The sequence below is a fragment of the Leptonotus elevatus genome, chromosome 15 (assembly GCF_054856555.1).
Source record: "Leptonotus elevatus isolate MCC_2025b chromosome 15, RoL_Lele_1.0, whole genome shotgun sequence".
Classification (NCBI taxonomy): domain Eukaryota; kingdom Metazoa; phylum Chordata; class Actinopteri; order Syngnathiformes; family Syngnathidae; genus Leptonotus; species Leptonotus elevatus.
This window is the reverse complement of record NC_141253.1, coordinates 4946378-5437603: the sequence shown is the minus strand read 5'-3', so window position 1 is coordinate 5437603 and position 491226 is coordinate 4946378. Positions and strand designations below refer to the sequence as shown.

Below are 491226 nucleotides of genomic sequence, written 5' to 3'. Positions count from 1 at the left end.
AAAGGATCTGACCAATATTTATGAGTTGTTTTACAATAAAAAAAAAATAATTTTGACCCATAGTTGGGTTATTTTTGACCCAACTTTGAGACGAGAAATGGGTATTTTATTGTAAAACAGTATTGGGTTAATTTTGGCCTAGCAGTTTAAAGTGTGACTTTTTTTTTTTATAAGTCTTGTTTTGGTGGACATATCTATGTCTAAACAGTTTTGTGAAATTGTCGTGATGGATTTTTTTTAAAAGAAGAAAAAGTCCTAGAAAAATTGTTCCATCCAACCCAATCCATGGGTTGTTTGTGTTGGGTCAAATTTCTGGGTTATTTATCTGAGTAAACAATTTGTTGGGTCAAGTCAACCCCATTTGTTTAAGAATATGTTAAGCCAATTCCTGTTTGTTTGGTTTAATTTCATGAGCAACCAAGTTGTAGGGTTGTGTTGTGTAATCTCCACGCTTAGAGCTACTGGGTCAAAAATAACCAAATTTTTGCTTAGAAATTGAACCAATCTGCTCCTTGGGTAAACGTGACCTAACATTGGATTGGTTTGTATCAAAACAACCTGATTTTTGGGGGTGTTGTTGAAACGCACGACAAAGCGGAAGGATCATCTTAAAAAGCGATTTCAAGAGTGCCTTGGGCACCGCCTTGTCCTCGGGGCCCTAATAATAAGTGACATGTTCCTCCATACCGACCCCTCCTGCTCTACCAGTGAACGTTTGGGCCCGGCAGGGGGGCCATGCCGCACTGTGGGCCCCGTCGCGGCCCCTGCATTGATGCACTGCAGCTGTTTCCAAATCCGAGCCTTGATTTTGATCCTCTTCCTCTTTTCCCCAAGGACATTAATGACCCGGTGGTTCATTGTGGCCGGCTAATAACCTTCTTGTTCCAGGCTCATTCCCAGAGCCTCATTGAGTGCAGCCTCTATTGTCGGTGTTATAATTAATTCATTGTTTGCTTGTCTGCTACATCATCTCGGAGCTAATAGGACTATAAGGGCCACGCTAAAAAGAAATAAATTGCTTTAAAAGGAGCACAGAAGCTCAACGTGAAATGCTTGGGGCACGCACTGTAAATTGACTCTCAAAGCAAATATTAATCTCTCTTATTTTCACTATATCAAAGACAAATGGACTGAATTTTACAATTGTAACGATTTAAAAAAAAAAAAGCACATTTACTGATTCAACTGGTGTGAATGGATGACAATTTTAGTTGCACTGCCTCTAATTGTACCACTAAGGGGCAGTCTGGATTAAACAATCTGGATCCCGGGTTCTGTTTTGATATGAAAATAGTTACATTTTAAATAGCTTTTCATTGCCCTTAAAGTGAAACGCTTGTTTACTATACTCACTTTTAAAGCACAGCTCCTCCTCCCATTACGCTTTATGGAGTGTTACCCTTTATGACGATTTCATGTGTGTCTATATGCCCCCCCCCCCCCCCATTTTTTTTTATGAAAGCAGGCAGGTGTGATGTGACAAGGGGAAGAATGGTCGGGCAGTAGGGGGGCGCACCTTTGCTCTCACCTTTGCATCAGATTAAGTGATCTCGACTGCGGTGCGCACACTGAGACACTCGCCATGCGGCTTAATCTCATTTTAATGACTCCTCTCTTGTCAAGCGTGTGTGTGTGATGCGCGTGTCTGTGCGCGTTTAGTCTCTGTTGCTTCACTTGACTACGTATGGGTTTTTTTGTTTTTTATCTTCACAGGTCACTTTATTTGGTACACCTGTACTACAATCTCCTGTTATTTTTTATTGTATTCTTTATTCAATTGTAAAGTTTTACCGTTTAGATTAAATATGTTTGTAGACTTTTAGCGCATGCGCAAAGGGACATCCCGTGCTGCACCGACTTTTGGGGTCAACGGGAGAAAAGAAACCTCTCAATTTGATGAAGTAAAGCGATTGCATTTAAAAAAAAAAGTATATATATATAATTTGTTTAAAAATGTGTTGAAATTATTTCAGATTTTTAGTACTGTATATATTTTTTACATCGTTAAATGTAATTCATGTAGGCTATTGATGAAAAGTTTTTTTTTTAATCCAATTTCAATGAATTCTACAGAATAGAGTATAATGTTCAAATTGATCTTTGTATTTTTTATTTCAAAATATTCACTCATTTTTTAACCTTTCGTTAAAAAATAAATAAATACCGCAATCAGCGATGGGGAACTTTAGTTTAGGAGGTGGGAGTCTGTGGTCTTTCGTCAATTTTCAATGGGCGACAGGTCTGGACTGCTGGCAGGCCTGTTTAGTATTTAGCAGAATGTGCAAGTTAGACATGCCACTGGCCCAATAGGGCATTATAATGCACCCAAGACCATCCCAGATCCTGGCTTTTGAACTTGCCGCACAATCCAGATTGTCCTTTTCTTTTCTTTTTTTTTGGTCCGGAGGACACAACGTCCATGAGTTCCCAAAACAATTTAAAGTGTGCACTCATCAGACCACAGTGTACTTTTCCACTTTGCGTAAATCCAGTCAGATGGAGACATTGGAGCTTTTGGTTGTTGTTAAAAAAAATATATATATACTGAGTTGTTATATCAGTCTAATTGAGTTGTTCCATCATTTTGTGTTCAGATACGTTGCTTAATTTCTAAAACCTTTTATATAATATCAATCCAAACTGAGCTTCATCAGCCAAATCTGACCTCATTAGATGTGTGCAAGCGTGCTCAGTGTACACAAATGATCATTCATTGAACATTCTAATGTATTCCAACACGTTTTGTTGTTCTTAAAGGGGAGCAAATCTGCATTTATCCAGCTCCCCCCCCCCGCCCCCCCCTCTTCTTCTCTTTGATAGCTTTCCCAGCAGCTCTTTGAAACGCGACAATTAGCGCGCGTCTTTGTGCAATAATTGTCAATCATCCACACGAAATTGATAGGCTTTAAATGGCCGGGAGAAAAGCCCCCGCGACAATGGGGCCGCCTGAGCGGGGGGATGACATGACCGGCAGCCGAGGTTAAAGCATAAATAAGCAAATCAAATCCATGCCGGAGCTCAATTCAGGGCCTTTAATTCCTCTTTAATAAAGAGCCCGGCCCCGCCCTGATTTTTTTTTTTTTTTTTCCAAACCGGTGGGTTGATGAATGCCATCAATGTAAATCAATCTAGATGAGAAAGGGAATAGAGAAGGGAGGGGGGCAAATTTCATCTGGGAAAAAAAAAGGAGAGGCTCATAAAAAAGCAGCTGTTTGCGCAGTAATCTTTTTACGTGCCCTGTCACTCACCTTGCCTCTTTTTTTTTTTGGGATCTACTTGCCATCTATACCTCCATATTTAACACCCCCCCCCCTCCCAGCGCACCCTCCCCCTTTCTTCTTTAAAAAAAAAAAAGAAAAATCCCATTTTTCTCTCAATCCTCCTTGTAGCTGCTGCAGTGAAAAGAGGCGTGCATGGATGTCAAATTGCCCTCAAAAGCCCCCATGAAAGATTGATTTGCGACACTTTTCAGAAGCCCTGACATCACTTTGGAAGGGGGGGAGAGGAGAGGGGGGGGGCAAAGCTGAGAGCTCGAAGCAGCGAATGGAATAAAGATGTCCTCAATAAAAAGAAGGAAAACTGCTCGCGTTTAGCCGCACTCCGTCAAGCTTGAAAAATAGGGGGCTCGTATATATAGCCTACTCATCGAAACGTTGTCACAATACCGGGGGGGGGGTGATGGAGGGGGGGCACAACAACACCCATGAATATTAAACCGTCTTACCTCAACAAGTGCAGCCCGTCAAAGCAGCTTTGCATGGGAACAATGCTGTAAAACACCCCCCCCACCCACCACCACCCCGTCCTCAACCTTTCTCCTCATCCCGAGTCCAAGAAATATTTAGAAGGAAAAAAACATGAGCGTGTTTCTATTCTTGTTATTCCCCGCGCTTACCCCTCGCACTAAATAACATTACAGCCACATGAATAGCAAATGCACTCAAGGGAACAATATAGTCACCGCTTTGGAAATAAACAACAAAAACATTCACGTGCGTCACTTTTCTTTATTTTGTTTTGGGGGCATTTGGGGGAGGGGGCTTGGTAGTAGTAGTGCTATTACCTTTTTAAACTTTCTGCATTTGTATTTTTTTTACGCGTGACCCCCCACCCCTTTTTTTTTTAAATAATTTAACTAAATGTTATTGGTATTTGTTTACGCTTGGTTGCATTCATGATCCCGGTTCTTCTAATTCAACTTTCCCCCATCGTTTTATTTTATTTAATAATTCACATAAATGCTTTATTGTTTTAATATCGTGTTATTATTTCTTCCACTCTTCAAATTTTGCATTTCGTTCTTCACGTGCATCGTTTTTCGTGTTGCTTTTCAGTATAAAAACAAAACAAAACGTGCATTCTTTAGCGAATGTTTTTCTTCCCTAATTTAAAAATATATATATTTTTCAGTATTTTAAATAAAAATCCACGCACTTTGTTTTTTTCTTCTTCCCTTGCATTTTTTTTTTCAAAAATAGTGCGCTTACCCCAAAAACCCCATAAAAAATACAACTGCATCATTTTAAATGTAGAAAACGTTCATGATTGTTTGTTTTTTAATTAGTGTGCATTCGTGGAAAAAAAGCCACCCACTCATTTATTTTTCCCTCTTCACGTGCATGTTTATTGTATTTTGTTTTTCATATTGAAAATAATGTGCATGCGTTTATGGGAGGAAAATGTTTTTCCGTCTTTCACGTCTTGGTTGATTCATGTGCGATATTTGTAAGTGTTTTATTTTATAAAGGGAAGTTTGCGTGCATTCATAAGATGAACCTTTATTTTTTTATGTGCATAGTGTTTAAATTATGCTTTTTTTTTTTAAGCCATCGACCTTGATACTCTCATCTGGGGGGTTTTCTTCAAAGATCCACTTTTTCATTATTTGTTCATTTTCTTTCCCTTTAGAAAAGTGTGCATCCAAGAGAGTAAAAGTTATTTCTTCTGCAGCGTGGGCAGCTCCACGCCGCAAGGGGTGTGTCATTAATAAGTAATTAGGATCCTGGGGGCAGCCCCCCCACTAATATAAAGAGACCCTCAAGAGCCGAGCAGAGCCAGATCTCACTCACACACTCTCGGGAGAGGAGAGCAGCACTTTACCATCATCCTCGATTTATTTTTTTTAAGTTCACTTATCAGGTCCAGTCAGCGCCAAGATGGGCTCCGTGCTGCCCGCCGAAGCTTTGGCCCTGAAGTCTGGATTTAAATGTCCGGCCCGAGCGGCGCTGTCGGACGTGATCACTTCGGACGTCCTGCACAGCTTCCTGTACGGCCGCTGGAGGAACGTCCTGCAGGGGGGCGAGCACCTGCAGGCCGACGAGCGCCACGTCGGCTGCACCAGGACCGCCTTCACCGCCGAAGTGCTGGCCCAGTCCTTCGTTGGAGGTAGGCACCACCTGTTGGGGATGGCGAAATTCATCGAAAATTAACTTCTTATTTTTTATTATTAAAGAATCACTTCCCTTCATTTTTATTTTGAATAGTGGCATTTTAATGACAATATGGTTGAACAATTTGATGTCAATTAAGACTGTAATTATAATTTAATTCACTCCTCGGTTCTTAGCTAGTTAGCGAACTGTCTTCCGGAAGTTCATTTAAAAATACACGAAGAAGAATGTGTAACAATCGAAGGAGTTAAGCTGGAGTTCAAGGGAGCATTAAATATAGCATACGAAGAAGAAAGTGGAGTCAGAAAGAAATTAGTGAGACTAATGTGCTTTTTACGTGTACATAAAAGAAAACTATTTTATTTCCAAGAAATAACCAGAACTAGTATTTTATTGTATTTCTTGCTGGGGTTATAAAGAAACTAAGAAGAATTAATACTGCAGTTGTTCACTCTGATAATTATAAACGAAGAAGAAAAAGTGAGTAGCAGAAGAAGAAATGCTACTTTTCGAGAATCGTAGAGGAAGAAGTTTATCGCCTCCAACTTGTTGCTGCACTTTTCCCCACATTTACATTTCCTCGCCAGTCTTTTCTCTTCCTTTTCGAGCCATTTAACGCGTTAAGTAGCCCCCTTGAAAGAAGCAAGTGCCGCTGATTCAAGCCTTTAAATTCATTTGGTTAACTCTGCGCGTTGACCTGGGAAAGTGTCCACTTAAAAAAAAGGGAAAAAAAAGTTCCCTTTTCTTGGGAGCAACTTTCTCCCAGCATTCATCAATCTGCGGACAGTCTCTTTTCGTGCGCTTGGCAGCTATGTGGGGCTCCCTCCGTCTCCTCTGGCTCCGCCACCGTCTCGCTTTCTTTTCATGCATTTGCTGTTGGTCGCATAATGCGGCGTGAAGGCTAAATCTAATGCTATTCATTGCATGTCAGCCATCTAATCGCCTTTCCATTTTTTTTTTGTCGCGCGGATTCCAGAGTCCCTTTTAACAAGACGCCGCTCCATTCAGCGCAAATTTATTGCTACAAACTTCTTAAAAGGATAATGAATTTGGAATTAGCCGTCTCTCCCTCTCTCTCTTTTTGAGCCGATCCTTTAATGAATATCACATCTGAAGCGTGACCAATTGCTGGAGCCCGCGCAATGGAGGACCATTTAACCCCCAGTGGACAAAGCTTTTATTATCATTTTTTTGTGTTGTTGTTGCAGCTTTTAAATACAAGAAGAAGAAGAAAAAAACTTTGATTTTGACATTAAAGAAACGTTTTTCCCTCTCCCCCTCGCCTATTTAAGTAGGGATAAAACAGCTTTCCGCGCGCAACAAAAACGTTCAATTCAAGCAGATAATCGAATTAAACGGAGGATAAAGTGTCGCTAAATATTTGGAGCCGGTACGTGGGGAACCTGCCGCCGGTGGACTGCATGGCATGCATGCATGCATGCACTTCGAAAAGCACCAAAACTAAGAGGAAAAAAAGCACTTAAGCTCACAAATATTAAAACCGTTTTCATAATTGGGAAAGAAAAACGGCCCCATGTGTTGTTGTAATTGTGAATCAAATATTAAACACGAAATGGAATTGTATTTTTGCAAATTGATCATATGTGAATAATTCTGAATTCATTTCATCATAACATTTGATGTCATAATTGTCAATGGCGTCAAACATTCAATACAATCTTTTTCAAACTAATAATACAAAATATGAAGAAAAAAAATATTTAATGGAACATTGCATGGATTTGTCTTCAAACGGATCATCTTAAAACTATTGCCCCAATTTGGAGCCATAATTGTAAATAATGGAATTTTGTCCAATTTGATGGGGGGAAATGTGATGAGAAAAAATACCTGTAAAAAATTGTATTTATTTATTTGTAATTGATGTGTGAATACAATTATGGCACAATTTTTCACTGATAATGATTTGGGGGTGGGTGGGGGATGGTGTAGTGTTTGGTGTCATAATGAAATGCAATAAAGTATTTAAAAAAACTTTTTTTTATACTTGGTGGTTGGTGCCATAATTGTAATAAACAAAAATTCAAACACAATACATTTTATTCTAAAAATGCATATTTTTTGTTTAATCATAATATAGAATTATTGATATAATTAAAAAATAAAGTAAAGTGAAAAATGAATACAATTAAAAGTATAAAAAAATATTATTATTATTGTTGGCATTTATTGAATTCTCCTTTTTTCTTTTTTTCTTTTGGCAGAGGTACAGAAGTTGTCCAGCCTTGTGCTCCCCAGCGAGGTGATCATTGCACAGAGCTCCATCCCAGGAGAAGGTCTTGGAATCTTCTCCAAAACATGGATCAAGGCGGGCACAGAGATGGGCCCCTTCACAGGCAAAGTCCTGTCCCCGGAACACGTGGACCTGCTCAAGAACAACAACCTGATGTGGGAGGTGAGTCTTTTGTGAGACTCATTTCAGTTCTGCATGCGTCGTTCCTAAAGCTCATTCGCATGTTTTTTTTTTTTTAATTTATAAAGGTGTTTAACGAAGATGGCACTGTGAGGTACTTCATCGATGCCAGCCAGGAGGATCAACGCAGCTGGATGACTTACATCAAGTGCGCCCGCAACGAGCAAGAGCAGAACTTGGAGGTGGTCCAGATTGGCAGCAGCATCTATTACAAGGCCGTGGAGGTAGAGGAACTGCTTTTAACGCAGCGTGCATGCAGGGTTTCCTAACCTTTCAAAATTCAATTCAAAATTGTATTTAAAAAAAAAATGCATCTTATTGTGATACATCAATTTATACATTTAAATGAATGATCAAGTTTTTACACCAAATATATATTAGTGTAGTATAAAAATTAGGAATAGTTTTTTTTTCTTAAGAAGTACATTTAATATTTAATGTATGGAAATGTAGGAACATTTAAAACAAATGTATGAAATTAATTGATTAATTTAGCACGTAACTCAAAATTGTGCCCACATAAATGTCCAAAAGTGGTTCTTAAAGATTAAATGCAAATGTATAAAAAAAAAGTGAGGTAAACACAACTGTATTAACAAAAAAAGTACTGAATTAATAAAAAAAAGTTTAAGCCACTTTAACATTATGCAGTTTGAACATTAAAAAAAGATTACAGTTCTGAACACTCTACTTCATTATTGATTCTATTTAAAGTGTATTGCACTTAAAAGTTCAATTGAAATTGTACCCGAATGTTAAAGATCAGAAGCAAACATATTTTACGCAGTTTGAACACTGCATACATGTAATTTTTGAGAAATAAATACAAATTTGTTGCATGTAAGGTAAATAATTGAGCCGAAAAAAGAAAAGTTCTTTAACGTGCAAATGTAAAGTAATTATAACATAGTGTGTCCAAATGCATTCTATTAGTTCACCGCTAGATGGCACTAAATCCCACACTGATTCCCATTTGATGACTTTTTCTTGTAGACTATCCCACCGGACCAGGAGTTGCTGGTGTGGTATGGAAACACTCTCAACACATTTCTAGGCATCCCTGGGGTGCCGGGAACAGACGAAGAGCAGCAGCAGCAGCAGCAGCAGCAGCAACCGCAGAAGAAGAGCAGAAACGGTGAGAATCCTTTTGGAGAAGTATTGAGCCTGTTGACAGTTTTTAATCATGATAATATTCTGTTCCATCCGTCTCGATCATGGTCTTTAACCACGTGTCGTTTTTCCAGATGACTCCCAGTCTTGCGACTCCTCGTGCTCGCCGCCTTCCTCCTCCTCGTCGTCGTCGTTGTCGTTGTCGTCATCGTTGGCCTCCAGCGCCGCCCTGCAGACTTCGGGGCGCATGCGCTGCGTCATCTGCCACCGCGGCTTCAACTCGCGCAGCAACCTGCGCTCGCACATGCGCATCCACACGCTGGACAAGCCCTTCGTGTGCCGCTTCTGCAACCGCCGCTTCAGCCAGTCGTCCACGCTGCGCAACCACGTGCGCCTGCACACCGGCGAGCGGCCCTACAAGTGTCACGTGTGCCAGAGCGCCTACTCGCAGCTGGCGGGGCTGCGTGCGCACCAGAAGAGCGCCCGGCACAAGCCCGCCGCCGCCGCCGCGGCCGCAGCCGCTGCCGGCGAGACAACCGCGCAGGCGTCGCCACCACTTCCACTTCCACTTGCTCCTCCTCTTCCAGCCCAGCAGATGGCGCCGGTGGTCCGCCACCACCATCACCATCATGTGCCACTGGTGCACCACATTCCCGCCCTGGTGCTCTGACAAGTACGATGACGACAACAGCAAAGATGCACTTTAGCGGCGAGCTTGAGTGGAGAGGAGACGGACACGTGATCCATTCATGTATTTAAAAAATAATAATAATTCTGGGATTGACTCTAATGTCACATGATCAAAACATTCAGAAAAACGTGTGAGAGCACATCGCATCTATAGAGGACCAAAAATGCCTAAATAAATAAATAAAAGTGAAAATAAAAACAGATGTAAAAAAATATAATAAAAATTAAATACAAAAAATAAATATAAATATAGAATAAAATATCAATCAATAAATAATGCTCTTCTCTCTTATTTATTTATTTCATGCGGCAGTACACATTGTTTGTATTTATTTTTGAATTATATTTTTATATCCGTTTTTATTTTCACTTTATTTATTCTATATTTTGCCATTTTTGGTCCTCAATACACAACAGAGGTCAACAATGTTTTTGAAAACGATATCTACTGTATTTCTTTGGTACAAATTAGTGTCGAGATCACCAGCACATTTGCTCAAATGACCTTAAAAGAGAAACCAAACATAAAAGCATCCATTGCAAGAAAATGATGTATGTGCCCCCACTATTGCTATTCTGATTCTGCGTTCATGGAATAAGAATGGATCAGATTACCTCATCCGTCTCTGGGGCCGCCATTTTGGCTCATATTCTGCCGTCGACTGAATTTGACATCCAAGTGCCCTCGGGCTTGCATTGCTAGCGTCACATGACCAAATCCAGAAAACGTGTGATCCATAACGTTCGCAATCCCCTGAGATGGATAAATCTGATTGATTTTTACAGTATTCGATGAGCACCGTATTAATCAGAATACCATGTTTAGACTTCTGGTGGCACATAAAACATTTTTGTAAAGATTTTTTTTTCATTTAGTTCCGCTTTAATTATGTTAATATTGATGATGTTCATCTATGTGAAGACACGGATTATGCTAACGTTTCATCACAATTATTAATAATGATTTACCAATTTGGGAAACATATCAATACGCTTAAGTACATTTTATTTCCATAGCACTTTTTTTTCAAAATCATTAAGTGCTTCACAACTACTGTCACGTGATCAACACATGCTGGCCACTACATACTCGATTTCGTGTCACGTGATCAACGGACAGTAAATCAATTTTATTTATATAGCACTTTTAACAAAAAGGACTCAAAGTGCAAGGTTTAAAACAAAAAAATATACCATCAGCTCGCCTGGCACGTGACCAAAGACTTGACATCGACAACCACGAGCCTGTCACGTGATCGTGTGTCACATGATCAATCCGCCACGCTCGTGTGCGCGTGTCACGTGACGCCAGTAGTTTCTATGGATTCCTTATGAGTACAACAGGAGTGCAAGTTTTGGAGGAAAGCTTGAAATAAATACTATGTAGGTCCCACACTTTTCAAATGAAATTGTCACTTTAAAAATGTACAGACCGAATAATTGTGTAATATGAAAACTAAGTAAATGTATTGTATGCTTCTGTATGCATATGTGAGTGTAAATACATTTGTGATTCTTGTATTCAAAATAAATAATCGTTTATAAGGAGGCCTTAACAGTGTGGTTGCTGGGATGGGTACGTGACAAAAAAAAAAGGATCTTCATCATTCAAATTGATATATATTTTTAAATTATTCAATTTTAACTGTTGTTTTTTTATTTACTACTTCGAAATAATTTATATTTCACAAAATATTTTTGTCATTTCAATTTTATTTCCAAATAGCCTACTGAAGCATGCAGGAAAAATGTCACACCTGTTGAATTGGAATCACACGAGATGATCATTCGTGACAATAAAATAGATAAAATGGGAAGCTGCCGTGCTTGTCAGCTGTCAGACAAGTTCCGACTGCCCCGTGGGAAGTTTCCGGAAAAGTCTTCATTGGAACAAACACTGCATTAACCAAGAAGAAGAGAATCAGAAGATGTTTGGACTGCATGTTGTTTTGTCCTGTGACACCGTCCACACTTGTTGTTGTCCTGATAGATAGATAGATAGATTTTAAAATGTTGCTGTACTTTTTTATTTATTTATGTATTTTTTGCTTTTTTCAAATTTACCTTTACAGCGGCTGAATCATCCTGCTGCTGTCGTCTTCTTCCCCTGCTTCGTGCAGCAACAAGAAGCGATCAAGTCAGCCATGTGGCTCAATGCTGAAAGAAAATAGATTTCTCGTGTTTTAAATATGACACTTGAACCATAGGTAGATATGTAATGAAGCACTTACCTGAGAAAATTAGTCACAACATGATGCGTCTATGGTTTTCCTGCCTCTTCCCAAGTTAGCTGAAGTACAGGCTGACTGTTACCATGCAGATGCAATCGATCTAATGACACAGAACTTCTTTTTTTTCCGACTCAGTGTTAGTGTGGTGATGTCAGTAACTTGAGAACGACCACACAGTATCACTATCATGAGGGCCTTCAACTTTTCCATTACGTGTAAACATTTTGAAACGCAGGGAGCCCAACACAGACCCCCCCCCCCCCGCCCCCATTTTTAAAATGGTGGCTACATGAGAAAGCCAATTAACATGTCAATTATTTTATTGATAACTTACAGTTTTACATTAAAAAAATAAGACGTTAGGCGATTTCAAATTGACAACAAATGAATGCACAAACATAATTTCGATTCGTTTAAGTTCCGGTACTTAACAGATAAGAAATGGGCAAAAAATGTTGATCCTTGTTTTCAAAAGTAAATGTAGTGTTTACAAATGTTTTATTTTGATTTAATTTGCCCACTCTATCTATCTATCTATCTATCTATCTATCTATCTATCTATCTATCTATCTATCTATCTATCTATCTATCTATCTATCTATCTATCTATCTATCTATCTATCTATCTATCTATCTATCTATCTATCTATCTATCTATCGCGACGATGTGTTCTGTGTTCGATTAGTATGGCCTTGTGGCTCCTCTGTTATCTGTTGTCATTTTCCAGGCGGCTAGCCGCTAGCCGCTCGCCCACCACCAGCATACTTGGATCCAGCAGGTGGGTTTATCCACGATATTCTCACCGGGCGGCTCAGCTCAACAAGTCGCCAAACGTAAGGGGCATTTTATAAACGCGGTGCATGGTTGCCAAAAGGAAATGTCTTCAGGTCAGAGTTGAACACGAAACGCCAGCTAGCGGCGAACTAGCTAGGCGGCTAGCAGGGTTAGCGACAAGTTCGCCAGCGTTTGTCGGCGGAATAAAGTCAAACGTTTTACATTATATGCGTTCGCGGAGGTAAAGTTGCACCTAACATTTGGCTCGGGTGTTATTGCACAGCCATTTAAAGGCCGAGGGGTCTGTTTTGAGGTAAAGACAGTGACTTGTCACGAGTTGTCAAGCCTCAGTCAAGAAGCTTTACCATGTTAGGTCATTCTCAATGGATGGCCCGATTGAGTGAGGAAAAACTCACAATATATATATATTTTTTAATTCTCCTCAGCCATTTGCTGCATAATTCTATTCCTACAAAGAAGCCTTATGCGAGTCCTTATTACATGTGGGAAAATTCCGTGGTGAGACAAATGTGTAATTTGAATATGTGGGCCTAAAGTAGATATACACTTTGTATATGTTATTGAAGGAGGGAAAGGAAGGATGGGATTGAAGGAAGTTCAAAAGGTTGAAGGAAGCAAACAAGGATTTGTGAAAGAAGGTAAGCTTTATGAAAGTATGGAAACAAGACTATTGAGATGGAAGGAAGGGGCTCACTTTCTCTTTCAGGATCTTTATCAGGTAAATATTCAACACACAAACCCATACCTAGACATTGGCTGTGAAACCTTTGACTAGAGTCCCTGAATTAAAAACACTGAGCCCGTCTTGTTACTTCAATCAGCGTATTCACGGCATTAAGCCACGTTTGATTCAGTTGGCTGCCAGCTGTTTTCAAAGCAGTCCTCCATTTTGAAGATCTTTCAAGAACCACAGAAAATGTTCTCTACTGTGACAGTATAAACCTGACAAAAGAAAGAGTAAATAGTCCTCTTTCACCAGATTTTTCCCCCTGAGCGTTTTTTTAAGTAACCAAAAGTTTCTGACAAAAAAGTGTAGAAAGCAAGCTTGTTTGTGTAAAGAAACATGTTATTATTATTATTATTATGATATATATATATATATATATATATATTTTTTTTTTTTACAAATTATTGACCAATCCAAAGTGTTGAAAATGGCTTGCTGTATTTGACTTTGACAATACAATGTTAATGGTTAATGCCATATTTGTCTTTTGTTTTTGTCTCTCTTGACAAGTTTATTTTTATAATTTAAATATAATTTAAATAATTGTATTTTTTTCTGTGGCAGAATTTTATTTTTTAAAAACATTAACACAATACGACATAAGATAGAGAAAATTACATTTACCCCCCCGTTTTCTGGGTTTGGTCATTCGCCGTTCGCAAAGTGAGCCTTGATTGGTCGTTGTTCAACAAGTTGCAAAATTTGTTTTACAGGTATCAATTGGATGTGACAATGAAAATATCAAATTAATTATAGACAAAATATTAACTATTAACAGGAAATGGCTAAATGAGGCAAGCATCCCTTTAATAACTTCATTCAAGTTTTTCTTTTTGAACTGAAAATGGCTCGCATTAACCAGGTTGCAAATGTCTTAAATGATCACAAATGAAAATCCTCAGTGTTTGCCTTCTTATTTGTCCACTCCGTATACAGAATGAGTGCAAGCTTAAAAGTGAACTGAAGTCAAATGTGCTGCAATCACTCCAGGATGTTAGGATGGAGTGTGGCCCATTTCTGCCAGACATTCTGGTGTTGGAGATCTTCCTGCGTCTGCCGCACGACGCCGTGCTGAGAGCGGGCCTCACCTGCCGCCAGTGGCTGGCCGTATCCCGGGACGAGTTCTTATGGCGGGAGCTGTTCTACTTCTACTATCGCATCCCCCGCACCGTTCCCCGACACCCAGGTGGGGGTCTGGCAGGATGCCGCCACTTTCTCATAATGTATATATGTTATGTAGGGGTGTGCCCCAAAAAATTATTCTCATTTAGTACGTTTCAGAATCGATTTTAAATGTCCCAAAAATTATTTTATACTGTCTTCCCTTTGTTTGTGTTTGCCTTTATTTGGAGCGCTGTTCTTGTTGTACCCGGTTTGGCCACTGAGGGGCAGTGTGGTTCCACGCGGTCTAATACACGGTTAAGTTGTAGCCAAATTAGAGAGTAGGAGGAAAAAGCCACGATGAAGTTATTCCAATAAAAGTATTTTTTTTTCAGCGTAGAGCCGTTCTTTTGAGTGATAAAAGTGCCGCGAGTAGCGCGCTAATTAGCATTAGCGAGTCAGACTAGAGTAGATCATTACGATTCCTTGAACATCTATAGATTGAAGCAAAAATCATTGTCAATCACATCATTTGGAATCAAAAATCCCTCTTAATCGAAAAGGGATTCTGAATCGAATCGTGAGACATTCAAAGATTCCCACCCCCAATGTTATGTAATGACGCAACTGTGTGTGTGTGTGTGTGTGCGTAGCGGCCGTGTCGTGGTACAGGGAGTTCAAGCGCCTCTTTGACTGCATCCCGTGTGTGGAGGTTCAAACGTTGAGGGAGCACAGCGACCAGGTGCTCCATTTGGCCTTCTCCCACCGGGGCCACCGCTTCTCCTCGTGCTCCAAAGACTGCACTGTCAAGGTAATCCCTCTCACTTATTTAATTTACGTTTCACAGTTTTATCAGTTGTATATATATATATATATATATATATATATATATATATATATATATATATATATATATATTTTTTAAACATTTCCGCCAAGCTTTGGGACACGGAGCAGCACGATGGCAACATCTCGCTGGTGCACAGCTCCAGCATGCGGCAGTTCAACTGGGGCTACACGCAGTTCTCGCAGTTCAACGCCGACGACAGCCTGCTGCTGGTGTCGGGCGTCTACCTGGGCCCGCACCACTCCTCCTCGGGGGAGATCGCCGTCCTCAGTCTCGGTACGTACGGCGGTCCAGCTTGGATGCTTTTCCCAACTTGCATGCGTCGAGCTGGGATAACGTGCGTTTCCCCGACGCGACTCCGCAGAAAATTACACCCTGCTGTCTCGGGTGAGGAACAAGCCGTACGACGTGTTCGGCTGCTGGCTCAACGAGACCCACCTGATCTCGGGCAACCTGCACTGGATCGGAAACATGACGTCCTGCTCGGTGCTTTGGCTCAATAAAGCCTTCCAGGTTAGGTCCGAGCGGCGACAGACCTTCGATAGTGATTTTGTGGAATGTTATGTTTTGAAAGGACTAGTGGTTGGAACTTGGTTATCCGTATGGGTGAATAGTCAAGAGTTGAGTACTCGTACTGGTATCAAACATGCCTGGTCGCGTGGCTTATTTATGTTGGAAAGTTGACAAACATGAAATGTTACCGGTTTGTTGTATTTTTTGGAACGTACAATAAATTAAAATAGACGAGGTGATCAACTTACCTGACGACCTGATGAGAAAAACAGCTTTGACGGTGGTTTTCCATGCACAGCCATGCAACTGTCAACAATACATTTATTTACCCTTTGTTTTGTGTGTTTTTTAAGACAGTAAACGGCTCTTTTCATCCAAAAACCACAAAGTTGAAATTTAACAAGAATTTAATAAAAGGAATAAAGTCAGAATTTCTAATGAGAACAGATAAGGGCTGTCAGTATAAAATATTTTTAAAATCGATTATCCTATTGATTATTCCATTGAATAATCACCCCAACCTCAATAAAAAAAATATATATTTTTTTTTTTATGTTTATCCACTAAGGTTGCACATGAGTTGAGTTGAGTGGATATAAACTACTAATTCTTATCTTTTGTGCAACAAAATTAGCCTATGCTAAATGGTTAGCAATTGCGATTAGCATTAGCGCACTAGCGATTACCATTCAAGATAAACAAACACTAACTAATTTAGTCCACACATTCATCATTATTTCTACATGAGTTGAACTGAGTGGATATAAACTGATAAATATTTATTATCTTTTGTGCGTCAACATGATTAAACTCCAACAAAAGTAACCAATGCTAAATGGTTAGCAATCGCGATTAGCATTAGCACACTAGCACATATTTAAGGTAAAAGGTAAACAAACACTAACTACCATTTAGTTCACACATACTTCATTATTTCTACAGGAGTTGAATTAAGTGAATATAACTAATTATTATCGTCTGCGCATGAGCCTTATTAAACAACAACAAAATGGTTAGCAACTAGCATTCTAGGGATTAGCATTTAAGGTAAACAAACACTGCTAGCATTTTGTGGCTCCACTGTACATAACAGACAATCTCATTGTCCCCCATCTTGGCCAGGATATCGAGTCTGAGAACGTCAACGTCGTGAAGCGCCTGTTCAAGATCCAGAACATCAACGCCAGCACCATCCGCACCGTCATGGTGGCCCACTGCCGCCGTCACGACAACCCCGACCTGCTGCTGGACTACGACGCTCAGTGTCAGGCCCGCAGGCAGAAATCTGGTCAACAACAGCAACAGCGGCAACAACACCAGCCGCTGCTCTTCGACCTGGGAACGTCCAGCAGCGAGGAGGAAGACGAAGGGGACGCCGTGAGCCCGAGAGACGGCAGAGGTCACGGCACGGCCGCCGCCATCTCCAGCCTGGAGCACTTGAAGCAGGTGAGCCGCATGCGCGGTGGTGGGAAGTAACAAATACTGTCAAAATCAATCAATCAAATAATTAATAATAATAATTTATTATGTATATTATAAAATAAATAATAAAAAATAAATAATTATTTATGATTATTTTTATATTATTATATAAATAATAATGATTATTATTTATGTAATGTTTATTTGTATTATACTAATATAAATAATCATAATAAATAATAAATAAATAAAAAATTCTAATTATATAAACAATAATAGTAATAAATAATTATTTAAAAATAATAATAATTATTTTTTATAATATAATAATTAATTATTTTTATATTACACCAATATAAATAATCATATAAAATAATTACAAATAATAATCTATTATTTCTAGATTATAATAATCTAAATAAATGATAATACTTTATTCACATAAATATTTATTATTGCTTTTAAATTGTAATATAAATAATAAAAAAAAATATATATAAAAAAACATTATTTTTATATTATAATCATTTATTATTATTATTTTTATATTACACTAATATAAATAATCATAATAAATAATTACAAATTATAATCTATTATTTTTAGATTATAATAATCAAAATAAATAATAATAATAGTTTATTCGTTTATTTATTGTTTTTAAATTGTAATATTAATAAATAAATAAATATTAATAATTGATTATTATTTTTATATTATAATAATATAAATAATAATACGTTTGCCCTCTGCGACATGTGCAAAAGACTCGGATTGGCTGTCATATTCGTGTTCTTCACCTTAAGAGTCGTAAGAACCTGGACCCCAGCCAGGTTGCCATCGAGAGACACGTGGCTCAGATGATGGGCCGGGTCCACACCAAAGCCCCCGACTCCAACCAAATGGAGACCTCGGATCCCGGCGAACCAGAGGACAAGACTTACTTACTGTTTACCACCGGCAGCCTTACGTACTCGCCTCACCAGATAGGTGAGTGTATCCCTTGCACCGATGCGTTGATGACAGGCGGCCATCTTAGCGCTCGCGTTGTCCCCAGGCATTAAGAGGATCAAGCCGGACCAAATGACCACCTGCGGACCCGTGCTCGGAGAAGAACGCGGCTCCGACGAGTTCTTCGACTCGCTGGACCACGTCATCGATATCCACGGGCACATCATCGGGATGGGTCTTTCTCCGGATAACCGGTCAGTAAATCGCCGTAACAGAAACTCAAAGAGCAAAACGAATGAAGCGCGTCTCCCTTATGTACTTGCCATAAAAGTGCCACCAGATGGCGCCAAAGCAACATTGAGTATAAGACATGAATTTAGCCCGAGCATGTCCACCAATCACGAACCTGTACTTGAACCTGAATCAGTTGTACGGCAACCCGTCCGCCGATCAGGTACCTGTACGTGAACAGCCGGGCGTGGCCCGCGGGCTGCATCATCTCCGACCCCATGTCGCCGCCCCCCATCGCCGAGGAGATCGACCTTCACGTGATCGACCTGAAGAGTCTGAGGGAGGAGCGGCGCAGTCTTCGCGCCCACCGAGCCTTCACGCCCAACGACGAGTGCTTCTTCATCTTTCTGGACGTCAGCAGAGACTTCGTCGCCAGGTGGGCCTCCCTCGCTAATTTAGACACACACAAGGCTGAAATGATTGGTTTAAAACGAAAATTATATTTAAAACAAATTCTTGAAAATATGCAACTTTTTAATGACTTAATTGGCATAATATTGAGAAAAAAAAAAGTCTAACTTCTTTGTCGCCAAGTCGTGATGGGGAAAATGAAGCTTCATGAAGCACTTGTAATATTTTTTTAATCCTCTAGATGGCACTCTTGGTTTAAACATAAAAGTGAGTGCAATAGGAATTGATTACATTTCCATTACATCTTAAAACCAAGTGTGTCCAAAAATATTATTTGTCCACCTTCTGCGAGCTAAACTGAGCTCCCAACTCTCGGCAGCGGCGCCGAGGACAAGCACGGCTACATCTGGGACCGCCACTACAACATCTGCCTGGCGCGTCTGGCCCACGACAACGTGGTCAACTCGGTGGCCTTCAGCCCCGCCGACCAGGAGCTGCTGCTGTCGGCCAGCGACGACGCCACCGTCAAGGTGTGGCGCTCCCCCCGAGCCGTGCGTCTGGCGCAGGACGCCGGCGGCCGGACGCACCGCCGCGCCGGCCTCCTGGCGTCCTGGCTCAACCGTAATAGAGGCCTCAACGGCAAGCCGTGACCGATGCCACCTCGTCACCGGGGGGCGCCGTTTCCAGACTTTTGACAGCTGCGCTGTGAACAACTGTCACAAGACATTTTTAAAAGGAACAAAATTACTTTTTTTAAACCTTTTTTTCCTTTTTTTTTTTTAACATCATGTGACCTAGAGATGACATGGAGAAAAAAATTCAAGAGATAAAATGGGTACCGCATACAAAACGTAGACACTCATTTGTGGCCATGAACAAGGTATTAATTTGTGTACCAATTTGTGGATGAAAAAGGTGTAACCACAATTTATTAATTTATTGATTACAAAATAATAAATTGTGGCTACAATATAATGTATACAAAAAAAGAAGCTCATTTGTAGCCACCAAATTGCTATAATGTGCCCAAAATATTGTGTGATTAAAAAATACTAATATGTGGCCCTAAAATACAAACTTGTTGCCTTGAAAAAGATAACGTGAGCAAAAAAAAATAAATAGTAATCCATGTCATGTTTGGGACCCTGTTGTAGTCTGGAGACGTTTTAAACAGAAAAAAAAAACAAATCAGCATGTTTTGCTTTTTTTTTTTTTTTTTTGTCTGAGCATCATCTCCCACCTTTTTGTGGACTTACTGGTCTTTAAAAAAAAAAAAAAAAAAAAAAGGTAGGCATGACTGTGAGAAAAGTACTTATTGGGCCGATCGTGTAGAAAAATGGTGCAAAACCTGCTAATAACATGAAACCTCAAAAGAATCCTTTTGGAGTCTGTCTAACCAACACACACTCATAAATATATATATATATATATATATATATAAATTGATAAAATTTTTGGGGGTGGGAAATTTAGCATGTCCCCTCAGTGGGCCTTAAAATGGACCCCGGATGTCATGTTATTAACAAACATGATTCAATATAGAATACAGCAGGCTAATATGTATTCTATGTAGAATGTAAAAATATGAGCGCACGGTGACTTTCACTGCGGAAACACTCGCTGGACCACCATCAGGCACCCTTGTACCATCCGGCCCGTCCCGTGTAGCCCAAATATTAGAAACACAGCCAAGACGTTCAAGCGTGACAGTGCCGTGCAACATTGCTGGTAAGATGGTGCTGATGTGCCTAATGATGTGTTCAGTGGATGGATGTCATTAGCGCAACCTTTTAAGTTGGTTCAAAGATGATCCTTTACTGTCTTAAAAAAGAAAAAGAAAAAAGTTTCCGTCCCTTGATTGAATGTTTGAAGTGTTTTTTGTTTGATTGTTCCCTTGTTCAATAATAACCCTTGGAGGACCGTTGGGATTTTTTTTTCATTATTTTTTTTTTTACCCATGTTGACATATCTAAAAAAATAAATAGTGTATGTATTGAACAGCAAATTGGACTGGACTCCTTTTTTCCTTCTTTTTTTTTTTTTACATGTAAAATTTATTTTTCTACATATTTAGTTATAATTTTAAATGCAAAGAATTTTCTCACTAATTGAAAACACAATTTTGATAAGCAAATTTTTTAAATGAGCTAACATTTCTTTCATATATGTATTTTAAATTAACTAGTCGCCCTGAGATTTTATATATATATATATATATATATATATATTATATATACATTGTGCTGAACCTTCTGATGTGTGCGCCTTGGCGGCCACTTGGGGGCAGTATAATGATTCACAACTTTAACTCAGCAGCAGTACGATGAAGAATGTTATTGTAATTCATTTCGAAGATGTTTAATTTTAAGTTGTTTTAAAACGTTAAACATTCTGCACATATATTAGTGCAATATATCTAGTATATATATATATATATAGTTAAAGTTTTATGCCGTGGAGGTATTACGGTTTGGTTACACGTTGTTCAAAACTGGTATCTTTTTGTCATTCAAATCTGAAAAATGTTTTTGTCTGTCAAATGTGTCATTAACTCATTATTGCTGTCAGAACACGAGATGGGAATTAGGTGACCTTTGCATGGGGAACAGAAGGCGTTCCCCATTTCATAATGGCTTGTTGTGATCGTTTAAATGTCACATTTTGTGGTTTGTTCCGCTTCCGGTCTCATGTTTATTGAAAACATGCACACACACGGAGGAACTTTAAAAAATATATATATATATTGTCAGTGTGCATTTTGTGGAACAAATGTTTCATATGCTAACTTTTGGATGTTTAAAATTGTTCTGCTGAGCTAATGTCGGACAACGTGACACGCTCAAACATTTTAGATTGAACACTAAAACACACCACACACATCAACACGATCACCTTCACCTTCAAAATACACAGTCGTTATACACACACGTTTTGAATTTATATTTTATATATTATACATTAAAAATATGTGTATTTTTTAAAATGTTATGTATTTTTTAAAAACATTTTATTTATAAATAATGCGGTGAACAATTAATACTTTTAAAAACTGATTTTGCCACTTTGCTGCCGACTGAAGAAGATATCACCTGTGCTGAGGAAATAGGTAACAGCCAATCATGGCTCACCTGTTTTCCGAGTTTGGTCAGCAAACTGAGCCATGATTAGTTCATGAAAAATAATGAAGTTATCACATTAGTTATAGGCAAACTATTATCTTCTTGCTGTTGAAAATGGCTCAAGTATCCCTTTAATAATGACAACGTGTTAACAACTGTTGTGTTCACCTTTCCTTTTTATTACTGTGGCATCAATACAAAATGTTATTTTCAACTCGTAGACTCACAAACACGGGGATTAAATAATATTCTTAGCTGTACTAGAGAAACAAAACGTGTATACAGTGTTGATCTTAAACAACAAAAATATTCATATTATATTTGACTGAATACACAACATTATTTTTATACGACAGATTACAAGTAGGTCATAAGAGCCAATGCAGGAGCCGCATAATAATGATCATATATGTATTTTTATCCATACATGTATCATCATGGAATATGTTTTAATAATTCACATTTTAAATATTTTGTTGACATAATTCAAAACGCTGCTTATGTATTTTTTGAGAAATAATAAACATTACACTATGTATAACATATCCATATATATTAGAAATATTTGTAATGATGTCAATCCAATTAAAAAATATAGATTTTTAAATTGTTTGATTTTATCGACCCCAAAAATATAATAATCACTTTTTTGATGTACACAAATGGGTACAAATGATATTGAACAATGTGTTTATAATTTGTTATGAGTATTTTAATACAAGTTAGCCAAGCAGCATTGGACAGGTATGAAATTGGTGAGGCACAAAACAAACACAATGTTGTGCAACAATAGTATATCGCTATATTAGATATATTATTCCTGTACTATATATAAATATATTTATGGTGTCATATAACAGCTTCTTAACATAGCTGTGTGTATACTTTAATGGTGCTCTTCGGTGGAAACTTCCACAGTCTTCACCTCACAAGCCCGTCAGGTCCACGATGGCCTTGATGAAGATGGTGTCGTCGCGCAGGTACGGACTCTTCCCGGCCAGCTTGCCCAGCGGGCAGAAGAGCGGACAGCCGCTGGCGATGTTCATCTCGCTGGCGGGCCGCTGGAAGGACGTGGACGAGATGTCCGGGCGGAAGGCGTCGATGATGTGCTCGCGGTTGTTCTGGTCCAGCAGCATCAGCGTCACCTGAAGCACACCCACCGGGTTAAGCGGGTTCCGCTCGCTTTTCTCGCTTTTCGGGATTGTTGCGGCGTGAGGGCGAAGTTCGTCTCGTGTTTTCACATTCAGGTTTCACTGTGGCGAAAATCCTAGTTTTCTTAGCCTGTGTAAGGCGTTTTGCATTTTGTGTTAGCATTAAGCTAGCTGACTTTTGTACAGCAAACTTATATGTTTTGGTTAAATACAAATTCCACCAAATTATGGCCAGTTACGTCTGCAGGAAATAAAAGGCAGGACATAATCACTGCACTTTGAGCTGATTGCATACTTTGCACTAAATATTTAGAAAGGTTTATTTATTTATAAAATAAATTAATATGTTAGTTTCCATCCCCCCAAATTTTTTTTGTTTAAATTTGCACTTCATCTGCTTTCCTTTCCATTCTATTATTATAAAAAAAAAAAAAAAAAAGATTAATTAATCAAATAAAATTATTGTAAAATTAATTACCGGGTATGTCTTTTGTTGTTGTTGCTTTTTTACTGGGGGCATGTTAAAATCAATTTGTAATTTTTTTTTAAATCATTTTTTTTTAAATCATTTTTTTTGGTGGTTGAATCACTGTTTAAAAAAAAAACTAAATACAAATTGTGTTTAAATTTGCACTTTACCTGCTTCCCTTTCCATTCTATTATTATTAAAAAAAAAAAAAAAGATTAATTAATCAATTAAAATTATTGTAAAATTAATTACTGGGTATGTTTATTTATTTATTGCTTTTTTACTATGACTGGGGCCATGTTAAAATGATGTTTTTAATTTTTTTAATCTTTTTTTTTTGGTTGAATCACTTTTAAAAAAAAACTGATTACAAATTTTGTTTAAATTTGCACTTTATCTGCTTCCCTTTCCATTATACTATTATTTAAAAAAAAATCCTGATTAGTTAATTAATTAATGAAGATGATTGTAAAATGATTTGTTTGTTTGTTTTTACTATGACTGGTGGGCATGTTAAAATCATTTTTGTTGACATTTTTAAATCTTTTTTTTTGTTTTGTTGAATCACTGTTACGTGATTACATACTAATCATGTGGTTTTATTTCACGTAAGCTAAAAACTCACTCCACTTATTTAAAGTCATGATACTAAAATGAGGAGTTTCGTTACACTAAGAAAAGATACGTCACGATACGTTGTGAGTGGCTCAACGTGTATATTGGATCTAAAGATGGAAAAAGACAAACTGAAGTTCATTTTGTGACACCGATTACAGCCCAACATGTTGATTTATGTTTTGTTTTTCAGTAAACTTCAACTGGAAGTGCCAATGAGCACACTTGGCCCCACTCGAATCATTTCTGCTGTCAATGATCAAACGTGCTTTGCATGAAACCTAAAAGGTCAAGACTTGACTTATTGACCTCTTTCCTACCTTCTGGCTAAAGGGCCACTTGAGCAGCGCGTCAGAGCGCCCCCGCATGACCACGAAGAAGAGCGACAGGTGCGTCCCCCGCCCCGTGCCGTCGCCGTTCAGGTACAAGCGCAAGCACATTTTGTAGCCGTACTTGCTGGAGTAGAACGCTGACAACAGACAAGATAGCACAGCGTGAAACGTGAGAGGCCAGCCTTACTCGAACCCTCCCCGAAGGACGCAAGGGCGGAGGGGGGAGCTGCTGGAAATTCCCCGCGTCCGCCGGCCAACGCGTATAAGCACCGAGGGTCTCTTGAGACGGCAACGTGGCAACCGGTTTGACAGATGCTGGAAGACGGCCAAGCCCGCCGACCTGTATGGAGGACCAAAACTGCCAAAACTAAAAATAAATGACTGAATAAATAAATACATAAATAAATAAATAAAGTGAAAATAAGAACGAAGAATATATATATATATATATAAATAATTTAAAAAATAAATACGAAAAATATATATAAATGGGAATATAAACAGCAATATATATATATATATATATATTTTTTTTTATCGTTTGCAACGGTGGAGCCTAACCCAAAACACGCTTAGGACCGCCCCCTCATTTGAATAGCATCTCATCGTGACAAGAGCGTCTGCAGCATTAAATGAATAAATGTGAGAGCAGAGCGTATTTATTGATTGATTGATATTTAATTTTACTTATTTTTGTATTTATTTCCATATTATTTTTACATTTATTTTTATTTTTTGAATCTTGTTTTTTATTTTTGCATACATTTTTTCTTTTATTTATTTATTAATGGATATTGTTTTTATTTCCATTTATATGTTGTTGTGTTTTTTTTATTATTATATTTTTTATATCCGGCATTTATTTATTTCAAATGTTGGCAGTTTTGGTCCTCCATAGACTTGTACTTGTACAAATTCACCTTTTCAACAGGGCTGTAACGAAAACACTAAAGCACACCATAAATGGACTTACAAGCAAATACGACATGCTTGCTCATATGACAAATGTTCTCGTCTCAAAGTTTCGGGGGCAAAATGGCCACATGCGGTCTGCCGACGCGACGTCACAAACGCGCGCGCTCACCTGGCGAGAACATGGCAGGCGTCCGACCCGCCCCGGCCTCGACCCTGCGGCGAGCGAATTCCGAGATCTTCCAGACGAAGACGCCGTCGTAGGTGCAGAACTGCAGTTCTCGCATCAGCTGCTCCGTCTCGGACAGCTGGAAGTCGCGCATGGCCAACGCCCGCTCCAGCTGCTGCACCTTGTTGTTCAGGTTCTCCAGCTTGTCCTGGTCCAGCCGGTGCTGATGCGAGAAGGCCTCCAGCGTCACAGAGCTGCGCTCCACCTCGCGGTTCAGAACGCACACGATGTTCTCCAAGGCGTTCATCTGGATGCAAGCGCAACACGATTGATCAGTCATGCGCAATTGATTATCGTTTAATCGTGTCTTGAAAAAAAGGAGACGAAACCGAGTGCGCTGTTTGGCTGCAAGGATTCACTCAACAAACAAGACTTTTTCATTTTTATTATGAAAACATTGTTTTTAAATTAACGTCTTTCTATTAGTTTTTATTTATGCATTTATTATTTAATTATTATTATTATTATTATATTTATTTAGTAAAAATAATATTTGTAAGAAATAGTCAAATCCGATATCATGAAGTTATTTAAGTCTTTCTATTATTATTATTATGAATTATTATTATTGTTTAGTAAAAATAACATTCTTAAGAAATAGTATAATCACATTTGTGCCTAAAAGTAGCAATATTATAAAAAACAATTTTTATATATTTTTTAGTAAATAGCAATATAAAAAAAATAGTAAAATTATGAAAAATAAATCCAAAAGTTACTCACGTGAAAGTTATGTTTATGGGAAAAACTTTCAGTAAGTATTTTTTTTCCAGAGAATCTGATAATATTTAAAATGAGTAAAATTATGAAAAAACATACATGTTAAACTTTTTTTTTTTAATAAAAACTAAGTTACTATTTTGAAGTCATATTTTTTTCAGTAAGTAATTTAAAGAAAAATTAAGTTGCTCTAATGAACTCAAAATTTGTTTTGCTTATCAAATAGCAAAGTATGAACTTTTTTTTAAAAAATCTAACTTAATATAATGAAGAATTGTTTCCAGTAAATGCAGTAATATTAAATAAATTAATAATAATTAATAAAATAACACAAATAACTCCTTTATTAGGAAAAAAATATTTATATAGATTGAATAAAGTAGTAGTTTTTTGTGTGTTTTTTTTTTTTTAGAAAATAGTATAACACTGTTCAATAATACGGTATATATTTCTTTTAAATAAGCATCCTACACAAATATTTTTTTTTTTTAGAAAACTTCTGTTTAGAAAACTATTTTCTGTTTGTGTGATTATTGATCATTCAAACAAGCCAGCCGGCAGCAGCAGTTAACTCAACGCCGTCAGCCATCGCGCGATGCCCAGCGACATCGGCGGACTCACCTTCTTGTCCAGTTCTGGGGGCGGCGTGGGGGACGAGGCTCCCTCCTCAGGAGCCCTGTACAGGCCCAGACCAGAATCCTCCTGCCACTCGCTGGGGCCCGGGGCCTCTGCGCGGGGCCGGCCCACCGACAGAACCACGGGCAGCAGCAGGCGCAGGTGCTCCATGATGCTGCTGTGCTCGTGGTCGCTCAGCTTGTCGTTGTCAAGCTGGAAGTTTTTTTTTTTTGGGGGGGGGGGGGTGGAATTTTTGATACAGTGCTTGTCCGGGTGTGCCTAATATTGTGGCCTGTGAGGGACTCACCACAAATTTGCAGCCCACTTCGCTAAAGAGACAGGCGCCTTTGGACTTGGCGCAGGATCGAACGTGATCGCTGAACTGGAGGCGGAACAGATTTAAGTTACGGTGGCATCGTTCACGTATGAGCTCTTTTCTGTCAATTTCAACGCGCTGCTCACCTTTTCTCTCGGGATCTTCTTTTTGCCACATTCTTTGCACTGCAAGGGGAACTTGAGGCACACTTCATCGTGAGCCTGGAAAAGAACGTCAAAAAAAAAGGTCACAATGCGCATTTGGCGCCCACGATACGCGGGCCCGATTGAACCATCCGAGGCTCACCTTGATGTCTTTAAAGCTGCACGACACTTTGCAGTATTTGCAGTTGAGCATTCGGGCCTCGCACTCCCTCTCGCAGTGTCGCTCCATCTCCGAGCGCAACAGGAAGGCCTGGCAGGCCTCGCACTGCACGCGCTCCAGCTCGCAGGAGCCTTCATGTTGCGTCTGGAACACCGGGACAAACTGTCAGCGTTTGTTTGCTACCCCTGCTTCCCTTTGAAACAACGCGAACACCGGGAACATCCTTTTTTTTTTTAAGGCTGTACTACAATAAAATGTAATTGTACATCCACTGCAGTAGGTGGCAGTGGTGCTCTCTTTGTCAAATGAATACAATTAAATTAATCTTTGTGTTAGGTTGATGTATATTTCTTTGTTTTCTTCAATGTTAACTCATTCACTGCCATAGACGTCAAAATTTCATTTGAACTATTTCTATTAGTTTAACATTTTTTCCCACTTTTGTTAACAAGAGTATGAAACCTAGATGTTTTTATATTATACATTTAGAACAGATATAAAATGTGTGATTAATCGTGAGTTAACTAGTGAATTCATGTGATTAATTACGTTTAAAAAATTATTTAATTATTATTTAAAAAAAATTGTAATTAATCGCATGACTTCAATAGTTAACTCACGATTAATCACACATCACAAATTTTATATCAGTTCTAAATGAACAATAATTTTTTTTTCTAGTTTATCACTCGTTAACAAAAGTGGAAAACATTTTAAACTAATTGAAATAGTTCAAATTAATTTTTAACGTCAATAGCCGTCAATGGCAGTGAATGAGTTAATAAGGGTAGAATGTTATTTACAATTTTATAGACAAATGGATGGATGATCGTTTTTTATAGTAGCAGTAAAGAGTTTGGGGGGGTGCAAAATATTTTCTTTTCCCAGAGAGGTGAGAAGGGGTGTAACAGAAAATTGCCCACAGAATATTGTATTCTATTGCTATAAAAAACATGGAACCTACCAAAAGAAAGATTCAAGTTTGTTTCTGTTTCCGTTTTGCAGCAATTAGCATTAGAATATAGCTAAGTTAAATAATTATTCACAAATCTATTTAGAATTGTGAGTAAATTTGCTTTTTTTTCCCAACATGGCCCTGGTTGATCTCTTTTGCTCTGCTGCCACCTTCTGGCCGTTTGTGTAATAACTACAATTTCTTCAACCGTTCTTTGCAGTTGAGAGGCTGCATTGAAGACTTCTGTATGCTCTAGCATACAAAAAACATAAAAATCGTATAAATACGTCTTTGGGACATTTAAAAATATTTAAAAGAGAACGTATTTACACGTTTTTGGGAGCAAATGAGTGAAATACTTTTTTCCCCATAGGCTTGCAGATATTCTGCTATTCGCAGCAGGGTTTGTTTCCTTCTGAATGCACTAATTGGCAGATGTGAAACCACAAATGTAACATCTAGGGCAGGGCAGTTGTGTTTTTCCAGTCAGTGTTAAGGAAGTTGACGCTTGAGAATGTTGCAGTTGTGAAACGATTTCCGTTCAAAATTCAAACGGCAAAAGAATAACTCGGCAGGCATCCAACCTGGAAATGTGTGTCACTTTTCTAAAGCTTTTGTGGATACAGTGGAGCTGCAGGTAGACAGATGACCCTTGACCTGAAGAGCTACGGCTACTTGGTTTTTCTCGATGTATACATCGGAGCAATGCATGGTTTGAGTGGCAAATGACCTTTGCCTCATTGCTCCATTTTATGACAGTGACATGCCCTGAGAATGCAATGAGCTGAATGAATGAGAGCATTCACAGGGCCTGCCACTGTCATAAAATGGAACAATGAGGCAAAAGTCATTCAGTGATCGGCCACATGCTAAGCGAGATAGCAGGAACACAAGGCGTGGCAAAATGGCACTCAAACAATAAAAAGTCAAGTTCACGCCTGCTTCTCAACTGGCTAATTCGCTTGAGCTGCAATGCCAACCAACCGGCTTTTGTATGTCTTCATTACCCATGAATGAAAAGTCAAAACAACCCTCATCACTATGTACTTTTGTTCACGATACTCTAAAAATATCATTTGAGTGGCACGCCATCTTGCGTCAGCGTCCGATAAAAGCTAAGAGTTTTGCTCTTTTGGGTTTTTATTAAATGACGGCACTCTTTCAGCTGGTTATGTGAGCTTACGCCGTCCTGTCTCCTCTTTGGTGGGTAATAATGCATTCACTATAGGGTTTAAATCAAGTTATCAACAAAATAAGTCTTATTCGCTTTAAAGGGGAAGTTGACCTTAAACATTTCTTGACATTAATATGTTATATGTGACCACACTAGTCTAATCATGACATTCTGATTAATATAAAATTTGTAGAATATGAGTTATGCAGCAAAATCCAGCCGTTTTTATCAAAATCAGGAGGCGGCCATTTTGCCACTTGCTGTCGACTGAAGATGACATCACAGTTGCTCAGGGTTCAGGCAATGACCAATCAGAGCTCACCTGTTTTCCGAAGCCGAGCTGTGATTGGTTGTTACCTGAGACCTGAACAACTGTGATGTCATCTTCAGTCGACAGCAAGTGGCAAAATGGCCGCCTTCTGATTTTGATAAAAACTGCTGGATTTTACTGCTTAGCTCATATTCCACTAACGCAATATTGACCAGAATACAGTATTTAGACTAGTGGGGCTGCATAGAACATATTATTGTCAAGAATATTTTGGGGGGTTGACTTCCAATTTAATCTAGTGTAAATCTGTTTCAATATGCTCTAATAAAAATGTGAAAAAAATGATAAATAACGCAATCTTTTAAGTAAATGTAAATGCATGGAAGCAAAAAATAAAACACGGAAATGTAGGTGTCTTGTGTCATATTCATCTTTTGATATCAAATTCAAAAGTTTAAATGAAAGTAAAAATTAATTGTCCATTCTGTTCCAATACTTTTGGAGGAAAGTGGATTTTATTTTAAAGTAAATGAAATGTCAAAATTCGGGGGGAGCCGTGGAGTCAAATTGCATACTGAAAACATTTTAATCTGAAAATCTTATAACCAAAATTTGGGCAAGGCTACATATAATTTGGGGCTTAACCGTAGTTTTATTTTTATAATGACAAAATCAAATATGCATCAAAGAGAGGGCATTTGATTCGACTCAGCATGCAATTTTAAACAAAAAATTCCCAACATATCTAGTATACAAATCCTTACACCATTTAATGATAACAAACATTTGTTTGCTTCATAACACCAACCGAAATGTTCAATCTATGCCGTGCAGTTTGTAACCTGAGACGAGTAGAGGGAAAATAAGAATCCGGGGGCGGGGCCAAGAAAGGAGGCGTGGCCTTTTCCGATGGAAAGCGGCGCTCGCATATGACTACCGCCGCCGCCGCCGCGAAGCCATCATCACATCGTTGCAGGTAGGCTCGCTATTTCTCACTGTGGCCAGTCAAAGTTCTCCCTTATGACACTGATTTTCATGCTCTCGGACACTTTTGCGTTCCAAAACAACTTCACAAAAAAACAGAGCAGAAAAAAGATCAGAACACAGAAAATATCCCATCAAGAGAAAATATAGGCTGTTTCAAAAACACTAAGACGTAATTACGATCGAGCGTGAAATTTTGTGTTAAACTTTTAGGTTTAATGTTGGTTTCATGTCCTTTTTTTCAGGGTAAGCAATGACTATCCAAGGAGGAAGTCGGAATGGAAAATGTTTGTCGCGTCAGAGCACATTGAAAAGTTGTGAGGCGTTGAAAAATCAGTCACCTGTATAAAACCAACATCCATTTTAATATGGGGCGGGAATTTTGATGGTGAAATTTGTATTTTACAACATGAAGCTTACGCGCTATCGCAATCAAAAACATTTTTTAAAGCGCCTGTTGAAACCCGCATTTGCAAAGAGTGCAAAGTGCAACAATTTGCTGCTATCTTGCCCCACACGCACGCACACAACTTCCTCCCAACAAAGTACAAATGCAAGACTTTGCACAACACAAAAAAACAAATTCAGTAAAGCCCTTATTTCCTCAACTACATAATCGTATTTGTGCAATTTAATCTCTCTCTCTTTGTTTTTTCTTCTTCCTGTCAATGCTGGTACTTTCCCAGTGAGTTGTTTTGCTGGTTTCCAGCGGGACTTTCCAGGCAAGCATGTTAAGTTTCACTTCCTGTTCTCCGCCGTCATGGCTTTTTCAAGCATGGGTGGCGGTTACGAGAGAATCTCAAAATACACCTTTGTGCTCACATGCAATAAAAAAACTGTTTTATAGAAGCAATCCTCACACCTCGTATTCTTTGATGGATCCTTTCCAGCTGCAGCCTGTGTTCAAACACTGCGCCGGCAGGCTCGCTATTTCTCTGCCGGCCGCGTTGTCCGGAAAGGCCTGGCACAAGGTGAGCAAACAAGCTGAAAACATCCCCCTCGTCACACAGAGACCAGGAAGTTGTCTCGCCGGACAACAACGCAGTCCGCATTCTATAGCGCTTACCTCGCCGATGTTGAGGATGGAGGTGGGCTCCTCGTAGATCTTCTCCTGGCGGCAGGCCTCGCACGGCGTTGGACCTGAACTGATGTACAAAACGATATCATATTAAAATATAGGTTTGCCATTTTAGCAGTTAAAACAAAAACAAAAACAAGATACAGGCAGAAGCCTACCAATGACACACGGCAGAAGCGACAACATGTATATAAACAGCAATTTCTTCAGAAATGACATGTCAATTCTGAGATGAGGCCATAAAAATAGGAATATAAATCAGCAGCATTGCATTGAGTTAGCCAAATATGTGAAAGTCAAAATGCTCAGCTCTTAAAAAAACAAGCATGTCTAGTCAGGCCCGCACTAAAATAAAGCAAGCCGAGTCAAGTCATAACTTGGGCGAAGGAAAACCAGAAGTAGAAAAATGTGATTAATCGCGATTAATGACTGAAAATTGTGCAATTAATTAGTTTAAAATTTGTAATCGCTTGATAGCACTGGTACTAATATATTCATAAGAATATATTTTTGAATGGATCCAAAAACAGTCGTCGTGTTGTATATTACTTTATTGTCTTTTCAATTAAAACGAAGAAATCGTCATGAAGCTAAACTCCGACATTAACGTAGCTTACCTGACTTTGCCGGTTTAATAGTGAAGTGAGATGGGTTTTCAATAGTTGTATTTTTTTCTAAAATGCTACGTTTTAGTGAGGGCTGCTCTATTATGAAGAAAATATGAATCACGATTAATTTGGTAACAATTGCAATGACGATTAGGACAATCATTTGTTTTTTTGGTACAAAACAAGAAAATGTTTAAACATGTAAAAAAATATTAAGACAAATAAATAGCTATGAAACACTATGATTATGCAAGTTTGTTTTGGACCAGACAAGATTGATTATTTTTTTTAATTTTAAAATAAAAAAGGTGCAAATATATAAATTTTAACAACTCAAAAGTATTAGAGTATTAATAATGTTTTAGTTTACGATTATGCTGATTTTGTAATTAATTGAATTTCGATTAAGTGCACAGCCTTAGTAGTTTTAGTATTAGTTTTTTTTCCTACATGGCGTATTTGTCGAGTGCAAGATTAACAAAAAGGTCGCTAAGTATTCATCTGTGTGGACGTACAGCAATACCAAAATACCGTAAATATTTTTTTTTTTTAAAAGCCAAAAGCTCATGTATGATATAAATTGAAAAAGATACAAATGAAGAACATTTTTGCTACAATTATAGTTTTAGCACGTTTTAAAAACGTAAAATGTAGCTTCAGTAAATTTTCGGTTTTAAAAATAACTCTTTTTTTTTTTTTTTTGTCAGTGTTAGTTACTTGGAATCCACAAATTTCGCAACTAAAAAAAATGAAAAAGAGAGAACTGCCTTAAACATGAGTCAGGGTGTCGACCACATCCTTGTGACTCCGACACCACAATAGTCCTGTGATGCGACAGATGAGTCGGCACATGATGGGTACATTTCGTTCGAAAGAGGAAGTAAGCAAGCATGGGGGGGGGGGGGAGGGGTGGTGGGAGGACCCGCAGTCTTACCTGGTGAGCTGCTTGAAGCAGTGCACGCAGAAACGGTGTCCGCACTGAGCCTGGACAGGCTTCCTGAGGACCTGGAGACACTGCTGACATTTGTATTTACTTTCCATGGGCACCGACAGCACATTGTGGGGAATCCCGGGTAAAGAGTTGATGCTCTCCAACCATACTCGGGACATCCTTCTCCATTAACCTGCTGCTTGTCAAGACAGGCACTGTTCAACAACAACAGAAAAGCATCTTCATGAGCACATGTGACTTTTTTTTTATGCTTTCATTTCTTGAGTGCACATCGTCTCTGGAACGAAATTCTATTTGCGTGACAGCGCAGTTGTATTCGGGCCACGTCGCTGAGTGTGCAGAAGGTTAATAATGACGTTATCTTATTATTATTATTATTTTTAATCTTATCTGAGATCATGTCCATGCAAAGTTCAGCTATCATCACTTGATAGTCAACAGGTGAAAATGATCACATCAGCGTTGATCGTGGCTCCGAGTCACGACAATACCTTTGCTCTTATTCCGCATTTACTAAATTTAACATAATTTCCAAAGTCGCACTCCTAAAGGCATTAATAGCACAAGATGCGGTCAAATGCGGCGCCAGCGTCGATAATAGCCTCGCACAATGATGTCTCAACAACTTCCTTGTGGGGAACTCAAACTGCATTGCAATTGTGATTAGCTGTTAAAATGCGGAATGAATGTATTACTGGTTACGGGCGCCACCTAGAGAATTTTTTTTTTTATCTCAATGACTTAAGGTTAAATGAAGGAGTGAAAAAAATACTTGGGGGGGGGGGGATGGGTTGCCACAATTTTTCAAATACTGCCACAAGAAATTAATTTTGTAATGTACATTTGGATTATTGATGTATATACTGTGAGACGATAAATTTGTTTGTTTCGTTGTGTGTGTGTGTGTGTGGGGGGGGGGTTGTTTGCTGCATAATGATGGGTGGGATAGTACTCTGTTTTTTTCATATTCAGTTTTCTTGGTCCCTCCCAATTTATTAAATGTTTTTGTAACAATAATAATAAACTTGGAGTGTGCTCGATTCAAGCTATTTGTTACTAACTTACTCCAAATTGAAATTTAAGGTAAAACTGACAAAACAAGAGAATTAAACATTGTAAGTGTTAAAGTAAAGTGTTAAACGCAACCATCGAATTTTCAAAGTGTTAAACATATAAACACCATAGCAAACTTTAACACATAAGTTGCAGCAACACATACAAACACAAGATATAACAATACTTACAGGAATATAAGAAATCCTCTCTGATTTGTAATAACTATTAATTTTTTGCTTTTAATTATGCTGCATCTTGTCCAGAGGGTTCACTGTGGCACGACATGAAGGTACAAAATCTAAACTCTCACCTGTGACTGTATGCTGTAAAACCCCAAAGAATGATTGCTTAAAAGCTGCAACGTAGCGTGCATGTAAACCTTTACTAGTCCCACAACGGGGAAATTCTCATCAGTATCATTATGAGTCAACTATGAGATCAAAATGACTAACTCAACCAAGCATCGTGAGCAAAGACCGTGTTTTGCATTTGGGAGATTTGACACAAAAATGTGTTTTACTCCCAATTGTGAAAAAAAGTGTGTAAGTGTTCTTTCCAGTAAACCAGCAGATGGTAATACCGAAATAACATAGTGATGATGACAACAACAGCTATCTGGGCTTAACACAGCTGCAAATGTTTCGCATCGTTGCATGTCATTGCATGAAAATGAAGGGAATGCTGAGCTTTTATAAAGCGGGTTACGATTCAATACCACGTTTGGAACCAATAAAGTAATTATCATAATTAAGATTGAGGAGTGTCACAGAAAAGAAAACAGCAAGGTATCACCGTCCTAGTTTTCTGCCATTGTCAGAATTGTTTTTATTTCTTCATTTGGGTAACATCCGGAAAAAAAGATCAGTTGGGGTTTTATTGCAGTTTCAAAAGAAGGGAAACTGGGTTAAAAGAGGATGTTACGGCAATAAAACAATCAAATGTATTATTGTCACAGGAGCTGTTGAACAGGATAAACTATAAACTGCATCCTATTTTTCAACCTCAAAGTTCCTCAATAAAAATATATTGTGATCAAGAGGCAGGGTATGCTGATTAGACTTTACATGTCAAATGTGTGAACATTTAGCATGGATTGAGCTCCATTAAAAAAAATCGACCTTTTGAAACAAGTTTTGTTTGAAAACATTATAACATGCTTTTAGTATTATTGTGGTTGTACTTTTGAGTGAGCTTAGTTTCCAACATTTTAGTTCACCTAGGAATCAACATTTTTACATTTGAAAAACAGCTTTTGTGCATGTGTTCCTTAAAAAAAAAATATATATATATATATATATATATATATATATATATTCTTGTTGTACTCTTGTGTGTATAGATGCATTAACTAACCATTTTTCTGTGTAAGATCACAATTAGAAATGTTATTCCTCTTCCAGGACCCATCATGTATTGCCATACCACTGACTTGCACGGTCCACAAACTATCTGACAACAAACATACACCCTGCTAATAAAACGTGTTATTACTACAATAAAAATGGACCTAGAGAAGGACACTATTTAAGAACATGGTTGGTTGATGGTAAAGGTTGAAATACGGTTTTACATCATGATAAAGGCCAGATAAGAAAATGACAAACTGTTGTTCAAAGAGTACAGCCATATTAGGACATACGGAACATAGCCACAAAGCATAACACCAAAGGACCAAAGTGTAAAACTCTTCTACATGAATATGACTGTCTTGCACATTAGTTCAAACACAACCCAAAAAGGAAAACAACAAAACAACAACTGGAAAGGTTTGCCAGCAGTGGATGTCGACAGTCTCTCTTGTTCCCTTCACTGCATATTTGTATCATGCTGTATCTCCTCTGTTACCATGCGTTGCTTTAAAAATGAAACCAAAAAAAGAGATTTTACTCACCGAGCTGTCGGGTTGGCTCCCTTATAACCGACACAACACAGTATGTGAACTCCGTGACGCAGTCCCAGTAACTTAGTTAAAGTAATGAGTCGCACCCTCACCCCACACGTCACGTTACGTAGCAAACCCTCGCACAACAACTGCTTTTTGTCCAGGGGTCATCTCGTGTAGTGCAGGGCTGTATAGTCACAGTGTGTAAGTTTATGATAAGTTATCATCATCATCATTATTATTATTACTACTATCGTTTGCTAATGTAGTCCAACTTACAAGCATACAAACGCCACTGTGGACGACATGAACTGGACGTTTAATAGAAACGTTTCACTATCTTAACTTTCGTTGCACGTTACATCGCGACCAACAAATCGGTGTTTAAAAAAAACAACAGCTTTTTTTTATTTTTTTATTGATTGTCAGCATTTTGATAGGTACAGGTGATGTTGAAGGTGTGGATGCCGACATTATAATGCGACAACAGGTAAAGACGAAAGTGCGTCTGCTGCGGACACGATAGTATATTAAAGCTGTGGAGCACGCATGCGCATTGGTGTCAAAATAATGTTGGCGCGACTGGCTAAATCGCTTCAACGGCTGAATAACCGACACTCCAATTTTCTAACGAACGGTATGATTTTTCACCGCTGACTTGTCCATGTGTGATAAGAGGTTGTGACGCTCAACGTTTAAAATGGGGTTAAAACTCGAATTACTGTTGAGGTGTAAATGACACGGTGGAGGTCGAATTCTTGCTAACAGGGAGAGAGGACGGTCGCTGTTGAGGATAGTCAAAATTAACTGCTTTTATTTTATGCAGGTTAGATTGAACGCTTCTTTTACTCACGTTATTAATTTGCATGACTGTGCAAATTAGATCGTTGGTTTTGCATGGAATCTAGACTAGTATTTGTTTATATTTGATGAGTGACTGCAGCTGATGTTATGTGTTATGTATTAAATATGAAAATGAGGGGATATGCAATAGTGGAAATCTCATATTGTTTTACACATCACATGCTTTAAACACATTTCAAGTTCAGTTTATTTAGATGCATTGATTTTATTTGAACTGAATAAAGACATACCCGGGACACGGTCGTCTCATCAGCGAAACACTGTATTGACATTTTTCTTATTACATTAAAAACATTTGGTGTTGTGTGGAATTTGCTTATGTTGCTTCGTTTCTTTTTTCTTTTTTTTTTGTCTCCGCAGCGTGTGTGAATTGCAGGAGCAACTTGACAGATAGTCGTTACCATGAAGAACTCTATCCCGGTCACATCCCCACCTCTCCGATGCAGAAGGCCTTGCTGGCGGTCGGCTCGGGGGTCGCCGCGCTGCAGGACCCCTACAGGCATGGTGAGATGAGTCATTAGAGACTGCACTTGGGGTTAGTTTTCCTTTCACTCTGCAGATGAAGAGAAACGAGGGTAGGCGAGGCCTACACACAGTAGTCAACATGAAAGTTTCTTAATGGAACGCCGTTGATTTTAGGCAGCAGGTGTCTGATCTTGTGAGCTTTGTTGAGTTTCATTTCATCTTTAGGGACTTTGGCTGTGGGCGCAAAGTGCAAATGACCGTCATCAACTTTCGTTTCATCATATTTAGTTTTGTTTGTCTGTTTAGACTTTCGTTTCCAGTTCCACTAAACAGATTCCGTTCTGGCAGTACGATGACTTAGTGGTTAGTAGGTCTGCCTTACTGTTCTGAGGGTCAGCATTTGAATCTTGGCTTTGTTTGGTGTTTAAATGTGATTCACAGCTGCATCCTCAGTTACCAGAGGGTGTGCACACTTGTGTAACTACATTATGATGGAAAAGGGTTTGAACTAAAAAAAATAAATAATAATAATAAACTATCCCCTGCAGACATGGTCGCAGTTCTCGGAGAGACGACGGGCCACCTGGCCTTGCGAAATCTCAGGGACCGCATGAGAAACGACCCTGAGGGATGCGGGATTCTCATGTGAGTTAGCATGGCGACGTCATCCAAAATGTCTTTTTTTCACCCAGCTACAGAAAGTTTTTTGTTTTCTCCTTGCTAAACTGCAGGGAGAGGCCCAGGATACGCCTGTCCACGCTCGATTTGCAAAAGATGGCCTCCTTACCCGAGGGATCCTTTGGTCGGGAATATTCCCGTTTCCTGGAAGACAATGTGAGTAATCCTCGGTTTGATTGAGAGACAGTGTTTGACGTGTTTTTCTTGGCTCCTCAGCACGTGACACCCGACTCGAGGGCCGACGTCAAGTTCGTGGACAACGAGGAGCTTGCGTATGTCATGCAGAGATACCGCGAGGTCCACGACCTGCTGCACACCTTGCTGGGCATGCCCACCAACATGCTTGGTGAGCAAGGACTATAAGCTCTGCTATAATACAGAATATGAATGCACTTTTTTTTTTTTTATGACTTGATTTCTTTCTTAGTACTCTTATATAATAAATATTCTGAACGACATGTTTTTGAATAAGATACTTTATATCATCATCTCACAAGGACAAACAAATTTCCACAGCGCACTAAAAAAAACGTATCGTATCCTCAGGTGAAGTGGCCGTGAAATGGTTCGAAGCCGCTCAGACCGGTCTCCCCATGTGTGCGCTTGGAGCTGTGTTAGGACCTCTCCGACTCAACGCCAGGTACAGCTTTATCATTCATTGTCAGTTGTTAATTAAATAGCACAATGTATGTGTCGGGGAATCGGGCTGATTAGTCACCTTTCCTTCGCAACCTCTCCCCAGTCGTCTGCAATCGCTGGTCACGTCTTTGGGCCCGTGGGCGGCGCAGAATGGCCGGCGGGCCCGTTGCGTCCTGTGCGTCTTCTACGAGAGGCGATGGGAGCAGAGCCTGGACGATCTCAGAAGGGAACTCAACATCCAGCCGCCCCCATAGATGTCCATGTGGAATTCAGTAACGTAAAACACTTATAAACACTTGATGGACTTATGAAAAACCTGTCCATGACTTGACTGTGTCTTTACAATCGTGAGGCGATGCTGACCCCTTGTGGCTGTTTGCTTTCACCGCTCAGAAAACTCTTTGAGAATATTTTTTTTTGGGGGGGGGGCGTTTTTTTTTTAAAGAGACATTATTATATTTTGTATATTAAAATTGTAATTTAAAACAGTTGTGTGTCCGTCCCAATTATTTTGCTCACTCGCACAACATACTGCTTCGTCAGTGGTGAGTATAGCTCTCGTTACCAAGATGACCATCAAATATGCTTAACCAGCAAGCAGCTTCTCCCATAGTGCCATCGTGTGTTTAAAAATAATAAGACAACAAGCATTTTTGATTTGTCAAGGCAGCAACTCCTACACGACTAAACTATGTATGTGGCCATCTCCTTTTGCTGTGTCAACAACATACAATCACAAAGCTTGGCAGCGTAGTACTGTGGCCAGAAACTTGAATGGTCTCTGGATTTTCACCTAATAAAGCTGATCATGTCATGAGCGGAGAAATTCAGTGTAGCGGGAAATTATTAAAGTTGTGTAATAATAAGGCAAACGATTGACTTGGTTGTTTAATATATTTTTTTAAGTTATTTGTATACAAGCAATAAAATCTCCCATATTTTTAAATTTAAGGAAATTCAAGATTTGTCTATGCCATAGTTTTATATTGCCATGATTAAAAAAAAGGTGGATGAATGACTGCTGCAGACAATAAACATGGTAATCATTCGTTTACTCATAAACACATTGAGAACAAACCATACCAGACATTTTTGTGTAAACTGCCTTGGCATTGGGTAGATTATAAAAAATAAAATAAAAAAAATATTTAAAAAGTATGGCACTGTATCATTAAGAGGTAATTAAAGCCTAGTCTTCAATCTGAAGCTACACTGATGGTAATCCTCCGCACATTCGCTATTCAGTATTCACGATAGGCACCGAGCCTTGTTGTGAGTATAGCAAAAAAGAAAAAACGGATGAATTGCCTCTCCAAAAAAGATTGATAATTCCCTGCAGATGCCACAAGATGACGCCAAAGCACTACTTTTCTATTGGACAGGGCTATGTTGTGCACTTGCACATTATTATTATTATTTTTTTTTTCATGTGATACTAGCGCGATTGATACAAGTGCGCTTCGGACTTCTACCACTGGATAGCGGCAGCATACCTCACAACATCCAGCTAATGGCTAACATTAACTGCTAATGGCAGTAATGAGCCATTAAGCTTTCTTTCCAAATGCCAATAGACACCGCAGAAGAAGAACAATGTAAGAGACTATACATTAAAAGTACAGTTTGTACTAAGTACGGATTGAGTATTTTGAACCACATTCCTCTAATCCGTCAAGCGGTTGCTAGCCGCTGTGTTAGCTCAACAGTCAGTGCACTTGACTTGAGAGCCATTATAATCATTTTGAAGGGACATCACTTAGTCATGTTTTTTTCACTATCCAAATAGCGGAGAATTACAGGAAGGACATCCCTGCTTTCACATTGTTCATGTTTTCAAGAAGCAAGTGTCAGTGCAATATGGTTATACTTTGGTCAGTCACAGCGAATGCTGGCAGCAAGGGGGCGCTGAAGTATTGCGTCACACAGTGCAAGACGGCGGCCGACTCAGGCTCGTAAAACATCAGCGTCTGACCGGGCCAGTCCAGCAGGACGCCCACCCTCTGCGGTCTCGTCGCCAGTCGCAGCAGCACCTTCTCGCCCGCGTGCCAGAAAGAGTACTCACCGTCGTAGTGGGACAGAACCCACGATTGGTCGTTGTGACCCAGCCGGGCCAGATCCCCAGAGCCTTTGCGCTGCAGGCCAACGTAGCAGATGCCCACCTTGAAGGCGGCGCTCTGGCCCACGTCCAGCACCCAGCTGTGGGTGCCGGAGGACACCGACGGGGAGCCCAAGGCGTTGGGCCAGCAGTCGAAGCGCGCCGGGTCGTAAGGCAGAAGCTGGCGGGGTTTCTTGTGGAGGAAGGTCAGAGTGCAGCGGTCGTCGGAGAGCGCCAGGTGGGGATTGACGGTGCGTTCGTCAAACTTTAAAGTGGACAAACTGTAAGCTGCAAACACAAGGATGTGATGTCACAAAAGAGCTAAAGTTGTTCTATAATGTACAAGGGGCCACGCCGCCACGGTTTCAAAGATGTTATTCAAATGTACGTACATGCATTCAGCCATTTTCTGTACCGCTTATTCTCATTAGGATCGATTAAGATGGAGCCTATCCGGCCAATGAAAATTTTCATAATTCATAATACACTGCACTAGTGTTAATTTCATCAACGAAAACTAAACAAAAATAATTTCGTCAACGCGCATTTTTCAGTAGACTAAATTTAGACTAGACTAGACTAAAACCCTCATTAATAAACAATAACTGGGACTGAATTAGCATGCATTTTGGTCGAATAATGAAGACGAGATGAAAATTTATTTCACTTAATAAAAATTGGACTAAAATTTATGGAAATTTTAGTTCATGAACAAAGGTGAGACAAAAAAAATCTGATTTTGTAAAAAAAAAAAAAGATTTTGTAAAATCTTGCCTCTGCTAATCTGTCACTGTGACACTGGAGTGACACAGAGACCCCCCCCCCCTTTCAAATCTACAGCTAACGAGCATGTGACAAAGTGGATTCAGGGTGAAATGTTAACCAAAAAAAAAAGTAAATTATAGTTAAAGTAGTTAAATTTGATATGAAATAGGTTTAGAATAGGTTGCTGAAAGACTCTGGTTGGTAACCCGGTGGGTAGTAGGTAATGTCTGGTCGGTGCTGGATTTCACTTTCCTTTCTTTGATCCTTCCTCGGGTCTCCTGACAACCTCACGACTCGGTTTAGGTGAACGGTATGGGATTTTTAATAGGTTTTAGGTGAACTAATGAGTACACACTCACACACATGCACATACACATACACACGCACATACAAAATAAAAAAATAAAAGAGAGAGAGCAATGATGATGACATGTCGAATCGGTAAAATTACCAAATGAACAATACTGGGCTCTCTCAAAAAAAAGAAAAAAAAGAAGAAAAAAAGGTTTAGATCCAAAATATTCAACTAAATTTGCTGACAAAAAAATATATACAAGCGTAAAATGATTGTCTTGACTAAAACGTTGACAGTGTTTGTTGACTAAAACTAGATGAATAAAATGATGTTTTCTTGGACTAAATTAAAGACTAAACTGCTAGATTTATAGTCGACTAAAAATGGACTGAATAAAAACGGGATGAGATTGACTATGATTAAAAACTAACAAGCGTGATTGAAACCGGACTACAACTGAGACTTAATTAAAAAAATGGCGGATAAAATGAACACTGCACGGGACTGACCGTTTGGCCCGTGCAGCATGGCGGTGGCCCACATTCCCCTCAGCAGCTGGCTGTCGCTGCAGCCCGGCCTCATGTTGAGCTGCTCTGTATCGCGCGGCTGGCCCACTCCTTCAGCATCCTCCACTCTGAAACATACAGAAGGCACATATCTTCACCTGATGCTTTTGGACGCCATGGATTATGGAGGTGGACCTTCACTTAAAAAAAAAGTCACTTTCTCCTGCCTTACCTTTCAGCAATCTCCTGAATGCTCGTCTGTAAGTGGAGACAGAGATGTAGCATTATTCAATTAATTTCTATACTATTTTTTTTTTTTTAATGTACACAATGACCCTCACCACCAGCTGTGCATCGGGAGCGTGTGTCAGAGTGTGCACCAGGCTGGAGCGTGTGCGTGTCAGGCTGGCCATGGCCTGGCCCCAGTGAGCCCTCTGGGTGAGGAGGCACTGCTCCACGCGCTCCTCCTCCCTCTGGACCTCCTCCAGGAGGCGCTGCTCCTCCTCCTCTAGGGCCTCGCGGGCGGCGCTGACCCGGGCCACCACCCGTTCCCGAGCCATGCTCGCTGCCGACTATATCAGTACAGCGCATGAACAAGGAGGACTTGATTATGTTCAAAAGTATTTGCACAATGGCATGGTGTTGGAGTAAGACCATCAAGATGGAATAGAGTTTCAGGTTTATTTTAAGAGTTTTCACAAAACTGCTGGATGACATTTACCATGAACTCATTCACTGCCATTGACGGCTATTGACGTCAAAAATTCCTTTAAACTATTTCTATTAGTTTAACATTTTTTCCACCTTTGTTAACAAGAGTATGAAAACATAGAATTTGTTTTATTGCATATTTAGAACAGATATAAAATGTATAATTAATTGTGAGTTAACAATTGAAGTCATGCGATTAATTACAATTCAAAGTTTTAATTGCCTGACGTGGTTAAAGAAAAGTTTATTAAAAAATTAGGATCGTCAGGCGATTAAATTTTTTAATCGCAATTAATTGCATGACTTCACGAGGTAACTCCCGATTAATCACACATTTTATATCTGTTCTAAATGTACAACAAAAAATTATAGGCTTTCATACTCTTGTTAACAAAAATTGATTTTTTTTTTTAACTAATAGAAATAGTTCAAATGAATATTTGACGTCTATAAACGTCAATGGCAGTGAATGAGTTAATGAATTGCTGCCGTTGCGTAGAGCGCATATCAACTATCCACTTATTCCTCAAAAGGGTTGCTGGAGCCTATCCAAGGCACACCCTGAGTCATCCACCGTGCCGCCCTTGTTGTCAAAACAATCCTCGTTCTGCAGCCGAGTGCATAAATGAATGTTGGCTGTAATGTTGCCTTTTTGTCGGAGAAATGCGATGTGAAGACGATGCAGACTGCCCTCGCGCTAAAATATTACTCTTGTCCTTGCTCTGGTTACAATACAGGGTCCGCTATTTGCTTCTTATATAGAGATACCTGCCAAAATCCAACAATCTTTATTGTATTTACCTGTAATCCACATATATACATGCCAAAACATAGTTGCTGTAAAATTTACAGTATTTTACCGCTAATTATACAACAAATGACTCTACTTTGTTTTTACCGACAATGCACTTTGTTTACCCATAATGCATTGCTGTATACAGTTAAATACTGTAAAATTAAAAAACAAGAAAATGCTGTAATTTTTTTTACTGTAGATTTTACAGAAATGTGTTACATTTTTGTGAATTTTTGTGAATTTTCAAGGCTTTGACCGTTTGATGTGTCTCCCACCTGAAGCTTTTGCTCCTTGGCCGTGAGCGTGTGCTCGATGAACCTTTCCATCCTTTGCGCCTGGAGCTGCATTTTCTCACACGCGTCCACCAGTTGATTCTGAGGGAGGGAGTGGGAGAAAGAAGGGGAATTAAAGTGATCTGGAAGATGAAAATCCAACGAGAAAACCCTGTCTCGAGAGAGAGAGGAATTAGACAGGGATGATAACATTTTCAAAAACCTGATAGACATGACATGTCACACAGCCTTACGGGGATTTGGTGTTGCGCTATTGGGCCACACACGTGTAAACAAATTCCACACAATCCACTGCCGGCCTCTTGGCTGCTTTGGTATGTGCTCACAATCAATGTCCACATCTTTTGACATTAAGTATACAAAATCATTGCAACATGAAATGTAAAGTCACACCCCTCAAAGAAATGTAGCCTATTGTTAGTTATAAATGCTTTTAGTGGTCTTTGTATATGTTTTGACATATTTAAACCCCCCACCCACACACACAGAGGTGGAAACACCCTTGACAGCCCCCACCTTTGCACGTCACTGCCAGAAGTATTTTTCATACAAAGGATTCACTGAAATTCATTTCAAGGGTACAAACAACTATGCACAACAGTGTATCCGACACAAGGTTACCGCCGTACTTTTTTAATTTGGCGTATATTTGTGGCCTTTTCAAACTGTTTTTTTTTTTGTTTGTTTTTACTGTAATATGTAATTAAGTAGCCCTTTTGTGTTACCGTAGATAAACGATGAAATCCGACCTACGTACAAACTCGTCGTAACGTGAGACCGTATAGTTAGAAGTAGTATGACTGAGTCGTGGGAAGATGGAGGACGAAGAAAACTCACCCGGACTGTGGTGACTCTGTCGGCCAGTGGGGTGACGTTGTGTCCGCGGCAGGATCCTTCTATGGCGCACTGGGAGCAAATCAGCTTCAACTCGGTCCCGCAGAACCAGTCCAGCTCGCACTCGTGCTCCACACACGTCTCGCTCTCCCCGGAGAAGATCCCGGATTCAGTGTCGGAGGTGGTGGCCATTACGGCGGTCGCGGCAGGTGCCTTCGCCCCTCCGTCTGCCTTCTCCCCCGCGGCTGCGGCGGTAGAGGTGTCCTCCCCCCCGCGCGCAGCGAAGATGGGCTGCTCCGTGGGGCTCATCGTTTCGCTTTTTACCGCCGTGGAAGTTTCCAAGCCGTCTTTCGGTGCGGTTAAATCGGTCAGCTCCTCGGTCATCATGGCAGCAGGTGCACCGGAGGGACTCAGCTGAGTCAGCGCTGTAACGCAGGTGTAACAGGTGAGGTACCCGGAAGCACTAGTCGAGACACAAACGCAACAGCGCAGACTGTGTGCTTATGTTAAAGTCCAAGGTTCCAAACTATAAATAACTTGACAAAATAGTAAGCTTCTAATTTGATATTGGTCATAGTGAGGATTAAAGCAACTTGTGTGTATCTAGTAGGTCAATATACGGAGTCACAACACTGACAATAAGATTTGGTATTGAAGAAAAAAAAAGTCATTGTGAAAAAAGCTGCCTTGACATTGAAACACGTATTGGCATTGTAAAAGGTTTATTGAAAAAGAAAATACAGAGATAAAAAAAACAACACTATTTTCTTTAAGCATATATTTTTTTCAATACCAAATCTTATTGTCAGTGTTATGGCTCCATATCAATACTGTATATTTATATATATTTTTCGCTTGGAGTGGCCTCTAGAAAGTTAGGGAAGAAAATAGCCTGAGACATTAGTTTCACCACACGACATTAGGTAAAGGTATTTGTCTTTTGTAACAGAAAAAAAAGTCTCAAAAAGTCTCCAGACCCCATCTTCCAAACTGCGGCCATTTTATTTTGAAGCAGCCATTATGGGAGAATTCCAGGGTTGGTTGTCTCTTGGACAACTGTTAAAAAAAAGGGGGGAAAAGTACCCCAAACACCAGTGCATTTCTTTCATAGCAGAACACACCAAAAACTTTCAAGGACCCATGTATCCCAAGTTGAACAGGAAATAGGCCCTTTTATTTAATGTGAATTCTAGATATTGCCCGCTGGTTTCACCAATTAATGACAAATTCCATGGACATGTATATCATAATCATAACAGGATGCACCTGTATTTTTAATGTGAATTCCAGTGCTTGTCACCCCTTGGAAAGTTAGAAAAAAATTATCCCTTGACACAGTGTGACCGATCAACAGACAATTTATTAGATATGTCGATCTTAACAGGATACATAAAATAGTCCCAAGCACCCATGGCCCAAACTTGAATGGAAAATGGAATGAAGTTGTCCATTTTTGTATCGTGTGTCAATTTTGGGCAAATTCCAGAGTTAATTGCCTCCGTCATAGGAGGAACCACCAAAGGTCTCAAGGACCCATGTCACAAATTGAAGAGGAAAATAACCACGTTGTTTTAAAGTCGCTCAAATATCTGCTCAAATATTTCTAAATACATTTTCAGAAGGGGATTGGAAACCAAAAATGCTTGCGAAATCACAACGTTTTGAATAGTGAAGACTTTGCAATAAACATTAAGTTGATGCACATTATTTTCTTTCAGGGGCACATAAAATTATGTGCAGGTCCTAACTGGCCCCCAGGCCTTGAGTTTGACATCCTGTTGGCAAACACTGCAGTACAGCTATATTTTGGTCTTGCAGATACCCTTTGTAATGGACATGAAGGCCTCCCTGTGTACAGCACCGAAAACCTTCGTCAAAGCTGCTTTTGAACCAAAACGTCATGCATCGTGACGTCATTCGCTGATTTGTAGCGTTAACGTGTACAAAAAAACATAAAGGAGGTGAAGCGACTGACAAATCCCTCCCAGTTTATCACCCGCGAAAATGGATGGGATCGGTCACGAGAGTGATGACGTAATACAAAAAATGGGTAGCCTTCAGCTGTGGTCCCTGTCCATTGGACATAAAGCGGGAAGTGACTGTTTTGACAAAACATTACGGTCGTTTTGATTGGTTAATCGGACAAGCATCTGCTCTCGCCCCGCCCCCCTGTGGAGCTCGCCCTCCTTCCCTGCGCCAACAGCGCTGTGGTGTCACCGAGGCCGGGCTGCCGCCGGAGAGAGCCGGAGTCCCGCCTGACGTCGAGCCGCTGAACCCGAACGGCATCGCAACGGGTCTTTAGGGGGTTGCCTCCCCCGCCGAAGACGTTTGCCACCGGTTTGGATCCTACGCCTCGCTGTCTTCCCGATGTCGGACTTCAAGCTGGGGATTGTACGGCTCGGCCGTGTGGCCGGGAAGGTGAGCAGCCATCATGGGGTTGCCATGTGCGGCCGGGGGAGGGCCCGCGGGAACTCAATATGGGTAGGAATTAGCCGTTTGAGGGTTTAATCTAGGTTTGGTGTAATTCGCCGATTTATTATTTTTTAATGTCGCTAATTTAGCTTCCTTTGAACGCATTTTGAGAAAGCGGCGGTGGGTCGTCTTTCCTAGTGCCGCCGCCACCACTACGCAAATATGCTAATGCTAACTAGCATTAGCGGGGGTTGTCGGCATTTTGGCTATTGTCTAATTGTTGTCGTTAAAATAGCATATTTCGCTCGCCGCGACTTTGCCACGACGCACTCGTCGAGCCGAGCGTTTTTCCTTCCCCGCCGCGAGTCCTATTACTGACACGACGACAAGCAGTTGAACGAGCATGGCCACGCTAGCACCGACACTTGGATTACAAGACGAGGAAGCCATTGCCCAGACGCCGTCTCATATCTTCGTTCTTACTCGACACAAAGTCGAATAAATGAGGCAAAATTAACCCCCCTGCCCATAAATTGTCACTAATTGGGAATGATTTGTAGTTGATAGATGCGTGCCAGTCATGAAAGACATTAAGGGTTGGAACGTTGTTTGGTTAAAGAGCCGGCAAGCGGGTATCATGGTGTACTCTTGGGCTGTCACATCGCGTGTTTCCACCCGTGTGTCATGCGGATGACGCCGTGCTTCCGACACTCATGCCCGGGGAGGGCGGGGATCTCTCGGGTACATATCACATGGAGTCCCCCACCCATCTGAGGGACCCCGGTGAGGAGATGGAACGTGACTAGCAGTCTGTGGACGTGGACGTGTTAATATAAATAACTGCCACAATGTTGTTCTTGGACACTGTCAGATAAACATGAATATTGTTGAAATATATACAGATTGGGGACAACAGAAAAGCATGGATGTAGACCATGATGTGGTGGAATTTATAGAACACTTTAAACTTCCACCATAGCTGAAACAAAGTGCTTTAACAAATAATAATAGGGATAGACAGAAGATAGGTGGATATTAGGCATTTTGATGAATTTGTCATCAAACAAACAAACAAAATTAATAAATGCAAATAATGAAAAATCAAGCCATTGATGCTACTAAATGCTGTGTGGTCAAATATACCGTGTGTTAATTGGGGCCTTCCACAATAAGATGAGGCGCTAGCCACCAATAAGCTCCCAAGCTAACAGGCTCGTGCTTAAATACAAAGTTATTTTATAGTGGGGGAGGTGGGACTCATTCTTTAGTAGATGACATATGTCTTCCGTTGGGTTTAAGTCTGCTGTGAATTCATAGATGTGTACTTTGTGAATCCACACCAATTTGGATGGGTTACTTATGTATTTTCTAAGGTTTAATGGTAATCAGGGGGATATCATGATGGAAATCAGTATATTGTTGAATTAGTAATTGTCCGTCTTTTTGGAAGACCTAATGAAGTAATGTGTCTATTTCTAGCCACCTGAAATATAATCTCACTTGTATTATTGCTCTTGCAGACAAAATACACACTGATTGATGAGCAGGATATCCCTCTTGTGGAAAACTACGCCTTTGAGGTAGGGGCTGTTAAGGCAGCTTTGCCCCCCCGTTGCCTCTGTCCATCAGGTGTTAAAGTATGTGATGTCCTCTCAGGCACGCATGGAGGTTGATGCCGACGGCAACGGTGCAAAGATCTTCGCATACGCTTTTGATATTGGCAAAGGTCGCTGGGCGGGAAGGCCGCTGCATGAGCTGCTCTGGTGAGTCTTGCACTCGCCCGTTGAGTAAACTGGAAACATATGCTGCTTTTGTCTCGCCAATTAAGTTATTAACAACCTTTTCGATGACACGCCTGTTTCTACATGTCTTTTCTTTTGCGAACCGTGTCACTCATTGTCTGGTTACATCAGGGAGAAGCACAGAGGAGGCATCGCCCCAAGTTTCCAAGTCATCCACATCAACTCTGTGACAGTCGACAACAGGCTAGACAACCTACGACTGGTCCCTGTCGGCTGGAGTCCCAAACCGGAAGAGATTTCCAGCAAGCAAAGGCAAGGCTGGGAAGCTACAATTAGCAACTATAATCTACAAGTGATGCTAATGTGTTACAGTATATCATCATCATCATCATTGTTGTGGTGCAATGATCATCATGTATGCAGGGTGCACCCCGGACTGGTTGCCAGTAACTCGCTAGGCATATTTACAATACATATATACAATTTTAGCAGCAGTGACCAGCATCCTTGGATGTTTAAGGCAAGTCATGTTTAAAAAATGCAACTAAAAACTGCGAGGGTAACATCTTGAGGAGACACAGTAAAGGGATGCACGATAATATTGGTGGCCGATAATTATTGGCAATTATCAACCGATTTAATGTTAAACAGATAAACCAGATAATAAAGAAATCGTTGGTCCATCTGTTGTGTTTGTGGCTCAAGTTGTGCCCAACTCCTCAACCCCTCCCCTCTCCTATGGTAGTGTCAGATATTTGTGACGTCATAATGCGCGCGACCTCGTGTTCACAGAAGATTCATCATGGCGACATGGCAGTCGCCAGTGTGGGCTTTCTTTACTGTGTCTCCTCAAGATGTTACCCCCACAGTTTTTAGTTGCATTTTTTAAACATGACTTGTAGTAGGACTCAATAGTAAATTTGTATTCAAGTTGGTTATCGACATTGTCATTTTCTAAATTGCTAGTTTATCTGTATCTGTTGAAAATAGCATTATCGTGCATCCCTAATTTTTATTTTATTTTTTCAAAATATGACACAGGCCATTAGTTTCGGGGGGTGATTGAAATCTATATTAAGCCTGCAATGATACAGTATAGAAAATGAAAATTGCCATGATCTGAAAGAATCTCTGCTAACGTGAATTGGTCCCTGGTGGGGGAAAAAAATTGTTGACCACTACTTTGAGACATGAACCTGTGTCACCTTTGAAACTGCAGAGAGAGAGAGAGAGAAAAAAAAAGCCAAGATTGAAGATTTCTGCAACATGTTTCCTCCAACTGTGTGTCCTTTCATTTTATACGTGATGTTTTTGTCATCCATTTTGTTCTTCCTCAACCTCCCCCAGGGAGCAGTCACTGTACTGGCTGGCCATCCAGCAGGTTCCGGCCGACCCGGTGGAGGAGCAGTACCTGGAACTTAGCCGCACGCGCTACTACAATGCCAACGGCGAGCTGGTGGAGGAAGAGGAGTGCTCGTGCACGTACTACGAGTGCCACTACCCACCGTGTTCGCTCATCGAGAGGCGGGTGAGTCTAAACTGGGAAGAAAATGTGCCCCATGTTCCAATTTATTAGGCTGATTTCATTCGTTTTCCTAGTCACAATTTCAACCGACCGTTTTCTGGGCAGAAATGAATCTTTGCGATTGAACTATTCCAAAATAGTGTCATAGTGCAACAAATGAAACATGTGACTATTTGAAAATAACTTTGAACAGGAAGAATATGTTTTGCATGACGATTTTTCCTTTGTAAATATTTTTATTTTAAAATGGCTTACTTTGGTCAGGATCCCTCATCACACCGTGGCCAAATGCAGTACCAGGCTTGATTTTGATGCCTTATATTTTGTGTATACTGTATATATGTTGGTGCCATAGATCTTTACTAGCTGAGGTCGGCTGTATCCTTTTTAGCTAGCTTGCTGACCAGCTCTGGTCGTCGTCGTCCTCAGTGATGGCTTCAGTTTGTGCCTGAATCGGGATATAGCTTAACACAAATAGGCAACATCGAGCTCAGGAGATTACCGTCATTTTATTTGTTTTAATTTTTTTCTGCGCGGAATGTTTTCAAACTTCTAGTAACCCTTGCCCGTCTTCCACAGCTGCGGGAGTTCAACATCTGCGGCCGCTGTCAGGTGGCGCGCTACTGCGGCTCGCAGTGCCAGCAGAGGGACTGGCCCGCCCACAAGAAGCAGTGTCGGGAGCGCAAGCGGGCTCTGGCGCTGGAGTCGGAACCGGAGCGGTGATTGGGGAAAGGGAAGAGGGGGAAGAAAGGCGTTTTGATATGCGGGTTGAGGGCACGGAGAAGGCGAGAGACTAAAACCACAGCGACATTGAATGGCGCTCGCCTCACTGGTGTGGATTGGAAGTAGGTGATCAATGGACATCGGCATACACTTCCACAACTGTTCAATTCCCCTCGCTTCTCATATGGACGACAGGGAAAGTTTTTTTTTTTTCGTCTTTCGGGGGTTGGCAACGCCCTCCGAGCTCGACCTGCTGCTGCTAATTGTTTCGCACGCGAGAGGTAACGACTCGTCTTGCAGACCAACTGGACCACGCTCGGATATGGATGCCGTCTTCTGGTCGGATTGGATCACACTAACAGTATTTTGTGTGCGTGCGTTGTATGTTCTGCTAAGGACTCGATGGGTATGTGTGTGTGCGCATCTTCCTAAAGGGGCCATATTCCAATTAGTTTTTTATTGAATCTATTTAGACATTTTCACTGTTTTGTAATAAAGTAGCCGCAAAATTGTGGCTTTTTCCCCCCTAATCTTCGTTTTGCAGACGATGGTACAAATTTAAATCATTCAACTCACCTCCACAATTTATTAACGTCTCTGGTTCATGTTTAAGAATTTGTTGGTAAAGTCCAAGGTGTTCCGAAAAATTTGACATCTTTGCACATTGCCTGATAGCAAAATTGCCTAAGTCATTTTTCAATGTTTTTGGAAAACAAGCAAAAACAATTTTAACAAACGAGAAGAGTCCAGTTTGCTTGATTTAAAAAAATAAAAATAAAATCTGCACAAGGCAAAAAACTAAATTTTTAGTAAGCACATTGGTACTTTTTATTGATATTGTGACAAAAAGTTAAAAATGGCTTGGGCAATTGTGCTATTCAGCTAACGATATGAATATCGGGGTTACTTATATCAGAATTCAAACTATAGAGTTCAGAACAGATGTTAAGTATGCGCACACCACCTGTGACATGACGTCTTCCATTTTGCCTTCCACTTTTTTGTTTTTGTTTAAATCTGCTTTCCAGGTGTTTTTTTATTTGTATTAAATTACCCATGAAATGCTCGCCGCGCACTGTTGTGACTGCGTTTGAGTGTATATAAAATCACAAAAGGCCTTTTCATTGCTAGTGAATGCAATCCAAGTAAAAAAAAAATTACACGTCATTGAAATTTCATAATTTGAGAAGTCAGATTTTTTGGTACACCCTTTTTTTTTTCTTGTTGCTGTCCAATGAAAATGGCATTTTTATGTTTATCCTGAAACTAGCTTTGTGGAGATTGATGCTTTTCTTCGGGAAGCGACCGTTTGGTACGTTTGGCATTGCTAATAAAAGCTGCTCGGTTAAGATGATGGACACTGTTTTTCAAAGTCCAAGTCCCTCCATCGGTATTGTTGCGCGAGTATGTGTGTCTGTCTTTTGTTTTCGAAGAAATTCTATCAATGGAGCTCTATTTATTTAAAGTATTTGTGAAAACCTATTTAGTGGTGGTATTTGAAGGCAAACTGAAGTGGACAGACCGTATGAGAGCTTTTCCTTTATTTTGGGATGGTTTTGGGTGTTAGGGTGGGGTACTACTTGATTGTTTTTTTTCACACCCCTTTCAGGTTTTCTCCAGAAAAACACTGTTCACTGAAATCTTCCGCAACGTTTAAAAACTTGAATCCCCCGCCCCTTCGGTTTGCATTTGGAGACTTTTTAGAAAGTCAACCACCTCCTTTGTTGTGTGTCATCTTTTTGCCTTCCTCCTTTACCCCACAATGCACCTGCTTAGTGTGTCTTCGCGGAGGAGTGCAGACACTTGGCGCACGTGTCCCACGTTGATATGCGACTCATTGATTGTGTATTTTGTATTATGTGTGCGTGAACAGGTTTTCACCACTGCACTAAAACTCGCTTCCCATGTTTGCGCGTTTGTCCCGAGACGGGGTGTGATTTCGACTACCCCTGCACCCTTACTTTTGTTTTTGTTTTGTTATGAACATGAATCACTTAGAAATTAAGAGCTACAATATGTGAATAGAGTTCGGCGATAACACAGTTGCTTTTCCTATGTAAAATGATGGTAAAAATAAAAAATGAACTTGATTTAATTTATTGGTGTCTGTTACTTGAATGTTTGTATACAAACCCCTCCGTGCCAGCCCCACTGTGATGCAACAATTGGGCTAATTAACATAACCACCTGCATGCTGAGTTTTCTCAACTAGTAAATTGTGGGGGGAAAATGCATCATGTTCCCTTGAAGTCAGTCCACTCTCGTCTCTTGTAAGAAATAGCAGATGTGTGGTATCCCAGACATGGTGGTGCGGTAACTTAACCTTCTGTGTTGCCGCATTCTCTCCATCTGCCTTCTTTTTAGACCCTTTGAGGCCACTGTTGGTGTCAGGGGTCATTGGGATATCAGCAGAAGGGGAGCTATCTTGCCAGAGTCCAAACCAGGTTTTGAGTAGATTTCATCAACTGGCGGACCTTTTAAAAAGTAATTGAATGTTTCCTGTGTAGGTAATACCATTTTTTAAAATCCAATATTGTAATAATAAATTCACACTTTTTGTTCAACTGTTAAATTGAGGTGACAGTTTAATTGCTGGATATTTTTTTGTCAGGCAGTCAGGAGATCCAAATATTTTTATACAAGCGATAAAAGAGCACATTTTTCATAATATGACTCCTGGGGGAAAAAACGGATCAGTATTAATGTTATGTGCGAAGTGCAGTACCACCGCCGGTCCGTGAGCGTCGCCCTAGTTTAGCTTATCATCGTACACTGTTTTGTAAGTCTCCGACGGCAACTGGGTGCAGTTCAGTAAATGTTAGCCAAATCCAATGTTGCTATCCACGAAATAACTTTAAACTTCTAATTTTAATACACAAAATGGTCAATATTGGTCTCACTCGCGTGGACGATAAGCTGGTAGCAAAACACCCGGTAAGCATTTTGAGTTTTTGCGTGTCATGTTGACCTTTTGCTTAATTTTTTCCCACGACATGAATGAAAATATCAGTATTATTTATTTTCGCCCTTCATTTGTAATTTTGTCTTTCAGGGTTTACAAAGTTATACCGCCTGTCAGTCTCGCGCCCTCATGAAGGGGACTGGAAGCTTTGTTCTTGGTACGTAGTACGTGCATTAGAGAAATACTTTCCAATGCAGTATACAAGTAGTATCTACCACATGAGAGCGGAATAACCTTCAGGCATGTGTGATAGAAGATGTGCACTAAAGTATTGGGTCACATTTTACTCCATAGCTGAAGAATACTTTTGAGCATTTCTTTTAATGTTTACAGCTCAGTTTTTTTTTCTTTTTTCTTTTTTTGGAAACGCATTGGGGAGAGGCCTTATGAGCCCCGGTGCATAAAATAGAGATGAAATGAGTGTTGAAAATGTAATTTATTGATATTATCGCATTATTGCTAATAGAACCTTTAAAAAAAAATCCCAGACACATGCTCTGAAAACATTGCAACACGTTTTATTTTGAATGCAAAAATGTCAAATATGCAGGCTTATGTTCATTGCATGCCTTGATTTATTAATTTGTCCCGTCACCATACTTGTAATTCATCACACTCGGATCTCATACATTCTTTCCTGATTGAAATTAATGGAAATGCCATTAATCCATTCCAGCCCCATATTGTGCTTGCTATGTCGCCACCGAAAGGGGGGTGGCACAATACAGACACTCACAAAGAAGACTTCCACAACTCACTCAGTAAGCTGCAGTAATATTAGTATTTAATTTTTTTTTTGCAGAGGATGAAAAATTTATTTTAACTTCCTGTTAGCATAACATGTCGCTGTAGTTTACCAATAACGGTGGAAACCTGTGCCATGTTTGTCATAGCTGATGGATATTGTATTTTTTCGACCTTCTCTTACAGGTGCTGTTGGCCTTTTTGCTCTCCAGAAGTTCCTACTTAAAAGACTGGCTTATCCTCTGCAGTGGAACCTGCTTGTTTCGATCGGTGAGGAATCGGAGTGTATTTCCCCCACCCCCACCCAACTTTCTAATATGTCTCCAATCCATCGCTTATTTCTCTTAGTGGGATCATCGGTGGGCAGCTACACCGTGACATGGTGGGAATCGCAGAAATGCGCCGACCTCTGGTTGTTAATCGAAACTGGCAAAGTACCAAATAGGTTGCCGCCACAAAGTAAGTTCCTGGCTAAATGTGTTGTACAGTATGTTTGACTGGACTTACAGACATGGCAGACATATAGTGGTGCCTTGAGATACGAGCGACCCAACTTACCGACATTTGGCCGATTAAAAAAAAATAATAATTTGACTGGTGACCATAAACCTACTGTTTACTTTTGTCTTTTAGTGCCCAAAACCGAAGAACCGCCAAGGACTGAGAAGACAAAATATGGTGATGTGATGGATTGAAATCTTCTAAAAAGAACACTGTTATGCAGTGGAGCCTGTCTGTTCCGAGACACTGGTCTACCTCCAAGTGCAGTTTTTCGTAAGGGAAATATAATATATAAAGAAATATGCTGTTCCATAATCAAACCGTCAACTCTCATACAACCTTTAGTAACTGTACTTGCAATGTTATGTCACATTCTTAACATTCTTAACAGTCGTGAGTAGTATGAATAATAAAACTAGAATGGAAATTCCAAAGGTCCCCCCAGTTTGTAGCAACATTTTTCAGAAATATCCGTCAAAAGTAAAACAAAACTAGATTTCTGCTCTGTCCGGAATTGTTTTACATTTTTGTCAAGATTTTTATTTTATTTTTAAACTCATTTTTTCAACCAGTTCAAACGATTCTAACTTACTCAGGAAATATTTAGAACAATTTTTTTACATTGCCCCAAAAAATCAACAACAAAAAAATCTAAATTTTCATGACAACATTTTACAAATAATGGGAGACATTTTTTCAAGATGATCTAATCCTTTCACATTGCATAAATGCCCACAAGTGGACGTCCTTACATATTTGTTAATCAATACAAACCATTCCAATTTCAAAATGTTCACCTCATTTTGATGACTTGTCATGTTCCAAGAATTCCCACTTTTTGCCAAATTTAGTTTCTCATTGTACATTCCCAAATGAATGGAAACCTTTTACAAATTGACCTCATTTGTTGACATATCTCAACTGATTCAAACCATTAGAACACCATTTGCCTTTCCAAACTCTGGATACTATTTTGCTGTACGTCGGCGCACAAACTGTTAGAATGTTACAATTTGATAAATTCTCCATAGAAATCTACCTAACATAGCACAAGAGGAAAACTCCCAACACATAAAATCAGTTGATAAACTGATACATTGAAGGTCAGGGTTTAGCTCGGCTCCTTTTGGTAGGCATCAGATGTTAAGCTTATGATCTGGAATTAGTTTTTTTTTTTTGGGCTTTAATACATTTTTTCTGCTATATAATGCTCAACAAAGAGACTGCTGGGATTACCAGTCACATAATTAGGAGGTTGGGTGAAAATTCTTGTTTATAATCATGGACATTATTCTATTTGTAATATTTTTTTTTAAATACTGGACATTAGATTGTGTAGGTGGTCATTGATTTTAGTCTCGGGCCTTTATTAACTTTGATCATAAAGCAAGGAAAATGCAAAAAAAAATTTTTGCCCGATTATTGATGTTTGTAGCTCACTTTTCGGCCCGATTAACAGTCTGTGTGTACCGCCACTTAAAACTAAACCACCACATGTTCTGCTCCTTCCAACAATCCTGTTTTTCATCAGAAATGAACACGCAGATCAAAGGTCATGCTTTAATACCCCAAGAACATGCTAAATCGCTAACTCTGAGCTGCCAACGCAAGCTCACAGCAGTAGCGTGACTAAAAAACACACGTTTTCCAAATACAAATTGGAAAAAGGGAATGTTTTAGCTCCGTTTTTAATGACATTTATTGCCTCCCGGGTGCAGCTCTGCCATGTGCTCATCCTCATTGCAATTACTCAAATCTGATCAAACATCTCCAAGACGGGAAGGTTTTGAAGACCCCCCCCCCCCCCCTCTCTCTCTCTGTCTTTTGGATGCAAGAATTGATGGAGTAACTCTCAAACGGGACAAACAGGAAGTAACGAGGGAGCCAAAGAGTGTCAACATAAGTGGAACTGTGATTCAAACAAGCAGCTGGAGAACACTTGGCAACCTCTGGCAAGACTAAAAAGGGGCACACATGCTGACAATCAGGCCGAATTTGAGCTTTTTTTTTTTTTTTGAGCTAAGGCCTGATTGTCAGATGTTGCTAAAAGATTAACCTGAGCGATTACCATGTGGTGTGGTGTGAGGTGTGTTGAGAGTGATTTTCCTCCAATGATCTGTTCTGAAAACGGTATTGGCCAACAATCGTAATTGTTAAACCGGTTCAATATTTACGATGGAAAGTATTTTTCTGTAGTCAACACCAAATTCAGCTGAGCTATAAACTCAGAAAAGCTAACAAGACAGTTAGCCTAGCGCCTTCTGTTTCCTTTTTGACGACAGCTCATTCGTTCTTTTTATATTTCCCATCGGTCTGGATGCAGTTATGGTCCTACAACATACTTTGTTAGGATTCTTAGTGCTGCATAAAACTGGACTGTTATTCCATTGACACTTTGGCTAGGAAAAAAAAATGCTCAAATGAGGACGATCCTTTCACCCTATTAGACCCTGAGTGTGTGTGCATGGGCATGACAGCAGAAGAGGAGAGCACGGGCCGAGCGGCGGCAGTCGAGCCATCTCGCTGTGACCGCTCTCCTCTTTCCGTCAGTCACTTTCTTGGGTTATATAACAGCAGCTCACACGCTCCGCCAGCCCAATGCAAACACTATTTACAACATTTCTGCAGCACCAAACTACCGTGGTTAGCGAGTACATCCGAGGCTACTTGATCATTTGCTCTATTTGATCTCTGCTGTGTGCCACGATCGAAGCCCACCCATTTTATATGTTGACTAGAATAACCAGTACACGATTGATTATGTGAAGGCAAATGTCGATTGGTATCCTTGGGCCATCGCATCAAAATAGTAGGACGATTCTGATATTATCTGATCAAACAGGAAAAGTGGGCAGGGTTTAAATGACAATTTACTGTTGTTCCAACATGAGTCACCCTGGGACGTTTGCAAAACAGATGGAAGCTTCAAGCCCCGACAGGCTGGGACTATATACAGTAAAAGACTCGGGAAGCTGGAGAAGAAATGTTTTGCTCCTTAGAGGTTGGTCTAAATGCAAAATGGTATATTTTGTGCTAGTCAAACAATTGTAATGACATGTGGGATACAACAAGGCTTACTACGCATACCACTCTTCTTCATTTTTTACATACTCACAATAATTTTTTCCCTATAGCACTTATTCTTGGGTCATTGTAATAAAATAGATGGGGAAAAAAATGTCATAAAAATAGATAGAGTACTTTTGATTCATTGTATTGTATTCAATAAGTGGTTTGTTTCCACTACGCCCCAGATACAAGTAGGATTGCTGTTTTGATAAATTTGCAAAATAATAGTACAATAACATAATCATTTTCACAGATTAACTAAAATTGAAAGCATAAAGTTGGATTGACTTCTTTGTCTGGAGCGCTAGCAGCATTTTTTTTTTTCAAATCACAAGACCCTATAGGAATAACGTCCCACTATTATGAGTAATACATGTTTAACAAAAGCAACTCAAACTGGAGCTTACCTCTGCTCTCCGCCAATCAGAGCTCGGCTCTGGCGCGCCTCGACCAATGGGCTGGCTGGGAGCGCTCGCGCACATACATTTGAAGGGCGGTGCTGGACTCCACAGGAGGAGTGTATTATTCACACACGGGACGATTAAAAAGTGAAGTTTCACTAGCCAACGCGGGATTAAACATGACGCTGAAGCCTTATATCTATCAGAAAATATGTGTGATAGTTTAAATTAAGTCGAGTTTTGCGTTTTGGTTAATTATTATTTCGTTTTTGCAGCTACAAAAAGTAGTCCGTCTCGTGGTGGGTTATGCTAACTGGAAGTACTTGATAGAAGTCATGGCTTTGATAGCCACGAAGCAGGGCAGCAAAATGAGCGGAACGTCGGCAATTTATGGCCGAATTGGGCCCAGAAAAGACGCCTTTCACGGGAAAACCCAACCGATAGAGGGAGACTATTCCACGGACGGACTGCCCAAAGCATTTCTTCACAGCCTGCGGACCCTGTTTGATATCCTGGACGACGCCGGTCGCGGCTACGTCCACATATCCGAGATTGAGAGCCGCTGGCAGGGCGCCGACACTCGGGAGCTACCCGGCGGGGTGTTGAGCTGCCTCCGCCGGGTCACCCCACCGCACGGCTGCCTCACGTTCGAGCGCTTCGTGGCGGGGCTGCGCTACTCCATGCTTAACCCGGAGAACCGCTGTCTGTCGAAGGCGCAGGCGGCCGTCCCTCCGCAGCCCGCCCCGCGGTCCGCTTGCCCCCGGGTGGAGAACAAGGTACGCCCGCTGGGGCCGAGCAACGTCACCAACATCCAGCCGCACCGCGTGTCGTCATTGATGAGTCGGCCCAGGCCGGAGGAGGGAGCCGGCCATCCGGTGTGCGGACCGGTGAGGTACGGGGCGGGGTATGAGAGACCCGGTCGGAGTGTGGAGCGGATCCCCGCCCCCCAGGAGGCCGACGGGTGTTATCGGGGGGAACCGGGTCACGTCTCAAAGGCACCCCAACAGCAGCAGAGCCGGGTGAGGTCCATCGAGTCGCTGGCACTGGAGTCACCGCAGCTTCAAACGCCAAGTATGTGCAACACAAAGCCATTTCTAACTTTTGAATTCGAAACGAGTTATCCAGTCATCATAAAATATGTTAATAAAATGCAGGGACAATGTGATTTCCAAGTCATACATACAGTGGACCCCCGCTATTCGCGAATAGTTGCAGCCCATTTAATTGTTTAGAAGAAGAAAAACACCTTTAAAAAAAGCCTAAAGATTCTTAAATAAGTGGAAAAAAGACCGCTTATAACAATTGTCCACCAAAAAATAGGTCCTCCCAAAACAAAAATATAGTAAAACATTTTAAAAGAATATTGTATCTTTTACCTGGCAATGCACCTGATGCATGTCAACAGCAAATATCTTCCAAAGAAAAAAGATCATAATAAGAGGCAGCCATAATGCAAATAGCGCAATACAGTAGTTTCCCCCAATCCATATTAAAGAGGGTCGATCCACACCGAGACATCAACTAATATCTATCCTCATGAATGTTTAAAATCAGTAAACAATCATTTTCAAATTGGTAAGTGGTCAATAATTTGCAAAATAATACAACACACATGTCCAATAATTTAGATCTTTGAGGGTAATATGAAATTTGCCAAATTTTGACCTCAGTTGTTTCGACTCGATGCCAGCAATTCATTGTTTTGACAATACACTTCTCAAATATGCTGCATGCTTTTAAAGGGGGTCATGTTCAGCTTGTTGTAACTCGGTGAGTTACTTCTGTCTTTAAACCAGGCCATGTCACAGGTCCGGTCAGACATGTACCAGCCTTCCTTTGGTGCCTTGGCCTTGGTGCTGCGTGATTTCCGATGGTCAATTCTCCCCCGGTGTGAGGGAAATAACGCTTTAGGAATCCTGCTAACCCATTATCTCAATCGTACGTCTCCTCGGGTCGCTCTCACAACCGCGCTGGCTAGCTGTCACACACGCTCAACCCCCTGATGAGTCTCTCTGGGTTAAGTCTGATCGCCACCCAGCCTGCCTCGAGGGTGACATACCCTCACTCCCTGCTAATTTACTTCACTCGTTTGAAAAGTTTCATGGGATTTTTCCACCCAGTAGGACACGTTGCTGCAGGCTTTTATTGCATTTGACTTGAACAAAACGCAACGCTGCACCAGTGCAGCATAGCTTCCATTTGGTATATGGTATGATCAAGCTATTATTTGTATTTTCAATTACATAACTATTGATATTGTACTTTCCTAAAAAGGAAGATTCTAGCTGTGGATGTTTTCATTTAAAAGTATCCTAACTAATATTAATAGATAATCGGATAATGACGTATGAACACATAATGTGCATGCGAGGTCCAGGTATTATTTCTGTCCACTTGGGGTCGCCATCCTCGTGTTCTACTGTAGTCTATTTGTGAGTGTGTATGGCTTTAAAAGGTGGGCACTGGACTGGTGAGTGATGTGGGTGTCAGCAAATGAGTGTGGAATGTTGGCTGGCTGTTAACTGGCTAACCTGTTGCCTTGTTTGCAAAGTATTTTCATGCTGCTTTTTTAATAAAGCAATGGTAGACTTCACATCTTACATCGTATGTTACCTTGTGATGTATTAGCGATCGCTGACGTGAAATGATCCCAAACTTTGGATATTCTCTGACTTTTACGGCCTTTGGATGAGCAATGGTTTATTAGCCTTAGTAAAAAACAGCCCCTCAAAATAACGTTACAGCATTCAATTACCAAAAGAGTTTCCATAAAACGGTTATTTGTGCACTTTGTTTAGGCTTTCAGTATCCTCAAATCTCCATGTTTCGAGTTTCATATTTTCCGGCATTTAGCATGGACTAACAGAGCAGCACTTGTTCGTGCCGTAATCTCTTGCATGCCAAACCCAGTCGGATTAGTCCAGATTACAGGACGCAGGTCATGCCTTGCCAAAATCATGACAGCTGTGAAATCTCCCACCCAAAAATCCTGCCAGAAGTTCACTTTCTCTGTAAGAAGAATATTCTGATAATAAAGTTGGATGGTTTCAACACTAAATTATATGATTTCGAGATTATTGTTGCGATATTACAAAAATAAATGTGCATATTTTTGAGGGAAAAAAGTTGCACAGTATGTTTTGGAATAAAAGCTCAATTTCAATTTAAAGTAATATATTTTAGAGAATTAAAAACAAAACTTTCGCTGCGGCCCAAATACTCCTTCACGTGTCCATTTTGAATGGCTCCCTCATGTGGTGACCACTGGTAACGTTTGCCCCCTAGTTGTGTGTTATATTGTCCTGGCATTGCCACACAAAAAAAAACCAATCATCACTTCCACATGTGTCCAGGTGTTGCCAAATCCAATTTGCCCAGATCCCAAAGCGAGTCTGCGACGGGCTTCAGCGGAGGCACCAGGCGCCACAGCCGCGGTCGGGAGGAGCAGAGGCGCCACACAATCAGCAACGGCGTGGACTACGAAATGGTCGGTGTGCTGCTCCCAAATGGCGTTCAAAGTGCATTCATACACACACACACGTGACCTCCGCATTTAATGCATCAGAGCAGCAAACTATGTTGTGTAGTGTGGCAAAACGGCGAAGTGGTGGTTATCATGTCTGCCTCGCATTTCGGAGGTTCCAAGTTAGAATCTGTTCTTCTCGGGTGGGTTTTCGTCAGGTATTTTCTGGCTTCAAGACAATCGATTTTTGCCTGCCGTATGCTCCTCCTGGGCCGAATGTACTTCCCTCCCAAAGTCAGGCTCCAGCTCACCCCTGAGGCTAATCTAAAGAAAGTGAGAGAAAAAAAAAAGAACGTGGCTTGATGGATTGTACAGTACAGGAGAGAATAGAAGAACAAGAGAAAAGTCCCATTTGACCTCCTATTGGCTCCCCCTGTTCCCCACCCACCCTCTTTACCCTAGGCCTCCCCCCTCCACTCCCTCACGGTGTAACTCCCACCCTCCCCTCCGGAGCTCATGCCTGCCTCCTCTCAGTCTCTCTCCCCCCTTGCCTTCCACCATTTTCCCACCTTCCCTCGCATGCCCGATCTCCACCTTTCTCCTCGCCGGCGTCTCCTTCGCCTCTGCGTCCGAGGTGGACGACCAACTCCCCTCCTCCCCTTTTCCCCCTTCTCTTCCTCCTCTCCCACCCCCCATTCCCTCTCCCTGCCCCTCTCCTCCTCCCCCTTCCCCGCGTCCCTCCCACCGAGGCCGACTTTACTGCCCCGATGGTAGCGAGCCGGGTCGGGCCCAGGGGCCCGGTGGACGTGGAGGAAACCGGCCCGGCCTGGACGGCGGTGTGGGCCACGTACACCACCGTGTTCATCCCTCTCAGCAGCGGCTTGTACAGTGGCAAGGCTCTGCACTTTTTCCTGTGGGTGAGTAGGCGGCGGTGGAAGAGTTGTGTGGCAACTTTTTGGGTTATGTTTGGAGTAACAGTGAGGAGTTTAGTATCGTGGATTTTGGACAGGTTTTAACTTGTGCTTTACTACACTAACAATGTCATGTATGAAAAGGTGGATATTAACAATAGGCAAGACAACTATGTACTATACAGTTACACTGTATTATAGTATGCTTTTTTTTTTTTTTTACTCATCAGTAGCACTATAAGATTTATTTGAAAAGTAAAGTGCTTTACAAATTAAATGTATTATTATTATTATTATTATTATTATTATTATTACGATGCCTAAAAAGGGATTTTGCTAAACTGGACTATACTGAATCAGTAGCATACTACGCTATACTGAATGGGGAATTTAAGGCATCAGCAGTGTGTACGGTTGACCACTATATTGTACTATACTATAATTGTACTATACTGCGTGAACATACTAAACATTATGAATAAAAAGGGACACATATACTAAACTGCATTATCATAATACACTGTATAGAATGGTGAGATTTAAACCACCACAGACAAGAGAGACTTTCCTCCATCAGTAGTACACAAGCTCCCTCTGGTGATATACAAAATAATCACTGCTTGTACCATTCAGTTGTATTTAACTTTTTTTTAATATATAAATCATTTGGAGTTGATCTTTAAAAGCAGGTTACTGTACAATACATTTAAATGAATCATTACTTTGGTACAGTAAAAAAAAAAAGAATGTTAGCCCCACAATGGAGAAATGTATTTACCGCTAAGCTTAAAAAAATAAAAATCGATTGTGTTTTTCAGGAACACTTACGCCTACTATACTACTGAATTTTAATGTCGATCATTTTGGTGGTACTTCTTTTCAATACATTTTTTGGGGTGGTTGTTGTTTGAGAATCATTGCTCTATACGATACCAGAGTGAGAAGTTTGCTGTGGTGCTTTAGGGCACAGAACCTGCTGAATGGAACGCAAAGTTATTGCCTTGTAAAAGCATGTGTAAGATATTTCCCCTCAGTAATCCTTTCACCACTGTTGTATTCGGGGATTGTTTATCGCCTTTGACCCCGCTGTAGTATAGTCGCTCTTTCATCCTTTGTGTCAAGCAGCTTGTGCGACTACTGTCAACCCTCTTTCGCTCTGGGTTTTTATACACATTTCATTGACACTGCATCACTCTTTTCCCCAGGAACACACTCGCTTGTCTTCCTTATTTAGACACAGGCCAGAAAATGAGTTCAACCTGCTCTGATGTTGTTGTTTAAACACGGGATGGAGTGATGGGAACCATGTAAGGGGCACGTAGTGGGGTCGGTGGGGTGGCTGAATGCCAACGATGAGGCCAGGACTGTGCAGCATGGACGAGCCAGGTCAGCACAACTTTCATAGACACAGAGGGGTGGCCATAATTGAGGCGCGAGCTGTTTACTCCATTCTTAGGTTGCTGCGCGGTTGCCATGACGTCCGACTGATGGCTCCTCTCGACATTGTTCAGGATTCAGTCGGACTCTGCGTGTTTGTCTGCGCCGACTTCACAAAAAGAGATCTTGCTCTCAAGTCGTGGCGACGACGCGGGGTTTTCTAAAAAGCGCATTTCTGCTTTCCAGCTGAAGCAAATGAAGGAGCTGGAGCAGGAGAAGGACTCCCTGCTGGCGGGCCTGGAGGTGGTGGAGCGTGCCAGAGACTGGTACCAGGGCCAGATCCATAATGTCACTGAGAGACAGCGGCAGGTTGGGCAGAACTCCCAATGCACGGTGAGTAAAGACCCAGGATACTCCAAAACCTCAATTATACATCTTGCAATGAGTATAAGTGTATTTTTTTCAAATCTTGTTTTTCGTTTTTCTTTTTTAAGGACTTATTCACTGAAGCCAACCAGAGTCGCATCAACATTCTTATTCCCAAATTACAGGAAGTCAACCGGTGCCTCAACGACCTCATTTGTTGTAACGGAATGGTGAGAATCCACCTGCCATACATAACACACATCATATAGTAACTATACTTTTTCATACATACAGTATAGTTCTCTGCCCAAATACTATAACGTCATTCATACTAACCTGTGCAATATTAATAAAATGGTGCCTCGAGATAAAAGTTTTTTAAAATTTGATTTGATTTATTGTTAGCCAGTCAACAAAACATTACAAACAAAATCACATGTATGCATTTTAATACTACAACAACAACAAACGTAAATAGACAAAGCTAAAGAATTCAATTGACCAGCCGACCCCAAAATTAATCAAATGATAGTTGAGCCACACATCCTGGAAAAGATTGCCAGTGTCAGACAGTTAACATCACTACTAAGATTGTTCCATAATGGCACTACCCTGCTACTAAACAAATATTTCCTGAGGTCCACTTTAAAACGTTGCCAATTCGAATACTTCATATAATTTTACACCAAAAAAAAAAATCAACATTACGATTGTGAAAATGACCCCAAAATTCTCTTTTTGCTATAGTGGAAAAATTATGATTATGGAAAAAAAAATGATGGAAAAAAACTTAAAATTTCCAGAAAAGTCTATCATCAAGTCACAAACTATTTTATCACCAGCTGTAATGCAACTACCTCAAAGTCCAATCTAGAATTAGCATAGCCATAATGCACAACAAACAATTTTCTGCTGCTTTTTCCAGCTGCTTGTTACTGGACCACTGATAAACTGCATCCAAATCAGATTAGATTAAGTCTCTGACATCAACATAACGACTAACGTAACTGTAAAGTTTAGCATCATCACAAACAAATTGCAATACAGAACCTAAATCATTAATGAGAGTAAGAAAAAGCTTAGGGCCAAGTATGGACCCTTGAAGCAGACCAGAAGTGATACTCAGTTCATTCAGAATTAGAACCTCAGACTAAGAGAAGATCGTAACACACGACCTTTTGTGTAAATAATCTTTCTGCTTTGAAATGAATGGGAATGCACTTAATCCGTTCCGACCAACTCCATGAAAACCAAAACAAAACGTGCAGACAATTTTACTGTATACTGTGTTATATACTACACTACACTATACTATGCTGAACTCGTCTTTGTTTCTATATTCCCCAGTCGTCCTTCCCTTCCAGTGGCGGCCAGACGACAGTGCTCCCCACAACCTCCCAGCCTCCAGTTCCTGCTCCGCCACAAGCCATCCTGAGACTGAAGGACCAGAACAGACTCCTCACACAGGTTCCCCAAAGTCCATTCCTCCAATACTGCATTTCTGTTGCCACCTGAGTTTTATATCCTTCCTTTCTGCTCGTCCTCTCCCACGAAGGAGGTGACAGAGAAGAGCGAACGCATCGCCCAGTTGGAGCAGGAGAAGTCGGCGCTGATAAAGCAGCTGTTCGAGGCGCGTTCCCGCAGCGTCCAGGACACCAGCGCTATGGACTCCACCTTCATCTGACCTTTACGCAGTAGGTCGGATTTGTAAGACTCCGTTGTTTACCCGATTGACCCTTTGTGGCAGCCATGCACCTTTTTCAACACCCCTTGACTGCAACTTGTAACCCCTCCACTCCACAAGCTAATTGTGCACTACGAAAGGCAGAAACACTCCAAGCCACTGGACTCCAACATCATCATATTCTTTACAGTACTACCCCCCCACCCCCCACCACCACCAAAAACTATGATCCCAAAACACTTAAGTATCATTTCAAGCTTAGCTTGCATTATCATTAAAATAGATAAATAAATAAAAAATAATAAATAGGATTTGACGTTGAAGAAATGCATTGTAAGTGTACGTGTACATGCATGTATGGCTCCTTCTTGCTTAATGCTAGCATAAATGGAAAATGCCATTGACATGCTAACGGTTAGCATTGATAGTCGCGCTTTTACAATCCTTTAAGCAACGATTTTTTTGGCAGAAAACGGGAATTGCTAAAGTAAGCAAACTAAGCGAAGGTAAAATAAAAGTGAACTGTATGTGGGAGGATTACTGTACTTTCATAAAAAACAGTCACCTTGTGCAAAAAACAACAACAGGAGTTTGCTCCCTTCAACAAAGTTTACTCTTTCTCTCTCTGGTTGGAGTGACCCCCCCCCCCCCCCTCCCATTTTATTTAAACACAGGTTTTTATACTCAAGTAGCATGTTCGATGTGGTTTTTTTTTTGTGAGATAATGATGGCGTGGAGGGAGGTTGTTAGCCTTCAAGCCAACGTGAAGTCAATCCAGATGCGGAGGAGAGAAATTTGAAAGTTTGCGCGCTGAGGAAAGTGTAAGAAGTATTCACTTGTTTGGGAATGGCTTAAAAACACCTTTTGTTTTGTTTTTATAATACAAAAATGTCCTGTTTTGTCTTCTACGTGACTGCATGGCCTGCAATATTGATCTTCTGAAGAAGTGTAGCTAAACGTGTACCCCTCCGATACTTTTACACAGAAACTCTTTACAGTAGCTAGTTTGTTTCTGCCAGTTAAATAATAATAATAATAATAATAATAAGCTGTACGTGTATACAGGAAGTTTATGGTACTATTGGGATGTCTGCGTATAACATAGTTATGTACCGTTGAATGTTTACGTTTTTTTATTTTTTTTGCTGCTCAAAGTACATAATGTGAGTGACACTTTTTTCTCTCTCTGCTTTCTATCACAAGTACTTCAACTATGAATGAAATGTAAAATAATAAATACGAGCAAACAGGGTGACAAAGCATCTTTGCATTCTTTTTTTTCTTTTTTTCCTTACACTAAATCAACACGAGGCACAAACACTTGAAACATATTTTTGGGCCGTCAAGTCAATGCTTACTTGCCACAGTGAAAGACGAACTCCATAAAATCAGTATGTTGGTGTCACACCAATAGAAAATTCTCTGCGATTTTATAAAGATTATGAGTTTTGAAGTTGGTGAAATTAGTTAATTTTAGTAGAACACATTTTTAAAGGCCTCTAAATGGTTAAATCGGGTAGTAAGCACGCTATAATTTATACTTTTATGACAGTACTTATAATAAAATGCTAATATCAGTGCTAAATTAAACCAACGCTATACCAATATTATAGTATAAAAATATGACGGTACATTCTTGTACTATATCGTACTTATTGTTTCCAACACAAATATAATGTCTTGGCCACCCGACGGCTGTATAAGGCAGGCAGATGGATATACTGTCTGTACTGTGTTTTGTAACTGTACTAATGCACAATTGGAGATCCTCACCTTTTAATAGGACATCTTCCTGGAGGGAGACCTACAACAGTTTCCGAAGACGGATGTCGAAGGTAAACAAACCCCGGCGCATATTTCAACCGGAAACATACGCAGATCACTTGTGAGCGTGTGTGATTAACTGACAAACTGCTGAGGAAACCCAAGAACAGCCCCTGCTAGCTTAATGCTAACATATATATATATATATATATATATATTTATTTATATATATATGTGTGTGCGCTAACGGTTTGCATCTTTAACTTATTCACTGCCATTGACGACTATAGACGTCAAAAATTCATTTTAACTATTTCTATTAGTTAAAAAAAAATCCACTTTTGTTAACAAGAGTATGAAAACCTTTTTTTTTTTATTGTTCATTTAGAACAGATATAACATTTGTGATTAATCGTGAGTTAACTATTGAATTCATGCGATTAATTACGATTACAATTTTAATCGCCTGATGCTCCAAATGTTTTATCTTTTCTTTTTCTTTTTAATTCATTCACTGACATTGACGGCTATCAACGTCAAAAATTCATTTGAACTATTCCTATAAAAAAAAAAAATTCCACTTTTGTTAACAAGAGTATGAAAACCTAGATTTTTTTATTGTACATTTAGAACAAATATCAAATTTGTGATTAATCCTGAGTTAACTAGTGAAATCATGCGATTAATTGCGATTACAAATTCTAATCGCCTGACGCCCAAATTTTTTTATTATCTTTTAAAAAAATATTTTCTTTAAAGAAAAAGAAGAAGAAAAGATTATTTAAAATTAGGGGCGTCAGGCGATTACAATTTGTAATCGTAATTAATCGCATGACTTAACTCATTATTAATCTAAATTTTATATCTGTTCTAAATGTACAATAATTTTTTTCTAGGTTTTCACACTCTTAACAAAAGTGGAAAAAATTAATTTTTGACGTCTGTAGTCGTCAATGGCAGTGAATGAGTTCATTGCCGTTTTACAGCCATTTAAGTCAGCCACGCGTGTCCTTTACTTCCTGCCCATACCTACTGAACAGCATTTACTGTTTCATGAGAAAGTAAGACTATATCGGCATTTCATCGGCAAAACTGTGGCCGATTTGTAATTATTTTGAAAAGGCGTCTAATATCTGTGGATTAATTGGTCGGGTCCTAATAACAGCACTCAGGCATATACTGTATTTCTTTAGTCTATATGAAAAAATGACTAATATAACAGCGACTTACAGTAGTAGAAGAAGAAGAATACTCTTCGTTTGTGTTTTATACAGTACTGCATCCTGGTGGCCAAGAAGGGCACACCAGAAGGAGCAGCACTGAAATGGATTGCAGCATTAAATCACAATTGGACAAACATTCATACATTTTAAGCAGGTAAATGTTCCAAAGACAAAAACACAAAAATCTGAGCTTTTTTTTATGCAGGCCGAGATTTTTCCATGAGTTTTGTATTGAATATGGCAAGCATACCAAAAAACACCACACGTCAGCCTGGCGTAACACTCACCGAAGTGTTACGGTGAATTGAATCATGAGCGATTTCGTGCGCGGTTGCATCACTTGTTTACTGCCGTCAATTTTCCGTCAGGCCCCCGCATTGCTTGGTTGCATCATTGCCAATCGGTGTCGAATGGATGATGGCTTGCCACAACACGTCGGCCACGCGGACCTACAGCACCTCACTCATCCCCACTACTCCATTCTATTCTGTTGAGTGGTTGTTATTTTCACCAGACTCACTTCTACACTTCCATCCAAGTGTCATTGTTTTAAACTAGTGTATTTTTATTTATTTATTTATTTATTTATTTGCAAGGGTGTGTGTGTGTGCACAAGGGCCCCAAAGAGACACGGCGGCTGGTTTCTGACGCTCTGATTGGATGACTGGGATGGGAACAGGATCCCTCAAGTGTTGGTGCGTCTTCCAAGAAGGACTTCATTTGTTGAAGCTCAAACTCAGGATCCAGAAGCCTGGGTTTGATTTGCCAATTCATTGAATAGGTAAGTGGCTTTTATTTATTTGCATACTTAATGGCATGTTTGTAAGTCTCTTAACTGATTGAAGTATTCTAACAGAGGAATAACAACACTTAATGTAACACACTTTTGTAGTGTATATTTCTTGTAATCATTTTACTACGGTAATCTTATTTTTGTTGTCGGATGTACACAGGGTAGGAAGACTTGCAAACATTTAATAAACTACAACAGCTACTAGACACACACGCGCACACATTTGAGCGGGTTACACTACAACTCGAAAGAGGAAGTTGAGCGTCAGCCAGTGCAGGAGTAAAGGGAGGGCTTCGCCATAACATTAATTTAAAGGTAAGAAAATAAATTACGATGATCATGCTTTTTCTTTCATTTACTGTCACTTTGAACATGTTAATGGAAGACCAAAAATGTGCTAAAGATAATGTGTTTATATATATATATATATATATATATATATATATATATATATATATATATATATATACTGTATATATTTGCACGTGTGTCTACTCCATGTGTACAATACTATATGTCCAGATGAAAATAGGTACATTAATATATATTACGTGATGTAGGTGATATCATGTCGACTCGTATGCCCACGTGAGGGTTTTGTCTTGACTTTAGAGGGAGGAGCAATGACAGTAAGAGCCAATTTAGTAGGTCAACATAATAAAGCCATAATAACTCATTAAATAGGAAACATACATACATACATACGAAGGCTACCACTACTTATAATAATAATAATAATGATAAAAGTAATAATAAAACAATAATGCACACGATTAAATAATGATAATTAATTAATTAAAAAATGACGTTAGGTTGAATTAAGTATTTATAGCGTAGCATTTCACCACTATCTCCATCCATCCATTTCACTGCTCCTAAATGGAACATGCAAGAGATAGCTATTATTTGAATATATTATGATTTTCACTTTCTTACTAATTTATTTTTTGATCGTATTTAAAGGGATGCTTGACTCATTCAGCCATTTTCAGCAGTAAGATGATACTATTTTGCCGATAATTAATGTGATAACTTCATTATTTCTCATGTACGATTAATACCTTTAAAAACACATTTTTCCACTTTGCTGTCGACTGAAGATGATATCACGCATGATTAGGAAACAACGACCAATCATGGCTCGGTTTGCTAACATCACATGACTCAATTTAGAAAACAGGTGAGCCGTGATTGGTTGTTACCCGTTTCATGTCATTTTCAGTCGACAGCAAGTGGCAAAAATGTATTTTTAAGTTATCAAATTAATTCTAGACAAAATATTAACTTTTTACTTCTGAATGGCCAAATGTGCCAAGTATCCCTTTAAAGTTGAGTTTTGGAATCAATGAATAATCATGTTAATTAATTGTGATTTCAATATCAATCAACATAATTGTGATTATTGTTTTTTCCTCATAATCACTCAGCTCTACTCCCCGCCATGGGTTTCCTCTTCCTCAACTCGTCGGTGCTGTTCATCTATCAGCGGCCCGTCAACGCCACGCCATGGGAGCACACGGTGTACGAGGGCTGCCGCGAAATGCCGGCCGTGCTCATCTGGTACTTGGGCCTGCAGTTCATCAACATGTTCCTGGGCATTCCCGCAAACATCATGGTCCTGTGGCTCATCCGCAAAAACAAGGGCGACTCGTCTACGTCGGACATCTTCATCCTTCACCTGGCCGTCCTCGACGTGCTCTTTTGCCTCATCCCGCCTCTGGAGCTGGCCAACATCGTGTTCCTCACCACCAGCAGCACCTGGTACGTGTTGCGCTTCTTCTACGGCATGAAGGACTCGTCGCCGCTCTTCCTCTCGTGCATCTGCCTGGACCGCTACGTGGCCGTGGTGCATCCCTACACCTTCACCGAGCTCAAGGACCGCCAACACCGAGCCGGCCTGGCCATGCTGGTGTGGCTCATCACGCTGGCCTACGCCGCCGCCAAGTGCGTGGGCCGCATCGTCAACTTCGAGAAGGTCTTCACCGCCATGATCCTGGGCGCCTTCGCCTTCATGGTGTTCTGCAACATCGCCATCCTGTGGGTGCTGCGGCAGTCCGGGCCCGACCGGGACGAGATGCACCCGGTGAAGAAGCGAGCCTTCAAGACGGTGCTCATCATCCTCGCCATCATCGTCTTCAACTACTTCCCGCCGGTGGCGCTCTTCCCCTTCCAGCACTACTTCTCACCCGACGTCTTCCGCTGTTACATCCATTACGTCGCTTTCGGTCTGATGGACTTCAGCAGTAGCATCCAGCCCATGCTCTATCTGTCTAAGGAGAAGGTGGCATGTCCCGGCTGCTGTCAGACCAACGTCACGCACCTCCAGTAGCGTCTATATTGTGAACGTAATTGGAAGACAGCTGCACAATCTACTGACATCCGATACAAAAGTATAGTTTTAAAAAAAATGGACTCAAAACAGAACGTTAGCCAACTACCGCTTACCAGTAATTAGTCCAAATTAGAGCTTTTTTTCCCCTTTTTTCAGATCAAAGTCAGTGAAGGCCAGATTGTCAGATGTCTCTGAAAGAATATCCTGAGCAATGATCTTACAGAAAGCTGCTCATTGTGTGAAAGATCAATCAAAATCTTCTATCCATCTACAGCTCTTGTGCTGGATGTCATTAGATGGTGCACATAATGTGGTCAGTGAGTGCATAGATTGTGCATAGATATATTGATTGAATGTGTCAATGTTAAAAGAGAGAAAAAAGTGCATTACGTGTTTGTGGATTTCCTGCATGTTATACAGTTTGGTTTATTAAAACATATGTTGTGCAATAATTACAACAAAACTGGATGTTTTTCTATTTTTTTGGACTTGCTGAGATATACAAAACTGATAATGTACTCGTAAAAAAAAATAGAATTTGAAACCGTAAAACCTACCCAAAAAATCCTAACTGACACTCGAAATAATAACTTTTGTTTACTTTGATAGTTCGTTTTGAATTTCTAAGATTAAACTATGTTTTGAAAATACATGTTAAAATAAAATCACTATATTTTATATTTTAACCAACAACAAAATGTCCCACTTTGGTGAAAAGTTAGAAAATAACGTCAATAATAGTCGCGCGGAAGTGACGTCGCGAGCTGGCACTGTTCTCGAAGCTCCGGCGCGCCCCCTGCAGGCTTCGGTGGCGTACGACTTGACTGTAGCCACGTCGTACAGGCTAACATGTTTATGGTGCCAAACACCATTACTAAAGCGCACGCTGAAAATTGTTGTTCAAATATCAAAATTGTGCTCCACAGTATCCCTCTCGTACGTCGCCGGTCTCTACACTACAACGTGGCCACGAAGCCGACAGCTAAGCTTGATCCAACCGCAAGGATACCCATATAAATGCAAGGTAATGCTAATATTTTTAATCTCAATGCTAATGATGCTAATGATGCTGATGCTAAGTGATGAAGTGAGCCACTTTTGGAATGTGCCGTTGTTGTCACTTGTGCCGCCATTGGTAAAGAAATGGTATTCATTGTATAATGTCCCGGAATGTCATGTTATTGACGTCCAAAATGAAGTGGAATATTGACGGTGGCAGATGTGGAACCCCAAACTGAAATATCGAAAGTGCTCATCGTTGATGTAAATCAAATTGCGATCGAAAGCAACGTGAGAATAAATAACCACTTATTGGGGGGCTTTTTGTGCATATTGCTGCCGAGACCGTTCCAAAGGTGATGATAACAAATTCATATTTTTGGGACCAAAAAATGTTGTGATGTTACAAGGATAAAGTCTTCATTTTTTGACAAAAAGCAAATGTAATCGTTACAAAAACAAATAAACTCAGAATATGATGATGTTTAAGTCAAATTTTAATGAAGGAAGAAAGTCATGTTTTCGTTATTTAAAAAAAAATACTTTTAAACCTCAAATTACAACACATTTATGGTTTAAAAATGATACTATATTCTTCCAAAAATAGTAGAAGTGTCATGATTCACATTTATTGATGAATACATAAAGTCAAAATAGAGATTTGGCTCAAAGTTATCGTATATATTGGTTTATTGTTTTTTTTATTGGTGTCCTGGTGGTAGGTGTGCAATAAAAAAAAAAAAAGAGGATGGCAACGATTGCAGTCTATGGACCTCTCAGTGTAGAAACAAGTTGCATGGATGATGGGCTTTTAAAAAAAGATAACCTTTAATTGCTAACAAGGTTACATACTGACGCTAGCTAATTTAAAACAGTCCTTGACAGCTAGTTAGAACGTATTGAAATGCCATCGCAAGTGGGCAAGGGTTGACACAGCCACCAGCACACTTTCAATCACTTCATTGAACAAACGCGTTATAAGCACATTTAATCGAGCATTTGATGCAGCACACAGCCAGCCGACTGTACACTGTGATTCGCCGACGCCCACATCACTCACCAGACAAGGCTCCACCTCAAAGCCATACACGCCCAAAGTCATAGATACTACAGTGCAATGGCGATGGTGACCCCCAAGTGGCCCACAATAATATCTGCACCTCACATGTATGATTAAAAAAAAAAAAATTTTTTTTTTTAAGATGACTCCATTTTGGGAACTACTAATCTAAGGGGCTGGACTTCCACTTTGAATCTGGACAGACACCTTCTGGTTTTGCTTTGCCATTGCCACATCATGATTACGACTGGTATTGTTGAAAGGAATGAAGCTGAGCCACTCCTCTCACCTGTTTTTTTTTTTTATAAATAGTCTGTGTGTGCGCGCATGCCTTCAGGCCCCGCCGGCGCAGGCTGAACCTCTCAGGTGTCTTTTCGTCGGAGTCGTTTGCCAATCACAACGAGCCCTTTCTTCCTCTTTGCAACTTTCACCCTCCTCCGAACTCTTCTCTCTCTCTCTCGGTCTTTCTTCCTCCCTCCCACTTCTCGCAGCGAACTGCAGCGACGAAAAACGCCAGGTCTCATCGGTCTGCAAAGGAAACCCCAAAACGAGGGCCACGTGCGAGCGACAACACCCGCTGACATGCCGCTCGGAGCAAAGAGAGCAACCGTGCAGCTAGTTTGTGGCGCGCAGCAGGTAATGAAGAAAAAACAAACAAACGGAATTTGCATTCTTGCTCTGGGAAAGCGTTCAAGAAGCCATGCGTGTTTTGTCTTCCCGCCTCCCACTAGATGTACAGCAAGTCGGGTGATCATATGATGCTGCTTTTACGATCCCGCGGCGTGGTAAGTGACACTTCCCCTCTAAAAATGTCCTCTGAAGGAGATATTTCCTGGCTACTGTTACACGAGCAATAACAGTTTAGACTGTCATAGAAATCAGACACGACACACCACTTTCGTTCTAGCCGCTGTTCCTCTCTTGTGCCGACACATATTTGGACTTCTCCTTGAATACATTTCAACAATCGTCCCCAGTCGCTACTTGAGTGAGCTAATAACCTTGCTCTCATGCAGCATTTTTGAGGGGAATTCCACAATACACAACATGAAGTGTGCTTATTATTCTCAGTGGAGGCGTTACTAATATTTTAGACCACAGCTGTGGCTAAATAAGGTGTCCAGAACATTAGAAAGCAGCTTATAGGAAAGGACTCAGACCCATAAATCAGGCCCGACAGCTGGATGACTTAATCTGCTGATATTAGCTATTTTAAAATCAGCAAAATTGGCAGATTTTTGCAAATTAAAAAAAAAAATATATATATATATATATATATTGGGGGTGTTAGAAAAAAATCGATTCGGCAATGTATCGCAATATTACAGCGCGCAATTCTCGCATCGATTCGATATGCGGCCGAATCGATTTTTAAACATCAATTTTTTATGGGAATATTCAACCAAACGTCTTACTTAATGTTAGGATTCACACATTAAACATGGAAGAATGTTCTATTAATGGAACATTAAGCCTTAATATTTTATTTCAGTGCTGTTCAAACATGAAACAGACTGCAACCTGTTTGTTAAATGCAGTGGCTCAGTTATAAGCCTGAATTTTCAGATAAATCAATACATTTTCATACAAATCTTACAGTGTACATGTACAAGTTTACTGATTAGTATTTTCTAAATTTGAGTTTTAAAAAAATCGCAATAAATTTATAGATTCATATCGGGATTAATCGGTATTGAATCGAATCGTGACCTATGAATCGTGATACGAATGGAATCGCCAAGTACTAGGCAATTCACACCCCTAATATATATATATTTTAATTAATTGGTTAGAAGAATTTTATTCTGCCAAATATTGGAATTGGCATCACCCTAAAAAAATCCATAATTGGTCAGGCCCTAATCATAAACTAAGGTACCACTCCATTTTAAAAATATATGCGCGGTGTATTTTAACATCTTTCATTCCATTCCAGTCAACTTGAATAAAGACAAACATGAACTGTAACTCCATTTAAAGTACGCCGACTTCTCTTTTTCCGATTCAGTTGCGGGTGTAACAAAATCACTAAGTGCACCCTGACAGGAAATGAGAAGTGAGCGCACACAGGAAACGCGGCGGAGGTTTCACCCGGATGTCGGTTGCGTGACGTTCGGAGGGACGTAATAAGGGGAAGCTGCAGGAGTAATGTAATTGAACTGCGGCTTCCTGTCGTTTTGTGTCGACGACCTTGGCGAGAGATGCCCTCGATTCCGCGTTGACAACACGCGTGGTGGCGACCGTACGAGCGACCGTACGAGCGACCGTACGAGCGATAAGACGTTTCAAAACAAGACGCAGATGGCCCCGCTGCCAATCTGCAACACGCGCCACCGCTTTGGCTTTATCGCCATTGCTCGTTTTGAGGTCAGATAGCGCCAAATGGAAAAAAATAAAATAAAAAACAGATTTGAAACCAGCACATGAAGACAGGGTTTTGTGGGCAGGATTAAAAAGTTATTCTAATTTTGCCTTTTACACCACCAGCATGGATTTGAAATAAAAAGATCAAATTAGTCTGCTTCATGCAATTTTAAAAAGATGATGCAGCTCTGCTTACCTTGCACAAAGCCATAACTTGCTATTGTGAAAACACTGTTAAATCTTTGTTAAAACTGCAGCTCTTCTTTTACAGTTTTTATTTTTTTTAGTAAAAGGAAAAGCGGGTCTGCAATTATTTTATTTGGATTCAACACAATGATATCAAGTGTGCTTTTGTGGATCACTACAAATATCCGAGAGGCTGAAATTTCCGAGTACTTGGGCAATTTGAAATGAAACGAGGTCTCGACAAATTATGGACTTGATTAAATGTAAAACCAAGTGACGGCTATATCGTTAATCTGAAGAGAAAATCTAAAAGTGGGGTAGTTTTAACTGCTTTTCACTTAATTGAAGAGCCATAAACAAGGCGCAAGTGGATGTAGCTACAGAATGAACGCCTGGCTAAGCATTTTCACAGCGGACATTTTGATGACATCCATTGGATTGGATGAGTGTAACTCTTACTTGAATAGAAGCGCTGATACTTGTTTCCAAAGGAACAGTTGCATCATTACGTTCCTCCATGTCGCTGTTGTTTGGTACAGATCTGCTTTCAAAATGTAGAGAGTACAAGTAAAAGGTTTTGGACTTGTCTTCAAGGATGTCACTTTTGAGACCTTGTAAATTGAAAATTCAATCACATCTTGATTGCGAAATCAAATTCTCAATACTTGTGGAGTTTTAAATGTTAGTTTCAATTTTGTTTAACATGTGCTTCCCTGAGTTGCGCAACACCTCTGCCAGTCACATGCATAGCAACGATACAAACCCACTGTTTAGTTCTACAACAACATTGTGAATAGACTTATTTGTCCCTCCATTAAAGACGCCCTCCCTCTGGGACTTTCTATTTATATCACGGTGAAGAACATTTTTAACCGAATCTTTGGCTTTATGCAACCAGCATGTGTCACATGTTCTCCTCGATGGCAGATCTGTGAGTGGCACACGACTGCCTAAGAAGAAACGACCTTGGGTGGGGGGGGGGACTCTGATGGACGAGGACCGTCTGTGCCCTTCGCACTTGGATTTGACTGATTCGGACCCCTGGCGGACTCATGAGCATCAGGACTTGAACGGAGAGGCGAAGGAGGATCAAATAAAGGAGACAATATGGGTGTTGCGACCCGTGAGCTGCAGCACCGCCGCCGCCGCGCTGTCCTTCGCCACAGCGCAGTGGGAGACTCCTGACGCCGCTGCGGAAAGGCCGTCTTTCAGAACCGACTCCTGCGATGATATTGCTTCATCACTGCACGAGCATTTTCATGGTGATGAAGTGGAGCGTAGAGAGGAACAAGATGCCGCTGACTCAGTGAACTTCACGGGAAATGACTTCGAGGTAGGTTGTTAATGCTCTTTAGCTCCATGACATTTAGGGCATACTTTAGTTTCCCATATTTGGCTGAATAAAATTCCGATAACCAATTCATCGGCTGATTAGTTTAAAATAAATTATACATTTTTTGTGGGGGGGGGGGGGGGGGTCTTAACATTTACAGCAAGAAAGATAATACATTACAGGCAGAACACTCATGTGGAAAAAATGTTTGTCCAGACAAAAACAAAATCCTTGGATGTTTGCATCCTTGAATTTTGAGCAAAGAAATTGTTTGAATCCTTGAAATATCAACTTTAAATATAGCGTAAAAGAACAATGACAAATTAAAACAGTTAGAAAGTGAAATAAGAATACAGTATGCTAAAATAAGAGCAACTACAAATACTAACTGTTCCTGCGTGTTTTGGCCTTTTAGCGGCAGTGTGGTGCCGTGCATCCATGGTGGACACACGTAAAGTGAGAACAGGGGAAAAAAGTTGAGATTGTACAAAATAACGAAATAACTCGTTTTTCACAGATTGGTAAGAATTTGTGCCTTTGCACAGTGCTATCTTAACTGTGGCTATGTGTTGCCTTGCCAAAGCATTTGTGTGTGAATTATTTGTTATTTGAAGGAAAGACACTAACAAAGTCTATGCTAACTTGACATTAGCATTTGGGATCCTCGCTTCGCTTTTAGCATTAGCGTTAGGCTAGCCATGTTTAAAAAATAAAGCATGTATTTATTTAAATATACAGTGGATGTAATTCTTATTGTCATGAGATTAGTTTTACAGTTGACTCCAACTAAGGTGTCATTAAACAGCTTAGAGGACGCTTAGGGACAACAGAATAACATGCTACACACTAGCTCTTTGCTAATGCTACGAATGCAAAATGGTGCATTCAGGGTACTTTCACAGCGTGGGAATCTTTTATTATAAACAGGTATACTTGACTCATTGAGCGATTTTCAGAAATTCAAACTGAGCTTTTCAAGGTATTAATTGCACATGAAAAACAAGTAAGTTATTGAATTCATTTTGGACAAAATATTAATTTTTTACTGCTGAAAGGGGCTTAATGGGTCAAGTATCCCTTTAAGGGGAAAACATTCTGTCATTTGGCCCAATTGGCTGATTGTTTTGGCCAATTTTTGAATAGCAGTAATCGGTCGATGAATCTAATTTTATTATGCGCTCTCATGAAGGCAAGGAGAGCCACAGTCACCAATGTACTTTCAGCCTTCTTTTTTTTTTTTGGGTGGAATTCACAGTGAATCAGTCAAATACAAAATGAGAACACTCGCAAGATGTAACTGTGACTCCAAATAAGTCAGTGTAAACGTCAAACATGATACCTCTTTGACTGTTAAAACAGACATGATTATCCCGCTTTAGGTGTACAGTGAGTGAGTGATATTATTTGCATCACCACCTCAGTTGTTACCCATTCATTATGCAGATGTGGAGATAGTTCTTGTGGGTAGGGTGAATTTAGCGGAAAGAGCCCCATTTGCCGCCTCTCATATTGCATCTGCAGTCACATGTTGTGCATGATCGATGACCCGTGTTGCAATTTTTAGCCATGTGACGCCGCAGTGGGACAGGAGCCGACGACACAACAAAGGGAACATTCAACGCATCAGCTCTTAGACAGCAGTCAAAACGGTACACATTACGCAAACGCTCATTTGCTTGCAAAAAATGTGAATCATACGTCGCTCTTACCTGTTAGGCAGGACATGAAAGAGTGATTTGCATCCCTTTTTTGACACAGCGGTGGCATTGAAGTCTGACTCAGAGGAAGAGGAGAAAGACCGCGTCATGTCCGATGCGGTTAGTACCACTGTGGATTTACGCCCAAAAGAATCACGGGAGGAGGAGGCGGATGCAGCGATGATGGGACGCGCCGACTCAGCTGGAGCCCAAACTTCATTTCAAGGTCCCAAAATGGCTGATGGGAGCGACGTGTCAAGTCCCGATGAATGCATCTCCAAGTGAGTGTTGAATCGTACTTGTAGTCGGTCTGGGTGACAAAAAGAATCGCCCTAATTTGTAGGTTTACTTATAAATGTCACACTGTTATGCATTTTATGATTATGATCTGTATTCTTAGGGAGGCACCCGCACAGCCAAAGCAAACTGACAACGATGGACCAAACTTAAAGGTACTTGCTGCGGGAACCCCAAGTCAAAAGATTCCAGCGGCTGATGATGCAGAGCGAGAACAACAAAAGCTCTCACAGGGCAACGGGCTGCCCCCGAAACATTGCGAAAACTCGGCCCAGTTGGGACAGCCTCAACTTTCAGATGAATCACACACTTCAATCCAGCTTGGGGACGCGGCTGTCAAGGAGAGGAAGGTCGAGACCAAGCCATCTCACCAGAAGCAAACCAAGCATTCCGTCACTTTGGTACTCAAGGTTTCCAATCGGGCCCGAATGTCAAACGAGGCTCAGGAGGTCGCAAGCGGCCTCAACGGATCTGGGCCGGTACTTGTGGCGAACGGAGAGCCCAGCAGAACCGCAGAATCGGCGGCACCTTGCATGAATGGAGGCGATATTGACCGGGAGAAAGTGTTACAACTTGCTGAGCGGCTCTTTAAGCTGGATGGGATCCAGCGCGTAGATGTGGTCAAGCACCTCGACAAAGAGTAAGAACATATACAGAACATTCTCATCTTGGTGGTTCCACACAATATTATTTAATACAGTGAATTGCTTTACAATAATATGTTGTATACACCCCCTTAATCTTAACGCAGTTTTCTGATTAATATTGCGGTTGTGGATTATGAGTAAAGCAGCAAAATCCACCTGATTTTATCCATCTTGAGGCAGCTATTTTGCCATTGCTGTCGACTGAAAAATGACATCACAGTTGCTCAGTCAGGGCTGGGGTTATAATGACCAATAACGGCTCAGCTTGCAAATGTCGCATGACCAAACTCGGAAAACAGGTGATTGGTTGTTACCTGAGTCCTGAGCAACTGTGATGTCCTTTTCAGTCAACAGCAAGTGGCAAAATGGCTGCCACCTGAGATGGATTAAAAATAGGTGGATTTTGCTGCTTAATTGGTATAATAAATTCATAAATATTTTTTGGGGGTTGATTTAGATTAAACTAGATTCAGTTTGGTTTCATTGAAATTGGTATTTGTTAAAGTATTAGCTGTAATGAAAAGTGCCATGTCCTAAAAATACCCCTAGATGGCAGTATTGTCCGATGTATGTAGTTGCATATGCATTATGTTAAGGTGACACATTTTTCAATACAACTGCCAGGAAAAGCATATCCAAGATATTCTGAACAGTTTTGAATCTTCCTGTGGCGTTTCTTCTGGCTGCCGTCCAACATGCAGGATACATGGAGACAATCATAGCGTTTTTATTTATTATTATTATTATTTTTTTAAACCTGTTCAGTCTGAGAATGGGTGATGTTACGAGCAGCCAATCAGAGACCAAGACCTATACACATTGGCTTTCTGATGCATTTTAGTCAATATTAACATGTTTTCAATACTGTGCATCGAACAACAGAGCTATACTTAATAAATATTCTGTACCAGATAAATAAAATCAATTCAAACGCTGTAAGAATTAATTCAGTGATACTTTCATGCACAACTAGAGGCAGCCCATGCACCCACACTTTGAACCACTGCTGTACAGTATTTTTATGAACAAATACGACATGAATGCCGTCATTCCTTGTGTATCTCCGTAGCAACTCGTTCAGCCGTGCTGTTGGAGAGGAGTACCTCAGGTTCTTTGATTTCACTGGGCAAACTCTGGATCAAGCCCTGAGGTGAGCATTACGAAAGCAGATGTCGTGTCAAGAAGGCCCCCCTGACTATGTTTGCATTTCTTTTTTTGCCTCTCAGGTCTTTTCTTAAAGAGGTCCTCCTGCTGGGAGAGACGCAGGAGCGCGAGCGGGTGCTGCAGCATTTCGCCGGCCGCTTCCATCAGTGCAACCCGGACTCCTTCTCCTCACCAGGTGGGCAAATCCGTCTCACTCCCTTACTGGCTTTACCTTAAAGACCCAACGCACACTCAGATATGTTACACCTTCCTCAGGGGCCGTGCTCGCGGTCACGTGCGCTTTGATGCTCCTCAACACGGACCTGCACGGACAGGTGAGCAGCCCACTTGAGCTGAACGGGCCCAGAACTGTGGGCGCTGTCAATCAACTGCGCAATTGTTTTCACAGAACGTAGGGAAAGCCATGTCCTCGTCCAGGTTTGTGTCCAATCTGGATGGCATGAACGAAGGAGAAAACTTTAGCAAGGATCTGCTGAAAGTAAGAACTCATTTTCTGAATGTTTTTTTTAGAACATACAAATAATGTTAACGTTTTTTTTTTTTCATGTACCTTACAGTGTCTTTACAGCTCCATCAAGAGCGAGCCGCTGCAGTGGGCCGTGTGAGTAACTTATCAAAAATGATTCCTCAGCAAAATAACAACGGTATCATCACAACGTCAACCGGCGACTCTTATTAAACAGTGACGAGCAGGAGCTGACCTCGGCGTTGACGGAGGAGGTGGACGCGCCGCTGCGCTCCAAGAGCAACCCCTTCCAGGACGTCCCTCACGACAAGGCGGCCCCCGTTGTCAAGCAGGGCTTCATCCAGAGGAAGCTCCACGCCGATATTGACGGGAAGCGCAGTAAGAGATCCACAAAAGGGGCGTAACAACCAACTTAGAGCCACACTGACTCGATTGCGATTGTGTTGTCAGCTCCTTGGGGGAAGAGGCGCTGGAAAACCTTCTATGGCGTGCTGAAGGGAATGGTCCTTTACTTTCAGAAGGTTGGAAACGTTACTAATAATATATACTCTTAAAGTATCTAATGCAACATCCTTTTTAAATGTTATTATTGGTTTAATCAATGGTTTTGGTATTTGTGTGTGTCAGGATCACAGCAGGGGAGAGCAGCAGCAGACCAACGAGGAAGTGGTTAGCGTCCATCACTCGTTGGCGGAGCCGGCGGCCGACTACACCAAGAAACCGTACGTCTTCCGTTTGCAGACCGCTGACTGGAGAGTTTTCCTCTTCCAAGCGTCGTAAGTTTGGCGGGAATTTTACGCGGTGCGTCCGTCCGTGTTGCGTGACCACTATTACACAGCATCGTCCTCCTTTTCGCCTAGATCCAAAATGGAGATGGTCTCGTGGATCAACCGCATTAACTTGGTGTCAGCGCTTCACTCATCTCCTCCGTTCCCTGCCGCCGTTGGCTCCCAGCGGAGGTTTTGTCGACCCATCTTGCCTGCCTCGCAGTCCGCTCACACTCTGGTATGTTAATGTTTCAACTAGGGATGAGCAATTTCATTGATTGTTTTATTTGTTTGTCTTTTGCCCTTTTTAAGATATTTTTTATTTAGTGGCTTTCATTGGTGTCAATCAGCATGGCTGGCAATTTTTTAAAATCAAATATTCTTTAAAAAAAATTTGAGTTCATTTATGTCTAATAAATATGATACTGTTTACTGTAACACAGATAAATGTATTGCTTGTTTGTTTAAAAAAAAAACATTGTAAGTGGATCTTGAAAAAATTATCGCATATTAAATTGAACATTAAGGAAAACAAAAATCGTGCTTAGATTATTTATCAAAATATTTCGTTAACTCCTTCAAACCGAAAACTTATGTTTTTTGTTTTTTAATGCTAGAACATACAGAAGGCTTTGATGCAGCTTCTGACTTGAAATAGGTCGCTTAAAGCAATGGTAGTTATTACAAAAAAACGGCCAGCAGGTGGCAGCAGAGTATAAGAGATCAGCCAGGGCCATGTTGCAACAAGCTTTTTCTCAGTTTTCAACAGGTTTGTTAGTAATGTTGAAACTTAGCTATATTCTAATGCTTATTGCTGTAAAATTAAAACGGATAAAAAATATAAAAAAATTCCTGATGAAAGAAGACACTAATCTTTCTTTTGGTAGGTTCCATGTTTTTATAACAATAGAGCACAATATTCTGTGGGCCTTGCAAAATCAGTCAAAATCTAGTAAAACGGCCAGGAGCTAAACTTTAATTCATTTTAGTCAAAAGACTATAACTAAAACTAAATAAAAATTTCTTGTCAACATTAGGAACGCCAACTGCAATCTCACGCCGGAATGCTGGACTCCTTCAGAACGGACCTGTCGTACCTCCAGCAGAACCCACCGGAGGGCAAAAAGGCTCGAGGCAAGGATATGGAGGAGCGCCGCACCAGGGCCGAGTACCTGCAGCACGAGGTAGCGACACCGGGCGGCCACTTCTGAGAAGCACGTGCTGCTTCTTCAACCATCGGTGACTTTTCCTCTGTCGCCCGCAGATATGTCGCTACGAGAGCTACACGCGAGTGCTGGAGGCCTGGAAGGGTGTGGAGAAAACGGGAGACGGCGCTCTGATCGCCGCCGTCCTCTGCTTGTTTGACAAAGCCATGTGCGCGTCCCCGGTGGCCGACCAAGGAGAGGAAGACGTGGACGAAGGCCGCCTGACAAAGTCTCACTCCAGCCCCTCCCTTGACCTGGAAATGGCGCCGCAGAGCGCCGTCAAAATCAGACGCAACGTCTCCGAAAGATGGACTTACCGGAGAGTCGCGCCTCGGTTGAATAAGGAATGAGTTTATTGACAATTGTTTTTTCCTGGTACAAACTGAAACCCGACCACTTGTTATCCTTTTGTTTTTTACCTCGTGCACTTTGACAAAAATTTACCTCAGGGATTCCCAAACGCAAAGAACCTGATTTCATTTGTTTAGTGACCAAAAAAATGTGTGGACCTGATTAGTATGTTGTGTAGGCCGAGTTCAAATGGGCCTACCTGGTTTGTGACCACTCGGTGGCGCTCTAGTTCAAGTGGACGTTCGGCGGTTGTTATGATTGCACTTTTCTTTTCAATCTGTCCAATTTCTGTGTTAAGTTCTGTCATTTTTTGTTATTGTTCATATGAAGGGTTCATTTTTTTTGTGTTTTCAATTTATCCAGTGCTGGAGGTGTATTGTTTTTGTAATACATTGAAATATTCGTTTTGGTACCAAACAATTTTTGTAATCTCATGTCTTAATTTTTGTTTGAAAAGAGTCACACTTAACGTGTCAAAAGAAATACAATGAAGGACTGATTTTTTTTTTCCAATACTTTTTCACCTGAATTAAACTGTGTTATCTTCAAAAAAATACCATTCTTTGTTGTGTGTGTAAACACATTGCCAGTATTTAAATTTGTGTGTAGGCAACTTGGAACTTAGCAGGTGTTTCTCATAATTAATCAGGTGAGCGTATTCCTATTATGACCGAGCAATTCAAACAACAGCGTAACTTGGCGTGTTTCCATTTTTTTTTCAGGACGAGACACGGTCACCTCGTGTCACCTCTCCGATGACGGGAAACTCCATGTCAGTCAGCAAGTCCTCCATATTTGGCCTTCTCCAAGCGTGGTACGTGAAACTACATAATGAAACATGACAATACAATCAGACATTAGAAGAAAACTTGATTAGCATACAGCCTATTCAACTTATGTTTATCCTGGACAGTACTTTTTAAAAAAATAATTTTGATGATACTTTTTTGGCGTAAAAACCCACTGCCTTGTTACTAAGTGCTGTATTTTGATGGCGATCATCATGGCGGAACTTGGTGTAAAAAGCTGCTGAATAATAGCATTGGTCACTTTGTCAAGACAGAAATATACATTTATTGTATTTATTTTGTTTTTATGTTACATGTGCCCCCCACTATTCTAATCACTGCATTCTGGTTAATATTGTGTTTGTGGAATATGAACTAAGCAGCAAAATCCACCCATTTTTATCCATCTCAGGGGGGGGGCGGCCATTTTGCCTCTTGCTGTCGACTGAAAATGACACCAGTTGCTCAGGTAACAACCAATCACGCCTCAGCTTTGCAAACGTCCCGAACTCGTGAGAAACAGGTGAGCTGAGATTGGTCGTTACCTGAGCCATGAGCAGCTGTGATGTTATTTTCAGTCGACAGCAACTGGCAAAATGTCCGACCTCTGAGATGGATCAAATCTGTTGGATTTTGCTACGTAATTCATATTCCACAAAAACAATATTAATCAAAATGTCCTGTTTGGACTAGAGGGGCTTAGAATGTATTATTTTAAAGAACATTTTTGTTTTTTCCTCCCCTTTTTAAGAGTGTTTCCGATGCTGTATTTAAGCCTAAGGTGATCCTTAGAAAGTCCAGTAGTGTGCTTCTGTTGCCTGGTTTTGAAAATATAACTTTTTTTCCCCCCCCGACTGTACGAATCTCTATGTGTTAATGATTAATTTTGAAAGGCTAAAACAGTTGTGTTTTTTTTGTTTTTTTCCATGAATGAGTGCCTTGCGCTGTGTGCATGTACGCACACAGACCCATTTTGTCCCATTCAAGCCGACATGTCAGATTGCAGCCGACCTCAAGCGCTAAACAATAAGAACAGGATGTCTCGGATAAAGACCACTAACACTCCCCCTTTTCCAAACTTGTAACACGCGCACATTCCACACACTGGAATGTAATGCCAACAATAGGAAACGCAATGAAGAGCAAAGACAATCGTGAGGGCACCCCGTCTTGTCCGGGGGTCCGAATTGGGATCAAGGCACTGGACTCTATAAGCTTTTTAGTTTTTGGGTGGTGGCCACGACTGGATAGGCTGCGGGGGCTTCGTTAACGTAATAATGCCGGACTTTTCCTGCCCGCTGAATGGAGGCCGTCTCCATTCATTGACTGTCATAACAACAGCTCATTAAGATAAAGTCAGATTGTGCCAGATGAAGGTGACTGATGGACCACCTGAGTGACGGGGGGGCCTCGGGCCTTATGTTGAAAGGTGACGCCAACCCCACATGACAAAATGCCGAGGAAGGCGGCCATTAGTGTGTCTTGTTTGGATCACCCGAGCTGAAATGTTTGCTAACGCGGGCCGAGGGCCGCAGCTTTTCCAGTGGAAGACGCCGGGCTCGGCTTTGGGAGGAGCCGCCGCCAAGTCGTGAGTGGCTGGCGCAGCGAGGGCGGCATTAGCTGCCGGGTTCACGGAGCTTCTTTCCCAAGGAATTGTCCCCTTTTTCTCTTGTTGTTGTACCATGTGCGCCCAGCTTTGTGAGCCTCAGTCAGGCCTGGTTGGGTAATTAAAAAGGCAAGAGCTCAAGTTGGGATCATTAGGGGCTAGTCTGGCATGCTTTTTGCAACACAAAGAAAACTGGAATAACACTTAGCCGGGCGCAGACCTCCGCCAAGGTTGAGCTGTCAGCAAAAGTGAAGAAGAAGTCGGGTTGTTTTGTTAGCGTGTCTGCGCGTCGGAAGGCTACTTCCTGGTTTGCTTTGTGTGACATTAGATGACTGGCTTGAGCCATTTTCCATTTGGGAGTGGAATTAGTTCCGCTGTGACGCAAAAATAGACAACAGAGAATTTCACTTGCTAAAATTGTGAATTGTCGAATGCTGTGTTTTGGTTTTTGTGGCTTAATTGACGAGGGCCGTCCTGTTTTGGTTTAATGTGGTATCGAAATTATGGTAAAGGCCACATGTCGAGTAGACATGTTCGTCATTATCTTTGCCTTATGTTGTAAACCGTTAACTCTTTGACTGCCATAAACGTTATAAAACGTTTAGCATAAACCTAGGGAAGGGCGCCGAGGACGTTAAAAGACGTCCCCTATGTTTTTTTTTTTTTTTTTCAAAAACGGGTGCAGGAAAGCCTTGGGCAGCTGTGCTGAAAGAATCAGGCTGATCTGATTAGTCAAAGACTCGTTTTGGCCCCTAGAGGGCAGCGATGACTCTCTTTGCACAAGGTTGGATGGGCCGCCCACCGTGGGCGTCAGTAGAAGACGTGAGGCGGAGCTAGAGTGTTGAGGAGACAATGGCTGATCCAAGCCACAATGGCTTGACCAAGCAACCGGTTACAAGCAGCTCAGCTTGAGCATTTTTTTCAAAGACGGAAAGCATCAATCAATACTAAAAAGCGCATTGATGTCAACGATGATGATGACAACGAGCTCTACGCCAAAGTTGGAAGCTTTGGCGTTATGAACACGTAGTAAGCCTCACGGCTAAGCGCGGCTAGCGCGGCTAGCGCTGCTAAGGCCGGAAAACGCGCACAATAGCCGGCCGGGTACTTCTACACAATCGGACATTCGATCGGGCGATGGAGAGTTGGCATCGACCAATGCAGATTGATAATGATGATGAAGATGACAACGAGCTCTACGCCAAAGTTGGAAGCTTTGGCGTGACTGTTATGAACAAGTAGTAAGCCTCATCGGCAAAGCGCGGCTAGCGCGGCTAGCGCTGCTAAGGCCGGAAAACGCGCACAATAGCCGGCCGGGTACTTCTACACAATCGGACATTCGATCGGGCGATGGAGAGTTGGCATCGACCAATGCAGATTGATAATGATGATGAAGATGACAACGAGCTCTACGCCAAAGTTGGAAGCTTTGGCGTGACTGTTATGAACAAGTAGTAAGCCTCATCGGCAAAGCGCGGCTAGCGCGGCTAGCGCTGCTAAGGCCGGAAAACGCGGAGCTGCACAAGCGGACATTCGATCGGACAATGAAGAGTACCCCGAGTCCAATGCATATTCATCGGAGGAGCGGGTACAGTCTGATCACGGAGAAGACACTGTTTCTGGACTACGATGCCACCATGAATGGAGTGGATAAAATGGATCAAGCAAATGCTGTTGCGTCTTCTTGCACGCAGGAGAGTGTTACACAAAGAAAAACTGTCGTTGAAACATCCACATATTTGTAAATAGCACCACAGTTGCACACATTTGTAAATAGTTTGCCAAATTGTTGTCAAATTGTTACACTGTTGAATGTAAATAAACGTATTTTGCTATCAAAAAACACTTTTTCATTCTTGGTGGTAGTGTTTTATAGAAGTAAAGCACTATTTAGGTGTTTGTGGCATCATTCATGGACAAAAAGAAGTGTCAAATTCACTAGAATGCATGAAATAATATCGTTTCACTAAAAGCTTGATTTCTCCGTATTTGAGTTCAAAACAAGCGAAATCGGATGAAACTAACCATTTTCTATTGTTGATTACTAAAGAACGGAATAAGGTAGAAACAAACTCTTTTTTTCTGATGAAAGATGAAAGTCCAATCTTTCATTTGGTAGTACGTGTGTTTCCATAGTCCAAACAGAACATTTTCTGTGGACCTTGAAAATCAGTCAAAATGCTTAAATCGGCTGGCACTGGCGGCATCCCTTTTCTGAAAACGTCTGGCAGTCAAAGAGTTAATGTGTTAAAAGAAAAAAATGGCAAAAATCTGCCAAAAAATGGCTGACTTTTAATTAATTAAAAAAAATATATACTTTAAAAGAGCTAATATTGTACAACCCCATTTAATTGGAGATGGATTTTTATTTTATTTTATATATGCCAGTTCATGTGTTAGCAGGCAACTTATATCTCATTGGATGACACATGATGACGGGATACCCTATTTTTTATTTGGGAGTGAAAATGGTTCGAATGTGACTCAAAACAGAATTTCTCCTAACAAAAGGTGAAAATAATTTCCCAATGCAATATTTGTATTTTTGTCCATCTTTCCTGGTTTACGACAGCAAGAGTGTAGAATTTTGCTTTAAGGGTCGTGGAAGATGGTTCCATCAAAAAACAAATAAATGCATTATGTCATAAGAAAACAGGACCATTGTGTCTCAGAAGGCAAAAAGAGAACGTAAATGCTATTTTTTGGATAGCAATAATATATATATTTTCCGCTTCATAGAGGATGTTTTCCAGAATAGACAAATAATAGCTTTTGTTGTTGGCGAGAACTCCTCAAAATGTCAAATTCAACCAACAAATGATAAGCAAAAGAATACCTTTTGCCTTGGCGGAGGTATCTAAAGTCCTCAACACTATTTCACAGTGAACACTGGCCAACATCCACCACACGTCGCACCAATAAACACCACCAACAAACTTTTCTTTTCTTTTTCTTTTTTTTCCCCGAGCTCAACGACGCTCCGGATGCTCGTTGTCCATCTGCTGCCGACGCCTGGCACGCTCCACTTGTTACTCCATGTCTCCCTGTCTCCCACTTGAAAAACTCTTTTCTCTGCCTGCTCCTCTCCACCGCCGCCCCCTCGCTCGCTCTTGACCGAGCGCCGCGTCAGAGCCGTCTCTCCGTGCGGGGCCCTTGAAAGCTCTCGGCGGCCCTCTCAGGCACTTCAGCCGGCAAGAGCTTACTGAGACCTCGGCGGCGATGACGCGGGATGATGTAGGGATTATGGGAAAAAAAATAATGATCGCCGTTTATTTTGACTGAGGAGGTTAAAGGAAGAAATGCAATTGAGCTTGAATGAATATAACTTGTTTTCATAGATGAGTACAAATATCCGCCTTTTGAGTATCGTTATAAAAAGTGTTTATATGTAAATATGATTTTTTTTTTTTGAAGGAATGATCTCCCCCGCAAGTCAATGCTAATGTGATATTAGCCTGTTAATAGGATTTTACATTGACTGCTAGCATTAGCACTGATACATTTAAAAAAAATAACGTGTGTAATTATTTTTGTTGTGTATATCTAGTTTTATATTAAACTGCAACTGAGATGTCATTAAAAAGCTTAAAGCATACTCTGGGATTGCAGAATCACACGTCATACACGTACCGGGTGCAAAATCGAAATTCATGATCAGGTACTCATGAAGACTGCTGATACCAGCCACTGACACGCAAAGGGATACTTAATTTATTTAGCCATCTTCTGCAGTAAAAAGTTAATTTTTTTGTCTATTGATATTTTCATTATTTTTCAATTAGTACCTTTTTAAAAGCGCATTTTGCAACTTGCTCTTTACTGGGTTTGGCCATGTGACATTTGCAAGCTGAGCCGTGATTGGTCGTTACCCAACCCCTGAGAACATCTGATGCCAATTTCAGTTCACAACAATTGGCAAAATGTGTTTTTAAAAGTATTAGTTGGATGTGAAAATATCAAATGAATTAATAGACCAAATATGAACTTTTTGCTGCTGAAAAGGGCTAAATGAGTGAAACATCCCTTTAAGACAATTCAGAATCTTAAGAGTTTTAGGTGAATTAATGAGCACACACTTACACGCACATACAAAAAAAAAAAAGCAATGATGATGACATGTCGAATCCGTAAGATTACCGAATGAACAATACTGAGCTCTCTCTCTCAAAAAATAAAGATAATTCAGAATCTTTTTCATTGTTTACATTTATTTAATATAATAAAAAACATATAAATGTGTGTGTGTGTGGGGGGGGGGGGGGGTGTTAAACGAATAGAAATATGGCTGTATCGTTTAGTAATTTATACAGTAAAATTAAAAGGATGTGGTCTAAAGTAAAAAAAAAAAACGTGTGCTATTGATATGTGTCGAGGTCATTTTTCTGCCACTAGATGGCATAATTGCATTTGTAAGACATTGGTGACAGTTCCGTGAAATGAAAATGAATGTGATTCGATTCATTGATTACTTGATTCGATTTTTTTAACCCTACAAATTCCAGTCATTGTGTTTATTGAAAGCTTGTTTCAGCGAGTGAATGTTTGCACCTCACAGCCCCCCCCCCCCCCCCCGTCATATCTTAACTGATCATAAATAGTCTCCCCTTGCCTTTCAGCCGCTCGCTAACAAGCTTGACATAAACGTCGGCTTTTGTAGCGAAAGCAGCTGTTGCTGGAATTACCGCAAGTGCCTGTCTCGAGGGCATCTCAACACATGACCTCCCCTTGCCCCCTTCTCTTACTAACACACACACACTTCAACACACACTCCTGCGGCGCAAACTGTGTGGCATAAAAAAAAAAGAATGTTTGCTAACTCTAGCGGGCTCCATTTTGATCTGACGCGGGCCTTGCAGCGCTGCCTGGGACCCGTCGGCCGTTGCACCTGCTTCTTCCTCGCTAATCGTTAACCCGAGCAGCGCCGTGCGGCGGCGCTGAATGAGTTGTTTTGTGACTCACCGCCCTCCGCAGTATTAGCACCCCCCCTCCGCCCCCCCTCCTGGGGTCACCCCCATTGGCTCCCTCGGGGCCGGTACCTGATACCTGGGCTGATTTTTATCCATCCTGGCCGTGCGATGGTGTTCCGTGTGTGTGCTTTGAAAGGTGCGTTTTTCTTGATGTCTCGCAGTCAAACAGTAGCTTCCTGCCTGCAGGGCCCGTTTGCTGTTTAATAGGCTAGCTGCAACACTGGGCACCTGTGTTTCGATACCAACCCCCCCGGGCCCTGCACCCCCCCCCCCCCCCAACTCCTTTTTGAAACTCCTTCTGTTTGCTCCACTTGACTGGCACGTTTGTTCCAAAGGTGGAGGAGATGAGATGAGAGGGTTTGTTGAAATTGGAGGACGAGGATGTCATTTCAGGTGTTTTTTGATGCGGGATGTTTAGATCCTCTTTGGCTGGATTCACACTGCAGGAGAATTTTTCAATTTAATGATTGTATTTGGTTTTGTTTTGCTCAAGGCGCCACATGTATGTTTGAGAATTGACATGGACCAAGATATTTTTTTTTAAATACAATTACAAGAGAACCAATTACTAAATACAATTACTTAAAAACTCAAATATGTTGAAAAGTGCAAAAAATTAAACGACTCTAATATCAAATTAATCGACACCTATTTTAAAAAAAGAATAATCGTTTAACTAAAAATGACCCAAATTGTCTCATTTCAGCCTCTCAATTGTGGTGAAAGCCGACTGATTATTTGTTTGTTTCATCACTCACATTTACAAACATCTGCTTTTACTTTAAGAAAAAACTGAACCAGTAACTGAATAAGTTTCAAAAAAAATTTTTTTTAATCACAAACAATACCAAATCAACAATAATTGGTTAATAAACAGTAATTGAGGGGGAAAAAAGTAATACACTTCAATGCAAAATAAGTTTTTTCAGATTTGATTGATCAGTGGAAAAGTTGATTAAATGATTGATTAAAAACATTAGATGGTGACAGCTCTAAATAAGTGTCATAATATTTTGAGTTAATATTTACAATAAATTAGAGGTGCATTGATGAATCAAAACCTAATTAATTTGCAAATGACTCGCTAATTGATTAATTGTTTAGACATTTGCTCAATTTAAAGTTGTCCAAATCCTCAGTTTCATCCTTTCAACAGTAAATATTCTCGGATTTCTCTTATCCTTCATGAAAGCAGCCTGATGATCTTTATGTAAAATAAATTGATAACTAAATCATCATTGATTTCTGTTTGTGCATTTTCTGCACTGTTAATTTGAAATAATGCGATGTTTGTGAATCGAGCGGTGACATTTCATAGAGGTTTTGAGTCTGATTTAACAATTAAACGGCTAAATAATCAACAATCAATTATTAAAAATAATCGCTAGTTGGAGCCCTACAAAAAAAGTCAATAAACCAATTTAAGTTATTTGAGTTAAAATTATATATATTTTTACCCATATTAGCAAGAGGCTTAAATACATTCTGAAGACCCCCCCCCCCCCCCTTTTCTTTTTTTTTTACTGGTCCCAATTGGCCACTCGGGGAGCAAAAAAAAAACATCGCAACTTTGCCACTTGATTTGAAGGCCGTCAAATCGTGCGGCGCTGCGCAGCTTTACATCAAAATTCCCAGACGCGGCGAGGTCAAATAGCTGCGAAATTGCCGTCAACCTCACAGAGGCTTCAAAGAATCTACAAAGCGTCCAGGCCGCTTTCTCTGATGTCACCATTTTACTGATATATTGGCGAAAGTAGGCACGAATATTTGTTCACGAGGTTTAGATTGCACTTTACGTCACTGTCAGATGATGTTGTATTTAGTTGTCGTTACATTTTACAGCGCTTCGTTCTTTATGTATTTTTTTATGCGACGGCGGTGTTTAGGCGCGAGCCGGCATTGGCCGTTCACCAGTTGGCATTCCTTGTCACGCTTGAGATTGATTTTATGCCCGTTTGTGTTCAAAATATCTGTTTCTTAAAGGGTTGTAAAACCGCATCTTTCGATGCTAACCGTTAGCACGCCAGTGGTATATTCTGTTATATGTTAGCTTTAAGCTAACGAGGACGCTTCTTAAAGCAACATAGTTTGGTTGTTTCAAGTATACATGTAATTCTCTTTCTTTTGGAAACTATATAGTATGTTAAAATATAAAGTTAGTAAGTAATTACATTTGTTTTTTAAAAAGGAAATTGTTACATGAACGGCTATTGACGTAAAAAAATTCATTTGAACTATTTAGATTAGTTTTACTTCTTTTTTTTTTTCCACTTTTGTTAACAAGTGTGAAAACCTAGAATTGTTTTCATTGTACATTTAGAACAGATATAAAATTTGTGATTAATCATGAGTTAACTATTACAGTCATGTGATTAATTACAATTAAAACAATTATCGCCTGATGCCCGTAATTTTTAATAATCTTTTCTTTTTTTTTTAAATTAGGGGCATCAGGCGATTAATCACACATTTTAAATCAGTTTTTGTAGATTTTCATACTCTTGTTAACAAAAGTGGAGAAAAAAATTTAAACTATTAGAAATAGTTCAAATAATTTTTTTACGTCTAAAGCCGTCAATGGCAGTGAATGAGTTAATTGTGAGGACCATTTGTCTGTCCACCGTGCAGTGGCCGTCCCAGCTTATTTCACCCTTGTGCGACACATGCTACGGCTCGGGAGTATTGTTTATGCAAGAATATAATGTTATGGTCTATTTAAAATCAGTTGATATTTGAGATTGGGTGATATACTTTATTGTTCCTTTTTTACAGTGCTATAAAGCGGTATTTTACCAGTTTGAAAATACCGTACTATAAAATGTCATTTGGTAGACTTGGGTTCTTTATGACGAACGTCTACTTAAACAAATGTTAACTATCGCATGGTTTCGACACCCCTATCAAATCGGATCGTATCGTTCCCAAACCTCACCGAATCGTATTGAACCGTTCTGCCCTATTTTACGCCTGCAAAAAAACCTTGGAACGTCTCCAATTAATTTCCTACGCAATTGTTTCCAAGTGAAACGAATCGCTAGTGGAAATGTGTCCAATAATCAGTCATGCTCGGTCTGCGTAAACAAATACTCCAAAACAAAATCCTCCTCGCACACAATCTGGGCGGACACCACCTCTGCGCCATTCACGCGCCACCACCGCCACGACAAATTGCGCCGGGGCTGCATATTGCTCATTTGCTGAGCTGGATTGCTCGGTCCGGTGTCTCTGTCTCGGAGATAAGTGGCGAATTTTTCCAGATGACTGGCGGGGGACAACCCCCCTCCCCCTCACCCTCACCCTCCCCCACCCTCCGTCATCCCACTGATTGCCACACACTCCTCTCGCTGCCTTTTTGCCAGCTCGTTCTGCGGGGGCCCTCGTTGTGTCTTTTGAGTTCTTACCCCGTAATGGTGATGGACACATGCCTTCTGCTCTACACACAGTGTAAGCATGGCTCTGTGGCGGTCACGTGACCCCACCCCCCCACACCCTCCACCCACAGCCTGTCCTGCCAGCTTTGTCTGCCCTCAGCTGTTCCGGCCCGGCGCCTATATTGTACCGGCGGGCTCATTACCGTGAGCACTGTGGCCCGAAGCCTCCTCACTAATAGGCCCGCAGAGGGAGGAAGACTTCCGCTTGTGTGGCTTATGTGCTGCAAATGTAACTTGGTCTTCTCGCTCTTGTAGAAGTCACACTCTTGCACGTGACGCCGCTTTGAATGGCGTTAAAAAAAGAAAATCATGTTAGCCGTAGATTGGGTTACTTTTACCCGAGATTGCGTTTTTTATTTTTTTACTCTTTGATGATTGGGTTTGGGCGCCATTTTGGAAGTTGAAGTAAATTTAGGGTAACATTCCAGTCACCAGTATTTATCATGCAGTTCAAGACACGCCCCCGACTCAAATATTTCGACTTGTGGCTGTTGTGATGGTACCTCGAAACAATTACATTTGAGAATTTTTAGAATTTTGATTAATGGCTTAATTAAAAAGGCTTTTTTATCAATAATTTTTGCCCGCCAAATTTGAAGAGCACTTGTTATGCGTTCATTCTTTCGACATTTAATGTTATGAGGACGTCTTCAACATTTTTTGATCCACTGCACACGCTCGCCCTCCTCTTTTTCTAATGAGTTAATTACTTGCATAATTTTACATGGGAAAAAAAAGGACTCCAATATTTTTGACATGAACAAATATTCTAAATGTCATACGCAAACATTTATTAAATGCGTTACTTTAATGCATGTAGTTATGTTTATTGCTCAAACACAACTTGTGCTACCTTTTAACGTAACCACTAAAGGATCATCTGCGGTTAAAATTAATAGTGTGATTACTCTGCGTTTTTACATGATTAATGCGATAATTTTTTGTGATGAATTAATTAGTGAACGCTTTAACTTTGACAGCACTAGAATTCTTTGTTATTGTAATCCCTTCATGCTAACTATGTCGACCAAAAAAGGTGGTCGAGCGAATATGTGCAATCATGTATAACAGAAAATATGGTGTTCCACAGGGTTCAATTCTGGGGCCTCTGCTCTTTTCACTGCCAGTGGCGGCTATAGACGTCAAAGATGAAATAGAATAAAATAAAAAATACTTTGGCTCAAACACAAAAGAACTAATGTACACGCAGAAGGCCAGAATTGGAAAAGCTGGACAATGTAATGAGAACCAATACAAAACGTCTACTTTTACAAAGATGCATCCGCATCACGGCCATCAGTGGGCACCAGGTGGGCCGGCCTCGCTGAAGCGTGGCTCGCTAGTTAGCGCACCGTGGTAATGAGGCCGCAAAAAAAAAAAAAAAAGAGAGCCGCAGACCCACGAGCATAAAAGCAGTCGATGCAGAAAATAAGAAGACGCCATTAAGCAGACGCGCGCGTGCAGGGTCGCTGCGTTTGTCCTTTAAAATCGCTGAAAGAAAAGTGTTGTTATGAGGCTATTATCACCAAAGGTAATGATAATAACAAGAAGAGTAATCCCCCCGGAGGAGTTCAAATGCAAGCCGTCCAAAAATCGTTAATGCAAAGCTAAATGGCAGACTTTTCTGTTTCTTTTTGTTGTTTGTGAGCATGTCCTCAATTATTTCGATGGACGAGCCAGCATCATTTTGTGGTGCATTTTCAAAATTGTCCGACTGACAAGTCTATTTTCGGGTTTTGTATCTGGGACGTATATTTTCACCAGGACAAATGCATTGAAAAATTGTAGTAGAGTTTGGGTATGCTACATTGTAAAAAAAATAATAATAATAATAAATGTGGTCTAAAAAATTTCATTACATCCAATAATTGAAACAATATGAGCATTTCTATCAGAAAACAAAATTATAGTAACGGATTGACATTTTTTTTCTCAAGAACAAAAAGGGGAAAAAAGTAACGGATTGACAATAGAGAGCAAGAGAGCTTCCACTTATAATATTACTAATACAAATTATAAAAAATGTTATTTAAGAAAAAAAAAAAGATATATAGAAATAATAATTAGGGGCCAAGCGGATGGGAAAATAGCAAGAATCCGCATAAATTAAAATAATATATATATATTAAACCCCGCAAACACTGATCATATTCAATATGCGTTTCCCAACAAAAGTGGGAGGAAAATTGGCAATCCCACCCCCCAAAAAAAACAATAAACAAACAAAAAACTGGAAAAAATATATTTGCAATAAATATGTAAATCCGCGAGTGTGTAATAATTTCAGAAAGTGACATTTCATTAAACAAACACCAGAAATCTCACCTTTGCCATGCTTTAATTAAAAATAATTCTTTAGAAACTCCCTATTTACAGTACATCTGCAATAATATTAATAACCGTTTATATGAATAGAAAATAGTCGCAATTCTTACCAACATAGGAACAACTTAAACACATGTATGGAAGCCTGTTTTTGCTTTTTTTTTGTCATCAAATCATCACCCGGTTGCTGTAAGTAAGTCACCATTTACATTATATACATCATGTAGACAAATAGAGATTTTGACCCCCCCCCCCCCCCCAACTCATTTGCAAGCAGATAAATCAAGAATGAAAAGATTCTCATTGTAAAAAGAAAACATTGTAAACCACAAACAACAACAACAACAAATAAAAAATGACGCATAGTTCATTATAAAGATGTTGCATATCCTTTGTCAGGTGTGCGAGAAAACAAGTCTTTGGCTGAAAAACTGCGACACGTACTGAAAAAGCTGCACGGCGGCGCGACACGTAAGGCTGCAGATGTGTAAACGTGCTCGAGTCCGAGTTACCCTGGGTCGCTTGGATCGGGAATGAGAAATAAATAATTAACTCGGTCCAAAAACATAAAATAGATTGCTGGTTCATTTGCAGAAGTTGTCCGATAGTCCATCCGGGTTGGAATCTGGCTCGTCGAGGTCCGTCCGGCGGGGGATTAGAGGTGGTCGTAGGCGGCCGCCGAGGAGGGGGCGCTGCGAGAGGCTGTGCTGTAATAATAGGGCGAACCTGATGGGGGCACACATAACAAAATGTGGGGGTCACTATTTTTGACCAAAAGTGTCATCTTTATGGATATAGTCTGCATGTATTACGTTTTTTTGGTTTCATCTTTGCTTTCCTCTTGTTAATTTGGTACAGGATCTTACTGTTGTCTTGACTTTTCTTTTTAATAATGACTGCCATGAAAATGATATATACTCCATCTTAACTGCTTTGAACTAACATTGCATTGTTCCTGCGCGCTGAGCATGCAGCAGGCGCGATGATCTCAAACAGTTCACAGATTAACAGAATGCAGTAATGTAACTTCTTATTTGAATGTTTTGCCTGGTAAGCCCGTTCAACTTCTCAACTCGCATTGACGCTGATGGGCAATTTATAGTTTTCGTTGAACCTAAGGCCGAACGCTACTCAATTGTTGCCTTGGCCAATATAAGACAGAAATATAGATAATACTGTGCTTGGAATGGAGACTCCGCTCCTCTCTAAACCTCTCAGTACAGCAGCAATATTAGTTGCTCTCCACAGAGGATAAAGAACGCATGCCTGTCAGTATTGTTTCCTATGTTGCTGCATTGTTTAACAATACCACATACAGAACTTCAACATAAATCACAAAAAAATGAGGCTCTTATCTAAAAAAACTCTTATGTCCATTCACAAGGCAACAGTGTGTATTTATTGTGCTTTCCAATCATAATTTGCAATATATAGAATTTCATATGTATTAGCCTGGAGAAAAAAAATACAGTACACAGTACAGTACTGTAGTAGCGCAATCGCCTGGTGGGCAGGTTTTGAGATTATGGGGCAATTCATATGAAACAAATATGAATCCTATTTTGAAGTTACAGAGAAAAACGATGAGAATTATTAACCGAGATAAATAGATTGGAACCAGCGAATGCGTTATCAATTTAATTACGCTGAAATTCTATCAATTGGTTCCATTTCAGACTGCCCAAAAAATGGTGCAGTAAATCATGTGAACTGAACATGTATCTCAATTAGAGGTGTGGAAAAATTAACTCTGAAATATGAGTTGTATGAAATAGGCATAAAAGAAAATGTAAGTTGTTGTTTTTTGTTGTTGTTTAATTTCACTCTGTAAGATGATGAAATTTGTGTTGGTGCTTTTTTTTTTGCTGAGGTACACTCTAAAAACAGTCGGGTCAAAAGTAACCCAATTTTGGATAAAAAATGAACCGACCCACTTATGGGTCAATTCGATCCAACTTTCTGTTTTTTTTTTGTTTTTGTTTTTGTTTTTTTACAAAATGAACCAATTTTTTAACCCAAGTAAAGGATCTGACCAATATTTATGAGTTATTTTACACTAAAAGACCCATTTCTTGACTCGAAGTTGGGTCAAATTGACCCAAGTAGAGGATCGGTCCATTTTTGACTCATAGTTGGGTTATTTTTGACCCAACTGTATATTTAAATTTTGTAATGAAAGAAAGAAAGAAAAAAAATGGCACAGGCATGATAAACTGCGGCTTAAAAATCATTTTTAAAAAAACCCATCAATCCATCCGCACTCACCCAGTATGCTTGAGTTGGTGAACCTCCAGGCTTCGCTGTAGGAGGCGTATGGCGAGTGGCTGTAGGACTGAGCGGGGTAGTCGGCACCTTTTAGGGTTACCCCAAAAAAAAAAAACAACGTCGCAGGTTACGTGACTCTTTTTCTTTAACAAACAAAATCATCCATATGATGTTTCTGTGCCGCTGAGCTCATCATTCACCAGCAGTTTAGCTGATCCTGTAAAGCATTAATCGACAGTGCAGGCGCGGGCCCAAATCCCTGCAAGGCAGCGGTGCGTGCCCATCGCCCTCCAGCCTCCTCTTCTTTGCACTTCCTGCTTCAGACTCCCTCTTTCCTCTCCTTCTCGCTCTCTTTTTCAACATTCCAATATCTAATTGGTAATTATGTCGAGTGGGATGAATCCTCATGAATCCCCACCTCCAGCTCCCGCGGTCCGAACCCCCCCCCCCCCCTCAACCGCCCACCATCCCCCCTCTGCGAGGTAATTGTGTATCAACGCTCCCTCACTGCGAGCCCACCAGAAAAATAATAAATCAGACCCTCTCATTTCGCGCTTCGAAGGGCAGACTTCAAATAAAAATGGAAAAAAAACAAAAAAACGCCACACATACACACAATGGCATCCTGACACACACACACATTACAAAGACCACCCTCCTGGGCCCCCTGGTTCCCATGGCGATGTGTGGTCAGAGGTGTTTGGCAGGGTGGGGGTAGTGGGCAGCAGGGTGGAACCCCCAAGCCTGTTCCTTGTACCCCCTGGGCCCATGTATGCACACATACACACACACACACACACACACACACACACACTGTTCAAGTCAACTCATTAACTCCAGTCAAGCCTCCGTCGCAAACCGCTGCTTTTCCTCACCCCCGCCCCCCCACACACTAATAGTCTCTCCTTTTATGTGTGTGTTTTTTTTGTGTGAATGTGCAGTACAACAAATGTGACTCGTACCCGCGACCACGCCGGCGATGGCCGACGACGAGTATCCCGACTGGGCCGACGACGAGATGTGAGGTGGGTAACCTGGCAGGGTGGAGCTCACCATGTCTCGCCCTGAAAAACATCCACAAAGGGAGATGTTGGGTTACTTACTGTGTTGGTCGTCCCATCGCTGGACACGACATTAGCTACACCAAAATTGTAGCCATACAAAAAAAAAATAGCTCAATTCTGAGAAATATTGGAAATTTATTACCAAAGCAGGTAATCAGATATTGTATTTGTTGAGTTCACTCTAAAGTCTAAAAACAGTTGGGTCAATATTAACCCAATTTCTTTCTCTTTAAAAAAAAAAAACTTTTCATTAAAAAATTCCATCTAAGAAAAGGAAAGAGAAAAATAAAAAAAAAATAAAATCCAGCTTCAAACAATATGAGCATCAGGGAGTAACCGTACCATTGTTTTCAAATTACCCTCATTCAAAATTAAATTGGGCTTTTTGATTTTAATGTATTTTAACCATTTTCCCCCAACAAGTCAATATTAACCCAATTTGGATCAAAAATGAACCAATCAACTATTTGGGTAATTTGACCCAACTTTGATGGGTTTTTTTGTGTTTGTTTTTTTTACAAAACAAACCAATTTTGGGGGGAATAGCTTTATACAAATTGACTCAATTATTTTGGGTTGTTTAGTACAAAATGGCCCATTTTGTTGTTGTTTTGTACAAATTGTTCAATCTGGGGGGGGGGGGGGGGGGGGGGGGGGGGTAATGCAAAATGGTCCATATCTGAGTTGTTTTGTACAAAATCACCATTTGTTGGTGTGTGTTTTATTTTGTCCAAACGATCCAAATATTTGGGTTATTTTTGTACAAGATGACCCAACTTTCTAGGTTGTGAAGGTTTTGGTTGTTTTGTACAAAACAATCCGTAAATTTATTCAAATTACCAAATAGTGTGTTTATCCTTTTTTTTTTCTCCTTTTTTTTTAAACCCCTTTTGGGTTAATTTTTTACCCAGCTGTTTTTGAAATATAGTCCAAACTGCATTCTGTGAGTCGGGTCTATGCAACCTCTCTTCAAGCAACATGTGGCTGCTTATGACTCATGTCATGTTAGTGGACGATCTTGTTTTGTGTACTGTATTCCGCTCAATGCAATTTCTCCTCTTTCTCCCAAGAAACAAACTAAAAAAAAAAAAAAACATTTGGACAACTGGTCTTTAGCCAGTCAAAAGCAAATGATGATGAGATGAATGGATAACTAAGGGACATGGACGGTACCTGAGATGATTGACTGGCCGCCAAACTGGCCGTACACAGGTGCATGATGGGAGAATGAGTTGAAGGAGTTGGAAAAATGGTTGCTCGCTCCGCCGCCGCCGCCGCTGCTGCAGCCGCTGCTACTCATAGAAACCGGTTTCTGAAGTTCTACAAATGCCAAGTGGGACGGCGCCATATTTGGCGAGGCGGGACTCGTGCTGGTGACCTCCGGGGACATTTCCTGCTTCAAGCAGAGCGGCAGTGACTGGAAAGGCTCTGGACGAGGGTGCGGCGAGGTGAGAGAATGGAGTAAATGAAACGATGGAAAAACAAAACAAGGAGCGAAAGGTGGCTAAAACTGTTTTTTTTGGGCGCGAGAGGGAGGAGGAGTCATCTCACCAGGCACCATGGCATAGCTCTGATGCGCCGTCAGGTTGCGTCCAATGGCGGAGCTCGATGACGACAGGCCGCCCTTGGCCTCGTCCAGGCTGCCGCTGATGAGCGACAGTGGGTACAAAGTCTGAGGGCCGAGGATTAGCCATTAGCTGCCGTTCCAGGAACAAAAAAACCCAAACCGAGACATGCTGATCTCTCGGAATTTTTCCTCACAACGCATCACGTGACGCTCCTGTCCTCACCTGCTCTGTCTTGCTACCGGAGGCAGAGCTGGGGAAGGAGTCCGGAGGGTAGTGGGGACGCTCGAACCCGCAATCCACGTGCTGTGAGAAGTGCTCCACTCGCATGCTTTTCCTGGGAATCCCGCCGCCTCCGCTGCCCTGGGAGTCCACGCTGTGCCGACAGCTGTCTTGGTCGCCTGAAGACCAAAAAGGATGGAGAAGAAGGAAATTCTATCTGTATTATGTGCATTGTTACAGGATCGGAAGTGAACAGAATCGTAACAAATTATGTAGCAATGCATTTCAAACTGTTTGTAAACAATCTGCGGCCAGGGTGCGACAAGGTGGCAGAACATGCGCGACTACCGCGTCGTATCGTATCGTGTCTGGGCTGCAACAAGGACAAAAAAATGATGTCAAATAGTTTGGGTTACTTTTGTCCAAGGGTTGGATTAATTATTTTTGAACCAGCAAATTGGGTTGAAGATTAGATTTGTGCAGGCTGAAAATTGAAGATGGTCGCCATCTTGGATACGGTTTTGGTGGCGGTGGTGGCTACGTGGCTCAGTGAAGTAACACCACTGAATTTAGACATGGACAATGGCGTTCAAATCCGAGTACACTCAAAAATAACCCAACTTTTTAGTTGCTGAACACAAAAAGTTGAGTCAAAAATAAATTAACAATAACCCACAAAACAACCCAGTTTTTGGATTAGTTGAATAACCCAATTGAAGTGGGTCAAAAATGAACGATCGAACTTTTTGAGGTATTTAGCCCCAAAATGTTGGGTCAAATTAAATGAATAACCCACAAATCAACCCATTTTTGGTGTTGTTTTGTGGGTTATTCATTTGAACCAACTTTTGGGGTAAATTGAATAACCCAAAAAGTGGGGTCAGTCTCTTTTTGACCCAATTTGTTTTCATTTAGATCCCACTATTTTTAGAGTGTAAGCAAGAATAGATTACATTAATTTGATCAAAAACAAAAAAAAAACAATTTGGGTCAAAAATTGGATTGACCAATTTGACCCAACATTGCAATGTTTTGTACAAAACCAACCATTTTAGGGTCAAATTGACCCAAGTAGCAGATAGATCCAAAACATTTTTTTTAACCCAAAATAGGTTATTTTTGACCCAACAGGTTTGCCGATTCGTAGCCAAGAATGGGCTAAATCAAGGACACCTGATGCAAAAACTGTGCTAAACATCACACGAGTGACTTGCTGTGGTGACCCTTGACAGGAAAATTTGCATTATTTTAGTTACAGCTATTTGACTGATAACCTGGTGAGCCATTTCTTGTCTGTTGGGGCAAATCCTCAACCAAATGCATTGGGTATGAATAACCCAGCACTGTCTTAGTTTTTGGATTTGGGGTTAGCTATTTCACTGAATCTGGGTTACTTTTAACACAGCAGTTTGAAGAGCGATATGTGCCCAGCGATTGGCCGGTGACCGGTCCAGGGCGTAAGCCTGCCTCTCGCTCCATCTCACCTGTGACCTGGCATAGGACAATTGCTACAGAAAATGGATGGATGGATTTCTGATGTACAGTTTAGTACTGATCCCAATGGCACCAGTTGGGCCTTGGCGGAGGTATTCTTACTGTCATCGTGGCTCCTCTTGCCCTCGCTGCTGGGTTGGGGGATTCCCAAGAGGCCGCTAATGGAGTAGGTGGAGCCCAAAGAGTCGGAGTGCGGCGACTCGGGCGGGGTGACGGCCGAACTGGGAACTTGGAGAAGGGAAACGTGGGCGTATTAAGCAAGCGGAACAACAACAACAACAAAAAGAAGAAGGACGGGATCTTCGAGACTCACTCAAGGTTTGTCCTGGGCTTAGGCCTTTTCCATCCAGGGGGAGATTGAATGGCTGCTGGACTTTGGTTCGAATGATCCTGAAAGAGAAAACGCCGTCACGTCATTTTATGGCCCGCGAAAGCCAGACCCAATTTTGTCAAAATACTTCAATGCAAGGACAATTATGGGGACAAGAAGAAGAAATCCAGGAGCGTTGCGATGGCGATGGCGGAGGCTCACCTGTTGATGGAGCTGACGCTGGGCACGGTGTCGCCGTCGCACACCGCCTCGGCGAGCAGCCGGTCCCGGATCTCCCAGGCGAACATGGTGGGGTTCTGCCGCTTGTACTCTGCGATCTTGTCCACCACTTTGGGCGTGGCCACTTTGGGCTTGGAGCCGCCGATCACGCCGGGCTTGATGCTTCCCGTCTCGTAATACCTGCGGCGGCGAAATGTCATACGGTAGTAGGATTAAAAAAAATAAATTAAAAAAAAACACATATCAGAGACGGTTGTTGTGTTAAAGCGGACCGACGAGTCGTAACTGACCGTCCCAGGATTTTGCTGACGCAGCCGTGGCTGACGCGGAGCTGGCGGGAGATGTCACACGGCCGGACCCCCTGGTGGGCCATGTCCACGATGCGTTGCCGGATCACCTCCGGAAGTGGACGGCCATTAACAAACATTCCGCCTAGTTGGTTAAGACCCCCATGACCTGGGGGAGGAGGGGGGATGAACACTTATAAATGTCGGGGAACCAAAAATGACAACTGTTTTATGTCAGCAAAATGTTTTCACCAAGCCAGCACCTAAAAACAAATTTTAACTTTTTCGTAATATATTTATCTGTTTTGTTTTTACATATTTTTTTCTGTTCGGAATATTTCTTCTCTGTTTTTCTTTTTTTCTGTTTTTCAGTAGAATTTTTGGTTGTGTTTTTCTGAATATATATATTTTCAGTTTTAAAGAATCATTTTCCCCCAATTTTTTTTTTTTCGGATTTACCCCAGTTTTTTTTTTCCAGAATATTTTTTTCCCTTTGGACCCCCCTTTTGTTGTATTTGGAATAAGCAGTTTAGGAAATGGATGGATGGGTGAATGGGAATTATTCCCCATGTGGATTTTACACTTAAAAAAAAATATACAAAATCTTTTTTTAGTGTCTTTTTATTTTTTTTATTTTTTTTAAACAACAAAAAACGGACCTACTGCAGTTTTGCAAATAAAAATAATTTCGAAACATATATGCTTTTCATTTGGATGTGCCTTCATCCACACAAAAATATGTTTATTATATTTGTATACATTTTGACGATGTTTCTATTTTTAGTATATGCTTGAACTTTCAATACAACACAGTTATGAAAAGTGTTACATATGAAGGCAACACGTGCCCCCCCATTGAAGTTGGAAGTGTTCACGTACGTTCACGCGCACGCACAGGAAGTCTCCTGCGTGAACACTTTTTTTCATTTAACCCATTCAGACGCGTCTCTTTCTAGCAGCCTTTTGCCAGCTCTCATTTCCACATCAAGCGCACTTCTGGATTGTGTGTGTGTGTGTGGGGGGGCTTTTAGGGAGCAAGATGGGAGGGGCGGGGGCGGGGGTGGGGGAGTCTCTATTAACGCTGCCAGCCGAGTGTGGAGAAAAAATCTCCCCGCCAAGCTTCATCAACCTGCAGGATATTAAAGTCGAGCACTACCCCCATCTTCCCCTGCCCCCCCTCCCTCAGTGAAATATGGTGCGGGTATCTGGCGCATGTGCGCGCCAAAGCATGCATTTAGCATGCACTAAATTCGATTGGATAATTTGTTCTTTTACTTTTGACAATTGTTAATAAATGTCAAATATAAAAACACACAGTACAATAATAATAACTTTATACGATTTTTTAATACAGTCTCTTATCAATGAATATACTGTCAGTAACTGTACTTCATTTTGCTGTATCTTGTCTTATCTTATATTTGGGCTGACAAACTTCCTGCCAAATGGGACCATTCAAGTTGTGGGAATGTCAAGCAAGCCTGTCACAAAATGGAGTCAAAGGTGGGCAAAATGAATGAATAAAGAAATAGGCTTTTTTTTTTTTAACAACATGTGAGCAAAATGCAGTAGCTCGAACAAACAAGGACACGTTTTGTGTTCAGTGGAGTTCTGTGGTACTCAAATTGCACTTCAATAATGCGTAGATGAAAATGTAAAGCACAAACAAATAAATGGTTAAAACAGACAGTTCTTGAAAATACAAATGATTGCATTCAAAGTTAAATACCACTCAATTGGACTTTTTCTTCTTCTTACTTTTAGATCAAAATTAAATATGAATTGAAGTCTTTTTTTTTTTTACGTATACTGTCTTTGAAAGGTGAAAAAAGTAATTTTTGGGATAAAAAAAAATGCAAATAAACTGTAGTTAAATGTACTGTACTAAAAAATGGACTGGATTTAAAGAAAAAGTGAAACACAACTGAATGAAAAATTACTGTCATAAAGTGATCACTGCGCTGTAGTAGTAAAGAAAAAGTGAGACAACTGAACTGTACTTTTTTTTTTTTTTTAAGAAAAAAATTACGGTACTGGGTAAAGAAAACGACTTAATTAGAACTGAATTGTATTTCCAAAATGCATTGTACTCATTTTTTAAAAATCGATACAAAAAAACAAAATTTGTACTGCACTGAATGAAAAATTAAATACAACTGAACTGTACTTATATGTATCATCCTCGAATTTTTTTTTTTTAATGAAACCGTCTGTATTGATTTGTACATGTTTGCTTGCATTTGTATTGAATTCAGTGATTCTTCCACATACCACTAGAGGGCGCGCTATGAGAGTCTTGCCCATATTGCTGTAGCGTATTTACCTCTGGCTGTGGACATATCCCTGAGATGCTGCTCCCTGTGTGTCCACCAGCCAAACGGCAGCACGCCCGTGTCCGCCACCCTGTCACTCCTTTTTTTTCTTCTTTGTCTTTTCTCACTTCTTCGCTTCTTCTTCTACTTCTTCTACTGCCTGCGCAGTCGGCCTGCCTCGACGGGCATGAGGACGGCCCGTCCGATTCTGCAGCAACACAACAATAATTAAGATTAACTCGCTCGTATTATTAGCATAATAGCATATTCGTCTACGCCATTTTGAACTTCCTGCCACAACAGCGGATAATTATTTTTTTTAGCAATAGTTTGCTAATTTAAAAAATATAACCTATATATATATATATATATATTTGATGACGTTTTCCAAAATGAATCACTGAATGACGTTTTCCAATTGCGCATAATATTACGAATAGTTGTTCTTAATCTAGGACAGCATTTGTTAAGTACAGTTCAGTTGTATTTCACTTTTATGTACAATTGCATTTAATCTGTTAGACTAATGTTTATTAATGGCCATTTAAAAAAAAAATCTAATTTATGTTAATTTATTTAATTCCCTACCGTGTTTTTTTTTTAATGTTAAAAAGTGATTTAGGCTATTATTATGCTATATGCTAACATAGTGATCTGTATGATGTGTGTATTTGTGTGTGTGTGTGTGTGTGTGTGTGTGTGTGTGTGAGGCAGAACAAACACTTGGCTGGTGTTCATTGAGTCTGAGAAAGACTTAAATAAACACCAAAAGAGCATTTTTAAAATAAAGCATGCACGTGAAGGGCATTCCATTTTTTACATCTAAAACGCCATGTTAGCTAACAGCTACATGCTATCATGTCTTTTTCACATTCAGGAAACTCTCTTCACCCATTCGGAGCTCTTTTAATGAGCTCATGCTTTATTAGGGGTAAGGTGTTGAATAATTTGAGCGGGGTAAAATGTCTTGGTATGCAATGTGAGAAGGATGTAAAATATGATAGAACAATTAATTGACGAAAAGATGGTAGGTCTGCTCCAAAATAAAAATTGTGTATGGATTTTTTTTTTTGTTAGATGTCAACAACAACAGCGTATTTGTTTCGCGTGTCATTATTTCATATCATCATTTGCAGCTGAGCACTTTAAATGGGAGTTTCATCACATCAAAAATGTTACTCGACATTTATGCTGACATTTATAGCACTTCAAGTCGAAAGTGAATTATGATTGCAACAATTAAAAAAAAAAAGGGTTTAGATTTCTCACTCTTCACCAATAACCGGTTAAAATTGTACTTCATCATAAATATGACACTACTAATGCATATTGTTGGAATCGTTATTTAAAAACAAAAAACAATTATGTCTTTTGTATTGAATCGTATTTTATTGTTTGAGTCATCAAGTGGGAAAAAGTTGAGATTTTTCCGTTTTTACTTCAAAATGTAATTGACTCATTTTATTGGCCTAAAAATAGTAAATGATGAAATGACAACACATTAAAAAATAATTTTTTTATGACGATGCATGGATTTTGAACTCACTCATTCACTCCTTTTTTTTCTTTTATTACACTTCACATTAATGATCTTTCCCAAATATGGCAGCAATTTCATTTCTCTCTCTCCATAATATGAGTCTTAAAACAAAAACAATTAGTTGCATTTTTTGGTGCACACGTGTTGGTATTTTCTGTGCAAACACAAACAATAAATAAAATGTTTTTTAAAAATGGATATCATTGACAAGTCGGGGGGAAAAAAAAGTTATTTATTCATTTTTAATTTTGTGGTGTGAAAAAAAATAGCCCAATTTGCACATTATGTTAAATCAGCATGGAATGATTCGGTCTTTATTATTTATGTATTTATTTATTTATTATCTCTTAGCCTAAAAAGTGCAAATAAAACCAAATAAAAAGGCTTCTTTCGACGTTTGCCAGTTACGTCACGCAATCAACATTCCGCCTCTAAAAGAAACCCTTTTACACGCCACACAACCGGCAACTTTTCTTACCTTTTTCCGCCCACGCGTGAAAACTGAAGATTCCCCTTTCGCGAATGTTGCGCGCTAGTATCCAAACGTCGCGTTGGCGCGTGTGCGTGTGTGCGCCTTGCGTGTGTGTTTGCGCGCCGCTTGCGCACAGCCACGCGTTTTATCCAAGCGGGAACGCGCACCGGAGGACGCCCCGCAGCTATTGGACGAAGACCGGAAGGGGGAGGAGCCACACACACACACACACACACACGCACACGGCAGACTCTCACGCAGGCGCGCGCGCGCGCATATGCAGCCGTGGCACCAAAGTGCGCTTTCACACGCAATTTAGTGCGTGATTTGCGTCGATCCGTCACCATTTCACCGCTGACAGCTTGAGCACACACACGTTTATGATTTATGATTATGAAACAATTTACAGTTTATTACAGACCTCTCTCACCAGAAAATAAAATTTTACAGATTTTAGAACAACTTACTTATTAAAGATGCTTTGCGCAAAAAAAAAATTGCACAAAATGTATACATTCAAAATCAGAACGTTTTTCATTTGCTCCTGTTTCCCGCCACTTTATGCTTTTAGTTTTGGTTATTAAAAATATGTCACTCACTTTCAGGTCATTATTAATGTTACGCAATAGGCAGAATGTATATCGTATTAATGTTCATACATAGGACAATGCGCAATTAATAAAAGATGACGTAACATTTGTTGAAAGAAAAAGATTTGATGGGCACAAAAAAAAACATAACGCATTAAAGTATGTTTATTAGTATGAAATAGGCTACACATTTTCCTGCTCTTTTTTTCTTGCATGACAATAAAGTAAAAGTGATTTTGTTTTAATAGCGTTTTTATAATGTATTTTTTAAATACTCTTTTATTTTTACGCTTCTTAAATTATTTTGTTGTTGTGTTTTGCACACTTTCTTCTTTCTTTCTTTTTTAAGGTATGAATGTGTGCCTTTCTCTAGATTTTTTGGTTAATATTTTTAAATAATTGTAATTCTTTGTTGGACAACTCGCTTTAAATATTTGACAGTGAATTTGTTTACGTCACCATTTTAATGCAGTTATAGTCTTACATTTTTAATCCCTTCCGTGACTTTATTTGTAATGATTCAAATAACTTACAGCATAAAAGTTAAAATAGTTATGAAGCCTATTATATATATATAAATTTTTAAAAGTTGTTAATCACTCATTGTTAATAAAAAAAAAATGTATAGGGTAGAGAGATATTTAGAGGATAAGCGATAGAATGGATTTGAATAGCTTTTATGACGTCATCGTGATTTTTGATGTGCTTTTTTTTTTTTTTTTATGACTTAATAGTATTTTTCTTGGGCAGGATTGTGTATTTTTCTGTGGAGAATGTGAGAGGACTTAAAAACCCCAAAAACAAAAGAACTTCGTAAGTCTGCAGGCCTCGCGTCAGCTGTCAGCAGGGGGCCAACACTTGCAAAGGTTGTTCAGGTTGTTCTCAGCAGCCTGTTAAACAAACACGACACCTCTAATGACAGCAATGAGACGCCCCCGCGGTGGGCCTGCATGCTTAATATTCATATGATCTCTTTTTTTCGTTGCTCTTTTTCCTCTTTTTTAATTTTTTTTTTTTATAAATAAAAAGTGCAAGAAGCGATTTTTTTTTTGTTGGGGGGGGGGGGCGCTTGATGTCTTTTCTTCCTCTAATGTAAAACAATGCGGGCGAGTGTGGCTGTAAATACACAAGATGACGCCTGCAGGGACAAATTGACAGCACAGAGAGGTTAGCGGGAGTTTAACAAGGGATTAGAAAAACAACAACTACAGATTACTATCAACCGTCATGATACTGTGTGGATTATTGCGGTTAATGATAGGGCTCCTTTTGCCAAGGGGATGCACGCACACACACATACACACCTTTTTTCTTTCTTTCTTTTTTTTTTAGAGGGGGTGTTCTCATAAACAAATTGCTCAATTTCCATGCAAAAATATATTATTGTATATGTAAGTATATATAGGCTGCATATAATTTTTGAGTGGTTCGACAGTTTCAGTGTGAAAAAAAATCCATTCATAAAAAATAATTTATTTTCAATAATATTAATAATCCATCTATTGTTTTTTTTAATCGAATTTCATGACACATAAACATGATAAGTGATTGCTAACTGTATTTCAGCTTTTCAAGAAAACGACAGTAAAACGTGTTGAGTAAAAAAAAAAAAAAAAAAAAAAACACCGCTGCAAGACAAAAAAATCCTGTAAAAGGATGTTGTCATTTAAAATAAAAAATGCATGTGTAAATGTGTAAAAACTATTTTGATTAAAAAAAAAAAGCTAGGTAATAATTTCCAGTGATATACAATAGAGGTATTTAACATATGCGGAAAAATAAGAAAATACACAATAAAGATAACTTCCAATTTTTACTATGTCATATTAATTTTATTTGTGATATTTATTAATTGATTTTGTGTAATTATTTTTTATTGCACGATTGATGTTTACTCCTTATACTTGTTTTAAAGTATACTATAAATTGAGTTGAATTGAGATCAAACTTGGCATTGATGAGCGTGTAAAAAGTGTGGTGGTGGCGGGGGTAGCTGGGTGGGGGTCTTGTTGTTTGTTTTCGGTCCCTGTCCGGATTTGCAAGAAAAAAGAAAAAGGAAAAAAAAAGCACCGTGACCTGCGGGGACAGGTGTCAATATAAGGTGAAAGGTCACAGCAACACTGTACAACGTGTTTCATTGATTAGTTGACAGGTGGCTCTTTTTGCTTCTTCACAAAAAAAAAGAAGACATTTCTTTATTTTAATGCTTGATTAAGCTAAAAATCCCGCCATAAAATATGAAGCAATATAAAACAAAGTGTAAAAAAATAAATAAAAAGCTGCTCGTGTCTCTGCCAGGACGCCCCCCCCCTCCCCCTCCCCCTCCCCTCCCCTTAAAATAAATGCTTCCCGGGGAAAAGCCCACTTAATGACAATTTTATAAGTGGGCGCATGTGTGTTTGTGGTCAGTGAGTCGAGATGAGGCAGATAATGAGGTCATAATAGCCTCGCTATTGATGAGCCCATTAGGCCCGCGGATTCCTCGCAAGTGCTGAAAACACACATTTTACATTTCCTCGCAAGTGGAATTCAACTCCACTCGCTTCACCGTGAGCAGCAGTTTGTCACAAAAACAAAAAAAAGAAGAAGCTCCCAAAGCTGTTTCATGTCAATCCTAATTGAAGTTTCGTGTCAAGTGAGTGAAGAGCCCCTAGCTTAATGCTAACATAAACGGAAAATTTCATTGGCATGCTAATGGAATTTGATACATACTGAAAAACGGCTTAACTGGTTGAAATGGCTAACCAAGTGCTGGGTCCAAAAGGGGCCGAGTCAATGCTGGGTTATTTCTACCCATTAGGTTCTGGGATTTTGACCCAGCATGTTGGGTCAAGATTTGGATCTAACAAGGGGTTCGAAGCTACTCATACTGATGAAATAGACCCACAATATAGCAAATACTAACAGTCATATATTCTTTATCCTCTATGAAAAATGATTACTGCGGTTCACTGAGGACCTTTGCCCCGTCTAATGCTGCCCCCCGGTGGCCAACAAATATAAATAGCATCCATTGGATTGACATGACGAGGAAATCCCTGTCATTACCATGGCGACTACGCACCCTTTACTTTAGTAGTGTGTGTGATCGTTTGGGACCAGCCATGACACCACTCCTTGTTTAGAACCCTTGTCCCATCTCCATGGAAACGGCACGTGATGCCCAGGCAGCAGGACAAGCTCGGACCAGTCGCTCTGATGTCGCAATTACCGGAGTGTGTCCGTCAGACTCGCCTTACTCGGCAAAAGTACTCATACTTTGTACTTTGGTATATTATGAATTTGGGTATGAAAAAGTAGTGCTCTAGTGCAGATACTCTAGTACAGTAAAAGTAAAAGTACTGATTCAACACTTTTTACTTAAAGCTACTGAACTTAGAATATTCCATCTGCCACCTGCTGACGAAAAATGAAACTGCACATACCGTTCTTCACACACACACCACGCACATGACGTCACATCCGCAGACAGGGCGCGGGAAATTCGAACCCGAATCCAGTCTGAAAACTATTGGCCAGATGCTTGCAGGAGTACCCATTGTGAACAGCTAAGGTGTTAATCTACTAATAAGAAGGCATTTCAGTCATAAACGGTCAAATAAAAAGCTTATTGTAAAGTTATTTGGGGAAAAAAAGTTCCATATTGCAACTTTAAGTAAAAGTTTAAAAAAAAAAGTCAAATGTACTTGTGTACAAAAATGTATACACAGTATCCATTATGATAACTTGGCCAGAATAAAAAGAGAAAAAAAACCTCTCTTTAGCTAGCTGGCTAGCTAGCTAGCTAACTAGTCTGTTATGTCCAGTCATTATGCTCGTGTAAAACAACTTCTCCTTGAAAAATTTGCACAAATACGATACGATAATTATTTTTCCTTTATCTTGTCTTGTTCTTATTGAAAAGTTAAAGCGAGCTAGAGTTGGCTCTGGCTTTTATGCTATCAAAATGACGTGTTAGCCATAGCTTTGCTAACGATGTGAACTGGCTAACAAAAAAATTTGAATGATAACAGGAAAAAATACACAATAAGTACCGATAAGGTTATGGAAAAATACATCTCATTTGTATGTACTTTTTTTTTTCAGATTACATGGACAATCTTTTGAGTAAACATCATAAAAACGTTTATTTAATAAGACCATCGATGAGGAATATGGTGCTTGTTTCAATTTGGAGTAGTGAGCCCATTTTGACTGAATAAAACATTGAAACTTCAGATATCTCTTTTCAAATTCAGGAGAATAAAAGTCATCAGAAAAATAAATAGTCAAGTGCAGATGCTTAAGTGCAGTAACAAAGTATTTGTATTTGGTTACTTCCCACCACTGAGGCGGAGGTGTTGGCCCCGCCGTCGACCCATGCGGCCCGAACATCAGTCGCGGGGCGAGCCTTCCTGTTGCTAACAGCCTGCGTGCCTTTGTGCGCCGCACAAAGGCCGGCATGCTGGGATTTTGTGTGCCGCTTGCCGGCAACAGTTGTTAGCCGCCCGAAAAGACTGGAAACCAGTGCCGGGGGGGGGGGGGGGGGGGGTATTGGGGGGCGTTTAAGAGAAGAACAAGAAGATTTGGGGTGCTGATGGGAGTAAAAAAGGAGGGGAGGGTTCGGTTGGGCGGCAGGGTTAAAGGGCAAACTCAAAGCGGAAATAGAGGGGACAATGAGACGGCCGAGATGAAGAGAAAGAGATGAGGGAGTGAAACAGATGGTGCGGGTCTGTGGTGGTGGGGGGGGGGGTCAAGACATGACAACATGGAGGACGAGCATCAACAACCCCAAACATGGCCGTCCTCCATATGGCAACATGCTGTCATTACGATCTCATCTGCGGGAGTCAGAGCACGAGGACGAGGCTACTAAACAGTATTTGGCTCAAAATGTATTATTATATTAACATATTGTAAATCATAACAGTGTTCCATAATCTTTTTTTTTTTTGAGCATACAAACAGCAGGTTTACGGTTCATCCAATATGGTGCGACTCATGAGTCATTTCGAGACGGTACGATGCGACGAGTTTGTTGTTACACAAATGAATGAACTTCCTTCCTTCAAACATATATCTCTCCAATAAAAGAAGATTCCATAAATATGTCGATCTATTTTTTAAAGTGGAACGATTCCTTGTGTTCCATTTGCTGTACTCGCGCCTTTTAAATTAAAACCAATTTGAGTGGAAATGCTGACAGGTAGTATTGTTGTACAACTTTTTAAGCAATTAATATTTGAACACAGATGGTAGAAAGATAATAAAACAATAAACAATTCGCACAGGCATGTATTCTTTAATATATAATAATATTACAGCAACCTACTGATACTTTTCTTTCTTCAATTTTTCTTTTTCTTTCTTCAACTCTTATGTTACATTTTGTAGAAAGAAAAAACAAAACAAACGCCCCCCCCAAAACATACTGAGTAGTTTTGTCAAAGGAGCTTCTTCTTCTTCTTCTTCTTCATTCGTGTGTGCGTGGTTGTGTTACACTCTACTGCCTCCCGGTGGCCAAGACTGGCAAACTAGAAGGAGGTAGCACTTTGAATTGGATTGCAGCATTAAGTCATGACGCACAATCTATTTAATGCTTTATTAAATGAGTTTATAAAAGTGACATTTTTCAAAAAAAAAATGTGTGTGGGGCGAAACAAATCTTTTTTTTAAGAAACTGAATTGAGTTGGACTAAACATCATCTTGAGCGATTACGCATGTTGCATAGTTTGCTATTTCAAACACTTTTGGTGGCCATTCATGCCTATTTCATTGTGGCATCTGCACAATGGTGCGGAATTACGCTAATTATCTCTTAAATACACGCAACACAATCAGACTTTTTTTTCTTCTTTTTTTTTTTTATCTCAAAGAGCTTCTTTTTTTTCACCAAATGAAAAGTCTTTTTTTAAACTCCACAAATGGGGCTACTTATTACATTCATTAGACCGACAAGCTGGCTGCCGTTTAGCTGATGTCAGCCGACAATAAAAGTGGAGAGAAATGTTAACACAGTAATGCTAACAGGCATTTGGGGTGGGTGGTGGGGGGGGGGAGGGGTGGGTCGGTGAGGTGAGATTTATTTTTGGGGCGTCGTCCCACCCACCGCTGCGTCGTGTTGGGACGATTATGGATGGCCCAGGGTAACGGCCGCCTAATTAGGCCTTTACTGTCGTGTAATTCTCCGCCAAGCACATTGTCAATATCTTGCTTGATGAGCTTGAAAGTGAGAATGGAATCTGGTGACCCCCACTCCCCCCCCCCCCACTCCCCCAGTCAGCCATTTTGGTAATGGCGGCTACGCGCACGCGCACACGCGTGTGTTGCTGTCGTGATATTGTGCCGGTGTTGATCTCGGCTGACATTATGCTCTGATGGCTGTGTGGCCCACTGTTACATTTGTCATCTAGCAGGAGGGCAAATGGGGGCACAGGGGGATGACAAGGAGTTTGGGGGAGGAGGGGGTGGGGGGGTGGGTGCGCTAGGTGTGTGTGTGTGTGTGCGTCACTAGCAGATCTGCTGGTGCGGAAGCGGATCTTTTCCCTCAGTGACTCTATTAATTTACCTCATTTATCTTCAAACACCTCCCCTCCTCCTTCTCCTCCCCCCAATAAATACTGGAGACCTCAAGTCCCTTTGAGTGCGCGTGCCTGCGCGCGCGCGTGTGTGTGTGCAAACATTCATCTCTACGTGATGGAATAAAGCACACACGTACACACACACACATGCAGCAGCTCCCCTTTTTCTATTCCCAGAGGACAAATCCGTAGCGGAAAAACTCATTTTCCTGCAAATAGTTTGTCAGCCAAGCTCGGAGGAGTGATAAATTATCACAGACGTCAGGTGAAGAAGGACACGCGCGCGTGTGCACACACTTTGAAAAATCTCTCAAATTCACAGTGATCTCTCAAACACACAATCCACTTGCAGATCTGCCCGTACGCACGCACGCGCAAAAGTGCAAACGCGCGCGCGCACACGTGTCGGTCGGCCCTTACAACTCAACTGTGACTCCGCCATTCCAAATGATAAATTGATGGCCAGAGAAATGGATTTGTTTTCAAGCACTCGCCCGTCAGAGAAATAATAATTTTGTTGTGTGTGTGTGTGTGTGGCGGGGATGATGAATGAGGCCGGACAGAACGCATCATAGCCGGACTGACTGAGTGACTGAGAGGAAGAGAAAATCAACACGCACACGTACACAAAATGACGTCGGACAACCCGCGTGTGTTTTGTGTTGTTCGTCCTAACGAGACCTTTTACTGCTCTCCTATTGTGTAAACGTCACACGCTTCAAAGTGGACATGTTGCGGGGAAAAAATGGCGTTTTTACGGCTGCTACGCAAAGAGTGCCATGTACATGTTTGTTCTTAATGACGACAAATGGCACTCCACAATATTGTATTATATTAAAAACATGGAGTAATAATAACACAAATAAGAATTAAGCTATTTTATTGAATTATGCAGTTTTGTATGGTGTGGTCCGCATTGGCCACCAGGAGGCAGTAGCTACTATAAAATACAGTCATGTAGACCAAAGAAGACACGAAGAAGAGCAGGCTTCTTTATCTCGTGCTAGTGATATAAATTTACAAAAGCTCATATGTAAAACATTTTTTGCAGTATTTATGTGAATTTAACATTCACTTGACACTTAAGCAAACCAAAACATTCCACTGACATATGAGCATATTTATTTTTGTAAAGACAGAAAAATGCCCCACAAAAGTTCTTTCCAATAATATGCTGTATGCACCCACACTATTCTAAACATGGCATACTGATTAATATTGTGTTTGTGGAATATGAATTAAGCAGCAAAATCCCCTTGTTTTTATACACTTCAGAGGGCGGCCATTTTGGCAGATTTTTGTTAACTAAAAATGACATCACAGTTACTCAGGGCTCAGGCAACGATCAATCACAGCTCACCTCTTCTCTGAAGCTGAGTCGTGATTGGTTGTTACCTGAGCCCTGAGTAACTGATGTCATTTTTACTCGACAGCAAGTGGCAAAATGGCCGCCGTCTGTGATGGATAAAAACAAATGGATTTGGCTGCTTAATTCATATTTCACAAATGCAATATTAATCAGAATTTTAAATGTCCCAAAAACGATTTTATTTAAATATTTTATACTGTCTTGCCTTTGTTTGTGTGTGCCTTTATTGTGAGCGCTGTTCATGTTGTACCTGATTTGGCCACTTAGGGGCAGTGTGGTTCCACGCGGTCTGATACACTGCTAAGTTGTAGCCACATTAGAGAGTAGAAGGAAAAAGTCACGATCAAGTTATTCCAATAAAAGTTGTTTTTTTTGCAGCGTGGAGCCATTCTTTTGAGTGATAAAAGTGCCGCGAGTAGCACGCTAATTAGCATTAGCGAGTCAGACTGGAGTAGATTATTACGATTCTTTGCACATCTATAAATTGAAGCAAAAGTCATTGTCAATCCAAAAAAATCCTTCTTCATGAAAATTGATTCGGAATCGAATCGCACACCCAAAAATCGGAATCGAATCGAATCGTGAGACATTCAAAGATTCCCACCCCTAATAAGCAGTAATATACTTGGCCAAAAAAGCTTTTTTGGAAGCATGGCCAAGATTGGTCGATTCAGAATGCGACCACATTCCAGTTATAGGAGGGTGTGCACACTTGTGCAACTTTAACTTTTTTTATGTTCACTCTCACTCTTGAAAAAAGTAAAAGAGGAAAAAGTTTTGAAATGATTTATCTTGCTCACCTTTATTGTATATCGCCAAAACCTAGAATTTGAACAGGGGTGTGTCGACTTTTTATATAGCTTTTTGCGTAGCAATCTTGCCTTTGGCCGTGCACGTGTACCTCATGAATTCTCCAATAAGTATTCACATGGCGTTTCAAACTCGGCCCTGCAGTGTCAACAACCGATGTGTGTTTTCATCCTACTTCTTGTTCTTTAACCGCATGTTATTTTTACTCCTTTTCTTTATACCCCCCCCCCCCTCCCCCCACTACAGTACATTGCGCCCCCCCGCCCCCCCTCCCTCACAGTGATGGATGGAGTAAGGCAACAGAGCACAGAGCAACGTGTGGCCAGCAGTCCACGACAGGAGTGGAAAGAAGAGAGAGACTGCCGAGGTGAGGAGGAGAAGGGGGGAGGAGAGGGGAGAAGGGAGAGGGGGGGGGGGATTAAAGGAGGTAAAACAGGAGGAAGCAGGAAGGGAGTGTGTGTGTCTGCGTGTGGGGGGGGGGGGGGGGAGTATGGGAGCTCAGCTGAAAGCCACAGACTTAATTCTATGCATCATTAAGCAGTCTCACTCAATGCAACATCCCCTATACATCATCCACGCTCGGTAAACACAACGATGACATTACATTAGCAACTGCAAATGAATTTTCTTTTTAGAAGGAAATTGAGAACGCTCTCCACCTCTTTTCTATTCCCTCTTTTCGCTGCCTCGCTCGCACGCACACGCACGCGCGCGCACGCAAGCCATAAAAGGCTGCAGCAATGTACAAACAAAATTAAAAAAATATATATTTCCCCTTTCCTCTCTCTTTAAATAGAAATGCAGCAGTCTTGTTGTTAAAATACAATCAATGCTCGTGGGGGGGGGGGGGGGGGTGTTTGCGGAGCAGTTTTGCGAATCGATGACTTCATTTGAGGAGCAATTTTCTAGTTTTGTGTTTGTGGAGCTTTTTTTTTTTATTATTATTATTTATTTTTTAAAACAGTTTGATCCCAGGGACCTGAAATAAGCAATAAAAATTATGACGATATCATCAAGAATTGTTATTTCTTAAATTCATATTGTGTAAAGCAGTAAGCTATCTTTTGTTGTCTAGAAGCAAAGCTAAGTTGATTAAAGAGGATAATTGTGTAGATCTCAAAAATGTAAAATCAGAACTCAGGGCTTAAAAACACATATTATTTTATCCAATTTTAACACCATAGGCCACTCCTCTTGGCGGAGCGTAACGTAATTCATTTCCGGTTCTGGTTCTCTTTAGCTGAGTAGGTTTTCTTTCTGGAGTCCATACACTTATTAATTTTCCTAATATGTTGATGTTCTCCGCCAGACATTTATGAAATCTGAGCTTATTTGAACAAATTCACTTGTAGGCTTTAGTCAATTATGAGCCGTAAAGTGTCAGCTTCGTAGCAAAAACAAAACCTGTTCAGTTTCGAGCACGGACGGTAAATAAATGGACGATAAATGATTTATTTGATCAAAATCACGTGCATGAGCTTTGGGAATTTGCCTAAAATGGCCGCTTCGAAAAACAAAATGGCTGCTGCGGACCAAAGTGGCGGACTTCACGTTCAGTTTTGGACATGGGTTAAGGCTGAACAATTAATCAAATACAAATCGACATCGCAATGTAATCGAAACAATTTTTCCGATCGCGAAGGCTCCAATTTGAGAAAATATGATGGTAGGCTTTTATATTTTATTTAACCCTGTAAAGCCTGGCCTATGAAATAATAACATTCAGATTCTTTGTAAATTTATTTATTTTATTGGTCCTGTTGAACCCCAAAAAATAAAAATAAAAAAATATATATTTTTTAAATCAACTTCCATATATAACTTTTGATTTGTGTCATATTTGATACAGCAATAAACTGCAATTATAATATTGGAGAGAAAAAAATAGCAATCGTGTGTGCAACATGTGAGCTCATTATGTTATTTGGTCGTAAAAAAATAATTATTCCAAATGTCAACATGCTTCCGATAGACTTAAGCACCCGAACATGTGAATCCTACAAGTGAAATGATTAATTGTGTTTTTCTTCCCAAGTATCCGAGCTCCGAGGCCTAGCGGAATCGATGAAGGCTATTCCGAAGGAGCGCGTGCCCGGTCGGCTCATTTGCGGAATATCGAATCGGTTACAGTGAAGTAATTCCGCCGATTGAGTCAAATGTAAAAATCCATGCATGTGCGCGCAGTTGTCAGCGTGCGGCCGCGGTGACGGATGGCGCCGCGTCCCTCTCTCAGCGCGAGGTGATAAAAAGTCAAATTATGAGCGGCAGGCAGGGACAAGAGTGGTGGGACAAGCGGGGGGGGGGCATGGATGGGGGGGTGTAGTTTGCAGCGCGAAGACAAGAAAAGAGAAGTGGAGCGAATCCGTCAAATGATAAGAACAATCAGTAAATCCGGGAAACGTTTTGGATGAGGGAAAGTGTTATTTCCTGCCGGTGCAGTTGGCAGTGAAAGGTCGGCGAGGGGTCAAGAGTGTGAACTGTGACCTTTGCGCGAGCGGCGAGCCGGACGGCAGTCGGTCTGCCGTTGATTGATTTGCTGTTGTTATTATCTGGTGGACGTGATTTTCCCGCTGGCAAGGATGTGAGCAGCTAAGTGGACGCGCTCACGTCATGTTGGCTACTCGAACACAGATGATGTATTAGCATTAGCATGTAGCATGTCCACTTGTGATTTGTTGATATTACACTGAAGATAAGCATGACGGATAATGAATGAATGTTGTTCAAAAACTACTTTTGAAATATATTTCTAATGCTTTTAGTGATATATCCAAGCATGTTAAAGAATTATTATTTTTTTGAAAGAAGTGTGTTTTTGGCAATGTTTGTATCTTTGCTCATAGACTTTATGAGCTCGATTTTTAAACGACCTTGGAAACCGAGAGGGTTTTGTGTTTAATTCTTGGTTTCTTATTTTGCTATAAAAATGTTTGATATGTATGTTTGGATTGTGTAACATTGTAACACCTTCACTGCCATAAATTCATTAAAAAAAAGAAAAAGATGATTAAAAATTAGGGGCAAGAGGCGATTACATTTTTTAATTGTAATTAATCGCATGACTTCACTAGTTAACTCACGATTAATTACACATTTTATATCGGTTCTAAATGTGCAATAAAAAAAATCTAGGTTTTCATACTCTTAACAAAAGTGGGGAAAAAACTAATAGAAATAGTTAAAATAATTTTTGGACGTTTATAACCGTCAATGGCAGTGAATAAAAAAAAAGGGAAAAAAAGAAAAGATAAAACATTTGGGGATTTTAATTAATAGTTAAAGGTGAACCTAGAAATCACAATTAACTAAAATAGCAGTAATACGACATTTATTCAAATATTTTTTACCCTCACAATGAAAATTTAGAGGTTAAAAGTTTCCCTATTCATTTTATTTGTCAATTTCTGCTTTTTGCTTCATACAAATATGTGTCAACTTTGAACCCTGTTGTCACTCCAAGTTATAAAATCAATGATTACTGTTTATTAACCAGTGATTGGTGGTCATTTTGTACTTCGTATATGTTGGTCAGTTCCTCAGACTCTCCGCCTAAGCCGAGCATCAAACGGAGCGGAGAGGACCCCCAACTGGGCTTCCCCCCTGCATTGGACCCTCACTATTTTCTGATCCACTCCCCAGGAGCGGTGTTCGCTGCTATCCCCCGGGCTAATAAAGCCCCCCCATCCCCCACCCCCAAATCATTTTGATAGTCCCCACGCTTTTTTGTGACTCACTCTAGTTTTATTATAACACACGCTCACACAAACGCATCAAAGGAACTAAGGGAGGAATGTGGATATTTGCGATTAGTTTTATCATCCACTAGCAGCACTTATCTGCTGCTCCATCATAAAGGAGTGTCCCGGGAACGAGCCAGGAGGGACTCGGCTGGCCAAACAAACAACCCATGAGCATGTAATTGCAGCCCGGGCCTATTTCCTTTTAGTGACTGGTGCCCACTAATTTTTAATCAAAGACAAGACTCTTAATAAACGACTTTTTTTTTTTTTGTTACTGTATCTATTGGCATGAATTACAGATAGTTGTGTAAATGCTTGACAAGCTACCAGCACCTGCATCACGTCCAATAAAACGCTGTCGTTTTTTTTCCATCCGTTTCGACCTGCTCGCAGTCAAAAGAAGTCAACAAGATGTCAGCGAGGGAAATTTGATGTCGTGCTTGTTAAAACAGATGCTGTAAAAATAATTTGGATGTAAATGCATGTGGAAAAATGTCCTGGGGTGATCTGCTCATTGTAACAATTTGCCCAAAAATATCTTTACAACTATTTATTTATTTTATTTGACAATTAAATTTTTTAAAAACATTTTCTAATTTGTAGTTTAACGCATTATCATGATATGTACACCTATGTATTAGTTTGAACTAATTCACTGCCATTGACGACTATAGACGTAAAAAATTCATGTGAACTATTTCTATTAGTTTAACAATTTTTCATTCCATTTTTTTTGAAAACCTATATTTTTTTATTGTACATTAATAATTGATATAAAATTATCATGCGATTAATTATGATTAAACGGCCCTTATTTTTAATATATTGTTTTTAATTATAGTAATTTTTTAAAATTGTAATTAATTAATCACATGACTTCACTCGTTAACTAACGATTAATCACAAATTTTATATCTTTTCTAAATTTACAATGACATTTTTTCTAGGTTTTCATACTCTTGTTAGCAAAAGCGGCATTTGTTTTAAACTAATAGAAATAGTTCAAATGAATTTTTGACGTCTATAGCCGTCAATGGCAGTGAATGAGTTCAATATATTTAACTGAAGTCAATTTCCATCAACGTTGATCAGGGAAATCCACTTAGATTGACTGCAAGGAGATTATAACACAAGTTACTTTTTTTTAATGAAATGATCTAACGCCGACCCGATCTGCCAAGTGTGAGTCTGTCTCGGCTGTAATTAAGTCACGGGATATTCTCACCTTTCTCCGCCCTCTGAGGCCACAGGAGTCAATCAGACTGCGGCCTCGCCGTCCCCCCGTGTGGGAGGCCGGCGTTCAGGGCCCAGTGGCTGGGAAAGTCCTGTGATTTATGACCCTCTGCAGGCCTGACTGCCTCTCATTTCGCTGAGATTGAGCCAAACACTTAACCACAACTCTGACGCCCCAATCCGCTCTATTTGGGGGGGGCCGAAAAAAATAAAAATAAAATCCACTTTGGTTCTTAGGGGATGGCAAGGGCGCTTAACGCGAAAATGCCATTGTTTGATATGAAATTGGAAAGATCTCAGCCTACCTCGGTGTGTAATTGGCTCTATTTTTCCTTAAAGCTTGGCTGATTATCACATGGATTTGATGTTAATGATTAAGCAACCCGGTGGGAGACGAGAAGGCGGGGCGGGGGTGCCGTTTTATTTTCAGTCTCACATGGCGGACTTTCATTTCCTTATTCATGACTTTCTTCTCCTTTGGAGACCTTCTGGAACTGAGTCGTTGATATTTGCATGAGCTGGATAGTACAGTGGTTCATTGGTTAGCATGACTTTCCGGTCGAGGGTTCGAATCTCGGCTCAGGCTTCCTCCCACGTTAGCTTCACTGAAGACAATCAGAAGTTCTCAAATGACAACAATAAGCACAAACAAATTCATTTTTGGAGAGAAATAATTTGTTGAATGTGAATGGAATTAAATAGAGAAATGTTTGAGAGAAAAGCAGAGAAAGTTTGTTTTTAAGAGAAAAAGTTTGAATTTAAAACTATATTTTGTTGGGATGAAAAGCCCAAATTTTACAAGCAAAAGGTTGTAGTTTTCCAAGATAAAGTCGCACTACTATGATATTAAAGTCAAAGAAAGTCATATTGTTAACCTGCTAGCATTATTGCCTCGCTCATTTTTGAATGTTTTCGGAAAATGAGACAAAAACGCAATTCAACAAAGAAGAAGAGTCCAGTCTCCTTGATTCAATGCCTTACCTGGAATCCACACAGACACAATTAGCAAACACATTGCGCTTATAGGCTAACAATATTTGGACAATTCAATTTCAAAAATGCTGATTTATTCTTGTAATATTACACATTTTACTCAGGAAAGCAAAAATCTGACAACAATCTTGAAAATAAAAAAATTACGTTTTGTAAAGAAAATGTCTTTATTCATGCCGGTATGTCAGATTTCTCGCAAGTCAACCTTAAACATTTCTCGACAATGTTATATGTGACCTCACTAGTCTAAACATGACATTCTGATTAATGTTGCATTTTTGGAATATGAGTTATGAAACAAAATCCAGCCGTTATAATCCATTTCAGAGGGCGGCCATTTTGCCACTTGCTGTCAACGAGAAGATGACATCAATGTTGCTCAGGCAATGACCAATCACAGCTCACCTGTTTTTTTTAAACTGAGCTGTGATTAGTTGTTACTTGAGACCCAGGGTCTCAACATTAAAACTAAAATAAAATGAAAACATTTTTGTTGACAAAATTACATTTAAAACAAAAATGTTTTTAAGAAAACAAAAACCAACTGAAACTTTAAATTGGAATTTTACAAAACTAACTAAAACTAATGATAATTATAGTGAAAATGCCCTTTGTTTTAGTCTTTGGTAATTGGTAATTCATTTAATGCATAAGCCTTTCGGGAGGATTTAAAACAGATTTATTTTTACCATGGTGTTTTTAAAAAAAATGTTTAAACTAAAACTAATACTGTAACAAATTAAAACAAAACAAAACAGATTCACCCTGAAAACTAATCAAAACTAACAAAAAAAAAAAATCAAAATCAAAATCGAAACTAACTAAAATGAAAATTCCAAAACTATAATAACCCTGCTGAGACCTGAGCAACAGTGATGTCATCTTCAGTTGACAGCAAATGGCAAAATGGCCGCCCCCGTGATGGATAAAAACGGCTGGATTTGCCGCTTAACTCATATACCACTAGAGCAATATTAACCAGAATACCATATTTAGACTGGTGGGTCTGCATAAAACATATTATTGTCCAAAAATAATAAAAATAATAATTGAATTCCTCAAAGTGGTATTATATGACCCAATGCTAATGTCAGAGGAGTAATTGATTTACACTATTGTTTGTATTATTGGCCACCTGTGTAGAAATGCACTTTTGTTATGAATAATTTTGTGGACCAGTGAAATATGGCTGGTGAACCACTAGAGGTCCCCAGATCCCAGGTTGAGAACCTATATTCAAAATCATACATAGCTGTCCTTTTGCACTCCGAGTCAAAAATATTGGCTTAATATCGAACACGTGACCTCTCGGATAGATGAAGGGCAACTTGGGCAATCGTGCTCCTTGAAAACATGAAGCTGATCCTGGATGACTGTACGAGTCCGTTTTGGGGATTTCTGCTCTCATTAAAAGCAGCCAAGCTTACACGGGTGGCAGCAGGCCAGTAACTCAAGGCCAAAGGAGGTTTATTTTATCATGGGCAAAGGCACCAAATCATGTCGCTATGAAGGGACCTATATAAATGCAAATTGTAGCGGCCAGCTATTAGTCGTGGAAAAAGGTTTTTATGTAAATGTCCTGTCGGACCACAGCGGAGCACTTGGTCACTTTGGATTAATGTTGAAAATGTGCCGCTAAAGACAAACTGAAAACAAATGCAACGGGGTCCACTGCAAATGTGTTCATTAAGATTACAAATTTGGGGGATTTTGCCCCCCCCATTTCAATACATTTGGCTGAGGGCCTTCCAGAGTCCCGTCTTTTTCCAACCAGGAATGTCGTAAATCTCCCCAAAAAACGACACCTCGAGAACCAGTCCGAACCCGAAAAATAGGCAACCAACGAGTTTCCCAAGGGCTTTTTTCCGGTCAACAAGGTAGAAAAACCTTCAAACCTGACTCCATGATGACATTTACATTTGTTTGTGTGAAAGGCTGTCCCAAGGTCCACAACTGTCGCTAAATAATTTTTTGCCCGCTGTGGTATTTCCATTTGTAAATGTCCTTAATCGTTGTGGATGTACATTATTTCAGTCATATTAAAAAGCTCCTTTTCTCGTTGCTTTGCGAATGTCTTCAGTTGTTTTGTTTCTTAATGCTTTTAGATGTTGTGTTTTTGGTTGTGTGAAGCACATGGAGTTGTCTTGCTGTGTGAAATGTGCTCTATGAATTAAGTCGCCTTGCCTGTCCTCCAGGTACGTAGCATTGTTAGCAATAACTAATATAAAAAAACTCATACTTTTACAGCCAGGCTATAATGCGGCGAATCTTCATTCTTCGAATCTCATTTTTCTCCAAGTCTGTGGCTGTTGCGAAATGTCATTTGGGGGTGGGTGATTTTTCAGTTAGGAGTCTGAATACCCCGAAAACACATTTGGGCCCCCAATTAAATCACTCTCAAGTCCCACAATATTTTATTTTATTTTGGCGACATTTCTAAACACTTGTGAAGCACCAAATTACACATTTACACAAAATTTTACAATAAATAAATTTCAGAATTTTGGGCCATCATATGTTTGCGTTTACTTTTTTTTTTTTTTTTGCAGAATGGCATTTTTGACCAAATGGGCAGAAACCCCACCATTGAATCTACATAAAGGGTAAATTTTCAGCCATTTTACCAATCAATCCATTGTAATTTGTAATTTGTTTTTTGGTACTATTACATTAATTGATAACTAGAAATACAAATCCAATGTAGAAAAGTAGAATATTACAAACTACTGCACAAGAGGTATATTTGGGATCGGTGAGAGGTCTCCCTCTAGAGTTTACTTCTGATCACTACACCCGTAAGATTTTTTTTTTTGTCAGTTGTTTTCATCATTCCATTTACTTTTAGCATCTTGTCCACAATTTTCAGCTAAATGAGGGTCATATTTACATTATATACAGTGAGTGCAGTTTACAAGGGGATGTAAATTAGCACAAGATGTTTACAACATCAGTGATTGACAAAGCAAGTCATATTATACAAGTTGGATTGAGCGAGACTCATCCGATCTTCATTTCTTGCGAAACCTTATATTCCTGCACACCCAGTTCATGCCATCCTGAATGGGAATAATTTAAAGATTTAGTGGGATTCATTACTGCATGTGGAAAAGAGGTTGTTTTTTTTAGCAGAGGGTTTACTGTTGTTGTTTTGCAGTGATGTAAAATTTTATCTGAGAGGGTTATTTCCCATTAAACTTCAAAAATGGGAGAAATGATGACAAAGACGTCAAGTCACTAATCAGTATTTTATCCATTTTAGGAAGGGGGGGGAGGTCATCTACTCACACCATGTATGTTTGCATGTAGCACTAGCATGTGTACCTGTAGTCCTTCTGCGGTGACGGCGGAGCAGGCCTGGACTTGCCACATGCGATCTCGGACCGTGTGCAGGTTGAGACCCTCGGCCAGCTCAGAGGCCGACATGGCCGCGCTCAGGTCCTGCTTGTTGGCGAAAACCAGCAGCGGCACACCTCCCAGGTCGTTCTCCTCCAGCAGCTCGGCCAGCTCCTGCGCAAAAAAACTCGCAGTTGTGACAAATGTCAACAAAACATTGGGCAAGATTTTTTTTTGAAGTGAGTGATGGATTCGATTCAAAAAGTGCACCAACACGTCTAAATAAGCAATTTAACAATACTCACAGTTATATATTTTTTATCCTCTGCAAAGAATGACTCATATTAGTGACATACTGATGAGCTGGGAGGAGTTGAAACGTTTCAATAAAAAGTACAGCGTTCCCTCAATATTTTGCGGTTCGGTTATGGCAGATTGACTTTATTTTACATTCGAAGGATAAAAACTCGAACGTAGTTATTCATTGTTGTCGTCAGCAGCTCGGTATTTATTTTAAATTGATTTTTTAAAAGTTTAATTTACTAAGTGTAACAAGTGTTTAGAAATATGGGGGCTGTGTGTGTGTGTGTGTAGGGTTCAGAATGGCAAAATAGATGCGTAAATCACCGCAAAAATGAAAAATAAATAAATAAATTTAAAAAGTCTACTTTTTGGAAATTCACCTATTAGAAAAGTGAGGCAACACTGTTATATCTGTCGATTATATTGGAACAAAAACTTTTAATTTAATATAATTATGCTCTTAATGTATGGTTTTATAAAGTAAAATATTAGGGAGTGCTATTTTTCCTCATTACAATACATACTACAGTATTTTATTTCATTTTTGTGGAATGCAGGAACGAATTAATGGCATTTCAATGCATTTCAATAGGAAAAGATGATTTACGATACGTGTTTTGAGTTACAAGTTATCTTACTGGACTTTATGAGGAACGCGGGTAACCCTAGCTGAGATTGGAACCTAAAATCTTTAAACTGTAAAACAAGTCGGGCAATATCACAATTACAATCATTTTGATTGATATTGAAATCATGATTTATAAACACGATTATTCAATATTCATTGATTTTGTGTGTATTTTGTTGTTGCCGTGTGTTTACTTTTACACTAAACCCAAACTGGTGCCAATAAACATCTTAAAAGCACGTCAATTTAAAGTTAAACCATCATCTCACCAAGCTTGTCTCTTCAAACCGCTTTTTGTCCGAGCAGTCAATCACATAGATCTGCAATCATAGATACCAAGTATCATACATATAATAATATATATGTCGACATACGATGCAACGAGCCATACCAGCACGTGTGTATTCTCAAAGTAGTTCTTCCAGTAGGGGCGAATCTTCCGCTGTCCTCCAATGTCCCACACGTTCAACTTGAAGCCAGACGACTGGACGCTCTTGATATTGAAGCCCTGCTCTCACACGACTGGTGTCGGTACCGCTAACGCGTGCGCTATGCTAACGGATATATATTCTGTGTGTGTGTGTGTTTGTCACCTGAGTGGGCGTGATGTGGCTGATGTCCTCGGCGGCCAGCTGTTTGAGCAGCGTGGTCTTGCCGGCGTTGTCCAAGCCGAGCAGGAGCAAGCGCACCTCCTGGTCTTGAGGCTGCTTCAATCTCCGCAGGATGGACAGCAGGCCCTGCAGGAAAAAAAGAAAAAAAAAAGAGTTGCATAAGTGTGCACACCCTCTTATAGTAACCAGGGGGTGTGGTTATGTACAGAATTAGCCAATCACGTTTAAAAAAAAATAATATATTGATCATATGGACAAAAATGATAAAGTTAGGTTTTACTGATAGCTAAATTGGGTTACAGTTAAAATAATGTGACAAGACTCAGTTAATAAACTCTGGGTGTTTCTGATTAACTCCCTTTTATGAACATTCAGAATGTTAAAATGTGAGGATGTTTACAGTACAGGACTATTGACAGCAGAAAAGATTATGCGCGACCTGAAAGTATTGCTACTATTATTGCCGCTGCTGTGGTGTGCATTGTTGTGGCGAAATCTCCCCCTGGATGAGATTAAGAATGTACACCGTGAATGTACACACGGTCCAAAAAGAGTTCAGGAAGGCTTTGGCTCAATCTACTTACTTCCCACGCTGCCAAGAATAAAACACTGTCACTTCGCCCTGCAACAAGTCACACGCGTACAAATTGGAGTCAGTTGATTGCGGGTTATTAAAGCTTGGCTGTGAGGAACTAGTCAATATGTAAGGAGAGTAAAAATCTCTGCACCTTTCTCTTTTTTTCTCCTATAACATTAAATATTAAAAAACAAAAACTGCACTAAGTTACTCAAAACTGAAAGTCCAAAAAGTACATGACCACACGCATTTACAGTGAAACTACAGCAATCAGAAATGACAAAAACGGTACCCGCTCTTTCTTTTGATGGAATACACTTGCCCTTTCCTTCTGGAGAAACATTACAAATATTCCTTCACCAATTATTAAGCATGCAGGTAATGTGGAAAAAGATAACTTACCATGATGTCGTCCGGCGAATTAGTGGCTCCTGCTCAGGCTGACTGGATTAACATCACGTTGAGACCATGTGGACGATCAGCTGTCAGCACCACAGCACGCTGCGTGACGTCAAGTACCGGTAAGTAACAACAACAACAACAACAACAACATTTGGTTAACGTGACAAATGAATGAAAAATCACAAACTATTCCATCCCGGTGTTGAAATTGTATGCATATTTTGTGGCTATCATTTGTCTAGAATGAGGACACAAAAGCAATATACTGTACATGAACAATATCCAACAGAATAGATCAAACCATCCACAAAGAAAATACTCTGTTTATGTATAAAATGATTAGCTCAATCAGATAGATAGTGTAACTGTAGCTAGATGCTTTATTCAACCTGTGAGGGAACTTCTAATTAAATATGATCGCCTTAATATTAATATGTGCTATATATCACAGCATTTGTAATATTGCTATTATTATTAAGGAACTACAGGTGGATGTCATTGAATTAGAATATGCGGAAAACCATATTTACATTCAGCAAATAAATCCAGTTGTACTTTTAATTAAAACTAATTTGCATTAATCTTTTGTTTGTTTTCAAAAATACATTTAGGTACAATTTTTATTTCAATTACATGTGCAATACATGTTAAATCAGGTGTCAAACTATCGAGTCCTCCTTCAACTCACCAGATTCAAATCATCGGGATTACTATCAGGCTGACTTAATTTATGATTTGCTTAATCCAGGTGAGGTAGTTTTATTTGCATTTATACAATTATGTGCTTCACATAATTATTTAAAGTACGTTAAAAAACATTTTAAACGCTTTTACAAACAAAACAGCCATTTAAAAGAAAAAATAAAGACAACATTTAAATTTTTAAGTATTTTTGTATTTATTCCTAGGACCTTACAGATGAATTGACTTGCTTTAAGTTTTGACATTTTCGTCATATTCAAAAGGTTAGCTAGAAAATAGCCTTGAACTTGAAATATGACGTCAATATCCAATCTATTCAGTCAAAAACAACGTCCACATCGCCCCCTGCAGCTCACCGAGCCCCCTACAGTTTCTCATATTACTCCATCTCAGTCAAGAAACAACATAAACATGTCGGAAGGCGACTGGTGGAACCGCTAAATTGAGCGACACGGCCACCCGAAGTCACCTGGACACCTCTTCAAAATTTGATCCACTTTTGCTTGTATGGTTTCCGTCGTGTCGACGGCTGACAACCCAGGAAGATGCCGCAGAAAACACTGGGATCCATTGTAGGGCTACTGTGTACCGGGGTCTGTCTGGTGCAGGTAAGCCGACGCGAGCGCTCCCGGGGTCGGTCGACGCTCTCAGTCGAGGCCGAGGCTCGTGGGCTTGGCCAAGGCCTCACCTCCATCCTTTTTTTTTGCTGTCTGCTCCACAAAGGAAACTGACTCCGGCTCAGCTTGTGTTCGCTGCGGATGACGTCAGTTATTCAAAGTTTTTCCAGATTTTGCCGATGGTCACTTGCGAGGAGACTTGGACGAAGCACAAACAACTACCGTGACACGCTGGTTGAATGTCTCCATTTTGGAGTTTGATGAAGGCGGTCGAGATTAACGTTAGCTCTTGCTAACGGGCAAGCCACCCGGCTATTTGACGGCTTTATTCGAGGCTGTTGATATTAGCTTGCTAGGCCGAGGGGCTAGCCTGGCTTTTGCCAGACACGGATGAAGTACGTTTCCCCTCCAACATTTAAAACATTTTAGCATTGTTTCGGGAAGTTTATATCCACTGGGGCAGTAGAAAACAAATAAATAAAATAATTAAAAAAAACTAGTGATTTTACTTATTGCTAAATGTATTGGTCTGAACCTAGCTCACTTTTTAGGTTGAAGCCTGATTAAAAACACAGGACTGCGTTTTATGTTTAAAACATTAAGTCTCACTTTGCCACTTCGTCCTAATTTTGGGTTTAACACTTGTTGTGTTGTATGCTCGTTGCTTACAACTCGCCTTCTTCTTGACATGCCATTTTTATTAAAAACGTGCATAAGCATCCTAGAACAATATTAGTCATAGTTCAAAATCGTGAGATGACCAAATTACGTCTTGCGTGAATGCTAAAGAGTCCAATGTTGGTTACAAATCAATTAAACTAATAAATAAATAAATTAAAGATGGGCTTTTTTTTTTCGTGCGTGTGTGTGACTTGGATCTGACATTTTTCCAAAACACTGGCAAAAAAAATTCACAGTCAGAAAAGTAGTGATATTCTCATTGTGTCCTGGAATCACGAGACTTTCATACGGAGGATTCAATCAGATTGTTCACAAGTACAAGGGAGGAATATTTCCATGAAATCTGCTATGATTAGCTGTGCTGCGTTAAGCAATGTTATTGTTTTCATTCATTCTGACACAGTTTCTCTTTCACAAGTGCTTACATGTTTGACTCACGCTGGAAATCGTTTGTGTGCATGCTTTTTCTTTCCAATTTAGGCCAAGGAGTTCTGTTTCGGGGTGAACAATGAGCAATACCGCTGCGAGATGGGATACTGCTGCGGAGAGACTGAATGCTGCACTTATTACTATGAGCTCTGGTGTAAGTTAGTGTTTCATTCGTATCGTATATTTGACTAGTTTCTTCAGCAAACCTGTGTCTGACCCCACCCCAATCTTTTAGGGTTCTGGTTAGTTTGGACCCTGATCATCATGTTGAGCTGCTGCTGCGCCTATCGACACCGCAGGGTGAAAATGCGGCTGCAGCAGGAGCAACGGCAGCGGGAGATCAGCCTGATGGCTTACCAGGGTGCCTCCAGCTCCTTCATTTCACCTCCACCGCTTAACCTCAGTGAGTAAAAGAGTTATCGGGGGATTTGGTTTATGATGGGAGTTCTGGTTCTGGCATAAACAGCATCAGAAATCAACCTGCAGCCTAAATTCTAGTATAACTTGTATGAAGTTATTTCCAACAGTCTGTTCTAGGGCTGGGCGATAATTCAATGTCAATTTGTGTCGCGATTAGACACGTGCATTATATCAATGCAAAATGTGTGACGGGTGTGACGTATTCGTGTCCAACTAAAGTGTGGCTTAACTTTTGGTGAATTAAATGACAGTACAACTCTTGCAATAACATTATATTGCGTAGGCATGGACTGATTATCGGCTGGGTCAATTATCGGCGCCGACATTCAGTGCTTTGATGAATATCGGCATTGGTCATTTGAAAGACTCATACAGCTGATAATATATTCATTAAAAAAACATCAGGGAACTAATTATTCAATTTTATAGATGTTTCTGACCCTGGGAACTCTCTGCACCTTTATATAGATATGTTGAAATAAAAAAACACTTTTATTTACTGTAGCAAAGAATAGGGAGCTATTTACTTATTTATGTAACTTTTGAAGGAATGCTACTGATTCCTGAACTTTTTGTTCGATTTGTAAAACAAAGATGTTTATTGACTAAGATTTTTTTTTTTTTAAACGCCAATATTTTACAAGCTCTAAACGTTGTTCAATAAACATATGCTTAAAAGTAAAAAAAAAAAAAAAAAATTATCTATATATATATATAATACAATATTGTGGGGAGTTTGGCGATCTAAAAAAAGGTCACAATATTGTGCTTTTGTACATAACAGCAATGCATATAAACAACTTACTATCTCTAATAAGACTTAATATTGAGGCACTTACTTGCTAATGCATGCACATTGAGTTCCTCCACATATTGACTCGGTTCACAAGCATATTACGTTCGTCTTCATCCGACCATTAGCGTGGATTTTAAACATAGAAGGGCCAAAACATGTCTTGTGAAAATTTAACTGCACTAAAAAACAACGAGCCACTAGAGGGTGCTAGAACTGCACAAATGGAAATCAACCAAACTTTCTTTTGTTTTTTTAAACAGATGTGCTGCTTTTAATATCGTGATGATGACGATATTGTGGCAGTTTTAATATCACGATATCACAATATTGCCGTTATCATTACATCCTCGGTATCAGTTTCTCCCTAAAAAAAACCCCATATCAGTCTCAACAATTTGCATGGCTATATTAAATCGGTGTCAGGCTATCTGATGAGGGTGCTTGAAAATGTCTCTGAAGCCCCGCCCCAAATTTCGAAGCTGCTCTTCTGTCTGTCAGGATTTTGGAATGACTGCAAGCTTCCCGACTACGAGGAGGTGGTGGGTCATCCTCCCACCCCACCGCCCCCTTACTCTGAAAACCCTCCCGAGGCTCCCCCTGCTCAAGTTAGTCAGCCCGTCATCTCTGCGGCGGCGGCGCCAGAACCCTCGCAAGCCGCGCAGCCCGGGCCGTCCGTCGATGCCTTACACTCCGACCGGGACGCCGCCTCCTCCTCCTCCTTGCCGCCGTCCTCCGCTCCTCGGGAGAACGCCGAGGATCCGCCCGAGGAGGAGGATGACGAGCTTATCACTCGCCGCCGGCACGTGACCGGCGACTCAGGGATCGAGGTGTGCGTCTGCCAGCTGGACGACGGCTCGGGGCTGGAGGAGGAGAGCGACGAGGAGCGGCGCGTGTGCGGGGCCGCCGCCGGCGCGGAATGCTGCTCGCGCCACCAGCAGCAGCAGCACGCCTTCAGACACAAGGAGCACACCTGCGACAGGCCCAGCCAAGCCACCGGCGCCGGAGACAGCATGGTGTGAGCCGGCCAGTCCTCTACCAGCCCAGCCAATCCGGTGCGACACTCGACTTTTGCATTGTCACCGCCAGCGAATGTCTGCGTTGTAATCCTCCCGGCTAACGTGCTGACGCCACGCTCAGAAGATGATGATCATTAACCGCTTAGTTGTCCGATCGGCTCTCAGTTTCTTGACTTTTGCATTGAGCGAATTGATTGGGTTCGACTAGGCCACGGGTTCTCAAATGTCTGCGGACTCCCAACATGATTTTGTTTTTGTTTCAACCTAAATATTCCCGACCTGTTTGATGGAAACCAACGTAACCTAATTCTATTGAAGTTACTTCAATATTTATCTAACGTCACCAGCTGAAGAGGAGTGCTTCCACTAATTTCAAATTGCGTAGGAATTTAAAAGCGTTATAAAAAAAAAAATGTAACGTTCTAATAAAATTATAATTTTTAGAGGGCGGAAAAGTCATCTTTGCAAGAACTAAGACATTTGTAGCGATAGGTTTTACGTTTTCATCTTTCTGTGATAGTTGCAATTAGTGCTGTCACTATCACATATTTTGTAATCAGATTCATTTTAAGTTAGCATTAAAGCATTTTTTACTTGATTACTGTTTATTAACCAGTGATTGGCGGTTATTTTGTACTTCGTAATTGTACAGCGATTAAAAAAGAAAAAAAAAAAGGTTTGTTTTCCAAAAGTAAAAACAGATGTTTGTAAATGTCTTATTTTGATTAAACACAGGTGATAATCAGTCTTCTTTCATGAAGGACTACAAAAATCAGTTAACAATTACTGTTGATACGCTCAAATCTGATGATTTGGACAATTTTTAATTAAAAAATGGCTCCAAACGATCACTCTATTATTAATAGTTGTCGATTAATTTGATAATCAATTACTTGCCGATTAATCGATCAATATTGACAGCTCTAGTTGCAATATTCTAACAAGGGAATTTCAAAAGTACAACTGAATCCTTTCAATACAGTATAACACCTTAAATTTTTGGGAAAGACTCCTTTTATTAAAAAAAAAAAAGAAGAAGTTTATTCCTGTAATAATACGCCATTTGTTAAAAAACTTTAAAATTAATGCGGAGATGTCAGTTACGTGATAAATGAGTCATTGGCTCATTTAATTGGCCCAAAGCTAAGGGAGGAAGTATTCGGGTTACAAAGCTACGGCTGGCGGTTTGAGAACCCCTGGACTAGACCACCACCACCACTTTTGGCTCATCGGGAGCATTTCCGCCCCTCCTTGACACTCAAGCGTCCGGAAGTTGGTGCGGTCTTTCAAATGTTTTTGTTTTTTCGTTGCGCTTCTTTAGGCTTCATCGCTCATGTCAAGGGTTGGCTAGCGGTTTGGAGGAAAGGCACTGTCGTCATCTTTGTTAGTTTGCATGATTAGATCTTAGCTTGAGTATTTTTTGTAATTATTTTTTTTTGCATTGGTTGCAAACGTTTGGCCCCCTTTGCTAGTTGTGAAAATGTTGCCCCGTCGCTGCAACGTTTCTAGCACAGCGTCGGGCTTCTCTGTATCCCGAGCTCTTGGCACCCGGGAGTGATTTGTTGTGGTATTTTCCACTGGCAGCGGCGAGAGGGAGAGGGCGAGGGGTGGGTGGGAAGTTTGAAGTGGATGCTGGCAAACTCCAATTGTGATAGACTGCGTGCTTCTCTTGCCGTTGCGCGTCTCCACAATGTTTGTACAAAACGATAGTGGTCGAACCGGGGGTGGGGGGTGGGGGGGGGGGGGATAACAGATTGGTATTGTGGATTTAAGGCTAGCAGTAGAAAAAGACGTCGCGTTACATGAACCAATGAGGAAAATTGTACTTTAATTGAAGGATATACAAATAAACCCCTACGATAGTGTAAAATTGTAAATAATTAACATTCCTCTAAATTATAATAGCCTATAGTGATAGTTTAAACCATAAATATATAATAAAGCAAAGATTTTGAAACTCATCTTACATTTTAATGGCTTCCAAATGATTTGATAAAAAACAAAAAACAATGGCAGAAGTTTTTACCTCTTCATAAGACTTTTGTCGTTTGTTAGCATCAGATTTTTAATAGCTAGTCAGCAGAGCAAAATGCGGCAAAAGACTCTCTTTAAGTGCCGCTAACAAATCAGGCTAAACTTAGTTCCTCTCTGACATAGAAAGACCTCGATGCATCACAACAATTACTACGTTCCTATTTGCTTGGGTTTTCGTTGTATATGGCAGTTTTTCATAAACGTGCAAAAAGTTGAAGAAATACGCACCATATGGCTTCAAAATGGCGGTCCTCAGTTTAGGACAGAGTTCTGGTGCTTTACTGATGCCGCTCAAAATCGGAACAAACAGTAGTCGCGATCACTAAATTATGACAATGTCATTTAAATTCCAAAGTACAGCAAATATTTGTATACATCCTGGTCGTAAATCTTTAAACAATCTAATAAAAATAAATGGAAAAATCCGTACCTTTACATTGACCATTGTAAACCAAGGGCAATTAAAAGAAGCATGTTTTCAAGTAAATCTCACCCAAAACACGAACAGTCCTTTAAAATAAAAAATAAAAAAATCCCACTAAACCTTAGCATCAGTCTAAGCACGGAATAAATGTTAACATTTCCATGAGTCCTCTATTTTTAATTCAAATGAGCCGTGCCGGTTTATTTTCAGCCGCGATTAAACCCCGACACGGACACCCACGAGATGCAACGCCAGATTCTACTCGCCGCGGTCCAGTTCTCACTGCAATGGCCGCACTCGTGTTTTACATTCAAACGGTACGCGTGGTTTGTCAAAATGTCGGGAAAGCCTGATAAAACATGACACGAGACGTTTGAACCTTGCCGGCCCGTGAGCAGGTGTCGAGACGTGAAGTCATACCAACAAAAGTGTGACCTTTTCGTGACGTGGCCGCAACGCAAACAGCGCGACTATGAGATCAATTATGAAGCAGGGGGAAGATTCTGACGTTTCTGATGGGAAGACCCGGCCTGTGCACATCACGGCGTGACAACAAACAAAAATGCCACAAAAAAGTTGGAGACGTTTGGCTTTAGGGTGAAATTTGTTCTTCTTAGCATAAATTATTTTTTTGTTCTCCGCAAAAAGAAAGAAAGAAAAGAAGCGAAGATTATGTATCACATGTTTGGCTTTAGCCGCTAGGGCTAGCTAGCTAACTCCCTAGCAGGTAAACGAGCACCATGGTTGCTAGCTAGCGAGCTAGCTAGAAAACGAGCATCGTGGGTATTAGCTAGCTAGCTATCTCCCAAGCAGGCAAACGAGCACCATGGGTGCTAACTAGCTAGCTAACTCCTGAGTATGTAAACGAGCACCATGGATGCTAGCTAGTGAGCTAGCAGGTAAACGAGCACCATAGGTGCTAGCTAGCGAGCTAGCAGGTAAACAAGCACCATGGGTGTTAGCTAGCTAGCTATCTCCCTAGCAGGTAAACAAGCACCATGGGTGCTAGCTAGCTAGCTATCTCCCTAGCAGGTAAACAAACACCATTGTTGCTAGCTAGCTAGCTCTCTAGCAGGTGAACAGGCACCATAGGTGCTAACTTGTCTCAAAAATACGGTAATAGATTTAGACCTGACACAAGTGGTCACTAGTACATTTTCAGATGTGTTTACTTTGTAAGCATGCTAAATGATCGGAATTGACAAAACCTTTTTGTTTTCGTGCATATAATCCATGGCTTTTGTCTTGCAAAAAATGCACATAAGAGATTTTATAGGTTTTTTTTTTTTGTAGTTGAGGTGATGTTTTTTCCTCAAGTTCACAAAGGAGTATAAGAGAGACACTAAAAAGGAAACAATGTTAAACGGTAAGAGAAAAGTCATAATGCAATATTTTTTATATATATGTCCATATATATATATATATATATATATATATATATATATATATATATGGACATATATAAAAAAAATACAAGAATAGAGAATTATTTTTATTTTTATTTATTTTTTTGAAAAGTTGTAATGTTCGAAAAATAAAGACAGAATGCGTACCCTCCCCAAAAAACGCACATTAGAAGAACAAGGACCGTGCTACTACCAAAAAGTCGTATTATTAATTTTAAATTCTTATGTTATGAAATTGGTGACACGTCATTAAATTAAAAAGTATTTTTGTTGAGTAATGAAGATGGTTTGACAAAAAAAAGGCAAGATCCAAGAATTATAATGTTACAAAAAAAAGTACAAGTCCATATTTCTGTCAAGCGACTTTTCTCATGAACTGAATGTTGTCATTCAATTTTTGACATTTTTTTTCCTTTTCAGTATGGTTCAAATACTCCTTCGTATACGTTGCATAGAGAAAAAAGGCTGAGGATCAATAAAAGGATGTGCAGTTTTTTTTTGTGTGTATGCAGGACTTAAGACAGAGGTTCAAAATTTGCTTATGGCCTTCCTTGATTTCATGTTTACTGAGATTATTAAGGGCTATCTATATCGGTCACGATCATCCATCCACTTTTCATGTCTGTCCTAATCCTTTGGAAGCTGGTGGAGTTTTCATTTGAACATGATTTGATTGTATGACAGTGAGTTTTTTTTTTTTTTTTTTTTTTTGCTTTGCAGCATCAAAATGGAACATTTTGCTTCCCGCCCATTAAGCCAAAGCATTAGTTTTAATTTTAATTTTTAATTTCATCTTCATATCTGAATGGTAGTTTTGACATCTGCAGTGTCGTGTATACGTCACTTAACCAGACTATGCAAAAAAATAAAAAAGTAACAAAAAAAAAAAGAATAGAAATAAACATAACTGTTCTATGCTGCCCCCACTTCCTGTCATGTGGGCACCAGTACTAGCAATATAACTCTCAGTACTGTGGCACAGCACCGTACTGTAGTCTTTCTTTTTGTGTGTCTGTGGTCTATTTGTTAATTTTTTTTTTAATGCTACAGCAACAATGTATGTACACAGAGGGGCTTAAAAAAAACAACGCAATTTTTGTTTGTATATATACTTTTATTCCCTTCATTTGGAGAAAGTAACAGCTTCCTTCTCAACCACTAAGATTTATGATTTAAGTTGGTAGGAAGACGAAAGTTGCGCTCGTTATTGGATTGATTCCTATTTTGGGGGGGTTTGTCACTGTTCCGTCCATCCCTTCTGGTGCGTTATTGTGTTAAAACCGCGGCTTTCTTTTTCCATATTTAAGCATATTCACAGAATGAATATTTAACTGCTGCCTTTCATACTTAGAGACGTACAATTTTGTATATTGCGCAATGGAAGACCTCAGTGTGGAAGATGGAAGTGGACTTGATAGTGGTTGGATTGTTTTTCTTTTCTTTTTCTCTCTTTCCAAATAAGACTTTTTCTATGTTGTTTTCTGCCAAAAAGTGAAAAGTGAGAGGGGAAGCACTGACTGATGGATAATATTGCTTTTTTTGGGGTTTAAGTAATACGTCTGCTGTGTGATGTTTGGGTCATCATTTGTATTTTATTTTTTTAATAAAATTAAACGTCTACACATGACTAATGCATCGGTGTTTCTTTTGTGGTGGGGTGTCTCGAATCGAACGACAAAAATGATGTTTACTCAGGCAATGCAATCACTGTTCAAATGTTTTTGTCTTTAATAACGTATGTTACGTCATTGGTTGGTTTATGAAAGTATGAAAACTGGTCACTGAATGGACACATCTTGAGGGAAAAGATAACAAATGAGGAATCGTATAAACAACGTCCTGGTCACAATTTACAAAGTATTTCAAAGAAGATGGTCTGCTTTTCAGCACCTCAGCATAGCAGCATTAAACACATAACACACAGAAAAGTGGGAGTAAAGTAAAAATGAAACAAACGTCTCACCTTCATTTCAGTGCACAGTCAGAGTTGGAACGCAGCAAATGATGGATGCTCACAATACAAACAAATGTTATCAACTTATACATTCTAAAATGGAAAATTTGCAATAAAAACAAATCATTTGCTTATTCAACCGCAGCAGAACCTCTGAAGTGGTTTCTAAACTTTCTGGCAGAGTGATACTGTCACCTAGTGGCTTTTTAGAGGTACTGCATGACAAAGTATATCGCGGTAAATAGCAATGAATATTTCTACATTAGCTAGCACTGCTCATATTGTACTAAGCACCACTTCTGGCAGCAGGTGGTCAAAAAGCCTAACAAATCAACACATTACTCTATTATAAGGTGCAAAAAAAATAGATTTTATCATTTTAAAGTTACATATGGTGACCAAGGACCATTAAAACAAGTTATTAAAAGCCAATTAAGAGCTCCGATTGTGATGCATTGATAAGTTGAGAACATAAGGAATTATTTTTTCAAGAAACAAAAGGTTTTTGTTTTTTTGAACAAAAAGTGCCTTTCCAGAACAGAAGGCATAATATTGTGACGAGATTGACCTTGTTGACAGGGCTGACAAACGTGGTGGACATTTTTGGCTAATGTTAGCATTTCATGAGCACATGTTGGACCTTCACTTAGCAACATTCATTTAGTAACCTGACTGTGTACCGTTTCATAAATACATTTAGAATTTTTTAAAGGTTTTTATGTTAATCGACATTTCCCTATGACAGAGTGGACATGTTCAGCATAAGTGTAAATATTTACTCTGCAACAGCAGCTTACATTGAAAAACGACAAAGCACTGGTCGTAGTGTCGCTGAAAACAGAAGATTTCTCTTAAAGGGGCAATTACCCAAAATGACAACAATTTTAGGGATACATACAATAAACACTTATACAGTACTGTATATCCCCCCCCCAAAAAAAGACTAAAAAAATATTGGACACATTTTGAGAGACTTACCACTGAACTGCTATGTGTGCAAATGGCTGGCGACTTTTACTCATTCACTGCCATTGACGGCTATAGACGTCAAAAATGTATTTGAACTATTTCTATTAGTTTAACATTTTTCCACTTTTGTTAGCCAGAGTATGAAAACCTAGAATTTTTTTTTTTACTGCTATTATAATATTAGTTAACTCACAATTAATCACACATTTTATATATGTTCTAAATGTACAAAAGCAAATCTAGGTTTTCATACTCTTGTTAACAAAAGTGGGAAAAATGTTAAACTAATAGAAATAGTTCAAATGACTTTTTGACGTCTATAGCCGTTAATGGCAGCGAATGAGTTTTAATAAGACCCTCACAGTTTCATTATTTGCTATATTTTCATGATTCTGGACACCAAAGCTACTTAATGCACACTTTAATATCACATTGTAGTCTAGTCAGATTACAACTTCCTTTTCCTTACTAATACTTATTTTGTTCTGGTCATGATTGCTTATTTTTAATTCATCTCTTCTTTTTTTTCTCTAAAGAATGAGCAATTTTTAATCCCTCTGGCATTCATGGATACATGTGGAAGTTATGTTTATTAGGCGTTTGGATTATGAAGTGGTCCTTGAAAAAATTGTTCCCCTGACTCAAAAAGTTTGAGGACCCCTGGTCAACAGTAAAAGACTTCAAAAGTCAAAAGTAGCTGCTCAGAAGAGGTGGAGCATAAAGTCCAGCGTCAGGATCGTGCTCCGCCAAGCGTCTTTCTCAAAACAGACCAACATCCGTCAGCTACAGTGTGGACTCAGTGCAGTTAAGGTTCCTCCCCGAACCCAAATCCCCCCCCACCCCCCACGCCACCTCAGTAGAAGCGCTTGCGCCGGTTCTCGTTCCAGTGGCCGTAGAGCAGCAGGCCGACGACCACCAGGAAGATGCAGCCCAGCATGGAGAAGAGCACCGTGAAGAAAATGGCCAATCCGCTCATCCCTTCCTCAGTGCGACCCACTGAATGAGAGAAGAGAAGATCAGAGGGTGGCAAAAAAAAAAAAAAAGAAGAAGAAAAAAAGATGAGCGTGTTACATCTGAGCAGCTCCATGTTATCCACGCTGGGTATCGTGATTTCCTCCTCCTCCTCCTCTTCCTCTTCCTGTTTGCTCCGCAACACCGTCAGTTGGTAGAGTTTCAATGAGATGATGTCATGGTTGTCTATTGATTGGGATTAATGGCATTGCCATTAATGAAATGTATGCAACTAGACTGTTAATGCGCTATCTGTCAGGTGTTCTACCTGAAAGGTCTCCTGTAATTGCGGTGGCGCCAAAATAAAAGCCCTTAGGTAGCCGCACGCCAGGCAGGTCCAGGCAGTCCCTCCACTCGTGCTGTCCGTCAATGTCAATCATCACCTCAAGAACACAAGAGCGACTGACTGTAAAGCGCATTCTAATACAGTGGTTCGTTAAAAGGGGAAGTCTGACATCAATGTCGCTCAGGTCTCAGGTAACAACCAATCACAGCGCAGCTTCAGAACACAGGTGAGCTGTGATTGGTTGTTGCCCGAGCCCTGAGCAACATTGATGTCATCTCCAGTCGACAGCCAGTGGCAAAATGGCCGCCTCCTGAGATGGATAAAAACAGCTAGATTTTGCTTCATAACTCATATTCCATAAATGTTATATTAATCAGAATGTCATGTTTAGACTAGTGAGGTCACATATAACATATTGTTGTCAAGAAATGTTTAAGGTTGACTTCCACTTTAACTCATTCACTGCCATTGACGCCTATAAACGTCAACAAATCATTTTAACTATTTCTATTAGTTAAAAAAAAATTCCCCACTTTTGTTAACAAGAGTATGAAAACCTAGACATTTTTTTAATAATCTTATTTTTTGGAAAAAAGAAATGATTATTTAATTATTATTTATTTAATTAATCGCATGACTTCAATAGTTAACTCACGATTAATCACAAATTTTATATCTGTTCTAAATGTACAAAAAAAATTGTAGGTTTTCATACTCTTGTTAACAAAAGTGTAAAAAAAAAGTTAAACTAATAGAAATAGTTACAATTAATTTTTGACGTCTATAGCTGTCAATGGCAGTGAATGAGTTAAGATACACCCTGCCTGTCTTCATAATTGTAATTCCTTCCTATAACTATGTCAAGCATAAAAAATGTATTTAAAAAAGTGGCCGGATGAGTATGTGCAATATGAATTCACATGCATGGTGTTCCGCAGGGTTCAATTCTGGGGCCTCTGCTCTTTTCATCTCAACTGCAACTCAGTGTTTAGTAAGTCAAGAACTCTACTCCGCTTTGTTTTTGCTGTCCAGCATCACTAAATGAGCTCATTTGCTAACCTTTTGCGAGTTTGAGGATAATAATACAAGGATGTGCCTCACCGTCAGCCGACGCCGGACGTATCTGATGAAGAGGAAGGTGTCGTGCTTCAGGTTGCGCACCATGGCGTTGCAACCGCCCAGCTCGGTGGGCCGGCCATCCCGCTCGTGATCGTAGCTGATGGTGCCGTTGCCCACCATGGCGAGAACGAAGGGGAAGATCCTCTTGTGGATGGTAGGAAGAAAAAGACGCACAGGTTAGAAGACTTCATTCGTTATTGTTATTAAGTTTTATCATCACGTTTGCCGGAGATAGTAACGCCAAACACACACGTTAAGCACGAACATTTTAAAGATGGTTACCTGTGTGCTCGGAGTGTATCTCTTCTTTTGTGCCTGTTCCCAGGTGAGCGCACAAAAGAACACAAAAGACAGCCCCTTTACACAACACCAGTACAACTCACCCGCGAAAGCCACAAATAGTGTAAAACTACAAGCAATATATTCACAATATATAGAGATTTTTTTGTTGTTGTTGCAAAGCAGTTTTGAGATTTAATTACTTAATTTGAGGAGTTTACGTTTTCATTTTATGGGGAATTTTTTTTTTGGGGGGGCATTTACAGTAATAATCCCATGGACCTGAGGAAAGGGCTTTATTAACTCATTCACTGCCATTGACGGCTATAGATGTAAAAAATTCATTTTGAACTATTTTTATTAGTTGAACATTTTTTTCTACTTTTGTTAACAAGAATATGAAAACCTATATTTTTTGATTGTACATTTAGAACAGATATAAAATGTGTGATTAATTGTGAGTTAACTAGTGAAGTCATGCGATTAATTACGATCGCCTGACGCCCCGAATTTGTAATAATCTTTAAATCGCGATTACATTTTTTTATTGTAATTAATCGTATGACTTCTATAGTTAACTTACGATTAATCACACATTTTATATCTATTTCTAAAAAAAATAAAAATCTATGTTTTCATACTCTTGTTAACAAAAGTAGAAAATGTTTTAAACTAATTGAAATAGTTCAAATGAATTTTTGACGTCTATAGCCGTCAATGGCAGTGAATGAGTTAAACAATAAAGCTGATCACGAATTTGCATAAAATGCAAAATATCGTCCGATCCAGCCGATCAGATCGGTGTTAAGTCAAATTTTGAATTTTATGCCCATTTTTGTTGCACACCAGGTTAAATAAATCCTTCCATAAGTAGCCGAATGGCTTGAGCAAGATACAAAGCCCAGAAAATCCCAAATGTTAAATAGTCAATTTTATTTTACAATGCAAATAAATAAATAAATGAATAAAAAAGAAAGATTTTCAGCAAATAATAGAGGATGGGTTAAAACACACACACACACACCCAAACAAATCAAAACAAAACAGGTGAATACTAAACTGTGAGAGTATGTCGTGTACCTCTAACTGTTTCTCCTCATTGGGGTACGTGTCCACAAAAACTCCCAAACCAGTGAAGTTGTCCTTATTCCCAAATACAGGACCTGTGTGTGATGAAAAACAACAACAACAAATCACACAACGCACACCTTACAAACAGTACAGTGGCAGAAAAGAGCGTTTCCAATGTTTACCTTTCTGCACGCGCTCTTTAGTGTACCAAATAGCCAAACCGTCACCATTAAGATTCTTCTTTCCTTTCCCATGAATCTTGAAGTGTACTTGCATCTCCCAGTCGTTCAGATGGCAAGGCTGGAAGGGCAAAAAGCGAGACCAAACCTCATTTTCGGCTACTAAGGCCACACTAACTGAATAAATATGTCATTACAGAGCACAATCGCAAAGTTCATATTTTATGTAGCCTTACCATGCTTTCGCCCCCTGGTGGTGGGCTGACTACTGGTTGAGAAAGTGCATAAGCTATCCTCGGGTTGAAAACATACATTTACAAGATTATCCCCAGCAATTTTGTTGCGAAATTGGGGTGCATGAACTCATTCACTGCCATTGACGGCTATAGACGTCAAAAATGAATTTGAACTATTAGTTTCACTTTTTTTTTCCACTTTTGTTAACAAGAGTATGAAAACCTAGAAAAATATGTATTGTACATTTAGAACAGATATAAAATTTGTGATTAATCTTGAGTTAACTAGTGAAGTCATGTGATTAATTACAATTAAAAATGTTAATCGCCTGATGCCCCTAATTAAAAAAAGAAAAGATTATAACAAATTAGGGGCGTCAGACGATAAAATTTTTAAAATTGTAATTAATCAATTAATTACACATTTTATATGTGTTATAAATGCACAATAAAAAATTATAGGTTTTCATACTCTTGTTAACAAAAGTGTAAAATAATGTGAAACTAATATAGTTCAAATGAATTTGGCAGTGAATGAGTTAAGAATGCTTTCTCCTCGTAGCGGCCGACAATTGTAAATGTTAAATCTGTTAAATTATTTTGCATTGAATCAAATTGCGTTAGGATTTAGCGTCAACTACTCGCGTTTTTTCACTTCCCACGACAAGACTTTTAGTCCCTATATCATCCACAAAGAGTTTAAGTGGAATACCTGTGCTGTACTTCTATTTCTACGACAGTAAATACTCACAATTCGGCTCCATACCGCCCCCTGTCTGCTCTGCATGTCAGGTGTGAGTCGCACCTGCTCCGTGGTTACCATGGCATCGCCCATCAGTTCCCAGTGGGAGGAGCTTAAAGATCCGACAGCTAAATACGCACACAAAGCACTTTTCTTTTTTAAATTGTACAGTCACATGTTGAGAAAAGCACCCTCGTGACAGTCAAACATGGTAAGCCTCCCCACCCCACACACACCTATAAAACAACAGATATGAACCTGATAGATGTCATTTGATGTTAAGGCGTTCAATTTCTAAAGTCAAAGACATTAACTGTTAAATCTTCCAGAATATTCTACTCAATGCATCGAGAGGGATACCTTGGTAGGGCTTGGTGAGGGAATACTCCCGTTTCAGGAACTCCTCCATTTCGTGGTCGTCGTCGGCGAAACAGTGGCCAACCGTAAATGTTAAAAGAATAAAAGTGCACAGTAGCTTCTTAAAACGCGTCATCTTTTGCGGACAAAGTAAAATGTATATTGATTTAGAGTCTCGCCTGTGTCTTCTGCAGCTGACGGCGGCCATAGTAAGTCAAAAGTCACCGCCCTATACAAATCCAACGTCTTTCTTATTGGTTCTGCGGATTGGATTGCTCTATCTCATTGGTTGCTTTTTGCCGTCGATCATAATACACACGTTCTATTGGTTTAGATTTATAAAAAAGGTGTCGCCCTAAAAGAAACGCTGTTACAAAATGTGCATTGAGCTAGATTTTTTATGATATGATACCTGTGTGGTATATTTAAAAAAGTATAAGGAATTAATAGCTCTTAATGGTTTAAATGTGCATCATTGTCAACAAAAATGTGGAATATTTACATTTTGCATTTGTCTGATTTGTAGGGGTGCATTGCACTTTTGGTTGATAAAAATTATTCTACCAAGTACCGTGTGGTTTTGCCTTTCTCTAGCTTGTTAAAAAAAAAAAAAGGAAATCCCAAGATCTCTCAAAATTTTAAGGTGCCCCAGCACACAAAAAAACTAAATAAAACAACATGAAAAGCGCTTCCTTGTCGTCACTGCTCGGTTCGTAAACCGTACACTGTCGTAAGTGGACACCGTCGTACTCACTGCCGGTTGGATGCTGTAGGAAAGGCCACGCCCCCTTGTGGATCCCAGGTAGACTGTCGGCTTTCTACTCACTGGTAAGCATTGGAGGGGATGGAGTAAAAATACGCCGAAGGGAAGCATGGAGCCCACGGAAGAAAAACTGAGCGAAGCGGTCGACATCTATCGCGACACATGGGTTCGCTTCCTTGGTGTGTAACGTTTGTGTTTTATCTCCGCCGGAGCTGACTTGAACCGAACGCGGCAGTGAGTCGAAGGAACAGGGTGACCCCGAAGCTGCTAGCTAGCTAGGTAGCTAACTCGATGAACAGCTAAATGTCTATTTATAGCAATCGTGACCGTCAAGGGCACTTTGTAGGACGACTCGGCGACAAACACATTGATCTACACTGATGCTTTATCCGCGTTTGTAGTTTATGTTAAATCTAACGAGTTGTGCTGTTTTAGCAGCTCAGTCAGACCAAAGTAGTTGAGCAAGTTGAGGCAGTGACTCACAAGCACTTGGAGTCATCAACTTATGAGCGTGTATCCCCCCCCCCTTTTTTTTTTATACTTGAGTGTTGCAACAAAGCCTGCTTTTTAAGTACAGGGTTTGTCCCACCAGAAGGCAAGTACAGTATACAGTCACTTGAAGGGCATTTGTGCTGCCATCAACACTTCATGCATGTCTAATCTTTCTTTTTAACATTTCTTATTTAATATTTAAATTTATACTTATGATGCTAGATTTATTGTTTGTAATCAAAAAATGTTCATTCCTTTTTAAAAACTTTGCTCCACATTTTATTCATGTATGTTTTTGCACTTATTTTACTGCAACTAACACGGTCCATTATGTAACAGATTAGAGCTGAAAGAGGCTGCTCAATCGAACCGCACCTTCAGGTTTTTAGTCCCTTTGAGCTGTCAATTGATTTAATTTTATTTAAAAATGTTTTAATAGTTTTAATGTTAATAATTTTTGATAACTTTTTCCTTTTAATTTTTTTTTGTAATTTTAATTTTTACTTATTTTATTACCATATGATTGGTCTATTATGTAGCAAGAAATAAGTGTTATAAAGGGTCTGCTTGCATTCTGTGTGCTTTTGAAAAGGTCCTCTTAAAACAAAAAACAAAAAAACATTGGATCTATCTAATGCAAATCAAACAATTCGTGATCATAATTATTTACTGTAGGTTGGGTACCCCGTGGGATTCCCTCAAAATTTCAGGATCAGCAGAAATTTAATAAATTTATTTTCAAATGTTTGTGATCGTTTTATTTGCTTTTGAACTAATTATCATTTGTAAAATTATTGTTGTATGTTCTATACATAAGAAAATGATGTTCCCTCACTATAACATTTCACCTTACGCAGCCTTACTGTTTCACAGATTTTATTTTTTCTATTGTGGACTACACACATTCAATTTTTGTTTTTTTTTAATCTATGAAATTTGAACATTGTTTCAATAAGACAGAACTGTGAGAACATTTTAATGCCCGTCTGAAAAAAGTGTATACAGACAAAAATGTGCGGATTTCAGGGTGCACCGATCGATCGGCCTGCCGATTTATTGGCCCCGATTTCCTTATTTTTGGAATATCGGTAATCGACCGATCCCTTAAAAATAAACTGATCTTTTCCACCAATCTCATCTTTCTCCTCATAGGTCTGAAAAAGTCAGCCACTGTCTTGTTCTGCTGAGATGACTAATAAGATTTTCATGTGCAGTTAAAACAACCCGTTTGTATTATTTCACCGACATAGTTCAATGTTTTCCAATGAAACAAGATTGGAACACTGAAGGAAAAAAATCGGTTATTGGCAGGTCAGACTTTTTAAAAGATCGGGGATCGGCCAGAAAATTGTGATCGGTGCACCCCCACCTATTGCAGGCAGTTTTTAGAACGTAACCCTAGCGATAAACAAAAAAGTTGTACCCATTGTGAACAGCTAAGGTGTTAATCTACTAATTAGAAGGCGTCTCACTCCTAAATGGTCAAATATAAATACAGGATCTTCCGAAAACTACTTTGAGTTGTCAGGATCAAGAAGCACAAAAGTTGACAGGAACAAATAGAGAAAGTCATTTATCCAACAAAAAAAACCCAGACGAGCCTCCGTTGACGATATACACCCCTCGTTCCTCAGGCTACGCCAACGAGGTGGGGGAGGCCTTCCGTCCGCTGGTGCCGGTGAGCTTGGTGTGGAGTAGCTACGCCGTGGCCACTGCTTACGTCACTGCTGATGCTGTGGACAAAGGGAAGAAAGCCGCTGCGGTGAGTGAGAGCAGGACGGTGAGATGCAGTCGGTGATGTCATACAAGTGGAGCTAAGTTAACCACGCTGAAGACTGGTCAAAACAATACATTGATGAAGTCCTAACTTGAGGCCAATGCCGATTTTAGATGTTCGACAGAGAAAAATTCTGTTAACTGATTAACTCATTCACTGCCATTGACGGCTATAGACGTCAAATATTCATTTCAACTATTAGTTTAAAAAATGTTCCCCACTTTTGTTAACAAGAGTATGTTACATTTAGAACAGATATCAAATGTGTTATTAATTGTGAGTTAACTAGTGAGGTCATGCAATTAATTCTGATTACAAATTTTAATTGCTTGACGCCCCAAATTTGTAATAATGTATTTTTTTCTCATTCATTGCCATTGACGGCTATAAACGTCAAAAAAATCATTTAAACTATTTCTATTAGTTTAACATTTTTTTCCACTTTTGTTGACAAGAGTATGAAAACTTAGAATTTTTTTATTGTACATTTAGAACAGATATAAAATTTGTGATTAATCGTGAGTTAACTAGTGAAGTCATGCGATTAGTTACAATTAAAAAATTTAATCGCCTGTCGCCCCTAATTTTTAATAATCTTTTTTTTTTTTTATGAATTTATGGCAGTGAATGAATTAATTGACCAAGTAACTAAAAATATATAGAATCAAAATAACGACTTATTTTTGTGGCCTCGTAACACATATAATAGCACATATATGAATTATAGGCAGAACATTTTGCTGCTCTACGCTGCGTCGTCAACTGTATGAAGAATACCACGCCATTCTTCTTGGGCTCGTTTAGGCGCACGGGGATGAGCCAGGCCAGACGACGCGGGTGGCAGCGGCGGTGGCGGACACGTTCGTGTGGCAGACTTTGGCCTCCATCGTCATCCCGGGCTTCACCATTAACCGCCTGTGCGCCGCCACACTGCACCTGCTGGGCCGCACCACCAAATTGCCCCTGCCCGTGCGCAAGTGGACCACCACGGCCGTCGGCCTCTCAATCATCCCGTTCATCATCTCCCCTATTGACAAGTAGGCAGCATATTTGTTTATTTTTTATTTTCTTATTATACGCTATAGGGGCTCCAGACTGCCCCTTAATGGTGGCATTTGGCCCCTAAAATTTGAGACAGCGCAACTACAATTTTCATCTACTTGCGCCAGTGCAACCAGTAAATTTGCAGATTAAAAAAAATAATAATAATAAATGACTATTCTTGAATATTTGTTGTTGATATCACGCTTCAGCCCATTTATCAGGAAAAGAGTGAAAATAGGCAGGATGAATATTTAATTTGCAAGTAAAAAAACAAAAAGTTAGTCTGGGGCCCTGCGCTATGGTTCAAAAGTTTTGGGCCACTTAGAATTGTCCTTATTTGTCAAAGAAACTTTTTTAACTCATTCACTCCCATTGACGGTTATAAACGTCAAAAAATCATTTAAACTATTTCTATTAGTTTAACATATATTTTTTTCTACTTTTGTTAACAAAGGTATGAAAACCTAGATTTTTTTATTGTACATTTAGAACAGATATACAATTTTGGATTAATTGTGAGTTAACTATTGAAATCATGCGATTAATTACGATTTTAATCGCCTGACGCCCCTAATTTTTAATAATCATCTCGTCAGGAGACTAAGATTTTTAACTGTAATTAATCGCATGACTTCACTAGTTAACTCACGACTAATCAAAAATTTTACATCTGTTCTAAATGTACAATAATGTTAAACTAATAGAAATAGTTCAAATGAATTGTTGACGTTTATAGCCTTCAATGGCTATAAAGTTAATCTGGATTAATTATTTATGAAACCACGCATTTCATGCTGCCCCCGACGACCTTTGGGAGAAAAAAAACGAATGTGTATGGTGGGCGACAAGTAGCGTCTGAGCCATAGTTTGGACACATACATGTATACAGACAGTGGAAATAAAAAGTCTACACCCCCCCGGGTTAAAGTGCTCGGTTTTTGTGACATAAAGAATTAGAAGATAGAAGGAATCATTTTATAACTCTTTCCACCATTAATGTTACCTATAATCTGTACAACTCAATTGAATTTTTTTTCCCGGGAGAAGTAAAAAATAGACAACCGAGATATTCTGGTTGCACAAGTGTGCACACCCACCCTGATAAAATAAGTGCATATATTATAAGTGTCAATCGAAGTGCAATTTGAATAATTTTCAGAATCATTTAGCCCTACTCTGAATAACTTTATTGTTATTTTTATTTTTTAAAAGGTCTTTTCCCCCTTAAAAAATTATTATTATTATTATTATTATTATTTTTTTTACAGTATATCACAAAACAGTGAAATTTGAACAGGGGTGTTTAGACTTTATACCCACCATACACAATTTGATTGTAAATCACATCCGTTGTTTAAAACCGTTTTCTCCTGGAAAAGGGCTCAGCCCAAACATTCAAATGGTCGTGCACATAACGGTCAAAACTCTGTTGTTTACCTTGCAGGTCTGTGGACTACCTGCTGGATTCGAGCCTTCGGAAGTTCTACGGTCACAGCGAGAAGCAGGAATAAGGAGGGACAAAAAGTCGGAAAGGATTGCATGGAGCCCGTAGAGAAAAGGGATTTTCTAGTAGATCTTAACATTGTACTGTATAGAACACGTTGCGGGAGTGTTGCTGTATAAATATGACTGTCAAGTCAAGGCTCTTTTAATGTCACACGGCAGGGATGCACTTTGCTGTAAGCGTTCATAAAGCGGGGTACACACAGACTGATATTCGAGTCATTTGTACATTTTTCCTCTCAGTCAGATTTTTGGATGTCTCAGAAAGATTGTCCTGAATGTCTGGTACGGGTGTTTTTTTTTGTAAGTACACACATACCAACAATCAGGACAAATCTGAGCCTTTTTTCATGTCTCTGAAAGATGTTTGTTTTTTTGGTATGTTTTTTCCTCATCGTGCGTCTTATTTTAAAAATCGGCGTGTGTGTACCTCGCCTTAAGACATACATTGTGGTTCTGCTATGAACGAGTCAGCCACAATTGTTCACTACCTTTTTTTTCTCACAAATTATATTGTCTGGTACTTTTCAATTTTTCCTCTGATGCACTTTGATTCTACCAAGCTGTTAGCCATGGGAGCCATTGAGCTTTGCACTGGGAACACAATTTACTCCACATTTGCCAGATGGTACTGTGAGTGTGTGAACTTGACACGTATTCGTCGCTGCTGTTTTAACATGTTGCCATCTCCAAGCACAAGATTATTATTTGCAGTGTGAAAATTCGTGTGTTGAATACCGGGACTACTTGTGCGCAAACTATGAGCTATGCAAGGGAATAGTTGTATGTCATGTTTGCAATAACTGTCATTGTTGTTTTACATTTATTTACATGTTTTGGTGGTAGGGGACAAAAATCTGTGATATTCTACTCTATATTCATATTCAGTGTTGGCATTTCAGAGTTGACTTGTGTTAGTTTAGTGACCGCATGCCACTGATGTAAAGAAATACTGTACAGGTATTTTTTTTGTATTTTAGTTCAGTGTTGGGATTTTGGGACGGGTTACATCTTATAATATTTACATTTTAACTGAATAATAAAACTCCACTAGTCAAAGTGGTCACTTAACCACGGTTTGCAGCACTGGAGGGGTGGGGTGGCGGGACAACTATACCGTGCAACTGTTGTGGAATAAATACTACAATGATGTGCTCAATGTGTGTGTGTTCTTTTTGCTCTACAACCGGGGTTCTCAAACTTTTGGTCCAAGATATGACTATCACTAGTGGTGTATGGGCGCCATCTAGTGGTACACAAATTACAATTAAATAGTCAAATTGCATAATGTTAGAGAGGCTAAATACGTTTTTTTGCTCCCAAGTACGGTACAGTTCAGTTTTATTTTGTTTTATTGAATAAGAATAAAACCTCCGCTTTGTTTTTAATGAACGTTTTGGCCTACTGTATTTTAATATTGGATATCAATTTCCTGTACATAATGATGATAATTGGAGATGCAAGTACTGTACGTATTTTTTTTTAGGTCGTACTTAGTGTAAAAAAATTCGAGAACCGCTTTAGAATTGCTCAAGTTTTTCAAGTTTCCCAAGCTAAGGTTTATACCTGGAAAAACAAACAAACCTCAAGTCACTGTTCCTAATTGACCTGCAGCTGATGCCAATTTTCCCAATGAACGGAGTGCATTTAAGGAGAAAGAACGCCAGCTTCCGACTCCCATGTCAATCATGTTGCTTCTTCTTCATGTGTTGTTTTTGGCACTTCTGACACCATCAACAAGTCATCGAGGTAAGAGGAACGCCGTGCTGCTTAATTTAGGCACGCTTTTTTAGACGGCATAAGATAAAAATGCTTAGTTGCCAAAGACAATTGTGATTTTCACATATGGCAGGTTTGACTTTTTAATTGAAATGGGTCGTAGTCGGCCTCTACCTAGTATTCATCAAAAATGAGAAAGCGGTTTTCTTCCTGAAAAGTATGTTTATTATTGAAATTAACTGTGCCGCTATGAGCAATTTTAACATAACGCTGTTGATGAAGGGGAAGTCGAATCAAATTATTTAAGCAGTATATTCATCCGTTTTCTTCCAGCTCATGCGACGCCATTTTGCCACTTACCGTCGACTGAAAATGACATCACAGCGCAGACATCCCATGACCTGTATCCTGTTGACATTATTCTGATACGATGCCCTTGAATGCCTGTATAAGTGCAGTAATAATAATTGTGGCCGATTATGATAAAATTATAATCAATAAAATTGCATATGCAAACGCAAAACACAGGTGAGCAGTGACAGATATGACCTGAGTTGTTCGGCTTTGTGACGTCATATTTAGTCGACAGCTAGTGGCTGTACAAGGAAATTACAAAACCAATAATTGATTAACTTAAAACAACAAAACTGTAGGCCTACTACCCTAATGGGGTAGATGCCACGGACTTCCGATTTCCGACTTCCGGGTTTCACACATCAGTATCGTTTCCGGCCACTAATGGTCGTTCCAACACTCTCACCCCCACCCCTGCTTCCCCCAACCGCGCGCTCCCGCGTGTCTCAACTCTCTAAAATGCTTCGGACAACTGAGACGGACACACGCGCAACTGAGGGACTGTAGAAGCTAACTAGTGTTAGCATTAAGCTAGCGAACTGAACATTTTGTTATATATGAAGTGTAATACTCGTTTATTTTGATAGTGAACTTGGAATGGCATTATGCAGCTTCAAGTCTTTATTATTATTATTATTTTTTGGATGACTTGTTCCCCATTTGACTAAAACTGCTGCTTGCGTTCACTGCCACCGTACGGCACAAGCATCAAGGCGCGCGATTATACTTTTTGAAACCCCCATTTATGTTTTAAGGTCTTCCTCCACACATCTCGGGACAGTGGACCTTCTCCGAGGACAACTCGCAAGATGAAGAACTTGACGCGCTTTTTAGAAAGTCCTCCCAAGACTACTTGATCCTGATGATGCCTGAGGGTACAGCGGTGCTCGACAGTGTGTTGACTGTGGTCGACAGTGTCACTCCATTACCAGATTTAGAGAACCAGATGACTACAAGAGAACCGCTGCGTCTCAATGCGCAAGGTACGGTAATCTCAACGGGGGTAGCTTTAGTTTTCATCAGTGCCCCTTTAACTCATTTGTCTTGTTGTGTTGGGATGATCCAGATGAGAGAAAACCAGGATCCACCGTGTGGAAGGTGGTTGTGGTGGTGGGGGCCATCCTGCTGGTGTGTATCGCGGGATGTGTGAGCACGGCCTACTATCTTTGTGTCTGGAGAGGTGGCCGCATTCATTATCAACCTCACAAAGTGGAGGCCTGAGTCAATAAAATGGGCTGTGACATCATCTGGTATGACTGTACTACATATACTTTTTTTTTTTTTGGTGTATTTATGAATGAGGCACTGTACAACACTAAGGAAAATGGTTCCAGTTTTGTTGAAACGGCAATAAAGTTGTCCAGACCCACCCGCAATTGAAAATCTGATGGTCCTTAAATATTTTTATTTGTTAAAATGATCTTGTCTTATCTTTAAAATGTCTTTCAATATAATTCCACTTTTTTTTTTTTTAAATCAATATTGCAATATTTTTCACAAATTAGTTTTCATAAACTTAGTTCATATTTTCATATCATTCCAAGTATGTTCTCAAAAAAATAATCCAATTTCTTAATATTACACATTTATCACCCGCATATTGCATGTTTTTCCATCAGTATCATTCCGTGTCTTTCAACACGGTCCATATATATATATATTTTTTAAATGTCAGTATTCAAGAAAGTGCATTTTCCACTTTGCTATAAAATTTTCAAATGTTGCAAACCCCTGTCATTTACTATCATGACCAGCAGAGGTCCTTACTGTTATTTGTATATCAAATGTCAGGAGTACACTGGTTCCAAACTTGAACATGGATTTAATTAATTTGTTTTTCTTTCAAATTTGCATTGAAGTTTACATGCAAAATATGTGCTCCCTCCATTATCTATTCCCATTTGATTGAAATAAGATAGGAATCAAGTTAGGCAAGCAGATTCCCAATCAAGTCCGCCACTATACTCATGAGCCCCCCCCCCCCCCCCCCCTTTAAGCAATATCAGGTGGCATTGGGGGAGCTGATGAATTGAATTAATCCCCCCTTGTGATAGATGGGCCTGTTCGCAGGGGGCTGCAAAATGGAGCCATTGTTCATGTGTCACTCCGATTGTCGCGTCTCTGTATGATTGGTGCCTGCCCGGTGAAGGCCACAAGTGGCCGAAAGACCTCCCTCTCTCCTACTTATTCTTACTTGTCTCCTGTCACCCCCCCCCCCCCCCCCCCGATCTCTCGTAGTGCTTCATCCCACGTCCCCACAACAGTTTTTCCATGAAGCCAGATGCACAAAGAAGTTTTCACTTGGGACGAACAACAAGTAAATGTAACTTTTTGCTCTATTCTATATACAGTATCATTCATAAATATTCCGTGTTTGGTGCCTGTTGGGTTACAAGTGTTTACAAAAAGGTTATCCTCAGGCGGCGTTGACTGAATTGGGTCAGAATTTTTGCAGTTGCCCTATAAAAAAACAAAAACAATGGAGGATGTTATTAAAAAAAAAAAAAAAAAAAAGAGGCAGTTAGTAGATTTATGAATTTGAATAAGGTAACAAAAATTGTATTGACAGATGGGATTGTATCTACCTTTAACAAGACTCACTCTATTTTTCAGTTATGGAAGCAGACTGGATTGCTTAATTGACTGCAATAATGTAAACATTTTAAACTATTTCAGTGTACGTATGTAAACCATGTATTAAAGCTACTTCAGTAAAGCAAAATTAACTTTTATTTACTATGAACAACAATGATTTACGTCGATGTAAAATCTTTTATTAATCTATAATCACAAAATATTAAAAATCTTAAAATGACAAATTACAACACTTCAATGTCAAAAGTATTTTTTTTAGTATAAAATACAAAAAAATACTTTTGTAAAATTCAAAGTTGACTAAATAAAATATTAAATTGTATTAAATTATTGCAATTAAAAAATATAAAAATTAAATAAACTCTAACCCATTAAATCTTTTAAACTTATTTGTAATGTAAAAATGTCAGTTAGAGCAGGATATTTCTAACCATTCAGAAGCAAGACATTTCCTGGAAAAGGCATAATGATGTAAATCTTGACAAAAAAGTTTGCCAACAATATTGAAAATATAGTTAGTAAAAATAATGCAAACCATCAAATTCTCAAGACATGTCGGGTTTATTTTGCTTAATCTTACCAAAATGTCAGAAATTTTAATCAATATACGTATATCAGTATATGGTAGAGAGAATGACATGCAACATATTATATTCAGCCTTTATAAAATAATGAAATGATCCAACACAATCATTTAATTGTGGTCACAATTGTGATTTCTACATCGCTGTCCTCAGACCGCTACAAACAAATACACACAAGGAGCCCCCTTGGTCCCCCACAATTTGAGTGATGGACCATGTTTGTGCAAAGGCCACTTTAAGGGCACTAACTGAAATGTTTAACGCTTGCCGCGGGATTTATGGAGGTCAGCACAAGGCTAGGTTTTGAGGAGGAGAAGACAAGGCTATACCTTGGGATTGATTTCCATGAATGACTTCACGCTCAGAGGAGGAGGAGGGGGAGAAAAAGACCACCATGCCACATTAAAGCACAATAGGAGAACGTAGCAGGTCGACGCAAGGAGAAACGACGGCACGGTGGAGTCTGTGAGCGTTCGGCTGATAAATATGCCTGGGAAAGACAGACAGACAGAGCGAGCAGGCGTGTGCAGGGTTGGGCTTTTATGATCGACTTCCCTTTGCAGGAGAAGCGGGAAATTGCCTCTTTCAAAATGAATATTGTTGGTGTGAAGCACAATTTAATACAGGGTACCCCCCCCCCCCCACACACACAACAAATTTGACATACAGTCGTGCTTTGAGAAGTTCAGGCTGTTCTACGGCCGAGTTTGCTGGACCTCAAATCATCTTTCCCCATTAAAATGAATGGAAATGGCATCAATTCGTTCTCGGGCAAAATTGAGATCGGGGGGGGGGTGGTCATTTGGTGAAAACCAAATCATTGCGAACTATGGCATATGGAAACTTAAGAAACAAACAGTACTGCTTAACAAATGGGCTTTACAGCATTTTTCATTGAATAGCTGATAAGTTCCACAGAAAGAATGTAAATAAGTGAATTTGCAAATGGTGAAGCACATATGTGGGGATTTACTGTAATTCATGATCCTGGGAGCATTTTTGAAAAAAAGCATGTTACAGGAGTGTCAAAAGTAAAGTAAAATTTGATGAGCGTGAAGGAGAGTCGCCTAATACCCTCTATAGTGGAGGAAATTATTATTTTTTGAATAAAGGCTTGTAAATACGTTGCTGTGTCCTTTTTTCCCGTTCACAAATATTCCCGTCTACCACTATTATAAAGATGCACATGTCCAACATATTTATGGGGAAAAAACAAAAAACTTTTGGTAACTTTGTCTTCTGTTTCATTTTTTTTTTGGTGCTATTTTTAACCAACAGTTCATTTGAAATGTGTGAGTTACTCAACATGTGAGGAAATTATATCGTGTAGCCTATGTGTATTTCGGAATTAAATTATATTAAGATACACTTCTGTGTTCAAGAAGACATGCACTATTTTGCCTTTATTTAAAATGGGACTTTTGTCATAGATCCTGGTTAGGAAGTGCACGGTCTGATGTGGCCCCTCGTAGCGCAGACAAATAAAAATCATGGCCCCCCTCTAGGGATAAATGGATTATCGGCGCAGATATTGGGGTTTGACTAATATCGGTATCGACCTTTTCGCAAAATCTGACGGCCGATAAAGGGTAAAGCTTAAACCATTTTATTCTCAGGGAACTATTTATTTGAATATTCAGTTAACTTTATAAGCGATGCTGCTGACCCTGGGAACCTTCTGAACCTTTTGTTTTTGTTTGATGTTGAAACAAAGATTTCAGGATTATTTTTTTTATTTTTTGGTGTGGGAAGAAACAGAGCTGTGGTATTTACTTTAAGTTTCCATTTAACTTTTTAAGACGTACCGATAACCTTGGGAGCTCCCTGAACATTTGTTTTATAAATTTAAAATGAAGTATATTGTCTAAGATTGAAAACTTGTTCAATGAGCATTAATGCTTTAAGACATAGATAAGTCAAAATTGGCATTTGTATTCTAAAAAAAAATTGGCGCCTTTTATTTTTTATTTATTTTTTATTAAAATGAATATCGGCTTCAAATCGGCCTCATTGACGACTAATAATCGCATCGGTATTGGCCCTGGAAAAAAACATCTCGGCCTCTCTACCTCCCTCCATCAATTTAGTTGCTGATATATGAACGGTATTATGATACAAATAAAGAATCAGAGGCTGGTGGGGAACACATGACTCATATCACCGATGTTATTAAATAAATGTTGCCAATCACGGCGCCGCAATCTGGGAAGTGAGCGATGCCTTGAAAACGGCGACATGACAGTTCTTTATCATGATTTGATGCTCGATGGTTGTCATGCAGCTCCGTGTGCTCCCTCCCTCTCTCTTTGTGCGATGAATTAGAGGCAACATGAAAACGGAGCAGACCTTCAGCAATACATAATGTATGAGCGGCTCCAAGGCTCCTGCTGAATTCTGTTCAGGTGGCATCAGAGGGTGCAGCCGAGCGGAAACGCCGGCCGGTCACTTAGTGCATGCCGCGTGTGGTAATCCCCCCCGCACGGAAGCTCGGACAGTCAGTTCGGTGAAAATGTGGCCGCCTTCGAAACCTTCGGGCTACGTGCACCTTTTCAAGATGCTATTTGCAATGTAAATGAAATCTATATTTTGGCTGCACGCTGGATTTAATGATCGGAGTTTATATCAGTGGTTAACATCCAGTGGCGTGCAAAGGTGGGGTGGCAAGGGAGGGGGGGGGGGGGCACACACCATCCTCTTGAAATATTTCAATGGGCAGCCACATGTCTTGCTCGGCATATAAATACACCATCGCATGCCAATCTGGAATATAAATAAAAACATGCAGCCTCGGTTTCATGTGTTGTCTTTGAAACATCTATGCTTAAAATCCTACTGATAAAGTATTGAAATTTTAAGCATTTATAGTATAGGAAATACTGACAGGAAATGGTCCACTAAAAAATGCACTTGTTGTATTACAGTGAAGACAAAATGTGCACAACGGTAAATGCATAAGCCGCTTCATGAAGGTTCTCTGAATTGCTCAATTTACAAATGTAGACCTTCAAACTCTGTGTATGCAGGTGCATAAGTGATCCCAAGTACTCATGAAATCAATTGCAATCTTTAAGCAATTGTAATAATGGTAAAGAAATAGAGCTTCATCTTGCAGAGCCCTCTGGTGTATTGCAGCAGCATAAGGCTTCCAACTGTGGCGTAAAGGTATAGCTGGAATAAAAAAGACGGACAATTTGTAATAGAACCTTTCCAAAAAGGACGTTTTAGGAAATAATGCATTTAGAAAAATGGTACATCTGAGTACCCCCCCCCCCCCCCAAAAAAAAAAACTAACAATCATTACATTTTAAATAACTGCCCATAATTTAAATAATCATACCAGTAAAAGTAATTGAGTTTTCAAAATGAAATTCACTCTCAACTCATTTGCTCCCAAAAAGTATAAATACGTTCTATTTTAAATATTACCATTCTCCCAAAGACGTATTTATATGTTTTTTCAAAAGTTTTATTTATTTATGCTAGAGCATACAGAAGGCTTTGATGCAGCCTCTCAATTGAAGAGAATGCTTGAAGCAATGGTAGTTATTACAAAAATGTCTAGCAGGTGGCAGCAGAGTATAAGAGATCAGCCACGGCCATGTTGCAAAAAGACTCTTTTCCCCAGGGTTTTAAACAGATTTGTGATTAATGATGAAACTTAGCTATATTCTAATGCTAATTGCTGCAAAATGGAAACAGATAGATGAAAGAAGAGACTTTAATCTTTTTTTTTTTTTTTGGTAGGTTCCATTTTTTTATAGCAATAGAACACAATATTCTGTGGGCCTTGCAAAATCAGTCAAAATCCAACAAAACAGCCGGGAGCGAAGGGGGTTGCTTCAGTAAAAATGGCTGGGAGGGAATGAGTTAATGAGCTATAATTTTACCCAGTTAAACACAGTTAAACTCATTAAACACCGTATATTAAAGTATTCCTTAACACCTGTTCTCACACAAAAAATGAAGCACACTTGCTTCAAGCTGTTTGTCACTCCCTGTTGAAGTTTTTAAATAGATATTTTGTTGTTGTATTTGCTGAACCTGTATTCCAACAGGTGTACATGAGTGAAAATGATCTCTCAGGTTCACTACCCGTGAAGGTCCTAACACACAGTCTGCCACTATTATGAGGAAATATGATAGTCCATCTCGCAAATGTGCATTGCGTGTGTCTAATCATCTTTTTTTTGCTTTCCAGGGCCGTAACCTGGCTTTTTGTGATTTGTGGAAATCGACCCCCTGGAGACGCCTCAATTGTAAGTGTCAAATCCTTTTGCTTTGCTACATTGTGTTTAGTGTCACTGATCATTATTTCCGGATTATAAATAAATTAAAGTACCTTTGGGGGCATCCTAAAGTGTATTTTGCGTATCATGCAACTTTTACAAGGTTGGGGATCGGCTGTTGAAATATTTGTAATGCCACAAATCATGCCGACAGAAGAAGGCTTTTTGTGAGTCGTACCTTCCTGTGCGCGCCACGAATGTAACGCGTCGTCTATCTGTTCCACTGACCACGCCCTCTGGGAGCTATGATTCATCCCACATGCGCTAGTTTCACACGCAAATGACAAATCGCAGCCAAAGAATTGACTCAAGGAGGCGCAATATAATCACACTGAATTGCCTGTGTTATTATTTGTCTTTTTTTTTTCTTTCTTACACAAAGTCTTTAAAGTGACTTTTTGTTGTGCCAGTGCGCGTTGCGATTTGTTGCTGGGGAGTGCACGTTGCGACATCTGGGCTGAATCACTCGTGCAGCAAGTGTTGTGATGGTGCGGTATATTGATTTCAGCGTGACTTGGAGATGTCTTTGTAATGTGACTACACAGATGGTAAATGACGACAATAGAAGAAGAAGAATGCTCAATGTCTTTGTTGTTTTTCCACCCATAATTTGGAATTATGACTCGCTGTTAATTTTATACTTTTGTTTTTCTTTTTTTTTGGTCTATAAGTTATTCATTCGCGACATTCTATCGATTCAAGTTCTATAGTGCTTTGGATTTTCTCTCTCTCTCTCTCTCTCTCTCTCTCTCGCTCTCTAATACCCTGAGGCATTATGGGAAGAAATGAAGAGCGGAAATCATGTACTGCAGACATAATTATAAATCATAAAAAATACGAGTAAACAGTGTGTACTTTATCATTTTCGAACGTATTACTGTAGTATAATGTAGGCCAAATGCTTAAATTTTTAACATTTAGCCTACAAGTACGTTTGAACATGCATGCAAATGCATTTAAATGTACTGTATTTAAATCCAACATTCAATAAAACATTTTTCAGTACGTATTTTTTTAATTTTTTTATTATTATTAATTTTTTCTTATTTTTTTTCTTTTTTTCCCTTTTTTTTTTTTTTTTAAAGTACGTATTTTTAAGTACCTTCGTTCGAACGTTTTGACAATTCTGAACATTCTGGGTTGCGTGTCTCAATGATCCTATGTTGTCTGGGGCAGGGTCACCCATGGCAAACAGGTTCTAAGTGAGGGACCAGACAAAGCATGGCTCAGGCGGACCCCTTATGATGAGTCTGAAAAATGGATCTTGGTTTCCCTTGCCTGGACGCGGGTCACCGGAGCTCCCATCTGGAGGCGGGGCTCGAAGGCGAGTGTCTGGTGGCCGGGCCTTCATCCATGGGACCCGGCCGGGCATAGCCTGAAAAGGCAACGTGGGTCCCTCACCACCTGTAGGAGGGGCCAATGGGGTCAGGTGCGTAGCAACCTGGGTGGCGGCCAAAGGCGGGAACTTTGGCGGTCTGATCCCCTGCCACAGAAGCAAAATAATCCAATGAGCGGAGGATGTCCTTTCATCGAGACAAACGCTGCATTCGAGGAAAGTGGGAAATCGGACTTATCCCACTTGGATTGTGTCAGTTCCGACCTCAAAGCGTTTGAGTCAAATGCAAACACAAGACATGTTCATGTGACACAATGTGATTTGGAATGACTGCGTTAACAGGACCAACAAACAAATGACATCGGAATCGGCCATCTTTGTTGATTACATTTGCCTCGAACGCTTTGAGGACGGAACTGGGAAACTCCCAGTGGGATAAATCCGACTTCCAACCTTCCTTGAACGTAGCAAAAGACCGCCGTTTTGACTTGTGACGTAAGCTTGGAATTGTCAGTTTGCCAGTCAAAAATGTTTTCCCCACATTAGCAGTTCCATGCGTCCGTAATCGTTGGACTAAGTGTTACAAAAAAGCAACTAACCCCAGACATGAGTTGCACACTTTCTGTTGTAAGTGCATGCGGTGGCACACGAAGCCCCTTTCTCCAAATGCAGAACCGCCATTGCATTAGGGTCAAGATCCAGAAACCTGACAGGAATGACAAATAGTAAACTGGCTGATCTTGCGTACCTGGAAAACAACTACAATGAACTTCGGCTGTTCTAAATAAAAAAACAACAACAAAGTTTAGACCCGCAGACACTTTGTGTGATTTAAAGTCTCTCTCTCACTCTGCCACTACTATAACTTTGCCGGCTGCCATGATGGATGAGGCGGTGTCAGCCCATGTTCATTATAATGCACACCATCTATTCTCCTCAGCCACACTCTGCCGCGCTCCAGGAAATGCCAGCGAGGTAGAAGGCGCACTTGCACAAAGACGAGAGAAGCCCTCATCTGATATCATGGCCAGACTTTGCCGCTTTGCTTTGCTGTGTGTTAACTTAACGCCCAGTGAGCCATCAATCACTGATGAAGATGCCCACTCGGATAACTGCTATTTGTGTGTGTGTGTGTGGGAAGGGGGGCCCGTGGGGGGGAGCACAGTATGACTGATGAACACCCTTCAGTGTCCACGCGAGCATATTCCCTTGAAATATGCTCGTCCTGAATCATTAATGAGCACTCCCGCAGTTAGCGGTGTGCAAAAACATGACGAGAAACACGGAGTGGGGCGTGCCTTCCGTGCTTTCCCACGTCAATGTGAACGTCTCATCCGGCTGCAAGACGCGTCAAGTACACAAATAACACCCCTTTTTCTGACTACAACCCAACGATTTGGAAAATAAATCTAATTGCGATTCTCCCCCCGCGCCGCTATGTTTTTCTTTTGAACAAACACAAGCAATACTATAACAATCTGTATTACGATAAACAGTACCAGATTTATCATACATACATGTTTTAGTCTTTTAGGTTAGGCTTACATTAAGAATAGACAAATGAACCAAGATTTTGAATACTTTTAGAATTGTTAACTTTCTAAACATTTTGACTTGCAGTCATTTAAGCTTTCGCTACAGCTTTACTAAACAATAGGGGTGTGAATTGATTCGATTCGTATCGCGATTCATAGGTCACGATTCGATTCGATACCGATTAATCCCGATGCGAATCTATAAATTGATTATTGCAATTTATTTTTATTTTTTTTACTCAAATTTAGAAAATACTAATCAGTAAACTTGTACATGTACACTGTAAGATTTGTATGAAAATGTATTGATTTATCTGAAAATTCAGGCTTATAACTGAGCCACTGCATTTAACAAACAGGTTGCAGTCTGTTTCATGTTTGAACAGCACTGAAATCAAATATTAAGGCTTGATGTTCCATTAATAGAACATTCTTTCATGCTTAATGTGTGAATCCTCACCCTAAGTAAGACGTTTTGTTGAATATTCGCATAAAAAAATTGATGTTTAAAAATCGATTCGGCCGCATATGGAATCGATTCGAGAATTGCGCGCTGTAAAATCGCGATAAATTGCCGAATCGATTTTTTTTCTAACACCCCTACTAAACAATATGTAAATGTGGATTGCCCTTCTTAAGCAATGTGAATTTATCTCAACACAAAGTGAATACATACATAAATATATATACTTTACATATCTATATAAAATAAATCCTACTGATGGACTGAAATTAAGCAGTTTTTTTTTTATTCCCGTGTTGCAGCCTTTGCGATTAAATTTTTTTAATCTACCACCTTGTGATGCCAATATATAATCGAATGGTACTCACGGACTGATATGACTGATATAATTGCGGCTTACTGAGCAACTGCTACTGTCTTCTTCTTGTGACCTGCCTACGTCAGTATTTATGTATAAGTCATAAGGAGCAGACAAATGTCAATTGTTTTGAGGCAAAAAAAAAAGGTGGCAAAACTCATTCATGCTTTACATTTGATTTTTATCCAATCCACTTTATTTCTATAGCACATTTTATAAACAAGCGTTTCCAAAGTGCTGCACATTGAGATTTGCACGCTATCATACACATCAAATCTAGTAAAACTATATTTTAAAAAAATAAAAAAAGTCAATAAAGTACTAAAATACAACAAGTAAAATAAAATAAAATCTTTAAACAAATAATAATAATAATTGTATATTTTTAATATGTCGTACAATATTAAAGGGATACTTGACTCATTGTGCCATTTTCGGCAGTAAAACGTGAATATTTTGTCCAGATTGAATTTGACAACTTCAACATTTTTCATGTACAAATAAGACCTTTAAAAAAAATGTTTTTCCACTTGCTGTCGAGTGAAGGTGACATCACCCGTGCTGAGGAAGTAGGTGACGACCAATCATGGCTCAGTTTGCTGACCAAACCCAGAAAATGTGTTTTCTTCAACTTTATTGGTGAAAATGGCTCAATAAAAGATTGTTTTGAGTTATGGATGTGGTCACGGAGTGAATTCAACTTGCGTCTTAAGGCAGCACTATATTTTCAAAAAAAATTCAACGACTATAATGGCAAGATTACAGTATGTGGGGGGATATTGTACATCTTTTCTCCTACACACACACGGAATAAATACATATCAAGTCAGCGGGCGCCCGATGAAAGGAAACGTGCGACATATGGAAAGCGATTTGAATCTCATCTATCAGCGGCACGCCAAGTGCACCAAACTGCGCGCGCCACTATCTTCCTCTTCGACTTCTTTTCTTTCTCTAAAGCCTTTAAGGATCTATCGGACAAAAAAGGTTATCCGAATGACTTGTGGATCATTCCTGGAGCAGAGGGATCAATAACCGCCAGGCTAAGTCCCCTGCTCATCCATCTGATGCTTATCTTTCCCCAGCAGCTCGAGGAAGAATCAGTGGACTTTTAAGGCTCCCTTTTCTCCCTTTGTGGCGCCGTGCAACAACATGTCCTCTCATGCATGAAGCGCCCTTAAATGATTCATGTCAGAACCGCACCAGTATCATCGGACACGTTCGGTATATATCACTGGGGGGAAGCCAGTCTGTTCCTCCCAGTAAGTAGCTCGGCGCCAGAGTAAGGGAATGGCCTATAAATAGCTCGGCTAGATTTACACATAAAGGTAACATCTCGCTTCGGCAAAGGATGGAGCGTCGGGGCTGGCGGGGAGCTATTAATTATAAAAGAGAAATCAAACTGCTGCCATGTTGTGCGCGACTGCTCGGAGGGTTTGCATGTCGGCTGGACAGCTTGTCAAAAGTTGTCTGAAAAATAATGTAAATATCCCAAAGTGTCAGCTTAGGAAATGCGATTTACGGCAATGTGGCTTGATCTGCTGGCACTTTTAAATGATTGTCACTTAAAATCGGATTTGAATATCTCCTATAGCCGAGTAAAGCCCGTCGAGCTTGTCGCTCTCTATGACTAATTCAAAGGCTCTACGTGCAGACATAAAAAAAACTGTCGCTGTCATGGCAGCTTGATCATTTCCATTTAGACGCGAAGAAAAGACGAACATGACATTCTAACAAGGAAGGATTCCACTCCAAAGGTTTTAATAATCAGCCTATATTTTCGGCGTTATTGATGTGAGCTAACTCTTCTGTTAATTGTGGCAAACATCGGTGCGGTTTCATTACATTTGAGTACAAACACACGGCCTATAAAGCAGTATGATGAGTTGTGTTTTCCTAACCCATTCTATGGGTAGTTGTGGATTTGGATTTGGGTTCATTATTATGACCCAGCAGATTGGGTCGAAGACCGGCATTTTGCCTTTCTGGTCGCCATTTTCTAGTTTTGCTGTGTACTGAAGTTGAGTTCAATTGAATGTAACATCCTTAGAACCTTTTGGCGGCACCTGGATAGCTCATTGGGTTTGGACACAGGGTTCAAATCCCGGTCAGGCTGTGAGTTGTGTCATGAAGGGCATCAGGTGTAAAACTGTGCAAAGCATTTCACATGAGTGACTTGCTGTGTTGACCCCTGACAAGCCACAGTTTTGACCCCTTTTAGGAACAAAATCTTGACCCATTGTGCTGGGTATAAATAACCCAGCATTGGCTCTGTCCTATTTGGATACAGTAGCTATTTTACCCAATGTGGGTTACTTTTAACACAGACGTTTTAAGAGTGTGGTTGTTTTGAACTGTTTCAAAATACTTCTTTTTGAGGAAAAAAAAAAGGCTTTTTTATCAAAATATAGATTTTTTTTTAGATTAATATTGTAATTTTATGGGAATTACATTGTAAATTTCCCACCCAAAAAGTTTGAAGTACAGAAATACATATATTTTGATTAAAGTCATAATTTTATGATATATATATATATTTTTTGGTTGGATTTAAATTCTAATACAGTACTATGAAAATACAGTCGTATATTTTATAGAAATAAGTTATACATTTTCTATATTTGAGTTGTAATATTTCAGAGAATAAAGTCATATATTTTCAAGAAGTTATATATTTAAAATATAAGACTTTTTGTTAGTCAAACTTTTATAGTAGTGTAATTATGAATCTAAGTTAGAATATTACAAGTACAGTTTCATATTTTCTAAAAAGTCGTACATTTTCTAAATTTAAGTCATAATGTGAGAATAAATTCGAATAAAGTCATATATTTGGAATAGAGTAATTTTTGCATAATTTTGTCAGTTTTTTTAAAGTCGTAATATAATATTACTTAGTTTGTAAAAAATATTTCTTAAAAAATATTTTGGGGTAAGTTTTTTTTATTTTATAGATGGTCTTTGTGTTACAATATCAGTCAATTTTCAAGGAAAAAAATATTTTCTAGTTTAAATTAGTAATATTGAAAGAATATGTGGCATTATTATTATTTTTCTTAGAGAAGGTAATATTTATTTCGAGAGTTATATCACAATTTTACGAAAATACTCGTATACTGTCGAAAGTTATACATTTCCGAGATAAGTCATATATTTCTTTAGATAAATGTGTATTTTTTTTGTATAGAAAAATTTAATATTTGAGATTAAATACGGAATATTTGAAACTGCTGATGTATAGGTATCTTTTTCCTTTTCAGGCTGGACCTAATACCTATTTATAGGCAAGTGTTTGATGTGATGATACTATTTTATTATTATTATTATTATTTTACATGTATTATTATTATTAGTATTATTACCGGTTGTGTTATTGTTGTTGTTCTTAGTGTGCAAACATTCAGTCAAGTGTCTCATGCTCCCTCCATCATGCAAGCATGCACATAAAGACAGCAGCCCAAATATGTGTACTGTATCATATTACTATTAATACTAATAATCGAGAAGGTGACGCACACACAGTGGATCTTTGCAGCTGTGCAAAATGTAATCCCACACTTGGATCACGTGGGTCGGGTGTGTGTGTGTGTGTGTAGGGGGGGGGGGTGATTGTGGCGTGTGGGGTGGAAATGGGAGGGAGGGGGGTGGTCAAATGGGAAAGGCGAGTCTCTTGTTGTGCGACGACCGCCATTACATTGCCGCGCGTAAAGGGGGGGGGGGGGGTTTGTGGGGGGATTGTCTTTGGATGTTACGTTGCACGAGCGTGCGCGCGCAGACCCCACGGACCCCCCCCCCCCCCCCACTCCACACACCACCACTTCTTATTTACCAACCTCAATGACATGATCACACATAGCGAGGACGCCAAATCTGCGCGAGGGCGAGCATTTTTACGCGCGCGCTCACACAATAAAACGTGCAAGAAATCGGTGCCTTTTCTTTGCCGGCTCTTATTTGCGTGTGCGTGCGTGCGTGCGCGCGCGTGTGTGTGCAGCCGCGGGAGGACGTGTCGTAATGATATAAAACTGAAAGGAAGGAAGGCTTTTTTTTTTCTCTCTCCACGCACACACACACACACACGCAAGCAAGAAGGGCTGCTTGTCGCTTTCCTGCCGCTGGAGTAAGAATAGTTTCTCTCCTCTTTCGGACGATCGTGGATTGTGCCCCACTTTTTGTCCCCTAAGGAAGGGTCGAGGGGGACGCGAGGATCAAGCCGCTGTTTGGGATTTTCTTTCCCCTCATCTGGAAGAGAATCTCCATCGGTTTCCTGAATAGAGAAGCAACAGAGGGATTAAAACATTCCTGGCCGGGTTACATTGTGCGCTGAGCTAAGAAAGGCGGCTATAAATAGCCCCTGCGCGATTCTCGTAAACTATCACAAGTGGTGCATGGGATCGTGAAGAAGAATCACACGCGTGTAAGAAATCACACGGGTGTTTGTTTGTGTGGTTTTCCTCGAGACGAGAAGTTTTTTTTTTTTGTGTGTGTGTGGCGTGCGGTGCGGTCGTCGGTGCGTTTGCAACCATGGATTATTATTCCGATTATCACTACGATGTGCGTCTCAGGCTGATCTTCACCAAATGGCGTGGATGTGTCCGCCTGACCTGGATTGGAATCGTGTTTTGATCCCCCTGCGTGGATTATTTTCAGTTCGACCATGGGCACATCGTGCACTTCTTCTTCTTCTTCTTCGCTGTGAATACGCCCCATTATTTGCTGCTTCTCTTATTTATCTGGACCTCTTGTGAGGTTTCAAGCCTTGCTTTGTTTTTGTTTTTTTTGGGGGGGGGGGCGGTTTAGCGAACCCCACTTCAGGGGACGGGACCCCCGCTCTGTGTGTCAGCCCCTTGGGGTGTTGATGTAGGATTTCGACATGCCCAACGCTGAGGAGCCAAAGCTGGGAGCATTATGACGACAACGACGAACTGGGTGGCGAACGGGGCAAGCCTTGAGGACTGCCACTCCAACATCTTCTCCCTGGTAGGACACAGAGAAACAATTGAATGCCTATGCAAAGTTACGCTGGCGATGTCTTGAATGCAAAGGATTGGATTGAGTTTGGAAGCAGAATTATAATCATGTGAAACCTCATGTTGTCCCGGAGGTGCCCCCTTCCTGTTATGGCCCCTGGTACCAGCTAAAACACTGGAAAACAATAGTTTATTTTTATTTTTTATAAATAATACGGAGCTGAACATAAATAAACAAAATGCATGAATTTCAATTCGTTTAAACCTCATGGTGTTTTGGGGGATGCTCATTTTTGTTATCGGAACGGTCGTTTTTATATACAGAGCTGATTTTTTTTAAAATAACCAATAAATAATTAGAAATCCAGCTACAGCCCTGAAAAACAAACAAACATGTATTTGTATATACAATACAGAGCTGATCATGGATGGAAATAAATGCCAAAATCAAAGAGTAATTAAACACCTCTCATCATGGGCTCCCTTGCCAGCTAATTGGGATTAGCGGTATTAATTGAAAAGTGTTTTCATTTGCTGTGATTGGAGAACAACACTGCATCATTCTGAAGGGTGTTAGTTAGAAATGTGGTTACACGAGGGGGATGTAATAACAATGTGTGCATGTCTTTAACACAAATGGCTTGGTTTAGTTTCGACATACAATACAGAGCTGATGACATAAAAAAAAAAAGATTTGACACCTTACGTCATGGAGTTCTGGGGGGTGCCCCTTCTTTTTATTCGGCCCCTGATAACACATGACGTGCACTGGAGGATATTAGGGGACCCTGCCTGCATCCTTCAAACTGCTGGGTCAAAAATAGCCCAAAATGGGTTATTTGGGTAACCCTATGTGTTCCTAAAATGGGACTGACCCAGCCAGTGGTTCTTCAGCTGTGCTGAGGGGGTGTGTGTTGGGTTAGGATTGTATCCCACAAAATGGGTTAAATGAGAAGTTGCTATTAGGTTAAATGTGACTCTGCTGTTGGGTTAATCCAATGTGACCCAAAAACCGTACGGATTATAACTAAGTATAAACAATAATTACATATTTAAATAATTAAAAAAAAAATTGTAATATATAATCATTTAATTCATTGTTGGGTAAAAAATAACCCAATATTGGTCAAAATTAGACAACCCAAATGTTTGTATATAAAAAAAAAACCCACCACCACCACTTGGGTTGTTTTGGGGCAAAGCAACCCAAAGTTGCGTCAAATTGACCCAAGTAGTCGGTCGGTCCAATTTTTGACTAATATTGGGTTATTCTTGACCCAGCACTTTTAAGGGTGTGATGTCATGTGGGGTTTGATATCATAAGCCAACACCGTATCCTCTGGAAAAGTATTTAGTAGTAGTAGTAGTTGACATTAATAACATATTAAATCAAATCGTTATTAAATGATTAAACCAAGCCAGCAGATAGCGCGCATGGTTTCATTCCTCTTCAAACGCCGTAAGCATGAACTTTCAAAAACACATGATAATGAAGATTTCATCTTTCAAGACAGCAAAGTTGAGATCTTAACTGCATTTGGTGATCAAGTCATTTTTAAAATTAACTATTAAATTAAATACATTCATTTAAACAAATACATTTGTTCATTTTAAGTTGCAGAACACCACTACATCATACTGAGGGCTGTTTCTAATATAATTAAAAATTAGATTTTGGTCACAACATTAGGTACAACTGGTTCAACTACATAATTTTTTTTTATATATATTAACTAAGATAAGGTGTGGTTTCTAACTAAAGCAAGCAAAGTACGGCATTTGAAATACCTGATTGATTGTTTCACACCACTGTAAACCATATTAATAAACATGTTGTACAATTAATAATGCACAGGCACATTTAGCGCCGTGTGAGGGGCGTTATATTCATTATAGTCCAAGATTCTCATCAATAAATAATGCTTAGCACGTGAGGCTAAAATCAGTTCTAATGGAGCAAAACACACCTTCTGATGATACGCATGGAAATGGGAATTCCTGCTCCATACACATACATTGCCTATTTTAAGGCATCACCCCCCCTTTTAAATAATCATTTCAGTCTCCAATGCCGAGTGGCGGCTGCCCCTCAAATATTTCTCCCAGCCATAATGATTTCCTCATCTTCAATATTGTAATGTGTCAAGCTACACAAACGGCTTACCAGCTCATAAATCAGAGGATCGTGCACGCCGAGGAGCAGTCGAAAGCTTTTCACTCCTCCTCCTCCTCCTCCTCCCATCAACCTTCCAGATAAAAGCTGATAAAATGTTAATGTTGCCCTCACAAAGATGGCTTGATAGGAGTTTTCTGACAGGCACAGCGAATACAGTTTGAGATGAAATTTGGTGACTTTGTCGGGAGGCGGGTGGTAGATTTGGCAGCCCCGTTAAAAAAAAAAAAAAAAGAAGAAAAAAGAAAAAGAAAGAAGCAGCGTGCTGACTGTCCAGCTCCCTGAGGGCAGCCAAGTGGAAAGGCATGCAGTAGACTGGAGTACATGCTTTGGCTCCAAACAACAACATCGAGGACCCCAGGGCAAACATTGCTGTAGTTAAATAACTCAAATTGAAAAAAAAAATAATTTTTTTTTAGTTAACAAAATAAAATGACAAAAAGATGCTAATAAAGCTAACTAAAACCAGCTATAATTGTCACGAAAACATGTCCTTCGTTTTCGTCTTTGTTAATTAATACCATAGATGTTTGGTTTTAAATTTGCAGTTAGTTGTTTTTGGTATTGCTGCATGTCAGCACACAAGAAATGTACTTTACTTTAGTACTTACGGAAGTGTGGAACTACCATTGTGGAGTAAACAGTTCTGACTGCGCTTACCTCGTTGGAGCGTACTACTACAAAGTGTTTCGCCCATATTGATAAAGTCATTCGAACATCCTGCAAAGTGGTTTGAATTTATTGATAGTCGTTCAAACGTATTGGTAAATGTAGACTAAATGCTAAAAACATGACATTTTTTCTCCCCCCCGTAATGCAACAGGGTATTGATTTTTGCATGCACAATTGTGCACGACAGCCACTTGACACGTGGGCAGGACAAAGCTCACCAACAGTAAAAATTAAGTTCAGAAAATATTTGCTTTGAAATTTTTTCATTCGTATTTTCTACATGCGATGTTTACTTGCTTAATTTTCCACTATAGGTGCGCTTCATTCTGTCCACCTGTGACGTGGCTGTAGTGCGCAATCACACGTGCGCAAGTCAATATCCCGTTGCATTATGGGAAAAATGTCATGTTTTTTGTCGTCTATCTATCTATCTTACAGTCATCATATTTTTTATTTCTTTAATCATTTATTTGAGTGTTTGGTGGACAGTAACAAGGCTGCTCGTGCATTATTGTTGTTTAGTATGTCACCGGGGTTGTAGTAGTTTACAGTAGCAATTCAACTGTACTACTAATATACTAATATATGGTATATACAGGTATATAATATTTTTTTTATTATATTGAGTGATGCTCCTAGCATTTCAGTTACCGCATTTAGCCGCACCCGTTGGACGGCGTGTAACACAACAACCACAATAGTAAACATGCCTGTTAAATTGTCAATCAAAATAAGAGCATAGACGAGGTTGCAAGATTCATTTGTGTCAGTGGAATGTAGGCAAGTGTTGCGGTGCTTACAAACAAAAGCGTGTTCAACAGAGATTTACCAGAAGTTCAATCTAATTGTGGCTCACATGTGATTGAGCTGTGGTCATTTCCTGCCCTTTTTTTTTTTTTTTTTTTTAAGTGGTGCAATCATTTGTACACGTGCTTTTGCTTGTCGTGAAAAGAAGTAGAGATTATTTGTCAAATGCAGTCGCACTGAGGTAGATAGCGTACCTAAAAAGATGTACTTTTCTTGAGTATTTTGAATGATTCATGATGAATGTGTCATGTCTTGTGCCAGGCTAAAGACTAGCAGTAAAAAAACAAAACAAAACAGTAGCTAATGTAGCATTTTTTGTTATTCAGTTGACAATTTTAGCAAAACTTTGGGAACAGAGAACCCATAAAAAATCTTCAGCAAAATTGCAGCTCAAGCAAAATCTAAGCTAGCGTTAGCACTGTAAACAAGCCAGCGTTAGCCATGGCTGCTACGTTGGTAGCATAACTTATTCGTACTGGAGAGTTGCTATAATGCTAAATGTTATCTTTTTTAAGTTAATTTTTTTGGGCATATACAATCAATTAAAAAGTAGGGCAAAGTAATACTTCTTTCTTTCTTTCTCTCTTTCTTTTTCTTTCTTTCTCTCTTTCTTTCTTTTCAATGTACAAACTCCCCTTTGAGTACAGGAGTTGAATCAGAACTTCTACTTTTAGTATTATTATTATTAATTGATTTATTTTTTACACCTTAGTTCGACTGAGTTAGGTCCAAAAGCAACTGACTGCCCCCTTTTTTGTTATAAAACAATTTGATTTTTAGGGGTTATTTGGTGGAATCCCCCCCCCCCCCAAATTTGGGTCAAATTTACCCAATTAGCGGCATGTGCCTTTTTGACCCATAATTGGGTTATTTTAGACCCTACTTATTTTTATTTTTTTTATAGACAGCATGTGAGCACTTGCATCTCTATTCAAATATAAAAAATAGTGTAGCCGGCCTCTTTTTATTATCAACTGGGCATTACTTGACCTATGTTGTAACATTAAAAAAAAGGTCTTGGCTAAGCAGTCTGACAACCTGTTTTACTGCAATCCTCCATGTGCTAACCTTGTCGCTCTCACTGATTTACTGCTTGTAACTGCAACTTGCATCATTATCATAAAAAAAAAGAAAAAAAAGAAAGAAGTGGAGACAGAAAGGAAGAGGAAGATGTGATGGGACTTTACAAGGCGCGTTACTGTCGCGAGCCGTCCGTCAGCGGCGTCGTCGCACGCCGGCATCAACGCTTGCAGACATTGGCCAAACCGACCATTATCCATCTGTGACGGGGTGCAAAAAAAACGAGTCCTGCGTAGGACGTGAGCTGGCGGCGGAGGAGGGGAAAGGGCGGAGGACGAGACGAGGGGTGGGGGAATGTTTTTGAGCTCTGACACAGAGGAAAAGAGGGAGAGAGCGAGAGAGAGCGGGTCTGAGGGACTGCAGTGGAATCTGTTTTCATTTTAGGAAAGTATTATGACTGATGTGCATTTCCTGACTGCTGGCCTCGGCCCCCGTTTGAGCGAGCGAGTCAGACGGCGGGAGAGAAAATTAAAGAGCGAGGGAGCATAATGAGAGAGGGAGGGCCGAGAGGGAGCGAGAACACTCATCTGGCTGTGGACATGTGCAGCTTATTGTAACAGTGACTCAAGCTAAGCAAAGGCGGAGACTATAAAAAAAAAAGAAAAAAAAAAAAAAGGAGGCAACACACAGGAAGCCTCCACTGGGCTCTTTGTACACTCACCAGCCAGTAAATTAGGTACACCTGCACGATCCAAAGCAATTTCTCAACCTTTATTGCGCCAAGGCACGTTTGTAATTACTGTAGTATTTGTTTTGGATGCGTGCCTCGAAGGGGCGTGGCCTAGCGAGTGACATCAGAGGCTCCTTGCGAGTCTTCACATTTGACATTTGACTCGCTTGTCCCATTCACTGTGCGTCAGCAAATGTGTCTCTCCTTGCCCACACGTGAGGGCATCATTTTACTGCATTACAGTGGGATAGGGGCCGAATTGTCGTGAATAGCTGTCGTCATTGCAGTGATTATATGAATAAATATGCCAAAATTCATCAAGTACTTCATTCAAATTCATTAAATTAAATTTCAATTGACTAAATTCAGAAGTACTTAGCGGCACATGGTGTGGTATCGGCGACTACTCAAGAGCTGGCTACTTGTGTGTCAGCAAATGTGGCTCTCCTTACCCACACGTGAGGGCATCACCATGCATTACAGTGGGATAGGGGCCGAATTGTCGTGAATAGCTGTCGTCATTCAAGTGATTATATGAATAAATATACCAAAATTCTTGAAGTACTTCATTCAAATTAATTAAATTAAATTTAAGTTTAATTGACTAAATTCAGAAGTACTTATCGGCACTTGGTATTTTAAGAGCTGGCTACTTGTGCTGATATCGGTCTGAAGAAAGTGGTATTGAACATCCCTCATGCTAAATGTTAGCATGTCATTGGGATTTTGCATTGTTTGTTAGCATTAAGATAATTAGCTTCGCTTGGTTGTTGAAACTACACGAGGTAGAATTCAGTTTTACATTTAGGCCTACTTTGACAGTAAACTTCCGTTAAACACCTCTTTGAACCCTCGTGAGCGGGGATGAACCTCTAATAAGTGTTTACCATAAAAATGGGTAAAGAAAAATAGAAGAAGATTGTGAAGACACGATTCGCGCAGCGTTCCTCTTTTTTCCCCCCGATACACCTCTTCTATTGGCTCTCAGTCCATGTCAGGCGGTCATAACGTTTGCTACCCGCCGGCGTCCTCACCCAGGAGACAACCTTCAAACAGTCCCCGTGTAACGCGTCCATAAACAGGACGGAGATTGAAGGCACCCACATGGCCACGCAAACATGCAGTATGTATCTCATATTTGAAACGCACTAAATCTGCCAGCCACACACTTGCACATGCACACAGTATATATGTTTTATGGACTTGAAGGGGGGTCGGGGGCTGTGAAAACATCCCCGCCAAGGACGCCGGCTTGTGCAAACACAGGTAGAATGCAGACTCTTTAATTAGAGGACGTCTTGTCTTCCCCCCCCTCAACGGGCGAGAAGTGCACCGCTGGTAATTAAAGTGTCCTCGAGTGGAGGGTCTAATGTGATCAACTAAGAGGCGCTCATTAGCACAAACTGTATTCCAATAGAGATCCCGCCTTTATAATAACGATGTGATGGTCCGGCCCAGAAATAAAGCGCTAAGCTATGCAGCTGTGGGAGCGCCATTAAGCGCGGCGTCTTGATTTATGGCGGACGAGGCGCGGCGGCTTGTAAGGAGATGCAGGTGATCAGGAGTGGTGTCGTGTCTTTTGAGCACGGGGTCTGTTTGTGTTTGCTTTTTTATTAATAGGACTCACCGAGAAGCGCGGGAGAGCGAGGAGCGGTGAAATTTCAAGTGGGACAGGAGCGGGAGATTAATAGGACGTGCTGCGTCAAAAACAATTTGTTTGGACATGGTTTTGTAACGGTTGAGAAGTTACTGCATACATGGTGGGAATGAGTCATTTGTCATATTTCACTTATTTGCGGATGCTTTTTTTTCCAACATTAAAAAAAATGTATAAAGACGTTTCTTATTAGCATTTTATAATATAAGACAAACATTCACACAAATAGCACCCCCCCCAAAAAAATCGGCCGATTTTTGCCGATTTTTCTCTCTTGTAAATTTAAAAATATAGGACAAGTGTTGTTTAAATCATATTTTTTATTTTTTTTGCTTTTGGTAACACGGCATAAGACAAAGATAATGCTCCCCCCCCACACACACCCCCACACACACACAAAATTGCAAAAACAAAGAAAAAAATCGGATGATTTTTGCTGATTTTTCTCTCTTGTAAAGTTAAATACTGTAGAAAAAAAAATTGTTTTGATTTTCTTTGCTTTTTGGGGGAGTAAAAGGCAGATTATTATCGATTATTATTTTTGTCTTCACATTAACACATGACATAAGGCAAAGGTAATGCCATTTAAACATTTCACCTCCCCAAAAATATCAGCAAGAAAATGGCCAATTTTTGCCAATTTTCCTCTGTTGTAAAGTTAAAAATGCTATAGGACAAAGAAGTCAAATGGTCTGCATGCAAATCTTTATTGAATGAAGCACTAAGCGACAAACAAAAACAGATAACAAAAAATATCGTATTTTGTCGATTTTAAAACAATGTCTTTTATTTATTTTTGTATTTATTTTACACATTACAACATTACTACACAAAGATAATGAAAATATTGAAATACCCCCCCCTTCACAAATAAAGAATTTGGCAAATGCCCCCCCCCCCCCCCCCAACTCTGGATTGTAAAACAGGGTTAAATAAAACATGTTAATGATGATAATAAAGCAGGGCCATGACAGTGTGAGGATCGTTAAATTCTCTCATTCCTAACACACAGCCATCATTTGAAAGTCAGTAACAAAAGCCATGGCGGCGCCCCCTAACTAAGGACAGAACCAGTCCAGCTTTTCCGAGCCAACTTCCGACCCGCCACTCTTCTCCAGCGCCTCCATCTGGTCACTTCCCGCTGAACCCCGCGCTGGCCCGAACGCCGCTTTTTTGCCTTGAGTGCCTGTGGTGGCGGCTTCCACTAATCTAACCCCGTCGCTGCTCCCGGAGCATGTTCAATACCCCCCCCCACCCCACCCCAGAGTATTCACTCTTTGAGTACTCACTGAAATTTTTTCAAATATACAAATATATCCATCCATTATCTGAACCACTTTTAATAATAGTAATAATAAATAATTTTAAAATGTAAAAAATAAAAATATATCCATCATCTGAACCACTTTTAATTCATTCACTGCCATAAATTCATTAAAAAAAAAAATCAAAAAATTTGGGGCAAAACAAAAAACAAAAAAACAAACAAAAAAAACAAATAATAATAATAATAATAAAAAACAAATAAATACATAAAAAAAAATAGACAAAAAAAATACATATTCGATTTAGCATAATGACAAAAACATTTTTGAACAAAGACCTTTTTTCCTGACGCAAATCGCCAACGTGTCAGTCCGTCGCAGTATGGCGGCAATTACTGCCAAGTATGACTTTATTATTTTGCAGAGTGGTTCCCTTTTCCCAACAAGTGTTGTCTTGGATCTTATCAAAACGTCAATCCAGAGAGGTGAAGCCCAGTTCAAAGAGGGGGTGGGATGCTGTAGCCTGCTAGCGAGGCAACCACCGCTGGCTTCCCGAGTTGGTAAACGGGACTCGACGGGGGGGTGGGGGGGGGCAGGGGTATTTGGGAGCGCTGTGGCCCGAGTGTGAAATATGCACGTCCCGCAGTGCCAGCTGTGTTTCTATTCTTAGCGCCCGCCGGTGTCAGAGCATGCGCGCCGGGCGACGGGAGGCTGAGCGGGGAGGCTGGATTGGCAGCGAGCGACGCTAGCTGGCTCCTGGAAAGTTAGCTTGGCAGACGAGCAAAAGACTGGCAGATAGAGTCCTGGATGGATAGATTAAACACATCATTGTCACGCCGCCGCAGCTTCCGCCGCCGCTCTTATTTATGACGAATTTAGCTGTTATGTTGCATCAGGGGGATGTTCTTGTTATCTCGGGCAGAGACACTCCATCTGGCTCAGACACATCTTCACGGATTATTCTGCCTTCCAATACATTTTACGGTCTACCCCTGCCAAGCGTGTTATACTTTCATCTGCGTGCGCTTGCTCCTGCGCAACTTCTACCGTCTACTTTTCAAGCAAGCTCTTTCTCGATCAGCAAAATGATGACAGTTTTGGTGAGGTGTCAACATTTCCAATAAATCTTTACTTCACATACTGACGGAAATCTTCTTTCAGGTTGAGGGCTCTAATGTCCAATCAGCTTTGATTCAAATCTGACACTGAGCATTTAGTAGCGGTTATGCTTCACCTGGAAAATCCTATTTAACACGCTTACAATCTCAATTGCAGATCAGGTTGTCATTTGTTGTTTGCTTATGTGCCTGAAAAACACGCGCAGGACGCGCGCCCGGCGAACAGCAAGAAATTGGATGATGAAATGCGACAAGCATGTTTGATCTGAAAGTGACAAACTTGCACTTTCCTGCGTTGCACACTCAAAGACGGCCGGGTATATACGGTATCCCCAATTTTGCTTGTACGTAGTACCAAGATTGACTTGTGAGAGAGGCAGCACGGTGCCTCGGCTTCCAAACTGCCGGAAAATGCAAAGCAGACGGAGTAGAAGCAGCGATAGAAAAAAGCCAGGCTAGCTGTTAGCTTCAGGTGATTTCTTCTTATGTTGCAATCACGTTGCCAAAATCGGTGTTGAAAATATTGAACAGGTTTAAAATGTACAAGCATGTAATGAAGAGAAAAAAACAAACCTCTCTCTTTTGCCACACCACTATATACTGTAAATAAACATTAACGTTGACTTTCCTCTGTTTTAATTATTCTTATATGCCGCAGTGTCACATCAGCGGTGAGCTAATTTGAGCACAGACTCGTGGACTACTCATGTTGAACATGGGGCTAACTAGTACCCGCTGGTATGCTTATTTATTTAAGGACAATTTACATCAATCAGAACAAAACGACATCTGTGTTTTAGGGCTGGGCAATAAATCGAATTAATTCGATACATCGTCATTTTAAAAATCGAAAATTTTCTAAATCGTGAAATCTTTTGTATTATTAAAAGTTGTTGTTCTTATTTTGTGTTACATTCAAATGTTTTTGTGGCAGAATGCTGGAAGGGTGCTTTACAAGACATGTTTACAATAGCTATTAGGAGTGGGAATCTTTAAATGTCTCACAATTAGACCGTGTGGAACCACACTGCTCCTCAGTGGCCAAACCGGGTATAACATAACATGAACAGCGCTCCAAATAAAGGCACACACAGACAAAGGCAAGACAGTATAAAATAATTTTAGATAAAATCGATTTTGGGACATTTAAAATCGAATCTGAATCGTACTAAATGAGAATCGCGATTCTTATGAGAATCGATTTTTTTGGGCACACCCCTAATAGCTACCAACTACTTGATTGTGGCATTTATGAAAAAACTATGAATGTTTAAGTTGATGTCAAAACTAATTTAGAATCAGTATACATTTTTGTTGTCTGAACATTTTGCACAGGAATTATTTTTGAATCAATGAAACCTTTAAATAAATATTTGTTGGGTTTGTTAGATGAAAATTGATGAACATCTTATCCATATCGCCAACCCTACTGTGTTTAGAGTTCCCTCCCTCCTTTGTTACTCACGGGAGAAAAAAAGTTAATTGGAGGCAATTTACTTCAACGAGATGGCATGTTCATTCAACAATGCAATTTGAAAACATGAATGCTTAAAAAAAAAAAAAAGTTCTGTACAGTATATTGTTAATTTTCACCTCGTAAGAGCGGATTTAGAACGATAAATGGTGCTTCACGGTATTGTATTGACATGATTGAAAATGCAACCATGTACTGTAAGTCAGGATATGCGAGAACTTGGCATTTGTCGGTTTTCTAAACCGCCGCTAGCGACTTTGTAGTTAACAGAGAAAAAAAAAGTCAAACGTTAGGTCGTTTTTTTTTGTCAAAGTTTCATTGTAAGACTTTGCAGCTTCAGGCTCCAAAACGGTGTTAACAACCCAAAACGCTGCATTAGTTTTCAGTACAAAACCGCCCGCTCAGCCACTGATTTTGCAGGTGACAAATGTTTAAGCCTCGGTTGAGGCGTCTTTATCTTAAGGCCCACCTTTTAACCACGGAAGCCACGCTGACAACCACAATGAACCTTATTTAAGGGATGCATTCGCGAGCTTGCAAGTGGCCCCATATATTTCCTGCAACCCAAAAGGCTCTGCCGGTATCCCACTTGGCCTCCGTCCAGAGCCCACTTAGGTTAAAAGGGCTCCTTTTAGATGCGGCCAACAAGAGAGCGGGAGGAGAGACAACATGGTGTTGTCTGCTGGCCGCCGCAAATTGTAATGATCGTCATGTGCTCATGTTCCGCCAAGAGATTATAATCTGTGACCAATCAGAAGGCTACTTGTGAACAAACACGTGTGCGGACTGTTGATTCACGCCGTTTGTGTTGCATCGATTCGCCCTCGCGCTCATCTCGAATTAGGTCCATGATTCTTTTTGTTCTTTTTTTTTTTTTTTTTTTTTTTTAATGGCGCAATTTCAGTCCTGGCTTGTGTTTAGTAATAAAAGCAGAGATGAGAACACGGGGCCTTTATGTGTAAACGGTTAGCGAGACAAGCCGCCTGTTGCGAGTCCGTACCTGCCCAGGTGAGATCCAGGTTCAAGTCGGTGGCATGGCCGTGACTACTTCCTGACTCATGAATGCTCCCTACTCGTGCGCTGCTGGAGAAAGAGAGGAAGAAAGAAAAAAAATCGATGCAGTAGATTGCAAGCAAAATGAGATATGTTTCATGCCACTTATGCTCCATTTAGCCAATTTCGGGAACAATAACACTATTTGCTACTCGTAGGCACTGACGCCTCCATGCAGGGCTGATCAGCTAACCACAGCGGTGATTCATTTCTTTCTCCTTTTACATAATCTATTATGGAATTACACATATACATTGACAGAGAGATTTAATGCAAGATACAATGCAAAGCAATTGCATTTTTTCCCCCCAAGGTGTTCATTTAATAAACGTGGTTTGTTTGCACCCTGACCATTTATTTTTAACTCATTCACTGCCATTGACGGCTATAGACGTCAAAAATTCATTTGATTTATTTCTATTAGTTAAACATTTTTCCCCACTTTTGTTAACAAGAGTATGAAAACCTAGATTTTTTTGTTTATTGTATTAGAACAAATATAACATTTCTGATGAATCGTGAGTTAACTAGTGAAGTCATGCGATTAATTACGATTAAAAATTGTAATTGCCTGACGCCCCTAATTTTTAATAATCTTTTCTTAAAAAAAAGATTATAAAAAAAAAAAAAATATATATATATATATAATTGTTTTTTTTTTTTAAAGAAGAGATTTTAAAAAATTCATCAGGCGATTACAATTTGTAATCGTAATTATTCGCATTACTTCCCTAGTAACTCACGATTAATCACACATTTTATATCTGTTCTAAATGTACCCCACATTTTTTTTTAGGTTTTCATACTCTTGCCATCACTGTGTCTTCATTAACTCATTCACTGTAATAAATTCATAAAACATTTTTTTTTATAAAAAATTAGGGGCAAGAGGCGATGAATTATTTTAAATTGTAATTAATCGCATGACTTCAATAGTTAACTCAGGATTAATCACAAATGTTATATCTGTTCTAAATGTACAATACAAAATTCTAGGTTTTCATACTCTTGTTAACAAAAGTGGAAAAAAATGTTAAGCTAAAAGAAATAGTTAAAATGAATTTTTGACGTTTATAGTTGTCAATGGCAGTGAATGAATAAAAAAAAGAAAATATAAAAAAATTCAGGGCGTCAGGCAATTAAAGTGTTTAATCGTAATTAATCGCATGACTTCACTAGTTAACTCGCGATTAATCACAAATTTCATATCTGTTCTAAATGTGCAATAAAAAAATTCTAGGTTTTCATACTCTTGGTAACAAAAGTGGGAAAAAAATGTTAAACTAATAGAAATTGTTAAGATGAATTTTTGACGTTTATAGCCGTCAATGGCAGTGAATGAGTTAAAAACACAGACCACAACGCTATTTCGGGGTGTTCTATCAGATTAGTGGAATTTCCATTCACGTCAATGGAGAGAGTAAGTTTGAAATCAAGCCAGCACTATTATACGTTATGATCTATTGTAAATAAATGATCTCAAAGATCTAATCAATTATTTTCCTTTACACATTTCAAGTGCATTCATGTTATCTTGCAAGGTGTGTCACTCGTCGTTAAGAGTTAGTGTTATAATAAGTGTTTTGACTGTCATACTGTTATTAGTCATGTAACTGTTAATTGGTTGCCTGGACCGGTTGAATGCACTCGCAGCCTTTGTCAAACCTCCAATAAAGATGAAACCCTTAAGAACAAGAGTATCATAAATATCACCCAGTTACTAATTAATATTTTCCCCACAGCATCTCTTAAAAAAAAAAAAAGAAGAAAAAAAGTTGGCCAAGAAAATGGACTAATATTCCAACAAGCAAATTATCTGCGTGTGCAATATATCAAACGAAAGAAGAGAGCTGCTAGTTTTAGACACAAAGAGCAATACAAAAATAGATACAAAGAATATTTTGTTCTTGCTTCATCTTTTCCTTTGTTTGCAGGAGAGAGAAAAAAAAATCCTGCAGCTGTTGTATGTTGCTTAGCAACAATTTTGCGCTTCTGTGTCTTCCGTGGCTGTTCTGCGAGTCTTTGTCTTGACTTCATTTCTGCGCGCCTCGTCACACTTAATTAAGTCACAGACACTAGTGAGGCCGACTGGTTTATTTATTTGCACCTTAATTATTTAGGCTAAGCAGGATTCACCCTTTTCAGGCCATCCCCGCCATGCTTTGACAGCAGTTGGACGCGGAGGCTTTGTGTGTCGTTATTTGGGTCCGAGCGGCCTCGTCGGTGTCTCGCAAGCATCCCGCCGCCCGCCTCTTTGTGTCAGGTGAGGCGGCGGCGGCGGCGGCATCGGCGGCGGCTTTCGACGGAGGTTCGCCGCCGCGTGATTGGCAGCTCTATCTGTCACTCAGCCCGGGGGACTCTCGCTGCTCTAATTAGGTCACTTGGCTTGCTCACCTCCCAGGGCCGCATGCTGCAGCACAGCGCGGATCAGATGACGCCGTCCTGTGTTGTGGGTTTGGGCGGAGGTGGCGGCACAAAGCGAAGGAAAAGCATCTGTTTAGTGCCTGCGGCCCCGCGGGCCGCTTTTGCTTGCAATCCCCCCGCGCGCCCTCCGCACCTGTTTGCCGCTTTTGGGGTCGGTACTTGCGCTTCTTCTCTAGCGCAGTAATGCGCGTTGCTCTTCATTTGCGTTGGAAGTCGCCCGAGGGGAGCGCGAATCCTCGTGGGTTAATTTGATTTCAGACGGCTAATTGATGGAAGTGGGGGGAGGAGTCGTCGTCTTGTCTCTATTGACTTTGCAACACTCGTAAAACAAAAAGTAACCCAAATTGGGTGAAATAGCTAACCCAGCGCTGGGTACTAAAGGGACCAAGCCTATGGTTGGTTATTGGGTAGAGGATTTTGACCTAGCAGGTTGGGTCAAGATTTGGATCGAAGAAGAGGTAAAAATTATACTCTTAAAATTGTTGGGTCAAGAACAACCCAAATTGGGTATAAAATTGGACCACCCGCTAGCTTGTGTGATTTTCACGCAATTTCCTGGGTTGTTGTGTACAGAACAACCCAGTACAAACCCCCCCTCCAAAATCGTTTGTTTTGTATAAAAAAACAGGTTGGGTCAAATTGACCCAAGTTAGCAGGTTGGTCCAAGTTTTGACCCAGCATTTTTGAGGGTGTAGCTTCCATTCATCACTATTGGCGCTTTTTCACCGAAGCGGCATTTTTTGTCCCTAGAAGTTGGCGTCTCCATGGGACTTTTTCGGGGCCAAGCGATTACAACAGAACCGCTTTTTAGAACCATCTCGGAGGTGGTTCTGCAGCGCCGGTCGTCTGGGGCCGAGCGGGGCCGTGTCGTCACTGTCATCTGATTGGCCGACAGCAACACTGTGGAGCACGCACATTTCTTTATTTTATGCAAGAGAGGCAAGTGTTACCCGCCGGTCTTCGCCAAAGTCATAAAAATATAGTATATACAATAAACTACATTTACAATTTAAAAGGTATTTGTAGATGGATTTGTAATGATTGTGGTTTAAAAAAAATCACGAGTGCACACCGCTCGCCTGGTCGTGTGTTCCATTCACTTGAATGAGAGCTCCAGCGGCAGCGAAATGAATGAGGCTGAGCTCTCCATTCAGAAATACTGCTAGCTTTGCGTGAAATCAAGATCGCAATATTTCATCCATGGTGGTTCATATGAAATTGTAAATAAATGTTATGGCAGGTCCGCACGCACTGCGGGAGTGCAAACTTGGCTTGGACAGTTCAAATGATCCCGCCCTCTTCCCGCCGCGCGCCTGCTGTAATGGAAATGCAATGGAAGCTGTGTAGTGTCGTTACGTGCGGTAGCCTGCCGTGCCGGGCTAATTGTGTACAACCTTAAACTGCTGGGTCAAACATTGGACTGACCCAGTAACTTGGGTCAATTTTACCTAACTTTGGGTTGTTTTGTACAAAGCAACCCTATTTGTTTGAAAAAGAAAGAGAAGAAGCTAGGTTCAAATAAGTTACCAAGTCGGCCTAATTTTCAACCTAAATTGGGTCATTTTTGACCAAGCAGTTTTATAGAGAAAGTAGAGTTTTTACTCCTTTTTGGATCAAAATCTTGGGTTTTAAGAGTGAAACTGCTGGGTCAAACATTGGACTGACCAAGTAACTTGGGTCAATTTTACCTAACTTTGGGTTGTTTTGTACAAACCCTATTTGTTCAACAACAAAAAAGAAAGAGAAGAAGCTCGGTTCAAATTGACTCAAGTTACCAGGTCGGTCCAATTTTTGACCTACATTGGGTTGTTTTTGACCAAGCAGTTTCATAGAGAAAGTAGAGTTTTTACCCTTTCTTGGATCCAAATCTTGAGTTTCAAGAGTGAAACTGCTAGGTCAAAAATGACCCAGTTTAGTTAAAAAATAGGACTGACTCGGTAAATTTGACCCAACCTTCTGGGTTGTTTTGTACAAAACAACCCAAAGTTGGATCAAACTGACCCAAGTTAGCTTGTCGGTCAGATTTTTGGCCCAGTATTTTTGAGGATGTGCCAAAAAATTGGTTACCAGGTTATCAGCATAGCTGTGGTTAAAAATAGCCCTAGTTTTATTATCGACACGTTCTTCTGACATAATAGTGATTTATTAAATTTACTTCAACTTCAGTACACAACTGTCAAAAATGGCAACCAGCTTCAGCTCTTCAACCCTTCAACCCAGTAACGCAACCTGCTCAAAACGGTACATGGGCTCCTTCAAGTGGTGTGACAAGGAATCACTCAATTAATCGGAGTTTGACACCTATGCCTTAACTCATTCACTGCCATTGACGGCTATAGACGTCAAAAGTTCATTTGAACTATTTCTATTAGTTTAACATTTTTTTCCACTTTTGCTAAAAAGAGTATGAAAACCTAGATTTTTTTTATTGTACATTCAGAACTGATATAAAATTTGTGATTAATCGTTAGTTAACTCGTGAAGTCGTGATTAAATGCAATTTTAAACATTTTATTCCCTGATACCTTAATTATTTTTTTTAAAATTAAAATAAGGGGCGTCAGACTATTAAAATTTGTATTCGTAATTAATCGCATGACTTAGTTGACTCACGATTAATCACACATTTTATATCTGTTATAAATGTACAAAAAAAAATGTAATGAAAAAAAAAAGTCTAACTAATAGTTCACATGAATTTTTGACGTCTATAGTCGTCAATGGCAGTGAATGAGTTAAACACATCTAAAACACTGATACACCCTTAAAACTGCTAGGTTAAAAATAAGCCAATTTGGTATTCTATGCTGGGCTAAAAATAACCCATGTTGGGTTATTTAAACCCGACAGTTTTAAGAGTGTGTACTATGAGTGTTCCTTACCTTAAGGCACCGCTGTACTTAAACGCTTTGACATATTGAAACATTACTTCTTCCCCTTACGTCTTGACACGAACGTGAGCATGTTCCATGACGGGCCTGACGAAGATAACTTATGACAAAAGCGGCGCGTATCACCCGCCACGTGAGCAAACCCTCAATATTGGCAACTCGTCAAGCGTCTATAAGCAGATTGGAAGTTGATGAGAAAGCGATGCCACTCGGCCGGAACAAGTGTCTCACTTGTGCCCGACGAGGTAAAACTGCTGATACAAGCCGTCTCTCAATTGCCTAAAGGGCCTCCTTTGTCAGCCCATCAGCTCGCGAGGCTCTACAAAGCGTTGTGTGAGAAGGGGGAGAAAGAGAGAGAGAGAGAGAGAGAGAGAGAGAGAGAAAAAAGTGTCATTGCTCTTGGATAGCGTGCTTGCAAGCGTGTGCGTCAGCTTTGATGGAGTTGCCCACTGTGCGCATTAGCCACAATTACACAAGGCCGCTAAAAGCTACAAGCGCGCCTGTTAAGGGTAATATTCATTTTCTCGGCCGCTTTTAAACACACACGGTTTGAAGTGGGTAAGAATACATTTAGTTTGGTGATTAAGGCATTTAATACAACAACAATAGAATTTACTGTTTTCTTTGCCAGGCAAGGCAAGTTGTGAAGTCCATTTGATATTTGTATCCAATATTATTTGCTTTTCGAGATTGTATCGCAAAAACGCGGAGGCTCTCAGCTATTCGTGACATCGTTATTAGAAACTTTACGTCCCTATCCGAAGAGGTTTAAAATCAGCATCCATCTGAGCCAAAAGGTAGCTGAAGTGAAATGGATTCTTGTCACCATTCTAGCAGTCTCAAATTTGTCACGGCAAGAACCATATTGATTTGTATTGCTATCTGAGCTAAGGTGCTTTACGGTCATGTCATGCTGGTTCATTCTCTGCTATGTGTCAAGCCACTTATCAGGGAATCTCGTCTTAAGCCAAGTCAATAACATTATGATTTTTTTTTATATATCAACTATATCGAGACTTATTGATTTCTATTGCTATCCAGACATTTTAGCCTCCGGCTTGGATGTAGTTCAGTTCATTATTAGAGCTTTGACTTTTTCTACATATCACAATTTCCAAACTTTGATTATTTTTTGCTTCATTCAGCGAGCTATTGTTTGATTGATATCTGAATGAAGATGCTTACTGTAGTTTGCTGTAAGGTCAAAGGTCATATCATATCTGTGTCAATCTGTTATCTAAATTCCAGGAGTGGGGATTGAAAAAAAAGAAAAAAACCCTACAGATTTAAAAAACAAAAACAAAATTGCTCTCACAATATTCCCCATGCCAGTGAATGCTTCCTATCTATTTTAGCGCTCCGGTTTCAGTTCACATGCACACACATGCCTCCCTCCAGCACTGCACTATGATAAACCTCTGCGGTGTAAGGAAATGAGCCTCTCTGTTGTCTACTCTAATGGATGATGAAGATTATGAGGACATGTCCCGAGCTTGACCTTCTGCTGGAGTACACATACATGCGGTAATTTCCAAGCCCGAGTTGCAGGTCACCTTGTTTTTTATCAGGACGATACAGTTAACACACTTTCATAAATGATGGTTCCCCTGCTGTATTGGATTGTTTTTGTATGTATTTTTTAGGCAAGGCAACTTTATTTATATCACTCATTTCACACACATGGCAACTCCAAGTTAAAAATGCCTAAAAGCATTTTATACTTGGTGCGGATTTCACTTATGTTGTAAACTTATCCCATTTGCGTGCAGCATAACAGCTAAATGCTGCTTCACCGTGTTTGTTTTGGGTTCCACGAACAGGCCCGAGTCTGCACACCTTTTTGCAAAATCCGAGAGAAAAACGCTAACTCTTGAGTCCACAAGGGACAGGACACAATTTAATAAAAGCAAAGTGATAATATCAACAAGTGGCAAGCACAAGGTCTACTTTCTTGTACTTGCACTAAAACAAAAGGTCGTATGAGGTTATGACATAAAGATAATGATTTTTTTTTTTTTTTTAACTCATGTGGGTGGATATGGAACATCCCCCATATCCGCGTAGTCTGTTCAACGTCAACATATTCAAATCGAATGTGAGAAATGTATGGGAATGCAATTATTGTCTTTTCTGCTCACTTTGAACTCAGATGACCGAAGGGTTATGTTGGGGGAGGGTTCTTGAGACACTCCCAAAAGGGAGCGGCTGACGGTGAGGGAGAGCTGAAAGATGAGAGGGTGAGCAGAGATGGCCAAAGATAATAGAGGTGAGAGGAAGGTCACCGCTTTAGCGGTGGAAGGGAAAGCCCTTGTTTTTGGGTCCGGCGCCGAGTCCTAAATTGAACCGACCGACCTAGCAAACGACAGGATTGTAAGAATGAAGCTTTTATTGACAAAGGGAGAACAATACACTATTGCTTTTTCCCTTGACCTCTTTGTTTTTTGTTGGTGTTTATGAGATAACCTTCATTGATGTATTTTTTTTCCTTTAGCTTTTCCCCAGTTGCCATTTACATGTTACGATAATATTTTTTAGCACTTTGACTAATTTTGCTACTGTATGTTAACTCATTCACTGCCATTGACGGTTATAGACGTCAAATATTCATTTGAACTACTTCTATTAATTTAACATTTTTTTTCTTACCCTCTTGTTAACAAGAGTATGAAAACCTACAATTTTTTAATTGTTCTTTTAGAACAGATATCAAATTTGTGATTAATCGTGAGTTAACTCGCGAAGTCATGCAATTAATTACGATTAAAAAAATAATAATCGCCTGACGCTCCTAATTTTTTATAATCTTATCTTTTTTTTTTATTGCATCAGGCCATTACATATTTTTATTGTAATTTATACTCTTGTTAACAAAAGTGGAAAAAAATGTTAAACTAATAGAAATTGTTCTAATGAATTTTTTACGTCAATAGCCGTCAATGGCAGTGAATGAGTTAATAATTGTGTAACTTGGAGAAATAAGTATTTTTTTAGGGGTACTTAACATTTTTTAAGAACCATTGCTATAAATGATTTTGATAAAAAATAAAGCAACACAACACTCACATCCAATGTCTTAATCTCAGAATCATCCGTGAACCTCGGGGTTGACTGCAGCTGTGCTTTACTCCTCTCCGTATCCACCTCACGGCGATTAACAACCGTACCATTAAAGCCGTGACGATAAAAGGTTGTTTTTGTTTGCGCGGCAGATCGCAGCGCTGATTTGTCACTAAACGCGCCGATTGAACGGCAGATAATTTAATTTGCGGGGTCGACGGGGGTTTTCCCTCCGCTTCCACTCGCGTGTTTAAAGTGTGAATTGAGTAAAGGCGTTACGATAACAGGCTGATAGTATCAGTCTAGCGTGATGAGAAATCTCAGACGCTGAATAAAAGAATAGCAAAGGTGTTTCTATTCTTTATTGTATGCAATGAATAATTTGCACAAAAAGAGTCAATGAATCGGGTATCTAAAGAGACCAAACATTAGGAACAGCATTGCAATCTAGTGCCCAGGATGTCCCATTTCTTTTGATTTGAAAGCAATTTTTCCCATGGGAAATAAAAATAGGGAATAACTCTGGGTTCAACCTGTTGGCATCATACAACATAAAACACATTTGATCACTTCTCAATGATTCATTCCCTATGTGGCTCCTTCTGGTGCGCATGTCCTGGCCAACGGGGAGCAGTACAATACTGTTAATGCAGACACAAATGAAGAAGACTTTCACAACTACTGTAACTCAATAACTGCAGGAATAATAGTAAATTTTCGCAAAGGATAAAGAATATGTCTGGGAGTATTGTAATATTTGCCTCAACCACGTAGATGCTATTTGTTAGACAGTCTATGGCGTTTCCCATTTTGGGTTAGCAAGCTAGCACAGTTATGTTGATTCTGCTAAACAAAAACACCTTCATTTAATATTAAAAAGTTGAAGCCATTTTTTTGGAAGAATTATTTATTATCTATTAAACTAGGGATGAATACATTTGTAAAAAATAATCTGTTTGAGATATTCCTCAATATTGTAATTTAACATGTGACTATTTTCTCAAGGTGCTCTTTTCATGTTTTTTTTAAACAATAAATTAGTCTGTTACAATTTGCTAAACTGCAGACAAATGAACCATGAACAGTTGATCTACTTCAATTAAAGTTGTTAACTCACTGACTACTTTGACACGCCGTCTTTTAGGCACTCACTAGCGCATCATATTAGCTTGTATCTCGAAAACCTTACAACAAATCGGGTCGCTTGTATTTCAAGGTAGCGCTGTACTTAAAAAAAACATGATGCAGGTGTGACAGACAGGCAAGTGGAGTGCACGTCTGCCTCCTGACACGCGTCTGATTCCATGAGCGCATCCAGCATGGCGTGCACGTCGTCGTCGTCGTCATCATCATCGCATCTGTCGTGTGTGCGATTGCAAACATGTCACCGCGCTCTATACGTAATCCCCCACGAACGCTCGGCGGGATTCGCCGACACCGCCGCACAGAAAGGAAGTTTGCACATTTTGCCTGCCGCGCTTTGTGTCGGAACACAACACTGACAGGTTGCATGACCACCGTTCAGCCCCCCCTCTTCCCGCCCCGCCCCCTTCCCTGATCCAGTAGCAGTAGACAGCAGTGTCAAACAGTGGAAGGACTTTTGACACTGACTGGGAGTGACGAGGAAGCAGTGCAAGCAGATGCCTCTCTCTCTCTCTCTCTCTCTCTCTCTCTCTCTCTCTCTCTCTCTCTCTCTCTCTCTCTCTCTCTCTCTCTCTCTCTCTCTCTTCCTTAAATTTTTTTGGGGGAGACGCAGCATCCTTGACCTTGTCGTGGCAAATTTTAAGGCAGTGCTTATCGCAGCGCCAATGTTTATATCTCCCATTACACGCACTGTCATTATAGAAGGGGCTCGTTTGTAATTATGGCTGCGCTCGGCATGCAGCTGCGCACGTGCAAGATGCCGCAGTGCATTGTTGCTTGCGTTTGGACGGACTTTTGGACACAGTTAACACACACCGATAGTCGAGCCTAATTTGAGCGCGATTCGTCTCATTCTAGTCAAATTCAGCAAAGGCCGGATATTCAGTTGTCTCTAAAAAGATTACGGTTTGATATTTGTGTTACAAACGATTTTCTTCCCAATCTACTCAAAAATAGCCTGGACCAACAATCGCAAACGTGCTCAATATTTATGATATTAAATCCCGTGGTTAACACAGAGTTGGGCCGAGCTACAGACTCCACTCGCGTCATTCAACGCAATAAAAAAATAAATAAAAAAAGGAGAAGAGTTTACCACTGCAGTGGAGTTAACAGATAAGCTAGCAAGTCGCCAAGCTTCTTCCATTTCTTCCACTACTGCTACTACGACCGCCACAACAACAAAAGTTAAAGTGTTAAACATTGATTTGTGTGGCTGTTTATTTAACTATTGTGTGTGGCTTGCCCTAACTTGTCTTGTAGAAATGACAACGTTTGCCAGTTCAGTGTAGTTAACCGATAACAGCATACACTCTAAAAACAGTTGGGTCAAAAGTAACCCAATTATGGATCAAAAATGGACCAATCCACTTTTTGGGTCAATTTGACAACTTTCTGGGTTGTTTTATATAAAGTGACCCAATTTTTACCCAAGTAAAGGATCTGACCAATATTTATGAGTTGTTTTACGCTGAAAGACCCATTTCTTGACTCAAACTTGGGTCAAATTGACCCAAGTAGAGGTTCGGTCCATTTTTGTTTTTAGAGTGTAGTTTCTTGTATTTCCTCCACTTCTACAAATACCACTACTATTACTACCACAAAAAAATGTTTAACATGTTAAAAATGGATTTGCGTGGCTCCCTAGCTTGTCTTGCATATCTTTTACCACTAAAAATGTCAAAAACAGTTTGCCACTTTAGTGGCGTTAACAGACTGGCTAACAGTTAGCCTAGCTTCTTATATTTCTAACACCACCACAACAACAAAAATTTTAAAAATCGAATTGTGTGGCTGTCTCGCTAGCTCTCGTGCGTGGCTATCCCAACTTCTCTCGCCATGTCATACACCGCAACCAAAATGACAAGGTGAAGAGTTTATCACTGCAGTGGAGAGACCAGATAAGCTAACAGTTAGCCAAGCTTCTTCCATTTCTTCCACTCCAAACAAAATGTTCAAAATGGTTTTGTCTGGCTGTCCACATGGCTATCGTGTGTGGCTAGCCAAATTTAGGCTAGTCTGTAAAGTGCTCCTGGATGGCTCTACGCCTGCGACCGGTGCGGCAAACATGATCCGGAGTGAACACAAGAGGGGGAGGAGGCTTTATATCTCAGGTCAAGCAAGCAGTATATACCCAAAATTCATAAAAAAAAAATTGTGTTTGAAGTGTGTTCTATGGAGTGACTGTAATCTTTGACTATGGTCTTACACCGTATGTCTTATGCCATACTGCAGACAAGCTGTGCTTTGCATCCGGTCCAGTGAACTCAGTGCTTCTTTGTCATTTTCCAGCAAGACATCGCGTGCGCGCATGTGAATTTGAACAGGAAGTAGGCAACCGTAATTGGACATCCTCCGAGGAGTTATTGATCGCATTTTTTTTGTGTTTTTTTTTTCATGTGAAACACAACAGTGCTATTGCGGTGTAAAAGCTTCACCGCACTCGCGTTATTGATTCATGCTTAGTGCTTGCTTTATATCATCCTGCGTGTAGGAAAAATAATTACGCACCAGAATGGCACTCAAAGACAAAAAGACCTCCGGCAATTGAACAATTTCAGTAAATTGCTCACATCACAGACCTCCTGCATCTTCTTGAACTGACTAGCCAAGTAACTAACCAAGTAAAAACAAAATACGTTTTGCAGAAAGGAAGAACAAACAATCCCAACCACGTGTGAGGAAAGGAGTACAGTAAGCGCTGGTTTATTGGACATTATCCTCCAGAAACCACAACAATGAGATGACTATCCACCAAATAGAGACCATATATTATTTGTATTATTTATTTATTGTCCACCTGGTGTCCCTGTCATCATGTTCTACACTGCAGTATCTGTAACCTTGAATGTGTGTGGCTTTCCATCAATTTTCACCTGGATATACACACTTGCCAAAGTCAGTGAGTTTACGCTAATGTTGAGATCTACAAAAGTCGATATAAAACTTGCCACTTTATAAACTCAAGTTTTTTTTCTCACTTCATTTGCACATTTGGAACTTTATAAAGTGGCAAATTTATGATCTTTTCTCGCTCGCAAATTTGCTACTTTATAAAATCCCAAATTTGCGAGTTTTTTATCAAGAAAAATACGGTAAAATGATTTTTTTTTATGTCTGTAGCCGTCAATGGCAGTGAATGAGTTAATATAACTTGAAAAAGATGAATGGCCGCCGATGCTAATGACTGATAAGAACAAACCCTGAATTAGAGGTTTAATCATCTTTTCTCCCTCTCTCCCTATCAGGCGGATTTGACAGGCATCAAATGGCGCTGCTACAACTTCCGTGGCAGCGGCGAGTACGGGCCGGTGATCTCGGCGCCCGCCCAGGACGACCCGGTCCTGCGCAGCTTCATGCGCTGCGTGCAGGCCAACCTGCTGTGCGTGTGGCGCCGCAAGATCAAGCCCGACGCCAAGGAGCTGTGGATCTTTTGGTGGGGAGACGAGCCCAACCTGTCGGATGTCATCCATCATGAGTTGGAAGGTGAGCGAGAGGAGTTGATCCTCTTTTTCTAGCCGTCTCGCGGACTGTGCTAAAGTGTTTGGACATCGTTGGATTTGTTCATAATGACCCTGCATGTTTGGTAACTAAAAGTTGTTTGAAAAAGACTTCATATATATTACAAGGGTCCCCTAAAATACTATCTTTATTTATGTAGCGCTTTCACATTTTATATATTTATATATATATATATATTTTTTTTTTTTTAATGTAAAAATATAGTAATGACAATCAAATAGACACCCTTTGCCTACCTTGGCCACATGAAGGCAATATAAGACAGACAAATGTCTCAGCTCCTCACAGAGGATAAAGAATATATGACTGTTGTATATTTATATACTTATAAATGAGTTTGTGCACCATTTGTATTCAAATAGCAGTTGCTTAAATACGTAGTCCAAAGGATTTGTTTTGGCCTGTCCGTGGCGTTTCTGGGTGGAGACTCATCCTTTTAGCCAAGCCAGGCAAGCTGGCATATGCAAATTTCACTGTGCGAACGCCTGCTCCTGATTGGTGGACAATTGCTTCTGTGAAAATGGCTGGGAGTGAATGAGTTAACCAATTTATGAAAGCAATGTTGTTGAATAATGTGACTTTTTTTATTTTATTTTTTATTTCTTTACTATTTGTCAAAGTGTTGCTTTTGAGAAGTGATTTTGAGCAGAAAATTGGCCAAATGATGGCTCATATCTGGTAAAACTCGCAAGTTGGGTCACTTGCATCTCAGGTCACCACTGTAATTAAAAAACACTAAGTGCAGCGCGAACTGCCGGCGTGCAAACTAAATCATTGTGCACTGTTTGTAACCTTGACACTTTGTATATAAAGACCATCGTAAACTGAGGACCACCATTATTTAAAAATATATAAAAAAAAGGTTTTTGGGGAAGGGGGCATAGGGTCAATTGACATGAGCTCGGTTACGCAACAAAGTCCAGCTACCGCTACACTTGATGTGCCAGATTCACTTGCCTTGTCCTTGATTTGAAAAGAGCCGCCATTGCAATTCATGTCATCGCAATGAAGCCCTCCTTTTTAGCGCAGCTCAACGCACACGTGCTTGTTGTTGTCGAACACACAAAAGGTCCCCCCGGTGGCGCGAGCTGTCGAGTCCTCGGCGGGCTCTTGTGCTGTTTGCTTAAGACGCGTTTTGTGCAGAAAAGTCCTTTATTTGAGCTTCCTATAGCGCATATCTATAATGTGTTTGCTTTGCAGCTCAAGTGTTTATATGCTGCTCGGGTACCATCGCTATGATGAAGCGCCGCGCGCGCGCGCGTGAGCGAATCACATTGAGCTATATCGCGCTTGGGAGACTGCTACTGTCAGCACTATTGCCCCTATTTATAGAAACATTTGCATTATCTGGCCGCGCACGTGTGTCGAAATCCAACATATCGACTAAGCCGCGGGAAGACCGAGCGCGGGGGGGGGGGGGGGGGCGGCTGAGGGATTATATTATTCTGCCTCTGCTTTCATTAGAACAAGAGAAGATGGGGGGGGGGGGGGGGGGGGGAGTGAGATACAGAGGTTGTCGCGATAGTGAGAATTGGCCATGAAAAGAGCTTTGAAGGCGCAGCATGCGGATGCTTGACAGATGTCGGCGAAAGCCCTTTGTTCCCGCACGTGTAATGCAGAGCGCCCCCTTTTTGCTACGTTGATTATGATTGTTGCTCCAGACGTACGGCTGGCAACACGCGCTCGTCTAATAGCCTGTTGGAAGTGCGCAGGATGGAGAAATAAACTCAGCGGTGGTGCTCGGGCACAAATTAGGCTTCACGGGAGAAATCTATTGTGCGCTCGACCGAATGCACTCTACTGTATGTACTGCTTTTTGCTTGCAAAGTGATACTGACAGCTCATGCTGAAAATATGCATTGAGCTTAAAATAACCTTAATAATAATCCTATACCGCGGAGACAGAAAAGCGTATGTTTAAAATAGGAATGTTCGATATCGCTTTTATTCAGACCGATACCGGTACGAATACTCAACTCTTGAGTAATCATTGATATCAAAGTACCGACACCAAGAGTACTTTTGATGCATAAAAAGAGCACAATGATAGCATTTTTCTTTTCAATTTCATTCAAATTAATTGCAATTTTCTGTTTTTCTAATTTCCAATTTGTAGTTTTGAGTCGTACCATACAATGAAATAAGAGAAATTATCAGGCCAATACCGATCGGCATCTGTACTCGCACACTAGTCCAAAATGCATATCACTGCCGTCGGGCCGAAACCTCGTAAGTCACAATTTGGCATATTTCATATTTTTTTCAATAATCTATATTTTTGGTCAGTCCACATAATCTACAGTGTATAAAATGGCTTGCTCTCTTTGATGATGCAATGCTAACCGTTGAACAAATATGTCATTTTGGGGGTCTCCTGAAAAGTGACGATTTAGGAGGCTCAAGGTTTTGGCCCGACACCAGCGATATTTTGTTTAGTGGCCCGTTTGCTGCAGTACTAAACTTTGTTAAAATAAGGACATCTTCTTAGGTTTTGGGCGGGAAATTTTGAAATTGATTAATTTCTAAATGTAGCCAATTAATAATTCATTCCATCCATTAACTTTCTGTAAGTGTTTCCAAACCTTAGCAAAAAACACCACCATACAAAAATGTCACAAAAAGTGGACGCATAGGTTATTTACAGTGTCGACCTTCTGTCATCTAGTGGAAGAACATGAAATTGTTCTGCGTGTCAATATACGTCGCTGTCATAGATAAGTGTGCATTAGTCGTTTTTTTTATACTACAAAAAACGTTTCAAACTTTCCTCATAGTAATACCGCTATTTGTTTTACACAATTTATTATCAAATTATTTCAAATTTGTGCCATTGTACTTATCTTGCGATAATAACAAATGAGATATTTATACACTAGCTTGGTGAAAGTACAAAACAAACAATTGGGCACTGTAGAGATGGAAATTATATTTCTCCCAGGCTTTATGTGTGAACCTTCCTGGGCTGCGCGGTCTTCAAGGTGTCAGCACAAGCCAGCAAATGAAAACATGAGCCATCCCGTTGCTTATTTTCCATGCAAACAGGCTAATGCGTTTGCACAGCGAGACACGAAAGATGGATAGCAAATTTGCCTGGATTAGAACGTGTTGATCTTGACCTCGGCAGGCCGCTACACGAGCTAGCTTAATGTACTGAAGTGGCCCGAGGACTTCAGCCGATACCAAGTCCTGGAATCTAGCTTCCAAAAATTAAAAGTTTTACACTGTTAATATGAGTTTGCTTACTTGCTTTTTTTTCTTTCTTATTACAAAATGATTTTTTTAAGAATATAGTATCATTTTTTAAAGAGAATAAAAGTGTCTTTTCCAGGACAAAAAAATGAATAAATTGCATTTTAGTCACTAATGACTTTCTTCCCTTGTTAAACTTTGACCTATATGTTAATAATATGAGAATTTTATCTCTGAAAAATACAACTATTATTGTAAAATTATGACTTTTTATGTGAACAAAATAAGTCTTCTTGTAATGATTCTCACGTTTTTGTCTTCAAGAAATGAATTTATAATGATAACATCGCAACCTTCTCGAAAATAGGCAACTTTTTGATTCCTTTGGTGTTTCGGGGTACATGTTGTAGTTATGTTTAATTGGCATTGATTACAAAGGAGTCCTTGGAAAAATCTGACTTTATTCTCATAAGATTGCTACTTTTTATCCAGACAATATATATATATATATATTAGGGGCATTAGAAAAAATCGATTCGGCAATATATTGCAATATCACAGCACGCAATTCTCTAATTGATTCAATATGTGGCCGAATCGATTTTTAAACATCAATTTTAAATGGAAATATTTAACAAAACGTCTTACTTAAGGTTAGGATTCACACATTAAGCATGGAAGAATGTTATATTAATGGAAAATTAAGCTCAATTAAAATTTCAGACATGAAACAGACCGCAACCTGTTTGTTAAATGCAGTGGCTCAGTTATAAGCCTGAATTTTCTGATAAATAAATAAATTTTCAGACAAATATTACAGTGTACATGTACCAGTTCACTGCTTAGTATTTTCTCAATTCGAGTAAAAAACAAACAAACATAGAAATAATAAATTTTTAGATTCGTATCGCGATTAATCGGTATCGAATCGTGACCTATGAATCGTGATATGAATCGAATCGTCAGGTACTAGGCAATTCACACCCCTAATATATATATATATATATATATATATATATATATATATATATATATATATATATATATATATATATATATATATATATATATATATATATATATATTAAATGTTCTTGAAAATAAAGACTTTCTTCTCCATAGCATGATCATTTTAATTGTCCAGAAAAATTTCATAAAAATGTTCATGACTTTATCAAATATATTTTATTGTGATTGCCATTAGATTACAACTTACTTCTCATTAATATTTAGACAAAATATGACTTTTTCGTAAAAACAAACAAAAATAGGTTTCCTCACCATAGAAACAATAGGGATTTATCGTAAGATTACATCTTTCCCTCTTGACATTTACGGGTGCATTTGGTCGTCAGGTTTAATTTGTGTTTGATCCTTCAGAAAAAGTCATGGACCCAAAAAGTTTTCAAACCCCTGCTTTGCCTCACGTGTCTCCCCTTCTCAGCAATGGTGGCACTCAAATCGATCAAAAAGAAGCGAAGATCCTGTAATTACAACGTCCGTCCGTCCGTAAACCCGCTGACCGAACGTGTCGGTGTGAAAAAGCGCTGAGTAGCCGCACGGTTAAATGTTAAGAGCGTCGCTATTGTTTGAAGGTGATAAATCTCTTTAACTGGTGCTTAAGTCTAAATAAATGATGCCTTTGAGATAGTGCCAGGAGCGCGAGCCGCCAGGATGGAGTGTCACCGCCTCTGACTCGCTCCACCTCTCTGATATTGTCTTTTGCTTCAATGGCAACTCTTTAAGGAGCCTGTCCTCACGCTAAGTGGCGTGCTGTATAAAAAAAAATAAAAAATAAAAAAAAAGTCGCAAAAATATGGTTTGAGTGCTGTTTATGAGCGCATAAGACGAATGAGCTGAGTCATCAACATGTTGCCTGCACAGCCGCAGAGAAAGTGACATATTCTGGATGCTAGACATAAATATGAATACACTCACAGTGTTTAGTTTAATACGGTATGATAATGTTGCACTTTTTCACATGCCGTGATCGTAAAATGGTGGAAAGTACAAAAATGTTCAATTCTGTACTCGAGCAGATTTTTCCGGCTTATGCGTGATTATTTTTCTGGTGGGGTTAGTATTACGTTTACTCTCGATACATTTGAAAACAGATACTGTATCTACACATTCGACTCTTTCCTTTGTCAACATTGGCTTGTTACTTTGTTCAAATTACCCGCATTGATAATGCGACGTAAACATAGAAAGGTAACGCCAAACAGCAGTTGAGATTTGGGCTTTTTACGAGCATTAATAGATTGGCCTAAAAAAAAAAACACAAGCATTTCACTTTCCTTTCTTTTCTTTGATCCTTCCTCGGGTCTCCTGACAACCTCACGACTCTTGCGGGTATTCGGTTTAGGTGAACGGTGTGGGATTTTTAATAGGTTTTAGGTGAACTAATGAGTACCCACTCACACGCACGCTCACATACACACGCGTATGCACATACTTATCCACATACAAAATAAAAAATAAATAAATAAAGACGTGACTTGATTTGTTGTTTGTCTTGGTACAAGCCCTATTTAAGTTGATGTTATTTTCATGGTGCCTAGTAACCAAAACCCGCACTGTATAAGTAGTTTCATTTTTACTTTTGTACTTAAAACAATAGAAGTATAGACTGAATTAAACTAAAGTATAGGAGTTGAATCCGTACTTCTACAATCTTTTACACAATTATCTTCTACTCAAGTACACAGAGTGCAAGTGCTGTACTTTCATCCAGCTGCAGGCTCATGACAAGCCAGCAGATTTTTGGAGGTTATTGTGCATCGTCATCGCCGCGTTAATACTCGCGCACAAGCACAATCTGTGAGTGCGTATAATGAGATGATTCATCATAAGGATGAATATTTCATCAAAACAGGAGAGAGATATTATCTTTTATCCGGCTATTTAAATAACTGCCATATCGTAATATACCAGCTGTGGTCCCATGAGACCTTTATGCAAATCAAAAGCAATTCATTAGACGTGAGACAAATTCTGATATGCATTGTCTGTGCCTTTTAACGTTATCAGCTAATCAGCTAATGGTTAACAAACAAAAAAATTAAGCACTTTTTACAGCTTGGTACTATTTTTTTTAAATTTTGTATTAATTGTCAAAAACTACCAAATTGCTAAAACAACAAACATGCACAAATGTAAAATGTTATCTGTTTTTAATAAAGAACAACTCCGCTGGTGTTCCCCAGGGTTCACCATTAGGCCCACTTTTGTATAGCTACAAAGAGCAGCTACACATGATCTGTTCTTGCCAGCTGGTTTTGCTTGTCCAAACAAATATTGACATATGAGTCCTAAAGAAGAGCTGATAATGAATGTAAGGCATTTTCTGGCGAGGAGTTAAATAGAGGCCGATGACTTTTGATCACGCCGCAGGCGTTGTTCCCGTGCGCCGCCACGACAGCATGTGGCCAAGGTGAGTGAAGGAGGAAGACTAAACACAGCCGGGAAAATTTTGCAGTTCTATCAAATCTACTGGATGACAAGTGTCGCTTTTGCAACTGTTTGCTTGCTTACTTGTAAATTATACAGAATCATTGATCTGTCTTTCGCGGTGGCTTCCACAACACTTCTTCTTTCTTGAAACTGTAGTTAAGCTGAGCAGAATACAAATGACTTGGGAGGGGGGGGGGGGGAATGGAATAGATTTGCAGCAAATGCCAATATAAGCTAAGCTAAGTTTGCTAATTTAGCTTGGGGAATATAGGCGATAAACTCAGACGGCAAGCTTTCTCCTTTACTATTTATTTGCTTTGTGTTCAATTCTGGTCGTTTTGAAAGCCTTTATACACGAATACAGTTCATTAATCAAACTCTCAGGCTAAGCTAAGCTAGTTGGGCCTGTGGTCATCGCCTATTACAGGTCATAGGCTAATTAGCATTGACAAGCTAGCATTAGCAAGTTAGCGTTGGCATGTTGACCTAATTGCCAAGCTAATAAAACCCAACTAACTAAACTGAAAGTGAAAATGAAGAAGCTTGAACATTCGCACATTAGCATTAGCATGTAGACAATTTAGTTTATTTTGTAAGTTCATTTTCTTTCCCGGTGTGCCACTTCCACCGTTGGGGAAAACATTTAAAAATAAATAAATCTCTTCCCAAAGTGTGATGCACTTCCTGTCATTTTAGAGTAAGAGCTCATACCTGTTAAGCAGGCAAGCGTTACCAGTACCTGACATCACAATGGGATGGGGGGGGGGGGGGGGGGGGGCTGTTGCTAACCACTCTCAATTTAATGCACATTTAATTCAAGCACTCCTTGGAATAGTACAGAGTGGAGACATGATTAAATAGCACATCTCAAATGTCATTTTATTCTCCCAGAACGTACAAATGTCTCACTTTCATCGTGAGCCTTCTCCTTTTGAAAACATTTTAGCATCATTATGAATGTTTGAACAGTCACTGCCTTCCTTCCCGTGGGAGTGAAAGCGAAACAAAGTGAGAGATGAATTTGAGAAAAAAAACAAAAAACTGGCTCGTTCATATCCATTATCAGCTCTGGTGCAATAAAGATATGCGAGCAACAAGTGGATCAGAGCGGTGGCACTTATGAGAAAATAATCACGGGTAATGGAATTAACAGGAGAGGGGATAGTGACTTTGCACGGGCACAAGCATGCACACGCACAAACGCACACTGGCGTGCGTTCATGCAAATCTAACATACTTAATACGGAATAAAAAAATAGGATATTGTAGAAAGGCTCAATTCAATGGTTCAATTCATTACGTGAAGCTTACTTTGTAAAGGTTAATTTGAACTCATTCACTGCCATTGACGCCTATAGACGTCAAAAATGAATTTGAACTATTAGTTTCACATTTTTTCTCACTTTTGTTAACAAGAGTATGAAAACCTAGAAAAAAATGTATTGTACATTTAGTCATGTGATTAATTACAATTAAAAATTGTAATCGCCTGATGCCCCTAATAAAAAAAAAAAAGATTATAATTTTTTTGATTGTAATTATTTGATTAATCACAAATTTTACATTTGTTATAAATGCACAATAAAAAAAATCTAAGTTTTCATACTCTTGTTAACAAAAGTGGAAAAAAATGTGCAACTAATATAGTTCAAATGAATTTTTGACGTCTATAGCCGCCAATGGCAGTGAATGAGTTAATATTTCACAGAAGGCCAATTCTTACCTAATTTCTGTTCAAATTGAGAATTTTTTTTATGTTGTTGATGAATTTTGGATTTCCTTGCGAAACGATCATGAAATATTTGACTGTGTAGTGAATGCAATATTTAATTAGAATTAAATGATTGAGACGGTAACCAATCCAAATGAACACTTAATTCCAATAAATTACCATATAGTCGAAACATTATGAATTATTTTCAGGATCTCTTACATAAATTTCTGGTAATTATCTGTGATTTTTATTTATTTGTTTATTTATTTATTTGTTTATTTATTTATTTAAAGCCATTTTGCAGTTCTTCAAATGCATTCCAAAGGCAGACGAACGGAAACCGTTTTAGCGGTAAAAGTGGGCACCAATTTTCACACCCGCCGAATGTGTATGTGATATTTTTTTCTCCGCTTAGTGGCTGTGCAGTGCAAAGACGTAAAACCTGTTAATTTAACTCCCAGCAAGACACCAAATAAACACATTTGGCCAAAGTGTTCCTTAATTTGCTGTTGTAGGGCAGATTTGCTGAACAGATGCAGCGTTTATAGCCATGTTCCCCATCCCAACGCACACACACACGCACACGCACACGCACACACTCACAATGGCACCTGTCCACCTAATAGCAGTATCGCATCCTCGGATCGGTGGTGCATGAAGTGTTTTGCTTGAAGTGCAGCACAGCAGCAGTTGTTAAGGGACCGAAAGCTTGCGCGCGTTTTAACCTGGTTGCTTAACGGCGGCCCGGACGAATGCTAACGCGTCCGGTCTTTATGCACTGCTGAGAGGGCGGCCGAGTACACTTTTAAGGGCTGACGGGAAAAAATCTTTGTATCGCATTGTCGCTGTGCACAAATTAGCAGCTGCTTCCCAGTGTGCATTGCTTGTCAGACTCTTTTGTAAAAAGGGATGAAAAACACGGGGGTGACTTTGTTTTCAGTAGTGCAAAGTAAAGTAGTAATCTTTGTTACTGTACTTATGTTGAGTAATATTAATTTATTCCCATTAGTCTAGAGTCATTTTAATTTAAGGGCCACTTTCACCCAAATTAGAACTCAAGTGGACCGGGCCAGTAATAAGACGGGTCAAAAATATTTTCTTTTTTTTGGGTGCAAATAATTATAATTCGATTATGAAACTCTTCCCTTTTATTATTATCTTATTGCAGAAAGTTTTTGCGCCAAATCCCGAGTAACAGCCAAATTACAGAACGTCATTTTTTAATAAAAAACTGCAGTTTGTGTTCTGTTCTCACGGGTCAGATTGGACAACCTGACGGGCCGGTTATGACCCGCGGGCCATATGTTTGACTGCCCTGGTCTATTCTCGCACTTTATTCACTTGGCTGCATTCTTTCTTATACATATGAATGCTTTTTTTTTTTTGTCCAATTAGATTTCAGTCTCTGTGTTCCCATAACAATAATTTGACGCTGGCTCTTGACGACGTCAGCATTTTCTGTCCTCTGATTGGTTAGTTAAAGCAGAACCTGTTACCGCCAATTTGGATTATCAAAACGCATCCATAGCGATCTGCGCGTTAATATATTTAATAATCGGCACCCCTGGTGAGTATGTTATACTCAGCATAATAAAGTGGCCTTTTATTGTGGATAGCCAAAAGCATTATCCCGGCAAAGAAGAAGTGCTCACTAATACAGATTTGGATGCTTTTGTCAATTTTGGATTATTGAGTTCAGATTGTGAATAATGGGAGCAAAACTATTTTTTTTAAATATTTTGTGTGTACAGAATTTAGAAGTTCTCAACGAGCATTGAATATACTGGGGGAGGGGGGGGGGACCCTGTTTGCTTTATACTTAAAAAAAGTAATAATAAAATTACTTTTACTATATAATACATACAATTTATGAGTACTTTTGCCACTTTTGCCACCACGTTAGACAGCATTTAAAGTTACGACTGGCCGTAAATCGGCGAATATGAATTTGTCGGAAGGCGTTAAGAGATTAAGGGCAAAGGGACCCACAGGTCATTTAAAAATAAAGAAGCCGAATAAAAAGCGAGTCGATGAAAATGAGCTTTTCATGGTGTTGTTATAAAAGAGAAAGAGCAATTATTATTCATTGCAGAGAAACATGATCCTGAGAGGACACGTGTCGTGTGAGCTCAACAAGGTATTTATTGATAAAAAATGTAATGAAGGAGCCTTTCCTTGTGAATTTAGCAGGATTTGGCACAACAAGCTGCGGGCAGACAGATGGCATATTCTAGTAAAAATAATTGGGCTTTATAGAAACAGACGTTAGATGTAAAGAATTCAACAGCCCCCCCCCCCCCCCCCCCCCCGGGTTTTTTGCTCGAGTCGGCCATGTTTGTGGGGTCAATTGTCGCAACCAATAGTTCTATTTTTGAGGCAGTCGGCCATGTTTGTGGAGGTTTTGCAGTCATTAGTGTTGGCGAAGCGTATTGTTTTGGAATTGTTGTAAAAGTTGAGGGAATTTTATGGTTATCATTTTTGTCACTCCCAGTTGGCGTTTGCAGTAAAAAGTAACGTAAAACAAAAGTTGAAGTCTGAACACAATGATGTCAATATCACATTTTTAAAACGCAATATTGATTGTTTTAATATAGATTAATTAATTGCTAATGCACAGTAAATTTCGTCGAGTCAATTTTACTCTAAAAAAAAGACTATATTCGGTCCCACTCTAAACAGAGTAAACGTTACACTTGGAAGAGAACAAAATACAAAAATAATAATAATAATCAATCAAAACAATCCCACAACCTTCAGCATGGAAGACAGCCATTCTACCACTTGAGCAATGCCAGACTTATTTGCTAGTTAACATATTGCTGATGTGTCTAAAAGGAGACCAAAAAATGGAGGTTCGAGGGTTCTGCCTTACACTTGCAATACACTGACACAGAGCATGAGTGCCATTGGGTCAGTGGTTAGGATGGCAGTCTCCAATCTGAAGGTTCAGATTGTTCCTTAACTGTTGAGTGTTTTTTTTTGTGTGTGGATTATAATTGACCCTCTTCCGCGTATAAAGTTTACTTTGTTTGGACTGGGGTCGAATATAGTCTTTTAGAGAAAAAAAATGTACTCTATAAAATTGACTCTGTTTGTTAATGAACCGTTTCCCACCCACCCCAGAATTGAAAATGGTACAGCCCATTCATCTAACAATTTTCCAATTTTTTTTTTTTTAAACCTTACTTCATAGTCATCATGAAAATGTTGCCCCCACCCCAGAATCAAAACACTGCAATTTGTTTTCCCCTTGGGTCAAAGGAGTACAGATAATATTTAAATTATGAAAATGAATTGATTGTTTATCTTTAGCGATTATAATTGGTATAATCAATTGATTTAAATGAAAGAGACACAAATTCGGTGGACTGGTCGACCATAAAAATAAATAAAATAAAATCCAGTCATTAATCATTCAATCCTCTGCTTGATTTTAGAGGAATCTATTTACTCTTTTTAAGAGACAAGATGAAAATATTCTCCCCACCCCTAAAAAAGAAAGAAAAAAAGGTACAGTCCTGTCATCTTACATCATCCGCCATGAACAGTGAAGTGGCCTGACAGTTAGTAGTTTTTTTTTTAACAGCTGAACTCTGGAGGAGGTCTGCGCTTTCCTGACTGTTATTGTGGTTTCAACTTGAAAAAAAAAAGAAAAAAGAAGTTGAGCTCTTGTTCACATTTCTGCAGCCTGTGTCGCACTTTTCCCGCCTGCCTGTCAACTCGCGAGTCGCGCTTCTTTTCTGATACCTCGGAAATTTCCTTCACTCTGTAATATCTTCAAAAACTCTTTCCTCCATCTGTTTACTTCTTTAATATTCTCTGTGTCGCTCTATTCAGTCTCTCCTTCACACACGCACAAAGCTCTCATTCTTTCTGGCTGTGTTTTTTCTTTTTAAAAAAAAAAAAAGAAAAAAAAGGAAGGAGAAGAAAATGTATGCTCCCTCCCCGCCACCCTCACCCTTTCTGTGTGCAGCTGGGAAACTTCACCCTTACATCTTGTCTCACACACACACACAAACGAGGGTCAGGAGGTCACAGGCCACGCCCTGGCAGCCCAAAGGGGGCGCGGCTCCCAAAGGAGGAGAGAAGGAAATCAGAGATCCTCAGTCCTTCCCGACAAATTTACAGACAAGCAAACACGACTGAGGTCATTTTTTCCTCATTTCTTCTTCTTCTTTTTTCATCCATCAAGCTCGAGGGTGAAAAAAACCAAACTTGACTGAACATTTGTCCGTTTGCTGTTTTTCGAGACCAAGAGACCGGCCGCACATTTGAGGTGTGAATTTTCCAAAAATAAGCGCGCAGTCTTTCTGATTGGGCTTCAAGAGAAATCCCAGATGTTGCCTTAACAAGCCTTTTCTTCTTTTTGGAAGCACACGCCTCCTCCGCCATCTCACCCACTACATGTACATCGTCCCCTCCCTCCCTCCTCTTCCCGCCCCTCCTCCATTTTTTTTTTGGGGGGGGGGGGGCACTTTCCACGTGTGACTCACTCTTTCACCAGCAACAGCGAAAAGAATGATCTCCATTCTCGCCCCCTTTCGGCGGGCTTACAATGGTCTCGTCACCTCGGCGGGTCTCCCTTTTTGACGGAGCGGTTGTCCCTCTCGAGAAGCGGGCGGCGACCTCGTTCTTGACTTGATTAACAAAAAATAAAAAATTATCGAGAGGAAATGATTCACTCCGTCTGGTTTAAGTTGCGCTCCGGTGAGAGACATGTTTCCGAAGACGAATCCCCGAGGGAGCAAAAGAGAGGAGCAGCAGGCATTGATTGGCACTCGTACAACAAACCCCGCCCCCGCCTTTTATTTGCCGAGGAGACGAGCGCGCTCACATCACAGAGCGACGCGGGCAAAAACAAGAGAGGAGAGCAAAATGAAGCACAACAAAGGCTGAAGAGAGAGAGGAGGGGAGAGGATGGAGAGTTGGAGGGTGGTAAGGCTGGAAGAGGCGGGCGTCACAGGAAAGAACGGATGCCAAGGAAAACTTGTTGACACAGAAAAAGCAGCTCGGGGGTTGTTATGGATCTGGGCTACATTTTCTTCTTCTTCCTTTTCAATCCGAATCGCATCATTCCGCCATTTCCTCTTCTTACAAATTAGTCAGGAGATATTTTGAACTGAAGACATTTGAAAAATAATCCAAATGGCATTTATTTCACCCTCAATTTTGCATTTATTTTTAAGTTATTATTTTTAACAAACAGAGTAAAAAAAAAATATTTAAAAGACTATATTCGGTCCCAGTCTAAACAGAGTAAACTTTATAACACACACAAAAAAAAAAACACTCAACATTTAACAAACGTGACAAAAGCCGCAGCCGTACCATATCGAATCGTAATCCCACTGAATCTAATTGAATGGTTACATTTTAAAATTGCTACATCGTTGAATCATATTGTATTATCTTTGGTGGAGAAATGAGATGAGAGAAAATAAAAACCTCTATAAATTAATAATCGTGGAGTACCAAATTTGTGTTTGTTAGTCCTAATTTTTTTACATTTTTAATTTAATGTATGATGCAAATTTTTATGACTCAAGGGAATTCAAGTATTTGTTTTTGTGGCTATCTTTTGACTTTTGCGGAAAATTTTAGGAATACAAGGACAAGACTTTTTACTATTTAAAAAAAAATAATCTGGGGAGAATAAAACTTTTGTGTGTAGCTACGTTGGTTTTCTTGTTTGTAATTTAGCGTTCCTGCTGAGGAGGATAAGATGTTAGATGAATGGGCTGTACCATTTTCAATTCTGGGGTGGGTGGGAAACGGTTCGATAAGGACTCTAAAAGTATAGACAACTTTTTTTAATAACATAATGTAAAAAAAAAATTCTGGTCCAATTAACGGCAATTAATAAAAAATGCCCAACTTTACGCTTAAGCATGAATAGCGCTATTTTGCTGAGAAAACGAATGCCTCACTATAATAATAATGCTACCTCAGGTTGTTATTTCAGTCCACGAAACGCCTTGTTTTCACCCGTGAACTGATGCCCAAAGCAATCGGAAAACCACCGTCCAATAACGCAAATAAATTCATGTTCACTGTAAACAAATTCATGCTGCTATATTTATTTTATGACCGTGAGTCTCACCGCGCATGCGTTTGTGGTTGAGACGGGATAATACAGTCATCTGCTTCCCTCCTGCTGTTTGAGGACGAATATCAGCAGTTTGTGTGGCCTTTCAGCCCGCGTCAAGTGACTCGTACGGCCAAATTGATTTTCTCCCCTGGCCTTTTCTCTCTCTCTCTCTCTCTCTCTCTCTCTCTCTCTCTCTCTCTCTCTCTCTCTCTCTCTCTCTCTCTCTCTCTCTCTCTCTCTCTCTCTCTCTCTCTCTCTCTCTCTCTCTCTCTCTCTCTTTTTAAATCAGCTTAGAAAAGCTGATTTTGTTGCTGCAGCCGCACAATCGATGCTTCCACTGCAGACGAGTTGCGTGTTTTAACAAATAGCAAAGATGAATTCATGCTGCCACGCTGAAGTAGAGCAACATGAACAAGTATGCGCGAGTGGAAAAACACATCAACAATGTCTTGTTTCGAGTCCTTCCTTTTTGTACAGCTGCTGTTTTAGACACAAAGTAGTCCACAGATGACACAAGAGTAATTTTGACAATATAGTCAATCCCGGATATTTTTGCCATGAAAAATAATTGACGTCCTCCCCAAATATTTAGAATTTCTTATATTACTAGTTTTAATTTTTACTATAAATAGTCGGGGTGGGAATCTTTGAATGTCTCATGATTCGATTCGATTCAGATTTTTGGGTGTGCGATTCGATTCAGAATCGATTTTCGATTAGGAACGATTTTTGATTCAAAATGATTTGACTGACAATAATTTTTGCTTCAAATTATAGATGTTCAAGAAATCGTAATGATATACTCCAGTCTGACTCGCTAATGCTAATTAGTGCGCTTCTCGCGGCACTTTAATCACTCAAAAGAACATCTCCACGCTGCAAAAAAAAACAACTTTTATTGGAATAACTTGATCGTGACTTTTTCCTTCTACTCTCTAATATGGCTACAACTTAACAGTGTATCAGACTGCGTGGGACCACACTGCCCCTAAGTGGCCAAATTGGGTACAACATGAACAACGCTCCCAATAAAGGCACACACAAACAAAGGGAAGACAGTATAAGATAATTTAAATTAAATCGATTTTGGGACATTTAAAATCGATTCTGAATCGTACTAAATGAGAATCGCTATTCTTATTCTTTTGGGCACGCCCCTAATGAATATACCACAAGCATTTTACAGTGAATCCCATTTTATCGTGGGGAGTACAATCCAGAACCAACTGCAATATAGAGACATAAAAAAAAATATATATATATCTTTTTACTTTCCCAGACACATTGTAAACGCATATGAACTCAAAAAAATTACAATCAAATATTTTTAGAATATAATAACTTTACCAATTAGCCCGCATTATTAAACTACAAATTGTACTCTTGATGTCCTCTTGGGGTCGCCATCCTCACATTTGACACTATAATATCTTTAACTTTGAGTGTTTGTGGCTTTAAAAGATGGGCTCTGGCCCGGCAAATGGGATTGTATAGTTGGAGCTCAAGTTGGACACTGGCTGTTAGCTGGCTAGCCGTTAGCCAGTCCGTTTAAGGCTGAGTTGAGTGATTGATGCGTGTAAATTATTTTTTTTAATGTTTGTTCATTAAAGTGATTGAAAAAGTCGGCTGTGTCTATCCTTCAGCAAATACAATATGTTCTAACCAGCGATGGGAGGGTGGATTTAATTAGCTAGCATTGCTACGCTGTGTTAGCCATAGTAGTTTGCGTGTGAGTGTCTTGGCAGCTCTGTTTCTGAAAAATGCATTTGTGACTGTGGCTCTTCTTTCCCTCGTGTGAGGGCATTACAGAAAATAAACATACTATAAAAAACAAAAAGGTCATGTAAAAAAAACATAAAATAAAGGCGGAACTGTGATATGGCGAGGGAACACTGTAATATCATCAATTCCTTTTAATTTGCCACCACAACATGCTGCGGGTGCGCGAGGTCACATGACTGCTGATCTGCTCCGATCCGATCTGATCTGAGAACAGTACCATCAGATCATAAGCGCTGCGAGTGGCTGAGGAGACTCCAAGCAGATTCATCCCATGCTTGAATCCATCGCATCTTTTGGCCATGCCCGGGGAAAAGACAGGAGGGCTCTCCAGCCCCCTCCCGCTCATCTTTTCGGGGAGGGGCAGCAGCGTGTAGGTGAAGGAGAGAGAGAGAGAGAGAGAGAGAGAGCTCAGCTGTCAATCCGTGGCTGCCTCTCGCCGCTCCCCCCCTCTAGTGGCAGTTAGGGAGCCCTGTGGAGTCCCACTAAGCCCGTCAATGGCCGCCTTGCCTCCCACCTCGAGCCTCATTCACTTCTAATGAGGTGCTCAAGTGTCTGTGGCTTAACATGAGGGTCAACAGCGCAGAATTGAGACCTCTTGTTTTATTTATTATTTTTCATTAAACACCCATTTACACGGAGGAGGTTATGGTTCCAGGAAGTGGAATTGTTTGTTTGTAAAACTTGTTGATCTCTATTGTGTAAAGCCTAGTAGTGACCTTTCCCACAAATACTCGATACACTCTTAAAACTGTTGGGTCAAAAATTGGACCAACCGGCCAATATGGGTCCATTTGACCCACTTTTCTGGTTTGTTTTGTAGAAAACCCCTTTTTTTGTACACAACTAAACTCAAATGAAGCATTTTTTCGAAAAATAAAAACAAGCCCGCTCTAAAAACTCATTAAAACTAACTGAACTTAAAAAAAAGAAAAGAAAAGGGAAAATGAACTAACAATGAATTATGACAAATCCAAAACTACACTCTTTAAACTGCCAATTTGGGTCAAAAATGGATCGACCCACTACTTTGCTCAATCTGACCCAACATTTGACCCAACAAATTGAGCAACCCAGAAAGCTGGGTCACATTTATCCAAGTAGTGTATCGGTCAATTTTTGACAACCCATTTTTTTTAATACAAAACAAAGCAGTGTTGAAACATGAAAAATCAAACCCGCTCTAAGGTCGTGGGTTCAATCCCTGGCCGGCTCATACCAAAGACTATAAAAATGGGACCGATTGCCTCCCTGCTCGACACTTAGCATTAAGGGTTGTAATTGGGGTGTTAGTACACCCAATAACTGCTCCCTCAGGGGACGGGTCAAATGCGGAGAACAAATTCCGCCCCACTTAGGTAATCTAATTGAATTTAAAAAAAGCATAAGTCAAACTGAACTAAAAAACTAATGATAATGACAAATCCAAAGGTACACCGCTGGGTCAGAACTCACCCAATGTGTTGCTACTTGGCTGAAGCTGACCCAACATTTGCCCAAACAAGTTGGGTCAAATTTATCCAAGTAGTGGATTGGTCCATTTTTGACCCAATTTTAAGGTATCTGATATTTTGGGTGAGGGTCTTTCCATAAACATTTGATATTATTTTTACACTCCAGAAAAGGGAATTTTGTCAATACTAAACTACATTTACATTTACTCTAGTCACAACATTACTCAGATCTTTTTCCCATGGCAGCTACAAAGGACGAAACACGACGAGAATCAAAAGTAGCACGTCTGTATTTTGGCTCCACTCGAAAACAAACCTCAAACTTTGGCTTGCTGCTTTCCAATCCCGAGGAAGCTCAAGCCAAGTCGATTTAATTTTGTTTGTATTTTGTCAGGAACCTCCCGCGACATACGCTGTTGTTTTTTTTCCCCCCTCAGTATCGGAATCAACAGGCGGAGATCAGTGTTGAAGTTACGCCGGCTTGCTTAAGAGGCTAACCGTCGAGTGTTTTTCTTTTAGATGCTCGCTCGTTTTATTATCCGCCTTGACGTTACTCTTCATATTGCTCTCGTCTAAAGGGTTGGCGCGTTATGCACCGAGATGATCTTCAATGCCATAAAGGGAGCGATGCCACACGTTCTTTTGCGTTTGCCTCCCTCGCATCTTGATGGAATATTGAATAGTAAACTGTCAATAAAAGTTCAGCCGCAAGCGAGCAGACATTTTTACGCCGACTGAATCCGACGCGGAGAGGAAACGCGGGCGTGTTTTGGAGGAGAGGCAACATCATAAAAGAAAGGCATAAAACTCCCGACTATGAGGGTGATACACATTTTTATAATCTCTTCGGTTAAAGGTGGCACGCTAGGCAAATGAAGTTGAAAAGTGTCGAGACATTCAAAGGAGCAATAAACTAAGGCGCGCATAATTTTAATGGTGCCTAGTTGCTTGATGTCTTTATTAAAGCACATCTAAGGAATTCTTTTTTTTTTTTTTGCCTGTACAGTGGACCCCCACCATTCATCATGGCAGCACTATGCATCTAATATCCTGGTGCACAAACTGTTTAATTCTTTATATTCTATTTGTGTTGTTACTCTGCATTTTATGAAGTACAATGTTGGTGGTTATTTTCATTCAATGCCATTCAGCACTATAAAAATGGATTTGACGTCTATAGCCGTCAATGGCAGTGAATGAGTTAAAACCACTAAGTGTGTTTTTTTTTTGGGGGGGGGGGGCTTGAACAGATTAATTACATTTCCATTCATGCATCATTTTTTGTAGCTTATAGGTAATATATATATATATATACTAAAGTTATACTGAATCTGAATTAGGGATAGACCCGATATTGGACATTTTGACAAATATCGGTATCGGCCTTTATTATAATCTGACGGCCCGATATAAAGTCAATCTAAAACCATTTTAATCTCAGGGAACTATTTATTTAAATTTGCAGTTAACTTTATAAAAGATGCTGCTGACCATGGGAACCTTCTGAACCTTTTCTTTTTGTTTGACATTAAAACAAAGAAATTTGCAAGTTTAAGATTTCAGGTAGTTTTAAACTTGGGAAAAATACAAATTTACTGTCAAACTATACAGAGCTTTGGTATTTACTTGTTTACATTGGCATTTAACTGTTTAAGATGTACTGGTAACCTTCGGAGCTCCCTGAACATTTTGTTATAAATTTAAAAGCTTGTCTATTGTCTACAAAAAATTTTTTGAAAACATTTATACATTTTGAAAAGTCTGAAAAAATGTTCAATACACATTACAACAAGGAATAGAAAAAAACGAATATCGGCTCCAAATATCGGTTATCGGCCTCATTGACTCCGAATAATCTGCATTGGTATCTGCCCTTGTAAAAACCATATCGGTCTATCTCTAATCTGAATATCAACACTTTCCAGCAGTGAAATTTGATTTGGGCCTCTTTAATTCTTATATCATTTATTAAATGTCAGCGTGATTGAATCCAGAACGGCAGCTGTGATTTTGTGCAAGCGCAAAAGAGACGGCGGTGAGTTTCCAGACGACGTGCGAAAAAGCAGCTTCAGACACCACGTCCCGTTCATTTATTCATTACCGGAGACTTATGGGAGAACACTTGGCACTTTGCATCCATCCGCGCCGCATCCCAAACATCAAAACGATTCGCTTTTTATGCGTGTGTGTTTGTGTGTGTGTGTGTGTGTGTGAAGAGGCACAGTAAGTGACTGTCAAATTATGAGGGAGTGAATGGGGGAAAGTCAGTGTTGGCGTTGGTGCCTTGCCAACGCACAAACACACAAAAATAGAGTGGCCACACATTTGGCGCCATCTTTGCCTGCTGCTCCTCTCCAGTCGATTTAATTGCGCCGCCGAGTCGGCATTAACACTGTAAATATCCTCTGAATTATATATTTGTGCTGTCAACACGCTGTCACACTATCTCGCATGCTATCCCTGCAACTGTGATGCTTAATCAATTAAACAGTTTATCGCGTGCAATCTGTTCTCCGGCTCCGCTGAGATGATTATCTGTACATTTATTTTTTAATCTGTAAAAAAAAAAAAAGAAAGAAAAAAAAGTCCAACATCCTGTATTTGATCTGCGCACGAGACTAAGTGAATACTTGAGCTGTGCTGGTGGGGTTTTTATGTTTGCATTTTGTGTTTGTTTTCAATTATTGATTTTCCTCTTCACTGTACCCATGACAATTGCTTCTCTTCGATTATGTAATGAAATGGAGAGTGAAACATCATATTTCCAGCTCTTTGTGTCACTTTGTCTGTTCAGCCTTAATGAGTTCTTTATTATTTATATTATTAAGAGCCAGAGCCCGAATTGTTTTGTTGATTAATTTTTTGCTGGTGATAGACCGATATGTTTTTTTCAAGGCCGATACTGATACCAATTATTAGTAGTCAAGAGAGCTGATAACCGATATTTCAAGCCGATATTCATTTGCTGTAAAAGAGGAAATATTAGTGTAAAAAAACAAAACGTTTTCATTTTTATTTTAAGCATATAAATAATTGACAGATTTGTTTAAAATATTTAAAAAAAATTGTTTTCCAAAATGTCCAACTTAATTTCCTAATTTTATTTATTTTTAATAAAAAATAAATAAAAAATGTAGGGAGTTCGTCGTGTCAGCATCATTTTTTATAAAGTGGAAATTTAAATAAATCCGTAGAAAAGTTCCCTGTATCTCACTGAACGACAAATGTAGCTAATTTGAGGTTTTCGTCAAGGTTCGTAAAAGGTTTAAAAAAATCTTTAAAAAAAGTTGGGTCAAATGAATAACACACAAAGTAAACTGTTTTTTTGTCACTAAACAACCAGGTTTTTTTTCATTTGACTCAACTTTTTTGAAGTAAACGAATAAAAAGTTTGTACGACCCACACCCAAAAAATCGTGTCGTATAATCCACAAAGGTTTGTACATAACCCCCCAAAATTGTTTAATAATTTTGTAATTGATTTATCCTATGAAGCATTCATATTAATTTGTGTGATTGCAATGCCTTGACTTTAGTAAGGTTATAAAGACGGCCAATATGAAATGCTCACTAAAATTGAACTTGGCTTATTAATGTCGGACCCTGTAAATCATTTTACGTCACCCTGTAACAGTCACAAAAGTCCAACATATTGTATCAACCAGTTTTTCCACATCTGCTCAGATAGTTGTTGTTTTTTCTTTTCCCCCTACAACCCGAGTCAAATTCCCCCGCTGTCAAAGCCAAGAGAGGAAAGCAAAGTGCAGAGGAGTAACAAGGAGAAGTTGTACGAGTGAAGAGAGAGAGAGGGCGAGCGAGCGAGCTGGTCAGCCGCCCGCTTTTACTCTCCACTTTGACCTCGACGCTGCAGAGGTGAAGCTCTGCTGACTGCAACTTGACTCCGCCGGTTCAATACTCACTCTCGCCAAAACAAGACAACCATGAACTTTTTTGATCCTAACTCGTCTTTTTTTTTTGTTTGCTTTCGTTTTTAACGCACATGCCATCTTGTGTGTGTTTGCACAAGAGCTACACATTCTAAACACCTCCAGACACGGCCTACACAACCCCGGTGCCTTTTTTTTTTTTTTTTTTTTTTTGTGCCTGACTCACCCTCACAACTATGCAAGCAACTCCAGCTCAGTCACCTAATTGATTCCAGACTTCCCCCACAAGCCTTCACTCTCCATACGCGTCCTCCTGGACTTTCTGGGTCTCAATGCCGAGTTCATGTTTCCATTACATGCTTTCTAATGACTTTATGGAAACATGCTTGTCGGCATGCATTTATATATTTTTTCACAACACCAGCATCCAGCTTTTTTTTTTCTTCCTGTGTAGATTCTAAGTCACCCAGGTCAGTATAAATACAAATTAAATATTAGCGGAGCATTTATACCCCAAATATATATATATATATATATATATACCCCCAATGAGGATGTACTGTATAGCATGGGCGTGAGTTTACGTCAGCAGCGTGAACAAGCAAACATTGTGTAATGTTGGCGAGAGCCCAACGATCATGGCACTTTCCATCACAGCAGTGTATGAAGGTTTAAAAAAAAAAAAAAATATCCATAGGGTAAGAGCCAATACCGACCTTATTTGAACTCATTCACTGCCATTGACGGCTATAGACGTCAAAAATTCATTTGAACAATTTCTATTGGTTTAACTTTTTTTTCCCCCCACTTTTGTTAACAAGAGTATGAAAACTTATATATGTATATTTTAGAAATACAGATATAAAATGTGTGATTAGTTAAAAATTGTAATTTTTTTAAATCGTAATTAATCACGACTTCACTAGTTAACTCGCAATTAATCACACATTTTATATCAATAGAGGTAACAATAGAGGGAAAGTGTCTTTCGTGTGAAGGCAAAACAAGCTCAAGGGAAACACACAAATGTCGTATTTTTTTTCCCGACTCAAGAGTGAATACTCGTATTGGTATTGGTCTTAAAAAAAATGTTTTCAAACATTTTCCAACTTTGATGTATTTATTTACAATAATTTGTATTTGGTAATATTTTCCCCTTGAAAAAAGTGCTTCAATTAACCAAAAAACCAGTTAGTCCGTAAAATTGAGGTTCCATTCCGTTGCTATTGTGTGGCTTTGACAAACAGACACCAACATCTCAAGTGGTCATAAATTACTTCATGAGGTTGAAAACAAGTTTATTTTTTATTTTTTTGACACCGTGTACAACTTGTACTAATGCATTTAGAAACTTGGCAGCTACATCGCTGTGCTAGGCAGATTTTGCTCAAAAGGAAAGAAAGGTGCGTTTTTGAGAAACATCCTACATACATGTTATTACACATTTATTACACTGTTATTACATGCAAAATTCAGCTAGCGTCCTATCTCTGTGTCAGATTGTGTATGTGCGTGTAGATGAGCGTAAACACACACAACCCACTAACAATACACTGCTGGATAAATTCAACCTCATTAGAGTGTTGCTATATGCTATTGACCTTACCTGGCCTTATCATCATCATCATCACACTTGATGCTTATGTGAGGAAAATCGGAAAACACCTGGAGTCAACTGCAGTTATGCTAGATTGCAGTAAATCTGCATGGGCTTCAACACGAGTTGCTCAGACAGGCCTAGTTTGGGTTTTGGGGGAACGGGTCGGTCCTCGGGCTGCGGGCGCTATCGATCCGAGGCAAATGAACACGTGAGAGTTGGAGAAAGCGAAGGAAACGGGCGGGGAGAGGTCGCCTCATGTTGTCGCACCTTGGAGATCAATAGCGGCTTTGTTGGTTTGCTCGCTCGTGTGCTGCTTGGTGAGGGATTGCGCTCCCTAGTGGTGATGTAAAAGTTGGCGGAGGAAGAGGATGTGGCTAAGCTCACCTTGGATGGCTCCACAGTCATTCTCAATTTATGCAGCAATGTTATTAAAGTAATAAAGAATTGATCTGTTTTTTTTTCCAAATTAAAAAATTCTAATTTCTTTTGTTTTTATTTCACTCTTTAAAAGAAGAAGAAATGAAGGGAGACAGAAAGAAGTAACATTTTTATTATCTGCCCCTAATCATCACACAAAAAAGTAATCACACACAAAAGGAATGACAGCAAGCGGTCAAGACGCTTTCAATATAACAATTCTATAAAATAATTTAACAGCATGTCCTTGTGCTATATGTATTTTTCCTGTAATTGTGCTTTTATACATTTAAAAAAAAAAATACAGATAGACTGAGAAGATTTTGTTTTGCAATCCAGATTGTTCCACAAACTGACACCGTGAGTTGAACTACATCCTTATTTTTGTTTTGTTCTATATTTAGGTTTGGAAAAAATATCTGTTCCTCTTAATTTGTATTCACTTTCCCTTTTTTTAAATTTGATTTGCATGTTAATTGGTAAGATTTAACCATGGGCTATATACATTATTTTAAGGCGGTTAAACTCTATCAATTCATCACATTTGAAAGTTTTTAGTCATGTGGTCTCTATATCCACATCCAAAAACGACACAAAAAGCACGTTTCCGTAGAAACACTTAAGATCAATAACTGTATGTTATCCTTAACTCACTCACTGCCATTGACGGCAATAGACGTCAAAAATTCATTTTACCGTATTTTTCGCGAAAAAACTCGCAAATGTGACATTTTTAAAGTGGCAAATTTGCGAGATTTTTTTTTGTAAATTTGCAAATTTAAAGTGAGAAAAAAACAAAAAAATTTGCGAGTTTATCAAGTGGAAAAATTGCCACTTTATAAAGTGAGAAAAAAACTCGTACATTTGCGAGTTTATAAAGTGGCAAGTTTTATATCTGTTTTAAATGTACAATAAAAAACTTCTAGGTTTTCATACTCTTGACAAAATTGGAAAAAAAATGTTAAACTAATAGAAATAGTTCAAATGTCTATAGCCGTCAATGGCAGTGAATGAGTTAATTGTGATGTAAAGCATATTTTTGCAACTAGAAATCACAAATTGAGTCATATGTAATTATCATGTAATAAAACAGTTTGAATTTGCTCACTATTTGGCAAGTGTTAACCTGACACACTGTTATGTAAAAACTACCATTCACAATTGTCAGAACTAAGGGCGGTTTAGATATTATTTTCTTATTTTCCATCATCTATCATAACCATGACATCATCACAGTACATTATGTCGAGTATTTTCTTATTCAATTTAAGTTTGTAATTTGTTTTGTGTACAATGACTTTAGGTCCACAAAGTGTGCTTGAACATGTTTAAATGTATTTATAGCACACATAAAGTGTATATTGCGGATTTTCTCTTATGCTACAGTGGCCTTTTTATTTATTTATTTATTTTCATTTCCAATACCTACGTAGCAATCCATTTTTTGAAACGACTTTTTTTGTCTTGTTTCCTGTGATAATCAGTAAAAAGCCCAAATGACTTGAATCTAATTGCGAGAGTGCGTCTGATAACGCGCGGCCCATTTCCATTCTCCGGGGCGCACTGCAGTTGGCTGTAGCCGCCCGCGTGTGTGATGAATGACGGATCATGATGCATTAAAGCCCTATTGCACTCCGCTTGCACATTTGAGTCTCTGCAGCACGCTTTTCCCTCGGGACATCTGTTTTGCCTCCCCTGATTAACAGGCAGTAAATCTGAAAAATGTGGCGCTTAGTGACGCGCTGTTGCTACAGTGACAGTGGCGCCGTGTTTTCCTCCACTCGACATACTGTACGCAAGCTCTTCAACCGTTCGGTTGGACGCCGTCACCGAGCGTTGCGTTTGACTCGCTTTTCTTACGCAATTGATGTGCTGCTCACTCTAATGGGGATTGCGTATTTGTGTGCTCTAAATGTGTTCCGTTACTACTGTTGGGATCTGTGAAGGTTTTACGGCTGCTTTTCTTGGAGAGGAGCAGAGAAAATCTCACACTGACAGTAAAAAAAAAAGAAATGCTTTGACGCATTGAAATAAAAATACTCCTTTTTTTTTCTTTTTTTTTACAGAGATATGTTTGGATTAAAAGGTTGGATTTGGACTCGATTCCACAAAATATTAGTCGTTAGCTGCTCCTAAATTCATATTTAAAACAAACACACAAAAAAAATCCAATATTTTTCATTTTCCTTGGATTTTTTTTACCCCATTTTCCCATGAAAAACACTTTTATTTATTTATTTATTTATTTGCTTTGTTTTGACTCCCAATGCATTTCAATGGCCATCAATTATACACAGACTTGCTGCCCATGGTCCCAGGTCCATAACCTCCTCAAATAGTAGTGGTTGACTTTACTTAGTCATATATTTTTTATCCTCAGCATAGAATGACTCATAATAGTGCTGTACTTGTAGAGAGTAATTTATATGATATTGTGAATTCCACTTGCATTACAGGCAGGACATACATGCTGCAATATGATTGGCTGTTGCAAAGAGCGTGGGATTTATAATAATATTCAATGAGCAGTATATATAGAGTTTCAGCAGAGTAACAAGATGGCGTCTGTATGTCATGTGACGCTGTGATTGGTCACGCTGTGATTGGTCAACTGCTGGTCACATGACATATGGACGCCATCTTGTTACCCTGCTGAAACAGAGTTGGCCAAACTCTCTCTATATACGGCTCTGCATCTGTCTGTCTTATACTGCCTCCTGGTGGTTATGAAGAGCACAACAGAAGTTAATTAATGTAGTTTGACAAATTATTATTTTTATTATTATTATTCCTGGATGTTTTTATATTGTACATTATTATAAAGTGTTTTAGGGGTGAGGGTAAAACTAGAACGGATTAATGGCATTTTCATTTATTTTAATGGGAAAAGATGATTTGAAACACTGAACAGAGTTGAATAGATAACTCAAGAAAACTAAACATTATCACCACTAATGGCTGTCGTGGAACATAAATAAGCACAATTTATGCTAACTTTTTAACTTTTTAAAAAAATAGAAAAAGAACATTGTCAATTCTGTGAACATGAATTGCATTCGCTTTTGTTTCACTTTTGTTGCCTTTTGGTCCAGACGACTGAGAGAAGACATGTTTCAACCTTAAACAAAAAAAAAGAAAAAGGCCATCCTATGAGTCGGGTTCAGCAGTGGCGGGCTGCAAAGTTGTTCTTTTTAAGAGGTGTACAGAAAAAGAAGAAGAAGAAGAGATATCAGGAGAGCGCTGAGAGCTAATGAGCTGGATTTTGCCGGAGTCTTGGCATTCTGCTCATCTCGCTGCTGTGTTAGATAGAGCGAGCTGGCTCCAGCGAGCTTCCTGTCTGCGCCCTCAAGCAGGAGTAAATGAGGGCTGCGTGGTGGAGGGAGGGCCGGGGGGGGGGGGGGGGGGGGTCTGAAGAGGGAGGAGGAGGTTGGATTGGGTGTTGGAAGCAAAAGAACAGAGGAAGAAGAAGGAGGAGGTGGAGAAACAGGAGGAGGGAGCGCTGTTGAAATTGAATGCCAGGACGCCATGTTCTCGCCGCCTGCGTTTCCATGGCGACGGGGTAATTCTGGCGAGTAAGGAAATTTCATTCACCCCTGTTAAGAGGCAGAGGGGGAAAAAAAACAGAGATGAAAATATTAACCCAGCACAAGGACGGGAAGACACATGACATAAATCAGAGACGGAGAAGGAAGTAACCCCCCCCCCCCCCCACCCAACCCATGTGATCTTTCCATTCCTCTTTTCTGTGATGATGCTAGGGTTGTTTTGCCCCCCACCTCCCTACATGGCAACCCCGCCCCCCTACACGCAAACACAACACCCACCCTGCACACGCTCACTCCAGCAGCCCTGCAGGTATATGGCACAGAACAAAGACAAGCACTGTTAACTGGCCGCTGTTTATACGCGCTTGTGTGTGTGTGTGTGAGAGTGTGTGTTTATTTGGGAGCTTGTGCTGCAGTACAGTACCCCCCCCCCCCCCCCCACACACACACACCAGGGAGACTATCAAGAAAATTACAAATACATATCGGTTTATTTGTTTAAATAAAAGCAAGTATTTTTTTTAATTATATTTTTATTTAATTTTTTTTTAACCAAATTGGGTTATTTCTGGCCCAACTTTTTTTTTAGAATGCAAAGTACACCCTAAAAACTGTTGGGTTAAAAAATAACTCAATTTAGATTTAAAAAAAAACAACAACTTTTTTTTAAATAGACCGATCCAGTACTTGGGTCAATTTGAACCAAGATTACGAGTTGTATATCACAAAACAACAAAAAAAATGGGACATTTTGTATTAAGAAAAAAAAAAGTTGTTTTGTGTAAAACAACACATCAGTCTATTTTGATCCCAAATTGGGTTATTTTTTGACTGTTTTTACACTATAGGTAGCCAAGGAATAGCAAAGGAGCACTATACCCTCCCAAAAAGCGGCTCTGGGTGCAATGTTGTTTCGAAACATTTCGATGCACATTTGCCGTGCCTGTTAACAGGTCAAAGTGTTGCATGAGTTGGGTCAAAAATAATCCAATTCACTCTTAAAACTACTGGGTAAAAACAACCCAATTTGGGACTGACTCGCTAAACTTTAGGGTTAGTTTGACCCAAATTGTTGGGGTTGTATTACTCAAAGTTGGGTAAAAATTGACCCAAGTTAGTGGCTCGGTCCAAGTTTGGGTCAAAATGGATCCACTATTATTTGGGTCAAACCCAACTTTTTTCTGCACAAAACAATCCGAAAGATTGGGTAGTTATTTTTGTGTCAATTTCATCCAACATTTTGGTTGTTTTGCATAAAACAAGAATAGTTGGGTAAGTTTTTGGGGGGGTCAATTTGACCCAAACAATAGGGTTGTAAATAACACAGAAAGTTGGGTCAAATTGATCAAAGTTGGGAGTTACCCCTTTTTTCTTTTCTTTTTTACCCAAATTGGGTTATTTTTGACCCAACTGTTTCTAGAGCGTAGCTCACTTTCGTGTCAGCATTTTTTATAATTTTTTTTCCCAGGGCTGTTGGGACAGCGTTTACGAAAAGGGGGCCGGCCCGCAACCGGACATGCATGTGCAAGAACCTGAGCACGCGAGCGGCGCGTGCCTCCACCAAGGAACGCTCGCTTTTTTGGGCTAAGCGAGGTTGACAACTGCACTGGGCATGACTGGCCTGTCGCTGCAGCCAACCTGACACTTTCCCCCGCGCACACACACACACAGTGACATTGCATCACACAGTTCCAATCCCCGATTCTCGATATGATGCGGCGGTTTCCTCATCGGCACATGCAGCATGTGGTGACAGAGCACGCCATAAACAAGCGCGTGTTGTTTCTAATCCTCAAGCTGGCGTGCGCAGATGCTTTTCTGCCTCCGAAAACATCATTACTGTTGCCACCGAGAGGGATTATAAAACAGCGGGGGTAATAATGCTGTTTATTGAGATCTATAATTTGATGATTTTCTCTTTCAGTGGCTGAGGAGGGGCAGTGGGAGTGCGGACTGTCCTACGAGTGCCGGACTCTGCTGTTTAAGGCCGTACACAACCTGCTGGAAAGGTAACGAGCAAGTCAAGGACAAAAACGTACACGATGTCAATATTTTCCAGGCAAAAACGGAAGCACATTGGGGAACCTGTTTGCAAATTCAATTTTCTCAGAGAAATTCATGCACAATTCAATACTGTAAATACGTTTAATTTTTTATTTCTTATGTTTCATTGGAATAAATAAATAAATATAAAAAAGATATATTATGGTACCAGATCAAGTTTTTCTTGTGAGTTCATATTAAAATTATGGAAGTAAATACAAATCCACTACATGAAATTCTCGTCGGCCTCTGAGGTCAATTTTGAAAGATATTTGAAGTGCGTCCCCAAACAAAAGTGATAAAAGAAATAATTAAAAAGTCACCATTAGACAACTTCGTTTGCCTTCTGGCATCCTTACCTCACTGAAATTAATAATCTGAGCACTGAATCATTTGCTCAAGTACCCAAAGCTCTCCTTTCTGAGCCAGAGCCATCTGTTAAATGAAGCAGCACATATTTGCTCTCTATTAAGTGAAGCATCAGCGATCATCATAGGGGGCAGACGGAATTAACCTTCCTATTACCTTGAAGCTAACTCCTTTTATTGCTAGCTGTTTCCGCACCTTCTCTTTCGCGACGGGATAAACTTTGTCGCCGGGCGCTGATTTTCTTTTCGCTCCGCTCGAATCAGCATAAATTTGAGTCAAGTGGGTCTTATTCAAACAATCACAAGCAAAGCAATTAGGAACAATTTAATAACGTGTGCAAACTGCAACCGAGCAACGATCGGGACCATTAAAAAAGGTCTTGGCAGACTTGTAATTGTTTGACTACATTAGCCAGCTGAAGCTCGAGGATTTGTAAAGTTATCGCGCTAAATAACCCAATTTGGGTCAAAAAAGGACTGACCCAAATGCTTGGGTTAATCGTTTAAACCAAAAAGATGGGTCAAATGAAAAACACACAAAGCAACCCCCAAAAAATGGGTTTTGGGTTATTCTTTTGACCCAACTTTTTGGTTTACATGCATAACCCAAAATGTTGGGTTGGGCTGCCCAAAAAAAAGAAGGGAAAAAAAGAGAAGGTTTTTTAGTGCGTTACTCAGTCGACCAACTTTTTGGGGTTTACACAGTAAATAATAAACCCAAAACATTGGGTCGATTCCCGCTAGATGAGTTGTTTTGTGAGTTATTCATTTGACTCAACTTTTTGGTTTGAATAAGTAAATCAAAACGCTGGATCGGTCGCTTTTTGACCCAATTTGGATTATCTTTGACCCACATTCCTGTATTTCATGCCAAACCCAAAAATGTTGGGTCAGTCCCCCCAAATTTGAGTTGTTTTGTTAGAAAAAAAAATTATAATTAAAAAAAAGAAGGGTTGTTTTGTGGGTTATTCATTTGAACCATCTCTTTGTTTAAATAAATGAACCAAAATGTGGGTTGGTCACTTTTTGACCCAATGTGGGTTATTTTTTAGTTTTCTCAACATTTTAAAACAAGATACATACAATACTGACAATCATACAAATTTTAATTAATGACGAATAATTTCAAACAAAAAAAAAATTCCTCAGTAATTACCCTCTGTTGTGGGCTGCTTGGAACACGTTTAGGGCTGACAATTGAAAATGTTGCGATGAGTACACAGTCGGGCCTTACTTGAACAGACGCGCAGTATCTACAACGGAAGCACAGCGCATTTTTACGTTGCCAAGTGCAGTCTATAAAGCAACGGTGTAAATCTTTGGCCCGGGTCACAGGATCCAGTTTGGAATTCCCTGGCGCCGGCACACAGAGTACAAGTCAAGACCGTGGAGAAGGTCACCGAAGGGAGTTGAAAAGGAGGATAGAAAATGATAGTGAGCATAGCAACTCTGTTCGATAGCATCAAAAGCTTCTGATGGAAGAGAAGATTCCGGAAGTCGACTTTGAGGCTGCATTTCTGTGAAACTGTGATAAAGGAAGCATTTTCTTCTGAATGCATTTGCAAACCCGTTACAGGGCACTTGTTGACACTAACATGTTGTTCCGTGCGTTTTACTGTTCCACTCAACTTTACCGGTTCCTCATTTCGTAAAACCGTAAAAATAAAACACACTGGCTCTTTCTTGCCACTGACGTTTCTATTAGAGGGCCTGCTGGTAAGAAAGATTTAACTTAGAGCGGAGCGTTGTTTGAAAAGAAAAAAGAAGATAGAACATTAAAAATGACCATCCAGTTAAACTCAACATAAAAAAATAACTCAAACACTGCTCAAATTTGGCATGAAACTGTTGAAGGTACATGAAGCACTTTATATGAAATAAAATAGTAACAAAAAAACCTGTAAAGTGTAAAAAATGTATACAAATATTTATGAAATTAGAGAGAGAGAGACTATTTTACATCGTGTGCAATACAATTAAAGTACAGTTCGATTTTGATGTGGAACGATTCAGTTTGATTCAGTGGGATTCCGATTCGACTCTACGTGCATCTCATTTCCAGAGGGTACCACCAGGTCATACATTGTCACATGGCCTACAATACAAGCATAGAAACCATTTTGGACAGATCAGACCTTCTTCCGCATCCATCACAAAAGGCTCTACTTCTGGTACTATCCAGTAAGTAGTGCAACTGAGAAAATGCCGTCTCCTGTGTTGGTTGTTAATTATGAGTATAGTGAGCTTTAAAGATCAACAAAATGGTTGCCGTTGCCATAAAAATTAACGCGTGTTAATTAAGATTCATCTCTCCAATAAAAGACGATTCGATACGCATCTCAGTATATTTTAAAGTGGGATGATTTGGCGCCATCTTGTGTCATCTGGGTGTTTCAAAAAAAAGAGCAGAAGAAATTTGCGATTCATGAACCGCGACTATGCAGTGGAGTAATCTATTTTGGCATCCTTGATGATGATGATGATGATGATGATGATGATGCTGATGATGATGATGATGACGGTGACGTGAGGTCCGTTCTTCTCGCCGCTGCAGATGTCTAATGGACAAAGGCTTCGTGCGAGTCGGCAAGTGGTTCTTCAAGCCGCACCAACTGCAGGAAAAGTCTCTGGGCAGCAGGTGAGTGGAATCCACTCAACGGCGCGTTCCGCCCGCTCGCGCGCGCGCGCTACATTGTCAGACGGCGTCTTAAGAGAGTGTCACAGCTAGCGGGGAAACATCCTTCATGTGCTTTTGTCCGGTGCGGTCGTCCTCGGGGCGATATCAGCCTGCCCCCGCAGTGGGAGGCTATTAAAAGGTAGAAGGGTTCATGTTCGCTGGAGTGGAGTGTGCTTTTATGTGTGTGTGAGCGAGTTGACTCGCATCTGAGCACAATTAGACAACTGTTTGCTCCTCCTACTGGGCAGGCGCAAAGTAAAGCATGCAGGGAAGTCAGTTTTTTGGGCCCAAAGTAGAAAGTAGTGTTTTTGTTTAGTTGTAATAAGGGCTGTTTTAACTCTTTAAAATCTTCCACTTAGGGCAGAAGACACAATATTTCCACTATGCACTAATAATCTGTCATGTGTGCTGAGAGAAAAATATGAAAAAAAAAGCAGCCAATGCACGTGTAAAGGATGTCAAGCAACTATACAACAATAAATGCAGTTTTTGTGTACATTTTTGTGTAAGGTATAAGAGTGCCTTGGGAAAAAATAAATAATATATATATATATATATTAGTGGTCTCAGGCGATTAAATATTTTAATCGTAATTAATTGCATGACTTCAATAGTTAACTCACGATTAATCACTAATTTTATATCTGTTCTAAATGTACAATAAAAAAAAATTCACACTCTTGTTGACATAAATGTGGAAACAAGTGTTCAACTAATGGAAGTATGGCTGCATCTTATAGTCATTGATACAAGAATTTCATAATAATTCATAAAATTGAGTTCAAACTGAAAGAGTTTTTTCTGCCACTAGATGGCATAATTTCATTTGTAAGACGGTGACAGCTCAGTGCATTTCTCTTTTCATATTAAGTGCTATCTAATCTTTAACGTGAAATTTTGCACGTTTTTAAAATAGTAAACCCCAGTCTCCACAAATATATGCATTATTATTAAATGTATTACTGCTCAATTTTGATGTGGACGTGTCAACATTAACGTACTAATTTTGACACCCCCAATAAATAAATGATATATATATATATTAGGGCTGTCAAACGATAACATTTTTAAAACTAATAATTGCACAAAATTCCGTAATTAATTGCAATAACCACTTTTTTTTTTTTGCTACTATTTTCTAAGATTGTAACGGATCTTTGCTTGAGTAAAATCTTGGACTTAATGTAAAATCATCACCTCGAAGGTATATTAAGATTCAATTCATACTGCGCTGCGTGTGCACATGGCACATCACTAACAAAACATTTGCCTCAAGTCCAGTCAAGTTTATTGATAATAGCCCTTAATCGCAAAAATAGTCTCGAAGGGCTTTACATGCCCACAGTTGTCAAATATTAACAACATCCCTTAGTCGAACCGCAAGAGGAAAAAAACAAAACAAACATTAGTGGATAAATAAGAAACCTTGAGTAGTCCCCCCCTCAATATGACCAAGGTTATGCCAATGTTGTCTGTGTTGCTGTTGGTGTCCCGATAGTTTTGCCTGTTCTTTATTTCCACAGTATCAGTGAGAATGTGTCAATATCCGATGCATATATGGCGATTGAGTTCAGTGTACGTGTGGGAGATTTCTATATCTCTGTTTGTATATGTTGTCATATGGTATGGAGCACCCCCCACCAACCCCCCCGTCCTTGCCTCACGCTGAGCCACTGTTGCCTCTTTGAATTATTGAGCATCCTGCAAAGATGGAGAAGGCGCAACATCGCTGCTGCTTTCAATGTCCCAAAAACAAACAGGCTTTTGTGGATGACACTTCTTTTGAAAGCATTTCTTGCACTTCTCATGCACACGCACTCCACACGTGCGTCATTCCATCCTGCTTTTCCACAATAGTATTGCAGCAGCCTGAGGAATCCCCCCCCCCCCCCACACACACACACATCAGTGCCCCCCTCTCCTTACGCCACGAGGGAGCATTGCTCAGTTGATGTCATGTGACCTCCCGCCTCAGCTGTAACCAGCTCCTTTGTTTCCTCTGCACCTCCACTCCGTCCGTGCCTTTAATCCCCAACAGGGGGCGTCGATAACAGCGCGCCATCATCATCGCCCGACACCCCCCCCCCCCCCCCCTCCTTCCGCCTTTGTCAAGCTTCCCCGGTGTTTATCTCGCGCGTGTCCCCGGGGCCATAGTGGTGGAGAAGAGTGGCGCATCCAGGAGAGAATTCCAAATCCTCCTCCCTCTGCTGTCTTTGTGTCGGAATGAGGAGGAAGCTCTATGGGTTGGTAGTGAATTGCATCAGATGCTTAAAAAAAAAAAAAAAAAAAAAAGGAGGGGGGGGGTGTTACTGGGAGGAAGAGGAAGGGGGTGCTGGAGTGATGGTCATAAATTAATCATTACTACAGACGGCTGAATTGATGCATTACGGTCTGTCTCTCTCATTAGTTCAGTCAGTTGTATGCATGCCAACGACAATGCAATGTAAATCTATAGGCGCTCTCATTTGAATTTGTGCTCATATACAGTACAGCATATTAGATTCATATTTTCAAGCAAAAAAATACAAATCATTTAAAAAAAAATCCCCCAGGGACTGACCATCCTGGGTGAAGTTGTATTATCTCCTTAACAATACTTCATACTGAATAAATAGCACACAGATGCTACGCTCTCCTCAGGTGACATTGAGCTATTAGCCGTCGTCTTGGCAACAGACACTTGGTGCCCGGCCACATCCCAAGGTCACGCAATAGCCAAGCAGATGGGAAACATTTTTGTACCATTATATATTGTAGATGTTATTATTTTACAAGCAGATTCTTTTTGTATGACTTTGAGTGTTTATTAAGTGTGCAGTTTGATTCGTTCTCTTTTTCGGGGCATTCCGGTGAGCAGGTGCAATCATTCTCAAAATGGTTGGAGAAATGTGCTGCAAAGCTTGTTTGTTATCTGAAAAACTAGAAGAAAAAAAAAGCAGAACATATTTTGGAAAAAAGTGTTTTGCTTTTTCTATCAGCAGATCAGAAAAAAATTGTGAATTAAAGATTTAATTTTTAGGGTTTAGGCTGACATCGTTGTGGTACTTTTTCAATTTCATATTTTTTTCACAGTTAGGTCCCCATGAGGTCTGTTATTATTAATTATTTAATTATTTAATTAATTTATTATTATTATTATTTTACAAATTATTATTTATTTATTTAGTTTACAAATTATTAACCAATAATTGACTTGTTTCAATAAAAATGCCAAGTTTTAATGTTTCGGTCCAGAAGGAACTGATCAGGCTCGAAGGTATGTTTGAGGGCAGATTCATTTCCACTGTCACTGTTACACTGATTAGTAAGTTCGTTGTTTTGTAGCCAGTCGTTAAAAGTCTTTTCTCACAGCCGAGAAGGCTTTTTGTTGTTGTTGTGGTTTTGGAAATGCAAAAATGTCACCTGACAGCGATGATATACGCTACGCTGACAAATGTCATTAGGCCATTAAAGACGTCGAGACATTAGGAAAACCCTTGCTAATGGTAAACAGTGCACAATTAATTGGACTGTAAATGTGGTTCGTCATGCAAATGCGCATTCCATCCATCAGGAGAGATGTACGCGCGCTGACAGAATTTGCAATTAAAGTTGTCGTTGGGAGCCAATCGTTTGCGTCGCGGCCAATTTATTTTGAAGCCTTCTTGTTAAATACGCCGTTTATTGACGCGCTACCAACATGTTGTACTACACGTGTACCGGGGCCTTCCCCGGAGAGGTAGAACACAAACAACACCATATTCCGCAGATGTCTGGTATCATTCTTACATTAGCAGGTAAACCCCAGCGAGAGGCTGAAATAAAACCGAGGATCAATGGAGGCGATGGCGACTCATCAGAGTCAACAACGAATGATTTGTACTTCAATTACCGCACAGGATAGAAAAGTTGCTTTGCTGTTGTTAAAACCACGGCGGCAACTCATTATTGGCGGCAATTTGTTTTGCCTGGCATCTTATCACAATTACTATGTGATTAAATCCAATTTTCCCCACTTGAACAAAATCACATACAGCGGTGTTTTGACTTGAGATATGATCATTAAACTGATTTGGAAAGAGACATCGAACTGTTTAATGTCACTCCAAGCTGAAGTTTACTGTCACGCGAAACATAAAACAAAACACGTATATTTAAAACAACATAGCCTTATGAAAAAGTCCGCTTAGCTTAATGCTAACAAACAATGCAAAATGTCATTGACATGCTAACAATTTTAGAAGCAACAGATATTTAACACAAAATGGTGAACAATATAATTTAACAATACTCGCAGCCATATATTATTTGCTTTACATAAAAATGCCTCATTTTACAGCATCCTAGTAAGTAACTAACAGTAATAGTAGTAGTAGTAAAAGAAGTGTGTTCTTCTTCTACATGTAGAAAATGCATCCATCACACTGTAGCCTTTCAACTAGTGCTTCTTATTGCACCATTTGCATTTCATTCTGTCCTCTTTAATCCGACAATGCTACATGCTAATGTGATATGTATGTCAAACATGTCGGAACCTCGCTGGAGCCCCCCCCCCCCCCCCCCGCTGTTTGCCACATAAACTGCTCAGCTTTTCCTCATTGGTCTCAGCCAGTGATGTTCCAATACTCGTGTATGTGTCACTTTCACTGTACTCACAACATGAAGCGAGCTTATCTGCATATTCATAGCGTAGTAAAGAGCTCTCTTCATGCCCACGTGCAATTGATCATACGTATGTGCACAATGGCCACTTTATTAGGTACAACTGCTGATGAGATCCAACACGAGAACTGAAATAGCTTGATGGATAAACAGACAGAAAGGTTGATTGGTATGAAGGAGTAATAAGGCTACGCTGGGGGGGGATACAGCATGAGATTAAAATCATAATTTTATGCGAATAAAGTTGCATATTTTTTATTTTTAAAAGTCAAATTTCCAAGATTTTTTTTTTTTTAAAGTTGCATATTCTTGAAGGAAAAATAGGTAAAGTTAAAAATCTTATGAGAATGAAACAGCCTTTTTTTTTCTTTTTCGTAGAAAATAAGTTTTTTTAGGCTAAATAATTTTTCATAAAAGAAATATCTTTGAGAAAATAACAGAAAAAAGTTCCATACTTTGTACATGGGAAAAATAAATAAAATAAAATAAAATAATTTCAAGATTAAAATGGTAATCTTGCGACAACAAAAATGCATTGTTTTAAGGTAAAAATATTTGTGAGAAAAATGTTTTAAATTTTTTTTATTTCCTGAGAATTGTAGTCATATTAATTTGATTAAAAGTCATTTTCCATGAAAGAAGTAATTTTTTGAGAAAATCGCATACAAAATAATAGTTTCGAGAAAAAGTTCCATACTTACAAGATGAACAAAAAAAGGTTTTCCAGATTAGATCTTGCAATAAAACAGTGATGCATTGATTTAAGGAAAAAAATATAATACAATTTGGGAGACAAACGTTTTAGATTTTTGAGTTGAAAGTCATTCTAAAAAAAATTTTTTTTAGTAAAAAAAAGAAAGAAAGAAAAAGTCATGAAAAAAGTTTTACTTTTTTTATTTAATTAAATGTTGCATATGTTCGAGATAAAAAGTTAAATATGCTATATAATAAATATATGAATTTATAAATGTAATAATATATGATATTGATGAATGACGGTTATCCCAACCAGCAGATTAGGACATTGATGTGAATGTGCTAATAATCCAGACACATCATCTCCAAAATAGCCACGTATTCTCAAGACAGCAAATGCTAATAATGTTCCAATTTGATCAATATTGTCGCAGAGGTACAGAGTTGTTGTTTTTTTTTTTTGTAGTATTGAGCCTGTTTCTCCTTGTTTGCAATAAAGTCCTTTTGACTGAGATGCTCAACGAAAGCAATTGATATAAAAGCACGGTTCTGTTCTGATGGAGATTCTGCTTGACATTGCTTGAATTCTTTCAGCGGAAAGTTACGCTGAGTTGCTAAAAGTCTGATTTCATTGATATGTGTTAAGCAATTGCAGCCAAGTGTGTGTGCGTGTGTGTGTGTGTGCGTCTCTGAATTATTCACTCGCAGCACTTTCTCTCAGGCTGGCTTTTGCTCTCACTCTATATTTCAAACTGTATGTTTTTTTTTTTTGTGTGTGTGCCTGCGCCTGCCTTGCAGCTTTTGCTCTTCATCTCGTGCATTCGCTTAATTTTTCAACCACCACGGGTTCTTCTCTTTCTCTCTTTTTATATCTAAAATGAAGGCCCTTCTTCCTGTCTTTCCTCATCACCCTCTTTATTCAGCACGCTCCTCCCCTTCGGTCTTCAGCTGTGAGGATCACTCTTCATTTATGAGTTCCATTTTGCACATCATGTTTACTACTGTTTACACACACACACACACACACGCACACACTCACGCACACACATGCTGGGTCCCAGAGGATTGCAAGAAGTGCTGTGTATCCACATACTCACACCAGCTTACGGTGCAGGAAAATGCCCTTTGCTAAAGGACATGTACGTACGTGCGTTTCTAGAACATATGGCCTGAAATTCATATCCTCATATAGAATGTATCCCTTCCCAGCAATGGTGAATTTCAGTTGCTGTCCACTGTTCCAGTTAAACTTCTGATAAAAGTGCATTTATACCATCTAAGCGCTTATTCTGGTCTTTCGTTGCACATTAGCTTAGCGGTTAGCGTGGCTTCTTCTTATGGTTATCTCATCTCGCTGGTTGTGTCGTGCAGTTATTTCAATACTTGTCGGAAGTGTTGCTTATTCGCCGCCGTGGAGGCGAGATAAGTGATTTAGAGGAGCGGCTCTGGACCCTTAATTTAGCCGCGCTAGCTGGTGCGGCGCAAGTGCGGCTCGGCACATATCGTTCATACGGACGGATGGCAGCTCCGGTCAGACGTGGCTGATGATGTCATCAGCAAGCGTTTTGCTCGGTAGCGTTCACATTTTTATTGTGTTTTTTGAATATATCGATCAGCATCGCGACTTACAGGTGCCAAACTGCTGCTAAAGCCTTGCTACAATTATTTACCGACTATTAAGCAAAATTATTAAAATTATTAGATTTAAGATGTGTTTTTTTTTTTTTTATGGTAGTAACAGTTTTGACACAAAATTTACATTTGTTTTGCCTTTTGTTGCCTTACTATATCTAAGAGGTAGTAACCATGGGAATGATGCGTTCACAGTTTGTGGATTCACTGTTACAACTGTAGCTATGTGGACCGCAATGAAAACAAGTTTGACACCAGTGATTGCAGCGCATGTTGTGTTTAATTATGCCTTTTATTATTGCCGCGTCAACAGTGTAAAGAGAGCTAACGAGGCAATTTTCACACATTACGTTTTGGCCGGGGCAATTATTTCACACTCGGCGATGACGAAGTGCAAGATGTGTACCTGAAAGATAACATAGCTTGGGTTTGACTGGCATTGTCGGAGGATTCGTTTCAAAATAGATGCTCTTTTTATTACTATGCTTACAAGTATTTTCTAACATCAACTAAAAATAAATTATATATATATATATATATATATATGTGTGTGTGTGTATCAATTAATTTGAGTTAATTAGTTAATAATAGTTAGTTAATAATGAGTCAATTAGTCAATGAATCATTGCACGCCAAGTAGAAGTATCCTTACTTTATAAAGAAAAAAAACAAAATTTTGTAGATAATATTAAATAATAATAACGATAATAATAATAATATTTTTTGTTAGAAATACCATCTAGATGTTGTTAAAATAAAGGTTAGGAAATCCTGCAATGCATTATTTTTTTTTGGGTTTCTCTGCACCAGAACTTCACATCCAGTCTGGGCCTCCCTTCCCTTTGGGTGCACCCAGCGCCATCTGGAGGCCATTTTAGTACAGTATTTAACGACTGACCCTTCAGCTCGGCCCATTAAAGGCAGAACCGGCCTTTTTCTTTTATTGAATATGATGACCCATTATTGCACCAACGGAGGTCCGGCGCCTTGGGGGCCAAAGGAGATATTGCATGGGCAGCAGGGTAATCACAAGGAGATCGCGCTACCTGCTGACTTTATTGTCATCTTGATGTATATAAGCGAGGTTATAAGGAGCTTTATAGATTAAAAATATACATCACAGAAGCCTCGGTGGCGGTTAATGGCGCGCAGGCCACCCGCCGCTATGCAGATTGCAATAAGTCCCAAATTATTACTCGCCTGTGATTAAAAATAAATAAGTATAACATGATGGACGGTCCGAGGCGGTGTAATAAAGAGATAAACGCGCCGTGCGAACAATCAGTCATAAAACAAATGAGGATTCATACCTGCAATAAGATGGCCGTGCGAGGACGATGATGGTTGCGAGTGGCGCGAAGGCTGGACGGGACGGCCCACGAGCTCTTGAAGAGGTCAAACGGCCACGCTGTAGAAGAGATTATTTACCGGCTTTGTTTTGGGGTTGATTAGGTAGTGAACTGGTGAATTGATTCTCAATTCGTCAACTATATTTTTAAAACATTTAAAAAGAGCTAATTGTATGATTTGAGGCACGCCGAGGTTCTTCTCGGCCAGGAACTGTCAGATGCTCAGAGCGTTGTGAGCAGGCGCGCACGGAAGGGGGAACTCGTAATGTGGGGTTGAAATATCTCGTTTGTGACACTGTCCTCTTAATTGCGAATGATTTGAAGACGTCACGTGAAAACGTCGCCCACCTTCCCGTTGCCCTCCTTTCGGCTCTCATGAAAGAAACTCGTGTGATCTTTTGTCTCCCCTAGTGAGCACCTATCGTGTTCCTTCTCCTTCTTCCTGCACGGGGAGAGCAACGTGTGCACCAGCGTGGAGATCGCCCAGCACCAGCCGGCGTACCACATCACGGAACAGCACATCCGCCTGGCGCACGCCTCCGTCATGCCAATACAAGGTAATGCACACAACATATACATGACACAAGTGACAGGGATATTCGACTTTCGGGTGCAATTTCAGGATGACTAGAAAATGCACTAGAACCTTTACAGGTGAAATCAATTTTTGTTATCCAAAACTATTCTATGTTTTTTTTTTTTGGGCACCAAAAAGTGTTACTTCATGAAAATTCCACTTCTTTGTCTTTTTTTCACTCATCCAGTCTTTTTGTAACCTGTGAATGTCTTAATTGTAATAATAAAGACACATGGAATTGAATTGAATGAAAGCAAAGTGGCCAAAAAGCGGCTTAAAGTCTTAAAATTCAGTTTTCATGAACCCAAATTTAATATATATTTTTAAATTTACTTCAATAAAAAAATAATTAAATTAAATTACATTTGTAATTCATTCACTGCCATTGACGGCTATAGAAGTCAAAAATTAATTTGAACTATTTCTATTAGTTTAATTTTTTTCCACTTTTGTTAACAAGAGTATTTTTTATTGTACATTTAGAACAGATGTAAAATTTGTGATTAATCGTGAGTTAACTATTGAAGTCATGCAGTTAATTACCATCAACAATTTAAATTGCCTGACACGATTTAAAGAAACGAAAAAGATGATTAAAAATTAGGGGCATCAGGCGATTTAAATTTTAGTCGTAATTAATCGCATGACTTCACTACTTAACTCACGATTAATCACACATTTTATATCTGTTCTAAATGTACAATAAAAAAATATAGGTTTTCATGCTCTTGTTAACAAAAGTGGAAAAAAAGAAACTAATAGAAATTTCAAGAATTTTTGACGTATATAGCCGTCAATGGCAGTGAATGAGTTAAGCAAATTTATATATATATATAATAATATTAAAATTAGAGGAGACTGCACCATGAGATGATGTCATATGCGGTCTCTCCGCCACAAGACACCTGATTTGATTGACAACAACAGATTAGTGTTTGCTTCTTTCATTAATTACAGAAATATTTCAATTTAGCATAACTGCTTTATCGTACGCGCCATTGTGACAGTGTGACAAAATATTGGGTCAAAACGTACATGGTGTTCCATCCAGTCCTGTTCTACCACAAAACCTGTTTCCATAGCCAAAATTCACTTTTTTTTTTTTATTGTGACGTTGAACACCACACCAAACACACAAAGCGAGTTTGAAGCAATTTTTCTGATTTCTATCGTTTTTCTTCTTCTTCTCACAATTCTTTAAAATTCAAATACAAATAGGTGGATGGAAAGTTGGGGACCCACCTTTAGACCCATTTGGTGTTGGATTGTTTTCAATTATTGAAGATAAGGGGACCCATTTTGTTTAATCAACTAATCAATCGGGAGTTGAGAAAAACAAAAACAAAAAAGTATGTTTTATTTTATTTATACTACCTGTTGGCGTGTGTCCCAAAACTTTTGTCCATATATTCAGTGTCCACAGATCTTGAATCAGTTTCAAAATGTCCTAAATTTGTAGCTTTCATTTTTCCAAAATTTTAAACGATATGGTGCGTGCAGTGCCATATTTTCTTTGAAAACCTCAAAGAAAAAGTGCAAATGTCATCCTGATGAATTTGATCCTTTGCCGACTTTGTAATTGCATCCAATGTGTGATAAGACGCAATCAATCTGCATAACACAAATAATTGCCACTCCAATATTTCGTCCGACGTCTTTTTGCAGTGATCCTGAGCCCGTACGGTCTGAGCGGCACTCTGACAGGTCAGGCCTACAAAATGAGCGACCCGGCGGCACGCAAGCTGATGGAAGAGTGGAGCTACTTCTACCCGATGGTACTGCGGCGGAAGGAGGGAAGCGGCGAGGAGAGCGAGGAGCCGGCCGATGATCGCAATGCTCACGCGGCGGTGGAGGTGGTCGTCGGTATGCCGCAACTTCCCTCGTGTCGCTCGAAAAGCCAGCGTTAAATTGCTGGAATCCTGCTGAAATCGCACGTTTTTGGACCACGGTGACTTTGTTCTGCTCAAGCAAACACCGGCGAACGGCATCCCATGAATTAGCCGCCGCTTCTCTCTCTCTCTCTCTCTCTCTCTCTCTCTCTCTCTCTCTCTCTCTCTCTCTCTCTCTCTCTCTCTCTCTCTCTCTCTCTCTCGCTTTCATTTGAGCTATTTGCCGTTCTTGAAAAGCACCTTCGCAGCCTCTTCGCCTGGTGGGGGGGAGGGGGGGGGGGGGGGGGGCAAATGATGCGGAGGGGGAAAGAGGATGAAAGAGACGACAGGAAGTTCAAATTGGGAAGATGAATCGTAAACTCCCGGGAGTTTTGTCTAATCGGTGCGGTCCCTCGGGGTGGCTTTGGCATCATTCTAATCAAAACTGCAACGCGTACCAGACACTTACTTGTAAATGGGGAAATCTTTCCATTCCATTTGAGCGGCAATTGGTACAAAATAGTGGAAACATGTCACGTCAAATCTCACAAATTGGTAACCAGAGGCAACCTTACTTAAATATGGCAATTTGATATCCCAAATTTTGAGTACAATAATTACATTATGCATTATATATGCTTTAGTCAATTGTATTATAAACACCTTGGGGTAAAAAAACAACAACAACTGATATAGTGTATGAAAGGGTAAAAAGAAAATAACATTTGTTAAAAGCAGGTCAAATGTGAGCTAGCTAAAAATAGTTGGGTCAAAAATTGGACCGACCCACTAACTTGGGTCAAGTTTACCCAACTTTGGGTTGTTTTCTGCAAAACTCATAAACTGGGTTGTTTTGCACAAAACAATTCAGAAAGTTGGGTCAAATTGACCCAAGTTAACAGATCATCCACATTTGGACCCAAATTGGGTTGTTCTTGACCCAGCAGTTAAGAGTGTACAGTACACTGTAAAAACATCCATCCATCCATCTTCCGACTGGCGACTGACCCAACTTTTTGGTTTAAATAACTCGGAAAGTTGGGTCAGTCCATTCTTGCCCTAATTCAATAGGGTTATTTTTGACCCAACTGTTTTTTTTAGAGTGGAGCGAGTTAGCTAGCTAATGAAAGTGTAGATTGCGATTTTGTCCACATCCATCCATTGAGTAGGTTTAGCAGTGAACTAAAAATGGCAATAAACAAGGCCCAAGCGTGTCGGGTAGAGGCGACGGACGGACGTGAAGCCGCCAGCAGCCTCATTATGTCCTTTTTTTTTTGCTCTCTCCAGGCGGCGCCAGGATGACCTACCCAGCTGCTTTTGTGCTGATTGCTCACGGCCAGCTGCCGGCGGAGCCACCTCCACCTGCTCCTGCAGCTCAGGGCCTCGCCAGAGAGCAGAACCACTGCAGCGTGCCACTCACGCCGCCGACGTCGCCGGAGCAGCCCTGCTCGGGTAACCGCCACGCGCAAACGCCGTTCGTGCGTGTACGTCACCTGCCGTGTTACGTTCGTGGGAGAGTTGAGCCAACGGTGGGAAGTAAAGTTACTGTACTTAAGTCGTTTGTCAGGGATCTTAACTGTGAACTTTAACTTCCATCATTTCAAAACCATACATTGGACTTTTTTTTCGTTCCGTGCCATTGACGGCTATACACGTCAAAAAATCCATTTCAGCAGTTAATTTATAGAGAGCTTAAGTATGATAAACACGTTCTTCTTACCTGTCCAGCGGACAGTGGATTCGTAACGTCAGCCTCGAGTGTCCCAACGCCAGACAGCAGTCTGGGGGTCAGCAGTCTGAGCCCAAAGCATTCTGGGAAAAAGCTGACATGCCAGGTGGTCCATCAGGCCTGGCGGGAGTGCTACCTCAGCCAGCCTCAGCACACGTAAGTGACGTCAGGCCGCTGTGGCTCCTTAACGTGGAGGACGGACCCGACCGGGCAAGTTTGTTTCTCGTTGGCAGACAAAAGCAGCCGGCCGACGTGACGCCGAAGAAGGAAGTGCCAAACGGAGTCGCCACGTGGGACTTCAATGACGTCGGGGCGCGAGCGCCGTGCAGCTGCTCGAGGTACCTGCGGGCCGCTCTCAAGCTGTTCGCTGACGCCGTTACAGTAACTTTGTTTGTCTAAAAATATCATGGAAATGTCTTGTTTCTATTTCAGACTGAAGCAGCAGAAGTTGACAACTGCCGCGAGCGTCTCCAACCCCCAGATTGGTGCCAATCCGTCCTGCGGCTCATCGTTATACGCGCCTTCCGTACCCAAACACAAGACCAGCGACAAGACAGAAAAAGCTGACAAGCAATCCAAGAGACCGTCCATGATCCCCTTTCACCACCGTTTATCTATCAGCCAGGAGACCTCACTGGAGCAGGACTCGCCCGGGGGGCCCCAGCTCGGTGGTCTGGTCGCACTGGAGCCACCCATGGAGCCTTTAGCCACCCTGGCAAGCTGCAAGTATCCCAAAGCGCTCTCCAACGGCAGGAAAGCTCCAGAGTCTCTTCTCCTGTCGCCCATGTCTCCGCTCCCTCCCACGCTTAGCCCGCACCCCCGGGCGCAGGACCCGGAGGTGCTGGAAGGGCCGCTGGGCATGCACGTATGTCAGGAGGCGGCGGCGGCGGGCATGGGGGTGGCGACCAGCGAGACGGCGGTGTACCTCGCGACCTTGCTGAAGCAGAGGGAGAAGAGGGAGAACGGGGCCGGCTGGTGGAGAGGATTCCGGACTCCCAGGACTGAGAAGATGGATTTCAGACCTCTGGAAATCTCGGCTGATAAACTCGAGGAGGGGAAGACGGAGGCGGTACTTGAGGGAGATGCGTTGAAGAGGTAGGGGAGATGTCGTGCGCAGCAGGTCAACAAACGGAGAGGGCAATCCGGCATCCATTTTGGGGTGAAATGGAGAGCGTAAAAACGGTCATATCTTGATTTTCCTGATAATCTGGTGGCTGAAAGTAGACGTTACACCTCCTGGAACCTTATCTAACTATTGGCGCAGGTAGTGCAACATGATTTTGGTTAGAATTTGATTGGGGCACAGGATGACCGATAGGGGGAGCTGGGGAAATGTGGTCATTATAGTTTTGGAATTTTCATTTTAGTTCGTTTTTATTTCGTTTTGTTATTTACATTCCGTTATTTTTTAATTAGTTTTCTGCGTGGTTATGTTAGTTTTTATTAGTTTTAGTTTTTTTTTTTTAATGCTTAGATTTAGTTTAGTTTTAGTTTGTTTCAGTATTAGTTTTCGTTTATTTATTTATTTTAATGTGTATTACTTGTGCACAGTATAAACACCATGGTAAAATGAAAATATCACTTCAGTGTGGGGGTGGCGTCACAGCCCCCCCCCCACATAAAAAAATGAACCTTTCAGAGTGGCCTTTTATTGTATGTAGTCTAAGGCATACCTGTGCACTAATCATGGTGTCTAATCAGCATCTTGATATGGCACACCTGTGAGGTGGGATGGATTATCTCGGCAAAGGAGAAGTGCTCACTATCCCACATTTAGACTGCTTTGTGGAAAAATTTTTTGGGGAGAAATTGTGATATTGTGTATGTAGAAGAAGTTTTTGATCTTTGGGTTTATCTCGTAAAAAATGGGAGCAAAAAACGGAAGTGTTGCATTTATATTTGTGTTGAGTATAAATGAGAAGAGCCGCTATGATTGGTGGCAAATGAAATCGGCTGTGCACCAAGCTGCACGTAGCTGCGAAAATACCAAAGCTTGGTCTAGCCCACCCCTGCGCAGATATATTGCATATTTACAAATTAATCGAGCCCTCAGTGTTTATGTAAATGTCCTTTAGGCTGTTGTGTGCTGTAGCATCCGAGGTCTGCATGGCAGTGACGGAACTGACTCTCGTATTGAAAGTGCTTGTGAGCTTTTATTTTAATATCTTTTTGGTGTCTCTCGCAGACTTTACACGCAGACGCACAAGAGGTTTAAAATCTCAGACGAGAGAATGCGGGACCACGTCCAAACGCTGGGCCTGCTCCAGCAGCCGGGCGTGGAGGCGCTGCGCGAGCCAGGGGAAGACCCCTACGAATTCAAGGAAGGCGACATCGAGTACACCTTCTCCACTTCCAAGAGATTAAAGAGTCAAGGGCGGGAATCCAGCAAGAGAGCCAAGGTGGGGGAAACACAGGGCGCTGATATTAAAAGTGGCTCGACTGCCATTAGCCTGTACAGGCTTTCAATGTCATCCCTTAATATCCATTAAAAGCTGAATCTCTTGACTAATTCTTCCCATTCTCGCCCAACAGAGTGAAGAAATCACCAGCAATGGCAACCTGCCAGATGGGAAAGACGCTATGTCCATTTTCAACTCTGCTCCCAAATCAGGTGCGACCTGCGATTCAACATCATAAACAACTTTTTTTGGGGGTCATTTATAAGTCATTAGGCCTTAAGTTGTTTGTGTTTTCCTTCAGATGAGTCCAGTCAGGACGATGCAGCCGCCAAAGCCAATCCGTCTCTGACCCGAGAAAAAGACCTGGTGGTCAATATCTCGGACCTGGACAACATATTTGATGAAGATGAGGAGGAGCTTGGGGTGAGGCATCCAAGCTCCTGTTTGTTTGCAACAATTCTACATTCATAACAGTCATGTCGCATTCCCTCAAATAGCGCCTTTTGCTCTAATGAATTAGATAGGATGTCTCCGTCAATCAAATTCATTGAAATAATAAATGCCTTGTCTCAAATAAATGATATTTTCCAATATTTTGAAATAAAACTATTTATTTCAAAATACTGGAAAATCATACTAGCCGGTTACACTACAATAATTAATATCTTACCATCAAATACAAATTATTATATAATGCAGTAAATATGCACGAGCCCTACTATGAATAGTGGAAAAAGTTGACCCCCGCCCCCCGAACAAAAATAAAAATAAATACAATTGTCGCCATTAATAATTCATTGCAAATAAACATTTGACGTTTACAGACGTAAATGGCAGTTTCAAATGTGATAGAGATTCCAAAACCATCATTTCAAACAACCCCCCCCCCACAAAAAAAAAAGCCACTCAGCAGGGCAAAGATTTTCTGTAACTTCCATAACAACCCTTCACCATACTTCCTTGACACCAATTAATGTATGTGAAACTGTGTAACCCATTTGCTCCCAAAACGTATAAATACGTTCTATTTAAAAAAAAAAAGTTTTTTTAATGTTTTTTTTTTAATGCTAGCGCACACAGAAAGCTTTGATGCAGCCTCTCAACTGCAGAGAATGGTCGAAGAAATGGTAGTTATTACACAAACAGCCAGCAGGTGGCAGTAGAGCAGAAGAGATCAACCAGGGCCATGCTGAAAAAAAATCTCATTTACCCAAAGTTCTAAACAGATTTGTGAAAAATGATGAAACTTAGCTATATTCTGTGAAAATGGCTTAAATATTATAATAACATTTGTACAAAAAAAAATATGCACTCTAAAAGCAAATGTTCTACTGTAACTTGTCTTTTATTCTGAGTCCCTCCTAACTGATTATACATTCGTGTTCTCGATCAACTATACTGGCCCGAACCTCTAATCTGATGTGTACTAATTTGTCGACGGTTTACCCCAACCAGCACTCAACCAAAGTCACAGTACCCCCAGACGATCGTCCTCTGAGTAAAGAAGGAAGAGCGACAGTCCCTTATCCATCAAGTGAGTTCCCGGTCATACATCCCGCTCCCAAATCATAACGCCATAATAATAATAAATCCCTTTTTTCTCCACCTCAGCAGTAGCAGACCTGCAACGTATGTTCCCCACGCCACCGTCCCTGGAGCAACACCCGGCCTTCTCTCCCATCATGACGTACCGCGACACGCCCAGCCAGGAGCCCCCCGCACCCAGCGGAGCGCCGGAACACTTTCTGCCGGCCACCTCCGGCCAGCTGCCGGAATTCAGGATGGAGCTCGAGGACGGCATGGCAAGTCCCTGGCAAGACGACTTCAAGGTTAGGACAAGTAACGCCAATCAATTAAATGGTGTAGTGAGACACCATTTGCAAAAATCACAAATGCCTGTTTGTCTTTACTCTTATGATGCCATGAGATGGCGGCAAAGCCCTGGCAAATAAGAAAGTAGTACTTTGACAAGTAATTAGTGAACAATTCATCCAAAAGGAGGCTTCAAGCTGCTTATTGCCAATTCCATTTAAACATCTTAGCCTAATGCTAATTAGCATCTCTTTAGTGCAGCAACATTTAGACAGGCAACACAACTCGTATTGGTCTGAGGAAAGATGTCTTAATGAGGCGTTATTATGAATCCCACTAGGGTTCTAGGTCGGACAAACAATGTGATCGGCTGTGCGTGATGGGCCTAGAACTCCAGTGGGATTCATAATGATGCAGGAACAGTATATCAATCTGTGTCATACTGCTCCCTGGTGGCCAAAGTGGGATGCTATTTAATTTTGTCACAACTGAAGGTTTTGATTAACTACAATATTATCAAGTGCTATTTTCCCTCATTAAAATAACAATACGATTCTTGCTGTTTTTTGGGGGAGAGAAGGCTCAAAAGAATTAACGGCATTTCCATTCATTCCAATGGGAAGCTAATGAAACTCTGATCCTGTAAGTGTACTAATTCCAAGTGTCCCAATACTTTAGCTGTTTGAACACCAATGTGACTTTAAATAATTCATTTAAATCCACTTAAAATTCTCCCTTCGTCACACATATCCTCTCTTGCAGTTGTCTGGCTTATACCTGTAGCTTACTAATTAAGCTACCCCTGGTTTGTATTGACCGCAGGCGCTGCGCAGCGGCTGAGATATGCTAATTATAAGCTAAACGTATGCAGTTCCCACCATTGTGACCATCTCGGCCGGAACACTTGTGAAGCAAGTCTTTGTGTCTTTGTGTCCTCGCTGTCCAGACACAGGTGGTCTCCTCCATGTTCGCGCCGCTTTCCTGCCTGCCGAGTCAGACTTTAGCACCGCTCAAGATTCCCGAGCAGTGCTACTACCGCCCGTCCTGGTCGCTCCTGCCCAAAATGGAGCACATCCCAGCTGTCATGCACGCTCACAACAGCAGTTTTGTCAAGGATGGATACACGTGAGTAATATGTCATTACAAAGTTTAGACAATCTAGGGTTGTCACTCTACAATATTTTTTAGAATCGATTATTCTGTCGATTATCCCATCAAATAATCGATAAAAATAAATTTTTCATTGAAGTGTATTACTATTGAGAGGATTTGGGCAATTTTAAGTTAAACAAAGGCTGTAAATAATTATTCGATTCCTAAAATAGTTGTCAAATATTTTGATAATCGATTAGTTCAGGGTTTCCGTGGGTCATTAAAAAGCTTTCAAAGTCAATAAATGGATTTTGCTCCAATAAATTTAGAGGCATTACAAATTTTAATACAATTGATGTCAAAACATTGTTGTTCATGCTTTATTATTTCACATACAAAGTTGGGCGACGCGATAACACAATTTAGCAGTAATAAATGTGCAAAATGAATTTGTGGGGACTGGTGGCCTGGAGTGCGCGAGTTGCTTCATGTTCTAAATACAAAAATATATATTGACATGAATTTCAAAAGAAAAATGTACTGTTCCTGTCACCGTCCAACATGAAACACTAATGTCATCTAGTGGCAGAACATTACCGCGACACAAATCTGATTTTAGTTTCAGACTTCTTTTAACTGTTTAGCATGTATATCTTTTTAACTTCAAATAACTATGAATTGATATAAAATGATGGTCCACTGCACACAGTTAAAAATTGAGACACAATGCATTGACTTACGTCAATGAACTAAATGATACAACCATATTTGTATTTGAATATATGTGCGCATGTAAGTATATGCAATGCGAAGTGGGCATTGATTTGTTAAAAAAAAAAAAAAACGGCATTAAATTTTATCTCACAATCAGGTTTGAAATTTCTCTGTGTTTTGTTTATATCTTAGAAGTACTTAAACAGTGTTTGAACACATTTCGCCATCTTTCAGAAATATCCCAAGTGTCAGCGCTCTGACGGATCCGGACTACAACCAGATGAGCGGCGCCACGGCCTCCGTGAGCACCACGGTGGGCATCCTGCCCTCGCCGGCCACGCCTCGTTTCTCCGTGCCCACCCCGCGCACCCCTCGCACGCCGCGGGGCATGAACCCCGCCAGCTCCGGCCAGGGATCCGTGAAACAAGACGGCACCGAGCTGAGCTCGCCCGTTTCGACCCCGTCCACCAGCCTGCCTCTCAGCTCGGTGGAGCCCCTGGCTCGACCCCGACCTTGCCTCCCCGAGAGCCACAGCCTGTACGCCATTCTCCTCCTGTCCGACTCGGTCCTCAACGTCTTCAAGGACCGCAACTTTGACAGCTGCTGCATCTGTGCCTGCAACATGAACGTCAAGGGGGCCGACGTGGGGGTGTACATCCCCGATTCCACCTGCGAGGATCAGTACCGCTGCATGTGCGGCTTCAGCGCCATCGTCAACAGGCAGCTGGCCCACGGCACGGGCCTCTTCCTGGAAGACGAGCTGGATATTTACGGACGCTCCTCCGAGGTGGGTCGGGCCGCCGAGAGGAGGCTGGCCCTTTGCCGGCGGGACCCGACCATGGGCGACCCCAGGGCCAAGCGGCCGCAGGACGCGGCGCCCGCCTCGCCGTCCGTCATGGTTCTGCTTCAGGAGCAGTGCTCGCAGCCCATTTCGTCCCTCGCCTCGCTGCACCTTCCCCACGGCTATTCCGGCTATTCCCGCAAGGGGGCGCTGCTCCAAAGTTGGATGGCGGAAAAGCAGTGGGCGGACGGGAGCGACGCCTGTGTGGAGTGTTACAACGCTTTGGAGCAGGGGCTGCAGTACGTGGACAACTCCACAGGGGGGAAAGTGGATCCGGCTGTTGTCCGGAGTACAGCCCTGCATCCCTGGCCTCACACTAATGGTAAGACGCAAATTTGGCGGCCAAAAACGGGATGTTTGGTGATAAACAATCTTCAGAGGTGGCAAATCCAGGTCCAGAAAGTAAAAACCCTGCCACAGTTTAGCTTTAGCCCCAGGTGCTAGCTAGCGAGCTCCCTAGCTAGCTCCCTGGGTGCTCGGTTACCTGCTAGGGAGCTAGCTAGCTAACACAAGGGGCTAAAGCCAAACTGTGGCAGGGTTTTTACTTTCTGGACCTGGATTTGCTACCTCAGACCAGGCGTTTGGTTTTGACAAATTCCTGTTCAGAGGTGGCAAATCCAAGCGCAGAAAGTAAAAACCCTGCCACAGTTTGGCTTTAGCCCCAGGTGCTAGCTCGCTAGCTAGCTAGCTCCCATGGTGCTCCTTTACCTGTAGGGCTCGAGCTAGCTAGCTGGCTAAAGCCAAACTGTGGCAGAGTTTTTACTTTCTGGACCTGGACTCGCCACCTCTGTTTGTGTTTGCCTTTTAGTGATCTTAACTGTGTATTGATGTGTTTCATGTTTGTTTATTTGTTTCCTCGGTGTATAGGCTCTCGTTAACATGTGTGTATTTGTTCTGCGTGTGTGTGCGCTTGTGTCCGTGTCACTGTTCATCCCCGCAGTGGTGGACATGAGCATGTTGTCGTCCCAGGACATGGTGCGCTTGCTGCTGTCCTTGCAGCCTTTCCTGCAAGACGCCATCCAGAAGAAAAGAACCGGACGAACCTGGGATAACATCCAACATGTTCAGGGCCCGCTCACCTGGCAGCAGTTCCACAAGATGGCGGGGAGAGGATCCTATGGTGAGAACAACGAGCAACGTTCATTACCACTTATTTTCGGAGCAAAGCCAGGACGGGTACTCAAATCGCGAGTAGTCACCGATAGCAATAACAAGGTCAATTCTTGGGCCGGGTATCGAGAGTAATTTCTTGAATCGATGAGATATCAAATCAATGTGATTTTGAATTTTCTCGATTCACTTCGATTGTATTCAATTCAATCCAATATAAATTAATATACATACATTTATGCAACATCAATTCTTGTTAAGTATCAAGGACATGACAAAAAAAAATCCACAAACATTAAATTCCAAATTGAATTATGCGAAGGCAGTAACTGGTCAAATAATCAGCAAGGATGAGATGAAATGAAAATACTGTTTTCATAATTGTAATTCAATAATTTATAATAAATAAATTTCAAGAAAACGGCAAGATACAAAATGAAATTTGGCCTTTAATCTTCTCATTAATTTTTGGGACCCCCCCCCCCCCATAAAATAATAGTTTCATCATTTAATGAATCAATATCGATTTATGAAAAGGAAAATTGATTATTCGATTATTTTTATTTATTTTTTACCTGGCCCTCACCAACACATAAAATTTCCCAACAGATTATTTTAAAGAAATACCTTTATATCCCAATGTAGTATTTTTCCTTAAAATTTCATAAAATTATAAAAAATATTTATTCAACCAATGTCTCATTTCTAGTTCCTGATGGTAGCCTATACTTTCATTGGCCAACGTTGCAAGTACCGATACGAGGGCTGGGTGATATGGCCAAAAATAAAATCTTGATTTAATTTTTTTTACTATTTTAATCAAAGTAATAAACCCAACAAACATTTATTCATAGGTTTGATTTATTCGAAAATACATTCTGTGCAAAATGTTCAGACAACAATAATGTACTGATTTAAAATCAGTTTTAACGTAAACTTAGCATTTGTAGCTTAATGCAAAAAAAAAATAAAATGCATAAAAGCCACGATTTAGCTCATTTTCAAATCGCCGCCTTTTTCAAACCCATTGGATTCATTTGATGTATTGTCTTGATTGATACTTAATAATATCTGCCTGATACCAATACCAGTTCCCTAAGAATAACCGATCATTTTTCCGAGCTGGTACTCAAACCAAGGCTGAATGCGGGATTGCGTCTTCAGGTTCTGAGGAGTCTCCGGAACCCTTACCCATCCCCACAGTCCTGCTTGGCTACGACCGAGAACGGGACTTCCTGGCGCTGTCCCCTCTGGCCTTGCCCTTCTGGGAGAAGCTCTTACTGGAGCCTTACGGGGGTCAACGCGACGCGGCCTACGTGGTACTTTGTCCCAATAGCCCCCCCCTGCTGGCCGCGGCCCGCGCCTTCTTCCAGGAGCTGGGCGCCGTTTACGAGGTGAAAATGTGCCCGCTTTCAAAAATACAGACGCGCGCGCCTCAAAGAAAGTGCCCTCATGACGATGACGTCGTTCTCAGATGTGTCGTCTTGGCAAGCACCGCCCTCTGGCCAAGGTATCCCGGGACGGCATCATCCGCGTGGGGGAGGAGGTGGAGTCAGAGAGGCTGGAGGAGCTGGAGGTGGACCAGTGGTTGACTGGAACTTGGGCTGGAGAGCAACACACCGACAACCTCAGCAAACTGAAACTTTACGCCTATGCCTGTAAGCTGCAGCTAGGTAAGAACGTGCGCTTTTATACAAAGCATCTGTTGCATATGGACAGTATATATGGCAATGTTTGGTCATCGCGCAGGACCCCAGCTGTCAGTCCTGCCTTTGGACAACACGCTTTTATTGCCATCCAAAATCCAAGCACCCACTTCCACGGCGCAGCCCGCCTCCTGCGGACAGCCTCAGACGTGGACGCCCGACGCGGAACCGGCCGCCGCTTCAGCAAACGCGTCCACTCCAACTCCCTCGAGCCAGACGGGGGAGACCACGTCCGGTGGTTCCGGCGAGCCCAAAGCACCTTTGAGCGGCACACCAGCAGCCAGCGCACCAGCAGAGAACCCCGAAGTGTAAGAGCCCAAAACAACATGCTGTGTTTGTTTGTCCGGTCGGCAGCGCGGTAGAATACTGGTTAGCATGCGTGCCCGATTGAAATGGACATTTGGCGTGCATGGCCGTCAATGGCACTGAATGAGAACAACTATTATAGAAAATGGATGGATGGATGACAAGGCAAATTTCTTACTGATTGCAAATTTTGCTCAGATAATTTTTTATATTATCAAAGCTCCAAAAACATACTGTCTGGGTAATATTTTTTGGGTGTCAATTTTAAGGATATTCAACATTTTGCCAAATATCGGCATTGGCCTTTTTGAAAAAAATGTGACGGCCAATAATAGATCAATTTAAAACCACCATTAGATCTTGAACAATATGGAGGACCAAAACTGCCAAAATTAAAAGTACTTGAATGAATGAATGAATAAATAAAAACAGATATAAAAGATATAATTTAAAATTTAAATACAAAAAAATACATAGAAATAAAAAACAACTATATATATATATATATTTATTAATTTAATTTAATTTAATTTATTTTTATTATATTTTTTATATCCGTTTTTATTTTCACTTTAATTCATTTATTTATTTTAAATGTTGCCAATTGTGCTCCTCCTTTGAACTAGTCCACCTGACGATGCTGCTTTTTTTTTTTTTTTCCAGCACCACAGAGCAGTCCCGAATCGGCATCCCCACTGGCCCAGATTCCACGGACAGCCGCACCAACCCGCCCGCCATCGTTGTTTACATCGTGGATGCTTTCCTCAGTCCGACCGGCACGCGGAATGAAGGAGGGGAGGAAGAGGAGGGCGACGAAGTCGAGGCGGAGAGCGTGTGGCTGCTCGGGCTTCTTCGCTGCTACACGGAAATGCTGCAGACCTTGCCCGAGACCGTTCGACCCGCACTGGTTCTGCAGGTAATAAAAGAATTGACGCAAAGACTTTTGGCTTGTCCCACCAGGGGGCGCCACAGTGAGTCACGACACCAGTAGCCGTAGAGATAATGAAGAGTTTAAGAGTCTGTACTTGAACAAAAATAATTGAACAAGTACCAGAACTTCAAGCTGAAAGAAAGCCTTCACCGCAGGTGGTGCCATGTCAGTACCTCCTGCAGCCTGCGAGTGGCGAGAGCCATTTGTACCTGCAGCACCTGCGCTCTCTGGCCTTCTCCTGTTACTCCCAATGCCGACGCCTGCGGCCCCACCACACGCACATCAAGTCCCTGACCGGGTTTGGCCCCGTCTCCACCGTCACGTCCGTCCTCAAGAGCCCAGATGTAAGTGACGACGTATGACATATATGGACTGTGTATGAATTGTAATCATTTTGTAACGTGACGTTTGTCTTCCTCCAGCATCCCAGCCCGGTGCATCTGTACTCGCCCCCCTTCATCCTCGGGCCCACCAGGCCCAAGCAACCCGAACAAGGAGAGATTTGGGCCGAAGTCCCCCCCAGATACAACGTGCTCTTTGTGGGCTACTGCCTGTCACATGACCAGCGCTGGATCCTGGTGTCGTGCACCGACCAGCAGGGGGAGCTGCTGGAGACGAGCATCATCAACGTGGACGTGCCCAACAGGTGCGTGTGGACAAATGAGCAAATTCACTCTCTTGGGTTTCAAAACTTTTCCGCACTGTTTTTTTTGTTTTCCGCTGCAGGGCACGCCGCCCGAAAGTGTCCGCTCGGAAGATGGGTCTGCAGAAGCTGTGGGAGTGGTGCGTCGGCATCATCCAGATGACCTCGCTGCCGTGGAGGATTGTGATTGGTCGGTTAGGGAGACTGGGCCACGGCGAACTTAAAGGCGAGTGGCTGTTACTTGACAATTCATTCCAGCGCCCTGAAAAACTGAAATGGAGCTTTTTAACCTGAAGCGGTAGTTTGTGCAATCTCAATCTGAACACTAGGGGGCACTATGTGAGTCACTCAGGTTTACCTTGAAGTTTCAGGCTTAACCGGTGTAAGTGTTATCAAAGTGTACTGTTTCTCTCCGCCAGACTGGAGCTCGTTCCTCGGGGAGCACTCGCTGCACTCGATAGGGCGCCAGCTCAGGGAGGCGTGTCGCATGTGCGGCATCTCGGCGGCGGACACCCCCTCCATCCTCAGTGCCTGCCTGGTCGCCATGGAGCCGCAGGGCTCCCTGGTGGTCATGCCCGGTAAGTCCAGGCAGCACACTTTGGACTTGAGTGCCCACGTGAAGGTGGTAGTATGGAGGTTTTCAAAGTGAGGAACATAAAACATCAAAGAAACGGGGAACATGCAATAATATTCCTGGGTCAATTTGACCCAGGCTATATGATAAAAATGCATCCTGATAGCAGTATTAACCACTTTGGTTGCAATTTTTCAAATGAAAAATATATATTTTTTTTTACAAGATTCATCATATAAAAACTGCTATTTGTGGTGCTTTAACTTTGAAATGGGTCAGTTTGACCCGGGCTATGTTTAATGTTGCAAAAGCAACATTGTAGCCCATGATTAACAGTTATCAATGCAAATGTGTCAAATGTTAATTCAATTGTATGTTGATGACAAGTTCGATAGCGGAAAACTTCCAACTTAAAAATGGGTCATTTTGACCCGGGCTGTTTGTTCCAAAAGCATTCAGATGAACAACAATAATCAATTTAATTGAAAATATGTCAAAATAAAGTTTCATAGCATTAAAAAATATATATTTTAAATTGGTAGTTCTTAAACTTTAAAATGGGTCAATTTGACCCAGCCTGTGTTCCAAAAGCTTTCCAATACACAATCGTAACCATTTGAAATGAGCCTTTTTAATGGTGTGTTGATGAGAAGTTTCATAGCAACAAAAAAAACACCACTAATTTGTAGTTCAACATTAAAATGGGTCAATATGACCCGGGCTATGTATAATGTTCTTAAAAGCATTCTGACAAACATTTAAGATTTTAACTGAAAAAGTTTTAATTGTCTGTTGACCCAAGAAAAAACTAATATTGTATGATGTCACGCTTAATATTTAATACTTCAGAAGAATCAATAAACATAGTTTATAGCTTTTTAACTGTTTTTATTGCACATTTGTTGAAATTAACAAAAAAAGTTTGTTGATGTGAAGTTACATAGCAATAACAAACAAACAATAGTTTGAGGTCAGTTTGACCCAGGACATGCTCATTGTTCCAAAAGCATCCTGAGAAATATTGTTATAGTTCATTTTAATTGCAAATATGTTAAAATGATGATTTGAAAGCCTGAAAGTGGGTCATTTTGACCCAGGACATAACAGGAGGGTTAACATCAAAGATAACTAAATGCATAAATAAAAACAAATCTTTACCAAATGAATACATAAAAAAAAAAAAAAAAAATTTAATTGTTGCAAATGCATGGAACGTCACAGTTTGGCCTGTCATTCTTTCACGCGCCACTAGAGGGAGCTCGCCGACCACTAGCAAAGTCATGTTAACGACACCAAACGTAACCATTTTTTGTCAGACGCCGTGACCATGGGCTCCGTGTTCGGCCGCAGCACCGCCCTGAACCTGCAGACGTCGCAGCTCAACACGCCTCAGGACGCCTCGTGCACGCACATCCTGGTCTTCCCGACGTCCGCCACAACCCAGCTGGCGCCGAGCTCCTACCCCACCGAGGACAATAACGGTACTCATTAGCTTTTACTGGAGACTGCAGCGCCAAGGTCGCGTCTTTAGACAGCCATAAAGCTGCACATGCACAGCCAGTGAAATCATGAGCTGGAACAGCGTAAAGCTCAGTCTACCTTCACAAATATGATTTTTTTTTTCAGATAGCTACCAAATACAAATATATATTACATCTATTGTAACCGGATAATAGAGTATGCCTGAACCAATGTAAATTTTATTTGACTAACAAGGGGGCATTTTTGTTCAGAATAGCTTGTGCATTAAAAAATAAATAAATCCCATCACATTGTGCGTTTCGATCATGTAATGAAACCGCACGTTATTATCCAATAAAAAAAAAAAAAAGCAAATAAATGACTTTTGTTCCCGTAGACGACATGTTCGACCTTCCCTTCCCTGACGAACTGGAGAACGACATCGGCCACGACATGATGCTGATCACGGGTAACCTCCATCCTTCCCCCAACACCTCCCCCGTGCCGTCGCCGGGCTCTCCATCCGGAATGGGAATGGGATGCCATTTTCAACACACCAGAGTGAGTGGAGACACATTAGTGAGTTGACGAGTGCTTTGGAATTGTGCTCCTGCTGCAACAGAGCAGTCAAAACAAAACAAAAAAACAAAACAAGATTTGACTTAATATTTTTATACATTGTATTTTGTGGTTCAACACTCAAAAAATCAACTTCATCTTATAAAAGCTGGATGTAAACATTTATTTATTTATTTATTTTACCACCAAAGCACAATAAAATGCACTTTTTTTTAAATCAGATTAATCACATCTTAGAATTTTGATTAATCACAATTAATCGCTAATTGTGATTAATCTGATTAAAAAGGCTTTTTTTTATCAACATTTTTAGCCCACCAAATTTAAAGAGCGCCTGTTATGTGTTAATTATTTCAACATTTTTCACTGCACACTTTCATCCTCCTCTTTTTCTAATTATTTGCATAATAAAAAAAAATGACCCCAATAGTTTGACATGAACAAATATTTGGAATGTCATACGCAAACATTTATTAAACACTTTACTTTAATGAATGTAGTTATGTTTATTGCTCAAACACAACCTGGCGCTACTTTTAACGTAACCATCCGCTGTCAAACTAAAACATCACCTGCGGTCAAAATTAATAGTGTGATTAATCTTCGTGAATACATGATTCATGTGATCATTTTTTTGTGATTAATTAACGCTTTCACTTTGACAGCACTATTCTTAATTTTAAGCATAGCCACATAATTCACATTACAGATCGATCAAGTTTTTTTTTTTTATCATGCAGATGTAAAAATGTATCGTGATATTTTTTTTGGGCTAATATTGCTAAATAAGATAATACAGGGTGACACAATGTGAATTTGAGTACAACCACCTTAAAAAGAACACTTGGTGTGCATCATGATATTAAAATATGTTAGCATGGTTGACCCTGGTGTTCCTAAAATAAAAATAAAAAAAGACAGATTATTCCTAAAAAGTATATTTACTGTAACATTGTGCTAAAATTTAGGAAGAATAAAACTGTACTAAAAGTCAAATGATATAAATGATTGATTAAACTGTATTGCAGATAAAGGTTGAATAAAAATCCCCCCCCCCCAAAAAAAAAAAATCGATTCTTAAAAATGTTATACAAACACATTTGACTAGAAAGTTTAATACTAAACTTGGACAGTGATTCCTTCTACCACTAGAGGGCGCCCACATACCGTTAATGGTACTACTACCACACCTGTGTATAGAAGACCAAGAGTGGTAGGGTAGCTAGGATCATGTGAATGTCTTGTTCACAGAAAAAAAAGGAAAATATCAAACTAAAAATTTTTAAAGTTTGGGCTAATTTTAGATTCCGACAATATGTGCAATATTGAAAAACGAATTTCTTGGTGCAGGTGACTGAGAGCATAGTTCTTGTCGCAGTGAGGTATTTGGCAACACGGCAGTCGAATCCACGCGATTGCATCTTGACTGACACTCGACATCGCACTCGCACACAGCGTGTGCGAGTGAAGCGCTGCCAAGCGTGGAGGAATTTGGCTCCGAGGCGAAAGACAGACGCGATGACAGTTTCTTAACGGCTCAATCGCAAAGTAGAAAGCGGCGTGACTCCAACACATTGCTGGTGTCATCGCTCACCTGAGGGGAGAGCGAGATAAAAGGCCACTTCAGGGCTGCTCAGATTTGTGGGGAACGTGGACGCTAGCTAGCGCATACCTGGGAAACGGCACAGCAGATAGTCGACGCCATTTCAGTTTTGGAACTTGCATCCGCTCAAGTGAAATTTCTTTTTTTCGCTTGCAAGCAAAGGAATTCTTTCTTTTGAATGACAATGTTGAAACCCTAACCTTTAGTTTGAAACCCGACTTAAAAAAAAAAAAAATGAAACCATGACCCTTAAGTACCACTGATTATCACACCCACCTAGATTTCAAACCCTAACCCTAATTTCAAACCCTACTGTTAAAACCTTACCCTTTTATGAAACACTAAAACCCATAACTCGAAACCTTAACCCTATTTTAAAGCCATACATTGAAACCCTAACCATAGTTTGAAACCCGAGGTCACACATTCTGACATCCCACTGTTTTAAATGGAAACTCTTGAAACCTCACTTTGAACCCCTTATCCTACTTTGAAACCCTAAATCCTGTTTAAGTCCCTACTCTGAAACCCAAATAATGCTATGAAACCCTCATTTGTAACCGTAAATTTACTTACCCTACTTTGAAAAACCCTATTTTAAATACACACACCATCTTTGAAACCCTAACTTTACACCCCAACCCTACTTTGTAAACCCAACCCCTAGTTTGAAACCCTGTACTTAGTTTGAATCACTACTTTAAAACCTTAACCCAAATTTAAAACCCAACCCAATTTTGACTTTAGAACCCTACTTTGTAACCCTAACCATTTTTTGGGGGGTGGGGGGGGTGTAATACTTCCACTGGCCTGTTTGGTCGCCATTTCTGCCTAAACAACGCCATTTGTATTTTTCACCCTAAAAATCAAGCGCTTCCAAACGGTCTGCACGCATGTCCTCCAACTATCGTGTTTGCGCACGCCATCCGCGCCACGCCCGCGGCGAATAACCGCATTTCCTGTTTGCGCAGAGCCAAGGCGAGCGCTTGCTCTCCAGAGACAATCCCCCGGAAGAGCTGAAGCAGCAGCCGCTGGCTCTGGGCTACTACGTCTCCACGGCGCAGGCCAGCGGACTCCCGCACTGGTTCTGGGCTCCGCACCCTCAGGCCGAGAACCAGTGTCCTCTGTTCCTCAAGGTACTCAAAAGATAAGAGGTCGATTTGGTTGTGGTTTGAAAAAAGAAAAAGAAAACAAAAAAGCCATAAAGCTATGAAGGGCTATGCGACCACTAGGGGGCCCCCTCGAGTATTATATTGTGATCTTTCAATCTGTATATAAGTAAAAACATGTCGGGCTGACAAAAAAAACAACACTGCCAGCGCTAAATTCCGCTAACGGGCGCAAAGGAAAAGCGAGCGGCACAACTTGGCCCGCCGCGATGGCCGACCGCCACGTGACGCCCGGCTGCTTCTCCGCAGGCCTCGCTCCACCACCACATCTCCATGGTCCAGTCGGACGAGCTGGTGGCGGACAAGACGAAGAGGACGCCGCACCCGCTGGACTCGAAAACGACCTCCGACGTGCTCCGGTAAATATCCAACACATGTTGCGCTTTCCTGGCTTGCGGGTGTCGAATGTGATCTAAAGTGACTCCAGAAGCGCTGCGGCTGAAGAGCCACAATGCTGTCATAACTTATGCAGATGACAGATGAGAAATTGTATTGTTTATTTGGATTTCTTTAGCAACACAAGTATTTTCTCACATGGCTGTCTTTTATGTGGCCTTTTGAGCTATTGCTCCAATTTTATGAGCGGCACATTTTTTATGGTTATTATGATAGCAATAATAAATTCAGACTGCTGAGGTTGCAACATTTCCTAAACGCTACAAATAAAATGTTCTGGGAAAAAAAAAGAAGAAGAAGCATATTGTCATTTTTCATCGTAATGAATTGCATGACTTCAATAGTTAACTGACGATTCATCGCAAATTTTATATCTGTTCTAAATGTACAATAATAATGTCAAATCAAATATTTTTTTTCTATAAACCTCTAAATTTTCGTAGATCTCGCTGAAACGTAGAATCGGGGCTGCTTTGTTAAAGATTTCTAAGGGGCAATACAGTCTTTTTTTTTTTAATTGCATAATACACTATAAAATATTGCTAATTTAAATATTTTTTCTTGTTAACATAAAATTGGGGGAAAAAATTAAAATTTAAAAACTAAGCTTTTTTTTTTGTCATTGACAGTAATTTCATAGTAATTCATGAAATTGAATTAAAATTAAAAAGATGTACTGTACTGTAAAAAACGAGTGATATCATTTTTCTGCCACTAGATGGCATTATTTCATTTGTAAGACGGTGACAGCTTAGTGCATTTTTCTCTTTATATTAAGAGCTATCTAATCTTTAACATGAAGTAACTTGTGAAATTCGGCACATTTTTTAAATTGAAAAACACATTTGTTTATTTTATTTTTTCCTTACAAAATTAACCCCCCCCCCCCCAATTTTTTTTTCTTTCTTTCCATCGAGCAGTTTTTCAAATGTGCTACAGAATGTTCCTTCTCAATCTCAATACCAAAATGTCTCCCAATTACAGATTTGTATTGGAGCAGTACAATGCACTCTCCTGGCTGACCTGCACACCCGCGACCCAGGACCGCCAGTCTTGCCTGCCCGTCCACTTGGCCGTGCTGGTCCAAATGTACAACGCCATTCTCAACATGCTATAGCCGTGTGCGCCTCCTCTTCAGCAGCTCTGTGCCTCCTCCTCCTCCTCCTCGTCCTCCTCGAGGAACTCTCCCGGGGCCTGGAATGTAAATCAGAGTGACAAGTCGAGAAAAACAACAACAACAAAACGCTTCGAAATGGCCGTCACGGTGCTTTCGAACGGAGAGAAACTGCAGCTCTCGTCAGACCGGAGTGGCATTTTGAAACAAACGTCTGCAGAAGAACTCTTCTTACCTGTAATATTGTTCAACCAGCAAATTTGCATGTCAACACACATGTGGCATTGTTGCGTCTTTACGTTTTTTTTTGTAAAAAAAAAAGAAAAAAGCGCTGTTGAAAGTTGAAAGGTTATCTTTTAACTCCGACGAGGGGGGGGTTCGCAAGCGGCACTTTTTCTTCACCTTTCAAAGGGTTGTGTTTAAGCAATGGCGGTACAAAAAAAAAAAAAAAAGAAGACAGGCAGGGGTGTTCATAATATAAAACATTTGCAAAGAATTGAAAGTTATTTTGTAATATTTAAAAAGAAACAAACTGAAAAAAAAAACAAGGCCTTTTTATTCCCAAATGTTAAATCACTTGGGATCTGATATGAACGTTGTCAATTTAATGCAATATTTATACAAATTATATCATGTCATAGAATTTGATATCTATACGTATATACTTAATAAATATATATTACCTCTTCCAAACAGGCACTTAATAAAAAGAAAGCGCGATGGACGCAAACCTCTCGAGTGGACACAGAAAGAACATCAATTAAAAATCTTTCTGTTTTATTTAACGCATTTCAATTCAACATATGCAGGAGATATTTATGAGCAAAAACGACTCCTTGAACTTGGCAATCGAAGTTGTTGAAATATAATATTTAAGAATAACACTTTGTATGATGATGTCAAGCAAATCATGAGAAAGGCCCGTCCTCTTCACTTTGCTGTTTGTTACAACCTCAGCATGTTTGTATTATACATCATTCAGCTGTGGGTTTGGTTTTTTTTGGGAGGGGGGGGGGGGGGGACATTTTCTAAAGTTGTACATTTCAAGCTGTTGTTTTTTTTGTTTGTTTTTTGCTGTGAGCTTTTATACATATATATAAATATAAATATATACAGTATACAGTGCAAAAAGTCATTTACTTCCAGCCAAAAATGTGGAAATTGCCAAGTGAGTGTTCACAAATTGTACAGACAAATGCAAGTTTGCAAGACTTTGTTACGTCGGTCATCAATTTGAATATGGAACAGATCCACACAAGTGGGACAAATCTGTTACTTTTACACTATTTTTTAAAGTAAATTATTAAAAGCCTTCCAAGTGAGGACGTGTTGGCTGTGCTCTTTTACTGTTACACTCGTCGGACACATCATTAGGCACGTTCACAGTTTTAACATCTTGACACATTTTTATTATGCAAGATGAGGTTTAAAAAAAATAAAAAAATAATCTGTTGTTGTACCAAGACTGACCAACGGGAGGCAGTGTGGTGCCATTCAGACTAAAACACAAAAAAAGGAAAAGTATGGATTTGCTGTTGTGAATATTGAACAGGATTCTAACCTGCAACTCAACAATGTGAAATAAGCTAACCTTGGATTTTTTGGGGTCACATTTTAGTCTATTTCTACATGTGATAATCCCAGCATGTACTACACACAACACATATGCTAAAAAATTGGCATTAGCACAAGAATGCTAACTTTAGCCAGAAGCTAGCTAGCATCCCATTTGCGCCAGTCGTCACCGAGAGCTTCCTGTGACATTTGATCACAAGGTGATTTACTGAGTAACATTAAAAGACGTTCATATAACTTGTTTCGATTGACTTGATTGATCCCTTACATTTTCTTGTCAACGGAAACCAGCGCACATCTCGTCACGTTTTAGCCATCAAAGAGCCACGTTTGGCTCGTCACCGTCACAACATCATGTTAGAGAACGAATCGGGATTGTGCCCAGAAGCAGAGAAACAATTCACCTCTGGCTTTTCAAATCCTTTTTGTGGATTTTGGATTTGCATTATTAATTAAAACGGCAAATTCACAAAGTTTACGGCCGAAACCTGTGGTTAACTGGGAATATACATTTGAGGAGCCCCCCCCCCCCCCCCCCCCCCCAAAAAACGTCCCTCTTGCATTTGTGTATGAATAAACGAGCGCTGGAGACCATCAAGGTCGTATGAACTGAATGAGGGGCGAAAACAACATTTGAACAGAATCCTGAGTGGACAGGAAAAGCAGACAAAAAGTCACTCTTGGAGGCAGAAGCCCCGCTTGCATTGAAAAAAAATAAAAAAATAAAAAATCATGAGTGGTTGAAGAGTAAAAGCCAGTGAAGGGTCACTTGTGGAGCCGCCCGTTTAATGGCCGCAGCCAACTGGAGGAAGCGGCCTCTTAATTGACCGCATTGTGTTGCCGGCAGATGGCATATTAGACCACGGCCGTTCCACTCGCACGTGACTCGCCGGCGGCCAAATGGCCCGTGGGCAGCGCGAGGGAGAAGGCCAGCGTCGGCCCGGGCATTAACGACACTAACTGGCAAAGGTTTGGAGGTCGGTGGCGTTTTTTGTCTGGCTTTTCATCCGAGAAAAAAAACAAACAAACATGAAAAGGCCTCACTCTCGCTTAAGCGGTCCGATGAGGTCAAAAGGGGGTTGGCATTGAAAATACGGGAGGCGGAATCAAATGGGCTTGAGCTAAAGTGATTGTTGGAAAAACACGCTCGCTTTGAATTACTTCAAGCCACTGGAACTTCGAGTACACGATAGGAAAATGAAACAAAAGTGTACGTAAATAATAGAATTCATTATCATTTACTTTAGCTTCATTTGTACATCAAAAATATAATATAATAATTCATATTTACAGATCAACTTTGACTTGTTATAAATCCTCTATTTCACACACAAAAAAGTTTTGCTTTAGTTCAATAAAGCGTATTTTTCATTATTTTGTCATCTCAAAGTTTTGCACCCGTTTCAGAGAACTTAGCAAAATTCCATATTTGTGAGTCACACACTCGTGACCACGTGGCACATTTGCCTCAATATCTCTGACAAGTGAATCTGCTAAACTGCTCAGAGCCGACCTAAGACACGATAAATATCATATAATTACAAGTTCCCAATTATTACCTAAGCTTGAAGCCCAGACAAACAACATAATTGTTATGTGAATGTCATACGTGACAGGAAAATGGCCCTTAAATGTACATGAACTGTAAAAGTTCAAAGCAGCCCTCGTCAAGATCAGTCAAAGTGTGTAAAAACAAGGCAATAACTTCATCTGATTCCTTTAACCAATCAGATTTCAACCTCCATATATGTTGCCGTGCCAATCTAATCTGCCCATGCACATGAACATATTTGAAATGGGACGACTCCCTAAACCAATCCGATTTCTGTCTGCGTGTGCTGATGAACCGTTTGTGTATCCGTTGCAGAAAGTGCTACGACACAAAAATGCTATTCGTTAGCCCGCCCATGGTGTTTTGCATTGTGTGTTAGCGTTAGCATTAAGCTCGCGGTGAGTTATGAGGTTGCTTCAAATGCACAACATGCGGTCCTCTTTACTGTTTGTTAAAGTTGTTTTTTAAACAAGAAAAGGAGACAAAAGTAAAATAAATAAATAAACAAATAAATACATAATCCGTTCAGTGTTGCAGCCATATTGTCACTCCAAAATGGCAATGGGAGGCGATGCGGAGTTTCGGGGGGCAACGTGGCAGGGCCTCCCGCTGCCGGGTCAGGGAGGGTTCAAGGCTCGGGACGCTGTGGGTGGCGCGTCACAAGCGGCGATGTTACGATCTGCGAGACGTCAGGGGTCAAGGGTCACGCGACTGAAAGCTTTCATGTTGTGTGGTCACAACAAGTGACGGATGAAAGAATGAAGAAAGCGATGGCAAATAAGCAATAAGCGCATGTAGCATTAAGCTAGCAGACTATTGGCTCATTGTTGTGGTTGTTTTAATTGTGTCTATGTTACATCATTCAATGCATGCATTTTCACCTCTATTGAAAGGTAGAGATCATTCGATATTAGGGGTGTTGGAAAAAAATCGATTCGGCAATATATCGCGATATTACAGCGCGCAATTCTTGAATCTATTCGATATGCGGTCGAATCTATTTTTAAACATAATTTTTTTTATGGGATTATTCAACAAAACGTCTTACTTAGGGTTAGGATTCACACATTAAGCATGGAAGAATGTTCTATTCATGGAAAATTAAGCTCAATTAAAATTTCAGACATGAAACAGACCGCAACCTGTTTGTTAAATGCAGTGGCTCAGTTAGAAGCCTGAATTTTCAGATAAACAAATACATTTTCATACAAATCTTACAGTGTACATGTACAAGTTTACAGATTCGTATTTTCTACATTTGAGTAAAAAAAAAAAAAAAATCGCAATAATCAATTTTTACATTCGCATCGGGAATAATCGGTACTGAATCGAATCGTGACCTATGAATCGTGATACGAATCGAATCGCCACAATTCACACCCCTATTCCAACATAATTCCATTTCTTTCAATAGCATCCCACCTTAATTTTTTTCCGTTTCACATTTCAGCATTCACATGCAATTTCTCCAGAAACTGCTTCATCTAACTAAATACGACTCCCAATTTTATTGACTTTTTTTTTTTATCTGGTAAATGACGGCTTGTGCCTTGAACAATTCTTCTGCGGGAGCAGCACAGCAGCATTCATGGTATGCCGGAATGCATTGGTCGTCATTAGCTAGCAGCGCAGGTCGTCCACAGTGTTGTGGCAACTGAAAACCGGCTCAAAAAGGAAAAAAAGGCGTCGGCAATTAATTTGTTTTCATTCCACTTTGGGTGGCGAGTTACGCAACGATTATCAGTCCATCGCATCCACGCCCATCGGCCACCGTTTGAAATATTTGCGAGTTTGACACCGCAGCATGCGCAAAATGAAAGGTGCGTCTGCGGCCGCCCGACAAAAGGAGAGGCCCCGTCAACGTGTGAACGCTTTACAGCAGAGTCTTGTAAGGACACGTTCAACAGCGCGCTCCCAAGCGCCGTCATCAAACGCCGCGCCGCGCCACCGATGAAGAATGGCGCTCAGCCCTGCGGCGCGCTCCTGTTGAATGGATGCCAAAGCGCGCTGGAGGTGAAGAACGGCGGCGACCCCCATACCTCCGTGTCGACTCTCAAATGTTTTGACATTTTACACGGCAGTCATCGACTGATTGAACGCTTGGAAGTCGGCCGAAAGATTTATTGCGAGCGGGTCGAATGACTGATTTGATGATGATGATGATGATGATCGATGATATATTGAATGGCACTAACCTGGCGAAAATGACCTGGAACCCATTTTGGGTCAAAAGCTCGGAAAGGTTGTTCAAATCCTACAAGGGGCCAAATTTGGCTCGCCACCTCGTTTTTTGTGGACCACCACAGAAAATCTATTTGTTCTTGCTGTCTACAATATATGTATATTTATATATATATATATTAGGGGTGCGAATTGCCTCGTACCTGCCGATTCGATTCGTATCACAATTCGTACGTCACGATTCGATACCGATTAATCCCGATGCGAATCTATAAATGGATTATTGCGATTTTTTTTTTTTTTACTCAAATTTAGAAAATACTAATCAGTAAACTTGTACACTGTAAGATTTGTATGAAAATGTATTTATCAGAAAATTCAGGTTGCAGTCTGTTTCATGTTTGAACAGCACTGAAATCAAAATTTAAGGCTTAATGTTCCATTATTAGGAACATTCTTCCATGCTTAATGTGTGAATCCTAACCCTAAGTAAGACGTTTTGTTGAATATTTCCATACATTTTTTTATGTTTATCCGTATATCGAATCGATTCGAGAATTGCGTGCTGTAATATCGCGATATATTGCCAAATAGATTTTTCTAACACCCCTAATATATATATATATATATATATGTAGTGTAAATGTATTTGTATTAGCAAACTCATGTAACAACATATACCCAGCTAGCTAGCGCTAAGCTAACCTTTCGCGTTTACATGACCAGACTCACTTTCGCTTCACGCTTTTTGTCATTTATGTTCAGAGAGTGTTTTCATGCTTTTACGTGACAATTTAAGAATGTTTAAAAAAAATGAGTTATACATGTAAATATTTGTTTTTGTTTCATCTTAGCTCGTTTTCACCCTCCCCGCGTCCAGTGGACCAGCCGAACAATATCGAATGTGTCTTTTCAGATGGCATGAAGCAAAATGCCAAATTAACAGCCCTCCGCTATTGTTCTGAGGCGACACAACAGCTGGCAACGCGACACGACACCACGTGGCCCGCGTGGGAACATCAGATTGAGTGGTTGGGGGGGGGGGGGTCGCATTTGCAGGAAGAGGCCCCTAAAAGGACGACACGCATTGCGAATGCAGTCGCTAATACGACACAATGCGTCCTCCTTGCAGGGCTTTCGATCCTTCAAAGATGCCGCAGTGCAAACGCCACATTCGGCTTGAGATGATTTCAAGTGCTGAGCCACACTCGCCGGCCACTTCATTAGGTACACTTGCACTATCCAAATTTGCCATGGCAAAGTTCCACATTGTTCATAGAAATGCGTTTCTAATATTTGGACCTCCTCAACATGAATAGAAATGTAAACATATTTCAAGCCTCTCTGAAATTGGCAAACAAAACTGAGCTGTGCACCGTAATGCGCATTTCAATGTGTTTAAAGCACGTTAGGCTTAAACGTTCGGAATATAAATATATCGAAATAAAATCAGAAAAACATTTTTTTTTTTTAGGCCGGTGCTGATTCCGACATGTTTCTAGAATAAAACTCAGATAAGCGATTAATCGGCCGATTAATTAAAAAAACATAATTAATACAATAACTTATTTTTTGGTCCATAAACATTTACAACAATAAAGCTATAAATTGACTGTTATTAGCTCTTTTAAAATTGGCAAAAATCGGCAGATTTTATTTCCGATTTTATGAATTACAGCATACAACACGGACAATGCCATTCAAGCATTTTTTTTTCACATTGGAAAGTAGAAATTAATAAATAAATGTTTTATATTATTAAAATAAATGTTCTTGGTTAATTAGTTATCGTAATTTTATGATGCCAAATATTGGAATTAGCATTGGCCTATAAAAAAAATAAAAAATCAGTCAGGCCTACAATTATTATTATTATTTTTTTAAATATAGCTTCATAAGACTTGACGATGATGACAACAGCAGTTTTGTTGTGCGAGCCCTAACATATGAAAGTAATTCTATTCATTGCATGTTAATGCGCTAAATCAAACTCCTCGCGGACAACCTTCCGATTAGCCATCGTGGTGCAATTATTCCCAACCACCACGCACACCCGCACGCGCACTCACACGCGCACATGCTTGCGCATCCTGTTTCTTTTTGCGCTTCACAATAGGCACTCGAGTTGTTTTTGCGGCCGAGCGACGAGCCATCGCTCGCTCGGCCGCCGCGGCGACGACGACGAGGCCTATCAACGCCTCGGAGATGTAAAACACTACCTCTCCACTCTCATTCTTTCATTGTGCCGTTAATGAGTTGACCTAATTACGGGGAGGAAACATGTTTGGTGCAGCTGTCAAACACAACACCCCGGCACGCCACACACCTGCGACTTGAAAACACACACACGCACGCCAAACGGGTGATTACACACTCCTGTGCGTGTGCGTGTATACTGTATATCCGTTTGTGCATGTTGCCTAGCAACCGCTGTGTTTTGACCTCTCTGGGACCTTTTGTTCATCAATGCAGACGGTGGTTACAGCTAATTATTCGACGTTTTCATTAGACACAAAAGCAAACGCATTTTGTTTTTTTCCCTTACGTCGCACACTTATACAATAGAAAGTAAGTAAATAGTAAAGTAAAAATATTCTCATGGCTCTCATGAAGTCAACCCATGTGTAAAATGTTTGATACATTTCAACTTGAACAAAGTGATTTAGACAAAACATTTTTTCTCTTTTTTTTTTTTAAGTGAACAAGTGAAGCTATTTTACAAAATGCATTTTGGCGACAGCAGGTTGATTTTAAGGTGACCAAATTAGAAAAAAATGAACATTTGAAAACAATATATATATTTACAATGGATGTTGAAACATTTTGAGGGGCAACTGTATAGAATTTAAACCTCGATACAGTTCAATGTTAACAGAATTTTGCTTTTCTCTACTGCAGTGATTTTTAAAATGTGGTACAAATACCTAAGTCGCACGCAGGCTCCCCCTAGTGGTTTGTGAAATAATAACGTTACAAGCCTTCAACTGCTTTTTGTTGTTGTTGCTCATCTATGACAGTACATTTATTATGTACAGTTGAGTTGTGTTTAACTTTAGAGTATAATACATTGACATTTAAAGATGTATGCATTTTGTTGCCAAGCTTTTATTTCCCCCCTCCTCCAAAAAAAAGACAACTTATTATTATTATTATTATTAAGCATGTGATAAAAATGTTATCCATATTTGATGGGGAGCCATCATGTTTTTTTTTAGATGGATGGATGGATAGAAGTTTTAATCTAATAAAAAACACTAATTAAAAAAAATCTCATTTTAACCTATACTGTGTGGAATGCGTGTTGATGCAATACCCAACATGTCCACCAAGAGGCAGTGTAACTCAAGAAATGCAGTTGAAAGACGCGCCGAAGCCATTTGAGCTTTTTCTTTTTTTTCTTTTCTCCCCTCCCAACCAAAATATGACTTGTATTGTTTGTACGTTACAGGTCCTAATAGGTTAAGTGAGATTCCTGAAAAGTGTGAGGGCATTTCTTTGAAAATATGTTGATCAGAATGGCGTATGTTCTCCCTTCCTCGTCGCCTGTTCGTGTTCGCACTGTCAAATGTATTTGACCATTAAAATAAGAATACATCAACACCTCTTGAAATTAAACAATTTGTTTGAAAAGGTAGCTTTGGCTAAGATTTCCAATGGATACTTAATAAAACTTGACTGTATTACGATTACTGATTGGAAAATATATATTTAGTAGTAAATGCACATTTAATGCTTCTACTATTATTTATAACGATAATAATCATATCGCTGCTCTACTACTACCAATAATGATAATCACAATGCAACTATTGGTTACTGCAAGTAAAAATAAACACTACAAATGCTACTATTAATAAAAATCAAATTAGCCTAATTAGTTATCTACTAAGGCATAATATAAATGTTTTTTTCCCTTGGGGGAGTTGAATGCATAGCACTGCTAAATAATACTACATACTACTAAAACAACTAATGAAAAAATAATACACCTAATGCTCCTAATAATAACAATAAAATGATTGCTACTGAGATGCTAAAAAAAAACTGCTACAACAAATAATAATAATAGGACGATGGTAACAATAATGACTACATTACTGCAAAGACAAATAATAATAATAAAAATACTAATACCACCATCACTCCTATATAATAACTAATACTACAGCTTTTTTTTAATTTTTTTAATATTATTATTTGAAAGCCTACTATACTAACAATACTACTAATAATTATTATGTCCTATTACCACTGCTATCAACCACAATACTTGTACGACTATTACGACAACGCTACTAAAAATCAACAACAATAACAACTATCAATCTGGAACAAAAAGAGTGATCTAAAGAGTACTATTATTATTTGCGAGACAGCAAGGTGTGGCCGCAGCACAGTGCACAGAATGAACCCCCCCCCCCCCCCCCCCCTCCATGCACGCGCCTCGCTGTCAGTGTCGCGGCTTGGAGCCGCCCAACACGTTTGCAGCGGAGGATTCGCATTTTTTTTGTCATTGACGATGACGGCAAGTGACGCGGACGACCACATCACGCAGCACTGACAGCCTCGCTCGGATGTGCTTGGACGATTATAGCCTTGCAATAACAATGGCGGCAGTCATCTCTCACATTAAAACAAACAAAAAAAAACGAAACAAAACATATGAAACAACCCCCCCCCCCCCCATATATATATATATATATATATATATATATATATATATATATATATATATATATACATAGCCTCACTCTCTGGTTCCAATTACGCCATCCTTAATCATAAAAGCATCGGGCGAGCTGCTGCTGCTGCTGCCGAGTGAGAACCGACCAGGTGAAATATGGCCCCCACCTTTCAAAATTCCATTTTCACTCAAGTGGACCCGCGCAACCCGGACCATGCATGGGGGTGGGTGGTGATGGTGGTGGTGGTGGGGTTGAGGGGGGGGGGGGGGGGGGGACATTGAATCCTGAGAAGCACGCACACACATGTATACCGGAAGCGAAGAACATTCGCAGCAATTTCGAAAGTCGCTCTGTTTTCAACGTGATCAAATATGCAAATGTCCTTCTCAAGAAATGACTTCATTCATTGATGAGGGTGCGTCTCTTTTGTCCACACGTGTATGTATGTGGTTGATAGTGGCAACAAGTTAGGTCAGGGTGATGTACACAAGCAGCCAAGTTACATTTAGGCTTAGGCCACTTTTTTTTCTTTTTTTTTATAAATAAAAGGAGTGCGATCCCAGCCTCTCCTTTGTGATTACATTAGCCACAAGGGCTGGCAGGCCTCCGCGTCTGCATATAATTTCAGTCATCGCTCTCTATTTGGACGCAGCAGATGTTTCCTCACGTCAACACGCCCCTGACAAAGCGAGATGGAGAATTAAGGCGAGCTTTATCCCTCGCTCTCTTCACCGCCGCGGCAGCAAAAACGCAAAGACAAACAAACACCCTTATTGCGATATAAAAGCTGTTTTGGGTGTTGTGAGAGACGCAGATTGATGAGTTGCTTTTGAAAGACGCGCTGCATCCTCCCTCCAACGACAAGAACATCGAAAATCACTCGACTTCACTTGACGCAGCATCAGATTTGTTTTTTCTCTCCTTTTGCTTCTTCACTCGTTTGGAGCACACGCGTGGATGGATGGATAGACAGAAAACAAAACAAAAAAACAAAAATACCCAAAAAGTTTGGTCAAATAAATTGACCCAAGTTGACCCAAAAATGGGGTTGTTTTTGACCCAGCAGTTTTGAGACTGCAGACCGAATAAAAAATAAAAGTGTTTAAATTAAAAATAAAAATATATTAATATTTTTATATAATAATAATAATAATATTATATATATATATATATATATATAACGTATTTTTTAAATATACATTCACTAATAATATATTTTTTAAATGGAAAAATCAAGCTTGTTTTCTAATTGCAAGTTTACCGACTGAACCCCACCCCAAACCCCCTCCCACCAAATTAAGTAAACTACCATATGATTAATTACTTGAAAATAATGAAATCAAAATGTTTAATTACGTGTAGCCTACAAAGTTTTAATTTTAGGAAAAAAATAAAGATTGAGAAAACACCGCAAATGTATTCAATTCAATTAAAACCCGTTTGTTCGATTAAAAATGAAGAGGGGAAAAAAACTTATCCCGTTTGACTGGTGTCTCGGTGTTTTTAGTACAAATAAATACAATCGGAGGCATGCAGGAGGAGGAGGAGGAGGAGGAGGAGGAGGAAGAGGAGGAGGAGTGGACGTGGACATCACTAACGAGAGGTGACATGTTTTCAAACTCCCTTCAGGAGCGAGACGCACAAAAGTGCTCCGAAGACAAATCAAGTCTTCATGTAATATTTCCTCTGCATGCACCCCACCACTTAAAAAAATAAAATAAATAAAAATTCATTAGAGTACACACACACACACACACACGCACGCACACACACGGTTGGGATGTTATTGTATCAATTTTAGTGAGTCGGCCCCAATTAGGCTATTAAGGCTTTTGCCTCCCCAAAACGGATTTGGGGGGCTAAAACGCTTTGGATTCTTGACATCCCCTGAAAGTCAAGTTTATTTGACTTTCTGACGAGATTGTGCAAACTTACGCCGAATCAAAGAAGAGAGAGGGGGGGGGGGGGGGGTGTAGGAAGAACTACGGTTTTTTTTCCCCCACGTGCTTTTTCCAAATGGCGCAGAAAGAAAATAAACACAAAATAATTCGACAGTTGTCATTTGAAAATGGGGGCATGTGTACAAGTCAGTCTCTCCACATGTTTTTTATTTTGATTTAATTATTATTATTTTTATACACCAGCCACTGAACGGCGCTCGGGACCTACAAGACATTTTGACATGATTCTTCTTTCGTGTGCAATAGAAAGATGCTGAAGAATAATACATATTTTCAAGTTACGGATATGACGTGGAAAAATTTTGCATTTGATGTGTGTTTTTGTTCAAGTTACAAGTTTTAACTTTATTTTTTTTTTATATATGTAAATGACAACCTGAATAAATAATTTTGGTGAACACTTTATTGAAGCTTATTAACAGTAAGTAATGAATGAGAATATATGTTTTTGTGCTTTATAATTGTAAAAGCTAAACTTGGTTTTAACAAAAAACTAAGTAGAACATTTACATAGCTAAATAACTTATAGGAGTGGAAAAAATAACTCGTTTCAAATTGTTTGTTGTAACCAATTATAGGCTTATATGAGTTTTTACTTTACTTTATTCACAGAAAATGTCAAATCCAAAACTAATCTTGATTTTCAATTGATAATTAAACTAATTATTTATTCTAATATAAATATTGCTAAGGTTTAACCTGAAATCAGAATTTTATTAGGATTTGGAAATAAAAAGTGATAAAAAAAAGTGCAAGTGTGTGCGTGTCTGTGTGGTTACAAAAAAACTTAAAAAACCCTTAAAGAATAAAATGATGAAATGTGTAATTACCTACATTATTAATAACCACAATTACAAGCAATTGGTTTGTTTTATTTTATATTTATTACACTTTAATTGAATTGGGCCAAATATGTTATCGTTCTAACGGAACGCTTAAAAGTTTTGGGAATCCTACGTATAGCGTCATGACGTCATCGACGTTATGGTGGGCGGGTCTCATCTCGTTCCTTCGGGAATCAGGAGTCAGCCATGTTTACCCGAGTCTTGATTTAAGGGCAAACCTAAAAATGGATGTGGTAAATATTGAAATGTGTTTTTTATTTGCTTGCAAGCTCGTCGTTTGAATCATTTTTTCCCGTTGTTTTATTATTACACATTTAAATGTGTACATAAAAGAGGCCAGCAAGCGTGAGCGCTGTCATGTTGTCATCCATTCAAGAAAGTTTGGAGTCTTCATCATAATAGAACGCTTGTTATAACCTCCCCTGTCCAAACACGCTCTCACGCTGATGGATGATTCATATCTGACAACTATCACAGCTTCTTCTCCAAGGAAGCTCACATTTCATATTATTTTCCTGTTGTTGTCCAAATATGCAAAGCCAGTGGAACGCAGAGTCGTGGAAATTGTGTGACACAAGTTGAGCAAGTGATTAAAGCATGTAAATAAGACAAAGCACATAAAAGCAAAACAAGCGCGATAAATTCATTCGTTTCCTGTCGTTCTCGTGGAGCCACAAATCAACCACTGCGTCTTCAGCCTTCCACGAACAGCTTCATGCCCCCCCCCCCCCACCCCCCAGCTTCGTTTTGGGCCGTCCACATGGAGAAAGATCTCCTTGTGCTGTCCATTCTGCTCACATCATCACCCCACACTTAAGACTTGGCTTGAACGTCCACTCTCACTCACTCGAGAAAAAGAGAGAAAAAAAAATCCAAATTTGATTACTCCCGCCTCTCATCAAGATGAGAGATTTTTTACTGCATTCACACTCCCGCCCAAACAGGGCTCACTTTACCACCATTCTGCACTTCCCCAAAAAAAAAGAAAAGAAAAAGAAGGACCTTTAGTCTTTTCAGTGGGGGGTGCGATTGTTAAAAAAAATTGGGGATGTTTGAACGAGTTGAGCATTCAAAGCTATTTGAATACGTTGGAAAATAAATAGTGGAATTTGTAATAAATAAAGAGTACTCATCAACAAGTGGTCCTGAACAGAATAGTTGACTTTCCTGATGTTCAGCACTCAAAATCGCGAATCCGTGCAAGCGCATAGCTGTTAGCCTTGTTAGCTTCTTGGGCTAATGCGATAAGGAGGGCTAGCAGCAAGAAGTGAAAAGCCGCCTTCGCCGCGGAAATATTACGTTTGATAATACACAGACAACCAGAACTAACAATAACTTTATTCATTTAATTATTTTTTTATTTAATTGGATGTTTATTCCTTTGTTAACATGAGATGCTTTTTTTCTTTCTTTTTACCAAAAACATTCTTCAAAAAAATGCTGATAAATGTTCAATGATGATGATGAACGGGAATAAATGGGGCCAATTAGTTTTTTTTTTTTTTAAATCCACTAATTTGACAATCTGCAAGTGCAGAATTACGAGTATTGTAGGGGTCAACTATTGTTTTAAATTGTAATCTCACCATTCACCACTAGATGGCAGACACGGCTTGGTTGCACTTACAACTACTTTTGAATACAATAAAAGTAGCAGAAAAGAAAGTTTGGCATCCAGATGACTTGTTCCCCCAAACTACTTCCACTACTGCCACCACACATATCGACCAATCACGTGCGGCTATAATCTGACACCAGAAACAAGATTTTGAATTTCCCGTTAAAAGTTTAAACTATAGCAATTCCTGTTTTGGTGCCACAAAATCCAACTGCAACAGACAGTTAGGACTGCTGAAAAAAACTCATTGACATACCCACTGATGGGGACTTGCAATCTGCAAGGACCAAGCAGTGGGCAGGCACAATTCTTTCAAACCCTCCACATCCTGGTCACCACCTCTTCCAAGGCTTCAGTGCCATCTTGTGGACATTAGATAAAAATGCAGGTGTGAATGCGTGACTAGCAATGTCACTGTACACTCTAAAAACAGTTGGGTCAAAAATAACCCAACAATGGGTAAAAAATGGACCGATCCTCGATTTGACCCAATTTTGGGTCAAGAAATGGGTCTTTTAGTGTGTAGCAACTCATAAATATTGGTCAGATCCTTTACTAGGGTCAAAAAATTGGGTCATTTTGTGTAAAGCAACCAAAAAAGTTGGGTCAAATTGACCCATAAAATTACTTTTGACCCAACTGTTTTTAGAGTGTACTAGCAGACTGCAATTTACTGTCCAACAAATCCAAACTGTTTTATGACTTTAATCACAAACTACAAAAACTGCCATCTTAAAATGTGCCATCTTAAAATGTTCCTTGTTGGAGGTGGATTCTCTGACTGCCATCCTAAACGATACACATCGACTCCCCCCCCCGTTACATTGCACGGGGGCCCGAAAGCCATCAGCGGGTGGTCCTGCTCCATTGTGACACCTCAGCCATGTGACGCATCAGAGAGCGGCACACCTCCACGCCGCTTCCATCGGCTCGACGGCTTCTTAAAAGATAAGACGGCAATGCAAAGTGACAGCCAAATGGAAAATCTTAGACACACTTGAAGAGATTGATCGCAGCCGAGGGAAATTGAAGGCATCGTCTTTAATAAAATAAAGTTTGGGGGGGGGGGGCACGAGAAGATGACATTAATTCGTCCTCGGCACGTGAATTTCCATTTCATTGGCTATCCGTCATCTTTTTGTTATCCCTTGTTGACGTTTAAAGTGTGTTGCTTTTGACGACGGCGTTGGCTAACGCACATTAACACGCATGTGCTAGCATACCTTGGACATTTGCATTTCACATTTATCTTTTTATAACAAACCAAACGATCATTTGTTTCTTATGTCACATTTATTTATACCAATTATGTCACAAAAGTTGGTAAAGTGATTATGGGAATATTTGGCTAACGGCGTGCTAGCAAGGGAGTTTGCAAGCTTTTTTGGGACGCCGGACCTGAGAGACGAACTAGCTTAGCGCTAGCTAGGATGAGACTAATAGCGAAATATATGGATTCAAAATGGAACCAAAGAGAAAAAAGAAATCCTTTGTTCTGCTCAGTTATTTTGCTATTGTTTTGGGAGACGAGAACGGATTAATAGCATTTCCATTCATTTCCATTGAGGATGTTTATTTATGACGTTGCTGTTGATATAGCAGACAACCTGCATTTTCCAAAGAAATTGCCCATCGCAATGCCTTATGCCTCACATCCCGCCGACTGTTTGTGCTCTAATGGCGTGTGTGACTCGTGCAGCTCCCATCTTCTTTGAGGGTTAAAAAAAAAAAAGAGAAAAAAGAAAAGAAAGTCAACACCCTCATTATCCACCACACTGCACTTCACATTTCCAGCGAGCCGCTTCACGGTCAAAACAACAACAAGTTGCGGCCGACGCGCGGGCGCATCCTTCCCTCATCTCTGCAAGGAAAACACACTCGGGCCCTCAGCACTTGGCCTGATCAAAGACGGACGTGTTCAACAAGCACCTGCCACCGCTACACATTTGGCATTATGTTTAGATTTCACTCCAGTGTGTGTGTGTGTGTGTGTGTGTGTGTGTGTTTTTGTATGCTTGTTACTGCACACATTTGTGCTCTTCCTCTCATTGTTGCCTGCCACGCAGCATTTGAAAGGAGCTGCCACATTTAAATGGACAGAAGCGAATACAGTGGTCAGGTGCCTTCACTTAAACAGCGCTCGTCGATACGCTCCAAGCCCTGCAAATACTCCAGCAGAATTTTTTAAATTTATATCTTTTTTTTTTAAATAATACAAATCGTGCTCAAAAGTTTTGCATTTTCTAAAATACGATGTCAAGAATTCAACAGTTTGTGCATCATGATTTCGTGCTTTGGCCACCCGGGGTCAGTATAATGCAGACAAATGACATATTTGACGATATAACACAGAGACAATTAGTGGACATTTTTTGCAGAGGATAAAAAATATGTGCCATGTGAGCATTGTAACTATTTAATGTTATTTTAATTATTTAATCAATCTACTGTTATATAGCACCAGAAACTCTGGGTATCATTAAAAAAACAAAAACCTTATCTTAATTACAGTGGACCCCCACATACTCGTCCAATAACTCTTAATAATTTTTTGTAATTTTTTTGTGTATTTTTTGGAGAGTTCTTTGGGAGCAAACTCCTGTGTTTCATGAAAAATGCATATTGGAGGTTTATCAGCGTTTTTTTTTTTTTTTTGTAGAATGTTTTGAATTAAAAACATGTTTTCCTAATTAATTTTAATGGCAGTCAATAACTTTATATGCAGATTTTCGTTCTTCGTGGGCCACCAAGTCCCTACGAATAACTATTGCAACTATTGTTAATTAAAATACATTTATTATTTTTACTTTTTCATGTGATTAAATAATTGGTACTGTAAATAAAATATTATTATAAAAAATACTTTCACATTTACCATTTCATATTCATAATATGAAAAATGTGTTAAATTGTTTAAAATTTAATTAATGAGAAATAATACAAAGACAATTTAGACTTTATTTAAATACACTTCTGTATTTTACATTCACATTTTACTCTTTTTTAAAAAATTTTTTAAAAATAAACTACAAATGACCTGACTATCAGATTTAGAACCCTTTGAGCCTTTTCCTGAAAACTGTCGAACTTCAGGGACATGACATGATCTGAAGTAAGGGTTACATTAGGGGTCGATGTATTTCCCTCAATCTAAACAAACGCACCCCATAATTACTGGACCGTTTGTACCTTCTGAAGTGCTTTAAAAAAAAAAAGAAAGAAAGAAAAAAAAGTCAACGTTGGTTCCTAAGCTGTAAAAGTCAAGTGTCAAGCAGCACCTTGGAAGGAACCATTCCAAGTGAGTCAGTACTTCAAAGGGTGACACACGCTCACCTGCATCCCTGCACAACATTAAGATGACGAGTCCAAACACACGAGCCAGTTGTTCAACTATTTCCCGTCTTTGTTTAACAATTTTTGTCCCGTACATCGCCGTGACAGATGTCCCCCCCCCCCCCCCCCCCCATTCAATGCGAGTCGCACGGCTTAATCCGCGCATTAAAGTACGGAATACGATCTCTGCCAAGCATTGTTAACTTGGGGAGAACTTGGAAGGGCTCCCATGCGCGCTTCTAATAGGCCATTAGTTTATTGTCAAATATATCATATCGGGGTTGCCGCCACATCCTGCCAAGTGGAAGCAGCTGAAGCAGCTCAACGCGAGGCTTTGAGAAAAGCATGCAAATAATGTAAAGCACGGCGAGATGAAAATAATCGCATATTGAATTGTTAAAAAAAAAGCACAATTACGTGTAGGTCAAAATGTACACTGACACACACACAAAAAAAACCTTTGAACTCCAGCGTTGCGCTGTAATTTAAAGCGTGTGAATCTTCGCCATTTCAAAGCTCTTGTGCATTGTTGGTCCTCCGATGGACTTCTGAGGTCAAACAATGAGGGAACTTGAAAGGCTCCGGCTGCATATGGAAGAAGAATTGTCTTCAGGAGTGTCTCTGCTAATGCTGTCATTATTCATATGCCTGCGCGGCGGTTGCCGCTCGCAATAATTGGAAATGCAAGTGGCACATGAGAGTGAAGAGGAGCACAACAAGTGAGCATAAAGGAGGCTAAAAGCATTGCACTACCCCCCCCCCCCCCCCCCACATCTCTCGGCCACGCTTTGTCTTTCCACTTGAGGCCTCAGGGAGATAATGAGGGTCTTGGCTTTGCAAACATTATTTCTGGCATATGGCAGCTGCCATCAGCTTATTTCAACACTGCAAATTTGAATATTGCACGAGCCGATAGCCGCCGACCAAAAAGCCCGACGCGGCCAAGCGCCGCCGCCGCCGCCGACATGCGCTCGGCGAGGAGGACACTCGACGGGAACATCAAACGCTCGCTGCCCGGTGTCTGGCCCGCATGAAATGCACATCTATTGTTCCCACGTTGGTTCCCGGGAAAGCAAAGATGGAGAAAATGGCCCAGGTAAGAGGGCGAAGTGATGGAGAGTAATCAGACTCTTCTTCAATTGAAAAAACATTGAAAACAGACCGTATATCTATCCATACATCCATCTAGCTACTTAGCTTCTATCTATCCATCTTTCTATCTATCTATCTATCTATCTATCTATCTATCTATCTATCTATCTATCTATCTATCTATCTATCTATCTATCTATCTATCTATCTATCTATCAATCATCCATCCATCCATCTAGCTACTTAGCTTCTATCTATCCATCTTTCTATCTATCTATCTATCCATCTTTCTATCCATCTATCTCGCTAGCTACTTAGCTTCTATCCATCTATCCATTTATCTATCTATCCATCCATCCATCCATCCATCCATCGAGCTACTTAGCTTCTATCTATCCATCTTTCTTTCCATCTATGTCGCTAGCTACTTAGCTTCTATCTATCTATCTATCTATCTATCTATCTATCTATCTATCTATCTATCTATCTATCTATCTATCTATCTATCTATCTATCTATCTATCTATCTATCTATCTATCGATCTATCTATCTATCTATCTATCTATCTATCTATCCATCCATCTAGCTACTTAGCTTCTATCTATCTCGCTAGCTACTTAGCTTCTATCTATCTCGCTAGCTACATAGCTTCTATCTATCTATCTATCTATCTATCTATCTATCTATCTATCTATCTATCTATCTATCTATCTATCTATCTATCTATCTATCTATCTATCTATCTATCTATCTATCTATCTATCTATCTATCTATCCATCTATCTAGCTACTTAGCTTCTATCTATCCATCTATTTATCCATCTTTCTATCCATCTATCTTGCTAGCTACTTAGCTTCTATCGATCCATCCATCCACCCATCTCTCACTATCTATCTATCTATCTATCTATCTATCTATCTATCTATCTATCTATCTATCTATCTATCTATCTATCTATCTATCTATCTATCTATCTATCTATCTATCTATCTATCTATCTATCTATCTATCTATCCATCCAGCTACTTAGCTTCTATCTATCCATCTATTTATCCATCTTTCTATCCATCTATCTCGCTAGCTACTTAGCTTCTATCTATCTCGCTAGCTACTTAGCTTCTATCTATCTATCTATCTATCTATCTATCTATCTATCTATCTATCTATCTATCTATCTATCTATCTATCTATCTATCTATCTATCTATCTATCTATCTATCTATCTATCTATCTATCCATCCATCCATCCATCCATCCATCCATCCATCCATCTAGCTACTTAGCTTCTATCTATCCATCTATTTATCCATCTTTCTATCCATCTATCTCGCTAGCTACTTAGCTTCTATCGATCCATCTATCCATCCATAACTATTTAATAGCACCATTTTCCATAATTAATTGCGATGATTAATCACATTTTCTACTTCTGCTTCTATTTTTCTTCTACAAAGCTTGTAACATATTTACTTCAGTACAATTTTATAATTTGCTCCTCTTGCCTATTAGGCGAGGATGTTTGCTGATTTACCGTCTGAAGGACATGCTTTGTTTATTGTCCTTCCGATGTCTCATGCTGACAGCAGCAAACTATATCAGCATCGTTCGGATATTGTTAAGCCATTTAAACAGCTGTTATTAGTTAGCAGCAGCATATATTGGACGTTTCGGGGCCCCGTTCTGCCGACTGCAGTGGAAATGTTGCAAATGTCGGCATAAGGACCAAAGAGATGCAATCAATCAGATGCATTTCAGAGACAGTAATATCGTGCCCCATGGGGCTAAAATAAAATATACATATATATATATATATATATATATACATATATATTAAATGTTTTAAACAGTTGTGGTGGTATAAAAGTCAAGACAGAATATAATATTACAGCTTCTCACAAAATTGTTACTTTAGTCTTGTGCAATTAAGTTTTTATTTACTATTGTGACTTCATTGCCATAACATTTTAGTTGTAAAAAAATTCTTTTTTTTCTTCTAATAATCAACATATTCCCCATAGAATGTTGACTTAATTCTTGTATTAACATTGTTTTTTTCCTTGTAATATTGAAACTTCTTCTTTTTTTTTTTTTTACTTTGAATTTACTATTAGAAAATATGAATTATTTCTCTTCATATGTCTCCATTTTCCAAAAAGTGAAAAAAATGATTATAGCCTCAGAATTTTGACTTTTTTACGTTTTATACTTACAACCTAATCTCACAGAATTTTTACTCCATTCTTGTTTAATATGCTATTTTTTTTATTTCTAAATAATTGACTTTTATTATATATATTTATTTGTTTTTTGACTTCTATTTCAACTCTATTTTCATAAATTGTACACATTAATCTCATAAGAACATGAGTTATTTTCCTACATACCAGAAAATAATTATATTACTATATAGTATACTATATATATATATATATATATATATATACTATATTAATAACTAATATTCATATTGTTATAACATTACAACTTAGCATTACGCTAGCGAGTCCAGCAGCTGCTTGTCACCCATTCGGTGCAGTATGTAAGCTAACAAGCTAACAGGCACTTGGCAGCAGGATCAAGGTGAGTGCAAGTTCAAAGGGCAAGGTTCACCCAAGTAAGCGACCCTGCGCTGCCTCACACACTCCCGGGCTGTCCATATTTACGAGGTGTCATTTTTATGCGAGCGCCAGGCAACAACAGGTTTAAGAGGGCCAGCGTAACCTTCCTGGGGGCCCCGGCTGACCCGCGTCGCGGCTACAATGCTTTCCTTGGGCCACAATTAGAAGCGGGGCCTCTCTGAGTCACCCCAGCGTCGGGCTTCCACTGCAGCAGACAACCCCTCCCCGCTTTCCCTCACATGCTGAAGGACTCAAGTTGTTGAGTATGTCTTTCAAATAATTTTGCCCCATTGAAATGAATTGAAATGTCATTAATCCGTTCCAGCCTCCCACGTAAAAAAAATTGTGACAATAAGAAAAATATTACTGATTATGAATAGATAGGATGTAAACAATTAAACAGGTCACATTTTTTTATTCGATTCAACGGACATTGTGCCGCTCCTTTGGAAGCCGCTCCTGATTATTTGGCCTTGTTTCCTATCAACTCTATCTCAATCGTCATCCCCCCCCCAACCCCTCGCGCCAAGCTGGCCCTTTTTTCGTCTCTCTCGCTGACGCTTGGCAAGCTGTGACAGTCACCGTCGTGCATGCCCCGCAACGCCACGAATGCGCAGCACGGGCTGGCTGGCTGCGGCCACACAGACTTGTCAGCGCCGTTCACCGTCAAAGCCCAAACTACCAATTAACTCCTGGGCCCACCCCCACCTGCCTGGAGGCGCAATGACCACCCCCCTCCCCGCCGCTGTCCCCCGCCACCGCCAGCCTGAAAATCCTGCCGCCGTGCTCCATGCAATGGCCCGTGACTCGGTGACATACACATGCTCCCATCTGGCCACGTCTGACTTTGTCAGACCCCTGAACTTTGCAGAAGAGGATAAAGTCAATTTGTCTGTGTTTGTTTCACTCCACTGTGCTTATAAGAGGTCCTCATATGCCGGAGAGGAAGTGGCTAGCAGAGGCTGCAGTGAATGACAAGCAGCCAGTGTCCTAAGGAAACACGGTTATTGACTCATTTGCTCCCAAAAATGTATAAATATGTTCTATTTTAAATGTTTTAGTGTCCCAAAGACATATTAATACGTTTTTTTAAGTTTTATTTATTTATTTATGCTAGAGCATACAGAAGACTTTGATGCAGCCTCTGAACTTCAAAAGAACGGTTGAGGCAATGGTAGTTATTACAAAAACGACCAGCAGGTGGCAGCAGAGTATAAGAGATCAACCAGGGCCATGTTGAAACAAAGCAGTTTTTCTTTGAAAATGAAACTGCACACTCCGTTCTCACGTACACAATGCGCACATGACGTCACATCCACAGAAAGAGGGTGGGAAATTCGAACCCGAATCCATTCCGAAAAGAGTCTTGCAGAAGACCTAATGTAAACAGCTTAAGTGTTACTCTGCTAATTAGAACGACGTTTGAGTCATAAATGGCCAAATAAAAAGACACTTGTAAAAATATTACTTTTCAACGTGACAGATTTAGAAAAGCGCATTTGCTCACAGCTATCAGTACTGCCCACTTTTCTCTCTTCCCCCTCAGAATAAAACATTGTGAAATGTTTGTGTTCCCGTCGCCATCACAGTTTACATGATCATACATAGTTATTTTCACTAAATATACACACACACACACATTGTTGATGGAAAACATTCTTTCCCGCTGTCACGCAGACACATTTCCTCCAGTGGTGAGTTAACTGCGGCTGTCTACACGCTTTCTGTGAAATCATCAGCCACGGTGGCTGCGAGCGGAATGCTTGACCTCAAGTATCATCAGCAAACCGCTCGCTCTGCGGGCCCGCCGGGCCTCGCTCCAACCAGGGGGGGGGGGACGCGCGGTGACACACGGAACATGGCGGCGGCCGCCGCCGCGCCCGTATCCCTCCCGCCCCCGCCGCCGATCGTCCTCCGCTTTCGGCGCCTTTCACCTTGTGTGCGGTCCCCTCATTACGGGATCAGAGAGCGACTTCCTCTCACGGTGCAATGTTCTCACATCCTGATATCTGTTTATCACACAATTACAACACGCAGCTGTTTTGTGTTGGAAAGTGTGCGTGTGTCTGACTTGTGCACACGCACACTTTCCATTCATTGTAGGATGCAAGTCCGTGAAGGAACGTTCTATTTGATCAGTTTTTACCATCACATCGAAATGCATCATGATAGCTTGATATCATGATTTTTTTTTTTCGAGTGCTCCCACCTCCATTTTTTTTTTTCAACAGAGGGCAGCAATACAAACGTGTTGGGTGTGTCGTAAGACAAATGAAGCAGAGGTATCGGCAAGATTGAAGTCTCCGGTGACCGGTACGGGACCGCCAAGGTCATAGACGTCGTGATCGCATTTTCTACCAGCTGAGTTTCAAGTAAACAAGCAACTCCAGTTCGGTGAGTTTAGCCAAGCAGATTTGGATTTTATTGAAACTTGGCGTACTTGCCGATAGTGACGGCACGACGCTAAATCTCAAATTACAGGTCAATCGGCGCAGGCGTTTGGGAGCTACGGCCGGACGAATGTTGGCGTTTTCGGCCAAACCCTCAGATATTCACGATAGGTTTATAAATGGATCATTTCGCTCATCATTGCTACACACAAAAAAACTTACATCTCTGAAACTTGTATACGTTTAGAGAACATCTGAGACATTACATTTCATTCAATATTTTTCCATGTGATCCACAAGGTCAACTATTATAAATGATTGCTTAAATGGTTACAGATAGTTTCTGAGATGTAAGGGCTCAAAAGAAGGAGGCCACACCCCTTTTTTGCCACAAATATTGAAATTCGACGGGCCATAGCTCCCAAACCCATCCTCACTTCAATTTTGTCAGTTTTAGACCATTTTCCGTTCAACAACAAAACAAAAACTGCTGATGTTCTATTCGAGTGAATGTCAAGGCCAAAAACACTCCAAGCTGAAAAAAGATAAAGAAAAGAGAAAAAAAGAGCAAAGCTCTTGTAATAGGCTCTCAACTCGATGGTGCCATCTTTCATAATCCTTTTTTCAACTTTTCGATTCATATTAATGCAGCTTACTGGATTACTTACAGTAGTTGTGAAACTCTTCTTTGTTTGTTATCTGCATGGCTGTATTCTATCTACCACTCCCAATGAGCAAGGATGAGCAAAAAAAATAAAATTGGGCAAGCTTTTTGGGATAGTGGAAAAGGCTGAATGATGATACAGAGGGAGAAGAACTTAAAAAAAAAAACTGCATTCAAGATTCTCATCAGGCTCGCAAACAACGCAATTAAGCTTCACAAATCCTACCAAAAAGCACTTAATACCTTGCTTTCATTTCCCCAAAAACAATGTTTATGAAGTGTGATTTTCTACAATGATAGACTGTCAGATTAGTTTTTTTTTTCTTTACATGCCTCCCTTGCAGGATTTCCTGCATTTCAGGTATTATTTTTGCAGATCAAAGCAAACTCCCAATTGATTGATTTTGAACGCTTTCCAAACCCAACGTGGCTGGCAATTATCACTTTGTTTTCGTTTTACAGGCAAACCTTTTGGGGGGGGGGGGGGGGTTGAAAACGCAAGCGCAAGGCTGAAAAAGTGCAGGATCAACATTGTAATTAGCCAACCAAAATGGTTTCTGGACGGGGTCCTGCCTGTACTGGTTCAGTAACAGTCACTGTTTTAGCCATAATGGGAGTCAAATGTTCCCCCTGATTATTTATTGCCTGTCAGGCATCCCCGTGTGATGGGGTCGGCTACACTGTACAGCTTCCTGTGACACGTAGTTACATCGGGCCAAAGCGGTAACTCACTGGAGGTGATACGCCAAAGCAGAAACCTCGTGTGTGAAAAATGAGGTGCAGTCTGGCACGAAGCTCGCATTGCGGCGGCATTACGATCACGAGAGGATAATCTGCAGACCCGACTTGTCTCTTTTACTTTGAAAAGTCTTATTTAGAACAGAGCGCTGTCACGGAAACGCCGGTCGCGGCCCTCCATCATACGCCATCTGCGAAGCTAATAAAGGTGACGAGGCGTTCTATCACATTTGGAGATCTTTGCTGACAGTGCAACAATGGGATCCAGATTGGCCGCCGGTTCATGAGTGGACACACGATGTGGAGCGATATGGCCTTGAGAAAAAGCGATTTTGGGGCCATCACCTGTTCTAAACTTGGTACGGCAGTTTAACGGCACAAGTAGTAGAGTGCCTTTTTTCCCTTGTACGCTCTAAAAACAGTTGGGTCAAAAACCGGACCGACCCGATGTTTTTATTTTATTTCAACAAAACAATAAAATTTTGGGTGATTGACCCAGCTTTTGGGTTCTGCAATAAAAAATAAAAATTGTGATAAAAAATAACCCAAATTGCATCAAAAAGGGAGAAATCCAATGCTTTGGTTTATTTAAACCAAAAAGTTGGTTCAAATGAATAACCCACCAAACAACTTTTTTTTTTTTTTTTTTAAACAAAACAACTAAATTTTTGGGGGACTGACCCAACTTTTTGGGTTCGGCATGAATAACAAAAATTTAGATAAAAAAATAACCCGAATTGCATCAAAAAGGGACTGATCCAATTTTTGGGTTTCTTTATTTAAACCAATAAGTTGGTATCACCAATAACCCACCAAACAACCGGCCTAACTTTTTGGGTTACACATATAATCGGAAAAATCAGTTCAAAGGAACCCATTTTTGGGTTGTTTTGTGTGTAATTAATTTAATCCAACTTTTTGTTTTAAATGATTAACCCACCAAGCATTTGGGTTGGTCCCTCTTTGACCCAATTTGGGCTATTTTTGACCCAACAGTTTTTTAGAGTGTAGTAAGTAAGCCACAGCGAAATTTGATTCTAATGGCATGTCAGGATCTGTCAGGTTCATCCTAGAGCGCCATAAACATTGCGCTAAGGTCTACTTGAGGTTGAGAAGGTTATGTTTTTCTTTTGATAACTTCATTTCACTCGGTAAAATGATGAAACATATTTTAGCGCGTTGCAGGATTGCCTTTTGCTGAAGTATGTTTTTGTTTTATTCGAAAAAAAGCGTGTAGGAACGATAAAATATGGTTTCATCATGCACATTTTTGGTCGGCTTTATTTTGTAAATCATGAAATGAATGAACTGAAGCTAATAGAATAAAATGAGCCAATCAATTTTAGAACTCCGTTATCTCTTGCTGTCATTCTGAAATCCCTCCGCCATCACCTCCACCTATTGGATGCACGGAGATATTATTACAGCGTGTTGCCTGAATCAAATCCGTTTCAAATGTCAGCCAGTGAGCCAAGACGCAGCACTGCATTGACATACGCAATGAATGGAGTGAAGTGCTAAGTGCAGTGTGAAAGGATCTTTACACTAGCAGAGAGGACTGGGGTTGATTTTCACGCCATTCCAACTGATAAAGTCCCAAACATGTTTTGTAAACAAATACAAGGTTGAATGACGATGTCTTCATCTTAACATTTCTTTCAACTTTTTTTTTTGTCTTAATTCTGGCTCCGCTCGAGCGCATGAGCGTTTTCACTTCAGGCGTCTGCGTCACAAATCACCTCCGGCAATCACTTGGACGGTCAGAGGGCATCCTTCTGGCGGCACCGCGAGCTCCCTGAACTCCTCGAGTGGTTTGTTCCAGGTCGAGAGAGCGGGACCGAAAAGCAACGGCGTGCCTAAAACCAGAAGCAGGAAGTTCGATACAATAGACGAGACCTTTGATCCCGCGACGAGGGGGAAGACTTCCCTTTCGGGGCGCAAACTATTAACGCGAAAGTGACTCTGCCCATGGCACATTTGTTACGGAGAATAATGGGCCTAAAAATAGCACACAATGGCAGGCAGACGGGCGACACTCGCACTCAAGCATGCGCAGGAAGGGAGCGCGAGGTGATTGTGTTAGGAAGAGTGATTCGTTGAGGTCGGGCGGCTCCTGAAGAGCGAGCGTCGGCCCGTCTGCCTCGAACCGGACCGGACCGGAGCTGAGCGCGGGCTTTACTTAACATGGACAAGTGTCCGCACGTCGTCTGTGAGGCATTACGTGTGCGGGGCGCTGCTGTTTTGGTTAGCGATAGACTTCATATCTGTGTGTGAACGTCAAATAACTACTACGCTTTTTTTTTTCCTGTTAAAAAAGAAGAGAGGCGACTTTTATTTGGCTTAGATTAGTTTTAATTTTGTTTTAAGTCCAATGTCACTTGACATGCACTACATGCAGTAGCAATACATGACGTCCTTCCCCATTCAGAGGATGTAAAGCCCATATTATTCTCTGTGAGAAACCTCCATGTCGTGACATGTTGCATTTAAACGTCATGTCACGTCATGTTTCCCGACCGACCCTTCTCGCCAAAAAGCCACATCAGAAGAGCCAGGCAGCAGCACTTTATATATATATATATATACTTAAGAGGAAAAAAAACACACACACACACTCAGATCCTGGCTATTTTGATGGAAAACATATTTCATTTGGGAAGTTTTTTTTAAGAAAGTGATCTGTTGTATATTATTGTTTTTGTATAAAAAAATTAAATGAAGGAGGCCTCCCCTACCTACTGGCAATGTTTCTTAAATTGTGTTTATTGTTGTAATGGTCACGATCCCAAAGAGCTTCACCGCCTTGTGACTCTCTGCGTGACCTTCCCAAATAGTGACAACAATAACATATTGTATTATGTGTTTAAAAGGGCACTCGTGCCACAGAGGCACACAATAGCTTCTGCCGGGGGTCGTAAAATACACACGTCAGACTAATCAGGACAATAGTGAGTATCCATTGGCGGGTTGTTTATTTACTCTCAACACAGAGAAGGATTTGGATTTTTTTTCTTCCAGTGCTGTCAAAGTTAAAGCGTTAACTAATTAATTTATCACAAAAAAATATCGCATTAATCATGTCATGAGCACAGATGATCCTTCAGCTAACAGCGGATGGCTACGTTCAAGGTAGCGCGGGTTGTGTTTGAGCAATAAACATAACTGCATGCAATCAAGTCAAGCGTTTCATAAATGTTTATGTATGACATTGAGAATATTTGTTCATGTCAAACTGTTGGGGTCATTTTTTTCCATTTTCAATTATGCAAGTAATTACCTGATGAGAAAAAGAGGACGACGAGCATGTGCAGTGGATCCATTTGTTTTTGGAAGACGCCCTCGTAACATTAAATGTCGAAAGAATTAACACATAATAGGTGCTTTTTAATTTTGGCGGAAAAAAATTGATGATTAAAAAAAAAAAAGCAATTTTAATTAAGCGATTAATCACGATTAATCAGAATTCTAAGATGTGATTAATCTGATTAAATAATTTAATCGTTTGAAGCTCTATTTTTTTCATGACTTTATTTTCAATGAATATTATATATGTACCAAAGCAAAAACAAAATGACCACCAGGAACCTAAAAAATATAGTTGTTTTTGCTTTTACGTAAATAGTGAAGTAAACAGCACAACATTTTAAGAATTCGGCTAGTGCCTTGAGATACAAGTGACCCGATTTACAAGGTTTTCAAGATAGAAGCTTGGCTATTTTTTAAATTTTTTTATTTCTTTAAAATGACATGAGAAGAAGAATATACAGTATACGACTGTATCACTGAATATATTTTTTTCCTGTGTCTTTTGCTATTTGTTGAAAAACTATTCACACTTTTTTTGTATTTTCTGTAACATAATACACCACAAAATGGTGACAAAGCTCTGTCCAAGGTTATTTTATGTAACAAAAAGTAAAATCAACTAAAACTGAAAAAAAAAAATGTTGTTAACAAAATAAAATAAAGATGAAAATGCGTTTCAAAAAGGTAAATTAAAAAACTAACTCAAAATTTCTATAATTATAATGAAAATGTCCTTTTTTTTTGTCTCCGGCAATTAATTCAATACATGAGCCTTTGGGGTTGATCGTAAATGTGTTTTTTTGAAATGAAATGATTTTAAATTTATTTCAACATTACAGCATGGCCGTGAGCCAAAAGAAAGAAGGTCGAACAGTCGTCTGGGAGTTGTGGTCTTGACGTCATCTCACGATAGCCAATAAAAAAAGAAGCGCCACCAGATGACATGCTTGCAGTTGAATAGCTTCCCTGCTTTTGTCACTTAAGTCAGCCCGAAACGAGGCGCTGGGTCACAACTCTCCTTTTTTGGTGATATATGATAATGATATTAAACAGTTTTGACATCATACTGTAAAAAATTGTGGTGTATTTACCATTTCAGCTATTAATATTAGCAATTATTTGCATTTTTTTGGTGTCAATTTCTTGCCTTTTTTTTGGAAGAGAAATCGGTGTAAACATATACAGTAAATGCACAGTTGAACTAGTTACCCAAGTTAACACAGTGCTTTGTTGTTTTGACGCTTAGTCGTTATCTAACTAAAGTAAATGAGTTTGATCATGAAACACTCTATTTTCAAAAATTTTCAATGGGGTGAATTCAGTCTTTTTGCATTATTCCAACGGGGGGTGTGTAGACTTTCCATCCACTGTATATGGAGCGGGTCCAGGCCAACTGCATTAGGCTATCTAATAAACATGTAAACACTGCGGCGTCCTCCAGCTCATTAGGTGATTGCAGAGGCTGCTTGCTCTCCATAAATCACAGCCCAGGTTATCAAGGCCTCTGATCTTAACTGTAGCGGGCGCCCAGCTGTCTACAAGCGCACCGACTGGGAACAGCAGGCTCGGAGGACTCCAATTGCACCCGCCTCTTCCACCGTTCTCACTTTGCAAATAAAAAAGGGGAGATATTCTCGTAAGCTGCCGCGTACACATGCTAAGCGGTCATCAAAGTCAGTTCGCCGCCGGCGAGCCGCGAGCCGTCTCTTTTCTCCGCTGGTGTCAGGTGAGCCGTTTAGGTATTTGCCAGATCGGCGCGACCGCCGGCTTCCGCTACACGCGGAAACATTTGTTAGCGTGGCGCTGGTGTATACAAAAAAAAAAAAAAAAAAAGAGAGAGAGAGAGAGAGAGACAAGCAAACGTTTTAATCACGGTCGTGAGAAAGAGAGCGCTCTCGCCGGGCCGAGCGAGCCGGAGCCAAAGATGAAAAGTCTGGAGAATTAAAAACGGCTGTGTCAGTTTGACTTGAGCCCCCTCTCATACCACCATAAAGGTTACTACATGCCAGGTTCAAGCGCAGTATCACTCACCCCCACCCCACCCCTCGTCTTTAATGTAAAACACACTCGCGCCGCATGCTAGCCTGCCCACTAAATGTTACACCGCTGACTTCCCATGCGCACGCACACACACACACACACACAACACTGCTCCATCTTTTGGATTTATTTAGGTTTGTGACGTGTGAGCTTCCTCTGCACTACACTGATTATTTCCTGCTGCATATTGTAACAATGTCCATTCAAAACAATACTAAAGAATATAAAGGTCACCGCGAATGATGGGAAAATAGATTGCAGTAAACGCGAGCATTGGAAATAAGATAATTTCCAATCTAAACAACTAAAAAATAAAATGCAGGGGTCGTCACATTGTTTTTCTGTTATTTGATTAAACTTAACCCTAAAATATTACCCACGTAAAATTGGAATCTCTCACAAGTTATATGGTATAAAGGAAGTTGCGCCGTTCAGAAATTCTGTAGGCCATGGAAAGGCTAAAAGTGAGGTCATTTATTTTTCTATATACTGTATTTGATGATATTTATACTCCGAGTGGAGTGGTGGGGGGTAATCTCACAGTCCTGTGTCATAAAAAAACATTTTATATTTTATGTGTTGATTTTTAGAATGCATTTCATATTTTATTTTATTTTATGGTAAAACATCTTTTTTTATTTTTTTTATTTCAGTAGTTACCCAAATACAGCATTTCAGTACAAAAAAAAAAATCTTAAACATAGGCTGATACACTTCTTGGTAGTTTAATATGGTTGAAAAATAAACATTTAATTTTATTTTAAGAGATTTACAAAAAGCAATTGGCAAAACTTTGCTGGAATGGCCAATTAATGCAGTATTTCGTTTCACAGTCATCAGTGTGTTTTGTAACAACTTAAATACATACTAACCATCTAAGTCATCGTATTTTTTTATGTCATTGTGTTTAGGACTTTCAATAACAGCAGAGTTAATTTTTAGCATAGAACGAGCAGAAACACATGGAATTTATGCTAATAGCAAGTTGACTTTAAGCGCATTGAAGTGATTCAACCGACAACAAAAAAATCACATGAAACAATTATTTATGTAACAAGACTTGAGTTGAAAACCTTTTATACTTACTAAAGCATATGAATGTGTCGGATGTTGACGTGTAGCGCGGTGAAAAGTGAAACGCTAACGTTGTATTAGCGCTGATTATATTTCCAGGGTTTATTGCATTCCTAATGTAACATGCTTGAAGGGCTTGTTCCAAATGAGTGGCGAAGGAGAATCAGGTGGAACGAGGAAGTGTTAGTAGTCGGGGAAGAGTGATGGAGCCTCCTTAGAGATTAAAATCTTTTTAAGAGCGACATTTTTTTGGGCCCACTTGGGCCTGAAAGCCTCCCTTGATGGCTCGGGTTTCTGGGTGAGAGGTGCTGAATGAACCTTCATCTAAATGGAGCCCGGGAGACTTGGCCATGCAGGAACAGGTGGATGGCAAAAGTGACGACTCGAAATGATGGAATCGCTTTCTTGGATGCGTAGTTTGAAGGCCCAGTGCAAGCAATAGACCGGTTTGGAATTTGGATGGATTTTGGCATGTTTATCACATTTTATGTTATAGTAACCCCCCCATTACAAACAATAATAATAATAATAATGCATTGGATTTATATAGCGCTTTTTTTAGACACTCAAAAAACGCTTCGCAATGGAATGGACACATTATTCATGCGCTCACACATTCATACTGTGGTGGCGGTAAGCTACTTAAGTTTGGCTGCCAGTGTGCGCCTACGGCCCCTCCGGCCACCACCAAACATTCGCACCTTCCATACACCAGTGTGAGTAGCACTGGAGGCAATGTGTGTCAAGTGCCTTGCCCAAGGACACGACGACTCATGACTTGGTGAGAGCGGGCATCGAACAGCCGACCTTTCTGGTTACTGAACGACCGTCTGCACCCTGAGCCACGGCTGCCAAATAGGTCACGCTAAAAAAATGCAGCAGCCGTGGTTAATGGCGGCTTGTTTACAATGCTAATGCTAGCACAGTATTGCTAACGCTGCTTTTTTTTTTTTTTTTTTTTTTTGTGTTGATGCTAAATATGCGTTCTCCGTGACTACTTATAACAACGAGGCACTTCCATAATCACAAGCCATTCGAAATAACCCTTTTTGGAGATTTGAATTGAATACTTTGCCCCACATAATCGCACAAGAGCAACCACATGAAATACAGAACGACAGTCTATCATCTTTGCTTGCGAGTTTCAAGCCCCGCAGCTGTCCAAAGTCAAACAGCTGCTGTGACATCATTGAGGGGGTGTGGCCAAAAGTGCAACATGCGTGAAAAGTTAAAAAAAACAAAAAAACAAATGACAATAGCCACTCTGCCAGATATGCGCTGTAGATCAGTGTGTCCCTACTTACTGTATTTTGCAAAAAAAAAGTCTCGCCAAAAGTCCTTCAAATGTACTAACTGAATGAACACAAAGCTTTTACTCTGTTTTATAATTAGCAACAGGTGGCCATGCAGGTTAATTATACCTTCCGACATCTAATGAAAGAGCTTTAATTGTTCTGCCCGCCACTATGCATCACTGCCTGGCATAGATAGGCGGACAAAGACACATTAAGATGTTTTCGCCAATTAAGTGAAATTGGATCATTTCCCGCGGCACACCCGATGACCTCTCGCGGCACGCTAGTGCACGGGGGATGCGAGCCAGTGCCTTAGATCAATGATTCCCAACACCACAATTAACCTGTGCGTCCACCTGTTCCCCATTCATGCAACAGGATGAGTCAGGACAGACAGTATGTCACAGGGTTCTTTCAAAAGTCTTGGGAAATGTTAACACGTGGTAAGAAGGATTTGATGATAGTAAATACTAAAGTCTCAGATCTCAATAAATGTGCATTGTATAAAAAAAATAAAATAATAATTAAAAGTAAGTAAGTGTTGTGGTTAACACACAATCATGACAGCAAAACCAACATAAAAGTGACGTGGATTTAGTCCAGACTCTTAAGAGCAAGATGCATGTCATTTATGTACCGTAGCAACTTTGGACAACATAGGGACATTGGTAGGTTGCTTTTAAATTTAATTTCAAATGGACTTAAAAAGTTTTAAATTTGACTTTACACCAGACATGGTTGTCCATGTTTTCCTCTCGGGGCCACATACTGACAAAGAGAAACATGCAAAGGCCACTTTGATTTTTTACTTGACCCCTATCGTTGGTCTTCTTAGTGAACAGCGCGCTGCCACTGCAACAATGCCTCACAAAAAAAATAAAATAAAATAAAAATCACAACATTAAAATCTAAACACTGTTCCCAACATCAATGATTAAAACCTGTAGCCAGTAGGTGGCGCTAATGCTACAATCAAAAAAAGTTTGGAGATGTTTTCTGGCTTAGACATTTTGACAAGATATGATCATCTGGGTCAAGTTATAGCAGCTTTTGTTGTCACGGTGATGCCAAATTTGAAACTCAATTCAAAATGGCGGACTTCCTGTTAAGTTTATTAAACAACTTATTAAACGCGTTAAAACTACAGAGCAAAAACTTGAGTGCTAATATGACTACCACAGAGTCAAATTCAACACTTTTTTCCTGGGTTTATAAAGCTCTACACTCTCCAGTGCTGAATTAACACTAAACAGTTAAGCATTTGACACTGTGCCAGAGTTACTTAACTTAGCTACTTAGCTAAACTCTATGCAGAGTCGTTTTAACACTAAATAAATCAACTCAGTCAATTAACTCCAACGCTGACTTCCATTTAAATCAGAGAGTGTAAAAATACACATTGGGGGTTGAAATCAACTCTGAAACATTTAACACCAACATTTGAACACTCCTGGTTTTGCCGTGTTCTGACAATTATACTAGTATTGAAAAGGCTTTCTATTAAAGGTGGTAAAGCAAATAACAGGATTTATTTGTGGTTCTGGGGCGGCCTGTGACATTTTTGTTTGGCGGCGTGCCTTCATAAAATATAATAAAATAAACTATACACCTTTACTCGATAACAGTTGGAAAACACTGCCTGGGATGGCGACGCTAGCGCATAGCGTCAAAACACAAGCGGAGAATTTCTTCCTTCCAATCTGAGCACCCTGAAAATGGCCACGCCGCATTTTCCCGGAAGTGTTCCCACCAATATTGCCTTCGTCGCTTCTCCCGTCCGAGCGCAAACGTGAGCTGGGCGGGCAAACGAAGAGTTTCTAACTCTAATCGGAAGTCGCTAACGCGTTGTCGAGGAGATGAGAGGCAGAAGAGCGGGTGATATTAACATCTATTGACAGGCCGGGCAGGTCGGAGCTACTCCTCACCTCTAATCAGCTTCCCCCCTTTAATCAAGTGCGCTTCACAATCTCCCGACTACTGATGAACAGCACTATTGAGTTACTTCAGTCTGTGTTCGCACAGCGAAGCCAAAGCCACGCTCATCACCCCTCACCAAAGCCGCATTAAGAACATTCCTTCCCTACAGACACGGACGCAGTGTGTTGGTTCAGCAGGCGACGTGTAATGTGTGTAATTTGATGGGAGGCTGCAAAACAAGGAAGCGGGGAATATCCTGGCCACATCTTTAACCTATTGAGGCGGGGATGATGTCATGATTAGAAGAGGAAATTGGGATCCCTCCAAAACCTAAACACCCCAAGGCTGTTGAGCCAGCCGTCCAGACGGCTGCAGGGATCGGGATGGGAAGGGGGGGCGGGGGGGGGGGGGGGGCGGAAGAGAGGAAAAGTGTGGGAGTGTGGAGAAATAAAAAAATAAAAAAAGCGAGAGAAAGAAGCTGGGATCAAAGCGTGGCAGCACTCGGCCGACAAGGAGGAGCAGCAGCACACTCCTGGGACGAGTGCCTGTGCGGAGATAGAAACCATGGAACTCATCCAGCCTCTTCACCCGGGCCCTCGTGTGTCAAACACGCTGCCCGATTCATGCTATCTCTCTCCCGTCTCTTCTCTGACGGATTCATAGTCTCTCCCACTAGACGCGCACGCACGCACCTCGCGCAAGGACCTGTTAAACGCATCAGGCCGCGATGCGCTTGGCAGATTCCTTCCCTGGGACACGCCGAGAGGCGATGAGGTGAAGGAGACGCAGCGCAGAGACGGCAGAGGGAAAGAAAGAGAGTAATTGTTCTCGGACGGGATGCCCTCTCGTGCCCCCCCCCCCGCCAACGCTCACGCATGTATTCGCATGATCACGTGTGAAATGCGACCACAAGGCGCTCTGTTGAGATCGGCGGGGGGGGGGGGGAAACAACTGACGGGCTGTTTTGTTGGTTCTTAGCAACACTAAGTCTTCCTCACGCAGTCGTCAGTGGAGCTATTATCCCCCCCCCCCCCCCCAAACCCCCCCACCCGTGTCCGAGGACTCAGCTGAGTCTTGCTGGACGGGGGCCAAGGTAGGCACAAGGGACTCTGAAATTCAAACTCCTCAGATCCAAGTTTCTCTCCAGTTGTCCGGTTATTCTTGCCGGCTGCTACTGTGCACTTTTTGCTGCCGTACGACTGCAATTGCTCCACTGCGCCACTATTAAAACGTTTTAATTGTTTGCCAGCCGTTAATCAGCCATTTTCAAAAAAAGTCTGGCCGCACACCGCCAAACAAAAATGTGTGTATGAATGGACTCGATTTCATGACGCCACACCATCTGGTCGTCCAATTTGCAGAAAAATATCGACTCACCCGTCTTGCAGTCGTCATCGGACCGTACCACTCCGTGGATAGCCAAATGTCCGGTCAGCAAATTGGCAGGCTCGTGCGCACGTAGACCTCAATTGCTGCTCAAGCACCTGCCATTTTGCCCTGTAAGAAAAAAAGTGCCATTTTAGCTACAGTCCATTTTTTCCTCCATAAATGCTAAATGAATGAATACATACATAAATAAATATTACTTTATCAGATCGATACCAGTAAAAAGTACTCACTTCTTGAGCAGTCTGATACCGCTAGTGCTTTTGATACATAAAAAAAAAAAAGACCTATATATCCCATTACAGCATTCCTCCTTAAAACCCCGCCTCTAATGACAAGTTTGCTCCATATTATTTATTTGCTTGTTACTAACATAACTATGAGATTAATTTAAAATCATTTCCAGTTGAATATGTTTTGAATGATGTGAGACGTCTGATAAAGAAAGCAAGGTAAGTCTCCGTAGCGTTCCTAAAGGGAAGATCAAACGCATGTTGTTTGTTTAGGAACGCTACGAGACTTACCATGCTTCACGTTGCTCGGCAGAGAGTCAGCCCCCATTCTACGTCACTACGCACGGAATGCGTTGCGACGTAAATAACAATGGCGGCGTACGTCCAAATAAAGTTTCTACAAAATTTATTAAACTGTGAATGTTTTTTGAAAAATTTATCTCATAGTTTTGTACGTAAAAAACAAATAAATAATATAGAGTAAACTTGTCATTACAGTCGGGGTTCCTTTTAAATTTGCATGACATTAATAGTATTTCCCCCCCCCCCTAATTTCTAGTTCCTGATTGTAAAACAGTCACAGTGTCGCGAGTTATGATACCTTGAAATAAGGCCTGTTTTCAGTACTTGCCCATCCCTATAAATCAGCGTTTCTCAACATTTTTTTTTTAATTACCCCTCCAGGAAGAAGATAATATTGCAACACTTCTCCCCCAACTCTCTGCTACGACTATATAGTGTCATATGTCTATAAAATTGTTGTAAGTAAACCGCTAATACTTCTTGTGCAATATCTAATAATGAGAGCACCACTGACACCTACTGTAGCGGATGTGCATATACACTTTATTCCATTACGCCCCAAAAAATTGTATGCGTTCCCTTATTTTAGTCCTTGAGAGAATTGTACGTATGCTCTCATCTTAATTTATTTGGGGTTAATAAGCGACACTTTAAATGGTGGCGAGAGTCAGTCATACCTCAGAGGGTGTGTGCACTTGTGCAACCATGTCGCACTTGTTTGTTTTTAGTTCCTCTGTCATTTTTTTTTTTCCCAAATGAGTTGTTCAGTTTATAGGTAAAATAAAATAATACAGTCATGATTTATCTTGGTCTCATTTTTATATACAATAAAAACCTGTCATTTGAACAGGGGTGTGTAGACTTTTTAATCGGCGCTATAACTCCCGCTCAACTGCTTTGTTAGTAGCTGTTATTTGTGTTAACATAAAAAAATACACACAAGTTAAATATATGGTCCTGCGAGTATGAAAATAGGTTGTCGGTGGATGAGCCTGCCGTCCTGTGCCGTACAAGAAAGTGAATGGCTTCCTGTTTTCCTTCCATGTCACTCAGAGTTAATCAAGTTTATTTTGGTGTGAGAGCAGTAAAGCCTGCTTCTGCCGCCGCCGCCGCCGCTGTGCACTTTACATTACAAGTCAAGCAAGCTCACCACGCGGCGCTTGTTGCCGACACAATTTTGCGCTTATGAGGAAAAATGGAGGCCTCTGTTCTTTGTTCGCTTCCTGGTATTATTGCAACCATGGCAACCAAGCCGCAATCACGTCCTAAAGTGAGGAAAGGCTGGTGTTAGCAATATCCGCGGTTACATAACTGGCCGAGTCTCCGGAAAATAGTTGGGACCAATTTGAAGTCGAATGAGTGCAATCCTTTCAAGTCGTGTGTTATTCAAAATACAGTTGCGCGGTTTGATGTGCAAAAAACGGCCCCGGCGATATTTACGCTTTTCATCAAGTCCGCGTAAAGCAAACAACCACGTCACAAATCGCGGCCCGGATGATCGATGACTGGGATCCTGGCTTTGTTTGGATGTGTTGAAACGAGCTGAGCCTCGCTCCCTCGGGGCGAAGACACTGAGGGAATCACTTAAAGAGCTTTAAAGACTCACACGGGCGGGCCCCGCCTCTGCACATACAAGTCGACTGCGCCTCATGACCCGCGACATGGTGAACTATGCTCTTGCCTCCCGACTTAAGCAAACAAGCCATAATTCTTCATCACGACGACCTTCGACGAGCTGAGCAAGGCGGCCGAGGCCGATGAGCGAGCCGTAGAAAAGTTGAAAGAATATTTTATACTACTACTTCAAGTTGAATATATATATATCTATATATATATATAAATAAATATATATATATATATTAAAAAAAAAAAACAGTAAACCAGAGACTGAAGAGATGAGGAAGTTACGTGTCATTTTTGCGGTAGAATACAAAGCAGTGTTTTTCACGCCATTTTGCGCGCCTTTTTGGTTCGGACCTCAAACATTTGCAAGTGCGTGTATCCTGGTGAAAATGTGTCTGTTCGTCCCTGACACAAGTTTGACTGACCAAGACAACATTGTGAGGACTTGCCTATCATATCAGTAAGTGCTAAAAAATAAATAAATAAATAAATAAATAGAAAATAAAAAATAAAAAACTCATAATGGCCTCCAGCCAAAATTAAACAGATATTAATGTGAGTGGGAAAAATAGTCCAACTATGTTTTGTTTTGCGGGTATTTTGCGATTGCGATTTAAAACATGATTATTTTTCTTATTCTTTACCAAGCAAAATTGTATTGGATTATAATGAAGTTACAATACAAATATTTGCTTTATTATGCGTAAATGTATTGGTCTCAATGTTTAGGTTACGTGCACTACAATTAAGGCAAATGAATGCATGAATTACATGAAAGTAGGGTTGTTCGATACCACTTTTTCTCAGAACTTCTGAGTAGTCACCAATACCAATATCAAGCACTGATAACTAATCGTTGATACATAAAATTTCCCCCAACAGATACCATTTTTATACTTCATGAAACAATGATATGCACAAATAAATAAATAAATAAACAAACAAATAAATAAATAAATGAAGTATATTCAACCCCTTCGGGCCCAATAGATGATTGCAGTAGATATGACATATTTGCGTGTGTCTAAACCAATAAAAATGCATCATTTGGATGATGTCAACACTTCTGGTTCATGATTGGATCCGAGCTAACCGTTTACAATCACAAGTTGATTTGCATGATGCTCATGTTAAAAACGTTACATATAAGCTTGGTAAGTTTACAGCCATACTATCCGCTATGGCAAATAAAAACATGAGATAACCTCCATTTTTTTTTTTTTTACATGTTGTTCTTATGTGGGGAAAAGAGACAAAATCAGTTTTAAAAAAAATTGCCCAGTATAAAAAATGCGGGTCTGAAGGGGTTAAAAAAAATGAAGACAACCAACCAACCAAGTACTTTACCGCAATGTGGATTTGAAGTCAATTATTGAAAACAATGTTTTTGTGCTTGTACAGTAGCTATGGCTGATGTTGAAGTGCTCTATAAATACATTTCAGTTTTTATGTGTCCTTTAAATGTCCGATTTTCACATAACACATCGATCAGCTAATGCTCAGTTGCGGTCCGTCCGGTATCTCTCTCTCTCTCTCTCTCTCTCTCTCTCTCTCTCTCTCTCTCTCTCTCTCTCTCTCTCTCTCTCTCTCTCTCTCTCTCTCTCTCTCTCTCTCGTTCGGTGGTGTTCAATTCCAAAAGCGAGTCAGCCATGATTGCAGGTTTTCAGAGGGAGCTTGCATGGCATCCAAGCAATGTTTGGCACCACAATACCCGATTAAATGTGCCTCTTTTCCACTGATATTAGTCACAGCCTACTGATGTAACGTTCCTCTTCCAGAGCCTGATTTGGTCGTCCCTCTATGATTACGTCGGCGCACTCGAGGAGGATATCCAAGACTTATAACGTCGCAATCATCGGAGGCCACCTGATCTCTTTCGGAAGCACTTAAACGACCCGCACTCGCTGGCATCCTGAGTTTGTTTAGGCCCTAATTTCCCCCCCCCCACTCACTCGCGTGTGCGTGTTTACTTGCGCCGCCGTACGTACATATGTTAGCATGTCCGCGTACGCCTGCACTTAGGCTGTCACGGCCTGGCCGAATGGCGGCTGATTGCTGCGATGTGAGTGCAAAAATGTGTCAGCCACAGGGTGACCCTTGTCCTTTTTTTTTTTCCAGCTTGGCCAATTTCACCTGAGCCCTTGCACCAGATTTTACGGGTGGCGGCGGTGGGAATAATAGGGCCTGGCACCGCTCTGGAAGCTATTTGCCATCAGCGCGCACTGATTGGAGCGGCCTGGTGGAGGGAGAGCGCAGAGGTTGCCTGGTTGAGGCTGAAATTAGCGGAGGGCACCAGGGGCCTCTGGTCGGGTGTCAGGCCTGATTAGGCGGATGCCGGCCGGCCTCGCCGACACGCAGCGGAGAGCGCGTACCCCCCAAAAAAACATGTGCGTGAACAGTCACAGGCAATGTGTGTGCGCGGGACCCGGTGCCAAGGACTTCAATGAGAAGCAATCTGTAAAGAATAACTTCAACTTTTTGCGAGGAGCCCTCAGTGTTCCGCTGACAAGGATTGGCTCAGAGTTAAAGGAGACCGATGAAAACCAAGGACAGGATTCCTTCATTTTCCATAAATCCCCGTTTCAGATCAATGCGGCTCCGCTTGGCTGAAGCCCGCGTCGGCGCCGCCTTCCGCCCTCCTCGCACCGCCGCCCTCTTCCCCTAACAGACGAGTGAACAGGAAATGGATGTAACGTGTCGCAAAAAGCACCTTTTTGTCAGCAAGCTTTTTTACGAAACCCAAAAAAAAAAAAAACGTGACGAGGCTGCCAAATGGAATATCACTCCTGACGCGTGATGCGAGTGCGCTTCAACGGTTTGCCCATCAACTTCCCCGCTTGATGTCACGCTTGTCGCGATTTCATGACACATTAAAGCCATTTCAGCGACGATGCCCCCCCCCCCCCCCCCTTCTTTTCCTTCCTTCCAGTCGGCAAGGGCCTACTCAATGTCTCTGTTACTAAATGGTCGTTGGGTTTTGGCACGACTGAAAGAAAGTTGTTTTAACGCTGTGTAGCTTGGAAGTGCGACGATCCCGAATGCCGATGATGGAAGTTATTAAAAGACTCATAAACGCTCAAGGCCACATGAGTGGAGCAGGATTTTTTTGGTAGCACTGTGCGTGCTAACACTATGATATCACCACGTAGCATGAGTACACGGCGATAGATGCGCCTTGAGATACGTACAAACGACCTGATTTACGAGTCTTTCAGGATATGAGCCGTCATTTCAGCGGATTTTTTTTATTTATTTGGCTTGTGAGAAAAAATGGACACAATCGCAGTTGAACTCATCTCCGCTCACTTCTCAACAACCAGAAGCTTGGCAAATAGTGAGCAATTATTCCAAAATGTCTGTCAAATTAACCTAAAATAACAAGAATCATAAGTGTATTCAAAAAGTCGCTGTCGGATGGATTTGTTTTAGCCTGTCCGGGACGTTTATGGGCGGAGACTCAACGTTTTCTCTCCAGCCGAACCGCGGAAGCAAGATCCTATCAGTGGCATATGCAAATATCCCTGTGCGAACCCCCGCTCCTGATTGGAGGACTGCTTTTACGCTCGTTCCTGGTTTAACTGCTGTCCTCGGCTTCCACGAGCGTCAGTTTTGAATGTTGTGTTTACAAACAAATGCAAAATATAATCGATTGGCTAATCAGTAGTGTCAGTGCGTGGTGGGACTATAACTATTTGAGCAAGGAATATTTGAACATCCCAACAAATGTTGACATGCAATATGACAATAGTCGCACAGATAGTCTTTATCTTCTGCGAAGAATGACCGTCTCCATATGTGAATGCAGATTTTAGCTGCAAGTTCAGGCTTTAAATGCTATATTGGAAGATACAGTATATGTTTTTCTTTAAAATCATCTGTCATTGGGTTTTTTGGGGGGTGGGGGGGGGGTAAATTGTACATATCAAAAGTACTAGAGGTACTGCATACTCATACTGGTATTAAACATCCTTAATATATGTAAATATAGTAACAAAATTGCCTTGGATTTCTTTTTCATATTTAGAAAATTATTCAACTCCCTGACAGGTTTACTATTCGAAAGGATCCGGATAAATAACGACTATTGCATAGCATTAAGTGGAAAAAAAAGCATGAAACATGATTATTTTTTCATACAAAAACATTAAAATGTCATTTTGAAATAATCTCTGTATCACAATTCTTGTAAGACATTCAACAAACACAAACTGACAAAAAAGCGGTTTGAGAAAAAATGTCCTTCACTATAGAAAACTAAAGGCAAACAGATCCAAATGTCAGCAGAACTGAAAAGATCTTTTCGTCTAAAAATCAAAAAGAGCTTTTGAGGAGAGGGGGGGGGGGGTGGTGGTGTGGGGTTAACGTGACCCAGCCGCCAAATACAATATCACTCCTGACACACTAGTGGAGTGCGCGTCCAGCCGTTAAGCCATCAGAAGCCTGCCTGATTACACTTGTGGCGATTACGGCACACATTACTGCCATTTGTGCTCAGACGCCAATCAAATATGAATGGCTTTCCTCCGAGAGGGGCGCCTGGCCCGGGTAACAGCTTCCTCTGGAAAGAATTTTGGAGGTGAAAAGTTGTTTTAAGGGAGACGCTTTGGATGAAAGATGAGAGTCGATGGAGGGGTGAAGATGACCCACTAATGTGGTGGGGGGGGGGTTCACATGTTTTTTCTAGGGGGAGTATGATGATGATAATATTATTTTCGGGATATTTTGCCAATGGGAATAATATCAGCAAGCAGGGATTTTGCCTATGATCCATGTATTAAAGGCAGAAAATTGCAATTTTCTTCTAACTGAAGAATAAATATGTACGCTTATGTTTCGTGTCCATCCATCCGTCCATAGTAAAATGTCCATTGACTTGTACACTTTTCAGAAATGTGAATCATATTTGTTTAACAGCACACAGTCAGCTTGCTCGCAAATTCATTTTCCTCAGTGAAGACTACGCTAATTAAATGCTAAGAGTCAAAAAGCTCACATATTTTATTGTTTGTATGCACATATTTAAAAAATAAGAATGGATGTATGGATAATTATATCATGATGTCAAATGTCATAAAAGTCTTAGTTACGCATTGATGGTAGGAAAAAATACTGACATTCGTGCTTGTTTATTAAGAAAAGATTTGGGAAAAAAACATCACGGTTGTAAATAACACATTTGTATTTATAACTGAGTGAGAGCTTTTCCTACTTTTGCAGCTAATATAATTAATAAAAATAAAAATAAAACATTTTCAGGATCACGCGATTTGTTTTCTTCCCAATTCAAAGTTGATGAAAACAGCAGTAAATCTTAGCAAAAGAGGACAAAGGCCAACATAAAGGCGTTCCATCACATGCTGATTCGTCACACTGACGCAGGAAATCTTACATTTTGCACGGACAGCTGGCAAGTCAGGCGATAATCCGTTTGCGTCCGTCCACAATTGCATTTTTCTCGCCCGTTCCACCCGACATTAAAATAACAAAACAGCCTTTGACTGCATTGACAAAGATTCTTGCCCCCTTTTCCCCCTTGACAAAAAGCTTCCATCTATCTTGTGGAAATACCTGAAGACACGCCATAAACTCTTAGCGAGGTGAGCAGGCACAAACATTCCATCCCCTCCCCGACAGATAAACGCCAAAACAGCCCCTGGTGTCAAAATGTCTTATGAGCCATCATAAACAATTTTTCAGGGTCTGAGTCAGGCGTTCAACAGTCAAATTGTTTGTGACCAGCTGTCAAACCAACAGCGCAACCATGCCAAGGAATTGGAAAAGTGCACTGAAAAACATTCTTTACATTCCAACAGCAAGAATATTTGACTCCATTTTTTTTTTAAATGGACACTGCTGGATTATATATATATATATATATATATATTTTTTTTTTCTTTTTTTATTATTATTATTTTTTATTTAATTTTTTATTTAATTTTATTTATTTTATATATATATATATATATATATATAATTTTTTATTTATTTATATATATATATATATATATATATATATATATATATATATATATATATATATATATATATTTAATTTTATTTTTTTATTTATTTTTTATTTATATATATATATTTTTTTAATAGTAGTTACATTTCCATTTCAACTGAGCATTCTGCATAGTTACTCTTTATTCAGTCAATCAGTTTTAATCATGATATATGAAACAGGAAGTGCTTACTGTAATATCTCGTGGCTTCACCCGCAATGAATACAGACTTGTTATGCTCCCTTTCCAGAGGGAGATAATATTTTCATTTCATTATTATTATTTTTTTTAATGGTTGGCACGCAACCAATTTGAATACAATTTCGAGGTAAATCAAAACCAATCAATACATTTTCTCAAGTCGCCAACAGAAGGACCAAGGTTTGCTCTGACCAACAAATTAGAGGACGGTAAACGCTCGTGTCGTCGCAGGTAAGAGGATGAATTTGAAATTTGATGGGGAAAAAATAATAATAATACAGCAAAGATACACGCAATGCAGCCAACAGAAACAACAAAATAAAGACAATGGACCTTTGGGAATAAATGTGGACAGTTTCTTGGAACAAATATGATCAGTTCGTTTGTAAATGTAAGTCAGAGTTTCTGATAGTATTTAGGCCAAGTTTGTGACTATGGCGTTTTCCGACAAACTGTACCGCAGCTGCGGGACGGAAACCGGGGAACTCCCGCACCACACTTTAGGATCCGTGTCTTCGACCCAACTCTTATTCTTCCTTTTCCAATTCATGGGTTAACAGTTCAGCCTTGGGGGAGGTCTGCGCTCCACTGAGTGCTATTCTAGTTCTTCTTTGTTTGGCTCTTCAAGGTAGCACGTCACCCCCGATAAATCCCCACACTTATGACGCCTAGGCTTTTAATTCTTCTTCTGCCCTCCATATCTTCCTCGGGGATGGTCTTTAAGGAGGTGTTAATGCCGACTACTCTATTCCAGATAAACTCCATTTGTCAACGCTCCCTAATTCCCGTAGCAGACTTTGCAAGGAACATTGAAGAGCCATAATGTGGAATATGTGACGTATTCTGTGAATTGACACGATGATTGGTTCTAATTGGAAGAGGCTTTTTTTAACCAAAGTGTTTGTTTATGACGCGAGCTTGATGGAGATGATTCGTGTTTTCAAATTACCATTAGCACGTTGCTCCGTCTATGTAATGATTAGCCACGCTGCGGCCCGGCTGCTATTTTGAGCTGCTATGGTAAACGCTGAGCCCTCAAATCCAGTAGGGTCTGCGGATGGCGCCACTGGTAGCCAGCCAGTCTCACCCCCCGCCTCAGAGTTCCCCAGCCAGCAGCACTCAGAGCGCCAAGGTCCAGGAATTAGCGCCAGCACCCGTCCAGACAACAGATCAATGGGCCCGGTCCTGTATTGATAGGGCCACTTGGGCTCCAGAAGTGGCTGCTAATCCCTGCAGTTTATCAGCCACGCTGGCTGCCTGGATCCGTTGTCTGTTACGCACTTGTGGACACGCACACGCTTTCTTGTAAACATCAGGAGTCCTATTCACGTTAGCTCCAACCAGCACTCACGATAGCGCTCCCTTGCCTCCCTCATGGCGTTGCCCTTTTCCCTCAAATGTGGCGTCGACTGCATTACCCCGGGTGTTAGGGCTGCGGCTATAGAGTTGCCTTGTTTGAGTTCACCTCGGCTGGGTGGCTGTAACTGTATCCAGTGTCCTGCATGTTAAAGGGGGGGGGGGGGGTGGCAGCGGAGGCGGCGAGAGGGATAGGAGGCACGCTGGCTGGTAGACAGAAAGTCTGACCGGAGTGTGGCCCATTGATTCTAATGGGCATTTTTTAGGGGGCCTAATGATGGGAATCTATCCACGCCTCACTTGTCACGCCTTATTAAGGCAAAGCAACAATGAGTCCATTCACACTGGCTCCAGTTACCTCACTCAACCCTCCGTTTACAGGCGGCTTTTTTGCTCATTTTCACCACGCACGCATCAAGAGGCTGGACACTGAGGGACTTCTTTTCAATCACAAATGTCATGTTTCTTAATATTGTCATTGCCTTCCGTGCACTCGTGTGGTTAATTCCGCACCTCTTTTGTCAAGCTAATGTGTAGAGACAATGTGCTTGCTTCCATCAGCTACGGGCATGAGTGTCAGCAGTTTTGGGCTGCGTCTTTGGTCTTTGGATATTCAGTAGGTCCCGAGACACCAATCCCGCGTCAGAAGTTGGGAAGAGGACGGGCGTCGGGAGGCGTCTCATCGGTGTAGAATTCAACATTCACTCTGATTGGCTAAATCAGCGCATGGAGCAAAACAGGAAGTGATGAACAACAAATAAACGGCTATGCGATGGAAAGCCTTAAGAATTGTGCTCATTTATCATCCTTTGATTTTGGATGTACAACGTCTGTCCGGACATTACACGATGGACTGCAAAGAGCCCGAGGGTGTGCATCATGTGGGAGTGCATCGTGAGTGAAAAACATAGTGGGTTGGCTTTTTCTAACAATGAGTAATATTGACTACCGCCACCGACGGTATGAAGGAGCTTCTCACACATGCGCAAAAGATAGCTAGTAGTCGGCGTTAGGGATGGTTTGTTCCAGTGTCTATTTCTGACATTTTTCCGGCGCGACGTGCCGACGGTTAGGCCAACATCGACCGGCTATATTGGCCAAAGTCGGATTGGTGTGTAGTGGCCTTTAGTTGATTCGATCGATACGGTAAAACACAGAATCCGAGACCTCATTTGACAAAAAATTCCAACAACCACATAAAACACCGGATGCAGCCCAGATAAACGGAATACAGAGAATATTAATACTAATCCACAGAACAAATGCTGTACTTTAATTGCTAAATGTAGGTCACACCGCTTCTTATAGCCTTTAGCAGTTTCAGAACCAAATGAGAGGTGCAAAGACTTCTGGGATGGTGAGCTGGCAGGTGTCATAAAGCAGATAAACAAAGGCCAACAATCCAAGTTGCAAAACCTGTACAAACAAGTCATTAGCACCTGGCAGAGCAACAAAAAACGTGTCAGCAAACAATGGATGTGACTGATGAGGTGACGAGGGGTTTGGGTGTAGGGAGAGGTGGGCGGGCACACCAGGTAAATCTGAGAAAGTGAAGTTCGAGGGCATCTGGTGGACAGGTTGGGGACGACCGTATAAAAAAAAATTGGGCATTTTAAATGGGTTTTTGTTTACTTAAAATGGGCCCTGTATATGTACAATATGTTCGTACATTCGCTGCACATAATTCCATGGGCTGAATACTAATATTTAAAATCAATCACAAGTTTTACATTTTATTAAGGATTTAAGTCCCCAGGTGGAACTGGTGATTATAGTGTGAGCCTCGTATGGCAAAAACCAGACACCCAAAAGGCACAATAAAATGTTATACAGTATGAATTAGCTTGTTAACACTTTACAAACTGCAATATGTAATTATATAAAAGCAGCATGGACAGCAAACACCTGCTTGCCAAATAGTGCGCTACCATTGACCTTAACTGCTCAATTCTTGGTTTTGTATAAAGGGCAGAAGCTATAAATTATATTTCTTTTAGTGTGGATCCATCCGAAGTGTGATATCCTTGCCAAATATTGAGCCAAGACTTCAGCTAGCTAGCTTGCTGTCTGTGTATCTGCTAGATAGCTAGCAAGATAGCTAGACAGCTAGCTAAACACCTAGCTAGCTAGCTAGAAAGGCAGATAGCTAGTTAGCTAGACAGACAGATAGCTAGCTAGCTAGCTAGACAGACAGACAGATAGCTAGCTAAACATACAGACAGACAGACAGATAGCTAGATAGACAGACAGACAGACAGACAAAGAAATACAAAACCAAACGATATACAATTGTGAATAAATGATTCACAAAGTGCTTATTATATTAAGATGAACCCATTTATGAACCTTTATTTGAGTAAGAAAACTGACAAAGAAACCTATGGTTGTAAACTATAAGTAGATACTGAGTGGTTTGGAAGCCTGTCAATGGCAATTTGGCCTTTATTGACATGACATGAGTCCATTAAAGCACAGTAGCCACATCTGATGCCGCGGTGCGCTTTGCTGTGTGCATATGTGCACATTTGTGTTTCCAATCTCTGCCAAGGTCACAAAGAGTGGCTCTTCCTGTAAGGCCGGGCCATATATCAGGTGTGCGACGACGCCCGCAGATAAACGGCGCGCACCACCTTGCACTCCCGGCCCCCCATTTGTGTGCGTGTCTGTGTACACATGCTTTTAGCCGGCCACTTAACAGCCGGGATTAAGTCTGCATGGAGATAATTGCCGGGTGAATGCAGACGGCGGGCCGCTGTGTGCCACTCAAAAGATCCACAGACACCTTTTGTCAACTTTTACCTTTTGTCTCAGTGCAGAATGTACTGGAGGGGGGGGGGGGGGGTTGAGGTAAGAGAAAGAGTGTCGTTAGAGGCGGGCTGGACATTACCTTTGCAGGGAGGGCTGTTTGTTCGTTGAGACATGAATGCGGTCTAAAGAAGAGGAGTGTCTGTAAATATTGATCTCCCAACTCGGGCATCATGAAGCACTCTGCTCTCTCAGACGGATTCACCCTGGAGCTCTGTGCTTTTGTTCAGCCTGTTTGACATGGAGACAACAGTTCAGATATGAAAAGACCAGGAGGGATATGCGCCTTTCATTACAATACAAAGATGGCATATGGACATTGACAAAAAAAAAAGAAGTTATTTTTTTTTAAATTATTTTAGGAACACACTTCTTTTGATTGGACTTGATTGATTATTTTTTCTCCTTAAAATACTTTCTCTCACAAAATGCATGACACTAAAATCTTGATAGTAAGATAGAAATGCCGTGCCAATGATGATGACGCCGAGGTATTCATATAACAGTATGTGGAAATGTCCGTTTTGTGCACTGCATTCAATTTAGTTGGGATTTTTTTTTTGCAGCTGATACCAGTATCGGCCCACACACTTGTGGCCATTTTACGATCAGGAACTGGAAATGAGAAATTAGAAGAATAGGAAATTGCCACAAATTGTATGCAATTTTAAAGAAAAAGATACATTAGTGCTGTCAACGCACAGTTTTCTGTGATTAATCACATTGTTTTTCTTCAAAGCTTGTAACAGATATTTACTTTAGTAACATCTTGGGAGTTAATGTAAAATCATTAAATACAAAGTATATTCAGAATCAAATAAAGCAAAACAATCCCCCCAAAAATTCTCGGAATTTCTCGTTCACAGCATCAGAACTGCAAAGTGCATAAATTACTTTGCAGTTCTCCAACAAGCATCGAGCAAGTTTGGCTGCACACCGAGTTCATTATTTTTAAACACTTTAATGAATTCAAATTCATTTCCAGGGTTAACGTTTTAATTTTGGCAGCCCACATATACGTGTGGTGATAATGAAGAGATCAAACAAATATTCATGTAAAGTACCTGAAAACTCCAAAAGTACAGTATGTATTTGTACTTTGTGATTTTCCCACCACTGCAAACAAGACGACGCTATGCGTTAAGAGTTGTCATAAAACGCATCCCTTATTCAATGGCATGACCGAGAAGTTTAATGCTGGCCGCAGGGGCCTTTGTGCTGCGCGCTATAATCTCTTATTGGCAGTCAGTCATTTTTCTCCTTGCACTCTTTCCTCATCCTGGCCCTGAAGGAGGGTAAGGGGTGAAGTCACGGTCAGGACCCGTGAATGGAGGCCAACGTTGCGCCTTGCGCACACCAAATCACAAGATCTGCCTTTTTTTTTTTTCAGACCTTCCGTTGCCTTGTCAGATGACATGGAGGCAAGGCAGCACGAATACACACAAACCCGCTTACTGTACCCGCTGGCGTTGAAGTGCCACGGCGCTCCGTCACGTGCCGCGGCGGGTCACATTTCACATTTGCCCGGTCGTTTTTTTTTTTTCGACCGCGCGTGTGCAAACAGAAGCCCAAACACCAGTTGGACGAGTCGGGCCATAAAAGCGTCTAAATTATTTACACGCCGTGTTAAAATATGCATGCAACCTGGCAGTTCAACAAAAGGATATTTTGAAGAGGCTCTTCAGACAGTGGTTTTGTGTGATTCCAATAGAACTTGAGAGCCTGCATTCATATTCAATTCAATGAGAAAAAAAATATGGTGAGTAATATTTTGGCTATAATCGTGCAGTCTTAGTGGTACATAAGTGAAATGAGGGGGGGGGGGGGGTAATCAGCTGTGTCTGGTCCTATCGTGTACCTCAAAAACAACCAACCAGAGACAGAATTCGTGACGGATGATTTGTTATTCATTTGCCCTCACTTTGACCTGCTACCTTCGATTTGGAATATCCATCTTCAGGAGAAAAAAAAGAAAAAAAAAAGGTCAACCCTCATTTGCCATCAACTGGGCATGAATGGAGCAAACAGAAGAACTGCTCAAGTTTTGTTGACCTCTGAGCATTTATGACATCACACAGCACAGGACAGTTTTTTTTTGTTTGTTTTTTTTACTACTTCAGCGCCACCTGTCTCGGGGCGAGCGTCGCACGTCGTCCGCCTCAAGGCCCGAGGTGGCGGCGTCATACCTTGCGTGACTCTTTGACACGGGGAAGTGTGTAAATTCAACTAAATGGTTCTCGTGTGCGTCATCAATCACAGAGAAGAGTTCAGAACGCTTCAGATAATCCATCAAAAATGTGTTTTCGCAAGCTTTTAGAAACAAAACATTGGGATTTTCCACATTTAACTCTCAGGTCTTGTTCGATTATACCACTTGGCCATTTTTGTCCACCAACAGAAATAATCTAGAAATAATCTGTCATTTGAAGTGTTGAGTTAAAATATATAGTATTCACTCAGAGTCAAAAAGGAATAATAGGAATCTATTTCTAAGCCCATTTGAGTACGAAGAGCCCTGACTGTTTTACTCTGACTGCACCTATCAGCTTTTATCTGTGTGTGGCCCCTCCCACTCCACAGTTTCTTTGGGGAGGGGGCGGAGTTTTTCTTACCTCATTTGAAGTCATGTCTTTGTTTGTCAACTGTGGCTGTTGTTGTAAGATCGTGCACGTACACCATGAACGAGCCTGATACAAATGCTGCAGTTACGACCTTGGGCCAGAGGTGGCAGTCGCAAGTGACAAACTGCTCCTTTAAAAGTAAGCCAAATTGGAATTGGGTGAGAAAGCTTACATAGCGCTGGGTCCCAAAGGGGGAGAGCCGGTGATAGGCTATTTATACTCAGCACATTGGGTTGAAGTTTTGATCCAGCACGTTGGGAGAAGCCAACAGTGAAAGCTACCCAAAAAATTGTTACCAGGTTTTTGGTACATTCCAAAAAACGTTGGGTCAACAATAGCCCAACTGGGTCAAAAATGAACCCGCTACTTAGGGCAATTTGACCCAACTTTCACTTTTTGGGGGGTCAATTTGACCCAAGTAATGGATCGGTACCTGTGTGACCTAAATTCAGTTTATTTATTTATTTATTTTTTACCAAACTGTTATTAGAGCTTTGGAAGGAAAAAAAAAAAGAGAGCTTATTTTTACATTTTCTAAGAAGAAAAAGCAATGTCCCCTGTTAGGGGTTGCCACAGCGATGATTCCTCCGTGTCGATAAAAATCAACAATGTTACACAACCGCCCAAATCCAATCTTCAACCCAATTGCTGGGTCCCCAAAAAATAACCCAATCTGCTCAAAATCCGCAGCTACTCAACGAGTGGGATAGGAAAACAACCCAGCATTTTCTTAGTGTATAGTAAATAAGTGTAGTTTAGTTAGCATTACGGAAAATACAATTGCAGGAAAGAATCAAAGTGCTCTTTATATCTACAATGGAGATCATATAAACTCAAGTGAGTACAAGACACATCCAGACATCAACCTCTGCTGCCATTCTTACATATAATCAAGCATCAGGCGACTTTTGGTGGGCCCCGAGGAGGTCCAAACAAGTCAGTCAATGCCGCCTTTGAGCGGCCGAGCTCCCCAACACAAAGGCATCTTTTTTCGGTTGCTCGGCATCATGAGAATCGCTGACAAGCAACACGTTGAACGCCGCCGAAATCCAGCACTTGCAACAATAATGGTTTTATTCCTGGCGCTTATCTCATCTGGCGAGAACTGTTGCTAACTCAAGGCATGGCCGCAGACCGTTGATAGACCGCTTGATGGTCCTGCACACGCTCATAAAGTCACTTCATCTATGCCATTGTAAGCTAATGTAGCAGTGTGATGATACACCGTCTTTTACGGTCTGTCTACACAGACTAGTAAAACGAGACTGGCCGAGCTTTTAAAGTCTTTCCATGCCTAAGAAATACCTTATTATTATTATTATTATTTAATGTATTATTATTATTATTTTCATATAATAGGGCCAGGCAGATTCATTGGCCAGCCAATTTTATCAGGTGATAATTAGCTCTTTAAAAAATTTATTTTTTATTTTTTTGCCGATTGTAGTTTAATTTAATTTATTTATTTATTTCTACAGGGATGGGCAAACGTCGGTCAGCTGATTGATGATCAGCTGATCAGCAAGCTCTGCATAAGCCTGATATGGATCTTGGTGATTGGAATCAGCTGTGTTGGAGCAGGGAAACATCCAAAACCTGCAAGACTCAGGCCCTCGAGGATCGACTTTGCCCACCACCGGATTAAAAAATAAGACAAAGAAAATGACGTATGAACAAATACTGAAATGCAAAGTCATTTTCTGGCTGTAATTCACATATTTATGGTTGTAAGCATTAAGGGACCAACAAAAAAGTTATTTTAATTAATCGACTGATTAACTCATTCACTCCCAGCCATTTTCACTGAAGCAACCCCCTTTGCTCCCTTTTACTGGATTTTGACTGGTTTTGCAAAGCCCACAGAATATTGTGTTCTATTGCTAGAAAGACATGGAACCTACCAAAAGAAAGAATAGAGTCCCTTCTTTCATCAGGAAAAAAAATTATATAAATTATATAAAATATTTCTATCGGTTTCCATTTTGCAGCAATAAGCATTCGAATATAGCTAAGTTTCATCATTATTCACAAACCTGTCGAAAACACTGTCAAAAAGAGCTTCTTGCAACATGGCCCTGGCTGATCTCTTATACTCCGCTGTCACCTGCTGGATGTTTTTTTAATTACTACCATTGTTTCACCCGTTTTCTGCAGTTCAGAGGCTGCATCAAAGCCTTCTGTATGCTGTAGCATAAAAAACAACAACATAAAAATATATATAAATACGTCTTTGGGACACTTAAAACATTTAAAATAGAACGTATTTTTACATTTTTGGGAGCAAATGAGTTAACTGGTTATCATAATTTTACTCTGCTAATTAACAGAATCAGCCTAAAACAAACAGATTTTACTCAAACAAGACAGACTTTTTGTCTGTGGATTTTTATTTGCACTGTATATAAATATCGGCAATGCTTTGTGAACTGGTTTCTCTATGTTTATGGTTATGTGTGTAAAAAAAAACAACACACTACTTAGCTCATTCCTAACAAAAATGCTAGAAAACACCATAGATATGCTAAAAAAAAACGTCTGTATTGTTAAAACCCTTTTAAGCAATGTTTATTTTAATAGAAATGTTTGGGCAATATATGAATAAACAATATAATAATACTCACAGGCGTATTTTCTATAACTAATATCACTGGAACTTACTGAGAAGTGTTGACCGTGTCCTCTGTCTCAGAGACTGTATTAGCATAGTTGACTTTTCTTCCACTTGTATGTTCAAACATCACGTCTTGATGATCACACAAAAATGCTTCAGCTACGCTTACGGCAAAATGGGTCCATTATTAGTTCCTCGGCTCAGACTCAGTCAGCTCGGTCTTTGATGTTGACACACACAAAAAAAACCATCAGCACCACACAGTGAGCGCATTCGCAGCTGTCTCAGCAAAGATAGCGGCGCCATGTCTGCGCGGCAAACGGAACACCACATCCCATCCTGACGTTTTTTTTTTCCCCCTCTCCTGACAGCCTCTGCTTCTTGTCACTCCATCGGCATCCTCGCCTGCCTTCGAAACCCGTCGGAACGCCGCGGCGCATCATGGGCCGGGTCGGGCCTTTTGCCTGTGTTGCTGCAGTACCTGACGCTCGAACCCGGCGGCTCATCTCCATCATTGTCACGCTCTCGCATTCCATTTTCTCCAGGCCCCATCACAAGCATGATTAATGGCGTGGAGGGTTGGCGGTGCGGGGGCCAAAGACTCAGAAGACTTCCTCATTTTCCCCCCCGTGACTTCAAGTACTTCATACAACTTCAAGTACTGTATATATTTTGCTATTGTATAAAAACAACTAATTGAGCCCACCTGGGGTGTCACTAGGTTTTATGGACAGGGGCGTCTTAGTCCCTCGGGGATAATTGGCAGATGGGGGTGTCATGAAAACCAATTTGAATTGAAAAATCAGAAAGGAGAGAGAAACCCTCCCACACGTTAGCTTAGCGCTAGTTAGCTGCTTCGACATGATTAAATTAAAAAAATAAAATACAACATATGGTGTAGATAAAGCACTACTTTAAAAAAAACAAAATTGTTGCAAAATCCCTGTCTCATCTCCAGCTCGATGCTAATTGATGATAATGTCGGTCTGACCCGCGAGCCCGAGGGTTTGAAAGCCCGTAAACCGTCTTTGTGTTTTGCTGTCGTTTGGCAACAGAGGGGTCGGCCATCAAGATGACCCCGATTGTCGGGGGGGTGGGGGGGGGCACGCTTGAGCAGCAAATATCCGTAGTGAAGGTGCGCCGCCGCAATCCAGCGGCAGACGCTCAACAGGCCGCTGGTGACAGATAAGTGGCGAGACGAGCCCTGACAGGTCACAGCTTCTAACGCGACGTGACACCTAATAAGTGCTGCTTTTTCTACCGCAACACGCGCGCCGACCAGCGCCGGGCCTGCGGAGACGAAAGGCAGGAGGTGGGAAGGGAAAAGGCCGCAAAACATCAGTGGCGGGAAGGAACCAAGTGCAAATACGTTGTTGCTTGCCGCCATTGCTGTTTGTCTTAGGTCAATGTAAAAACCGCCAGATTCTACGACTAATATCAAATATAAGCAAAGGTAAGTTGTATTTCAGTTGTTACCGTTAGCCAATTTAGCATTTTTTTTGGTTCCCAGTTCACAATGTTAACAAAGCTTTAAGAACACGACTGTCACAGCGTAAAAGGGTTAGGGTTAGCCAGCTAGCTCTTAAACAACAACATGCAACATGTAGCCTAACATTATTTTTCATTAGCTTTACTGTAGATCGCTCACTGCTAAAACAGCATACAGTAGATGAGCTAGCAAAATTGTATCGGTGTTATGGTAGATGTAACGCTTCAAAAAAAAAAGAAAAGATATTTGAACACAAACAGTAGAGCAACACGTGGACAGATAATGTCATATATTCTTTATCCTCTGCCAAGAACGACTAATTTTACTAGACTTGATGTACTGAAATTGAGGTTATTATAGTTGATGAGAACTAATCACAAATATTTTTACATTAACTTAAAAGGAAAATGAGAGTGCTTAAAAAAACGCTAACTGAAACATTTTATGTTTAGAAAACCAAAACGTCCTCGTTTTTGTCTTAATCTCAAACGAGGTTTTGGCATTTTTTAAAATGTATTTATTTTACTACTGTATGGAAGAAAAACTGTCCTTTGGGAATTATAGTTAATTTAACTAATATGTTTTGTAACTAATAATAAAACGAAGAAAGATTGAACTTAAACTACATATTTTTGAAAAAATAATAACTAATAAAGAGTACCTGAAAAACTATAATGAAAAATCCAAAGCTATTACAACCTGTGCGTTTGATTTTAATATACATGTTTTAAAATAAAATAAAATAAAAATAAAAACTCAACTCCTTTTTTCTGATTCTGGTTACGTTCAAGGTAAGCATTTTGACATCAATTTCAGTGGACAGCAGGTGGCAGTGTACACCAAAAAGGCAGCCCTCTGAGATGGGTGGATTTTTCGGCTTGATTCTTATTCCACAAACAAAATGTTTATTAAAATATCATATTTAGATTAGTGGGGGTGCATCAAACATATTATAGCAACGGCAGTACAGAATGCACGTACTTCTTTCTACCTCTGGGAAACACTTGAGCCACCCACAAGCCACCATATTGTTTTGTAGGTGGCTGTAAATAGTTTCCATCGTTTTGTTTTGCTCGCATTCAAAGAGGCACTGACAGATCATTTCTATTACGCCCGACGCCACTCCTTCGAGTCTGTGTTTACACGTCCTTGCGAGGATCATGTTAAAACGCGGCGGATTAAGGCTTTTGTTTACGCCGACTTTTGAGTCGTCGCTGTTGATTTCCCGAGGTGCACTGGAGTCCGGAGAGGAGGTTAGCAGCTGGTCACGTCTTCTGCAGCGCTTCACATGATTTGGCGCGTGTGAATGGTGCCGTTTGTTGGGACGCGAGGGGAAAGGGCCCTTTGTCAAATCTGGGAAAATTTTGAGAAGAGGGCACCAACTTAATTCCACTGATGCGAGAGGACGATTTGTGGTAAAAGCCCGCTTGTGTGTGAATCAGCAGCAAATACTTTGCCTAATGTGGGAGGAATTAGACGTGTTGTTTGGGAATGTATTTTAAGGCTCAACTTCTTCCTACTTTTATGTTAAATGTTAGGCTCAAGTTTTGTGGTCCACATTCTTTATTTTCTGCCAGGCCTCTTGGGAATCTTGTTGTAAAAGTGAAACGGAAAGACATCGATTTCCGTTTATGAGAAGTCTGAAGGCCGCGCAGTGAAAATGGTGGTTTGTCCCTCTGCTTCACAGTGAGAGGATCCAGGTTCGAACCTCTGGTGTTCTTCCCACACTCCGAAAAAAATACAAATTATATATATATTAGAGCTGTCAGTCGATGAAATTTTTTTAAATCGTAATTAATCACCTGACTTCAATAATTACCTCACGATTAATCGCAAATTAATCCCAATTTATATCTAAATTTACAATTAAATGTAAAAAAAAAAATTCCATAGTCCTGTTAACATAAAATTAGGAAAAAATGTTAACCTAATAGAAATATGGTTACAATAAAAATCGATTTATGGAATGGTCAATACCACTTTTTCTCAAACCAATTTGTACGAGTATTCTACTCTTTAGTGAGTACTCACCGATACCACTAGTACTTTGATACATACTATTGCCAACCCCCCCCCCCCCAAAAACAAACAAAAACTGACAGATAAGTTTAACAAAAGGCCTATTATCCCAATATAACAATTTATGTTAAAATAGCATGACAATAATAACAGTTTGCTGCCATTGAAATTTCCAGTTCCTGATTGTAAAATGGCCGCAAGAGGGTCGCTGTTTCAGGCGCAGTACCCTTTTGCATTTCCTATCAACTTGAATTCATGCAAAATGTTTCAAATCAGTAACACATATATATGATGCCATGATACAGTACAGGAGTATTTACGGTAGATTACTTTTGGGGAATATTTCATTTAATTAAAAAAAATATAAAGATTGCTTTCTAGGAAGTATTTGAGTACATCCGGGATATTTTAAGTTCCGTACAAGAACGCTTGGGTGTACTATGCGACTGCATTGTAATGTTGGTCATTATGATGCTACTTTGAGTGTTTTTTTTTTTTTTTGGGGTGGTAAAATGTTTCAGACTCACTGCTTTAGGCAAAAAGGGGACATCCGTTTGCAGGCACTTTTTTAATCCCCGCATGCTTTTTGATCCCGCATAGTGTTTGAAGCAACCTAAATAAATAGAGGGGGAAAAAAAGTACAAGATAATATTTGTATTATACTGAGCTAAATTACATTGCCACTGGGGCTTAAAGTGTTGAGTTTCCAGCAGAAAAGATCTAAAGGCTTTGTGTGCCTTTTACAACATACGAGTTAAAGAACCACAAAATGATCAACACAGCAAAGCCACTGTAACCCCTCTCACACACTCACACACACTCACACACACACACACACACTCACACACACATGAAGAGCGGCAGCAGCCAATCTGTTGCTCCGGGCTCCATCGAATTTCAAATCACAGCTGCCTCTCCCGGTCTTGTGCGTTTGAGTCACTTTTACAGCGTCTACAGTCGATGTATACATGCTAACGTAGGAGCCCAAGCCCCCTTAAAACGTGAGCGGGCTGCACTGGCCCAGAAAAGCACGGCTCCCCCCCCTGGGCTACGTCTGAGACGCTGGTGGCTAAGTTGGCCTGACAGCGACATGCTTTCAAGGATGCAAGCCCCGTCCGTCCACGCAAAACGTCGACTCGGCTGCCGATACATTCAAAACTGAGCTCATACGACGGCGTCGGTGCTATAAGAAAAACAAGCTGATTGCGTTCAAAGAAATGGGCTGTTATGATTGGTCTTTTGGTTTTATGAGGCGGTAGCGACACAGCGAGCAAGGGGTCAAGGGGCGCAATGTTCGGGAATGTGCGGCGTGAGACTTGAGTCGCTAAAAATATGCGCGTTAAGGTAAGTGAAGGCTCTTAAATTGTCCATAGGCGCGATTGTGAGAACGAATGGTCGTTTGACTAAATGTGTCCCCCGACTGATTGGCGACCGGTCCAGGGTGTACTTGACCCCTGGGCCAAGGTCAAATATCAACCGCCACCCCAAGGATAGATGGATGGATGGTTAAGGCACGTTCAACTGCATTTTTTTTCTGTATCCATTTAAAGAAACATGCCCTAATTCAAAAAATACTTAAAAGTAATCAAGTTACATGACTTTAACATTAGCGCACGACGCAACTAGTAACTAAATGTATTTTTACAGCAACTCACCTCTATTCAAGAGTATGTTGACTGTTAAACAACATCACACTGACAGAAAAAGTTAGAATCGCGCAAATAATCGGCCGACGTGTAACAGAATGCCCCTCGTGCTTTGCGACGACGGCAAGACGCTTGCCGTGGGTTCAAGCGTGCTCCTTCACGAACAGGTGCCAGGCAACAGATATGCCAGACAGATTAAAGCAACTTTGTGAGGGATTGTCAAGTAAAAGCGGAGATTTGCAGATTATACACACAAGACAGGAAATTCACACTTTAATCCTAGCGAGGGGATGGAATGACTACTGTATATTTCAAGACATTTTTTTTTTTTTGTATTAGTGTGTATAAACTACAGTTACATAGAAAATACATGTTTTATTGGGGCTATTTGAAAAACCACTTTGAAGTCTTTTCACGTTACATGTTGCTGAAAAAAAAAAGGCCACTAATCAGTCTGATTTTATTCGGTATGAAGGATAGAGTGGTGCCTTGAAATCGAAATTTAATTCCGTCCGTGATCACTCGTGTGACCAAAAGCATTGACATGAATGGAAATGTCATTAATTCGTGACAGAAAATAAGTAATTTGTAAAACCACATATCACGCTAATGCCGTATAAGACTTACTGTACATATGGATATACTGTAGTGTACTGGAGATGCAGCTTTTCTCACTATGGCAGTAATATTAGCCAATCTTTGCAGAGGATAAAGAAAGTACACCTACTGAGTATTCTTACACTATCTGTGTTCTGATATCCATTGATCCATGGGCAACATCACCTTCGCAGATATGCTAATTGCTACCATGTGCTCCTATGATGTTTCCCATTGTATGTTAGCATTAAGCTAGGTAGCTTGTATGAGTGTGTTTTGCTAAGTTTAATCATGTTTAAAGTGTGCGGGAGGGGGAACATGACCTCACTACATCTTAGTTGTTCACTTATACATGGAGTTACTCAATTAAATGTGTCTTTATATTTTGTTGTTACATGACTCACTCGCCATATCATTGCTGGCTAATTGCATCTATACGCACTAGATCAGTAACAACATTTTCATTTCACTAATTGGCCGCGCCTTGTCTATTTACGGAGCCGATGCCTTTTATTGAGTGCGTGCAGTCCAAGAAGGTCAATATCAACATATTACTGAGCTGTGACCGAGCCGCAGAAAGTCACAATGAGACGGAATCAGCAAGTCAGCAGCACCTGCCGCTGTTTGCGTGGGACCCAACGCACACACATTGACAGGCACAAACACAGATGACTAAATACACAAGGACACTGGCACGTACACACTGGTGTCGCATCCCCCCCCCACCCACCCCCCACCCCGCCCCACCCGCTTAATCTAATCAAGTGCGATGGCTAGCTCGATTAATAAAGCCAGCTATTGACTTCTAATTGGCGCCGCTCTGCTCTGCTAATTTCCTGGGACGAAGTTACACTAATGCAGTTTGCCTGATGGACTACTTATAGTTCGCTCCCAAGAGAGCCGGGCCTTTGAGACGGATAGATGGCAAGGTTGAAGAGGAGGAGGGAGGGAAAAAAAAGACAGGGAGGATGTTAAAGTTTGATAAAGATCACAGGCTGTTGTTTCAGCGCAGACCATTTTCTAATCAGTGGCCCGTTGGAAATGTCATCCAGGCCGGTGTAGCTTTACCGCGCCATGACACAGGAAAAAGGGGGGGGGGGGGGGGTCGGGCGAGTGTAGTGCGGGACAGCTCGAGCCGCCGCCTTTCACCAGTGCAGTGTAACACTAGCCACCTGTGCACACACTAATGAATTCCCCGCAAACCACTCGGAGCTCCGAGTGCGTACGCGCTCGGGCCCGGCACACTTTTGTGGGCCCTGATCACATTAGTTCTGGTGAGCTGACCGCAAATATCTGCCCACATATATAAAACAGATTAAGAGGTAAAAGAAACAAACACATGGCCGATATATATATATATATATATATATATATATTTAATTTTTTTAAATCTTGATTGAAACCCAGATATGACATGGGAATTCTCTCGTGGTCACAAAATAGATTTACAGCGAACCCCCATTCATAGTAGGGGATCATTCTAAATATGTGTGTATATCTAACGTAAGAATAAATAAAAAAGAAAAATAAATAGATAGATAAATAAATAAATGTTTGTTAATCTACTAAAGTTGGATGTAAATTGAATTGCGTGGTTACAAGTAGCTACTACTACTATTGTCACTGTCCTGTGAAAAACACTTATGTCCATTTTTGTCTTCTTTTTTTTTATTTATTACATTTCTACGTTTATGGGATGAATGTAAAAAGAAAAATGGGCATAAGTATTTCTCACAGGACATTATTAAACACCAACAAAATTAGCCGATGCTAAATGGTGAGCAATCGTGATTAGTATTAGCGCGCTAGCGATGACCACTTAAGGTAAACAAACCCCAACTACCATTTAGTTCACACAAACATCATTATTTCTACATAACACATTTAATAGTGTCTTAAAAGTCTTTTCGATGTTTCAACATGATTCCATGAGTAAACAAAGGTAGAGCTAGCTGTTAGCTACATGAGGTCAATAACTTCCTGTTCCTGTCTTCTCCTGGGCACGTTTAGAGGCTGCCCTCTACTGGTTAAGTGCTGAACACCTAAAACCGAGTGGCAGGGTATATTTTGGAATAATTACAGCCCAAATGCTTTTTAGGAAGTTTAGAACTACCTTTCCTGTGTTTTGGGGAAGTTCAACGTGCTGTATTGTCTAACTAAGGACTCCACCACCGTTCAAAAGTTTAGGGTCACCAAGAAATGTCCTTATTTTTGAAAGAAAAGCACCGTCTTTCAATGAAGATCACTTTCGAGATGTCAATATATTTTAAAGTGGAACGATTCGATTGGGTTTCAAAATGGATGCGGGTGATCTTATAGTGGATATTACTGTTATGTAAAAAGACCACACCAACAACCTTTTAACAAAAAAATAGTTTTCCTATCAGAGTCCTATCAATCAACACTTCGCATCAAAACACTGTCACGTGTTTACAGTGCTGAATGAAACTGGTTTTGAATTTAAGTGGGGGAAGAAATTTAAGTTTGGAACTGCCATCACTTGCAATAATCTCCACCAATCCTCAACCAACACACACACATACAAACATAATTCTGTTTTCTCATGAGGGATATTTTGATGAAGACATGCCAACAGATTATCTTGTGAATTTAGCACTATCTGCGTCTTATTCTGCTCTTAATCTTCCATATTTGCAATCACAGTCTGTATGACAGTAATTCTTCTGGTGGCGCGCTAACAATCCCACCGCGACACATCCCGTAATCCCGGGTTGACACGGATTCGGAGGGTCGAGGCACCTGTTTCTTTGCTTTCACTTGGACTGCATGTGTTTTTTCTTTACAGATTACGATGTGTTTTGTCAACACGTTATTTGGAAAACATTTGAATTGTTTGATTTTGTCTTGAATAGTTTGGCATAACTGGCCCTGATGTTCATAAATTAAAATGTCTCAATTGCACAAAAGAACAGGCTAGTTAAAATCCAGAAATCAGGAATTCCTCCAATAAAATGTTCCTCATCGCATCTTTTGACCTGGATTGTGGCAAGTTTTCCTGATCCAGTGTTAAGATCTCGTATTAAGGAAGGGATTGGTGTGTTTTTAATGCCCCCAGATTAACAGTAATCTCCTCAGATTACTGAAAAATGGGAGTATCCAGGCGTTGAGCCAATTCAGACTCCCTCGCTTGACATTTAACCAAATTAAAATAATGAACATTTTTGTGTGAATTGAGGCAAGGAAGTTGAAATAAGTGTCGCGATAAGCACATTCTTGTTTCCTGCTCCGTTTTGGACATGCAAATATAATTTAATGAATGCTTTTAGGCAAACCTACTATTAGCAGCAGACATTGTTATATTGAATCTTAAGCATATGAAACGGTAAATCCAATTAAAGTTTGCGTACAAACGATTTCATTTGATTTGTCCAGATTTTTTCCAATAATATAAGCAGATTTGGTCCTCCCGAAAAAAAACAACTATTTTAAAGTGGATCAACAGTGGCAGGATATCTACATTTATTAAAATAAACCAATGCATATTCAATATGTATTTGGGGGGGGGGGAGAAAATCCTAGTTTATCCGTTTGAAGATCTGTTTTTCTGACTGAGCTCACATGGACGGCTTGATTTAATCTCGGCAAAAGACAAAACGGTAGTCAAAAAAGATAAATCAATTTCTCAGCATCTGCAGGCTCAGTCCAATTTAAGAAAACACATGACGAGCAAAGATCCTGCACGTAGTCTTGCTCGCACCAACAAGCACACAACCTTGCGGGGTGAGATAACACACACACACACACACACACACACACATGAAGGTAACAGACGCTGGCTCCCCTTGAACGTGGTCCAAGCACACACTCGTTCAATTAGCCGGGAGCGCCAGGACGACGTCAAAGCGGCCCTCCAAACAATGGACATGGGGGATTCATAAAGCGGCGGGGAGGAAATATGAGCTAATGCCACTATTCCAATTAAAGCAACATTTGTTGCCCCGTGACACCTAAATGTGACTCTCGGCAGCTGCTGCACAATGGAAGGTGTGCGAGGGTTCGGCCGCGTTGTATTGTTGGCCCGGCGATTGTGTGAAAGGTCGTGGGCCGCGTCTCCCTCTCGGGAAAAAGTCGACTCCTTCATCGTGCAGAGTGGGAGGCTTTTTTGTTTTGCCTTTTGAAGGCTGCTTTCTAGCATTCCTTAAACTGTGAACATAAAAGGCTCCCTGTTAAAAATGCATCTAACTTTTGAAAAGCGATAATTCAACAAATAATTGATGCTCTTATCGCTGCGAAGAAATAAAAAATAAAAAATAGTAATGAGAATTAGGACCGGATGATTATCCGATTTTGGCTTCTCTCGATCATTAAAGTTAAGAGTACCACTGATTGCGACGGGTTTACAAGTTCCCTACGTTGTGAAAGTACCCTGAATGCACCATGTAGCTTATAGCAAGCCCGGAGCGAATCAGTGTGATTCTGCTGTTCCTGAGCGTCCTTTAAGCTGTTTCATGACACTCCAGTTAGCGTTAACTGTAAAACTAAACACACAATAAGGAGAATTACATACAGTGTGTATTTAAACACAAAACATGCTTTGTTTTTTCAACGTCGCTAGCCTAGCGCTAATGCTTAAGAGCATGGCGAATCGTATTCAAATGCTAACAGGAAATTAGCATCAACTTCATTCGTAAAACGAATATTCACACACAAATGCTGTGGAAACACATACCCAGAGGGAAGATAACATTGCTTAAAGGCACAAATTCTTCCCAATTTGTGAAAAACGAGTTATTATATAATATAATATTTTTGAATATTTTAATAGAAGCGTGGAAACCATGGACGCATGGCACCACAATGCCCCCAATGGGCCAAAACGTGCAGGAACACAGAGTATTTGTTTGGCAATGACTGTACAGTATTTTATTTAAACTTTATTTTAACTTTAATTTAACTTTATTTGAGTTTTACAGAATGTTCATTTCCTAAAAATTCAAGGATACAAATATAGCCAATGACTTTTTCTTTTTCTTTTTGGTCATACCAACACACATTTCCACATAACATAGCACGAACAGCCCACTAAGTCACCAGACTTGTGAAAATAACATAATATAAAATAAATATGATAAAGAGGGTAATGTAATGCTTGAAAATGAAGGATGAAAACGCAAGAGGCTTGAGTTTCATATGATATTTCTAAGGTTATGTTATACTTGACAAAAAGAATAGTGTTCAAGAATAAAGTGTTCAACGTGAAGGGATGAATGTGCGCAAGGCTATGTTTTGAGTAGAGTTTGAGTCGTTGAAAAAAGATGACGTTTTAAAACCAATGAATAATTGTTTTTTGATTGTGATTTCAATCTCAATCAAAAAACAATCGTGATTATTATTTTTCTCATAATCGTCCAGCCCTAATGGCAATCACTTCTTTTTACTGCGGTATCAACAACTACAAGTGTAAAGACGCTGGCAGCACACAATTCTGCAGCACTGCGCGCACGCACGAACACGCACGCACGCACGCACCCACGGATCCGTTCTCACCCGCATGCAAAAGCTTCAAGCGACATCAGTCCTGCCTCGCGGGTAGCTGCGGTCGCCGTCACACAAGACGAGCAAGCGAGACGCCAGCGGCCTCAAGGAAGCTTTGCGTCACTTGCAAGAGCGCCGGCCTTGGCCGGCGCGCTCCCTCTTTTGAGCTGTGGGAGCCGACGCCAGAGCCGACCCAGCCCAAATCCCGAAAGCGGCCGGCCTCACAAACCACCAAAAAGCCCCTGCCTGCATCCATGTCACATTGAAGTGGTCAGACGCCAACATCAGAGGAAGCCTAAATATAAACGATGAGGTCGTGCAATCAAAGCCTCAAGTGTGTCTTTCATTTTCGCAAACTGCCGACAGGGGAACGTCGGCTCGCAGGCGCTGTGGCGGAATTCTTTGAAACAAAACAATAGGCTTGAGTTTCTGCGCAAATTAATCATTTTTATGCCGCCTCGCTTGCTTTCAAGCGAGGCGTTGATGAAATCCAGTGGTCACGAAAAATCTCTCATCCCGAGTAGGTTAACCTGATCTCATGATGTGAGCACTTCCTGGTGTCCCTGTAATGATTGTTAATGATGTCACCCGATCAGCAGAAGAGGAAATATGTGTGCGCCGCATATATTCACAGGGTGAAGATACCTCACTAGATTGGGTACGAGGTCATTTCATGTTGGCGAGGGAGGGTCGGGGCCGGGCGCAGGAAGTGCCTTGGACAATGAACTCCAGTGTCTGTTCATACAAACATGTCCTCATCTTGTGTCTGAGCATGCCCCCCCCCCCCTTCCTAACTCCCCTTCCATCTTAATCCCCCGGCCCTCACCCATACTTATACCCCCCCCCCCCTCCCCCGCCCATGTCCCCATCCTTCCAATGAGTTAGATCAAGGGTCAAATGGAAATTACTGTTTAGCCGCCCCCCCCCACTATAAACCTTTTTCAGCTTCTTCAGCACAAGAGGCGGGATTACACACCATCGGGGTGGGCAGTGGGTGGCGGGGGGTGGGGAAGGGGGGGGGGTCCTCTTTCTCTAAACCTGAAAGGCGGAAAAGGCTTTCTGACAACAAGTGGCTAATTCGAGAAAAGTTTACATGACGGTGGCCTCCACTTTGTCTCCCGGTAAACATTTGTCTTCCAATTTTAATGCCACAGACACTGATGTGTACTGGACCGGGTTGTGTATGCACTCCCTGTTTAGTTTGCACAATAAACACAGTAGGAAATGTGGATATTTTTGGGTGGCGTGTACATTTGTCGGACTCGGAAAATGAACAATTATTACTGTGGTGGTAGTAATAATAGAACCGGTCGGTGTCCCCTTGTTTATCTCTATGCTTACGTAAAAAAAAAAATACCCACAACAGGTGAAATTTGCTATGTAGTCACCTTTATTTTTTTTAATTGTATTATGTTTGTTTCAAGGCTTTAAAACATCCTCACTACACTTTTCTAATTTTCTTACATTTCTCTCTTGTTTAAACACTTTTAATTTTCAAACGTTGTTGTTCTATGTCTAAATACGGTATTTTAGGTAAATATTGCGTGAGTGGAATATCAGTTAAGTAGCAAAATCCAGCCGTCTTTATGTCAGAAGGCGGCCATTTTGCCATTTGCTGACATCACAGTTGCTCAGGTAACAAGCAATCACAGCTCAGCAAAAAAAAAACCAAGTGAGTTGTGATTGGTTGTTGCCTGAGCCCCGAGTAAGTATGACGTCATCTTCAGTCGACAGCAGGTGGCAAAATGGCCGCACCCAGATATGGATTTTTTATTTTTAAAGCTGGATTTTGCTGCTTAACTCATAACTCAGCATTGACTACCCCTTAAAAAAAAAAACATTTAGTCTCACTTTACATAATGCACTTTCCTCTTTTGGGGGGGGGGGGGGGGGCTTTTCTCACCGCTTTTACACATCAAATCACTTTGGCGCCTGCTCTGCCCCCCAGCAGGACGCCGGCCAAGATAGCCGCGCCGTTAGCCTAAAAGCTGCATCCGCCTCACACAAACAATGCTTAATGATTTCCTCGTACAAACGTAAAGATGTGGCCAGACAAAGCATTATAAAAGCCTTGCAGATAGTGCTAATGGAGCCGTGGTTGTTAATGGGCCAGCCGCACCCTGAGTGATAAATGATGCTTATCTGACTTTAAGCTGCAAAGGATTTGTTACACGTCTCCCTCGGCCCGTCCTTTGATGCAGCCACTGATAACACCCTAATGACGTGTGTGGCATGGTTACAAGCGTGGTGACCTTATTTATTTTTGGGATTCGCTGAATCAATACAAACATACGCACAACCTCATCATGTCCGCTGGTTGTCCTGTGGGTGTCAAGGGTCAAGGTGGCGGACAAAGGTGGGTCACGGCCCCTTGTTTGAGTGCCCTTGTCTGGGGAGCCCAGACTGCAACCCACTTGTCAGTCCTCTGCGGCTCGTCCGCACTAAATGGCTGTAATTACATGATGTTTGGATGCTAATACAACTGGTGGCAGCAGGGGAGGCTGGAGGGGGCGGAACGGAAGGGGCATGACCCCTCCACTTCCAAAACGTGACCCGGGAATGTGGACAAGACGCCAAGAGGCTGGTTTTTGCGACAATGACGTGCACGGTGACCTGGCTAACAGGCCCTGGCTGATGTCTCGCGGCGCTCATCTGTTCCTTTCACCTTCGGGTTGCATGCAGGCAGCACAGTGGACGAGCGGTTAGCATGTTTGCGCTACTTTCCTACAACATGCTTCATTTCAAGACTTTAAAAGGAGATGTCAACGTTAAAAAATAATTTCTTGACAATATTATGTTAAAGGGATACTTCTCTCATTGAGCCATTTTCAGCAGTAAAAAGTTAATATTTTGCCCATAATTTGGTAACTTCATTATTATTCATGTACAAGTAATACCTTTAAAAACGAATTTTATCGCTTGCTGTCGACTGAAGATGACATCACCACGACCAATCATGGCTCAGTTTGCTGACCAAACCCAGAAAACAGGTGAGCCATGATTGGTCGTTACCTACTTACTCAGCACAGGTGATGTCATCTTCAGTCGAAAGCAAGTGGAAAATTTGGTTTTCAAAGGTATTGTATGTGAAAAATAATGAAATTATCAAATTAATTGTGGACAAAATATTTACTTTTTCACTAGTCTAAACATGAAATTCTGATAAATCTTAAATTTGTGGAATAAGAGTTTTGAAGCAAAAAATAGCTGCTTTTCTCCATCTTAGGGGGCAGCCATTTTGCCACTTGTTGTCGACTGAGGATGACATCACAGTTGCTCAAGGCAGGCAACAACCAATCACAGCTCACTTGTTTTCTGAAGCTGGGCTCTGATTGGTCGTTACCTGAGACAACTGTGATGTAATTTTCACTTGACAGCAAGTGGCAAAATGGCCGCCCCCTGAGTTGGATAAAAACTTAAAAATGTCGTTGCTTAACTAATATTCCACTAACGCAATATTAAACAGAATACCGTATTAAGACTAGCAGGGCTGCGTAGAACATATTACTGTTAAGAATTATTTTTTATTTATTTTTTTAAGGGGATTTGACTTCCCCTTTAAATTGGACAGCAGTATGGATGTTTGTTTATAAGGACCAAATTACATCAATTTTTTTTTAGGCAAATTCCGATATTAAAATAAAATAAAATTAAATATATATGTATATATATATATATAATAAAATATATAATATATAATTTATATATATTTTTTAAAACTACACAACCACAACCAATTACCATTAAACTTTGTGTCAAATAATAATAATGTCTCAATGTCGATCTGGACGAAATGCAGATACAAGAAATGAACTTCCTGTGTTTGTTGCTCAAGTTCCATGTGCTTGTTACCCTCGTCCTAGAAGGCAACGCCGCTGGTCATTCTCCATGACTCACAGTCAAAAGTCAATTGTATTTATGTAGTGCCAATTGGTAAAACAAAGTTAAAGGCACTTTCAATACGGAGCAGGCTTCGAACCACATTAAAGGAAACTAAAGGATCCCCATGTGAGCAAGCACGTTGAACGTAGCCTGTGAACTATTAAACAGATAAACAAACAAACCGGTAACATCCCCGCGTGGAGAGCGGCTAGCTCGCCAAATCCAAGTAATGTCATGTCTGCTTTAATATACACATCGTGCTTTGATATAATTGATTAAAAAAAATGATTTAGTTTTACTAAAGGTGATGGTTTATGCTGATGCTTTTACTTGTAAATCTGTTTTTGTGAATAAAGGCCTTTTCACACCGCACTTTGCTGCATTCCAGAGTACAATAAGTAATAACAAATGCAGTATGCCTGTGTCCGAGACAAATGATGACGTGTGAAAGAAGATCTCCGTCAGGTTGGTTGAAAGTGGTAGAATTGAGCATTTTTTAAACACTGAAAATGTTAGATTAAAATACAGCATAGCCAGCTTCAAATGTGTCATGTCTCCTCTTCATGATAAGCAAAACCATGGCTTTATGGCACCAGGCTACTTCCTGTTTGGTAGCTTAGCAACCAGTGCCATAGAAGAACAAGCTTGACCGGGCCACCATCTTTCCTCCTCATCCATCCTTAACGCCGCAAAAACCAAGTGCAGTGCAAAAAAAGGGTTTTACAAGTGTTTTTTTTGTAGTCACTTGTGAGTGAAAGAGAAAAAAACGAAATAGCTGCTTTGAGTCCACCCCGCCTCGGATTCAAAATGCCGTCCTTCATGTTGTGCGTGGACTCATATAGTGTTTTAATGACAAGATTTAAACATCTGCTAGCAGGACATGACCCTCGTATGTGGTTTCAAAAATAAAGGCCTCATTCTCGCCAGAGCGCACGTCTGCAGAAACTGTCGTTGTTAACCACAATGTAGTCAAACAAATACAACTAGTGTTTTTTTTTTCTTTTCCCTTTTCAAGAGCAGTTTGACTTAAGCAAGTGATATTCCAGTTTATGCACATGGGCAGCAAAAGAAGCTTTTTAAAGGCCACGCTGTCTAAGACAATGTTCGAGTCCATGGCTCATAGAATTCCTGCAAAATGTCAGAATCTAATACGGAGCACAAAATAACACATCCATCAAAAAGAACATTTGGAGGGAAACCATATATCCTCATTAACCTGGAACTGGCCCCAGCTAATGCGCTCGTCTTTTGATCCCGGTCATTAACGCACCATTAGGACTATTTTTTATGTACTGTTTCATGCAGCACTCACCACCCTTAGACCTTATTACGGGCCACATGATCAATATCCAGATACGCGCGGCTCCGGGAGGTGAGAGTGTTTTTTAGTTAAGGCCAAACTTTTCCGTCCAAGCAGTAAAAGACATCTCGAAAATTTGCGGTAAATTAGCCACAGATGTGTATGTTTGTAAAGGTAAATTGAATTAAAGGCTAGTCCCTACTTTTGTTGCCCAGACTGAGTGTCCTCAGTGGCCTTCTAATCACGCTGTCCGCGATTTAACTGGCTTCAACAGGTAATGCTGTTTAAGGGGAACTGAGGCAGGCAACAGGAAATGAAACACGGTCGCCTTAAACGCGGATTGTCGGAGTGGTTTGACTCACCCCCCTTCAAGTGCCCCCACCCACTTTCTCCTACTTCAGTCCCGTCCACGCCCGCCGACTTCAAGAAAACCAATTAAGCCGCGCAGGAAAGTGTTCTCGATGGAATGCGTTGGATTTGTATTTGCCCCCCCCCCCCCCCCCCCCGGGTCTATTAGTCGATTGCAAACTCTTGTCAAAGAACAGCAAAATGCATGACAGGCACACAATGATTTAAATGGCTTCCAAACGTCACATGGCGCGGACCCTCTTAATCGGGCTTAAATGATGAGATAATGTTCCACTTGGACCGAGCCCGTTGCTTGTCTTGATAAAGTCTAAATTCATTAGAATGTTGTAGGATTTCATACAATTCCATCTAACAACGAAAAATGTGTGTATTTTGGGGAATGGAACTGGAACTGGTAATTGAGCTATAATAATATAAAAAAAGTTTGAGTAAAGTAAAACAGAAAAGGAGCAATTAAGATACTGCAATCACAGCAAACATGGTGACATGGTAAACACATTTAAATGCTGTCAATGTACATTATTTTAGTCATTTTAATAGGCAACTTATGTGCTCTTTGAATTCATTTCACTGTGAAATAACAATTTGATATACTGTACAATGAAGAATTAAATCATGATCCACAAAAATGTTTTATAAGGACAGTACTGCACAGCGCTATTTTTCTTATTAAAAAACATGTTGGAAAAATGTTGTTGCTGTTTTTTGTGCGGAGCTGGAACAGATTAAGCGCATTTGCATTCATTTCAATGGGGAAAGATGACTTAAGATATGAGTGCTTTGAGTTACAAGCATTGTCAAGGAGCAAATCAATCCCACAAGTCAAGTTACCACTTTACTTGGGCATGGCTACCATGATTCAGATTTATTTATTTATTTTGCTCTCTTTCGGCATAATTATTGCATCATGGCCGCTCAAATGTGGATGCTAACGTGATATAATCTGATACGCATCACATATCAGCCGGTAGATCGGGTACAGCCCGTCCAAATTCACCAATTGGTGAGCAACAGCACAAAAAAACGACAAGAAAAGCGTCGAAAATCCAATATGGCCTAAATGCTACATTAGAGTTGCGTCCATTATTAAATAAGGCAAAAATAATTGCTCATTTACCATTTCAATCAACGCGAGGAAGAGTCAACCCAGGCCAACTAAACGTTATGTAATGTTTTAAGCAGCAAAAAAAAAGAAGAAGAAAAAAGGACACAGTCATTAAATGGGACCTGCGGCGGAAATGGTCCTAATAGACAACGAGTCGGGAGAAATCAGATTTTGCCAGCGAGGAGTTGAACGCGAACGAGGACGTGCAGTCTGCAGTGTGGACGATGAACCTCCGACCTTGTGATTGTGGCAACTTCAGTTTGTCGTTTGTAATTAGCGGAAACATTTCATCTTCATGCCAACGCCACAAGTTCCGATCAGGGCTGCTGACTGAGTTACGCTCGCAGTGCCGCAAATTAGATTTTGCACAAAGCTGAAGGATTTAGCTGAACAATTTGGACTTTTTATTTTATTTTTTTGCTTGATTTGATTCACGCATATGATCGAAAATGAAAAAAAAAAAAAGTTGACAGCATTTTGTAAGTCTAAAAAATGGCCAATTCTTGCTCAATGGAATCAAATTTTAACGAACCATTAAAGGAAGTAAATTTAATGTTAAACTTTAGCATTTAACTTTCAACTTTTTTTCAGGGTAAAGAACGACATTTCCTAGCAGATAAAAGGAATTTTGTATGTTAAAATTTGCTCTAACACAGACAAACGTGTGCATTCTTGTGAAAAAAAAAAAAAAAAAAATACATGATTTATTTAAAAAAAAAATACTTTTTGTCATAAGTGTGAAAACAGTCAATATTAGCTGAGAGTAAGACACTAAAATGACTTTAGAATCATCTTTATTTTATTTTATATAAGTATGTAAACACACACAAGGAATTGATATCGGATGAGCTACAAGCAACCTATGGTGTTACAAAAAAAATGTGTGCTGTAGTACCGACCAATGAAAGCTGTGCAAATAATGCAAAACAAAAAGAAAGTGAAATATGAAATGCTTTTTAATAAGGGAAGCAAAAGCGGCTGTCGAGTCCTAACTTGAACACTGCGGCCTTGTTCGAATTGAAAATAATTGAAATTCAGAGTTTTTCTTGGCTGAGTTTGTCTTTTTCTCAAAATGTCTTTAGCTATTAGCAGTTTTCTAAAATCTCTCTCTCGAAACCCCTCGTCACCAGGAAAGCCCGTCATAATTCACAATCAGCTCTGCCATTTTTCACCTTTGTCTAAAAATACAATGGAGGAGGTGGTGCGGCCGAGGGGCGCGGGAGGGGCGGGGGTGCGTCTGAAAAAGATTACTCAAGAATTGCCGGAACAACAGGAACGAACTCGGACGAGCTAAAAATACGGCGCGGCGTGTGAATCGGTTTTCGGGGGCGGCGCGAGGGGACGCTGACAAAGCTTTGCTGACTTTCAAGTGGGAGAACAATGCGGCAGACACTTTCAGGGCGTTTGGCTGCACACCGTGGCGGCTGGATGGGCCGCGAAGCAGGAAGTCCACTGCCGCCCCCGTGGAGGGAACTGAGGGGGGGGGGAGGGGGCCGTTATGATTTAGCGCACGCAGCACTATGGACAAAAAGTATCGGGACACGTGACGATGACACCTCCCGCAAATCCAAGATGGAGCCGGCAGCTGTTGATTCGTCCCGACGGTGAATTTCAGCCACAAATCCAAGTTAGACCGAAACAAATAAAGAAAGAAATAAATAAATAAATAAAGTGGGTGCAGATAAAAGGACAAAGAACAGAGTTGAGAACGAGTCCAAAGTGGGAAGTGCAACGTGAGATGGGCCTGCGACCTCTCATCTCATCGATTCAGACATGGAGGTTCTGGACTTAATTACCCTCAATTCACCCCCAGCCATCACTTTCCCTGTTGATCACCTTTCCCTTCAAGTGCATGCGTGTGTGTGTGTGTGTGTGTGTGTGCGTGCGTGCGTGCGCGTTGGAAGAAAGAGAGCAAAGACGAGGTGTATGTTTCCAAGGCCGCTGCGTTTGTGGTTTTTCGGGAAATTATGGGCTGCCTCATCTGTAGTCTGATGTCAATGGCACTGACTTCAGAAGGCGAGTCAGTCACACTGTGTGTGCGTGTGCGCGTGTGCGTGCGTGTTTGTGTATTTGTGTGTGTACGTGTCCAAGCCCTCTGCAGGAGGTTAAACACTTACAAGGCACCACTCAGTCAGTCTGTCGCTTTCCCTCCTCCCCTGTGAGGCATCCTGGGAGCGCTTGATTGGGTGTGTAGCAGAGAGTGGAGTCAATTAGACAACATGGAGTCATGTGAGGCGGCGGGCGGGGAGGAGGGGGAGGAGGAGGAGGGGGAGGAAGAGTAGAAGGGGGAGCGGATCATGTGATCACGGGCTAGCTGCCTCAACAGGTAGCTAAACTTTTAGGAGTAAGTCCTCGCTGTCCGACGGACGGACGGACGGCCTGTGTTCCAAATATGGTCAATTTCATTTTTCTCACAAATAAGCTTTGTTAGTCGTTATTTTTATACATTAATTTAAAATGTTGAAATAAGCTTGGGAACAAACCTGTCGGATAAGTGTTGAAAAAATCTTCGCCTTTTCCTGACTCTGCAGGAGCCGTGTGGCACCTCAACATTGAAAGTCGGAGATTTTTTTTGTTAAAAATGGATCAGTGAAGAGGAACAGTATCAGCCACAAAAGTTCCTATACACTTAAAACAAACAGTTGGGGCAAAAATAACCCAATTTGGGTCCAAAAAGGGACCGATCCACTACTTGGGTCAAATAAACTCAACTTTATGGGTTATTTTGCACAAAATGAGCACCTCAAAAATGGGTTGTTTTCAAATTTTTGTTTGTATAAAACGTCCCCATTTTTGCCGATTTAGTACAAATGACACGATATTGAACAAAACCAAACCCAGAAAGTTGGAGGAAAGTGACCCAAATTGGGTTATTTTGACCCATCTGTTTTTAGAGTGTATTATTATTATTATTATTATTATTGTTATATTGTAACATACAGTACACACACGCTAGACATTTGGGTAAAAAATTGGGCCAACTTTCTGGGCTATTTATCTTTGTGCATTTTGTCACTTTTTTTTTTTACTCGTGACTGCCACCTCTGGCCCAAAGTGTAACTGCGGCATCTGTGTCAGGCGAGTTCACGGAGCGCATGCGCGAGTATGTGAACGATCTTAAAGCGACAGTTGACAAAAACGAAGACACGACTTCAAATGAGGTAAGAACAAACTCCGCCCCTCACACTCCCCAAAGAAACTATAAAGGGAAGATAAAAGCTGATAGGTGCAAGTCAGATTAAAACAGTCAGGGCTCTTCGTACTCATATGGGCATTTGTGGAGCAAAGCATGATGTCGAGAAAGCTTTAATATGACCTTTTCAAACTGCACAATGCATCTTTAATAATATTATAATATAATATTAAACAACTCAAATATTTGAAATCAATTGAAATCGAATAACACATTTGTAATTGAATAATCCTAAAAAATGTGCGACTTAATTCTGACTCCAGTCGAGCCATGTGACTGGAGTCCCCACCGCCGACAGAACCCGTGCTTCGCGGTTTATTTTGACCCAAAGACGACTGCGCGCTTGCAAGTGCCAATCAGCGAGCTCGTGATTAAGTTAGCAGAAGCGGAAGTGAGGAAACAGACACAAGCGCCTGAAAGCTAAACAGGCAACCAAACCAGCCTGATTGCCTCACGGGACCTTCCCTTTTCCCAGGAATGAGTCCCGTCCACTCTCCGCACTCGCTGGCGCGCACACACGGACAGGCACGACCAACGCCGCCGCCGCCGCCGCCGTGTTGCTGTTTACCGTAATTAGCCGCTGACCCGGGGTGACCCGCTGGAGGATCTGGGTCAACGGGGACGGGGCCTAGCGTGGCGGGCGAGGGTGAGACACCGACAGCGGAAGGTGGACGGACGTCTGGCGGCTGAGGGGGGAAAGTGCATAAAGTGTCTTTTCGAGTGCGTGCGTGCGTGCGATAAAAGCGAGTTTGGCAGATGACAAAAGCCGGTGTGTCTGTTTGCGCGTTTGTGTAGGTGTATCAGCACACGTGTGCTCCTCGCTAATTGTGTGCGTGCGTGTGCGTGTGTGTGTGTGTGTGTGTGTGTGTGCGCACACTCATTGTGCTGGACTTCAGAGGCCCAAACGTCTCCTGCTTCCTCTCGGAGGCAGTGGGTTAAAAATAATGTGGTGTGCAGTGAGCGGCAGGGAGCAAGCGCAGACAGCTAGGAGCCAGAGCCTCACGCTCACCGCCCCTCCCGCCCCCCCCAACCCCGGTCCCCACTCCACCCCACCCGGACCTACTCATACACACACACACTCAAGCCAAAGCAGGGCTATATGGATTTTTTTTGTTTGTTTTATGGACATCTCCCCTCAGTGACTTAATATCCCCCATAAACGTTAGCATACACAAACACAAATAGACGGTCATCCATCTGCCTACACTTCGTTTGATGCTTTCCTTTCACAGCACATGAAAAACACCGTCGCCGACTTTCCGCTCCAAAGTCTGATCCTAACACTTTAGCCAAGTCGGCTTTACTTTAAAAAAAAATAAAAAATAAAATACACAGGGAAGAGCTTTTAAACACAATATAAGGTACAGTTGCAGTTGTGTGGAATGTGCCGGATCAGCTGTTTGGAACACGGTAATATATTCATGAAGGATACCGACCGAGAAACATCCCCTGAATAATTGACATTAATTGCCGGGACTATAATACGAATTGATCAAAAAATAATTGAATGTTATTTATTTTTATTTTCCGGAGAGCTCAGTTCATTCTGTAATTTTACCGATTTGACATGTCATCATCATTTTTTATTATTTATATATTTTTTTTAATACATTTTTATTTTGTATGTTATTTCAAAATCATCTTATAACATTACATACAACTTGTAGCTTAGGCGAAATATCATTTCAGATACTTGCCATCACTAGAGTTACCGTACGTTCGAGACCAACTCGCAATAGGTGAAAATCTGCGCTATAAAAAATATATATATTATAGACTGAGCATCAAAACACTCCCCGCTACAAATTTTAGATGCATTTTTTTTTTTAAAACAGACTTAATATTTGAGAGAGATTTTTTTTTTTTATAGAAATTGCCGTGCGTATGTCATTTATGGCGGCATAAAAAAATTAAATGATTTGTTTTATAGTTTAAGCTTTAAAATACCTCAACTTTAAAACACACTAATAATGTGTTTGGATACGAGAAAATATTTGCAAACAAAATGTGTCAGACAAAAATGTGATTTTTAACATGAAAATCTGCAATTATTGGGTAATCACACTTATCAGAAAGACCACAAAAACCGTGAATAGCTGGTGAACGTCGTTTAATATCTACAAAATTATGTGTTCGTTTTTTTTTTTGTAATTCCCTCATTTCGGATATCTGAAGTATCATTCTGACTCGTACCGATGGTGTCTCGTTTGCCAGTGATGTGTATCCACAATGTCAGTTATAGATATCTGCAATTTACGTGTAGGGCTCGCTGTTAAATGTCAAAAATAGGGCCTGACCGATTAATCGGACATAGTTCTTTCAAAATCGGCCAAAAAAAGAAGATTTTTTTCAAAATGTATTTTATTTTTACACAATGTAATACAAAATAAGACAAAAATAATGACATTCCCCAGATTTTTTTTGTTTTTCGTTCTGTCTGTAATTTATATATTTATTGTTGTAAGTAGTGTAACTGATATCGGGAAAGGAACCGATAATACATTAAAACAGTGGTATCGGCAAGTGCTAACAAGTAACACGCCGATACTATTATTTCCGACGCTAATATAGGACTTTGGATGCAGCATCTTGTGTCTTGCTTGTGCACGACATTCGCCGATGTGTGACGCCGAGCCAAGATATCCTATTGGCCCTTGAATGCTTTGAACCAATGACAGGGCAGCTTTATTATGTTGGGAAAGAAAACAAACTAGGAATCGGTTCGATACTGCAAAACAAGAAGTTACTTTATTCATTAACGGTATCTACTTTTAAAAATTCATCGGAATGTTATATTGGAATCATTAGCCTAAAAAAAAAATCCATATTGGTTGTGTGCTAGTTAAAAAGGCCGTTTGGTCCCCTTATTTAACCAGTGCAGGTGTACCTAATGTAGCGTCCGCAAGGTCATCCTTGCCGTCCTGTTTACCGAAACCAAGCAAACGAGAGAACACAAGATGGCACCGAGGCATCGGCGGTATCGACGGCAGCCTTTGCCCCGGACGCGACACGTGCCAGTCATCCAGGAAGAAAAGCACGGCTGACTCACAGGTAACAGGCCTATCACATATACACCCCCGCTTCAGACGCACGCGCACGCACACACACACACATCGTCCTTCTCCACCCCTCCCTCCATTGCGTGAGGAAGCCAGGGCGGCTGCAGTCTTTCCCCGCCCCGAGATAAGACTGTCTCCAAGCGGCCTCGCACACCTCCTGTCATCTGTCTGCTCTCCTTATCAGCCGGCCGCTGCCGCATGCTGGTGTTGATGCTCTAATTAAACCCACGTTGTCATATCTGCGCCGCGCCGCCGCCACTCGCGATCCGGGATGCTCGGCGAACTCCTTTGTTGCATTGTTCAGCGATTTTGTTTTGCTCTGCCAGGGAACTTTTTGTGCTTACAGTCCGGGGATGGCAAACTGTACTGGCCATTGTATGAGTGCAGACAAAGTGCTGATGGGAAAAGTGATTTTCATGCGCACGTTGAGATAAAACTTTATTTTGTCATCATGGCCGAAGATGACTTGCGTGGTGATGAAGTTTTAGGCCGGGATTAGCGTTCTTGTTTTGAGGATCTTTTTTCCAATGTAATTCAGCAAACGGTAGGTTGAATACAGGAAAGCTCACATTGGACAAGAAGCCTCCAGAATATCAATGTTTTTGCCGGACCTTGTGTGTATTCACTTCGTTATGACAAACAAGAACAGCATCATTTTCTTTGCAAAAGGCAACAGCGTTCAACAAAATCGAAAGTTTTCAAAAAAATGTGTTTTAATCTTTAACGTCTTTAGATGAAACAGCCAAGGTTTGAAGATGTTCAAATACATTTTGTAGGAAGAGTTTGTTCAAATAGGACCTCTATAAAAGGGCAAACAGGGCATAAAATTCCAATATAAATTCAAAATGGCGGACTTCCTGTTTGGATTAGCATATGGTTCCAAATAAGGCTGGGTTTTAGAAATCAAATAATCGTTATCGAATAGATTTTCATTTTCAAGCCTGATATTGATTCATAATCATATCGATTATTTTATATATAATTTTCCCATAAATTCTGAAGAAAGTAGAATTTTAAAGGCCGATTTATTTTGTATCTTACATTTTTATTCAAATTTACTGTTCAAGTATTTTCTTATATTTATGATTTATTGCACCTGAAGACAATTCAGAATCTTTTTAATTTAGATTTACAATTATTCAATTCGTTTATGAAAATATTTTCATCTCATCCTTGCTGATGTCAATATTTGTGTAACTTTTAAGTGGTTATAGCACGTATTGCTTTCATTAATAAAACTAAATCATTGAACCAGTTACGGCAAAATTTACTTTGGAATTTAATATTTGTGGAGTTTTTATCATGTACTTGACATTTAAGAAGAACTGATGTGCCATAATTAATCGATATCACATTGAATTAAGATCATCAAATCGAATCGGGAAAAAAATCGAAATTGAATCGAACTGAACTCTTGTGAATCGAAATTGAATCAATTGAGGAAATTGGAATCAATAGCCAGCTGTAGAGCGAAAATAGTTTTTTGTATGTCAAGGGCCGTTAGACGACATTTTAACATGAGGTCAATTTGGACAATTTTTACCCCCCCCCCCCTCCAAAAAAACAACAACCTTATTTCGAGTCAAGACGTCGTTCTACAGCGCAGCTGACAATACAATAACTTTGTCTGATATTTGTTTGCACTTTAGTGCAATTTTGGGCTTGTGCGACTCTCCCAGAGGCTGATAAATAGTTTGCGGGTCAGACGCCCACTTTGACAGCTCGGCTAAATAGTGCCGATGCTTGGGGAGTCCACACCACTCAACATTTTTTCCTTGGACGCTTATCTGATTAAAGTGTTTACAAAGTGGGAGTGCTGTAAAAACAGGTCCCGCAGATTATTTTATTATATTCCTCTTACTCGGGAACAAACCCGACCTTGTGTCTTGTTATTCCAAGCACTGTTTTCACACCTTTCGGCGGCCTTATCAGCTCCTTTTTGACCCACAGTCATTCAACAGTCCAATCAGAGGAGAAGTATAAATACATCAATGCTTTTTGGCGGAAAGACTCCGATCTTAACAAACAGGTTGCGTGGGTGCCGGCAGCTTGTTTTGTCTCCGTGACTCTGACATCGTGCGTGTGCGATAAGAAGGAGAGACTGAACTAGTTCCAAAGAGATACTCCGGCAAAGAGTTGCACCGAGAAGGAAAAAAAAAATAAAATAGAATGCCATAGCCATAAATGTTTATAGCTCGCCATTAAACTTTGCTTTAGATGTTGAATGTGTCAGTTACTGATAGCGGAGCCTGTCAGCTGATTTACTGTCATGCCTGAAATTGCCTTAGTGACGCCTGGAGAGGATGACTAACCAACTCCGGTAGGGTCAACAAGCGCAGACAGTCTGATAAGGGAGCGAGGCCGAGACACGGAGGTAGATCGAGATAGAGAGCGGAAGAGAGAGAGAGAGAGCGAGAGCGAGAGAGAGAGCGAGAGCGAGAGCGAGAGCGAGAGAGAGAGAGAGAGAGAGAGAGAGAGAGAGAGAGAGAGAGAGAGAGAGAGAGAGAGAGAAGGAGAGCCCTTGGGATGGACAAGAAGAATGAGGGTCACTCCACGTAAACATGGCAGACATCTGTGGATCTCGCCCGAAGACACGAGACCAGACGCAAGCTACTCTATCTGATTGATTCTCTTGTTGGTCCGAGGATTGCTATCAGCGACGCACACTTTCACATGTATTCAATGTTCCCCAGCTCGTTAAAGTGGATTGGGAGACTTACCTTTGTGGTGCAGCACTTTATTGCGTGCGGCTACTGTCAAAAAGTTGGTATTCAAGCAAAGAGGGCTCCACATACACGACCGGGAAAATATCGCAGTGTTTGCTAATATATATATATTTTTTTGTGCTTTCTGGAAAAAAAAAGAAAAAAAATTTCATTTCCGAGGGTGATGCGAGTCACGACTTTGGTTACGAACGAGCTACAGTGACATGAAAAAAAGAAAATAGAGCAATTAAGGTCCTGTAATGCCCTCACGTACGGGCAAGGGGAGCCGCAGTTGCTGAGGTGTTGTTTATGGAACAGGATAAACCGTCAAACACACAAACACAAAATAAGTCAAGTCAAGTTTATTTATATAGTCCTTAATCGCATAATAATGATAATAATAATAATAATTCCAATAACCGATTAATCTTCTGATTAATAAAAAAAAAAAAAACTTTTTTTGGGGGTCACTAAACACTTACACCTATGAAGATATTGATTAAACGAGGAATAGATGAATAGTTTTATAGTACCTTGTCCTTGAGCTTTTTTGTTTTCTTTACTTTACAACAGATAGAATAATTGGCCACTTTTTTTCTTGCCATTTTGTTTTGGCGGCATGTTGAATTGTCCTTATATTTATCTTGAACTGCAATGTGTTATTGGACAATTTTTTATTTTTATTTTTAAAAACCCTGCCGATTTTAAAAGCGCTAATACCACCCAATTAAATCAGCTTGCCAATTAATCGGTTGGGTCTTTGTTAACGTATGGAGGTCGAAAAAAGGAGTTAGCTTACTTTGAAAAAAGTAAAAAAGCTGTTTTCAAATGTTGGAACAAAAGTGTCAGTATCAGAAAAATCGACTTAAAGTAATAAAGTATTTGTACTTTGTTACTTCTGCCGCTGCTTGTGGGCTTGTCATTCCAGGCTAAACTGTTCTGAACCACTTCATGGAAGAAAGACACAAGACTGCCCACGCTAGCAACTTATCCAGTAAGATTTACCCACCATTAGCATCTCTTAGCGACTGCGTCCCAATTGGGACATCAGGCATCAACACCCATTCGTCTCAATCAGCCTCCATTTTCATTCAATATTTAAAAAGAGCGGCTCCGAGTCGAGCCATAAAACACGCACGCGAGCACACGCCCAGCCGGCTCGCCGGCGCGTCTTGCAGCCACCCATCCCGCCGTAATGCCATTTAGAGTAATAGCACTGCTAGCAAATAACAGTTAACCGCGTTAACGTCTGACTCTGGCGCGCCGGGCCCCGTGCGAGCATCTGTCATCTTTATCAATGAGCAGGGGGTTTGACGTGAATCTAATTTGGGCCCCTCCAAACATCTCACCCGCCCCACCCCCGTGTCATCTGCCCTCATGCGTCGCTAACAATGATGTCACAGGTGCTGTAATGTGTGTGTCTTCTTCCTTCGATTTATATATTTATATATATATACATATTTGTTTGTTTTAGTTAATTTTAAGTTCCTTTGATGCCACAATTTTTTTTAATGGCCGATTAACTTACTGACTAACCCTTACTTAGGAAGCCTATACTGGGGGAATTCCAGTCGCAACGCAGCAGACACATCCACATGAAAAAATGTGCAGCAATGAATTGAATAATAACGCATATATTTGTGGAGACGAGGGTCAAGTTGTATTTTGCAATTTTAAAAAAATATGCCGAATTTCACAAGTCACATCACGTTAAAGTTTAGATTAATTGCTCGTTTTCTACAGTACAAGTCCATCTTTTTAATTTTATGAATTATTTTGAAATTAATGTACCATGACTAAAAGTTGCGGCCGTATTTCTACCAGTTTAACACATATATATATATATATATATATATATATATATATATATATATATATATATATATATATATATATTAGGGGTTCTCTCTCTTGCTCTCTCTCTCTCTCCCCCCTTCTTTTTGACTGCCCGAACACTTGGGCCTGTTGGTACTCCAAGTGTCCTTTTGAGGTGGTACTTGGTTATAAAAAAGTTTGAGATCCACTGGATTAGGAGATGGCGCTATGCCCCAATTTTCCAGCAGGCAATTTGGATTTCGGAAAGTGGCTGTTGGACTGTTTAGTTTGAGGGTGGAGGGCCAAAGTAACGCCCACCCCCCCCCCCCCCCACCCCCTCCCTCACCACCACCTTTCCACCCTCTGACACTGACCTCCTGACCTGCTTGACCTGTTTGGCCGCTTGGACAAAGGGAGCCTTTCCCTTTTAATTCTGCCCAGGGAGCTTTATATGGGACCTGACCCGACGCTCCTCTTAACCTTTTGGACCTCCGGCCTGATGTCCGTGATTTAGGGCAAATTTCATTACATGCATTCTCCGGATGAGACTCTTGGGCTGAGGGGATGTGGCAGTGCAACAACTCAACCTGATTAAAACGTCAGGTAGGGCGGACGAGACGCGAAGCTAAGCCTCAACCATGAAAGAGGCGTGAGGGCGTGATGGCGGCGCTGCCGTCGCCATCATAATAACCAAACTGTACATAATTACCCGCAGACACAAAGCGAGCGGCGTAACCGCAGAGCATCCATTGCACGGGAGGTACAGGAGATTCGATTGCATGCGCCATTCAAGCGGCGGGAAACGTGAGCTCCGGCCCATTCACGCGCTATGAGTGACAGCTCGCGCCGAGTCAGTAAACAACCCCCCCCCCCCCCCCCCCCCCCAGCCGGGGAACTTGTGAAGCTGCGGCGGGAGCGGGAAGAGAATGCCAACACCGAAGGGGACAAAAAGATGAGTGAGGAGCACTCGAAAGGCAAGACCCTTGAGATGGGCTGCCATGCGAGGCGCCTCGGTCCGTGTGCCGTCTACCTGTCTCTCTTCTTGACTGCCGTGTTCTTGTCAGTGTTGACACCCTGTCAGCCCCACCGAGAGCAGGCAGGCGGGCCGAATGGGGGGCTGACTGGGCTGGGCCGGGCCGGGCCGCGATGGAGCCAGCCTTCCAGACGTAGACAATAGTGGGGCCCGAGGCCGGGGCCTGAAACCCGAAGCCCCGGCCTGGTATTTTAAGAGGCCTGAGTGGCTTTGGAGCCACTTGTCAATCAATAGGTGCACACAATCAGACGAAAACAAGACCCGGAATGGCGGAAAAAATTGAGACGATGACAGCGGGAATGAACACATTGAAAGATATTCCCTTTTTCTGCACATTTTTGGTGAAGCCGTCTTGAGATGTGTTAGTGCAGCATAGAAAAGGAGGGAAAGAGAAACAAGTCGCAATTAAAAGGCTTATTATTGAGAGTAAAGCCAAAGTCACATTACAAGAAACGTTAACAAGAGGTAAAAATTCATGAGGAAAAAAAACAGTAATGTAACAAGATTATAAGAAAAAAAGATATATGACAAAGTTGTTAGCCTAAGTCATATTTGAACGTTTTTTGGGAAAACACGATTTCAACAAACAATCTATGTCGGTCACCCACGAGCTGGATGACTGAAAATCCCCACAGTCAGACAAAACACAATTTTTAGCAGACACACCAGGATCTTTTCATTAATATTATTAGTTTAAAATGGCAAAGGCAATTAAGGCTAATAGGCTAAGGTTAAGTCAAAATATTGGACGAATACAGTAAAATCAATGGATGAAAAGTAGGACAAACTCAAAGTTTTATAAAGTGAAAATATATTTTAACAGTTGGGAAAACTCAATGAAAGAAAAACAAAAACATTGTGAGACAAAAATGGTTGAAATGTAATGACTAAATAGTAATCTCTTAAGGATATGAAAGTAAAGTCACAGATTATGATATTAAGCCACTGAAATTCATATTTTCCTGAGAAAACCCAACGATATAACAAGGATAAAGTTTGATGAGAACAAAACCATATGTTAGGAATGATAAAACATGACGGAGAATTACAAGAATAAAATCCTATTTTTGTCTTGATATAACTGCATAAATCCAACATGTTGTGAAGTGAAATATGTCCTTGTAAAACTTGTAATGTAGCTAAAACAAAAGATTGGGAGACACAAAAGTTGAATACGGTACGATATCTTGAGTGGTAGAAATACCATGAGAAGAATTATCAGAAAAAAATTGGTTCACATCTGAAAAAAAAAACATTTTCATTTTATGAAATCATAGTAATTTACGAGAAAAACATTTTGACAATTCCCTTTCAAGTGGCACTGGATTTTCACAGATGCATTTATATATTTAATGATATTTTATGAGAAATAGGCAATGCGCATTAGTTGTTTGTGTGGAAATTACAAAAATCACAACAACTTTTTTTTTTTTTTGTTCCCTTTTTGGCGTGGCCCCAATACTCCTTTGTACAATATTACACAAACACACACCTAGCATAAACTACACGTTTATGGGTTTCTTGGACTTCATGGTCTAAAGTTCCCCAAGAAGGCGTGGAGGAGCTTGCGTGTCTCTACGCCAGTTGACTCGTACCCCCATCCACTAAGTAGGTGTGTGTAATTTCTGCGTGCGTGTACACAGATAGCAAAGGCAGCACAATCAGGCTTCCTCCTCCCTTCACAAACACTCGCATCACTCGCCTCGTCTCCATTTGGCTCCTTTGTGACACCTCGCACACGTCTGAAGGGGGCCAACAAACAAAGCTGATGACGTCGCTTTTCGGAGCCGGTGAATGGCAGACCATAATAAGCCGCGGAAGGACACGACAGGGCGGGGTCAGGGGGGGAAAAAAAACAGGTTTGAGGTCTGTTGTTGCCCTGCGATTGGCTGGCAACCAGTTCAGGGTGTACCCCGCCTACTGCCCGACGCCAGCTGGGATAGGCTCCAGCAACCCCCGCGACCCTTGTGAGGACAAGCGGTTAAGAAAATGGATGGATGGATGGAAGTCTGTTGTGAAGATTTGATAAGTGGGTGATCCCTCCAATGTCAACTTCTGTAGTTTCCCTTACTTTATTATAACATGCATTTTTCCCTCTTTCGTGTCACTTATATAAAATAATGTGTATTTTCTGGTGAAACTTTGAATGTTCATCACGTAGAGTCGAAGTGACCCATGGTGCTCCGTGCAAAAAAGTTGACTTCCGTAAGTCTTTAAAAAACGCCTTCAATTGCATCTGCAGACAACAGAGACGGCAAATGTGGCCGTCTCCTGCGCTTATTAGTAAATATAATAACACAAATGAGACACACGCAGGCTGCTCTCCAATTGAGTTTGCCGTGAAGATAGTTAAGTCATTACTGACGGAATCGCATTTAAAATATGGGCTGCATCTGCTCATTTGTGAAAGTAGCGCAACTGCGTGGAATGTTTTCATAGTACAGACTTTTGGTGAGAATATTTCATAAAGCAACATCAACATATAGGAAAAGTCAGCTTGCATTCATTTAGTTTCAACATAATTATATGGAGCTAAGTCTAAATGTAGGTTTTTTTTTTTATGTGTGGTAGATAATGCTACACTAATAATTGTTTAGGACGATTAATACTGCAAATTTCCGACGAACATCTTTGCACCCTCAAATAAACACTGGCAAAAAAAACAAACATTTACTACGTGGGCTCAAGGGGGCAAACAAAGAAGAGTTTCACAACTAAGTGACCAAGTAAGCTGCAATGACAGCCATTTTTCTCAGAGGATAAAGAATATATGCCGTCAGTATTGCTATATTGTCTGTCAAATTTTATTCTGCACCATTTGTCTTCAAATAAATGCTGCTGCCACTTAGAAGCTAAAGTTTGCATTAAGATAGCTAATGTACAAAGTGATGTATTTGTTTTGAATACACAATCTCTGTTTTGTTCAAGTTTAACAGTAAACTTTAACTAGGAGTGGCAAATGTATAGCTACCATTTAAACACTAATATATATATATATATAAGCAATTTAAAGCTTTTTTAAAGGGACATCAATTACCGCAAGGAATATTAAGGAGTTGCACAAAGAACCCCCAAAAATGTCAGTTATCTAGAAATGATCTGAAAACTTGAACACTATATTCCAAATAAAAGGTATACAAAATTGAAACAAATCAAAGTGGATGGCTGAGGATGTTTATGACCTCCCTTGGTGCATGAACTCCTCAAGCTCAAGCAAAGATGCCAGCTATCAGGAGATTAGTCAAAATATCCTGTCAAGGTCCAATCGAGTCGGGTGGCTGAGATTACACACACACACACACACACGCGTGAGTCCTGACTGGAGTGTTGCATGTCTCCCTTGTCAGCCAGATGCAGATTAGAAGTGACCGGCGGTACCATCAGAGAGCGGCGCCTGCCTCGTGTTTTCCGGCGAAGCATGCGTCCAGACACATCTGCAAGCAGTTGACTGGGCCTTTTCCTGCCGCTCTGTTCCTGAGAGGTCTGGAAGGGCGACGCTCCGAAGCTGACCTTATTGTGCCCCGCCTGTCACTTAACCTTCGTGTTCGATGTCAGCTCCCCTGCCGCCCCGAATCTGACGCAGAACACGACTCGAGTGGCGTTTAAAGCGGCCGACCTCGAACGTGGCGAAGGGATGGCGGACAAGAAAGGATGGAAAAGGGGTGTGAACCCATTTGATTTGGGCTCATATGATAAATTAACACATCGACATGCAAAAAGCTATTTTGATAGAGTCACAGGTGAATTGGTGACAAGGGCAGGCAAAATCTTTACGGACCCTTCACATCCGGGTCACTACCTCTTCCATCTCCTTCCCTCAAGTAGGTATTACCGAACCACGCCAACTAAAACCAGCAGACATTCCAACAGCTTCTTTCCCTCTTGCCATCAATTCCTTAAACAGTTCAAAATGCCGTAGCGGCAACTTGAAAATGGTTGCCAATTTTGTTGTGACGAATTGTTCACTCGTCGGATTTGGTTGCCACCATGCGGCGCTCGTATCTCAAATCTGTGCAAGTCAAGGCAAAAACAACAACAACAATAACAAAAATCTTATCTTGATAAGCTTAAAATAATTTTGACCCGATACGATTTAAGTGCCTCAAAAATGTTCTCAAAACCCTGGAAAACAAACACGACTTCTCACCCAAAGTGTTTATGATCCCCGAACCTTTGAAACCAAGCGAGTCACCGTGATAAACTGTTTCAAAAAGTTTACATTTTCTTTGCCTCTAGAGCCTAAGAAACACAAGCTCGTGCTGTATAAATCTGTCAGGGCTGCAGAGTTGAGCGTATACAGAGTCATGATTTACACGTTCCAGATGGGAGATTACAGGACGGCAGTGAGGCGCTCGGAGCATCACGCACGCTCCTCTTCATGCGCCCGGTTCCACGAAGGGCCCTTTGAGCGCCGCCAGCATTACCGAGCAAACAAACAAAAAGTGCCAACGTATTCAAACATTGGCTTTTGGTGGAGCCGCACGGCACAAACAAATTGGCGACGTAGTAAGCTGGCTCGACGGAGATCAGAAACATGAACGTCCCAGATGGTGAAAAAGTAACCATTTCGCCTTAGCTTGACCACAATAAGACATTGTTGATAATGTAGTCAGACATTTCTGCACAGTCGTTTCCTGGGCAACCTTGCATAATAACAATTTGCAGAAACAAAGGACTTACACAGAATAAAAGAGAGATTCGAGCAGATTCATGTGTGTGTGTGTGTGTCTGTTTGTGTTTATGCGGTGTAGGCAGCGTGCTTTCCTCCCCGAGGATCTCGCCCCGGGTGCGTAAACAGTGATCCTATGGTGCCGGGCAGAACAATTCAGTGTCAGGGAAAAGGTCAGCGATCGCTGCTCGGCTCCATCAGGTCAGAGAGAAGGGGGGGGGAAAAAACAGCGAAAGAAGAAAAAAGGGGGAAAGAGAGCGGCTAAAGTGGCGAGGGCCCGGAGAATATGTTTCCAATAGACCCTCGTCAGGCCGCGTTAGCCTCTGCGTCCAACACGTGCACCGCAGGGATCGTGACCCTCCACTTCCCCTTCCCTCGCGCTCCCCAGTGGGCAAAGCGGCCTGCAAGGTCACCACATGGATGAACGAGGCACAATATAAACTAACCCCCAGCAAGTAGCCCCCGCCCCTTCCCTTCATCTCTTAACATCCAACACCCTGTGGACATTTCCAGAGAGCACCAGAGTACTAGCCCATCCCTGGCAGGGTCACTGTCAGCCCGTAAAATCACACCAGGGCCCCAAGCGTCGCCCAAGCGGGTCCGAGTCTTTAAAAGGCGGGCAGAATTTGGGCGAGGAGACGCCGGGAGCGCCGGCGCGTTGATCAACACCGACGCTCCCGGTCCTGTCGGCCGTCATCACGGCACACGTGCGCCGAGCTCAGCGTAAACACAGACGGACCGCCAAGACCTTTATGCTGCTTTTACCTGCAGTAACTAGAGCTGCGTGTGGCGTTCCAAGGCCTAACACGACCTGATGGCATTGCACAGAGGATAACCATCACTTCTCAAATGTTGTCTCTGTGCGTTGAGAGGGACTGCGTTTGAAAGATGAACTTTCTGGATCACTGTTGAAAAAGAAACCTGCTGTGGTATCCATAGTAGTAATGTCGACAAACAATGCTGGGGTTCGTTACTAAATACATTGATTCCCAACAATGAGGGATTATAAAGTAAAACATCCAATGTGATTTTACATGGTTCAAAAAGTTTGTGTTTACCACAAATAATCTATTGACGGCAATAAATGTCAAAGATCCATTCTTACTGGGCTGGCGGTGAATAACCTCCAATAACCTTTAATATCGAACCTGTCCATCCACCTGTTGCCGTTCGTACAAAAGAATAAGTCACGACTTCGGTAAGCTTAACTCAACTTAACTTAGCTCAACTCTATGTTCAACCATATAGACCCAGATTTTAGACTGAGGAAGCAAATTTGTGAGTAGATAGAGACATTCTGTGACATTTTTTGTTTTGGCTCAATCGGGTTTTCAGGTTTGAAACAATAACTTAAGAGACAAGACTTTGTGTCAATTTGTGTAAAAGCTATTGATCACGGTTTGTAAATTATTACAAGTGATTTTTTCCCCTGCCTACTGCAAAATTAAATAGCAATGAGATCAAAAAACAAATCTGCATTAAATAGAAATTATTACATTTGGCAATATTATACACTACGGAACAACATTTTTGCTGAGTTCGGTCTGACAGCTGTTTTTAACTAATTTTTGGGTGCGGAATTCAAAACTGATCTCAGTTTTTTCTATCAGGTCAAATTTTGTATCTATAGGAACCCCGTTTTCCTAAAATATATGAAATACAATTATGTATGTAAATAAAACACTAAGATAAAAAACAAAAACTGCATAAAACAAAACAGAACTTACAACGGTATGCTCATGGTTACAAGGTTAGAAGAAAAGCCAGGCATTAATTCACACTCTAAATAAACTCTAAACTTAACCTAAACTCTTAATTTCTGCTATTCTAGCTTTATGTTAGCATTTATTGATAGTACTGACCTATTGTCTCAATTGTGAGTGCACAAACAAGTTGCCACGTAGCTTTAGAAGAGTCCAATCGTAATCAGCTCTTCTTACTACAGTCTTACTACAGCTAATCTGTGGAATTTTGCTTATCTACAGGGTTATGCTGTTGAGAAAAAAAATGGCTGCAATTTTGGGATCTGGCTGCCAATTTTAATTTTACTCAATAATTTAACAGATTATTTATTTATCTATTTTTACAAAGTGTTCCCCAGTGTTATTGTGGTAGCTAACGATTGGTTAAAAATAGTTATGCATTATACTTTATTTAGCTACGGAAAGGCCTCTCAATTGTGAGATGATCCAAAAATTTTATAGGGTCAGCAATAAAAATAAAATTTATTGTTTAGGCTATTTTATCACAGATTAAGCAGGAATGCAATTTCTCCAAAAAGTGATTTTTCAACGTGATTTTGAATTTAGCTCTCAGTCACTTTGCATATATTTTTTATATACGTATAATTGGGTCATGACCTTTGGGAAAGGGAAGAGTGTATGAAACATTATGACTGATGAGTTCATAGCCCCATAATAATGTCATTGGAAGAAAAGAGAGCTATAATGCAACAATTATAATAATAAGATGTTGCAGGGAGAGAAAATCCGCCAAACGATACTTAATAGCCAAATACTGTACACAACTTACTATGCAAGTAGATCAAGTTGAAATTCAATTGCACACACTTACAGTTACCAATGGGTTCAATATGGATTTAAAGGGTTTAAATTGACATAGTTTCATTAAGTCTCGTTATTTTTCTACTACTAATCATGTCATCAATGTCATCACCCATGCGCAGAGCATCCTCACTATTAAAAGCCAATTCAAAACAACGCAAGATGTCAAATAATGAGGAGTGAGGGGGGGGGAAAAAAAAGAAACATATTCTTCCGCTTGACAGGGGGAAAATAATTATTAATTAGGAAGGAATGCCTCATTTAATTAGTCCTTTTGTTAAGACAATGAAGGGCGATGAGCTTGCATTGGAATATGTGTTTTTCAACGCATGACAATAACGGGAAAAAGGAGGAGGGGGCGGGGAGGAGAAAAGAACAACATCCCCGGCTAATTTGAATACAGTCCTATTAGTCTAATGACCAGAGTCTGTGATCACTACTCATCACCATTAATGCCACAACTCTCTTTTGCTCTGATTGCCCAAGGCCTGGCTTTTTCCCCTTAGCCCACATTCAGCCGGGGAACCAACGCGTTTCCCCTTCCGCTACACATGAAATGTGACATGAGGACACTAATGTATGTGGAAAGGGGACGGAGAGCAGGGATGCTGAGACACCGCGCGCTCCTCCTTTCGCGGCTAATGATATGACGTGCCACACGGAAACTGGAAAAAAAAACACAAAAAAAACAGACACAACCGCTCGTGTTTAAAAGCCATCAGCGCGCCGAGGCACGCTTCTTATACGAACGCTCCTAAATGCGCTAATAGGTGCACCTAACGAGCTGTGACCTCGCATCCGCCGACGTCCGCGGCCATATTGACATCAGAATGATGAAGATGCGGCACTGCGTTCAAATGAGTTGGAAGATTGCAAAAAAAAAACGGAGAAGAGTCGTATTTGCAGTTGCATGATTTGCTCCGGTTTTCTGCTTCACAATGCACAACGGAAGCTTATTATTTTAACCACATGTTTTGTATATAAACAAGTCATGCAACGGCCACTATTGGGGGGAAAAATGCTCTCGGGAAAGCTTCTGGAAATTGTGATACATGCAGAAATGTGCGGAGGAATGTAATAGGGGAATATTAGATTTAAATATTGGAAGACATTCTGGCACGCTGGTCAACTTCTGATTTGTTCAGATGCAGAATAAGTGTTTCTCACAAGAGATGTTGTTGAATAAATCTGCTCCAGGTGTCATCAGAACATTTTGGTCTACTCTACAGGTGATGTTTTAAGTAACATTTTATCATCCTTAACACAACTGTACATTTATTCATTTGTATGTCAAAACTCACCAAGAGTAATCAAGTTTCAGTTCTTCGCATTCTTAAATGGGGGTTCATTCCTTAGTTTGCAATTGAACGCCAGGGGGATTTGCAGTATTAAAACTCCTAGCAAGACTTTAGCCTTACTAATAAAAACCCTCCCAAGTTTCTGACCCCTATACCCAAGTGTGATTCTCAAACATGGCTTTAACTATGATTATGAAAGTGTGCAGTCGTGACAAGAACGCACATATGGCTTGAACAAACAACAGTGCTAGCAATATTAAGCTAGCATTATTATAGACATGCTGATATGTTGATAGCATGACATTGTTAATGGAGTGTTACAAGTTTGAAGTTTTATCTTTGGGAATGTTCAAGCCATTACAAATTCTAAAAAAGTCATAAACGTACCGTCCAAAGGTGAATATTCCACAATAGTGATAGCTTTTTTATGTATGCGGGGAGCTGTGTTGAGATTATCGCAGCACACCATTCACAATATGAGCAAAACTGACTGATAAAAAAAAATCAAAAAAAATCTTATCTTTACACATAGGGTCTGCAAAAGAAAGAGAGAAAAACTCTTTCAAGTTTTTAAAAACCATTGGTCTGAAATACTGTACTTTAACCTTGGTCATGCTAGCTGTACCCTAAAAGCTAGCATAGTACCAACACTTGTAAATAAACCTAGCCTACCTTGAATGTTTGTTTTGGTGTCTGTTTTTATTTTTGTCCACTATTTCCCTCTTACACAGAAGGCTATGATTGCTTGAACTTAACTTTGTGTTGCTCGGATTAGAGGCTTACATTTTTGGGGGAATCCTGTGGGATGGGAGAGAACTTTATCTTTAATCACGGCATTGGGATGGGACAGGATAAAAACTTCACGGGAGCAGACGGAAGCGGGATTAATTAAATATCCATTCGGGAAAAAGTACACGCATCAGATTTTTCTTTACATGCGGTGTATTATTATTATTATTTTAATGATGCAAAATTGACCTCCATGAGAGTGGTACGGGAGTGGGAGTAATTCTAAATGTGAGCGGGACGGGACGGGACGGGAGTCGTTTTCACCGGGAGTGGGAAAGGACAGGATTGTTTGTTTAAACTATTGTCTATGACTGGGACGGGACGGGATTTTTTGCTGTGTGAGTGGGATGGGACGGGATCGAAAATCCACACCCGTGTCACCCTCTAGCACGAACATGCTCTTATGATGCTGAATTCAAGAGCGCTGCTTAGAGCTGACGTTAGCTAGTCAGCTAACCATTATGGTTTGCTAAATAACTGAAAGACGATGTAAAAACGTGAGAAAATGCCCAATGGTGGAGGTTTGGTTCTGAGCTTGTCCCTTTAGAAGTGGTTACCAGGAAGTCTTGCTGTTACTATTTAAAGGTTCTGCTGGATTACTTATCTTTTAAGTTATCTTTTCATTTCAGGTCAGCGGTAGTCACTCACGTTCTGTCACCCATAAGTACCCTGGCGCCGGTTGTCTACAAATATTCTTGTACTATCTTGTACAAAACTGGGGCCTAAAATACAATTCTGCGGTGTATTCATCCCATTCCCATTTGTACGACCTTGCACACTAAAGTTCCCTCTCATTTTCTCTCTACTGATTGCTATCCGATTGAAATCCGCTCATATGCACGTGAAAGCTTGGCCTTTTGTTATTGTGTAATGTTGCTTTTTCATCACTTGAATTCTTGGTGTCGTTTTATTCTGCGTGTCTACCTCGCCAACAGCTTCATGACAACTGCTGTTGAAAGAAAGTGTTGTCAAGGGCAAAATACGCCAATGAAAGAAAACCTCGGTCATTATCACAGCATCAAATGAGCATTGAAGTCATTTCAGACGAGCGGCGCCTCCACCCCCTTTCGCACGTACCGGCAGCACATGACAAAACAAACAGGTCACCGAGCATGAGGTGAAAACATGAAAGTCACACGTCTAATGCGCCGGCATCATCGTCACCCGGCGCGATTCCACTCTGCCAGACAAAGTGGCACAGCTGGCAGAGAAAAGAGCAAGCGCAAAAGCAGGCAAGAGTGTTAAATGACCCACGGTGCTTAACAACCTTGGTGACTGGGGAAGGCCAGCACTAATTAACGCCGGGCGGCCATTTTGGCTGTCAGGGGAATCGTCACTGTGGGGAGGGGGCGGGGGAGCATGCAGTCCTTGGATTCACCCCTTCGGACGTCCTCGTCACTCGCCCGCTCGCAGCCCGAGGTCTATTTTTCACCCCCTCCGCCCTCTAACCAACAACCTCTCACGCCAGCCTGACCCCCCCCCCCCCCTGTTTGTCAGAGGAAAAGCCAACCACAACTGTGTCAATCTAAATGTTGCCTTCCACGGTGTTGCTGCAGTCGGCTCAGTCCATCGATGATTCAGCATTTGGCACATTTAAACACCTCAGGAACCTAAATCCTACGTAAAAGTACCTCGGGTTAGAATAGCTTACCAAATTGGTGGTAACCTCGAGAATACTGATATAATCCACTTGATAATGGAGGACATCACGTATTGCACAATTCAAGATTAGCTCCAGTGTCATGTTTGAGGCCCCATATGATTTCACTTGTGCCATTCTGGGTTTCGAGATTGTCACAGCGGACTACAGCATGGACTGGTCACCAGGACACTTGCGAGTCTATCTTGTACTAGCTCCACGAAGGTCAGCAATGTTAACCACTACACTGCTAATTGCACTACAAACAGTTACCGATCTAGTTTTTATGTAAACACAGGTACTCTTCAGGGTCACAGGAAGGCTGAAGTCTATCTTGACCGACTGTAAGGCGGACTGCACGTTAACTGGTCATCAGTCAGTTGTATAATTACTGACCAGGAATTGACAGTCAGCTATGTAAACCACTACACTCGCAAAGGCCACAGAAACGGTAGTCATCTGTCCATTTTCCATACTGCTTATCCTGTTCATGATGACGGATTCTATTTAAGTTTACAAATGATCAAGGCTTGAGATTATGCTAGTGGCAGCTACGTGAACTACAACAATCGTCAAAAGAGTTACCATTTGTCCATTTCTGTATCACTTCTCCTGATATGGATCACAGGTAGCTAAAGGCTATTCCAAATGACTTCGGGTGAAAGGCGGATTACACCCCGGACTGGTCACCAGTCCCTCTCATAAGAAATGACTGGAAACTGAGTTCTTGAACCTCAGCATGTGAACCACTAGCCATCCATCCATTTGGTACAGTACTTCACTTATTCTGACAAGGATCACAGGGAGCTGAAGTCCATGCCAAGCGACTTAGTACTTAGAACTGTTTACCCAGGGATAGGCAAGTTCGGTCCTAGAGAGCCACAGTCCTGCATGTTTTCGGTGTCTCCTGCCTGCAACCAAGGTGTTTTCAAATCATCAACTCACAATTACATTCTCAGCTGTGTTCGAGGAGGGAGACATCACAAAACAAGCAGGACTGCGTCTCTCTAGGACCGAACTGTGTTAACCAGTCTGTCATGGAATGAACCTTCTCTAAATCCACGAACGCTAACACTACTGTATGAACCACTACACTTCATATGGCCTGATTAGGGTCACATGGTTCTCGAGTCTGGTTGATGGGAATTGAGCCTTCTAGTGTGAACCACTACGTTCACGTTACCATTCAGTCCAGCATGGGATAATTGAGTGTAGATTATACCTTCCAGCGACGCTTTACCCGATTTTCCACGTGTCAGTGCTATGGAACCGACAAAATAAGTCCCAGTTATTAGTCACGTTTGCTCGCTCTCATCAATCAGACCGCCGCTACACAAAAATGGGGAGGCAGCCATCGTCTCAGAGCGCTGGAAGCAAGAGCATCTTCTGCAGCCAAACATGTCTATCAATCATTCATCTGGATTCTGACACGCCGCCTTATAAAAACCCTAACGTTCTGTCGCCTTTTGCAGACAATCTCGCGCTATCGCATGACAGGAGCGTGTGTAGAATTAATATTCATCACTGGCAATTTATGGATTCATTTATCACCCGCTTCCTATTTGTTTCTTTTAATCGGCCCTGAGGCTGCGAGCATGGCCTTGGCCAGCCACCAGCGCTGGAGCTTTATTCCTCTTCACACAGGCCTAGTGTTAACGCCGCTGGCCAAATTCACAGATTTGACTGACTGTAGACTTAATGCCGCTTGCCTTGTTTTCAGCACTTGTCCCTCCAGATTTGCCACCCTGGTTGCACAATTTCCTCCAATTCTAATTATTCATCAGCTCGTTATGCCCGTGCCTGGGCGCCTCCCCTAATTAGAGGTGACGCAGGGTTTGGTCCCAGGCTAGCCCCGAGTAAGGAACCAGTTCAGAACCAGTCCGCGGCGTGCGCCTGTGGAGGACTGGGTAAGTGCCAGCCTCTCCAAGTACACGAGCGAGAGGAAGGGCCCGTGTCTTGGCAGTGTGATGCGACGTCCCTTCAGCCTAACACAAACACACACGCACACACCATCATACTGTGGTGCCCCATATCTGTTAGCATCACCTCTAGATGTTTATAGCAAAGTCTTTGTTTCACTGGTGTTATACGTATATTGCCACATGAGTGTGAAGTATTTTTTTTTTTAATGCAGATTTGTTTTAACGCCGTCAAGTCGGGCTTGCTGAGAACAGTGTCAGTGGGCAGTGTAGACAAGCGTGAATTATTAAATCATTGTTTCCTAATTAACATCAACCCCCCTTAGACACGGAATAGCCTCTCGAGCTTAAGAACAATAGAGTGCGCCTGTGGTTATTTAAATGAACATTTTCCGCAAACAGAAACAAACAATGGCCTCCTTGTTCGGGTCCACCGGCACAGCTGTTTATATTAACATGATTTTTATTTTATTTTTTTCTTGCTGCAGAAGCAGGGGTAGTGGCGTTAGCATTAGCTAATCACTGGCAATATCAGTGTCAAATCAAAATAAGCAAGGCAGGAATGAGAGGCAATAAGAACAAGAAACACCAGCTAGTTATTGTTCTCAGGCTAGTCCAAAACTGCAATACACTTTTACACAATTAAAATTGTGAAATAATGCTAACCTGGCTGGTTAAAGTTGTAATTTTAGAATAAAAACACGGTCGCCGAAAAGCATCACTTTCATTTATCATGGTCACTTGTCCACTCAAGCAAAAGAGGGTTTTTAGTTGAGGCCAGATATACAAAATGTTTTTTTATTCATGAAACAATTCCCCCCAAGCTCACCCTCAAATGATGAATTCTATTGTAAGTTATAGTCACAGCTTGACAATCTTGACAAAAAATTGCCAGTAGAGAGCTTAAGAAATGAATATATTTGGAACAATTTTCTTTGTGTTCCTGCTTAGTAACCAACATCTGGAAGTAAAAAAGTCATGGTATGCTAATAAAGGTATGCGTTAAATGGGAAAGTAACTTGTTGTAAAATATACTTTCAGGGCTAGTTTACAGTTGCGTCAAACAAAATTACCTTTAGCTCGAACGCTAGCCCAAACACAAAGCTGGTTTAAGTTGCTCACTATAGCAACGTCATAGATACCAATCATCCTGGTAACAATTTTATACAATAAAAAATGTCATCTTTTAAGGGGCTCACCCAAGTTATCCCAAAATTTGGCACCATTTAAAAGCCAGCTAACTAGCTCATCACGTTGTTAGCATGTTCCAAACATCATTGGACATGTTCGTCCCCCATAAAAAAATTCCACGCCTCAGCAAACCAACGAAATTTCCAGTGACCTAAAACACAGTTTGCGTGCGGACGAAAGGCAGAAACATGTCGGGAAAAAAGGTATGTTCTTAAAAATACCCGTGTTTGTGAGGACACGAGCTGAGCCTCGGGTATTTAATATGACCCCGTGTGTCATCTTTGCACCTGTATTTATTTCTTTATTTCTGGTGCGTTCGCACATTAGCAGACGTGACAAGTGTAATTCTTTGCGCAGTTTGCCCCCCTTCCACTCATTTTTGCTCATTTTCTCGCAAGTCTGTGGTCGAAAGGTTTAGGACTCAACATGGGGAAGCCTCCTAACAGTAAAGTGTCTCATGCTAATGCATATTCATTTGCCCCCTAATGCTTAGACACACACACACATATATAAAAAATACTGCACATGCACAGACGGTGCTGTACTAATTAAATCCCCGTGTGTGAGTGCAGAAATATGTAATGCTGACATTTAGTCAAGGGAGATTTGGGGAGATGAGGAGAAATTCTAGCGCTGGGCTGGAGCTGGGCCCGGGGCGAACTGGCAGACAAAAGGACAGCGGCAGGCGGCGAGTCTGGGATCGGGAGCGGCGGAAAGGTCATCTCCGTGAAAAGGCTAACGTGTCAGTGCTTTTGTTCCTGGCCCTCGGAACATATGTTTGGCCCTCCTCCATGGCTGCCCCCGCTATCGGGATGAAATCTAACCCCCAGCCCCCTTCCAAACATAAGATGAGACACTTTGCACACGCATCAACACACACATCTACGCACAGCAGGCAGCACTTGTGTTGCGATACAACAGTTGTTTTGGATAAATTGTCTTATCACTCGCGCTGGCGGAAAGCTACACCGTCCAAGAACACCTGTCTGATTCTGGGCATACAAGTCCAGATAAGCTTGACGTGGCGGTATACACGGAGTGAAAGGGATCAAAATGGTCCTTTTTTGATGATGTTAGGAATAAAAAAAAATCATGGACATTACTCAAAAACAGTGGTTAGACATAGGGGCGGAGCTACATGGTGGACAGCGGTGGCCGTCACGACCCCTTGTCACTCTTTGGCCTCCCCCACATCTAGAAGAAAATTTGGAGATTTTTATGCCATTTTCCACACAGATTGCAGTATTCTTAAAACCCTTGATATTCTGGCTACAAATTCTTTAAATTTACTGCTTGATCTGAATGCGAATCCCAAAAGAATCCGTTTTTAAAGGACAAGTCAACCTTAAACATGACTTGACAATAATATGTTATATGTGAACTCACTAGTCTAATCATGACATTCTGATTTATATTGCATTTGTGGGATATGAGTTATGCAGCAAAATCCAGCCGTTTTTATCCATCTTAGGGGGGCGGCCATTTTGCCACCTGCTGTCGACTGAAGATGACTTCACAGTTGCTCAAAGCTCAGGCAACGACCAATCACAGCTCACCTGTTTTCTGAAGCTGAGCTGCGATTGGTTGCTACCTGAGAGCTGAGCAACTGTGATGTCATTTTCACTCGACAGCAAGCGGCAAAATGGCCGCCTTTTGATATTGATATCCCGCTAACACAATATTAACCAAAATACCATATTTAGACCATTTGCGCTCCATATAACATATTATTGTCAAGACTTTTTGGGGAGTTGCCTTCCCAACATCAAAATCCTTAATTTAACGCCATAGCAAGCAACCAACATGGGTGAGAAGTCACTGTGGGGCTAACAAGTCATGGTTTCATAAAATCACATTTACATCTATCCACAACCTTGCTCAACAAATTCATAATACAAGCAGGAAAGTAAAAAGCAGCATTTAAAATGATGAAGAATGAAGAAAGTTTTGCGCCCTAGTACTGTACGTGATCTTCAGTTATGTAACATCTTAAATGGTGATTACCATTTGAGCAGATCGATATGATCACTCCACAAAGTTGTGTGTGTGTGTGTGTGTAATTATTTTCACTCTCAGACTCGTTTCTTGCCATTTCTCACGAGACTTGAAGGGGAACATCTTTGGAAGAATATCTGCAAATCATCCCAAATCTCTCGGTTGATATATCAAAAACTGTTGACAGGATGTTGCACACAAACGACTAAAGGGATCAACCCACGCCAATGAAAAGAAGCTCTGTGGCGGAAGTAATAAAATATCAGCATAACATGGGGAAAGTAATTTAATCTTAGGTTGGCCAAATCTGCAACCCCAGTCATGAGTTTTGTGCTGCAGGGATGTGACTCATCCACAAGAGAAACATGTTGGCAAGACTTCTTTCACCTCCAACAGTGGAAAAGGTGAACTTTGTTGCACTCGTGTTTTATCACCCATGCACTCCCCGCTTCCTCCCACTCCAACACACATCCAAGAAACAGAAGGAAGTATTTTCAACCAGGACTTAAGAATTAAAAATTTTTTTTTAAAAAAAGCTATTCATTTTCTGAAAACTGACGTTAAAAAGACATTGGTAAATATCAAGTTCTTCCTCGAGGCAGCTTTAAAAAGTTGTCTCATGTAACCACATTCCAGCACTGGTTTTTTTTACACCTCAGGTGAGGAGAAATATGCATGGAATCAATAACATGACATGTTCCCCAACACCTGGATGATGTTGGAAGAGTTTACGGCTTCACTGGAAACCAGCAGAAAGGGAGAATCTTTTTCTCTCTTAGACCCATGATATTTAATCCTATATTATTTTCTCTCCAATTTGAATACAATTTATTGCAAATAAAGTTTTTTTTTCTATTGATCCCACGCCAGCCTCATTAAAAGTCGGCTTTATTGAATTCAAATATTCCTCACTTATGTCATGCTATGCTATTAACCAAGCTAACTACATATAAACCCACTAGTGTTCTGAGGTCTGCACACTCAGGTCAATTAGTGGAACCCAGGTTTCAAAGTAAACATGGTGAAGCAGCATTTATTTGTTATACCCCCCCTCCCAAAAATATAAAATAATACATTTAGTTTTGACTACCAAAAAATTGTTAATCATTCGTACACACCATTTTATTTATTCCTTTAATCTTGCTTTCATTATAAATAGTGATATTCCATCGCTGTCCACCAGTCTGTCAGGGTGCATCAGGTGAGATCACAGTGACGCATATAGTGTGTGTTCGCGTTTGTGTGTGACAAAGGAGAAACGACTGGAGGTCGTTCTCATTAGCGGAAACTGGAGCCGCTGTCACTTCTAGATTGTTACTAGTTGCCAGACAACTTGCATCTCAGCTCTCTTCACAACACACTCACTCACTCAACTCCTCCCCCCTTGGTCACATCACCCTCTTACAGGCAAGTGCATGTGCCAAACACGGTGACCCACATTTACATAAATTCCCCGGTGACACTTTGGACTGGTCCATTCGCTATTCATAGCTGAGCACTGGTCAACACAAGTCAAAGCAGGAGAAGTCCCCGAATGCTGCGTGACATCGTTTTTTTTTAATATTCCCCGGGAATGTTTGCACCCTGGTCCATTTTGTGTCTAAGAAATCACCAGCGGTGCCGCATGGGTCCTTGCGAGCCCACACAGACACTCGGCCGTCGTGAAAAAAACATGCCGGCGAATGGAAAACAACACTCGAGAAGGGGGCGGATAAATAAATGATGGTGTCAGGGCCGAGTGCGAATAGCAGCCATGAGGATGCAAAAGGCAAAAGGAGAGGAAGGGAGAGTGATTAAAGCTGCAGAGCGCTGGCGATAGGCCTCTTCCGGGTGGTCTCTGCGGACCCCGCAGATGAGGCTGAGAGCGCGCAGACGGGACAGCCAAGCTCTCAGCCCGCATCAGGCCTGTCGCCACCACTGATGCCCGACCCAGGAGACAAACGCTGCGCTCTCTGTGAGATGGGAACAAACTCATAAAAGCTATTATTGCGCAGATGGTTTGTGCTCTTTTGCCTTAAAAAAAAAATAATCGGAGCAGGTCTTGACTGCTGGAATTCACATGCACTCAAGATCAAGGCTCAAATTTATCTTTGTTTTGGGTTTTTTTGCGGAGCAGTTTTGCGAATCAATGACTTCATTTGAGGAGCTTATTTTTTTTTTTTGCATGTTTATCCAAGATAACTAAAGGGTTTTAATAAACAATAAAAAAAAAATATGACAATATAATGAATGAACAATTGGTTTTCTTTTATTATAGAATCAACAATTTTTAATTTCTTAAATTCATATTCTAGAAAACATTCAACTTTATTTTCTGAATCGATTTTTTAAAGGCTCGTCTTTTATGTAATTTTGTACAATAAAATGTATTTAATATGATTCATTTATTTATTTGCTCTACGTAGACCTACAAAAAAATGAAAGTACACATAAAGCCTCAACTATTTTCATTTGAACCTTTGATAACTTAACTAGGGATGGGCGATACCAGGTATCAGTATCAGGCTGATACCAGGCCGTCGGGCACCCTTTTATGGTCATTTTAAGATCACTAACTAGAAATGAGAAAGATAGAAATTTCTCATTAATTTAAATAATTAATTTGAAGGAAAAATGCTATGTTGGTCTTTCTTTAAAATTATTTATCATTGGGTTTTTTTGGGTTTGTTTTTTAAGTAAGGAAGATGCCAGTAATGATACCAAGTGTTGGTATTGGGCAGATATTTGGTCTCTTTTCAAGGTATCCATACTTGTGACTCTTGAGGCCATTTTTAAATCAGGAACTAGAAATTTGAAATTCAAAGAATAGAAAATTGCCATTAATTTCATGCAGTTTTAAGGAAAAATGCTGTATTGGGATATAGAGGTATGTCTTTAAAATTATCTGTCATTTTTTTGGGGTGGAAATGTTACTTATCAAGAGTATTCATAGTATCAATACTTGGTATCAGTATTGGTGAATACTCATGATTTGAATACTCGTTCAGGTATTGGCCTGAAAAAAATACGGTATCAAACATCCCTACTAATAAAGTTCAAATGTGTCCAGATATAACTTATTTCCTGCTGTTCTGGATTTTCTTAACTATTCCTTACTATGTTGTCACTTCATCTTTGTGCAGTCCGAGACTAATTGTCACTGACAACCAGTAATTGACAATCATGTGTTGCCTATTTGAAGATAATGATGAGAACGGCTCCCAAAAAGGAGCTGGCTCCGTTTCAATCATGACCGACAGACATTGACTTTGATGGACCAGCTCAGTGGCCTAGTGGTAGAGTGTCTGCCCTGAGAAGGTTGGGGGTTCAATCCCTGGCCGGGTCATACCAAAGACTCCAAAAATTGCCGTCCCTGCTTGACACTCAGCATTAAAGGGTTGGAATTGGGGGGTTAGACCACCAAATGATTCTCGAGCGCGGCCGTTGCTGCTGCTCACCGCTCCCTCAGGGGATGGGTCAAATGCGGAGAACGAATCTCGCCCCACTTAGGTGGGTGTGACAATCAGTGGTACTTTAATTTTAACTTTGGTTGTTCAACTCAATGTGTATTGATGCGGCGCAAAATACAAATGTTGCCTCCAAACCCGCTTATACGAACCCGCTTATGTCCAGCCTCGCAAGCTCATCTCCGAAACGGCGTCAAATGTTTGCAGCTCCGCGTGCGCATCAAAGTGTCGCATCGGGGGACTCAAAGTGACCGCATTTCGAATTCCTTGGGCACCAATTGTGCGGACATGCCGCCGCTCGTCGCTCACGAGGAGCTATCTCACAATCAGGGCGTGAAATGCGAAAGAGCTTCCAGCCAATGCGCCTGCTCGCATGGTGGTTTCTCCCAACTTGTGTTCATTTGACATTTAGTAAATCATTACTGCAGCCATGCCCTTAAGGAACGTATGCAAACTACGCACACATACACACGGTGTTAAAACAAAATTATATATATATATATCATCTAAAGACACACACACACACATGCAACCTTTATTAACACTGTTAACATGTTAGGTGACCTGATTTCATTTGTTGCCAAAATGACACATTCAACCGAGACGTGTGTGATCAACGCCCCTGCGGCGGGATGTCAGATTATAAAGAAGTGGGGAAATATTCATTTATATTTAGAGTTACAATGTTCCCCACTGTATCATAATTGATCATGTGTGCCCCATTATATCTCTTTTTATTATTGTTTCAGACCAAGCGCGAGAACAAGTACTCGCTGATGCAGGGTGGGCCTGGAACGTAAGCCGCATCCCATTTTTAAAGTTGCATGGAATTTCGGTAGAATCTTCCAAGCAGCTGAAATCTATCCAAGTCTTGTCATTTCCAACGGAGATGTCGACGTATACATATCCGGCCGCTTCGGCAACCGTCAAGCTTTCACGCGTCTCCCCCCCCCCCACATGTGCTAAGTTTCCTCGCGGCCTCTCTAATCATTGGCGGGCTGAGGGTTGAAAGCTGATAAAAACCCAAGCGATACGGCGGCCACACATCTGTCCGCTCGCCTCTCGTCTCCGCCGACAGCTGATGGATGGCTGATGGCGAGAGATACACCGGGGGAGAGAGATTGGAGATGGACGCAAGACATTTCTGATGTCTCGCAGTCTGTTGGTTTTTGCCGCCATGTGGGAGTGACAGCGTTCTTGACACTCAGTGGTCACACCAATAAGCACAGGCGTCAAACTAAACGCCTGAGGGAAAATTGTAGCCCTTCACGTCATTTTATGTCGCCCCCTTTACCTGCTAAAAACTAGTGTGTGTGTGTGTATATATAATTTTTTTTGGGGGGGGGGGGCAGCGATGGAATATCATTATTTATAATGAAAGCAAGATTAAAGGAATAAATAAAATGGTGTGTACGAATGATTAACAATTTTTTGGTAGTCAAAACTAAATGTATTATTTTATTTTTGGAGGGGGGTGGGGGTATAACAAATGAATGCTGCTTCACCATGTTTACTTTGAAACCTGGGTTCCACTAATTGACCTGAGTGCGCAGACCTCAGAGCCCTAGTGGGTTTATATGTAGTTAGCTTGGTTAATAGCATAGCATGACATAAGTGAGGAATATTTGAATTCAATAAAGCCGACTTTTAATGAGGCTGGCGTGGGATCAATAGAAAAAAAAACATTATTTGCATTAAATTGTATTCAAATTGGAGAGAAAATAATATGGGATTAAATATCATGGGTCTAAGAGTGAAAAATATTCTCCCTTTCTGCTGGTTTCCAGTGAAGCCGTAAACTATTCCAACATCATCCAGGTGTTGGGGAACATGTCATGTTATTGATTCCATGCATATTTTTTGTGAAAAAAAAATGCACAAAATGTGTTCATGCACTTAATACTGGCTTGCTGTTCTTGAATGGTAATGTTTATATGCGAGAGCACTTGAAGCGGGGAGGGATTACAAGTACAGTTTTATTTTTTGATTACAAATCATTTGTTGTTGAAGGCCAGATCTCGGATAAGAAATGTGTGGTCCAATGTGGCCCCCCCAGTAGCTCTGATGAAAAATCGTGCCCCCTCCTCCTCCATCATCCCTGGTATGCAAGGTCTCCTGCTGACACTATGAAATTGGTCTTGTTTGATTACTCAAAAACATTTTCTAAAGCACCTAAGATGTTTTATTCTATGTGTTCAAGGTAATAGTCTTGTCTGTCAACAGTTCAAAAAAAATGTGATGAACTTGATGAAAATGTACAAATAAACACAAAGTCTTTTCCTCCTCTTTCCTCGAATAAATACGTGTTATTTTAACAATTTTGATACGTAGACATAGAATTCTTTGCTCGTTATCTCGCACCGCATATCATTCAATTGCGCAGGTGTACTTAACGTTGAGAGCACAGATCTATACGGCATGAAAGCAAACGCAGTTGATGATTCTAAAAAGGCACCTGTAACACTTTTGTTCCGTGCATCACAATGTTTTGTAGCAATGCTTTAAGCCCGTTTACTGTGTAATTGTCTCACAAAGAGCTCCTAATGTCTCATCACTGCACTCACACGCATCCTCCCTTTTGAATCCATAACCTCTTAAGGCGGCCATAACGGCTTCGGACGGTCAAACCCCCGTAAAAGGTACCAACGGCATGCCGCCGCGTTTTCATACGCTCACTTTTCATATCAATGAGTGCATGAAGTGGAGTGGAGCAATATCCACCATCAATTAAAAATGGAACAAGGAAGCAACAGTCGCACTAATGTCGGCCTTGAGAGGATGCGCGAGCGATAGATCAATAGCGTTAGAAAACATATTGTGTGTCACTTGAAAAGAGAAATGGAAAGGTGTGATTTTGATTGTCAAAAAAAAATATATATATATATATATATATATATATATATATATATATATATATAAATATATACAGTATATATATATATATAAATATATACAGTATATATATATATATAAATATATACAGTATATATATATATAAATATATACAGTATATATATATATAAATATATACAGTATATATATATATATAAATATATACAGTATATATATATAAATATATATATATATATACAGTATATATATATATATATACAGTATATATATATATAAATATATATAGTATATATATATATATATATATATATATATAAATATATACAGTATATATATATATATAAATATATACAGTATATATATATATATATATATATATATATATATATATATTTATATATATATACACACACACACACACACACACACACACACTCATACACATATATATATATATATACATATATATATATATATATACATATATATATATATATATATATATATATATATATATATACATATATACATATATACATATATATATATATATATATATATATATATATATATATATATATATATATATATATATGTATACTCTCATATACTCTCATTTCTCAAGGCGCCACAATATTATTATACCAAAGTATTTTGCTGTTTATTTATTTATTTTGCTGTAGCTCGAGAGTGACTGCAACAGCTGCAGACAAGTTCCTTGTGTGTTTTAACATACTTGGCCAATAAAGACGATGATGATTCCGATTCCATTCTTCTTGGTTATACAAATATGGAAATGGCACTTCACTTTTCCAAAGTCATCGAGACACAGAGCCAAGACGAACACACACACGTGCTCACGCCGGGGAAGTCTTTGGCCTTTTGCCCCCGAGCGCTCCTACTCGATCGCGCGGATATTACATATTCAAACTCTGCCTAACCCTCGGTGGTCTACCTTGACGCTCGTCTGCCCCGACACCTCAGCGGAGACGAACGCTGAGACGATGCCAGGCCCGGGCGAGCTTGCCCGCCGTCTTCTCGCCTGACAGCCAACATGTTTATTATTGGTGGTTCTCCACGCATCCCGTCCCACGCTCATGAAGAAGGGACAGGCGACGGTATTGCGGCGCCAGAGGCGGGATGGAGGCAAATGAGGTGGGGAGATGCTACAACAACTCACACGACGTTGACCTATTGTGTTCCCCCTCGGGGTGTCAATGAGCGGGAAAACGAGGGGGTTAAGCCATCTCCGCTGTGGTGGAAGTAACCAGGGGTAGGCGAGGGAAAAGGAAGAGGAAAGGACGTTATGAAAATTATTGTAAGGGGGCATAACGCTGTGTTGTCAGGGGGTCATTGATGTAGGGAAGGATATTTTAAAATCGTGCCTCTCTGGGTAGAAAAAAAAAAATCCTCATACCTCATTCACAGTCTGTCGGCTACATAACAAAACCACAGGTGGTGCGAAAACTCGCAACAGGAGATTCTATCCGTCAAGAGTTTGATGAAAACGTGAAGGGAGCTAGAAACGTAAAACCTGACTGACAACAAACTGTTCAACGCGCAGCATTTGAATGCTAACTAACTAGAATTCTAATGCCTTATTTTCATTAATGCCTCCGTTTTATACAAGCCACCTAACAGGGTTATGGTTTATTCACCGTGTTTCACCTTGATCACCGCCATAAGTGAATCTCACTATCAAGTAGGCATGGGCCGATATTAGATTCCGTCAGTATGATCACGAAAATATTCCAGTAAAATGGTATCACAGAATTAAAATTACAGCTCTAAATAGACTTATATATTTAGGCATTATTATATATATATTAAATTAAAGAAAGTATATATACACATATATATATATATATATATATATATATATATATATATATACACAACAACATGTACTTTTATTTACGTCTTTGTTACCGATGTCAGTTGGGATATGATGCCTGAAATAAACACAAAAAAATGAAATGAACTATTAAAAATAAATAAATGTAAACCTTCTTCTGTTGTAGTTCTTCTAAGTAAGTCAGGGTGTCCCATCACTATTGAGCTGTTTTTAGAACAGACTCATGGGCCACTCATGTTGTCCTTGGAGCTAACTAATACCTGCTGGCAATTTTTTTTTTTTGCTTGCTTTTTTTTGTTTAGTTTTTTTGAACAATGCACATTAGAGCAAAAAGGCACCTTTTTGTTTGCAGTGTCTCGTCTTGCTCCTTCCTTTGTTCGCTTCCATTACCTGTGAGAAGGAGGGGGGGAAAAAAGTTAATTGGAAGCAATGACTCCAAAGAGGCGGCTCGTTTACTCAACTCTGCAAGCATCCAATCATATCATTACCGGTGGCAGCCAGTATTAGCGGTTATTGAAAACTTGACTTTTTAAAAACATGGTAATCGGCCCATGCCTACCATCAAGGGCCTTCCACCCTTTCACTTATTTTAGAAACATTATCAGAATAATTTTTTTGTTTTTATGATCCATTGGCAGTGCTACGCAGTTAGCAAGTCCTGCATTTAAAAAAAACAACAACCCTGATCAACAGGGGTTATTTGTCACCCTGCAGCTGGTATGAACCTGCAAAATGTCAAATTTCAGGATTAGCAGTTTTAGATTATGACAAATGTAATTGTAAGTAGCACTTCTTTTTCACTTTAATGCATAATTCTTGGCATTCATCCGCGAGTGATATGTACATTTAAAAGTCCAAGTGCAGCAGTACTGTAAAACTGCACTCAAGGAATGAATCTGTCCAATCAAACTGCTTGGTCAGAATAACTATTGGATAATAAAGCTTTTATGATGGCGGCAGTTTGACCCCGGAATGTACTATTTCTATTTCTCTCCTTTCCTATGGGAAAAATTCATTCAGGATGGGAATGAAAACATTCCTGCTTCATCCGTCAGCGACGCGACGGAGAAGTTAGCGTTCCGCGTAGAGTCACACACACGTGGGCGACGAGAATGAAAACCCGTGCTTGTGAACTCAATATCGCGACCTCTGACCCGCTCCATGCTGTGCGGCGGTAGCCTTTCTTGTTACATTTTATAGGGTCAGGAGTTCACAGTCCATCCATCAACGTCTCGAGCGGCGTGAGGCTTATTTTTAGCCAAACTGAAAAGACGTGTCGCAGATGAATGGGATGAAGATTTATTGTTTTGGTCACCTAAATCTCGAGCAGAACGGGCCTTTTCTTCCCCCTGCTACTTGACCCAAATGAGTCGGTGGCAATGTTGCTCTGGTCTCGCCCTCCGGGTTCAAAAAGCAGCGCTCCCTGGGGTCACAGCGTTATTATTTCCAGCTCCGACTCTGCCGTTAATGATCCAACACACTTTTAACTAATGCAGCCACTTGCAGAATGCACCTGTTGTTGATTCCTGGCGTCCAATGAATCAGTGTTGAAGATTCAAAAGAAAACTGCCATCTTGCTTTCCACCTGATGCTGTGTGCTGTGTATACGTGCGCACAACAGTAAATTCATTCCAGAAATTTGGGCTTCATCAAAAAGGGGTAAAAGGTTTTAGGAATCCAATCCCTTAATCTTGTTCAATACCAGAATTCAGATTTGCAATATTTAAGAAAATGGCTCAGAACATCGTATTCATGCCCAATCCCTTGTAATGGGATTTCGCTTGATCTACTTGAAATAATCCAGCACAATTTAAAAAGTACAGGTTGGTCGCATTACAGTCATTTGCAAAATTAATTGGGAGGGATGGGAGGCAAAATGAGATTGGACTCACAAGAGGTTCCAAATCTCTGAATTATTTGTGGGGGGGTTAAACACAAAATTGTACATGTACATCTCAGTAATTTTGTACATATAGAAGAGCTCATTTATTTTTAGGGTTTGGCGTACCGATACCAGCTAATGCTATCAGTCCTTATCTCAAAGAATCTTGTATGATCCTCTTGTGGCTGTTTTACGATCAGGAACTAGAAATGAGAAGAATAGAAATTTGCCTACAATTTCATAAAAGTTGAAGGAAAAGGCCATATTGCGATAAATTCTGTATATATAGGCATTTCTTTAAAATGATCTTGTGAAATTTTATGAAACAGAAGAATTTGTGGTATCGGGACTTGGAAATAGTACCAGTGACTAGTGATGGGAAAATGAAGCTTCATGAAGCACTTGTGATATTTTTTGACTCCCCTAGATGGTGCTCTTGGTTTAAATATAAAGGCTAGTGCAAAGGAAATTGATTACATTTCCACTGCATCTTTCAACCAAGAGTGCCATCTAGAGGAGTCAAAAAATATCACAAGTGCTTCATGAAGCTTCATTTTCCCATCACTACCAGTGACAACTTAAAAGGAAACCCGACTGTCATGACAAGTTTGCTCTATATTATTTATTTGGTTGTTACGAACATAACTATGAGATTAAATTTTCAAAAATCATCTCCAGTTTAATACATTTTGTCGAAACTTTATTTGGATGTACCGCCATTGTTATTTATGTCACAAGGCATTCAGTGCGTAGTGACGTAAAATGACGGCAGGCTCTCTGACTATCAATGTGAAACACCTATAAAGAAAGCAAGTTTAGTCACGTAGCGTTCCTAAAAAAACAACAACATGAGTCACCCTCCTCCACGCCGTTCTCTCGTCATTCACCAGACACATTCATGAGTTTTGATCGTCCCTTTAGGAACGCTTCGAAGGCTTACAGAGAGCCTGCCGCCATTCTAAGTCACTACGCACTGAATGCGTTGCGTCGTAAATAACAATGGCGGCGTACGTCCAAATAAAGTATCTACAAAATGTATTAAACTGAAAATGATTTTTGAAAAATGAATCTCATAGTTATGTTAGTAACAACCAAATAATATAGAGCAAACGTGTCATTACAGTCGAGGTTCCTTTTAAGAGTTGAGTACTCGTACTGGTAACGAAATCTAAAGAAATTGCTATTGAACATAACTATTTTTCAGTGGTTATATTCAAACGATTTCTGGAATTTTGTTTTTGTTAGTTGTAACTATAATTATCAACTTGATAAAAAAACAAACTGAATTTCAATAAATATTCAAATTCATTGAGATGCACTTGTACAGTAGATACTATGAAACACTAGTAGCAGTTGTACTAGTAGCATGTTGGAAGTTCCTCACTTATTTGTGTCATCATTCATAATAATTGCGTCATAAAAATGTTTGACACAAACGATAACTGCTGGCTCAGCTTGCTCCATTTTCCCTGTGTATGCATATCATCGCACTTGGCCAGTTGTTTCACTAGTGTTTTGCCAATAGTGAAGTCAATATGTGTCCTAACCAGTGGGAATAGGAGACCTAAATGCAGTAAATGGACGGAAGTCTGAGCAGTAACTATTGTCATTAGCACAACTGGGAATCTCAACGCAATCTCTGGGCTCTTTAAACAAAAAGCACCACGTCCCCGGAGATGCCAAGCTCTCCTTTCTGCATGTGATGATACACAGTAACACACGCCTGCAACCGCATTTGCACGGGATTTTCCTCACAAGCACGTAAACGTGTCGAAATGCGGGCGAAAAGAGGCTCGGGTGGACTCCGGGGCTCATACACACACTTACACACACACACACGCGCAGAGTGGATATGGAGACAGAGGCGCACCGACGCTGAATTAATTTTTCATAACATCATGCTCAATACAAAATGCAATAAGTGTTTCTTGTAAGACGACTCCCGGGCACTTATAGCACTTGAGCATGCGGCAAGGTACTCCTCGGAGGTCCGGTCTACATGTTTGTCTGACTTACTTTGACTCCAGGAGGCTGACATCTGATGCTGAGGACGCCTGCGGGCTACTTGGCCGGCTGGCTGGCTGGCTGCAGGAGAGGGAGACAGGACAGTGCAGTTAGTGATAGGTGGGGACAGTCGAATCACTGTGATCATCTTAATCCTTCACAAGCAGATTTCCCCTCCGCTGGAGAGGAACAGCAATAATCCTGTTCTCCAGGAGCATGATACGCAAAATGGATGCCTTTTCATTGTTTATCCTCTCAGCTTGGCCGCTTCGCTCTCGTCGCAGGGTCACGGCGGCCTCTAGCATTTCTCCTGAATGATACTCTGGCGTTGAACAATTAATTGAATTCTAATCAGCAATGGAATGGACTGCTATATATAAAATCACACTTTTTTTTTTCAGCTGTCGTACCCAAAGCGCTTTACATAGCCTCACATTCGCCCATTCACACACCATCACCGATGGGAGACGACCACTCTACCACTGAGCCACGCCGCCCCTGATAGCAATAGCATAGCAATGCTACGCTTCATTTCAGTCGGTTGGTAGGCTTTATTTTTTATATATGGGTGGTTCTCAGAAAACATGGTCCAGGAGTTCAAAACTTAACTTGCACAAGACCAGTTGAAATGATATGTGCTTTAAATAAAATAAATAAAATTTGCAGTGTGCTATGAATAAATAAAGATTGCTGAATATTGTGGTCCACCCTATTTGTTTGTATTGGCTACGGTTGCTATATGCACACCAAACTATCTTTGAATGGGAAGCCAAGTCAAAAATATTATTTACAGTCATGGTCTATGTACCCCCTCTAATGTACAATATTCTGGTTAGTAATGCATTTGTGGAATATGAATTAGGCAGAAAAATCCACACATTGTTATCCATCTCAGGGGGCGGCCATTTTGTCACATGCTGTCAACTGAAAATGACGTCACAGTGCCGAGGGACTCGAGTAACAACCCTCACTCACGGCTCACCTGTTTTCTGTGTTTGATCATGTGACATTCGCAAGATGATTTTTGGCAGAATTTTCTGAAATTGTTATCGTGGCCACGATATAAAATGTTTAGTAAGTTAACAACTCTAATAACTGTATTTCATATTCACTAGCCTTTATTTTAACCTAAGTCTAATATATATATAATAAATCTGATATTGTTTATTGTACTACAGATTCATTTATTGATTGTCGTTCTTAAAAACACTTTGAAATAGGACCTTGAAATAATCAATAAATATTAATACATATATTAATATTAATAAATTAATAATAATAAAAATACAATATATAAAATCTAAAATGAAAATAATTCTCCAAAATTATTTTGCCTTTAGCCACAGTGATCATTACCTCCTCCAGGTAAATTTTAGCTGGCGTGTGACCAGCACAAAATATTGCCGCTGGATGAACATAGACAAAATGGCATCATCTGTTCATAAGTAGTATTTATCTCCATAAACCACCAAGTTGTCTACAAACTAACAAGTGATTTAAGGACATAGAGACATACGAGCGCTCTGTGCTTGCTTGCTCTTTAAAAATAAGAATGAGCCACTGTTCCAGCGCTCACTGCAACTATTCCCACGGTTACGGTCAACATTTGCTCCGTTGTTTTTTTTCTTCTTTTTTTTCTAATCAGGATAACACATCAGCGACTGTGTCTTGTTGTCCAGAAAATTCCCCACCCAAAATAGCGCACAAATGAAAGTTTGTTCAAGGTCGTGAAGGATTAGTGGGATGTTATACAAAAAAAACCTTGCATTTTTAATTTTAATAAAACTAATCTCCGCTCAACCAGGAAATACAAAATACAGCAAATGACGGTGTTTGGTAGCATAATATAAAAAAAAATTACAATATTGGGAACATGGTTTGTGGCATTTCTGACCCATCAATTGGAAAATAGTAATATTTGTAACCTTTTTAGTTTGTCCAAACTGCCCATTCATTTTCAAAGGAGATAAATATGGAGGACACGATACACAGTGCAGGACAACACGTTTCTCTTTACATTTAGCTTTTTGGCTGATTGGCATTGGCGCAATGAAGTCACACCGGCGTCTTCGGATTTGCACGGGTCAGCTGAACGTCTGGAAGAGGCCTTGAGGGAGGAAAGCGACATTGACATGCAAATGATCGTCTCGAACTTTATTGAGCGGGTACATTTTAAGTTAATTTGCTGTTGGGAGTGGCTAATTGAAGTAGGCTCCTCCAGTAATTCTTAAGGAGTCATTGCACCTGATTTAGAGGAGGCCTGCTCGTAGATCTCTCGATTGACAGCTCCGTTAACTCCGCATGTGACATAACCCGCTGCAGAGACAGGAAGCGAGAGGTAAGACGGCCCGAGTCCTTGTTACCCGCCGAGGCGACCTTGGAGAGCCACGTGGTACTTACGTCCCGGGCGAATATATGCTCAGCGAGGCAGTCAAGTATCAGAACCTTCAAGGCCAATCATAAATGTTGCGGGGGACGTCTGATGAAACGCTGCCTCTCCCCTTTGGGAATGAAGCGTGTTAGCGAAGCGTCTAGCGTGATTAGCATGATTGCAACTGGAAGGCCCGCCACGCTCGGCGCAAAGGGATGCCAGCCATTGGAAATTTGGAATCACAGGTGAATGGCATATTGTGCAACAGCATGTAAAGAAAAGAAAAAAAATTGAATATAGCAAAATATGTACACGTTTACAGTATCGGTACACAGACACATAAATATGTATATACATGTGTATTTATGTGTATATAAAAATATACGTATATACACACGTACAGTATATACACACATGTATACATATACTGTAGGGTGTGCATCTCGCCACAAAAGATACGTTCGATACGGTTGGGGTGCAAAACGATTGAAGAAAGGTTCAATCTAAAAGTGGAACGATTTGATTCAATTCAATGGGATTACGATGCCATTTGATAAGGTACGGCTCAGTTTGAAAGGGGGATGGGGTATGATGATGCAATGACTTTTTTGTTGTCGTTTTAAATATATTTGAAGGAACTTGTCAGTAGAGTAAATTTGCCGTTTTCTTCTACGATAAATCACTACAATAGAGACGATTCAATACATATTTCAATATAATTCAGGGTGGAATGCTTTGATTGGGTTTGATTCAATGCATTGGCATAAAAAATAAAAAAAACGTTTTTCCGGTTCATATAATGATATTCATAATTTCATATGTTACTGTACTTGTGGCAAAAAAAAAGACCAGCACGGAGAGTCTCTGTCACCAATAAGTGCAATAAATGAAAGGATCACAGTCAAGAGCCTCTCAAGTACTCCCACTCTCTCATTTCTTATCTATTTACTCTTTGTGTATTTTTTTAAAATGTAGTAACAGTGGCCAGAGTAATTAATCTGCTTCTTCACTGATAATTACACGATAGTGTTTGCGGTTCAGCTAACTACCACGATAAGGGGCAGCGCAATACTGTACGACGAGCAGCCCGTTAATCAATAAACAGAGACATAACTTTTTCTCTTTTTTTTTTGTAGCTAATTGCAAAATGTCCTCAAACTACCAATCTAATGGTGGCCTATTACACGGCGCACACTTGTCATTACACGATCCCATCTTCATTTACCTGCTGCTCTTCAACGCGAAAGTGTGTTGGTGCCTGCCCAAACGTCCTTTTTGTGTGTGAAACATGCTTGTCTGATCACACTCAAACCCACTTATCTATATAGAAGTGTGTGCGCCCGTATGCCCTTTTGCAGATGTGTGTGAAGGACCGAGCGGAGGAGAGGGTGGGGGGGGGGGCCTTAAAGTACAGCGTCAGGCCGTAATTGGGTTACGGGGGCCAGTGATGGATTAAAGCGCGGCCAGAGAGACGCTGCAGCAACATTAGGGTGTCTGAGATGTCAGAGGCAGAGCGCTCTCATTAATCGCCTCGGCCCGTACATTACTGCATTAGCTGTATTAGCAGCTACGACTCGCCAAGCACTTTGGGATTTCTCGCTGAGGCAGGCCACATTCCTGTCTTACACTTCTGGTAACTGTACCGAGAAGTGGGCGGCGTCTCGCACTTTTTAATCGACGGATAGAGGGCAAAGACAGTGGGAACAATTAGAGAGGATCAACAAGATTATTAATTCATACCTTTTGACCTAAGAACAAGCTGATGGAAGTACAGCAGTCGTCATCTTACTGACCAATCACATTTCGGTAGCCGGATTGTAGAATTTAGTAGCTTGATGAAAGGAGAAATTAGCACATCCGTCTCCACTTGCATAGAAATTAGGGATAGACCAATAATCGGTATCTACCTTTTTTTTTTATAAATCTGACGGCCGATATAAGATAAAATCATTTTAATCTCAGGGAGTTATTTATTTAAATTTTCAGTTAACTTTATAAGAGATCCTGCTGACCCTGGGAACCTTCTGAAACATTTGTTTTTGTTCGACATTAAAACTAAGAAATGTGAAAGTTAAACATTTCTGGTACTTTTAAATTTTGTGAAAAAAATATTTGCTGTAGAAAACTATAGAGAGCTATGGCATTTACTTGTTTAAGTTTCCATTTAACTTTTTAGGATGTACTGATAAACTTGAAGCTCCCTGAACATTTTGTTAGAAGGATGTCTTTTTCTAGATAATAATAAAAAAAAACCTTTTACATTTTGAAAAGTCAGAAAAAATGTCCAATAAACATGCTTTAAGACATTACAACAGTCAAGATTGGCATTTGTATTTTCATGAATTAGAACGCCAATATTGCCCACCCCACCCACTCACCCCTCCTTTACTGAAAACGAATATCAGCTCCAAATATCTTTGACTACTAATAATTGGCATTGGTATCGGCCCTGAAAAAAACATATCGGTCTATTTCCAATCAAAATTGTGACCTTCTAGTTGTACGAGGTTCGAAAGAACAGTTCCAGGACTAAAGACAGACAGCGGGTGTTTTTTTTTTTTAATTATTATCCAGCATTTGAATGATGGAGGCCACTGGGTGGGGCGGAGGTCATGAGTCAGGGGCGGCGCCGAGATGAGAATGCATTGGCCAACACTGGCCATCCACAGCGCTCAACTCTCATCTGCTCACTCGATGTGAAGTGAGGGCGTCGTCACTTACTCCCTTTGCCGCCGCCATCCTCCTGGGGCTAAAATATCGGACTTAATCATAGCTGATGAGCGGCCATGATTACCTCAGAGCTGGTCGTTAGCCTCAGCGAAGCCGCAGTGTCGGGCGCTGGCAGAGACGTCCCGTCGTATTATTTACCGGCCCCATCTCGAGTTGCGAGGTTCGCTCAGCCCTTTTCCTGCTTTCTCACCATCAGTGTTCACAATGATCTATCTATATTCAAGGTCTCATTCATTACGATCTCAATCAACAGGGGCTTGTTTGCTGTCTCATGAGCAACATGGCGGATAATCATTTCCTTTCATTCAGCAATGAGACGCTTCCAAGTCATGTTCAATAACCTCTCGAGTAGATGATATAAGAGGAATTTTCAGTGATATAGTGACCGGCTCTATCTGGCTTGATGTCGAGTCATGCCATGTCTCATACAAAAAAATGGTGAAATTCTAAACTCAATAATTAGGCCTGAGGGCTTTTTCTTGAATTCCATGATTGATTAATTGATAGACTCAAAGACACATCCATTCATCCATTTTCTACAGCGCTTGTCCTCATTCGGGTGACGGGTGAACTGGAGACAATCCCAGGTGACTTAAGAGTGGGAGGCGGTTTACACTCTGGGCTGGTTGACAGTCAACCCCTGGCACATTCAGGCAAACAGCACGCTCACGTTCACATCTCTTTTGTCGTCAATTAAGCTAAACGGACTTTTTGATGATAAGCGAGGTGCACCCTGGGCTGGTTGGCAGTCAGTAGCACGGCACAGATAGACACACAAACATTTATATTCACACTGATGGACAATTTAGAATATTCAATTAACCTGACGCTGACTTTTGGCAAGAAAAATGGGATACACACTAAAGTGGTTATTAGCGGGTTTATAATAGTTTGGGATTTTTCCTTATAGTTTGTATTTTTTTTTTTTCAAAATTCAGTGAGTTGTAATTTGTTTTTACAATGTTTTTTTTTTTAGGTTTCATTAGTTTTTACTTTTTTTTTTTCGAAAATGCTAGTTCTTATTAGTTTTAGTATTAGTTTGCATATTAGTTTTAGCATTGGACCATTTGTGGAGTGCAAGATAATCACTAACTACAATTGGCCATACCGTAACACCCTAATTAATATGTTTAAAATGAACCCTGAAAGATCATATATGAAACTAACTACCAAATATGAGAACAAATAGATACTCTTATGAACATAAATTGTAATTTCAATTAGTTATCGTTTTCTAAAAACACTCATGTTCATATATTATTTCGATATGGACTTGTTTTTAAGCTTTAGTTTTATTTTTGTTCGTTTTTGTTTACTACAATAAACTTGGTCGCCCACAAACAACAATTCAGACTCACACCTATGGAAAATTTAGAGCAGGGGTCACACAAGTAGCCTCCAAGGGCCACATGAGTAGCCCATAGGAAGGTCGTGGGAGATTGTGATTCTCTAGGAATGTTGGATCATTTGAAAATGTAAACATCTGATTTAGCCTTATCAATTAAGCTAACTTAGCTTACTTTTTGCAAGAAAATGGTGGCTCACCCTGAACTGAAGGATGAAGAATCATCAACTAAGATGACTTTTGGCAAGACAGTCAAGGGTTTTGAGTCTTCAATGAAAGCGACGCATCTTTTTGTAATGCGATACATGCAAACTCCACAAAGGGAGTCCAGAGCCAAGATTCAAACCCAGACCCTCAGAACCACTAACCACCACACAAATACTTTAATTTTACCCAAAGAGCATCCTTTTCATGTACCTTTGTGGAAAAACCCGTTTTCGCGGGTAGCATAGATCACTTTCTCTCGCCAGGCCGCATGACGACAGGCCAAGACGGGCGGGCGCGAGGCGCTGGTCCGAGCATGGATTGTTATTGGATCATGCTCGCATAGAGCGCAATTTCCCATGAGCGTCCTTTGGTACCTGATCTGTGCTAGGAAATGGAGCACTGGACAACCTACCCCGCGCTCCCTCCCTCTTGTTCTCACACGCAAAAGCGCATGCACACACACTTGCGCCGCGGCTACACACACAGGTATCTGTTAGTCTAGCGAGCGCCTCCATTCACATGGAAAGGGGTTGTCTTCCAACTCCGGGATGAGGTATTAGCTTTCCCCTGTGGGAGAGTTCTAATTAGGTAATTGACTGATGCATAAAGCAGGTGCCTGTATCCGTTACAGCCAGCTCGACCTGTTCATTATTAAACACTGACCCTCTCCGCCACTCGTGCCAAAGCTTACGGTGAAGGGGAGAAAGTAGCCGGCAGCTTTCACGGGGATAAGGGACACAACTAATTACACTTTGCTGGTTACCTGAGTGCTGATGCATCTTGAATGAGGTGCCTGCAACTCTAATTCCCACTGAGTGAGAACACCTAGTGGCTCTATGTCACCGTCTGCTGGGAAGTAACAAAGTATATAAAAAAAAGGCAAAATAGATTATTTTGCTAATTTATAACAAGCAGATTCAACATTTAAAAGCTCAGTTGCATACAATTGTTGATATCACAAACGTCTTTTTGACTAGTCTTACTATTTTGAATAGTTGGAATTTTCATTCACAATATCTGTAGCAAAGTTATGGCTCGTCAAAATGAGAGGCAAAGATATCTGTAACTCAGATGTGGCCTAGTCAAAAATAGACGGCATTTTTTTTTTTTTTTTTTTCATGTCTGGTTGAGTTTGTTATTACAGTAAATTAGCCTACAGATATCAGCTACAAAATTGCAGGTAGATGTAATGCCAGCTTGAGACATATTAGTCAGAATTCCAGTTACAGATATCGGCAACTTCATTTCGACTGTTTATAAAGTTTTTATTTATATAAAAATGTTGTGTTTCAGATACTGTGTTGATGGATGATATCTTACTGCGAACATAGCAAGAAATCAAGTACCATCTAATAATGGTGCCCTTATATAGGTCTATTAAATTAAGTTTAACCAAAAAAAACTTGAATAAAAAATATTAAATATATATAAAAAAATTGAAAATAATCAAGTTGATATATCTCAACAACTGCCTTTGTAATGTAAATTGTTTTAATTGCAAAGAGACTTTATAGACACTCTGTATTAGATATCTCAAATAATGGGTGATTAAAGTTGTCCTAAACTGGAATTGTGACGAGTTAGAATCAAATGGTAGTTATCTCAAGATAAGAGTAAAAGATACCTACAATTACAGCTATCCATAATTTACATAGCAACTGTCTGCAACTGAGGTGGGAGCTATCTGTAACGTCATTTGTTCAAGTCAGACTGACGTATCGGAAGAACGTCGTTGCGGATATCCGATTCTGTTCCTTTTGACTCGGCAAAACTGAATTGCAGCTATCTTCAAACACAAATCCAGTCGATAGCTGTTGTTACGTGTTAAAAGGGGCTTGCCATAGATCTTGAATGACTGAGAGCTTGAGATCCCCAATATGTCAGGAGTCTTCCCAAAATGACCGCATCTAAGGTATATATTTCACATAAGCCACACGATGTACAGTTTATGTAAACCTCTGTTAGTCATCGAGGCGGGTTCATGAACTGTAAAAGAAATAGGCGACAATTATTAAGCATTTTTGCTTTTAAGTCCAGAGTGTGAGTACTTTTGCCACCTCTGCTGTCAGGGCTTTGTGAAAGACGGAAAAAGCCCTTCTGGGGAATTAGTTAAGCTGAAAATAGCACGGTTGCATGACAAACCACGCAACGCCTCGCCCTCGCATGTCTGCCCATCGACAGGCGAATGAAACCGGAGCTACACCCCTGCGAGAGGGAAGGAAAGGAGAAACTGGCCGAGTGTGAGCAGGCAGCACTTCATTCTGACATTTTGACACTAGTGAAATATATAAAGGATTGGGTTGCTGTTAAGACCGTGGCCGAGTTATTCACATCACCAGGCCAAACGATCCAGATATGGATTGATAGTGGAGACGAGGATTGATTCAAGTGCGTGCATTTTGTGTGTTGTGTGTTGTGTGTTGTGTGCGTGTATTTTGTACGCATGTATACGAGACGGTGAGCTGCAAAACATGACCCCCGGACGATCCATTTTAATTCAGCCAGATACACATTTCATTTACAAGTGTGTAAGTTACAGATGCTTTCAAGCTATTTGGACTGGGCCAGACAGCTGGAGGCAGGCCAGGCCGTAAAGTTTTGCCATCAAAGACCATAAATTGGATCATACTCTTAAAATTGACATTTCTATAATTTTAACTTGTGTTCTGTCATCTTGTGCAAATGATGAAATACTGCGCGCTGCCCAGAGATGAGGACAACTCAGGGTGAATACGCCTGATGACTTTTTTGACGTAACTTGCTGAGGCGGTAATTTCGTTCCGTACATTTCTGATTTTGCGTATATTATATTTTGTTTGTCGAAAAATTTTCTATGTTTAGCAAACCTAACGAGCCAAAATACTTCAGTGTGAGTACTTTGTCAACTTGGACATTTAGTGTCATCAGTATGTTGGAGAAAATCTTTAAATCTTACTCTAATAAAGAACCTCTGGATGGTGAATACCTCTTGTGACAAGGGCACCAGTCGATTACCAGATTCTGGCGTCATACTGAACGTTTATCCAAAACAATCCCTAATCTGATCTAGCCTAATCTAATCCCATCTACAGAGATCACCAATGGGCAGATCAGACATTCACAACACAAACAGTCAAGCCTAAAATTAATATCATAGTAAATTTGCGACATGTAAATTTTTTGACCTTGTTTCCGATTTGTTTGTTTTTCATATGTTGGATGGATTTCCGATACACAGTAAAATGATTTACATTTACACCAAAGCAGCAAGTTTGTTAACCTAAAATACAATTCTCTTGCCACCATAGGTCGGTCCTTGTACCACAGCTTTAAAAATGATCATCTGTGTATTAATCCCATTTTTTCCCCCCTTACAAAAGTTTGTGATTGGACTTTTGCAATTGGATCTTTGCAGTGCAGCTGGTACAGCAGTCGTACACTGGTGAAGTGCCCACCGTAATAGATTCCTCGATCCAATCACGAAGGCTTAGCAGTTACAGTACGAGATGGCGTTCATCACACAGATGTGGCCACTCTTGACCACAGAGATGATTAACCTGCCCCGCCTTCTCCCAAAAATTCTCAGACAAATCAATTTGCTGCCCCTCCACCCAAAAAAAAGTATTAAAGCAGCAGTATGTCTTGTGCTTTTTGATGGGATATTGTGTTATTGGTATAGCGTTAAATGCATCCCTACTTTACTAGCATGTTGCAACCAAAATCCACTCACTGGTCTGTGCAAGCCAAATTAAACTCTCCGCAATTTGCAGGCCAGTTTTTAGACATCTTTTTGTTAGTTTTTTTTAATCGTCCTCATTTTGTCAGAGGAATGCTTCAATTTAACAACAATAATGATACCACCACCCTGGAGCTGTCCTAGCAAATTGTTTTTACTTTGGCAAGAAAAAATAAATTGCCAAATATGGATGTTGATTCACTTTCGCCTATTAACTTTATAAAGGAGTTTGCAGGCTGTTACCAGCCAACCAGGCGCTCGGCCCTTGCAATAACCAAGCGGCAACGCAACCAAATACCAGCATCTGTATTTCAATGGTCAGATAAAAAAATAAAAAATAAAAATCTACGTTTATATATAAAAACAAATCGCAAACTTTTTTTAACCTGCCCTTTGACATGCATGAAATTCTTACTTCCCTTTAACTCTCGCACAAAAACATCCCCCGTCTCTGGAAAAGGGACAGGAAGAAGATAAGAGCAATTTTACTCCTTGGTTCTACTTCAAAAGTGGAAAAGATCCAATAAAAATCATTTTAACAACAGGTCGGACAGAGGCGAAGGCTCGCTCCCTCGCTCTCTCTCTCACATGCTTTTGCTCTCTCTCACTCTGTGTGAGCCTCCTCATCATGTTTGGAATTGACCCTTGAGTAACCCCTTCTTCCTGAACCAGAGGGAAGTCTGTCAGGATGCACAGCAGCTGGTTGGAAACACCAGACAGACAACAGAAAGTCATACTGAAAACAGTTCTACCATTGATCTTATGTAATACTGGCCTTCTGTCTGTCTGTCTGTCTATCTGTCTATCTATCTTTACCGACCTACCTACGTATCTAGCTAGCTAGCTAACCAATGTTTGCTACTTAGCTGTCTATCTAGATAGCTCGCTAGTTAGCCTGTACTACTTAGCCAGCGCTCTAGTTTGCTAACTCACTAGCGTCTGCTACTAGGCTAGCTATCTCGATAGCCAGCTAACTAGCATCTGCGACTATGCTAGCTTACTAGCTAACTAGCGTTTTCTACTAGGCTAAAAATAAACTAAAAATATACATATAATGTCTGGCATTTTTGTTGGGAGTCCTTGGCAGAGGTAAAACTTTTTCTCCGCATTTCATTTGCATTGTGAGAAGTGAGCAGCAACTGTGGTTGCAGTCCTTTAGGGAGCAGCCGCAGAGATTAAACAGGGCAGCCCAGGGTTCAATCAGCCCTTCACATCTATTCAGAAGCAAGAAGGACCACAACTCGGGATAGTTGAGAGGTCATAAAGCGATCATGCCAAACAGAGGGTGACACCTCCCCTCTATGATTAAAACAATAAATCTGATTAGGCTTCTCTTTCTTCATTTTTTTTTTCTTTTACAAGGACTCGACAAACGTGCGTGAGCCCTCAAAAGCCATCTTATTTCATCCGTCTCCCCAGGTGTGCCAGTGTAGCACGTGAAACCCAATAGTAGATTAAAGTACCAAAGCCCTGAGAGGAAAAATGCTTTTAGGAACCTTTAAAAGTGTGTTTAACAGTGTGTTTTTAGGGCGCACTAAAACCAACACACAGCACCACATGGCCAAGACGGAGACTCGTGGTGTCCTACAGAAGGGTGATGGAGACGAAGGGGGGGAAGAGATAGATGGGGAGAAAAGCCTCAAACTTGCCCCTGGCTTGACACCTGGTCTGGACTGGGTCATATCATACGTCTTGAACACCCTGGACCGGAGATGTCTTATTTCTTATCAATGGTGGCAAGTAATGTAGTACAAATCCTTCCGTTACTGCACTTGAGTAGATTTTTCATTTATCTGTACCTGACTTGAGTATGCATTTTCCGGATGGCTTTTTACTTATGTGCCCTACATATCTGTACTTTCTACTCCTTCCTTTGGCAAAATACTTTTTATGTTTCTCAACCTCCGCAGATGATAACACAAAGTTAAAAGGAAAAAAAGATAAACAAAAAATGATTGCTTTTTTGTTGTGACAAGTCAGTATCGTTTATTGTACTCAGTGTTCAGCATTTGATAAAATACCGACAAAAATACATTTGCATTATTTGATTGGTGACCTAAAAAGTCCACTTCAGCTTAAATAAAAATGCCACATGCTTTTTAAACGGCACTAATATCACTGGAAAAACGCCACAGCCTTCATTAATGTTAAAGCGATGCCATTTTTGGCCCATGTTGAGATCCTAAGTGCAGCAATAAACACACAAAATTTCAACCTGATCCATGTAACACTATTCTGCACATAAAGTTAATTTATGTGCTGCACAACCAACCATGAATCCAATAAAGAAAATAAAAGAACACTTCTATGAATGTGTACAATTCAATGTCAATGTTAAGCCTGAATGCCATTTTTTTACAATGATATTCTAAATTTGTATGTATTTTTTTTCTCCACTGATTTCAAATCTAACGGTGAAGTAAGCCTCATAATTCCTGTCCACCGCGACTCGGCCCCCGCCAGGGTGCCCGTGACCCTTTCATACCTGTGCTTGTAAAAGCAGCCACAGGGGGTCCCAACAAGTGAAGAAATGGAAGCCATGTGACACAAGACAGTGCCTATAAATATGGTGGAGATCACAGGGGCACTTAATGCAGGGGTGGGCAGACGCCTTTTTACCAGTGCGTCTACAACATCTTAAAAAGGTTCTGTCGTGTCATATGAAACCAATAAAAAAGAAACCCCCCAAAAAAAAAAGAAAATACTTCCTCCCCGACGGGGGAAAAAGCCTGCGCGCCAAGACACTTCAGTCCTCCTTTTGCTTTATAGGCACGCTCATGTCACATTCTTTTTCCTTGTTGTTGTTGTTCTTGTGATTTATTCACCTTTCTACCTTTATCTTGCGCTAGCTCTTACCCCCTCGCAAAGGGTGGTGAGGGTGGTGGGTGGGTGGTGGGGGCGGACATTTTTGGAAAGAACTCACTGCTGATTCATGATTCGAGTGAATGAGGTCAAAAGCAAATGGGAGGAGGGCAAATTTGTTATATTGTTGAAGCGATTATTCTGAAACCTACTGACCACAACATTAGGTACACCTGCACCAATATTGCCAATAGCATTAACCAAGGCCTACTCAAATTATTGTATGTTTATGGATTGTATGCTTTGCAGTGGTACAGATCTGCACTGCAACATACTGTGAGCTATTGCAAAATTGTTGCCAGTTTCAGCCATGCACAGCATTGTGAACTACATAGACCATGATACTTTGCGCCGCTTAGCCAATAGGAAGCACATTTTACAGAGTGATTCAAGATGGTGGCATGGATTTTGCAAAAAAAACTCTGAGGCTGAGATTACTTCTTTTTTTTTTTTTTACAGTTTCGTAAAAATAAATATAAATATCGCCAACCTACCCACAATATTGTGATAATTATCATACTGTAAGGTTCATATTGTAATAATATAATATATATCCCCAGTACAGTATTTAGTACGGGTGTGCATTTCTCCAGTAAAAAACGATTAAATACGTATCTCAATACATGGGATTCTATACGATTCAAAAAACAAATATAGATAAGACAGGATAACACAGACAGACCCCTAATATTCAATTTCTACTTGTGTCCTCCCATCCTCAAATATCACAATAATCTGTTCGGATGTGATATTCTCTTTTAATTTTGAGCAGTTAGCACCCGCTAACACCAATGGAGAGGTTACCTCGCAGTGGAAAAGGGTCCTGACTGCGGCGATCCTGACTTTGGAGATTGGCTCTCTGTCCAACGAACATTACAAAAATACATTTTTAAAAAAAAGCCTTTAATCGGGCCGCAGCCTGCTAATGAACACGGGCCGGTGGAGGAGGCCGAGAGGAGAGGCAAAGAAGGAAGGCAATCTCTGGAAATGATTACAGACTCATTTCCTTGTTTATCCTGCCTTTGAAAAGAGAAGGAGAGGCCCCCTCCTCCTCCCAACCCTCCATCCCAATAGGCCCTCCACTTATTGTGTCAAAATCACTGCATGCCGCCCCCCCTCCAAACTCCCATCGACAGCACCCGCCAGAAGCCCCCATTGGTCCATCCTTAATCACTCTCGCTCCGTGCTCTTTCACTTTTGCCCCCATGCTTTGGAAGATTTGTTTCACTCTTTCACTCAACTATTTCGCTCTTTCTCCGCGTCCCCCTTTTCTGTTGTGCTCTCCCCTATTGTGGAGTTGAGGGTCCCACTTGTAAACAATTTCCCCACAAGATCAAGCTGGGTCCCCCCCGTCCCCTTTCATAGAGGGGCTCCGGCCCGGCCAGGCCCTTGTCTGCCTCAAGTGGCCGAGCTGGCTGGGCTCGGGGTTAATGGTTGGAAATCTCCAACTAACCTCTCCAGCAGCTGGCTCCAGAGAACCCTCATTCTCATCTTATCCTTCAGCCATCCCTCCCCTTCTTTTTTTTTTTAAGCCCCCTCCTCCTCTGCCAACCCCAGGAATTTTTTTTTTCTAACAGAAATCTGGCTTTTCCTCCATTGCGGCTCAAGGCCGGAAGAAAACCAAGGAGCATAAGTGAAAATGGGGCTGTAAAGCTCAACTCCCCCCCCCTCCCACACACACACAACCCCCACTTCCACTGGCCCTCCTCCTCTATTTCCCCTCTCTCTACGCTTGTCTGCTAAAAGAGAAGAATAAGAAAAGAACCTCCATTGGACATGTCTTTCATTTTCAAACACGGGTTCAAAGGCACTGGGAGATTTGGGCCCTTTTGTGAGAGCTGGAGGGTAATGACAAGAGGGGCGGAACAACGTCCAATTCCAAACAGCTTCCTGGCCTATTCCGCGCGGACTTTCCCCGAGCCAGCCGAGGCCTAATCAAGGCAAATCTACACGAGCTGCAGAAAAGCTGTTTCCAGTCCTCAAGTGCTCAAGTAGCGCTGGAGTGGAGGCTGTCGGCTGACTGCTGAATCGCGCCGTCTGCCTCTTTAGCTTCGGCGGCAAACACATAAATGGAAGGTCAACATCCCCACCGGATTTATAAGGGAAATGGTTCCATCATTAACACAAACAATGTATTATCACAGACCACTAGCACTATTTTTGCACGGAGGAATAAAAGGCGCTTTTTCCATATAATTCAAAAAAATACAGCGGACCAAAGTAAATCATTGTGCCTATTTTTCCATCCATCCGTTCTCTGTGCCTAGAAAGCTATTGTTAAAATGACGCACATAAACAACTGATTATTTTGGAAGTCCCCTATATATGGTCTTTATTATCAATAACAGGAAAAGATTAAACTTCATTACTAATTGGACATTTTTGGACGTAGACAACCACAGAATATCCCTCTGGGGATGATAAAAAAAAATTGTTTTTGAAGTTTTAATATTTAGGTCAGATCAAACTGATAACTGTCTTTTGAGTTACAGTTAAATAAATTAAGTATTTCCCAAATTGGTGTGTAAATGTCAATGCTGACACTGTGCCTGTTTGTTAAAAAGTAATTATAGAATAGGCAATTTCATTTTACTATTTCACACAATTTTTTTTTAATGTAATATTACAACATTATTAGTTCAATATCACTAAAAAAGTGCCTTTGGTGTCCTCCTAAGAATCATTCAGTCGTCAGAGTCTCTGAAAGTATGTTTCATTCATTTCTTACCCATTTTTTTTCTATTGGATGTGTGTTTTGTTTTTAACATGATTTTATTAAATTATGAAGAAAACCTCTCAAGTTTTCACTAACACTATTACCAGTATTATGAATTCCTCATAATAGGCCCAAACAGTGGATAGTTACACTTTTTACTTTTCATCATATTACCCATAGATGGTTAGACAGATATAGATATAGAGAGAGAGAGAGAGAGAGAGAGAGAGAGAGAGAGATACGCACACACTATTACCTCTCCCAACCTTAAATTTAGCCATCAAAACACCGTGTTTGTTTTAGAAAACGTTTCGAGTGTGCGAAGTGACCGCACGACCAAAGTGAAGCGTGACACCCTCAGACATGCAGATGCCCCGAAGAGACAGGTGACAAGCTCCCATCATGCCTCATCTCGCCACCGCCGTCGCGCCGGTGACACACTTCATTTGGCCCGGCAAGGAAACGTTTAACCTAAGACGAGGTTAGAGAGATGCTCTAAAGCAAGTCAACTGCAATGCAAACACATATATATATATATATATATATATATATATATATATATATATATATATATATATATATATATATATATGTGCACACGCACACACACATATAAGATATATTGAAATAAATATTTACAGTATATAATTACAAAAATGTTAAATGATATATTACATTTTTGCTCCTGGTGTAAACATACCCAACACATGCACGCCTGAAAAAATATGCACTGGCTTCAAGCATCAAAATGAAAATATACACAAATAGCAAGTAAGACAAATTTAAATATGCCTACACGCACACACACACACACGCACGCACACACACGCACACAGGCAGGTGGTCCCAGGCCATGAGCACTGATGAGGAAGATGTTGGCCGACATGCCCCCAAAGAAAGAATTTGCTGTTGTCCTTCATCACACCTACCTGTTTTCTTCACACATGGCTTCCTCCTCCTCTTCCTCTTTTCTGGGGCAGCACGAGACGCCTTCAAGACAACCCCCCCCCACCCCCACCCCACCAGGTCTTCTCTCTCCATCTCTCCTCGGTTGCCAGCTCACATTGTCGCCCTTTTCCCACCTGCAAAACACAAACAAACGTCCCTCCTTCATCTGTTCTCCAAACAAAAAATAAAAAAAAACAAAGCCCTCCGCCTCGCCTACACCCCCCACCCCCACCCTCGCTCCCCACCCCCGTGCCATCAGTGCTGTCCAGCTTTTCACTTACAATTAGCTTTGCGGCCCTTCGCACTCGTCAACTGTCGTGAGTTTAGCACCCAGTCATGAGGGGCCTTGACAGATCAAGCTAAGGCACCCTGACACCACTGGTGTGAAAGAAGATTCTAATTCCGGATAATTAGCTGACGAGAGCATGGTAAGGGGTTGGGGGGGCAGTGACGTGTGTGTGTGTGTGTGTGTGTAGTAGTGGTAGTGGTGGTGTGGGTGGGGGTGGGGGTGGAGGGGGCATCTGAGGCAAAGTGGCACAGTGTGCTAAGCACTTTTTGTCAGCTCAGTGTTGATCCCTGTTCTCTCTTGTTGTCAGTCTTCTAGATTTCAATCTTCGTTGGGCAACTGACCTCATTCATTAGAATTTTACAAGAAAATCACAGAGATTAAATGGAGCAATTATGTAACATGACTGGCGGATTATTAGGGCTTCCACACAGAATATAATAGGAGGAACCGTAACTGACTAGATGCGTAACTGCATTGTGCAGAAGACAAACACAAACACAAACACAGCGTTGTTCAGCCTTTGGTTCGCATAGATTCAGGCTGGCTAAATGTTAAAAAAAAAGAAAACATATTCACCACTCTATATATGTTTTATATTTATTTTTTATTTTTTTTTATTTATTTAAATTTTTCAAAAAGAGCTCAGTATTGTTCATTCGGTAATGTCATCATCATTGCTCTTTTTATTTTTTTTATTTTTTTATTTATTTATTTTTTTATAATGGGGAGGTATACTGCATTAAAAAAAATGCATGTCTTAAATTTGACACAAAACTATTTCAAATGTATCCACAAAATCTCAACACGGAACAATTAGCTATGAATCTATTCTTGAGTATATTTTTACACTTATTTGTATACTACAATATCTTTAATCAGGCTACTTTAATTTACCAATGTTTGACATGTTAATATGTGAAGCATAATGCATTGAGATCTGAGTTCTGATCAGATCATGTGATAGGAAATCGGGGCCGCTCACATAATTTCCAGTTAATCAGTATTGAATGGAAAGATCGGGTATTTTTATTTTCTTAAATTTTAAGGTAAGGATTTTGCCAACTGGAATAGCAATAGCTTCGTTTTATACTAAAAAGACGTGAAGCCAAAAACCACTTCCACTCGAGTGCTTGGATTCCACAAAAATGCTTAATCAAGCTGAAACATTTTATGAATATACTGTCACATTCAAAATGGACAATAGGTTTTGAGTAATATTTCAAACTTCCAAACAAAAAGCTAAATTCACACAAAATCTATGATAACTCTCTTAAAAGTTAGCATTATGGAGCAGAGCGTGCGTTGCCAAACACTCAACGCACGCTCGCGGCCTCTGCGTTTCGACAATGCGGAACATCTTAATCGCGTCATTAGCACAGCATAAAGCAGGCTCGGCCTTTAGAAGACGGGACACGCCCGGCCGGCACAAAGATCGTCGCCGTGCAAACACACAATGATGAAAAGAAACGGACGCCAAAAGCAGGTGCAACTAGAAAGCGAAATTAGAGCGCTCATCAGAAGCGATAGTTCATGCTGCGGTTTAGGGTGTGAAACACATCGCGTGTTGTGTATGCTTTTGTGTGCGTATGTTAAACCCAGTGCACACACCTCTTAATGGCCGAGTCGCCAGCACCTGCGCTTACACAAAGACGTAAATACATCATATATTTACACATTTGTCTGACCTGCTGATACACGTTACCATCCAGACTTTTAATTTGAAATCTTAGCATCAGTGGCATGTTTACACACCTTGACTTGGGATTGCCCCAACTTACGAGTTTTTCATGTTACGAACTATCGCTTGGTGGACTTTGCTTTTGTGTGACGAGCAAAAATTCTGAAATGCCGCCACTCGAGTGAGGTGGGGAACTGATGTGGTGAATGTGGGCAGGAGCCAATTCAAAGCTACCAAAAGCTTCAACCTTTTTCATGTTGAAACCAAATGTGCGGAATCAAGAACAATAAGAGCCGGAAAAACATGTATTAAAAGGGTCCAAATTACCTGTATTTAATGTTAAGTCCAATTACAGTAAAAGCATTGGGGTGATTCACTTCTTAAACGAGACTCCTCAAGTAGGATTTTAAGGACTTTATCCAGCACCGTAAAGTTCTACTACATTCTAATAGCAAAGAGCTCCATTTGCAGATGAAGCTCAATGCTTGATTACCGTTTCATGAGTTTTGACACATACATATAGTCCAACAAAATTGGCATCATTTTTTTCTTGGCAAACAGTGCGTTGTCACGGCAACAGTGTTTGGCAAAATACAAAGCTTTGAAAAATTCAGCTCAATAAGTGCCTACACTCAACAGTTGGGTAAGAAAAAAAAAGAAAAAGAAAAAAAAAAAGAACAATTTCGGTCACAATTTCATGTCAAACATGGACCGATTGACTACTTGGGTCAATTTGACCCAACTTTCTGGGTTATTTTGCACAAAACAAACACCCCAAAATTGGGTCTTTTTATAAAATAACCCAAAACAATTAAAAAAAAAATAATAATAAAACAATTTGAGAAAGTAGTTGATCGGTCCATTTTTGGCCCAAATTGGATTGTTTTTTGTTTGTTTGTTTTTTATCCAACTATTTATAAAGTGTACCATTAACCACTACTTTTCGGGGTGGGTTTTTCATTATGACAGCCTGTCCCCTCGGGTTGTTTTGCAGGTTATTCATTTTGACCCAATGATGCACCGGCCCTTTTTTTTACCCATCTTGGTTTATTTTTGCCCCAACTGTTTTTAAAGTTAAAGTACAGTACACAAATAAATAAAATAACCCACAAAACAAACCAACAACAAAAAATGGGTTGGTTTGTGGATTATATTGTACATTTTGACCTAAATATAATCAATTAACCCATAAAACAACTCAATGTTTGGGTTGTTTTTTTGGGTTATTCATTTTGACCCCAGCTTTTTGGGTTAAGTGAATAAACCAAAACGTTGTGTCGGTCCCTTTTTGACCCAACTGTTTTTAGATTGTATGGGAACCACTGCAAATAGCATGCAAATCTGACCAAGCAGACACGGTGGGGCTATAGACATACACGTATGTACAGTACATGGCCAAATGTATCGTCTCACACTGACACATGGATACATACAGTACATGATTGTGCAGACATGCAGATATAAAAGCACATACACACATACGTATACACACGCACACACACTGCCAGGGAGCCTGGTTGTCTTGGAGGTAGTCTTGACTTAATGTGGGCTTAATGCAGTGTGACATGTGTGATGTCACATTCTTTGCACCACCGGCTGCGTTGTTAATGGCCATTAGAGGCTTGACGAGAAGCTCTGATTGGTGTGGCGGCACAATGTGACCCAGTGTGTGTGTGTGTGTGTTTACATGTGTGTGCAGTAGCACCTATGTGTTGCTCCAAATGGCGAGCCCACCAATCGAAAGCCAGACGGTATAATTTCAAAAATCTCATCCAAATATGTCAAATCTGGCTCACATGACTAACTCATGGAATCCTCCGCCCGCACTCCCACCATCCATATCAACACATTTCGCCAGTTAACCAGCCATGCATGTCTATATATCGTCAGGCTGTGACCCCAACAGTTAAGCCCGGCGCCGGGGCCCCCCTCTTCATGTGTTTGGAGTGGGCCCATCCAACCATGGCCAAGGTGGGCCCCAGCCAGTGGCATGAGCCAGACAACGGGCAGGAGCGATGGTTTTGAAATGATATCTATTACTTTTAGTGACAGCGGTCCCGCAACGCCCGCCTTGACGCTGCCGCGGACTGACAAGCTGAGCAGAGTGACGCTGATGGCGGCGGGCACAAATCACAATCGCTTTACTGCATCGGCGCCGCCACGCTCTCCCTTAACCCTGACCCCAAACCTCTGCTCTCCCCAAAAAACTTCAAGATCTGAGAGGTGCGAAGGAGGGAAGGCTGGGGGAAAGTACGAAAAAAGTGAGGAAGGTTCAATAACAGCCAACAGAGAAGGGGAACCTCAACATAACATAAGTGCCCAACTCTTGAGTAGTCACCAATACCAAGTACCGATACCACTAGTACTTTTGATACATATCAATTATTAATTTATCATTTCCCAAATATATGACAGATCATTTTAAAGAAAGACCTATTATATTCCAATATGGCATTTTCCCTTAAAATTGGATAAAAGTCATGGCAATGTTCTATTCTTCTACTTTCTTATTTCTAGTTCCTGATCATAAAACCGCCACAAGATGGCAACCAATACTGGTACCCGCTGCCATCGTGAGTACCGATACTGGGGAATAAGGCTGGGTATCGGCACTTGCCCATCCCTACAACTCAGCATGTGTTACAAAGAGATATTGTTAGCCTAATAGCATAATTGCCCAAGTTGTTTTTTAACTTAATGTCTCAAAATTAATCATAAAAAAATGCCAATGTGTCAGCTAAAAATAGTGTTGTTGGTTTTTTAGGTCTCTTTAGATTCACAGTTATTCAGGTCATAGTAATCCGCAAAGGTTGACTCAAAAAAACAGCATTGCTGAATTTAGGGCTGAAATTATTTTGATATTTGATTAATCTGGCAATAACTATTTGGATTAATTGATGAATCAGAAAAAAAAAACATGTTTTCATTTAATTGATAACACTGATTTATAAGTGTAATTTGGCAGATTGGTGATGAAGTGCTGCATCTGCGAGTGAAAATAAAATCGAAGCTTTGGCTGCAATCGTCATGGTAATAAAAGCCATACCCTTCATTATGGGCGGGTTGTAGCTCGTTTGCATGCGACAACACCGCCTCCTCAAAACAGGCTACTTTCAGGTCGAAAAAAAAAGTGAAAATGTTGCTGTAATTCTTGAACAGTATGACATTTTAGACACATGGGAGCAGTTTTAAATTATGAAAAAAGCATGTGTCTCATTCAACATTAACCAGCTGTTAGAAGAAGAAAAAAATCGGCACTGCCCATTGTTCTGGTTGAGATATCCTTGAACTGCTTAACATTTCGAGGCCTGTCTTCAAATGTTTGCGTTAAGCAACAGCATTTATTCATTTTCAGTATCAAATGGATTCATTCTGGTCTCGTCTCGCACGTGACGGAGCGAGGATATACCGTAACGCTCGGCTTTCCGTGCAGGGGGAAAAGAAAACAGACGGCGAGATTTCTTCTTGAGAGTGAGAGCAAAGTTCCGCATATGTTGAGAAGGAACCCGCGCCACTGCAGAGAAACTGCTTAATCCCGGATGTGTTGACATTTCTAGCCTTTGGAATACTGCTCATTTCCACCTAGAACTGAAAACATCTTAGGGTGCAGGAAATTAAGGCTGATCCCGTCTAATACGCAGCCTTAACTTTACATATCCGCTCAGGAATCCACTTGAAAACTTTGCAATTATTGGGCAAAAAAGTCATGTTTTACACAACCCTGGATAGTAGGATAAAGAGCTAGACAAATGTGATATTGCTTCTTGGTGCGAAAGGCCTTGAACTGTGACTTGATACTAACATGCAACAAGAAATATGGTCCTTTCTTTTTCAAATAATAAATGCACTTCAACTCGTCGGGAAATTAGGGGGTAATAAATTCATGGTTAAAAACGAATCTCCCAAAATAAAAAATAGGACAGGATATATTATCAAGGTACATAAAATCGACGATGATAACAAGAAATCATATTTCTGATGTTTGAAAAAAGCGGTAGTGAGCAAAGTTTTCCAGCCAGATTTAAATATATTCCAACAGTTTGAGCCGATTTCTGTTCTTCAGGAAGTGTGTGCCACAGTTGAGAAGCATACAAATAGAATGTTGCTTCACTTTGTTTCGTTCTGCTTCTGGAAACACTCAATAAGTCGCACCCGAAGACCGGAAGAGACTGAAAGGCTCAAAGGGAAATTGAATATATTTATGTTATTCAGAGCCAAGACTTCTTATTCTACTCGTACTGTACGCGACTCAGCAAGATTCTGGAATATTAGTAGTTTTTAATAGAAGAAAAAGAATATATGACTGTGAGTATGGTTCTGTTGAAATAGGCATTGTCTCAACAACTGCTAGCATCGCTGAGTTAAATGTAACCCAAATCGTGAGAATAGCGACCCGAGCACTGGTTCCAAAAGCAACCGAGCAAATGCTGGGTTATCGATATCCAGTGTCTTGGGTCTTGCAGATTTGAAGCTTTTGCTCAAACAAGGGGTAAAAACGACCCACGCTGATGAGTTAAAGCTACCAAGAAATGATTACCATGTCATCACTATAGCTGTGGTTAAAAATAATGCTAATTTTGTTACCAACATTTTCATTGGCACAATTTTTACACCAGATAGCCTACGTGACCCAACCCACCCATTTGTATCCAGACCCAACTGTATGTTACCGTTCACCCTCACTGGGAGTAAATTGACTTCAACACAAAACTGCCCCAAATGGTGACCAGCTTCATTTCTTCAGCCTGCCCAAATCCAAACTTCAACCCAATATGCTGGGTCAAAATAATGATCCCAACTTTGGGTAAAAGTAACCCAATCTGCTCAAAATCCAAAGCTACCCAACGAGCGGGTTAAGGAAACAACAGCATTTCTTGTGTGTAACTGTTTGAATTAGCATGTCAATGGTATTTTCCATTATATGTTAGCATTAATTTAGCAGGCCGTTATTAGGGCAACGTTGTTTAGTTGCTTCAAATGCACAATATGTAATTATCGATGTTATTCAGTATGCTTGGTTTGACCGAAAACTTCAACTGGGAGTCGCACTAAAATCTTTAACTCAACCTGCCAGCTCAAAAAAATGAATTACCCAACTGTGGGTAAAAGTAATCTGCCCAACGATTGGGTTAAGAAGACAACCCAGCATTTTTGTGTGTGTGTGTAGTTGTCAGCATTAGCATGGCAATAGTATTTTCCATTGTACAGTATCTTAGCAGCAAGTTGGCGGGCTGGGGATGGCCGGGTTCTCACACCAGGTATCGGTGTTAGAGACTGCTTTATTTCAAGGTATCGGGGACTTGCGACGGTGATCGATACCAGTTTCAGCTGCACTCTTGTGGCCATGATATGATCAGACACTAAAAATGAGAAATTAGAAGAATAAAAAACTTCAAACATAAAATTCCATGCAATTTTAAAAGGTAAAATGCTATATATTTTTTTAATGCTATATATATATATATATATATATATATATATATATATATATATATATATATATATATATATATATATATATGTTGTTGTTTTTTTACATTTGATGTATCAAAAGTAGCAGTGGTATTGTTACTTGGTATTGGTATTTGTGACTACGGCACCACTGTCTATGTGTAAAGCCAACACATATACAGACACTGACACACCGCCATAGATGAAGACGATGACGGTGGATACAGCAAGCGTGTCTGACTTTGTGTGTGTGCCAAACCAACACACTATCAAGCATGGAAGCACCAGCAGCACACAGCTCGTCAGAGGGAGAAAAGAGAGGTAGTGGCGCCCGTTGAGCTGAAAGGCCTCTGGCCACCATGCCAGCACGATCTCTTCAGCACTTTAGGACCCCCCGCCGCTCGCCGCATCCTCGCCTCTCCCGCCGCCGCCGCCGCCGCCGCCTCCTCCCGCCCCCCGCTACCCGCGTTTATTTCTGTCAGCTTCCATATTCTCGTCTTCACAGCGCGTTTGCCCCTTCTCACAAGACATTTCTAGTCCGAGCAGAAGGGCGCGGGCACCCCCGGTAAGATGGTAAACAGGCACACCAGCTTCTGCGGGGCGGGCTCCGCGGTGGCACTCGGGGCCCGGGGACACGTCGGGTTCAGACGCTCTCCTTATCTTTATTCTCTACAGGGACGATCAGCGGGGCTGTTAGGGCCCTGGTGTGACACCGCCTGTCCCAAGCGATACGCCAACACGGGCACCCGGCACTCCCCCCCCGCAGTCGTACGGCCTCCATATGCGCACATCACTACAATGAGGGTCCTTCAGTGAAGGCCCCGGCTTTCCTGATATCTACGATATTATCTGGAAAGATTTTTTTTTGCCAGCGGAGAGCAACAAAAGGTCAGGGGAGCGTTTGCTGATGGTGACCATGATAAACACAATGGGCCACAGCACGACGACCCGGCAGCAGTTGTCATGGAACACACAAAGCATAGCGCTGTCCCAGGACTGATGTAATTTCATTGAGATTAATAAAAAAATGTTTTATAAGGACAGGAGCGTGTGGGGAAACGTGAAATTGCTTTTCATTGAAGTTGTTTTTTTTTACTGCTTTTCTTTATATTTATGTTCCTTGGACAAACAAGGAGGCTATAACCTCCATACACGGTCCTTACCGTTAAATTATTACGTACGTATGAATTAAAATGCACTATTAACTGCAAATGTACAAATGCTGGTGAAAGGGTCCAACAAACACACTTTCCCGCTCTCATGACACAACAAACGTTGTGCTGCGCCATCAATAGTAACCTAATAATCATAATAATTAATCTCATATCTAAACCTATTTGATCTTATCCACCCCCCCGTCTTCCCGGTCGATGGTATATTCCAGTCTAAGCCTGACTTCCTGCCGTCTGCGCAGCATGCTGATGGTCCTCCGACGGACAATGTGGAGCCAGCCGTTGCATCTATCTGCACTCTAATGAGATCAGCGGGAGGGACCGAGGAAGGGAGGGCAATGATAGCTGACATTCTTGTAGCGTCTCGAGACACATGCTAGCGGGGGTAACGGCTACATGCAGTCCATAATGACCCAGCCCACGGTGCATGTAGCTTAGCGCAGATAATTGCGTAAGGCAATGAAGGCAAACATGCAATCGATGTGACGCACTGTCTGTGTTGGTGTGTTTTTATTGCTTGGTCGCCGTAGATAGATATTAAAAGTTGAAAACCCAAAGCGAGCTTGTTTGTGTTCAATTAAAGTGTACTTTCGAGGGATTATGTCATAATTTTGTGCTGGCTTTGTTTCTCCGCATTGTAATTACATTCAGGTTACAGGTGTCTAAGGTGAGGGAAAGTCCTTCGTTGCACACAAAATACCTTTTCCGACATTAGGTACGATACGGTAGTTGTGACATGAGTGACCCAGTTTTTCACAATACAAGCCGATATATTGCCACCTCAAGGATAATTACAATGTGCATATTGAAGCATAACACGGCATAGCATTGCTTTTAAAAAAAAAAGTCACGTTAGCTTAATGCTAACACATAATGGGAGAAGCGGTAGACTCGCTCACGAATAGCACTGGTGTTGCGGTGTTCAAACCCGTTCAACAACCGATGTTTGAACCCAAATGATGGCGCGACATGTCGACAGATAATAGAACAATACTCACACAATAAATGTTTTAATCATTGGTGAACTCATTACTTTTTTAGATTGTATTTAATTATGTCATTACTGTAATTGTGTATACATTATTACAGAGTAGTATGTTTCTTATTTAAGTTGACAATTAATTTTTTGTTGGTTTTTTTCTGGGAGGCTGGAATAGATTAATAGCAAGTGTGGTCACGGAACCAATTACACTACTTACAATATTATTATTAATCATAATATTAATATTCGGCGGCGATCGCGACTGTAGACTCCAAGCACAACAATTCAATAAGTTCATTTCATAACAATCTGAAAGCTGTCAATGAAAACAGCGCATTGTTGGCCTTGCATAGATTGCATTGGATCCGACTATACTGTGCAAGTGGTTATAATGTTGCCATCGGTTGTTTGCGCCATGGCGAGTCCACTGTATATAGAGCATATCAGCGTTTTGTGTTGTTTATGTCAGTTCTCATCACCAAAGTGCTTGGGTTGTGTTATCGAAAGATCACAGTTTGGGTTTGAATAAGCATTTTTTGTTAAGAGTCTGCAGCTGCAACATCTGACAAAAGAGCGGCCCCGACTAACAGCTGGGATCAAACAACTGCCTCCCATGCTAAATGTCCTTTTTGAGTTGCATGCCTGCACTGACGAATTGTCTAAAACCCCAAATCGGACATTCTGACAGCTAAATTTTCACATCTATTTTGCAACAATTGTTATAAATTGTAACCCTGCATGGAAGCCAAACCCTCCATTGAAACCTTACTTTAGTTACAAGTAACGTGTAAAACCCTTTACATGTTACCTTCGTATTATGTGCTAAAACGTCTTTATTTCTATTTCCTTGAGATTTGACACAATGTGCAACTGTGATGTGAGGTGGGGGGGGGGGGGGGGGGGCTAGGCATTTTGCGAGTAATTCTTTACATATTAGGATGTGCATGGCGCTTATTGAAATATACATTAAATACACTAACAAGATAAGTGCACTCGATTCAATACAATAGCTGTATTTGATTGATAGGTATAAAAATGTATTTTTGCTTTTTAACTATAGAATCTCATGCAGTCTGAAAGACTATACATGCAACTAAAAGCCTTGGTATTCATACACTATTTTGTGAATACAATTTGAGAAGGACGACGAAATAAGGCCGGTGTCCATGTGGCACAAATGGACTATGGTGACAAGTTCTTGTGACCTCCCCCCCCCCCTCCTCCCCCTCCTCCTCCTCCTCCTCCTCAGTCGCGTCCTGAACGTGGACCTCCAAAGCCTCCCCACAGCCAGCATTTTCTGGCAGGTCATAAAAGATAATTGTGTTGCCTGGGCTTTTTAAGAGTTAGCCAACGAGTTGCTCTGGGGTGGTCAAAAGGGACGTATAGTGTGTGCGTGTGTGTGTGTGTGTGTGTGTGTGTTTACCACGACAGAGACAGCGAGACTCGAGCCAGCCACCCAGTCGGCTGCAGATAAGGCATCCATCTAAAGCACCTCTCCAATTTAGGCTGCAAAGGATGGGGAGGAGAGGACTGGCCTCTTTGAGGATTTTGAATGATGCTCTGTGCAAGAGTTTGAATCCGGATTCACCTTTTCATCTTTGCGTGCGCGTGATTCTGTGTGTGGCCGACACTGGCCAATCTGCAGGGAGCCAATTGCCCACAGCCTCGACCCCTGCTTTAACTTCACGAGGTGTGCGCCGAGCTAACAGCGCCGCGGACCAGGAGCTCATAATGTGGAGCCAGAGGCACTTCGCCTGCCCGCCAGCCGAGGCCACACAGGTACATTGCGCCGCGGCGAGCGTCCACATGCATGCATGGGACCAAGTGGCGGAATTTGAGGGGGCGAGGGAGGGATATTTTCCAGTATAGTAGTAGCTCAGAGGCAAGTGAAAATTATACCATTCACACACACTACTGCACAGAGGTCGAACTCAAGGCACGGGGGCCAGATCCGGCCCGCCGCCACATTTTATATGGTCTTCTTGAGGTTAATTTGGGAAAATCTGCACAAAAATAACACAGAAATATTGCAAGCAAATTCTTCTTAACAAACCCATTTTAAGATACAGTGGTGCCTTGAGATATGCTGATCGGATGAAAATTTGAATACTCAACATTTTCACTTCGCAATAAGCAGCAATTTGGCAGATCGTGAACAATTCTTTCTTTTTCTTTTTTTAAGGAGGGTTAACATTGTTTACTTACAAATTGAGAGAATTAGACATGTATTTTAAGAACGAAAGGAACAACATATAGCTTTCAGATAGATAGATAGATAGATAGATAGATAGATAGATAGATAGATAGATAGATAGATAGATAGATAGATAGATAGATAGATAGATAGATAGATAGATAGATAGATAGATAGATAGATAGATAGAATTATGAAACATTATTTCTCTATACTGCTCCCGCATCACTCCTTTGTAAATATGAGATGCTAAAAATATGAGCCCCGACGACGGACACAGCAGACAGACTAAGGTCGCAATAACGTAATGTGAACGCTTACTCTAAAAAAAATTTGGATTTCACCCAAAAATCAGAATTGAGCATTAAGACGTGCAGTGTGAATGTAGCCTAAGAAACAGATGCTAATTAATTTTTTTGTCTGGCAAAAAGTAACTCCAAACTTTGTATTAAGGGATGCATAAACCACAAAATGTTACGTTGAGGTAAAAATTTTATTTCAGTGAACGGCTATACGAGTCATATCACGAAGTTTCTATTTTTGTAGTTTTTTTTTTACCATTTATAGCAAAGGCCAGTGTAGTACTACGTTGTGCCACAACATGCGGGTTCAGCATTTCTTTAATATTTAATAATAGGTTTGCTTTTAATATTTTAATATCTATGCTAGTTTCCGTTAGCCCATCTTTTGCCTTGAACGTTAGCAGTAAACTAGCAGACTTTCTTTAGACAAAGTTGAACATTTTGCTGTTTAAATATACGATGTTTCATTCTTTTGTAGTATGCTTTCTATGTTGTATCTGTGGGTGATGAGCAGGGGTTCAATGTAGATTGTTATGAATGTCTTCTGGCCCTTTCCCTCATATTAGCTGTGCAAACACAGACTTTTAGATGGTTAAAAAAAAAAAAAGCTTAAGTACATCCGGATTAAGTGCTTCAAGACTGACAAGACTTGTCGCCGCTTTAGACTAAAAAATATGGTTTATTTTAATGCACACACATGCAGTTGCTCAGAAAGCCTGTGTTTATTTATTTGCTATACGTTTGAACTTGCCCGTCTTGATGTTCTTGTGTTGTAAGTGAGTCAGAAAGCTGCCCGTTATTAAATCACCGGGGCTCTCCCGCTGGAGTGCGACTATCCTTCAGATCTATGGTAATACACAGCCCGGGGTGCAGGACAATTCCATTAGCGGTGGGCAGGGGCCGGGGCTGATAGCACTACAGATAGGATCCCCTCCGCCGTCCCGCCGCTTCCTCACGACAATACCTCTCGGCGGACTGGCCGTCTGCCGACACGGCCTCCGGTTTAATGCAGCTAATCAGCGCCGTTTGCGCAAATCGGAATACATGCGCTCGCCGTGCATGATGGGGGAGCACGCGGCACAATAGTGTCATCGGGATTGCAGGACAATGACTACCTGATGCTATTGTTAACATTCTGGAATGTCAGACAGGTTAAAGATATGGTTAGAAGTGTTTTTATTTTGAGTGACAACATTTTAAATAGGAGTGAAAAAAATCGAAAGGTTCTCATCAAGTCTTTGGTTCTGTTATTGTTGTCACCATGACAACCAAGCCACAAATGGCACCACGCTCAACTAAGGGGTTTGTATGAAAGAGAATGAATGAAAAAGGAAGTTAAATTACAAGGGGGGGAAAGCTGTAAATATACAAGAATAAAATCATACTGTTGTAAAAATAAATACAGCATTGCATAAAAAAAAAGTAAAGCTACAAGAATACATTGTAATTAATGTCATGGGGAAAATTCCATTTTCAAAATTTATTACTACAGAAGAGTACTGCTTAAGCATTTACTACAATGTTTTCATTTTTGTTCACTATTAGTAAATAGCAACTATCAAATTTGAATATTATATAATATGTATTACTTGTTATTGTAATAATTTGATTACACCCTTGTAGGTTTGAAATATTTCCCTTTTTTATATGACAGAATGAGGTGTAGGCTACGGTTGACCTTTTATCATGCATTCAAAATTTTTAGAACAAAAATGAAGCAACACAGGACAAAAGTGCTTCATTTCTTCAAGTCAATCAAGTGTATGATCAAATATTATACTTTGCCATCTAATTGATGATGAATTAGAAAAAATATTGAAGCCCAATCTCCATGTTTTTTTACCGAGTCCCCTACAAAGAGCTGAAGGCCAATTTCCTGTTTCAACTTGTACACTAAGCACACTTGAGACAATATGCAACACAAATAACAGCCAGATGTATGAAAATATTAATATCCTGATTATGAATATTACTAAAGCCCAAGTTAATATAACACAGGTTTGTTTGGGGGGGGGGGGGGGGTCAGGTCCGGGTTGTAAATGCCGCTTTGCGCACAGACGGGCACAGTTTACATTTGGGGGGAGTGAGCGAGAATCTGCCCAGCTTTGGCTAAAGCCTGCGATGAAAGCCCACCACTCTTATTTTTATTGTCCAATCTCCAGCAGGCGGAGTGTTGTGGGAACTGGAGAGAGTTGTGTCTGCTGTTTGATCACACCATGGGAGTCTGACCTGTCACTAAGTGGTGGCAAACATGGCCCACACACGGCGCAGTTAGCGGCCACGCATGCGAACGCTCATGAGCATATGTGCGCGCGAGTGCGCGTTTCTCCCCACACACACAGCGTCACATACCTCGCCAAAAAGAAGGCAGGTCACAACATGTCAGAGTGTTGAGGATCCATAATGGCCATTTAGCCTTCAACAGCTAATATCAGCACGGCTGATTTACAAGGAATCGGGATGTTTGCTCGGCGGCCCCGGGAGCTGCTTTCATCAGACCTGTTTGACGCGAGCTGCTGGGGATATACAGCTCAGGATGTAAACACATATACAAGAGTGTAATCATAAACCAAACAGCAATATTTTAAACGCTTTTAGGCTGTTTCCGTTGGGTTTCATACTACGTTTTGAACAGTAAACCCTGAGACTGCAATAAATTTGACGCAGTAAATAAGAGATAAGTCAACTCGAATTTTATGCTCTTTCGTCATTTGAAAATACTTTATATTTATAGAATAGAATTAATAAATATTCTAAGACAGAACCACCATGATGTGTCATGACAGTCTGTTTAATAATCCTGCTTTTGCCATTTGCCATATAATGCTATGAAGGAGATCCCTCAACCTAAAAAAAACCTACATTGGACACTGATCTCTCTGGGGTGGCCAGTTCTAAAGGTTCTTATACAAATGGACACGCCATAGATGACCTCAGGGTTATTTGTCACGGCACACTGAAAAGTGTGCCAAAATGCGATACAATTTGAGTAATTCCATTTGTATCCTTAACTATTGAATAGAAACTACGGCTGAAATGTTAATCAAATTTAAATCTGCATCGCAATTTTAGAATTGCCACACTGTGTCATTTTGCGGATCCGATAAATGACATCATTGACTGGTTGGCAAATTATGACATTACAACTGATTGGACTAGACTGCTTGTCGAAGTTTTTAGTAAGTTAGCAACTCTAATTTAGGTAGATGAACTTGTCTTTGATATAAATTTATGGTTAGTTTGCCTTTATTTTAGCACAATCTTTACCTATAAAACCAAAACATTTTTTGTATGATAAATCTAACATTGTCGATAGTAATACAGATTGATTTATTAAATTGCAAAAGGGAATATTGAGAGAAAATAAATATCACAAATACATTATTTTTCTAAATCCTTCAGCCCTATTAGAAACACAAACAACTGGACTTGACTGTCGTGCTTGTTGGGCTACACACACATGCGTCGGGTCTGGATGTGGTTACCAGTTGCTGGCAGCCAGGAGGATTGACGGCGCACCTCAGGGAGCGAGTCAAACTCCAAACGCTGTCACAAGCGATGACGGCAGCCAGCCTCGTGCACGTCGCCCACCACCACGATGCCACGGCAAAGCACCCTCAGCGGCAAGACAAGACGGAGATCACGCACCATGCTAGGCTAATAGCCACGATATGCCGCCGCCAGAGTCACGTCTGATTGCCGCTCGGCTTCGTGATCACTGCTGATAGGAGTGGTGGGGGGGGGGGGGGGGGGCAAGATGAGTCGGAGATGTCAGATTGCATATAGGCAAGGAGTCGACGTGTCCCCTCATAGCCGCTGAGGCAGACATCCGAACTTTGTTCATACCAGGGTTAAAATCTATTTTTTGTTTGTTATTATTTTTGCTTTGACCTTTGTTTAAATCTAGCTAGTTTTAATATTTTTTAAGAGTATTATTTTTTTTTGTATTAGTTTTTATTTTGAGTATTTGGTGAGTGCAAGATAACTAAATGTCACTTAGAATTGTTTATTAAAATATAATAAAGTATGATTCTCAAACAATTGTTTTGACCCTTCTTGTTCTTTAACCACAGATGTACAGCAATACTCAAATAAATAAATTTACAATGAACCACAAAAGCTCAAGTATGATAGTAATTGACAAAGACGAAAACAAAGGTCCTTTCCTAATATCACTATAATTACATGCAATTAGGCTAAATAGGTATTTCGTTACAATTTTCTGTCATTGTTTTGTTGGGGAAATTTTATACATCAGGAGTACTACTGGAATCGTTTTTTTGATATCGGTATCAGTGACCACTCAAGAGTTAATTACTCGTTCTGGTATCAGTATGAAAAAAGTGGTATTGACATGCCTAATAATAATAATGATAACTTTGATTATACGCATGAGAAATGTCAAAAATGGGCAACATCTTAGAGTCTTGACTTCACTTTGACGACAAAGTGTTGGGATGTAACACTCGGGTGCAAATGGAGGCTTTGTTTGTATGTTTGGTGCCTCTGTTTGTAATGAAGTAATGGTGTAAACATCACACACGTGAAGGTTTGACTGCAGACACACACTAGGGAGAAAATCATCTCTTTTGGTGCTTAAAGCTGGAATTCTTCAGCAGACCCACACAGTCAAACACACACTTTGCCCTTGTGACCAAATGGAGACCAGAGAGACATTGACATGACCCAGATAATAGGCCCAAAGTCTTGCCTCCACAATTTGATCAATTTGCAGTTTCCGTACAATCGCGGCACTGTGCTGTCCCCCGCAGCTAACGCGTAAGACCCCCCCCCCCACTCATCCCCCCCTTTCCTCCCGCCCCTCGTCCACCCCCCCCCCCATTCACCCGGCCACGCGGAGCCATCAGGAGCTCGCCGCAGCGTGATGCTTTGCCTTTCTCCCCTTTTCCCCCCAAATCACCACTAAGCCCGCCTGATGCCTGCTGCTGGGACACAAACGTGCGCCTGCTGCTGTCATCTCCGTGCAAAGCGCAAGGCGGGAAAGAGGGGAAAAAACGCTGACAGTTTGTCTTGTACCATATGCCACGTGGCAGTAAAGCCCAACTGATACGGCTGGAGTTTGGGCCACAGCCAAAGGGCTCTCTATCTTTCCTTTTTTTCTTTCTTCCAAGTATTCTATTTTCTTCTTCTTCTTCTTCTTCTTCTTCTTCTTTCGTGCATGTGCCTGTGTCTTGGGCGGAAATGTGAAACAAAATCACTGTCTGGCCCTCAGCAGGCTGGATTTACTGTCTGGCCCAGGCCAGCACAGAGAGCTGCTTTGATCGTTATTTGTGCAATATTTCAGCCAGCGAGGTGGCCACTGATAGTTGGAAGAGCTTCTCCACAGCTCCTGAGAGATTTGCGATGCTGAAAAAGACATGTTTTCCAACAACTACTTGAGTTTGCTACACTTTTTTCCCCCTTTTCAAAAGACAAGCAATATGTTGTTTTAGTATTATACTCAATCCAATAGCATGGGTGATTTGGGCTGAATGGCTACACCCTAAAAACTATGCATGTCAAAAATAACCCAATTTTGGTCAAAAATTGGACTGACTTGCTACTTGGGTCAATTTCAACCTACTTTGGGTTGATTTGATACAAACCCAACTTACTTGGGTTGTTTTCTATCCCCCCCCCAAAAAATAAGTAACCCATGAAAGCCTCACACAACTGGTTAGTGTGGCAAAATGGACAACTGGCTTGCTTGACCTGCTTCCTGGCAAACTGGTTAAAGCATTTTAGGACCTTCTATTTTAGATATTATTAATTTATCACTCTGCTTTGGCACTGTTCCAGTAGCTTTTAAAAACGCTGTTATTCAACCTCTATTTAAGTGACCAGACTTGGGCTATTTTTTCAGTGTTTTTCGAGTGAACCACAACTTATTCTTTCATCCCACTTTTTGGTACTATTAAATAGGCATACAAACCAGTGGTAAAGTATGAAAGTGATATTAAAAAAAAGTAACTCAAATTGGGTGAAATATCTAACCCAGCACTGGGTCCAAATGGGACTGGTCAATACTGAGTTATTTATACTCAGCGCATTGGGTTAAGGATTTGACCCAATTGCTGTCAAGATTTTAAATCCAACAAGCTAACAAAAATGGCTGTAGTAAATAAAAATTATTAAAAACACATTACAAAATGTATTTTTTTATGACTTGAATTGAATAGATTAATGGCATTTCTATTCATTTCAATGTGGAAAGATGTTTTGAGTTACTACCACGTACCACTACCACGTCAAAGAAATTCTCCGATTGTATTTTGCATCTATTTAATGTTTGTGAATCACTAAATTAGTATTAATTTATTATTTATTTATTTAATTAGCTTTGTATTCTTTTTTGTTTATTTTAGCGTTTTTTTTGTTCCATTCCGGAGGCGAGGGGGTCCTTACTTCAGCAATTGCCATCTTGCCTCCACCCCCTAAAAGTGCTAACAAGCCACATCAAGGTTATAAAGCATACTATGACGAACTGAAACTGGTCTGTGAAAACAAGGGGAAAGATAACGCAAAAAAAATTACATCAACAGTAACTATCGCCTTTCTAGGATGAAACATAAGCAGCCCCATTGTTGCTATTCAATGTAATAGTGCAAAGTGAAGCAAATTTGTTGCTGGTGATGTTCTTAACCCCTGAAGACCCCGCGTCCATTTGATGATTTTCTACGCTGCAGGAGGGAGGCCACGCACCCGAGGCCTAACAGCGGTTTTGGAATTAAAACCTTAAAACCATAAAACCTAAAAGGTGTTTCTTTTCTTTTTTTTCTTTTCCTCGGATGTGAAGAAAAGTGTGCGCGTCACTTCTATGATGCATTTTACACGCTCAATGTGATTTGCAAGGTATCAATAAATCTATTGTGTTTGATGCCTGCAGAGAGGCAATAAATAACAGAATCATCTGATTTGGGTTGTGTGGGCATAAAGTACTTTCTGTCTTTGACCTTAATCTAAGATCTTAAACACACATTGAAACGTCTGGGTTTTTCCATTTTTGTCAAAACAGTATGTACTGGTGACACAAACAGTCACACAGTAACAATCAGTTGTTCATGCTAAAATGTCTGTTAATTCTCCATAACATGGAGCTTTTCATTTTATTTTATTTTATTTTTTTATTAATATATTGCTTCATTTTTTTACATATTTATTATATTTTCATACTTCTATTTTTCATTTTTCAGATTCATACTTCATCTGTGACAAACGAAATTGTTTTTCAGGTTAAATGGTATCTCATTACAGTATAATTTTAAATAAAGTTTTGGAAGTCGCCCAAACATTTTTTACAATAATATGTTGTATGTGCCCCCACTAGTCTAAACACAACATTCTGATTAATATTGCATTTGCGGAATATGAATAACCCACCCATTTTAATCCATCTCAGGGGGCGGCCATTTTGCTACTAGATGACGACTGAAAATGATTTTGGGGGTGGCATATTATGCAAAGGTGCGGGTTAATTTTACGACATATTATTATTTAAAACCAATTTTTTTCCTAACACTCACTATTATGTTTGATTGTTTTTTTGTGTGTGCTATATTTCAAACACTGTAGGTGCTACTGTAGTTTTCACCTAAAAACAACAAACGATAACAGCTGATGTCAAGCCAGTCTCGTAAACATACTGTCTTGTCATTAAAACTCCAAATTGAGCCATCAATAAGGTTAAATTTAGCATTAACATTTAACTTTGACCATTCCACATGTGCTGTCACTCAACACCAAAGCAGAGATTTAACGCCTTCGGTTGTTGCTAAACTTCCGACGGAGACCAAAGTGGTCACCGTTCTCGCTCTGACAGTCTCCCCGCCCCCTCGCCTTTAAAGAGGCCAGTGCAGGGGGGGGGAGGGGTTGATTAGAGGAATGACAGGTGAGTGACAGACGCCTTGAGGAGGACGAAGTGGACGGGGTTGGCGGAAGCGGGGGCGGGGGGGTTGTGAGGGGACAGCGTGCGAGGTGCAGCAAGGAGCCATGGGTGGAGAGATGCCAGATTGGACCCTTGACGCACCTTGATGGCACTGGCAGGCAGATGTGACACAGGTGAGGGCCGGCGTCGGCGGAGCTGGCGGGCTCCTCACAGCTGTTTATTTGACCCTGTGAGACAGGTGCACACGCAGGACGCCCAAAGTGGAAGCACGCGTGTCAATTTGCACACACGCCAGCATAAACACAAGGTGCTTTTCTTGTGTTTTTTGTACAACATAAATCTTTAGTTTGCTGAATTAGGAGTTGGGATTCATCTCATGTATCTTCTTCTCTTATTATCAACGATTTTTGTTTTGTTTGATAATTGTAACTTTCTCATTTTGGGGAACAGCGTAGGGAAGGTTTTATTTTGAACCCTAATGCAGAGAACAAAGACTGTAAAGGCCTGGATGGATGGATGGATGCCATATTTTCTGCAATTGTGGCCACCACTCTTAATAGACGGCGTGAAATCATCATCTGCTTAAATAAACAAATGTCATCTCAAATCAAATACAAACAACCGCATTTGAAATAAACACCTTACCCCAATGAATGGATGCATGGATGGCTTACTTCCTAAAATAGTGGCCTTACTCTTAATGAATCCTGAATGAATCGATAGATCAATTACATAATTCTTCAGACAGCAGTGTCAAACAATTCAATTATTAAACACCTTACCCATAATAAATACTTGACAAATGGATAGATGGAGCATATATTTCCTCAAAAAGTGGCTTCTGCTCCAATATTCACAGTACTTTTGAGCAAATAGATGCCTCACCTCAAATAGATTAGGAATTTACAACGTATTTGTACTCTCACTGTATGTACTCTGTATCAAATTTAAAATGTAGCTTAATGAATGCCTTACCCCAAATAAATGATTACTAAATAGATAAATGAATCTGCTATTTTCTCAAAGTGACTTCTGCTCTAATAGATGCAGTGCACCAATTAATAGCCCACTTAAGCAAATAGAAGCCTCAAATAGACTAATAGTTGCCTCCTTTAGAATGTATTTGTACTCTAATAAATTCCTCACCCCTAATAAATGCTGGATGAATCGATGACACATTTTCTCAGAAATTGGCCTCTGCCAAATAGACTCCCTGTGTTAGCAAATTAAAAGTGGCTACTAGTAGCATAACTTACAATGCAACTTAATATAAAACGCCTTACCCCTAATAAAATGCTGGATGAATTAATATAAATTGGATATATTTCCTCAAAGTGTCTTCTGCTCCAATTGACGCTGTGCAACAATTAATTATAGACCCCTTGAGCAAATCGATGCCTCAGCCCAAATATAAAAGATTAAATTAACTGCCTTACTCCAATAGACTCCTACATAGACAGGTTGATTGCATAAATCTGATCAATTAACCTTCATAGACAACTACAGTAGAAAGACGAATAAAAATAAAAATGCATAAAACGAAAAGACTGTCCTTTCCACTTTCCCGTTTCATCCTGAGTGCAATTCCACGACATCCCCTTTACGCCATTTGAATCAGCACCGGTTAAAATCAATCATGCTACGTGCCATGATAGACAGCAGAAGAAGAAAGAGACAAGAGCACTGCTCGCTATGCAGATGAAATATAAATTAATCACAAGTGTGATATTTTATTCAAGGGGCGTCCGTATAGCGAGCAGGACACCCATCTGTCTCTCATCTCTCCAGGCAGCCATGTCATGTGGGACCCCGGTGAAGAGAAAGAAAGGCTGCCACCACCCGTCTCTCTCTGTCCCTCTCTTTCTCTCTCTGCTCAGTGTCAGTGCCACTCACCCGCCGCTCTGATGTGTTTGTTCCTCTCCGCCTCCATTAACGTCACTCTCGGTCGACACACTCGCAAATGGAACGTCGCCCAAGCCTCCTAAAGGGTGGAAAGGGGGCCGCTTCATTTATGTTTTAGGTGAACATGGACACTTGAAATGCAGAACAAGAGTGATACATATATATTTCTCCTTGCTTAAGTAGGCCTGTATGGAGAAGAAGAAAAAAAAGTATTCTTTAGAACTTTCCAGCCAGCTTATGGCGTCAGTGTGTGGAGATGTTTGGAGCAGACCGAGTGGCGAGGTTGCGCGAGGGGTCAGCATTCTCAAAGGGCGACCAATTGGATCATGACCCATGAGGGACAGATATGGGCAAGGGATTTAGTCGGGAAGGTCGCGCCTGGGTCAAGGAGTGTCTTGCATTCCAGACTCCTAATCCTCTCCTGGCAGTCTGGAGCGGCGGCCCTCTTGCCTCTCCGCACAAGCGTGTCCACACACACAAAACAAGCGCACCTCTGACTTAAGCCTGCACCATCGAAAGCGGGTTGTGGTGATGGAGTGGATGAAGAGATTTAGTCTGCATGGGAATACTTCAAAACTCGATTCCGCCCCCCCCCCTCCCAGAAGTCCACACCAACGGCGTTTTTAGATAGTCAGCATCCACATTAATAAGATGCGGGATGTCAATTGCTTGCCAACACAACAGGTGGCGTTACAACTTGTGTAAGACCATTTTAGCACTTGACTTCATCGAATGAGTGGAATAGAAATACATTTAACTAAAAATAAAAATGACTTCTACTCATCAAAACAAAGTATGTTAATGGACGCTGTTGTGGACAAAAAAAATCCATCCGTCCACTCTCCGAACTGCTTATAAAAGAAAAAAAAATTGTGAAAACAGGTGAACGCACATTTCAACACTACTTAGTCTTTGCACATTTTCTTCATCATTTTTTTTCATGAAATTAAATAATGCACCTAGAAAAAATATATCTGGATTCACGTCTACTGTGTCTTTAAGATAACAAAATGTTCACCCTGAGAGTTTTCTCACACCTAAACCTGAGTTTGCATGAAAATTAATTAAGTGTAAATGTTTTAGTCAAATAAAGCCTGAAGAAAGTGATTATCGCAATATATATTCTTTTGTATCGCTATGAGCATTGAAGCTAATCAGAAATCTGAAGTCATTCCCCAGAAAAAGTAAAAAATAACATCAAACGGAGATTTTGGCCTACTCAAATATAAGACACAAATGTGCTACAAACGCGCCAGACCAAAAGAGAGAGAAAGAAAAAAAAGAGTTTTGTTTTTCTTTTGGGCTACACATAAATGCTGAAAAAACAGCTGGCCAGAGTTTGGCCTAAAACTGGGAAAGACCAAGACTATTTTTAAAATGAGCCATACTTAATTGCCATGTTCTTGTAGACATGGTATTAAAGTCGAGCAAGAAAAAAAAAAAAAAAACAGCGTAGTCTCCTCGTACTCATCATCTTGTGCAGAGACGGCGTGGACTCTGGTTGCCCTCCCGGGCTCCAATCCCTGACCTTCCACTTATCCACCCGCCTCCTACTGGGCCATCCAGTTTCCCCCCATGCTGAGACACAAGAGTGGCGGGGATGTGGGTAATTTGTCAGGGCAACCCAACCCCCTACTGGTGGTACCTTTGTATGTGTGTATGTGTGTGTGTGTGTGTCAGCATGCAAGCATGTGTATGTATTAGGGGAGAGTAGACGGGGGGGGGGGGGGGGGGGGGTGCTCCCTCCAGGAATCCCTCCAACTATGTCGCCACGCAGTCCTGGCTGCCCCCAGACAAGAAGTGGCGGAGCATGGTGATCTCGACTATTTCAAACATGCGACAACTCGATACGGCGTACGTGCCGGCCAATGCCAGGCGGCTGCCTTTTCTAAACACATCTACATTACATCGGCATATAAGAAGGCGAAGGTACACAATGTGGACAAAAGTACTCACACTAGCATCGGTGGAAATCACAGTAGAAATAGACACGTGTTTAAGAGACTGTTAAAAGTATATTTACAGTATGCACCAATTCTAAATTGATGATAAAGAAAGGAAATATTTATAGCTTTTGTTAACTATAGAGCTTGTATTGAATGAAGGGGGAAAAAAATCACATTACATGCCATATGTGTTTAAACCAAGAACTAGCTAGACATTTATGCTAAAACAACATGTTCACATAAGCTTTGCTAAGCTAGTGAATTAACTAACAAAAACATGCCAAAGTAGCTAATGACAACTAACACTCTCTTTACCATCTAAAAAATTTAGCATTTTTGTTCATCAGTTATTTGGCGCAATTGCAAGTTACTAGACCCACTTCTAACACTACACTGTCCAGTTAGCTAGCTAGATACGCCGACACCGCTAAAATACAAATTCCCAGGAAGCCGCCATTTACACGGCAGTTCGGTGTCTTTATTTTAATTCCCAAGTGAAGCCGCAGATGAGTCCACCACACGTCCGGCCGCTGAGAAGTCCAATGAGGCTGTTAGCTCCCAAGCTAGCAGGTGGCTAGCGACTCACGTCGTGTTGTGGAAAGCCCCACAACCACCCGGTGGGACATGTTCCAGCCGCAAGAGGCTTTAAGTGAATATATAATTTTGTGTTCAGTATACATGCCCACGAGGTTTGCAAGATGTCTTGATTTTTCATAATTTTAAAGCCTCATTTTATAAATGAATAATTATAGATTTGTTTTAGAAAAGACTGAGAACCACATTATGTAGCACTGAATTATGTATAGCGTTAAAACATTTCTCGGTGTGTGGCAAAAACGGCTACCCAGTGACGTAGTTGGGCGATTGGCGAGAGTCGTGACATTTGATTGACAGTTGACAGTTGAGCGTGGCATGCTTTCAGCGCATTGAGCGGACACGTCCACCGCTCATTTTTTTTTAGTCATTCAAATTTGCCATGGTTGTTAACAACACTCTTGTCTGCGGTGTGTCGAATTTAGAAGACATTTATTTTCACTTTACAGCACCGTAGCAAAGTATTTTTACTTCGTTCCTTACCACCAGCGCTGTACACCCCTGATGATTTGGCTCGAGGGCATATGTTTGTGGTTGGGGGCGTCGAACCTGTTGAGATTTACTCTACAAATCACACCACACACACAAAATACACAAACGGGGGGCGACAAAATAGCTCCATCTGTGGCCTGGATCGCACGTAACGCGGCAGTTTGTGCGCAGTTAGTAAAGCACACCGGGCAGGCATCGGCCTCCTACTGTTTGTTTTGGAGTGGCCCTCCTTCTGTGCCTTCAAGTTGTGCAACCCCCCCCCGCAATCTCCTCCTCCTCCTCTTGCTCACTTCCTATTCCACTACACCATACCAAAGAGAGCCAAATAAAACACAGGCTAAACATAATGTAGCAGCATGTCAGCGGCGGGGGCCCAGAGCAAGGCTGAAACATGAACCGCCGTGTACCAGCCATTAGGAGTAGAGCGAGCGCGGCTACGGTTTCTTTGCCGCCCCGTATGTCGTCCAACGGGCAGGCCTTGTACGCGAGCCAGCGGCAGGATTGACTGATGTATCCTGTGCGGCTGTGCAGCGCTCAGCGGACCAGAGAGAAGTCCCAGCAGGGGACCACCTCTCCACGCACCCCCTCGGGCCTACCGGCGCTCCCATCAATCTCGGCGCTGGGAAAGACCTGACACCGCAGTGCCAGCTTTAGAAAAAGTGGGAGGAGGCAAAAAAAAAAAGCACAAACCAAAATAAACTCAATCTGGGAAACACGTCGTGAACGTCAAACGGAAAGACTGTTATTGTTTCAAGTCTGTTCATGCGTCGCATCGCTGTTTGTTCTTATGCGGCATCACCCAACCGACCTCATGAGTCACTTCAGTCAGGTTGTCATCACATGTGCTTTGAACTAAAGTGGGAAATTGCTGCTTTAAGGTCCATCCCCACTGAATCGGTCTCCGGGAATTAAAATGTATGAATACTGTAAAATAATATTTCTTTTTAAGCAGACTTTCATTTCATAATTAATACATAAACCATCAAAGATTCACTTAAACTACCTTGAACAAAGGAAAAATAGCGTTTGTTGCCTATCCCGCTTCCTAAAATTAGACTTTACAATGAAATGTAATCATATAAAAAATTTTAAGTTCTTATGTATTTTTTAACACATTTTTTAACACATGTTTGTCACTCTTTCCTAATTCGTTACATTACCCTATCATTACTCCCTCAGTAAAAAGTGTAATATTTCACAAGTCACATGACCACAAGAAGTTACATCATGAAGATGCTTTGCAGGGTATGGAAGGCCAAAAGTAAGTTTGCATTAGTGTGAAACATGCACGAAGCTCATTTGACTATATTTTATTTATTTATTATGTTTCATCCATTATTCTATTTATTATTTTATTATTCAGTCCAACTCAAATGAGGACTTTGACATTAATGTGAGCAAATTAAGTTGACTGAAATATATTTTTGAGTAGTTCAATGTGGATTATCAGATTTAGAGTTGGAATAAAGGCAGAAAAATATTTTGAGAAAATTGCCAAAGCAAACGGCACCATTTTGATGGAATGGCCCATAACCATTCATAGCGGCATTCATTGGAAATACTTGGAAATGTTACATTTTAATCAGAGAAATTGATTGGACAAATCAAATATGTATTTATTTTTCGATTCTTTTTTTAAATACAATCCACATTAGAGCAAATACAGTTTGGTTCAGTTCCAGAAGGAAAGTGATTATTATTTGTCCTTATTATTATTACTATGAGATAACTGACTGGGAAGAATCCAAAGTTCTTCAGTACTAACTCATAGTGACACATGCAGTCAGTGTCCATTTTCAGCCTTGGTGACCAAATATGCTTCATTAAGTTTGTAAATTTGGTGCAAATTGAAGCGCTACAATAAATATAACTAAAATCATTTAATACATACAATTCAAACTGATAACCAGAAGGCATATAACACGATCGTAGCAACATGTTTACATATTAATATTGTGTATGGACCTGCATTACATCATAACGAGTATGTTTCTAATGCTTCATAGAGCAACATGATAGTGACACACAGAAGGTTCAAAGAAAAGAGAATTTCTGAAAAAGCTATTACTGGATCTGAAGTGTACCTAATGTTCTGGCCAGTGAGCGTTCAAAAGTGATGTCAAAAACAGAGCAGGAGGGAGTTGTCAGCGTGTAACAAAAAAAGCCCTTGTGGTGCGAACACTCGCGGTCGCAGAGGACTGTTGCACGACATCCCATAATTTGACACGGTCGAGGTGAGAGCGAATGTCTGCTGTGGTCTTGCTGCACTGACAACGTCCTCTAATTCGACATTCCACAAGACTCTACCGAGGACGAATTAAAATGATTTAGGAGACATTTAAAGTATAGCTCTGTTTACTCGCCGCCACTCGGGGCGCTCGCGGAGGAGGAGCTGCGGCCTTGGATGGCGGATGAAAGCACACATGTAAATGCTATTGCCTGGCTTCCGGCTCGGGTTGAGGCCGAAGGACGGTGAAGGTGAGAAATAGTTGCTGGCCTCTTGCGTCCACGGTAACTTCGAGAGCTGAGAGACACGTCAGGAATTTCTCATGCCTCAGAGGGAAGCAGAGCCCGGGTCTCATTCTCGGAGAGTTGCTCTCGGTTTTTATAGCTGATACACTAGAATGGTGGTTCTCAAACCTGGGTCCCCGGATCCTATGCGGTCCACGAGTCGTTGCTTGGGGGTCCCCAAAATGAATCGCAATAAATTATTTAATAAATGACAATTCGATAGATATTTTTAAATACGATTTGATGTGATCTTTTGAATCAAACCTCAAATTGGTTTACATTACACCCCTAATTATGTTGTAGATGTTTTTGCATACCTGCATATGAGGAGCAGCATACCAATAAAACAAGCATAATAAACTAATAACAGTGATGCCTTGAAGTATAAGTGAGCTGACTTACAAGTTTGTCGTGATATCATCTTTTGGATGATGTTAATTTATTTATTTATTAGCAATTTATCAAATAGTGAAGATTTAATCAAAAATAAGGTTTCAAGCCATCAAATGGAACTCCAAGTTTCATATTGCTTTATGAAAAGGTGCGCTAGCTTGATGCTAATTATAACGGAAATTTCCATTAACATGCTAACAGTTAGCATTGAAAGTTACAATTTTACACTTAAAGCAATATATATTTGGACACAAACGTCAAAACAACTTATGTAGACAGATAATGTAGCAATGCACACAGGCGTATACTCTATTCTTATTCTCGACAACACACGACTAATATTACAGCAATTTACCGAGCATAGTAGAACAAGTATAATATTGTTTAAAAAAATAAATAATACAATTTGAATTAATCAACACAAAAATATTGAAAGTTCATTTAAAACTGCTTATTTAACTAATATTTTTATTTTATTATTTTTGATAAATAAATGATAAAATTAATAAATCTAACTCCAATTTTTGGGGGGATGAACGACTAAGTTTATGCAACAAATATTGTAGGACTTAATACTGAAAAAAATAAAAATAAATTTAAACAGAATGTGCCGCAAGTAGCCCACAGGCCATACTTTGCCCACCCATGCACTGAAGACCAACCTACTGTATGTTGTGTCAGCAAAAGGCTCAAAGATCCAATCTGGAAGGACTCGTCTTGTCGAGGAAAGGGAGATTAGGCCGGAATGTAGCTGTGTCAACAAATAATAGTTTTGACAATGACTTGTTATTGGCCGAGCTATAAGTAGAACCTTTGGATAGTTTGGGCTTTTTCTTTTTTTAGGCTGGTCTATTCTAGCGAGGCAGCTCAAATCTTGGCTCCGTCGAGGCGAGAGGAAGCTGTGGAAGGAAATGAAGCGAGCGAGAATGAATGAGGCTTGCAGAACAAGAGCCAGAGCTGGTGAGGAGAGTTAGTTTACAGTGCAATCAGCATTAAGGAAATTGGTTTGCACTAGCGCTGAGAGTTGAGCGAAGTGATTGATGCTAAGCTAGGCTAGCGGGGGAAGGAAGTGGAGAAATTAGCGGTGGGCCAGGGCACAGAGAGCTGTCAACTACTTCCTGGTCAAAGCACGGTGTGAAGTACGCTTCCTGCCGTCAGCCATCGTGTGAAGTACACAAGACACATTGAGAGCATTTTTTGTACAAAAAAGCAGCTGACTGACGCTTATTATATTAGAACGTTTAGCTCATGTGGCATGGGAGCCACTTTTCACACGAATTTAATTGGATTTCTAACAAGAAAAAATACAGTATAGCAAGCTGTTTTTAAGGCTATATTGCAAAGCTAGCTCATGTTAAGTGAGATTTGGCACAAAACAAGTAATGCCATATCATTTGAAGAAAAGTGATGTATTGTAAATAGCTCATCACACATAACATGGAAGCCTATCAGAAGAAATTAGTAAGATATTTTTATATACACATACACAATACAGTATTACAGATTAAGTATTTTAGGGCGACATTGCTTAGCTAGCTAATGTGGTATAGGAGATTAGTATAGTATTTAATTAAAATAAGTAAAAGTAAAATAAGTAAACTTAATTTGTAGACTTTGTATTAAAAATTATTTACTGAAAAAAATTATTTTTACAGTTAAAGATTTTGTGCAAATTTTGTTTTCCATGTGTTATGTACTTAAAAAAAAAAGGAGAGCTATACTGGATTTCGGGCAGTAAGTAATTTGCCTAACAGTCAAATTGGATTTTTAGCGTTGCATTCGAAAGTTCAGGTCATGTGGCATGAGAATTCAGCACTACACTGTAATTAGCAGGATGTATGAAAATGTACAAGCGATTTATGCTCGCAGCTGTTGAATGAAAAGTGAATGAGCTACTGTTCTCACGGCAGCGCCCAAAGCCATCGTCCCAAGGGGGGCACGACATCATTCCCACTTCCTAATGATCATTCCACAAAATTCCCCACCAAAAATAGTCGACATATATTACACAGAATGTTTGGTCATGGTCACACGTAGCATGGGAGTCTGTAGAGGAAATGTTGGGGGAAAAAAATATTTACTGTGAAAAGGGTAAGTAGTAACACTTGTCTTGAACTGTGTCAAAAATATTGTGTTTTTCTGCACCATGCCCATTTTTGGGGGGAATATATCCACAGGGGTTGGAGCTTAAGTTGCTGGAGACTAGCAATGGACTTTACTTTTTGTAGTGTTTCCGACACAAATCTTGCGAGAGCACGCACACTGAAACCTGAGCGCGCACACTGACTCATCCCAAAACTGTTTTCAAGTCAAATGATTTAAGAGTCCTAATGTGACAACCATGTGCAGAATCACGCTGGGACTGGACTTGTTTCCATATGCAAAGACGCTCACACCGTCCCAAAAGGAAAAGCAGTAGTGGGAAGTAACGAAATCCAAATACTGAAGTAGATTTTTTCAGGCGTCTGTAATTAACTTGAATATTTAACGACGCTTGAAGCTTGAAGTTGACTAACCATTACAGATGTGTTTTTGGCATCTTGTCTTCTAAACGCCCAATTTACAGAGGACTTTGAACTCGCCTGACCACTGCTATTACAGGACTATGTTGCTCTCTGGATCATCGATAAGCAACTACAAAAAATTGTTTACTGATTTAAGTTAATTGATCAGGTCAAGTTTATTTTGTATTTTTTCATTTATGCCAAGTATTAGAACAGATATCGCATCATCGCGCTAAAAAAATAATCGTTACATTTTACATGTTTTTACTGCTTTTTTTTTTTTTACTACTTCACAGCCTACTGCCCGAAGCCAGCTGGGATAGGCTCCAGCAACCCCCGCGACCCTTTTGAGGACAAGCGGTACAGAAAATGGATGGATGGATGGATGGACTTCACAGTCTATTAAGTAAAAAAGAAATCATTTCAATCAGTTAAATCTACTTTTACAATCTTGAATACAGGTATGTGTACTTAAGCTTGAGTACAGAGTGCGAGTACTTCATTTACCTCAGAAGAGATAGCTCATCATAAGGAAGCCTTCGAGACCGCCTCCGCTAGCATCAGCAAGCTTGCCTCTGCACACAAAGCGTCAACACGGCATGAACCAGCGCAGTCTTCAGGGCACCGTGTCAAAACTTGGCCCGGCGCTTGCCAACAGTGGTGCCACGTCAAGATCTTGACAATAGCAGTCGCAGTGTACACGCAGCGTAATTAAGCAACAGAGGACATGGCAGCGAGGAGGAAGAGGCGCACTTGTGCCCTTGATACTCGGGTGTTGGCGTTGACGGCATTTTTTCTGACAGCTTCATCTCGTCGGCCGCCCAAGAACGCCTTACATCCCCTGACGTGCGCTTTACTCATCGCTGCCTCAGCGTGACGAGGGGGCGGAGGAGGGGGAGGGGGGATTGTCGTTGTGTTTAGGGCATATTTGCAATCCTCTATTGACGAATTCATCGGATTTGTGTTCTTTTTCCTGTGGACCCGAGGCTGAGCTACTTGCCTAACTGAACTATTTGCATGTTGTTTGTGCTCTTTCCATAACACCCCAGATGCCACAAGATAGATAATAGCAAAGTAATAATTGTCATCATGGAATCCATCAGGCAATAATGGCGGGTGGGGGGGGTTTGGCAGAGACTCTACACACTGTGCTTCCAGTCACAAGTACATACTGTATGAAATGATAATATAGTAGTGTATTATTGTAAAACACAATATTTATATATGAAACATTATGCGGTGCATAAGCACAAGCTGACTAGGTCTAGCTTGTGCTTAGTGCCAGGAATACTAGTTAAATGTTCTTTTAAGTGAAATCTGAAATTAGTATTGTTATCAAGCGATATAGAAGTTATTTAACTAATTAATTGCACCATTTTCTGTAATTAATCACGATTAATCACAATTAATCACATTTGTCTAATTCTGCGTCCACTTTTTTCTACAAAGATTTTAACAGATATTTACTTGAGTAAAATATTGGAATTAATGTTTAATTAAATAATTATCATTTTCAATTATTTTTGTTCTGAGATGGCTACGCCGAAGACGTACAACTAATATGATATTTGAATATGGCTTTGGAAAGTGTCAAAGAAGTAAAACTGAAAGTAAAACTACCTATTAGTGTGTTTGTCCATCTTTGCGCCAGTGGCAAAGTTTGGCTGCAGGTTAAAGGCTGTAACGGAAAGTAAATAAAATGGAGTTAACTGAGTTCATTTTTTAAACGCTTTAAAGAATTTAAATTCATCTCCAGAGCTAACGCTTTCATTTTGACAGCCCTAAAAATTTGTGATTGTTTGGTAGCCCGTCATCTCACAAAGCTTTTTTTCTGAACTTTGTTGCCCACATTGGACCTGATGTTGGACTATATATATATTCCACAGAAAAAGTCTTACACTAATTGCTAGGGGATAAAATTCCTTACAATGCCATTCCCTAAGCAACTTAACAAGGAGACAGAACTCCAGGAACGGAGATGGACATTTTAGGTGAATCCGTCTTTCTAACATCCACCCTTCCACTTCCAGCCAGTATTGAGTTAAAGTCCCACCCCTTTCTTCTTCTCTCTCCCAGTGGCTCCGTGTCTTGATTTATCTGATGGAAGGAATTCTACACAGGGCCCGGGCTCCGGTGGTATCCCTCCGCTGTAACCTTTTCCCCCCACCAGATGTTCCGCTCTCCAAACACGCTAATGTTCATCCCCAAATCCCCGTACAAACATATCAAGTGGTCGCTACATGTTTACGCTGGCCACCGGCCGACACAAGTGACAGGGCCGGCGACACAAGTGTTTTGAGGGGTGTGGGTCGGTGGGCCGGGACCATCGGAGGAAAACAGACAGACGGAGATGTCAGACATATGCTCGGGCCAGCTGACGACACGGCGATGACCTGGAGGAGTAAGTGGAGATGATGTTGGGGGGGGGGTTCTGAGAAAGGGATTGATCACTCCTGCAAATGTTGTAATGGCTGATACTTTAAGATGGACCGCAGCATCTGCATTCATTTTTTTTAACTGAAGGTTTTCTATGGTGGTGCGGTTTACTAATCTAGGAGGAAGCACAAGCCTCCTCATGTTACATGATGTGATATTGCCCTGTCATGTGAATTCAGAGATTTTTTTCGGAATACATTATACATGCTAATGCTAAAATTGTGTGCAAAGAATGAGTACAATGTAGAGAAGACAGAGTTTAACAGTTTTCCTGATTTTTTATTTATTTTTATTTTTTGGGGCCGTGACGCACTAACCCTATTAAATTATAACTTAAATGCATTTTTTTTTTTTTTTTTGCATCAGTGGTTAACTTGTGCTAGTTACTTTGTTTTTATTACTGGGCCAAAGCCTGTTAGCTCGAGTGCTACATGTTGGTTTGTGCCTCTTGTCGCAATGTAGCATCATTTTCTAGACTTGTTAACAACACTCTTCTTGACCACATTATCAAACTATACTTGATATTGTAAGTGTGACTCTGTGGCACTCTATTATGAGGCAGTATGAGGCACTTTCTTCCGACGGGCTAAAATTAGGGATGAGCGAGTATCGATATTCCAAGTTACTGATACTTGCGACTGCAGCATTCTTATGGCCGTTTTCCGATCAAGAAGTACAAATTTGAAATTAGAAGAGTAAAAAATTGACATTAATTTAATGTAATTTAAAGGGGAAATATGATATTAGGATAGATATAGATCTTTCGTTAAAATTATATGTCATTGGGGTTTTTTGTGGAAATTGTATGTATCAAAAGTACTAGTGGTATCATATCGCTGACAACTCAAGAGTTGAGTACTCATACTTGTATCAATCTGAAAACAAGTACTAGCATCGTACCTTTCTTCTGGGTTCTCATTGGCTAAATTGGTTTTCCAGTAAGCGGACATAGTGACGCCTGTTTATTTATTTCTCCTTTGTGGTACGTCATCCTCTATCTTTCTATGCATCCATCCCAGGGAATATGCAGAGCAGGCGCCGTAATATGACTATAAGGGCATAGGAGGAGAAGAAGAAGCAGCAGCAGCCGGTGATGCTGCCCTCCCAGTGACCTCCCCCATGACACAATGAGCCCCAAATGGCAGACATGAGCGAGGATCAAGTGCTTCAAAGTGTGCCGGCAGAGATAAACCCCAACAGGCCCTCTTTGAATGATAAACTGTTTTTTTTTTTTCTTGTAGAAATTATGTTTCCACCATGACACCTGGATTGCATAGGACCAACACCTCATTCAGTTAATGGACAAGGGCAAATAAAGACCTTGGTTGGATTACCAAAGATGCTTAAAGCAGACATGAGTCCCTTTTTTTTTTTTTTTTTTACTGCTCGACTATCCCTTGTGTTGCCAGGTGTAATTTACTTGACTCGAGTCACATGGCAGAAATTAAAAATATTATGGAAGACTCAACTTGACTATGACTTGGAATTCATGAGACTTGACAAGTTTTACCTGATTACTATTGAAAACATGCATTTAATAGGTAGTGTGCCATTTGTTTGGCTTTTTTTTTTAAAGTTCTTTTTTCGTAGTGCCGACTAAATGGCAACCCACCAGTAGCCTATACTATGACATCGAATGTGGAGCCCACCTCCTGATTTAGATTTAAGGATTACAATTTTGATTAAATTTGAATAAAGAGTCAAAATGCAAAGTTTACAACTCAAAGATAAGTGGCAACAAATATGATAACCAACTTAATTTTAAGACAAAGACAGGTATACTACATTAGCTTCTCAGTTTAGCTAACCGATAACTGGTCAAAACATTAATTTACTATAGCTTCATGTCGATGATGCACGTGTAGCGTAAAATGTTCAGAAGCTAAAAAGCTAAGCCAATGGATGTACAGTAGGCTACGTGCTAAATGCTAACACAGCTCATTGTCTGACCATCCATCCATCCATTTTCCATCCATACCCTGTTAATTCACGTGACAGTTATTAAATACGGTTGATTAATATCAGACAAGAGTCCAAACAGACTGTATGATCCAATTCTTTATTGATAATCACTTGGATTTCGAGCGTCAACCTCAGGTCTGCATGACCTTTGTCGCGAACAAGGCTGCTCATTTGAGAACCTTGTAATCCACAATTAGTCACTTCTTTGTGGCCCTCCACTGCAAAGCTGGACACGTTTACCTTGTTTTTTTGTTGTCATCTGTATTCCGTGCCCACTGCGGCGGAGGAACAACCGTCATTGATTTCCTCTTCCCTTATCGTAATGGAAGTATGAAAGGTTTGAGTGGTTCCTATTTACGAGTGACGCCTTCCTCCACTACTTAGCCTTGAGGGCCACTGAATGGATGGAGGGCAACAAGGGCAACCAAAAGCTGTTTGGTAAACACCTCGCAATGTCTGTACAAAAGGAGTTGGAGAGGTGCATCTTAGACACACGTATTTTTCATTTGATGGTTTTCCATTTATGGCCGAGCAGTGTTTTTCAGCCAAATATTTACTGTAATTTGACTTTACTGCTGCGTTAGTATAGGTTGGTGATAGATGTCGGGCGTGTCGAGACACACACAAATTCAGGTTGTGTTGCTGCTATAGGAACCAGAATCCATCTTAAACCGATGTTGTCCTGTATAATAATGTAAATTCCCGGTGACTGATGTCAAAACAACAAAGCTTCAGGCGGCCTAAGACTTTTGCACAGTAGTGTGTATACGAGCTGAAAGCTATTCATTTTCCTTATAAGTCCCTTTTGAACATTGAGAACGGAAAAAGTCGAAACCACCCTAATACATGTCAGGCTTGTGTGTTTTTGTTTTGTTTACAGGTCGCATAATTCTACTTTAGCTGCCGTTTCATGTTCAAGTAATGTGAGATACCTTTAATCTCGAGGCCGACTTCGTTGCTTTATGATGAGCCCAAGTGGAGAAACAGAAGGAAGAGCAGCGCTTTTCTCGGTAATAAAGCCAAAAAGGGGAAGGCCGGCGCTCAACCTGTCAGCTCGCAATCTAAATGCATACAGGATTGCTTTTAAAGTGGGTGCCGCTGATGTCCCGCTATGATGTTAAGGCTTCACTTGACGGGTGGTAAAAGCCCCAAGAAAAATCTCCTGCAGCAGGCTCGTATGGCAAAAGGAACATGTTGTCGCTTTCTTCAAAAAAAAAGAAAAAAAAGAGAAGAGGCGGGAAAAAAACAGCCGCGCATTGTTCTCCTGTGCTGATGTCACATTGATTATGCTGATTATAAACTGCGTTTGTTTACCCCTCGCTCCAAGCTGTCAGCCATCCATCTGCAGAGATGAGCGCAAGTCACACTAAAAGCCATCTTTTCCGTGTTTTCCCTGCATTTGCGGGTCACGCCGGAGAAAGACGCTCCCAGCGGAGGCCGTTTTTCCGCCGCGCTTCGGTATATTAATTGCTTTTTAATGTCAAGCCTCCTCTCCTGGAAGTTGTCGCGTACTAACAAATCAACAACAATAAGGTTCTTTAATGTCGCCGGTGCGGGCCGCAGCCACGGCTAAAAGGGTACGCTTACTGAATAATCCATGCTGGTGGAGGCTGCTAACGGAAGAGTGGGAACAAGAGGCCATTTGGCTTTCTTTCCGCCGCGTCCCAAGTGTCCCCTGCTCCCATCTGTGCGCATGTTGCAATATGGGACTTTGGTGCGAGTGATGATGGGAAGATGTAATAGTGATCCAGCTAATCCAGCTAACCCAATGAAGCAATGTGACATGCGCTCCCCACTCATTCTCGTCTTAAACCACAACTTGGGGCAAAATTGGAGTTTGGCATTCATTATTAATCCACACACTTATCAGGAAAAGCTCATTGTTCTGCACCGTCTCTAAGATAGAGTAACATTATAGAAAGGCTGTTTTGCACCCAAAAAAAATAGCAAGATTTCAACAAGAAGCCATGAAATCACGTGTGAGAATATTGCAGTTTCAGCACATCATCCATGTTTGAGGGAGTAAAAACAATTAAAAAATTTGAGTACATCATTTACTTAAAAAAATACTTATATACATTGTTTTTAGCAATTATAAAACAGTTTGCAACAGGATTCACAAAGATGGCCGACTTGCTGTTCTAAAAGTGCGACGCCGTAGTTTGATTTGAACACATTAGATGATGTAAATTCAAAACATCAGTAAGTGTAGAGCCCGTTGTCATTAGATATTAGTAGCTTGTTATATTTTGCCTTGGAATATGGTGGAACGTGGATTCAAATACTGCAACACTAAGCCAAGAAATAGCAAGATGTGTCATTACCACCCTAAGCTAACTCCTTCGAAATGATGTGTGTGGTTACTGGCTAAATATCACATTTTTAGCCAAACTTGCAGAGCATCTTGTAATAGGATCCACAAACTGAGCCAAAAGTGCTATCCGGCATTAGTAACAGTATACTCTTTGAAATTGTGTTAAAATATTGAAATTTGAAAACATGATTTAAATATAAATTCAAAGCATCAGCACTAGTGTCTCTAAACGTTTTTCATACCTAGCCTGCTAAGCCAACCTTTTCGATACATAAAATTATAGAATCTGTGTGACATTTTCAGCACACTGCTAAAAGTGCTATAGCTTACCTTGATAGCATTCGATTTCAATCAAAAGATTTTAATATACATTTAAAACATCATCAACAGACGAGTCATACCTAGCATGCTAAGCTAACCCCTTTGAAATCGGCAAACATAGAATCTGTGACTTAGCATCACATTTCTCAGCAATACGCAAAAAGTAGTTACCTTTCAAAACTTTAGAATAGAATGTACATTTAAAGCACAAACTGTTGTGAGTCTGTTCTTACTAAAAAAATATGAGCAGGACATACCTAGCCTGAGACGCTAACCTCTTTGAAATGTTAGTACAACCTTTGCTTTCCAACATCTAAAACTGAATAATTCACTGCATTTCGCGCACAATAACATGCTAACATGAACTTTCACTGATGGATTAGGCAATCAATATTACAGTCTCAACATTTTGTATGATAAAAAAAATTTCATTCGAAATGTATGTTGATGACAATGTTGACAGTTTTTGTTCATGTTTGTATGTGCCGGCCCAGCATGGAATTGAGTAAAGATTATGTGTAGTGGGAGGGGGGGTTGGGGGGGGGGGGGTGATGAGGGCCGGGGTGCTGCACAAGGGGTCATCAGTGAGTGTTTGGAGCTTGAGTTACAGGGCCAGCATCTGCCATCCGGTCATCAGGCCCTCATATCCATCACTGGGCCATGGCGTGGTGCAGCCCGGCGTTTGTAAAAACACCCAGAGGAAATGGAGTCTCTGGGCCAGACAAGAATAAAATTAGCTTGATGACTAAGTTCCTCCTCGGGTCCCAGCGGGAAAAGAACTCTGCCATTTGTTTTCATTACTTCCCTCGGCTGTAGAAGCGGCACCGACACAATGTATGCATGTGTGTGTGTGTGAGTGTGTGACTTTTGTTTGTGTACATACAAGTTCGGGGTAGCTAGCCAGCTCCAAAATGGCCGTTTTGTCATTTCCACGACTGGGTTTAATCACACATATTCACTCGTAAACACAGCACTCCCATTCTGAAGCTGCTCCAGCATGTGTAATATTTGTGCTTGGCCTCTCTAGAGGTGACATTAGCGCTTGGACCTGTTCCACGAGTATCCCTCACGGCTCGCAATATTGCCTTCTGCTACTTTATTGCGTTTTGTTTTTTTTCTTCCAACGAATACTTATAAACACGCGAAGGTTGTAAACATTGATTCGCTCGCAAATGTGTTTTCATTCAATACCATTTGCGTGTATGACCTCAGAGTCCGAAACGTGCATCTAGTTTATTTTGGGACGGGATATCATATTTTGGAAATATGCTCATAGGCCAGAACATTAGGGACAGCAGTGCAGTCTAATCAAATAGCATACAAGAGCGGAGTTAATTTTTCCTTAATAAAGACAATAATGCCCATTTTTGACATATAATTATGATACATATTAAAGTGAGTGAGTACAATGCACACAAGCGTGTCTATATATGGTTGTGTTGAAAATGGCTTGCGCTTATTGATGATGTCAATGGTTGAACAAACATGCCGTTCAGCGGGTCTCCTGAAACGTGATGATTTTAGAGGTACAAGGATTCTGCCTGATGCTAGAAATATGCAGTTAAGCCAAATTTTGAGTTACATTTTTTTTTTTCTGCTGTGTCAGCATTTTATGACTAAATACAATTATATGGCAACACTGTGGTTTTCAACATTTTCAAGGATCCCTTCAATTTCCATCTTATCCACGAGCATAAATGTAGAACGTTGGAGTTTGAAAAATGGTGTCGAAATGTAAATGTCTAACATTGAAATAGCTTATTTGGCAACCTAACAGCAACAAGTATGTTAACAATAAAAGGGCCTTAAAGTTCCAGATAAAAACAAGGAAGCGGTCGGCGCGCTTGTTTGTAAACTGTGACAAAACACATCCAGAAATGAACTCCTATTTTTTTTCATCACAGCGTGTCCCACCAATTCATCCCAGTGCTCTGAATCCATTCACCAATTAGTTTCTCCGTCACTCCACTCTCCCAGATTAGTTCCAGCTTTTACCCGTGCTGGCGCTCAGAGGTGAAGTGAAGACATCTTGTAGCCCTTTAAAGCATGTAGCATTAACACCTTTGCCCCCCCTGTGTAAACCCTCGAGTACTGACCCGCAGCTCTTTGGGATGCAGCCGTGTGGAACGTGCCCGCGGACGGCGCTGCGCTTCTCCACTCACACCTCCGCTGGGAGGAAGCGATCAGGAAAGGAAGCGTTGGACCTGATGGAGAAAAGGAAAGTGTGTCGTAAGTTGAGGTCTTAAGCAGACGCATGGGAATTATTTTGCCATAAGATATTGTGATTATTAGGATAATTTTCCTATTCCGGTCTTCTATACATGAACGTGTATAAAAAAAAGTAATAATGTCCCACTGACTTTGTGTTAAGAGTAATGTGTATACAATGATGATCATTTTTACACAATCAAGTTTTATTTTGACACACAAATACACTGCACTTGTGAATAATTGAAACAACTAGTGAGAGTTGTCATTTAAAGGCCACCATTAGTGAAGACACAGGAAAACCACCTATTACCAAAAGCATCAAAGATTCATGAGCTCAGTAAAGAAACCGGGTCACGTGACAACGCATAATCCAGACTGTTGATGAGACACGCATTTGGTTCCTGCTCAACAAGCTCTCCGGAGAATTAAAGTGGGAAATTGGACAAAAATTAAAGTGTTAAGTTGCCTTGAAATTGAGATGTTTTCCAGCAACACAACAACCGCCTGATATGGCCATTCTCACGCGAGCCATCTGGGAGAGTGTTTTCCAAGTCGACACTTAAGTTTCCCAAGTTCCGACATGCGGGAAGCCACAATCAGTCAAGACAGACACACATTCACACAATCGCTGAGTGGGAATTGAACCCACATTGCTTGTACTGAAACAAGGCATGTATATATTCTATTCTAAGTATTTCAGCACCGCGCCTAGTTTTTGTTGAAAATGATTGAACATCATTTTCTGTAATCCTGCTTTTTCCGCCTACACAAAGTGACGGCTGCAAGTTTGTTTTATAACATACATCTTTGAGCACGGTTTTTGATGATAAATGACAAATCAAACTTATTCAAGCGATGTTTTTCCAGTTAGAACTCTCCTAACTGGTACCATGCTAGTTTTATATATTTGTTACAGCAAACTGAGTAACATATAAACTCTTCTTTTTTTCTCATATTCTTGTTTTTCTTTTTTACTTCAATTTATAATTTAAACTTTTAATGTGTTTTGTGTTTTCTTTATGTTTATATGTTCAATAAAACCATAAACCAAACCAAAAAACCGTGTTTCATCCTTATGAATCACAACACCAATTTATACGCATTTTGAGTTGTGAACGGAGCCACGCATGGTAGGAGACAATAAAAACTAACAGGCACAAACATAAGAGGTTGTAGACGCAAACCAAACGCTGCTTGTCAGCGACTAAATTTAGTTTCAAAGTAACTTTGTTCCCCTCTTATCTCCTCGGCTACACGGCGACTGCATGCGAGCGTCGAGTGCTTTGCGAGAACGGGGCAGAGAGCCCCTAGATCTTCCTCTTGAGCCGCTATCTGCTCGCTCTTGACCCGGCATGTGTCTTGAAATATGCGCACACAGAGAACATTCACCTCCTCTAAGACATTAGCGGGCCGAAAGGTGCTGCCTCTCAAGTGGCTCTTTTCTACTTGAGTTACAAGAAGGCTAAAAAATAAAATAAAAATAAAAAAAAATAAAAAAATTGTCTTACAGAAAAAACGCTCTTAGAGAAAATTACTCAAAAGGATGTCTTCGTGTTTAGTTGCTAATTGGGGTTATTTTTTGCGTTCACATCTGGTAAAAGCTCTTTTCCCCCTGTTGTTGACAACTTCACTAGGGCTATAGAAACACCATAAAAACTCCACTTATAAAAAATAATGTATCATTTTGGACGGACAATGGGACCTTCAGTAAAAAAAATAAAAAATTTTAACTTGAACTTTTCAGGCCCTATTTTCCCAAATAGGCTTACAAACTGGCGCATCTTCATTTTCGTGCCGCACCAAGTCTAGTTCAGCGTGTTTGGGCATTTGGCAGACCTCGCGATGCCTTGCAGTCTACTGCGGCGGGCCGAGTTTTCTATTGCAAGTGACGCCCCTAAGTGCACCTGACAAGTTGGTGACAGAAAGTGGACTACACTTTAGACCAGGTGAAACCAGGTCTAAGTTAGGCATGTATATATTCTGAGTTGTCCAGACCATGGTAATCCACAAAAATTCAATTGGTACAACTGGACTCTCCTTGTTCATTGAATTTGTTGTAAATGTTCTTGTTTACTGAAAAAAAAAATATTTTAATGACTGAGGCAATTACATTATGCTACTAAGATAATGAAATGGTAAAATGTGAAAAGCTGAATTGATGTTGGTACTCTCTGTGATATAAAACAATGTTAACAACTCCGTAAAAGGAATATAGAGATTTGCTGTTGAAGATTAATCCTAAATAGGCTACATGCGAAGAGTAACAACTGTGAATACTCAATTACGGAGCTATAACGTTGTCTTTCCTGATTTTTATCTTTTATTCATTTTTTAAGTGTGGCTAAAATAGCGCATTTAGCATCGGCTACGAGTGCCCCACCATCAGTAGTTAGTTATGTTAGCTCACAAGCTAGCTGGTGGCTAGCGCCTCTCGTTGCGAGAGGAAGCTCTATTCATTTTTCAGTGCGGTTTTGAAGCCTCATTTTATCTAATTGGCTTTTTTTTTTTAATCATTTATAATACTGTGTGGTAATATTGTTGGGAAACTTAATAGACTGCCAGAAATACAAAGCAGAATAAAGAATAATAGTAGAAGAGGAAATAGAAGTTAGGCTAACTGTTAGCTCATGTGATTACTGTGGTTGAAAATGCTTCTCATTTATCTTTCTTTTTTTTTTTTAATAATAATTCAAATTTATGAGTACTGGTAACAATACACTTCTCATGGTGTGTAAAATTTACAAGAACAAAGAAGAAGAAAAAAACAACAGTAGGCGAAGAAATCAGGCTAACTACACTGCAATTACAAACTTCTCCTTTTTCTTCAGGTGAATGACTTCAAACTCTTAGGGTTCTGCCATCGTAAACATTGAACATTTACAATTGTACCGGTATCTACACTCGTTTAATCGCTCAGGATGATATTTGCAAGTCAGTCGACAATCAGCCCTTTGCCAACACGAAAATCAACGTGATTATTGGTATGTGTGTACCTTACTTACCCTGCAATTCCCACCCCGATTTAAAACTGCACTTTTTACACGGACTGCAAACAAAGCTCTAATTCCGCAGCTATAAATAAACTGCAGTAGTGGACACACACCCGCATACGCAGCGAGCAAGAACAACACATGTTTTGTGTGAGGCCGCTATAAGATAATGCATTTACATGTGGATCCAGGAGAGGATGGAGAGAAAGCAGACAAATTACATGACTTCCTTTTGTGGGCTGAAAAGGGGGGAAGTGATTTTCTCTAATGCATCTCTGTGTTGTGTCCTTGTCCTCCCACCACACCGACTGTTTGGGGTCCTGCGAAAACATGGGTCAAGGAGAGTGTGTGTGTGTGTGGAGTGGAAAAAAAAAAAAAAGTTTGCCAGTGACAAGGAAGTCAAATAAAGGGAAGAAAAGCTCCATTTCCCTGGCTAAACGTACCCCAGGGAGACGTAAGGGAGTGAGAGGGAGATCAAGAGTGAGAGGAAAGGTTATGAACCGACAATACTCCAGCAAAGGCTTCAGATTTACAACTTGCAAGGCCCTAAAGAGCTCTGCCATGCTTATTCCTACAGCCAGTTAAAACAAATTGCGGCCATGTTTCAATCACCCACATCCTCCCTGCGAGCTCATCCGCCCGCGCCAGGCTTTTTGGCCCGCTTTGCCCTCAATTACTCCTGAATAAATACTTCAACTGAGGCGTCTTCATGCACTGGAAAGTCCCCCCGCCTTCCTTTGGCTTCACACACTTTTCACCACGCACTCTTCTTCACAGAACGCGACGAGGTCCAAAACTCTTGACCCCCTCCCGAGGATGAGAATGCACGCGGGCCCTCTTGTATGTTTGATTGCAAATTTGCGGTGGAAGCCCCGAGGTAACTTGATCCGCTGTTTGATTTTCGAGCGACGTCAGGGTGAAGGAGCAAAGGATGGGTTTTTCTTGAGGAGGGGGAGGGGGGGGGGGGGGGGGGAGACATGTATGAGGGTCACAGGAGTGACTTTTTCATGTTGCAGATTAAAAGCAGATGTCAGTGGGATTACAACCCCCGGTGTCATCACTCACACCCCACCTTTGTCTGTGCGCACACATACACACTTGGAGGGAAGTTCTCTCAAGCACCCGTGGAGGTCAAAGGCCGTGAATGACTGGTGTGACGCTGTCCCGCAACTAAAAGTGAGATCATAATAATGGGCTGAAGTTATATTTTGTCGAATTGTTAATTCTGTGTACATAGTATTAATGTATCTACAGTGGACACATACACCGCTGTCTCATCATGACAGTTATCATCATCATTATTATTATTATTATTATTGCATGTAGCTACTGTCACACCTTTTCAAGTGTATTCTAATATAACAAGATACATACTACATCAGTGCATCTATTGTGAAGGGGTCCCAGAAATGTGACGAGCATTGACATTTTTAGCCACTGAATACTGAATTATAGCGGCACACCGATTCATCTTAATCCACTTTTTTTTCTCTCTCGCTCTCTCTCTCCCTCTTCCTCCCCGAATGGATGGAGTTGAAATATTGCCCGAGAGGACTGGGATTCATTAGGGCTCTGACAAAGCATGGAGAGGATCAAGCTTTTTAAAATATATCCTTCTTCAAGAGAAGTGAGTGTGACATGAAAGATGAAAAAGAAGAAGGGAGGGGAAAAAAAGTTTGTCCGGAATTCCAACACTTAGTGAATCATTTGGACTTAAATAAACAGAACTATACACACAGACACACAAAACAGTAGCACAATGATGGAGTCCAGTTTATTGATCCAAGTGGCTGTTTCAAAATATGCAACTATTATTTATGGAAGATTTAGACAACACCACCCCCCCCCCCCCCCCCCACCTCTAACACATGCACACAATAAGTGCAACAAAGAAGTTTGTGCGGTCATCTTTCATTGCTGCTTTATTTTATATTGTTAAAAAATAATACTATTTTTTTTCACAAAAAAAGTTAAAATTAGTTTACATTGTTTTATGTTTATTTTTATGTTCACATAATTTTTTTAATAGAAGCATTTTTTTTACAACATTATTAATGTTTTGATCATTTCTGATTAAGTTATCTCCACTGGGTGAGGACCAAATTTGGGAATATTATTACTATGTTTTGTATTAACACAAAAGGAGGCCAGCCAGCATTATTTTTTATTATTTTTTTTATTTTTTTAACTCGTTTTCACAATAGTGCCACTGGATTCCTGAACCAGTCATGATGAAAAAATTATAAATATATATATATATATTTATTTATTTTTTATGCACACTGACCACTTTACCTTAAATAAATTTGATACTAAATTTGTATTTTAGCAATTACACATCAATTTGAGTGTGGTATTGGGTGACAATATGCAAAGAACTGCAGATAATATTTTGGTTATCTTAATTAACAAAACAAGACTTTGGGAGGATTAATACAATCAAGTCAGAGTTTCCTGTGTTGATGATAAACTAAACTTTTATCAGATGAAATTTTGCTATTTGTAAAAATAGCAAAGCCTTCATCCCCACTGACCTAAGATCAAAATCTCCCTATAGGGCGACGTCATCTCCGACAATCGTATTTATTGGGGCACGCTTAAAGGCCGAGATTTAATTTTTTATTTTTTTAACCATCGGACTCTGTTCAAGAGCTGTGATGTCACGCGTGCTGGTGTTGCGCGCGGGCGGGCAAGCCCACAGGCTCGGGTCAGAGGAAGAGCGGCGAGCTGCTTATTGTTCCTGACAGGAACCACGCCGGGGCTGCGAACCGGGACGCAGCTGCTGAGAACATCGTCACATCACGAGTCGTTTGGACCGCTGCGACGAGATCGGGGGTCGTGAGTGCATGTCAGAAGGGAAGTGGGGATCAACTATGACTGCGGGTTGTTGTACGAACATTTTTATGATATGGAAAATGGGAACAGTTTTGACTCATTGCTGGTGGAAGCATTGGCAATGATTGAACATCGTTTTCTGTAATCCTGCTTTTTCCGCCTACACAAAGTGACGGCTGCAAGTTTGTTTTATAACATACATCTTTGAGCACGAATTTTGATGATAAATGACGAATCAAACTTATTCAAGAGATGTTTTTCCAGTTAGAACTCTCCTAACTGGTACCATGCTAGTTTTATATATTTGTTACAGCGAACTGAGTAACATATAAACTATTTTTTTTTTCCTATTCTTGTTTTTCTTTTTTACTTCAATTTATATTTAAAACTTGTAATGTGTTTTGTGTTTTCTTTATGTTTATATGTTCAATAAAACCATAAACCAAACCAAAAAAACATGGTTTCATCCTTATGAATCACAACACCAATTTATACGCATTTTGAGTTGTGAGCGGAGCCACGCATGGTAGGAGACAATAAAAACTAACAGGCACAAACATAAGAGGTTGTAGACGCAAACCAAACGCTGCTTGTCAGCGACTAAATTTAGTTTCAAAGTAACTTTGTTCCCCTCTTATCTCCTCGGCTACACGGCGACTGCATGCGAGCGTCGAGTGCTTTGCGAGAACGGGGCAGAGAGCCCCTAGATCTTCCTCTTCAGCCGCTATCTGCTCGCCCTTGACCCGGCATGTGTCTTGAAATATGCTAACGGGAGCGCACACAGAGAACATTCACCTCCTCTAAGACATTAGCGGGCCGAAAGGTGCTGCCCCTCAAGTGGCTCTTTTCTACTTGAGTTACAAGACTTTAAAAAAGAAAAAGGAAAAAAAAAATGTTCATCTTACAGAAAAACAGCTCTTAGAGAAAATTACTCAAAAGGATGTCTTTGTGTTTAGTTGCTAATTGGGGTTATTTTTTGCGTTCACATCTGGTAAAAGCTGTTTTCCCCCTGTTGTTGACAACTTCACTAGGGCTATAGAAACACCATAAAAACTCCACTTATAAAAAATAATGTATCATTTTGGACGGACCTTCAGTAAAAAAGAAAAAAAAATTAAACTTGAACTTTTCAGGCCCTATTTTCACAAATAGGCTTACAAACTGGCGCATCTTCATTTTCGTGCCGCACCAAGTCTAGTTCAGCGTGTTTGGGCATTTGGCAGACCTCGCGATGCCTTGCGGTCTACTGCGGCGGGCCGAGTTTTCTATTGCAAGTGACGCCCCTAAGTGCACCTGACAAGTTGGTGACAGAAAGTGGACTACACTTTAGACCAGGTGAAACCAGGTCTAAGTTATGTGGCAGATGGTGTAACGCACTTTTAAATAACTAAATGTGACACCAGTGTGTATTGAACCCTCTAAATTATTCTAGAAATCCATGCACTGAAAACAATATAGGGTAACAGAAAACTTGGGAGTGACGAAAAGCTTCTCTTAATCAGAGAAATGTGCGTGCGACCGAGTCTTTTCCTTTCGTCAAAGTTATGTTATACGAGAGTCTACCACTTCTTGACAGCAATAGAGTGAAATTAGGTGCTAAAACGGAAAAAATGACATGGTTTAGTTGAAATTTAAAATTTAAAATTTAAATTCTGTTCAATTCTCTTCTAACCTTGCCAGCAAGATGAGTTATTGCGGTATTTGCGAGTTCACAAACTCCAGAGAATACATCTTGTACCGCTCCTGCTGATACGTTTGCAGCCGACCTTTTTTAGGTTGGACCAATCAGGCGTTGTTAAGGGCGGGACTTAAACCAATAAGCTTCAACGGCGTCTCCTTAAGATGAGACGGAAGACGACATTTTCATCCGTTGCGTTGATTGGTCAACACAAACGAGCAAGACGCCACATCGTCCAATCAGCTCGAAGTATTGTACAGCAAGTCCCTCCTTTCCCGAACAGATCTGCCGAGTGAAGTCCCAGATTGATAATGTGAAGAACTCCCGAGTGAATCACAATTATCAATCTAGCTTGCAAGGTTAATTCTCTGTGTAAATTTTAAAATGCACTGTTCAAAATGATTATCCACAGTAGTGTTTTAAAGCAATTTCTTAAGTAATTAGTTGATTTTGCAGCATTAGGTTGGATTTGCTAAAATGAAAATCGCTTTAACCCAAAAACAGGGAACGCTACATTTAAACATAGGACTTCTCATTTGAAAGCAGACAAGTTAAGTCCACTGAAGTGATGCAGTTGGGGGCAAAGTGACCACATGACCTGACATCGGTCATTACTGCAGCATAATGCAGCTGAAGGCCACATCTTCATGTTTAATATCTCCTCACTGCTTTGACCTACAACCCGTATTCTGGATTTATATCACAAATCTGCTCCTTTTGACCCAGAATTAACCTTAATGAAAATAGGAAGACTCGCCGCCCATTGTGTCTTCCGGGCCGCATGCATGTGGGTTTTTTTCCCGCTTCCTATCCCTCCCGTCGGTTTTCTTTTCCAGCGCCCTCCACGTTACGCTCAGCCAATAGACATCAAGGTAATGACGGGGCGAGGAAAAAGAATGTTCTTTCAATAGATAATTAGGGAGATTGGCTTACCAGGGCCACTCAAAGCCCATTCACATGCGAGGGGGCCGAGGCCGGGGCCACGTTGTCCGCCCGGTCCCCGAAAGGGCTCCCCAGAGAGGCATTGGCCCCAGCTTCATTTCTCAGAGCAGGTGCCTGGCAGGTAGTCAATGGAGACGGCCGGCGGAGATACACAAGAGAGCCATCCTTCCGCGTAAAGGGTCAACATCACAGATCAAGGGTCATGAGCAGAGGTCGCAAGGTCAATGTTTAGCACACACGGAAGCGGGCAGATGACTGGAAATGCATCCTGGGACTTCTGACCCAGGCAAGATGCGGAAGTAGTCATGTTAATTGACGTTTACCGTTTTATTTATCACCGTCCGATGTCATGTCTTTGTTTAGCTAACAGCGCTACGTCCATGACACAACAACTGCCATGGGCATCCCTGAATGATATACAGGAATTCATTTTTGAAAATTTCAACTTGAATATTCATGATCTATTTAATAGAAAGGAACAGAGCCAAGTTAGTTTCCAATGTATTTTTTATCACGCTTGACATTTTCATGTATTATCATTAGCATTGAGATTTAACATTTTATAAATGATGGTCACTGGCAGAATTGTTTTGCCAATTTTTGTCAGAAATATGCTCCAAGCCGCTTCCTATGACAAGGTGATACAGGAAGAAGAGGTCAAAGGTGACGTGCACTCTAATTTGTAATTGAATCTCAGCGTGGAAAAGCCATCAGTCATTGCCCGTGGGCTGCCATCCAGGAGGGGCAGGGTGGAGTTTTTCACCTTCTTTCCAAGTGGTTGCAGTTGGAAATGCAGCAAGGGTTTTCAGGTCCGGGAGGTAAAATCACTCTCAACACATCTCACACCACAGGATAATTGGGTCTTTACTGGCTTTGGCCTTATAATACAATCCGTATGTTGTACAATCTAGTCAGTGGTTCTTAAAATGTGGTTGATTAGCCGTAGCTTTAGCATCCGTGCCAAGAAGTACAACAACACATTGGATATGCATGTCAATTTCTCGTGTTCTAATCAAATAGAAAGCCCACCAAGTAAATATCTATCTTCCTAAAGCCTCGGTTGTTTACAACACAGCCGAGGCTATATAAACGATGTGTGGCAAATGAAGAATTTCTTTTAACGCGTCGAGCCCGGCCAGCATATGCCCGATATAGGAAACCCATAGCATCAGTGGTTCCATATTGGCTGCAGAGGTCAAAGGCTAGCGAAGGTCAAAGGTGTTGTTCTCCTTTCTCATCCCGAAGTGCATTAACATCTTCTGCCCGTCCCGTCGCATCCAGATGGCTCGGCAAGGCCGCGGACAGATGCTCCGGTTTTGAAAAGGTCCAAAATGCACCGTCGAGAATATGCGCGGCTCCATCATCGCCACATCATATTTCAAAAGGAAGATGGCTATGGACGCATAAATAAGGACAGGCTGCATTAAGCCATCGATTCTCCATGTGGAGCTCGACTTTCATTCAAATGATTCGAAAGAAAAATGCTGTTGACGTGTAAAAAAGGTTTTGTTTTGGGACTAGGGGAAGAAAAATGTAAAAGGATTGGCGCTAAGGACAACAAATGATCAACTGAAATGATGAGATTTGACAGATAAAGATTGATAAATGAGATTTCCATGTGGGATCAACATTGCCACCAATCTGGATCAGATCCCGTTTAAAATGTGTTTCACATCACAGTATCAGACCCTGCATACACATCGCAAATTGATATACATGTGTATTGAATAACTACCAAACCACTTTTGTAATAAAATAAAATAAACTCTCATGGAGCCATAGAATAGGAAAAAAACATCTGAAAATACAACATTCATTTTTGTAGCGTTTGTGAGCACCTTTTTTTGTGAATAAATGTTACATGCCGGCCGAAGTCTGCCCGATCGAATTAGTAAAGAATTTAGTCAAACAGGGCCGTTTGATGACTCTGCGGCTCATTGGGCAATCGGCACGGCACTCTGACACGAAACCCCACCTCTTTGCTCGCCCGTCATTATTTTTAAACACGGCGAAAACCTTCAAGGCATGCGCGCAAGTCAAACAAACGCGGCCGTTCCAGGCCGCATGGCACCCTGCCGCGAGGTTTGGCTTGGGGTGCCTCAGCTGGACACACACATTACACACATCGCACGCACACACTCACAGAACACTAGCCTGCCCAGAGACCTCCAACATGAACCTGCTTCTCTCACTCAGCAAGACATAAATCAACGGGCTCTCAGCGGCCCTGCTGGCCCCTCAGCGCCATGCTGAACCTAACTCCACGGGAATCAAACGCCTGTAACAGGATACAAAAACTAATCCAGGCCAGAGACAATCGCTGGCATACAGAGGCGCTCGAGGGGTGCTGATCGAAGAGCGTACCCTCCTCCCGCCCCCAAACCCAACTCATCTTTGTCACGAGACCTTTGGCCTCTGCACAGAGGCGACATGCTATAGTGAGGTGCTACTGGTCTGCTACTGAAGATGTAACCTGTCAGGTTTCCCTCCACTTGACTGCTGGACTCGCCAGATGGTTCTCAAAGCCTCCCACTCACTCACACCCACACACGTGTACACTCCAGTGTAGTAGTGAAGATATTTTTGTAATGTACTCAAGGTATCTGTACTTTACTTGAGTTGATTTTTCTGACAAATTTGTATTTTCTACCTCCCCCTCCCAAAAAATATATGTAATGTGTTTTTTTTTTTTTTATCATGACAAATATAGCACTAACTGTACTTTATAAAATATACAGTAATGAAAATTAAATAGAAAATAACTAAATAATTTGTGCATCATAATTAACTAATCGTGGCTCCTGGTGTGCACGACTTGGCCACTGGGGGCAGTATAATACAGTCATGTACAGAACCGTATAGAGAGAGTTTGGACAACTCAGTTTCAAGCAGGGTAACAAGATGGCGTCCTTATGTCATGTGACCAGCAGTTGACCAATCACAGCGCGATTGGTTAACTGCTGGTCACATGACATAAGGACGCCATCTTGTTACCCTGCTGAAAACAAAGTTTGTCAAACTCTCTATACACGGCTCTGGTCATGTAGACACAAATGAAAAAGAGCTTCACAACAATTTGTAAATGACTCCGTAAGTTAGGAGATAAAAAGCAGGTCATTAAACTTTTAAAAGTTTTTTTTTTAATAGTATTATGAATAATTAATCATTAGTTCATGTATTTACAGCGATTATGATCAGGATTTTTGACAATAATTAGGAACAGATAAATATCAATATGCAACACTTTATTTCTATTCAATTCTGCCAGTGTTCAGAGTTTTAAATAATCACTTCTACAACATTCCTAGGAAATCACAATGTCCCATCACGAGTCCCCCTCACTAGAACATGCCTGCGGGCTACTCATTTGACCCCTGAAGGCTAACTGGTGCAGACGGGCACCACATTGGTGACTCCAATGTATTTGGATGGATGGATGTTTGCATTTTTAGCGCTTGTTTCTTGCAAGTCAATGAATAATAAAAAATTAAAACAAAAACAAAAAAAACGAAAAGACATAATGGAAATGACACACTTTATAATTTTTTTTAATTTTTTTTTTAAAAAAGTATAGATCAGAGAGACAATAGATTTAATGGGCTAAAATGACATGGATTTTAATGTGTCTACCTTTTTGCAGTTGTAATAGGTACGATAAAATGCTCGCGACTGCCCACAGTAAACGATCCAGTAGCTTCCCGCTCGAGTCCTTCTGCCTGAGCGCATCCATCCCAGACTCCATCTCACCCCCCCCCCCCCCCAAATCACCCCCCGCCCCCACCCACCCCCAAGCAGTGTTGCTGGAATGCCTCTGTACTCTGCTGTCCTGATAGAGTGGCCACTGTTTCACTGTGATAACATCAGGCACCAGGGCCTGCACAGCCATGGGGCTCCGAGACACACTTTTATGACTTAAGTGTCTGGGACACATATCTGCAGCCATCAGTTCCTCTGTACACCCTCATCACATACTTGCACACATGCACTCGTGTGCACGCACAGCCACCCGCAAAGCATGCAAATGTGCACACAAACTTACAAACTCTTTTGTGTACAGCACTCCATTGTAAACCAGCAGCTTAAATGAAATCAACTTGTATTTGATTAGCGACACCGGCTGTGTTATTATCTCCTTATTAAGTGCTTGAGCATTGCCTTAAAGGCAACCATTAACCACTGTAGCAATCAACCATAATGCTAAAATTGATGCGAAAGCTTATACCGGATAAAACGATAAAAGAGAAATTAATCATCATAATCCAGGATGGATTAAAGAAGCATGTAATTCATCAATGCGTAAGATCTTACGAGTTACTGTTATTTTTAAGTATATCAGGTTTACACAAGTAGTTTGTAGTGGAAAGTAGAATAATTATTTTGTGAATGGATTTAAGTAGATTTGTACTGTGCCAAGTTATCAAAACAAATATAACTGACAGGAAGAGAAAAAAAAATCTTAATATTTGTACTTACACTTCATTTTTACTTTTGTAATTATTTATTTATATATATATATATATATACACACACACACACATACATACACTTAAGTAAATGATCTGAATCAGTACTTGTTTGATCAGTCTTTGTTTTTACACAAGTATCTGTATTTCCACTTTTGTTTATTCAGTTTTACTTTTGCACATTTCAGTTTCTCATTTTTGTACTTAAGTACAGTTCAGAATCTGCCATTTTCTACTTGAGTTAAAAAAAAAGTTGAAATCATACTACTGCTTTTACTAGCCTTTTTTCCCCCCATAAGTATCTGTACTAGGTTTTACACGATTCAAATTTTTGGGGCCGATCACCGGATGCCGATCAGCGAGTTTAAAAAAATAAATAATCAATCATCGATACGATCACAAAATGGAGTAATTTTTTTTTTATGTACGTTTATTTCATTATGACTTTTGAAAGCTACTTTAGAACACTGTATTATTATTTTTTTTTACTTTTACATGATGAAATGAGTTCAATCAGTACTTCTACTGTTACTAGAATCTTTTTACAGTAAGTATTTATACATCTATTTAAGTATTGAATAATATGCTCAAATGAAGTGATATTTAGTATTATTAAATAGATGGTCACGTCAGACTTCTACTGACATACTTAACATTGTTACATGTCTGCGTACTAGTTATACAGTCTCCATATTGAAATTCCCCAGAACGAATGCACGTGCTGCTGCTTTGGTTAGCAACTGCATTCAAATGGGCTCAGCGTTTACCGTCCGTGCGTGAACAATAGCGTCAATGAAGCGAGATAATTACAATGACTAGCCCAGACAAAGGAAGTGTTCGAGGTGTTTATTTGTGTTAAGTAGATGACACACCTGGCAACTCGCATGGTGCCAATTACAGGGACGGACAGGCACCATTGAAGGAAACAGAGACGATACTTTATAATAATAGTAGGAAGGTGTACAGTAGGAGGAAATGCAAGTCACTGTGAAGTAGAAGTATTTTCTACACATTTTGTGCTTGCATTTTTTTTGTGCGTTCAAATACATTTACAATTGGTAAATTTGCAATAGCAAATCAAATTTGCAAATGAGCATGATTATGGGGTCGGCGTTGTGTTGATGTTGACGTGTAACGGTATACAATTTTTTTCCCCCTGAAAAGTAGCAATTGTGGTGATGCGAGGATTCAACCCAGCAACAGCAAAATGGTGTTTCTGTATTGCGGTTTTCCCTTTTTGCGGGTGGGTCTGGAATGCATAATCGGGGGTTTCACCATAGTTGATTTGTATCGTATTTAGATTTGCCACTGGTTCATTGTTTCAGAACAACTAGGGGAAAAAATGTTACACTTCTACGACCTCTTTATCTGTGCACTCATGCATGCCTTTAATGGGTCAAAACCACCAGAGTTATTCAGGTGAGTAGCGCCTTAATTCTACTTCTTTCTTTTTTTTAAGACCTAAGAGATGCAATGCACCCTTGATGGACAGCAGCACTTCACTTGTCCCCATTGACGGTCAGTCAGTCAAACAAAAAGGAGGATGAGATGAGTTTCTCAAGGGAGTGAGGATAATAAAATCAGTGTGTGTGTCGTGAGTGGGAGCCATATTTGATGCTCTAACAGAATGAAGGTCTTTGGCGGTCTTTTAGCTAAAGCAAGCACATTTCTTTGAAGCCCAGCCACCTTGGCTGCAGAACCATTACTGGGCCCGGGCTTTTCTATACATTAAGCAACAACACAAGTGCATTACGGGCCGCCGCCCCAATTGTACTCTCTCTTGTTAAATATGATCCCAACAGACCTTTTGATTTTCTGGTTGTTGTTTTTTTTTTTTTTTTTTATTCTCTTGCTGCTGCTGCGTCTCCTCTTCCTCTCTCCGGATCGGATTAGGATCGATTGTAGCGTGGCAGAGACGCGAGGACCGGGACAACGCCGCGGCGCGATTGTGCTCCTCGTGCCCCGCCTCGGAGACTATTCAGGCGACTAAATAGAATGATTTGCCCTTAGATGTCAAATTTCCTCCGAGACAAGGATGTCAATACCAATTAGATTGTCTGCAGTTGCCTTAGTTACGCCAGCCTGCACCACCATGCCGCCGCCGCCGCCGCCGAGCCAACCTCCTCCACTCCAAAGACACGCTCACTCTCCTTTAACATCTCACTCCCATCACTCTTTTCTTTTTTGTAAGCAGAGTGGTGGTCTCGGCACCAAGCCTTCAGCCTCAAATCAGTTTTATGACTGGCGCTCTGCAGACATTAGGCTAACTCCATTAGCCTCTTGGACGGAGATGGCCTGAGGGGATACTGTGGGGCCACGATGGGACTGAGTAGGTGTGTGTGTGTACGTGTATACGTGCACGTATGTGTGTGCGGTGAAAGGGTGAAGGAGGGGGGGGGGGGGGGTAGCACTGTCTTAACACACAGTCTTTTGGCATCTCCTTAAAGGTCACTGTCTGCTGGTCGGAGGAGGCCAAAGCCCAGCGGAGCGAGAACGTAAACAAGAGAAGGAGAAGAGGGCAGAAAATGGATTAACGAACAAATGTAATTAGGAGGAAAGGGAGACACTGGGAGAGAGGACTGTCTCCACTTAGAATGGTGGCTCCTGCAGGCGCTTAAGTGCAAACATGACAAACAGATGTGGCCATGGCTGGCCAGACACAAGACTACACACACTCATTAGTATACAAGTGCACCGACACACGCATGGATACACATCTTCTCCAACTCGCTCTCACCACGGTTCCTTTAACGCTACTTCACCTCTCAGAAGCATGTTGGATAACGATAACAATGCTGCCTTGCAAAATGTTAAGACTACTGGGTAGCCCCCTTTTCTGACGTCAAAACAATGTGATCGGGGTACTTCTTTTGAAAGGAACTTTGGTTTGTGTTCTGCGCATGCTTCAATGCACTATTTGCAAGGAATCTTGGTCTTTTGAGTACAGGAACTAATTGTATGCGCAGCGGCCATCTTACGTTGCCACTCGCCCAACTTGAATACTTTGATTTCTCTGTGGCGTTTTCACGTTATTTTCTGTCTCTATGGCGAAAATACTACAGTGTGTATGAATACAGACATACAGTATATGCACGTATGCAAGTCCGTGTGGCTAGCACGCAACCCACCGAAAATACACAAGAAGAAGGTAAACAAACATGGTGACGCAGCACAGAACCACACTTTATGAGTGTGGAGAGTGACATGAATATAATATATTTTTTTGATTGTAGAAAGTTAAATGCGGAAATGACATATTTGCATAATGATGTTGTCCATGCGTCGGGGATTAGATTGGGATATGTAGGCCTATACGGGAGTAACTCTGTCCAGTCATATCCATAAACGGGTTTGTCCCAAATATTTCAGAAACTGGAATGTTGGCCGTAACCCCAATATTGAGACCATGTATACATAGTCAATGATAGCATAAGTTGGAATAGTGACAGCAGTACATTGTTTTTGGGATTAGAAGGTAGGATAGATTGACTTGAGACTGAAGCAGAAGGTCACAATGAAGTAGTATGAAAATAGATTGAAAGGAGTGATTTCGTCCTGGAAGGTGACATGACAGAGACTACAATTTTAGAAGATGTCCCTAGAAAAGTCATGACGACATTACATAGTGCACGACTTGCTACTTGGGATTACAAATCCTGGATAGTTCGGTAGGATTGGTTGAGTCCCAGAAGGAGTGACGACACGGGCCAAGCAAGATCCATTTCCCTGTTTTGTTCATTTTTACACATTTTAGGAACGTCAGTGACGACACTAAACTATTTAAACAGATGAAGGTTATAAATGATGAGTCACACAAAATTAAGAGTTAACAGTTATACACTTTTGCAGACATTTTAGGAATGCTGAGGATCAATTTAGGCGCATCCCCAAAAATGAGCTAGAAACGCCTACGTGTAATGACAAAGACACAAAAAAAAGCCTCCCAGGAAATCCTGAATAGATTGGCAGGACTGACTTCTTCCCAGAAGGTGCAACGGCAAAGACAACAACTGTGCTTCTTCGTAGAATAGCCATGACAGTACATGGTAGGCTGCTTGCCTTCTGGGGATTACAAAGTCAGAAAGGACAGAACAGTATTGATTTGGTCCGACAATGTGCGTTAAAGACAACAAAAGCAGAAGATTTCCCAGGAATACTCATGACAGTAAATGCTGCATGTTGATTGCAAACGGAAAATTGGGACCGATTGTCGGCATTAGACGAGTCTCTCACTTCGAATTGTTAATGTTTAGGGTTACATCAAGTTAAGTTTAAGGGTTAGTTAAAGCATTTCAGTGTAATGTAATTATGATAACATTAGAATTGTCTGTGTTAAAAGAAAATTATTTTTTGAGTGCTGTAGTCAGATTTTTCCGAGAAAAGTTTGATTTCATCCAAATTAGACAACTATCTGTTTAAATTGATATTTTGCAATACCCTAAAGAACTTATGATTTAACTGGAAAACAAATGAAAAAAATTTGGTTTACTAAATTCCCCCCAAAATACTTCTATATTCCAACTCTTACAATTTTTTCTATATGGTGCTCATTGGAAACTAATGCAGTGGAACAATATCACTTTAGCAACATTATGTTCGTATTTTTAAAACTGAAATTTGATGTGTTGTTATAAAAGCATTTTTTAATCACAATTTAGTCAGATTATACCAGTAATATATATACTTTTCTTTCATTATCTTTAAGTATAACCTTCCTTCATAGATTAGGGAACATCATGAGGGTAAAAACATTTCAAGTGACGTTAGCCAATACGGTTACGTACCTATTTGCAGACAAAGAGCGAATCAATTGAGACTTGATTTATTGCCTTAACTCTTGTTTACATCAAATATATGTGCAGGGTGCTTAGTCGAGCTATAATGTTTCAGTATACTTCGTGTTTTTCTATCAGGAGCATGAAACAGTACACTTTCTTTTCCAGATTTTTGTGCAACGCCTAATTAGTTACTGCAATTGGCTAAAATCAATACCTTCCCAGAAAGACTCCGAATAAGGACACGTTAGCTCTTGTTTTCCTTCTCCGCCATCAGGGAGAGACTCAACAATACACGTGGAATCATCACGCACGAACGCGAAATGAACCAATACAATAAATCTATTTTTGTTAGCAGGATTAAGTAAAAACTACTTCTGCAAAACTGATTTTGGTACATTTTGGCTCTTGTCAATTATGACTTTTTTTTTTCATCATTGAGGTAAATTTGGACATTTTGTTTATTTCTCCGCCAAAAAATTATGAAATTTAATGACAATTTAAGCATAAGCAGGATGTGTGTATCAATGATGACACATGGTTACGACTTGGCAGAAGAAGTTGTTCAGGCAATACTCTTACAATTTCATTCCATTCTGGCATGCAACCTGCATTTCAAAGTTGATTTAACCTCCCAGTGACACTCATTGCAGATGCTTTGAAATGGTTGTAAAAGAATAGTTTCTGCATGATGGCGTCTGCGATTAGGCGGCACATCTGCACCAGCAACAAACACACATACGCACGCACACACACACACACACACCCCCGCAGCAGCCCCCTCCAATTTCAGAGGTTGGTGTTGGTTGGCAGCCAAGACAAACATTTCCCGTGAATAATTGCATGAGATTGATTTCAACTGGGCCGATTAGACGGGGTTTTCGAAAGAGAGGTAACAAAAGAGGCACGGCGTCAAGAATGGCAGGAGGAAGTCGAGGAGATGCAGAAAGATAAACAGGAAGCGGAGGAGCGACTTTGACAACCACGAGGATTCTATAACCAGTCCGACCGCAAGCCTTTAAAAGGTGCATTTCTGCTTCGCTGACGGCGACGTGAACGCGCGTCCCGTCCAGAAGTCTGAGGCGCTCGTCAGTCAAATGGGCAAAACAAATGTGCGCGCTCTCAACTTACTCAGTGCATCTCATTAGCTCCATTCCACTTATTTGTCTTCTACGCTCTCGGCCCTCCGAGGGTTTTCCGAGCTCTGGTTTTTCTCCCTCTGTGCTGAATAAGCATGCAGAAAGTGACCATTAAATCTATTGCTGATGGAGAGACAAGCGGAGGGGAACGTCAATATTAACGTGGACAGGATTTACTTGCGCGACAGGCCGCCCCCTGTGGTGACGTCATCACCGACACTAAACAAACTGCAATTGGGGAGAGGAAGAAAATGCATGACATTAATCAAAGCTTGCAGCTTCTCATTCGTATATCCATCCGTCCAGCTGAATTTGGACGAGAGGTGAGGTACACCCTGGATTGTTGAAATGCTGAATAAAAGAAAAAAAAAACTTGAAATGAGTTTGAATGATACCAAAACAAATGTAATGATGTGGAATGTTATTGATGAAAAATGTGTAATATGTTGGTGAAAAAACGGGGAATGATTTCAAATGATACGGAATGATGTTAAAAGATTATGGAATTATATAGTTGAAAAATGTGGAATGACAAACGATCTGGAATGATATTCAAAGACATGGAATGATTTGGAATGTTATTGGCAAAAATGTGCAATATGTTGGTGAAAAATGCGGAATGATATAAAACTATATGGAATGATATTGAAAGATATGGAATAATGTGGATTATATCAATTAATAAGGAATTTGGAATGATTGGGCATTTTTACAAATCCTGCCTTACTTCAAAAAATGATCAGTACACACGGTGGTAAATAAAAGCCCTCGTCTCCTATTTGGGAAAATGAAGTAGGCTAAGAGACTAAAACTTGTTTTGCAACATACGCTCATCTTTAAAGTCACACTCCCAGCCTTTTCTCCATTATCGCTGCAATTAGACGCTGTGTAATGAAAAAAGCATGTGAACGCACATACTCCATAAAATCCTACTTTCAGCACCTCTGAAATTAGAACTTAAGTCCCCCCAGAGGGGCTATTAGGCGACAAATCCCCACCATTGACCAAGTTCTGCCCTCTGCCCGCTCATGACTGACGTCCCCCCCAACCCGACCTCTTTGAAGTTCATCGCCGCAGCAACCACAGCATCACATCCTCCCCCGAAAGCGCAAAAGTTAAGTACGCGAGGGAAAGAGCGAAGGCAGGTCTGCGTGAAGGGAACCTGGACAAATCGGAAGGAGCCAGATGTTCGCATCCCATGCAAACTTGTGTAGACATGCGCTCGCCGTGGGGCTGCATTAATGATGGCGGGGATCCATCTTAAGGGAGGTTGTGGACGGGGGCTGCATAGGTTGTGGCCATGCACACACTCAAGTCACATGTGCTTGCAATAAGTTGCTCTCTGATCCGACAAACAGATGCACGCAGGCGAATGTTCCTTTGCCGAAATGGGGGATTTTCTAAAGAAGAGAGAAAACATTATAATTGGGACTCGATCAAACTTTATTTATATGGAAATTATAGCTTGACTTTTATTACTGATAGAGTGGAAAAATTAAGCAAACAGACGACCAAGTCGTGCGTGTCATGCGTGCTGCGTGCCAAAAAGTCATCATGGCTGCAGCTCTTTCTTCTTTTTTTTTATCCAGCATTTTTGTCGACAATGAAGCCCGCTTTAATAATTTACCTTCTACTTTGGAAAAGGCCTGCCCATAAAAATCATCATATTTTCATAGGCATTCATTAGTCTCATTTAAAATTAAAACTTCCATTTGAGTCAGAAGTAAAAGTCATTGTGGAAGGGCTGCAAAATATTTTGGGTGAATTTAATTTTAATATTTTTTACTTTCAGTGGAAATTAAATATTTATTTCAGAAATAGAAAACCGACGTCTGCTATTTGAAGTGTATGTGAGCAACAAGTTTCTCTTTAGAAAATAGTAGGGAAATATCTTCAACCTGAATTTTCCTTCCCCAGTGTTATCATATCAAAGTGGTAAGGGTTAACGGTTATTTTCATAAATTTATTAAATTGGACTTCTTTTCAAATACAGTGAACCCCCATTTATCGACTAGGACCCCAATGCATAACCTAATGTGAAACGCTAAAAGAGATTAGCATAGATGCTGAGGTAATTTTAAACCTTTAAACAACTGCTACTATAAACACACAGAGCAACAAACACATATAAGCGGATCATACAACATTACTCACAGGCATGTACTGTCGGCAAATATTTCAAATGACAAAATGTTGTACTGGATTGTACTACAATGACTGTTGTCTTCTTCTTAATTATGTTGCATCTCTTCCAGGAAACCTCAGCACTGCCTGACTAAATGTGGTACTACACTACAAGCATCCAATAATAGATTTGTACTTGCCCGTATACTGCAAAAAAATATATAAATAATAATAATAATAATTCATCAATTTTCTTAACCGCTTGTCCTCACAAGGGAGCGCTTTGGACATTAGGCGGGGTACACCCTGAGCTGGTTGCCAGCCAATCGCAGAACACAATAATAATAATAATAATAATAATAGAAAACCTGCGATACAGCCCCCAAACATAATTTCTTGTAATAAGAGAGCATTACTTTTTATACAAAATCCTACCAGGAGAGTGTGTATGTTCGCTGCATCACTCCTGGCTCGGCATGAAGTACTTGTCAAAAGTGTCACGGGTGAAAAAATGATTGCTTGACAAAAAGACAGCGAAAAGCAAAGATAAAGAAAAGAAAATGCAACAGAAGGCATGCAAGGGTGGATAAAAATGTAAAGATTGCGTGGAATGCTTTCGGGTGAACTGTGAATGAACCCCTGAACCCCAATCTGCACCTGAGAGACAATGTTATTTGCATTGACATACAACCACAAGCTAGCAGCCGGCGTGTTGGAATTCCACATTAAGATGAAGAAGAAAGGGCGGGAAAATAAATAAAAATACATAAAAAGTAAATATTTCCACCATGGGAGCCGTCTGTGGGAATATTCCACATCCCCGATAATTGTGGTACATTTAATACGTTAACATCCTGTGCCGCATTACCTCAAACATACATTGAGGTCTGGAGGGAGTGTGTGTGGAACTTTACAGTCAATCAGCGGCATTTTTCAACCGGAGGGGAAGAAATTGTGGGGTGTCAACCACTTAAACCAGGAAAATACAGTGTGCTCTTCAAGGGAAAACCTGAAATGATTTTGAAGCGTATGTATGTAACGATACTCAAAGATATGGAATAATGTGGAACGATATAGAATTATCCTGAGTAATATAGAATGATGTGGAATGGTAATGATGGAAAATGTAGAATAATATGAAATGATATGGAATCATATTCAAAGATATGGATAGACGTGGAATGATATGGAATCTTACATGTAAAATGTCACAAATTAATATAATATTTGCCATCTAGTTGTGAAGCATTGTACATTCACAGAATTGAGCAAATTATTTTGTCACTTGTTGCTAGGCAGATTTCTCACAGCAAAACACACTAAATACAGGCATGTTCTAGCCACTGCCACAAGGCTGTTTGAATGGTAGACAAGGAATAGAGTTGCAAAATGTCAAAAACAGCGTCAAAATGATTATGAGGAAACATGTATAACATAGTACACACACTTTTTTGTAACATAATCGTTACAGCTGTGGTTTTTGTTAAAGTGTTCTTTAAATAAATTTGAATTAAGTTCTGCATGAAATATCAAATTTAAATTTAAAAAAACAATAACACTGCAATTTAAGGCTTTTCACGCACATTTCATGAATACACACTATTTAGTGTGCCAGGAGTCATTTTCAAAACAGAGCTGTATTCTGTACTTCCAATTTGATACAAATTTAATTTAATTAATTAATGATTAATTTTCATTAATAAAAAAGATTTTGCAAAAAAATACATACATAAGTGTTTAAGAAACAAATACAACTGGACTGTTTTAAGCCACTGTAATCTTCATTTAACATTTAATTGAGTGATTCTTTCATGTACCACTAGAGGGGGCTACTGCTAGTGGTACAAAAAAAAATGGGTATCACTAGTGGTACTTGCACCACACCTTGCGAGATTCACTGGCCCAAAAATCTGAAAACACGGGACGGTTTCGTGTAAATACGGTACATTTCAGATCAAGATGTAACACGCGTTTTAGCACCTTTTGTGTTGTTGTCACATGGTTGCTGGCGTGATATCTGCGAGCTGTCATCACCTTTTTAGACGGCGAGAGTGCAGCGAGCCAACGACGACCGCAGGCCGTTGCCGTCGGAAGAGCGTTTAAGCCACCTAATGCCATGTTTGTTTTGCTACGCGCTCTCGACCCTCTCACGCCACCATTGGTGCGTTGGCCGCCAGGCTCCTCCCCTCTCCCTTGTCCTCCATTCACTTTCCCTTTCCCCCTCAATCGCGATTTTCTTTTTCCCCATTGGTCTCATTTCCTCCTCCTTCTTCTGCTTCTTCTTCTCCTCTTCCCACAGGGGGCCGTGTGCATTCCTGCCAGGAGGGGCAGAGGTGTCTGCGACCAGGACCAGGCCTTCTGCTCTCGCCCACTCCCTGGGAAAACGGGTGCCCCCTCCTCCCCTGGCAAAGAGGGATCCCGGCACTATGAGAGCGCTGCCAGCCGAGACTTAGCATGATTTGTTTTTCTAACGCAGCAGTGTCTCTTCATTTGCGCAAAGGGGAAAGAAGTGAGCATAGAACTCCTGCAGAAGATCCAGAGGGGTCTGCTAACATCAGAACAGGAGCAAGCATAGCGGGGTTGGGTGTGTGTGTGTGGGGGGGGGGGGGGGGCTGTTAAAGAGGTAGAGGAAGGTGGGGAATGTAGGCCGAAATGAGCTTGGAATATGATCCACGGGCTGGAAACAGTCAACGTTTCTTGACCTGGCGTGCGTGTGAGATAACATGGAAGCCTTCTCTCACACACACACAAAATTCCACTAATCACTCACAAAGCATTGGCAACCTTTAAGGAGCTTTCTCCCCCATTTTGCCCCCCCCCCCTCCCCGGTGTTTTTGTAGCATACTTCCTGGCGTATAGCGCTCGACACCAGGCACAGGGGCGGCTGCTCGGTCGGCGCATTGATCTTTCATCGCGCCGTACATTTAAAAGCATGAGAGGAGGAGAGGCAGCCCCTCTTTTTTTTCTTTTTTTTTTTTATGGCGGCCCGTTGGAGCCTGCCTCGGATTGTTCCCCGTTTCCTCAGATTGTTTTTTCACTGAGTCAGGCCGCCGCGTCGGGCCGCTCTGAAAAGGTAAGGTGGAGTTTATGCAGACGCTCGGGGCGGCACGTAACAACCGGGACACTCACACAATGGTCACAAGCGTGCTTGTTCCTTGGATATCAGACATGTGTGAGACTCAGCATGGCGGCCAATCTGCGTTGAATTCACAATATGGATTTCATACATAGTAGTCATTTGAATTGTTCTGCAATTCGGTCTGACACCAGCCGCCTGCCTAAATATAATTTAGATTTGATGCAGAGTCATCATTTATTACCAGTTTGCTTTTGTCGCTGGATATTTTATATTTAAAACCGAGCAGTTAAATAATTGATGCATAATTGTTGGAGCACCAGTCAATATTGCTTTTCTCAAAATATACCCTATATTCAATACAGAGTTGCCATTTAAATGATCTGCAATTCAGTTGTGCACCACTCCATGTTGTTTGTGTACCCAGATATTTTACATTTAATACAGAGCAGTCATTGAATTGATCCGCAATTTGTTGGGCACAAATTCAAGTTCTTCCCCACCGATATCTTAGATTTAATACAGAGAAATCATATTGTTAATTCATAATTTGGTTGGTCATCAGTCCCACCAGATCGAGCCATCTGCATCATTTTTTTTATCCAGCAAGTATTTTGCATTTAATACAGAGCTGGTGGGGGTTTCAATGGTTTATATGAGTCACAGCCCAACAGATTCAACCAGATATTTTTTCACAGATATATATTTATATTTAGTTACAAAATATTGATGTAATTGTTGTTGTTGCTGTCTTTCTATCTTTAGCAGTCATTTCAATTATTTAGTAATTTTTTGGGTGATTTTATAAATTTTATACAGTGACCCGCTGCATCGAGCAGTTTGCACATTTTCCCCATTTTGTATTTTTATTTTATAATGAATGTAGTGTACAGTACCCATTTAAAAGCTTTGTATTCAGCAGAATTTTGTTCCGCTGTGATATGAAAGGTCTGGAAAGGTACTCCACAGTATATACATGTAATTTTTTTTCTCTCCCTGAAATATAGCCGATTTTAGTAGTATTGTATTGGACTAGCTCTGTATTAGCGGTACCCCAAAGCCCAATCAGTCAATTAATACAGAGTAGCCAATTTTCTTTGTTTTTGATTTACGTAATATATTTAAAACAGAGTATGGGTTTGATTTTTTTCGATATCTTAATTTTTGCTCACAATTAATTTTGCATTTAAGTCAATATATATCATCAACTCTACTAACTACTAATATTCCGATCCCTATGGTGATGTTTTTGGATTTAGCTCCTTTGGTGCTACAGGACACGTGACTGTCAATTTTTTAAGGCAGTTAAGATTGAGCTTCATGGCTTCTGGGCCATCAACAAAGTTGCAAACGAATTCACAAATTATGGTTAAGTAGCGCCTCATCATTTTTAATTGCAAAAACACTGCTGAAATTGTGACCATTCTAGTGACTTTGGGTTAACGCATGACACCGAAATGACAACAAACATCTATCCAGTTCGTCCGAGCTTACTTTGACAGTGTGGGATCGATTAAAGTCAAGGAGAGTTGTCATAAAAATTTGCATGTTTGACTTGTGAGGAGAAAAAGGAAATCCGTGCTTCCTTTCCCCCAATGGCAAACAGCTGCTGCGCAACTCCTTTGAAGTGCACTTGATCACATGACTTCATCGCATCCCCAACTATTAATCAAAACCGTTTCGGATTAGCGAGAGGGGAGCAGAAGAAGGAGGGCTCTTAACGCAAATCAAATTGCACTTAATCGGCTCAAATTACCTTCATCAATTTGCATGAAAGTCTCGGCGGTGGTCAACGACGTCCAATCATTCGGTCCACTAGCAAGCGCGTGGGCGCGGCCCCCCTCGGATCCCGACGGGATTCCATTGATCCCACGTCCAGCAGCGGTAGGAGGAGACTGCGCGCGGGCCCTGAACTTGGTCATCTCGCTGGCGCGATATCGGGTTGCTCCGCCGGGATCTGCTCGGACGGGGAGAGGGAAACAGGCCTGGGATCAGCGGATCAATTTCCACTGGGCCTTGAATATTTCGTTTCAGGGAGTCTTCGGGAGGCACACATGGACCGAATGCACCAGCCTGGTCACACTTGACATATTCATGCAGCTAATAGTGCACAGTCACCACGAGAGTACACTCTTTAAACTGCTGGGTCAACAAAACCCAATTTGATTTTGATCCAACAAGGAGAAAAAAACTACCCATGCCGATATGTTAAAGCTACCAAGAAATGAGTTACTACACTCTAAATTGGGTCAAAAATAACCCAACTTGGGTCAAATGGACCAATCCACTACTTGGGTTAATTTGACCTGATTGTCCAGGTTGTTTGGCAAAAAACAACCCCCACAATTTGGTCGTTTGGTATAAAAAAAAAAAATAATTGGCATTTGTACAAAACAACCCCCGAAATTTGAGAGAGTTGGGTCAAACCGACCCAGGCAGTGGATCTGTCCATTTTTGACTTAAATTAGGTTATTTTTGACCCAGCAGTTTTAAGAGTGCAGGTTATCTTTATATATGTGGTTAAAAATAAAACTTATACCATCTTCCACCCATTCTGCTCGGTCAAAATAATTAAACTAACTTTGGGTAAAAGTAACCCAATCTGCTCAAAGTCCACAGTTACCCAGTGAGCGGTTTAGGAAAACAAAGTTTTTTGTTTTTTGTTTTTTTTTTAAGTGTTTCGAACTAGCAAATAACTAATTTGTAAAACATTAAAACCCTGTTGTTGTTGGGCTGCGTGTGACGTGGGCGAGCCTGGACTCTGGACATAAGCTGTGGCCAAGAGTTGCTTGTGAAAAAAAGTACTTAATAAAACACGATATAGGAGGGCTGCCAATGATGAACCATGAAATAGCGGGGGAATGCCGTTGAGCTAAATTTAGGCTCACTATTTGGCAAGCAATTGGTCATTCTCTGCAGAATAGGGGATAGCATTCTCACATATATTACTAATAATGATTTTAAAACAACAAGGAAGTTCAAGCTACCGTCTCACCATTATAGAGGTTAAAGGTGTGGGCTCAATATTTGGCAAGCAGCAGGTCACTCTCACTGCTCCAATAGAGCACGTCGGCATTATTTGAGCTGCAAATGCTTGTTATTAAATGTTACTTGAAAGGTGGATGATGTTGTTCTGAAGCAGTAAGTGAAGACAAACGGGATTAAATGTCTTTTCATAATAACTCTGAAATCGATTAGGATGGACAAAATAAGAGATTGTGGCCTTTGTTTTGGGACACGCACACACACACACACTATCGAGGTTAAGGAATCAAGACTGGATCATGTTTCCCGTCTCGCGTACATGAAGTGGATATGTCTAATTAATGTGCTCTATCATACTAAATATGCATTTCATAAGTCACGTGGAAATCATGTGATGTCCAGGCTGCAATTGGGCGATAATGAATACAGCCGACGACGCCACTTCACTCCGGCAGAGAGACAGGATGTTTCAGCAGTGAAACCAGAGCCGCTCGCCATCTTGTATTTGTTTATTAAGGATGCGCTTGTACTGCCTTATACTCCCAGGATGCTTGTAACTGAGAGATCAGTGCATGTGGGGCCATCGGGGCGGGCTATGAGCGGTGAATTATTTATCGGGGGGGGGGGGGGGGGGGGGGGGAACAAAAACTAAAAGAATCATTGACGGACAACAGAAGTCACAGCGTAGCACACTGATGATGTGTTTTAAAAGTGATTTAAGCAATACTTTGTTGGTGGACTAACATTGAAAATAGTATTAAATTGTAGTTATAAATTTCTTGAATTCTCCTGATTTTAGTAACTGATTGCACAAAATGCGGAGCAAAATGTTGAATTAAGGAATTTTGGAGGGTTAAAGATCTGATCAGAAGATCTGCAAGGACGTGCAAAAAGGGGGGGCCGGGTTCCACGGCCACTCCCCACCCCCTGTAGATGGAAAAATTTCAATGTGCCGCAAAATGTCTTTTGCCTTGCAATAAAAAAAAACACATAATTTAAAAAAATATATAAAATTAAATAATAATAATTATCTTTGTGAAACAAATCCTATGCAACTAAGTCCTATGTCCACCATTATTATGATTTCTAAACCATGTCAGTGTCACACTTCTCTGCTGAGGCACAGAAATTTATCCGATCTTCATTGGCGTAAGTGTGAAAAGATTACAACTTAAGTACGTGTTATTTATTGATATTCTGTAAACAGTACACAAGTATATGCAGTATATATATAAAAAAAAATTAAAAAAGCTATTTAAATAGATATTTGCGCCATCTTGTGATCAGATTGGTGATTGAGGATTTCTTTTTTTTTAACAAATATGATTAAAAGACCTGCAGAAGTACTTGAGAATTATTGTGTTGATACCATGTAAACAGAACACAAGTACATGCAGTAAATAAAAATGTTATTGAAAAAGACATTAGCGTCATTTTATGATCGGACCGATGTTCGGTGACCTTTTTTTTTTTAAATTTGTTAAACAGGCCAAACATGCTTGAATATACTTTAGCTGATACGTACAGTGCACAGTTACTGTATTTAGGTAGTTAGGTATTTAAATAGATATTTGCATCTTTCCTTGATCGGGTTGGTGACTTTTTTCTTTTCTTTTGACAAATAAGATTAAAACATGCAAAATACTTGAGAATGATTCTGTTGATACCATGTAAAGAGTGCACAAGTACTACATGCAGTAAATTAAAAAAAAGTTATTTATAATAGGTTTGGTGATCGTTGATTGTTTTTTCGCTGATCTGTGATCGTTCCAAAAATCCTGATCGTGTCAACTAGACTAAATGTTGTCTTCTTTTTTTTATTTTTTATAATATGATCAGCGTCAGCATGTTTATGCCCACCGACAGAGAAATTGGAGCTCCCAGAGGAAAACAGTATGACCTCTGACCAGCAGAATTCACTTCCCATCAATATTTCTCCATGGCCAGATTTAAATCACAAATGATTTGTTCAAATATCAAATAAATCCCATCTGGTTGCTTTCCTCTCCTTGCTTTGTTGTGAAGTTTGTTTTTTTTGAGGGGGGGGTTTCCCGGCCGAGTGAAGCAGCCAAGGAAAAGCGAGAGTGGGCTGCCTTTTGTCATTCAGCGGGCCGAGCCCTTTTTGGAAATCACCGTTCTCCTTTCTCTATTCCCTCATGGCTCCACAAGAAGGGAGCTTTCCTCGTAGAATCCCAAATGATGCCCCCCCCCTCCCCCACTCTCTCCTAAACATACACGTCAATGATTGTCACTCCATGACTGAACGCGGCAGATGATTCTGATTCAACTTCCAAAATATTTACGACAACAGGATGTGTCTATAACTGTTAAATCAATATGACCTTATTTTTTATTTTTACAAGACAATAATAAAATCAAAGAAATCTGGAGATAATTTACAGCTGGAGACGTTGCATATCGGTGTTTAAGCTAAAAGCTCCTCCATTAACAGTTTGTGCTCGCTCAGCAAATAATCAATCAGGCCAGTGTTGCTGTGTAAAGCGAGAGTTACTGAAAGCAAACTTGGAGCTACCTCCTGTCATACGCACGATAGATTATGATACGGATTTAACGCAGATCTTGTTCCGATAGAATCGCCCCCCTTTTGTCCAGTGACTCGGGTGACCGGGCTTTTTTACGTCCGCACCGGTACCGACGGGTCAGATCGCGCAAAGACAAAAAGCAGGAGGGAAAAGGTTGTGCAAAAGTTGGAGTCAAGCGAGCGGCGTAAAATCCCAGCAATTCGCCGAGCATCTGCAACGCTGACAGCCTGATGATTTGCAGGCCCCGCGTTCAAACAAGCGCCATGAGAAGACTTTATTTTGCACAAATCATAGCAGAGAGGGATTTGCAACAAGACGGGGATTTTTTTTATTTTTAGTTTTTTTAACAGCTTCACTACCAGACGCAAGACACGCCCTTTACACTCTTGTGTGTGCATGTATACACGTGTGTGTCAGAGCGTTTTAACAATTAATACAGAGCAGTATTACTGTTGTGAAATTAACCAGATGTCAGTATTTTTGTACACTATTTTTTATTGTTATTTAATACAGAGCCAACAGTTTCTTAAATCAATGGGAGAAGGAGTTGTTTTTTAACATTTTATATCTAATACAGAGCGCAATTGACTTGTGAAATAAATGAGCAAGGTATGACATTTTTCCCCCCAATATTTTATAAGTAATACAGAGCAGTGATATGGTTGTAAAATGTAAATGAATTATCAACTGAATTGTAGAACAGACGACATTATCGGTAATATTGCATATTTCATGCAGAGCATTGCTTAAATTGTAAAATTAATAGGCGCAAGGTATGATGTGTTTCTATTATTTTATATTTGATACAGAGCAGCGATTTGGATGTCAACCCTCATCATTGTACAATGAATAGGAGCAAAGCAAATGCAGAGGACTGAGTCAAATGTAAACTGAATAGGAGCAACAACTTTTAGAATTGATATATATGGATGTAAACTAATAAGGAAAGATGCTGGTTCTCTTCTTTCTAATGTTTATATTTATTACAGAAAGCTATCTTATCTATTCTTTTTTTTTTACAGAGCAGTGATTCACTTGTGTAATTAGTGGGCAGTGCCCCCGCCAGATGGCCCTTATTCAAAAAAATAATAATTATATTTAATACAGAGCATTATTTTGGGGGTGAAAATATTGGAAGCGGTGTCTAAACAGTATTGGATTTACATTTAATATTTCATTTCAACAAGAGATGACATTTTGACAATTGGGGGATTGCCCAATCAGAAGACCGCTCCACTAATTCTGCCTAGCAACAAGTGGTCCCAGATGATAACGTCTCTTGATGAAAGCCCTGCTTTGCTGTAAATTACAATTAATATCAACTGAAAGGGTTCATATTGAACAATGCGATATCTGTGTAAAATCTGAATTGTTCATTAAATCCGAAAATAATAATACATAAAATTAAACGATCTCTTAACGGTGCATTCCCAATAAGAAAGTGTACTGTAATTTGGACGAACGCCACAAATCAAGTAAGCAGTCAGCGTAGATAAACAAACAAGATTAAAAGATGTAAAGACGACTGTAAGAAGTGGCTTGAGCCTCCTGAAAGAACGTCTCAACGCTCGTAAAAAGACATGTGACATGACCGGGAAGTGTCCCCTGGACGTGCGCGCGTGCACGTCCGGTTGGCGGTAAGGAGAAGAAAGAGGGTAAGAGCGAGGACGAGGGGGGCTCGTGCATCGGACTTGCACTTTTTTTTTTCTCCTTCTTTTTGCCCTGAGCGCCTCAGTTTGTGCGCCAGGCGCCGAGCAGAGTAATCTGTTTACAGTGTGTGCGTTGATGGTCATTTTTTATGATGTTGTTTAATCCACAGTGGAGGGAGCGAAGAGGGAGCAAAGAGTGAGGGAGGGGGGGGGAAGTGGATGGTGGGGGAGCATGAGAGGGGGGTGAAGGGGGGGGGGCCTAAGCAGAGGCCCCAGACAAGCTGGCTCCACTGGGTCATCTCTGCAGCCTATAGGCTTGTTCTCTGGCAGCAGAGAGGCAGGTGTAAATCTCTTCCTGCCATCTTTGCCTCATATTGCTGTCTTTGCAACACTCACCTCCTGGTATATTATATCATATATATAATATACATATATATATATATGTATATGTATACAAACATATATATATATAATATACATAACCCCCCCAACGATATGCCATTATTCGAGTTTTAAAGCAGTTTTAAAAGTTTTTAGTAGGCAGTATGTGCTAGGATTTGTAGCTTTTATTTTTTTAAGCACGCAAATTATGACGGAAGAGTGGGCGGGGGGTTCTTAATGAGCCCAAGCAAAGTTGATCCACGGGCCTATCACGCATAGGTCGTGCAACACCTCGGATCACGCAAAGGGTGTGACGCAAAAAAAAAAGTATTGCAAAGTAGGTTTGTGCCACTCTTGATTAGGGCGCGCTGCCAAAGGATGCTTGCAGACATGAGATAATGAGGTCCGGTGATAACGCGGGGCTCCTTTAAGGTTTTCCCATGAATGGAGACTGTCGCCAGTCCACACAGGCGCACTGTGTATCGCCGGCTCGCTACTCACTTCTCATTTGGCGCGCACAAAAGCTGATCGGCGCCCAAATCCCAGCTAACAAACCCCACGTCGTATAATGTCCAGCCCCCCGACTAATTAACTGGAATCCCACCTTATTCTTTTTAAATACAGTGAGCAATTAAAGCGCGATGTGGGCCAGGAGAGGTCTCCGGGGCCACGCTCGGTCGCCAGGAGCATTTGTGAAGGTCTGCAGCTTCTCTATAGGCCATGGATCTTATTAGGTGGCTGACCCCGGGCCGGTGAAAGGTCCTCTCACTAACTAAGATGTTTCCTAATCGGATTTTAATTGGTTGGTTAGGGCTTGTGTCCTGGTCTGTGTGGCGGCAGGCAGCATGGTGGAGCCCACATGAGCGCCGCCAGACATGACACTTGGGAGCTCACAATTTTGGGAGGGGGCTGGGAGGCTACGTTCAACACAGTGCATGGGGAGCTAAAAGCCTCAAGAGCAGTGGTTCTCAAAGTTTTTACACTTAGCACCACCTCAGAAAAATATAAATATATAGTAAGCATAAGTGTTCATCAAAGACAAGGCAGAGGTTTTACTACGTGAAAAGTAAAAGTAGTGCACTAGATTAAAAATAAGCCTCAAGAGGATGTAGCGTATTTGTCGGACTTTAAATCACTTTCTTCCATAGTTTTGGCCGGTCCTGCAACTTATGCTCTAGGGCTGTTTGTATAATAATTTTAAAATAGATTTCAGACTGGTACACAAAATCCCCGTTCCCTAATCGTCCTGATGGCAGCAAACGAGTGCCAGTTGGATTCAAAACTTCCACAAAGTTTGTCTTTTTAGTTTAAAATGGCTTCCCTTAACTAGAATCTAAAGTCACATTGTGGACAAATTTGGTGCAGTAAACATTGCGATACATTAGTTGTCATGACTACTACTTTGGCCACGCTCCTTTGACACAACATGTTGCTTGTGTCCAAATTCACAAGGCTGGATCCTCGTTAATCCAAACGTGTCGGCTGCATGACGTCACTCATGGCGCGACACAACAGCACGCACGGATTTACATATGAATGGATTGTCATACTTCTTGTTGGTAGCACATTGACCTACAATCCATTCATGTGTAAATCTGTCATAAATCCTTGCATGCTGTCGAGTCGCGCTGGGGGTGACGTCATGCAGCCGACAAATTCGGCCTTTGGAGGACCCAGCCTTGTGAATTTAGACAACAGCAATGTCTCTGTCTCAAGATGGCCGCCCTGTAATGACATTACGGTACTTCTCATTGGCTCGCAGCGCGCACGGCCAGACGGATTGACAGTCTCCCTAGGAATTCCCACCTCTGCCATTCAGTAATCAAATGGGCAAAATGCATGCATTATTATACAGTCACTGTATTCAGCAGTTGAATAACCAAACACAAAATAAACAATTTTCATTCACGACACATCTTTAAAGTATACTTGAGCCGAAACCAGTAACTAGCATGACATCACACACACGAGCCTATTATTCAATAAACACTTGACATGGACATTCTAACAGATTAAACTCACCTTTTAGCATCTACACTCAATGAGAAACGTGTGGGAATCCAAGCCATCTGTAACCGTGAAGTTTTATGACACGAATGAAGGCTAAATGCCTCCACAGATGCAAAGGTATACACAGCAACTTCACCCGCGTTTGGCAAGGGACTCAAGATGCATTCAAATACCGCTCACAATGTAGGAAATCTCAAAACGAGACAGAAAACTCTATCAATGAATCAAACATCAACAAAAAGTAATAGTTTAACAATTTGCCATCTACACGATTAGGGAACGGGGATTTTGGATGCCAGTCTGAGCTCTACTCTTCTTGGTTTATTTTTAAATAAAGTTCCACCAAAAATGTGACTAGATCCGTACCTCTAGTAGTACTTGTACCACACTTTAGGAATCAAGGGTTCTCTTAGAGCAGTTGTGTCCAAACTCGGTCCTCGAAAACCAGAGTCCTGCAGGTTTTGGATGTTTCTCTTCTTCAACACGCCTGAAACTCATCAGCTAGCGCTGCATAAGCCTGATAGCGATCCTTAAAACAGGTGTGTTGGAGCAGGTAAACATCCAAAACATGCATGACTTCTTTATTTTTTTGTTTTAACCACTTGTCCACAATTTAACCTCAAACCATGCTTCTATTATTTTTGGTAGAATGTATATATATATATATATATATATATTTGGCTCATAATGGCAAAGTCTACATGACATGGGAGTCAATACTTGTTGCTTCCACTTAAGTATACTTGACTGATATTGATAGAAAAGTCTATTTGTATTACTCGTGTGCTTTTAATGGAGGTTTGCAGATGAACTGGTTGATTAGAACACAAATTGGCAACGAAGAACATGTATTTGACATATGACCCGACAAAGTGTCATATACCATCCATCCATCCATCCATCATCTACCGCTTATCCGGGGTCGGGTCGCGGTGTCATATACAACATCTGAAATATAGCTGAATGAGAAAGAAATGAAATTAATCTTCAGAACACACATGCCACCATTTTAAGTGCCTCTGATTAACTACAAATTAACTTCTGATGTTGTAGTAGGCTATGACTGAACTTTTTTTGTTTGTTTGTTTTAGTTTTTTGTCAGAAGCCTGAAGGTTAAGCGCTATGGACTATATGCTACGGGGGAGGCGGGACTTCCGACTTCCGGGTTTTCACCCATCAACTTTGCTTCCGTTTCAGGTTTGCGACACGTGGGCCGCGTCCCAGTACTTGCGCTTCCGCCTTTGTTCCCCACGGTTGCGCGTTCCCGTCGACGGGTGCGAGGCTGCGAGTGTGTAGTGTCTGTCTCAGATAGCCGAGACGCCCTCCCACCGATGAGCGGGAGCGCGCAGTTGGGGGGCGCAGGGGTGGGGGTGCGAGGTTGGAACGCGGCCAGCAGTGGCCGGAAACGGCGCTGATGTGTAAAACCCGGAAGTCCGTGGCATTTACCCCATAACACTGCCATTTTGAACTATTCATAAATCCCTCCAGTTCCATCTGACGGGAAAAAAATCCCCAAATCATGATGGTGCCACCACCATGCTTGGCTTTAGGTTCGGTGTTCTTTTTGTGACGAGTGTTTTGGTGTTTGCGCTGTTTTTCTTCCAATTTGACAAGGCGGCAGGAATTATGAACAGTTCAAAGTCACAGTCAGCGTTACCAGAACAGCTGAAATTTATTTCGGGTTAATCAGAGGCACTTTAAACGGTAACAGGTGTGCGCTGACTCCTATTTAGTTTGATTTGATTGGTTCTTTCTGCACACTTGACCAACCACATTCTTTCTGTTTGTATTCCCTTACCATCTCCAAAAGTGTTTTTTTTTTCGTTTTTTGTTTTTTGTTTTTTGTTTTTTTCTCCCCCAATTGAGTCATACTGGTTATTGGTCACATTAATGGTGGGATTTTTTTTTTTTATGACTTATCTTGGTGTTACAAAAACATGACATTTGAGGGGTGTGTAGACTTTTTATATCCACTGTAAAATACATGCATTTATTAATTGTTCATGTTAACTTCACCAATAGAATGCAGTTTTACTTTTTCTAGTTTTACCGGACAGTGGTTAAAAACTATTTACATGTTTCTTAAAACTTTGCCTGCACAGTCAAATAATCATTTTTAGGGATGTTCAATACTACTTTTTTCAGACCGATACCAGTACCAGTACTGTCTTCCAATAGTACTTTTGATTTGATTTAATAGCTTGTTTTTAATAACTTCAAATAAGGCCTGGCATTGACACAATATTTTTGATTTCGTATTCACCCATCCCTAATCATTATGTATTGTTTGTAATGGAAACTATTGTTTTGAATTCAGGACAACCAGTTATGCTGTTCAAATTTTGAGATTCCACAGTATTTTTACAAGAAAAAAAAAAGTAAGGCACTTCCATCTGAATAAGTATTCAAATAATACACTGCAGTGATTTTGGCATAAAATGAAATTGCGATTATTACCTCTGAGCTAACTCAATCAAATGAACTTTTTTTTTCTTAGCGAAGTAGTGCTGAGGAGACTCAAAGGGAGCCATGAAGGCGAGCATGACCACAAATGACCATCAATTCATCACCCAACGCTTTGATGGGAAAACTTAATGCAGCAGCTGCTCACTGGCCGCCGACGCTCCTGAATCACATAAGCAACACACACACACACACACACACACACACACACAAAAAAAAAACGAAAATGAAAGGCGCCCAGGTTCAGCTTACGTCCAAACACGCTCCCCTCCTCATTACCCCCCGAAAATGTCTTTATGCAAAACATCTGTGGGGAATTCAATAAATGAGGGCACGGCTCTTAACCGCATCCGACTTATTTTGATTTTCATGTGGCTTTCGTGTATTGTCTAGCTCAGTAAATACGGCCCGGCGTCGTATTTCAAATGTCACAAGTCTCCTGACGGGACATGCAATTTGAACATGAAAAAGCAGTAAAGCCAAACACAGCTAGTAAAACCAAAGGGGGTAGGTGGGTGACTCTGAAACTGACTCATATTTAACTCATAAGAGATCTAAAGGAAGGACATTTAAACGCATGTCGGGTGCATATAGCCGAGTGCATCTGGGGATCTGGTATTATTCCCCCCCCCCACCCCTAAATTTAATAGACTATTAGAATAAAGGTTCTAAAGGTTAACAACGTGCTTTGTCAGTGCATAACCAAATGAACCTGTTGACGCACGGTGGCCACAAAGTGCACAACTTGGTTCCCACCATGAGTGTGTTTCCATTAAAAGTGAGATTCGACTTCAGGCGAACAAAATACCAAAAGCGGCCAGCAGTTACAGTACTTTAGTTTGGGAAACTCATGTTAGGGCCCTAATGTGTCTCTGTGCCTTATTTTAGCCACACTCAAAAATTCAGGAAAACTGAAATGATTTTAAAAAAAAATCAGTAAAAAAATGGGGTCTGTCTTTTCATTCATTTTCTACAATTATATTTAAATATATACGATATATTTAGAATAAAGTGTCTGAGTTCACTTTACAGGGTCTTTAATTGGTCTTACTACAAATAGTGTATAACAAAAAATATATGTAAAGATGCAAAAAAAAAAAAATCAAGTTAGCGATCCCAGTGATGTGTAGTGACGGGCAGAACAATTAAATACTTTTCCACTAGATGACAATTACACAGTGCGGCCACATTTTACACTGAGAAAGTACATTTGTGAATCAATTGAGATCAAGCATCGAACTTTTTCGGAGATTTTTGTTTGGTGGTTTGCTTTGAGAGTTAACAAATGTAGATTTAGAAAAATAAAAGTTGGCAAAGATTGTTTTACAATAAAGTTGCGCAATATTTGTTATATTAACTTGGTCGCTTTAAAGAAAAAAGTTAATTAAAATCAGTGACGGGCGAGTGCCTATCGATACCAGGTATCAGTATCGGGCTGATACCTGGCTTTATTTAAAGGCATCAGTTGCAACAGCCCTCTACTGGCCGTTCTACGATCAACAAGTACAAATTCTAAATTAGATGAATAGAATAATGGCATTAATTTCATGCAATTTCAAGGAAAAATGCTACAGTGGAATATATAGGTTTTCTATCAAATTATTTGTAAAAAAAATTTGTATCAAAAGTACTAGCGGTATTGGTACTTGGTATCAGTCTCAGTGATTATTCAAGAACTGAGTAATCGTACTAGCATCAGTCTGGGAAAAAAAGCGCCAGTTAAAACTTATTTATGTATTCATATTTTAATTAATTTGGTTAATTGATGCCCTGTACACACAATAAAACAAAAGTAGTAAAATAAACAAACGTATGCTTCTGCATTATTTTTCATGTCATCTAGGAGTTGGTCAATTCAATTCATTATAAGACTTTAAAATGCGAATGGGCTGCTTTGTGCACAAACAAGCAAAAGATATGAAGCCACTGGTCTGAGGAGTGTGTAGAGAAAGGGGTCATGGGTGGTGGTGTGTGTGTGTGTGGGGTGGGGGTGGGGGTGGGGGGGCAGTAGTGGTGCATTCATGGCGGCAGAGGCATGCGGGAGATTCAATTGACCGCACTCAACTTTGCCGCCGCTTGAGTTCGCCGCCGCCGCGAACACTTCAAAAATTGTTGTTCTCGCTACTGACAAAACCGTGAATTCACCCAGAAACTGGAGGTCAAGTTTCAACAGAAGCAGGGAGGGAGGGAGGGGGGTTGGGGGGGGGGGGGGGGGGGGGTTCGAATGAGGAGGGAAAAGTAGCATGAGGCAACTTATGGAAACATGTGAGTGGCACGGAAATAAGCTCTTTTGTCTTAAAAAATAAAAACAATACGAATATACACGAGAATGTATTACCTGACTGTAGCCAAGGCAGTACGTGGAAATGAAGGATTTTACTCCAGTCGCCACATAGTACACCACATACACGATGTGTAACATACAGCATGACCTACAAAGTTGAATGACCTTCTGGTCGTCAGATAGAATTTGACCCTAACCTCAGAGGTGAGAATATGCCAAAAATCAATCCTGCGCACGCGTTCTTGCTTTTTCACGTGGGGTATATACATAAAGCTGCATGATTAACCAAACTTGAATCGTGGTCACAATTGAATTAACCTCATCATGCATATCTGCATATCTAATCAAACGCTTTCTCAAATAGTAGTCAGCCAACCACCAGCCGGTCAATGCATGATTAATGCTTCATTATACTACCTAAATAAGTGAGCGCACCCGACTTGGATCATGGTGAGAAAGTACAGCAAAAATTGGAGATGAGATGCCTCAAACAGGGTCAACAAAGAGATTAGAATATTGATCAAAAATATATATATATATATATTTTTTTTAATAAAAATTAAAAAAAAATAAAGAGCAATGATGATGACATTTCCAAATGAACAATACTGAGCTCTTTAAAAAAATATATAAAAAATAAATAAAGAAGAAAAATAAATAAAAAAATAAAAGAATATTGATCAAAAATATATATATATATATATTTTTTTTTTTAAATAAAAATTTAAAAAAAATAAAGAGCAATGATGATGACATTTCCGAATGAACAATACTGAGCTCTTTAAAAAAATATATAAAAAATAAATAAAGAAGAAAAATAAATAAATAAATAAAAGAATATTGATCAAAAATAACCCTACGTATACATTATTCTAACGCTTTCGAGACTTCGCTTGGTCGATTATTTTTGCCTCGTGTCACTGGCCAAAATTTGAGTGAGATACGCCGCGTCGCGATTGAAGCGAAGAAACAAAAGAAGCGACTAACGTGCTGAAAATGCCCTCACATGCGGCCACAGTCATCAAGCAAGTTTATTCATATTGCAAAATGGCAAGATACTAATTGCATCTTACCCTCACACACTGAATCAAATCATAATCCCGCTGACCTTGAATCATATTGCACACCCCTAATGTAAACATACGCCTAATAAATCAGTGCGTTCATTTAAAGTTCCTTTAACGCCACTAATTTTAACTAAATTTTATGAATTATTATGACAAGATGCATTCATATTTCTATTAGTTTAACTTTTTTTCCCCACAACAAAAGTATGAAACTTATTTGACTGCACAATTAGAAGAGTTATACAATTTGTGATTAATCGTGAGTTAACTATTGAAGTCCTGTGATTAATTACGATTAAAATATTGACACCCCTAATATAGTTCATCCTAAAAGTTAGAATACTTAATATCTTTGAGTAGTAGACGTGAGCGGGGACTTATAAACGGATTCTGAGTCATGTTTTCTTGCGGTCACCAACAATCAGAATAAAACTGCTGTTGACCATTTTGGAAAGGATCCGTTTTATTCATGTTTTTAGTCATAAATATATGGACGGCAGCAACAAATTTCAAGTTTGGTCAAGTTTGCCAAGAAAGTTCCAAGTCCGAGCGGACACATTCAAATTGCACTACTAGCTCCCTGCGCACTGCGATTTCCTTTCAAGATTTACGATGGCGTCTAATCCGTTTCCCCCAAACTGTCATTTGCAGTAGCAAAACATGCGATTTTTGTGTCGGGACGAGACACTTCCATCCGTGCCATCAGAGGAAATTAGCGCTGGTTTTGCTTTTTGGCCTTTCAGACTGCATGGCACTTGCCTTTCCGCTTATGGTTTTCCATTTCAAAGCTCCTCTGTCTCCATGTAAATACCAAAACACAGTAATCCAATCTGACCCCATTGCAAATTTTCCAGAAACTATCGGGGGGTAGCCGGCTTGACATGAGCCACGCACTTATCCCACTTAACCCCCCGAGTGAGCGAAGCCACACCAACCTCTTAGCCCCAAAGACGGTGGAGGAATGCGGCGCTTTATACCGCTATCCTCTTAAAAGAGGATCGAGAGGATGGACTGGCGACTTCAAGGAAGCGGGAAGCGGAGGAGGCCAGACTGAAGTGGTCGCCGCCGCCGCCGCCGCCACGCAGCGTCGGCGGGGGCTTTGGCGAACGTCACGAGGGCACCACCTCCCCGGACTCTAAATCCAAACCAAATCATCCCCCCGCGCAGAGGCTTCTCGTGCCGTGTATTTATACCGCGCTAACTCGACGACAAATAACCCCAGGATTTTTCCCCCTCTGCTCCTGATTTGCTATTGTTTGCCTTTTAGCATGCAAAACTGGTTTCAGTAAGCCTCGCGCTAGGAAAGGTTGAGGAGTGGTGGTGGTGGTGGTGGTGGTGGGGTGAAGATGCTTATCTCCCGGTGGCACGTAAAGGCCTAAGGACTTTTGACACATGGTCCACATCTGAGGCATTTGCAGTCGCGATCACGCCGCCCGGAGCTGACGGCTGTTTATGGGGCCGAGCAGACAAATCCCTCACATTAGGCTCCGGAGGTGATGCATGCCACTGGACTGGTTTGCTGCGAACAAGGCGGCCGTTCAGTCCTGGTGCGCTATTGTGGTGCAACAGGTGATAATGAGCAGGGCTGTGCATAAGAGCCATGAAGGAAGCTCGCAACAGGGCTGCAGGCCACACAATAACATGCACTTGCGTAGACAGTCCAGAGGCTGTTTACGCAAGAATTTTTACAGCTAAAGATGCTAACTCGCAATATGTTGTTAACTAGGGATGCACGACTTTGGAAAAATTATCTACGTGCAATATTTTTTCATGATAAGGAATATATATATATATGCACTCTAAAAATTGTTGGGTCAAAAAATAACCCAAACTGGGTGAAAATGGGAGCAACCCAACGTTCTGGGTTATTAATTTAAATACAAATTTGGGGAAAATGAATAATCCACAACCCAGTTTGGGGGTTTTGTGTGCACTTAAAACAGTAAACCAATTTGGGTAAAAAATGGATGATCCACTACTGGGGTTATGGGTTGTTATGTACAATACAACAACCCCCCCCCCCCCAATAAATTGGCCAAATACACCCAGTTTTGACCCAAGTAGTAAATTTGACAAGTTTTCTGGATGATCTGTTTAACCCAACTCTTTTTTTTATTGTCATTGCGTGTTTTTTATTAAATTTAATTCATTAATTATTAAATAAAAAATTGGGTTGGTCTACTTTTTACTCAATTTGGGTTATTTGTGTGGACTGATATTATACAAAATATATACAGAAGAAAAAAAAAGACTTCAATCTTGTAATATTACAACTTTGCAACTCCAAGCAGTACTACTTTATTTTTGAAATAGTGTTATGCCATTCTTGTCATATTCCATTTTTTTTAACACCAGGACATCATTCTTGTTATATCACATTTTAATTCTCGTAATCTTGCGACTTTATTACCGTAACAATCCAACTACTCTACATTCTTATATGCCACAACTTCATTCTTGCAAATATTTTTGACTTATTCTTGTGACATTGCACCGTATTACCCGTATTACGTTACAGCTTCTTTATCATATTACCAATTCATATTTGTAACCATACACTTTGTTCTTTTAACATTACGACTTCAATCTAGTAACATTTCGATTTCCTTTCTCGTAATATTTTAACTTGGACACTTTATGCTATAGTAATATTTTATGTAGATAATTCTGTGGCTAATATTTTTTTCCTAATTTTTTTCACAATCTAATGAAATAAAAGCTTTTATTCCTGATTACCACTAAAATAGTCGTAAACGTGATTTGATTCTGATGTATCAACACTGTATCATGAGAGAATGATAATTTTGCTATTTTTTTATTATAAGACATCTAAGAGAGTGTATAACATCTCCCCAAGAGTCTAGTGACGGTCTATACAGCAAAAACAACAATTATGGACCACAACACTTTTGCCTACAACAATTAATCAGCAAAGTGTACTTACTACACCATCAAACACGACTATTACAACATTTCCCGCTGCAGCAGAAAGCTTTTTACTAAAAGGTCATTGCCGTACAAACAAACCCTTAGGCCACCACTTGCTTTTTTTTTTTCTTTTTTTTTGCCTTGATTTCCCTTTTCAACGCAGGCAGCTTGACATTGTACAACTTTAAATAGTTTAAATACACAAAAGTGGTTTCCCAACAAAGCTTTGTAGAAAGGCGACGCATGGGATGTTAAATTTTGATTAGGATGAGAATTTCACCGATTTAATAGCATCATTAGAAAACCATCTACCCTCAAACTTTATTAACAAAACAAAAAAAAACATTGCCCCTTGTCCTCTATGAACTGGGAAGTAGCCTAGTAACTGACAAACATTGATAAACCAACATGACCTTTCTAATAGTTTAGCCTTGGTGGAGGTCTGCAGTCTTCTTCTCACTGACAGTTCTACCTCGTTAGATGCAGCGGCCATTTTTGATGGGCTGTTACATCTACGATGTTGCAACGCAGTTCGCCTGTGATTCAAATTTTGAATTTAAGCAAAAAAATGGCCCACAGTCGGCCATTAGCCACTCATGAAAACGAGTAGCAGAACTACACATTCTGCAAAGTTTTTTTTTTTTTGTTTTTTGTGCGGGATCTTTTTCCGGCACGCTACCATTTTCCGTGTCCGTATGCCGTGCCATCAATAAACACATCCCCTAATTAGCTAAAATTGTTTTTCATCAATAGCTATAACTGGCCAGCGCGGTGATCGACGTGAGTGAGGGTTAACCGGACATCGCAAAAAAAAAAAAACGTCCGACAGGGACGAGGTATCGACAGGTTACCGAGTTTATCATTCCTGCAGTCAATTGACTAAAACGCGTCGATTCTGGAAAGTGCATTTTACAATCTTCGCCTCTTTTGACGTGCCGAATCAATTCCTCGCCGCGCCTCCGTCTTTTTGGGGCGAATGGCTAGCGTTCAGAAAGCCATTAGTCCGTCAAATGGACATGATCCCGTTCTACTTTGCGTTGTCGTGCCTGCGCGGAAGTTTGGATTCAATTACAGTAGTTGAATAAGCTAATCTCGAACATTGGAAGGGGGGCTTCTGCCCCCACCCGCCGGTCGCGTGGTGTTTAGGGGCCGAGGCAATCTCCCCTGCATTCGGGAGCGGTGCCGCCAAGTCTGTCCTCGCTTATCATTAACAATCTGCAAATAAACAGGACAGCATACATTACATCACTTGCAGCTCCGTGATCAATTCCAGGAATGCCTTTGAAGCTTTGCTTAATGAACCTACACAGTATGGCTGTTGTGTGTATGTGCCGGGGCTCGTATAGAACCCGTGACCTCATCATTGAAAGAGCAGAAGAGAACTGAAACGGGTTGAATATAAAAAAAATTGGGTTTTAGGGTGACAATGTCACTCAGTGAAATGAACACTTTGGGGGGAGCGTTGGATGCAGATTTCCAAGCGTGGAAGCGCTGACAAAGTTGGGCGCCATCAATCAGGAGCTTTTCTGTTTTTTTTACGGCCTCTCCGAGTCCCTGAGAGCCCTAACCCAGTAAAAGTTTATACAGCGTATTGACCGTCCTCTATACTTGCTTAGCAAATGAAGCCACGTCCAGCTCGCCAGGAGACTGAGAGGCTGCAGCCGTGTCAACGCCGCTTCCTATTTGATGACACCTTCCACTAAATTGAAATGTGCTTCTAATGGAGTTGGCCGTGTTTGGAGAAGTCCACTATATAGGGGGAAATGTACACTTATAGGGGTGTCCGGAAAGTCACTGTGCCATTTCTGTTTATGTTAAAAGAGACATGTTTCATATAGAATACCTATTTGTTGCTCCTGTTTTCTAATTGGTGACCATGAATTAGTATAACGTGCGCACAAAATACAAGATGTTGCATAAGTCATTGGGAATACTTTTTTTTTTTTTTTTTTTTTTTTTTTTTTTTTTATACAGTACATAAGCACCTCTTGGATTCTAATGTGTGGCCATGAAATGGGGTTATATAGCTTTATAACAAAAAAAAGTCTAAAATTATGTTATGACAGGTTACAATATAGAATACATACTGCATTCTATTGGATATTGAAAATATATTTTAGCTACCTATGGTGTGAATAATAAAAATGTAGGGAGGTCAGAAATTGGTCACTGCACATATTTTTATTTACTGGTCATTGTCCATTCACATTATTTATGAACAGTCCTGTTCTATATAATACACCTATTTTCTATATTAAAATAAAATGTGATTATCCAAATATACTGTTTTAAACAAATAGGTGGGTTTTTTTTTTCTAAATGACTTGTGTGTATAGCCTATCGATGTAAAGATTTCGCCGGCTCATTTAGTGGATCTTGTGTCTCTCTTCGCCAGATTTGTCTGTGGCTTATCAACAGCTTTTGTTTTTCTGCGGGAAATCAATAACAGGCAACACATAAGCCCAATATCAATGTGTGTAACCCCCAGTGGGACACACTGTATGCATGAACACACGCGTACACTCTCACACACGCGCACGCAGGTGATTGAATGTCTGATTTGGGTTGTTTTTTTTTTTCTCCCAGGCAGCCAACTCTCTTTTTTATAATTATGCAATAAATGCAAACGCCATTAACACGAATGTTAAATTTTCAAATGCAGTTTAACGTCCGCTGTGGGAAAATGATTCACGCAACGTGAAGTGCACACAACAAGAAAGTCACTGCGATACAAACACCAAAGAGTTTTTTTTTAAAATGATGGCCAAAAATTAAATGACACAGAAATAAATCGATTGGGATACGGGAAGCGCGGTGGAGCGTGACAAATAATTGACAATTCACAGCGTTGGTCCGAGGTGAGCGAGTGGTCACAGCTCTTAGAGTTTACTTGTGAATTTTGGGCTTAAAACGGCCTTTAAAGTGCGCGCTGTCTGCACATGCAGGCTCCCCCATATAATACCGCAATCACTCCAGCATATACACAAATCTATAAGCTCTATTCATATCCGCGCATGGCTTAAACCTTTCAAAGTATTAAATCTGTAGAACATTGTCAATGCAAGAGAAAGGATGACGACAGACGCGCTTAATAACACCACATAAGCGGGACATTTGCATGCGGATAACACGCAATGACAATAAAAAAAAAAAGTGGGGGAGGGGGGAGAAAAGGGGATTAATATAATACTCGCGTCCATGGCGGATGCGTTTAACTGCCACACTAGATGTGCGCAGCTTGAAATTGAATTGTTGCCTGCATGGTGCGCTTGTGCCGGGAAGTGTTCTATATTTGCCTGCACAATTGATTGGTTATGATTCACAATATCTGTTGCTGTTTTGATGCCAGAGTTGATAAGACACGCACTGCTGAGCACCATCCTCCCCCACGAGCTGTCATGTACAAGCTATAACTTGGATTGATTTTCTTTTTAAAATAAAAATAAAAACTGTTTTGTTAACTTTAAAAAAAAAAAAAAAAGTGTTGTTTTTTGTAATAAATCAGAAATTGGGATAACATGCTCATGCAAATATATATTTAGGCTATATAAATATGACCAACAAGGGCTTTTGTCATCATACCGCCTTATATACACCACGTCTATTTGTTCGGCTCACATCAACCGAGGATCTAACAAGGAAATTGTGTATTAAATATCTGGACATGCATGAAGACAACCACGCAATCGCAGCTCAAATTGTGCAGAAATACACCGATGAAGTATGTTTGGGCTGTCAAACGTCTGAAAAGAGCTCCGGGATCTGAGCGGAAGCGTGCGAACAACCAAGCCGGCCAAGAGCGTCGCTTGCCCCGGCTTGGCTCACCGCGCTCGTCCCCGCTACGCCTCACGAAGCTCCGTGTTGACATATTCACACCAACACGGGGCGACTGATTGACTGACTGTGACTGAAGCTCACATGCAAAGCTTTTCTTTTTTCTTTTTCTTTTTTTTTTTTTAAACCCTTTTCCTTTTTTCCCCCTCTTCTTTTCTTTTGCCGTTTCCCAAACACCTTTTATAAGTCTCGAGCCCGATCCCCTCCACCCGGACCTGTTAAAACCCCGCCCCCTTGGTGCCTCACAATTGGTCCGAAAGCGTCAAAGAGCCAATCAAAGGGAGTCGCTGCAACACATCCATCCTGCGTGGAGCCCCGTGGGCCACAGAAGGCGCTAGGAAAATCACGGAGCTGGGACCTTACCACACTCTATTCCTTTCTCTCTCTCTCCACTCTCCTCCTCCTCTTCTTCTTCTTCTTCTTCTCCCTCCTCTCTCTCTCCTCTGTCGAGCTCCGTGGGGTGGACGACTTGTTTCCCCGCACACGTCCTTCCCAGAAATGCGCGTGAAGGCGAGGGGACGCCCGGCGTGTGTGTGCGTGCGTGCGTAAAGAGGCGCGAGGGAGTGCGGAGCCAGTCGAGGCGGGACACGGGAGGCTGATTCGGGGAAGAGAAAAAAAAGAAAAGAAAAGGGGGGAGATACGCCGAGAGAGCCAGCCAGGAAGGACGCGCTTTTTTGTGTTTCCCTTTTTTTTGGTTGTGTGTGTGTCCGCGTATCTCCTTTAAACCGGGAATGGCGTCGCAGTGAAGAGGAAGAATGCACCGCCGTACACTCGAGTGACGCACCCGAGTTGTTTCGTGTGCGGCAAACTCTCAAGTGCAGCCGCTCTTTTCTTCATGGGGAACATCTTCTCCTTTTGATTTTTTTCAACTCCCTCCCCCGAAAAAAAAAAAAATAACAGTGGACACTCGGCGGATGCTTCAAGTTTGAAGGAGGACTTGTTCGTCTTGAACATTCGCCACCCCTCCTTCTCCTCTTTGTCGTTTTGATTTTCGCGTCCCAAACACTCCAAGCAGCCCACGTCCGCACTGCTTGCAAAGCACTTGGATGAACTTCCTGATGAGAGATCCAGTCGTGCAGGGCTCGAGTATGGCATATCATCCGTTTATACCTCACCGAGGTCCGGAATTTGCCATGAGCGCCATGCTGGGACACCAGCCGCCCTTTTTCCCGGCTCTGGCGCTGCCCCCCAGCGGCTCGCTGTCGCTGCCGGGCGCCCTGGGCAAGCCGATCATGGATCAGCTGATGGGGGGGGCGGCCGACGCCGGGCTGCACTTCTCGTCGCTGGGCCACCAGGCCGCCGCGGCGGCCGCTGCGGCCGCGCACCTTCGGCCGCTCAAGAGCCTGGAGCCCGAGGAGGAGGTGGAGGACGACCCCAAAGTGCACCTGGAAGCCAAGGAGCTGTGGGAGCTGTTCCACAAGAGGGGCACCGAGATGGTGATCACCAAATCCGGAAGGTGAAGCTCGCTCTGATGCTGCTGCTGATTTGAAAATGAGAATGTAGACGTTAGGGTCGAAAAGCTATAGAATCGGGTTTTCCTAAGTGCATGGAGTCTGGTTCGCTCGCTTTAGACACAGTTGAATAGAGCTACTCTAAAAAAATAAAATTAAAAAAAGTTGGGTCAAAAATAACCCAATTGTGGGTCAAAGGAACTGATCACTATTTGTGTCGATTTGACTCAACTTTATTTTAATTTTATTTTTTTTCACAAATCAACCCAAAAAAGGTTGTTTTGTGCAACAACAAAAAAAATGGGTGTCAAAAATAACCAAACCATGTGTCGAAAAAGGACAAACCACTATACTTCACACAAAACAGTCCAAGAATTGGGCTACTTTGTGCAGAAATAAATAAATAAAACAGAAGTAAAATACAACCCAAGAGGTAAAAAAGAGACTGATCAGTACTTGGGTCCTTTTGATCCATTGTTTTTGTTTAGTTTAGTTTTAAGACACACAAAAAAAATTGTCAAAAATAATTCCATCAATTATGGAGGGGGGGGGGGCATCACTACTTGCGGCAATTTGACCCAATTTAGATTTTTTTTTGTATACAACAATTCTTTTCTGGGGTGGGGGTGTTTAAGGTATATATTTTTTGTGTTCGTTTTTTATGCAAGACAAAAATAGATGAGTAAAATTGACCCAGATAGCTGTCGGTCCTATTTATTTATTTATTTTATCATTTAAATGGGGTTAAAACATTTTACCCAATTGTTTAACTGCAAAACTAAATGTAAAAATGTGAACATTACACTTGAAGTGCAGTTCATTAAATTAATACAAATAAGTGAGATTTAATGTGTTCAATCATTAAAAATGGGGAGGGGGGGGGGATTTGTCTTGCAGTAATTAAGCCCCCAGTAAAGCTTTGTGTACACACACTTACACACACACACACACGTTTTCTCCTTGTAATCCCATCATTCATTTCGCTAAAACTTTACACTAACATATCGCACTTTCAGTGTGTGTGTGTGTGTGTGTGTGTGTGTGTGTGTGTGTGTGTGTGTGTGTGCGTGTGTGTGTATTCTGCTCTTGTTTATACGCACAAGACGTATTTACATGTCGACTATGCATTAACTCGTCCAGCTTAAATTTAGCCAGATTCTTTTTCAACATGAAATACTACCCCCCCCCCCTTTTTTTTTTTTAAATAAAAAAAACTAACAAAAACAAACTGTCTTTTTGGCGTCTCCAGGCGGATGTTCCCCCCCTTCAAAGTGAGGTGCACGGGCCTGGACAAGAAGGCCAAGTACATTCTCCTGATGGACATCGTGGCGGCGGACGACTGCAGGTACAAGTTCCACAATTCGCGCTGGATGGTGGCGGGCAAGGCCGACCCCGAGATGCCCAAGCGGATGTATATCCACCCGGATAGCCCCGCCACAGGCGAGCAGTGGATGTCCAAGGTGGTCAACTTCCACAAGCTCAAGCTCACCAACAACATCTCTGACAAGCATGGATTTGTAAGTTCTACTAATGTATGTCCATTTTACTATTTTCCTACCTTTATATATTCTGCACAATCATGATCAGATATTTGAAGTCGATTTCTTGCATGAAAAAAAAAAAAAAAAGATCGTGGGCCACAATATTAGAAGCATATAGCAGCTCAAATAGATATGTTTGCGTGTTATTTAATTAAGTCATATTATTAAGTACACCAAGCTAGCACAATCAGTTCACGTGGCTTTGCATGTCCTAATTAAATTGAAAAAGAGCTACAAAATTAATATTGTTTAGAACACTTTTCACATGAGGGGACTCCTAATGTTTGTAGCGTGACATTAATTCAACCGTGCAGTTTCTAATATTGTGGCTAACTGATTTTGCTAACACGATGCTGCCTTATATCGTTTTTTTTTTAAAGCGATACATGTGATAAATGCCATTGATTTGCATAAATAAACAACATTTTCTTCCACAGGATTGCATACGAATACGATAGCAAGGGCGCTGACATATACCGAGCTGTCCATTTTTGTGTGATTTGTTTTTTTCCAGACAATTCTCAATTCCATGCATAAATATCAGCCTCGCTTTCACATCGTGAGGGCCAACGACATCCTCAAGTTGCCTTACAGCACCTTTAGGACGTACGTGTTCCCCGAGACAGACTTCATCGCGGTGACTGCTTATCAGAACGACAAGGTAAACACATCGGAAGGGAAAGGGGGGGGATTTAAATTAAATAATAATAATAAGATCAAATCCCCCCCCCCCCCTCCGCCCCTCCTCGCCTGCTTGTTGCACGCCCCATTCATTCGAGTGCTTTCGTTTTGTTGTCATCAAAAATGAAAGAGCTGCTGTGGGGAAGGAATGTTGCGCATGCAGGTTAGCATGCCTTTTTTAAAATTTAAATCACGTGGAGGGGATTTGGTAGTGGCACACACACACACTCTCTCTCTCTCCCTGTCCGTCTTTGCATGCACACAAAAAAAAGGTTGGGGGAGGTTGAGAAATGGGAGAAAAAAAGAAGAAGGGCAACGCTCTGCGCATGAATGGAGAAAGAGAAAAGGCTTTTCGTGTCACACTATACGCTGTGTGTGTGTGTGTGTGGGGGGGTGTACATAAAAATATATATTAAAAAAAAATGTATAGTGAAAAAATGGTCACATGGTATACACACAGAACTCGCTTTTGTGGTTGCCTGTTTTTATTTTATGACTTAAAAAAAAAGGGCGCAACGTCGTGCGTTTAAGTTGTCCATAAAACTGACTTACAACTTTTTTTTTCTTTTTCTTTTTTGCAGATAACTCAGCTTAAAATCGACCACAACCCTTTCGCCAAAGGCTTTCGTGACACTGGCAACGGCCGGCGAGAAAAGAGGTGAGTGCCACTGCAGCAAAAAAACAACAACAAGCAAAAAAATAATAATCGCGTTAGCTGGATTCAAACGCGTCAAAGCGTCAAAATTGACCCTCGGGGGATGTTGCTCTCTTTTATAAACCAGGCTGGCACTGCACGCTGTAAAAAAAAAAAGTCGCTGCTATATGGAGCAGGTTTCGTTAATTAGCTCGCTTTTACTACCAGCACACTCACAAGCAGGGATTTATTGCGCAAATATGAGCAGAAATGGATGTGTGGCGTTGGTCGCCATGGTAACGCATGAGCCAGCCATGTTTTGTTTTGTTTTCTTAAAAAAATGAAGGCAAATGTGTCGTGCGCAGGAAACAGTTGGCCCTGCAATCCATCCGCTCGTACGAGGAGCAGCAGAAGAAGGAGAACGGCGCTTCGGACGACTCCTCCGGGGAGCAGGCCCCCTTCAAGTGCTTCGGCCAGGCCTCCTCCCCTGCCGTGTCCACCGTGGGGCCCCCGCACCTGAAAGGTACCCACTTGATTAGCCGCATGGGTGCGTTCCAAGTGACGAGATTGTGTTTTTTTTACAGACTGGAAATTGGGTCTTCTGAGTGTGCCAAACATAAAAATATATTTATTTATTTATTTAATTTTTTTACAGGCAAACTAATGCATATAAATTGTACGTGGGAGATTATGACGTCATTAAGTCATTACCACTTGATGTAAAAAAATAAATAAATAATAATTACATTCACTCTGACTCTTAAACATGTACCATTAAAAATTCCAAATGGTGCAGGAAACATGTTCTAAATATGTAAACAAGCAAAAATAGTGACTAGGTTGCAACATTAACTACTTGCACCTCATACTATGTATTAACGTATTTCTGCCCATTTTCTGCTTTTTATTGTTTTTGTTTTTTTGTGGCAGGTGACCACATTATAATCATGGGATCAAAAAAGAAAAACAACTGATCATATCAGATATTGATAGGCCTAATTAAAAACTCTCAGCACACCTGGGCACTTCTTATCGAATATATTTTCTGCTATATGAATTTACAGTTTGAACTGTCATTTTGGCAGGAAAATCTATTTTCAACCACGCTGACAAAATATTTGAAACATGGAATGTAAAACACTCAAAAGTTTGCACAGACAAAAATAAATAAATAAATGGTTGGGTGTAATAATTCCGCCCAACAATTTTTGATGACATCATGGAACTAATAATTAACATTTGTATTCAGCAGACAAGACTCACGCTTGCATGGGACCACATTTCTGCTAATAAAAATGATTGATCATTCAGTGTTGATTTATCCCTTACAGTGGACATAATGAAAACAAACAAAAAAAATCATAAACATTACAAGACAAGAACTAAGTGCGATGGATTGACACAACATTTTGAGGGAAAGTGCACATTCAATATTATATAAAGGAAGTGTAAAAGTAACGAAATAATAATAAATAAGTAAATAAAACACCTATGTGTTGCATTTGTTATTGAAAATGGCATCTGTATTCAAATGATTGGTTTTAAAAAAAAGTGCAAAATGTCAAAATAAACCGTTTGCAATTAAGTGTAACTTCAAACGAAATAATAATATAAAAATAAATTCACATAACTGGAGATTAAATCAAATGAACAAATCCTTAATGATGCAACAAAAAAATACGTTAAATGTTGAATATTTACAGTTTTAGACCAAGGCGGTTACACAACAGGTGTTTATAAATCACTTATGTTTTAGGCCAGCTTATCATAAATATTGGAGCTTGTATTGTGTTTATTTATTTACATTTTTTTTGTGGGGGGGTCGGCTGCAGACTTTTGTGACAGCGACGAAGACAGCGACGACGAGAGCAAAGATGGCCACGTCAAAGACGGCCCAGACTCCAGCAAGATCTCCACCACGACGGAGGACGGCAAAGAGCACGACGCGAGCCCGCCCAAGGGCCACCTGTTCGGGGGGGGAGGCGGCGTCGGCGTGAGGGGCGACCCCCCCGGCCGAACCCGCGACCGCGACGGCGGCGGCGGCGGCAGCCCGAGGACCGAGCGAGGCCGCGCGGACTCTCGCCACAGCCCCATCACCGTCATCTCCAGCACCACCCGCTCCGGGGAGGACGTGAAGAGCCCGGGTCTGGACCCGGCCAAGGAGGACGAGTGCCGGCCACCGGGCAAGGACGCCTTCGCGCCGTTGACTGTGCAGACGGAGGGCGCGCACATGGGCCATCACGGCCACATGACCAACTTCGGATTTGCTGGCGGCCTGACGGGACAGCAGTTTTTCAACCACTTGGGGGGCGCGCACCCGTTCCTCCTGCACCCGGGTCAGTTCAACATGGGCGGCGCCTTCTCAAACATGGCCGCGGGCATGGGGCCTCTACTGGCCGCCGTGTCCACGGGAGGGGTGAGCACCATGGACACCAGCAGCATGGCGGGGGCTCCGGGCCTGCCCTTCCATCTGCAGCAACACGTCCTGGCCTCGCAGGTAACAACAAAAAAAAAAAAAAAAAAGAGAGAGAGAGAGAGAGAGAAAAAAAAACTTGCAGTCCCCGAATAGCATGTGAGCACACTTTTATTGATGTTTTCATGTAAGCATAAATGTTCTGAGGAGTATGGGCCACTTTATTGGGTACACCTGCACAATTGCTGCAATACCAAAGAGGTATAATTACCAAAGCACATCAAACAAGCAAAAGCTTATAGGCAAAATATTAGGTACACCGTGAGATCCAATACAAGACAAAGTATGAAAAATGAAATTGCTGAAAATAAAATGACATATTGTATTGTGATGAAAAAATGACTTATATGGTCCAGAATGAGAAGATATTGGATTAAATGAAATATCTAGATAAACGGAAATAAAAATGACAATTAATAGCAACATTACAACAATAATGTATTATGACTAAAAATGCCCATATGAAGCTAATGAATCATATTATGCATGTACGTATAGCTGACACTAAACAATACTCATAAGTACACTGGCATAATGCAAAATAACCCAAATTGGCTTAAAAAGGGACCTAGCCGACTTTTTGGGTTACTCAATTTAGTCAAAATGTTGGGTCAAATGAAAAAACACACAAAACAACCCATTTAATTGGGTTGCTTTATAGGTTATTCATTTAACTCAACTTTTTGGGTTATACAACTCGAAAAGTTGGGTCGCGTGAATAACCCAGAAAACAACCCCAGAATTTTGGGTTGTTTTGTGGACTGTTAATTGCATCCAACATTTTTGGGTTAAATAACTTAAAAAGCTTGGTCGGTTCATTTTCGACCCAATTCAATTGAGTTATTAAATTAACCCCAAAAAGTTGGGTCACACAAATAACCCAGAAAACAAAGGGTTAAATACCTCTCAATTTTGGGTTGGTCCATTCTTGACCCAATTTGGGTTACTTTTGACCCACCACTTTTTAGAGTGTGGATTCTGATCCAATACAAAGAGACGCATCAACATTTTCCAACAAGTCAATCTAATGCATCATAAAGTTAAATCATATAATTTCATTTCAACACTAAACACCTACGCTGACTGATCAATAGTGTCGATTTGTAGAAAGATTCAACTGAACAAATTGTGACATGAGAGGTTCAGGCCCGACACCAGCGATATTCTAATTATATATCCTGCAGTTACACCTGCATAACATAAACATGCTGCAATTTAAAAAGACACTCACAGGCAACAGTAGTGTAAACAATGGCATAATGTATTGTGATCCATTTCAAGAAATGAAGCAAAAAATGAAAAATTGTCTTTTATGGTTAAAAACGCCAATAGAAGCTACAACAGCGCATCCATATCATGAAAATATGTCCTAACAATGCTAACGCTCAACTGGAATGTCAGACAGGTGTTCACCGGACAAAACATGTATTTGTTGCCCCACGTCGCTATAAGTTGAGCTAAAAAATATTAGCAACAACAGGTAACGTGTCAGTTTGTCAGCCGGTTTATCGTCCGACACGTCGTCAAGGCGTCTGCGCTCGAGTGCAGACGTGAGGAATTTTAATACGCATTAGAAATTCTTCAACTTAGGCAAAGCTGTTTACATGCAGTGCTGCTGGGGGGTAGGGGGGGTCAGGGGTCATGTTCACCTCTGGGTGTGTTAATATGTGCCGATAAAAAAATGTGTGACTCCTCCAGAAGGCAGCACACACACGCACGACAGGCTGCCATGGCCCCGGGGGCGAGGCTGTTACCGCGCCCCTGATAACCCCCGAGATGGTTGGCACTCCCCACAGTTGATTCCACTCATCCGATTTTGACCCCCCCTTGGCCTCCAAAAAGACGGACGCAATCATAGCGGAGTGTTTGCAATCCCTACATCTGATAAAAACGATTGCGATTTACATTCGACGCTCGCTATATTGACAGTATTGCTTACGCTTTAGCTGGCCCCGGCGGAGAGCGCTTTTGATGCTGATGAAGAAACATTGGCAACTGGTTACAACGGTACAAACAGCGTACATGCGCAATTTAAGGATTATGTGAGTCGGAAACAATAAAAAGAACCAAACACACATCTGCAATTTACGGATTATGAGAGTGGGATTATACATTTGCACACTGCAATTTCCACGAATTGGCCGCTCGGTATGGAAAGCTGCTCAGGTTTGCGGATACGAGGACTGCTCTGGATGTGGAAAATGTGGAAATCGGATAAGATTTTATATATATGTATGTATATAATCCGTCATTGGATCAACTTTTATTATTTGTTATATTGTCGTAATTTCTGGTTATTTACAGATAAGCATAATGCCGATTAAATCTCAATCGATCAGAAGCAAGTTATCAATTTAAAGGAGGCGTGTGTGCAAAATGTCAAAAAGACACCAACCAATCAGACAGAAGCTAATGTGCTAATGTGGCTAATAACCATTGGTTGCACACTCGCTAGCACACGAAACAAAACTTCAAACCGATAACATTTGCGACACTTTGTTATGAATAAGATGCTTTTCTGGAGTATAACGCTGAAAAAAAAGCACTTTTTTCACATGCACATGATTAACTTGGTAATAATTTTCTCCTTTTTTTGTTTTGTTTTGGGGGGGTTTAAAGAAAACGATGTCAGTTTACCACATGCAGCCGTTTGTGTTAAGTAACGCCAAAGGATTTGTTTTTCAGTGTAACAGGTCAGTGTGAGGCTGCAGGTGTGTGCCATTGATTGTTTATCCTTAGGCGCGGTGGTTTCACGAATATTAAACGAGAGAAACAAGATGGCGCCAGAGACGGCTAATATTTTTCATTTTAAGTCAAAATGACGATTATACCAAAACACAAATTGCATCGTCCTCCATCTACATAGTCTTATTGCTACTACACTGTAAAAAACAAAAAACAAAAAACGGTTTATTTTTTATTTTTATTGAAAAGCAAAAATAGTTGCTTTTTTTATGTGGGTGGGAGTGAAAACCCTTTTTTTTTTTTTTGCAAAAAGTGGTAATGATGATTTATCAGTGTTTTTTATTCAAGAATATGCAATGTTAAATATTTTTTTTTACAGTATTATATAATTGAAGCATGCTAACAGCTAACAACTAATAGAAACAAAAAATATATATTTTTTTTTATTGAATTTGCTACTCGCAGGCTAGCTCGTTCCCCATCTACTGTAATTGCGATTTTTTTTCTTTGCGGTCTTGTGGCGCCACCTGGAGGCCATTCGCTTAAATGGGTCAAAAAAAAAATCTTGATCGTTTGCCTCCCAATAATTGCAGACGGCGTTCTCAGACAAACCCAGCAACAACAACAACAAAGCAATCTGACCTCCTTTGTCAATAATAAGGAAATGCTCAAGTAGGAAGTGTCGCACAAGTCACGAAGATGTGGTTGGACAGGGAATGCGTTTTTGGGCAACTGTGAAATGATATTGACATGTTGCCAAAGACGGCACACAATGGCTTCTTTTATGTGCAAACTGAAACTACTTAGTAGATTAGCGCCGCACTTGGCGGAGGGCGGGGCTCGCAGTGTCGCAGGCCAAAGAAAACACCTGCAACAAAAAGGTGTGAGATCCAGGATTTGCGTTGTTGACTTTTGTCAACGCGGCGAGACGAAATGTTTTTGTTTGACATGCATCACAAATTTGGGTGAGAAGGAAATTTGACTGTAAGAAGGTGGAAGTTTGTTGTTGGTTAATATGAGACTTAGGAATTGTTCTTTAATTTCCTTCTACATTTCGAGGAACTTTTCCCCCCCCCAGCTTGTCTATTTAATATGAACAGTTCGGCCTTGGCGCCATCAGATAAGGGTAGAACAGATCACTTTTGTTCTGTGAATGCTTATAGCATTCACACATGACATTCCTATACAGTATCTTACTTCTGCCCGTTATTTTGACATGCATCTATTTCTACATAATTTATCCAATTCACATCATTCCAATTTTAATAGATTCCAAAAAATGCATGCCTCTCGGGCTATTATTTTTCTCATTCCAAAAATTCACAGTTTCCCCAAAATTCTAAATTTATGACCAAAATTTCCCCATTCATTTCCAATGGGACACTCCATTTAACAGATTCACATCCTTCTCATTTAAAATTCAAAACATTCAGATTATTCTAGTCGCCTTGGGAACAATTTTGTAACAAAAAAATCCCAATGACCAAAAATTTAACATTTTCACCTTTCAAAATCTCCGACAAAAAAAACAAATCCCATTTCCAATAATGCATCCAACAAAACAGATTATCGTTCTCATTCAAAACATGCAGCACATTTAATTTACCTTATAATCATTTTCAACATGCCCAAAATTCCCCATTCATTCCAATTCCTTAGCATTCACCATCATTCATTGTGTCATTCAACATCATTCCATTCATTCAGCATTCACAAGCAATTTCTCCAGAAATTGCAGATATCTAGTTATTGTAATCTGCACCATTGAATTATATTTCATCCTCCTCACTTTTTTTTTTATGACATGCTTCTACTTCCACATTTCTCAACCGACGATCACCACATCCCGTCAACATATTCCCAAAATATATGCCATGTGGTTATTCTACTTGTTACAAAAATTGTGTTTTCCCACAAAAAAAAAAAAAATATGCCATTAATTCCCCAATGGCACATTCAACACAACAGATTCACATTGTTCCCAATCTTCAGCTCATTCAATTCACCCGAGGAACGATTCCCAACATGCCAAAACTTCCCACAGCAGCAACAAGTTGACATTTTCCACTAACAAATTAAACATCTCTCACCAATATCTGTGCACATCTTTCTATATCATTTAATAAGACTCCATATCAATCAAAATCAGTCCACATATTTCCATATTATCCAATATCATTCCATGCCATTTAATACCATTTCACATTATTTGATATCATTCAATATATTAATATCCATATATTTTCATTTGGCATTTCAGCATTCACACACAACCACATTGATCTGAAATCTGAAGGCCTTCAGCCTTCACACAATTATCCAATTTCCAAAAAAAACTTTGTGCCATTGCTGGCAACAAAAATACTGATCTGATATATCATTTTAATCCAATTTCCAGAAAACATTGTGCCTTGATATTAGCCCAAAAAGTGCTTTGCTATATGATTTGTATCTAATTTTCTTAAAACGATGTTGAAAGGTATTTCGTGACCCAAAGCAACAGCCGATTTGAAATTTTGGTGCAGGTGTAAAACTTTTAAAACAAAGATGAGGGAGTTCTGACACTTCCCTTTATGTTGAAATGAATGCATTATTCTTATTGATAAACTAGAGGCATATAGTGAGGAACTGTAAGTGTGTATCAATTGCTGCTGATTTTCCTTGGCGGAGGTATTCTGTATCTCTACTTAAGGAACCCAAGCCATAACATGCTAGGGATTTAAATTGTGGCCACGATATAGTAATTCGTAGCCACAAAATGCTCATTTGTGGCCCCCAAATTAGGCCTAACGTGCACATAAAATATAATTTGGGGGGTTTAATGTCATTTCTCATGAACATCTTGAACATCTGGCTCAGCAAATGTTGCTGGAGATTGTAATATGATGTGTTCTATTTGCTTCAGCAACTGTCCAGAAATGGAATTATGAATTTGCAGTCAACATGCACACTATGATTTCCATTTTGCGGCCACGATTTGAAAAACTGCAGCTGTACGAAAATTCTGTATGCCATAAAAGTCAAAGTAACACTAAAATAATAAATGCACTAATAAATAGATACACTTTTCTTTAAAACACCTGCAGCTTCTCCGCTGTGTTCAAAAAAAAAAAAAAGTCCTCGTAATTTTTCCCCCCATTAATCAAATTGTGACATAATCATGTCAATATATTTTTTGTGTGTGCGTTTTGTATAAAGTATACATTTTGTTAAGGTTTCCCTACATTCCAGTTGGAAATCTTGCAGTGGGATTTTGACATTGGAAATTCAATTTAATCACAAACCTTGATCATTGTATTTTTTTTTAACAAGAAAGTTATTTTATTTGTTTTTTTAGAGATTATATATTATAGATAGATTATTATAGCAAGATGGCAAAGTCACTATAGAGTGAAGGTGCAGTGATTCTCCAAGTGTAGTACCACTAGTTGTATGTGGGCGCCCTCTGGTGGTAGGCAAAATAATAATTGAATGAAGCATGTTACATTGGCTTCAACTTAAAATAAATAAATTTAAAAAAAAGTACGTTTAGCACATTTGTCAAGTAAGGTCAGTAATATGTAACAGAGCTATTTTAACTTGTACTTAATTTTCAAGACTGCTAAACTGTTTTTAATAAACACACATGAAAAGTTAAAGCAAAAATAGCACCGCACTGGATAAAAAAACAAAACAAAAGTTTTCCCTATAGAGCTGCAAGCTGCGCTAAAATATAAATAAACCTGTGCTTAAAATTGACTGTGTGAAATGCACAGTAAATAAATAAATTAAAAAGTACAGTTATTGGGACTGGAATTATTATTTTTTAAACAACCTACCCCAAAATGTACTTCAAAGTTAAATCTGAATGACCAGTACATACAATCTACTGTATAAAAAGCTAAATAAATAAATAAATAAAGTTACTTTACTGGATTTGGCAAAAATAAATAAATAAACTGGTGTATTTTCCCCGCGTACACAAAATGTAGGCTACTTCAAAGTAAAAATAAATAAATAAATAAATAATACTAGAAGATTTTAGAAACATAGTTTAAACTCCACTACCGTTTTGCATTTGATTTTTTTTTCTTGGCTTATTCTTTCCGGTGCCATGCACGAGAGCTTTTAGAAGAATATTAGCACAGTAGCCGTCAACAAAAACGTTCATTTTACTCAACCATAAACGGCATAAAAGTCATAGAAAATGAATTTGTTTTTTTTGCTGGTTTGCAGGGCCTGGCCATGTCCCCGTTCGGAAGCCTGTTCCCCTACCCGTACACGTACATGGCGGCAGCCGCCGCCGCCTCCTCCGCGGCCGCCGCCGCCGCCTCCTCCTCCTCGCCGTCGGTGCACCGGCACCCTTTCCTGAACGCGGTGCGCCCCCGACTCAGGTACAACCCCTACTCGCTCCCCATGACGGTACCGGACAGCACGCTGCTCAGCACGGCCGCCGCCGCTGCCGCCGCCCTGGCGCCCGAGCTGAAGGGGGACGTGCTGGTTCCGGCCAGCCCGGCGTCGGCCCAGCTCGACTCGTCCACGTCGGAGGTGGCGAGCCGCTCGGTGACGCCCAAATTGTGCGCCGACAAGGAAGGCGCCAACGAGCTGCAGAGCATCCAGCGCCTCGTCAGCGGGCTGGACTCGAACCAGGACAGGTCGAGAAGCGGGTCGCCCTGAGGAAGGGGACCCTAATCCACCCCCCTCCCTTTTCACCCACACACTCTTTTGATTTGCCATTTTCCCAAAAATCTTGAACGACAACAGGAGGACTTTTGTTCATAGCAGGTTTTTTTTTTTTTTTTCAAGAGAAACATTTTCGTTTCTGAAATGCACTTTGGTTGAATACACATCTGATATGTATTGTTTTCTTCTTCTTCTTTTTTTTTTTTAAATTAAAAAAACAACACTTAACATGTCAATATGTTTTTGGGGAATACCGTACAAGTATTGAAACTGAAAAGTGGTCCCATGGGTGAGACTTAACGAATTGAAGTTGCTGCTGTCTCCAAACTGCATACGACGAAATGTTCCGTTTTTATCGTTATCATTATTTCTTTGACTTTAACTTCTTCCCAATATGCACTCTGAATTTACACCTTTTTTTTTTTTAATTTCCACTACCAGTGAACGTAACCTACCTTGAAGAGACTGCTGTATTTTCTTGTACAATTTCAATTTGGCCCAAAAACAAACAAACAAACAAACAAAAAAGTTGCATGTCCTCCTTCCTCATCCTCCAATCGTGAATGTTCTTGAAAAACTAGAGGAGGAAAATACATTTAAAAAATATATCTCTTAATTGGATTTTTTTCTTTAGTTTTTTTTATATATATATATATAATCCAAAAACGGCTTATGGGTCGACAAAAAAAGGCCCAAGAGTAAAGTTCAACAGGCAAAGGGAAGCAGGAAAAAAGTTAAATATAAAAAAAGAAAAAAAGAAAACCAACATGAACAGTAGTATTGAGTCTACATGTACATATGAGTATATAAAATATTTATGTATAATTATTTCATATTGTTGCGTGTAAATAAAAAGTAGTTTGTCCTAGGGATCTGTTGTTAATTTATTGTGGATATATCTGTGTAATGATAATTTGTGGCTATTATCCTTTTGTTGCCATCTCCATTTATGACGCCCCTCCCTCCTTGTCAAAATCTTCAAAAATGGATTTTATTCCTCCCTTAATATCCACCTACTCACACTCATGTGCCATTGTATTTTTCACTTGTTGTGCGTCCGTGCGTGCGTGCGTGCGTGCGCGCGTGTGTTAATTCTTTCGAATGAATGAAAAAGGCGACATGCGAACGCACCGCACCAATTGCTTGAAACACCTCCTATTTTTAATATTAAAAAAAAAATAACTTTGTTTTTTTTTTTTTTAGAAACGCGAAACGAGTTTTACAAAAAAAAAAGTGGATTTTTTTTTCTTTTATGGAAATTTGTAAACCTGGTCGTTAAAAGTGCCGTATAATCTAAGAAAAAAAGTATACAGTATATGAAGGTTTCGTTCTCTTTTTTTGTTTGTTTGTTTGTGTTTCTTAAATTGGCTTATGTAGCCGATCGGATTTTTTGTCTAGTTTACAACATCGACATCGTGTTCTTGAAAGTTTCAATAAAATATTGAAATGTTCGGAGTTTTTATTTTTTTATTTATTTTTTTAATCCGTGTCATTTTTGCACCACGCATGCAGACTGAAAAGTGAATTGATCACTTGGATGTGTTAGTTAAGTTTGATGCAACACTTGACACAACATTCAATTAATTTCACTTCACTGAATTCCATGTTACAATGCCAATAAACACATCTTAATTTTATAATTGCTACAATAACGCTCATAATTGCTTCGACAGATACTTTTTTTTTTTAGGGTGGGGGGGAATACAAATTCGATTTATTTCTGGCACGTGGCCATTAAAAAGCAAATGAGATATTTAAATTTTATGCCAGCCTAATTTGAGTTTTAGTTCTAACAAAAAGTGTCATGATAAGCAAACAAACATCTTAAAAAAAAAGAAGAAGAAAGAAAGTCATGAATGTAATTGG

The 491226-nt window shown here is 40.5% G+C and overlaps 19 protein-coding genes and 2 long non-coding RNA genes across 41 annotated transcripts; 13 read left to right on the top strand and 8 right to left on the bottom strand.

The window, feature by feature from the left end:
- Positions 1–5083: 5083 nt before the first annotated feature.
- LOC147161713 (PR domain zinc finger protein 12-like) lies at positions 5084–11005 on the top strand. Its single transcript, XM_086097029.1, has 5 exons — positions 5084–5385; positions 7616–7806; positions 7893–8048; positions 8818–8959; positions 9069–11005. The coding sequence occupies exons 1-5, from the start codon at positions 5157–5159 to the stop codon at positions 9602–9604; spliced, it is 1254 nt and encodes a 417-aa protein (XP_085953155.1). The 5' UTR covers positions 5084–5156; the 3' UTR covers positions 9605–11005.
- Positions 11006–11329: 324 nt separating this feature from the next.
- LOC147161712 (uncharacterized) lies at positions 11330–11994 on the bottom strand. The gene is made up of 3 exons (XR_015097199.1): positions 11856–11994; positions 11689–11781; positions 11330–11607 (listed from the first exon to the last, which is right to left on the bottom strand). It is a non-coding gene; the product is annotated as an uncharacterized LOC147161712 (long non-coding RNA).
- Positions 11995–12522: 528 nt separating this feature from the next.
- Positions 12523–20081, top strand: fbxw5 (F-box and WD repeat domain containing 5). 3 transcript variants are annotated; one of them, XM_086097502.1, is made up of 10 exons: positions 12523–12634; positions 14369–14564; positions 15133–15290; positions 15419–15602; positions 15691–15839; positions 16962–17285; positions 18068–18251; positions 18319–18466; positions 18667–18879; positions 19234–20081. In XM_086097502.1, the coding sequence occupies exons 2-10, from the start codon at positions 14378–14380 to the stop codon at positions 19502–19504; spliced, it is 1818 nt and encodes a 605-aa protein (XP_085953628.1). In that variant the 5' UTR covers positions 12523–12634; positions 14369–14377; the 3' UTR covers positions 19505–20081. The 3 variants fall into 3 exon arrangements, with proteins under 3 accessions (XP_085953628.1, XP_085953630.1, XP_085953629.1); XM_086097504.1 differs by having other exon boundaries at positions 12580–12634; positions 14315–14564; XM_086097503.1 differs by having other exon boundaries at positions 12583–12689.
- Positions 20082–22131: 2050 nt separating this feature from the next.
- On the bottom strand, positions 22132–36913 carry traf2b (Tnf receptor-associated factor 2b). Its single transcript, XM_086097506.1, has 12 exons — positions 36896–36913; positions 36626–36803; positions 33661–33872; positions 32107–32185; positions 31903–32001; positions 27639–27800; positions 27479–27553; positions 27324–27398; positions 27023–27229; positions 25625–25928; positions 24529–24677; positions 22132–23118 (listed from the first exon to the last, which is right to left on the bottom strand). Exons 3-12 carry the CDS (start codon positions 33834–33836, stop codon positions 22900–22902), a joined length of 1545 nt encoding a protein of 514 aa, XP_085953632.1. The 5' UTR covers positions 33837–33872; positions 36626–36803; positions 36896–36913; the 3' UTR covers positions 22132–22899.
- Positions 36914–37121: 208 nt separating this feature from the next.
- Positions 37122–39696, top strand: coq4 (coenzyme Q4 homolog (S. cerevisiae)). Its single transcript, XM_086097508.1, has 7 exons — positions 37122–37253; positions 37841–37984; positions 38494–38590; positions 38677–38779; positions 38840–38969; positions 39170–39263; positions 39366–39696. The coding sequence occupies exons 1-7, from the start codon at positions 37166–37168 to the stop codon at positions 39514–39516; spliced, it is 807 nt and encodes a 268-aa protein (XP_085953634.1). The 5' UTR covers positions 37122–37165; the 3' UTR covers positions 39517–39696.
- Positions 37837–46017, bottom strand: bspry (B-box and SPRY domain containing). 3 transcript variants are annotated; one of them, XR_015097308.1, is made up of 7 exons: positions 45561–46017; positions 44706–44804; positions 43265–43495; positions 43156–43181; positions 42927–43051; positions 39342–41645; positions 37837–38066 (listed from the first exon to the last, which is right to left on the bottom strand). XR_015097308.1 is itself a non-coding variant. In XM_086097507.1 (6 exons), the coding sequence occupies exons 1-6, from the start codon at positions 45942–45944 to the stop codon at positions 41110–41112; spliced, it is 1401 nt and encodes a 466-aa protein (XP_085953633.1). In that variant the 5' UTR covers positions 45945–46017; the 3' UTR covers positions 39084–41109. The 3 variants fall into 3 exon arrangements, 1 of the variants encoding a protein (XP_085953633.1); XR_015097307.1 differs by lacking the exon at positions 37837–38066 and adding an exon at positions 39084–39269; XM_086097507.1 differs by lacking the exon at positions 37837–38066 and having other exon boundaries at positions 39084–41645.
- On the top strand, positions 45495–54058 carry zmynd19 (zinc finger, MYND-type containing 19). The gene is made up of 7 exons (XM_086097509.1): positions 45495–46002; positions 47761–47975; positions 49490–49549; positions 49626–49732; positions 49883–50023; positions 51059–51239; positions 51816–54058. The coding sequence occupies exons 2-7, from the start codon at positions 47925–47927 to the stop codon at positions 51957–51959; spliced, it is 684 nt and encodes a 227-aa protein (XP_085953635.1). The 5' UTR covers positions 45495–46002; positions 47761–47924; the 3' UTR covers positions 51960–54058.
- A 674-nt stretch (positions 54059–54732) lies between these two features.
- Positions 54733–56604, top strand: tmem141 (transmembrane protein 141). Its single transcript, XM_086097057.1, has 5 exons — positions 54733–54893; positions 55012–55078; positions 55852–55935; positions 56014–56124; positions 56299–56604. The coding sequence occupies exons 1-5, from the start codon at positions 54840–54842 to the stop codon at positions 56358–56360; spliced, it is 378 nt and encodes a 125-aa protein (XP_085953183.1). The 5' UTR covers positions 54733–54839; the 3' UTR covers positions 56361–56604.
- Positions 56605–59632: 3028 nt separating this feature from the next.
- On the top strand, positions 59633–68699 carry sapcd2 (suppressor APC domain containing 2). Its single transcript, XM_086096270.1, has 6 exons — positions 59633–60707; positions 62990–63123; positions 65634–65780; positions 65882–65983; positions 67101–67220; positions 67309–68699. The coding sequence occupies exons 1-6, from the start codon at positions 59972–59974 to the stop codon at positions 67435–67437; spliced, it is 1368 nt and encodes a 455-aa protein (XP_085952396.1). The 5' UTR covers positions 59633–59971; the 3' UTR covers positions 67438–68699.
- A 2120-nt stretch (positions 68700–70819) lies between these two features.
- Positions 70820–73874, top strand: hcar2 (hydroxycarboxylic acid receptor 2-). Of its 3 annotated transcripts, none has more exons than XM_086097176.1 (2): positions 70820–71205; positions 72645–73874. In XM_086097176.1, the coding sequence occupies exon 2, from the start codon at positions 72659–72661 to the stop codon at positions 73544–73546; it is 888 nt and encodes a 295-aa protein (XP_085953302.1). In that variant the 5' UTR covers positions 70820–71205; positions 72645–72658; the 3' UTR covers positions 73547–73874. The 3 variants fall into 3 exon arrangements, with proteins under 3 accessions (XP_085953302.1, XP_085953301.1, XP_085953303.1); XM_086097175.1 differs by having other exon boundaries at positions 70820–71532; XM_086097177.1 differs by lacking the exon at positions 70820–71205 and adding an exon at positions 71841–72545.
- Positions 73875–74348: 474 nt separating this feature from the next.
- Positions 74349–86647, top strand: LOC147161703 (PH and SEC7 domain-containing protein 4). 2 transcript variants are annotated; one of them, XM_086096264.1, is made up of 18 exons: positions 74349–74573; positions 76100–76244; positions 76340–76393; positions 79086–79491; positions 81056–81140; positions 81250–81469; positions 81589–82125; positions 83202–83282; positions 83359–83471; positions 83552–83610; positions 83685–83774; positions 83854–83897; positions 83980–84140; positions 84213–84283; positions 84390–84538; positions 84623–84767; positions 85567–85713; positions 85794–86647. In XM_086096264.1, the coding sequence occupies exons 4-18, from the start codon at positions 79147–79149 to the stop codon at positions 86082–86084; spliced, it is 2538 nt and encodes an 845-aa protein (XP_085952390.1). In that variant the 5' UTR covers positions 74349–74573; positions 76100–76244; positions 76340–76393; positions 79086–79146; the 3' UTR covers positions 86085–86647. The 2 variants fall into 2 exon arrangements, with proteins under 2 accessions (XP_085952390.1, XP_085952391.1); XM_086096265.1 differs by lacking the exons at positions 74349–74573; positions 76100–76244; positions 76340–76393; positions 79086–79491 and adding an exon at positions 79890–80012.
- Positions 86648–99480: 12833 nt separating this feature from the next.
- Positions 99481–111082, bottom strand: pax8 (paired box 8). 3 transcript variants are annotated; one of them, XM_086096266.1, is made up of 12 exons: positions 110980–111082; positions 108973–109169; positions 106653–106818; positions 106345–106542; positions 106126–106202; positions 105915–106040; positions 104322–104497; positions 104083–104203; positions 103705–103959; positions 102430–102531; positions 101468–101554; positions 99481–99928 (listed from the first exon to the last, which is right to left on the bottom strand). In XM_086096266.1, the coding sequence occupies exons 2-12, from the start codon at positions 108986–108988 to the stop codon at positions 99858–99860; spliced, it is 1395 nt and encodes a 464-aa protein (XP_085952392.1). In that variant the 5' UTR covers positions 108989–109169; positions 110980–111082; the 3' UTR covers positions 99481–99857. The 3 variants fall into 3 exon arrangements, with proteins under 3 accessions (XP_085952392.1, XP_085952393.1, XP_085952394.1); XM_086096267.1 differs by having other exon boundaries at positions 106653–106794; XM_086096268.1 differs by lacking the exon at positions 103705–103959.
- A 14646-nt stretch (positions 111083–125728) lies between these two features.
- Positions 125729–132263, bottom strand: LOC147161701 (ADP-ribosylation factor-like protein 3). 2 transcript variants are annotated; one of them, XM_086097707.1, is made up of 6 exons: positions 132124–132263; positions 131127–131270; positions 130925–131041; positions 130803–130853; positions 129591–129776; positions 125729–125881 (listed from the first exon to the last, which is right to left on the bottom strand). In XM_086097707.1, exons 1-6 carry the CDS (start codon positions 132124–132126, stop codon positions 125879–125881), a joined length of 504 nt encoding a protein of 167 aa, XP_085953833.1. In that variant the 5' UTR covers positions 132127–132263; the 3' UTR covers positions 125729–125878. The 2 variants fall into 2 exon arrangements, with proteins under 2 accessions (XP_085953833.1, XP_085953832.1); XM_086097706.1 differs by lacking the exon at positions 125729–125881 and adding an exon at positions 128672–129325.
- A 905-nt stretch (positions 132264–133168) lies between these two features.
- Positions 133169–138401, top strand: wbp1 (WW domain binding protein 1). 2 transcript variants are annotated; one of them, XM_086097704.1, is made up of 4 exons: positions 133169–133433; positions 134604–134706; positions 134788–134955; positions 136267–138401. In XM_086097704.1, the coding sequence occupies exons 1-4, from the start codon at positions 133371–133373 to the stop codon at positions 136785–136787; spliced, it is 855 nt and encodes a 284-aa protein (XP_085953830.1). In that variant the 5' UTR covers positions 133169–133370; the 3' UTR covers positions 136788–138401. The 2 variants fall into 2 exon arrangements, with proteins under 2 accessions (XP_085953830.1, XP_085953831.1); XM_086097705.1 differs by lacking the exon at positions 133169–133433 and adding an exon at positions 133505–133837.
- Positions 138402–142352: 3951 nt separating this feature from the next.
- lman2la (lectin, mannose-binding 2-like a) lies at positions 142353–149449 on the bottom strand. Of its 2 annotated transcripts, XM_086097702.1 has the most exons (9): positions 148855–149449; positions 148504–148622; positions 147520–147637; positions 147347–147429; positions 146270–146302; positions 145970–146131; positions 144851–144965; positions 144643–144768; positions 142353–144567 (listed from the first exon to the last, which is right to left on the bottom strand). In XM_086097702.1, the coding sequence occupies exons 1-9, from the start codon at positions 149057–149059 to the stop codon at positions 144425–144427; spliced, it is 1104 nt and encodes a 367-aa protein (XP_085953828.1). In that variant the 5' UTR covers positions 149060–149449; the 3' UTR covers positions 142353–144424. The 2 variants fall into 2 exon arrangements, with proteins under 2 accessions (XP_085953828.1, XP_085953829.1); XM_086097703.1 differs by lacking the exon at positions 146270–146302.
- Positions 149450–149648: 199 nt separating this feature from the next.
- On the top strand, positions 149649–154637 carry mtfp1 (mitochondrial fission process 1). Its single transcript, XM_086097708.1, has 4 exons — positions 149649–149793; positions 151741–151868; positions 152688–152920; positions 154372–154637. Exons 1-4 carry the CDS (start codon positions 149724–149726, stop codon positions 154436–154438), a joined length of 498 nt encoding a protein of 165 aa, XP_085953834.1. The 5' UTR covers positions 149649–149723; the 3' UTR covers positions 154439–154637.
- Positions 154638–156037: 1400 nt separating this feature from the next.
- On the top strand, positions 156038–157749 carry LOC147161697 (uncharacterized). Its single transcript, XM_086097414.1, has 3 exons — positions 156038–156179; positions 157259–157486; positions 157570–157749. The coding sequence occupies exons 1-3, from the start codon at positions 156110–156112 to the stop codon at positions 157722–157724; spliced, it is 453 nt and encodes a 150-aa protein (XP_085953540.1). The 5' UTR covers positions 156038–156109; the 3' UTR covers positions 157725–157749.
- A 13749-nt stretch (positions 157750–171498) lies between these two features.
- Positions 171499–261807, top strand: LOC147161696 (mediator of RNA polymerase II transcription subunit 13-like). 2 transcript variants are annotated; one of them, XM_086095993.1, is made up of 31 exons: positions 171499–172640; positions 197363–197600; positions 226687–226771; positions 229728–229811; positions 238580–238725; positions 240411–240608; positions 241901–242065; positions 242342–242498; positions 242576–242680; positions 242775–243437; positions 244528–244741; positions 244875–244953; positions 245043–245164; positions 246197–246275; positions 246356–246570; positions 247500–247678; positions 248594–249522; positions 250141–250320; positions 251475–251704; positions 251785–251983; positions 252060–252324; positions 252986–253238; positions 253409–253597; positions 253676–253899; positions 253980–254122; positions 254316–254474; positions 255787–255951; positions 256329–256492; positions 259085–259249; positions 259532–259641; positions 260663–261807. In XM_086095993.1, the coding sequence occupies exons 1-31, from the start codon at positions 172569–172571 to the stop codon at positions 260793–260795; spliced, it is 6309 nt and encodes a 2102-aa protein (XP_085952119.1). In that variant the 5' UTR covers positions 171499–172568; the 3' UTR covers positions 260796–261807. The 2 variants fall into 2 exon arrangements, with proteins under 2 accessions (XP_085952119.1, XP_085952117.1); XM_086095991.1 differs by having other exon boundaries at positions 246353–246570; positions 260663–261806.
- On the bottom strand, positions 260581–389621 carry LOC147161695 (uncharacterized). The gene is made up of 6 exons (XR_015097293.1): positions 389510–389621; positions 372647–372715; positions 369087–369138; positions 309673–309821; positions 297056–297175; positions 260581–260872 (listed from the first exon to the last, which is right to left on the bottom strand). It is a non-coding gene; the product is annotated as an uncharacterized LOC147161695 (long non-coding RNA).
- On the bottom strand, positions 389611–476021 carry LOC147161694 (uncharacterized). 7 transcript variants are annotated; one of them, XM_086095985.1, is made up of 5 exons: positions 475597–476021; positions 454846–455046; positions 428953–429060; positions 411375–411462; positions 405170–405314 (listed from the first exon to the last, which is right to left on the bottom strand). In XM_086095985.1, the coding sequence occupies exons 2-5, from the start codon at positions 455009–455011 to the stop codon at positions 405254–405256; spliced, it is 423 nt and encodes a 140-aa protein (XP_085952111.1). In that variant the 5' UTR covers positions 455012–455046; positions 475597–476021; the 3' UTR covers positions 405170–405253. The 7 variants fall into 7 exon arrangements, with proteins under 7 accessions (XP_085952116.1, XP_085952111.1, XP_085952110.1 ...); XM_086095984.1 differs by lacking the exon at positions 475597–476021 and adding an exon at positions 462670–462816 and having other exon boundaries at positions 405186–405314; XM_086095986.1 differs by lacking the exons at positions 405170–405314; positions 475597–476021 and adding exons at positions 409569–409708; positions 462670–462816.
- Positions 475514–490811, top strand: tbx3a (T-box transcription factor 3a). Of its 2 annotated transcripts, none has more exons than XM_086095983.1 (7): positions 475514–476689; positions 477934–478201; positions 478740–478886; positions 479488–479564; positions 479906–480063; positions 481373–482037; positions 488914–490811. In XM_086095983.1, the coding sequence occupies exons 1-7, from the start codon at positions 476280–476282 to the stop codon at positions 489352–489354; spliced, it is 2166 nt and encodes a 721-aa protein (XP_085952109.1). In that variant the 5' UTR covers positions 475514–476279; the 3' UTR covers positions 489355–490811. The 2 variants fall into 2 exon arrangements, with proteins under 2 accessions (XP_085952109.1, XP_085952108.1); XM_086095982.1 differs by having other exon boundaries at positions 477934–478216.
- Positions 490812–491226: the final 415 nt, after the last annotated feature.

What these genes read in the sequence shown, in the direction of transcription:
- LOC147161713 (XM_086097029.1), top strand. Translation starts at nt 5,157, where the DNA reads ATGGGCTCCGTGCTGCCCGCCGAAGCTTTGGCCCTGAAGTCTGGATTT. An exon ending in ACAACAACCTGATGTGGGAG is followed by an intron (nt 7,807 to 7,892) that starts GTGAGTCTTTTG and finishes TAATTTATAAAG; the next exon opens with GTGTTTAACGAAGATGGCAC. An exon ending in TCTATTACAAGGCCGTGGAG is followed by an intron (nt 8,049 to 8,817) that starts GTAGAGGAACTG and finishes TTTTTCTTGTAG; the next exon opens with ACTATCCCACCGGACCAGGA.
- fbxw5 (XM_086097502.1), top strand. Translation starts at nt 14,378, where the DNA reads ATGGAGTGTGGCCCATTTCTGCCAGACATTCTGGTGTTGGAGATCTTC. An exon ending in GCCTGGAGCACTTGAAGCAG is followed by an intron (nt 17,286 to 18,067) that starts GTGAGCCGCATG and finishes CTTCACCTTAAG; the next exon opens with AGTCGTAAGAACCTGGACCC. An exon ending in GTACTCGCCTCACCAGATAG is followed by an intron (nt 18,252 to 18,318) that starts GTGAGTGTATCC and finishes CGTTGTCCCCAG; the next exon opens with GCATTAAGAGGATCAAGCCG.
- traf2b (XM_086097506.1), bottom strand. Translation starts at nt 33,836, where the DNA reads ATGTCCCGAGTATGGTTGGAGAGCATCAACTCTTTACCCGGGATTCCC. An exon ending in AAGTGGGCTGCAAATTTGTG is followed by an intron (nt 27,230 to 27,323) that starts GTGAGTCCCTCA and finishes AAAAACTTCCAG; the next exon opens with CTTGACAACGACAAGCTGAG. An exon ending in AGTGGCCCTTTAGCCAGAAG is followed by an intron (nt 23,119 to 24,528) that starts GTAGGAAAGAGG and finishes GGTGTGCTTCAG; the next exon opens with GTGACGCTGATGCTGCTGGA.
- coq4 (XM_086097508.1), top strand. Translation starts at nt 37,166, where the DNA reads ATGCGCATTGGTGTCAAAATAATGTTGGCGCGACTGGCTAAATCGCTT. An exon ending in GCAGGACCCCTACAGGCATG is followed by an intron (nt 37,985 to 38,493) that starts GTGAGATGAGTC and finishes TATCCCCTGCAG; the next exon opens with ACATGGTCGCAGTTCTCGGA. An exon ending in CATGCCCACCAACATGCTTG is followed by an intron (nt 38,970 to 39,169) that starts GTGAGCAAGGAC and finishes TCGTATCCTCAG; the next exon opens with GTGAAGTGGCCGTGAAATGG.
- bspry (XM_086097507.1), bottom strand. Translation starts at nt 45,944, where the DNA reads ATGATGACCGAGGAGCTGACCGATTTAACCGCACCGAAAGACGGCTTG. An exon ending in CTCCCGATGCACAGCTGGTG is followed by an intron (nt 43,182 to 43,264) that starts GTGAGGGTCATT and finishes CTCCACTTACAG; the next exon opens with ACGAGCATTCAGGAGATTGC. An exon ending in CATGCTGCACGGGCCAAACG is followed by an intron (nt 41,646 to 42,926) that starts GTCAGTCCCGTG and finishes TTGTGTTTGCAG; the next exon opens with CTTACAGTTTGTCCACTTTA.
- zmynd19 (XM_086097509.1), top strand. Translation starts at nt 47,925, where the DNA reads ATGTCGGACTTCAAGCTGGGGATTGTACGGCTCGGCCGTGTGGCCGGG. An exon ending in CCGCTGCATGAGCTGCTCTG is followed by an intron (nt 49,733 to 49,882) that starts GTGAGTCTTGCA and finishes TGGTTACATCAG; the next exon opens with GGAGAAGCACAGAGGAGGCA. An exon ending in GAGATTTCCAGCAAGCAAAG is followed by an intron (nt 50,024 to 51,058) that starts GCAAGGCTGGGA and finishes AACCTCCCCCAG; the next exon opens with GGAGCAGTCACTGTACTGGC.
- tmem141 (XM_086097057.1), top strand. Translation starts at nt 54,840, where the DNA reads ATGGTCAATATTGGTCTCACTCGCGTGGACGATAAGCTGGTAGCAAAA. An exon ending in AGCTGGTAGCAAAACACCCG is followed by an intron (nt 54,894 to 55,011) that starts GTAAGCATTTTG and finishes TTTGTCTTTCAG; the next exon opens with GGTTTACAAAGTTATACCGC. An exon ending in AAATAGGTTGCCGCCACAAA is followed by an intron (nt 56,125 to 56,298) that starts GTAAGTTCCTGG and finishes TTTGTCTTTTAG; the next exon opens with TGCCCAAAACCGAAGAACCG.
- sapcd2 (XM_086096270.1), top strand. Translation starts at nt 59,972, where the DNA reads ATGGCTTTGATAGCCACGAAGCAGGGCAGCAAAATGAGCGGAACGTCG. An exon ending in GGCAGAACTCCCAATGCACG is followed by an intron (nt 65,781 to 65,881) that starts GTGAGTAAAGAC and finishes TTCTTTTTTAAG; the next exon opens with GACTTATTCACTGAAGCCAA. An exon ending in TCATTTGTTGTAACGGAATG is followed by an intron (nt 65,984 to 67,100) that starts GTGAGAATCCAC and finishes TATATTCCCCAG; the next exon opens with TCGTCCTTCCCTTCCAGTGG.
- hcar2 (XM_086097176.1), top strand. Translation starts at nt 72,659, where the DNA reads ATGGGTTTCCTCTTCCTCAACTCGTCGGTGCTGTTCATCTATCAGCGG.
- LOC147161703 (XM_086096264.1), top strand. Translation starts at nt 79,147, where the DNA reads ATGGACGAGGACCGTCTGTGCCCTTCGCACTTGGATTTGACTGATTCG. An exon ending in ACTCTGGATCAAGCCCTGAG is followed by an intron (nt 83,283 to 83,358) that starts GTGAGCATTACG and finishes TTTGCCTCTCAG; the next exon opens with GTCTTTTCTTAAAGAGGTCC. An exon ending in GTTTTCCTCTTCCAAGCGTC is followed by an intron (nt 84,539 to 84,622) that starts GTAAGTTTGGCG and finishes CTTTTCGCCTAG; the next exon opens with ATCCAAAATGGAGATGGTCT.
- pax8 (XM_086096266.1), bottom strand. An exon ending in AGCGTCAGCTCCATCAACAG is followed by an intron (nt 106,203 to 106,344) that starts GTGAGCCTCCGC and finishes TTTCTCTTTCAG; the next exon opens with GATCATTCGAACCAAAGTCC. An exon ending in CACCAACTCAAGCATACTGG is followed by an intron (nt 99,929 to 101,467) that starts GTGAGTGCGGAT and finishes TGCCCCCATCAG; the next exon opens with GTTCGCCCTATTATTACAGC.
- LOC147161701 (XM_086097706.1), bottom strand. An exon ending in GCCACATCACGCCCACTCAG is followed by an intron (nt 131,042 to 131,126) that starts GTGACAAACACA and finishes GTGTGAGAGCAG; the next exon opens with GGCTTCAATATCAAGAGCGT. An exon ending in TCACCGCAGAAGGACTACAG is followed by an intron (nt 129,326 to 129,590) that starts GTACACATGCTA and finishes ATTCCCATTCAG; the next exon opens with GATGGCATGAACTGGGTGTG.
- wbp1 (XM_086097704.1), top strand. Translation starts at nt 133,371, where the DNA reads ATGCCGCAGAAAACACTGGGATCCATTGTAGGGCTACTGTGTACCGGG. An exon ending in TTATTACTATGAGCTCTGGT is followed by an intron (nt 134,707 to 134,787) that starts GTAAGTTAGTGT and finishes CCAATCTTTTAG; the next exon opens with GGTTCTGGTTAGTTTGGACC. An exon ending in ACCTCCACCGCTTAACCTCA is followed by an intron (nt 134,956 to 136,266) that starts GTGAGTAAAAGA and finishes TCTGTCTGTCAG; the next exon opens with GATTTTGGAATGACTGCAAG.
- lman2la (XM_086097702.1), bottom strand. Translation starts at nt 149,059, where the DNA reads ATGGCCGCCGTCAGCTGCAGAAGACACAGGCGAGACTCTAAATCAATA. An exon ending in GGGCGGTATGGAGCCGAATT is followed by an intron (nt 147,638 to 148,503) that starts GTGAGTATTTAC and finishes TTGCCCTTCCAG; the next exon opens with CCTTGCCATCTGAACGACTG. An exon ending in TAAAGAGCGCGTGCAGAAAG is followed by an intron (nt 147,430 to 147,519) that starts GTAAACATTGGA and finishes CATCACACACAG; the next exon opens with GTCCTGTATTTGGGAATAAG.
- mtfp1 (XM_086097708.1), top strand. Translation starts at nt 149,724, where the DNA reads ATGGAGCCCACGGAAGAAAAACTGAGCGAAGCGGTCGACATCTATCGC. An exon ending in CACATGGGTTCGCTTCCTTG is followed by an intron (nt 149,794 to 151,740) that starts GTGTGTAACGTT and finishes CTCGTTCCTCAG; the next exon opens with GCTACGCCAACGAGGTGGGG. An exon ending in ATCATCTCCCCTATTGACAA is followed by an intron (nt 152,921 to 154,371) that starts GTAGGCAGCATA and finishes TTTACCTTGCAG; the next exon opens with GTCTGTGGACTACCTGCTGG.
- LOC147161697 (XM_086097414.1), top strand. Translation starts at nt 156,110, where the DNA reads ATGTCAATCATGTTGCTTCTTCTTCATGTGTTGTTTTTGGCACTTCTG. An exon ending in ACCATCAACAAGTCATCGAG is followed by an intron (nt 156,180 to 157,258) that starts GTAAGAGGAACG and finishes TTATGTTTTAAG; the next exon opens with GTCTTCCTCCACACATCTCG. An exon ending in GCTGCGTCTCAATGCGCAAG is followed by an intron (nt 157,487 to 157,569) that starts GTACGGTAATCT and finishes GGGATGATCCAG; the next exon opens with ATGAGAGAAAACCAGGATCC.
- LOC147161696 (XM_086095991.1), top strand. Translation starts at nt 172,569, where the DNA reads ATGACGACAACGACGAACTGGGTGGCGAACGGGGCAAGCCTTGAGGAC. An exon ending in GTACACAACCTGCTGGAAAG is followed by an intron (nt 226,772 to 229,727) that starts GTAACGAGCAAG and finishes TCGCCGCTGCAG; the next exon opens with ATGTCTAATGGACAAAGGCT. An exon ending in CCAGCAGAGAACCCCGAAGT is followed by an intron (nt 252,325 to 252,985) that starts GTAAGAGCCCAA and finishes TTTTTTTTCCAG; the next exon opens with CACCACAGAGCAGTCCCGAA.
- LOC147161694 (XM_086095984.1), bottom strand. An exon ending in TTTCATGCAAATTGATGAAG is followed by an intron (nt 429,061 to 454,845) that starts GTAATTTGAGCC and finishes TTTCTCCATCAG; the next exon opens with GTCCAACGCTTCCTTTCCTG. An exon ending in TGCATCCCAAAGAGCTGCGG is followed by an intron (nt 411,463 to 428,952) that starts GTCAGTACTCGA and finishes TCCACCCTTTAG; the next exon opens with GAGGCTTGGGCGACGTTCCA.
- tbx3a (XM_086095982.1), top strand. Translation starts at nt 476,280, where the DNA reads ATGAACTTCCTGATGAGAGATCCAGTCGTGCAGGGCTCGAGTATGGCA. An exon ending in CTGCTTATCAGAACGACAAG is followed by an intron (nt 478,887 to 479,487) that starts GTAAACACATCG and finishes TCTTTTTTGCAG; the next exon opens with ATAACTCAGCTTAAAATCGA. An exon ending in GGGGCCCCCGCACCTGAAAG is followed by an intron (nt 480,064 to 481,372) that starts GTACCCACTTGA and finishes GGTCGGCTGCAG; the next exon opens with ACTTTTGTGACAGCGACGAA.